Source organism: Anabrus simplex, chromosome 1 (assembly GCF_040414725.1).
Source record: "Anabrus simplex isolate iqAnaSimp1 chromosome 1, ASM4041472v1, whole genome shotgun sequence".
Classification (NCBI taxonomy): Eukaryota; Metazoa; Arthropoda; class Insecta; order Orthoptera; family Tettigoniidae; genus Anabrus; species Anabrus simplex.
Genome location: NC_090265.1, coordinates 959,947,212 through 960,477,603, shown reverse-complemented (window position 1 = coordinate 960,477,603; position 530,392 = coordinate 959,947,212). Strand labels below are relative to the sequence as shown.

General features: G+C 38.5%; 1 protein-coding gene across 3 annotated transcripts; it reads left to right on the top strand.

The window, feature by feature from the left end:
• The first annotated feature begins 167,817 nt into the window (after positions 1 to 167,817).
• Positions 167,818 to 507,570, top strand: Fntb (Farnesyl transferase beta subunit). 3 transcript variants are annotated; one of them, XM_067136751.2, is made up of 10 exons: positions 167,821 to 168,050; positions 206,600 to 206,743; positions 272,880 to 272,992; positions 280,262 to 280,387; positions 319,153 to 319,323; positions 362,632 to 362,761; positions 385,875 to 386,007; positions 428,838 to 428,946; positions 461,789 to 461,894; positions 507,270 to 507,570. In XM_067136751.2, the coding sequence occupies exons 1-10, from the start codon at positions 167,964 to 167,966 to the stop codon at positions 507,366 to 507,368; spliced, it is 1,218 nt and encodes a 405-aa protein (XP_066992852.1). In that variant the 5' UTR covers positions 167,821 to 167,963; the 3' UTR covers positions 507,369 to 507,570. The 3 variants fall into 3 exon arrangements, with proteins under 3 accessions (XP_066992853.1, XP_066992854.1, XP_066992852.1); XM_067136752.2 differs by lacking the exon at positions 461,789 to 461,894 and having other exon boundaries at positions 167,818 to 168,050; XM_067136753.2 differs by lacking the exon at positions 507,270 to 507,570 and having other exon boundaries at positions 167,818 to 168,050; positions 428,838 to 428,972.
• The last annotated feature ends 22,822 nt before the right edge of the window (positions 507,571 to 530,392 follow it).

The following is a 530,392-nucleotide window of genomic DNA, read 5'->3' as shown; positions in this document are numbered from 1 at the left end:
CCCTGTGTAGCCTCTTCCCGCATTCAGTCAGTGCTCTGAGTGCAGTGGTTGTGGGCTGTTTGTTAGGTACGTTTTTGTGCCATAGTTCTGGCAACTTGCAACGTAACGAAACAATGAAATGAAATAAACATGTTATTGAGCAATACTTACCTGTTCACTTCCTGTATGCACTCATAATCTATGAAGGATTTAGGGCCTAGTATAGATCCAGTAGGTTAGGAGCAAATAAACGACACGAAGTTCGGGTTAACTAACCTCAACTAAGCACGAACAAACAGTCGCTATCCAGAATACTGAATATACCACTCGGCAAGTAGAAACGGCGTAGTTTTATTCTGTCTGAAATAATTAAGAAATACTCTGATAAATCCTCATCTGTTTCTTAAATGAGTTCGTAGTTATGAATTAACATATTGCCAAAATCTTTCGGTTTTACGGTACAGTGGATAAAATAATATACCGTAGTTTTAAATCGAATTAAGGCAAATATAAAATAACACTAGTTTTGGCTTTAAAATATAGGCTAAATAACTCATACCAACGTGTATACCGCAGTACATTTTCAAATAATTATTTATTGACGTGTAAGAAGTCCGACTCCTTAGCTGGATGGTCAGCATTGAGGCCCTCGCTGCAGAGGGTCCCGGATTCGATTCTCGGCCAAGTCGGGAATGTAATTATTCTGGCTCGGGAACTGGGTATTTGTGTTTGTCCCAACACTTTCCTCTTCATATTCAGACAACACACCACAATACCAACCACCATAGAAACACGCAATATTGATTACATCTCTCCGCATAAGGTTAGCGTCAGGAAGGACATCCGGTCATAAAACAGGGCCAGCCGGGCTGAGTGACTCAAACGATTGAGGCGCTGGCCTACTGACACCAACTTGACAGGTTCGATCCTGGCTCAGTCCGGTGGTATTTGAAGGTGCTCAAATACGTCAGCCTTGTGTCGGTAGATTTACTGTCACGTAAAAGAACCTCTGCGGGGCTAAATTCTGGCACCTCGGCGTCTCCGAAAACCGTAAATGTAGTTGGTGGGACGTACAGCCAGTAACATTATTACTTATTATAAAACAGGGCCAAATCCACATTTGCGGAACAGTTCGCACCCGCGAATCCACAAGTGTGGGAAAAGTGGTCGAAGCGGAAGGAGAAGAAGAAGAAGTAAGTTTAGATAGTGTAAGGAATGCCAATATATTGAACATATACGACTCATACGGTTTAATCGTTCTTGAAAAAAAAAAAATAGAAGAGAGTGTGACCATACTGTACACGAAAAATAGGCAAAATGCTATGCGTACTGTAGTATACTTGGTTATATGTACATTTGTGCTGATAGTAGTTTCCATTATTTTCGTTAAAGATCGCGTTTAATCAGCTATGTTTCCTACGCTGCATTAATGAATGAAAGAATCTGTTGTCCCAACGCGGAGTGTCAAGTGAAAAAATTTCTGCAGCTCCAGTCGAAAGAGGATATTCTGATGACATCTTTTGAGTGAAATGTAAACTACGTGCACAGGAATATTCTTATTATGCTTATCTGGATTGCCGGGGTGGAACGGAAGTATTGCCAATATCTCGAACATACGTCCCGTACGGTGCATTCAATCTTGAAAGACATCATTTTAAGGAGAATGGAAGTTAAGCAAAGTAATATTAGATGTCATCAATCAACACTGTATATTTGTGACACGTTTCTTCGTTACTGTGTATAAAACTTTATCATCGGATTAATTGCGAATTTTGGCAGCAATGTACATTTGTTTTATTCCAAGAGTAGCGTACCAAACTGTACATTGTGTTGCCATCTGTTGTGTAAAAGGTGAACTATCTCGCTCCTTCAAATAAAGACGGGAGTCATGATTAATCTAGAAGATGTAAAATCACGCTATTTTGGGCGCTTATGAATAAAAAACTCATGGCTTAGTGTATACTATAGTAACTTACATCCCATTACATTCTTAAACAATTATTTATTAACGTGTAAGTATTGCCAATATCATGAACATACGTCTCGTCACGGTGCATTCAGTCTTGAAAAGCATCATTTTAAGAAAGGAACATGGGCAAAGTAATATTAGATGTTATCCATTAATACTGCATATTTGTTAAACATTTCTTCGTTACTGTATATAAAGCTTTATCGTTAGATTATTTGCCAATGTTGCCAGGAGTGTATTTGTTTATTTGTTTTATTTCAAGAGAAGCTTTCTGAACTAGACGTTTTGCTGCCATCTGTTGTGGAAAATATGAACTATTTGCGCTATATCGTTCGTTCCCGGAAGTCATACAGAGCGACCGGAAGTCATAAAGAGCCGTCTGCCCTAAACCGGATGAACGAATGAACGAACGAACCTGGAGCGGAGAGCGGCCTTTGACTTCCTGGCTCGCTCCTACCTTCCCGCTCCCAAGAGTCGACTCTTTTGAACGACTCTCAGTTAGGAGCGGGAGCGAATGAGCTAGCTCCCTCAAAAGAGCTAGTTCGACCCATCACTATAGTGGACTAGTGTATTTGCTCAGAACTTACAACACAGAACACATATGCAATCACGAAGAGATTCGAAATTACTTGGAGTAAAATGATTGCCTGATGTTACAACCAACGAGAATAACATAGAGGAAGTATCTGGCTAACATCAGCGCTCCCTGCGGAGAGGTGTTGGTTGGCGCGAGAACAAAATGTTGAAGTGACAAGGAGATGGTGCGCGGCGCGATTGTTCATCGTAAATTTCAAGAAATGAAAAGTCAGATTATCGCTTTCAAGAATACCAGCCGTATCAACAACAACAAGCTCACAGATCCGCGACCCTAACCTCACGGACAACTCGCTCGGTACTCAGTTTCCTAAGTAAAAGATAACCATGAAAGCTGTCCATTATGAACTGTAGCTTAATGTTACATATTAATGCGACTGATATCTACAATAAACACTTCATAAATTTCACAAACAGCTGTAAAAAAATTGAATTCACTATGCTTCGTATACACTTGACTGAAATAGGCGTACATCATATCAATGCCCAGCACATAGAGAGTGATACATAGCCTTCAGTACCATTATCGAGAAAACAAAGAAAGAACCTGAATATCAAACTTCAATCTATAACACACCAATAACAGATAGCAACAAAAATGAACTCTCAGCGATAAAAGATAAACAGGTAGACTATTAAAAAATTAATCATATATGACAGGTAGGAAAAAGGGAACATTATCAACCATCATACATGCGAAAGCATACGGCTGGAATTCTTGAAAACGAGAATCTAACTTTTCATTCCTTAAAATTTACTATGATCAATCGCCACGCACAATCTACCTGTCAATTTTTCATTGTGTTCTCGCGCCAACTCTCTTTATTTTGACAACTCGAACACGGCAGGCCTATCCTTTGATGAACTTGCCTCCGTAAGTATCGCTGACGTCAGGCATATCTTCCTTCTATGTTATTTTATAGTTGGGCCCATGAGAGTTGGAGTCTGACTCCAGCTCCATGGCTAAAAGATTAGAGTGCTGGCCTTTGGTTACAGGGGTCCCGCGTTCGATTCCAGGAAGGGTCTAGAATTTAACACTGCCGATATGAAAAGGGTATATGCCACAGATAGATGTAAGTATGACAACGCAGCGTACTTCGTAGTTACTGCTTTCACCGCTCAAATGAAAAAAAATTAAATGGCGTATGGCTTTTAGTGCCGGGAGTGTCCGAGGACAAGTTCGGCTCGCCAAGTGCAGGTCTTTTGATTTGACTCCCATAGGCGACCCGCGCGTCGTGATGAGGATGAAATGATGATTAAGACGACATCTAGACCCAGCCCCCGTGCCGGCGAAATTAACCAATGATGGTTAATAAACCATGTAGGCCTAACACAATTCAATAAACTTTGACCCGTTCCTAAGCTCGTGCTAATAATTCCATTTTTTAAGACACGGTATGTCATTGCCGACAAATATGAGATATGATTGTCACTAACAAAGAAATCTGTTCCTGACAGTAACCTCAACAAATGCACGTAAAATACAGAATAGAACTGTACAACTAGCCACTCATACATACATACATACATACATACATACATACATACATACATACATACATACATACATACATACATACATACATACATACATACATACATACATACATACATACATACATTCATACATACATACATACATACATAGACCGTTATGACTTTCGGCGTTCAGTCTGCAAGCCTCTGTGAATTTACTAAACGACGCAACAATCCTCTATTATAATTTATTTAACGCGCACAATGTGCAAAGAATTAATATACAAAACATTAATCTTCGTTACAAAATTTCACCAGTGATTCCGATCGCTGTTTACAACTTAAAACATAGTACCTAGTACAGTGTGCACCACATCTTGAACATACACAGTTCAAACCTGGCTCATGATAATGCTTTATGTTACATAGTTTATAATGGAATCCATGAACGGAGAACCTTGTCAGCAAGTGTCGCAGTTCATATCCACCTTGAACCCACTCGCGATTTAGCATGGCATCGGTAGCGTAGAAATCTTCGCAGATGTCAGCCTTTCTTCAATCGTAGGTCTCAAAGCAGATGTACATAGGTTGTTGTTGCTTGAAGTAACAACTGTAACCTTAGCTCTCCCACATAAAATCCCTCTATGGATACCTCATACACGAGCCGGGAAGGAGAATATTTGGAGAGGAACAGAGACGGTTTCAAGTAGTTTGCCCTCAACTAGTGTTGGGTCCCTCAGGAGCGAGTCGTTCCTGGTGAACGACTCTTTTTGTGGAGCGACTCCCCGCTCGCTCCTTTCAAAAGAGCGGACCGTTCAAACATAACACTCGCTCATACTGAGAGCGTCAAGAGAGAGTGAAGAGAACTTACAATGAGTTTCAACCAGCTCATCCCCCGAACTCGCTCCGCTCCTTGCCATTCCGCTCTTCCCTCTCCAACTCCCGCTCTTTCGACACGTACACGTAACCAGTCTGTGTTTACCGCCACGTTTAAAACGACGTCCTTTGGCAACACACAGCGCCTGTCCAAATTCGCTATTCAACATTTGTTTCGTGTCAGTAAATTATCACTTTAAATGGAATGACGTAGTGTTTAATATGGTAAACTCATTCGGCTGCACTCTTATAATAATATTCTCAGGCATATAAAACTAGAAGCTAAAGTTTGGATGTCATCGCTAGTTAGCTGCGGCAGATCAGGGTAGTTTAAGGCAATTGTTGAAATTAGAGCTCGTTGGACCTCAATAATCCTCTCGAGCATAACGAAGGTGGAATTCCACCTCGTTACCACATCTTGTTTAATACTCAAGACTGGTTCACCCATTTGCTCCTGCATTTTTCGTAGTTTGCCTTCAGTTCGTGAGCTGCGTTTGAAAATGTCCACAATTTTTTTTCACTTTCGCTGTGATGTCTTTAACACAGTGGAGTTCGACTTCACAACTAAATTTAAATTATGGCCAAAACATGGGATTTGCCTCCAGGCTGTCTGATGTATTGCAGCCACAATATTTGCAACGTTATCGCTAACAATACACACGATTTTAGTCTCCACTTTCCACTCACGAGCTACTCTTATGAGTTCTTCAGCCAAATTTCGAGCCGTGTGCTTCTCGTCGTAATGAAACATTCCAGTAGAACAGATACCAACTCGACTCCCTCGACGAAATGAGCCGTTACGGACAAGTAGGAATCGTTGTTCATAGAAGTCCAAGTCAGTAGGTAATGTCACATACCGCAGACTGCGGACTCCAATTGTTCTTTGACAAATTCTTTCGTCATATTATACAATTGTGGAAGAATTACTTGCGATAGAGTTTTTCTTTTAGGCAAATTATAAGCTTTATTGAGTTTATGAATTAGTGCCCTAAATTTTTTACTTTCAACGATGCGGAATGGCAAGTAATTTTCCACTATTGACTCCAAAACTAAAAAGTCAATTTCCCTACTCCTTTTGTTGGAAAGAGTTCGGTGCATCTAGGAACTAATGGACGTCTGACCCGAATTCCGGTGGGGCATTCCGCTTTACTCAAGTGTAACACAGGCTGATGCTGGTGTGACTGTACAATCATCTTCATTAGAAGTTGCAATCGAAGCCACTGCTGACCTACGATCATCCGAAATTTCTTCTGAAGAGGGAAGAGCGGGCGTTAGCCGTTCTGTAGATAACGACATAGTAGGATGTAAATTTCGAACGTGGCGCTCGAGATTAAACATACTGCCACTTTTATACGAAATATGTTTTGAGCAAAAATTGCACTTTGCTTTCCCGTCGCCTAAATCTTTAAAAAGTCACTCTTTTTCTTTTGCCTTAGCCATGATTCTCACTGAACACTGTAGACAAAACTGACCATAGACCGATATTCGACAAACTCCAGTTCACAATGGAACATTGATGCCAATGAATAAAAAAGAAAAAGCAGATAATGTTTCCTACTCGAAATTTTGACACATTCTTTTTTGTATAAAAAGAAAGACATAGGGATTTGTCACGTTATGGAAGTGATCACATTCTGCGTAAGAGAAATGACGAATTTTCTCAATGTACACTGGAATTGTGAGAATTTGTTTATTAATGAATGGTTTACATGTTGAGTTGGTCATAAAGTCTTTATTTGCTAGTTGCTTTACGTCGCACCGACACAGATAGGTCTTATGGAGACGATGGGACAAGAAAGGGCTAGGAATGGGAAGGAAGCGGCCGTGGCCTTAATTAAGGTACAGCCTCAGCATTTGCCTGGTGTGAAAATAGGAAACCACGGAAAACCATTTTCAGGGCTGCTGACAGTGGGGTTCGAACCTAATATCTCCCGAATACTGGATACTTGCCGCACTTAAGCGACTGCAGCTATCGAGCTCGGTAGTATAATGTCTTTATGGCAGGGGCAGGTATACTGAGACTGACACGTCTGGTTAACAGATGCTGATACCCTGTCTCTTCCTGTGTATGTATTTCTCACAATTTGTCGGGTTTCCAAGAAAGATATTCTTCGAGAAGAACCGTATTGCAATGCTATCTATTGGCTATTTGATGAATTACGTCCTAAACACAGTTTGTAGTAAGGGGTGGGGGTGAACAAGGGTACAGCTTACAACACAGATTGTTTGTCGTCGTTATTTTTAAAATATTTAACAGGAAAAAATATTCTTCCTCTCGGAATTATATCATTCTAATATTCCATGCAAGGACTTACATCAGAATGTATTTATTAATAATATAGATTTTCAACCATTTCTTTCCTTTCCTTCTCACAATGTCGTTGGCAGCAGTGGCACAGACGCACACTTCTTTAAATGAGCGAAGGATGAGCGATACAATGCTTGGAGCGTGTTGAAGGAGCGAGTGAATGTGGTGTGTGGGGCGGGGGTGTGGAAGAGGGTAGGCTCTTCGAGCCGTGCGATGCTTGGAGCAAACCGCTCCTTCGAACGACTCCCCGGAGCTGACTCCATCTGGAGAGCGGAGCGAAAGAGCGCGCTCCTTCCTTTGAATAACTCCGACCCAACTCTACCCTCAACTTCTCGATTTTACCTAACTGTTTCATACTCAATTGTTCCCAAATGTTTTCCAAGCCATATGTTATATAGGGCTGAGTTTTAGATGAAATAGTTTTATGGCTGTTTCTAAAGACAAGTTTCTCAGATGATTTATGTCAGACATTGCTTTCATAGATGCTTTTAGACGGTCCATGTGATGGAGGGTAAAAACAATACCTTGGGTTTGAAAAATTACACCCAAGTATTTAAAATGCTTTACGGACTTAAGTTCTTGTTCTCCATAAAAGAAGATTCCATGAGCACCCCCCCCCTTCTAAACGTCAAGGAAACTATGTTTTTCTACATTCAGTATGAGCTCATTTTTATTTATCCAGCCTACTTTTTTGGTTGAATGATTCCTGGAGTTCCTTCTCTGACGTTGATGTTAAGACCGTATCATCAGCGTACATTAATAGTTTGACGCTTTCCTGGTTTACGAAATCTACTATGTCGCTATCGAAATGATGAATAGTAGTGGACTTAATGGGTCTCCCTGTAATACCCCGGTTGTTTGTTCCAAAATATTAGATTTGGTAATGCCAGCATCTACTTCTATTGAATTGTTGAGCAGTCGGTTCCTATCAGCGGTATAAGGTAGTTCGTACTACCTTGATACTCTCCAATTTTTCTAACAGTATGGTTCTGCTTATGGTGTCAAAAGCTTTCGAATAATCTATAAAGATGGCATGCAGTTTACCCCCTGGTTTCTTTAAGGCTTCTTCTATGTCAGTCTGGAAACAGCGGACAGCTAAAGTCGTTGATTTTCCTTTTCTAAATCCGAATTGCGAATCCGGTAGGTTATTTTCCAACAGATTAATGAGACGTTTACCTACTAGTGAAGTTAAAGTCTTTAGTAGAATACATTCTAGCGCTATTCCTCTATATGAGTTGGGATCTGAGGTATCACCTTTGCCTTTATACAGCATTTTAAAAGATTTTCTCCAGTTGTCTGATATCCTACCTTGGCGCAAGCATTCAATCATTAGGTGAGTGATGGATTCACCCAATTTTGGAAGAGCAGCTTTAAGATGTCCATTAAAATGTGATCTGGACCACATGCCTTGATATCTTTCGATTCTGTAATAGTTGATACAACTTCATTAATTGAAAATTCGTCAATTTCAGGTATTATTTGAAAAAGTGGCACGAAATAATTAGTAGGTCGTGTGTCTCTCTCTCTTGAAGCACCGCACTCAAGTGCTTTTCCCAAACTTCCATTGGTAAGTTCCTGGAGAACTTCGGTTGTCTAGGCTTCAGAGCCAGGTAAGGATCTAGACTGGCACGCTATATAAGTTTCTTTTCTTCTTCCTCTCTATAATGATTTTTGGCTTCTTTTAGTATTAGTTTGCATGCTCTCCTTTTACAGCATATATTTCAAGGAATTATTTCGTTTTCTCTCTTCTGGCTGTATGTAATGCTTCCGGTACGTCTCTACAACATTTATAGCATTCCTTGGTGAGCCAGGCTTGGAATTTCCTGATTACAGGTATTGATGGTAGAGTAGCATTCTGGAGCAGCATTTCTAGATACAATGCAGCCTCATTAAGATTACCCTCTCGTAATAGGTTAAGTATCGTTTGATTATCTTCACCACAGATAAGAGACGGATTACATCTTCTACTTATTTTTGTACGGTCTCTAACTGTATCAAGCATACTAGGCCTATTCTCTAGCTGTAAGGAAGTTGCAACTGGTAGGCGTTTCCGTTGCGCCTCGAGAATGACCTCCTGCTTGATCGGCACAAACTTGGAGTTTATAAACGCCAGATCTATTGTGCTAGCATCATTATGAGACATGTAGGTATTCATGTCAGAGGCATTCACCAACCGAAACCTTCCTCTTCGAAGAAGTCCAAAACTTCTGTTGATTTTCGATGTTCTGTATCAATGCGACAATTTAGGTCTCCAGCAAGGATAATGGCATCATCTCCAGTAGTCACAGTTAAAGCTTTTTCAACTCCCTCAATAATCTCAGTTGATGAGGAATCTGGCTGGAAATATACACATACACAAACACACGGCTTGGTTCGAAGTACCAAAACGTTCGTAGATCTGTATCGTACACTAAATGGTTAGAACTGATCAGTGAACAGACATGCAATGTCTCCTTTGGGCCTCCCTACTCGAGATTTTTCTGTCGTGACGAATATTGAATGGTGTCTTCTAGTTAGCCACGCATACGTTAAAAATGTTTCCACTAGGATTATTACATCAAATTCCTGTATCATCTCTTCTAGTGTGCTTGTCATGCTCAGCAGTCCTTCAGTATTCCATAATAGTAGCTTAATCTTTGATGTAGGCAAAACGTTGTCGTCCTTATCAGAATTTGGTTGAGAGCAATGTACCCGATCCGTTATGGGGTCAAAAATTATACCTCCTGACCAAATTCCCCCTGGCCAGAATTCTGGGTGGTTTACTTTTCCTATGTGCTCAAAACCAATACCAATTCGAAACGCCTTCTTTATACCTTTTATGTCTAATTGGTTACAAATAATGTCATCAGATATATTGTTATCTCCAAGGAATTGAATAATATCCTCTCTCTCCGTGTTCTGATGAAGTTTGCCTATGTACAACCAGGCTGTTCTATTATCCGCTCTTAGGTTGCTAGTTTCATCAGCCTTTCTCGAACCTACGATTACCTGTCTACGGTGCCGGTTTCGCTTCACAGCCCCCGTCCAAATGCCCTCTTCGGTGTTATCAGATGACGGTTCTTTGTCTTCAATTACTCGAATGTTCTGTTCGTGGCTACTTGACTCCACTTGTGGTGATTTCGGGGCCGATCCTTTCTTGGCAGTGATTCGAGGATGCTGAACTATAACAGAAGTACTGGTTCCTTTAGAACTGTTCTTATGTTCTTCATTTTGTCTAGGCATCGCTTTATTTATCGCCTCCGCAACCGTTTGCTTGATACTTTCCTTAAGACTTTTTATTTCTTCCCATATTGCTTTTAATTCCTCCTTTCCATGTCTTAACATAATTAAATCATCTTTGCATATCTTGCACATCCATAGTAATATAGTGCTAGGCTTTTCGTGAGTCGCGGAGTCACCCGCATTAACTCCGGAACACTCATTGTGAAACCACTTACGGCAGATTTCATCACAGCCCACAGCAGCACTGGCCTCTATTATCTGTTTTCCACATTTTCCGCACGGATTGTTGTCTCCTGTATTCTCGGTATCGTCCTTCCCTGGCATTACGAACACACCCTCAAAGACGTTGCAGAACAGAGCAATATGGCTAACCCACTAAAGGAATCGTGAAGTGCTCGTTTGGATGATATTTACGCCACTACACAATGAAACTCGAAGATAACACTTATTCAGATAGAAATTCAATCTAGAAAATAAACTTTACCGTATCGGATACACTGGATCACGCCTGCACTTAATCTGTTACATTAACACACTAGCACTCACACTTTAAACCGACTTCAACCGTCACGTTCCAACAATCCTCTATTGCAATTAGTGATGTGGCCACATATAGATCTATACCACTTATCTAAAAATCGTTAGAAACTGAGTCTTATCATCGGCGTCTTGGTCTCCCTCTACTTCTCTTACACTCCATAAAAGAGTCCAAAGTAGAGTACAAAAGGGGATTCTGGACCACCGCAGCCTTTGCGCTAACGCTGGCTCCCCCTGCGGGGCCTCTCACTTCCCAGGGCGCGTGTGGAATGTACCTCCCTGTACGGGGCCTCTTTCTGTCAAGGCTACGAACAAGTGTGGAATGTTTCTACTTGCGGCAGCTTTCTACTGCTAAGCCTAGGGGCGTGTGTGTGATGGGTAACGACACTGTGTTATGGTGCATGATTGAGTATCCTTTATTGAAGGGCAATGTAAGAGCAAGCATGCTAACTATGTTTTACTAACCGTACACTCCTAGTAGCGATAAAAAACTCTATTGAGTGTAATTAAGTGCTTAGTTTAATCAAAAAAAATTCTAACCTACTTACCTATAATCTTTTATGACCTTGATTAGCTCTCAAATCGTTCATGTAGGTGACAGGAAGGGGACATCCAGCCGTAAATCTTCGCGTTAGAAAATAGCATTTTATACTAAATTTATATTTTTCTCCCATGCTAACTTACTTAGTTACGAGCGAGAAATAGGTATACTAGTACGTATTTTTACATACGGAAGGAAAACAGTTCGCCATTTTGTTACAGTTTGCTGCATACGTAGTCAACTGTTTGAACTCTTCGAGGTCAAACACCTATACATGGGAGTGCCATGTCTGTGATTTCTTATTATCTTTGTCCAAGATGTCTAGCACTAGTTTTTTGTTGAAAAATGCAACATCTCAGAACTAATGAATCAGTTAGGGGGCGAATATATATTTTCAGCATGGAAGACGAAATAATAATTCGTTTAATGAATCAGTTAGGGTACACATGAAGTGAACGCGAGTCAAATAACATAGAATAAGAAAAATGCAATAAAACAACACCAAAGAATTTCGGTGAACAAAGACATCAAACACGACATTGTTCGATAAATCAAAAGACGAACGCCCTACCACGTGGCAGAAATACTGGTGGAAAATCCGTGAAATAAAGCATGTCTTCTCTAAAATAAAATATTATGAATTATTCCTTAATCAACCTCCGACTTGAGACATTATGTTAGTAAAAGCTGCAATTTGTCGCACCCACACAGGTAAGTCTTATGACGATAGGAAAAATAATTCTGGAGGGAAAGAATCTGGGCAATAACATTTGCCTGGTGAAAAACAAAAACACGTGTATGCATATATAGGTTAGGAAGAATTATTCAAACAACTCGAATAATAAGAGGAACATCACACTGTTTTATTTACCTGTTAATTCAAAATACATTTTAAATTCTTTCATACATGCCTTACAGTCCTTAATCATTGGAATCGGACCGTCAAAATCAACATCATCTTCTCCACGATGTCTATAGTGACGAATACAACGGCGACAGACTGCTATTTCGAGTAATGATTTTGTGTAGAGGGGAAGTTTTTCCCATCTAAATCTTTAGCGGCATATGTTGAGAGAAACCCAGATGGTAAAAAGTTAATTAGATGTTGTGGCATTCGAAGTAAACTGCCATGTGTATAGTACGATGTAATAGCCTCACTTACTAGTGAGAAATAAATAGTACGTAACGCGTCAGGTTTAATATTTGGTGTACTAACTTCACATTTACACTGGATATTACTGTTAGCTTCAGGGTTTTTCTTCTCGCCAAACTCATTCTTTACTTGTCGCTCCATGATCGTTGACACACACTGATGCCAACGGTGACGATACTTTACTATTTATTCACAGACTTTTTTAATAGTAGGCTACAATTGACATTACGTCACACTGACATATCGTATAGTGCAGATAGCTTTAAGGTACACCACCCTCAGCAGTTTCCTAGTGTGAAAATAGCGAACTATAGAGAAATATTTTATGACTGGCAACGGGGGGGATAGAACTCTCTTCTGGGTAGCTAACTAAAGATGTGAGCGAATTCGCTTGTTATATATAAATTTCTTAATGTTAAGTGTAAGATAATCTCACATAATATTACCAGACACGACTTTATTGTGTGTAAAAATATTATTTCGTACACATATGTTTTAAAAAGAACGGGCAGAAATTTCGCTTCGTAGTGACTATCAAACCCGGATGTTTTCTGCAAGCAGCTTTCCCCTAAACCGGTCAAAGGCCTACCTCTTTCGCGGTCATTGATGGTCATGGTCGTGCTTTGACCTCGGTTTCATCCCCTCAGGCTACGAATAAGGAAACATGAACTGAAGTGCGGCACGCAGGTTACTAGCAGATGTTGAAACCAAGCAGGTTTTTTAGAAAGTAGTTTTTCAAATTAGATGTCCCCGTTAGAACGGATATATATAATGCGATTCGCTTGCTGAAAGTACGACAAAGTTTCCAAAGCTACGGAACATCCACCATGTCAACTGTGCAACGAAGTCTCTTTGATAAACTTGTAGCGCTGCAGGAGATTATCAGATTAAAAGAGCAGTGTGAGCTAAGAAGTATTAGGGGAGTTGAGGCCGCGTTAAAACGCGCTGTAGCAAATATAATTACAGATTTTACAAACGAAGAGTTTCGGCTGTTCGTTACTTTATACTCCTACGTTATTTCTCAGCGTGAGAGTCCACACTTCCCGCTCTTCTTTCTCCACGGTTTCTGCTACTTTTCCTGTAGCGCTATAATAATAAAGGTAGGGGAAATAATAGATTATTGCAGAAGTGACGAAGACGTAATTGGTGAGTTTTAACTTTTTAATTTCAAGAAAACGTCTATTGTAAGATCGGGAAAGATTTAATTCTACATTAAATTTTCCTTTCGATATAGTGGAAGAAGAAGTAGGAGAGAATAGAGGAGGAGGAGTATTTCTTTTATTCGAACCGTTATAGATGAGTGTATATACATATATCTTTTATTTGTTGCTTTCTTTTTTCTGCTCTTAGGAAGACAAACTAATCTAGGAGAATTATTTTTACGTCGCACTAACACAGATACGTAAAGGATTAGGAAGAAAGAACCGTAGCTATATGTATGCATATGTTTCTTTCTTCTTAGGAAAGAAAGAAAGAAGGAAGGGAGTGTAATTTTAGGGACAAAATATAAGGTTATCTTCAGTTAAATTTGTTTAATATAATTTATTAAGATACATGTTACATAAATGTTTCGAATAAATTATGCATAGTTGAGGCGAAAATATCTTCTTGCTTGAGATAATATCCAACGTTGTCATCAACAAAACAAACAGCACTGTATCCTTGAGCAAGAGAAGTCTGAAACAATAGAGAGAGGTTACTATCAGATGGTAAATCTATTAGACATTAGAGTAAAAATTAAAATATATAAATATATGAAATATATATATTATACCAGCGTACTTACCATTGATGTTTTAGAATACATATTCCTTCGGAATCCAAGAATTATGAGCGGCGTCGAAACCTAGCCAAGAGACTAACACTTTGTTGTCCTTTCTGCGTAAAATTTTATCAATGAGGTATATTTTAGGATGTTTTGTCTTCTTCAGTTCTTGTTAATAGAACGCTTCATATATTGGCTTATTTTGATAGTCGTGAAGCAAGTAAGTTCTCGGTAACGTTTCTTTTACTTTTTTACAGTAAATAATTCATTACTCCAATTAGGAACATGGTCCTTTGTAAAATATCGCTTAATTTTACTTATTCGTACTATGTCACCTACTTTAAATTTTGGTGGATAAGAAGACTTCTTTTTCTTCATTTATCGTAATTTGTACACAGTTGCAAGTTGTTGTGGAACATTCGTGACTTCTATAGGTTTCATACCAATCGTACGATGTTTTCGATTATTATATTCGGCTAATAGTTTTGGTAGCATACGAAGCCAGTGGTAAGATGCTCCATATCCACTGCTTCAGTGTTCGATTGAAGCGTTCAACTACGTTGCATTCATGCTGCTCCCTGTCGAACAGTGCTTAATTTTCCTTTTGTAATCCACTGTTGAAAAATCTTATTATAAAATTCTATTCCCCTGTCAGTTTGAAGATGTTTCGGATACCGTTTACATTTTGAATAGATGCGTTCTATATTTTCTACTACTTCGTTTCCTGTTTTTGTTTTAAGTGGAACTGCCCATGCATACTTTGAATAAGCATCAATTACAGTTAACATGTATTTATATCCACTCCTAACTTTCGAAAACAGAGACATATCAACAAGATCAGCCTGATGCAAATCATCCTTTGCCCAGCTAATAACGCTCCGTCTTTCAAAATTCTTTCGCACTGGAGTGTGGAGTTCTTTCGCTATTTCTTCTCTGATTTTGTTCATAAAGTATGGGTAAAAGAATTCGTTCTGTGTCATCTATTCGTTTCTGAATCGGAGTCGGTCTATAGCTAGTTGTTGCCAGTTGCTTCTTCTGTCTTCACATTGAATTTCATTGATTACTGAAATATCCTTAGAGAATCTAACCGCTTTAAATATATTTGCGAACGGATGTTCGTCCCACCGCGCAGTGTTCATTTATTCGATAAACCCCGATTTTCGAAGTTCTTGTTCGATTGACAAGATTTCGTACTCGTGTGACGAATGACCTGCTCTTCTAGATGCTATTAACTTTTTCAGTCTCTCCACTGGATTGTTTGAATCATTCCAATGAACTAATTCTATCTTATTTCTCTATTCATTTTTCCACTTAGCTACTTTTGTTCCTCTTCCTGTACGTTTGTATTTGTGTACACTTACAAATTTTAGTGTGTTCCTTCCTTTTTTCACTTTTGCATCTTCTACTAACGGCTTAATAATTTTTTGAAATTTGAGCGATTTCGTGCCTCTCATTTGCTTGCCTGCGTCATACTGTTTCCTGTGCACGTTAATGTAATTTAATATATGACTGTAAGCTGACAGATCATTATCATCATACAAGTTTGCGTCTGGATCTTTCTAGAATAGTAATTCAAGGAGACCTTCGGTTAAAGGATAGTTTAAATTGTCAATTATGAGATTGTTATCGCGAAAGAGTACTTTTTACTCCCTAAATAGTGTTCTCCATGAACTAGTCGTATCCCAAATATTCTATCAATTTTGTGTCTTAATTGTGGGTTAAGATAATTTTGCAGGAGAGCCGTAACCTTTCTGTCGAGAGCTTCTTGTTCTGATTCTTCTTCATCACTTATATAACTATTTAGTTTTCGATTTTTCTTTGCATTTAATCTATTCGAGTTAACTGTAAGCAGCTTCAGTTTATTTAATGGTTCAATTATTGGTTTAAATGTTTCTTCTAACTTTAGTTGGTTTAAAACCATATCTGCTTTAAGAGAGTTATATTTTTTTACATCATTTCTTAATTTTGCTAGTTTATCCTTTACGCGAATTTTTACCATTATGCATCTTTAAACTGAAGTGTAACGTCTATTGTTTTACTCATATATAGTATATTCAAAAGGTATATGGAGCGGAAGATCGTTAGTATTCCATTGTTCTGGATTTTTTAGGCGGAATTGAATTTCATCACCTTCCTTTACAGCAATTGGTGCACCTACTTCTAATTCGATTGGATTGTACTCATGATTAATCATCTTTTATACCAGAGAACTACGTGAAACTGTTAACGGTGTTAGTGTGTCCGTGTAGGGAAGCTTATACATAAGACGGCAATTTTGTAGCATATATATTGGTAACTGATTTGATGGTAGACTGTTAATTTGAAAAAGAGCTCTTCTTGGTTTATTGTACAGTTCCTTTTTCATCACTTCAAACTCTTCTTTTGCAGTAGCAACCGTTTCTAAATACTGTTTTATAACAACATCTTGCTCGTGGATAGGAGAATCAATATTTGTAATTCGTTTATTCTTCATATTTAATTCTCCGTTAGATTCCACTGGCAGATAATTTTTCTGAAGTTTAGATATGTCAAGTTTTAACTCGTCAACTTCTCTCCGCGCAGCCGCATACTGTTGTACAAAGATTTTATTTGCAACATCTTTCTCATGTAACGGATTATGTACGTTAGTAATTCGCTTATTTTCCATACTCAACGTGCCACCCACATCAACATTTAGTTTCTGCCGATTGCTTATTTTATTCTTCAGTTTTTCGAGTTCTTCTCGCGCTGCTGAATGTTTTTCCAGGTATGTTTTATTAATCGCATCCGCCGATTGAATAGGTTTGCCGATGTTTGTTACTCGTTTATTTTGCATATCTATCGATCCATCGTCATTCAGTTGTAGTAGCCTACCTTTGGTATGCTTTTCCAAAAATAAAAGTGATATTACACCTTGTTCCTCTTCAGGATCTGCTACACCCGATATTCCCTTGTTGTTCATGTTGAGGTTATTGTCAGTCGACGGAAGGTGATCTTCCACGATGTCACGTATAAGTGAGTCAACATATTCTATGCGTGCTGAAACGTCGTTAACTCGTTTCTCCATATTTTTCTGCACATTGTTAGTGTGCATACGCATAGTGTCAAGCGAAACTGCTTCGTTTCCATTCATCGCAGAAGCTATTCCCTTCAGCATTTTGTTCTTAAAATCAACTGTATCCTCTTCTAGTTCACATATGTCACGTATTTCATTTTTAAGATCTAAAATGTCATGTTGTATTTCTTCTTTATTAATGCTGTCCTTAGCGGTTTTTAACACATAATTTTATTACAAACATCTTCCACGTTTATAGGATTGCCGACGTTCCTTAACCGTTTACCTTGAATACTTAAGTTTCCGTCACATGTTGATGTTACATAATTTGTATTGAGCCGAAGCAGGGAAAAATTTTCTTGCCATTAGTGGGCGACTACCTTTCTCAGGAATCGAACGCTTAGTCCCGCGGCGTCTTTCTCCTTTCAAGCTCTACGAGTGGGCAACAATTTCCTTTCTTGCACCGTTCTTATGGGTGACTATTTATCTAGAGCCGTGCTACAGTGCCTATACCACCTTTCGGTCCTACTCAGCAATCAAGAAAATTCAATGTTCGAACAATATCTCAGCATTCTTTTTTTTACCGTGAATCAGACTGGAATTACCCTCTCTACCTTTCATTATACGCGAACATCGATTGGAATATTTGGTCATGAAGACTCGGTTTCAAACTCAATTACCATCATCAGGTAAGATATTACCTTAAATTAATCTTATATTCTATAAAGAATATAAAATCACTTAAATTCTAAATTATTAATATTTATTCAAAATTATATCATATTTTCAGATGAGCTAAATGTTTTCTAAATATTTTGTATGTACATTGGTATTTCATCCAAACAAAAAAAATCTTGAACTAGTCCTTGAAGTCCATGATAATTAATCAAAAAACTGCCTCATTATTGCCTATGGTCTCATCCTACCAAATAATTCTTCTCCTAAAATTTTTCATGGATTACGATTGTTTGATGAATTCATCCTGACTTTTCATGAATTACAATCTATCTTCATATTCTCATTCTCTTATTGAAAAAAAATTATAATTGTATAGTTCTTTATATTGACATTTAGAAATTAATTAGATTAATGAATTAGCTTGAAATTGTGTAAATGACACAACAAGAGTAAAATAAAAGTAGAACTTTCATGAATAAAGTCAAATTCTCGTGAAATATAAGATTCTACTGTTAAGCTCCAGCAGAATGTCGAGTTCTGCCATACATCCACTTTCGGTTATTGATATTTTACAAAGTTTCAAACTTAAGAATCCGAGAATATTTTTCTTCCTGGTTTTTTTAAAACTTTTGGTAAGTAAGCTTAATTATCTGTCTGGGCTCTTCAACTAACTTTATCTTTCAGAAAACACACGCAGAATAAGAAATGTTTCATGATTGTAGCTCGTAATAGCTACCTACGTTAATATATATATATAAACACACACATATATATATCATTATTCATGACTAGATGTGATCAAAATATTCCTACGAAACCTGTAAAGTCTTCAAGATAGACTCAACACATTTGCATTCAGGTTATAATATGTCGCACCGCTTAATAAATTCAATTATATGTTTGCAATAAGTCAAGGAATACCTTAGATGACAGTTCCTAAGCCATTAATAGTGATTAGCTAACATTACGATGACACTAATTTCATACCTGCCGACACTAATCTAGTGTTTCAGCTTAAATCAACTTAAATATCAAATAGGATGTGGAAATTTTCTTTGAGGTTGCCATAATAGCCTGAGTTGTAGGTTAATTGAGATTAATTTCCGATGACCATACTTCATTAACATCCTGTAAACCCATCTTCAATTTGCCAATACGTCACATATAGATTATTCGAGGTTACGTCGCTTTAAGCATTAAATAAAACCTTAATTCTACACTGCGTTACATACACTCTCATTAATTACTTATACGTGAGATTCTTTCCTCAAACGACCTTCCATTTATTATCATTCCCCAAACAAATATTCAAGGATATCTATTATTTATTATTCGCACTCCCTATCTCATATTTCCATCATATCCTTACATCACCGCATACATAAACTTCATTTGATCTATTCAATGTAACGCTCGATTTGAATAATTCCATATCCCAATGAAATTACAATATTATGGATCGACAACATCTATTTCTGACAACATGCACTTGATTTGTCAAAATATATATGTATAAATATAACCCATATTTATTCACGTTTGGCAATAAGTTGGTATTAATGATGATCTAGGTAACCTACGATTCGATCTGCATTACCGGTATTTACTTACTCCAAGTACATTTGAACGGCTTGATTATGGCATAACTCTTTGAAAATCGACTGACAAGACGTTATTATAGTGCTTCATTGGCGAATGCGACATTTCCTACATATGGAAGTTCTTATCTGCTTTTGAAGATTACCAAACACCTTCATCTGAACAGCATTATCAATACGTTCGCGATGAAACTATCTTTATAAGTCATCTCTCGAAGATACATCGATCCATTCCTTACATCAACACAACCAACAAATTACTACATGATACTACACAAATATCTACTTTTGAAAAGAAAAAAAAAATACAGTTTTTAAACTTATCTTATTCTGCCTGTGTTTTGGGCTGGGACTGCTGTAATTTCGTCCTCTTATGTGGCGATCATCTCTGGTTTATATCTGCGGCATCTCCGAGTCTTGATCGCTGGACTTGTGTTGTCGGGCAGGGCCGGTTCGGTTCCCGTCTGTCGCCAATCCCATCTCCATTTAGCAGGCCATCACAGCGTTTTCACGTACATGCATGAAAAACATAGATAAATATAACATTAATTCCACGGTCTCCATAGTTATAAAGCCTTCTTATATTCTTTAGGATCTTATGAGGAGAATATGATGACGTAAATTCAACTATTGCAGTTTTAACAACACGAATTGCAGTGTAATTTGCCTATGACCCTATATCTTTACGAGAAATATAACATTTGGAATTCGTATTTTTGTTAATTCTTCCGATAATGTTAGTATCTTCTCTCTAAAATCTGCTATTTCTTTATACAGTAGCTTCTTGAAATCTTCTGTGTATATTCTTCCTTTTTACGATCTTCGAATGTTCCTACTGTTGTAGTGATGGGTAGTTCGCGAACGAACTAGTTCTCGTGAACTACTTCACTCCCACGAACTGTGAAGTGTTTACTCGTCTCTCGAGAACCACTTCTCGAACTGTAGAACTTCACGAGTGTGAAGGGAATGGGAAAGAACTTGTTCGCGGACGAGCTAATTCAGCGGTTGCAGATTACCTCTAGCGGGAAAGTTAAATATTTTGAAGTAGTTGGTGAAGTAGTTCATGAAGTAGTTCTTTCTTGGGAGCGAGAGTAAATGAACTAGTTCCCACAGGTGAACTGCTCCTTCCCATTACTATACTGTTGGTTTATAGTGAACTTTTCTTATATCACGGTTACCTGGATTCCGTTTGCCTGTATATTTTCCCTTATGTTAGCGCCCACATGGATTCCATTAGTCTGTATTTCATTACTTCGAACTTTCTGCCGCACGATTTACGGAACTTTACCGCTATTCTCGGCAAATGACGATTTCAATGTCGCGATTCTAAATGACCAGGGCAATGAAATGGTACATTTTTCTCCCCTGCTATGGGTAAATAAATGTACTGCTTGCAGTATATTTATTTTCATTCCAATTTTCCATACAAATGGAACTTTTCATTGACCTATTTGTATTATTCTATCATTTTCTTAATTTTAACATCATATTTTAGGCTCTATTCCTGGTCTTGTTCATGGTACAATTTCATGTTGATGGCATTATGTGTGTTTCTATATGTACCTGTCAAGTTTTCTATAATGTAGGTGTTGTTACCTAATACCTTCTTTATGATGTATGGGCCGTCGAATAAATGGACAAATTTGGAAAATATGCGTTCTGATGCATTTGAGCTAGGTGATTTTCTTATCAGCACAATATCATTACTCTTCAAAGGTGGATGAAATCTTTTATTTTGGACTCTTTTCTGTCGCCTATCAGCCTGTCTCCTCAGTCTTTCGTTTACCATCTGGTTGATTTCTCCGCTACTAGGTCTTTGTTCGTCATTCTCTCCAAATATTGTATCCCATGGCCTCTTCGGATATTGATTTAAATGCACAACACTAGGTATCTGGTCGGTCGATTCATGGACAGTATTGTTAACACTTTCTTCAATTATGTTTAAAACGTCAATCCACTTCCAATGACTCTCAGGACAATATATCCTGCAAAATTTTGCTATCTCTCTCATACAACGTTCCACAGGATTGGCTGATGGATGCCTAACTGAGCATAATATGTGCTTAATTTGCATCTCATGCATCGCTTCTTGGAACTCAGCCGACGTAAATTGGGTGCCTCTATCAGTTAGTATTTTCTTCGGCTTCCCCATTTTAGGTATTACATATTTATTTATTGCCCTCAGTAACTGCTTGGTTGTGGCTCTCTGAATCGGCTGCAATGTTATAAATTTTTAAAATACGTCCATGATGACAACAATGTACTTCCGTCCTTTAGTAGCAGATGGTAATTTACCAAAAATGTCTATTGCATATATTTCTCTGGGGGCTGTCGGCAATATGGCAATTGGTTTGTGCTTAGTTAAGAATGAATTGTGTTTCGTTCTCTGACAGGTGTCGCAAGTCCTAACGATATTCCTGATTGTTTTTCTCATCCCTTTCCAGGTGAATCTTTCTAATATCGTTTTTGTTACTTTGTCCACTCCTCCGTGTCCTGTTATCCTATGAGTGTGCCAAACCATTTCCTTTTGCAATGCCTGCGGTACTACTATCCTTAATTTAATATTGTGCTTGCTGATATGACTCATTAACATCCCATCCTTTAGTACATATTGACCCATTCTATTTGCTTGCCCGTTATCTTCTGGATTATTATGCTCTATTCTTATGACTTCTTGTGCTAGTTTCTCATCTGATCTTTGCAAAAGGGTAATATTCCTTAATTTTTCTAGAAATTCTTCGTCCTGCTGTACCAGTTCAATCTGTTGGATTACTTCTTCTTCTACAGGATTCCTACTTAGAGCATCAGCTAAGATGTTATTTTTCCCACTACAATGTTCCACTCTAATTTGAAACTGCTGGGTAAATAAGATCCAGCGTGTGATCCTCTCACTTGTCATCGCCGCTTTGAGTCCGAATACCAATTTTTTATGGTCGGTCCGAATTGTTATGGGGAATCCGTATATAATTTTTTCCACTGTTGCAGTGCGTAGACAATAGCCAATAGTTCTTGCTCGGTGGTAGTGTAATTTAGTTCGTGTTTTCGCAGTTTACGGCTGGCAAATGCCAAGTAAGTTCGTTTCCTTATTTTGTCCGTTTCCTCTTGATATAGACAAGCACCTATTCCAATGTTGGAAGCGTCAGTTTGAATGACGAATTCTTTGGTGTAATCTGGATATCCCAGTTTGATACTATGAGCCAGTAAACTTTTTATTGCAAGAAATGCCTGCTCAGTCTTATCATTCCATTTCCATTTGTTATTCGTTTTTAATAATTCTTGTAATGGTGCTGCTGTATCCGTGTATCCCTTACAATGATTTGCGAAAAACTGGGTCATTCCTAAAAATTGTCTGACTTGTTTGATTCGCGTCGGACGGGGAAAATCACATATCGCTTTGATCTTTACAGGATTCGGTTTTATTCCTTCTCCGTCGATAACGTGCCCTACAAAAAGTGTTTGCTCTTGGCAGAACCTTGATTTAGTTACATTAATTTTGAAACCAGTACTTTCCAAATTTTCTAGCAATCTGTCGAGCTTATCACAATGGGCATCGAAAGTTTCGCTGGCGAATACCAAATCATCTACGTAGCATGTTACGTACTCCTTTATTTCAGGCAATAAATTCCTGTCCAAAGCTCTTATCAACACCGCACAACTGTTTTTTAATCCAAACGGTAATCTGCAGTATGCGTAAGTTTGATTATCAAACATAAATCCAGTTAAAAGTCTTGACTTTTCTTCTAATATTATATGGTGAAATGATGATGTGAAATCCAAGTTTGTAAAATATTTAATGTTCTTGAATTTCTTCACTATTTCTTTGATTTTCGGGACTTGATCATATTCCGGTATAAGTTTTTCATTCAGTTTTCTAGCGTCGAAACAAATTCTCAAACTCCCGTTAGTTTTCTTTACAATAACAATCGGATTTAAATATGGCGTTGTTGTCTTAACGATTATTCCATCATTGACCATTTCTTGGATTAGCCTCTTTACATCTTGAAAATATTTTTCAGGGACGTCATATAGTTTCCCTTAAACGGAGTCCAGTCGTTCACTACAATTTTGTACTTAAAATTTGGTATTTGGCCAGGTTTGTCCTTAAATATCTCAGAATACTTTTCTAAAATTGCATACAATCTTTGTTTTTCCTTTGCATTCAACTTTGTTTCAGCTATCTTTTCCCATATGCTTGATTCTTGCTTTTCATCTTCAACACCCAAAATCTTTTCTAAGCTTTGCATTATCTCCTCTCCTTCTTCCGATTCACTCAGCCTCCCTTGTGCTGTATAATCTTCCGCCTGTCTTTGTATTTTAATTCCCTCAACTTTCATAAATCCTGAATCCTGAGTTTCTTCATTCAGTTTGATTCTTTCTTTTGTTATCTCTCCATCTACCTCGATAATAGGGAATCTTATTTCCTGTTTCCTTAAATCAATGGTCATGTTCGTGGCTATCATAAAATCAATTCCAAGGATTATATTGTACTTTATCTTGTTCATAACCATAAATGGATGTTCGAATATCATTCTGCCAATTTTTACCTTCAAGTATGTTTGTATTTTACATTCAATTGTTTTATCTGGTATTATTCCTCGTATTTTAGTCTTTGCAACAGGTATTACAGGTAATTTATCCTTCAGGTTGATTTCATCAAACAATATTTTCGATATTACGCTTATGCTCGCTCCAGAATCAACTAAGCAATGCGTTCTTAGCCCGTTTACCCGCACGACAATAATGGGTAAGCATGCTCTCTTATCATCACTACCTCTATGTGTTTCCTCCAATAATTCATCTGGATCTACATCCCACGATTCGATTTGTAATATATACCTGCATTCAATTTGGTGATTTAGCTCATCCTTCATACAATTTGTTTCATTCCCTAATCTAAAATTGGCGTTTTTTTGTTCCGGGTATCCAACTCATATGCCTGGGCTTCCGGGTTTAGCTTTTGTTCATCTCTTTTTTTCTTTTATACTCTTGTAATTCCAAGCTCTCGGCTCCTTCTAAGTCTCCGTTTATGTTCCGATCCTTGATTGTGTCTTCCCATTTCTTCTTCTCTTGGGTCTCTCTCCTCAGATCCTGAATGTATTGCCTATTTCTGTTTTCTCTTCCGTCATAATTGTTAATCTGTCTTCCTCGATACATAGGTCTCCTTCTATAATTGCCTCTATCTCCACTAATCCTGTATTGGTTATATGGTCGATGATATGGCACAAATCTTCCGTTTCCATCTTGCCTTCCGACCTCGTGACACTGCTGCCTGCACCTGCATCGGCTCTCTTCCCTCATCCTTTCCTCATCTTCTTTCCGTTCTCTTCTTCTAGGATCCCTATAATTTTCTCTCCTTTCGGTAAACGATTTCCTCTTGTCGTTTTCCCGAGTCAATACATTTATTACTTCTTTATTGTTCGGGCTTCTATTTATTCTATTCGTTGTATGACTAGATGTCATATCGAGTTGTCTGAGTATACTCTCCATTTCTATTGCCGACTCTACATTTGCAGCCGCAAGTAGCCTTTGGATCTCTGGAGGGAATTGTTTTTGTATAGTTTTTATCGCCTCCAGTTCACTAGGCGCTGAGTCCAGATCTTGAATTCTATGGAACTGGTATGAAAAATACTCGCTGTATCGAGTTGGTGCCGTTGATGAGTATCTCTTTGAATACAACTCTAATCTGAGATTCTGTTGAATCTCAGGATTCCAAAATCGTTTTAGAAAGGCTAATTTGAACTCTTCATAATCGTGAAAAGTATATTTGAAAGCCTGATACCAAAGGTTTGGGTTGGCGTCTAGGTGTTTCTCGACTACCCTGAGCTTTTTCTCATCTGGTATCCTGTTTTCTCGAAAATACTCCTCAATTTCACGCAGAAATCTCTTTGGTGACATGGCTGCGGTATTGTTGAAATGTCTAGGTCGGTCATCGTAAGTTTTAATAATATTTATGATAGCTGGATGTCCATTGCCGTTAGTTCCTATTATGATGTCTTTATTGCTCTGGTCTGTTTCTCCAGATACAGTCGGTGTTCCCTCTCTCTCATTAATCTGCACTTCCACCATCCTCTGTTCATTCGGTTGCTTGGATATTACCGATTTTGTTATCTGGATTTCATTTTTAATATTTTGGATCTCCTTCCTCATCTGATCCAATCCTTGCTCTGTCCTAATCATTCTTTCTTCGGTTTCATTCTTATTCTTTTCTATTTCTTCTTTTATGATACCTATTTTGTCTCCAATCTGGTCACGCGCTGTTATAAAGTTCACTTCCATTGTTTCGTTCGTCATTTGTACAATTTCGTTTATTGTTTCTATCTTTCCTTCGTACTGATTCCATTTTTCTTGTGAATCTATTTTTATTGACTCTATATTGTCAGTTAGTCTCTTGATCTCATCCTCTTTCAAGCTTTGAATATACTTCTTACTTTCTGTTAATTCGCTTCTGATTCTATTTACTTCTTCATAGATCTCCTTATTCTTATTTTCCATTGTTTCAATCATTTCGGTTCGAAGATTCGTTAATCCAGTTTTTATTTCGAAAACTTCTCTTCCGATTTTACCAATTTCTGTTTTCATCATCTCCTTCTGCCTCTCTTCCATTTTTCTTATCTCTTCCATCTGGTTTCGCTGCAGCTCTTCCTGTTTCTGTTGGTACTCTTCTTGGAATTTTCCAAATAATTCTTCCAACTGCTTCTTCTGTTTCTCCTCTTGCTTCTTAATCATTTCCTGCTGTTTCTCCTCTTGCTTCTTAATCATTTCCTGCTGTCTCTCCTCTTGTTTTCTGATCATTTCTTCTTGTTTTTCTTCTTGCTTTCTGCTCATCTCTTTCAATATTTCTATTATTCCATTCTGCTCTTCTTTTGCCTTTTCTAAGTCCTCGGTTATCTTCTCTATCTCCTCATCCTTTCCCTGTAATCTCTCTTGCTGCTCCCTCTGATACTCCTCGAATTGTGAGCGAAGTTGATTTATATTGGACATTTCAATATTTGAACTATAAATTTTCGCTAAAGTTCCAATTTCTCAATATATGTATAGATTATAATTACAACACTTATATCAATACTTCAATCCAATTTGGGATTGACGACCAGACATTCACCAATAAACCGACTATCCTATTGTCCCAGCCCTTCATAAAAAATATTCTCGGTATTTCTTAAATTATTGTCTAATTAACTATATCTATCTTAATACTAAATCATACCATAATCTAAAATAATACTATTAATTATCTTAGCCTATCAATTATTCAAATTATTATTGCAACTTTAATTAATATTTATTATTATCTATTTCTTCTTTTGTTTCTGTATGCATCTGCAGGATTTCTCTCTTGACTGTTGATTTGTCCTCCTTTTCTCACTCTTCTATACCGTAGTATTACATAATTTTTGTTCTTCTACTCTCCTTTTCCTCTCTTGACCTCAATCATGAGTGCCAAATTTTAGCTATCTTCGCATTCATCTCAGTTTCATTTCAAAATTATGTATCAAATTTTCTTATTTATTCTTTCTCTTGGTCATGTTATCCTCTTCCTACGACTTGCCTCACTGTTGGGCATCCTCCAATCTCTCAGTCCTGCTGTACTGTTAGGCATCGACTTTTTGTTGTCGTTACGCCCAACATTTATTTTTGTATCCACGTCGGGTATCCTCAGTCTTGTTCCAACGATGGGCGCCAATTTTTCTTGAGCCGAAGCAGGGAAAAATTTTCTTGCCATTAGTGGGCGACTACCTTTCTCAGGAATCGAACGCTTAGTCCCGCGGCGTCTTTCTCCTTTCAAGCTCTACGAGTGGGCAACAATTTCCTTTCTTGCACCGTTCTTATGGGTGACTATTTATCTAGAGCCGTGCTACAGTGCCTATACCACCTTTCGGTCCTACTCAGCAATCAAGAAAATTCAATGTTCGAACAATATCTCAGCATTCTTTTTTTACCGTGAATCCGACTGGGATTACCCTCTCTACCTTTCATTATATGCGAACATCGATTGGAATATTTGGTCATGAAGACTCGGTTTCAAACTCAATTACCATCATCAGGTAAGATATTACCTTAAATTAATCTTATATTCTATAAAGAATATAAAATCACTTAAATTCTAAATTATTAATATTTATTCAAAATTATATCATATTTTCAGATGAGCTAAATATTTTCTAAATATTTTGTATGTACATTGGTATTTCATCCAAACAAAAAAATCTTGAACTAGTCCTTGAAGTCCATGATAATTAATCAAAAAACTGCCTCATTATTGCCTATGGTCTCATCCTACCAAATAATTCTTCTCCTAAAATTTTTCATGGATTACGATTGTTTGATGAATTCATCCTGACTTTTCATGAATTACAATCTATCTTCATATTCTCATTCTCTTATTGAAAAAAAATTATAATTGTATAGTTCTTTATATTGACATTTAGAAATTAATTAGATTAATGAATTAGCTTGAAATTGTGTAAATGACACAACAAGAGTAAAATAAAAGTGGAACTTTCATGAATAAAGTCAAATTCTCGTGAAATATAAGATTCTACTGTTAAGCTCCAGCAGAATGTCGAGTTCTGCCATACATCCACTTTCGGTTATTGATATTTTACAAAGTTTCAAACTTAAGAATCCGAGAATATTTTTCTTCCTGGTTTTTTTTTTTAAACTTTTGGTAAGTAAGCTTAATTATCTGTCTGGGCTCTTCAACTAACTTTATCTTTCAGAAAACACACGCAGAATAAGAAATGTTTCATGATTGTAGCTCGTAATAGCTACCTACGTTATATATATATATAAACACACACATATATATATCATTATTCATGACTAGATGTGATCAAAATATTCCTACGAAACCTGTAAAGTCTTCAAGATAGACTCAACACATTTGCATTCAGGTTATAATATGTCGCACCGCTTAATAAATTCAATTATATGTTTGCAATAAGTCAAGGAATACCTTAGATGACAGTTCCTAAGCCATTAATAGTGATTAGCTAACATTACGATGACACTAATTTCATACCTGCCGACACTAATCTAGTGTTTCAGCTTAAATCAACTTAAATATCAAATAGGATGTGGAAATTGTCTTTGAGGTTGCCATAATAGCCTGAATTGTAGGTTAATTGAGATTAATTTCCGATGACCATACTTCATTAACATCCTGTAAACCCATCTTCAATTTGCCAATACGTCACATATAGATTATTCGAGGTTACGTCGCTTTAAGCATTAAATAAAACCTTAATTCTACACTGCGTTACATACACTCTCATTAATTACTTATACGTGAGATTCTTTCCTCAAACGACCTTCCATTTATTATCATTCCCCAAACAAATATTCAAGGATATCTATTATTTATTATTCGCACTCCCTATCTCATATTTCCATCATATCCTTACATCACCGCATACATAAACTTCATTTGATCTATTCAATGTAACGCTCGATTTGAATAATTCCATATCCCAATGAAATTACAATATTATGGATCGACAACATCTATTTCTGACAATATGCACTTGATTTGTCAAAATATATATGTATAAATATAACCCATATTTATTCACGTTTGGCAATAAGTTGGTATTAATGATGATCTAGGTAACCTACGATTCGATCTGCATTACCGGTATTTACTTACTCCAAGTACATTTGAACGGCTTGATTATGGCATAACTCTTTGAAAATCGACTGACAAGACGTTATTATAGTGCTTCATTGGCGAATGCGACATTTCCTACATATGGAAGTTCTTATCTGCTTTTGAAGATTACCAAACACCTTCATCTGAACAGCATTATCAATACGTTCGCGATGAAACTATCTTTATAAGTCATCTCTCGAAGATACATCGATCCATTCCTTACATCAACACAACCAACAAATTACTACATGATACTACACAAATATCTACTTTTGAAAAGAAAAAAAAATACAGTTTTTAAACTTATCTTATTCTGCCTGTGTTTTGGGCTGGGACTGCTGTAATTTCGTCCTCTTATGTGGCGATCATCTCTGGTTTATATCTGCGGCATCTCCGAGTCTTGATCGCTGGACTTGTGTTGTCGGGCAGGGCCGGTTCGGTTCCCGTCTGTCGCCAATCCCATCTCCATTTAGCAGGCCATCACAGCGTTTTCACGTACATGCATGAAAAACATAGATAAATATAACATTAATTCCACGGTCTCCATAGTTATAAAGCCTTCTTATATTCTTTAGGATCTTATGAGGAGAATATGATGACGTAAATTCAACTATTGCAGTTTTAACAACACGAATTGCAGTGTAATTTGCCTATGACCCTATATCTTTACGAGAAATATAACATTTGGAATTCGTATTTTTGTTAATTCTTCCGATAATGTTAGTATCTTCTCTCTAAAATCTGCTATTTCTTTATACAGTAGCTTCTTGAAATCTTCTGTGTATATTCTTCCTTTTTACGATCTTCGAATGTTCCTACTGTTGTAGTGATGGGTAGTTCGCGAACGAACTAGTTCTCGTGAACTACTTCACTCCCACGAACTGTGAAGTGTTTACTCGTCTCTCGAGAACCACTTCTCGAACTGTAGAACTTCACGAGTGTGAAGGGAATGGGAAAGAACTTGTTCGCGGACGAGCTAATTCAGCGGTTGCAGATTACCTCTAGCGGGAAAGTTAAACATTTTGAAGTAGTTGGTGAAGTAGTTCATGAAGTAGTTCTTTCTTGGGAGCGAGAGTAAATGAACTAGTTCCCACAGGTGAACTGCTCCTTCCCATTACTATACTGTTGGTTTATAGTGAACTTTTCTTATATCACGGTTACCTGGATTCCGTTTGCCTGTATATTTTCCCTTATGTTAGCGCCTACATGGATTCCATTAGTCTGTATTTCATTACTTCGAACTTTCTGCCGCACGATTTACGGAACTTTACCGCTATTCTCGGCAAATGACGATTTCAATGTCGCGATTCTAAATGACCAGTGCAATGAAATGGTACAGTATTAAGTAACATTTTTTCATCCACATATGATTTAGTGGCAATATCATGACGTAATGATGGTCGCCTTAGATACATGTTAATAGTTCTGTTGTTTGATGCCATCGTGATGTTCTTTCTCTAATCAACAACTCGAAAATGAATTCGTTAATGCATACACTGTGGTATTTATATCTCATGAAATATATCGAATCCATTTCGATATCGCCCATTGCTTATTTCGCTAGCCTTATTGATAACGAGAAAGCTGAATTTCGACTGCGACCAACAACGATAACATAAATCAGTGAACTGGTTGTAACTCATATCGGTGTTCACGTGATCATCGTAAACAAGGCGAAGACTTCTTGCATCTTGTTTAAACAGAATAATGAAATTAGCGTTGTCTCTAATAAGATGTTTGGGAATGCAGTAATAGTTTTGACGTAAGTAAAAACATCCACGAGACGGTGTCGGCCTCTACTAATGTAGTCTTTCATGTGCTGCTGTTTGTCGCTTGCTACATCGTCAAAAATAAAAACGGAATTTCTTAGAGCTTTTTTTGGAGGTATTACTTACTCATGATCAGAGGTAAAACTCGCATTTTTATTTCTTTAACAGATTTTAAAAGCTTCTCTAGTTCAATATATTTCTTCTGCGACAAAGTATTTGAGTAAAAATACACATTCTCAAATCGTAACCCGTTTGGTTGCAATAACAAATTAATCATAACATTAGTCTTCCCTGCATTCGATGGACCGCATATGATACCGCGTATTGCGTCCGGCTACAGTTTACTATGTTTATTTTTCTTTCTTACTGAGCGTTTTGTATCATTCAGATTCGTCACAGGTAAAGATAACAATTAATTTATTGCCTTTACCATCACTCTCTTTCGATGATAATAATTTTCAACGATCGAGTGCACAGGAGCACCACATACAGTGGTTTTTATATCAAATTTATTGTTGATAACTAAATAAACACGAAATTTTTTACCTTCTGTTTCACTTATCTAGTTCCAATATGGTTCGTGCATCACACTACACCCAGTATTAAAATGTGCTGGAACAGCAGTCGTGTTATAGAGATGTAATAATAATATGTTGCCAACTTCACAACCCCTCATATACTGATATGAAGGTGACCATTTTCTATGTTCTGTTAACGGATCGTCATCTTCTTCCCACGAAAATAATTCGATTCCGCAAAAAATACATTTAACTGCGTCTAGGTATCCCGTGTATAGAATCCAGCTTTAGCTAAACTTGCGGGGTCTACACACGGTACACGCCATCTAGGGAATGTCGTTATCCGATCTACCTCAGATTTTAAATTTAACGGTCGAGGAATGTACGCCATGATGCAGTAAAATGAGGAGAGCAGAAAAATATCTCTTATATATATATATCTTACCTACCTTCAAAAAAAGAAATATCTGAACTTAAATACATTTTAGTATTCAAAAGTTGCACATCGTGTGAAAATGTTATTCGTATATAATAACACACTTGCTAGCAGGAGCTCTCACACGAACATGCTACGTCGAAGACGCAACGTTGTTGCAGCTCCATGTAAATGAGTAGGAAAAGGAGGAATAATAGGCAAAGTTCTTAATAAAGCTATAGATAATTTACCAGTAGAATTGCACATACAGGGTTATGAATTCTGGGGACCTGGGACAAAGTTAGAAAAACAACTTAAGATTGGTGATCAAGGAATAAATCTATTAGATAAGGCATGTAAAGAACACGATATCGCTTATGCTACATACAAAGATCAGAACAGAAGGAAAGAAGCAGATGAAATCTTAAGCTCTAAGGCTTTGTCTCGTGTAAACTCTCAGGACGCATCATTGCGAGAAAGAGCAGCTACACTAGCAGTTACGGGTATTATGAAAGTGAAAAATTAAGTAGGTGGGGGTAGACGAAGAAGAAAATCAAAACATCGAAGAGAACGTGTAAAACCCAAAAAAGACAGCATGCTGTAAAAATGAAAGGTGATTTTCTTCCACTCCGTTCAATATTTGCAGCCTTGTCGGGCTTGGGCGGTCTAGCAAGTGGAGTTGCGGGCATAACATATGCTGTAAACAAGGCGAAAGTCGCACAGGGAGAATTAAAAGAAATGAAGGGACACAATTGAATGCTAGAAGCGATACGTGGGAAAGGGCTTTCTACTCGAAAGAAACGAAAGGGCATTTACTTAAATCCTCCAACATACAAAAGATAATGGAAGGCCTGCGGAATAAATAATTAACTAACATAGATCTATATCGTTACGCATTTCGTTTAAAAATTCCCTACTTCAGAGGTGTGTTTATGCGAGATACGTTACCGAAAATTTCTCGTAAAAATGAGAGTTGTATTTTGTATTTAGATCCAATGAGTAAATCTGGTTCGCACTGGGTTGCGTTCAGTAAACGAGGTGTATATGTGTACTACTTCGATAGTTTTGGTAATTTACGTCCCCTTCAAGAGGTATTAGAATATTTAAAAAACTGTTGCATTCGGTATAATTTTCATTCTTATCAAACTTTTAATTCATCAATTTGTGGTCATCTGTGTTTACTATTTTATACTGTATAAATAAAGCACGACCTTACGATTTGTATTCAGTGTGCACGATGCCTTATGAAAGACGGATCACACTCGAGGGTTGAGTTTCTTTCTATGAAATAGGACTTGCCGCACTATTTACATCTAATAGTATTCGAAATGTCACTCTTAAAATAATAAGTTTGCTATATATTTGAATAATACAAAAATCCTTTTGAGTGTAGCAGAAGGTATTTATGAATTCGAAGATCTCGTTGCAAAAATAGAAAATTTGCTAAATATTTAAAATGTGAAACTATTTCTGCAAGAGTACACTCTAAAACTTAGTTTTTTTAACTCAACTATTAACAACAAACATACTATGAATTCTCCGTTTGACATTGATTTCAATGAACCGAACAGTGCTGGTAGTAGCTTAGGTTATCTGTTAAATGTATATAAGAAATATGCTAGCCATGAATCACAGCTGAATGAAATAGGTAACATGAGCGTTAATGGCACAAATAACCAGATTGGTATTAAAATGAATGGGGACAAAACAACTGTAATCACATTACCTGAAGGTAGTTACACTTTTTCAGAAATAGGAGCTCTAGTTCAAGAAGCAATAATTAACAACTTCTCTATTCTCGAAGAGGTGAATGACTCTTCAGAGAGGGATAGTAAACTTATTACTATTACTTATGAAAAGATCTATCTTCGCTGTAAAATGTCTTCAAACCTAGACGTAGACTTTGATGTCTCCGACTCAATTGCAGATTTGTTAGGATTTTCACGTCAAAAATTTGGAGTTAATAAATTACACATTTCAGGGGAGATTATCAAAATTAATAACGCAAACTCGATTCGCGTATGTTGTAAACTCCTATTAGGCTCCGGTTCCTACCTCAACGGTAAACAAACACATTCGTTATACAATTTTAAAACGCTTGTTCCTGCAGGCTATCCTACTGTAGTTCAATCGTCAACTATAAGCTTCTTACCGGTAAACACTAGTGTTATTCAACATATATCCGTCGTACTCGAAGATCAGTTCGAAAACCCAGTCGACTTACAAAATGAGGATGTAACAGTAGAGTTAATTATTCGTCCAGTGAAAATACAGCAATCGAATGTAACATAAAGCGTACACTTAAGTACTATCATTCCAATAAGGAACAGTTGAACAACAATATCATGGTAGTAATTTACAACAACCAGTCAAAAAAGCGAGGATTAAGAGAGGAAACAGACAGAGTAGTAAAATATAGAGTCAAGCTAAAAAACATTCTCTTCGTGTACCCTACAAGAAAAGATTAACCGCAAAAATGAAGACTTTTGCAGTCGCTAGGCTATCGACTACTATAAGTTCTATTTCTCCTACGGAAACTACTTTAGTCTCTTTTCGTGTGTAATCAAGATAACATCAAGAAGAAATATGTTTAACGTAACAGACAAAGTTGTATTTGATAACGGAGAAGCCAGGCAGGAGGTAAGAAGCTATCGTTCAAATGCAGGCACGAAATATGAAAACAACATGAAATTCGAGCTCCTGTACCTTCTGAAACCGGTGTTCACATAGAAAGTGGTATTGTTAAATCAAACACAGATGATGTACCCTCAACTTTAACCGTTCCTGATCAAACTTTTACAGCAAACCTTTCCGATGAAATTCGTATTAAATTAAATGCGAAGGAAATTGAAAGAACTCGGAAAGATTTTTTACAATGCTACCGATTACTATAAGATAAAGCATATAAATTCTATTTCTCTATCAGAAACTACTTTAGTCTCTTTGTGTACAATCACGGTAACATCAAGAAGAATTATGTTCAACGTAACGGACAAATTTATATTTGACAACAGAGTAGCCAGGGGGGGAAGTAAGGAGCTATCATCCATATGCGGGCACGAAATACGAAAACAACGATGAAATTCGAGTTCCTGTACACTACCAAGAGCATGTCTTTTTACCTTCTGAAGCCGATGTTCACATGGAAGGTGAAATAGATAGATCAAGCCCAGATAATACACCTTCAGCTACAGCCGTTCCCGATCAAAACTTTGCAGCAAATCTCTTCGATGAAATTCGTATTGAATTGAATGGGAAGGAGATCGAAAGTACTCGGAGTGTAGGTACGACTAGTGCTATAAAAACTTTCGCCTCTTATTCTACAAATGAAATGCTAGCGCTGCAAAATGCCGGTTATTTTCCTTCAATTTCTACACCACCAAACGAAGGTAATATTGCTCACGCAACTACAAAGCTGTTCCATTCAATCACCCCACTGCGTGTTCTTTGTCGTTTATTTGAAGACTACATGAAACCATTTATAAACTGTAAACTTGAATTTATCCTTATTCGTTCTAGAGATGACAAATGTGCACTGTTTTCAGCCAACGCGGATGATACAGCTAAGGTTAAAGTACGCAAAATGTATATAAAGCTACCGACTCTAATACTGTCCGACGAGGAAGAAGTTACACGCATAAAGTTGATCGAAAAATCCTTCTATTCCTGTAGCATTTCGATCGTGGAGTTATCACGAGTTACCTACTATTGCAAATTCAATGAAAATTAATTGGACGGTTATGACTACGTCACAAATAGAAAAGCCGAGAGTTTTCATGCTTGATTTCCAAATCGATAGAAAGAAAATTAATGTTTCTTCTTCTCAGTTCGATCACTGTAATATTCTATTCGTTGCCGTATCCTAAAATGCAAACTTTTATCCCTATGAAAAGGCTGTGGCTAATTTTAACAATGGCTACAGCAGTAAATTGTATGATATGTTCATCAAGTTTCGTAATGCGTACTATCAGCTTGATGATAATCGTTCCGAACCGAATATATCACGAATTGCATTTCTATCGCATTGTCCTATTGTTGTTATTAATTGCAAGGGACAGCTAGAATCAATAAAATCTTCCTCTGAAGATGTTCACATTGAAATTGAAACAAACGAACCTATTCCAACCAACACTACTCTGCATTAGACTATTATTCATGATCGCATAATAAATTATAAACCTCTTACGAATGAAGTATTTTCTTCCAATAATCCTCGCGAGTTTTTCTTCCTTTTTTCTAACTGTGTATATAAACGAGAGAGAGAGGATTCTCTGCTTCAGTTCTTCGATATCGAACACACCATGAGAGCAAAACACAGAGGAGTGATAGTTGACATTCAGGAGTTACCTACTGGAGGTTACGAGATAGCCTGTTGTAATATAGATTCGTCTACAAATGTGTTATCTACAGCTATATTCGGTATGAGTGTACCTAATTTAGATTTCACGTTTATGCCGTTCTTCAGTCTTTTAAGTGATCAACAATACCAATATCTGGTTGTGTGCAACTGTGTTAATGAATTACGAATTTTAGCACTGCGAGGGTATCCTTGTACATGCATAATTGACTTGAACACTATAGAAAGTGTGCCCGATTTAAGAACAATGCGTAACCAGTGTTTCCCTGTTGACTGTCCACGTCATTTACCACATGTTGCAAGACATTCAGGCAGCTGTACTATGTTCAACGTTCACGCAGTTCATAGTTGATTAAAATCATCAGATGGTGTGATGAGAATAGTGTGTTCAGTAATAAACAAATTTAAGAAAGTAGGTGTGAGCAGATTCAATAAATTTGAGTGGGCTATCTCCCTGAAAAAATATTATCTGTTTACGAACAACATCAGTTAAGTGCGCTCTGGCAGTATCTACCAGATCATCTGAAGGCGAACGTACACCATGCTTGTCAGGATTCAGGAGCTAACCAAGACAACAACGTCGGAGCTTGATATCAGCTCACAATTCAACAATTATTAAGGTGAAGAAAAATAGATATAATGGTATCCTTTTTCTTGCTTGCTTTTTCGGTTTTATTCTGCTGTCAACTAATTTATTTTTTTTCTCCTCTGCAGGTCTCTCCTCATGGTGGCAACAACGACAACAACGTCCGAACTTGATATCAGTTACTAATCCAACAATTATTAAGGTGAAGAATAAATAAATAATAGTTTCTTTTCCTTGCTTCCTTTTTCTTGCTTGCTTTTTCTATTTACATTTTTTCCTCTGCAGGTCTCTCCTCGTGGTGGCAGTCAAAGATTCAATCAAAATTTTATATAAAAACTCTGTAGTTTCTCATTCAAAATTTGAATGTAATGTAAAAAGAAATATTTTCTCATTCTCCTACTCCTACTTTAGTTAAAGTACAAGGAATAAAAGAGAGGTGGTGCAGGATAGTTGAAAGAAAACTTTTAAACAACTTTTGATCATCTAATTTGGCTTTTATTTTTTCGAAAATAAAAGATAAAAATAAAGGTTTAAATGCACGTTAATGTATAATGAAACATCAAGTGTAATGTTTATCTAGTTTGAAATTCTATAAGAACACAATTTTTTCTAAAATTAAAAAAGATTGATAAACAAATACAGAAGAAACAAAAGTTTCTAAAAGAAAAAATTAAAGTAAACTCAGAAGAAACAAGATCTTCTCCTGATATTATTTAATAATCACCTACAGAGTAAATTACATCATTTTTACATACGGAAGGGTAAACCGATGAGGAAGTGGAGTCGGTACTCACAAAAAAGGGAGCCTACTATCAGGGGCGAATGCTGGTCATGAAAGTCAGGCTTGCTCTTCCATTCTTCAAAGTTGGTGGGGTGGGACATGCATAGTTCTGAATGAATAAAATTTATAAACCCAATAATCGCTAAATCACATGAACATTTTAATCATCGGTTACATGAACATGCATTCAAATTGGTTACGTCACACCTTCAAGAACGGCCAGAAGAACAACAATCAGATATATTTTATAATAAATAACAAATCATGCCAAGCCACTGATTATATAATTTAAACAGATAAACGTCAAACTATGTACACAGAAAAATTGCAACTATTCATTAGATCTTCCTACTTGAAAACAAACTTTACTCTGCGGCTTCTCTTTACAAACCCAACAATAACTTCATCATAGAAAGAGGACCGTAATCTAATTTTTGCAAGCAATCCTTTTTCAATCGACAACACAGCTAATGATGATAGCCTCTCCTGACCTTGAGTCGATCTGCAATATGTATTAATGCGTCTCAGTGTTGAAAAAGAGGATGTAGTAGCAGGAATTGTTGCTACAAGTTTGATGAGCTTGAAAATTTATGGCATACCCATGTACAATTTATTTGTATGCATAAACTGCATTAAGTCTGAAACATTTTTCTCTTTAAAATCAGAAGATGAATACATCACCCTTAATTCGGTTTTTAAGCGAACAATGTTGAAAAATGACCCATAGGTCTTTTCTAGGGCAGTAACATCACTGTCTGGAAACCTACTTCTGTGCTTCTCAAACAAATCACAATCCAACAGCGAGAAGAACACACATTTCTTTATGCATTTAAAACGCTCTCCTATTTGGACAAGTACATTGTCAATAATTTCATTGAATAGACGTTTGTATTTTGATTTTTCTGGTTAATCACTAATTCTTCAATTTTTAGAGTACGGCTATCCTCCATAAACATCAATTTCAGCATCAACATGCCCATACAAACTATCAAAATCTTCATTTCTCATAGACTGGATATTTAAAAAAGAGCTCCTCAACCTTCTTGCCACAGTGCTGAATATCCAGACTTTTTGTTTGTAAAATATTGAACACAGTATCGGAGAATGAAAAAATCTTGGAGAACACTGCCAGCAGAAATCTAGTGTTCAACTTAAGTAAAAGAACGAAGATCCTTGTGCTTTCAATGTAGTGTCTTCATCCCAGTCGTCTGAAGTATCCTGTACATGTTGAAAGAATTTCACCAGCGTATTATAATATTCCTTCACAGTATTAATAAGACGTGAAGCAAAATTCCATCTCGTTGGTGCTACTGTTGGCAACTTCTTCTGAACAAAATCTCGAAGAGCAGCTGTTCTCTTTGTAGACTTTGAAAAAAAAAAGCAGGAAATCCTGACAATGTTTGGAAGAAAATTTTACATTCTTTGGATTTGGAAGCAGACTGCTGTAGTGTTAAATTCAATAGGTGGCTATAACAATGCACAAATGTCGCATACGGATACTGGTCTTGAAGTAGTTTATTAAGCCCATTCAAATGACCGGTTAAGACAGCAGCACCGTCATATGTTTGAGCCACAATCTTTTCCTCACAACTGAACTCTCTTAAAATAGCACGGACATGATTTAAGAGGGCTCCAGCAGTGCGATCTTTAATAACGTCAGCAAAACCAAGAAACCTCTCTTGAATTTCACCACTTTCATCTACAAAACGGAGTAAAGTAGAGAGTTGTGACTTATTAATAATATCGGACGTTTCGTCCAACATTATTGCAACAAATTTGCTTGTTTAAGCTCCTCTTTTATTCTTCTCACAATTACTGAACTTATTTCTGCTATTAAATCATTTTGGATTGCAGACGTCGTCCCTCTAAAAATGGTGGAGTCTTTCAGATGAGCTGCCAGAAGAGGATCATATTCACTTATAATTTGTAGAAGTTCAATGTAATTCCCTCTGTTTGCGGAAGTTGCAGACTAGTCATATCCGCGAAATGGTAGTTCCTGTTTTGCTAAAAAAAACACATTGCTTCGACCAGTCGTTTAAGTATGTCATGATTTTTCTTTACCTTTTCATTATGAAGTTGGTCACTGATGCGTTTCTGTTCATCCAGCTGGAGCTCGATCCTTGTACGCCCAAAGTTATTTAACTGCAAGAAACACTTCATATGGTTTGCAGATTTCTCATGTCTTGTAATGGACAGTGCCAAGGTGTTCAAACTGGCAAAGCCACTTTTACACCATACACCGTTATCAGCAGAAAATAATTAAACACGGCCAGCAAAACAGACTATTCAGTTTCTTGAACCCTGTCAACCAGTGCGTATTATTATATTGAGGTACAGAGAACGAACGTACATATTCTCTATTTTTCTCCCTGTGCTGTGTCTTTAAATCTGGCAGCGCCGGACAGGGCCTGCCATTCTTAATAATGTCTGTTTTCTCTTGGATAGTCCTCCGAGAAAATGGATTTGTTAACAAGCTGTCAATAATGCACGGTTCGGAACCCTTTGCAGCACGTCAAATCATTCAGAATAGATGATCAGGAACTTACAGTACACTACTCACTGACACAAAACACTAGATCTGTAGCTCTCAGACCAGAGCTTCCAACTACACATTACAAACGTGGATAGCTTGCAATCGGCCTTGGAGAGAAGAAACCTGCGCGCGCATACATTTCTCGCTGTGTCGACAGCTCAGCTGAAGCTCCTTAGACACGAGCAATCCTCGCTGGACTCGCCAAGATATGTGCAACATGCGATTTGTATAATGCAGATCTATTACAGATACGGTACATATTGTAATTTTTTAACTCGCCTGCTTTAGAAAAATATTGCGCTTGCGCAGCAAGCGTAGCATGCTCGGAGAAATCGCCCCTGCCTACTATGCAAGATAGCTATACATTGGTTATAATTTTCTCTGCAAAACTGTAATGTCCAAAAGGTAATGTATTAATTTTGTTGTGTGTGATGTAACTTTTGTCATCATTAGCTGTGAGTGCTCGTTTATATTGACGAACCGTGAACACAGAATGAGAAATGGAAGTGATGCACACTTGTATTTTGGTCACTCGCTCACCTTCATACAAACAACGTCTATACTGATCAATTGTAAGGTGATCGACAACATTTTTGACACCTTTAGCTTTATAGTAGTTTTCTCTTTTTCACACAACTTAATAGCATACATCTTTGGTCGCAAACCTACAAATTCTTCAACGATACTACCACCGTTTTAACCCTTCATTAAACCTATTTCACCTCAATTTTTTCTTTCAATTTGGAAAGGATTATTTTCGTTATAATTTCCTGTGTCAAAAAATGAATTTTCCTACACAAACACGTATATATCAAATGAAAAATTGTATATCAAACTGTCGGTGTCAGTGTATAGTAGTTGTGAGTTTGAATCAGTGTTTCTCAAAATAACGTTGTAGTGAAAATCGTTCATTTTCATTTTTGACAAATCTAAACTTGTAGCACCGAAGTAAACCGGTTGATTGTGAAGAATTTGAAGATTCTTCATTTCGATAATCATACACTGTTCGTCCGCTATAATACGGCGTTTGAAGTTTGCTCGTGAGATCAACGTACGTGCACCATTACGACCCTCCCACTGCGTGAACCATTTGATGTCGCGCAGCTTCTTTACGTTCATTAATGAACGACCAAAAATTGCGTTATTTATTAATTTATAGAAACTTTTCTCGAACTCATTTCTGCTGTCGTTTCTCTGTGTTCAAATCAATGTAGCATTTTAACAATGCGCTCTGATTAAACTGAATCGCTCTGTAAATGCGAGCTACCTTCGTACCTAATTCTACACACTGTTCTAATAGCCTGTAATGAAGAACATACCGTTCCTTGTTGTAAAGATTGCTCATTAGTTTCGTAGATTGTTCAGGACACAAAGGATAATCGTCATGTTTATCATGAAGTTCTGGGGGTACATTAAATCAGAGCTGCCCTCTTTATAGTACTAAACCTTATCGTGGTGGTGGTGGTGGTGGGAAATTTAAAATCCACGTGCTTTTTTGACAGCTGTCATCCGCCATCTTGCATCGCAAACCTTAGTGCTGCACTCTTTAACTACTTACCTTTGAAATGTGGTGACGGTAATTTCTACGTGCTTTACAAACCCACGTGCTTTTTGGCAGACAGCCATCTTTAATCAACAGAGATTCGTGCTGCCCTAGTTAGCTACTTAGCTTTGAAATGTGGTGGCGGTAATTTCTACATGCTTTTTTGACAAGGTGCCATCTTTAATCAAAAGAGCACCGTGCTGCTAACTTTACGGCTACTACCTTTGAAATGTGGTGGCGGCAATTTGAAAAATTCTATTTGACAGCAGGCATCACAGAACACCTGCTGTATACCTTCGAAATGTGGTGGCGGTGATTTGAAAAATTCTATTTATCTGACAGCTGTTATCCGCTATCGAACCTAACCTCTTATCTACCATATTGAAAGAGACTATCATTAGCTTACGACAAGATGCCCTTCCCGACACTAATTAGAACTTAGAGGTTACTACACAAGATGGCGGCGACTGTTATAACCTACTCCGCTACCTTCTCCTCCTCCTCCTCTGTCAAGGCATAGCTTTATCGAATATGCATCGCGAAGGCGCACGTGCTGCACGTTTAGACTTGAACACATACTACCGTTCAAAAACATATACATACTATAGTTCGATGTTGTAGAACACTGCATTTCAAGACTAGAATCAAACACTGTTTAGAAAAAACATTCTCTTCTCAACATACTTACTGAGCTATTCGATAACATACGAATCTGCTGAACACCTTCTTTCTTGACATACTTACTCTTGTTCTTCTTCGAGAGTGTAACTTTTTCATGACTACTAATAAATAAAATCATGAATAAAATATATAAATAAAATTACTCAAAAACTTAATAAAATTAATAAGCATAATTAACCGAAATGTCCGTAGTATGGGCGCCAGAGTTCACCAGAATGGATCCCTTGAATTAAGATAAGAGCATGATAAACTGTATATCCCAGGGCGTGTACATAATGCTGCGTACTGGTACATCTGCTGCAGGCCCTACCTAACCTCCTGAAAACGACTAATTAGGTAGGAACTGCACCTAGGTTCAACAATAACACTGATTTTAAAATAGCTAACTATAATCTTAACCAATTCCGTGCATGAGCACCTCATCAACATACAACATTATACATATAATACACACATAAAATATTGCTGGAAGACTCCACATTTACAACAACAACAATAATGAAAATCGTGGGAAAACGACAGCGAGAACTAAGCTACCATTTGTAGATAGTCCGATAAAAAATGTACATGTATGACGATAAATACCCTTCACTGTCTCTATATCAATTCGACTTACCGATTCTCATAATCGGCAGTTATCACATCACACAGATACTGTACCTTGTACTACTGTGTTCACATATTTTAACACTTGTTGTAAAGATATATACACATGTCTGTCGATCCTCAACATAAATTATGGAAAGTCTGAGATAGCTTTCACCAACATATAATGCTAGGCCGCCACAAGTACTACCATACTTAATGCGCAAGCACTCTCCATAATCAGCCACTTTCCACGAACATAGCAAGACTACGCTCCACGAACGTTTGAAGTCCAGTCCATTGCTGCCGTGTCACTTCAGTACCGTGTATCAGCACCACTTCCTTCCCGTACAGTGTGTCAGTTGTCGTTCCTTCATCCAGTGTCACTGGTTGTAGTTATCTTCCTTCTCGTTCCTTTACAATCACCTTTACACTGTCCCTGGTTGCCGCCGTATGATCAACCTTTATAGACATCAACATCCCCCTCCTCTCAGATGATACGTCTGGATTGGTGCTTGCCAGCCAATCATGAGTGAACCTCTTGTCAAGACCTTGCTCCCAAGAGATAAACAAACTCTGGGGTTTGCCTCGGATGAGTCAACGAACTTCCCTAATACAACAACAAGCTCATCTCATCAGGCTGGGATATATACATGACTCATGAATTTCCCGACACAAGTACATCACAACAAACACTGGGGTAGCCATATGACTCAACCAAATTACCAGAGTTATTAAAGTAATATTTTCCCACTCGTGCAAAACAAATTACTCATACCTACATATGTGGATATCTTCCAGCTTACCAATATAAATGGAAAAATATACAAATGAAATACTGATAATGATAATAATAATAATAATAATAATAATAATAATAAATCGAATACTGACAATAATATCTCTAACGTCTACATATAATTCGGGGATGTGATATATGTACTATCACAAGAGGAAGGAGCAGGAGGAGGGGGAGGTAATACCTAATCTAAAATAAAAGAATATGCCAATTCTACATTATTTATTTACATCTTGTATGTACAACTTTTACCTCGAATCATTTTACCTTAGTGATGTTTACATACCTCTCCCTTGTCGACGCAAATCTTGTATGTACATGGTTTATGTTACAAGTTTAAACTTTAATCATTTGCTGTACTACGCTCCCAGGGTACTTCTCCCTTCTTACCATCCTTATACAATATGTACAGTAAATTGTGATGTATGACAGCTTAGCATATATATTACAAAGTACACACCTCTAGCATAATGTTCACTCACAAACGCGTGCGCGCGCGCGCACACACGCACACACACACACACACACACATATCTGCTTTATGTAAAGTAGTACCTATCAATACTACTATGCCCCAGGCTAGAGTGTTGGACCGGGCGAGTTAGCCATGCGCGTAGAGGCGCGCGGCTGTGAGCTTGCATCCGGGAGATAGTAGGTTCGAATCCCACTATCGGCAGCCCTGAAGATGGTTTTCCGTGGTTTCCCATTTTCACTCCATGCAAATGCTGGGGCTGTACCTTAATTAAGGCCACAGCCGCTTCCTTCCAACTCCTAGGCCTTTCCTATCCCATCGTCGCCATAAGACCTATCTGTGTCGGTGCGACGTAAAGCCCGTAGCAAACATTTAAAAAAATGATTGTTGGTAGAATTTGGAATGACAAACCGTTTGCAATAATCATTATTAAGGGCTGCCTAACTAATTAAATGAGTGTACAACTGATGTTTCTTGCTTCTAATAACAGCCATTTGCTTATGTAAAATAGGTGGATTACTTTTAATACAATTTTTATAATTTTCTATACTTAGCTGATTCTGAACTACATTATTTTTAATCTCTTTTAATCTCTTTATTTGTAGTTGATTTAAGAGCATTATGCAATATGATTTGGATATAGTACCTACAAATGAATCGATAATATTTCCAGCACATTCGTCTTTCATTTTACCTAGAACCTTTTTGTTTACTTGCGTTAGATTATATTGATTATTTTCAGGATAATTACTAGGATCAAACATACCCAAGTCTAGCTTTATATTATCGTAGTAGTCAACAGTTTTGAACTGGTAAATAAACGAATCGGTATCTGTGTAGAGCAGTTGCGCATTATGAGCGAACTTCTTCATCATATAATCGTAATGGAATTCATACATCAGTGTTTTAGCTAATACAAGTACAGCAAATCCGACGTAGATAGATTTCTCATACTTAACCTTAACACGATTCAACTGTATAATAACTAAATTTTCATGTATGATAGTACAGCTATGGAAATTCGGTTTACTTATTAAATAGTTAGCACCATACCTTTACTTAATATTTTCCCATTTTGTAATAAATTTTACATCAACACGTTTGTTAACATCTTCCATAGTCTTACCAAACACACTGTTATTCATAAGCTTGTAAAAATCTTTCTGGAACTCGTTAACTGCATTTGTTCTTAAATTATTGTTGAGATCGGTATATGGCTTTAGCCACGGAGACTGATTAAATTCTAGTACGCGATGAATTTTGGCTCACTTCAAACTATGCTGCAAACACTGTTTTAAATTTCGATAATGAATGACATACTTAGATTTGTCACAAAAATTAGCAATTAGCATTTTTGTTGTTGTAGTGATGTACGGGGGACTTCATATTTTCAGGCCAGAACGGTAAGTCATTATGAGAAGTGTGTAACTCTTTAGGATACTGTAAGTCAACTTCAATGAAATAGCCTTTATTAGCTTCATCGTCTAGGGTGTGCAGCTGTAAATCATCAATTTCGCACTGCGTTAGCCAGTGGAAACCACTTACTGGTAGCTGCTGACACATCGCCCACCCATACTGATTGTTAGCATCGAGATAAACCATATACTGAGATTCCCGACTAGAGTCATAACTCGAAATGTACTTATTATTTGCCTTAGAATACCGCCCACTACACTGACATAGGGCACCTCGAATAGACGATTTTATAAAGTGCACCATATCGATATCAGTTAACAGTTCCAAATTCACCTGCGTTTATTTTAACATGGCATCCCAACTTAACTCAGGTGCTGTAAAATACTGACATGGATAAAGGCTGTAGGTTTTCTTGCAAACACAGCGAAAATTTTCGAAAACATCAGCTAACAAAGTACATCCGTCTTTAAATATAAGTAAGAGTATTCACCTAGCGTTTTAATGTGGAACTTCTCCCAGATACGTTGCGCATGTAAATAGTCATCATCATTAATATCCGCTGAATTCAGCGAGTCGTAAAACGATTGTTTTGATGGTAAGGCGCGTTCTTCGAGGCGTTCTAAGCAATCAAGATATTCATAACAAAAGTCATCCTTACGCCGAATTAAATTAAACGTCTCTTCTTCGGGAAAAACACGTCGAATTTCTGTAAATTGTTCTGGCTGCAAATTACTAGAAAGTTTATCAAGGCTACTCGCCATAAAGAGAAACGAGTCAAGAAATCTCAATTTTATAGTATGCTCCTCATCTACTTTTACGCACTTTGTAAATGCAATGTACCGCTCTTTGTTCTGAGGGATTATATCTATTTTTTCATCTGAAGCTCCAAATTGTGAAACGATAAAATGTGTGTCGTAACCAGATAAGTTATGAAAAATTACAGGAATAAATTTTGAAACTCTATACTTAAGATTACAGCTATTATGAACAGGAAATCTGTACAAGCCAGTTACATAACCATGATCGAAAACTTTAGGGTCATTTTCAGAAAATTCGCCATTACAAATACTACATTTTATAGCACGTTCATGTTCTTGTAACTGAATTTCGGTGAGCGGTTTCATAGGAATGTTAGTATGTAGAATACTGCTAAGTCGTACTGCATCACTTTTAAGTCTTTCTATAAATACTTTAGCAGCATCAGGTCCTCGATACAGCTCTAAATTGTTGAGCGTACAATCATAACTACACTTGATATAATACGCGAAAATATACGGGACATGCATGTGTGTAGTATTAGTGAAAGAGTTGTTTCGATTAGGCGTGCATGTGCTGAATGGTCTGAGGATGGCTTCAAAGTCTGCGTAAATGACGAAAGGCACCCAGATCTGCTTGTCATAATTCGTAAATTTTAAAACATTGTTGCCTGTAGTAGGTATATCTGTACACACATGATTGCAGTCATTCTTGGAATGGTTTATTAACTGATCTGCAGTTCTAAAATACTGCAAGCATCCATCACATAACCACCTTTTACTATTACGTTTTGACAACTGACTACCAACAAGTCTACTCAAATTTTTAATCAAACAATAGTGACTATTCTCACTGTTTTCGATATAGAGTAAGTTATCATGAGTACTCTTCTTATTACATGTATAATATAGATTACCTACTACAGACTTTTTGTCTACACCATACATATTAATGCTTATATTATTTAGTTGCTCAAAGCGCTTAATGTCCTTTAATTGCATAGGAAATTCTATACCATCTAAATTTAGTTGTGTTGAATAGTGAGGATACGATGATGTTCTATTCGCTACATTCCGTTTTACAGGATTTAAAGCTGACACAACAGCCCATGCAAATCACGCCTCATCATTGTTTTGGATGTTTACAACAGCTTCTTTTCGCTGAATCCAGGTCGGCAGCTCGATGTACGAAGATCCTCGCAATGGATTGTACTTACTGATGTTAACTTCTAGATACAAAATTTCAACTAAAGCCCACCCTGATTCCTTTTCCTGAAATTCTCGCTCTTAGTTGAAATAATGTTCGAGATATTCCTAAATACATCACTAACATTAGTTGACTCACTTACTACAAAATTCTTCGTACTAAATGATTTAATTTCAGTTATTTCCGATTCATCTGTGCTCTTAATATACAACGCAAAAAGTTCGAAATTAACTTTAAATAATTTATGATCAGACAATTTTTTGTCAATAAGCTGTTGTACATCCGGTTGAACGCAATTTAAAAAGTTTTCAGTACTTTGAAACTTCTCACTAGTACGAATTCTGCAACTAAAAATCCTACTTTTAAATGCAGTATTAATTTCCTCGATGTTTGTATTACTAGCGCTCCTACAGAACTTATTTTTATGTGCATTACTCCGTAAGTGACCCTGAAAATGTGAAGATGGTACATTAGTGTTACAGTGTTCGCAGTGTATAATTTGAAGTTCTTCATTTTTCCTTGGTTTTTTACTACTACAACTTTCTACATCTACATCAGTATTTACACGCTTTTTCCTACTATCTGAGGGTTATAGTCGCAAGTAGATACCTGATGTACTTCTACTAAGTGAGCCAGGTATTGTTCTACATTAGCGAAATACACCCCACAAACTTCACATAAAGCGGATGTTATACTATGGTGTTTTGTTTTTAGATGTCGTGCGAGCTTTTCCAGTCTTGCTAATGTTACGTGACACTGCTCACAGGGTAACAGAGTAGATGCCTGATGATGTTTTGTTTTTACATGACGTGCAAGGCTATCACGTCTTGTGAACGTTACGTTACATTGCGAGCAGGGGAACATGGTGTCCTCAAGTTCTGAAAAGAGAACCACCATTTATCAATAGAGATTAGACTAAAGTTGCAATGTTCGGAAGAAACCAAGTTTCAACCTATAGAGGTCAGACATGGTCGCGAGTTCGGAAAAATAAGTTATTACCTATAGAGGTAAGATGTTATCGTAAATTTAAAGTTATAAAAAGCAGACACAGAGAGATGAATGTTCCATACCAAACAAAGTAGAAGCACTCTTGCAGATAACGTTCGATAAGGGTGTTACTCAATGTCCTTCTCTCGAGTCGCAAGGATAAAACTGAAAAAAAACGAAAATACAATTCATAACGGCTATATACAGTAACCAGCATGAGGATTGAAGAGAACAACTATTTATCAATAGAGATTAGACTAAAGTTGCAATGTTCGGAATAAACCAAGTTTCAACCTGTAGAGGTCAGACACTGTCGCGGGTTCGGAAAAAAGTTTTTACCTATAGAGTTTAGATACTATCGAAAATTTAAAAAGCAAAGAGAGCAATGAATGTTCCATAGCTAACAAAGTAGAAGCACTCTTGCAGATAACATTCGATAAGGGTGTTACTCAATGTTCTTCCCTCGAGTCGCAAGGTCAAAACCTGGAAAAAAACGAAAATGCAATGAATAACGGTTATACACAGTAACCAGAATGAGGATTGAAGAGAACAACTATTTATCAATAGAGATTAGACTAAGGTTGCAATGTTCGGAAGAAACCAAGTTTCAACCTATAGAGGTCAGACTTGGTCGCGAGTTCGGGATAAACAAGTTTTTACCTATAGAGGTTAGATGTAATTGCAAATTTAAAGTTAGAAGAGCAGACAGAGAGAGGTGAATGTTCCGTACCTAACGAAGTAGAAGCACTCTTGTTGTTAAAGATATGGTAACTCAATGTCCTTCTCTCGAGTCGCAAGGTTAAAACTGAAAAAAAACGAAAATTCAATTAATAACGGTCATATACAGTAGCCAGCATGAGGTTTGAAGAGAGCAACTATTTATCAATAGAGATTAGACCAAAGATACATTGTTCGGAAGAAAATAAGTTTCAACCTATAGATGTCAGACATTGTTGTGAGTTTGAAGTTACAAGATTAACCTCTTCCTTGTCTACGCCTTCTAACCCTCCTATCCTAGAATACAATTTTTTTAAACAATCCTAACATATAAAATCAATTAAAAAAGATCGAAACATACTTTAAAACGTACACGTTGTAGACTGCAAACTGTTACTCGGATGAATAACCATAATTCTTAAAATGTGCACGTTCAAGCCTTTTAAACTGAGACTGGAATAAATGTCGATGATAATTCTTGATGTACCGAGAATAGAAACAAAAATATATGAATGTAGCGTCAGCACTTGCATCGCACATAGTAATAGGAAAGGGCGAGTCGGTTCGTCAACAGCTAGCTTGTTATGAAATCGTCTCACTGTCTAAAAGTTGCGTTAGCACATACTTATGTTTGTACACACAGCACTTACGTCGCGCATAGTGATAATAGGATAGGAAAGGGTAAGTTGGTTTGTTAAAAGCTAACCTATTATAAATATCGTCTAACAGTCTAAAAGTAGCGTTAGCACATTCTCACGTTTAGATACAGAGCACTTGTATTACACATAGTGATGATAGGATATGAAAGGGAAAGTCGGTTCGTCAACAGCCTATCTTTACAAACATGCAACTCGAAGATGTTTATCGCCTAGCGTAAAAGAACTTGTGATGATGGGATATGAAAGGGTAAGTTGGTTTTTTAACAGCTAACCTAGCTATCTTCACAAACATGCAACTCGAAGATGTTTACTCCCTAGTGTACAAGCACTTGCATCACACAACGTGATGATAGGATATGAAAGGGTAAGTCGGTTTGTTAACAGCTAACCTGTTATAAATATCGTCTAACTGTCTCAAAGTAGCGTTAGCACATTCTCATGTTTACATACACAGCACCTGCATCACACGTAGTGATGATAGGATATGAAAGGGCAAGTCGGTTCCCCAAAATCTAGCCTAGCTATCTTTACACAGATCTTTATTGCCTAGCGTAGAAGTTGCTACCGAATAGAAATGCAAACACTAACCAAAAGTTTAGGCTTACCGTAAGTTGAAGGCTGCAACCTGAAAAATGTTTACTGGAATAATATTTACAGCAGACGGTGATTTTCTAAAAACAAAGAAAAAGAAATCGTAAATAATAATAATAATAATAATAATAATAATAATAATAATAATAATAATAATAATAATAATAATAATAATAATAATAATAATAATAATAATAATAATAATAATCAAAGAATGAATCTTACCTTCTGTTTTACTACTAGACGATAGAAGATAATAAGCTTGAAACAAAGTACAGGAATTGTATATGCACACACACTTAACACACATGTAGAACGGCAAACTAGCGTGCGCTTCGCACAGACTACACTCAATAGAATGCGCTTGTTACTAGGCGAGCTATGCAATCCGCTGACGTCCGCACTACAGTTGTAACAAAAAGTTTAGGCATCAAGAGTTCTCTGTAAATTGACTGAGTACCTTCAAACTGAGCTAGGATCGAATTAGAGACGCCGAAGTAACAGAATTTAGGAGGTCTGCTAGTAAACGAGGCTGGCGTATTTAAGCACTATCAGACTAAGCTAGGATCGAACCCGAAGACGCCGAGGTGCTAGAATTTAGGAGTACTGCCACTAACACGAAGCTAACGTATTTGAGCACCACCAAACTGAGCCAGGATTGAACCTGCTGTTTTCAGAGACGCCGAGGTGCCGGAATTTAGGAGTTCTGTTAGTAAACCAGGCTGACGTATTTAAGCACTTTAAATACTAGCGGATCGAACCTGGGGTCAGCGCGCGATCCTCGACCTCTGAACTTAGGAAGCGTAGACGGGGCACTGAGCTGAGAAAAATAGAAAGAAGCCAACATCTACGGTATCCCCTGCCTGTTGGTAGACGGGGGCGCTGAGCTGAGTTTTATGTAAAAGCGATCCTCGGGCACTGAGCTAAGCCAAGATCTACGGTATCCCATGCCTGAGATTAGCGGGGCGCTGAGTTGAGCAAAAAAGAGAGGGAGTCATCATCTACGGTATCCCTTGCCTGTAGGTAGACAGGGGCTCTGAGCTGAGTTGCGATCCTCGGGCACTGAGCTAAGTTCACATCTACGGTATCCCCTGCTTGTTAGCGACCTTCGAGCTAGGGTAAGAACAACATAAGACGCTGAGGTGCCGGAATTTAGAAGTTCTGCCAGTAAAAATGAGGTGGACGTATTTGTGCCGCGATTGAACCTGTTATGTTAAAAGGCCAGCGCCTCTGAGCTACTCAGCCCGGCCCGAAAACAACACTTTAGAGCTGTGTGTGTGTGATTAACATATGGTACAGTTAGCGAGCGAGCGGATTGGACATTGTACCGGAAGAGAGTTGCTAGTTCATCGCATTCCTGCGCCCGCGCTGGGCTGACTCTTGCTACCAGCTTGAAGCTCACAACGTTTCTGTAAAACACACACCTATGATATTTCTTGCCAAGTGGAACTTACGCATCTCTAAGCCGGTGTTGGAACATAGCCTACTCCTTATTCGAAAACCGGTGCTGGAACATAGCGTAAATACCGGGGTTCGAACTACAGTGTAAATGCTAGGGAGGCGGCTATGACCGCTGCCCTTTCTTCTTCTTCTTCTTCTTCTTCTTCTTCTTCTTCTTCGTCTTAACAATCTGTTTACGGCAGGATGCCCTTCTTGACACAAGGACGGTATTTTAAATCGCAATATCTAGCGTCCTACATCATAAGCCATTGTTTTACGGCCGGTTACTCTTCCTGAGGTCAAAGGACCAGCATTTTAAGTCGCAACCATCTGTTTTACAACCAGATACCCTTCATAACGCAAGAATCTGTTTTACGGCTGGATTGACCGGGGATTTTAAATCGCAAGAATCTCTTTTACGGTCGGTTGCCCTTCCTGACGCTAGGACTGGGATTTTAAACCCCAGTATCTAGTGTCATACATCATGAACAATTGTTTTACAGCGGTTGCCCTTCCTGTCGCCGAAGGACTGGTATTTATCTGGTTGCCCTTCCTGACGTAACAGGACCGGAATTTATTTTTGCTAAGTCACTTCCGTTTTGCTTGCACAAGAGCATGTCAGATGCAAGTCGTGCTGAGCAGCATTCGCCTAAGGCTGTAGTTGCTTTTGCATGCTTTAACTCGAATCCTAAAACAGATCCGTTCGATAGGGACCGTCAACAAAGAAAATAGCGTCTAACAAATTGCCTGCGTAAAGTTGCAAACATGTGGGTTTAGCTAGCACTTTGTTTATGATCGCTGTAGAATTGCCCGCGGTGCTGTAAATATAGCAGCTTAATAGAATTTCAAATCGTTGCCACCACATGTCAAAGGTATGTAGCTAAAGATACCACCACGAAGCTTTGTCGATTAAAGATGGTTGCAACTGCTTGTAAAATTGCCCGCTAGTACGATGAAGATAGCAGCACGGTGCTCTGTTGATTAAAGATGGCGGATGACAGCTGTCAAAAAAGCATGTAGATTTTAAATTTCCTACCACTATCACTACCACCACGATAAGGAAATTTCCTACTACCACCACGATAAGGTTTAGTACCGTAAAGATAGCAGCACGATGATCTGTTGATTAAAGATAGCTGCTTGTCAGAAAGCACGTAGAAATTGCCGCCACCACATTTCAAAGGTAGTAGATAAAGAGTGCAGCACGAAGGTAAGCGATGCAAGATGGCGGATGACAACTGTTACGTAGAAACTAACCACTACTATGATAAAGATAGCAGCACGGTGCTCTGTTGATTAAATATGGCAGCTTGTCAAAAAGCATGTAGAAATTACCGCCACCACATTTCAAAGGTAAGTAGCTAAAGAGGGCATCACGATGCTCTGTTGATTAAAGATGGCTGCTTGTCAAAAAAGCACGTGGGTTTGTAAAGCACGTGGAAATTGCCGCCACCACATTTCAAAGGTAAGTAGCTAAAAGGTGCAGCACTGAGGTTTGCGATGCAAGATGGCGGATGACAGCTGTCAAAAAAGCACGAGGATTTCAAATTTCCCACCACAACCACCACCACCACCACCAAGATAAGTTTTAGTACTATAAAGAGGGCAGCACTGAGGTTAGCGATGCGTTGTTGTTGAGGTTTTGTGTGTCGTCAAGATAGCAGCACTGAGGTTAGCGATGCAAGGTGGCGGATGGCAGCTGTCAAAAAAAGCACGTGGATTTGTTTACCCATTCAAATCTCGCGGTAGTGTTGTTTAGATGGCAGCACTGACGTTTAGGCCCGTCAAGATGGCAGCAAGTGGTTAGCGATGCGTTGTTGTCGATACAGCTGTCAAAAAGCACGTGGCTTTGTTTACAAATTCAAATCTCGCGCTAAAATTCAAATTTCCCGCGGGAGGAGGAAGAGGCCCCTGGGGAGCCCCCATTCGGAGATGGCTGTGTAAGAGGCCCCTGGGGAGGCCCCCCGGAGGAGGACTAGAAGGAGGAAGAAGAGGCCCCTAAGGAGAGTCCCCGGAGGAGGAGCACTCTGCCGTAGGTGGCGGTGGCGCCCGAACCCGCCACTTATAGTACTGTTAAGATTTTAAATCAGCTCGAACTGAGCTTCTTCTTCTCGCTCCTCGCTAGGTTCGAACTTTTATGAAATTACTATTGACCCATTTACCTCCCTCATAAACTCACGAATGCGTTCAAACGCTCTATCAGAATGACTCTGCATTCTTCCCTCATCTTCATCCGTCTGTAAATTAATGTATAATTTTCCACGTTTGCTTGAAGAAAACTCCATGACTAAAAATGTGGCCACAAATTACGTTCTGGTGCTAAATTTTTCTGCATTCTCAAGACAAGTCCAGCAGTTGCTGTAGCAACGACTTATCAAGAATGTACAATCCGTCATCACACAGTAGTACCATCGAGCTAGCTCACTTCCTACTACATCTAGTGAACAGTGAACAGCTTTGCTTTGAAACTCGTCCTGAAGCATCCCTAACAACGTATTCCGGTAATAGGAAATTTTATTCGATTCTTGTGAAGAATAGGAAATTTCAGTCTTGTAAATGTCTTAGAACGTGTTATACCCAATAAATAGTTATAAATGTTCATTACTTGAAAATTCGGTCAGGAGAAATCGCACTGCAGCAGCTGTCACCTCCTGCTGGCTTTCATATGCTTTACTCAGGTTCGTCACATATACTGTAAAATTAAAGAGTGCACACCCTCTGTTCCATAGTTCAATACAATTACCACTCAGTTCTTGTTGTTGTTCTGCGCTCAGTTGTCCCGCTTCATCTTGAACAGCCTATGCACTGGCGACGACTTCCTCCTCTCGATGTACTTGCAAGCGTCGACTCTGTATGATTGGATATGCTTGATTTTCGGATCCAGCCATAATCTCCACTTCCTTCCACTTCATCATAGCAACACGGACCTGAAAAGAAGCCGCACATACTATTTTCAATTAACAAAACAATTATACAAATACGGTGAAAAGAAGTTACATATAGGAACGAAAAGACCTTCTGCATACTTACTTAGTTAATATAAGGGTCGTAACTGTCGGCATTCTACTGTAGGAAGCACACTTGATAGTAGCACCCCTCCATGCTTTTGTACATAATTTTCAAGTTGTTTTTTAATAAATTTATTTCTTCTATTTCTTCTCCAGAAAGTTTCGCGAACTGCGCCGGCAGGAAAACACTCACGGTCCCTTCATCTTCCCCTTCAATATCGGCTATTATTTTCCTTCCGAAACGTGTTTCCATTGCTCTCAGCTCTTTAACCTTAAATGGATGGTTAATTTGCAACTCGCTTAGTTTTTTGTTATGAAACTGTGGTGCCTTCGCTATCTTATTTAATTTCATTAGCATATCCATCCTGTTGAAACTGGTATGTCTTTTACAATTAACAAACTAAATAAACTTAAACTCACTTACTGAAGAGGAAAGAAAGGTAGAAGTGGTAGTAGTAGTAGTAGTAGTAGAGAAGTTCTCTTCCAACTAGATGATAGTTTTCATGTCATGCTCTGCTCCTTAAACACTCCCTGCCACCACCTTCACTCCTCACCAGTGGGCTCGAATTGTCGCTGGTTCACCTTCACTCAAAATTACAACCTGCCATAAACATCCTGTTCACTTTTCGTGATGGAGATAACCTTTAAGAATCTGCAAAGCAGATCTTGCCTAGTAACAGCTGCACTGCACCACTCCTCAGTTTTTCCCTTCACCCACAGTATAAGAGGAGGTGGGGGGTTCTTTTACATAAACTAACATCCTGTTCACCTTCCGCCAGCAAGTGGCCTTTTAAAGCAATTCCAGTTGCCACATAGTCACTGTACCTCGCCCACAACAGTAACCTTCAAGAAATTATTGCCTCTTACATAAAGACCTCTGAGTGTGTAGTTATCATTCCACATGTGTCTAGCCCCCTTGACCAGTGAGAGGCACTCCAGCAAGGGACCTTTTAAAACAAATCCAGTTACTGCCCCATAGTCACCGCACCTAACCCACACCAGTAACCTTTGGAGAAATAATTACCTCATACATAAAGACCTCCGGGTATGTGTACTTAATATTCCACACGCGCCCTCGCAAGTGAGAAGCCCCGTAGGGGGGGCCCGCGCGCTAGCGCAGAGCTGCAGTGGTCCATACTTCCTGTGGTCCTGAATCCCCTTTCGTACTCTACTGTCCACTATTCTCCTAGGTAACCTATCATGCTCAATTCGCCTCATATGCCCCCACCACCGAGGCCGGTTTATGCGTACAGCTTCAAACATAGAGTTCATTCGCAACTTAGCCTTTATCTCCTCATTCCGAGTACTATCCTGCCATTGTTACCACCTGTTTGTAACCGCAATCATTCTCACTACTGTCACGTCTGTTACTTGTAACTTCTGAATAAGATATACTGAGTTCACCCAGCCTTCTATCCCGTAAAGCAAAGTTGGTCAGTAAACAGGCCGATGTAAATACAGTTTCGTCCGGGAGCTGACCTCCTCCTTACAGAATACTGTTGATCACAACTGCGAGCTCACTGCATTATCTTAAATTATCTACCTGTTCCAGTTTTTTTCACCAATCTGACATTCAGTTCTGTTGAATTTCTTACCTACTGACATTAATTTAGTCTTCGAAAGGCTAATTTTCATACAATACTCATTGCACCTAATTTCAAGTTTCAAGATATTAGACTGCAGGCTTTCGGCACAATCTGCCATTAAGACCAACTCGTCAGTATAGGCCAGACTGCATACTACATTCCACATAACTAAATCCCTCTCTGCCACTTTATACCTTTCAGCAGATGATCCATGTAAACTACGAACAGCAAAGGTGAAAGATTACAGCCTTGTCTAACCCCTGTAAGTTCCCTGAACCAAGAACTCATTCTACCATCAATTCTCACTGAAGAAGAATTTTCAACTAAAATCCCTTTGATTGTCTTTAATAATCTACATTTAATTCCATAACCCCACAATATGGCGGACATCTTTTCCCTCGGTATCCTGTATTATGCTTTCTCTAAATCCACGATACATAAACACAGCTGTTTATTTCTCTCATAGAATTTTTCAATTACCTGGCGCATACTGAAAATCTGATACTGACAGCCCCTCTGTGGTCTGAAACCACACTGGTTTCCATCCAACTTCTTCTCAACCACTGATTCCACACTCCCTTCCAAGATGCCAGTGAATACTTTGCCTGGTATACCAATCAATGAGATACCTCGATAGTTGTTGCAATCCTTCCTGTTTCCTTGCTTATAGATAGCTGCAATACTTACTGCTTTCGTCCAATCTGGAGGTACCCTACCAAAACTCCACGTTAATCTTAATACTCTAGGAAGCCATTTCATCCCTGCCTTCACACTATACTACAACATTTCAGGTCTAATTTCATCTATTCCCGCTGCCTTATGACAATGGAGTTTATTTACCATAATTTTCACTTCCTCAAACCTAATTTCACCAACATCGTTTTCTTCCTCCCCATGAACTTGGCTGTTTTGTTCGCACACCACCAGGAAGATTTCCTTTTACGTTGAGAAGGTGTTCAAAATATTCCCTCCACCTCTCCAGAGAATCCTTGGGAACTACTATGAGTTCACCTGAATTACCCAAAAACACTGTTCACTTCCTTTTTTCCTCCCTTCCAAAAATTCTTTATTACTGTCCCGAAAGGTATCCCTGCTGCTTCACCTAGCCTTTCCAGGTTATTACCAAAATCTTCCCATGGCTTCTTTTTGGATTCAACAACTATATGTTTCGCTCTGTTTCTTTCATCTACGTACAATTCCCTGTCTGCATCAGCCCTTGTTTGGAGCCATTTCTGATAAGCTTTCTTTTTGCGTTTACAACCTGCTCTCGCTTCATCATTCCACCAAGATGTTCGCTTTTTCCCATCTTTACACACAGTTGTTACTAGGCATTCCCTTGCTGTTTCTACTACAGCATTCCTGTATGCCAAACATTCCCTTTCTATATTCTGAACCTGCTTACTGTCTACTGTTCACTTTCACTTTCTCTATCCTAGGCCTAGAGATACTTAGTTCACTACAGATCAAATAGTGGTCTGATATCATCGAAAAATCCCCTGAAATCTCGTACATTCCTACTAGACTTCCTGAATTCGAAATCGGTTAAGATAGTATATAAGATATTATGAAATCTAGTACCCTTAGCCTCCCATGTGTAGCGGTGAATAGCCTTATGCTTGAAGAACGTATTCGTAATTGCTAAACCCATACTAGCACAGAAGTCCAGCAAGCGCTTCCCATTCCCATTAGTTTCCATATCTTCCCCAAATTTACCAATCACCCTTTCGTGCCCTTCAGTTCTGTTTCCAAATCTCGCATTGAAATAGCCCATTAGCACTATCCTATCCTTGCTGTTGACCCTGACTACGATGTCGCTCAATGCTTCATAAAACTTGTCAACTTCATCCTCACCTGCACCTTCACATGGTGAAAACACCGAGACAATTCTCGTCCTGATTCCTCCAACTGCCCAATCTACCCACATCATTCGCTAATTTACGTGCCTAAAAGAAACTATGGTGTGTGCAATGGTATTCCCGATAAACAGCCCTATCCAATACTCTGCCCTTCCCTTACTAACACCCGTCAAGTACACTTTATAATCTCTTCCACGTTATCTCTCCTTAACATAATATTACTTACTCCTAACACATCCAGCAACTCATAAACTTACAAAAATAAATTAAGAACGAAAATAATATTCAGGAAACAAACACATAAAGGACATAAAGGAGGAACAATTAACAGGACTATCACAATACAGCTCCAAATATCACAAACGCGACTGAGAGCGGGCCAACCCACGTGTCAATAGCTTCCATAAATGTGGCATCGCTGTTATTGTTGCCATAGGAACAGACCATTGACGGGCAGCGTTGGTCCAATTTTTCTCGCCGGTGACGCTAAATGTCAGACCTCGATTTCCGTATTGAAGTGTTGCCATTTGTCTGTCCTCACTAGAACGTGGTCTGGTGTGATCGCGCATTGATGAAGGGCCTAATTGCAATTTTTATTTCTATTTGTGCTTATTAATAACCTATTAATAATAAGAAGAAATAGCGCACAAATGTGCATTACATTTTAGAGTAATCCAATAAGGAAGCTGTTCTTTTGCTGCATACACTAAAATGGTATCGTTCACATCGTTTGTTACATAACACGCACACGCACTGCACAGATGGGTCATGAAAACCCGGTCGTACGCACAGTTTGTGATGGAAACCATGTATGGCCAGTCTATTCAGAGCACTCCTCAGTTCGTTGTTCGGCCCAGTCCAGCTTCGATTAATCATTGCGTCCGTCCCGTAGAATTCCAAGTCAATTTCCGCTCGTTTTCTTAGTCTAATATGAAGTAGTTCCTGTTCTTGTCGTGTGGAGGGTAATTGTAGTCTCATTCTTATGTCTTCCATAAGGAAGGTTTCTCTGGCTAGCTCATAAGCAAGTCTTGACTGTGACATTTTGGAAATACCCAAAATTCTTTTCAAGAATCTAGCCTTGACATTCTCAATAACTCTAAGGTCAGATAGAGTTAGATGTTCCCAAATTAGCTCCAAACCGTATGTCAGGGCAGGTAGAACCTTTGCATAGAACAGCGTCATGGCTGTATTTAGAGACAGTTTAGTGGGTTCCTTCAAATCATACATATTTCTTATGGCTGATAATGACCTTTCTCTTATATGAATTCTGAAAGAAGTAGAAGAGGGCTGGAGCGTAATTCCCAAGTATTTGAATGAATTCACAACTTCCAGGGCTGTTTCACTGCTTGTTATCTTGTCATTTGCTGCTATTCTCCCTCCTTTCCGGAAAACCATTTGCACTGTTTTATTTCTGTTGATTATGAGACTATTCATGTCGGCATACTTATCGAGTTTATCCATTACAGCTTGTAGGTCATCTCTGTTGTTCGATCCTATTGCTATGTCATCTGCATACTGGTACATCACAACCGATGTTTTGTGGATGATATTTGAGATATCTGCTAAGGCTATGTTAAATAGTATCGGACTAAGGGGGTCCCCTTGAAGTACCCCGTTGCTTTGTATAATGGCTGCTGAGGACGCTTTGCCATCTTGTATCGTGACCCTGTTGTAAGCAAGGATGTTGTTTATGGCTATGGTTAGTGGGTTGTCTGCTCCAATCATATTCGCTAGTTTTCTAAGGAGTATTTCTCTGTTTAAGAGGTCAAAAGCCTTTTTAAAGTCTACAAAGATTACATAAAATTTCCCCTTTGACCACCTCATTGATTCACGTATATTGTCCAAGAGATTCTTGACTGCATGTAATGTCCCTCTTCCTTTCATGAAACCAAATTGGAGTTCGGGGATCATAGCTCCTGTTTCTGCAATTAGTCTGTTCTCTAGGATCTTGACATAGGTCTTATAAATGTTGTTTTCGAGGGCAATGCCTCTATACGAATCAGGGTCATCCCTGTCTCCTTTGCCTTTGATGAGCATTTTGATATGCGACTGTCTCCAACCTTCGGGTATTTTCCCTGTCGTCAAACACGCGTTGAACAGAGTGGTCCATGTATGAAGCAGAATGTCACAGGTATCTTTCAGATTTTCATTGAAAACTCCATCTGGGCCAACTGCCTTCTTATTTTTCATGGACTGGATAGCAGTTTTGACTTCCTCCTGATCAATAGGTCTTGTTGTACAATGTAGATTTTCTCGAAGTGGGAGGGCTATGTCGAGATTTTGCTGATTAAGGATCTCCGAGAAATGTTTCTCCCATGTAGCTATTGGAAATTCTGGAGAAGGGCACGTAGCTCGTTGTTTGAGAGCAATGTAAGGGTCTTTCATAGCATCTTGAGCTTGCAATTTAGCCTTTTCTTCTAGGTAGTGCGCCTTCTTTTGTTTGAGTAGTTCCTTATATGTTTTCCTTTTCACTGCATACTCAGCATATGTGGATTCCCCACCTGTTTTCCGTGCCTTGTGTAAAAGGTTCAGAGTATCTTGTCTGGCCGTGTAGCACTCCTTGTCGAACCATGGTTTGGCGATCCTCGGAGTCTTCCTGATTTGTGCTTTCTTTATGAGGTTCAGAACACTATCCAGTGCAGCGTCAATCATTCCTTCATTTATCATCTGTGGTACTCTTTTCAAGTCTTCTTTTCCACCCTCTATGACAGGCATACACACTTTCCTTGTAATGCATAGATTAGGACTCTTCTTGGTTACTGGATTTTGATTTCCTAGCTCAACTTTAATGGCGACAGGTATATGCTTCCTAAGAACTGCTGTCGGATGTGAGGCCATGACCTCTCGATCAAGAATTGTTAGGCAACGTCCTTTGACAAAAAAAAGATCAACAGTACTTTTACCATTTGGAGCCATATAGGTTACTTCTTCTGCTTTATTTATCAGTTTATAGCCTTCATATTGTAAGTAATCAAGAATAATGTTAGTTTTATGATCAGGTTTGTCTAAACGACAGTTAATGTCGCCCCCCAGAATCACATTTCTGTTATCTTTTACCGCTGTTATTGCCTTAACTATATGTTCCATTGCATCGTCTGCTGTTCTAGCTGGGCTAATGTAGATACCAATTATGGTTATTTTGTCCGTCTCAATTATTAGCATATTTTCGTCTTTATGAACTTCCCTTGGTGAGCCGATGCCTTCTCCATACAGTATACTAACTCCTCCTTCGGGCCTTCCTCGCTCCTTTGGTGTGGCAAGAGCGTGTCTGCTGTAAAGCTGTGGAAAACTTATGTCTTCCAGTAGAAAAGTCTCAGTAAGTATGGCTATATCAAACTGTTGCCAGAAATTATCAGGAAGGGAAGAACAAAGAGATTTTAAACCTTCCACATTCCAAAGAACAATGTCCAAATTTAGTGCCTTAGTCTTGTCGTGTGATCTTATTTTACGCGTGCAATTGTACACCGGTTCTTCCTCTTGAGAAACGAAAAGGCCGCACTAAGATTCCCTGAGGCCAGAAGTTTTTGTCCTGTAATGAATCAAGGTATCTCAAATCCACTCCTATTTTGAATGCCTTGTTTGATCCTTTTGTTTGTAATGACTCGCATTCGATATCTCCAAGGATACCATTTGTTCGGAGGAAGTTTATTATAGATTCCGACTCTGTTTCTTTGTGGAGCCTCCCCATATACATCCACGCTTTCTTGGTAGCTGCCTGTAGCTGCTCAATATCTGGTTTTGTTCCGATTATTGTGTCCCCTTTTGCATGCCCATTTCTATTCCGCAATGTTGTTGGTCTTCTTCTTTGATGGGTAATCCAAGGTCCAGTATAGCCCTGATTGGCATCATCGTTTGTTTTTTTTGCCACATTAATATTTTCTGTCATATTTTCGGTGCAGTTGTCAAGGGAAATCTTGTTACATTCTTCCTGAGTATCTCGTGTATGATTATGAGACCTATTGTAATTAGGATACGTCTGAACGTAGTTTAAAAACTGTTGTAGTTTATTGTAGTGACTTATTAGAATTTAGAGTGCTAATTCTATTATTTTGAGTAGTCTTGCTAATTTCAAACTTTAATTGTAATTTCCATTTCAAAATTGTACTTAGTAATAACCTGTTGTATTATAATTAGGTTACATCTGAACGTAGTTTAAATCATTGTAGTGTATTATAGTAGGTATTTTATTATAAATTAGTGCGTTTATTCTATTACTGTGGAACATTTGTGTAGTACAGTACCTGCAGTATCTATAGTATCTGTGGTATCTATATTAACTTTCTTACTAGAATTATGTTGCAGTAATTAGGGCAGACTTACCTGCAGTTTAGAACTGTGTAGACCTAATTCTTGTGTATTACTTTCGGTTTTCAGTAATTAACAGTAATTTTCCTTCTGTTAGGGTGTTGTAGAAAAAATTCGTACAACTAAGTACCGGTAGTATTGCTGTGTGATTTTTGTGAACTATCCTAGACAATATTTCTTTCCTTTTATTTTATAGGCAGTATTTCTTTCCTTTCATTTTTATAGGCAATAGAACTTTCCTTTCATTTTTATTTGCACAGAACAAGTTATTTTATTTTTTATTTTCTTCCCATTATTTCGTAAATAATGGCTAAGCTGTGCAACTGTAGGAACTGTGGATGTGGCCAGGCATTAAGGGGTATGAGGGAGGAGGTGGAGAGTTTGAGGGAGATAATTAGGATTCCCTCAGAGGACAGGAAGGATAGTAGGCCTCCCTCACATAATGTACAGGATACAGTAGGTGTAAAGGAAATGGGGGAATTGTAGAGGGCAGGTGGTCTAATGTTTTAAGAGGAAGGAGATTGCAGGCTAAGGGTTTTGTTCAGGATCAGAATTCAGGACATGTGTCTATTAGAAATCGGTACGAGTCACTGCCGGTAGAACAGCCGAGGGAAGATGAGGAACAGGGAACTATTGCTGAGATGTGTGGAAGTAGGAGGAAGGGAAAAGGTAGGAAAGGGAAATGTAGTGTAGTGGAAAGGAAAAGACAGGTGGAACAGGGTCATGGGAGGGAGAAAAGGGAGGAGGAAGTAGCTTCTGCAGCATTAAGAGAAGATAGGGCTGACCAGGAGGGGAGGGGATCAAATGAGGTGGGTAGGTTTGAGGCTCTGGTCATGGGGGATTCCATCGTTAGACATACGGTGAAAGTGTGTGGAGGAAAGGGAACCAGGGTAGAGTGTTATCCAGGAATTAGGTTGAGGCAGATGTTGAGGAAAGAAGAGAATGAAGAGGGAAAGGAGAAGGTGGTAGTGTTTCACTTTGGTACTAACAACGTAAGGCAAGCACGTATAAGTACCAACATAGTTCGGGATGTGTGGAATCTGGTAAATGCAGCACGGATGAAGTTTAAGAAAGCGGAGATTGTTATCAGTGGAATACTCTGTAGGAGGAATACTGACTGGAAGGTGATTGGGGATTTAAATGGGACTATGGAGTGGGTATGTGGAAAAATGGGAGTGAGATTTCTAGATCCTAATGGGTGGGTAGGAGACAGGAATCTGCGCCCAGATGGCTTTCACTTAAACCGCAGTGGTACATATAAGTTAGGAAACTTGTTTAGAAGGGTTATAGGCAGGTACATTCACCTAAACGGGGTGGCCTAGGGAGCGGTGCTAAGCGAACAGGGAACTGGAAATCAAGTAGGGATGACATAAAACTGTTAGTACTTAACTGTAGAAGCATTGTAAACAAAGGAATCGAATTAAGTAATTTAATAGATATATACTTACCAGATATTGTAATAGGAGTTGAATCATGGCTGAGAAATGATATAATGGATGCAGAGATATTCTCACGGAACTGGAGTGTGTATCGTAGAGATAGGATAGGAATGGTAGGAGGGGGTATTCATTCTGGTGAAAGAAGAATGTGTAAGCTACGAAAAAGTTAAGGATGAAAAACATGAAATTCAGGGTGTAAGGCTCTTCTCGAAAAATAATAGGCAACTTGATGTCTTTGGAGTGTACAGACCGGGAAAGGGTAGTGCTGACGCTGATTCAGAATTATTTGATAAGATAATCAGCTATGTTGGAAATGATATGGAAAGGTGATAGTAGCAGGTGATCTCAATTTACCAAATGTCAATTGGGAAGGTAATGCGAACGACAGTAATTGCAAATACGTTAATATGGGAAGTGCACCTGATTAAGGAAATGATGGAACCAACTAGAGGGAAGAATATTTTGGATGTGGTGTTGATAAAACCAGATGAGCTCTATAGAGAAACTGAAGTAATAGATGGTATTAGTGATCACGAATCTGTTTTTGTCGTAGTTAAAAATAAATGTGAAAGAAAGGAAGGTATTAAAATTAGGACTATTAGGCAGTACCATATGGCTGATAAAACAGGCATGAGGGATTTTTAAAAAAGTAACTATGATCGCTGGAAAATGGTAAATAAAGATGTAAACAGACTCTGGGATTGGTTTAAAGCGATTGTTGAGGAATGTGAAAATAGGCTTGTTCCTTTAAAGGTAGTAAGGAATGGTAAGGATCCACTATATTATAACAGAGAAGTAAGGAGACTAAGAAGGAGGTGCAGACTGGAAAGAAATGGAGTTAGAAATGGTTATGGAAGTAAGGAGAAATCCAAGGAACTTACTAGGAAATTGAATCTAGCAAATAAGTCAGCTAAGGATAACATGATGGCAAGCATAATTGGTGGTCATACAAAGTTTAGTGAAAAATGGAAGTGTATGTATAGGTACCGGTACTTCAAGGCAGAAACAGGTTCAACGAAGGATATTCCAGGAATCATTAATGAACAAGGGGAGTGTGCATGCGAGGATCTTCAAAAGGCAGAAGTATTCAGTCAGCAGTATGTAAAGATTGTTGGTTACAAGGCTAATGACCAGATAGGGGATGTGAGTAACACCAAAGAAGTATTAAAATTTACCTACGATAACAATGCTATTTACAGTAAGATACAAAATTTGAAAACTAAAAAAGCAGCTGGAATTGGGATATAGTAACATATCTGAAATACTTATTTGATTAGTGTTTGGTTGAAGGAGCTATACCAAATGAATGGAGAGTTGCTATAGCAGCCCCTGTGTATAAATGGAAAGGGTGATAGACATAAAGCTGAAAATTACAGGCCAGTCAGTTTGACATGCATTGCATGTAAGCGTTGGGAAAGCATTCTTTCCAATTATATTAGACATATTTGCAAAATTAATAACTGGTTTTACAGAAGGCAGTTTGGGTTTAGGAAAGGTTATTCCAATGAAGGTCAGCTTGTATAATTTCAACAAGATATAGCAGATAACCTGGATTCAGGAGGTCAATTGGATTATATTGAGATTGACCTGTCTAATGCATTTGATAGGGTAGATCATGGGAGACTACTGGCAAAAATGAGTGCAATTGGACTAGAAAAAAGAGTGACTGAATAGGTGGCTATATTTCTAGAAAATAGAACTCAGAGAATTAGAGTAGGCGAAGCTTTATCTGACCCTGTAAAAATTAAGAGGGGAATATATATATATATATATTGTGCCGTTTCACAGTTCTTCATAAGAGCTGTAGGAACAAAGATGGAGTCTCTGCGATCAAAATGTCAAATAAAATGCATTTAACGTCAGTACGGGCCGAAATGTAAGTCCTTTCGTCGGTCGATTACGGAAATAACCGCGTATAGAAGGCGCTGAAAAAAATGACAAATGGACATTATTTAAAACCATTATTCAAGAAAAAATGTGCTCATCACTTATTATATAATCTGAACTCGAAGCTGTAAGAAGACTCAAGACTAGATTGAAAGGGATTATCCAGCGGAGCTAAAGATTATAAGTTGGAAACGAAAGATAATTCGCGACTACACGCCAATCAGCTGATATCAAGATTAAATCGTTGCGCGGAAGATTAAATACGTAAAAAAAGAGATAAATAGACTACAGTAGAACTACGTCACGAAGTGGCGCAGGGCTTCAATAAAATTTTCCCGATACTGTTTAATGTTGAAGGACACCTACTGATCAGTTGATGAGTGCATTTACGCCAACAAAAAGATAGCGGAAAGAAATTTATTTTCAAATTGGAATATATACAGAACATCTGTCTTAGTCGATTTGGAACTAGTTTATTGGATCAACTGTACCCTAACGAAATCTATGCAATCTGAGCAACGCAAGAGATATATTAATTGGAAGATGTCAGCAATGAATCAAATATTCTATTATTGTTCTGTTTCATAGGCACGAGTCTCCACCATGGGTCTGTAAGGAAGCAAGGCAATGCTGCTTGGATCCTGACAAGGCGATACGATGTTAGCTGTCCCGGATGACCAGTGATCAGTGTTGAGAAGCTACGATGTACCCGACCACTTGTGGAGGAACCAAATGACGAGATCCTAATCTCAGATGACCGGAGATGAGGAAACATCGAGACCATCTTGAGCAAAGCTAAGTCCATTATCTAAGTCGTTTTCGTAAGTAAGAGTATATTATTTCTTTTATTGCATGTTGATGTTTGTTTTGTGCGAAGACAGTGCGTAGGTAAACGTCTTGCTGATGTGATTGGAAGTAGGTATTCATCCATATGGTATGTCAATTCCACTTGTAGGCGTGGTCACCAAGTGATTTTCCGATCGTAATGTTTTCCAGTGATAGCATAGAAAAAGTAATGGCTATGGAGGAGGAAGAAGACATGCCGAACATCGCAGAAGCAGTGGCGAATGCTAAGATTTCCTCGGGCGAAAGGTCAGAACTTCATGGGATCTTACAGGTATACTCGGATTTATTTAAGAATAAACCAGGACAGATTCCAAATTTTAAATATAAACTAATAGTGAACGATTGGACACCCTATAAAGGCAAACTTTATGGAATTCCGGAGAAACACTTCCCAGAAGTGAAAAAGATCATAAAGGAAATGGAAGACGATGGCATTATAATGAAGACATCCAGTCCTTATTTGAATCCCTTGGTAATTGTGGTGAAAAGCAACGGGAAACTCCGTCTGTGCCTTGACGCGCGTTTTTTGAACGGTCGGTTGATTCCAGAGTATAATCAAACTCCAAAGATAAAAGATATTATTCAGAAATTCCGTGACATGAGGTATTTTTCAACCATGGATTTTACGTCCTCATACCATCACATCGTTCTGGAGGAAAAATCCCGATTGTTAACCGGATTTATGTTTGATAATCAGACATATATCTATTGTCGTCTCCCATTCGGCTTGAGGAATAGTTGTGCAGTTTTGGTGAGAGCATTAGACAGAAATTTAACACCGGAAGTAAAGGAGTTTTTAACTTACTACGTGGACGATCTAATTCTGGCAACTAAAACATTTACAGAACATTGTGACAAGCTTGAAAAGTTGTTTCGAAACCTAAGAGCCACTGGATTTAAGATCAACCTTACAAAATCAAGATTCTGTCGAGAAGAGGTCCTATTCGTCGGTCACATGATAGACGGTACAGGTATACGGCCAAACCCAGTTAAGATCCAGGCCATATGCGATTTTCCCCGACCGAAGCGTATAAAGCACGTCAGGCATTATGGCGCAGTTTTTCTCTAACCATTGTCAAGGATATACCCAGACCGCCGCACCTTTACAGGATTTGTTAAAGATCAACAACAGGTGGAAATGGGATGAGAAGGCAGAGAGAGCATTCCAAGAATTAAAGAACTTGTTAACCAAAAGCATCAAATTAGGCTATCCGAACTATGAAAAAGAATTTATAATACAGTCAGACGCATCTAATGTTGGCATCGGAGCTTGTTTGTACCAAGAAGAAGAAGGAACACCTCCCACAAGAATATATCTAGCATTCACTAGCCTGAAATTGAGGAGCCACGAGGTTAACTATACCACGACAGAACAGGAGCTGTTAGCAATCATTTACGCCTTACAGCAATGGATAAAAACTATTTACGGATACCCAATAACGGTCAGATCAGACCATAAGGCATTAACGTTTGGATTGAAAGCTGCAATGACTAATGAGCGGATAACAAGGTGGATGTTGTTCACGCAGCAATTCCAGATAAAAATCGAGTATTGTAAGGGAAAGGAAAACATCCTTGCTGACGCCTTGAGTCGTAACCCTGTGGAGAAAGAGGAAGTAATTCATAAAATAGAATTGGTCCCGGAAGATGAAGAAACATTAGAGAGACTACTGAACCTAGTACACTTGCAGCGTCAAGACGAGAGGTTGAAACAAATTATAGATAGATTGGAAGACGGAAACCGTGAAAGGGAAACAAGGTCGAGGATTGCGGAAATCTACAGCTTAGAGCAAGGAATACTAATGGCTAGAACAGGTAAAGGTCATAAAAGGATACGCATAGTACTACCTTCGATGTTATACAAGGAAGTAATCTGGCACATACATAGGATTACAGGTCACGGTGGCGTAGGAAAGGTAACCCAAGTCATACTCGAGAAATTTACTTGGAAAGGTATTCGAAGAACTATGAGGAATACAGTAAGAACATGCGACATATGCCAGAAGGTCAAACATGGCAGTGGTATGGTAAGACACGAACCCAGAGCTATACTACCGCAGAAAGCTCGAGAATTATATGCTATAGATATCTTTGGCAGACTCCCAACTGCCAGAAAGGGACATAAGTACATAGTCGTAGTGATGGATGTGTTCTCTAAATACGTGTCCTTACAACCAATTCAACGCGCCAACACAAAACAGGTATTACAACGTCTAATCAGAAACACCTTACCTAGTATGGGAAAGCCTGAGAAATTACTGTCAGACAGAGGGACACAATTTACGTCGCTTCAATTCAGAGAAACCATGGAAGAGTTAGGAATTAAACACATTCTTTGCTCGGTGAGACATCCAGCGTCCAATCCTGTTGAAAGATGCATGAAAGAAATAGCGAAGTTCTGTCGAATCTATTGTCCGAACCAACACTGGAGGTGGTTAGATGTAATTGGAATAATAGAAGACAGCATGAATAACACAATACACGAATCCAGCGGACAAATACCTAAAGTTATTCACCATAGTATTAAACCTGAGAGACCATGGGACACAATTATTCACCTACCTGCTGAACCTAACTTAGATATCAACGAAATTAATAAACTGGTGCGAGAGAGAATGTACAGACAAGCACAGAGAAGGTTAAGGAGAGTACAGCATAAGAAATTCCAACCTGAGTTGAAGAAAGGCGACCCTGTATTAATAAAGAAACCCGCAATTTCCAGTGTAACGAACAAAATCTTCGCAAAATTCTTGCATTTATTCGAAGGACCATTTATGATCAACCGTTCATTCAGAAATAATGCATACGAAATTCACGACTTAAATGGAAACAGTAAAGGAGTACATAACAGTGCAAACATCAAGTTATATTTCAAGGAATAGATATGTGGCAGACCATCTCATGTGGTGACGGAGCAAAGAAGTATGGATTGAAGCCACTTACATCATGAATGAACAGACTTTTCCGAAGAAAGGAGTAATAATATAAATGAGAACTTATAAAGAACAGTGAAAACTCCCATTATAAGAAGGAAGGCAAATATAATAAATATATAGCAAGCCATATATTTCTTTCAACGTAGGGGAAGTTAATGTGCCGTTTCACAGTTCTTCATAAGAGCTGTAGGAACAAAGATGGAGTCTCTGCGATCAAAATGTCAAATAAAATGCATTTAACGTCAGTACGGGCCGAAATGTAAGTCCTTTCTTCGGTCGATTACGGAAATAACCGCGTATAGAAGGCGCTGAAAAAAATGACAAATGGACATTATTTAAAACCATTATTCAAGAAAAAATGTGCTCATCACTTATATAATCTGAACTCGAAGCTGTAAGAAGACTCAAGACTAGATTGAAAGGGATTATCCAGCGGAGCTAAAGATTATAAGTTGGAAACGAAAGATAATTCGCGACTACACGCCAATCAGCTGATATCAAGATTAAATCGTTGCGCGGAAGATTAAATACGTAAAAAAAGAGATAAATAGACTACAGTAGAACTACGTCACGAAGTGGCGCAGGGCTTCAATAAAATTTTCCCGATACTGTTTAATGTTGAAGGACACCTACTGATCAGTTGATGAGTGCATTTACGCCAACAAAAAGATAGCGGAAAGAAATTTATTTTCAAATTGGAATATATACAGAACATCTGTCTTAGTCGATTTGGAACTAGTTTATTGGATCAACTGTACCCTAACGAAATCTATGCAATCTGAGCAACGCAAGAGATATATTAATTGGAAGATGTCAGCAATGAATCAAATATTCTATTATTGTTCTGTTTCATAGGCACGAGTCTCCACCATGGGTCTGTAAGGAAGCAAGGCAATGCTGCTTGGATCCTGACAAGGCGATACGATGTTAGCTGTCCCAGATGACCAGTGATCAGTGTTGAGAAGCTACGATGTACCCGACCACTTGTGGAGGAACCAGATGACGAGATCCTAATCTCAGATGACCGGAGATGAGGAAACATCGAGACCATCTTGAGCAAAGCTAAGTCCATTTTCTAAGTCGTTTTCGTAAGTAAGAGTATATTATTTCTTTTATTGCATGTTGATGTTTGTTTTGTGCGAAGACAGTGCGTAGATAAACGTCTTGCTGATGTGATTGGAAGTAGGTATTCATCCATATGGTATGTCAATTCCACTTATAGGCGTGGTCACCAAGTGATTTTCCGATCGTAATGTTTTCCAGTGATATGTGAGGAGAGATAGCTAGAATTATTATTACCAGTGTTGAGTAAATAGTGAAGTTGGCATTAATACCTGTGTGTCCTAATTTAATCAATGTCAATCAGTTCGAGATCGTATATAGGATGTGTTTTATGAAGGAATATGGCAGTAGACTACTCCAAGTTCATGTTAAATTTGGCACTATGACAGTAGTAAGTAAAGTAGGCATTTTATGAATGTTACGGCACGTTGATGTGCAAGTTAAGGTAGTGATTTACATATGATGAAGTGAAAGAGTTGTTATATATGAAATATGAGTATTAATTAACGCGTCATAGATATGATGTAAGGATGTTAATGATTTATGATTTATGATGGTGGTATTTATTGTTTTCTTCGAGAGAGAAATAGTCATAGTTGTGCGAAGTGAGATATAGTCATTTCAAATGATGTTTCGGAGAGTGTCACAGAATTCTCGCCAATTCCATGTAATAATTCTGGATCATACGCATTGTACATAGCTTAGGATATGATCTCGAGACGAGTAGTGCAATGTTTTTTATCCATGTTAGGATTACCTAGAGAATCATATATGTACTCAAGATAAGATTTGAGCCTTCACTGATTTACTTAGGATGATCTTTAAAACTCACACGGTGTATAACTTTATTTCTGGACAAATTTCAACCTAATAGGCTGATCACTGGTGACATAGATTTTCAAGGGAGAATTATTGTTTTTTTAGTCGGAGATAGTGTCATCTGACCAAGTAGATTTTCCGTTGATAGTATGTGTTATGATAGCTACATATGATATGTGTGGTGACTTTTTTTTGCAATCATGTACGCACGTAGTCTGATGATCAATAAGCTAAGGTCATATTACCTTAAGTTCATAAATTAAATCTTGCGATAACGTTACTTGTAGGGTGATTACGACTTACAATGGACGTAGCTTAGCTTATGGTGTGTGACACAAGGAAATATGAGCTTCTAAGAGGCAACTAAGTAGGCGGAAGTGAATGTTTAAAATGTAAAACATACAAGAGAGTACTTGTCAAATCAAAGGGAAGAAGAGCTTTGTGATAGCCTTTATTGAGAATTTTAAACCTGCATCTAGACAAACAGTCAGTGAAAATTAAGTAATGTGACAGTTTATAGAGTAAGGAATAGGTGGTAACTAACAGAATCTAATGCTTATCCCAAGAATAATTGATTCAGACAACTTGAACTTCATTTCTTGACTGAACATTAACTCGGCAATTCTACTAGCGTTTCTTTATTTTCTCAAGAGAGTATCACTAGAAATTCTGTAAATAGTAATTAATAGAATTTTTTATTTTTCTTCTTTGAGGATGCATCCTATATTCTTAGTATACTTGATTTTAATGTTTATTTTCTTGCCAGTATGGCACACGTAAATACCATTATCTGTATTCACATTAATTTATTTTATTATCGCCCAACTTTGTAAGTGAGTTGTATACGAAGGAAAACATAGCGTTTTCAAAAGTTTCCCAGATGTTACATAGAATTTATTCTAATAATTTATGATTTTGGAGATCAATGGGCTTATGAAAGGAAATAATATGATCCGAGAAGACATTTATTTAGGATGAATTCGGAAGATGTAATTTTTCTGAAATGTTGTTGACGGATGTAGACTATAGGGTTGACAGGGAGTCACTCATTTCAAGAACTATTTCATTGGTAAAAATTTGAGATAATTTTCTTGAATATTTGACTTAATATTTAAAATAAATATGGAATAGTGAAACCTAAACACTCTTTCTCTGTGTTCTTAGAATAAGAATTAGTTGTAAGACTGTAGTAGTTTCAAGCGACGACAATTTCTCTAAGAGCTAATAAGAGTATGGTATCTAACTAGATACGAGTAAGAGACGTCTTTCTGCGTTAGTTAGAAACTTCCATTAATCGACCTGGACGTTCTTCTATTACGGAACTCACACCCGTAAACTCAGTCACCGGATTAATTGAATTTAGAGCTAGTCAGGATCTCTTGTGTCTATGCCTGGACGCGGGAACGGCGCAATATTGTGACCGTATCCAGGTCTCGGCTGACTGAATATTGGTCAATATGTTACTGGGGTTCGCTTTGTAGGCAACGGCGCGTGTGGCCTTGGCCAGATGATAGAGAACCTGTTTCCGACTTGAAGGGGGTAGCTGTCTGACTGGGAAAAAATAATAAATATAAATGCGAGCGAGAGATACAAGTAGCCAGAATATGTTCGTCTGCAATCACATCGTTTTGTAATAAATGAAATATTTATAATATCTTTGGTGGCGTGATATGCATAATTAAGAAGGTACACATGAATCATATTTGACTGAACCGTGTTAATAATGTCACGTGTGAATTATAAAAAATAATAACTGAATTTTTACTTGATTTCAACGGTATTTCGGCTAGAAATGAAGGTGAAATTATTTAATCAAACTCCAGAAGAATTCAGTACTTGAGCTGACTTCACTTCCTACAACGAACGCCACGCAACGATGTTTAAGGCAGGTCATAAGAGTACAAGCTCTCTCACATATTCCTGGTCTACTCTCTGCAGTCACTTCGTGTACTTCGCTTGCGGATTTCAACGTAGAACGTCAGTGGAATACTATCATCAGGGACAGTGGATTCATTCCTGTGTTCGACGCTTTCTACAATTGTGCAAATCTACGACCTGATTTAGTGCAATAAACAGACGTCGAAATTGCAGGTAAATTTTAAAAGTACGTGTTCTTTTCATCCGAAATTACATGTGTGCTCAGGATTTCTTTTAATACATTTGGTACAAGTTTCAGGAACCTCACGAGTATAAACGTGGAAGAGTAGCTCTACGTTATCATCACCAGGAGATGGAAGTTCGTGCCAGAGACTCCACACATTTCATCATGAAGTTCTAAGCCCATTACACCAGCGTCGGCCTCGGCAAAATGCAGGGACTTTCGCCTTAGAATGTGAGATTGAGGACCCCGGACTTCGAGATGTGAAGACAACTAAATAATTTAAGTCGACTACGTCTTATTTATATCTCTTCTATGTAGCTCTTTATTTCTACTCTTAATCTTTCCTTAGATTTGTTCTATAATACCTAGTTGATTTATTTTCACGACATTTCACTGGTTATTTCTTAGATGTGAGATAGGACTTGTAGCTTAATTTGCATACTTGCTTGATTCATGACCACGTGCTGTCGAGTTTGAAGATGATGGATCAGTTGAAGTCATCCATGTGTTATCGGAACCATCCTTTCTCATTGTACGAATTTTATTATGATAGTGAGTTAATCTGTATCCGATGAATTTATCGAGGTGATATTTTCCCAATATTTTTAACATTTTCATGGTAATTAGACTTTTACTCGTACCTCATATTTGCGATAGCGTGTCATCAGGATATTAATTCCGAATCGAGTGTATAAATTTATTTAGAGTACATGCATTGTAGTATATGATAACTAATGGATTAGTTAATCATCGAGATAAATGTAATAAGGATAAGACTTGTTTTTTATGAAGATGACAGGTCCTTATAATTTTCATGACTACACATGTGTATTAAGTGGTTACGATGAGTTATGGTCGTCGTTATGATGTTGTACTGTACGTGTAATTTATGAGGAATTTGTACGTACGAGATGAATCTTTGTGAAATTGAATTTTTACGTGTTAATGTAGTAATATTTTTATACATGATGTGGATCATGATATAATGGAAATACGGAATCTTCGAGATTTTACGAGGTGTAGTTAATATAGGAATGTCTTCTGATGATAAGGACAAGTTCATGTTGATCGATGTACTCCATATTTCAGGATAATATCCTAATAGTGCTCATGAAAGTCAGTAATTCTAAGTTTAAGGTACGTGTAAATCTTACTGGAGGACCTTAGGTCTGGAGAATAGATCCTCAATTGAATATCCTGATAATGTTACAGTTCGGAACCAGGCATGCTCACTTTTCGATGTCTTATTTCGTTCTCACGTGGAGACTTCATATTTTTGACATGATGGAACGAGCTAATGGGAGAGTGGTGAGATTGATTAACATCCGATGATGATGTGTAAATATTGTAGATATTTTTTCTTTGAATTTTTCAGTAGCTAGTAGTAGATTTAGAGATTTTCTAGTGTCAAGACATTTATTTTCTGTGCATTTGTGTTGTGGTGATGTGTGACACTTTGATGGTGTTAACTCATTATGTGGACAGGATTTCCACGTTGAGGATATATTTCTTTTCTATTTATTGATTTTTCCGAAGGGTTATTATGCTAATTTTGTTCATATAATGACCAAGCGATAATGAGTTTTGTTATTAGTTCTCACGAGGAGATAAGTGGGAAGACGTGAACAGATATACTCGACGTCTCGAATTAACTTTTAAAAAACAAAGGCAAATTCAAATTTTCATTTAAATGTTAACAAAATTTTTGATGAACAGAATTTCACTCATGTTTTGGCAGGGTGGTAAATTAACTAATCTTGGATATTTTCTATTATACACTTTATTAAAATTAATGCATTTTTCCAGATTGTTCGAGGAATTCTACGCAAGATCTCATTTTTCTGATTTACTAAACTTTAACTTACTAAATGAATGTTTTCAAACGAAGAAAAAGTAATGTTATATTCAACACTGTTGGAATGGTAGGGAAACTAAGTTACGTGTACCATCCCATTTGTTAGCTTTTTGTCACATCAAGAGCAATAGTAATTAACGTAACGTAGCGATCATTTTCATTATCGTAGTTGTCAGGGTGGCAATATTTTATTTTCTTTGAATAAATGTGTGATATGTTCTCTATAATTAAAACATTCTTATTTTCCGAACCTTATGTCAATCCTGCCACTTGCATTTTTTTTAAGTCAGCGGTCCTGTGAACTGAGCACCCCTGGGGTGTCTCTTGTTCGCCGGCAGACCTAGTACGGGGACAATATATATATATCAATGATATGTGTAAAGAAGTGGAATCAGAGATAAGGCTGTTTGCAGATGATGTTATTCTGTACAGAGTAATAAATAAGTTACAAGATTGTGAGAAGCTGCAGAGTGACACCGATAGTATTGTGAGATGGACGGTGGACAATGGTATGATGATAAACTGGGTTAAAAGTCAGGTTGTTGTTTCACAAATAGGAAAAGTCCTCTCAGTTTTAATTACTGCGTTGATGGGGTGAAAGTTCCTTTTGGGGATCATTGTAAGTACCTAGGTGTTAATATAAGAAAAGACCTTCATTGGGGTAATCACATAAATATGATTGTTAATAAACTGTACAGATCTGTGCACATGGTTATGAGGGTATTTAGGGGTTGTAGTAACGCTGTAAAGGAGAGGGCATATAAATCTCTGGTAAGACCCCAACTAGAGTATGGTTCCAGTGTATGGGACCCTCACCAGGATTACTTGATTCAAGAACTGGAAAAAAACAAAGAAAAGCAGCTCGATTTTTTCTGGGTGATTTCCGACAAAAGAGTAGCGTTACAAAAATGTTGCAAAGTTTGGGCTGGGAAGATTTGGGAGAAAGGAGACGAGCTGCTCGATTAAATGGTATGTTCTAAGCTGTCACAGGAGAGATGGCGTGGGAGGACATCAGTAGACGAATAAGTTTGAGTGGTGTCTTTAAAAGTAGGAAAGGTCACAATATGAAGATAAAGTTGGAATTCAAGAGGTCAAATTTGGGCAAATATTTATTTATAGGAAAGGGAGTTAGGGATTGGAATAACTTGCCAAAGGAAATGTTCAATAATTTTCCAATTTCTTTGCGATCATTTAAGAAAAGGCTAGGAAAAAGGGAATCTGCCACCTGGGCGACTGCCCTAAATGCAGATCAGTAGTGACTGATTGAGTGAGTGATTGATTGTGGTGTTTTGCTTGTGAGGTAATTGTGAAGTTTTTGTTTTTTGTAACTTGTGCAGTGCGATGTTACGTAAACGTCAACATATTGATGCGCCGAGAAATGCCCCTTAATTGTCAGGCATCTAAATCAGTGCGGAGACCTCGGGAGCTTTACGAGAGGGAGAGGGAATTCGTACGCTTGCAAGGTCGTCCCTCTGTTCTTGTAGATCAAGTTGTGGAACGTAAAAGTCGAACATTAGGGCTTTGAAAGCGTACTGTTATTCAGAAATGTATTCGCCTCCAGGAACTGAAGGAAAAAGGGACTAGGAAACCTATGACTAGCGGAAATGGGGTTGATAGTGGGGACTTGTTTCTTAGAACTGCAGGAAGAGACTAATTAATCCATCTCCTCTGTAATAGCAATTGATCTTTTCTAGGCTGATGGAATAGAGAGACACGTGTACGATTATTACAGCAGGAAGGAATATCATATCGTGACAAAATTACTAGTCTTCCTTAGGCAGGAAAATCTTTTCTCCTGGGGTAAAACTTCCTTAAAATTGTTTCTGCGAGCCATAGGTTTCAAATATAAAAAATTGAACGGAAGAAAATTGCTGCTTGAAAAGTCGCACATCGTGACGGCTAGGAGTATTTTTCTGAATAAACGAGGTAATATGTTTGGATAAGACGTGGGTGAATGGAAGGGAGGGCATTGCTAAATCTAGGATTGATGACAGTGCTAAAATTTCCAGTAATCAACCGACTGGGAAGGGCGCCAGATTAATAATAGCGCACATTAAATTAGTGTGGTACAGAGAGTGAGAGGATTTGCTTTGAATGAAGTTCTAAAAAAATTAAAACTCTTTGTTTTAATGTGAAAATTCAAGTTCCTATCACCTCATTACAGCGATGGTGGACTGGGCATGACCTTTTTCTGTCATGTGGCTGGCACTGTCCCGCGTTGCTCTGCTACTCCTCTGGTCCTCATCATGGATCAGCTCTCGGCGCGATGGAACCACGTTCACTCCAACGAGGGAAGCTCTAGAAGTTCTAGAAATTCTTGAAGTTCTTGAAGATATGGAATGTCTGGGAGTTTGGGTCGCCACGATCACTCATTCCGGAGGTTAGTGAGAACACACGCATTTAGCCCTCCTACATATTGGACGTGTTAGTCTGAGGTGTAATTTCTGAACTCACTTTAATCATTGCCATTCAAAGATGCCGTATCGAATGTCAATGAAATCAACACAAATGTTTTAAGGCAGATAAACTGGTCACTTAAGAAAATAAAGAAATTAATGCGGCCGGATGTCAATAGAATCGTACCTGCAAATAAACTGGTCACTTGAGAAAATAAAGAAATTAATTTTCATACGGCCGAATGTCAATAGAATCGAACCTGCATTCTTTTTAAGGTATGTGAAACTTGGCACAAATTATGATATGGTTCACAAATAGTTCAGTTTAGCCTTTAACGTGTTAAGAATGTAACACTATTATTTGTAGAATTCTACTGCTTTATGATTTCTTAGCATGTATTTATAAAGTTTATTTAGCACTCTGATGACACTATGAATGGCAATTTCTTCACTTTCATAGAAGAAATTAAATACGGTACATGAGAAATTAGTTCCGTTCACACGCACTGTTATATGACGAGGAGTAGCACTCTTCTTCTTCTTCTTTTCTCATACCTGGGGATCATGGGTGCGATCAGTGTCGTGTATATATATATATGATGATGATGATGATGATGATGATGATGATGATGTGAATTTGACCCTGTTTTACGGCTGAATGCCCTTCATGACGCCAACCGTATATGGAGGGATGTAATGACTATTGCGTGTTATGACAAGAAGAAGCACTATTAAACTATTAATGCAGAAGTAAAATTGTTCCCGTTCACTCACACTGTCCTGTTAATGTTGAAATATAAATAATAACATTGGTAAGACTTTATAATACTTTGAGAGTGAAAATTAGTTCCATTCACTACTGTTTCTGGTTCATCGAAAGATACCGTGAAATTACAACTTAATTCACACTTGAAGTTTTGATGTTTACTAACAATCAGATTTCACTTGAAAAATACAAGTACTAATGCACTGTTCATTCAATGTTCTAAGTTCGCTATCAGCAGAAATATTTAAGTCAATTTGAATACCATTCCTAATGCACTGTTCAATATCAAAATTCGCTATCTGCAGAAATATTTCAATCACTCTGAGATATTTACCGCCGGAGAAAATTCAAGTCCTAATGCACTGTTGGAGATTCTAAGTTCGCAAAACTATTAAAAGGTTTCAATCACTTCTCACGGTAATTTCGTATAGTTGGCTTTAGATTCCGATTCCGTACTATCACATCGCGGCACGAACTTCCATCAGTCAACCATCCTGGTTCGACTGTGAGACGAGACTGTGTCGTGTTGAATTCTCGCTCCTCTTTTATGCCAAAATCTCGGAGATTGCAGCTGTTTCATTACTTTTAATATCTTCCTTAATCCGAGGTGGATTTTAACGAAACATGGTGGTAATGGAGATATTAAAATGGAGTATACGGTGATGTTATTATTATATTCGTATTGTAAATGATGTGCGAGTTATTTATGATAGAATGTTTGGAAGGTTGTATGGGAGATGCAACTTAGCCTTGGCGAGCGGAGGTTGGCTCCTACGTCACTCGCCCTACGTCGCTCGCAACATGATTGCTGTCGCCAGCTGCGCTGTTGACGCGCGGCGCGTATTTTTAAGTTTGAAATACTCCAACTCTAATACTTGACCAGCGTTCCTGGTACGATAAATTGGTGTATTTAAAGTGAGATCTTTGTCTGCCGATGTCTTCTGTATTTCGTAACACCACAATAAAAGAAAATTGTAGTAGATAGTTCTGTATCATTTTGTATGATGATACATTTTATTGTATATTTAATCGGTATGTTGAAAGTGCGATTTTTGACGGCCTGTTTCATTTATATTCTGTATTCTCGCGAAGGCATTTTGTAGTATGATTAAAAAAAAGAATGTACTATGTACTCAACTTTTCTGAGAATATTCTCCACTCCATAATAATACAATTCTTAAGAAAGTACTCACTAGCTGAGTTTATACTCATGTTGTGGAGATGGTGTAGTTATATATACTCACCTTCCTAAGAGTCTGAGAGTATATTCTCGTGTGTGGTATGAATAAAAGGGAATATCTTCTCATACTGATGAGTATAGACTCACTTTGTTTTGAGCATGGCTGATAGTTGCATCTGACTTGAGAATATACAATTTTTTTGAGAGCGAGAGATTTCAAAAACATGGCTCTGAGTTTATTAAAAATGTTGTGCCTCATGGAAAAATTGAAGACATGGATGGAAGAAGGGCTTAAGTCAGGTTGTGGCGTTATTCGGTAAATTGCATATATACGTTCCTTGGAGGCTCTTCTAGATACTACCTAAATGGCTTATCGGTAGTGTCAATAGATGGCTTGTGATGTGCTATATTGAGTTGCGCCGTTCTTCCAAATATTACTCATGTCCGACTTAAAATACGCTCCAATGCTGACTTAGGGCGAGCCAGCAATCATCACTCATCAGACTCGAAGCAGCTGACCCAGGAGTAATGTCAGGAGGAGAAATATCTGATATTTCAGCAAATGACAGTGAATATTTACCAAATGAAACCTCAGATGATTCGGATACTAAATCCTTACTATCAGAATGATCTGCCGTTCTCAGCCCACTGTCATTTGCAACACCACAAACTAAAGGACTTCAGTTTTCAATTCCAAAGTATGTCATATTATGTCACTCTCCTGAAGGAACTGTATCAGGAAGCCAGAATTATAATATTACGTTTCATGACAAGTTTCAGTTATTGAAGGATATATGGTCTGTAAGATAATTCGGATAGCTTTCCAGTCCCTCGTGTAGGTATTGAACCCAGAAAATTAAAAGTTGTTAAAGATTTGGTAAGCTTTCTATGCGCTGGTGCACGTGCATGGTTTGAAAATATTTTCCGGGGAGCTAAATCTGTGGGAGTAGGAAATTCTCGATATAGTGACTCCCCTAATAACATGTTGTGCCCTGTCAAATGTTCTAACCTGTAAAACTTGTCTACATGCTTCCAACAATGTAAAAAACATTAATTTTCAATGAAAATGTTTCTTGAAAATGGAGTAAGGGCGTAACTCCAAAATACAAAATTGACAACAAACCAAAAAATGTATAAATATTTTTGATGTACATATTATGAAATAATCAAGAATGTAGTTAAGTATAATATACCACAATTTTGTATTTCTGAGAAAAGTGTTTGATGTTGTAATTCTTTAAACTCATTTATCTCAAAAGAGTGTTTTTTGAGTTACGCCCTTCTTCCATCCATGTCTTCAATTGACAAGGAGAGAAGTGAACATGTGAACTCAGGACTGATAGTTGCCTCTAACTTGAGTATATACTCATGTTTTTGAGAGCGAGAGATTTCAAGAACATGGCAGAATTTATTAATAATGTTGTGCCTCATGAAAAATCTACAAGGAGAGAAGTGAATATATGAACTCTAATAAAATGCTGTATCGTTTTTTCAAAAGTGAGTGTGGTCTGGGTAAACCAACACTTATTTAGACTAGAAAAAACTGAAAACAAGATGATGTGCTGTTAAGACAATAGTTAAATTAAAAGCATTTTCAAGATTGGCAGGTGACCCCGGAATTCCGTGTGGCAAGGGGGAAGATCTTGGCATTCATCAAACAACTGTGTCCAAAAATCTTGTTGAGGTTATGGACCGCATCATGGCTGAAGCTCCAGTGTGGAAAAAAGTCCTGAAACATATATGGAATTTGATGTTGCAAAACAAGATTGGCAGGAAAGGTAGTATTTTCCAGCAGTATTAGGTGCTCTCGACAGTGCTCATGTTAGAATTAATAAGCCTCCAAATTATGGTGATGAATATATAAACAGGAAAGGTGATGCAAGTATTACTGTACAGGCAACATGCAATGCCTAAGAAGTTTTCACCAGTGTCGATGCATCATTTCCTGGATCTGTGTATGATTCAACGGTCTGGAGAAATTCGGCTGTCCAAACAAGATTAAGTCTAATTAGGGTAAACACATTTCCGTTAGCGGACAGTGGGTATTGCACCATGGCTTATGATACCGTTTAGAAATCCACAAACATCTCAAGAAACTGCTTTTAACAGGTGCATTACCAAAGAACGAGTTGTGATAGAACGATGATTTGGGCAACAAAAATAACGTTTCCCAATTCTTCGGCACAAAGTTCGTCTGTCTTTAAATAAAGTGCAAAAACTTATCATTTGTTGCTGTGTGCTGCACAATATTGCTAAGTACTTACAAGATAAGGACCCTGAACCACCACCATTAGGTGGCAATGTGAGATTAGAAGATTCAAATTAGGATGATTTGGCTGCTAGTAGGGAAAAATAGACGGAGCTGGCATAGGGTCTAATGCGCAAGATGTCGGCTATATAGTGCTCTTATAGGACTAACTGCTGGGAGCTGGCCCAGAGGCTACTGCGATAGATGGCCGCCACGCGCTACTACCTCTGACACCTTCAGATAATAGGATGTCGTCATCTTATGGAATACTGTCCAATGGAGGCAACTAAAAGGGGCGCCTGACTTGGGAGAACATGGGTTAGCGAACTAGGGATTTTTAGCTGTGTCTAGACATGTTGTGTGACAAGCTGTTATCCATTTAACCTCCCTGGTGAACGCTTGTAGGACACTTTATTCCAAGTTGGTGGAGTCGATCAGAGTAAAGCTCCTCCAGAGGCACCCTTGCCTTAGGTAGGAACCGAGCAACTTGTGTTGTTGTTGTTGTGTCTTCATTGGAAAACTAAGGGTCCCTGGCTGAGTCTAGGCATGTTGTGTGCTAAGCTGATGTCTATCTAACCTCCTCGGTCATTTCTTGTAGGACACTTTATTCCGAGGTGTGGTTGACCAGAGTAAATACCATGCCTAAGGATTTGAACGTGGAGTTGACATAAACTCAAAACTAAAGAGCTTATGAGCAATCCAAATATCCTCACCCTGATTGAAATATGTGCACGATGAAGGTGTACTGACTACAGTAAATATGGAGAGACTAGTACATCTCAGCAGAGAAATGAATGACTTTGTGAGCTAGGCTGTAGTTTCCCATCTGGTGTAGTATAGGAATGCTGAAAATGTATTATGATGCGAAACACCTGACTTGAGAGAACTACATGGCAAAAGGGCAAAAGTGATCCTCCTCATCCGTCTGGCAAAGAGGTAAAAGGGTTTTCCCTATCAATAAAGCACATGTATTAAGCCTTCTACTATTCTTCTTAGTCCTATTAGTACAATGTGTAGCCGCTATGTCCCTATGTATAAAAGCATAATTATTAAATATTTTACCATTTTCCTAGTCCTATATCACTATTCTGTTCCAAGTTCAATTCTAAGCCCTTTTGCCATGCGGACGAGGAGGATCCCTTTTGCCAGACTTATAAGGAGGAGAAGGAAATGGAGGACAAGGAGCCAGTTTGCCCTTTTACCAGGCAAATGAGGAGGAGCCCTTGTAAGTGTCGGCATCCAGTCGATACATTCCTGATATGAGCTAGTTCATGAGGCTGAGGGTTCGATTCGTAGAAGTAAATCCTTCGAGCTTACATTGTCTAATAATAATTGGTTTCTTAAAGGTAAGTGTATGAATATTTTTGTGTTCTATGATCGTCACAGACATACCTCCCTAGCATGCCAACATCGTTAACTATTTTTTGAATGGGATTATAATTTTAGACTGTGGGGTTGGCGACGTGTTAGCCACCAGATCGTAAGATAGTCGATTCAAATTGTAATGTTAACGGTAGTAGTGGTGATTATTGTTTTAAGAGAAATGTGACGTTTAATTCCGTATTTCGTAGATAGATTTTAAATATTCAGTGTCTGACGTAAAATCATTGTATATGCATGGTGGTGGTGATTATTGGTTTAAGAGGAAGTACACTTCTATTCCTTTCCCTTGTAAAGAAAGTTCGAATCCCGTGATTTTTTGTTCTAACTATGGTGTTTGCGATAAGAGGACAGGGGTTTGAATCCATGATTTTAAAAAATTATTTTACGGTAACTAAATCAGAGTTCGAAACCTATACAGATTTTTTCTCTGTTGCATATGTTCGAATCCTGTAAAAATCCATCTCCTAACGACAAAGATTTTTCATGGCAACCGATGCTAAGTAGTAAAATTATTTTATCTGCACAGTGGTAGTGGCTAAGAGGAAGTACAACTGTACGTTGGATGGAAACATACTGCAATTCGAGAACTTTTTTCGAGAATTTAATCTAACGTAGATACATCTAACATCGCATAGTACTGTTGTACTAAATTTAACAGTATCTACAATTAGCTATCAGGACGTGTAAAACTAGATAGCTAACAAAGTAGAAGCGTCCTTGCAGATAACAAGCGATGAGGGTGTTGCCACTTTCAAACATGTAACAACTTCAGCTAACTCGTTAATTCACATTCTTCAGTTAAATGTCCTTCTGTCGAGTCGCAAGGTAACTACAAGAAACGAAATTTCGATTAATAAAGATTAGATACGGTAACCAGTTTGAAGTTAGAAGAGAAGGACAACTTATAAATAGGGATTAGACGAAAGAGTACAGGTTTACATATTGTTGCAAAGCTCGGAAGAATCCAAGTGTTAACTAATAGAGGTCACACATCGTCACGACTTTAAATATAGAAGAGACTAACATTTTATCGGTAGAGATTAAATAGAAATTTCCTGAGAGTATTAACAGACACGCTGTTAATACACCCCCCACCCCCACCCCGGTAGTTCGCTTAATAGTTGAATTGTCGGGCTGATGTAATTCCAGGCTGGGTCATGGATTTTATTAGATGCAAGGCCCCTTGGCTGTATGATTAGCATACTGACCTTAGATTTACAAGGCTTTGGGTTCGACCCCCGGCGGGTCATGGTTTTAACTGCGAATGATTAAGTTTTCTGGCTTGAGAACGAAGTGTTTTCGTCGTAATAAACTTCTCTTCATCTACATAAACAAGGGCTTGGGTTCAATTTTCGGCTAGGTCGTAAATTTAACTGCGCATGGTTACGTTTTCTGGCTTGGGGACGAAGTGTTTTCGTCGTGTTGATCGAAATATATTGGGAAAAAGGTCAGAAGGAGGATAAGAAGAAAAAGAAATAGCATGTCCTCTATTCTGCATTCCGTGTTTGAAACGATTGTAATATTTTAGGTCATAAGTTACAAGTTTTTGAGCCCCTGAGGCAGTCCTCTAGTTAAGTCTAAACGAATAAATTAGAACAGATATCGTGCATATTAGCCCTTGTTTCGTGTTAAGCTGATAAAACTAATAGGTTATTAGTTACAAGTATTCAACCCCTGTAGTAACTCTGCAGAGTTAGGCTTATGCTAGACTCAGCTATAGACCCTTTGTGCCAACAGATGCGGAGTTGTGTTCAAAGTCGAAGAGTCAAAGTCTGCTCGGGCCATATATTTCATTCATGTCAATTGTAACGGCATGCATCTCTGTAGCAGTTTTGTTGTTTACATAGCGTAACCAAATACACCGTCAGCAGATTCCTAAAGCCTCGTGGCTATGAGTTGAAGTCTGTTCTCAAGTTAGAAGAGTAAAAATCTGGCTAAACACTCTATTCCGTATTCAAAGAAAGTCAAACAACCATAATTAATACCAGACTCAGCTTGAGACCCTCTAGCCGCTAATACCACGCTCGGAAGTTAAGAGCCCCTAGCACCCCTTTTAGTAGTTTCTTACAGCAGTGTTCCATCACCCTCCTACCCTCCTACATCACTCCAACGAGAGTTACAATTTAGGATGGGCATCCTGTTAGGAGGATAGAACCTCGAATTAGGGTAATACCTAAACAAAAGCCTTAGCACAGCTTCCGCGGGGTTAGTGCCATAAGAGCCCATGTATACGCATGCTTCTAATTACTCGTGTTAGGTCATTCATTTTTATCTATCCTATCCAAACTTCCTCGGTTAACTCTTGTTCTTTTCCGACCCCAACGCTATTAGGCTTACGAGGGCTAAGGAGTCTTTAATTTTCACGCCTTTCGTAGCCTTGTCTTTCTTTGGCTGATACCTTGCACGGTCGTTCAACTCACCAAGACCTAAGGTTACTTTTCATCGTTACGCCAGCGTGACGCAAAGTAGGATGAGGGACACCATATCCTCCTCTTCTAGTTATTCCTCTTATAATTCATCCAGAGCAGGCTTTACACCTGTCGCTTAACCTTTTCCATCAATTAACAAGTTGTGTTCGTCTTAGCTGTGTCTAGTAGTTGATCGAGTATCCACAATGTCACAAAGCCCATGAAATTCCCAACTCCTTAAAATCTCAGTTCTACATTCTTATTCATACCTAGGGTGCTAAATCCGCTGCCAAGCCGGTCCCAAGCTGATAAAACTAGTAGATCATAAGTTACAAGTTGTGAGCCCCTGAGGCAGCCCTCTAGTTAAGTCTAAACGAATAAAGTATAGCAGCTATCTTACATAGTAGCCCTAGCCTCAGTTCTCACTTCTCGAATGTCAGGCTGATAAAACTAATAGGTCATAAGTTACAAGTTGTGAGCCCCTGAGGTAGCTCTCTAGTTAACTCTAAGTGTAACGTCGTCATAGTAGCAAGAGCTGTAGTAACGTCACCGCTAACAAGCTTTGACCTGTATCTAAAGCCCTGCAGTTCTCTCAAGTCAGGTGTCTCGCATCATAACACATTGTCAGCATTCCTTTACTACACCAGATGGGAAAATACAGCTTAGCTCAAAAACCCATTATTTTTTCTGCTGAGATGTGTATGTCTCTCCACATTTACTGTAGTCAGTACTCCTTCATTGTACACATACTTCAATCAGGGTGAGGATATTTGAATTGCCCTTAAGCTCTTTAGTTTTGAGTTTATGTCAACTCCACGTTCAAATCCTTAGTAGTGGCAATTACTCTGGTCAACCACACCTCGGAATAAAGTGTCCTACAAGAAATGACCGAGGAGGTTAGATAGACGTCAGCTTAGCACACAACATACCGACTCAGCTAAAGACCTGTAGTTCGCCAATGAAGACACAAGAACAGCACGGGTTGCTCGGTTCCTATCTAAGGCAAGGGTGCCTCTGGAGGAGCTTTACTCTGATCGACTCCACCACCTTGGAATAAAGTGTCCTACAAGTGTTGGCCAGGGAGGTTAAATAGACGACAGTTTAGCAAACAACATGTCTAGACTCAGCTAAAGACCCCTAGTTCGCTAACACATGCTCTCTCAAGTCAGGCGCCCCTTTTAGTTGCCTCTTTCGACAGTATTCCATAAGATGACGACATCCTATTGTCTGAAGGTGTCAGAGATCGTAGCGCGTGGCTGGAGGTGGATTGCGCGTGGCGGCCATCTTGCGCAGTAGCCCCTGGGCCAGCTCCCAGGAGTTAGTCCTATAAGAGCACTATATAGCCGCCATCTTGCGCATTAGATCCTGTGCCAGCTCCGTCTATTTTTCCCTACTGTTGCTGTTGCAAATATCAGATGGAATGGTGAAGCTAGGCGAAATGAATTGGCAGAAATATTACATTAAGGTGTTTGAGTTACAGCAAGAACCAGTATCACTCTGTTCATTCCAGACAAAAAAAAAATTAAAAATGTATGAAAAACACCTTATTTTTAAAATGCGTATACTTGACAATCATCTTTAATCAGGATTTTAATTTATTTACTTGTTTTCCAACACTCTTAACACCGACGGCTGCAGATCTGTATTGTTTATAGTTCTAGTTTCATTATTTTCGTGGTCATCAAAAACACTTCTTTTTCGCTTAGGGGTGGCTACAGTTTACGAGTTCACGATTTCTATAAGACTCCCTCCCTCTCCTCCCTCTTCCAATATTAAAAATTGTTATTAAAAATGTGTTCTAGCTGAACTTCAGGAAGCCCTACTCCAATCGCAGTTACTCCTACGAAGAAAACGAAAATACGTTTTAAGTCACGTCTGCAGTTTTCCGCGGACAATTAAACTAAACGGAGCTAAAATTCCAGGCTCAGGATTCGAACTCGGGTATTCTGAACCAAATTCCTATGTGCTAATTTGTTCTTTAAAACAGTAAATAAAATATCTTATCATTAATATTTGTAGTGTAGGCACACTAAATACATTCTACAAACTATATAAACCTGCTTAAGAAAATAAATCGTGAATATAATTTAGGGACATACTTGGAATTCGTGTCAATGTTTGATTAGTATCCCCATCCAAAAGCTCGTGAATAATATTCTCCCAGCCCATCAACACTATTCTTTATTCCCTATTTGTTTTACATCGTACTTTTGTTTGATCCTCATTTTCATATTGTTAATCTTCTTTGTTATGGTGCATGTCCTAACTTAAATGACGCACATGGCTTGCTGTTTTGTTTGAATTGCTTCCAACGATTCGTATTTTTCCTTCTGGACCGCCGGAAGTTGGGACTTACTAAAAAGTACCGCATGATCCAGCAAAATACTTGCAAATGTTAACGGAGGAGTACTTTCCATTTCGACGAAAAATCACTACAAACTACAAGCTAAACCAGATCTAGTTGAGGTTATATTGCGATTGGAACCACAGATGTTAACAGTTCACGATCGTACACAACATGAGTAGCTACTCGATTTTAAATGACCTACGTGGCTGTGGGCTTGAGTATCTACTCCACCAAAGGAGAACCTCTTTATTCTTACCAAATGGAGTGCATACTACTAGGGTTGAGAATATACTCCTACTAAGTGCTCATGCTCCTGAGAATATACTTCGAGTATGTACTCACGTTTATTCATATCACCCATTGAAGACATTTCTCCATGTTTGTAAAATCTCACGTCTCATGCAATCAGCTGTTGTTATGGCGGCAACATCTCTTCGTGCGCTATAGCAGTGTGACCAACAATTTCCGCAGCTGTCATGTGCACCTTTACGCCGGCCCACCTATAGAAGACATTTAGGATACGGTAGAAGTAAATTTATTTATTTATTTATTTATTTATTTATTTATTTATTTATTTATTTATTTATTTATTTATTTATTTATTTATTTATTTATTTATTTATTTATTTATTTATTTATTTATTTATTTATTTATTTATTTATAGGTGACAAAAAGTCCAATGAGCATATGGCTCGTAATAAGGACAGTACATAAATACATGCTTTTGTTAAGGTGACACAACAATATACACTGACTGAGCAAATGTCATGGGATATCGGACCACTGATGAGCAGGTGTGTTGTTTGCGCAGCACACGCCCCCTGTGGCAGCGGCAGTTGTATAGGAGATCTTGTGATCAGTGGCTGTGCATGTGACAAGTGTAACATGGAACGTCGTCGTGAGCTGAGACCGTTCGAACGAGATATGGTGGTCGGTGCCCTACGGATGGGATGTGCGATTTCGGAAGTGGTGCGGGAATTCGGCTTCACACGATCAACCGTGTCCAGGGTGTATCGTGAATGGTTGAATGCGGGTGTCATCGTCCACAACAGACGAACGACCGGCCGTCCAGCCACCCTCGATGACCGTGACCGGCGACATCTGAGACGGATTGTCAATAGTGACAGGCGGGCAACCGTGCAACAAACCACGGCTCAATTCAACAGAGGCCGTGCTAGACACGTCTCCCATTGGACAATCCGTAGGAACATGGGTTCTATGGGGTATGGGAGCCGGCGCCGCACATGGGTGCCACTGTTAAACCAACGTCATCGGGCAAAACGACGCGCACTTGTCGCCGGTCACCAGGGATGGACACTGGAACAATGGCGTAATGGATATGGTCGTACGAAACACGATTTTAACTGCACAATGCCGATGAGAGGCACCGTGTATGGCGCAGATCACATGAAGCGATGGATCCCGCCTGCGTCGAAGGTGTGGTGCAGGGCGCTGATGTCTCTCTTGTGGTCTGGGCTGCATTTTCCTGGTATGGAATGGGCCACATAGTTGTTCTGGAAGAGACTTTGAATTGTACGCGGTATGTTGAGCTGCTTGGAGACCATCTCCACCCATTCTTGGCCTTCTAGCGCCCAGAAGGTTCTGCAGTGTTTCAAGATGATAACGCGCCACCACATCGCTCCCATGTCGCCCAGGAATGGTTTCAGGAACATGCAGCGGAGGTTCAACGACTACCATGGCCACCCAGAAGCCCCGATATGAACCTAATCGAGCATATCTGGGATGTCCTGGAACCCAAGCTCCGTGCCATGGATCCTGCACCCACGAACAGACCAGACTCTGCAAACGATTTGGCGTCAGCTGCATCCAGAGGACTACCAGGGACTTGTCGACTCACTTCCACGGCGTCTCACTGCAGTTCGCAGGGCCAGAGAAGGCCCTACACGCTATTAGGTGACTATCCCATGACATTTGCTAAGTCAGTGTACATTTCATATACTATAACTTTGTCAGTAAAGTGAAAAGCGTATATTTGAAAATAATATTAAGATATTGGATGCATATAAGATATTATATATGGAAAATATATTAATGTATTTAAAATGAACGTAAGTTATGTAGAGATCATATTAATATACATTCACCTAACATGTTACACAGAAAGATATCGGCATTCTGTTTTCATATTCGTAAATGGTATCTATGGTCTTGTAAAATAACGTGCTACTTAGTCTCATAAGGTGATTAACAACCGAGATATTGATACTAACTCCATATTTTTAAATGGAACGGCACAAATTCATACAGCTGATTTAAAAGTTCATCTGCGTACAAGTTCAAATATGTAAGTATTTTCAAAATCGGACAATTACTTTTTGAGATATAAATAAGAACAGCATGCGCAGTTTTGCATGCCGCATCAGACGGCGTGAAGTCGGGCAAGGACATATTGAGGCGCAATCTGCTTCCTGGCCTTCATTCCAGCCACAGAACGGATACCAGGCATGTACTGTAAACATAATGGGATGTACCGTAACGTACCCTGGGTGTGCAACGTCATTGTATAACTGGCGAACACACAACGGGGAAGGGGGATTAAAGTTGTATTGTTTTGTTTTGACATGCAATAGGTTGTGCTCAGTTTAGCTTTTTTTCTGAACGATGGGAATGGGAAGGATTTGGAAAGGAAGTCGTCCGTGGCCTATCACAAAGGTACCTATCCGGTATTTGCCTGGTGTTGAACATGAGACACCATGAAAATCACTTTCAGGTTGGGCGAGGCAGGACTCGAACCTACGCTCTTCCGAATACACGCTACTACATTCGCGCTGGAGCTCTGCGGAGATTAATGCGTCTAAAATAAAACAAAAATAATAGAGTTGCTGCCATCTCACCACGATCAGTTCTGAACATTTGCTTTTTTAGAAGGAGCTCTTCCGGTGTTTTTTGTTATGTTTATTTCTCAACTCATAGAGTAGTATGAACTGTACAATAAAACCAGTGACAATTATAGCTTTCGTTATGTACCTTTCAAGACAAAGTACGTATTTTATTCCTTTTAAACACATCAACCCTAACTGTCCTGGCATGTGTTCGCCTGTCATACTCACTTTGCAAACCCATCACATATGTACGAGTTGCTTACATGCCTGTTATCCACTCTGTGCTTGAACTCACTCCCAGGAAACTGCTTGCGCGTCAGTATGTCCTCGCCCGACATCACGCCGTCTAATGCCGCATGCAAAACAGCCCTGTTCTTAGATCTCAAAAAGTAATTGTCCGATCTTGAAAATACTTACATATTTGAACTTGTACTTAGATGAACTTTTAAATCCGCTTTAAAAATTTGTGCCGTTCCATTTAAAATATGGAGTTAGTATCAATATCTCGGTTGTTAATCACCTTATGAGACTAAGTAGCACGTTATTTTATAAGACCGCGTGTACCATCTACGAATATGAAAACATAATTCTGATATCTTTAATGGTTTAGAAGTTATTTGCGTTTAACGCGTTAGGATAATAACCCAGTATATATATATATAGGAGTAATATTCCTTCAGTTTTCTCTTAAATCATTTAACCGATTTTCAGTTCTTTATAACAGGATGCACGGCCGTGGCATTGCTCAAACTCAAAGCTGCCCCGGTAGCCACGTACGGTATACAATTAATCTGGCACAAACTAACCACAGCGGATCTAAAAAGGATTGAAAGTATCAAAGCCAGATACCTCAAGCGGATCCTCCAACTATCAAAATATACAAAGAACAGACTGGAGTACACCCTAGTTGATGAGCCGTTCTTCCTAGAGAACATAAAAATCTCCTTCGACCTTCCCGACACCGAAGCATCCGCCGCAGTCCTGAAAGAAAGACAGCGAAAAGCACAACAAATCCCGGAAGAATTCCATGAAACGGAGGCAGTGAGAAGCGATGAATGGAAGGGGCCGGGCTACAACCTACGCCACACCTTCACCCGATTAGCCGTCCACGGGTTCCACGGAAAAGTATGCCAAACCGCTGGATACCACTGACCAGAAAAAGAATGTACCTGCTGGCTCTGTGGTGGAAAATGCCCCAGGCATCACCCCATCAACTGCTCCGCAAGAACGATATCCATTACCGCATTCGCTAAAGACTGGTAAAGAGGAACCGCATGCACCTACAAGTGAACGAGGCATGTTCAACAGAGTGTTGCAAATTAGAAAAACAGAAGACTTTTCTTCACTATGCCCTGCAAGATGCGATCTCAATAGAGTGTCACAAATTAGACAAGCAAATGGCCTCTCATCACTGTGCGTTACAATATGTGACTGAGGCAGAGCTCATTCCTAAATGTCCTTCACAGATGGGACACAAGAACTTACGAACTCCACTGTACGGACATGCTTACAAGCTGAACGCTAGAATAGACGTCTCCCATTATGATCAGCAAACGCACTTAGTCCATCTCTCTCTCTCTCTCTAGCCCCGTAAAAAGCCACACCGCACGTGAGACAATGGAATAGCCTACTTTCATTATGACTAGCAATGTGTCTCCTAAGAAAAACGACCGCTTAAATGTATTTCCACAGATAGCACAACCAAAAGGCCTGCCCCCGCTATGTGTAACGCTACGCGACCCAAGAGAGGATTTGAACTAAAGGAGTTCCAAAGGAGATTTATAAGAGTTCCCACAAACGGAACGGAAGTCGATCCCCACCATGACTGCTAGTGAGTACCTGACAATGACTATCTGACTGTGTACATTGTTACTCTATGGAATTACCTATGTAACCTAATCATAGTGCGTTATTGTGTGTATAGCCAATGGCTGCAATAAATTATTATTTATAACAGGATGCACTACATTATATTCCCCTAACATTGACGATTCCGTACCTTTCACTCCATACTGTACTTTAATGATTTGGAGTGAGAGGGATATAACCATAATGATTCTCTAGTTTCGTATCTATTAGAAAGGTGCCGGATTTTAGCTCCGCAGGAGTTATTTTACGTACCAGTAAATCTACTGATACTATGTTGACGTATTTGAGCACCTTCAAACACCACCGGACTGAGCCAGGATCGAACCTACCAAGTTGGGGTCAGAAGGACAGCGCCTCAACCGTCCGAGCCACTCAGCCCGGTATAACGGGAGGAGTTAACAGCAGAGTGAGTTAATTTCCTGTCTATCTTATACATAAAGACTGATGATGAAAATACAATTTGGTTATGAAATGGCAGAATACTTTACTCTGAAAAAACTTCAAGAGACGGTTTGAGGAAGATGATTTTCATGGCACTTTTTTGTAGGATTTCCAAATTATTAACATAATCTTCCCTACATCTTCCCTAAATGAAGCTTATGTACTTTAGATGTGGGTGTATCATTGCATAATAGTCCGGCTCCATGGCTAAATGGTTAGCGTGCTTGCCTTTTGTCCAGAGGGTCCCGGGTTCGATTCCCGGCCGGTTCGGAGAATTTAACCTTAAATGGTTAATTCCCTTGGCTCAGGGGCTGGGTGTTTGTGCTGTCCCCAACATCCCTGCAACTCACACACCACACATAACACTATCCTCCACCACAATAACACCCAGTTACATACATATGGCAGATGACGCCCACGTTCATCGGAGGGTCTGCTTTACAAGGGCTGCACTCGGGTAGAAATAGCCACACGAAATTATTATTATTATTATTATTATTATTATTATTATTATTATTATTATTATTATTATTATTATTATTATTATTATTATTATTATTATTATACACAACTTCAATTCTTGGTGAGAGAAATTACTGTATCTTAATCTGTGCATCATTCATATCAAAGAGGTGATTTTGCTGATTACATACCGGTAATCAGTACGGCTTTTCCAGAAAAGTGTCGAGTCTAATACTATACCAAGATACACAGCTGAGTTCTCCCTCTCTACTACTTTGTTCCGCAGGTCAACATTGTTAGCCGCTGTGAGCCTACGGGCTGTAACGGAAGGTTAAGTATTTTGTTTCAGTAATATTTTGGATCATTTTTGAGACATAGCCCAGTCCGATAACTTATTCAAGTCACAATTTACATCTTACGCAATTTGTGTTTCGCTTAGTCCTTTATAGTTTATTAAGATATCATCGGGAAATCATTTACATCTTCCCGTTAGTGTTAACAGGTGTATGTCATTAATGTGAAAAATAGAATAGTGCGTTGAACCGAGACCGCCCCCACCCCGCTTCTCCCATTTTAAGTTTGTTGCTTAGAAACGTTAGTATCGTTTTAATCATCACCTACTGTGTACGGTTTGATATATAATTTTGGAGCCATTTGTGTGCAAATGCCTAATTCCTGCTATTTCAACTTGTTCAGAAGTATTTTGTGGTCAACCAGGTCAAATGCTTTTTTAAGATCTATGAGTAGTACTGCTGCTAATTTATTTTCATCTAAGGTCTTATGAACATCTATTACTGTATCAAATATTGCATTATTAGTTCCTGTATTAGGGAAAAACCCATATTGGTTATCGGAAAAGTAATGAGTTTTAAATAGAAAATTTATCAATCTGATTTTACCACCGTCTCTATGAGTTTTCCAGTCGCATATAATATACTAATTGCTGTATTGGATGGATCTGTACTATCTTCTGATTTAGAGATAGGTTACAGTGGCGGCCGGTCAATACGTGCTACCGGGCTCCAGAACGCAGCGTGGATCTGTAAGGAATTAATTATCAGTACAATTACCCTGGTGCCTTTTCTTTGTTACGAGTACGGTATGAAGTTGTGTCTTGTGAAAATCAGGACGAGATGTCGAACACATAAATCCATTCTCCAGGGGAACCTGACTCGTGCTCATGTGAAATGAGCTCTGGCCTGTAGCCTGAAGGAAGCAATACGCAGGCACAGCCAAGCTTGCAACACTCCCCGTAGCCGGTGGAGTATACTATCAACCGGGATTAACTTTCACTGATCCCGTCTATAATTATTTTACCTCCCGCAAGGTGGTAGAAGTGCTTGATGCCTCCTGCTACCCTGATATTGAACGTGATAAGCGATTCTGCCACTGGAGAGTAGCATCGTCTGGGCTCAAAAGTAAAGCGTAACTGGGGACAATCTATCGCAAACATAACGTTTTAGTTAAGGCAACCAACCAATGCTTATTAAAATATCCATCTTTCTTTTGTGACAAAAACAAGGAATTCGTACGTGATTCAAAGAATCTTGGACTGACCCTAAATGTCATCCCTCATTAGAATGTAATTTATGCTGGTAATAGAGGAGGTCACAATGATTCAGTTGGGAGAAATTTCAGTTGCTTTGTGCGGTGTTTGATCTCGCAGTTATGTTGTTGGTGCGTGATTTTCTATCACTGTGTTAGTGCTAAGGTTCATACGGAGATTTATCCAATTATTTATCCACTACAGTGTATGTCAAGTGAAATTGAACTAGTGTTTTTAGTGAGGAACTATATTTCCATGATCCTATTTCCAATTACGTAAGCTGGGAAGTGAGTATACAGCAGGGCCTCTCAGGGTGCATCCACCAGCGCACGGTGCAAAAGACGACTTCGCTTGGTTGACCAGACTGAAGACCCCCACTCCTCAATTTTGAGCAATAGCGCTGTCTCTCTCTTTACCCCGCTCTCCTCACTTGCTCCGTAACGCTCCAAATCCGAGCCGAGTTGAGCCGAGTTTAGACGAGTAGCCCAGAGACGATGCGTTGGTCCGAGCGGGACCGATGCACTGTGCACAGGAACCTGCGCCTCAGTTTGCACACGTGAGATTTTGGGCGTTTGAGAGGCCCTGGTACACAGCATGAATAGTGTGGACAGTTTGATTAAAGAACCACTTTCTAGGAGAACAGAAGAAAAAGTGAACATAAAAATGGTTACCGTGTTTTTGCGGTAGGTAGAGGTGAAAGAAGGTGCGGGCTTGAACGGGTCTCAAACTACGAAATTAAAGTTAATGTAAAATTTAACAAGGTTATATTTTCCTTTCAAAATTAAGAAATAACAAGCATGGCAGGTACAGAGTAGCAAGGCAACAAAAGTATAGGCACAATATTTACCGGATTTGGGCTTCGCGCCCCAACTTCACAATTCTTGGGCAATCAGCCCAACCTTACTCCAAAATAAGTTTTAACAGAGGGGCAGAAAACCCCATTCATGCTCAGGAGCACTTGCTCCAAATTACACAGAAAAGCCTCCTCGAGGCATACAACACTCAATTTTCAAGAAAGAGCCACTCGCTCTCAAACTTTAAGCCTCTCAAAGGCCACACCAAACTCCACCTTCAAGCTGTCCTCTAAGGACGTAAACACAGGGGTAAAATACCCAACCTACTGAGGTCTATTAAGTGAGAAAAGGATTAATTACGTGACCTCTAAAATAACAATTTGAGAGGAGGCGAACCGCACTCCTAATACCTTGTTTAAAACCTACTTGGCACTAGGCCGCTAATGCTAGGGCTAATCCCATACTAAAGAGGTGACTTAGGAAGGAAACAATGTACATTACGTTAAGGAAGAATCGGTTATGAAAAATAAGTTCACCTCAAAACAATATGAGTGGGAGCTCGAGAGGGTAAAGCACTCTATATCCCAATATAAAGCTTGAAAGAGAATAAATACAAGGTATCTTTACATTTTAGGGAAGTTACATGGTGGAAAAGCTTCGGACCCGCCCCGAGAGTTAAACTGCTGAGCTAGCAAGAAAAGAAGTTATTAACTGGCCATTACCTGGTTGTTGAACAGCTGCCCGAAGAAAGAGGCGCTTCCCGCCCCCTGCTATGTACTTTACACACTGAAAGATGGTACTGAAGTGGCGCAGAGACCCTAAAATCAGCAGTTTATATACTCTCGCGGAAAGTTCGAGGCGTTTCAGGTAAGAAAACACCCGCCCACAATCACTTTATTGGCTAGGGTACAGCAACATATCCCCTTTGGAGAAGATACACCTGATTGGTTAGAAATTAATTTTAAAAATTCGGGATTGGCTAAATACAAAACAAGGGGAAAGAAAGGGGTATACAGCCAACTTAAACAATAACAGAAAGAAATTTAACAAGAAACAAACTTTTGAAATAAAAATTTTCTCCAAAAAAAACCAGTTCTTTCACTTCGCACTAGGGTGCACTATTGTAGATCTTCAGTAGTGTCCTCTAGAAGAGAAAGTTCACACTTCTTACAATAGGGAAACAAAAATGCGTCGAAAACGACCCAGTTCAGAAACTACAACATTTCCCAGTAGTGACATCTTCAGAGAAACTTGAAAATTAATTCCGTAGATAAAGTTCAGACTTCCTCCAGCAGAGGAGTTTCAATTGGCGCAAATTTTAAATTAGCGGCGTGGAGGTGTACCGCCCGGTACAGACCTCCCCCCCCCCAAAAGTTCCTCCAAGGGGTAACACAGAAAAACATAAACTTTTGTTTGAAAACCAGGTCCAAGTTATGATGTTGATATGGAGATTAATTGCAGAAGCATTTATCAAAATTGTTAAAATTTGATTTGATCCATTTCCAAAATACTTGTAGTAACTGTTGAAGTAATGTCTTTATGTAGGAATTGAATTCAGAAGAAAACTTTGAATACTTGAAAGTGAAGAAAAATTTTCAAAGTCCACCAAATATTGCTGTTGAATTCCCAAGTGTAGTAATTGCTGATAGTAAATGTCCAAGTAGTTGATTAAATATTTCGATGTTCATTAAGTTGGATGGCCAGACCGGCCGTTGCAGTTCGCGTCCAAAGGTGGCCGCTCGGACCCCTCAAGTACCCTGAGATACCGCTCGCCCGCACTATGAGGGGAGCAGTGGTGTTGAAGCACGCCGCGCCCGCGGTGAACATATACAGGCTGCGGGCAAGTAGCAGGACGTGCGCCGCACATCAGCCTTGGCCGGGAGGAGGGCTCCGGCTCGCCGTACACTGGTCGACCTCGCTGGAGGAGAGGGGGCCCTTCCTCTATTCCAGTAGCGGTACGGCGCCGCGCGGCTGCGGGGGCACTGAAACATTAAAGCTAGGCGGCAGAATTTTGTTAGACCATCATCTTTTTTGAGGGCACAGGCTTTGTGGAGAGGTTGAGGGGCCAGCGGCGTGCAGATATCCATGGCATTTTATATAAGCAAGCCACTGTGTATAGTGGAGCAGGGGACGGGAGCGTGGTAATGGCCGTGGCAAGGACAGGATGGCAGTTCAACAGATCGGGGGAGGTTTACAAAAATAATTACGCATAAGGGAAACAGATTGCAAGGGCAGAAGGCCTAAAAGAGAAACCTCTCAGAGAAAGAGAAAAAAATATAACCTTCCGATTTCTTTCAAAATAATATGAAGCAAGTTAACACAGAAATTACACCGGTTTCACCTGTGACAGGTGAACCCTAAATATCCTCTCGGTGGCTGGATTACTTAATAACAGCGTAACCGGCGTAAGGAAATCGAGAATGATACACGGCCCATGAAATCTGGGGGCAAGCTTGCCCGCGGGAACAAAGTTCTTGACCATCACCTGGTCACCTACCTTCAAATTGGTAGGTCTCCGTCCATGATCATATCTTTCCCTAACCTTTTCATGAGACACCTTAAGATTGGCTTTAGCCTTCTTCCAAAGATCTTTGATATTATCCGGATCTATTGTCTCAGGTAGAATGTCACTCAGAGACCAGAGGTTAGAGAGCGGCGTGTTGGGAACAAACTTGAACATCAAAGAGGCTGGAGTAAATTTATGTGATTCATGAACCGCCGAATTCAAAGCAAAAGCTAACCAATGCAGGGACGTGTCCCACCTGGAATGATCTTCATGATGATAGGCAATAAGCGCGGACCTGAGATTACGGTTAACCCGTTCAGCCAGAGATGGTTGAGGATAATAAGCAGAAGTGGTTACATGAGAGATGGACAAGTCAAAACAGAATTTACGAAAAAGATTTGATGTGAACGCCTTAGCATTATCAGACACAATATATTGGCACGGACCAAAAGACGCAAAAATAGAATTTAGGCAAGTAATGGTGGACTGAGCGGTAGCCAGCTTAGTCGGAAATAACCAGGAAAATCTTGTAAAACCATCTACGCATACAAAGATGAACTTGTTAGCATTTCCCTTCGACTGGGGGAAGGGTCCTACATAATCAATATACAGGCGTTCCATGGGGCGCGAAGCCTGATGAGAGGACAACATGCCTACCTTGGTGGACATGGTGGGTTTACTAAGCAAGCAAGATTTACAAGCTTTTACTAGTTCACGGATTTCACCGTCCATACCCTTCCAGAGGAACCTTTCACGAATCTTCTCACGAGTTTTAAAGATGCCTAGATGCCCTCCTAATGGGGTCTCATGATAATACTTGAAGATCATAGGTACAAGAACAGCTGGAACGACAACTTTCATCATCTTATCATGCCTCGATGGGCAACATAAAACACCATTCCTCAGAACATAAGGGACGACATGTTCCCCAGAAGAAAGAGTTTCCATTATCGGAGCCAGCGTCGGATCTTCACGTTGGTATTTCTCGATATCCCTAAAGAGCATGGGAGCATCTGTTAAGATGGCATTAACATCAGATAGTATGGACTCGGGAGGTGATGAACTGTCGACCGGTTCATGGGTCTCGACGTCGTTGGAAAACGTACGGCTGAGTCCATCAGCGACAACATTTTCGGTACCTCGGATATGCCTAACATCAAATTGGAAGGCAGAAATAGGGATGGCCCAACGGGCTATACGACCAGTACGACGCGGCCTACCTAAGACCCAGCTTAAGGCTTGATTATCTGTCTCCAGGTCGAATTTCACATGTTCCAGATAGAGACGGAACTTTTCTAAGGCAAATAAGACTGCCAAACCTTCGAGCTCATAGATGGAATACTTGGCTTCTTGTGCCGACAAGGTCCTAGATGCATAGGCGATGGGTCGCCTCCCTAGTTCAGTCTCTTGAAGAAGGACTGCAGCTACTGCTGACGACGAGGCGTCGGTTTGGACGATAAATTTCTTTGAGAAATCAGGCATAGCAAGGACAGGAGCATTACAGAGAGCTAATTTAAGATCTTCAAAAGCGGCTTGTTGAGAAGGTCCCCACTCGAATTTGATGCCTTTCCTACGAAGAAGGTTTAAGGGCGCCGCTCTATTAGCGAAGTTAGGAATAAACTTCCTGAAGAAATTCACCATACCAATGAACCTGGCGATACCTTTAATGTCCTTGGGAGGTTTAAAATCACGGATGGCCTGTGTTCTAGAATGATCGACGGCAACACCATCAGGTGACACAATATGCCCTAGGAATGACATAGAGGGCTTAGCAAAGGCAACCTTGGACAACTTGACAGTTAACCCCGCCTTACGAAGGCGATTGAGAACTTCTCGCAGATGATCTAGATGTTCTTCAAAGGTCTCCGAAAATACGACGACGTCATCCAAGTAGTGATACAAGTACTCAAATTTGATGTCGGAGAAGACCCTATCTAGCAGCCTAGTGAGTACAGCTGCTCCCGTGGGGAGCCCGAAAGGCACGCGGTTGTATTCGTATAAATTCCAGTCCGTGGCAAACGCTGTAAGATGTTTAGACTCTTCCGCAAGGGGAATTTGATTGTAGGCCTGATTCAGGTCCAAGATAGTAAAGAACTTGGCCTTACGAAACCATGAAAAACAAGAATGAAGGTCAGGAAGGGGCACAGATTGTAACACCACCTTCCGATTGAGAGCCCTATAATCAATGACAGGCCTGAAGCCACCTTGGGGTTTCGGGACTAGAAAAATAGGCGAAGAATACGCCGACTTCGAGGGCCTAATAATACCATCCTTCAACATCTGATCGATGATTTCTTTCAGAGCCTTCATTTTTGGTGGAGATAGCCTATAAGGTGGAAAACGGACAGGAATCGAATCCGTGACCTCAATTTTGTATTCAATAAGGTCAGTAACACCAAGAGTATCAGAGAACACCTCTGGAAACGACTGACACAACTTATGAATACTATCAGCCTGCTCCTCAGGTAGATGTCTAAGGTCTAACAACATCTCATCCTGGGTAGGCGAAATAGATGAACATGATGCAGAATTACATTTTAACAAGGGGATTTTACAATTGGAAGCAAATTTGAATGTGCACGACTTACTCTGAAGATCGAGCACAAGACCAGTGTGGGAAATGAAGTCAGCTCCCAATATAATGGGGCAAGACAAGTGCTTGGCCACAAACAATTTGATTTTCCATGTAAATTTAAAAATACGAATTTTGACCTGTAAAGAACCCAGAATTTCTAATGGAGATGAATTAGCCGAAACATATTGAACAGGAGATGAACCATAGTCAGGTAGTTTACAAACAGATTTCAATTTTGAATACCATTGGTCCGAAATAATTGAACAAACACTGCCTGAATCTAATAGAGCTGTTATAGGCTCGTTATTTAACTCAATCTTAAGAAAAGGAACAGGTGCGGGGGAATCCGCCGCGATCCTAAGACACACTTTGGGGCATTCAAAAGATGGATTTGAAGATAGAACGTTCCCTGAATTTTCGACCTGTTTACCAGGGGCTGAGCCTCGGGAAGAGGGATTAGTCGACTCAGCCGAAACCACTAGTCACTTTTTATTGTTGGCATTGGTGGAATTTGCACCAGAAGTTGAGCAGGAGGGGGTGCTATTTGAATTTGGGCAATTTTTGGCGATATGTGAGAAAGCCCCACATTTAAAACAGCCTTGTGATGAGCCAGCTCCATTATTTGCCCTACTAGATTTGATCAATGGACACTTGTTCCGAAGATGGTCAGGCGACCCGCAAGCGTAACATTTACGGGGTGTGACTGATCGGCGAGGTGGAGGCCGAGTATTACTAAAAGAAGGCGGGGGTTCTTTCGCGACACGCAAGGAATCGGCGTATCTAACTCCTTCCGCTGAGACGGCCAATGCTTCAAGTTCAGAGAAGGTTTGCGGGCACGCCGCGAAACACAAATATGACCTATAGGATGGTGAAATTCCTTCTACAATAGCCTGTACAATCTGATCTTCAGGAAAATGAAGAGCAAACACCCTAGTATAAAACTTAATGTCTTGTATGAAATCAGCCAGATTTTCATCCAATCTCTGTACTCGATAATAGTACTTCTGAATCAGAGATGACCTCGCGCGGGCAGGAATAAAATTTGCAAGCAAGTGTGCATGAAAATCTTCAATAGATGACTGTTCAGCTATGGCTCTTACTATTTTGTCAGAGAGAATACCAATTGCATAAGGATAGATGATTTGCAAAATTTGACATGGAGAAAGAGAAAAAACCAGGGCATGATCCTGAAATTCAACTAAAAACCTTAAGAAGGAAATAACTTCACTGGTGGTGTTGACAGAAAACTTCGAGATACCTCTGAGCAACATTGCCAATGGATGAGGCAAACTGCTGAACCCAGGTGACATAGTCGGTAAAGGTTTAAGTGGCAAAGAAGTTAATTCAGAACGTACATTATTCAATGATTTACGGCGTTCAGAATCGTTGTCCAATGGGGCAGAGATAGTTTGAGCAGCAACGGTTATCCTATTGACTTCTCCCTTAGGAGGCTCTTCCTCGCTACTTGCATTCATCGTGGTGGGTTGATCGATTTTGGGATGAACTTCCCCAGTTAACAATTGGGTAACCTTACTGGATAATTCAGAAATATTTTCAAGCAACATACTAGCTTCCTTCCTCTGAACGTCATTCAACTTCAGAGACAACAGATCGTTAACTCTATTTGAAAAATGATATAGCCTGGCTTGCACACGCTTAATTTGATTAGGAGAAGGATCATTTTCATCAAAAAAACTAACTACCGATGCTAGCCCAGTAGTATTCTCGGTGATCGTGGAAAGAGAGTCGTCAATTTCTTTCTCTCCCAAAGTGGGGATGGAAATGGGCAAATCAAGGGACTCTCTAAGCTTGTTTGTGTCTACCGCAACCGTGCCTCCAGATTGCACATTTCTAATAGTTAATTCATAGATTAACTCCTCCTTGCGCAAATAGTTAAGATGGAGAACATCGCGAGGGCCGGGCATGATGACAGAACAATTTGGAAAAAATCAGAAAATTCCAGCAACTGAGAAAATTGTTAGAGTTCGGAACAAAACAATACTTAGCCGTCAAAAGGGGCCAAATTGAGACCCATTCAACCACGCTCTGCTACCACTTGTTACCGTGTTTTTGCGGTAGGTAGAGGTGAAAGAAGGTGCGGGCTTGAACGGGTCTCAAACTACGAAATTAAAGTTAATGTAAAATTTAACAAGGTTATATTTTCCTTTCAAAATTAAGAAATAACAAGCATGGCAGGTACAGAGTAGCAAGGCAACAAAAGTATAGGCACAATATTTACCGGATTTGGGCTTCGCGCCCCAACTTCACAATTCTTGGGCAATCAGCCCAACCTTACTCCAAAATAAGTTTTAACAGAGGGGCAGAAAACCCCATTCATGCTCAGGAGCACTTGCTCCAAATTACACAGAAAAGCCTCCTCGAGGCATACAACACTCAATTTTCAAGAAAGAGCCACTCGCTCTCAAACTTTAAGCCTCTCAAAGGCCACACCAAACTCCACCTTCAAGCTGTCCTCTAAGGACGTAAACACAGGGGTAAAATACCCAACCTACTGAGGTCTATTAAGTGAGAAAAGGATTAATTACGTGACCTCTAAAATAACAATTTGAGAGGAGGCGAACCGCACTCCTAATACCTTGTTTAAAACCTACTTGGCACTAGGCCGCTAATGCTAGGGCTAATCCCATACTAAAGAGGTGACTTAGGAAGGAAACAATGTACATTACGTTAAGGAAGAATCGGTTATGAAAAATAAGTTCACCTCAAAACAATATGAGTGGGAGCTCGAGAGGGTAAAGCACTCTATATCCCAATATAAAGCTTGAAAGAGAATAAATACAAGGTATCTTTACATTTTAGGGAAGTTACATGGTGGAAAAGCTTCGGACCCGCCCCGAGAGTTAAACTGCTGAGCTAGCAAGAAAAGAAGTTATTAACTGGCCATTACCTGGTTGTTGAACAGCTGCCCGAAGAAAGAGGCGCTTCCCGCCCCCTGCTATGTACTTTACACACTGAAAGATGGTACTGAAGTGGCGCAGAGACCCTAAAATCAGCAGTTTATATACTCTCGCGGAAAGTTCGAGGCGTTTCAGGTAAGAAAACACCCGCCCACAATCACTTTATTGGCTAGGGTACAGCAACATATCCCCTTTGGAGAAGATACACCTGATTGGTTAGAAATTAATTTTAAAAATTCGGGATTGGCTAAATACAAAACAAGGGGAAAGAAAGGGGTATACAGCCAACTTAAACAATAACAGAAAGAAATTTAACAAGAAACAAACTTTTGAAATAAAAATTTTCTCCAAAAAAAACCAGTTCTTTCACTTCGCACTAGGGTGCACTATTGTAGATCTTCAGTAGTGTCCTCTAGAAGAGAAAGTTCACACTTCTTACAATAGGGAAACAAAAATGCGTCGAAAACGACCCAGTTCAGAAACTACAACATTTCCCAGTAGTGACATCTTCAGAGAAACTTGAAAATTAATTCCGTAGATAAAGTTCAGACTTCCTCCAGCAGAGGAGTTTCAATTGGCGCAAATTTTAAATTAGCGGCGTGGAGGTGTACCGCCCGGTACAAAAATTATAGTCCGTTTCACTCCAGTCTTAAATTTAACTCAGAAGGCTTCGAGAGGGCAAAATGCCTGTTATATCAGGCATTTCAACCAAAACGTTTACGACAATAACAATTGGATGTGTGGCTGTGATATGAGAAATGCTTTTTTTTGTTTTCCTTGCGTCTTATTTGGAAATAATGATATCTGGAGTACGAAAGGTGTGAAGTTTCCGGGGCATTCAAACGAGTATATGAAGAAGCATTCGTCGGCCAGAAAACACATCAATAATGTAATGGACCTAAGTGCTCTAGGAAATGTGAATACTGCAACACAACTTAGTAGGGCATAATACGACAGTTTGCAGAGACAGAATGCAGGAATACAGAAGAATAGGTATTTGTCTAAAATCGTTGATTTTATAATATTTTGTGGGGCATTCGAGCTAGCTTCACGTGGTGATGATGAGCTTTCCGTACCGTATCTGAAAATCTAGGTGTGTTCTTGGGATTAGTTGATTCCATGAGCAGTCTAGACAGTGCCATTAAGGAACACATGGACTCCAATCAGGTATTTACGGGCACATCAAAAACCATCTAGAATGAATTGCTAGATTGTATGCTGGAAGTCTGCCGTGAAAAGATACTGGAGGTAATACAGAATAGTAATTACACTGCTCGCCCGGAAGGACGTGGGTTCGAATCCCCGTCAGGAAGTCGTAAAATTTAAGAAATGAGATTTCCACTTCCGGAGGTGCATGTGGCCCTGAGGTTCACACAGCCTACACCAAAAATGAGTACCAGCTTAATTCCTGGGGGCAAAGGCGGCTTGGCGTAGAGCTAACCACTCTACCCCATCAAGTGCCGAGGTTACAAATAGTGGAAGCCTTTACCTTCCACAACTCCCAGGGCCTCAATGGCCTGTACGGAGATGACTTTGCTTTGCTTTGCTTTGCTTTTAAGTATACTGCTATCTTGGCAGATGAAACTACTGACGTTTCTAAAGAGCTATAGTTAGCAATTGTGTTCAGATACGTATTAAATGGACAACTACTTGAAAGACGTTGGGGATTCTTTCATCCAGATGGACAAACTGCAGATGCAATATCTGAGTGCATGCTGCAGCGGGTCAATAGTATTTTTCCGGTTAATCCAGATAAAATCATCGCCCAAACTTACGATGGGGCATCTGTGATGAATGGTGAAAGAGGTGGGGTTCAAAGAAAAATCAAAGCTCACTATCCCCTAGCCAATTACATTCACTGCTACTCCCACCAGCTCAACCTCGTATTAGAACACGCGGCCTCTCAAAATCACGTATTTTTCTGCAGCCTATCTACATTTCCTGCATTCTTTTCCAGGCCTCCTCAACGTCTGGCAGCTTTGGAAAAAGTGTTAGCACGAAAAATTCATCAACAAGGTGGAACTTCAAGTCTAGAACCGTCAATGCCTTGCATGAAGACAAAGATGTTTTGTTGCAATGCTTTCTGGACATGGAAAAGTCGAAATCTGTAAGGACAGTTCAAGAAGCACGTGAACTCAGACAAAATTTGGAGGACAAAGTGTTCTTGTTTTGGCTGTCCATCTTTCACAGAATAATGCGTCTTGTGGATATTATGTACTCCCAGCTACAAGCAAGATCGACAGATGTATTCAAATTAGGAAATGCTGTTATCATTTTAAGAAGACTGTTGCTTCAGTCAGGGATTCTGTCGATAAAATAGCAAATTAAATTTCTTCAGAAATGCCACAAAGCAAAAAACACAGAACGGAATCCTACAGGACAGCTGATGCTAAGGATGCTTGTGATCGAATCACTGAAGAGTTAGATCGTATATTTGAGTCTGTTTCTTATTTAGAGGTTGTAAATTTATTAGATTCGATGAATTTTAGCGAATATTCAAAACAGTTCCCTGTAAAAGGAGTTAACACTGTGTGTGACGTATACAGACTCCCAGGCAACAATTGACTAATGACAGCTCAGCGTTCTGTATGAAAGAATTGATTTCAGAGAAATTGGCGGTGCAGTTCCTTTGCTTCAATTGATCCTGAAGAACAAACTTCAAGATACCTTCGCCCAAATAACAGAACTGCTCATGATTTTGATTACAATTCCCATGACTACTTCAGAACCTGAAAGATGCTTTTCGAGTCGTAAAAGGATTAAAACGTTCCTTCGAAATACTATGTGTCAGGAACGGTTGAGTACATTAGCGATGCTATCAATAGAGGAAAATCTTATCTCGGAAATAAAGAACTTCAACCAAAAGGTGATCGAAAAGTTTTGCAGCAAGAAAGATTTCCATATGGACTTCGTATTTCACCATTAGGTAAGTAAAAAAATACTTCTCGAAAGAAATATTTATCTTGTAGACAATTGTCGAAGTATTCATCTGCTTCCAAATTAATGTTGTTTTTGTTTGTTCTTTATTATAAATTGTGAGAAAAGCTGTTAAAATTATTATTATTATTATTATTATTATTATTATTATTATTATTATTATTATTATTATTATTATCAAGTTTGAAGTAACTTATGAGTTGTTCATCATGGCAATATGCAGATTGAAAACATCATATTTTGCGTTTTTTGTAGCACGTAGGACGATTTTTTCATGAGCCGCCACTGGATACATATAATTCTGACACATTTGAGTAAGAGGGGTATTTCTCCACTGAGAACTGAACGGTTAATAATTTCCACAATATATGCACTAATTATTCAGCACAGTTTTATAATATCACATTGGTTATTTTATCTTCCGTTAAATTATTTTTATTCTTTAGAGAAGTGATCATTTTTAGCACTTCACATACATCAGTTGGAGACATAAAAGTGCTATTTGTTCGACTTTCAGCTGCTATGCTGCCAAGAACTTGCTCATCTAATATACTCGATTAATACATTATAATAGGTGCTTATGCCCATTTCATCACAGTCGAATGTATCTTGTAATATATGCTGATTTAATTTGTTGTAATTGAAAAATTACTTGCATCAATCCTTGATTATTGGTTCATCCGGTACTGATTTTTCACTAGAAATTTCACATGCCAGTAGTTAGTGATCACTTAAGTCATTTGTTATATTGAATACATTACTTCATTACTACTGTTTGTGACCACTATGTTATCAATTAATGAGGAAGTTGTTTTCGATACTCTAGTTGGTTTTGGGTTACAACATATTATATAGCTATAACGTGTTATTAAATTGTAATGTAAAGTTCTGTTTATGGAGGTTGAAAGCAAGTCTATATTTGTATCTCCAAGTTTTATTGAACTAATGCCCTTAACTACTATTTAGGATATTTTCCAGATCGAACATAAAACTTGTTGAGTTACTTTCCTGTGGGTTATAGATGATAATTATTTCATATCTTAGATTTCCTTTAGTAATCGTGGTTTTCAGTTTGCTATGGGATTCATTTACTTCCTTTACGAACCTTATTTTCCATTTGTTTGAAACATAAAACGAAACAACCCCACCTAACTGCTCTCTTACCACATGACAAGAATTGTTGTATTTTATTTTAAAAGCCTGGGTTAGTTTGTTGTTTGAACCAATTTTTGGAAATTGCAAAAATATCTACTTCTTTAATCTGATTTAAGATAATTTGGATAACATGCAATTTAATTTTCATGCATTGCGCATTTACATGCAAGCCTTTCAATACAAATGATCTACGTTCTAACACTCTATATTTTATATAATTATTATGGCTGCACATTTAAATTCCTATCCTTTAAGAAATATGTTTTCGTTTTCAGTGTTTGGTTACGTAGGGACAAAACTTGAAATTAAGAGAAGAAAGCTTGGAGTTGAAGTGGGTGCAACAACAGGAAAGATTACCTGGCTGTTTCAAGATCAGCTGAAGTGAGCAAGTTCATGCAGAACTTCAGGGTTTGTCACAAACTTCGAAGGACCGTCCTGGAACTTACGGATGCAGATTTTGCAATTCCTGATCCATGTGTCAAATATTTTCCCCTGTTGCCGTAGCTCATGGTATATTTCAGAGAGGATCTCATTCCTAGGCGTGAAGTGCTCGTTGAGATCTCTGGCATGTCTATTATCTGCGAACGTTGGTTCCACGCATCACGTGTGAAAATGAACAAAGAAACTCTCCAAAATTTCCGCAAGGAAGAACAATTCCAATGGTCGTGTAAACGTGAAAACTGCATGTCGCAACTTAACATAAAAGCGGTTATGGCAAACTTTCCCGAACAGCTTGAAGAGTCCCTCAAAGTACTAACGAAGAAAACAAATAATTACGGAAACTGGCGAACTTTCTTTCCGAAAAATATGCTGACCTTAAGAATGAACCAGACACTTTTGGAAAGATAAGAGAAAATACAGAAATCACGGCCACGGCTGCCGTGAACGAGTGTATGTGGAGTTCCTGCTGAAAAGGATGACATTTTTTCCAGAAAGTAACTGATGTTGGCAAGGCACTGGGAGTCTCAATAAAGCCCGAAGATATTGACGTGGCACACAGACTTTTATCCACGAAACCTGGACCACAACAGATCATCGTGAAGTTTGTTAATCGATGAAAGAATTCCTCAGTAGCAGACGACAGAAAGACACTAGAAACAAACGAAATCCGATATAGTTCGGTAAATAACATTTATCTCGCCTAACGTACCGGTACATACTAACAAGGGAGACATTCTTCATAGAAGACCTGTGATTCCAGAATTGACTACCATCAATAGCGCAGTACCCAGAACTAAACACCAAGCGAAGTAACATATGGCCCGATTTCAATTCCACAGAAAATCTTATGCCAACAAAATGGATGAACGCCAAATTTGACCTACGGCACATGATCACCCGCTTTCCAGTACACAGTTTCCACTTCAAGATCTGCTCAAGAAAAGGATATCATGAACCAGGACCCAGTGCTCTTGCGCTATGTGTGTTAGTACTTCTCATATATACCACACAATTTCTTGCGCCCAGAGGAAATTATCGCTGACACGCTGATGGTCCGAATAACTGTAAAGCAAAAGGGCTCGCAAGACGTCCAGAAAATGTGTATATAGACACTGAGGTGAACACGATAAAACATATATACCTATAGTATATGTACTATTTATTTCTCTATACTAGTTTCGAATTCCTATAATACCTGTTAACTGCAGTAATTTTTATTTGATTTATTACTGCGTTGATGGGATGAAAGTTTCTTTTCGGGATCATTGTAAGTACATACATGTTAATGTAAGGAAAGATTGTCATTGGGGTAATCACATAAATTTCTGCACATGGTTATAAGGGTATTTAAGGGTTGTAGTAAGTATGTAAAGGAGAAGGCATATAAGTCTCTGGTAAGACCCCAACCGGAGTATGGTTCCAGTGTATGGGACCCTCACCAGGATTACTTGATTCAAGAACTGGAAAAAATCTAAAGAAGAGAGCAAGAGTTGTTATGGGTGATTTCAGACACAAAGAGTAGCATTACAAAAATGTTACAAAAGCATTAATGGCAACATTACAAAAATGTTGCAAAGTTTGGGCTGGGAAGACTTGGGAGAAAGGAGGCGAGCTGTTCGACTAAGTGGTATGTTCCGAGCTGTCAGTGAAGAGATGGCCTGAAATGACATCAGTAGACGAATAAGTCTGAGAGTGTCTTAAAAGTAGGAAAGATCACAATATGAAGATAAAGCTGGAAGCCAAGAGGACACATTGAAGCCAATATTCGTTCATAGGAAGGGGAGTTAGGGATTGGAATAACTTACGAAAGGAGATGTTCAATTCATTTCCAATTCCTATGTAATTATTTAAGAAAATGCAACAGGCATTTCTGCCCACTAACAGAACATTTCCATTTCTTATTTCTAATGTTATCAATAATATAGAATGAAAAAGAAAATCTTAAATCTAATACTATACTTATGAACTATGTGTGTTTCAACTTTATACTTTAATTTCTCCTAAAATATACATTGTTAATCTAAATAAATCTGAGGACTAAACTAAACTGTGTGTGTTCCCTTCTGACTGACCTTAAGAACACAATCTCCTCGTGAAATATGTCCACGTTTGGCATTTTATTAATTGACTGACATGCTGTTTAATTGTGAATTAATTTGGTGATTTGCGTTTGACCATTTAATGAAGAAAAAATATTTCTCTTACTTCCAAACGAGCCATGCTGGTGTATTTGGTGGAGTAACTCTGGTTTATCTGCTTTACCTTTCAGAATTCTATGTAGGCATGTAGGTAATTAATATTTTACACTCGCTCAAGTTCTCCTAGTATACAACTTACCTATCCCAATATTTGTTATTAATTCATTATATGCCACATATTTTGCATTAGCTTTAGAGATACAGAAGTAAAAAGTGTGTTATACATGTACCTTGAATATTTTCTATTTCTTTTATATGTTTATTACATGATGAATTCCAGACTATAGATCCATATTCTAATACTATTTTAACTATTGAAGTGTATACCTGTTTGTTTGTGTTTCTATTTAGAAGTCCTAGTTTTCTGGAGACCTTATTTTCGGCGCTATTTACACGTGTATTGACCACAAGTTTACTATCAAATATTACTCCTAAACTTTTCTTTCTTCAACTCGTTTTAGTTTGATAGTGTTCGGTTTATAAAAATGAATTTGTGGTTGTCTATTTCTAGTAAAAATTATTGATTCACATTTCGTAAAGTTGAATTGAAAGGAACTTTGCTTTTCCCATTCAACCAGTGCTGTGAGGTCTTATTGTCCCTTTCCGTTATCCTGATTTGAAGAAATGCGCCTGTAAATTTTAATATAATTGGCATATAATCGAAATTTAGAATTGCCCAGTACAGAACCAACATCGTTAACAAACAGAATGAACAACATTGGACCTAATTTTGAATCTTGCATTGTGCCTGAAGTTATCCTGTATATGGATGAAGCTACCAATTTGAAACTACAAATTGAGGTCTATTCCTAAAGTAGGGGATCATAGTGTGGGTTACTGTAGTCACGTCCTAGTTCGTGAACCATGGGGAACGGCTGAGTGGCCTAGTAAGTGGTCCTGAGAGTCGGCAAACCAGTTGCTATGGAATGGGAGTGGGCATCTCGGACATATTTGGAGTCATGGCCCTCCTTGTGCTCAGGCGGCTAGGACTATACAATTCACCGGTGGTCCATAACCCGTTACGGGAGAGATCCTCACTTGGACAATGTGCAAGTAGGGTAGCATCCCGCTTCATGAATTTACCGAGCTCAGAACATTTTAAGCAAACCTCGGATCTATGGGAGTAATGGAGTCCCACCCCCATTTGACAGGCGAGGGACTCCTTGGAAACAACTTGGCGAACGAAATGGAATTCAATGGGAGCTATTAATATTAATGGGGCTTATGGAAGAAAGAAAGTACAACTGGCTGAGTCAGCAAAGAGCATGCATCTGGATGTGCTAGGAGTAAGTGATATTCGGGTAAGGGGAGATAACGAGGAAAAGATAGGAGATTATAAAGTGTACTTGACGGGTGTTAGAAAGGGAAGGGCAGAGTCTGGGGTAGGGCTGTTTATCAGGAATACCATTGCACGCAACATAGTTTCTGTTACGCACGTAAATGAGCGAATGATGTGGGTAGATTTGTCAGTTTGAGGAATTAGGACTAGAATTGTCTCCGTGTATTCACAATGTGAGGGTGTAGATGAGGATGAAGTTGATAAGTTTTATGAAGCATTGAGTGACATCGTGGTCAGGGTCAACAGCAAGGATAGAATAGTGCTAATGGGTGATTTCAATGCGAGAGTTGGGAATAGAACTGAAGTATATGAAAGGGTGATTGGTAAATGTGGGGAAGATATGGAAGATAATGGGAATGGGAAGCGTTTGCTGAACTTCTGTGCTAGTATGGGTTTAGCAGTTACGAATACATTCTTCAAGCTTAAGGCTATTCACCGCTAAACATGGGAGGCTAGTGGTACCAGATCCATAATAAACTATATCTCAACCGACTTCGAATTCAGGAAATCTGTTAGGAATGTACGAGTTTTCCGGGCATTGTTCGATGATACAGTCCACAATCTGATCTCTATTGAACTAAGTATCTCTAGGCCTAGGGTAGAGAAGGTGAAAACTGTCTGCAAATGAATAAGGATAGAAAATCTCCAGGACGAGGAAATTAGACAGAAGTACGTGGATATGATTGGTGAGAAGTTTCGAACAGTAGACAGTAAGCAGGTTCAGGATATAGAAAGTGAATGGGTGGCATACAGGGATGCTGTAGTAGAAACAGTAAGGGAATGCCTAGGAACAACTGTTTGTAAAGATGGGAAAAGGCGAACATCTTGGTGGAATGATGAAGTGAGAGCAGCTTGTGAACGTAAAAAGAAGGCTTATCAGAAATGGCTCCAAACAAGGGCCGAGGCAGACAGGGATTTGTACGTAGATGAAAGAAACAGAGCGAAACAAATTGTAGTTGAATCAACAGTATTCTTCTTTTTGAAGTCGTGGGAAGATTTTGGTAACAACCTGGAAAGGCTAGGTCAAGCAGCAGGGAAACCTTTCTGGACAGTAATAAAGAATCTTAGGAACGGAGGGAAAAAGGAAATGAACAGTGTTTTGAGTAATTCAGGTGAACTCATAATAGATCCCAGGGAATCACTTGAGAGGTGGAGGGAATATTTTGAACATCTTCTCAATGTAAAAGGAAATCATCCTGGTGGTGTTGTGAACAGCCAAGCTCATGGGAAGGAGGAAAATGATGATGGTGAAATTACGCCTGGAAAGGGTGGTAAATAAACTCCATTGTCATAAAGCAACAGGAATAGATGAAATTAGACCTGAAATGGTGAAGTATAGTGGGAAGGCAGGGATGAAATGGCTTCATAGAGTAGTAAGATTAGCATGGGATGTTGGTTAGGTACCTTCAGATTGGACAAAAGCCGTAATTGCACCTATCTATAAGCAAGGGAACAGGAAGGATTGCAATAACTATCGAGGTATCTTATTGATTAGTATACCAGGCAAAGTATTCACTGGCATCTTGGAAGGGAGGGTGCGATCAGTCGTTGAGAGAAAATTGGATAAAAACCAGTGTGGTTTCGGACCACAGAGAGGCTGACAGGATCAGATCTTCAGTATGCGCCAGGTAATTGAAAAATGCTACGAGAGAAATAGGCAGTTGTGTTTATGTTTCGTATATCTAGAGAAAGCATATGACAGGGTACCGAGGGATAAGATGTTCGCTATACAGGGGGACTATGGAATTAAAGGCAGAATATTAAAATCAATCAAAGGCATTTATGTTGACAATTGGGCTGCAGTGAGAATTGACGGTAGAATGAGTTCTTGGTTCAGGGTACTTACAGGGGTTAGACAAGGCTGTAATCTTTCACCTTTGCTGTTCGTAGTTTACATGGATCATCTGCTAAAAGGTATAAAATGGCAGGGAGGGATTCAGTTAGGTGGAAATGTAGTAAGTAGTCTGGCCTATGCTGACGACTTGGTCTTAATGGCAGTTTGTGCCGAAAACCTGCAGTGTAATATCTTGGAACTTGAAAATAAGTGCTATGAGTATGGTATGAAAATTAGCCTCTCGAAGACTAAATTGATGTCAGTAGGTAAGAAATTCAACAGAATTGAATGTCAGATTGGTAATAGAAAGCTAGAACAGGTCGATAAGTTCAAGTATTTAGGTTGTGTGTTCTCCCAGGATGGCAATATAGTAAGTGAGATTGAATCAAGGTGTCGTAAAGCTAATGCAGTGAGCTCGCAGTTGCGATAAACAGTATTCTGTAAGAAGGCCGTCAGCTCCCAGACGAAACTATCTTTACATCGGTCTGTTTTCAGACCAACTTTGCTTTACGGGAGCGAAAGCTGGGTGGACTCAGGGTATATTATTCATAAGTTAGAAGTAACAGACAGCAAGAATGATTGCTGGTACAAGCAGGTGGGAACTTTGGCAGGAGGGTACTCGGAATGAGGAGATAAATTCTAATTTAGGAATGAACTCTATGGACGAAGCTGTACGCATAAACTGGCCTCGGTGGTGGTTATAGTGAGGCGAATGGAGGAGAGTAGGTTACCTAGGAGGATAATGGACTCTGTTATGGAGCGTTAGAGGAGTAGAGGTAGACCAAGGCGACGATTGTTAGACTCAGTTTCTAACGATTTAAAGATAAGAGGTATAGAACTAAATGAGGCCACAACACTAGTTGCAAATCGAGGATTGTGGCGACGTGTAGTAAATTCACAGAGGCTTGCAGACTGAACGCTGAAAGACATAACATTCTATAATGATAATGTATGTATGTATGTATGTATGTATGTATGTATGTATGTATGTATATATGTATGTATTCCTAAAGTAGGAGATTTGAGAATTTAACAATGTCTGGGCTAAAGCCAAAACTGTAAATATTTTTTAGAATTTTATGGGTATCGAATGCTTTTGTCATGTCCGTGTATATGACATGCACTTGTCCTCCTTAATCTAAGATAAGTGGAACACATTTTGTAAAGTTCACTAAATTTGAACTCGTTGATCTCCCTTGCATAAATCCATGTTGTTACTCGATGCTGACTTTCTCAACATGCCGACAGATATTACAGTAAAGCATATCCTCAAACACTTTGAATAAGTTTGATAGTATTGATATTAGGCTATAATTATGTTTTTCAATATTACCATCTTTGTGATGCAGAGATTTCTTAATAATTATAGAAATTGGATATGCAAAAGCGCCTCCGCATCCTTTCACTTCATATTGGGTTATATTATCTGGACCAGCAATCCTTTTAGACTCTAATATTATGGCACATTTAACATCGTCAACAAATACCTATTAAATGCTTAAGATGTCAAGTTCCTTATATTGCAGTTCCTTTAGAATATACTGCTGATTATACCCGGTGATATTTTTTGTGCTCGTACCTGTGAAACAAAAGGCTATTTCTGTCTTTGAAGTTAAAATGCTATCATTCAGAACATATCTGTTACATTCTTGATTACTGGTTCTCTTTTGCTTTAAAAGTGCCAAACGTTTTTTCTATTAATAGCTACACTTCTTTCTATACCTTGTATGTATTCTTTATTCGCTAGTCGCATTTTCTTTTCAAGGATTGCTTACTTTGTTTTGAACTCTGTCATACTATGTGCATTACGATGTCTTCTTTTCTTATGATACTCGTTATTTCGAATTAGTTGTATTATTTCTGTATTATGCCATAATGGGTAAGTTATTTTACCATACTTAATCAGAGGAACACAATAATCAAGAATCTCGTATTATTTACTGTATTATAGAAGCAATCTAAATCACTGCTAACGTCCTCAGTGTCATTCAGTTCTGACCAATCACAAGTAGCCTACTTAGTAATTAGAACAGTAATAGAAAATTGGCTCTATTATAATTATGATGCTAAAAGTTGATGTACTGTCCAAAGTACTTAATTTACTTATTTTAACTCCTATTGAGAGCATCAATGCAGGATGATAGTTATCTTCAGGTAACAGAGGCTGGTCACCTCGCTCGATATGAATTTGCACTGCTGTAGGGGCCTGAATAATTCGAAACATCACCGAAATTTATTCGAAAATGTATTTCTAGACGTTAGATACATGTTATTTAGGAAGTTTTGAAGCTTCGTTGCGACCGACCTTGTTTTACATGCACCAGCATCCTGATTTGCTTCTCTTAAATTGAAGCCTCTTAAAATACAAATATGACTTTTATTTCGTGGATTTATTGCTTATTTATCTATTTCAAAAAATTCACAGAATTGACCAAGGTTAGAATTTGGTGAAAAATATACTACTCCTACAAAGTATGACCTACATTTAAATTGAACTTAACCATTACAGATTCAAATTCAGGAGTGTAGGATTATATAAACCAAGACCGACTCTAATCCACAGACAACTCTCGATCGTTCCAAGATGTTGAATCAACTAGCAGGGCACGTTGGAAATGTGGGTTCGTTGTTTTTTAATTCAGTCTGTGTAAATTCATGAGAGTTGACGGTAAATGTTAGTTTATTTGTAGAAAATAAATGCGCGAGTGCATTTATACGAGTCAGTTGACACTCATGGTCGGTAACTATATGCAGTAATGTGAGAATGTGTTTGTTTTGATCGTGTTGTGAACCAGCTTTAAGCAGAACCACGCCAATTCCACTCATACACCTATTATTACGTTTTAAAATAAATAACTAATAAAGAAGTGGAGTAGGAATATACATCGTAGCTAATGTGAAGTCGATTACAAAACAGTAGTGTGTTCTGTGGTGTGCACACATAATTTTCAGAATAAGTCTGAGGTTAGAGAAGACGTTTTCCCAATTGTAAATGGTGAACCTATTCGTATTCTTCGAACAAGAAATATTCATTTATATAGATGTTATTTGATATGGTGATGTTGCATTAAGGTACTCGTCCACGATGCAACAAAACTTGCATGCCACTTTTGTGTTGCGCAAAAAAATGGCAGGCACTGTTTACACACAGCACGCAAGTTTGCCTTTTTCCTTGTTGCGCAACACGAAAACTTGCGTGCCCAAGGAAATCTTGCACCGAGTGTTTACACCACGCTATTTAAGTGGCGCAAGTTTTCTCGCATGCAACTTTCCTACTCAGCTGTTCTAGCGGATGTGAGTGTTGATAGTATCAAGCTTGTCTTCTGGCGAGGTGTTATCGGCGGCATGCTAATCGCTAATTTTATTATGGAGACGAAAATAAAGACGAGAAAGAGCGAAACGGAAATGTTGGATGAGGAAACGGATTTTAGGTCGTGAACATTGTGGTGTTGTTAATAACTTGCTACAGGAATTGTACATGGGAGACCAAGTCTTCTGCAAGAATATCCTGCGAAAGTCAGCGACTGATGTTGAATATCTGCTGAGAAGAGCAGCGCGGTTGATACAAAAGACAGACACTCTAATGAGAAAATGAATATCACCAACGGAACCCCTTGTGTTGACACTGAGATATTTAGCAACAGGTAAGCCGATTTTTTAAAAGTATGGATTTTATACAGTACACATAAGGAATCATTTCTTTTAGCTTATTGTAATTTCCTACATTTTGTTTTGTTACAGGTGACAGTTATCAGTCATTGATACCGACATGCTCTATTTCACGTGTAATATCTGAAGTTTGTGATGATATTTACATCGTGATGAACACTCTCTGCCGTTTTTGTTCATTTCTGTAGTCCGTTGCCTCAAACTTCCATAAACATTCTTGTGTTTCAAATAAATATATCAGCTTTCTCGTCCTCTCCCTCGTTCATTTCGTGTTCTGAGACATTGTAACCTGTAAATGAACTTACGTAAATTATGCAGTTATTACTAAGATGGGTATCTATTTTGAGACATGTTATATTTCATTTACAATAAAGGTATACAGGTACGTACTTACGTAAATTTATTCCGGAGTGTGAACCTCTCAAACATCAGTATAATGTCACGGCAGACGGCCACGTGAGAAAGTTGCGCCACAAAAATGATCTAAACTTTTCAAGCCACTTTCATATGGCGCAACTTCCTCTCTTCTGCTGTGTACACGATGCCACTTTTGACTTTGCACGCAACTTCTGCAACTTGGAAGTTGCGCAGAATTCGAGTGGCGCGTGCAACTTTTCGAATTGCTTGACTGTTTACACGAAGCCACTCAACTTTTCTTGCTCAAATCGAAGTTGCATGCCATTTTGGTTGCATCGTGGACGAGTAGCTTTAGTGTATATGTGCTTCAAAGTGTCGAGTGATTTAGACGCAAGTGTGTTGTACAACAATCAGTGCTTTCTTGCGGGAAAGTTTGGCTGGATCTTGGAGTGTATCAAAACCCATCAGTGTGACAGATGGAGCAATCTGTACACCGTTACACAGAAGTAATACCGGTATTGACTTAGAGAGACTAGCTGGGTTTCTAATGCAAAGTTTTACAATATAAATATTTTCCGAATCATGCTGTGGTTATGTTATCAAGCAGGCTACAACAAACTGATGCTCGTCCATGTAGGTTAAAGACATCAATATTCAGAGTCAATAGAGTTTATCTACTCATTATTTCCATGCATAAAGTTCTGTTATATCTTTAGTGTCTGAATGTTTCATTACTGAATTTACCATCGTTTCGTGAGGTGCTGATATGCCATTTGTTAATTTATGTTAGAATAACTAGGGCCGTTCATTGGGTTAGCATAATCATTTCGAGTGTACTTTCCTTTCGTTGGGTGCTGAACTTTACGAATTATGTATCACTTCGAAACTAGGGCAAGAAATTATGTTTCATAGTTCCACGAGAATGAATATATTGAGGAATTTCGCATCTTAACTTACCTTTAAACTTTCAAAATGATGTTATAAATATGATTATCACAGTTTTATTATGTAATTTCACCTATGCCATGAAGTTAAGTATTACAGAAAACGTTATGTGACTACGGAAAATTATTTAGAAATTAGTTAGAAATTTAGAGAATCATCAGCTTCTTTTCCTCTTTTACTGTATGAAATGAAATGTCCGAGGACAAGGTCAGATTGCCAGGTGCAGGTGGTTTGAATTGATGCCTTTAGGCGACCTGTCCGTCGTGAGGAGGATGAAATGGCGATGAAAACACACACATCCAATCCCCATGACAGCGGAATTAATCAATTATATTTAATATACCCGACCCTGCCGGGAATCGAATCCAGGACCACTGTGACCAAACGAAAGCACGCTAACCATTTAGCCATGGAGCCGGACCTCTTCTAATGTGCGTCTATCCATCTATTTAGTGGAATATTTGTGATTCTACTTGATTATATGTGACTGTAGTTGTTCGAAAAACGTTTTCATGTGTACGACAATGATTTATCTTATAATGTTACAGGTATCAAGTTAAACTAACGCTATTGTTATTAAATGTACGCGATATTTTTGTGTGTGTCAATACCACAAGTGCAGGTATTTCGGCCGCCATTTTTTACGGTCTGAGTATTGGAGTTAGTTTTATCTAAACGTCTGATAAGAGATCCATATATGAATGCGATACGTAGTGACTGAGAGCATTCCACTGATAACTGTGACTGCTCAAAGACAGACTTTAAAAAGTATATGGCACACCTGTTCCTTAAATATACCACATCGGGATTTACATAAACAGCAACTTTTACTCAGATAATGAGATTTCATAATTTACGTTAGCCATGCTATTTTAGTTTGTTGAATGATGTAAATAAAAGGCACGTAATGTTTTGGACAGTTCGGCCTCAACCTCACTAATCACCTGCTCCTCATGGGCTCCGCAGATGATACTTGCTCCTCACGGAGCTGTGACATCACAGTGCAGGCAATTTGAAAAGAAGTGTTCCTGTCTACGTGTGCGCGATAATCCACATATGACGTCACACTAACCATATGGGCATCTTTAACTTTAAAAGGCCGTTACCCACACATGACCTCACACAGACTATGTGTGCAGGCTTAACGTTAGGCTGACCAAATTTGCAGGCTTAACGTAACCTAACCTCAACTACCTGCCCATCACGGCTTCCTCTGAGGAGCTTCGGCTCCTCAAGATCTCTGCTGAAGAGCCTCGGATAAGAGTGCTGACTCCACCTCACGCTGAACACTTGTGGAGGTTTAGAATAAATTAACCTCACCTGCCCCTTACGGCCTCGTCTCTGGAGCCTAAGCTCCCCACGGTCTCTGCTGAGGAGCAAACATGCTCCTCCCCTGACGATCCTCGGCTAAGGATGGAGGTTAAACCCCACGCTGACCATGTGTTGAGACGAAAACTAACCTAAAAGCTCACCTGTTCCTCACTCTATCTGCTGAGGAGCAAACCTGCTCTTCCGTTGAGGAGTCTCGCTTAAGAGTTCATGATTAACCACACGCTGACCACGTGTTCAGTCTTCACCTCGCACAACGTAAAGCTGAAAACTTGTTAACCACACAACTAACGAAGGCTAAGGGTGCAGATTCAACGTCACACTGACAAGGACTTAACCTCAGATAAACCTACTTTGGCAGGTTAACCTTACATAACACTGGCTAAGAGTGCTGGCATAACCTCACATGAAGTCACGCTGAAGACGTGTGTAGGCTTAACCATGCATGGGTAAGTCTGGAGACTTAACCTGACATAACGTTGGGCGTGAAAATATCCCTTAAATTAAACATTCAACACCTCTTGAACCGCTGGTATAGAAAACAGATTTTAACTTAAAATTCATCAAAAATTATTCCATTACCAGTGATATATATCAACTCACATCTAACTCTTTATTTTTAAAATTCTGGGATAAAATCGACTTCAAACACGAAATACTGTTATCTAAATAAGAAGATGCTGGAATTCGTGGTGTTGCATTAGAGTGGTTCCGCAGCTACCTTAGCGGAAGAAAGCAATTTGTTTCCGTCAATGGTTATCAGAGCACGGACAAGGAGGTAAATTGAGGGTTTCTACAAGGGTCTATATTGGGCCCTACTTTGTTTCTGATATACATAAATGATATAAATATTCTAAATTTAAATGGTAAAATTATGCTTTACGCAGATGATACAAATGTATTCTACACTGGTGACAAAGTGGACTCGGTGATCAATAATATGCAAGAAGACATCATCGCAATAAACAAGTGGCTCAGTATCAATAAATTAACTATGAACGTCAATAAAACTAAATATATGATTATAACTAAGCAGAGTATAAAAATATTAATCATTCAAAGATATATATTAATAACACGGAAATAGGTGAGGTCGATCACTTTAAATATCTGGGTCTAATAATAGATAAACATTTAAGCTGGGTAGAGCATGTTGCTTACATTGCAAAAAAGATAGCTCCAGTATCTGGGCTTTTGAGAAGATTAAGATATATTGTCCGTAGGAAAGTTCAACTTACAGTATATGACTCACTCATCCACAGTCACTTACAAAACCTAAACGTAATTGGGCCTCGTTGCTGAAAGAGAGTCCTTCATGAACTTATGGTAATACAAAATAGAGCAATCAAAAATATCTATAATCTTCCTTTTGACACACCCACTCGAGTTCTATACGCTAATAGTAAGATTATGCCCTTATCTATGTGCACTGCTTTTAGATCATCAATATTCACAAAATTAAACTGAACAGTGTCCTGCACGATAGTAACTACACCCTGATTCAGACATTCATAATTATAACACACGACAAACAGGTGACATAGTTCTCTCTCAAATACACTCATATAAGTATGGCAACTGTAGCTTTAAATTCTCAGCCATCCAATCATATAATCATCTTCCAAGAGATTTAAAATCAGTTTCCAATCTGTCATCTTTCAAAATTAAATTAAAGAAAGTACTATGGAATCAGTCCCTAAGTAAGTAGATGGCTTTCTTGATGACTTTGTGTAATGGTAGCGTAAAGGAAATATTTAGAGTAACGTTCATTATAACAAATTTATATATTTATTTTCAGCCAACGTATATGTATCATATTAATTTTAGACGCTAAACAAATTGCATTGTACAATTCCTGTATATGAGCCTTTGGCTCGTTGGAATTAATTAATAAAGTAATATAAGTAATATAAAGTCTCGGATGATGCTTTAAATAGCGTTTAGAGAAAATTACTAGGGTAGGGTTCAAAACAACACTTAAAGAAAAATTTAATATCTTTCAAACCGATTGTCCTAGAAATCAGATTATTAGCTTAAAATTTAGGGGCTGCCTGGCCGGGGCAGTAAAGGCGTGCTCTGTTCGCCCGGAAGGACGTGGGTTCAAATCCCTGTCAGGAAGTCGTAAAATCTAAGAAACGAGATTTCCACTTCCGTAGGTGCACATGGCCCTGGGGTTCACTCAACCTACACCAAAAATGAGTACCAGGTTAATTCCTGGGAGCAAAGGCGGCCGGGCGTTGAGCTAACCACTCTACCCCATCAAGTGCCGAGGTTACGGATACCGGTACTTTGCTTTTCTAGCTTAAAATTTATCAAAAATTATCCTCTAACCGGTGATATGTATCAACTCTCCCCCGACTATTTTTCAAAAAATTGGGGTAAAAATTACAAAAAGTCTCTGGTGATACTTTAAATGACGTTTACAATAATAGAAATATTTCGGGGTTGAAACAAAACCTTCAATTTAAAATTCATTATCTGCTCTACCGGTCATCCTAAAAAGCTGTGAGCTTAAAGTGTTTTTGTTTTACTTACTTTACAACCTCACGTAATGTTTCTCCTCTTTTTTCGTATATTTGCAAATGTGTGGTCGTAGGAGTGCTTAGAAAATAACCAATTTTATAGGCATGATACTGTATAGGCTTTTGGGCTTATGTTTGTGAAGAAAAGGTGAAAATCAGTTCGTTTCACTGAGAACTGTGCTCTGCGTCATCAGAATAAAATCTGTCCACGAGAAAGGCTTTTTAAACAATGACTTTTTGAAATTAGGATTTTTATGAACTGCCTTAGATCCATAAAAAAAGATGTTTCCCTTAGAATTATTGTCCTAAGCAAATTGCTTCAGCCACACATAAGACGTACTGAATCATACGTGAGAGACTCTCGGTATTTCGTCAACAAGCTGTCAACCATAACCCTTCAACCTAATGCACTTTTGTTGAGTTTCGATGTAGAGTCCTTGTTCACTAAAGTGCCGATTGTCTCGATCATGCCTCTCATTGAACACCTGTCCCCTGAGGATATTACTAAGCTATATTACCACTGCATGACTTCCAGCTATTTCTTATTGGGTGGGTATTTTTACGAACAGACGGACGGAGTGGCTATGGGAAGTCCACTTTCCCCCGTAGTGGCTAATTTCTGTATGGGGCATTTTGAGGAGGAGGCGATTGCTTCGGCGCCCGTCAAACCGGTCGGCTCCTTAGGACATGCCGTCTATAGTAAGCTTACCCACACAAATCGCTATGTTCATGCAGATCCTCACCACCGTCCAGCACAAAAACAAGGCATTCTTACGACACTCGCCAAGAGGGCGAGACGAATTTTTGAGCCACCAAATATCCAGGTGGAGATGGACACGCACAAAGTCACGTTCAAGGGCAATGGTTACAGCGATTTGCAGATTCATAGAGCCCTGCATCCCAGAGAAACGACCAAGCAAAGCTCACAGAAGGAAGAAGTGAAGGGAACTGCCTACTTGCCTTACATTCACTACACCACAGATCGAATTGCCAAGGTCCTTCGCAAACACAATATAAAAACCGTGTTTGGCAACTCCACTAAAAATTGCTCACAGTCTGAGTAAAATCAAGGACAAATTGTCCCCACTTTTACATCCTGGGGTATACGAAGTTACCTATACTTGCGGTAAAGTAAACATCGGCCTAAGATGCCGGCCCGTTGGTACCCGTATCAAGGAACCTGAACGTAATATTCGTCTCAACCAGCCAGACAAATCAGCAATAGCTGAGCACGCTCTATCATCGGGTCATGATGTCATGTTTCAAGATGCTCGAGCACTTAACCACACTAGACACTACAGGTCCAGGATTATACGGGAAGATGTGGAAATACGTAAAAATTCAAAACGATTTCAACATGGACATTGGGCATCAATTAAGTAATACCTAGTTGCCAGCCATTAAGAATTTACGTAGATAGTTCCTTTCCCTGTCCCTTCACTATTGTTATTTCGTCTCGGTGTTTTCCAAATTCGTACGTTCCTCGTCGCCAGAAGATTCATTCCAGGCTTGTGTCAATGTCATACACATGCCCTCTTAGATTGATTCTGATGGTTCGGCCAGCTTCCGTTTCGAAAGCTAGCGCTGTGCCACGTCCGGGGAGCTACATGGTGACGAATGAACGTACCATTTCCACTCCTATTTTAACGTCTAAATTTCAAAATGTCATTGTTCGAGAAGCCTTTCTGGTGGACAGTTGAGGTTTTCTTCTGATGACGTTGAGCGAAACGTAAAGAAACGTAACGTAAAGAAACGTAAAGAAACGTAACGTAAAGAAACGTAAAGAATTTCACCTTATTTTCTTGACACGGCATACGCCCAAAAGCCTAGTGTCATGTCTATAAGTACGGGCCGTGCAAGCATCAATGGCAAAACCAATCTTATATTTGTAGGTGATCCTACTCATGCGCTGATAGGACTTCCTCTAGCTCAAAGTCGATGCATGTATGCTTTAGATAATTCTGTTAAGATGCTGAGGCTGAGGTGGATATTGAGGAGGAAGTTGACGTAGAAGTTGAGGTTGAGGTAGAGGTAGAAATGGAGATCACACACAGCCAAGCACACAAACGAAACCTTAATCTACTACTACGTTCAATGCCTGGAATAAGATGGTGAGGCAAATCAGGTGTCATACCAAGGTCATCCAAGCAGTAATCACGTGGACATGGTTATGCGCGTTTAAACATGTTCACTAACAGCAGTTTCTCTCCGTGAGACTGTTTAGTAAAATGTTCACCTTCTAGGTTTGGGATTCAAACCTTATGCAGCATGCATGATGTAACTCATTATGAATTGAGACTAGGAGGTCAACAAGGAGTAGGTGATTGAGAGAAGACGAAAAGTTCCTTAACTAACATCTTAGAAATAAAAAACGTTGACTGGTAATTTTTGAGTCTACTGGTGTTTTTGTTGCTTTAAAAGCATTGTAATCACTTCGATCACGGATCAGAATTAGCTACTGTTTGGCGTTCACTGTAATACGCCTATAGATGTCTGCGAAACTAAGAACATGTTTCAATAAAAGCATACCAGTAATGGGTGCCATCTTCATTAATCATCCAATAGTTAGAAGCTTTTGGACACCATCCTGCTATCCACAAGGTATTTTTTCTTCAGCACTAAGAGAAGGGTAGAGTTTGTTTGCACTTGTAATACCAACATTCTTCGATTAATCGATTTCTACACTATTTCGTATATAACACGCCTCAGAAAATGGAAATTAGACCATGGTTGTTTCGTTGATATAAGCTTGGGCCAGTCCAATCCGCCTTATCTATGCGTCCTTGGATATAGAGGTAATATTCATGAGGTAGTGTGTATACACCTTGCTGTTTGATAATGATGCGAATTTCAGAATTGTTATTGAGTGCAAACGTAAAAGTTTGATAAGGATGGAGTTCATTTCGTAATACACCTCTCTGTGCTTCTATCATGCTCATAACATATATCATCTATTTTATATTGCTGTAGAAGTTTATAACTTATATGTCTTGGATAATTTTCCTATGCACATCTGTAAACTTGATGAGTCGTCTCAAGTATGTGGTATGTCGCCTCGATGTACACCATGTTTTATAGATTTGTTTCATACTGCTTTAAGATGAAGTTTGTAAGCTACATGCGTATGATGATCTAAGTGAATGAGCTGAATATGGTTACTGACAAGCCTAAATGTGATGTCACTAATATGTGTTACAGTCACAGGACGATAACGTAGTACTGACGATATCTCACGAATGTTATAAGCAAATGATTCTGTAATGATAATGCCGTGCAAGACATGCAAAGGTTGTTAATTACTATACAATTCTATAATAATATTACACGTAATGCATATATGATGGTCAACGACGAGTGTTATAATTTGATCAGATTCATGACGTATGTTCGGTACGATTTCTCTTGATGGAAATCCGATCAATGCTCCAATCGAATCAGGTTGTGATTTGGAGTCAACTTTGAAAGAAGGCTCATTATCACATTTATGTTTGATTATGCTTACTGTAAGAGAGTGCATGTAATTATTGTTATTATCACCACACTGTTCATATAACACAGTTTCAATATAGTCATTTATATCGTCCACTGAATAATTGCCTGGCGGTAGCGTTAGCACATACCATACTCATCGTAATAGAATTTGTTTATTCCATCTCGCACGTTATATACTATTTTGTAGCTTTAAAACAATACTAGTCAAAGGCTATGCAGCGGATGGTTGAGTTATATCGGTTGATTAATGTACAGAGCTGTTTCAGGTATTTCTCCGCGTACAGTAAATATTATTGCAACGTCGGACATCACGTATAAACTGATACACTTTGTCTACTTTCTGGGTTTCATTTAGGAACATTAGACATAATGGATCGGACATGCGTGTATTTAATTTTTGTGCAGTTTTTCTTAAACTAAGACTGCACTGCTTCTGAAATAGCGTATGAGCTCAAACAGAGGTGGCAAATCTCCATAACTATCGAAATACTATACCTTACAATCACGTTTTGCGTAGGCAATGAATTGAGTTCCAGGAACACGACTGTTGTCTAAGTTGATCTCAACACTCTCACATTGATATGAGTATGCCGGTAGCTGATCTCGCATAAGTATGACTAATTGTTTAGCAAATGTAGCTACTAGTTCGCGGTTTAGAGTTCGTTGTGGCAGTGCATTCAGTAGACGTTTCTTCCGACGTGTAGTAACCGAAATCTTCCTTGTATGGTGCTATCTTCATGCCTATTCTTCTACCTCGCAATGCAATTGCCTCCATCATCTTGTTATGACGTTAACTTTCTCTATCCGGTGCTGTGCCACTTCTACAGCCTTGACAGTTCCTAGGACAGTACTAGCGCCACATAGCAGAGACGCTAAACCCGTTAGTCCAGCAAACAACTGTGGAAGGAATCCACCTCGTTTCAGTACAGGAATATTTCGAACACGCTTGCAAAACATGACTTTACTCTTAGCTACGCGTCGATTGAATTCTTCTCAAATGGATTTTCGGGCCGGCTTTACAACCGATTTCCATCCTCCAGCTTTCTTCTTTTTCTGGGTGTTCATAAGGTTGGGGTACCTTTGTTTCAGCATTCTTCTCTCGTTAACAGCGATTTATGAACTTGTAATTACCTGTTGTCTCATAAGTTATACTTATCCTCAACTACTTCTTCATTCTTGTTATTACAGTTAATCATATACAGTCGTATCAGCACAATAAATTTTATTTCAAAACCGTTTTTTGGACTCTAAGATCCATCATCAGTGTTGAAATACTTTTTTAAAAACAATTATTTTACACGAGTGTGTTGTCACATTGAGGGAGGAAGGGCTGGATTATCCTCGTGTTTAGGCTGTTGATCTAGTATGGCAGTGTATACTATGGTATGTCATACATATTTTTACAACATCGGTATTAAGTTCTATATGTATTGTATGCATACATTTATACTTGATTTTTCTTTTTCTTATTTTACAGTTGATCTCAACAGGGCTCCATTTTAAGTGTCTGAAATTCAATATGACAACACACACACATAAAATCAAATGTTTTTAAAATATTTCATCACTGATGATGGACCTTAGAGTCGGAAAAGCGGTTATGAAATAAAATTTCGTATGCTTATACGACTGTATATGATTAATTATAATAATACGTACTATCATCAGCACTTTTAATAAGATGGCTTTTGATATTTTCTAATAATTATACTTCTTCATTCAATTAGCATGAAGATTTTATAGAAGCAAGACACACTGCCTGTTAAAGACATAGCGTTACATCTCATATCTCGTTCTGTTAAAACTGAGCAAAGTCGTCATGGAACATTGTTTCCTGGGATGCGGAAAAACAAATCTGTGACTCACACTCATCACATCTTCAAATGCCATACGCTACCAGAATATTTACATTTTCGAAAAATCACTCTATCAAACGTTGTATATGATTATGCAGCTTATCATTCAAGATGAGGTTAAAGCCAGTTTGAAATATTTTCAATTTAATGCGCGTGAGCAAGTACTGCCTCTGGATGACGTGTATTCCGATTCTCTCATGATCTTCTAAGATGTTGCGACAGTACAGAATCACTTTATTCGTGCATACTTTAGTATGGACGTCGTAAATATGTAGATTGTTTTTATTTATTTCAAAAATTATCTCGTGTGCCTAAGAAGCCGTTACATGACAACGCCAACATCATTGTGCTTTCTCGACAAGATTTTCGCAACATGCGACATGTATGTGACGATCATGTGAACACTAATATGACGTTCAATATCTTTAAACGTCTGTGTGTTACATGTTGGCCATCGTAACACTACCGCTTCTTAGTAACTGATAAAAAAGTGATATTCCTTATGGTCGGTATAGCATGGGCTTTAATCGTTTTATAAGCATCAACATTGAAGGAGATTCCGCAAATTATAAAGCGAACAAATCACACAACCATTTATTTTATATATACTCTAAACAGAACAACAATCTAAGAGGCCATCTCAGCAAGAAACAAAAAGGCAAAGAACCGTCTTTTTTCCATACCTACCATACCTAAAACGTCACTCCCACCTTTCAATTGTATGTAAGTGTTAAAATTGCAACACTCCTTTATGCACTCTAAGTCTAGTATTTTAGAGACTTTAATTGTTCTTCCTGCCCTGGTTGTAATTACTTCTGGGGTATCACTAGGCACATCACAGTCCACTTTGAAAAGTTCCGTATGCTGGAAGTGGTTTGGATCATCACAGCTTGAAGAAAACTCCAGGGGTACAAGCGTTGCATAAGTCTCAATTTCTCTGCTTCATTGGTCTCACTCTGGCTACCCGACTATACACGTCTTGCACTGGGTAGACTTTCAAGACGAGTCCAAGCGGCCAGTGGATCCTCTTCATATCCGCTTCGACTAGCACCATATCTCCTACTTTCAGCTGCTCTTGTCGTCTCTACCCTCTGTGAATCAACTGAGCCAGGTATGCATTACGAAAGCTCTGAGGCATGCGTACTCGTAATGACTGCAGATACCGTAACCCCCTGTTTAGACTCCTGCTGGCAATGCTGTCTAAGTCTGGCAATTCATTTTCAGGGATGCCTTGCACGAAGTTAGCAGGTGTCAAAGGCTTCAAGCTTCCAAACTCATCTTCAGTGTATGTGAGAGGTCGAGAGTTCATAATTCCTTCACAGTCACACAGCAGAGTTCCAAGCTCGTCGTAGGTGAGTGCAGTTCTTCCCAGATTTCTTCTCAGAAGCTCTTTCAGGATTCTTACTAACCTGTCCCAGCATCCTCCCCACCAGGCAGCAGAGGGAGGGTGGAATTTCCATTTAATTTTGTCTACTAATGAGAAAGTTTTCAAAGCATTATACGTGCCAACGAAGTTAGTGCCATTTTCCGTGTTCATGATGTCGATTATTCTCCTCCACGCTATAAATCTTCTGAGAGGCTGGAGGAACGAATCTATGCTGAGTGATTTTGTAAGTTCCAAATGTACGGCTCTAACAAAAGGGCACATGTAAATAGGACCACCCACAACATTTCACCTGTAGTTAGATGCAATGGCCCCGCTACGCTAATAATTCCTCTTGCCTGGAAAACTGAGGCGCACTTCATGCGGTTTTAGGGTAAGGGAACAAAGGGAGGTTCTATAGCCTTTCCTCGAAATCCTTTGCATACGACACATCCATAGGTTAGTCTCCTAGCTAGTCTCCTGATGCCTGTTATCCAGTACCTTTCTCGTAGGTTTGACAACAACGCCTGAAGCCCAGCATGCTTGAAATGGAGATGTTTCTGACGAACCATTCTCTGTACAATTAGATTCTTCCCCGACAATACTATTGGACATATGAAGTCATCACATTCATGCCTTAACTCGCATGAGCCCTTTATCATCGGTAAAAGTTTGCATTTCCTTAATCAGTTTCTTCTCACTAGGTCAGAAATTTCATTTTGGATACAATTCAACATTTTCTTCTCTGCTGCATGGGCCTCTTCACACGCCATTTCTCCATATTTCTTGCAATCCTTGCGTCAGTTATTTATAAACTTTAGTATCCAGCCAATCACCCTAAGTACATTTAAGTATTGTGAAGAATATATCAGTGACGATGTAAAGGTTGTTTCCCCAAAAGACATTCTAGCTATCACCGTCTTCCTTCTTTCAGCATTTACTTCTTGACCTGGAGCTTGTTCAACTGAACTGGTCATTCTCTTTTGTCTCGCCTCAACCATTTTTTCTCCTCCCACCATTGGCCTTCTTCCCACAGTTTTGTATTACAGCTCCTTGGAGGAACATCTTCAGGGTTGAAAAACCCTGCGACATGATGCCAGTTAGTGGGATCGCTGTGTTGTTGAATTTCTTTGACGCGAGTGCCAAGAAATGTGTTCCACTCTCCTGTCTTCCCTTTAATCCATGGCAGTACGACTGTAGAGCCATTCCAGTACTAGGCGTTACAGTCTGAGTACCCCAGTGCCTCCTTAACAGGACTTCGAAGGCCAGTAGCTATAACAGTTCCTAAAAGTTCTAGCCTCGGGATGTTCAATTGTTTTAGTGGACCTACCCTTGCTGTACATTATACAAGGCGAACTGAAATTCTCTCACAAAAATCTGCTCGGAGAAAGAAACAAGCAGTAAATGGCACCTTGCTCGCGTTACTGAATACATCAAGAGCATTTTCGCAGTCCTCGTAAGATCCTTCCATGAGCATCCTAAGAATGAGGCAATTACTCAGATGATGCAGATATTTTAATCAGGTTAAGAATTGCCGAGTTATTTCTTCGGGCAACGCAACATCCCACCTACATTTCTGTTTCCAAGCTTCCTGTGTAGAATAGTGCTAGAGTGTCGGCCTTCGGATCCCAAGATAGCGGGTTGAACTCGGCAGAGGTAGTCGGATTTTTGAAGGGCGGAAATAGTTCTTTCGACCTTCCATGTCGTACGATGTCGGCATGTAAAATATCTATGGTGACACATTTTGTGTTTACCCGATAACATTCATTATAATATCTCAGCCATAGACGCCCAAGAGAGATCCGGTTTACTCGGTCTGCCATCGAGTAGGTCTAGAGTAAAACAGAACGTTGAAATTGACGAGCAGATGGCCAGATGGCGTCAAGTTGAAATGTCTGCACACGGTAGCTGTGGACATACGATTATTATTATTATTTTCTGTTTCCAAGTTTGTTGAAGGATCAATTTTGGGATGAGCGTTGTTGGACAAGTATATCCCACTGGGTCAAATATTTTTGCGCTATCCAAAGAAGGACTCTCATCGTAATAGTTTCCTCTGGCAAACTAAGACCACTGACATCACTGAAGAACGTATCATTTTCAGTCTCCCAAGATACACCGGAAACAGAAACAACATTTTTGTTCTCCCCGAAGGATTGACCTAATTTAGGTGTCGTTACCCAATCTCAAGGCTCAAATTTTTCGGAGGCCATCAGCTGGTTGCCTTCCTTCCTTCAGGAACTTACCAACAGATTCCTCATATTTGAGGCTAGTTTTACTGTTATCCATATAAAACGCCAGCTTCAGAATATCAGCCGTCTTTCTCAGTTCTTTTGGAGCATGATTCAGATGATAAGTGATGGTAGCTACTAAAAAGGGACTTATAGGAACTTTAAATCCCTATCACTGGGCGATAGGCTAATCTGTAGACATGACCTCTTAATATCAGCACTTATACCAAAGCAATGCTTTCTGAACTGAATTAGTAACTTTGGAATTCGCTCAATTAAGTTTGGCCCCATTTATAGGCAATCATTCAACGAATTACCATCACCAACCTTAGCTGAAACATCAAAACCAGTCGGTTGTTTGTAATCGGACTACTAGGCTTAATTACAGCCCGATGCGGTAAGAAATTACCCTTATCCTTACATTCAGGAACTTCCTCGATAATGCCTACCATAACAGGTCCTGAAATACTGCATGATGATTCTCCATCTGCTCACTGTAGAGGAGTTGTTTTAATTTACATTTACGCCTCCTCTCTGCCAAAGCTTTATTATCCATCAGCTCAGCGTATTCTTCCTTACATGGTAACTGCACCTCTTATGCATACCGATTGTCGACTACTGCTTTCTGGCAATGTAACTGAGGGTTGCTTGCATTTCAGCTTTTTATTCAGATTTGAAGTACTTCTTTTATAAGACAATTTCTGTTTGCACATATTACATAATGCGAAGTTTTCATCCACTTCTTTAAAGAACTACCACAGGTCACTATTCTTCCTCTTTGTATAAAACGCCATTTCGGTCAACTTGCCTGCTAATACTGAGCCCAAGTGACAATATGAGAGGTAAGAAAGGGAAATTCCCTCGGACATTCCAAAATACAGAAGAAATACATGATTGATACTATTCTAGGCGAGTCCCGTGTACCACGATGCAATTTAAACACGCGCTTAAATATAATACCACACTGCGAGTAAGTTTAAGGACTACAAGGGTTTCAGTTGTTATTATATTCGAGAGGAATGTGCTCATTTTCTAAAAATACCTTATATACTGACGATATGTTAGCGTCCTTAAGAAAAATGAAATCTACAAATGTCCATACGGTTGGTTATCATGGCGATGCTACTTCCTTGAACGCATCGCTTCGCGTGGATACCGTTGCGGCAGCACATGTCGTGATATCACGACCGATCACAACATCGATCACAGTCACAATTTAGGTAGCAACGTTCAATAGTTCGGTATATGGAGTTCATAGGGCGCACGATGATCACTTGAATGAAATCTGGACGAATAGAAATGAATAGTGTGACCAGGACGAATAGAAATGCATAGTGTGACGAATTCTGCTGATTGATATGTTCCTACACTGCGCGGCACTGGTGTAGATAGAACGTGATCAGCTGTCTCCGAACATTTGATTCTAAATGAGATCTGATGTGACTTAATTCGGAATTTATCTTTTAAATAAATGATTTAAAACCGTGTGTTAATTATTGTGATGTTTTAGGACTATGTATGCTGTTTACAGACCGATGACTGTAATTATGTGCGATCTGTGTTTCGTTCAAATTAAAATATAGTGTTCCTTGTTTTGAAAGTAATAAGTGAAAAATACGTAGGACATATTTTGCATTTAGTAATGATTTAATGCCATTACATCTGAAATTGGTTCATCAGTATCCTAACAAATATCTCAAACGTGTATGTGTCTATAGAGAAAAGTGATCTTTCATTAATTGACCCGAAATCAAAATCAGTTGCAATTATCAATTATAACCTTAACAACCAATGTTCAACTGTTAGTGTACATGCTGCGTAATATAAAGATATTAAAACTCTGCAGGCACCCACTTGATTGTTACGTACCGGCATGGCATACACATTTAATTCCTATATAACTAATTAAAATATATTAACATGTTTATCTTAATGAATCTTGCCAGCACTTCACCCCATCAGTCAGTTAACTAGACACCTTTAACATTTTCCGGGTATGTTTTACGGTCGTTCGAGCTTTCACTTCTTTCTTTTCTTCTTCTGTTCAGAAATAAAATCGGCATCGTATTGTAATGGAAAATTAATTTTAGTACCAAGTACTGAGCAATGTTCACTACAGCACCGAATTCAATGAGAAACAGTAATTGGAGGTAAACTAACCAGGCATTCTTGAAATACTTCTCCCCACAATGCTTCTTGCACACTAAAATTTCTCACATCTTCCTCTACATAAGGAAACATGATTAATTCGATGGGTAAATGGGATAGTTGGGTGAGTTACTATATTCTGGCAGACTTGTTAGGACTGAAAACGGACTGCCTTTTGCCTTCTCTGTATTCAATAAAATGGCGTATTCTTTTAGCAAATACAATAGAGAAAATACGCGACACTCCGCGAGATGTCGAGGGACAACGATTAGAGCTCTGTCTAGCGGAGTGACCTGGAGTTACTGATTCTGTCATAAGAGCACGTGTATTTGTTTGTGAAGTTTTTGGCGTTATTTGTGCGTTTGCATTAAGTTGACATAAGTAAATAGTAGCGTGTGTCATTCCTTTATATCTCCTGTCAATATGAGTGGAAAGATATGTGCTGCGTTTGGCTGCAATAACTATGAAGTGTAGAAGGATTTGCAGCCTTTCTTCCGTTTCCCTTGTGACAAGAAAATGTAAGCATATGCTGTGTTTGTATATATATTCTTCCAGTTGCAAAGATATTTTTATAATACTTCCTAAATTATGGCTTGCGCGACCCATATTTTAACTGGCTTAAAATACAATAAGCTTATTTTATTGTGTTACTGCAGCAGTTAACTTTAAATACCGATGTGTTGTTGTAGGTGTGACTTGTGGGTTTTGATTTTATTCAGGAAAATGCATATTGTACCATTAAATTGCCCTGATTATGTCGAAACGAGAGTTAAAATCGTCATTTTGCCGTGAGTAGCGATAAAGTGTCAGAAATTATACAGTAGAAAAATACGAATTATAAAGTACAGACGTATAGAATTAAACAGGCCGTGAATATATTGTGAGAAAGTACACACGTATGGAATTAAATAGGCCGTGAATATGTTGTGAGAAAGTACAGACATGTGGAATCAAATAGACCATGAACGAGACGTAGAAATGTACAGACCACCGGAATCTAAATGGCCGTGATTTAGATAAATGCAGTACTTTTAAACTGTTAACCAACAAAGTGAACAATCGAACATTGCATTCTATTGAGTAACAAGACGAAGTTGTACGAGAGAAATGCACGCAAGGAAAATTAGCCTGTTTGGAAGGAAGATTTCTAAAATTATTAAGAAAACAAGTTGAGATATAAAAACATTTCACTATAATCTTCGTATAAGAAACAAGATTCCTAAGCGCAATATTCGATATGACAAAGAAAAGAGTAGCTGACTGTAGAATAGGACTGAATTGAAGATTATTAAGGATTAAGTAGAGCAGACATTGAAAATCGTTAAATTGAAGTATTTACTCATAAAATAAGGAGACATTTAAAACACCTTTTATATAGTTCAATCTGGAAATATTGACATTTGTGGCATCACAATCTACCTTGTCCAGCATAAATACAATTCAATAAAAGTCTGTAGATAACGAAATTATGAAATTAACGATATTTTTAATATGTTTCTGATGCATTTATTCGAGAACATCTAATGGCCAACTAAGCTGAGGATGGGATTGGCATCTGACGGAAGCCAACCGGCTATTCCTGCGAACCCGAGACATGAGGCGACAACCCGGACATGACGCAGCCATAACCCGGAGATGGATGTCATTTGGAAGAACGAAGTAACACCCGTCCCAGCCCAGAAACGCAGGCAGAATAAGCTAAGTTCCATGATCTTTGTTATAAATTTATTCATGTCTTAGCCTATAAGGAATACAAAGCCTGCCCAATAGCCACTCATAGCTGTCCGCCCTGTGGATGCTATATTTGCCGCTAGAGGCGCTGCAATTTAACCTCACATGAACACCTCGGTTGGCGGAATTTCTACACGTTGTATGCTTACTGGTGACGTTTACTACGAAAGTTGATGTTAATACTGATAGAAACAATGAAACTCAATAATGATTTTGTTTTGTCCGTATCTTTGGCTGAATGGTCAGCGTTGAGGCCTTCGGTTCAGAAGTTCCCGGATTCGTATGCAGGCCGAATGGGTGATTATAATCACGTCTAATTAATTCGTCTGTCTCGGGAACTGGTGTTTGTGTTTGTTGATATAGTGATTACTAGACCTCGGATTTTTAGGAGCTAAAATGTTATTTTAGCTGCCTAAAACAGACTCTCAAATAGGATCTACAATATTTTTAGGCAGCTGCAGTTCTACGTATCTTAATATGCATTATTTAAAACACAATGTTGATTTTGCTAAATTGATAATAATTCGTTGTGGGGAAATATAAAACAAGTTTCACTCACCTCTTGCTGCAAACGTCGCAGAATATAATTTTACCATCCGATGTGAAAGGGTAAACTCTTGTAAATTGAGAATGAATTGGAACCTGACACTTCCGGCTTAATTCACACACTGACCAAATGGGAAAAATGTATTGTTAAAATACGTCAATCATATTACACTGGTGTACTGCTGCGTTCCGTTTTGTAAACAAGGCTCTAGAAATAAAGTACCTGGAACTACTTTCCATGAATTCCCTTGCTAAGAGCCAACTAGAGAATTATGGATTAAAGCAATAAGCAGACAATGTATAGTACAGTAAATACGCAGACCATGTACCGGCCAAAATTAGGTTACTTATTATTATTGCTCCTGTTCTGATGATAATAATTTCCTTATTCTGTTGTGTAAGTGGTATCAAGGATAAGTTATGGAACCCTAGTGACGCTCCGTCGAGTGCTGCAATGGCATATATTGGAGGGCATTTGGTAAGAGTTGTCGAAGACCACATGCCATGTCAAGAGTGTGTTGATAAAATTAGTAGTATCCAGAGTTCATCTCCACTAACGTCATTAATAAAAATCAAAGACAGTGGTGGTCTCACGTCTCAGGTATCCAATGCCAAGTTTTGTTTCGCTGCTGATGAAACTGGGGCAAGTAAGGGACGAAATGTTATCGGTAACGTTGGGCAGTCCAAAAAAGCACAAACATTAACCTAAATACTGTTGCCACGTGTTGCTAAAAATTCCCATTCTTCAGTGTGGGAAAAGTGATCATCCTGAGGAACAAAGCAGAATAATACTGCAGAAGTTTCTGCACCCCTCTGTCACTAACTACACTAGTAGCATGACAGATGAGCATCGCCGAGAATACTTCTCGAGAAGAAAAACAATTTATGAGAAGAAAATATCAAGGAAAATAATTAAAGTCGTTCCTCTTCACTGAAAATCTACGGTGCGGTAGTAAAAAATATCTAGTGCAGACCTTATATCCTTTTAAATGCCAGACATAAATTTCGACAGTTATATGTGTTATCTGAAATGAAAATCCACAGCTGAATTGAACTCCTAGGGGAAAAAGGTGAACATTTATTATTTTCTACTTCATTATGTTCAGTAACGTATAAAATAAACAGGAAGTATAGTGCAGAGATAAGTTTGTGCTGGTTTTAACTCCCGTTATCAATGCTGCCGAGTGCTGATGTGAGTTGGTATACTAGCGCTTCAGTGGTCAAGACGCGCACTGCCAGGCGGACACTTTCTGAAAAGAGCACTGCGAGTGAGCAGGCTTTGTATTCCTTGTAGGCTAAGTTCATGTATATTCTAGTTTGTAGTTAGTTAATGTCTGTGTATTTACAAAAGGAAGGTCGATATATATCTTTGGGAGATAATTCCAATGTGCAGTTTTATCGCGAATGAACTCATACAGTTGTTTTTAATGATGGATTTAGGTAGTCCTCCATAATATAAAATAACACTCATATATAGGAAAGATAGTGTTCGCAAATTAAGAGCTTTGATAACAATTTTTCGACTTATTTCCAAAGAATTATACCATGCATAAAATGATATAATATAAATGAAACGTGAAATGGAAACAGATGGAAATGTAGGTTATTGAGATCGTATTCGTCACCAACCTATTACCAGATGTAAGTAAATATAGACTTGATATGTTCATTCTTTGATAAGAGAAGTGCATCACTTTTGGAATGATAATTAGTCACCCATAAAACGTTATTTTTGTTAATATACGAAGTTTTATGAATTGTGCGTTGCTTAGAAAGGATTCTGTTATATCCCGTAGAATACGCGCATGTCGACCACAGCATTTATATAGAAACTGTGTTATTCTTTTCTAGAGGTTGCTTTATGTTAGTGTATTATGAGACACTTTTCAATACAGTATTTGTGTAAGCAAGGTGTTCGTGTTTAATTATAAATGTCATTCGTGTATAGTCATAACAATTGGCGACGAGAAAAACTTTCAAAACTTCAAAGGAAAATGATACTATTGTGTCTGAATACAAATGTCTTCTGCAATTAGTAACTGAATTGGAATACGACTGTCGTGTTACGTATATAACCTCAACTACGTAAATATCATATTCCTAATATTCAATTATTTTTGTGGGAGACATAACTCAGACATTTCTGCATGGATGCAGACCAGTTTAAGCAATTTTTGGCAGCAATGCATGCCAATCAACAGGCACTCTTAGATCAACTGAGAACTCAAGCACCATTTCAATCTACTCAACCTATTATTAATTCCAATACATTTCTAATTCTACCCTTCGAATGTTTTAATCCACAAGCAGAGAACTTTCGAAATTACCGGCAACGTTTTGAAAACTATCTACAATTGAAAAATGTGTTCACCAACAAGAAATACGCCGCTCAGATGCTACTTAATGGGAGTTATGACTGAATTTTTAAACTTCTACAATTTACATGCTATTGGAACCAAATTTTGTGTACACATGTATTGTAATGCAGTTAGCTGTGTATGTACCTTGGTTCTGAAGTTATTGTGTTTTTTGTCATTTAAAATGCACTCATGCGGAAAAGTCCTTTGCGATGAAGTTTTTATCTGACGAAGCTAATAATTTGCTGAAATGTAGCTCTTGCATACAGAAACAAAAGTTATCAACGGTTTTGTTATCAGAGTTATAGTTTTCCTTCCAGAAATTCTCAAATCTTCATTAATTTGTTTAAAGATTCACAGCATGACCCAAATTCAACATCATGAAATCAATAGAAAAAACCAGTCCATGTCAAAACCTATGATAACTTCCTATTGTAGCACATATAAAAGTAGACTCACTTTCATTAATTATAGGTCACAATTGTGTCGAAAGGAGCATTTTTAAGACACAAATAGATGAGAAAAAACAAATGTGAGAAAAATGCATAAGAAAATCAACTCACTTCAGAACTGTCCTGCAGCATACGTTGCACCTTCAGTCCTCCTTAATCTTTCTTCTGTTGATATTTTTAGCAGTTTGTGATGTTCGCTCTGCTTTTTGTGTTGTTCACTGCTCCTCTTCCTGCCCCGAGCCACACGACGGTTTTCTTGTGATTTACACAATGACTGGGTGGTTGAAGAAAGAACTGAATTCCTGATGGCATGGAGGGTCTCAGCTGTCTTGTAGTGTCCCATGTTGAACTCTGAGACTGCCCTGAGTACACCTAATTCAAGTTTTGACTTGGAAACGAATACTTACTTCGGACACTTAGACCAAACCATACTGTGAAGTGACTCGTTGGCATTCTGGGTCTTGCCAGCACAACAACATCGCAACATTTCATCCGAAGCCAGTCGCTGATATACTGATGCAATCTTCGTTACAACAGATGGCCTAAGCTTGCAAGTCATTCGACTATGATTGTGGACTGGTTTCCCCTCTGCTTGCTGTCTATTAAAGAAGCACCAAGAATAGACACCTTTGGGACAAGTTATATGCTGAGGGTTGAGATCTGTTGACATGCAATGTCTAAGGGTAGAATAAATTGCCCTCTTCATTGTAGCCACATCTGGGATGTTGTTAACTATGGCATGTCTGAAATAATGCCCAAACTTGGTCATGGTGGTTTCCGTCAAGCTGCCCTCTTTCCGCCCACCTAGTGTTTCACCCTTTGCCTTCCAATTTCTAACAGTATTGCGAAGAGCAGTGCCAAGGCGTTTCGAAACATGATTAATGCACTCTTCCTTTACTATAGTGATACCTGGTCCATATACTTGAATCTGATTTAAATGAGCATGAGTCTTAGCATCGCCATCTGACAACATGGTAGTGTAGCGGAACCCCTTGCCAAGTGATCTCCCCCACAGAATCCCTCCAATATTTTTCCCATAGCATTGGAGGACCCACAATAATTTTTTTCACACTCACTAGAATTGTTATGACCTTCATACCATACATCAAAATCTGAACTATGTTTCCCCAAGTCCCTTTCAGCTACCACACACTTCTGACAGTCCTTTGACAGCACATGCTAATCTAGCACAATACCAGTCTGAATGTCAATAGCAAACCCTACTCCATAGTTGGATGTGTGACCACGTTGGATGTGCGTACAACTTGTGCAGCCATATCAAGTACTCCTTTCCTCATTAATTTTCCCTCATCAATCAAAAGGTTCAGATGGGCGTAAAAAGGCCTAGGTCCTAAAGTGTTCATGCCCATGCCAACTGAGAATTTTTCCAACCCTCGTTGACCCTTACCTAGAGTGCTAGATGTCTCAACCATAGCATTGTTCACATGGAAAGCAGGCCTGTCTGAATTGTTATTTTTCACTCTTGGAGAACTATATACATTTGCAGAAACATAATCACAAGTTCTGCATTTAACAATAATTTTAGAGGAAAAACCATGGCTCTCTCTAAGCTGAATGAAAATTGATTTGGTTCGACACTCACCACATAGCAGTTCTTTCACAAGTTCACTCCACACATCACTATGTACTAAGGTGTAATTTACAGGTGCAAAATGAAAACATTTAGAGGTAGGGTAAGAATCAGAAAATGAGTCGATTTTTCTCTCTGAAACAGTAATAAACTGGAGGGGGTAAGGTACTAGAACCAGGAACCTCCTCACTAGGCCTAAATGGAGCTGTACCTGGCTTTACCTCCTGTCATTTCCTTGCTGAATATCTCAATTTTGCAGCCAGACCTCTCCTAGAAGGGTGTTTCATTCCTGACCTATAAGAAGTTCTGGGCCCTTTATCCATCATAACACAGGATGTTTGCCTAATCTAACAATGTATATAACTACCAATATACTCGAAACAAAGCACTATCCCGTTATATACACTGAATTTAAAATATTCACACTATATACACAGTAAAATGAACTTAGGGTACTGCTTTTCACTAGATAAATAATTTTATCACTCAGGAATAAGATTTCTCGTGCAATATGTATACAAATTAAAACAGGAACATGCTTCCACAATGCTACGTAAATAAATACTAAGTAAAAATGTAAACCAAGATAGAATAGAAAATATGCAACCTTGAAAATGCACTTGTGTGGCTAAAATAAATCTACTCTTATTTTGCAACACATTTGGGTTCCTTTTGTTGGACTAGTAAACTATTTCTCTTATTTTAGTATTTATTTTGACTACGTAGTAAACAAATGAAAGAAGACTGTGTAGCTGAGTGTCTGTCGTCCTCGGAGAGAAATGTTTCGCGCAATATTCAAAACTCCGAACAAACAACTCAACAACAACGAAGACTGTGGCGTCTCAGTAGAAAGAGGGCGTGGACCGGACATTAAATCTCACGCGCTCTCCCTTTAAATAGCCGCTGGGAGGTTTAAAAATGGCGCTGGAAGTAAATTTATAATATTTTCTGATAGAGGAAAGATGGAGCTATTTTTTAAACACAAAACTTAAAAAGTGATGTTTCGACCCAAATTCCGCAAATTTCAGTCATAATCCCCCTTAATTCGATTGGATCTACGAGTTATAACACATTGTCTGTATTAGTGGCACCAAAAACACCTAGTGATTTCGATTAAGACAATTTAATTGAAACCCTAGGAAAACATCTTTGTCCTAAGAAGAATGTTCTGGTAGCCCAACATAGGTTTCTATCCACTTACCAGCTCGAAAATCAACCTATTGCTGACTATGTTGCTACATTAAGGCGTGCTAGAATTGACTGCGACTTCAATTCTACATGTCAATGTAAGGTAAGCATTGCAGACATATTTCTAAGAGCACAGTTCATTAGGGGAATTTATGACATTCCAATTCGTGAACAATTACTCCAGGCAAATGTTCAAGAATTTAACGAAATTGTAACAAAAGCTATCGCTCTTGAAGCATGTAAGTTAGACAGCAAGGAACTATCGCCATCAGCTGTATACAAGGGTACTTATAATGATTCAGTTCAAAAAATCAATCACAAACCAAGGCCAGATCGAAAATTGGCTACAAGGAATTGGGAATTTAAAATATGTGTTTACATTGTGGTAGAGACAATCATCTAGCGAAGGACTGTAGGACTGATTATAACAATCTGAAATGCAGTTCATGTGGGAAACTCGACCACATTAAGATAGTGTGCATACGTACTTTGTTAGCAACGAGAAGGAATTCCAAAATCGACTCTCATTTTCTTCAGGAAGAAGATATTATTCAAACATTCGGTGTTAGCCATATAATAGACATTTTTCAATATCACGACTATCCACATGCGAAGAAATTTTATGCTACAGTTCTTATAGAAGGAATACCCCAGATTTGAAGTAGATTCTGGAGCGGGGTTTACCTTGCTACCACGTTCTAGTTTCAAAGCGCTTGACTTACGTGTACAACTCCAGAAAGCAGATGTTGCATTCCGTTCTTATACTAAGAATGTGTTTTTACCCGATGGCAATTTTAACGTTACTGTTTCTTATCAGAATAGAACTTCATCTGAAGAGTTATATGTAGTACCGGACGACTTCGAACCGCTTCTGGGGCGTGTCTGGATCCGTTACCTTGGTATTAATCTTCAAGAAATTGACCGTGAAGCGAAGTCAAATACTAGTCATATCGATATACAGTCAGTCGGTAGTTACTGAGATAATCAAGAGATTTCCAGAAATTTTCGAAGAAAAGATAGGGTGTGTGCCAAATTTGAAAGTGTCTCTTCTGCTCCGTAAGGATGCCAAGCCAGTCTTTCATAAAGAACGTGGTGTTCCATATGCCTTACGGGAGAAAGTAGAAAAAGAATTAGATGCTTTAGAAGCAGGTGGGATAATCTTAAAAATCAATTACAGTGATTGGAGTTCACCACTAGTAGTGATTCCAAAGTCCGATGGCGGAGTTCGGCTTTGCGTTGATTACAAGATAGGCGTCAATGACAAATTAGTAGCAGCAAACTACCCAATTCCGGAAAGTGGATGACATCATCAATAGCTTGAAAAACTCGAAGTACTTTTGCCGTCTTGACATATATAAAGGATATCTTCATCTCCAGATTGATGACGAGAGCAGCAAGATCCAAACCATATCAACACATCGAGGTACATATCGCATGCATCGTCTTTCCTTTGGTATAAAACAGCTCCGTCCGAATTAATAGAATCATAGATCAACTTTTATCTGGACTATCAAAAACTCATTCATATTTTGATGACATTATTATTCATGGTTTTACAAAAGCAGAATGTCAACAAAACCTACTTGCCTGCCTTCAAAGGCTCAAAGAATTCGACTTACATCTAAATCAAAGGAGGTGTGCTTTCTTTGAAACCAGCATCGAATATCTCGGCCATAATATTGAATACAATAAAATCTGAAGTTACCAGCAAAAGTTAAAGCAATACTTGAAATGCCTCGTCCGGTCAATACAGACGATGTTCGAAGATTTCTTGGAATGATAACATATTATTCAAGATTCATTCCAAATACTTCAACTACGACCTATCCCTTGAGGCAGCTTCTCCACAAGAATAAGAAGTTCCATTAGACTAGTTCTTGTGAGTCAGCATTTGCCAGACTAAAGGACGAGATTGCAAGTGATCGAGTGCTGACACCTTATAATGCAGATCTACCACTGGTTCTAGCTTGTGACGCCAGTCCAACAGGTATTGCTGGAGTCCTGTCACACATTGTTGATGATGTTGAAAAGCCTATCGCATTTGCTTCAAGGTCCTTGTCTTCAGCTGAACGTAACTACAGCCAGCTGGATCGTGAGGCTCTAGCAATTATGTTCGCTGTCAACTATTTTTATGTGTATCTATTTGGACGTAAGTTTAAGTTGATAACAGACAATAGCCCACTTACCAGAATCTTCCATCAGAATTCAAGATTACCAGCTATGACTTCTGCTAGATTATTAAAATATGCTTCGTTTCTTTCGGGATTTGACTATGAAGTTGAGTATAAAAAAAGGCTCAGAACATGCCAACGTTGACTGCTTGTCAAGAGCAGCGATCATTCAGTCACACATTTCAAAGGATATAGTGTTCAACGACGTTCATAAACTCCGTTATTCAACCATCGCTGAAATAGCAACCACGGAATTAAATCCTGACAGCATTCGAATTTCAACAGAAAACGATGAATTGTTATAAAAAATCAAAGCAGAGCTCACGTCATCTGAATTTATAGACAATGAATTCACGCTAGATGATGGAATCTTATTCAAGGGTCAAAGAGTCGTCATCCCGTCAAAACTCCAGCTATTAGTCCTGAAGGAATTACATAGCACACACACAGGGATTACAAAAATGAAACAATTAGCAAGGCGTTATTGCTACTGGAAGAATATCGATAAGGATATTGAGAAAATGGTAAAATCTTGTCAGGCCTGCGCTGACATTCGATTCTCTCCAGCGAAAGCACCGATTCACCATTGAGACGTCCCTACAGACAACTGGAGCCGCGTCCACATGGATTATGCAGGTCCATTTCAAGGTTTCTACTTCCTTCTAATTTTTGATTCAAAATCCAGGTGGGCAAAAATCATAGTAATTCGAGAAGCTCCGACATCTGTGAAGACAATTGACCTATTAAGAGAAATATTTTCATTTCATAGATTCCCAATAGCGATAGTCTCTGATAACGCTACAAAATGTTTAAGTGACCTATTCAAATCCTTCTGTAGGGAACACGGTATATTCCAAAAATTCACAGCTCCTGGATATCCAGCAACTAACGGAATGGCTGAACGAAACATCCAGACGCTAAAACGGCGACTAAAAGCTATGTCGAATGAGCCCTTGTCTATATCCAGAAAAGTGCAAGAGATCCTTCTAGATTGTGGAAAATCACCAGCTGAACCGTACCTGAACAGACCATTACGGATCAAACTAGACGTTATTCGCCCAATCAAATAGGAAGGGAATCAAGAGGAGACTCATGGACATCGCAATCTAAGCGTGGGAGACAGAGTCCAAGTAAAATTCTATGAAGGGAATAAAATGTAATGGAAGTATGGGGTAGTTATTGGAAAGTTCGGTCATCTACATTAACAGATTCAGCTAGACGATTATTATAGCCTCAAAAGACATATTGACCAAATACTTAGAACGGAGGTTCCGAAGAAGACGGGAACAATCACTGATCAGAAAGTACGCCCAAGTCAACAAGAAGAACATTCTGAATATAAACAACCTTTCATCTTCACTGACTGGATAAATGAGCCAATCCCTGGGAGTAATCAAGTACTCGAGGCAGAAGAAGACGTGCCATATCAAAGACTTGAAGCAGAAGAAAACGGACCTCCACCCCCAAACCTAACCTGCCGACCAGATAGGACACGCCATGCGCCGCAGTACCTTAAGGACTGTGTTACATAAATGATCACCAAATTATCTTCTTCAAAAATAAGCGTGGGTGACTGTTATATCCAAGTAGAATGCGCGCATGTAGACCACAGCATTTATATAGATACTATGTTATTCTTTGTAGAGGTTACTTTATGTTAGTGTAACATGAGACACTTTTCAATACATTATTTGTGTAAGCAAGGTGTTCGTGCGTTCGTGTTTAATTATAAATGTCATTCGTGTATGGTCATAACAGATTCATTTATATTTTTATTTATGGAAAAATCGAATACGACGGAAGTATAAGGTAAGAGATGTGAATATTGTGAATAATGTACATTTGTTGGTATATTTGCGGTGGAATTATGGTAAATACGACGTAGTTATGAGGAAAGGTTTTACTTGAGGTTAATTGATGTTAATTTATGCGACGCAATGCTAATTCAAGGTTATATTTGCCATGATAGTGATGTATTATATGGGTTGACATGTAACATGAATTGACGTAATAGATATATATGTTGATGGAGTTTAATGAGTGAATTTACAGAGTAATAACTGTGTACGATCATCAAAAGAATATTCCCAAATAACATATATTATAGTATAATGATGATATTTACAAGGAAAATTTCTCATGTTGCTTAGTATTTTAAATGATATGAGTCGAAACAACAGAATATTTGCGATAATGTCTTCATAACCTTATATTACTGCCATTAAAGAGTTAGGAAATGTCGTCTATGGTATCCCTTGAATTTTTGGGACCATATGATAGAATTTTAGAAATGATACGACTTTGATATTTAGCCTATTGACAAAAGTGATGAGACTAGGTTAGAGAACTCTTACATACTTCCCAGAGAATATTTGAATATATCCAATTACGATATATATATATATATATATTATTTTTTGTTTATTTATTGATATATTGTCATGTGTAGCTATTGCAAGCTACGGGTGTGGAACATTACTTATTCTGCGTACGTTGCTGATGAAGCTAGAAGTGAAGGGCATAAAAAAGAAATGATCTGATGTTCAATAGAAAAAAAAGCATTTTTGACATTAAGCATTTTTTGACATTGAGCATATTACTTCTGATTACTTCACATTACTTCTGATACTCATCACGATGACTTTATTTTTCTTTTAACATACTCAATATTTACTTTTTAACATGTTAATAATTAAATTTCAAGACAAAAAATTAATTTCTTTTATCTTTCTGAATAAGATTCCAATGTATACAAAGAAATAATTCGAATTATTATTATTTTATCCCAAGTAAATAGATGATTATGAATAAAGTTAGTAGTTAAGAATTAAACTTATTATTGTTATTTATAGAATAGAAGATTAACTTTAAGTTGATTTCTTGGGGGATGATGAATCATTGAACTTGAAAGTTGTTTATAATTTGATTTAATAATCCGATGGACATGCAGGCATACTAGAGAATAAGAGGCGCGGTTTTCAGTCGAATTCACCTTAAATGCATATATATATATACAATATTTGGTATAATTTTTATCCCTGAGTTGTACAGTGCAGCTAGCTGGAGATTTTCTTGAACGCCAGCGTGTAGCTAATATAGAGGAAAGAATAGATGCCCATTCGCCAGAAATGAATTATTTGCTCACCCGATAACTAGACCGGCGCAAGAAGAATTATCGCCCATACATTAGGTTAGATTGATGAGAAAGACACTCCAATAAAGAACACGTCGGCTCAATATGCATATGCATGTGTGTGTGGCTGGTTGTGTTCCAAGTTACCCCTTTTGGAATGATGTAATGGGTTGTCAAGCACTGAAGAAAATATAGGTGATTTAAGAAATGTACATATTTTGTTGAAACAATATGATGATGCAAATTTGCTTTACCCTAATGTAATGGCAAGTATTGCTTATAGGGAAGTTTTGAATGTTTTTGCGGCTAAATGTATAGATTTTCTTTCTGTTGGTAGGCTTCGAGTTAAAAGGAAAATTGTTCAGCTCTTATATGTAAATTCATTGAATCATGTGTGTAAGGAGTGTGCCGATATTTTATTGACAAGTGTCCCAATGTCATGATACAACGCTTTTAAATGAAAAAAAAAGACAAATCTAGCCGTGAAAGTTCAGGCAGGTATGCTAAAGCTAAAAAAGGAATGCATAAATGATAGATTAAGCTCTTTCACAGCAGTCCATTTCACACCTTGATTATATGTATATTTTCAGTCCTTAAATATTAACTTGTTAAATAATTCTCCATTCATTCATCCAGAATTGCTTTAGCAGCATTGAAGTTCATATTTTAGTAACACTTCTTTTCTAGACGTAATTTATTTATCCATTTCCGTATATACATTTTCAGTGATATTTGAATTAACACGAATTTCCAGGTCACGCCGCCAGGAGCACCATTTGCGAATTGTCTCCCATTTTAACAAGGCTAAATCCGGAAATGTCGCGTATTGTCTCTAATGTATTTGCTTTTAGTACCGAGAGTATCCGAGGAAATGTTGGCTCGCCAAATGCAGGTATTTTGATTTAACGCCCGTATACGACCTGCACGTCGTAATAAGGTTAAAAATACGACCCATACAACCAGCCCTAATGCCAGCGAAATTAACCAATTCTTGTTAAATCCCTGCCGGGAATCGAACCCGAAACCCTGTGTCCAAAGGCCAGCACGCTAACCACTTAGCCATGGAGCCGGACTCCTCTGTATTGTTTTTCAGAGAACCAATACATCCCGTAAAATCTTTCACTTTCCTTGCATGCTTAACAATATACCCACAGAAGTGATGAATAACATTCATTTTTGAACTGGTGAAAGGAACTATGTGTTCGGCTGATCAAAGGTACCATAAGTTTGCTGTAAATTTTTCCTGAGCTGTACTTATGATTTTGGCATTCTCTTTGACAACAGCTTTTGCCATGGATCTAATCTGACTGAAAAATTACGTTAAGGGTACTATCACTTAAGGCAGACCTTGACGTGGGATAGCCTTCGATCACTTTGAGAATAGAGTGGGATCTTTCGGGTGTGAAAAATGCCGATGATGTCGTCGAAGAGACTACCAAAACCATAAGTACAGCTCAGGAAAAAATTACAGCCAGCTTAGGTACCTTTGATCAGCCACCATTATCACATTAGGAAGATGAAGAAAGAGGTCATTTGACCAGTTCAAAAATGAATGTTACTCATCACTTCTGTAGGTATATTGTGAAACATGCAAGTAAAGTGACAGACTGTATAGCATGTATTGGTTCTCTGCAAAACAATACCGAGGAGGCGAAAGTCAGTGCGTTCCCAGCCCTAACAAGTCTACAAAAATATAGTAACTCGAATGAATTATTATTGTATTCTCATGTAGAGGAAGTTGTGAAAAATCTTAGTGTACAAGAAACATTAGGGGGAGAAATATTTCAAGAATACCTGGGTATTTTACCTCCAATTTCTGTTTCTCATGGACTTGGGTGCTTTAATGAACATGCTCAGGACTTGGTACCAAAATTAATTTTCCATTACGTACGATACAGATTTTATTTCCGAATGAAAGAAGGAAGGAAAGAAATGCAAGCTCCTACATATCCGGAAAATGTCCAAGGTGTCCAGTTAATTGAAGCGCTGGCAAGGTTCATTAAGTTGAGCATCTAAACATATAAATAAAGTAGAAATGTGAGAATTAAATGTGTATGGCATACCGGCACGCAACAATAATGTGGATGCCTGCATAGTTTTAATATGTTTGTATTACGTAGCATGTACACTGACAGTTGAGCATGTGTTTTTAAGGTTATAATTTAAACTGCACCTGAGTTCGGTTTCGTGGTGAATTAATGAAAGATCACTTATCTCTGTAGACACATGCACGTTCGAAAAATTCGTTAAGATACTGACGAACCAATTTCAGAAGTAATGTCATTAAATCATTACTAAATGTAAAACATTTCCTATGTATTTTTCATATATTACTTTCAAAACAAGGAACACTATATCTTAATTTTAACGAAACACAGGTCGCACATAAACACAGACATCGGTCAGTAAAGAGAATGCACAGCCCTGAAACATTACAATAATGAACACATGGTTATAATTCATTTATATAAACGATAAATTCCGAATTGTCACATCAGATCTCATTTAGAATCACATGTTCGGTGACAGCTGATCACTATAAGCGCCGCGTAGTGTAGGAACACATCAACCAGCGGTAGTCGTTACACCTTGCATTTATATTCGTCCTGGTGAAATCTTGATATCACGGCTAATCACAGTGATAGCATAGAAAGTAACAGTCGTTACTCGTGATTTGTTGATGTCAGTGAAAAAATCACAGTTCTTGAAATATCGCCCATCAGTAGGCCATGACCGACTCCAAATACAGTAGAGACAATACGCGACACTCTGGGAGATATCGAGGGACAGCTATTAGAGCTCTCTCTAGCGAATTGACCTGAGAACTACTGATTCTCTCATAAGAGCACGTGTATTTATGTGTGAAGCTTTTGGTGTTATTTACGCTTTTTCAGTGAGTTGACATAATTAAATAGTAGCGTGTGTCTTTCCCTGATATCTCCTCTCAAAATGAGGGAAAATAAATGTGCTGTGTTTTCTGCAGTAACTATGAAGTAGGGAAGAATGCGTGGTATTTCTTCAGTTTCCCTCGTGACAAGAAAATGTAAGTAATATTGTGACTGCATATATATTCTTCCAGTGACGAAGGGATTTTTATAGTACTTCATAATCTTCTGACCTGCTCGACCCATATTTTAACTGGATAAAATATAATGCTCATATTTCATTGTATAGTGCAGCAGTTAAACTTCAACACCGATGTATTGTTGTAGGTATGATCTGTGGGTTTGATTTAATTCAGGAAAAATATATGCATATGAGTGTGGCTGGTTGTGTTCTAAGTTACCGCATTTGGAATGCCGTAGTGCGTTGTCAAGCACGGAACAAAATAAGGGTGATTTAAGAAATGTACATATTTTGTTGAAACAATATGATGATGCAAATTTGCTTTACCCTCATGTAATGGTGGTAAGTATTGATTATAGGGAACGTTCGGATGTTTTTGAGGCTAAATTTATATTTTTTCTTTCTGTTAGTAGGCTTCAAGTTAAAAGGAAAATTGTCCAGTTCTTAAATGTAAATTCATTGGATCATGTGTGTAAGGAATGTGCCGATATTTTTGTTGACAAGTATTTTAATATGATGATACAATGCTTTTAAATAAAAACAAGAAAAATCTAGCCATGAACGTTCAGCATGAATTCTAAAACTAAAAAGTAATGCATAAATGAAAGATCAAGCCCTTTCACAGCTGTCCATTTCACATCTTGATTATATGTCTAATTTCAGTCTTTAAATAAATAATGACCTGTTAAATAATTCTTCATTCATTTATCTAAAAGTGCTTTAGCAACTTTGAAGTTCATATCTTAGTAACACTTCTTTCTAGACGTAATTTATTTATCCATTTCCGTATATACATTTCCATTGATATTTGAATTTAGCGCGAATTTCAGGTCAAGCCGGTAGGAGTGCCACTTGCGACTTATTTTAACAAGGCTAAATCCGGAAGTGTCGCGTATTGTCTCTACTGTATTTGCCGACTCAAATCCTCAGACCGTCATATAAAGAAACATGGCTGCTGAAGTAGCTGGATTGCTGGGATTTGCTAACGCGAAAATATCACGTACAACGGCGGTAATTTAATATGATAGATGTAACATCATAGGTAAAACCACTGTTGCACGTACGAAATTGCATCGGCAACAACTGCCCATCACATATAATCAACTAGAATCACATATATTCTACTAGAAAAGAGAACAACAAACTGATATAAATAAAGTTTCAGTTAAATGACGTTTTCTCTTAGATTTCACTTCGCTGGGTAGATGAAAATACATGATAAAACCGTTAAAATTATATTTATAACATCATTTTGAATGTTTCAAAATGAATTAAGGTGAGAAATTCCTCAGTTTATTCGCCCTCATGAGAACTATGGAACATAATTTGTTGCCTTAGTTTTGAAGTGGTTAACAATTTCTTATATTCAGCACCCAATGAAAGGGAAGTGCACCCCTAATAATAATGTTATTGGCTTTGGGTCTAACTAACTTTTTCTGTTTTTGGAGATGCCGAAGTGCCAGAATTTAGCCCCGCAGGAGCTCTTTTACGCTCCAAAGTTCAGAGCCCCTGGGTCCCCTTTTAGTCGCCTCTTACAACAGGCAGGGAATACCGTGGGTGTTATTCTACCGCCCCCACCCACAGGGGGATTTGCAGGGATTAGCTTTGTTTGTAATTCGGGGGTTTTATTGTACCAATACCTTCCGATTCATGCTATGGATATCTGCTATCAAGCAGTCTACACCAAATTGTAGCTCGTCCATGTAGGTTAAAGACATCATTGTTTAGAGTCCATAGAGTTGTTTTACTCATGTTCTTCAATGGGGAAAATCCTATTATATCTTTAGTGTTTGAACGCTTCATTTCTAAGTTTACCATCATGGTTGAAAGTGCTACTATATCATATGTCAACATACGATTTAAGAGTTTCCAGTAAGGAAGGCTTAACATCACTGGGGCTTCTCATTGAGTTGGCGTAATCATTTCGGGTGTACTTCATTTTCATCGAGTGCTGAACATTAGAAATTGTCCACCACTTCGAAACTAAGGCAACACGCTATGCTTCATAGTTCTTATGAGAGTGAATAAATTGAGGAATTTCGAACCTTAAACTATTTTTAAACATTCCAAATTATGTTATAAATATCATTTTAACAGTTTTATAATGTATTTCCATCTATCCAGCGAAGTGTAATCTAAGAGAAAACGTTATTTGACAAAGTGAAATTTCGAAATAATCAGCTTGTTGTTCTCTTTTGCTGTGGGGTTGTCCATCTATTCTAGCACAACATGTGTGATTCTAGTTGTTTATATGTGATGAGTACTTGTTCGCGAAGCGTTTTCATCGGTGCAACAGTGATTTTCCCTATGATGTTACATTTATCATGTTAAATTACCTATCATCGTTTGCAAAATATGTACGTGATCTTTTCGTAATTTCTGGCTGATTGAACCAGATAGTGCGTAGCTCTTTCAGTGGTATCAACACAATAATTTAATATGACGCCGCGCTGAGTGGCTCGGACGATTGAAGCTCTGGCCTTCTGACCCCAACTTGGTGGGTTTGATTCCGGCTCAGTCCGGTAGTATTTGAAGGTGCTCAAAAACGTCAGCCTCGTGTCGGTAAATTTACTGGCAGGTAAAACAACTCTTGCGGCACTAAATTCCGACATCTCCGAAAATCGTGTTGGTTTATCGTCGAAATGAAGTTATTGCGTGTTACCCTAACCTTCATCAGTCGGCAGCTACTGCGCCCACGACGTCCACCATCTTGGTTTTGATATTACGGTCTGATATATTGTAGTCGGTCTTGGTCTGAGGATTGGAGTCTGTCTTGTCTTGAGTAGGTATGGGTCCAGTTAGTTCATTTGCTTGAACTAGTTCATTCAATACCGTTCGTCGCCTTGAGTAGTTTAAATGAACTTGTTCAAATGAATGAGGTAGTTCTTGAAGTGATGTCATAGAAACGGCTCTCGCGGCACTCGTTCGTGTGAACTAGTTAGTATATTATGCACGTCGCCTACGTTATAATACAAGGCCTGGAAATAGAGCCCGTAAAACGCTATGGAAGTGGTTACACTGAAGTTCAATGCCGTGCCGCTAGGATCGCTTTCTTGCCGCCCTGTCTACCAGGTTCGCGCCTTTAAACGTGTTCATTAACTGAGTTGGTTGTGAATGTATTATGTATTCGTCTGATGTTAAGCATTCGCAGTTCCAGTCATGGTTTATTCACGAGAAATTAAAGGTAGTGGAATTTCGTTTCACAAGTTTCCAGTGAATGTTCAATGTTCGAATCATTATACGGAGGAAGTACGCATGAGATACGAATTCAAGCTGATCGAAGTAGGCCTCCGTTCCTAAGTTTTGATCCGAGTTACGTCATAAGAATCGGGCGATCCCAAAATTTGTCATTGGACTTTTTTGTAAACAATGCTACCGTGATCGGCGATCATTTGAGAGGCATCTTCAAACTCAGAAATCTTAAATTAGGAAACCAACGAGGAAAATCATTTGCCCAACAAATTTGGCGAAAATGAATGTAGCAAGAGCTAAAAATATTGTATTTTCCCCTGAAACAATCTCTGGTTTGAAAAGTATGGAGGTGGTTTGTCCCGGGAGCATTAAATACAGTTTAAAATAAGCCATTTGTTTTATGGAGCATTTTATGAAATTGTTCGATATGCATGGCGTCTGCATCACCTCACATGGGACATATTCCAGGAACGAGAACAAACGAGTATATTTTAACCGGATGAGTTGGTCGTACGATTAGGGGCGCGCGGCTGTGAGCTTGCATCCGGGAGATAGTGGGTTCGAATCCCACTGTCGGCAGCCCTGAAGATGGTTTTCCGTGGTTTCCCATTTTGACATCAGGCAAATGCTGGGGCTGTACCTTAATTAAGGCCACGGCCGCTTCCTTCCAACTCCTAGGCCTTTCCTATCCCATCGTCGCCATAATACCTATCTGTGTCGGTGCGACGTAAAGCCACCAGCAAAAAAAACATCTTTTAGTACTGAAGATGAACGCCTCAGTTGGTTAATTAATGATTTCCTGTCATAGATTAAGAAACTTCAAATACATTCAAAGAAAGCAAAAAATATTCATGAGAGAAATGTATCAGACATAGATCTTGACTACCCAATCCACTGTGGCCTGCGTAAAATACCTCATAAGTATACATTTGCATTATGCATTGACGAGAAACCTAACGAGCTATGACATCGAGCTCTTCTTCAGCTACCTAAGACGCCAAGCGGAATACAATGACATTATGGTTCGTGTGGCAAAAGAAAAAACAGACTGTAAAGGCTGTTTAGAACATATCTCTTCTTCAGCTACTCAAAGTCCAACATTGTGTCTTATTCGTTTTCAACATCGAGGAGCCCTAAGATACCGAAAATCATCGTCTGTGGCACTTCACTGAACGACGGAATTTGTCACCTCCGATACGCAGTACTTGCCCCGAAGAGAGTTACTTAAAAGTTTACGTATATTTTTTCGAAAGACATGTTCAACAGTGAAATTAAGTGCGAAAAGTGTAAAGGCGACAAACTACCTCTTTTTCTACTATGAAAATTTCTGAGACCTCTGTTAGACAACATTGCTTTGAGCCACTCAAGTAGAAGAGAGAAAGTTTTAAACTTGATAAGAAGCTCCTCAGAAGGAAAGTTTTGAAACTTCAATGACATATCCAAGCCGATGCAGCACCGCTCTATAAATAAAGTACTGTCAATATTCGCAAAAACATTAAGTTCTTTTTATTTAGGATATAATTTACTTATTGACATATACGGCCATGCGAATACAAGGGGGCAAGGACGCGATCCTAGCGGTTGAATGGTGAACTAGGAAGCAACCCGTTTCCACGAGTGCATTTCAAGGCCTTGTATTATAGCGTAGGCAACGATTATGCATTACAACAAAGATTAATATTACTTATCTAGACTCACAGAGCGCGCTGATGCTATGCAGAATATTGAACAAATTCGCGCATCGCCATGTTGCGGGCGCTTCAGCTTCGAATGCATGGCTAGCACATGGTAATGTTTACAGACCCTTGCATGTTTTCGATTTGAATCATGCCTGTTAGTGGATCTGTTTTAGTATTATATGTGACGGAGTGATAATATATTGTTAAATATTTTCAAGGAATGTGGGAGCTGATACATTATAGTAGTTTCGGCAATATTAGGCCTAAAGTTAGGCCTTACCTGTGGAATGGAAAGATATTCACGAGGGGGATTCGTGTGCAGCCTTCATTTGTACAGGTTGCTATCGGAAGAGATCTGGTTTTTCTTTTCACGTGTGAGTAGAAATTGAACTGTTATAAAATAGCTTCAATTTACCACAGGGCCTAATCGAGAACTAAACAGGTTATATGGTGGTTGATTTAGAGAACGCATGGACATGAAATTTAGAATATTTAGGCTGCTTCTTCTTTTTTTTGGCCTTTTTCCAATTCATCGGAGATAATTGTTTAGAACTACACAGCTGTTCTGAGAAAGGTTACATATTTTTCACACAAACTGTGTTGCGGTATTGTATGTATGTTTAGTCCTCAGCCCGAAGGTATTACAAATTTGATAAACCTGGGCCTAGAATCCGTGAGATATGACTGATACAACTTGATAAATCCTTTTAATATTAGGGTAAGGTATTGCTTCAAATTATCAATTACCTGAAAAATTATGTATTAGTATCGTATGCCTTCATTTCTCCAATTTTTCCCATTTGCTTTATAATAAAAGAATACAATTGTTAATACGCTAATCCAGAAAAATCTGACAATATAAAGTCCAAATAAAGCTCATTACAATCTTGTCAATCCTAGTCTGCAGTAGAAAACGCTAATCAAAACAACTGTTCACCATGATGTTAATCTTTTTGTTTAGAAGTGCTTTACTTTCAGTTTTATCTATTTTCTTTCTGGAGTAAATCATGGTGCGCATATTAGAGAAAACTTAGAACACACTTTCAATTTTTATGTGCTCAGATAATGTTAATTCAGAATGAGTTTGTAAAAGCAGTAATATTTAAGAAGTTAATATTATGAGGAGGGTTTTACATCTTAAATGATACCATTCTTACTTAAGCCTAACCGGGGTAGTTGGCCGTGCGGTTAGGACCGAGCAGCTGTGAGCTTGCAACCGGGATATATTCGGTACAAACCCCACTGTCGGCAACCCTGAAGATGGTTTTCCGTAGTTTCCCATTTTCGCGCCAGGCAAATGCTGAGGCTGACTTTAATTAAGGCCACGGGCTCTTCCTTCCTATCCCATCCTCGCGATAAGACCTATCTGTGTCGGCGCGACGTAAAGCAAATTGGTAAAAAATAAATCTTAAGCTTAAACCACGCAGAGAATCTCAAACTAACCCTAGACATTCATTTCATTTTAAGAAATACGCAATAGAAGACTAGCACTAGTGTAACAAATGTCAGGCAGCATTTACCTAAATCTAAATCACACAATAATGATAACTTCTGCTCATCCAATTACGTTATTTCATATCCAAACCAAACCAAACCCCATGGCACAACAGGCTCGAATGGATATGGCCTACCAAGCGACCGCTGCTCAGCCTGAAGGCCTGCAGATTACGAGGTGTCACGTGGTTAGCACGGCGAATCCTCTCGGCCGTTATCTCACCGTCAGATAGCTCCGCAATTGTAATCACGTAGACTGAGCGGACCGCGAACCAGCACTCAGATCCAGGTACAAATCTCTGACCTGGCCGGGGATTGAACCCGGGGCCTCCGGGTAAGAAGTACACACGCTACCCCTACACCTCAGAGCCGACATTTCATATTCAGAAAATGATAAAACATGTATCTGATTGTTTTAGATAGATTTCTGCCGTCATGTAGTTTTTGAACAAAGTGTTCAGAAAATTGAGTAAAATTCGCTGTAGGCTTAATGACTTATCAGAGAGGAATCATAAGCTATGTACCTTTCATAGATATATTTTATTTCACATGTTTCCTTTTTTGTTGATATTGAAGATTATTGTTATCGGTAGAAGCGTTTGTAAATATGTATGTGTTCTACAGTCTGCTGAGAGACAGGCAATTTTTCTCCCACGATATGTAATCACACTTAAGTTGTAGACTGATTTTTGAACATGTCTTCTTATTTTCAATAAAGCTAAATTGTAGAGTCTAGGTTTCTCAAGAGACAGATTGTCACGTGATCCTCGTCCTTTGAGTCTGGCCCTCTTGCCATACGTACAATGTTCAAACACATCAGTTAAAAACATGACCCTTATATTAAAGTGAGCGGCATGATCATTTTCGAAGTGCCGGGGTGAGTAGCTCAACTTGGCAGGTTCGATCCTGGCTCAGTCCGGTGGTATTTGAAGGTGCTCAAATACGACAGCCTCGTGTCGGTAGATTTACTGCCACGTAAAAAGAACTCCTGCGGGACTAAATTCCGGCACCTCGGCGTCTCCGAAGACCGTAAAAGTAGTTAGTCGGACGTAAAGCAAATAACATAATTATTATTCATTTTCATTTTTAGTCTTCTTATTCAGTCTGCCAAAATTTTTTAAGGTGCCTATGGGCTATCCAAAGGATTTGTGTAGACTGTTCAGTTTTTACACAGAAATGTATTTTAATATTACCACAGTCTTATGTATATTTATTTCGAATGTACACGCTAGTCGGTGTAGGCTGTCATGAATTTTGTAGGGCGGATGTTTTCATGTGTGCGAAATTTAAGTTAAAGCACGAATTCCATACGATCTCAGCGTCAAGCTGATGAGCGCCCGCAACATGGCGGTACGCGTATGGACATGTCTTCCCCAGTCACACGCTTCTGCGCAGCCAGCAAGGCCCCACACCGCTGGCCATTTTTGTGCGAGCTTATTTAGTCGTTCAAATGAACGAGGTAGTTCATTTGTGCTGTCTTTATGGAAACAGCTCTCGTGACACTTCGTTCAAATGAACGAAGCGCGAGCTAGTATGTACATTTTACAATAGATGGTGCTTGCTTAGGTCTGTATGCTCACGCGTTGCCTACGAGATATACAAGGCCGGGAAGTGGACCGATAGAAATGCGGGTCGCGCGTAGTTTTACGAACGTCCGCTAGAAGTCTCGCCATCGTGCTATGCTGCTCGCGCGAAATACATTCAACTAATAGTACCTGTTGGTTTTTAGAGACGTAAAAATCTACAAATAATGAAGTTAGGACTACCTAAATGTGATTTCGAGTAAAGCACATTTAAGTGGTATCTGGAATTATTTTAGGCGAAGTCAATTGCAATAAATAATAAAATAATACATTAAAAATGACTTACGATGATCACTGCTCGTATCACTCACATTTTTAAGATCTTCCAACTTGAAGGCTTTGTCCTGAAGTTCTTTTCCAAGTAATGAGCATCTGTAATTGTATGATCTTCATTGTCGAGTATTGGTTTTAAAAGTTTTGTAATGAGAGTTGCAGTCAGTACTCTCTAATTTCACTCGTCACATTTGGATGCGTCAATGAACTTTGGAACAGCAAAAACGTTAAGTTTTTAAAATTAAACGTAACGTAATGAGTGACGCGTAAAATTCAACATATTTTGCAGGGAGTAAACAAAATTTTTGAGGGGTAGCGTAATGATCCACGATCTTTCATCCTAATGAGGCACATTAATGGACTGTCAGTAGTGGCCGCAGATATCTGTCCCAAGCGTGATTCACACTTGGAATTTTTCTTCCGCGACTCCGACAAGATAACCACATATCATGGCCAAGGAAGACAACTCCAGAGTGACAGGTTTTTATAAAAAGGTATGGTGTCATTCTTAATATCAATTCTCACAACACAAGATTAAAAATGCAAGAGTGTTGGCACGTCCTCAGATAATGATAATAAATTAACATAAAATCAGAAATACATAGCCTACCATTATCCAGTGAGAAAGAACGTCGCCAAATTGTGGAAGCTCTGAACTCAAGAGGTCTTGTGAATCAACTTAAATTAAGCTTAATTAACTAAACTTGGCTGAAATAATAATCCGTCAATAATTTTAAGAAACAAACTTTAATTATCCAAATTATTTATAACTTCCGACCTCAAAATTGATGTGAGAAAATTTCTAATTACTCAAGGAATGATAATACCTTTTCAGATAAATTAAAAGAATTAAGAATATTGAAATTGAGGCGTCAACCTCTTAAGAGAAAATAGAAAACACCTCAGATTAATTGATAATCGTAGGTAGGAGGTAAATTAAGATTAAATAAATCCGTACAGTCTGAAAATCTCAAAAGTTTCTGAGGAATTGAACGGTGAAAACTTTCTAATGAAGTATCTCGGTTAACAAATTGCCCCGCAAACAGTCATATCGCACAAAATTCACACAATTTCAAATATCGAAGTAATAATAATTCAAGAACAAGCAATTAAAATCAAATGTAGGATAAACAAATCCATTATCACCCATAAGACGGTAACTCAGCTCAAATAAACAAATCAATCACAGCACAACACATCAACGTGCACGCAAGATGATTCCCCAAGGAATGACAGTCAAGCCATTAATAATAATAATAATAATAATAATAATAATAATAATAATAATAATAATAATAATAATAATAATAATAATAATAATAATAATAATCAACTGACTCTCAAATGTCAGTTTCAACACAGCAAGGCAAAATGTCATGTGTGCGTTCTATGACATCGAACAGAAACAGATGACGAGCACCGAAATCAAATGAGAACTTGAAAAACCGAGTAACTCATTAGATAAGCCTTCCCTGAAAACACTTTTCTTTCTTATACTTGGCCAAGATGTCTTGAAAATATTTAAATAATTAATATAATTATTATGACATTAAGGAAATGAAATTCAAGCGCCATAAGCTTATTCAGAGACTACTTACATGATAGGTTAGTTGAGAGCTCTTCAACGTAAATATACCTTTACAGATATGAAAATTAGAAATAACTGAATTAAAGGAAAAGTAAATATCATCCATACATTTAAATTGAAACCCCGAGCACATGAAAATAATGTAGATATGATTAAGACCCGATTCTCAATTCTTGAATTTTAAAACAACCTCGAAAAGTTCAGAAACCAACTGTAGACTTTCTTACATATCCTTGCCTTTAAAAGTGTCCACGTCTCTTAGCATGATTACAGCACTCTCGTTTTGGTAGGTTAACAGTACAGAAACGGTTAAGATTTACTTACAAGGTCGGACGCTAGCATGAATCAAAATCAATATTAAAAATATAACCCATAAATTCTTCAGGCCTTACGCCCAGATTGGGAAAACATCAGCCTGGATCGAGTCCCACGACCATTCTTCCTTCTTCCTTTACAATTTTATCCAAGAAACAGGACCCGTAGCGAAACGTCTTATTCCAATTCAGCCACAAGAATGAATCATCCAAACAACTGCTGCTCAGAGTTAATTGTCGGACTCATACTTCACTTATCGCGACCAGATAGCAGCACCGCTTAGCGAGCTCTCGCCTCAAGTTCCTAGTTGACCGCTAGATGTCTCACCATTAGCCAACAAGGAAGATCATTCCTTCCGATATTTGTTTACGTAGAGATGCAGACAAGGTCACAGCGCATAAATATAATGCAGAGTACATTGTACCCTAGCAGGTAATAATTGTAATTCCATTACATCAATAGTATCTAAGATATTATAAAACTAGCCGTGCGGTTATGAGCGCGCAGCTGTGAATGAAAACTTCCCCCTTGGTCCTTGGTTCAGCGATATCAAATCAAAATCTCTTTATTTGCAAATGAGGTGTCTACCTCGGTGGCAAATGGTACACTAAAATACATTATTGTCAAGCACTAAATATTAAATTAACAAGAGAAGAAAATTTTTCCTATAATACAATATTATACAATTTACGCTAACAATGTTTTCTATTAAACACACAGCTCATCCTTACTAAATTTATATTCTTTACAAAATTCTACTTATAATATCTCCTGTACTACTTACAAATATAGTCAACTGATATACAGTATGTGGAATTACTTCAAATGATACTATACAACTGGTATAACATTAATATTTACATTGCATTTATTTATTTACTTTTTTTTTTACCCGTTCTGGATCCTAAGTATCATAACGACCTGCTGCGTCTTAACCAGAGCCCCTCTTGCCACCATTTTTCAGAGTTCCCGAAGGGCCTTCACAGCTACCGTAGCGGTCCCAGGGCCCTCGAAGTCCCCACTGTACTTCACCCCTACAGGCAGTCCCCTACTTTGGCTGTCCAAACTCCTTAGACCAGGGGATGGAATTAATTTATTCACACACATTTTTTTTATTTACAATAACCTGCACTGGTCGAATGCCCTCTAACACTTCATTTATTTTCTCTGTTGCTGTTTATTCTCTTCTTGAATATCTGTACAGATTTTGGAAAAGGATCAAACACTACCCCTGGTAAACTGTTCCACTCCTTCACACCCTTCCCAATGAATGAAAATTTACCCCAATCGCTTCTGCTAAAATTCCTTCTAATTTTATATTTGTGGTCAGTCCTGCCGATATAATTATTTTCCAACTGAAGCCTCTCCAAGTTGAGAACCGATCTACGTCACTTTTAATACGGCTAGGGAACACTCCAGCTTTAACTCAGTGCCCTAGCCGTGACAACAAAGCAAAACTGGGCCTGACACCAAACCGGAAGTCGGCCTTCCTCACAATGCCCAACATAATCCTCAATGACGTAGATCCCACAGCCACAGACGAGATAATCCTTCGTCTGCTCCGCAGACACGGAATAGCAGCCACCAACGCCACCAGACTATTGGAGAACGGCCTACCAACGGATAAATTCCTAATTGAACTAGCCACGCCACAAGAAGTCCACCAGGCACTGATCAATGGAATTTACATCTCCGGGAAATATTTCACCACAGATCCATGCCCAGCTCATCTGGAAAAAGAGTTCGAACGAGAACGGAAACCGGGAACCCAGCCACCTCGCCAGCCACCACCAATAAGAACACCGCAGTACATCCCACCTCCCCAACCTTCAACCCATCCGCTTACCACCTCAGTCACTACCATTACCACCACAATGGCTACCACTCCCGCCCGCAGCTCTCCCTATACCCCTATAACCATCACCACCATGGCCCACTCCACTCCCATCATGATGTCCCTCACCACCCTCCCCAGTCCTACCCGGCCAACGACAAATGAAGAAACTCACAAGACCATGGAAACAAGCAGACCAAATACACCAGCTCCCGAGTCCGAGACCAACGAAGCACCGCCACCAGCACCAGACCCCAGCACCAGACCCCAGCACCAACAACAACAACAACCCCAGCTGCGTCATCAGAGGCGTGAACCCAGCCATCCCAACAGAACTGGTAATCCAAGAACTACGGCGAACGGGCCTTCAGCTGAACAAAGCCACCAGGATCCACAGCACAGGCGGGCCAACCTTCATGATACGCCTCCAACCCCAGCTTCCCGAAGAAACCCAACGTCTCATTCAACAAGGGATACAACTCTTCGGGAAGCACCACCGGGTGGAACCTTCACGATCACCTCCTCAACAACCCACCCGCTCCCAACCTAACCCAACCCAAAACCATACCTTCCCCACCCACCCACCTAACTCACATAAAAACTCCCAGCTCCTTCTACTCCTTCTCACCGCCTTAGCCAACATCACCTCTTTCTCTCAACAAATCGCCCCACTATTCCTCCCCAACAACCGCACCACCATTAGAAGATAAGCCTATATATGTAAACCAATTAATGATTGTAAACCATTGTAAAAACCATGTAATGTATGTAACACTAAGAAATCAATAAAAAACAAAAGGACGGACACTGCACCTTAGCCAAGAGGCCAAACACACCTACTCCACTAAATCCAAAGGTTCTTCCCTTTAACATCAAACCTCTCCAAATCCCCAAACCCCGCCAAATCTCCTGGCCAGAGAGAAGGCGTAACCTTCGGGAAGGGGAATGAAAACTTCCCCCTTGGCCCCTTGGTTCAGCGACGTAAAGCCAATAGCAAAAAAAAAACTTTCAGATATTTTAGGCCTATTAAAAATAGTACATCTGAAAGAAAATACAATAATCGTCAGAATTGATTAGTTAGCTTACCTTCGAGCCTTTCGTCAAGTAGGCCTATTTCCAGAACTGTTGCTGATCAGGATTACGATTATAATGTACTCAGGACTTGATAGTCATTTCATCTATGATAAGGGATCATAACGTTTCCTCCACGCACGTCATATTCATGACTTCGTAATGGAGGTTTCCTTTAATGACTGGTAGTGATTATTGTTTTAAGAGGATGTACAACTAAGCAACCGTCCTCTATATAACTCTAATCTGAGGGGAAAAAATGAACGGATACGACAATTCAAAAAATGAAGACATCGGCCAAAGGAAGACAAGGGCCTCGTGAAAATAAAAGATTCCCTAGGCCTGGGAAACCTAATACCGTCGGGGTCGGAAAAAACAAGAGTTGACCAAGCGAAGTCGGATAGGATAGATGAAAGTGAGGAGCCTAGCACAAGTAAGTGGAAGCAATGCCAGGACTTAGCTAAGGGCCCCATGGTCGCTAATGTACGCTCCAAAGTTCAGAGCCCCTGACGCTCCTTTTGGTCGCCTCTTACGACAGGATGGAGATATCGTGGGTGTTATTCTACCGCCCCCACCCACAGGGGATCTTTAATCAGGGACGTCATTCTAGTTTTTTCCATTCGAAAAGCCATTATAGGCCTAATTCTTAAGTGTCTTTTGATGCGGTAACCGGAGGCAGTGAAGTGATCTAATGAATCTGTAACCCATAAACTGAAGTATCAATAATTAGAATGTAAATTACAGACTCTGGATGACGTCCCAGGCGACCAAAGCGAACCTAATTCCCCTCCCCCCAACTCTGTCCGGATGTAGCAACAAATACAGTAGAGACAATACGTGACACTGAACGAGATATCGAGGGACAGCTATTGGAGCTCACTCTAGCGGATAGACCTGAAAAGTACTGATTCTCTCATAAGAGCACGTGTATTTTTGTGTGAAGTTTTTGGTGTTATTTATGCGTTTTCAGTGAGTTGACATAATTAAATAGTAGCGTGTGTCATTCCTTGATATCTCCTCTCAACATGAGGGGAAAGGTATGTGCTGCGTTTGGCTGCAGTAATTACAAAGTAGAGAAAAATGCGCGGTCGTTCTTCAGGTTCCCTCGTGACAAGAACATGTAAGTAATATTGTGTTTGCCAGGGGCGTATTCTCCTTGAATGCAAGGCATTCACTGCATGCGTTATGATAACACAAAGAACTGTCTGATGTACGATTTTAGGTTGTTTTAAGTCAAATATTAACGATTTCATCTCTCAGAAGTTCAAAAGGTCCGCGCAACTGTACTAGTTCCGTTGCTTGACTACGTGTGGTGCTGGTGTAGTCTCGCCGTCTACTCCTCTCTAGGAAGAAAGAGACAGCATGGCGGAGTTAAGGATGCAAGGCATTCAATCTTAAAATTGCATTCGGTGGCAGACGTAGTTCTGAAACCCTCCGAACGATGTCGCTGCAATTGAAACTTGGTCAGAATTTGTCACCCCATACCCGTGCTACCCTCTGCCATCTGTTAGCAACTTGGAGAAAGTCGACATGTTTACAGCGAACGGGACCCACAGATTATCCCCAGCGAGAACCCAACGTGACGAAACTGACCAATGCCACTTAGGTGACTTTCCTCCAGTGCTTCAGTTGTGGCTAACTAGTGAGTTAATTCATTGTGTGATTTGCTGATTAGTGAGTTCATTCTGTGTGTGCTGTTCCTGTGGTATTCGTTGTTTTCGGTCTTTTATTATATTTTGCGCTTATTGTGGTATTAACGATGGATGAGTCTAAAACGGATATAATTGTAAATCATTTTACTGGCCGTTCGTTTGATGAAAAGATTCAAATAGTTCAAGCCGGGAGACCTCTACCTTCCCTCGTATATTTCTTCTTTACCGGGCGAGCTGGCCGTGCGTGTAGAGGCGCGCGGCTGTGAGCTTGCATTTGGGAGATAGTAGGTTCGAATCCCACTATCGGCAGCCCTGAAGATGGTTTTCCGTGGTTTCCCATTTTCACACCAGGCAAATGCTGGGGCTGTACCTTAATTAAGGCCACGGCCGCTTCCTTCCAACTCCTAGGCCTTTCCTATCCCATCGTCGCCATAAGACCTATCTGTGTCGGTGCGACGTAAAGGCCGTAGCAAAAATTCTTCTTCTTCTTTCTCTTAATCTGCTTACCCTCCAGGGTTGGCTTTTCCCTCGGCTTTTCGGACTCAGCGAGGGATTCCACCTGTATCGCCTCAAGGGCAGTGTCCTGGAGCTTCAGACTCTGCGTCGGGGACAAAACTGGGGAGGATGACCAGTACCTCGCCCAGGCGGCCTCACCTGCTATGCTGAACAGGGGCCTTGCGGGGGATGGGAATATTGGAAGGGATAGACAAGGAAGAGGGAAGGAAGCGGCCGTGGCCTGAAGTTAGGTACCATCCCGGCATTTGCCTGGAGAAGTGGGAAACCACGGAAAACCACTTCCAGAATGGCTGAGGTGGGAATCGAACCCACCTCTACTCAGTTGACCTCCCGAGGCTGAGTGAACCCCGTTCCAGCCCTCGTACCACTTTTCAAATTTCGTGGGAGAGTCGGGAATCGAACCCGGACCTCCGGGGGTGGCAGCTAATCACACTAACCACTACACCACAGAGGCGGACTCTCGTAAATTTAAAAATAGAAAACAAGAATTGTGTACGCACCTTCAATCCAGGAACTTACAGTAAAACTGTTTGGCTCGAGTTCACTTTTAGGGTGAGTAGAATTGAAATTTACTTAATACATTGTGTTAACTGCATGGTTACTAGTTGCATGCCTCAGTGGAGATTCCAGGATACGCCACTGGTGTTTGCATATATATTCTTCCAGTGGCAGAGATTTTTATAGTACTTCATAATCTTCTGACTTGCTCAACCCATATTTTAACTGGTATAAAATGTAATACGCATATTTTATTCTATAGTGCAGCAGTTAACCTTCAATACCGATGTGTTTTTGTAGGTGTGATCTGTGAGTTTTGAAATGTCACAGTAGTGATTTGGATAAGGTGTACAAGAAAGAAGGACGTTACGCTTATATAAGAATTATAAGATCTGTTCAGATCATTTCCAGGCCAGCGACTTAAAAAATACTCGACTATACAGCCAAGGGTATGTTACATTTTTACTCTAATTGTACGTAAATATTCCTCAAAGCATCATTATCGACAACATTTTCATACTTTTCTTTCTTTAATCCCTCTTCTCAGATTAAAACCGGAATTTTATGGATTTTCTTTCTGTTAGTAGACTTCATGTTAAGAGGAAAATTGTCGAGCTTTTAAATGTTAATTCATTGCATCATGTGTGTAAGGAATGTGCCGATATTTTTATTGACAAGTGTCTTAATGTGATCATACAATGTTTTTTAAATGAGAAAAAAGACAAATCCAACCGTAAAAGTTCAGGCAGGAATACTGAAGCTAAAAAAGTAATGCATAAATGAAAGATCAAGCCATTTCACAGCAGCCCATTTCATATCTTGCTTATGTGTCTAATTTCAGTCTTTGAATAATAACCTTTTAAATAATACTTCATTCATTTATACAGAATTGCATTAGCAACTTCGAAGTTAATATCTCAATACCACTTTCTTTCTAGACGTAATTTATTTAACGATTTCCGCATATACATTTCCATTTATATTTGAATTTAGTGCGATTTGTTCAGGTCAAGTCACTACGAGCGCCACCGTCGAATTGTCTCCCATTTTAGCAAGGCGAAATCCGTAAGTGTCGCGTATTGTCTCTACTGTATTTGGATGCAATTATCCACTTCTCCTTTAAAACTGGATCGGCTGGAAATTATTGAAAACTCCAATTGTTCTCTTTTTCTTTTTTTTTCTTTTTTACGAATAGATATACCATATTTTATAGTGTATATGAAATTCACTTGGAGTTCATTTGAACACTAACAGTAAGTGAAATCTATAAGTAAACGTATTAAAAACACTTTTCTCCATATGTTGTGTGCTATTAAATTATATATATTAATACACTACAGCACATGCATACTATAGCACGATGTCGAGACATCTGGCGGCAGTACTGCGAACCTGGTTGGGGACGGTTTTTATGCTCAGAACTAGCGCACACTTCCCGGTCTTGTATGATAACACGTAGGCAACGGCTCGCGTGAACGACCCGTTCAAACTATTTGAACGAACTCGTACCAGTTCAAATGAACTAGTTAGTTCATGAACGACCCAACTCTACCCACCACTATATGCTATAGTTGGGTCTGTAATCTGTATTTGACGCAGATGTGTTAGTGATATGGGCTTTTCGGATGTTAGAATAATTTTGATATGACTGCTAAGCTTAGATGTTTAGAAGCTCTCCAATATGACCGTTTTGATGATGAAAATTATGCAACTCATACGTCAGAGGAACAGGTAAAACTTGGTTTGTTTGTATCTTGAATACATTTCCCTTTATTTTATAGGTTATGTCATCGTTTTGTCATTCATGAATGTGTTGTGTTAACCAAACATTCCACAGAAATCCTGGTTCACGAGTGGGTCATACTCAGGGCGGCATATCACAAATATCATTCGTTTGCGCTTTAATCATGATCTTACCCCCCAATATAAATTCCGTTTTCATCTGGCTAATTTACATAACTGTACGTGTGGTGATGGAGATGCGGATCACTTGTTTTTTCAATGTCCTTTAACCATGTCTGCGCGTCAGACGCTTTTCCGCATTCTTGTGTGTCTTGAACATTCGTTTCCTACCAGTGTTTCCTGTTTGTTGCATAATCCTACTGTTGATACGATTGAGGCGATCAGTGTGTTTCTTGATGAGTGTAAAATTGCATTATTTCCGGGAGATAGTGGGTTCGAATCCCACTGTCGGCAGCCCTGAAGATGGTTTTCCATGGTTTCCCATTTTCACACCAGGCAACTGCTGGGGCTGTACCTTAATTAAGTCCACGGTCGCTTCCTTCCAACTCCTAGGCCTTTGCTATCCCATCGTCGCCGTAAGACCTATCTGTGTCGGTGCGACGTAAAGCCACTAGCAAAATAAATAAATAAATAAATAATTGCATTATTACACAATGTACTGACATACAATTTCTTATAACATTAAACTCCTGCTTCCACTGGTGTTCTAGTGTTTCCGCCTTGATTGCTTTTTCAAACATACAGTTAAGTGCTATAGGTGTGTAAATGACTCAGTTAGGAGGTGTTGTGTAGATTGTTGTTTTGACGTATCGCGAGTGTATTCCCTATAAATTAGGATTTTAATAATAATAATAATAATAATAATAATTAATAATATTTAATGCAGCCAATGACCATATAATAATACAGTTATAGTCATAGTGGTCAATGTATAGTTCTATAGTTTATATAGCACTTAACTATTACAGAATTTTATCAGCGAGATTTGTCTGCTTTTGCATTTTATCACATGGTATCTATCACATTGGTTGCCACAGAGTTTACACTGGCACGGTTCACCTGGATCATGGTAGGTATTTCTCTTGCAGATTTTGTAGTGGAAACCATGTACCACAAAGCGAGTCATGTTGTGCCACAGTTCATAGTTAGCCGTTATCCATTCCCCGTTGATCATTGTGTCTGTGGAGAAGAAATCTAGCCATATATCGTCCCTTTTGTCATGAAGTTCCTTTAATAGGCTCTGGTATGCTCGTGACGTGGGCAATGATAATTCAAGCCTTAGATCTTCAATATAGAAGGGTTCTCTGGCAAGCAGGTAGACCATGCGTGATAGGGTAAACTTAGAGAATCCCAATGCTTTTTGCAGAAATCTAGCTTTTACCTTTTCAATTTCTTTGATGTGTTTCTTTTGCAGTTGGTCCCAGATTAGTGTCGGGCCGTAGGTTAATATCGGTGAGTTCTTTCGCTTAAACCCTTTCATTGCAGTTGGCAATGAAATTGTCTGTATATTCTGGATGCTGTTCATGGCAGATATGGCAATTGCCACTTTTTCCTTGATGTGGTAGCTGAACGTGTTTCCGTTTGTCTGTACTGTTAATCCAAGAGACAACTGTTAGTGGTTCTCAGCTGTAGTATATTATATCATTGGCTGCTGGCTTGCCACCTTTCCTGAAAGTCGTCACTGTTTTCTTCTCATTTAGTTTTTAGTTTTTTATTTCACGAGACTCCAGTACCATGTCGTCTGTGTATGCATATATTTTCACATTTCCTGAAGCAATGATCCTGGGAATGTCCGCAGTCGCAATATTGAAGAGCAAGGGACTGATTGGATCTCCTTGTAATACTCCAATCTTCTGGTCTAGTGGATCTGACACGTCCACATTGTCATCTGTCTATATCATGTTATTCAGAATATTCTTCAAAATTTTTGTGATGTAGTGTTTACCAATAATTGCTTCTAGTTTCTCAGTGATCATACCCTGTTTAATAAATCAAAAGCTTTCTTGTAGTCTACGAAGACAGCATGTAGCTTTCCTTTAGGGATTCTTAATGCGTCTTTTATCTCTTCTAATAGACATTTTATTGCCTGTAAGGTCGACTTTCCCTTTGTGAATCCAAACTATTCTTCTGGTATTGCTCCCTCTACTAGGGTGTATAAACGGTACATTCTAGGGCTATGCTATGATATGAATTTGGATCTTCCGTGTCTCCCTTTCCTTTGTATAGTACTTTAAGTGTGGCGGTTCTCCAATTTTGAGGAATATTTCCTTGTTTCAAACATTCATTAAACAGTTTTGTCCATACTTCCTTGAGGTTAGTTGTGGTACTTTTGAGATTTTCATAATATATTCCATCCGGTCCACATGCCTTTTTGTTTTTCGTCACACGTGTTGTGCTACTAGAGCATTGATTCTTTCATTCGTTGGAATATTGACTGCCTTGACTTTGAAGTGTTTTATTAGAAATTCTTGGCAAATATAGAATCCTGGTCGGACGGCGTTTTCTATACTGAACAAATATATTTGTTAAAATTGAGCAGTATAGTCATCATGGCTGACCTGGTACATTCGTTGTATGTTTCAGAGTGGGCCATTTAAGTTTCTTGTTAATATAATTGATCGTGGTTGAATGATTACACAGTGATCTTTTCTTTGTTTTGAATATTTCTTATTACTTTCTGTAATGATGGAATATTTTCTTAGCCTACAGAACATTTGATGATTGTGGGGCTATTACATTAAGGGGATTTACTACTGATTAGAAAATATGTAGTACAAAGTATCCTCAAAAAAAAAAAAAAAAAAGAAAAAAAAAAAAAAAAAAAAGATATTGTCTTAAAGTGGTTGTTTATAATGCTGTTTTAATAAACTCCATGCATCAGAATAGGACTTTGCTCTGCATCATCCAAAGAAAATCTTGACTGTCCACGAGAAAGGCTTCTCAAACAATGAGGTTTGAATTTAGATGTTATAATACTGTAGAAGTGGAAATGGTACGTTCATTCATCACCAGATGGCTCCCTGGACGCGGTACAGGGCTAGCGTTCGAAATGGAAGCTGACGGAACCATCAGAATCAGTCTGAGAGGGTCACATAAAATAACAGGTGTACACAACATATGATATTGACAGGTGTATGACATTGACACAACCCCAGAATGAAACATCTGGCGATGAGGAACGTATGAATTTGGAAGACACCAAAACAAAATAACAATAGTGAAGGGACAGGGAAAGGAACTACCTACTTAAATCCTTAATGGCCTGCAACCAGGTACTATTTAATTGATAGCCAGTGTCCCTGTTGAAATTGTTAGGATTTCTACGTATATCCACAGCTTCCCATATAATCCTGGACCTGTAGTCTCTAGTGTGGGTAAGAGCTCGAGCATGTCATGTTCCAAGAAGCTCGAGCTCTGCGAAATGTAAAGAATTGCACCTTATTTTCTTGACACGGCATAAGCCCTAAAGTATACAATAATAAAGTTTTATTATGAATCCACCTGTTCAATACATTATAATGTTATTACATTAAAATAACTTCATTAGTTAAAAAGTTATATATGGGACATGTTTCGCTCCCTTATAGAGCATCATCAGCCAAATCCGAATCTCAAACAATTGTTATTTACGTAACAAAGACTTAAGAACCATTAGAACACTTTTGACAAACTTAAAACTTATTCTATTCAAAAATCATAAAATATAAAATCCTTGTATACATGGCTCAATTACATGTGCTTAATAGGAACATATATTAAAATTATGGAAGAGAGAGTACTAAAATATAAAATAAATAATATATATATCATGTCCAAAATCCTAGAAAGATGTGAAGATCAATCTTGGGAGCCAATTTGTGGATCTTCTTAGTAGTGAGATCTGGTAAAAAAGTTATTTATCCCTTGTGGATAAGAGTCTATAAAGATTCAAAATTCATCGTCAAATTTGATGATTGAACTTATAACAGGATAAATGTTGGTCTTCAAGAAATTTAAATGCTTGTCTTGTGACCTCGGCGAATGCTGTTGGAAAGATATATTCTTATAGTTGTCAATGACCGTTCGTTGAACTAATGGATTTTATAAAGATGATTGAAAGGGACGTAAATCAACGTTTGTATTGAAAGCTGCTGCTTGGTTTATCTTGTTGAATGTCTGTAACAAGAAAAGGAATCTTGTAAGTAATCGGAATTTGTGTTGCTAGTTAAGAGTGTGTTTCTAGAAACTTCACTTACCCCTCCAATTGCTGTTTGTCGGTTTGGTGTTGTCCGAGGTTATGTGGTGACTGTCTGTTCTGTGTCTACTCCTTGTGTTGTAAGAGTGAGGTGGTGGGGGTTGAGGGGAGGGAGTAGGGGTAGGAGGAGAAATGTTTGTGGGTGTGGTTTTGGAAGGGGAATGTCTAGTAGGAGCGCAGGGAGGGGTTGAGTTTTTTAATGTTGGATGATTATTAGTTATTTTGGGAATGAAAACTTTGGCAAAATTACTTTTTTCTAGATTGAGCGTCTTTAAGAGTTTCGGTAATTGTTCGTGCAACGGATTTCTTATTTCAATTTCGTCATTTAAATTTTTTTCCTTATTGAAATACTGGTCTAAGTGGATGTAAATATTTTCTAATTCTGTCATTAGTTTACCTTTTTCTATCTTCTTTATAATTTTTAGGTCTTTCTCTATGGTTGTAAATTGGTGGCCTGACTCTCTCATGTGAGCACTCATCTCACAATGTTTGTTGTGCTTTGTAGCATTAACGTGTTCTAAGTATCTTGTGAGAAAGTTACGGCCAGTTTGGCCAACATATGAACATTTACATTCTACACATGTTAATCTATAGATGCCAGAGCTTAGATAAGGGTTCTTGTTGGAATTTATACTATTGTGGTTGAAAAAAATGTTTCTGTTTGTATTTTGTGTTTTGATTGCTACATTTACATCTCGTTTTTTGATAGGATTAGTTATTTGAAAAATGGCTGGATTGGTGAATGTAAATGTTGCGAATTTGGACTGCTTAGTTTTAGATTAGTCACTTGCAATAAGCCCTAAAGCCTGTATCATGTCTTTAAGTGCCTTAGTTGTTTTCCCAACTGAAATCAACATAGGTCATTACAATGATGCTAGTAGGAATGTTGCAATTAAAAGCAGTGCTATCATATGAAATAATTAATCAAATTAAAAACCACACATTTTCTCACTTTTAACGAACTGTAGTACGCTAAAGTCAAAGAAATATTTGTTTATTTAATTCCACCTATTCAGTGATTTTAATTAAGAACTAGCAAATGTACTCGTGCTTCGCTACGATATTCTACATTGTATATGGATATCGAAGTAAATACTGTGCGTGCAGTAAAAAAGATTGTTTTAAAATTGCATGTCCCTTAGCGTTATCCGAGAAATAGCATAGGGAGGTCCCCATACGTTGTTTCCAATGTAAAGTGTGGGTTGCAGAGTTGTGATGATAACGGCAGGCTCACTTGCCTACTGCCATTCACAATCGAGTTGTGAAGTTTAATTTTTAATTGCAGGCCCCATTGCCTACTGCGTGGTCACAATCGATTTGAAGAGTTTTCGTTAAAACGACAGGCCCCCTTTCCTACTTCCAGACAGATTTGACGTGAGTTTTTATTATAATAGCAGGCAACTTCCCTACTACCAGACAAAATTGAGTTGTGCAATTATTATAATTACAGGCACTTTTCCTTCTGCGAGCCAGCTTACTGTCAGTCACACTGAGTTGGTGAGTTTCCATTAAAATAGCAGGCTACTATGCCTAATGCTAATCACATTTTAGATGGGTACATTTGTTTATAATTGCAGGCACCCTGGTCTACAGCCAATCACATTCAGGTAGGGGAGTTTTGAAGAAAATTGCACGCTCCCTTGCCTTCTGCAAGTCAAATCTAGAAGTGAATTATTCATTACAATGGTAGGCCCTCCTTACTAATGCCAGTTACACAGGAGTTGGAGAAGGACCCCATTCCTACCGCGAGTCAAAGTCGGTGTGGGGAGTACGGATTACAATAGCAGACACACCCTTTCTCGATCACTACAAATCGACATCAATGAATATATATAGATTGACATACGAAGATATAGGCCTATGCATGTTTAAATTATTGCAGACCTTCATTTACAGATTAATTGCTGCTAGACGGTACGTCATATCGACAAAGGATTGTACCATAAGATGCAGTATATAGTGGCCTAAATGGCTGGTCCTATGATATTTTCTGCATCTCATCTATTCATGCGTCAGATTGAGTTAGAAACGTTGAATACGTTGAAATTTGTGTAAGATTATCTTACATTGCGTTACTTTTCAGATAATTATGTGACATAGCATTTGGCTCACATGTGGGTATTGGGTGGGTAAATGTTCGTGTAGAGTTTGATGATTCTATCTTTCCTGTAAGTGATTGAAAGTATGAATTATGCATGTAAAATGTCCAAATTTACTTAAAATCGAGAAATATAGACGAATCTAATGAATAAGGGATACAGATACGACGAAACAAGGTTGAAAACCACTCCAAATTGAACGGAGATTGTACTATCCGTTATGTGATAGGAATTCCAGTTTATCCCACGAAATGCCTCGAAACGAAGGTCTGTACCATCATTAAAATTGCCTCCATATTTCGATATTCTTCGGGAATAAAAAGTGAAAAATATAAAGATCTTGGAAGTTTTCCGTCCGTTACAGTCTAAAACGTATAATTTTGCCAAATTTCAGTTTTCTTGCTCGTCTGGCAGATTATGCCACAATCTGAATTTTGGGTGAGGGGAGTAAAAATTAGGACTTTCAGAAAACTACACCAAAAATATGCAGATGGTCATTATTACCCCTCAAACGTGTAGCTGTATGAAAAACTTCACCAAAATAGTCAATGTACAGACACATACAATCGTTACGATTTTATTTATATAGATAAATAAGGAATCTGCTCCACGTACAACACCTTTTGGGCTACGTCCACTGGACTTAACCTGCAAAACCGACCGTTCATGATTCACTTATTAAACCTTCTGTAGAAAAATTCACGTGAGAAAAAATGTTTTAGAAATGGATTTCCATTAATTTCGGATGTACATATTTTGATGCAGTGCAAAATCATGGTTTCGGTTTCGGATAAACCCTCAGTAAATTTAGGTATTCAGAAATAATATTGGCCCTAAAACCTACTCAAGGACAGATGGCTTCTAAATATCAAGTTTGGTAGAAATGTATTCAGTGGTTTTCAAGTTATAAGAACTCACACAATCAAACAGATAAACAAACAGGCACCAAAGCTAAGAAATATGCAGATGGTCATTATTACATCTGAAACAGATAACTGTATGGAAATTCCGCCAAAATAGTCAATGTACAGGCAGACGGTCGTTATGATTGTATTTAGATAGATGGCAGATAAGCATGGGCACGTTCGTAAGTGCAAACCTTCATTTCGAGATTTACTGCTCCTAAACGGTACATCATACACTCAGACGTTCATTTTATCGCTCTACATGTTTGGTCTTAAAAATTTTTCTCGTATCTCCCATATTTATGTGTTCGATTGAGTTACAATACTTCAATGGGTTGAAATTTGGGTACTTTTTTAACATTTTACATTATTTATTACATACTTATATGGCAGCTAGAATCATGAAGTTTGGTTCGCATATAGCCATTCGTTGTGTCAATGTGCGTGCCAAATTTTATGACTCTTGCTTTCTTATAAGTGTGTCAATCTAAGTAACATACGTGTAAAAAGCATAAAAAGGGAAAAATTATAAGATCTTGATAGTTTTCTGTAGGTTACCGGCTAAAACGTATGATTTTGCTTAATTTCAATTTAACTCGTGTGGCAGATTGTTAGGCAATCTTGATTTTGGGCGAGGGGGGGTAAAATTTAGGACTTTCAGGAAACTATAGCTAAAAATATGCAGATGGTCATTATGACCCCTTAAACAGAAATCTGTACGGAAATTTCTCCAAAATAGTCAATGCACAGGCACACGGTCGTTATGATATGATTTATGTAGATAGATAAGGAATCTGCTCCACATATAACACCTTCTGGGCTATATCCGCTGGAGTTGGCCTGAGAAACCGACCTTTCATGATATCTCCCTTATTAATCCTCTTGTTGAAAATTGCACATAAGAAAAAATTAGAATTTGATTTCCATGAAGTTTGGTCGATTTCCAGTCAGGTTGGTCTTGTACATTATATATTGTGGGAGAGTAAAATCATCATTTCGTTTCCCTATAAAACCCCAGTCATTACCGGGAATTTGAAATGGTATTGACCTTAAAACCTACCCTTGGACAGGAGGATGCTAAATATAAAGTTTGGTTCAAATATCTTCAGTAGTTTTCGAGCTGTAAGAAATACGCTTTACAGGCACCCGCTCTTGCGTTAAGTCCGATGGGACTTGTACCGAAAAACGGTCCGTTAATGATATCTCCCCTATTAATCCTGTTATCATAATGATGCACATGAGAAAAAAGGTTTAGAAATTAATTTTCATTAAGGCAGGCAGATTTCCATTAAGTTTGCTTATGTATTTTCTTAGGGAGTGCAAAATCACGGTTTTGGTTTCGTAAAAAACCCCAGTCAATTCAGGGATTTAGAAACAGTATTTGCGCTAAAACCTACCCAAGGACAGGTGGATTCTAAATATGAAGTTTGGTGGAAATATATCCAGTAGTTTCCGAGTTATAGAAGGACAGACAAACAGACACCAAAGCTAAAAATTATGCAGATGGTCACTGTTACATCTGAAACTGATAACTGTACGGAAATTTCGCCAAAATAGCCAATGTACAGACTCACGGTCGTTTCGATTTTATTTATATAGATTAATTCTTATTAATTAAATTATAGGGACATAGTTTGCACTTTTTTCTACTCTCTTGCCTGCTAGTCAAAGTCAAGTCTCAGCTGCATAAGTCAGTATGGGTACATAGTACATTTTGAATATTATATCTCTACTTTTCCTTGGTACTTCTTTGCTCCAAACAAGTCTTCTTACACTTTGGTAGAATGCATTACTCTGCTAATCTCCATGTCCACCCTAGCATTTTGCATTAATTCACTTCCTAGGTATTTATAGCTGTTCACAGTTTCCAGACTCTGACTTCCAATTTTCACAGTGCCCTTTCCTTGCCTTTCCTCTCTCGACATCACAATAGTCTTGCTTTTCACTGTACTGTTTTTCATCCTATACTTCTAAGTTTTTTCATTCAGTACATCTAGTTGTTGTTGCACTTCTTTGCTGTTCTTTCTCCAGATCACATCTTCTGCAAATAGCAGTATCTTTATCTCTATTGGCTTCCTTTGTTTCCTTTGCAGTTTTGCACATGACCATAATAATCAACAAAAGAGGTGACGGCACACTCCCCTGTCTTTCTTTTTTTTTTTAAATGCTTTTTGTTCGGGGCGTTGACCTATCGACTCCCCTGTCTTAGTCCAGTCTTATTCTTAAACCGTTCTGTCTTTCCAACTGGGGGTCAGTACCCTGCTAACACAGTTGTTGTACATTGCTTGCATCATTTCTAACACTTCTCTTGAGTCTTTTTAACCGTGATTTCCCAAACCTTCTCTCTGAGGGCAAATATCATATGCATTTTCTTTCTATGCAAGTCATGACCAGGTCCTTTCCATATTCCCAGTTCTTTTCCATCTGCTGTCTCATGCTAAAGAATGGGTTCACTGTAGATCTTCCACTCCTGAAGCCATATTGTTTCTCGTGTAACTCTTCTTCAATCTTTCTTCTCATTCTTCTTTCTAATTGAGGCCACGGCCACTTCCTTCCCAGTCCATGTTTCACTTCCACACAGTGCCACACTCCAGATAAAAGTCTTCAGAAACATATTTCTAATTCCTATACCAATGTTGGAAGTGAGCAAATTTCTTTTCTTAAGAAAGCTCTTCCTTGCTTGTGCTGGTCTGCATTTTATGTCCTCCTTACTTCTGCCGTCATTAGTTACTTTACTACACAAGTAACAATATTCATCTACTTCCTTTAAGACATCATTTCCTAATCTAATATTTCCTGCATCACCTGCCTTCGTTCGACTGCTCTCCATTACCTTTTGTTTTGGACTTATTTATTTTCATTATGTACTCCTTACCAAAGACTTCGTCTATACCTTTCAGCAGCTTCTCGAGATCTTCTGCAGTTTCAGATAAAATAACAATTCAAAGCCCTAGATTCTTATACAGATTGTAGATAATTCTTCGTTCTCGGTATCTGATCCTAATCGCCTTCAGAATCCTAAATAGCTTGGTCCAATCAACATTATTGAACTCCTTTCCTAGATCTACGAACCCCGTGTACGTGGGCTTGCCCTTCTTAATTCGATCCAAGATCAGACGTAAAGTTAGGATTGCTTCATGTGTTCCTACATTTCTTCTGAAGCCAAATTGATCTTCTCCAAACTAAGCTTCGACTTGTCTTTCCATTCTTCTATAAATAATACATGTTAAAATTTTGCAGGCATGAGATACTAAACTAATGGTCAGTACCGGCTTTGTTGGGAATTGGTATAACAACATTTTGTCGAAAATCGGATGGCACTTCTCCTGTCTCATACATCTTACACACTAAATGGAATAACCTTGCCATGCTGGTTTCTCCTAAGACAGTCAGTAATTCAGAGAGAATGTCATCAATCCAGGTGCCTTGTTCCTATTTAGGTCTCTCACAGCCTGTCATACTCTCACCTCAAAATTGGGTTTCCCATTTCATCAGTATCAACAGCCTCTTATTGTTCCAGAACCAAATCATCTACATCTTTACCTTGATACAACTGTTGGATATGTTCCTGCCATCTTTCTGCTTTGTCTTCTTTCCCTAGAAGTGGCTTTCCATCTGAGCTCTTAATATTCATACACCGAGATTTTTTTCTCCAAAGGTTTCCTTGATTTTCCTGTATACAGCATCTACCTTTCCTAGGACCATACAACCTTCGACATCCTTGCACTTCTCCTTCAGCCATTCTTCCTTAGCTACCTTGGACTTTATATCCACTTCATTCTTTAATCGCCTGTATTCTTTTCTGCCCTCTTTACTTCTAGCATTCTTGTATTTTCGTCGTTCATCAATCAGGACTAGTAACTCCTGAGTTATCCATTGATTCTTAGTTGATATTTTCTTCCTTCCTAACATTTCTTTAGCAGCGCTACAGACTTCATTTTTCATGACTATCCACTCTTCCTCTATTGTTTCCTGGAGCCTTTTCATTTAGTCCTTGTGCAACATGTTCCTTGAAACAATCCTTCCACTCTTTTCTTTCAACTTGTCTGGATCCCATCTCCTTGCATTCCTTCCTTTCTTCAATTTCTTTACCTTCGGATGGCATTTCATGACCAACAAGTTGTGGTCAGAGTTCACGTCTGCTCCTGGGAAAGTTTTGCAATCCAACACCTGGTTTCTGAATCTCTGCCTTACCATAACGAAGTCTATTTGATACCTTCCAGTGTCTCCATGTCTCGTCCATGTATACAGCCGCCGTTATGAACAGTGCAGAATTCAACCAGCTGACTTCCCCTTTTGTTCCTTTGTCGCAGCCAGAATTTTCATACTGTGTTACCTTCTTTCAGGAGATACTAGTCCTGATTGATATAGGCATATAGACCTGCAGTATTCTAGTGGGCATTGGTTTGGTGTCTATCTTGACGACAATAATTCTTTCACTATGCTGGTCGTAGTAGCTTACCCGCTGCCCTATTTTCATATGCATTATTAAACAAACTCCTGCATTTCCCCTGTTTGATTTTGTGTTGATAATTCAGTAGTCATCTGACCAAAAATCCTGTTCTTCCTGCCAACGTACTTAACTTATACCAACTACATCTAACTTTAGTCTATCCACCTCCCTTTTCAGATTCTCTAACCTACCACAACGATTCAAACTTCTAACATTCCATGCTCTGACTCGCTGAATGTCAGTATCCATCTTCGTGATGTCTGCCCCCTCTCGTGTAGTCCCCACCCGGCGATCCGAATGGGGGACTAGTTTACCTCTGGAATATTTTACCCGGGAGGAAGCCATCGTCAATACATCATTTATACAGAGAGAGCTGCATGTCCTCGGGAGTTAGTTACTGCTGTAGTTTCCCGTTGCTTTCAGCCGTGTAGCATTATCAATATTGCTAAGCCATGTTGAGTATTATTACAAGGCCATATCAGTCAGTCATCTAGACTGCCCCCCTTGCAACTTCCGAAAGGCTGCTTCCCCCCCACCTTCGATGAACCATTTGTTAGTCTGGTCTCTCAACAGATACCTATTCGATATAGTTGCACTTGCAGCTCGGCTATCTGCTTCATTGGGACACGCAAGCCTTCCCACCGTGGCAAGGTCACATGGTTCGCAGGGGCAGACACTGGTATTATTATCCTTTTTTTTTCTAGTCTTCTGGTACACATTTTTGTTTCCACATGCACTTTAGTAGTTGGTACAACCATTGCATACCAACAGGTCCAGCAGCCTTTATCATTTCCACACTGATTTCATCCATCTTCACCTACCGCTAACTCCACCTCCCGTATTGTTTTATCATCCTCTGGTGTTGATTCCTCACACTGTATTGCTTCTATCTCCCCGTACAGTTGTTCACATTTAGTAGCTTATCAAAATACTACTTCCATCTTCTCTTTATCTCTTCTGGGTATGTTAACAGTTCCCCATCTTCCTTTTTCACTGGCTTAATGATACCTCTTTCTGTCCTGTTACTTCTTATAAGTCCATACACCATCCCTTTTACTGCCACTTACATCCGCTTCCATTTTTTGTGTAAATTCTTCCCAACTCTTCTTCTTTTCTTCCCCTACCACCTTCTTACATCTCCGTTTGCTGTTGAGATACTTCCTTTTGCTTTCTTCTGTTTGATCTTGGTTCCATTCTTGCCAGGCTGTCTTGTTTTCTTTCACCACTTTTCTCACTTCCTCATTCCACCGCGGTGTCTCCTTTTCTTTCACTCTTGTAGGTGTCCTGCTACAAGCACTCTCTGCTGCACTAACAAATGCCATTTTAAAATTGGCCCACTCCTCTTCTACATTTTCCACTTCAGTAACTGGGATTTGTTGCTTCAGTCTCTCCTGAAAATCTTCCTCTAGCCTACATTTTTGTCTTTCAGTTTCCATACTTTTAATTTGCTTTCTCGTATCTCTTTTAGTTTTTCAATTTTTCCCAACCATAATTTAGCCACCACAACTCTATGGTCCCCATCAAATTCCTCTCCTGGTAAAGCTGTCACATCTGTCAACTTCCTGCGATTTGTCCTTTCCACCAAAAAGTAGTCAATTACTGATTTTGTTCTTCTGTCACCCTACCCGTATCTCATCATTTTCTTGCTGTTTTTCTTTCGATACCATGTATTCCCCACTATAAGTCCATTTCTTTCACTGAAGCCCACTAGTTTCTCTCCTTCGCGATTCTTTTTCCCATATCCATATGGTCCAGTGACTTCTTCCTTTCCTTGTCTCTCGTTTCCGACCTGTGCATTCAGATCTCCCATAAAAACCATTTCCACACCTGAAATTTCTCTTTCTAATTTCTTCAAGAATCCTTCAATATCTCTTCCCTGTTTCTCATCTGTGGTGCATACACTTGTGTGAAGTTCAACATGTCACTCTTCATCATTAGTCTAATCTTCATTATTCTGTCACATATTCTACCACTTCAACATACTCCTCCAATTGCTTTGAAATGATTAGTCCCACTCCGTTTATTGCCTCTTGGCCTCCACTCCAGTATAATGTGTATCCTTTCCTCAATTTCTTCCTTCCATTACCTTTCCGTTTCACTTTCTCAGCCCCATCATTTCCACTTTCTTCTTCTCCATGAAATCTACTACTTCGCCTCCTTTCCTGTCATGATCATAAGATTTACTATTGCCATCTTAATGTTGGTTACTGGTCACCAATTTCTCACAGTTCCCCAGTACCCTGAGAACTGCACATCGCTTTAAGCAGGGAATGCCCTAGCTTTTTCCGAAGTTGATCTCCTAGTACCATACCATATAGGGATGTTCTTCATTGGGGAAATCATATTAACAAGGTTGTTAAGAAAGGTTACAGATCTCTTCACATGGTTATGACGGTATTTAGGGCTTGTAGTAAGAATGTAAAGGAGAGGGAGTATAAGTCTCTGGTAAGACTGCAGTTACAGTATGGCTCCAGTGTATGGGACCCTTAACAGGACTACTTGATAAGAGAACTGGAAAAAATTCAAAGGAAAGCAACATAGTTTGTTCTGGGCGATTTCCAGCAAACAAGTAGTGTTACGAAAATGTTGCCAACTTTGGACTGGGAGGACTTGGGAGTAACGAGAAAGAGTTGCTAAACTAGCTGCGAGTGGAGAGTTGGCGTGGAATGATGTAAGTTATGTAGATGAAGATAAAGTTGGAATTCAAGAGGACAAATTGGGGCAAATATTCATGTATAGGAGGAGGAATAAGAGATTGGAATAAGTTATGAAGGGAAATGCTCGATAAATTTCCAAGTTCTTTGAAAATGTTTAAAATTACGTAAACAATTGATTAGGAATCTGCCACCTGGGCGACAGCCCTTAGTGCAGATGATTGATTGATTGATTGATTGATTGATTGATTGATTGATTGATTGATTGATTGATTGATTGAAATACGAACTTTGGCTCATTTCCTTTGGTATAAATTATAGCTTTAAATGTTGTCATTTACTTTCTGTACAATGTTCCTTCGTTGTATGCTTGTACAAGCAATTGATGGGCTGAGAACCACAGTGGGCCAAGTGCCGTTTTTTAAAAATGGAGAAAATTAAGGTTGAAGTGTAGTCACTGCTATAATTCACAGGCACAGATTACAGAGACTACAACATTTGCATATTATAGTTAATAGATCCATTAATCATTACAAAACAAAATACAAAGATTATCTGGCTTTTTAATACAAATAAAAAGTAAATGAATACCATCATTTTCCACTGGAGTGGAATTCTCCCACTTCGGCTCTAAACAGAAAAGATGAATAATTTTTAACAATATGCCAGTGGGCCAGATCCACATGGCACTGTAAGGTACTTAATTTTGCCGTTGCTACATCACAGTATTGCAAATCCTTAAAAAACTTATGATTAACTGGTGGAATGAATGGAAGCATGGCAATTAAATCATCATATTTACCTTTTGTCAGCTTAATGGGCGCTATGTAAACAGTGCTCAGATGCCATGGTGAAGGTACTGAAGTTGTTACCTTTACAGATAGCCTACCCTTACGAGAAGGTGAAATATCAAGAATTTTCCATTCTTCCATTTCGTTGAGCATGTACCTGAACTTAATCTTAAGAGGTTCATTAGACTGGAAATGGAACCACCTAATTTTGAGCCACCATCTACTGTTTCCTTACGAATCACAAAGTTTTGTGACAGCTCCTTAATGTTCACAAAATCTTTGTTCCATTTTCTTCACACCAAAGGGCTTATTTCTCTTACATTCCTTAACTAAGGTCACTTAATCTTTACTGTAAACAGTGATTTTGTCGTACGTTTTGAAGTTTCGATGGTACTAAAATCTGTCATTAGGCAAATATGAATGGCCAGGTTCTAGGAACTTATGGTCAATAATTTTAAATTGGGAATAATGAACTAATGTGGCCCACAAAGATGCAATATACTGATTCCTATTCTGACCACCACAAGTGTCTGAATAGGCTATTAAATGATTTGCTGTTGTGCTGACGTTCCTCAGGTAATAGAGAATACATGAACCTACTTCTGTTGGACCGTTTTGTGCTGTATCTTCACCCCACATGTACATGTACCCTTTATCATGCTCACAGTTATGTATTCCTACATTATACACCCAAAACTTCCTCTTGTAAAAATAAACGCTACTTGTTATTAAGGGAAGGGGGAGGGTCTGCTGCATGTCAAATGGGTCTGTGTGAATGTTGCCCTTCTTTGTTAGCTCGGTGTCACTTCGCAACTAAGCACGAGCCTTTTCTGTCCGTTTTTTGTGCAATTCCCACTCATCACTAAGTTCGTTCTCCCTTTTTTCATCGACGTCATCGCTCATAACTGATCTTAATTTTATTGCAGAATGAACAACTATCACTTTTTGGCTTTGCAAATGATAAGTTGAACTAGGTATTTAAAACATCCCTGTAACACCATTCTTTCACAGGTTTACGGTTTTGCTCTGAGCACACTGAACAATATAATTCATACATCTTACTAAGTGTTAGGTCTTGTGACAAGTAGGAATGTTTTGCATTATCATTTAGCCTATAATGACTGCTTTATGTGGGAAAGCTCTGGATATGTTCTTTCACAAAGTCAGTGTCTTCTGCTCCTGTCTTGGTCCCAGGAACATGTCTACCACGCTGATCCTGAATAAATACAGGAGATTTATTCACAGCTTGTATGTAAAACACTCGTGACAGTCTCCCATTTGAAACAACATGCACCTGGAGAAAGGCTGCTTTGCACACTCGAATACTGGTTTCTCCCTGTAACAACAGGGAAACAGGCTATATGCACTGTCCACATTTTACATGATTACGATGAAGATTGTTGTTTTAAGGATCCTAACATGTAGATCATCAGCCCTCCATATTCTACAGAAAGCAGTAACAAGGCGTACATATTCATCACACACATGTTCATGCTGCTTCATTACACCAAATATTACTCATCTATACCATAATACTAAACTGTAATATTATCATATTTCACTTTTTAGGTCTAAAAGTTTTTTAGTAGCAGCTCCCACAAAATTTTTCGGCAGTCTTAAACTTTGTAGCAAAACAGTGTCAAAATCTAATTACAGTTTGATGATGTAATACGAATTGCACTAACCCTGATTTGAACTGGTAGCCAGTGTGCCTCCCATAAATATTAATCAGACATTTATAATAAATTACATTGTGTTCGCTTCCTATATTTTATAGCCTATAACACAATCAGTGCATAGCAGGATGAATATGCAAATAACTTACATTCATTTTTATATGGTATAATCTCGAACTCTGCTTGTGGCTTTCCTCGGGTGTGCACTTTTCACGTCGTCGTTTCACATCAGAAATTTGAACTGATGCTGCTAGATGAGCGTTTTGCTGGTCAAAATTTCCAAGCCTCCAAAATGCATCGTGGACTAGTTTACGTTCATCAGCTGTTCCCAGACGCTCGTAACACCGCAACGCACATTTACAATCTTTTTCTTGGTAACAGTTTGTGGCTATAGGCCTACCACTAACACTCACATATGCTTCACCACAGTTCTCTTCTTCTTCCGCTGATTTTTAATCCAAAACGCATTTTCTTTTTCTTCAATTTTTTATCACTGCTTCTATACTCCTCGTGGCCGATGTCCGCCATGATACTGTGCATATCACGTGACTCGGAGAAAGAGAGGGATTGGTCATGCGGATTTGGCCCACTATGGCACTACCTCCAGTGGCTAGTTCAATTTTGGTTGATATTTTGTGACCCTGTAGCACATAAATGGGAAGACGTGGAGATAGTCCAGTTGGAGAGATAATACCTGGGTCAGAAATGAACCACTAGATGGCATTAACTCAATTTCGACAGTTGGTGGATTTGGCTTGCTATGGTTCTCAGCCCTTCAATTGTAATATTTTCACTGAGGTATCTCAGTTTTATGTAATGTTACTTTTTGTAACAAAAACTCCTTGCTATCTTATAGGAAAATTTTATGATCATGAGGCTATTACATTAAGGGGATTTACTACTTGATTGGAAAATATCTAGTAGAAAGTATCTTCAAAAAACAAAAAAAGAAAGATTGTCTTAAAGTGGTGGTTTCTAGTGCTGTTTTAATAAAATCCATGTATCAGAAGTTCAGTAGAACTTAATTTTATGTGAAATCACATTTGAAGTTAGTGAGCCTCTATACCAGCTATGGTATTTTTAAGCCAAGATGGAAAGCAGAACAATTCTGTAGCTTTTGGTAAAAAGTAAATTTTATTACTACTATTCACTGTTTTTATGTTTGGTTGATTGGCTGAATGGTCAGCATACTGGTCTTTGGTTCAGAGAATCCTGGGTTTGCTTCACAGCTGGTGCAGGGATTTTAACTGCATACAGTGAATTCCTCGGAATTGTGAACTGGGTGTTTCTGTTCATCTTAAGACACATTTCTTCATCTACATGCAACATATTACTGACCACTACGGGAATGCACAGTGATGAATACATTCCCCTGCATTGGGGTGGTGCCAGGAAGGGCTTCCGGTCGTAAAACTAGGGCAAATGTACATCATGTTCGAACCCAAATAAATCAGGGAAAAGGCCAAGAAAAGACTGTAACATTGTTTTTTCTTGTTCTGTAGTAGAAATCCACATACATCTTCATGCTATGCCTTCCATCATTCAGTCGGCAAATCTCACTGAATCGACTAAATGCCTCCACAATCCTGCAACTAGCTCTGTGTCCTTGCATAGTTCTACACCTCTTACTATTAAATCATAAAAAAAACTGAGTCTAACCCTCGTCGCCTTGTTTTCCCCCTACTTCTCTTACTGTGCATGGCTATACAGTGCCATTCATAACATTTATTCATAACTTGGCCTTTATCACCTCATTTTGAGTACCCTTTTGCCATTATTTCTCATCTGTTTATACCAGCAATCATTCTTACTGTTTTCATGTCTGTTACTTATGAATAAGATAAACTGAATCCGCCCAGTTTTCAATCCCATACAGCAAAGTCGTTCGGAAAACTGTGCACTGTAAAGATTATTAGCTGCGCTGCACCTTGACTCAATTTCATATAGTACCGTTAATTGGCGGGGGTGGGGGGGGTTTGATCAAGAAAATTTAGGAAAGTGTTCAAAACTTTTACTGTAATTCTTTAGAACCTCCAGAATATTTTATTTCAGCAGAAGAATCAATTCTACACACTTCACAGTGTAAAAATCACTCAGTGATTATTATATGTACCACCTAAAAATATAATACTACAATCAAACCCTCTTGCCTTGTTGGGGTGACTTTGATCATTGCTTGGAAATAGCATAAAAACAATGGCCCAGGTCTCCCATAATCAACGTTACCCAAATTTTAAAATTCTGCCAAGTAGTTTTCTGTTTATAAAGCAAAATGTATCTCGAAGAGACATCGATCACTGACAGTATAGATGTAAAAAACAAAAAAACACACACATTTTCACAAATAGAATGATGAAAGTAGGGCAGTGAAAAAACACTTTACTCTTTCAGTACTGTAAAGTCACAAACTTCTTTAACATCAATACAAAAGTCAAACTTGTACCACAATCTGTCACCATCCTGAATGAGGTGAGGGTCCAGTAGTACAGCATTTATGTCCGTTTTATTAACGCTGGAGGTATCACTCTCCTTTGGCTAAAAAACCATTTTACTGGCATTCACTGATTTTAGGCTCATGATTTCATACTCGTTGTCAAGAAGAATATCCTGAACAACACACACATAGTGAAACTGTACAGTCTTATGTTTCCCAGAGAGAAATTTGACCAACACAAAGCTGCCAACATGTATAATACTATTGGAAAGGATTCTTTCTGATTACATCAGACATGTTTGCAAAATTAATAACTGGTTTGATAGAAGGCAGTTTGGGTTTAGGAAAAGTTATTCCACTGAAGCTCAACTTTTAGGATTCCTGCAAGATACCAAATATGTCTTCTTTTTTTTTATTCCATAAAGAATGGCTAAGGAGTGCAAGTGTAGGAACTGTGGATGTGGCCAGGCATTAAGGAGTATGAGGGAGGAGTTGGAGAGTTTTGAGGGAGATGATTAGGATTTTCTCAGAGGACAAGAAGGAAAGTAGGCTTCCCTCAAACAATGTACAGGATACAGTAGGTATCTACTGTAAATTCTCACCACACGGTGCCACATAAGTTTCAGGAGTCTAGCATTCAGGATTAGTGGTTACTTCTTCACCGTTATCATTATTTTCATTTTCTGGGATTGGATTATCATCACTTTCTTCAGAACTAGATGGAGTTGCAGCAATGCTTCTTCCAGTTTCTACATTCAAACGAGTCTTCTTCTCCCGACATTGGGGACTCTCATTAGCTTCAAATATCTTCTCTTGCAGGAAGGATACCAAAACACCTTCCACACTTGGGGAGCCTTGTTCTCCATGAGGTAATTTGTCAAGTACTCTTCATGGGTTCAAAGGAAAAATTCCATGGCTTCAAAACCGCTCACTAAGTTGCGATTGACTCTGCCACGTTCAGTTCCTAATTCATTCCTCTTTGATAAACCAGAGTTCATTTTACACAAAGCTTGTTTCAGGAGTGGTGAAAATGTATCCTGCAAGGTAGACTGTTTCTGATGCCTCATTTTCCATTCAGGTAGGCCTAAGGCAGACTTCCATGCAGCTTTGAACAAACGAAAAAATGCCACATCTAAGTGTTGGCAAAGGTGAGTAGAATTGGGTGGCAAGCATACAAAAGCATACAATACTCTTCACACAGTCTTGACACTTCACTTGTAAAATGTGAAGCTAGGTCACCAATAACCACTTTGCATGCATCCAACCGTTTTGCATGAGGTAGAAGCACACTGGTAAACCAATTGGTGAAACAAGAAACTTTCATCCAACCATGCGAAGTATGATTGTGCCGTGATCCTCTTGAACAGCATTGTCTTCACAACAAGGGTAGCCTTTGGGACCCTCTTTGATCCATTGGTCCCATAACTGTTTACTTTCGTAGACAACGTACGGTGGAAGAAGGACACCTGAAGCCGAACCACAAACCATAAATTGTGGTGGAGGACTTGCTGCGATTCATAACTTTTTCAGGGTACTTCATGGTGAAGGAGAAGCTTCTTGCCTGGGTCATCTGTCACGTTTGTCTCATCATAATTGAAGAGGTTAGTGGGGGGTACACCATCAACTGTTTCATGCAGATTCGTGAGTAGTTCTTAAAGATTTCTGGAGATACTTGAACTCTAGCTCTTGAAATATTGGCTGTTAGTCGCTGGCAGATATTCACTTTGTGGCGGCTTAGCATGCTGTATGCCCAGTCAGTTCCTGGAAGGTTGTTTTGAAACATAGTCACACTTCTTCTAATACTGTCAAAGTATGATTTTGTTAACAATCTTAAATTAAAAAAGTGTCTTTGGGTACCTCCAGTCTGCACATGTTATGATAGAATGGATGATTTCTTCCTCCTCTGATGATGATAATGCAGGCTGACCTCCAATTGACCTTGAGTGCTGCCCGTGAATTTGTTATTTATTTTGCCTAATGGTATCTTGCATCGCCTTGAATCCTCTCTCATGCTGATTTCTCTACTCTTCACCTTCTCAATGGCTTCTTGGAGAACTGTTGGACTGTAATTAACCGGGCGAGTTGGCCGTGCAGGTAGGATCGTTCAGCTGTGAGCTTGCAGCCAGGAGATAGTGGGTTCAAGTCCCACTGTCGGCAGCCCTGAAGATGGTTTTCTGTGGTTTCCCATTTTCACACCAGGCATATGCTGGGGCTGTACCTTAATTAAGGCCACAGCAGTTTCCTTTCCCCTCATAGGCCTTTCCTATCCCATCGTCAAAAACATATCAGATGTAAGGCTTTTCAGGTGTTTGCTCTATTAACCAGTGTTTCGTCTTAGTTCTGACACTAGACTCATCAGAGTGGGATGTGTCAGTCCCTACCCACTGACGCTGGGGTGTATGCAGGTGAACTTACCGGAATTGCTGGGTGGGCAATAATAATTCCATTGTGGAGATTTATCTCCCGTATGCAGTTATCAGACTGTGCCTCTTATTAGGGCTTCTGATAAGTTCACCTGCATACACCCCAGCGTCAGTGGGTAGGGTCTGACACATCCCACTCTGATGAGTCTAGTGTCAGACCTAAGACAAAACGCTGGTTAATAGAGCAAACGCCTGAAAAGCCTTACATCTGATATGTTTTTGACATTTTTTACATGCTCTATTGGTGAAAAATATCCAATTCCCTCCATGGGAATTTAGAATTTTCCATCCCATCGTCGCCATAAGACCTATCTGTGTCGGTGCGACATAAAGGAAATAGGAAAAAAAGGACTGTACTCACAGTAGGTTCAAGAACCTGGTTTCCGATTAAGGGCCCTAGGCATCATGATTTCCTGAAAATGGGTGAAATATAAATCTAGGCATTTCCATATGAACTAATTTTGAATAACAGCTTTGACTTGCATTAGGCCTGTGTGAAGTTTTTAGGTTATGCTACCTCTGCTTATCATGCATTGATTCAAAACTTCTGAGCAGTAGTAAAATATTAACTGATCAATTTCACCCCAGTGTAAGTGATCAAAGTCACCCCCAGCAAATTATAGGCTATAGAGGTTAGAGCATAACCATTAGCCCTTTTCTGCTGTGATATTTAGGGACTAAAATGTACCTTATGTAACATATATAGATTGTGAATATGTAGGAATAAGGCATTTTGGTTAAAACTTACACTATCCCCTGTGGGTGGGGGACGCAGATGAAAAATACACCCACGGTATCCCCTGCCTGTCGTAAGAGACGACTAAAAGGGGCGACCAAGGAATGATTATATTAGAATTATGAAACTGCTTGTGATTAGTACCTCCATGCAGGGAACATCATGGGTCGCGTTTCCTTACACGTAGTACCACTATATTAGGTACCAAATAGGTTTGTGATTAGTAGCAAACGAGAGTGCGACGGCTTTTACAGTACCTGTGATTAGTAGCACTATATGAGTGACACCATGGGATGATGGAACCCCTGGTTCTGGCTTGCATATCCGTTAAATGTTTACGGAGTGGGTTCCGCACCAACTGACAGAGGGACAAAAGATTGACAGAATGGTGTTATGTCCGAGTCATCTGCATCGGTACCACGAGGAAGAGTATGCATTTTTGGCCCGTATCATCACAGGATGAAACGTGGTGCCACCATTTCAAGCCCGAGAGCAAATGGCAAAGCCAACAACGGAAACATCGCAATTCTTCCCTGCCAAAGGGATTCCAAGTTGTTCATACAAGTTCCGGTAAAGGCACGATGACCTCCTTTGACTGCAGGGACCCTCTGCTCGTAGACTTCCTTGAGTGTGGTCCACAATCAATGCACAGCCCTATCAAGATGCTTTGTATAAACTGCAACACGCCATAAGTCAAAACGCGCTGTAATGATGTCGGATGGAGTCGTCCTGTTGCATGATAATGCTTGTCCCATACTTCCAGTCTGGCGAGCTATGCTTCAGCGATTTGGTTGGGCAATGCTTCAACATCCTCAGTACAGCCCAAACCTATCACCTTGTGATTTTCACATTTTTGGCGACCTGAAGAAAGACATTTGTGGACATCGGTTTCATTTGGACGAGGAAGTGCAAGAATGGGTGTGGTTGTGGATCCATCAGCGACCTACCTCTTTCTACAAAACTGGAATTGATCTTCTCGTCTCCCAGGCGGTTAAATGTATTAATGCTTTTGGTAATTACTTTTGAATGAAACCATTCCATGGTCACGTTGTAGCGGGTGTTTGGCTTTCATTCGATTGCACCTTATAAATATATTGGTAATTTTGAGGACTCCTCAAACTTTAAAATTAATTTAGTTAAAAAATAGCACATCTGGAGTTAACGCCCTTTTCCTGCGCACCGACATGCCAATAATTTTCTTGTTCCTTAACCTGTTTACCTCACTAACAATAAGAAGATAGCGCTTGGGTAATTTCTGTCAAAACAAACAAGGAACAATTTCACCTCAGTGTCTTCCACCCCACCACCTCGTAAGATGAAATGCGAGAACTCTGTTGTTCATACCCATATCCCCTACCTCTGTCTGTGAATTGTTAGGACGCTGGGTGCATAAATATCGGTAACAGAAAAAAACGTGCTCACTTAATCGCTCTTAATAATGGACTCATCAGTGATAGGGCTCTCGCTCTTACTGCAGGATAATGCACAGTTTAATATAGGAATTTCGAAGGGACAGACAAAAACTGTTGTAATATTGGGGTTCTCGTTATTTACCGTACTCGTTATAGCGGACTTCGACTGTATCTAATAGAATAATGCTTAGACAGAGACTCATAAACAGTTTTCAGTTGAACACAGATCCCAGGAGCTGACATAAGCTCTTATCACAATTTGGATGAAGAAAGGAAGGAATAGAAAGAGATGGAAAGTGCCAGGCTGAGTGGCTTAGACGATTGAGGTGCTGGCTGTCTGACCCCAACTTGGCAGGTTTGATCCTGGCTCAGTCCGGTGGTATTTGAAGGTGCTCAAATATGTCATCCTCGTGTCGGTAGATTTACTGGCATGTAAAAGAACTTCTGCGGGACTAAATTTCTGGCACCTCAGCGTCTCTGTGAACTGTAAAAGTAGTTAATGCGACGTAAAGCCAATAACATTATTATTTATTAGAGATGGGAAGTAGAGTGTTGAAAGGATAGGAAGGAAGAATAAGCTTTAAAGAGTTTATTGTGTAGGAGCTAATTGAACGTGAAAGAAACTCTAAAGGTAGACAGTCTTAAGAGATACTGTCTTATCAGTTATCTTGAACCACTCATCACAGTGCCGAAATTTGATTCAATTTGTAATGGAATGGTTGCCATTAATTGTTGGAGAACCTTATCTTCAGAGAGTTATCTGAAATAGCTCTGTATGGGGTTTTCTGTAGCAATTTATCTTCCATAATATCAAACAAATCCGGCACATCGGTGGACTAATAAGTATGGAGAGCTTTTGTAAATTGTTTACATTGCGGCTTATGCCTACACATTTTGCGAGACCTTTACATAGAAAGAAAACCTGGAGATCACCTAACCCATTACTAGGGGAATTCCAGATCAATCCTGTTGGAGTTTTCGCAAAGAATTTGCATGAAATTCAAAATATTAGAGTGTGAAATGGAGTCATATATTCATAGATTCGGATCACTACCTCCCAGAGTTCTGCAGAGCGGCCCAGCCCATGAGCTGCTTCTGCAATAGACTGCAATAGGCTTTGAAAGACTCGAACATACGAAGCCCGTGACGTCATCGCACGGGCCGGTCTGGGCCAGCGCTCTGTCATTTGTACGCGGTGAGCCAAGGACAGCGCTGTGGTAGTTCTATGGGCTGACTACTTCAATGTGTACAGTGTACTGCGTGTCAGTGGAGTTCGTTGCATTGTGGTCGAGTGGAGACAATCAAGTTTGCTGTGGTTTTCAGTTTGACTTCTCTGTCTATCCTGTTATCGGAAACGAATGTGGACTGTAGTTCCAAAAGAAAAGAAATTGTGGCAAAAAACGTGAAGGAAAGAAAAGAAACAAACTAACTAAAAACCGCATAATACAAGACGTCTGAACCGGATCCTAAACTTAAAGGTCATATTTGGTTAGTATTCAAGCTTGCCGTTGATGGTGATGGGAAAGACGTTTATTTTGTGTGCTTTACGATCTACGGTGAACTTTATGTACACACTAGCAGTTACCCGCTGCATCTCGCGTGGATTTTGTAATTTGATAAAAGTAATCATTCCTCGGTACTGTACTAAGACATTGTCTGGAAATCCCTAAAGTATGAAACCTCACTGAAAAATTGAGTTTCATCTACCCCAGAAACTCCTTGTAAACCACGTTTGTGGTATTGCCTTTTGAAGCTAAGATGACCATGCGACATAGAACTGTACACGTGAGAACGTCTTCTCTCAAGTAAACAAAAAATGTTTATTTTTAAAGGAGATTCCAAATACATATTTCCACATCTGTAACATCTTCAGGTTTTGAGATCAGTATCCGCATAAAAATATTTCAACCCCTTTATTAGCCCTTCTTCCACCTCCACCTAAGTGGATTTTCTGAAAAAAAAAAAACAACCATGTTTATTTATTTTTAAAGGACATCCTAAGTACCAAGTTCCATGTCTGCAACATGTAAAGTTTTTGATATACACTGTAGATATTCCAGTACTAGTTTTAAAAACTCACCTGCTTTTTCAATTCTTTTCAATCCCTTAAGTGGTTTTCCAAAAACAAAAAATATGTGTTTATTGATAAAGGAGCTACCAAAAACCAATTATCACGACTGTAACATCTTCAGTTTTTGAGATATTTGTATCCTCATGAAAAAAATTGAACACCTGTTTCAAATGCCCCCCCCCCTCCCCGAAGTTGATTTCCCCCCCCCAAATGAGTGTTTTTATTTTTAAAGGTGATTTCAAACACCCATTTTCATGTCTGCAACATCTTTTGGTTTTTTATGTATAAGTATCCTCATACAAATAATTCAACTAATATTTCAGTCCTTCCATCTCCCCTTAAGGCTTGGTTTCTCAGAACTGACGCATACGAGGTGCGAGGCCAACGTTGCGTACTTTCTTCGCAATGACGCTGCGAGGCTCGTGGTTTCCCACGTTGCGCAGCTGATCAGTTGCCGAGCATATGTCTTATGCTACTGTTGGAAGGGGAAGCGGCTGATGATTCAGAAATTATCCTGCGTTGTTTTGGAGGAGTAGGCAGCAATGTCTTTAAAAATAGGAAAACCGAAGGGGGCTAAAATATTCTTGTAAAATGCCATTTGATTGACAGTGAAAGTAAATTCATAAGTTATTTTCGGGTCTCAAGGGACCTTTTTCAAAGGATTTTAAATGTTATCCAAGAAGATATTACGAAGACAACGAGTAATAACAGGCATCAAAAAACCAACTCACCTGAGGAGAAACTCTGTGTCACACTAAGATGAGTGTAATCATTTAGTAAATCTTAAGGTAATTAATCGTCAAATAAAATTAATTTGTCGTCTTCTAAAGTACGAGTATATTTTAATTTCAACAGATTTTTGATACCAAGTATTTCCTGAGGCACAGGTACGAACATGTTTGTACAATAGCCTACAAGATTATTTCTGGAAAACGAACAATTACATATTATTATAATTAGTGAATTTACCTTAAATTATCACAAATACCTGGAAGAAAGATTGAGCTAGCTATTGTTTATAATACGGATTGCAATCAGGGTAAATTGATGTACTGGGACAGTTCAGTCAACACTTCATCTTGAACTGACGATGGACCAGGTGACAATTCCGCGATAACAGTTAGTATCCTCGAAACTATTTGGTGTTGAAAACGTTGTGGATGATGTGGTCCATTGTTGGTATAGATGCCGCATCTCCATCTCTGTTACAATTTGGCAAACTATCATCGGCGTTTCGGCTATGAGCTCAGGAGAAAATTCCATCGCCGTCTTTGCCATACTTTTGAAAAAGTCTACCACATGTTGATCTTCTTTGCGTCCTTCTGATTTGATAGCTAATATTTGTTTCATAATAGCCATCCTACCTTCACGTCTCTTTTTTTCTCATCAAGTGCTCGATCCTTTAAAAAGATGGCCTTCCTTTCTTTGTAAGTTATACAACACTGGGTGCATTTGAACTCCTTCAAACAGTTCCTCGTCCATTTCGTCCGTAAAGGTCATCGTGTTGCTTAAAACAGTGAAAACCAGAACAGAAACAATGTCGCCTCGCACAAATCTGGCCGGACGAGTCAGTGCACGGTAACGCTGCGAGGTCTCACTGTGAAGTTGCGCAGACTGCGCACCGCGCAGCTTGAGAAACCACTTGCATAAGCTCGTGTAGTCTGGATTTGTGCGAGGCGGACCTCGCACCTCACATGCGTCGGTTCTGAGAAACCAAGCCTTTAAGTGGATTTTCCGAAACCAAAAGAATACATATGTCTTTCTTTTTAAAAGAGACTCTAAATACCAATTTTTACATCTGTAACAACTTCAGTTTTTGATATATCAGTACCCTAATAAAAATAATTCAATCCCCTTTGCAGTCCCCCCCACGTTAAGTGGTTTTTCCAAAAACAAAATAATACCCGTTTTTATTTTTTTTTAATATTAAAAATATCAGTTTTCACATCTGTAAAATGTTAAGTGTTTGAGATTTACTCATCTTAAAAATTCATCCAACCCACATTTCAGTCCTTTTTACCCCCTCCCCGCTTAACCCATTGAACTGCAATTTTTCTTGAAAATAAATATACATTGATTGCGATTTAATCTGGCTTAAAAGAGAACACTTTTGCTACAGCAAGTCAACACACTGAAACACAGTTCACATTCTAACAATAGTTCAACACAGTGTGCTAGATCTTAAAACACTCATATACATGCACTGCCACCTTACACTTATCACATTCATAGCGGGATTCACCCCTGTTCTTTCCCTTGGGATTTTTTCTTCTGCAGTCATAGCAGACTTCGCAAGAAAAGCCACAGTGAGAAGGTGAAGAGATTTTGGGAGAAGGAAAAGGCAGCTACATCAGGTAAATAAGTTTAATTGTGCTCATTAGTCAGGCATAACGAAATAATAATAATAATAATAATAATAATAATAATAATAATAATAATAATAACCGCATCAATACCTCCTTTCAGCAGAATAAAAACTATGGGGCATGGAGAACTGAACTCTGTGGTAGCAAGAAGATTACACCACATATTATTTGGTACATTGTCTGTTTGTGTACACTTTCAGTCTTCTAGGTTTATGCCCACGCCTACCTGCGTCCCCATCTTCATTTTCTTCAATAATGTCATCTAATTCTTCGGAATTACTAATGCTAACGTCACTCGAAGGGAATTCAGTATCACTTTCATTGGAAAAACAGTCACTGACATCGCTTTCCTCCAAAAAACGTAATATTCGAGCTTCACCCGACTCGGCCATGACGTTGACTTTACCTTCACTAAAGCTTTACGCGGCAATTTACTCGGTCATATTTAGACTCTTTGGCGGCGAAATACGTAGCTGAAGGGCAAAGGTAGCTGAAATGCAATTACCAACATCTCGTAGACATGTTGGGGTTGCAAAGATATATCAATATGTATCCTTGGAAACCTCAACAAAGCAATAAAGAGGGTGGACGGAAATTTCCGTCATTGCATTTATGGGATCCCGCGGACAATGACGGAAATTTCCGTCATTGCAAGGCAATGGGTTAAGTGTTTTTCCCGAAAACAAAATAGTACATGTCTCTTCATTTTTAAAAGAGATTATAAATAACTCATCACGTCTGTAACGTTAAGATTTTGAGATATATTGTAGATATGCTCAGGTATTATTTGTACAGATTTTGGTTGGCAGCTATGCTCATAATCTCGCTGCTGTAGAATCCTGGACCTGAAGTTGCCATGGTTGCGGCAGTTCACTTCTTTATCAGATTCCGAGAGCAGGGGTAGTGTGGTGCCAATATCTCCATAACGGTTGGTTTTAGGGCCCGTAGGGCTTATCAAGTTTTGTTCTTTGCGTCAAGGGGCTTAAAATGAGCTTTGTCGCGTCCTTGCACAACAAATTTTATATTTCGCCTGTATTAGCCTATTATGTTTATATCTCCCCCATCTTCCCCCACCTTGAATCGTTTTGGAAATAAAATACAGCCCATGTCCCTCAGGGATAATGTATATTTACATTAGTAAAAGGATTTTTAGAATCGGTGCAGTAGTTTCTGAGATTAACCTCCAGATATACACAAACTAAAAAAAATTGCACTCTCTCCTTAGCTTAAAGGAGTCAGCCTGATTTTGTCTTTTCATGATTACAATAGATAAAAAACTTATGTCATAGGTGTGCTTGAATGACGAGCATTCTGTTTGCTTGTCATCAGACTCCACAACTATGTCACAACCTGCCAAAGTAATGAAGATTTCTTCGTGGACTGACGTTCATGATGCTCCTATTCCAGCAGATGAGCTGGAAAGATATTTAAGGCAAAATTGTGGAATGAAGGAAGATAGATATCGCGTCCTATTGGAGAACAAATGGGCCAAACTATTCAAAATTTCACCAGATCACTAAGAAAGTATTATGTATGCAAGCATCAAGTTCAGCTTCAGAGAGAAATTTCAGTTCAGCAGGCTTCATTCTCAATGCACGACGGTCTCTTCTACAACCAGACAATGTTGATGCTCTTCATTCACACTAATTCCATTCCACCACCATTAGCAATGACCAATAAATTACGCACACTAAGTAGAAGCTATGTTCAGGTTTGTTTTTGTTGGTGACATATTGCACATCATTTCAGTTTGTATTTTATTATGAGGTAAACGCGAATGAAGTCCTATTAATATGCTTCGTGTTATTTAAATTCTTTTTCAGTTAACTTGATGTCAATTGCAGACAAATATTAGTTTACAATAAAGTTTTGGTTTATTATTATTATTATTATTATTATTATTATTATTATTATTATTATTATTATTAATGCAGTGCAGGAGAAATCTCTACCGTTTAATTTCAAAATGCGATTAGCCTACTTTGAAATAGTTATTAGCGTACGGGAATTCGTAGAGTGAATGATCCAAATAGCAGTGTGACGTGAATATTTCGTTGTGCATGGCGCACATGTTATTGTGGAGAAGTACTCAAGGTTATTCTACTGAGCCTGCCCAGTGCGGTGGGCTGTATGAGACCAGTGCTGTGGGCCAGTATGCGGCCGCGCCAGAAGAGAACGGCACTGCACGGACTGGCATGCCGGAGCCCGTGGGTTTGAAGTGCTGCGTGGTAGGCCTGGCTGCAGGACCCTGCTACCTGCCACATTTCAGAGTTAGGTTTCAACCAAAGATATCCAGACGTAAGGGCAACTGAATTTCCAGAGTTGATCCTGAATGCCTGAAGGAGAATTGCCGATGCTTTCGTTTGTGATATACAAGAACAAGATCCCAAGGTGTGGGCAGATCTCTGCAACACTTCAGACATCAGACATGAAATTAGGACGGCCACCCAGGAAACTTAAATACAGATGGTGGAACACGACGTGCGATAAAGAGATTGATGATCAAATCAAAGCATGGAATAATTGGAATGGACATCAGACAATTCAATAATGTGAGGTCTTCGTAAAGATACGAAGATTAACCTCCAAAATAATCCGCTGTGAAAAACCTGCCTACGATAAAAGTAGACTCGTAGGGATAGAATAGAATTTCCAGACAACACCAGGAATTTCTAAAAGACCATTCGAGACGATTTATCCAGGTATAAACCACAGTTATGTTTTTGTTGAACTAATGGAACACTAGAGACAAACAGTAGAAAGAATTGCATCGGACTAGACTTACTGAACTGTGATCCACCAGTGGAAAGACTGGACTTTGAAAAGCCTGTGCCAAACCCAGACTCAAGTCCCCCAACAACTCAAGAAATTAGAGATAATCTTGAGAATAACAAAACCCCTGGAGAGAATTTCATAACTGCAGAGATGCTGAAAATAGGAGGAGGTGACCTCATAAGAAGATATCATGCACTCCTAACAGAAATGTGGCAAACTGAAGTGATACCATAGGATTGGAAGAGTGCAGTTATCTATCCATTGCATAAAAAAGCTGATTAGAGCAAACCCTAACAACTACGGAGGCCTATCTCTTTTGCCATTTGTCTACAAGATTCTAGCTAAAACTCTTTTAAACAGAGTTGAACAACAAAATATGATTGGTGAATACCAAGTAGGCTTCAGAAAAGGTAGATCATGTGCTGAGTAAATTTGTAGTCTGAAGACGATATTAAGGGTATGCCGAACTGCCAAAACGTTTGTCACCTTTGTGAACTTTAAGAAAGCATTGCCTCTTGACGGACAAACTGTTTTTGACTCCTTAGAAGAGCTTAGAGTTGATAGGAAGACAAGAGCACTAATCTTGCAGACTCTCGCAGACACAACATCTAATGTAAAATTTCTCAGTGAATTGTCTGAGCCGTTTGGAGTACGTACAGGAGTTTGCCAAGAAGATGGTCTCTCCACGATTCTGTTTAACTTAGTGTTAGATAAAGTCATCAGAGAATGGGAGAATCAAGGTGAAGTGCCTGGCTTTTGCAGATGATCTAGCTGTCGTTATTAAGACTAGTGAAGGAACCAAGTATGTCACAGGGCAGTTACATGAGATAGCATCAAAGGCAGACCTTCAAATATCGTATGAGGAAACTCATTTTATGAAAACTGTGTATCAGTATATCTGGAGATCCTCACTACCAACTAAATATGGGATAATTTCATGTGTGTCGTCTTTCAAATATCTTGGCAAAGTCATACTACCATGTGGACTGAACAGTAAAGCCAATTTAGAAAGAGCTACCAAACTCCAGAAAAAGGATAGAGTAATATGGAATCACTACAATAAAAAAGAGAGATTGCATAATGTACAACTTTGTCATTACAGGACAGTTCTTTTTGCTGGAAGCATTATGTGCCTCAGAAGCTGATCTCTAGGAGGCCACTCTAAAATTGATGAAATTGGAAAGCAAAAATGAAAAATTCTTAGAAAAATACATGGTTCCACTCATGTAAATGGCATATGAATTAAAAGAAAAACTACAGACCTATACACAGCAACAGATAAGTTTACTGATGCCGTACGTAGGAGACGCTTGAAACTCAATGGTCACATCTGTACAATGGACAATAATAGATTTACTTAAAAAAAACTATTAACTATAATCAATTCAAAGAAGGTAAAGATCAACTGGTTGGAAGAAGACCAAGCTAACAATTTCAAATGTGGTCTTTAATTGGGCATAATGAAGAAAGAACAAGAAAAAAAAAAATGTCACATTCATCAATCAGAAACTAGGAACACTGAGATAAGTCACTTTTAAATATAGTAAATCAATCTTCCTAGTTTGTGCAGAGACAGCAGTGTTTGATCCTGTAACAAATCTTTGGGTCTTTCCACAAAATATGAAGGGAGGAATGTGTTCAGGTAATAACATTCAAATGCTAAACTAAACCACAAGATGAAATCCTTTAATGGAATTCTGACACTTGCCAGTGTAATTGGCCCATTCTGTCAAATGTATTTTAATAAAGGTTCTATCCCCTGTGGGTTGGGGATGCAGACGTAGAATACACCCACGGTATCCCCTGTCTGTTGTAAGGGACGACCAAGGGATGATGACATTAGAACCATGAGAATACTTGTGATTAGTACCATTACGTGCGGAACACCATGGGTCAACGTTACTTGCGACTAGTACCACCTTGCGAGGAAACCCATGAGTCTGCGTTACATAGCATTAGTGCCATTATGCGAGAAACACTATGGGTCTGGGTGTTGTTTGTAATAATGGCCATTATGTGTATTCCATTGGTCGGTTCCACTGTGTCCAGAATGGGTCTGCATTTCCTATGAGTACTACCACTTTAGGAGAAACACCATGGGTCTATGTTGCATGTGATTAATGCCACTAAGTGAGAAGCACCATGGGTTTGTCTGGCACCCATGATTAGTTTCACTACCCCCCCCCCCATGGCACTACAGCCCTCGAAGGGCCTTGGCCTACCAGGCGACCGCTGCTCAGCCTGAAGGCCTGCAGATTGCGAGGTGTTGTGTGGTCAGTCAACACAATGATTCCTCTCGACCGTTATTCTTGCCTTTCAAGACCGGGGCTGCTATCTCACCATCAGATAGCTCCTCAATTTTAATCACATAGGCTGAGTGACCTCGAACCAGTCCTCAGTTCCAGGTAAAAATCCCTGTCCTGGCCGGTAATCGAACCCGGGGCCTCCGGGTAAGAGGCAGGCACGCTACCCCTACACCACGGGGCCGGCTGATTAGTTCCACTATGTGAGTAAAACCATTGGTGTGCGTTCCTCACATAAGTTACTCTTATGTGAGGAACACCATGGGTGTGTGTTGCCTGTAGGCATTTCCATAATGTGTGATATACAGTGGGTGTACATTGCCTATGATTAGTACCACTATGTGAGCAACACCTTGAGTATACATGGCCTGTGATTAGTTCCACTAAGTAAGGAACACAGTGGGAATACCGGCACCCATAATTAGTCCCACTATGTGAAGAATACCATGGGTGTGCGTTGCTTGTGAGTAGTACCCTTATGTGCAAAACACCATGGGTTTGTGTTATCTTTGACTGGTGCCAATGTGTGTGACATACCATGGGTCTACATTACCTGTGATTAATACCACCATGCGAGAAACACCATGAGTTTACGTTATCTGTATTTAATACCAATATAAATGGTCCGTTATTGGACTTCATAAATTTTCCAGCCAATTCATTCCTGGTTGCCAGCGTTTCGCGCCCGTGTGCTAAGTTGGGCTCATCAGTTGGTACTCAGCACACCCACCAAGACGCATGACTAGTACATACCGTGGAGCCCATTGCGTAGACTACTTGAAGCCACCGTCAGTGCCTATGCACTATGAGAGACTTTGTCTCCTTACCAAAAATTGATGCCTGCTTGGCTATTAGATGATATAGATGTTGATTCCCATAGAGAACCTGAAATATTTGTCCCGAATGAGTAAATTTATAATACCAATATAAATGGTCTGTTATTGGACATTATAAATTTTCCAACTAACTCATTCCTGGTTGCCAGCGTTTCGCCTCCCTGTGCTAAGTTGGGCTCATCAGTTGCTACTTAGCACACCCACCAACGAAGGTTAGAACGTTCATCTAACTGCCATCTATGAAAGAACTACGATACGTAGCATGGTTTTAAGCTTCGAATTTTTGCACAAGTTGTACGGGAGTTTACACTGGCGGTATTATAAATTTACTCATTCGCGACAAATATTTCAGGTTCCCTATGGGAATCAACATCTGTATCATCTGTATTTAATACTGCTATAGGAGGAACATGATGGTTCTCTTTTACTAGTGATTAGTACTGTTATGAGGGGCTGGTGACCTGGATTTTGGACCCCTTTAGATAATGAGTATCATCCCAGCAGTTAAGGCATTGTGAATTGGATCCACTGATTGTTTTTGTTTCACAATCATTTTTTCATCAGCATTTGTCTTAGATTTTAGTCACTGGATACATTTTGAGGTTTTAATTTTTGTTTCGTTCACCTCGTACCATTAGGGGGCCGATGACCTTTAAACAACAGACATCATCATCAACAAAGGTTCTACTGGATATATTCTTATATTTCTCTCGCAGCACCTGACAACATTTGCTATATTACCTCTCTGTGTACTGTGTATCGCAATGTTGTGTTTTTTGCATGAAGGTACTAACTTGCTCATTACCAACATCTGTTGTTAATACTCACGAAAGAGAAAAGAAAGAAACAAACAAACAAATGAAGTGTACTTCCAGCTGAATGTTTTCCGTGAACAGAGTGAACCTGGGGATCATGATCATAGCATCACATTGCCACAACCCCCCCCCTCCTCTTCCCACCTCTCCACTTTGCTGCATGGTTCAAGTTATCTGTCACAGGTTTCAAGTAAGACTGCTGATGAAAACATTGGAAGAAAACAAAATGACTGTTGGAGGTACAAGAATGAAAATAGTGAAGACAGAATGGGTCATTAGAATTATTATATATCTTTTATTGTAAATTGTACTTGATTACTGAATTTGTGTTATGTGATATTCTTTATACAGGAACAACTGGACCAAGAACTAGGAAAAGACCAAGGAGGATTTTGGCCAGGCAGAAGTTGTCCAGATCAAATCATTAGTCTTAAGTGGATTATGAATAGCGATGAGAATTATATGCACTAAAAAGTTAAAATGGGCAGGCATATAGGCTCTTAAATTAGCCAAAATAGGCATGTAAATAGGCACTAATGTCCAAAATAGGCATGAAAAAAATACAATTTAATAACACACTCAATTACTATAAAAGGAATTTACAACAAGCAACTTAATGGAAATTCTAAGTTCCCATGGAGGGAATTAGATATTTTTCCACCAATAGAGCATATCAAAAATCAGAAAAATTAGATGTATGGCTATTCAGGCGTATGCTCTATTAACCAGCGTTTCGTCTTAGGTCTGACACTAGATTCTTCAGAGTGGGATGTGTCAGACCCTACCCACTGACGCTGGGGTGTATGCAGGTGAACTTATCAGAACCCTAATTAAGAGGCACAGTCTGATAACTGCATACGGGAGATAAAACTCCACAATGGAATTAATGCCCGCCTAGCAATTCTGAATGGAAATTCTTAAGTTCCCATGGAGGGAATTAGATATTTTTATCAGACTGTGCCTCTTAAATAGGATTCTGATAAGTTCACCTTCATACTCCCCAGCGTCAGTGGGTAGGGTCTGACACATCCCACTCTGAAGAGTCTAATGTCAGACCTAAGACGAAGCGCTGGTTAATAGAGCAAACGCCTGAATAGCCATACATCTAATTTTTCTGATTTTTTATATGCTCTATTGGTGGAAAAATATCTAATTCCCTCCATGGGAACTTAGAATTTCCATTCGAATTTGCTAGGCGGGCATTAATTCCATTGTGGAGTTTTATCTCCCATATGCAGTTATCAGACTGTGCCTCTTAAATAGGCTTCTGATAAGTTCACCTGCATACACCCCAGCGTCAGTGGGTAGGGTCTGACACATCCCACTCTGAAGAGTCTAGTGTCAGACCTAAGATGAAACGCTGGTTAATAGAGCAAACACCTGAATAGTCATACATCTAATTTTTCTGATTTTTGATATGCTCTATTGGAGGAAAAATATCTAATTCCCTCCATGGGAACTTAGAATTTCCATTCGGAATTGCTAGGCGGGCATTAATTCCATTGAGGAGTTTTATCTCCCATATGAAGTTATCAGACTGTGCCTCTTAAATAGGCTTCTGATAAGTTCACCTGCATACACCCCAGCGTCAGTGGGTAGGGTCTGACACATCCCATTCTGAAGAGTCTAGTGTCAGACCTAAGATGAAACGCTGGTTAATAGAGCAAACACCTGAATAGCCATACATCTAATTTTTCTGATTTTTAACAAGCAACTTGTCGATGTTTTTTGGTAGCAATCTTGTTCTCCTGTCGGGTAGAATGTTTTGTACTGAGAGAAGTGATTGGACAAAACTTCAATGAAGCCCCATTTTGGCCTACATTTACTAAAAACTCGGGTAATGGGGGAGAATAGCCCAGTGAGGTATCAGTCAGAGGAGCCCTTTCTGTTATTTCACCATTATCGTGCACTGTTATTTCATTCTCATCACTTTCACTGTCTAAATCTACGATGAGTTCCTCTCCAGAATCATTATAAATCATTTCAACAGCTCCTTCAACAGCTTGCATTCGGGGTATAGTGGGTTTGAACCCTACTTTTAGCAGCCCTGAAGTTGGTTTCCTGTGGTTTTCCATTGTCACACTAAGCAAATGCTGAGGCTGTACCTTAATTAAGGCCATGGCCGCTTCAATCCCGTAAGACCTATCTGTGTTGGTGAGATGAAAAAGCAGATTGTGAGCTTCCTCTCCACTCCTGTCAGTTTCATATCACATTGTCACCCTAAGACCTATTTGTGTCAGTGTGACATAAAGCAAACATCGATCCCACAGGATATTCTCAATACCTGAAGAGTTTCCATCTGTTGCCCAACTTTGTAAGCAAGGATGGCACCCATTCTTCAAGAGGACATTCTGAAGAAAACCTGATATACACAAGAAGGGGAGAGAAAATTGGGTTGGTATTGGTGGTGGAAGACAAAACAGGGCATAGTGATGATGTAAACATAAATTTTCTCTCTTCCCAAACAAACCAACAATGACCAACAATAAATAATGAGAATGATACCTGCTGGTTTCACTTCCTTTTTCTGTACTTGCTCAGTGTCTCTTGTCTTCTATCACCAGTACTTGTGAATCTCTCCAAAAAATCTTTTTTCCTATTATATTTCTTATTGCTGTTTCACTTGTTGGTAAGGACCTGGAATAATCATAATGTTTCTATTTCATTTTATATAAAATGAACACTACAAGCCAGTGAAGGTGAAGTAAGGATTTAAAGGACAGGGTATATAAGTCTCTGGTAAGACCGCAGTTAGAGTATGGCTCCATTGTATGGGACCCTCACCAGGACTACTTGATACGAGAACTGGAAAAAATTCAAAGGAAAGCAGCACAATTTGTTCGGGTGATTTCCAACAAAAGAGTAGTGTTACTAAAATGTCGCAAACTTTGGGCTGGGAAGACTTGGGAGTAAGGGGACGAGATGCTCGGCCATGTGGTATGTAATACCAATATAAATGGTCCGATATTGGTATTATAAATTTACTCATTCGGGACAAATATTTCAGGTTCCCTATGGGAATCAACATCTGTATTATCATATATGTGTATGTTTCGAGCTGTCATTGGTGAGTTGGTGTGGAATGACATAAGTAGAAGAATAAGCTTGTGTGGAGCTTAAAGTAGGGAAGATCACAATATGAAGATAAAGTTGGACTTCAAGAGGACAGACTGGGGCAAATATTCATTAATTGGATGAGGAGCAAGGGATTAGAATAAATTATCAAAGGAAATGTTCCATAAATTTCCAACTTCATTGACAATATTTAAGAAAAAGCTAGGTAAACAATTATAAATAAATCTAAACAATTGATAGGGGATCTGCCACCTGAGTAACCGCCCTAAATACAGATCATTGATTGATTGATTGATTGATTGATTGAAGATGTGTGTGGGGGGTCCTTGTTATCTGGGAGTGTACCCTGATAAATTATTATTATTAGAGTGTAACATAGTTATTAATGCTAAATGGATATAAATTGCTTATTCTCTGATTTCCTCCAGGCCAACAAAGGTCACAGATTTTGTGATATTTATTGAAATGATTGTTTTCAGGTGAAAGTGGAAGATTCTGTAGAGGAGCTTTTCGATTTATTCTCAAAGAAATTGTCTGTGGAGGTAGATGCACCTTTACTTCTCCGAAATCGTCACATAGCCTTTCTTAAGAAGTCCTTAACTCACCTGCCAAGTACATATGAGGTGAGCATTTTTATTATCTATTAAACTGGACATTTTATATGTTCAGACTTCTTGTAGCAAGTAAATCTCTAGCACAAACCAATTAACATGCTTTTGCTGTCATGAACTTCCCACCTTTAGAATTAATAGAAGTTTCCCTGTCTTCCTGTGCCCCACTTACCTTAATGTATTTAAATGACCAAGTTGCATTCTTTGTCACTTCTCTCTAGTACAGTATTGTAAGGGATAGAATAAACCAAGAAGCTAGAATATAACATATGGAGTGATTGTTGCTGTAGTTTAATTAACATCTTTTACAGTATTTTCCAGGCAGAGTGGGATTCTGACTTGACTAAAACTTCACTTCGGGAATAGTGCAATGGCACATTTCTCCCCTTACTTTGACTAAATATATTGCTTGCGATATATTTATACATAATTTCCATTTCAATGTGACTTTGTATTATTATCTTAACTGTCCGTTTCCATGGCTAAATGGTTAGCATGCTGGCCTTTGGTCGCAGGTGTTCCGGGTTCGATTCCCGGCGGGGTCAGGAATTTTAACCATAATTGGTTAATTTCGCTGACACGGGGACTGGTGTATGTGTCATCTTCACCATCATTTCATTCTCATCACAATGCGCAGGTCGCCTACGGGTGTTAAATCAAATGACCTGCATCTGGCGAGCTGAACTTGTCCACGGACACTCCCGGCACTAAAAGCCACACGCCATTTCATTTCATTATCTTAACTCTCTAGTTTATTATGAGGCTTGATTATTCAGTGATTTATGTTAACTCGCCGCGTGTTCTTATTATACTCATGTCGCAATGCTTATGCTGTCATATGGCCTGCTTGTCGTCGCTCAACTTGACTCATTGCTGTCGTCCGTTTTATACTCCAGATGAGAATAACCGTTTTCATTAACAAGTTCCAACATGTTATTCAGTACCTGTTCCTGGTCTTCCCTATAATAGAGTTTCATGTTCAGTGCGTTGTGAATGCTTTTGTAAGTGCCATTCATGTTCTCGAGTTCGTAAGCGTTGTTTCTGAATGCTCTTTTATGTACAGTTCATCGTATAAATATACGAACTTTGAGAACACTTTTGCAGGTACGTTTGAGCTCGGTGATTTCCCTATCATTACAAGGTCGTTTTCTTTTAATGGCGGATGGAATCTTTTGACCATATATATTATTTCTTCGAAATTAGGCCTCGCTTCTTCCATTTCATCTAGAATAGCGTTCCATGGTCTAATTGGATAGTCGTTGTTGTGAACTACGCTGGGTATCTGCCCTGTGGATTCGTGGATTGTGGAATTTATGTTCTGTTCAATGATTTTGATAACGTCTATCCACTTCCAATGACATTCTCCACAATAAATTCTACAGAATTTTGATATCTCCTTCATGCAATTTTCCACCAGGTTTGACGATGGATGCCTTACTGAGCATAGTATATGCCTAATGCCTAACTCTTTCATCGCTTTGCAGAATTGCACAGATTTAAATTGTGTATCTCAGTCAGTTAGTATTTTACTTGGTTTCTGCATTTTTGGTAGTACATTTTTCAATAGGCATCGCAAGACCTGTTTAGAATTTGCTCTCTGAATTGGTTGCAATGATATATATTTTGAAAATACATCCATGATGACTACGATCACTTTTTGCCCTTTTCTCGCTGTCGGTAGTTGACCGAAGATATTGATTGCTTACATCTCTCTTGGCTTGGCTGGTAGTATGGCGATAGGTTGTGTCTGGTTAAGAAAGTATTGTGTTTCGTTCTTTGACAGATGTCACATGTCCTAACTGTGTTTTTAACTGTTCCCCTTAGCTCTTTCCATGTGAATCTTTCTAGGATGGTCTGTGCTACTTTATCAATGCCTCCATGTCCAGTAATTCTATGGGTATGCCAGATAATATCTTTCTGTAGCTCCTTCGGTACAGTTCGCGTTTTCTCTCAGTTCTTATCTATATAGCTGGTCAGCATCGCGTTCCTAATTACATATACCCATGTCATTCTCGAGTCTCTGATGTTGTCTTCTAGTTTTCTGATAATGTGAATTAGATTCTCATCTGACCTTTGCAATGCATTTATGTCTCTCAAGCAAGTCTTCGTTTTGTTGTACTAGTTCTATTGTCTGGACTTCTTCTTCCGTTGGATTCCGACTTAACACATCTACTAAAATATTCTCCTTACCACTGCAGTGTTCAATTTCTAATTGACATTGCTGTGTGAACAACATCCACCTCATTATTCTCTCGCTTGTCATGGCAGCCTTCAATCAAAAAATCAACGCTTTATGATCTGTTCGGATAGTTAAGGATACCCGTATACAATCTTACTCCATTGTTGCAGTGCATAAACAATTGCTAACAGTTCCTGTTCTGTTGTCGTATAATGCTGTTCATAATTTCTTTAATCTTCTACTGGCGAATGCCGAATATGTACGTCTTTTAGAGTCGTTCTCTTCATCTTGGTACAGACATGCTCCTATTCCAATATTTGATGCGTCCGACTGTATAATAAATTCTTTTTCATAGTCTGGGTAGCCTAGTTTTATACTGTCTAGCATAATTTTTTTCATTTCCAGAAATGCCTTTTCTGTTTCTTCAATCCATTTCTGTCTATTGTTTATCTTTAAGAGCTCTTGCAATGGTGCTGCTACTTTAGTGTATCCTTTGCAATGGTCTGCGAAAAATTGTCATCCCTAAGAATTGCCTTATTTGCTTTATTTTCACTGGACGTAGGAAATCACGTACAGCTTTTATTTTGATCGGGTTAGGTCGTATCCCTTCTCCATCTTTTATGTGTCCTACGAATAATATCTGTTATTGACATGTTACGTAGTCCTCCACCTCTGATGTTAGGTTCCTATCCAAGGCCCTTATCAATAGGGCACAGCTGTTCTTAACCCGTGAGGGGTCGCGTCCGATAGTTTCGACCATTTCTGTTTATTTTGATCAATCCTTCTGCGAACACTTGTTTATTATACTTTCTATTCCTCAGTACCTTTCAATGGACTCGACCACTCTTCCGTCACACCACTGTTATCACTCTCCGCTCCTTCAGTGAGTTACAAGCTGTCTATCCAGTCGTTTCAATAGCACGCGACTCCATTCTATTCAACCATACGCAACTCATGGCATAGAGTTATTTATAACGCAGAAAGTGCACTGTTATCATTCATTGTTCAGTAGGGGGAGAAGGAGCATTGTCTAGATGTGTGTTAAACGAAATTAAACATCATTTTAAAAATATCTTCCATAAACAGAACTTGGAATATTTATTTTCAATTTCATCGCCAAAAGGCCATCTCATTATTACAATTATGATGTTAAAAAGTGTTTCTCTGTGTTTATATAGTATTATCTTATATTATTGTAACAATAAATAAGCATTTGGTGTTTTGTATATTTCCGGTCGAAACGACCGTACGCGTCTCCTGACGTTACACTTGGCACGCGACCCCTCCCGGGTTAAGTCTAAGGGAAGTCTACAGTATGCATATGTCTGGTTGTTAAACATGAATCCAGTAAGCAACCTCGACTCTTCTTCGAAGACAACACGATGGAATGAAGATCTGAAATCCATGCTAGTGAATTATCGCATGTTTCTAAATTTCTTTACAATGTCTTTTATTTTTGGTACTTGATGATATTCTGGAATTAGTTTTTCGTTTAGTTTTCTGGCATCTAAACACATCCGTAGGCTTCCATTACTTTTTCTTACTACTACCAAAGGATTGAGTAGCGAAGTTGTTGTCTTAGTTACTATACCATCAGATAACATCTCTCGAATGATGTCTTCACTTCATGGAAGTATTTTTCTGGAATCTCATAAATTTTGCCCGTGTATTGAGTCCATTCATTTACTAATAATTTGTATTTAAAGTTTGGGATTTGCCCTGGTTTATTCCAAAAAGTTTCTGAATATTGCCTCAGAATTTCGTATAGTTTCATCTTTTCCACTGATGAGATTTCAGTTTCTCCAATACTCTTCCATATGTCCGAATTTTCATCTCCTTCCATGCTCATGATCTTTTCCATAATACTTATCATCTCTGTCTCCATATCATTGATATCATCCTGCATTTCATCTAGGTCTAAATCTTCTTCCAAGATAGTGTAATGGTTACCATGTCCACCATATTGGAATTTGAGTGTGTCTGGCGATGTCACCATCTGGTCCGCTCGTTTACTCTTAGACTCTGTGATTGGAAAAACAGAGAGAAGAAAAAAACCAGTAGAAAGTGTCGTAGCATGGATGGTAAAAAAAAGATTGCATCAAGAAATAGATCTAGAGAAGTGTGTAGTCAGGAATCCTGTGTACCGAGGTGTAAGTGATAATTAGCATTAGTTAATAAATTTTAGTATAGAAGCCACCAGTTTAGTGTTAATTTACCTTACTACCCCGCCAACTCATCATAACTGATGTCAGAATCAGGATCGACTGGTAGCAGTAATTTCGTAGCTAGCAATTTCTAGCAAATAGTAAAATGGATAGTGCACAGTTTCAGTTTCAATAAGTTTACCAAACTCTCATCCAAACAGGACGAAATCAAGAGCGAACTGTAACTGGAATTGAATGAACTTAAGGGTGGACAAAGTAAATTAGAACAAGAAGTGCGGGGAGGTAAAACCTCTGCGCTTTGATGGAACCACATCGTGGAGAACCTGCCGGACCCAATTCAAGACCGTGTGCGGGCACAGTGGTTGGACATTAGAAGAAAGGGCTGTGCACCTAATAGCCAGACTGCAAGGAACAGCAGCAGAAGTTCTACACAGCCTCCAGCTGGGTGCCACCTACGAGGAGATTGTTAGAGCGATCGACAGGCGATATTGTGACCACCAGCTGGTAGCCGCCTACAGAGTCCATCTGAGGAAGAGGACCCAGCACGCTAGTGAGACGCTGCAGGAATTTGTGCAAGATGTGGAGCAGTTAGCCCACAAGGCTCTGGATGGGCTGCCTCAGGACCACATTCAGCAGGAGGCAGCCTAAACTTTCATCGATGTGCTCCGCGACTCTGAGATTCGTCAAAAGCTGCTGCTCAGCGGGGAGAATAACCTCAGAGAGGCCTTGACGTTAGCCCTGAGGGTGGAGGCGGTGAAGAGAACAGCGGCACCGTTACCAAGAATACGAGCCGCGAGAACGCGCCGGAGACCCACCCCATTACAGGAGAACGGCGCACGCCACCGCCGAGATGACGGCGCACCAACGAGATCACCTGTTGGTACTGCGGTGAGCGTGGCCACCTGTGGAGAAACTGCCATATGGAGACAGCCCCTGATCAGGGAAACGAGTAAGGAACGACAAGGAGAAGGGCTCATCTGCACCGTTATTACCATCCCCTCATTTCATGCTAAATGTGGTCACCGAGCGGAGTGACGAATAACTTGATGGCCAACAGGTTGCTCGGAGACATGCCGTTCCGGGTCACGATAGAAACGGGGGCGGCATTAACCATCGCCAGGCCTGACATCGCTGAAGGACAGCCAGAGAGGGAACCCAACCGCCTCTGCATGCTGCGAATGGCCTCAGGAGACACCATCCCTGTCTGAAAAAGGCGCTACTTCAACTGATGCTGGTACGACGCCTACGAGTCTGAGCCTAGATGTGCTACGGGCATGCAAGGCGTCTGTCAACATGGGACGACGTGTATTGTGGCTCGGCAAACGAGAGATAATGCTCCGACGCCCAGGGACACGAACTCAAGTAGCATGATTAACGCTGGCCAGCGACAAAGTGATAACCAGCCAACAGCGAGATGATGGTTACAGCATGGTTAGAGGTGCCCATACAAGGGGACAGCGTGCTTGTGGAGCCCGGACCGCCGTCCACCAATCAAGGACTCTACCTGGCAAGGATGCTCGTTCCGGCACGAAGCTGCGTGCCAGTACGCATATTGAATTCAACGTCATGGGAGCAGAGAATACACAGCGGGAGCAAGCTTGGGACTTGGGAACCAGTTACGTGCATCGTGCCAGTGGACGACGAAAACCCACAGGCCCTGGAAGCAGGCGAAGGATCGGATAAGCTCTGGATGATTATATCCGACGCCCAGAAACATTTGGAGATGAGACAGCTCAGGGACTAATCCATCTTCACTGCTACCGGAGGCGACTACGGAAAGACGGATAGAGTGTACCATATCATTAACACCGGCGATGCCGCTCCAATCCAACAGCCACCTCGTAGGGTACCCCGGGCAAAAAGTGTGGAAATCGACCAGATTTTGGGTGACATGAAGCAGCAGGGAGTCATTGAGGAGTCGAACAGCCCATGGTCATCGCCAGTGGTCCTGGTGAAGAAAAAGAATGGTGAGCACCGCTTCTGCATCGATTACCGTAAGTTGAACGACGTCACGAAGAAGAACTGTTTCCCATTACCTCGGATAGATGACACCCTGGACATGATATATCGAGCCCAGTGGTTTTCGACTTTGGATTGGAGGTCTGGGTACTGGCAAGTGGCACTCCATCCGGAAGACAAAGAAAAGACGGTGTTCTCAACCAACCAAGGGCTCTCCTAGTTCACCGTGATGCCCTTTGGCCTCCGCACACGCCGGCAACCTTCGAGCTACTGATGGAGTCTGTATTGAGGGGGCTAACTTACGACGCCTGCCTCATGTATCTGGACGATATAATTATTGTGGGACGCACGTTAGAGAGCATGTCGAGAACCTGCAGAGAGTGTTCTAAAGGCTACGTGAGGCTCACCTAAATTTAAATCCCGGAAAATGACACATGTTCCAGAAGGAGGTGTGCTACCTGGGCGACATCGTGTCATCGGAGGGAGTAGCTACAGATCTGGAGAAGTTAAAAGCTGCCAGGGACTGGCCGGCGCCGAAGGACAAGTGAGAACTGAGGAGTTTACTTGGCCTTTGCCCGTACTACCGCAGATTTGTAGCTGGCTACACAGACATCTGAAAGCCCCTTACACGGCTCACAAGAGGAGGCCTTTCCAATGGTCAAATTTGGCGGAGGATGCCTTCTGGATGCTGAAGGAGTTCCTATGTACGGCACCCATCCTAGGATACCCCAAGCCTGGGGAGAAGTTCATCGTAGACACGTCGCCAGCGACGTGGGAATTGGTGGGGTGCTGTCCCAAGTGCAAGACGGCCAGGAGAAGGTGGTCGCCTATTTCAGCAAGATGTTGTCAAAAGCTGAGAGAAATTACTGCGTGATGTGTCAGGAATTGCTGGCCATCGTGAAGACCTTGGAGCACTTTCACAATTACCTGTATGGGCAGCCTTTCCATCTGCGCACTGACCACTCCGCATTGACCTGGCTCCTAAGCTTCAGAAACTAGGACAGACACCTCGCTGGGTACAACGTCTTCAGGAGTACGACTTCACCACCGAGACTGACGAGGAAGGAAGCACTGCAACGCCGACGCTCTATCCTCTGGAGTCGCAAAAGCAAAGTCCTTAGCACTGCCATTGTATTTTCTATTCCTGCATTCTTTGATGATGTGCTTCAGTGTCTGTTGTGTAGCGCCACAGTCACACTCAGCCATTGGGATTCGGTTCCACTTGTAGTGGAAGGCTGCACAGTTCCCGTGGTTTGTTCGGATCCTGTTCAGTGCGGACCATAGTCTACGAGGGAGGTTGAAACCAGGTGGCGGCGTCTTCTTCACAGAAGACATTGTCGGGCAATATTTGTCCTTGTGTCTCTTCTGCCATTCAGCGGATGTTTGGTATTTGCTGTTCCACAAGTCCATATCATCTCTAGTTGGTTGTTTTCTCAAACGCAGACGATTAATATTCGCATCACCAATGTCATTATGTATTGGGAGTTCTGGGTTATTCACTATTTTACAGAATTCTCATAGATCATATTTACATCTGAGATCTGAAGGTGGGATATGACTTAACACTGGTAGCCACTGCGTGGGAGTAGATTTGATTGTGCCAGTGATGAGACGCATTGTAGTGTTCAGTTGGGTATGTATGATGTTTGTGTGGGCACTATTTAGCCAAACAGCAGTAGTAACCAGCAGTCAAGTACGTAGGTGGTTTGAAAAGTTCTCAGAATGTACTACAATTAAGTATCTTACCTCGGTGGAACTGCTTTTATTTTTCAACATAGTCTCCCTGTAGACTAATGCATTTGGTCCAGCCATGTTCCAATGCCTTGATCCCATCTCGAAAATGAGATTCCTTCAGGCCTGCAAAATACCTCTCCAATTTGGCTGTCAGTTCTTCCCTTGTAGAAAATCTCCGTTCACCGAGAAAAAATTTCAGCTTGGGGAAGTAGATGAAAGTCTGATGGTGCCAAATCAGATGAATAAGGTGGATGTGGTAACAATTCGTACCCCAGTTCATGAAGTTTTGCCATGGCAATAACACTTGTGTGCAGCGGAGCGTTGTCTTGATGAAAGATTACCTTTTTCCTTGCCAAACCAGGCCTTGTTTCGCGTATCTTTTCCTGTAGTTGGTCTAGGAGGTTTGCATAGTATTGCCCCGTAATTGTTTGGCCAGTAGGAAGATAATCTATCAGCAGAATGCCTTTTGCATCCCAGAAAACTGATGCCATGACCTTTCCGGGCGAACACACTGCCTTTGCTTTCTTTGGTGATGGTGAATCAGCATGTTTCCACTGCTTTGACTGCTGTTTTATCTCTGGGGTATAGTAGTGGACCCAAGTTTCATCTGTAGTCTCAAACCGGCGCAAGAAATCTTGTTGCTTGCACTGAAAACGGGCCAGACTTTGTTCGGACATTTCCAATCTGGTGCGTTTATTGTCCAATGTCAAGAGCCGCGGCACCCATCTTGCGGATAATTTTTTCATACGCAATTCTTAGGTTAAAATATAATATACCCATTCAGAAGACATCCCTACAGCTTCAGCAATCTCCCGCACTAGTCGACGATCCTCCATGACCATTTTATGCACTTTTGCAATAAATTCTGGGGTCGTAACACTTTTTGGCCGTCCACTACGCGGATCATCATCCAAGCTCTCCGGATCAAATTTAAACTCACCGGTCCACTTGGCAACAGTTGAAAATGAAGGAGCAGAGTCCCCCAGTGTGTTCTGAAAGTCGGCATGAATTTCCTTTGCTTTCATAGCTTTCTTTACAAAGTATTTAATCACTGCTCGAATCTCAGTTTTTTCCATTGTCACAAATCACTACGCGGGAACAACAACAAAGAGTCGTCATTGCCACACTCCTGCAGCTAGAGCACTGACGCGCCATTGTTCACTCACAAAGGATGTGTGATTGTTGTGCGGGAACCTCATTGCTCTAGCACTGACATCTAGCGGTGATTCTGAGAACTTTTCAAACCGTCCTCGTACACCAACCCTAAAGCTGAACAGCTCAGAGCTGCAACTGTAGATCCCCAAGTTGTTCCACACAGCTAATGAATTATATTACTGCGAGTTCTTACTTTGGCAGAGACGTTCAGGAGATGTTGTTTATAAGAGAGTGTTCTATCCATTATGACTCCTAGATATTTAGGGTACCTATTATGTCTCAATTTCTGGTTGTCCATGTACACATTTAACTCCCTGTTAGACATTTTATTGTTTAGGTGGAAGCAACAAACTTAAGTTTTGCTGATGTTTGGTTGGAGTCCCCATATTTTAAAGTAGAGTGCCAGTGTCTTGAGGTCATCAGTCAGGATCTCTTTTGTTTTCTCAGCTGTTTCGTCCCTGATAGCAAGTGTCCAGTCATCTGCATATCCGAATTTCCTTGAAAGTGTCTTCGGCATGTCTGCAATATATAAACTAAACAGCAAAGGAGCGAGAACTGACCCCTGTGGCAGACCGTTGTTCAACGATCCTTGGCTGCTTATAGTTGTCCCATTGTACACACGAAATTGTCTTTGACTCAATATGTTGTTCAGGAGTCGTGCAGTTATCCTACATGGGACCACTTTCAGGAACTTGTAGAGTAATCCATCTTTCCAGACGGTGTCATAGGCTGCTGTCAAGTCTATGAATGCCACTGAAGTCTTGAGTTTTCTTTGGAAGCCTGCTTCTGTGTAGGTTGTAAGAGACATAACTTGATCTGTCGTACTTCTCTGTGGTCTAAAGCCCATCTGTTCCACTGGAATTTTCTTGAGTATTTCGGGACCAATGAGCAGAAATCTTTCTAGTAGTTTATATGCAACGCTGAGCAAGGCAATAGGACGGTAGCTCTCCGGTTTTTCACTTGGTTTACCTTTCGTAAGCAAGGCAATAATCTTTGTCAGTCTGAATAGTTTTGGTGTCTTGCCTCTTTCAAAGACACCAGTGTAAAATTTAGCCAGCCAGGCACGAGCCTTTTCTCCACAGTGAGGGAAGAACTCTGGGTGCATACCATCCTCACCAGGGGCTTTATGTGATTTAGTGTGACTGATAGCTATGTTTATTTCTTGCATGCTAAATGGTTTGGAGTGTGCCACCGGGGAACTACTTTCAGGAGTTTCAATTCTTTCTTTAAGTTCTTAGTAAGTTTTTTGCTTTTGGAAGGCATGACCAGATGAGAGATGATCTTGTTTGGATGAATTTCTGACGTCTTTCTTTCCAGTTGCTTTTCCGTCTCCAAGCTTCGTTAGGAGAGACCATGCTTGTCGACTTGATTTAGTGAAATCTAGAGAGCTAACTTTATCTTCCCATTTTTGCCTCCTGGCTGCATCTAGGCTGTGTAGAAGCTGGTCTGGAATTTCATGGTCACTGATGCTCTCAGTAAATATGTTGGTAAAGGTTTTCGCTTTCCTCTTTCTATCCAGGGATGTATTCCCTCCGAAACCCTGTAGGGATATGTTTCTTTGCTGCTGACACCACAGCTCCTACGAATCTTTCATAAGCATCATGTGTAGGCGGTATCCGAGCTTCGCATTTATCAAGTTCTTCTGCTAAGCCAGGCCAATCAGCCTTATTGAAATTCCAGCATGGTCGAGGGCTAGACGTGATCAGAGGGATTTGGATGCCAATTTTGTGTAATACAGACCTGTGCTGGCTATGAGGGAAGTCATTAAGCACTTTTCAAGTAGTTGGTAGAGGTTTGTTTCCTTTGTCTCTGGACACAAAGCACAGATCAGGCCAATACCCCCGTTTCCAGGCTGCTGATTTGAATGTGTCCCGGTCTTTGGCATCAAAGACGTGAAAGAGGTTGTTTCTATCCATCCATTCCAGTACTGCTTCACCATTATCATAATTAATTCTGTATTTCCAGTCCTGGTGGTGACTGTTGAAATCACCAATGTAGACTGCTGGATGTGGTCGAATGTCTACAACATGGTTGAGCCACTTAGAATTTGGAGGTTTGTAGATGTTTGAAACCTCCGTGTCACCTATTCTGATGACAGCGGAATGGATGTCCTCCTCGGTGCTAGTCGATTGAAGAAAGGCATTATCTACAGTGTTTCGCACGTATGTAGCATTACTATAGTCATGATGATAGGTTGCTCCCAGAAGATCTTAACCTGGAATTTTCCCTCTGCTGCTGCTCATCAGTGCAATGTGTTTCCTGTATGACTGCCAGGTCTACTTCATGAGAAAATAGCAGTTTGGACAAGGCTTCACTTTTAGCACGACTAATACCTATAATGTTTTGTTGACATGCACGAAGGACAGGTCCCAGGTTCCTAGTGGTTGTTTGGCCCTTAGAAGGGCCTTTAGAAAATTCATTAAGTGTTCATCGTAATTCTGTGCTGTATCTAGAGCAGGAAATAAAACTTTACGACTGGTCACCTGTTCGCCGTTGCTCCCTTAACACCACCCAGGGGTCACATGTAGATACTTTCAGGTTAAACTTACGGACATGAGCAACGTTGTACCGTGAGAGCCACCACTGCTGAAAGATGGGATCGGGACGCCCTCAGGAGGGAGCAACTGAAGGATGACGACATCAGGCTGATCTTAGGGAAGTAGAGTCGGAGCAGAGACTGGAATGGAAAGACATCGCCGAACGCAGCCAAATGATTCAGTACAACGTTGAAACACATTTCAAAAGGATCGCCATTGACGTTGCGGGACCATTCCCCGAATCTGACGCCAGGAACTGTTACCTACTCCTGGCCATGGACTACTTTACAAAGTGGCCAGAGGTCTATGCCATCCCAAACCAAGAGGCAACGACAGTGGCCGACATTTTGGTCAAGAACCTCTTCTGCCGATTCGGTGTCCCGAGGGAGCTTCATAGCGACCAAGGCAGAAACTTTGAGTCCAGGCTGATGCAAGAGGTTCTGCTGCGCTTAGGAGTGTGGAAGACCCGTACGACGCCTCTCCACCCTCGGTCAGATGGCATGGTGAAGCGTTTTGTGAAAACCGTCGAGGAGCATCTCTGGAAGGTGGTGCAGCAGAGGAACTGGAACTGGAACGAGAGGGTCCCATTCTTCTTGATGGCCTATTGAGCGTCCACCCATGAGACGACGAGCATGACACCTGCCAACATGGTCTTCGGAAGGGAGCTCCGCCTGCCATGCAATCTAATGTTCGGGTCGGCACCAGACCAGCACCAGTCAGCGACGAACTGTGTGTGGGAGTTGGTGGATCGGCTCGACGGCATCTAAGATTATGCCCGACATCATCTAAGGGTTGCCAGCGACTAGATAAAAGCCTGCTACGACCCATATACAATAGTCACCATAATCAACGATGTTGTCTACCGTATCCAGCGGCTTCCCCGAGGGAAGATGATGGTTGTTCACCTGGATCGCCTGGCACCGTATCGTGGAGCAGCTCGGGACGAGCAGTCTTAAGGAGGGGCCAGTGTAATGGTTACCGTCTTCGCCATGTTGGAATTTGAGAGAGTCTGGCTACGTCACCATATGTTTAATCTTAGACTCTGTGATAGGAAAACAGAGAAAAGAAAAAAAAGAACAATAGAAAGTGTTGTAGCATAGATGGTTAAAAAAAATTTGCGTCAAGAAAGAGGTCTAGAGAAGTGTGTAGTTGGAAATCCAGACTGTGTACCGAGGTGTAAGTGATAATTAGCTTAGCTAATAAATTTTAGTTTAGAAGCTACCAGTCTAGTGTTAATTTACCTTACTACCCTGCCAACTTGTCACAATATTATTGATTTCCTGTCCTATTCTCATATGCTCATTATTATTCATGTCATTCAGTCTAATTCTTTCTGCTATTTCTTCACCATTATCTTCGCTAATTGGAAATCTGATTTCTTATTTTTCCATGTCAATCGTCATTCTTGTTGCCATCATGAAATCAATGCCTAAAATAATGTTATACTTCATTCTATTCATTAATCATAAATGGATGTTCGAAATTTCTGCTCCCTATTCCAATTCTAAGGTATGTTTGCATCTTACATTCCACAGTCTTGTCTAGAATAATTCCCCTGATTTTTATTCCTGATACTGGTATTGTTGGTAATTTCATTTTTCTTTAAATCTCTTGGAATAAATTATGCAATATTACACTGATACTTGCTCCGGAATCAATTAAACAGTGAACCCTCATTCCTTTTATTTTGACTATAATTATTGGTAAGTCACACTGCTGTCTCCTGGTATACGCTGTGTTATCATCCATTAATTCGTCTGGTCCTATTTCCCATGAGTCGACTTGCGCAATGATCCAACTTGAAATTTTGTTATTTATCTCTTCCTTAAAGTTTTCTATGTTCTTGACTTTTCTAGACTTGGTGTTTTATTTCCCTCTCAGATGCTTCTGAGTTCGTATTCAACCCTCTACCCTTCCAGCCTTTGAAATATGGCACTGGAAAAATAAATCCCAGGGTTGCTGAACGGGTAATACCCAGAGATATCTTCAAGTAAAATAACTAATCTTAAATTATTAAGCAGGAAGGATAAGAGAGAAGAAAAATTAAATAAAAACATATGAATGTGAACCTTTTGTGGCAAAACAAATGTATTGAAGAAAAAAAACTTTGGCAAAGTAGAACACTAAAATAAATTAAAAATGAATAACATTTCGCTATACAAATTCATCACTCGTGCACTCGGTCAACTGGAACCCTTACTAATTTGATGCATTTTATAAAATTGATTTAATCCACTTTACCCCTTAACTGGGTACTAAATTCTCCACATGCATAACCTGCCCTGAGTACTTTTCCTCCACTTTGTGATATTTAAATATTTCTTTCATAAATGTGTACACAATTAGTTTAATCTAATAAGATAGTAATTATTATTCTTCAGTAATGGGATACTAACATTATGTACATTTTTTACATTGTTATGTATCCATTGTTCTGAATCCAGGTGAAGGTTTTGTAGATTGTAATCTGTGTGATACAGGCGGAAAAAAGGTGTTACAAATTCTTTTCACAGTCAGGACACCAGTATGATGTTTCCTTCCTATTCCCTTGGGACCAACACACAACATTCATAACGAAGTGAGTCAACTGAGTTACATTTTGAACATCGTCCGTGTCACTTGGTTTGTCTGGAACAACACTTTCAGGATCAGTTTCACTGTCCTCTTCATCAGTATGAATCCACTTATCATCATCAGATAAAGAAGGTACCTCATCATCACTCTCTGCTTCTAAAACTGTCAAAATACCCGCACAATCAAGCCGATGTACTTTACGTTTGGAAGCCATGTTCCGTGACATAAATGGCTGCGCAGGAATTTTGTGCAGGGTGCCAAAACAAATACATTTCATGAAGCTGTGACAGTTCTAAAAATACACAGAGTGATCTTGTGAAAAACATATCAACTAATGTGATAGATTCCATGCCAACACCGTATGCCTTCACCCTCAAGATAAATACGCGATAAATTTTGACGATCGACTAATGCCGTCATGCCCACTGTAGAAGCCCAGCGCGAAAACGTCTAAAGACGTCATACCCACTTAAGGGGTTAATTATTGATTCCAATCAATCACCAGTGCTTTCATTTATTGAATTTTGCAAGTTGAAGTTTCAAACCAATTCAATTCCATTCATAAATTATTATCATAAACAACATTCTTCTTTACTGTACTCCAAATCCAAACAAATGCATATCAAACAATTGAGATATTATTACATCTCTTAGCAAATTCATTTTTAACAACTTCATTACCATAAATACTGCCGATGTCAGGTAATTAAATCGTTCTTTTAATTACCACCTATCGGTTTTTGTTATCATTTACTTATTAACATTTTCAATATATATAGTTCACCGGTATTACATACACCATCTTTACTTGAGTGACAATTAAATCCAAAAAATTTGTACTTCATTTCTTTTATACATGAATTGTTTAATTGACATTAAATCTTTCTGCTGTAGGCCTACATGAATTATTTAACCGATATTAAATCATTCTTTCATTTCGTGGCTTCATACTCTCTTCTACAAACACCTAACACGAAACGCATCTGGACCGATGAGTACATCTGACGTGAATATTATGAACTACAATTCTGATTTTACAAGGAAAATATTAACGTCACACATACATAATCAGGTGTTTCTCTTTACATTAAATAAACATAAAATTATAGCAAAGGGCCCTCCAACTAACATAAATTCCCAAAAGCTTATATCTACACTGAGTCTACAGCAGTAGGACAGAACCTCTACTTCAAACAATGACAACCACATGAAATTAATGCAAAATTTAAAAAATACAACCACAAATCAGAATTTGCATTGCCAAAATATACAATAAACACAAGTCACATATGCCAGCAGCATAAATCATCCATCAAAAATAACTATCAGGAAATACCATATTCTTTGTCCTGGTCGGGAGTCGAAGTAACGACCATCATGATTGTGACATTACAGTGGCCTGGAAATCCCTATATTTGGAGCTTTGCAAATAATATTAAATTTTTAATTCTCTGTGTGCTGTTTCCTAATTGGTCAATCTGAATTCACTAATAAATGACATTGTAACTATCCTTTGATGACCTTATTCAACGGGGTTTATTTCTTTAACACAAATGCAGAGCAGTAGAAAATTCTAATCTGGGAACTCAAGCACATTTATTTACTTCGCGCCTACCGCAGTATATCTGTCAACACAACTAATATCTCCATGTTCTATTTAAAGTTAAGAACTTCATTTTGGTCCTTATTGAATCTAGATTTACACTATAAATTGAGGTTAATTATGTCCACCTTTTCAATACAAATACAATGTGACGTCATTAATACATCATGAATTTATTACCTTTCAAAAAATTTGGGACTGGTTTCGGCATTATTGGTATGCCATCATCAGCCATAGGAAACTTTGTGACAAGACTTAAGTACAAGTAATAAGTCATATGTTGCATATAATATGCTACCAATTTTAATCTTAAGTTTTAAGGACTACACCAAAAATGTTTAATAGTTATGTAAGAATATGGTCAATTTTTATATAATATTTATGTTATGTTAATATTGTACTTAAGCCTTGTCACAAAGTTTCCTATGACTGATGATGGCATGCAAATAATGCCGAAACTGGTCCCAAATTTTTTGAAAGGTAATAAATTTGTGATGTATTAATGACGTCACATTGTATTCGTATTGAAAAGGTGGGCATAATTATCCTCAATTTATAGTGTAAATCTCCATGTTCTCGGCAACTCATATGTTTCTCTCAAATCGTACTCCACATAACTTAGCCTCCCTGGCTTATAATCTCAATTGTTCCTCTGCATATAGCATTTCAAATACACAATGTATAACGTATAATTCACATATCCACTGGTTCAATTCTCATCAAGATTCATATCATCATTAATCGAGAAACACTTAATTTCCTTGTCTGCAATATTCTTAATAGTATCTCTTTCCATAATGAAGGGATCTACAAAAAGAAATGTCTATCAATAAATACAAAAATTAAACACTACAACACAGTTATAAAACCAGAAGCTACATATGCATCAGAAACACTTTTTTACCTGAATAAACAATCAAAGACTGACAGACTTCAGAAAATTGAAAGGAGGATTGGAAGAACCTGGATAAACAAAAAATACCAGAAAGATGGACAGTGGCGGTTAATACCTAACAAAGTCGTGTACAAAGAGCTAGAACCCATTACAGATACTCTGCGTAAGAGGAGACTGGGATTCTTTGGACATATCATGAGGATGCAGGATTCGAGACTTCTGAAACAACTAGTACAACACACAACAGGATGTAAATGGATCAGAGAAGTAAGAGAGGATCTGAAGGAAATAGGCCTTACAACAGAAGACACCACAAATAAGATAAAATTGAATACAAAACTCAAGAATACAAACCTCTGCTTTACCCTTACACAAAACAAACCAACAACATGTATATTTTCAACTGAGGAAAGGGCACGAAGATCGGAGCGTCTAAAGAAGTACTGGGAGGACCGCAAAGCCCGAACAATCCCTTCAAAGAGACCTGAACGACGGACTGACTAAAGTGATCATATGTGGTCATAAAAGAAGAAGAAGAAGGGATCGAGATCACAAACAAATCTATGAAAGTGAACTTCATTGTAGCTTGTGATCAGATCGGAGACAAGTTGGATATCATGAAAGAGGAGACGGAACACAACAGAAATGAAGCCAATGAAAGGACTACTACTACTGCTACTAGCGTTTGAATGTTAGAGAGCCTTATCATGTTCAGCGACACACCATTTTGGCTGTCAAATCAGCCCACCAGTATTGGGTTCACTCCATCATAACGATTGCATTATCGTATGTTGCTCTTTGCTTCTCATTATAATTTGATATGACAGATTTCGTTGCTTGATTTTCGGTTCTTATTTCTTGGATCTCCTTTCGAATCTGTCTTAATCCTTCTTCCGTCTTGTCAGTCTAGGTCTGTCTCACAGGGGCTTTATTTAAGTTCAGAACTTTGTGTAGAAAAGCTGTATGATCCTTTTAAAGAAAGCAATCCTGATGTCAATTGTTCACGTAGCACATACAGAGATATATTCCGAAGTGAATTTAAATTACGATTTAGTGCACTGCGTTCAGATACTTGTTCATACTGTGATGAACTGTGTGTCCAAATTGTGGCAGCTGACACTGAAGAACAACAGAAAAAGATAAGTGCGCACAGTAAGCTTCATCATCCTTCTAAAAACCTGGACTGTTCATCATATCGTCGTTGCCGGGACGAAACCTCCTATGTGTTAATATTTTTGGAGATACACTGACCCGCAGCACATACATTATGAAGAGCGAGAATGCCTTGACAACTGTCACACAATATTGCACCTTAGATGACAGAACCTTACCGACCAAAGTTCTAAGCTTAAATATTTCACATAGGAGGTTTTGTCTCGGCAACGACGATATGTTAGTTGGTAGAAGTTTCAAAACAACAGCTTCTTCATATCTGGCAAAACCTCTCCATATTGATATTGGCAGTGGCATACATTAACCTAAAAATAATATTTTTAAATTACTTTGATTTTTCAAATCATCATTCCTGGGGCCCTGTTTCATAAAATTAACTAATAATATCAGCTTATAATATTAGAACTCATAAAAATAATTATTAGTTAATGAAATTCTGTTTCATAAAGATGTACACATGACTAATAAAATATCTTCACTAATAATATTAGTTCTTAGTCAGCTGATACAAATGGAGGTTAGAATTGGTCTGTTGCATACGTTCTTGGTTTGGGTTTGTTCCTAGCAGTAGGTTAATGCTTGACTGCAACCGACTATTAATCCACATGTTCAAAAGGCTCACTTGATATTTTTGTTGTTTTGACTTCAATACATATGAAAATGGATAAAAGAAGTGAAAATAATGTGAGAGAAGAAAGTTTCTTTGCAGAAAGTGACTGAGTTAAAGCGTCAACTATTCGCAGCCTTTTGCACACTGTAACTCTCCTTGTTCCTTTTACTTTTTTATTTCATGTGCTCTTAAAAATCTCTGTTGAGATGGACTAGCAAAATCTTTGTTTACTACCCCCTGTTGGTGGGGGCGGTAGAATAACAGCCACAGTATCCCCTGCCTGGCGTAAGAGGCGACTAAAAGGGGTCCCAGGGCTCTCAACTTGGGAGTGTGTGTTGGCGAACATGGTGCACTGAGAGTAGTCCTGCCATTGCTTCAACTTACTTCTGCCAGGCTCATTTTCATCTACCCTTCTGACCTCCCTTGTTCAACTCTTGTTCTTTTCCGACGCTGACAGTGTTAGGTTGCGAGGCTGAGAGAGTCTTTCATTTTCACGCCCTTCGTGGCCCTTCTCTTTCTTTATCCGATACCTTCATTTTTCAAAATGTCGGATCCTTTCCATTTTTCTATCTGATTAGTGTTATTATAGATGATGGTTGCCTATTTGTAGCCTACTTCCTCTTAAAACAATAATCATCACCAGCATCATCTTGGTTTACTGGTGATATAAGCCAAGATTTTAAAAGATACTTGGAGTGTCCAAGCAGAACTGCATTAGAGAAACACAGTGATACTGTGTATCACTACCAACCGGTGGAGTGCAATACGAAGCTGCTATTTTAAGATTATGCTTCGTTCCTTGCAGTGGAACGTTCTTTACCTACTACACCTATCAAGCAAATACTCAAAAGTTATGTAATTTAACCTAAATCTCCCATTGTACCGGTATTCATATCGTCCCTACTCTGGCAAACTAACGAATCTGCAAATTGTCAAAAGTTTAGGAGAGATGAAAGAAGTTGTGATTGCTCATGTCAGATCAATGTTTAATGGTTGGTTTTATGTGTTAGGCATACAGAGCGAGCTGCAGATGTGAGACTTTGATGGAGGGTAGACAATATATAAATAATAAAATATAGACCAAAACTTGAGAACTACAGATTTCCTAGTTTGTCACTTTCGCTAGTTTGCCAGAGTGGGGACGATATGTTTGTTACATGTCAGTACAGGCTGTTTTTGACGTAACATTTATTGAACGGTGAATACCTACACTCGTTCCTTATCACTATTTGTATCAGAGTCGACCATTTCAGTGATCTTCATGATTTTATGCCAAAATATTAAAATACCGCTCACTTTGGTTTCACTAATAATATAAATTATGAGTCAAAATACACTCATGGAAATAATCCTAATAATATGAGTAACTTTTATTAGTCATGTTGTCTATGAAACAATTTACTAATATTATTAGGAACATCCACTAATAATTTTTACTCATAAACTAATAACTAATATTATTAGCTAATAATTTTATGAAACATAATACTAATATTATTAGTTAATATTATTGGATTCTTACCAATAATATTAGTGAAAGATGTTTTATGAAACAGGGCCCTATACACTGAATACAACATGAATTAAATACGGTTTACTAAAATACGTCACTTCACGTTGCTTATGATTATGAACATAGATATAACTATGTAAACAACTTTCAGTACACTTTAAGGTTAGATCACTATTCCACTCAGTTTTGATGAACATTTTCCTGGAACGAAACGTCCTTTCCTGCTCTTGTAGGGCTCCCCAGCATTCCTCAATGCTTTATTTCTATTATCCTTCCATTCAGATATGTTAATTCTACGTTTCCGACCTTTTTTAATTGTTTTTCAGCACTGCTGCTAAGAACTTGCTTGTGTTGATCTGCCATTTACTTACAGATAGATTTAGTATTCACTGGGATGCCAACATTGAAAATTAAAGAACTCTGCTTTCAAAGACATTTATGTTGTTTTACGTTCATGAAACCGTGAGTGCGTTCAGATAGATCTTGATTCCACAGAAAGCTCAACTTTTGATTTTTTGTGGGTTAGATCATTATTCAGGGTAACCATTCAATTATACATACCATGAAATCACTCCACCTTCAGATTTTTACCAGCCATACTCCACACATTCCAGCTAAATCCTTCTTGCCTTTTATTACCATCATTCTTACGTACCCCAACACAATCTCTTAATCATCCTCCACATTAGAATTATACCACCACTTCTTACTCCTTCAATAATTACCATACCATATCTATAACTTAAGCACTCTTATCTCAACTACAATAATCACTTGCAAACAGCACTGCAATTCCACCACTAACTTACTCACTCTTATCCACCACTACTCCAATCACATTTCATCTTCATATTTCACTACCTCCCTTATCATATTACTTAAAATCACTCTATACTGTTTCATCAACCAACTTTTCCTTTTATTTTCCACCATCGATAATTACCATACCATATCTATAACTTAATCACTCTTAACTCAACTATAAAAATCACTTACAAACAGCACTACAATTCCACCAATAACTTACTCGCTCTTAGCCCCTATCACAATCACTCTATACTCTTTCATCGAGCAACTTTTCCCTTTATTTTCCATCATACTCATCCATTTCCACCCTCTTAACCCTCATTCATTACTCACTCTACCAGGCAACTATTCACATCACTCTATACCAAACCTCCGACCCACTCGCCACAGTTTTATCACTTAATCATTGAACCACTCCTCACCACCCTTGTCACCACAAAATTTTGACAATCACTTATTATTTTACTTACTAACATTATTTTACTTTTTACTTCTCAGTAATACACCCTCCTCACTTTTATCTTTTTTCCCCCCATAAATCTTTTAAACTCTTGCTTCTACCTTTGTTCCAACTTTTTTATTGAGCTCCTACTTCAGACTTTCGAATTCACTCTGCATGTGTCTTAAACAGTCCTCAAAACCAGACTCTTCTTTTACTTCCCTGTCTGTTTCCCTGGCTACTTCTCTCAACACTTCTATACTCAACTCACTGCTTCCCTTCGTTCTTCCCTGTTCACCATGCCTGTCATCTCTTGCTCCAGCATTGTGTTCTTTTGCCTGTATTTCCTTTGATCTCGACACTATACTAATCTCACTCAACTCACTGCTTCCATTTGTTCTTTCCTTATTACCATGCCCATCCTCTCTGGCACCGTTTTCTTTTACCTGCCTTTCTTCCACTCTCGTCCCCCTCACTTCTTCCTGCTTCAGACACTTTCTTAGTGCCCGTAATTTCATCACAGTCCAGTATCTAACCCAACTCCCATGGTTACCACTAATTGTTGTCCACTAATGTGTGCTCTTAATCCTTGTCATCTGGCCGTCACTAAATGTTTCTTCAGGATTTTTTGATTCCTATTACCATCTCTTCCCATGTCTCTCTTAATCCAAATTCTTTCACTCTGTAGATTAACTGCGTTTCTTATCACTATTTCAGCCATCAATGTAGATAACAACTTCACTTTTATAGGCCTGTAACCATACGCTTTACCAATCCTTCCTGCATCATCTATATCAAACTTCGAAGTTGATTTTCATTTTGTTCTCAACGACGTTCTACAACTTTGTAAATAGTCCCCACTTTGTCCTCCCCTTTCTCTTCTGGCACTCCATAAATAAATAAGCATTTCTTCCTGTACTCCTGCCTACAATCTTCTATTTCTGTCTTCAGCTTCAACACCTCCTCTTCCATATTTCTTATTTTCTCTCTGAGTAACACCATTTCACTCTCGTTATTTCCCACTTTGGTCCTTGTTTTGTCCATTATTTCATTTATCCATGGCCTCATATTTTTGAACTCCTTCCTTTTAATCTGTTCAAACGGGCAAACTGCCTCCACAACCTCCTTTACCACTCTTCTTATGACTTCTATATGATTTTTCACGAGAGTTTAATCCTGATGTAAACAAATAGGCGGAGCACCTTGGCTTTGCACGTGGACATATACGTAGTTGATTGGAGAAGCAACTGTCGCACTCACTCGACTGTATGCGAGCTCGAAGAAAAGTAGTACGTCACATTAATTTAATTTTACCTTAGTTTATCACATTTAGAGGGTCTGAAAGAGTACGTAATCAAATTAAAATATGATTGTCATGTATACCGGTATATATATGTTTTTTTTTAAATAAAACGGTGGTTAAATAACGAGATATGAAGGCACAAGGCGTGGTGTAATACAGGAAGTCTTCTTATAGTGAGGGAAAGTATCAAGCTGTACAACGTGGAGATAGGGTGTTGCATCTTGCAGCAACTGTCAGTGTCAGTATTCATGGTGAGAGAAATGGAGCAAGAGGTAGGACTATCGAGTGTAGTGAAGCACAAAAGAGGAAAACCGCTCAGAAGTGACCATAGGCAGTGCGTTGTGAATGTTTTTAATAAAATAAGTGAACATAATCCAGGTTTAGCCATAAAAGAGGTAGAGAAACTAAGTGCAGAGTTGTGTGGTGTGTCGGCTAGTTTGGTTCATAACATGCAGACAGTTTAGAAAGGCAGGGAAATTGATCACGCCGGGAAAGGAACGTAAACGACTTCAAAGAGTCAAGAAGTATGACGATATCGTCAAAAGTGGTATTAGTAGGAAAATTCATGAATTCATTTTTTGGAATGAACCACCTAATTAAATGAAATAAGTTTCATAATGATAGATCCTTATTGAACTGTGATTACAATAGAGTAAATTAATGTATTATTTGGGTCCACCTTTTCAATACAAAATGTAAAGAGTTTAAATTACATAAATGATTAGGGGCTAGCTTCGACCTAGTACTAGGTCGTCAGCCTAAAGCAAAATTAAAACAAATACCGAAGAAATTAAACAATGTAAAGACACGTAAGGTTTCGTAAAAGTACATACCGTGTGGGATATTGTGCAGCACTATGTTAAAAAATAACTCTTTGAAAGAGGTTCATAAAAGTCCAGTGCACATTTAAAAGATGTTATAGATAGGAATCCTTGAGTTGCTGGATAAGGAGATTATAATATGCTGGCTCCTTTAAGATGCAGGTATCCAATTGAAGAACCACTGAGTCGAAGTCACGTTGTTTATTTACGATTAAAGACCCGTGCGCCATATAGCATTAAAAAGTTGATGGGGATGGAAGTTTTTCAGTTACGGGTCAAGGAATTCAAAATATGCTGGCTTCTTAAATTTGCTTTTTCTCCTTCCGTTCTTTTTTTCCCTTCACCTCCTCACGGATTTCCTTTGAACCTCACCTACCCCAAATTCTCTCTTCAGCTTATTACAACACGCATTAATTCCCTTATGACATATTTTATTTAAATATTTTCTTCCACCTGACCAAATTTCTTTCTTTCTTTCTTTCTTTCTTTCTTTCTTTCTTTCTTTCTTTCTTTCTTTCCTTGTTGTCATTTATTCAGAGTCAAATGTGTGGTCCACATTGAACTGTGAATTTCTATCCACCTTTATTTAACTCCATATATGTTAATCCTCCTCGCGTAACATCCATCGTCCTTCAAGATTCTAGAAACAGAAGAATTTTCTTCTAGCATCTTACTTCGCATCGACATTTATTTCAAGTTTATAAACATCTTGAGAAGACAATGTTACTGTAATTTCAATTGATCTCTGAATGAACAGCAGCATCGCTTGAAAACCAACCTTTTTCGATTTCCATGACCAACAACTTAAGGATTACTTTTACAACTTGTTACTTTTTATGCATCTCTATTTTTTAACATAATGTAGCGCATCTCTGGATTCTTAAGCCTCCACGCGCAACAATTACCTGTCTTCAAGTTCCAAAAAAACTGAAGAGCCTTTCCAGCATCCATGTGTTTTTACGTCTATGATTATCTTAGAAAACGTCATAACTTCTTCTCAGTTGTTCTTTGAATATACAGCAGCAAATTTAACAAACCAGCATATTTTGAATTCCTTGACCCATAACTGAAAAATTTCCATCCCTATCAACTTTTTAATGCTATACGGTGCACTGGTCTATAATCGTAAATAAACGACGTGACTTCGGCTCAGTGGTTCTTCAATTGGATACCAGCATCTTAAAAAAGCTAGCATATTCTAATCTCCTTTTCCAGCAACTCAAGAATTCTTTTCTATAACATCTTTTTAGTGCGCACTGGACTATTTAATGCTATACGGCGCACTGGACTTTATTCATAAATGAACAACATAACTTCGGCTCAGTGGTTCTTCAGTTGGATACCTGCATCTTAAAGGAGCCAGCATATTATAATCTCCTTATCCAGCAACTCAAGGATTCCTATATATAACATCTTTTTAATGTACACTGGACTTTTATGAATCTCTTTCAGAGAGTTATTTTTTAACATAGTGCTGCAAAATATCCCACATGGTATGTACTTTTACGAGACCTTACGTGTCTTTACGTTGTTTAATTTCTTCGGTATTTGTTTTAATTTTGCTTTAAGCTGATGATGACCTAGTACTAGGTCGAAACTAGTCCCTAATCATTTATGTAATTTAAACTCTTTACATTTTGTATTGAAAAGGTGGACCCAAATAATACATTAATTTACTCTATTGTAATGAACCACCTACTTTACGCAAAGTATTAGACAGTGTGAATAAAGATAAAACTTTACCCACCTTCAGTTTAACTACATTGTACAGACTTTTAAAGGACATAGGGTTCCACTTTGTTAAAAGAGAACGTAAACCTGTGCTAATGGATAGGGAGGATATTGTATTGTGGAGACGGAAGTATTTGCGTGAAATTAGGAGATATCGTGCAGAATGTCGCAAAATTTATTACTTGGATGAAACGTGGCTTACCGAAGGAAACGTAACTTTGAAAGTATGGGTTGATTCCACTGTTAAATCCAAGAAACAGGCCTTTGTTTCTGGACTTTCAACTGGCCTGAAGTAGCCCACTGGGAAAGGCAAAAGGCTTATTATTGTTCATGTAGGTAGTGACTCTGGTTTTGTGGAAGATGGAGCTCTCGTGTTTGAATCTAAAACGACACGAGAGTATCATGAAGAAATGAAGAATTTTTTTATAGTGGTTTTCTTCTATCCTACTGAAACTTGAACCCGGGAGCGTGATTGTAATAGACAATGCATCTTACTATTCTGTGAAAGTGTAACAAATCCCTACAATGGCAATGCGGAAAGACCAGATCATTGCTTGGCTCGACAGTCACCAACTAGAATACAAGGCTGATATGGTTAAAGCAGAACTCATTGAACGGGTGAGGTCAGTGCGAGACCAGTATGACGAATACATTTGCGACGAAAGAGCACAGAAAGCGGGCCACTGCGTTCTACGACTTCCACCCTACCATTGCACTCTGAATCCCATTGAACAGATATGGAGTCAAGTGAAGGGTTACGTTGCGAGAAACAACACGACCTTCAAGCTGCAAGACGTACGAGCTCTACTTTGCACAGCCCTTGAAAATGTGACAGCAGATAACTGGAAGGACTGCATTAGAAATGCAGTGAATGAAGAAAACCAGATGTGGGAGCTAGATGGCCTAACAGATGAAATTATCGAGAGATTTATCATCACTGATAGCGGCCAGAGTAGCAGCGACTCATCAGACAGTGACAGTAATGAGAATGGAGGAGATACATCATGTGATATGGAAGGAATTGAGCCCCTGCAGGACGACTAAGAAAGGTAAGCATATACAGTATGCATGGACTTCTTACTTTGTTAAGACTGCAACTGTCTATATTTCATGTCTTTTTGAGTTGTTTCTTTTCGATAGATGTTGTTACAGAATTATCAACAGTTCCGTCTGACATGTCCACTCATGCTATATGCTCCGTCAGGATAGGGACTCTACAAGATAAGAGATATACATTTCAACTCGAAAGTTGGTATTATATTAGTTTACAGTCTACCGGGCGGACATTTCAAACAGCTGTCCTAAGATAAACCTTCCTACGTGTGTAATTTTGTGCTCTAGCCTACGATAGCTTTCATTAATATTCAGAAATGAATAAATAACTAACGTAGGCCCTTATCTTCAGCAGTAGATCTCCCTTCAAACCCCTCCGTTTCGTTTCACACAGCTCAAAAACTGTTTCTCATCTATTTTAGGTCATATGCGCAGCACTGTACGTCTGAACACGAGACATTGGCGGGGCAGAGGTCGATACTACATGCTCAGCGAATCACAACTCTTTCTTTGGCTGAGGCGTGGACATACCTTGTTTACATCAGGATTAAACTCTCGTGAAAAATCATATAATTTATTAGCTTCATAGTCCGTATTGATAGTTCAAGCACACAAGTATGAAGGATGAGTTCTCCACTTAATCAATACTTCATTTTACATAGTTTTTACATACAATATTTTATTTTTCATAGTGTCAATATTATTACATAAAAGGACAGTACTGGTTTCGACCTGTAAATAGGTCATCTTCAGCTGTTGAAGAACCTTCTTAATAGCGACTGTACAGAATAAATACTACTAAAATTAAAATTAAACAAGAATGCCATTAAAATAAACATGAATGCCACTTAAGGTTAAGATATGTACATATGGTACAGTTTTGGGGGTTAGAGGGCTTTTTCCCTGGCCTCATGATTTCTGCATATTTCAAAAATTATATTTGCCGAGGTTGAAATTGGATACAATTCTAAGAGTTGATCAAGAATCACTGCCATTCTCGTGTCATGTTCAAATATCTATGTTAAATGCCAACACTATGTCCAACGATTTTATGAGATGTTTCAAAGTCCATTGTTGGGCAGCAAATATGTGGGGACGTCGTATTCATTAGAATAAGAGGTTCAGTAACCTGTTTACAGATACATTGCTTATTCTCAGTCTATATCAATGCTGAAAAACATGTTAGTGAATGTCACTATACTAAAAAATACTTAACGTTAAGATATACAGGGTGAAGCGTAATTCGCGCACTCGGGCGTCGCAGCGCGACTCCCCACATTCCAGCAATAAAAAAATGTCTCTTACAAATTTTCGTCTTGCGAGTATATCCGGTAGAAAACGGACGTTGAAGAGTAGCAATCTGGCAACACTGTAACCATATGTAGGGTAACTACCGCTGTCAGCACATTTCCGTCGTGCTGTACAGTTGGTGCAGATGGTAGAGTTTTTGGTTGGCATGCACGAGGTCTATGGTTCGATCCTGGGTTGAGGCGCACTTTTTATTTGCTAATTTCCATCTGACATTACCTACTGTAATACAGTAGGACACCGTTTCTGAGGTCACATGTATCCTACATTTACAACATTTTGTAACGCTGAAACAACAAATACCTGGTTAGACTAATAAGAAATAGACAGCTGAAACAAATGACCAGTCATAGGACAGAATAACTACACAAACAATATCACTTTCGATATGGTAAAGATGATAGCACAGTACAATAACACATCTACTTGTCATTTACATACTAACGAAATGTAATGGACCTGAACGAGGCAAGAATAATAGTTGGTACTAATCTATGAGGTCCGCCTCTGTGGTGTAGTGGTTAGCGTGATTAGCTGCCACCCCCAGAGGCCCGGGTTCTATTCCCGGCTCTGCCATGAAATTTGAAAAGTGGTACGAAGGCTGGAACGGGGTCCACTCAGCCTCGGGAGGTCAACTGAGTAAAGGTGGGTTCGATTCCCACCTCAGCCATCCTGGAAGTGGTTTTCCGTGGTTTCCCACTTCTCCTCCAGGCGAATGCCACGGCCGCTTCCTTCCCTCCTCCTTGCCTATCCCTTCCAATCTTCCCATCCCTCCACAAGGCCCCTGTTCAGCTTAGCAGGTGAGGCCGCCTGGGCGAGGTACTGGTCATACTCCCCAGTTGTATCCCCCGACCAAGAGTCTGAAACTCCAGGACATTGCCCTTGAGGCGGTAAAGGTGGGATCCCTCGCTAAGTCCGAGGGAAAAACCGAACCTGGAGGGTAAACAGATGATGATGACTAATCTATGAGACCATTGGAGGAGGGTACAAAGAAAACAGGTTTCACATCTAGTAGATGAATGGTGCAATAAATTCACGCCCACAATGTGGAAAGGGCGCCTTTCAAAGCTGACCAATGAAAACGATTGTTCGTTCATTTCTAGAATCGTAGTATGTAAGTGCAAATGGTTTCTAGAGGACCCACTGCAATCGCTGTTGACGACTATACCATCTGGACTACATTTACGAAATATAAAACATACGCCTCAACCCAGGATCGACCATTCGACCTCCTGCATGCTAACCCAAAACTCTGTCCACTGCACCAACTGTACAGTACGACTACCTTCTGCTGACAGAGGTACTTACCCTACATGTTGTTACAGTGTTGCCAGATTGCTACTCTTCAACATCGTTTTTCTGCCGGATATACTTGCAAGACGAAATTTTGTAAGAGACTTTTTTTTATTGCTGGCATGTGAGGAGTCACGCTGTGACGCCCGAGTGCGCGAATTACTCTTCACCCTGTATACATATGGTACAGTTTTGGGGTTAAAGGGCTTTTATCCTGGCCCTATGATTTCTACATATTTCAAAAATTATATTTGTTGAGGTTGAAATTGGTTACAATTCTTACAGTTTATGAAGAATCGCTGACATTCTGGTGTCCAGATGATTTAAATAGAGGTATGTCTACTATGAGATAAGAGAAGGAATGGAATGTTTAAAGTAATAAGTGTAAGGAGTGATGCAAGATAGAGCGGGAGTGGAGTGTGAGCGGTGAGTGCAAGAGGGAAGTGGAGAGTGACGAGGAAGATGTTTAATGTGGAAGAATATCAGGCAGTTATCGGAAGATGGCAGGGGAGAAGGAAGAAAGAAGCAGACAAAAGGAAGGGAGGTAAAGTGGTAATGAAGGGTGATATGATTATGGTACTGCTAGTGATAGGGGGCGTGGAAGTAAACCCAGGCCCTATTTTCAGTGGCAACAGTGTTGAAGAACCTTCTTAATAGCGACTGTACAGAATGCGCAGGTGTGAGCTTGCATCCGGGAGATAGTGGGTTCGAATCCCACTATCAGCAGCCCTGAAGATGGTTTTCCGTGGTTTTCCATTTTCACACCAGGCAAATACTAGGGCTGTACCTTCAGGCCACGACCACTTCCTTCCCACTCCTGGGCCTTTCCTATCCTATCGTCGCCATGAGACCTATCTGAGTCAGTACGACGTAAAAATAAATAGCAAAAATATTAATATCGGATCAACCTCTTCTTAATTCATCATAACCATCTTGTCTGGTAGCTTTTTCATATCTCATAACCTATCTCAATAAAAATAATGTACAACCTATTTATACTCTCAGAATACATCACCTACACTCACTTCAAACTATTACTTAGAATGTTTATAATCTTATAACATATCCTATTCATAAGAACTTCGTTTACAGCTATGGCATAACATCTTTGCATAAGATATCATCTGTGCCTTTCATTTCATTGACATCTAACTGGAGTTTGCTTATTTCTGTAGAGGAATTCCTATCTTCCATTTAAGTTGATTTATACTGAAGTCACTCGCGAGAATCTAATATATTACGGGTTATTTTTGACAATTAAACGGCACAATGACAACATTTGACTACAAATTTATCTATTCAGTTAGATTCTACTAAATTACGTATTTTATTTCAAGAAACTTATCTTCCTTCTTTTGCTTCTGGAATGGGCTAGGTGTGGTTGATTCTCCGCTTCTGGGAGCGAACTCTGTAGTTCATGGCTGACTCGGCAAAGGTCATCTGCAATGACACCACGTCATGGCTTGGCTTAGGTCACCCTAGGCAGTCTATTCCCCATCCTCTTTAAAGAGACTTCATCTTGACTGGCTCATTTATGCAAATAGAAGATACTTAAGAAGCAATCAGCTGATACATATTGTTACTATAAAGGCGCTCCAAACAATTATGTTTCTTTCAAGGTTGCTTGCCTAGATCTCTACCATCTTTATAAGACCTTCAAAATGTCTGCTTTAATTTCAGAAATCAAATTTAAGTTAGTTTGTTTTATAGAAGGTGTTGATTCTATCGAGTTATTGTGGCTCCTTGCTTCTCTGTCTTTATAATTCTGCTGGCATCTTATGGCAGATTGACTACTAAGTTTTGTCTTCTGTTTAAAATGAAGATATCGCGTTTTATGAAATTCTTTGCTCTGTATTGCGATAAGTCAATGCAATATAACTGGTATATCCTTTCTTTCTAACTCTCTTCCTTTTCTTGTAGTTTTTATATAAATAATTCAGCTTCGTATTCCCAACACGTTTATCTGTTCAGAGTGTCAAGTCATTTTGTTCAGTATTGGGTCTTCTTAACAATCTAAATCCCATGTTTTGTCTTTTTACACTGCCATCATGATTACTTATATTTCGATGTTTCGTCCATCTGAACTTCTGTTAGATATTATGAAGGTATTTGTTTTGCTTAACTTCGCTATTAGGAATTGTGTTTACTCTGACTTGACTATAACTTCACTTTGGGAATAGTGCAATGGCACAGTACCTACCTAATATGAATAATGAAAGATTAATCTAAATTATGTGTTTTAACAATGTTTTGACTTGGATATTGTATTCCAGTGTATTTTTAAACCAGTTTTTCTGTCTTATGACTTATTCTTTTAAATAAAAAGATATACTAGAAACTTTGTTCACACCAAGCCCATTTCTAAACTAGTTCTTCATCTTCAGTCACATGTATGGCTTCTTTATTTAAGTACATATACAAAAACCCAAGTTGGGAAGCTTTTTCAACATGAAGTTTATTCCTTAACTTTGAATAAACAACACCAAATGTAGAAAACACATGTTCTGCACTAAGGGGTGATGCTCTAGCTGTTAAGAGTTGCACAACTATGCATTACTGACTTGCCAATGACATTTTCTTGAGATTTCCACTACTGCAAAGCACACACACTTTGCACCACGTCATCGGTGAAAATTGTTCAAATGAAGGGTTGAGATTTTGCTTGGTATTTCACAAGTATTGATAGAAGTGAAGTTCGCACATATATTTCCTGGGCAAATTGAAGTGCACATTCATGCTCGAATGGATGTATAACATATTCTGAGTTGTTTAATTTTGCAATGAAAGCCATAAAATGTGGTGCAGCCAATGCTTGATTATAACGTTTTTCAAACATCTTAGTTTTTGTGTCATTAGCTCCAGATTTCCTTAACATTTGTAATTCCTAAAAACATTTAAGCTCTTTAGGCTTTTTCAATCGTGAAATTACCAACATTTTGTCCCATTGTAGCAGTGGGCTCATCAGTTGGATTGCTACACCTTTCCAAGATGCTGGTGGCTAGTGCGCTGTTGAGACACCACTGCAAGCTTCTTATGTAGGACAGTGCAGTGGCTGTGCACTAGGGGAAGCATGTGCCTCCACTTGTATAATTTTTTTTCTTTTCTTCCACCTTTTCAACTGCTTGTCCAATGGTGCAATATAATCACTTCCCTGGGTTACATCAAGAGCCAGTGCTATTGGTTTTAACACACTTAAAATGTCTCCAGCATTTCACTTTATAGGAAGGTCACTAACCTTTCTCTTAATAGAATCTTGAATCTTATCTGCATTTTCTTCACAAATCTTCACAGTTTTTAATGTAAGATTGAAGGCAGTCAGACAACTTATTCTATCCAACTTCTTGAGCCAAATAATGATTTCCCAACTTCATTCCTAAATTTTGCATTGGTAAAATGATTATTGTGGAAGAATTCCACAATTACTACTTCATGTTTGAGGTGTCCTTGGTAAGATCCTGGGAGAGAAGATTCAAAATATGAGCAAAACAGCCATATGCCATTACATCAATATCTTCCCTTTCTTTGAGAGCGCTCCTAATTTTTCCCTTATTGCTTGCATTGTCTGTAACGAAGCCTTCACAACTTTTCACTTGAATTTATTACAAGTTCAGTTAAGTAGTTGGTTTTGTGTGTGTGCATGTGTGCGTGTGTGTGTGTGTGGGGGGGGGGCAGATGTATCAACTGTGTTGAACAGATGTACGTCCCCATTTTCACTGGTCACTAACATGCACGATGGGCTCATTGTGCACATTTGACTATCTATCAAAGCTCATACAAATTGTATTTCCAGATAAATCCTTGAAACACTTCTCTCTCTCACTTTGATCAGTTTCTTGAAGGGGTCCAGCTACTGCAGCAGAGTGTGTAGGTGTATAGCCATGTCATAACTTACTAAGAATCTTCTTAATTCCGAATGAATAATGGACCAGAAGGAATTGTTCGTAGTATAACAAAATTTTGCAACCTGTTTATCTAACGAGGGGAACCCACCAAGTGTAACTACCCGATTTGCCAGAAACCTTTGCTCAGTGAAAGAGGGGTCGAAATAAGTGAACACGTTTTGGCTTATCTGTAGACACTTGACCGTTTCTGAGAAAATGACTGTCAAAATTTCCAACGTACTTTATGTGCCTATTAGCGCATAGTAAGTTTACTGACGTGGTGGCACCGAGGCTTTTGCTGTGATCTTATACTTTTGCGCCCTGTGTTCAAATCCTGATGATTTTTTTAATTGTTTCATTTACTTTTGCGCATTGACGATTACTACACAAATAGTTTTGTTCAATGTCTTTTGAAATATAGTTGTCCTTTTTCTTCTGTTAGTGGTCTGTCTGGTAAATGAATTTTAAAACATAATTGTTCTACACTCATTGCACACCACAGGAGTATCACAACTAGACACGATGCAATAAAAATCCACTTATTGATTCATAATCAATTGCAAGTGTTAGTTCTTGGAAAAATCATCTGTTATGCATGGTTTGTCGTACACTAATTGCCATCATGCAAAATCTTCAGTAATGTTAACGGCGTTATGCAAAAAAATACGGTATGCCTGTAAATATACTCTTAAAAACTTCCCTTAAATCACCAAACAGTGATCTTCCGTGTGTAACATTTAATTGTTTGGCTCTATTTTTTCAACAACCCAGCATTGCAAAGTTACATATAATCAAAAGATTCAAGCTGTAATGGCTTAATGGGTGTGGCCAGGCATTAAGGAGTATGAGGGAGGAGTTGGAGAGTTTGAGGGAGATAATTAGGATTCTATCAGAGGACTGGAAGGAAAGTAGGCCTCCCTCAAATAATGTACAGGATACAGTAGGTGTAAAGGAGGGATGGGAAGGAAACGGGGGAATTGTAGAAGACAGGTGGTCTAATGTTTTAAGGGGAAGGTGATTGCAGGCTAAGGGCTCTGTTCAGGATGAGAATTCAGGACAGGTGTCTGTTAGAAATCGGTACGAGTCGCTGCAGGTAGAATAACCGAGGGAAGATGAAGAACAGGGAACTGTTGCTGAGTTGGGTGGAAGCAGGAGGAAGGGAAAAGGTAGGAAAGGGAAATGTTGTGGAGTGGAAAGGAAAAAACAGGTGGAACAGGGTCATGTGTCGTATATATAAACAAGTTTTCTTTATTGTACTTCACTTCGTATCAAGAGAAAACAGTGACGTCAGAGAAGATACAAAGAATGCACACACAGAGAAAATAAAGGCATCGTTAATCCTTCACATCCTCCCCACCCTGGTCGATCTCCAATGGTACGACCAGCTGTACCGGTCGGGTAATCTCCGTTCCATCACCGAGTCGGAGGACGAGAGTCCTCGCCTTCCCGTCACGGCCAGGTCTCACTCCAGTGATGCGAGCTCGTTGCCATATGTGACATGGACGCAGATCGTCTTGAAGCAGGACGACATCCCCCTTCTGGCACTTCGTCGATCTTCTGTCTGGTTGCCGCACCTCGTGGAAACTTCTTAGGGCGAGAAGGTACTCCTTCTTCCACCTCTTCCAGGAGTCGTCTTGCATTTTTGCCCTTAGTCTCGCTTCTTTTCTCAGATCTGTGTTGACGGTAGGTTCTGGACCATTGAGTAATGTTGTTAATAGTCCCCCGTTTATGAAGTGGTTTGGTGTCAGTACGTTGGGACCGTCTTGTATAATTGGTTTGCTGTTGATGGTGGCTTCTATTTCTGCCAGTATTGTTCTCAGAGTTTCCTTGTCCACTTGAGACGTGCCCAACACTTTTCTCAAGCATCGTTTTGTTGTGCCCACCATTCGTTCCCACCAGCCTCCCTACCAAGCCGCCCGTGGAACAATAAACTTCCAGGATACACCTTGTGGGCGAAATGCTGGCTCGTACATGGGTTCGTGAAGATCCGAGAAAGTTCCGCCAGTTCTCTGCTCACCCCTTGAAAGGTCTTCGCATTGTCCGAGTAGATGGTGTGAGGTAATCCGTGTCTGCTGGAGAAGCATCTGAACGACATGATGAATTTTTCAGTACTCGTGTCCGATGTTAATTCCAGGTGCAAAGCCCTTGTAGTGGCGCAAGTAAACAGTACAATATACGATTTCTGTAACATGTTCCCCACCCTGACATACAGTGGACCGGCGATGTCCACTCCTGTGACCGTGAAAGGTTTAGTGGTTTGTATGCGATCCACAGGTAGGGGCGCTTCTATTTCGTCTGCTCGGTGGTTCCTGGCGATTTTGCAAGGGAGGCAAGCGTGAATGACTTTCTTAATGGACTGGTGTGCCTTTAAGATCCAGTACTGCGAGTGTAGTTCTCACAGCACAATTCTTACTCCCAGATGCTGTAGATGAATATGCGTCTGCTTGATCAACATTTTTTTGAATTGACAGGATCCGTCGAGGAGGAGTGGATGCTTCTCTTGAGATGTCAGGTCTGCATGATCCAGGCGTCCCCCCAGTCTGATGAGATCTCCCTCCAGGAAGGGATTGTAGCATGCAATTTTGGACTTAGATGGGAGATTCCTTTTATCTCGTAGACATGCGTGTTCTGCACCAAAGCTTCCCAATTGTATAATGTAAATCCAACGCAGTTTCGCAGTCTCCAGCTCCGTGGCAGTTAATTCACTGTTGTGTTTCTCCGTGCTTCGAACATTCTTCATAATGATATAGATGTTGATTCCCATAGGGAATCTGAAATATTTGTCCTGAATGAGTAAATTTATAATACCAATATAAATGGTCCGTTATTGGACATTATAAATTTTCCTGCTAACTCATTCTTGGTTGCCAGCGTTTCGCCCTCGTGTGCTAGGGTGGGCTCATCAGTTGGTACCTAGCACACCTACCAATACGCTGGCTAGTGCATACCGTGGAGGCCACTGCGTAGGCTAACTGGGGCCACCGGCAGTGCCAATGCACTAAGAGACTTTGTCTCATCAGCAAAAATTGATGCCTGCTTGGCCTTCAGATGATATAGATGTTGATTCCCATAGGGAATCTGAAATATTTGTCCTGAATGAGTAAATTTATAATACCAATATAAATGGTCCGTTATGGGACATTATAAATTTTGGTATTATAAATTTACTCATTCAGGACAAATATTTCAGATTCCCTATGGGAATCAACATCTATATCATCTGAAGGCCAAGCAGGCATCAATTTTTGCTGATGAGACAAAGTCTCTTAGTGCATTGGCACTGCCGGTGGCTCCAGTTAGCCTACGCAGTGGCCTCCACGGTATGCACTAGCCAGCGTATTGGTAGGTGTGCTAGGTACCAACTGATGAGCCCACCCTAGCACACGAGGGCGAAACGCTGGCAACCAAGAATGAGTTAGCAGGAAAATTTATAATGTCCAATAACGGACCATTTATATTGGTATTATAAATTTACTCATTCAGGACAAATATTTCAGATTCCCTATGGGAATCAACATCTATATCATCTGAAGGCCAAGCAGGCATCAATTTTTGCTGACGAGACAGTCTCTTAGTGCATTGGCACTGCCGGTGGCTCCAGTTAGCCTACGCAGTGGCCTCCACTTTATGCACTAGCCAGCGTATTGGTAGGTGTGCTAGGTACCAACTGATGAGCCCACCCTAGCACACGAGGGCGAAACGCTGGCAACCAAGAATGAGTTAGCAGGAAAATTTATAATGTCCAATAACGGACCATTTATATTGGTATTATAAATTTACTCATTCAGGACAAATATTTCAGATTCCCTATGGGAATCAACATCTATATCATCTGAAGGCCAAGCAGGCATCAATTTTTGCTGATGAGACAAAGTCTCTTAGTGCATTGGCACTGCCGGGTGGCTCCAGTTAGCCTACGCAGTGGCCTCCACGGTATGCACTAGCCAGCGTATTGGTAGGTGTGCTAGGTACCAACTGATGAGCCCACCCTAGCACACGAGGGCGAAACGCTGGCAACCAAGAATGAGTTAGCAGGAAAATTTATAATGTCCAATAACGGACCATTTATATTGGTATTATAAATTTACTCATTCAGGACAAATATTTCAGATTCCCTATGGGAATCAACATCTATATCATCTGAAGGCCAAGCAGGCATCAATTTTTGCTGATGAGACAAAGTCTCTTAGTGCATTGGCACTGCCGGTGGCTCCAGTTAGCCTACGCAGTGGCCTCCACGGTATGCACTAGCCAGCGTATTGGTAGGTGTGCTAGGTACCAACTGATGAGCCCACCCTAGCACACGAGGGCAAAACGCTGGCAACCAAGAATGAGTTAGCAGGAAAATTTATAATGTCCAATAACGGACCATTTATATTGGTATTACATTCTTCATAAACCGTAGAATCCAACCCATGACCCGAATCATCTTCCCATAAGAGCTGAATCGACTGGCATCTATGGGACTTTCCCATGTGCTAACAGTTAATACTTGGCTGTTCTTTCGTACCTCTGGGAGTGGGGTGGTATTAGACACTGAGTGTTGAGGCCAGGAGTTTGGAGCGTTGGCAAGCCATCGTGATGCGTGCCATCATTGTGAGCTCTGCAACTCTTTCGCTAACATCCCCCGTGATAGTATATCTGCTGGATTGTCTTCACCTGGGCAATGTCACCATGTGCAGGATTGGAGCTCTGCTGGATTTCCGTGACACGATTGGAGACGAATGGTTTCCATCTATTTGGGTTGTTGTGAATCCAGCCTAGTGTCACCATAGAATCAGTCCATAGCGTTGCCCTCGTGATATCATATCCTGTAGACTGACAGAAATACTTGAGAAGTCGTATACCCACTAGAGCTGAAAGGAGTTCAAGTCTAGGGAGGGTCACTCGCTTGATAGGTGACAGTCTGTTCTTGCTGCAAACCAAGTGTACCGAGACTGTATCACTCTCCACTACTCTGAGATAAAGTACGGCACCGTAAGCACTCTCCGAAGCGTCACAGAATACATGCACTTGATAGTTCTCTGGCGTTGTAGAAGAAGATCCTATGCATCGAGGGATTTGAATGGCTGACAAGTGAATGAGGCTGGAAATCCAGATTTGCCACCTTCTTGCTAGGTCTGTGGGTAGGAGATCGTCCCATGCTATCCCTCTACACCAAGTATCCTGGAACAGGATTTTTCCTGTAATCGATATTGGCGAGAGGAGACCAAGTGGATCATAAAATCTTGCTGTAGCTTGTAGTGCGACCATTTATATTGGTACCTGTCTCTTCGTTGCCGGCTCTTCTGGTAGCGTTCCTAATGATGTCTTTAGGATCAAAAAGAAGACAGTTCGTGTGCGTGTTCCAGTTAACACCCAAAACTCGTGTCTCCCTCTGCTCCTCGCGCCCTTCGTCTCTCCATATATCCTTTAACTGTGCTGAATTGGTCGCCCACTTTGACATCGGCATTTGTATCTCTCGGAGAAGCCCTGTTATCTCGTAGTACACAGCAATGATTTCATTTTCGACTTTTATACTGGCTGTGAAATCATCCATGAAGGTCCCTTGATCTAGCAGTTTTGTAGCCAAGGGATACTTGTCACAAAATCTGGAAGCCAATTCACGTAATGTAGCTGATAAAAGGAATGGGCTGCATGTAAGTCCAAACGGCAAGCGGGCAAATCTGTATACTGCAGTGTTGTCAGTTGTCTTCCAATCTCCGTTTTCCCCTCTCTCCATTCCAAACCATAGAAATCTCGTTAAGTCTCTGTCATTTTTATCCAGACACAACTGCAGAAAGGCTTGGGTTCCGTCCCCAATTAAAGCTAGTCGGTAGAGTCGGAAGCAGAATAGTGTTGCCAGAATTTCTGGTAGGAGATTAGGCCCTGCCTCCAAGGCATCATTGAGCGTTAGGGAACCCCTTTCATGAGATGAAGCATCAAAAACTATTCTCCACTTCGTCGTGCCGTCTCTTTGCTTCTTTATAGCATGGTGAGGCAAATAGAAGGTGTTGGTAACCAATTCAGCCTCGGGGGCCATTTCTACATGTCCCTTCGCAAAGTAGTCGGTCATTAAAGCGTCGTATACCTCTCGGAACTGTTTGTTTCCATTAAGTTTGTTCTTCAGGGAATCAAACGTCTCTCAGCGTTCTTGCGATTCGAGTGCAGTTATACTCCTTCCTTCCTTGGTAGGGAGACAACCCTCCTCCCGTCTTCCATTTTGAATGACTCGTGAAAGTCTTCCAAGATTGCAGACTCTCTCGTAGTGAGTGCTTGTTGCTGATCTTCCTTTATCCCTAGTGTCTCTAGATCCCAAAACTTGCGTTGATTGTCCTCTGCATTGATACTGGCGTGGTTTACGGACACGTGATTCACTGTAGTACCAGACTTATTCCCACTTAGAATCCAACCAAACCTAGAGGGAAGAAGTACCATGGAACTCGAGATGCATATTGGCTGTTCGTCCTTAATCACCTGCCAGTACTGGTCTCCTCCTATCAGGACCTCAATCATCAGATCATCTGCATCATCTTGAGGATCTGTTAGTTGCAATTTGTGAAGCCGTGATAGACTCTGGATGTCATGTGAGACGGTTGGGTGTGGTGAGTACGTGTTCCTGCTCTCGAATGCCGAGATTTGCACGGACTCTTTCATCCACATTCCACTTATGCTGAAGTTGGCCAATCTGCGAGTCACCGATGTACTTAATGGTGCTTCAAATGTTGTGACTGACAGATCTCTCCTGTCAATGACTTTCAGCTTCAAATTGTCTACCAGTTTCGAGCTGATGAAGCTTGACTGACTTCCGGTGTCCAGAATGCAACGTGTTCTTTTCCGAAGACCGGTTGGTCCGATTACCCAAATTTGAGCTGTTTGGAGGTATGTCAAGTTCGGCATGCTAACATCTATTTTTCCTACAGTTACTCCCACTTGTCCTTCACAGATGGAGATGTGATGTGGTCCTTTACATTTAGTGCAGGACACGTTGTTCTTCTTGCTGCAGTTTCTCAAGGTGTGACTTCTGTTTAGGCATAAAAAGCATCTTTGAGTAGGCTTCAGCTTGTCTATGCGTTGCTTGACATCTGTCATTTTGGTACAGTTTTGAGCTCAGTGGTCTTTCCCTTCGCAAAAAACGCAAAAAAGGGTGACGTCTTCGTCTTCTTGGACGTCTGGCCCGTCCTAGTAGCGACTTGCAAGGCAGTTGGGTAATATGAGTTTGAGATGACGTTTTCTCCTTTGATTTTCTGCGCCGTCATTGTGCCCTCCACTTCTTCATTGAGGAATTCCATAAGCCTTGTTATGTGCGCTTCGGAAATCTTCTCTCTCTTCGCGTATATGATCCACCTTCTACAGATATCATCCGGAAATGCACCTAATAGTTTGGGGGCTAGCATTTTCCCGTAGTGGTCGACGTTTTCCCCTAATGCCCTTAAAGCCTGAATACGTCTATTACATTCTATATATATACGATTGAGGGCGTCGGGTGTAGCATCTCGAACTGGTCTCATGGTCTCCAGGTAATCCAGGTGCGCCTGGATGATGCGGTTCCTATCGCCATATTGTCCAATAAGAATCTATTTTCTCGTATGTGCCTACAGTCACCGCTATGCCATCGGTTAGCTCCTTAGGTTCTCCCTTCAGGTATCCATGAAGGAAGACGTGTTTGTCGATAGTGTTGATGGTCGGGTTGTTGTCTACCGCTGACTGGAATTGCTCCCAAAACCGGAACCATTTTTCTACATCTCCTGCGAATGGTTCTACTTTGATAGTGGGTAATTTTACGGAGTGCGTGATGGAAAAGTGCGATGGCTCTGGTACTGCGGATAAAGGTCTGTAAGGGTCAAGATTCATGTTTCCAAATGACTTAGATAATTTGTCACGAATGACGCATGTCGAATTAAATATCGCGCGCTTCGCGACCTCGATGTATTTTTCACACTCTATGACGTCTGCGTCATATTCAGCGTCTGATAGAAGTTTGTGAATGCCATTATCGAGGGAAATGAGTTGATCTAAGGTCTCTTGCAATCTCGTCCGGTTATATTTATGTCTATTTCTGCATAGAATAAGCTCGTTGAATGGAACAAAAGTCTGTTACATCGTTTCCCGCGCGAGCGCTCGACAATGTCACGAATTGAATGCAATGTAATGAACACATTCTAGTCTGAAGATTGTTCTGGTTTGTTCAGTCTTATATTACTGAGTTTATTTAGTTACTCATCGAAACCACAATCATGCAATCAGACGATAGTAGTGATCGTAATGTACTGTTGTCCCCAAGCAGTATACACAAGTTGACGAAAAACAGATGCAGGAAAAGGAAACGTGACCCTAGTGAGTGGAAAGATGTACGCACCAAATCATTATAATTAGGCTAAAACTTTAAAATAACACTATTCTCCTCTGCATGCATACATTATGTACGAATGAGTGAGCGCGTGCACTTATAACCTGTTGATTTACGGAATTAAGATCTATGTTACATTCTCTCACGTAGCCATGTCCCGCGATCAACAAATGTCTTTATTGCCGTTTTTCTCAATATATAGGGAATGTAACATAGACGTTTGTTCGCACATACGACTCAATTCTGAAATCAACTAGTGAACGTATTCAAACTTGTCGTCTTGTATTCGTATACCTTCGTAATTAATTCCGTATTTCCCTGAACTTCCAGGGGCGGGTTTCGGCACCAAATTATGTCGTATATATAAACAAGTTTTCTTTATTGTACTTCACTTCGTACCAAGAGAAAACATAGTGACGTCAAAGAAGATACAAAGAATGCACACACAGAGAAAATAAAGTCATCGTTAATCCTCCACATCATGGGAGAGAGAAAAGGGAGGAGGAAGTAGCTTCTGCAGCAGCGAGAGAAGATATGGCTGACCAGGAGGGGAGGGGATCAAATGAGGTGGGTAGGGTTGAGGCTCTGGTCATAGGGGATTCCATCGTTAGACATGTGGGGAAAGTGTGTGGAGAAAAGGGAACCAGGTTAGAGTGTTATCCAGGAATTAGGTTGAGACAGATGTTGAGGAAAGTAGAAGAGAAAGAAGGGGGAAAGGAGAAGGTGGTAGTTTTTCACGTTGGTACTAACAACGTAAGACAAGCAGGTATAAGTACCAACATAGTTGGGGATGTGTGGGATTTGGTAATGCAGCATGGATGAAGTTTAAGGAAGCGGAATACTCTGTACGAGGGATACTGACTGGAAGGTGATTGGGGATTTAAATGACACTATGGAGTGGGTATGTGGGAAACTGGGAGTGAGATTTCTAGATCCTAATGGGTGGGTAGGAGACATGGATCTGCGCCCAGATGGCTTTCACTTAAACCGCAGTGGTACATATAAGTTAGGAAACTTGTTTAGAAAGGTTATAGACAGGTATATTCAGGGAAACGGGGTGGTGTAGGGAGCGGTGTTAAGCGAACAGGGAACTGCAAATCAAGTAGGGATGACATAAAAATGTTAGTGCTCAACTGTAGAAGCATTGTAGACAAAGGAATCGAATTAAGTAATTTAATAGATATATACTTACCAGATTTTGTAATAGGAGTTGAATCATGGCTGAGAAATGATATAATGGATGCAGAGATATTCTCACGGAACTGGAGTGTGTTACATGTAATATTACATGTAATAAATATCATTTTTGGTCCGTATTGATGATGTAGATTGAAATAATAACATTAAGTTATTTATTAGACCACCTAATCAATACAAAATCGTCTTGGATGATTTACATAAATTTGTTAGCTAATAGTGGGACATGTTTCGCCTTCTCTGAAGGCATCATCAGCCATAGTCTTAACCTTAAATTAAAAATAAGCGTCTAAATAACATGTAGTGATGAAATGAGTGTGTATCGTAGAGATAGGATAGGAATGGTAGGAGGGGGGAGTGTTCATTCTGGTGAAAGAATAATTTGTAAGCTACAAAAAAGTTAAGGATGAAAAACATGAAATTCTGGGTGTACGGCTCTTCTCTAAAGATAATAGGCAACTTGATGTCTTTGGAGTGTACAGGCCAGGAAAGGGAAGCGCTGACGCTGATTCAGAATTATATGATAAGATAAACAGCTATGTCGGAAATGATATGGAAAGGAATGTGATAGTAGCAGGTGATCTCAATTTACCAAATGTCAATTGGGAAGGTAATGTGAACGACAGAAAGCATGAACAACAAATGGCAAATAAGTTAATATGGGAAGGGCACCTGATTCAGAAAGTGATGGAACCAACTAGAGGGAAGAATATTTTGGATGTGGTGCTGATAAAACCAGATGAGTTCTATAGAGAAACCGAAGTAATAGATGGTATTAGTGATCACGAAGCTGTATTTGTCCTAGTTAAAAATAAATGTGAAAGAAAGGAAGATATTAAAATTAGGGCTATTAGGCAGTACCATATGGCTGATAAAACAGGCATGAGGGAGTTTTTAAAAAGTAACTATGATCGCTGGAAAATGGTAAATAAAAATGTAAACAGACTCTGGGATGGGTTTAAAGCAATTGTTGAGGAATGTGAAAATATGTTTGTTCCTTTAAAGGTGGTAAGAAATGGTAAGGATCCACCATATTATAACAGAGAAGTAAAGAGACTAAGAAGGAGGTGAGACTGGAAAGAAATAGACTTAGAAATGGTTATGGAAGTAAGGAGAAATTGAAGGAATTTACTTGGAAATTGAATCTAGCAAAGAAGTCAGCTAAGGATAACATGATGGCAAGCATAATTGGTGGTCACACAAATTTTAGTGAAAAATGGAAGAGTATATATAGGTACTTCAAGGCAGAAACAGGTTCAAAGAAGGACATTCCAGGAATCATTAATGAACAAGGGGAGTGTGTGTGCAAGGATCTTCAAAAGGCAGAAGTATTCAGTCAGCAGTATGTAAAGATTGTTGGTTACAAGGATAATGTCCAGATAGGAGAGGTGAGTAACTCTAAAGAAGTATTAAAATTTACCTATGATAACAATGACATTTACAGTAAGATACAAAAGTTGAAAACTAGAAAAGCGGCTGGAATTGATCAGATTTCTGGGGATATACTAAAGGCAATGGACTGGGATATAGTGCCGTATCTGAAATACTTTTTTGATTATTGTTTGGTTGAAGGAGCTATACCAAATGAATGGAGAGTTGCTATAGTAGCCCCTGTGTATAAAAGAAAGGGTGATAGACATAAAGCTGAAAATTACAGGCCAGTCAGTTTGACATGCATTGTATGTAAGCTTTGGGAAAGCATTCTTTCTGATTATATTAGACATTACAAGTAATTAATCTCATAATAGAACCGTATTGAGGACAATATATTAAAATTATAAAATCCTTTTAATCACAACCACCTACTCAATACATTATATTACTCATTGAATTATAATATAATCATGAGGTGTCTTAAATAAACATGTTCCTTTATTTAAGACACCTCATGATTATTTTATAATTCAATGAGTAATATAATGTATTGAGTAGGTGGTTGTGATTAAAAGGATTTTATAATTTTAATATATTAGACATGTTTGCAAAATTAATAACTGGTTTGACAGAAGGCAGTTTGGGTTTAGGAAAGGTTATTCGACTGAAGCTCAGCTTGTAGGATTTCAGCAAGATATAGCATATATCCTGGATTCAGGAGGCCAAATGGACTGTATTGCGATTGACCTATCTAAGGCATTTGATAGGGTAGATCATGGAAGACTACTGGCAAAAATGAGTGCAATTGGACTAGAAAAAAAAGTAACTGAATGGGTGGCTATATTTCTAGAAAGTAGAACTCAGAGAATTAGAGTAGGCGAAGCTTTATCTGACCCTGTAATAATTAAGAGGGGAATTCCTCAAGGCAGTATTATTGGACCTTTATGTTTTCTTATATCAATGATATGTGTAAAAAAGTGGAATCAGAGATAAGGCCGTTTGCAGATGATGTTATTCTGTACATAGTAATGACTAAGTTACAAAATTGTGAGCGGCTGCAGGGTGACCTCGATAGTGTTGTGAGATAGACGTGGACAATGGTATGATGATAAACGGGGTTAAAAGTCAGGTTGTGAGTTTCAAAATAGGAAAAGTTCTCTCAGTTTTAATTACTGCGTTGATGGGGTGAAAGTTCGTTTTGGGGATCATTGTAAGTACCTAGGTATTAATATAAGAAAAGACCTTCATTGGGGTAATCACATAAATATAATTGTTAATAAAGGGTACAGATCTCTGCACATGGTTATGGGGGTATTTAGGGGTTGTAGTAAGGACGTAAAGGAGAGGGTGTATAAGTCTGGTAAGACCCTAACTAGAGTATGGTTCCAGTGGATGGGACCCTCACCAGGATTACTTGATTCATTCAAGAACTGGAAAAAATCCAAAGAAAAGCAGCTCGATTTGTTCTGGGTGATTTCCGACAAAAGAATAGCGTTACAAAAATGTTTGCAAAGTTTGGGCTGGGAAGATTTGGGAGAAAGGAGACGAGTTGCTCGATTAAATGGTATGTAGGCATAGATATCAAGGATAATTTAATGCGATTAAATTATCCTTGATATCTATGCCTAACGTCATCTTCAATACAGAACAATAATGAGAGTTGTTACTTGTAAATGGTATATTCCGAGCTGTCAGAAGAGAGATGGCGTGGGAGGACATCAGTAGACGAATAAGTTTGAGTGGTGTCTTTAAAAGTAGGAATGATCACAATATGAAGATAAAGTTGGAATTCAAGAGGACGAATTGGGGCAAATATTCGTTTATAGGAAGGGGAGTTAGGGATTAGAATAACTTACCAAGGGAAATGTTCAATAATTTTCCAATTTCTTTGCGATCATTTAAGAAAAGGCTAGGGAAACAACAGATTGGGAATCTGCCACCTGGGCGACTGCCCTAAATGCAGATCAGTAGTTATTGATTGAAGGAGAAGAAGAAATATTTATACTACCGATTTAGGAATAATTTAAATTTAATTTTATCATTTCCCTCATCTGGCTCCCGCTGGAATTGGATGTTTAAGGCACCTTTCTATCTTCCTCTGTCCAACCACCATTGTTCCTTCTTAACTGTGTTCCAATCCAGGTTTCTTCTAATTATACTATTCTTTATTGTTTTCAACTACCGTAGTCTCGGTCTCCCTCTTGCCCACTCTCCCACATGGGTCTCCATCATCTACTTCGGTATCTTTCCCTCTTCTGTCCTATTAACATGGTCAAACTACTGTATTTAAGTATCTCTCTCTCTATTCTGTCGCATAATTTTTCCACTCTGTTTTCCTTTCTGATGTCCTCATTTCTTACTTTGTCCTTCTTTCTCTTTCCTATCATAACTTCTTAAAGATTTAATTTCACTGGCCTGGATTGTATTTTCTTGTCTTTTTGTCATTGTCCAGGTCTTGAATGCATATGGCGTTGGGAAGTAGTAAATCTTACACGTCACCACCTTACATCCCTTTCTCCACACCAGGTTTCTCACACTCGGGTACAGTGCATTTACCTCTTGAATCCTTTCACTGATCGTCATGTCCAGCCTGCGTCCTGCATCAATTAGCTTCCAATGTACAGTACCTGAAGCTCTCCACAATTTCAAAATTTTGTCCCTTCATTTGTATAATTCTCTTACCTTTGTCCTCTAGTCAGCACCATTGTCTTACCCTTTTCCACACTGATTTTTCATTCCATAAATTTCAATAATCTCTCTCAGCATGTGAAGTTGCTCTTTTACTTCCTCTGTATGTTCTCCATACCACAATACCATCTGAAAACAGCATTACCTGCAGCTCCCTGTCCCCATAATTTACCTTTGTCTTCTTCGCAATTTCATCCATAACCTTTGTGAATAACATTGGTGACAGCACAGTTGTCGTAGTCCAGTTTCAGTCCAAAACCCCCTTGTCTTTTCCATACATGTTTGGACACAGCTGCAACAATTTTTGGACATTGCTTGCACATATTCTATCATTTGCTTTCCAAATCCTTTCTGTTGCATTACTTGCCATATGTTTGCTGTGGGTACATTATCATAAGCCTTTTCTGAATTAAGGAATGTCATCTCCATATCTCTTCCATATTCCCAATGTTTTCCATGAACTGCCTTATACTGAAGATGAGGTTTAGAGTTGATCTTCCATTCCAAAAGCCATATTACTCTTCTTGTAATTGTCCTTCCACTTTCCTCTCATTGTGTTTTCTAGTACCCTTTCAGATGTTTCTGCTACTTGAAATACGAGTGTGATTCCTCGATAATTATCATATATCTTCTTGTCCCTCTTCTTAAATATAGGTATTATTAGTTGAAGTACTAGTCATTGATAAGATAAGTTTTTAGCATATGCATAATTATATCTTTCGTCCACCCCTCAAGTTGTTTCCTAGATTCTGAGGCGCATAAGTTGACATGCCTCTACCTGCCAGCAATTTGTTGTTGCGTGCTGGTACTCACTCCCTTTCTCTCTGTGGCCCTTTGAAGTTTAATGTTGTTTTGTATTATTGCTGATTTTGATTTGATCTCTTCCTTCTGGTATAAAAGAAAGCCAAGTATTCGGTTCTGATATTGTAGGACTTCACATCTAGTATTTGTTTGACTGTGATTTTGGAGCATCCGATGTAAAAAGGGGTTCTTCTTCCTTCATTACGTTCCTTCACAACTTTTTCTCATTTTGATAGTCATTGTTACAGTTTTCCCCCCAGTTAGTTTCTATCAATATTCAGGCATGCTCTTTTACTCGAGATGCAGCAGTAATCCCATCTATGAAGATGAGTGGCAGTAGAAGAGACAAAACACATCACTACAGTTTTCAGTGCAATGCTATTGTTAATCAGTTTTATGAGCTTTCGGTATTGTAGGCCTTCACATTTAGTTTTCTTCCAACTCTTTGATATAAGGGCATCTAATGTAAAGGAAGTCCTTTGTTCTTTCATGACTTCCTTTTGTCTTATTCTTCAAGCAATTGTTCCTTTACAGTTTCATTTCTCATTTTTTGTAATCGTTTTCTCAATTTTTCTTGTCCATATGGACTGATAACCATGCAGTTTTATACCTGAAGACAATCGTGACAAAAACCATCACCAGTTAACACGATTGAACAATATTCCAAATTTGCAGTGCTCGGTGTTGACATGGACTAAGCAACGAAAGTCTAAGTTCATGAATTATGTTACCATAGTCAGTACAGTACACTGTTAAGACATAAACGATTGGGAAATTCTATTCTGTATAACTTTTGTTTTGTAGTACTTTTTGATAGGACCAATAACATAAGTATTTAAGTATTTAAAACTTAAGTTTTAGGTGCCTTCCCCTGAACTACCATTTCATCCAGCATGAATAAAAATTATTTATAACCTAGACTGTAGTACCATATTCCTAAACTTTACATACCAATTTTCATTATCGACATTCTTTGTCCTTGTGGCAGCCTTCTCATGCCTTCATACCTGCCAACTTTTATGGTTAATCCGTAAAATTTACAAAAATTGCAGATTTTACGGTTTTGCAGATGGACGGCAAATTTTGAAGCATTAACATTCGATAATCACTCCACTTCTGTACAATCGATTGTTTGCATGGGTTGAAGGCAAGTCCACGATAGTCGATAAGTCATTCTTTGATATGATTGGTAGTTTTTACCTGAGATGTTTGTGTCATTATTGGAATTGAATTTAAAGCCTCGACTTCTTAGAAAACACAAAAATTAATAATAATAATAGTAATAATAATAATAATAATAATTTCTCTAACATCCTCTTTTGGGCCAGATATGTAATGACACATTAGTAATCTTAAATGAAGAATCAACCAACGCAGCCTCTACACTTCTTCTTCTTCTCAACATTGACTCTAACATTAAATTCACCCTTGAATCAGAACACAACAAAACTCTTAATTTTCTAGACTTAACTATAACTAGACATCCTTCTTCTTTAAGTTACAAAATTTTCAGAAAACCAACCCAAACAGCAACCACAATACGGCAAGATTCTTCACACCCTCAAGCACATAAACGTGCTACTTATAACATCCTAATTTTTCATGCCTTCAACACCCCTATGTCTAAAAAAATTTAAATAACGAATTGAACACCATCCGTAATATCGCTAAATTTAACGGCTTCAAAAACTCTTTCATAAACGGTATCATCAACAAATTCAAACATCGTCCTAAAACTACGTTATCAAAAGAAAAAACCACACCCACTGCATTTTCTACTTTCACTTTCACCCAAGATGCTTATAAAATAACTATTCTTAAAAAGCACAACATGAACATTTCTTTTAGAACGAATAACAGGAATCATGATATATTACACAACTCTAAATCACTAAATAAATCTAATGCTTTTTCTAAATCTGGAGTATACAGATTCAAATGTAACAACTGCAGCTCCTCGTACATCGGACAAACTGGCCGCAACTTCAACATCAGATACTCCGAACATATCAACGCCATTAAATACAACAGATTCTCCGCTATAGGACAACACATACAAGACTCCAAGCATAATTTCACTAATATTGAAAAAGATATAAAAATACTTAAAATCGTTAACAAAGGCCCCCTCCTAAACACTACTGAAAATTTTTTTATTCACCTTGACCAATACTTCAACCCTAATTTCAATTTGAACGACATTTCTGAAAAACCCAATATCCTATTTGACTTCCTTATTCTTCTTTTCAAAAATTCTAAATTTCTAAATCCGAGTTCAATTTTCCATGCCTTACAAAGTTCCTACCCACATTTTCTACCTCCTAACCCACCCTAAACTACCCCTCCTTTATTTCCCTATCTTATCCTTTCCCATCGTCTTTTAACTTTAAATCCTTTTAATCTTCTCTTATCTACTAATCCTCTTCAGCTGCAGTTGCTTACGTGCGGTCAGTATCCAGTAATTGGGAGATAGTGGGTTCGAGCCCCACTGTCGGCAGCCCTGAAGATGGTTTTCTGTGGTTTCCCATTTTCATTCCAGGCAAATGCCAGGGCTGTACCTTAATTAAGGCCACGGCCGCTTCCTTCCAATTCCTAGGCCTTTCCTACCCCATCGTCGCCATAAAACCTATTTGTGTCGGTGCGACGTAAAGCAAATAGCAAAAAACTAATCGTCTTCCTTTATTAACTGAACCTATCTTTTCTTTTCACCTCTCCTCAAAAAAAAAAAAAAAAAAAAAAAAACACCTACTTTCCGAATTGAACTGTATACTAATATACTGTATTGCCACCTGCATTTTGGGTCTTCACATTCAAATTTAAACTCATGCCTTGTACTGACTTTGACTGCTTCAATTACGATCTGAATTTTTATCTTCAAGAAATAGCGCACTGTGCATATACGTTTTTCATTTGTTTTCGGTATTGCGCTTTTTACCATTTTTCTCTTCACAGTTGTTTTTTACGTCAACTGTTCTAAAAAATCTGTGAGATCCTAGTTACATATTTCAATTATATTGAATTGGATTATATGTATATATATATAATATACTATATTGCCACCTGCATTTTGGGTCTTCACATTCAAATTTAAAATTTTTGAAAAGAAGAATAAGGAAGTCAAATAGGATATTGGGTTTTTCAGAAATGTTTTTTAAATTGAAATTAGGGTTGAAGTATTGGTCAAGGTGAATAAAATTTTCAGTAGTGTTTACGAGGGGGCCTTTGTTAAACCTTTTAAGTGATATATATATTTATATGTACATTTTCGCGGCCAAAGCATATACTGGATCATTAAGCTATTCAACACGTTCAGTCGGCGTTTGAAAGCACAGTGCCTGACGTTGAATATGTCACGCTGATCTTCAGTAGCTGGCAATTTACTTCAATTGAGTTACCCGTCTTCGGCTTCTACACGATTTTGGATCTTCATGTGTTGGATTGTGTTATGACTTCGCGCCTTATAGTGTATGCAAGCTGGCTCATTTAACTGTTCTCCGCTTCTCGTAAATATTATGAGACAATGCCGAACTTTGCGTGTGCTATGCTGCTGTTCAGAAGATTGCACCTTGCTTCTTTTAAGTGATTTACCTTCTACTTCTGAATTTTACAGTGCCTATCCCCGTTGTTTTATTTTGCTTCTTCAACTGTTTTTGTGAGGACTTGATCTTTAATTTCTTTCTTACCTATGCATTGTTTTTTGTGTTTTCGGCTGATGATGACCCGGATTGGGGTCGAAACCGGTACCGCTTCCGTTTATAATTAAATAGGAATGTAACGCTACATTTTGTATTTATTTGTATTGAATAGGATGAACTAACTTATTTATTATTTCAATTTCATTGTGATACATTTCAGTACGGAACATTATAAAAATTTTATCTTTAAATAGTCATAGTCTGTCGAGCAGTGTGGCAGGTCGCCCCGTCTTGTTGGAACCACTGAATATTCATTTGCATGTTCCTGGCACGACAAAACCTTCTTAGATCCTGAATAAATGGCCTGATCGCCATGTTCCTATAGTGTTCCTGGTTAACAGTAAGAGGTGCCCCATCATCATTCTCTATGAAATATGGACCTAGCACACTGTTTCCTGACACTGCACACCAAATCATCACACGCACACTATGTAGCGATTTCTGGACTATAGTGTCTGGCCTCTCGAAACCAAGAAAGCGAGTTGTTTGGCTATTGATAAAACCATCCAAGTGAATGTGACTTTCGTCGGAGAACCACATGTTGAACAAGAAATCTGGATACTCGTACACCATGGCCAAAAATCGGGCACAATATTCCACCCTGACATGTCTATCATGCTCCGTCAATCGTTGCTCAACCTATATTCGGTACGGAAATCCACCTATGTCTTTAAACAATCGTTGAAGTGACGTTGGGCTGGTTTAATTTCAGGGCTGTTCGCCGAAGACTTCACTTTGGAGACTGCAACACCTGATTGAGGACACATCCATGATTTTCATTTGTGGACACAGTTACTGGCCTACCAGACTCCCTTGCGTTGACACAATACAATACCCGTACGACGAAATTTTTTAACAATAGATAGCATAACTTCGCTGCTAGGTGCTGGCTTATTAAAGTGTTCATGATATTGTTCCACCACTAACTTTAAACTCGGCCCACCTTGATAACCATTTCTGTACGAGCAAAAATAATACTCCAATATAAACACTTTTTCCTCCGTCGCGAGACCCATTGTCACTTCCAATCGCAGAGCACAACATTCTTTACACAACTAACAATTCATCATGGCGATGTAACAACACGCAGACGCTCAGGCGTGCGCACTGTGCGAAAATGAGTACTGTATATTTTGGCGCATACCGTATTTTATAGCATTGACATGCTCTGAATATCTAGTCGTGAATCTGTCCCACGTATGAGGAATTGCATTCGTTGCACTTGAATCTGTAGATTCCAGACTTTGAAAAAGCGTTGGATACATTAACCTGATGGGGAATAGGGAACATGCATGATCCGGGGTTTTAATTAAAAATATGCTAATCTGATTCAAAATTTCGTGCAGAATTCAAAAATGTGATCAGAATGTACAAATAATAACTCCAAACATGATAAAAATCTACGAAAATGTCACGTCACGCAAGTACGCGATCTCATTGGTCTGACGTCATCGTACAGGTTGACTGAATTAGCAGACGAAGTAACACATAGTGCGTTGTGAGAAGCAGGATACACTTCGCGTATTTCTACTTTACGTTAGTGTCTAGTATGATTAAATTCGAGGTCTATACATCGGATAATAATCTGAGTGGTATATTTTAGACTTAAAATGAATCCTGCGCAGACAGTGAGGCAGAAAACTTATAAATGGTGTAGAGTTCCGATGTGCAATAGCACATCGCATACCAAACCAAACAAATTGTTTATACATGTTCCAAAGACGCTAAAACTAGGGAGAAATGGATTTTGGCGAGCCGGAAAAATGCTGGTGATATATCGGAAAAGTCTACAGTTTATTTTTTTTAAGATTTTAACGTAAGATGAATTTGTTTGAATTTTTAAATCATTTTTCCATGTCAGCTCTTCTAGTGGTAAAACTTTAAATTTTAATGTATGATACTTTATTTAAATGCTTCAATTACATCTTGGAATATGAAAGTAATAAACAGTGCATTAAATAATGCTGATTATTAAAGTATTCTCCAAACCTAACCTATGTTTTGGGTGATCCATGTCAAGATAATAAATCAAAGGGGTTATGAACCATTTTGACAGCTCTAATTCTACCAATATATCTTGGCATGGGACAGTTATGTATGTCTTTATTGAAGAGCTTAATTGGTAAAGAAATTTAGGCTATATCTAAATAGTCTATAATGTAACAAAGAATAGGCGTGTACATCATGAAAGGAAACAACGTGAATTTAACAAATGTATAACTCTACACAAAACCAATGCTTGTTTGTTGGGGTCTTATAAGTTAACAATGCTCAATTATAATAATTATCATAATATTAATGAAATAAATAACATAATTGCACACAGGTGAAAATAGTGATGTAGGTGTTTAAAATATTATCCAACTTAGCCTAAGTTTTAGGTTATACAAGCCAAGTCAGTAAACCGAAGGGTAAAAATACCGCGCGAGTTGGCCGTGCGGTTAGGAGCGCGCAGCTGTGAGCTCGCATCCGGGAGATAGAAGGTTTTGAACCCCACTGCTGGCAGCCCTGAAGATGGTTTTCCGTGGTTTCCCATTTTCACACCAGGCAAATGCTGAGGCTGTACCTAAGGCCACGGCCGCTTTGTTCCCATTCCTAGGCCTTTCCTGTCCCATCGTCGCCATAAGACCTATATGTGACGGTGTGACGTAAAGCAAACAGCAAAAACAAAAACAAAAGTAAAAGTCACAGCACCCAAAGACATTCCTGTATTGAGCGACTAAAATGTCACCAGGACACTTTTCTTTCCTGATATGCTCAGCTTGTTAAAAGCCAAATGTAATTAATGTTATTGGCTTCACGCCCCGCTAACTACTTCTACGATTTTCGGAGACGCCGATGTGCAGGAATTTAGTCCTGCAGGAGTTCTTTTACGTGCCAGTAAATCTACCGACACGAGGCTGACGTATTTGAGCACCTTCAACTACCACCGGACTGAACCAGGATCGAACCTGCCAAGTTGGGGTCAAAAGGCCAGCACCTCAACAGTCTGAACCACTCAGCCCGACTTGTGAAAACTAGATGAAGTCATATTTATCTTTATCTTGTTTAACTTTTTCCCTCCACAAAGATATTTAATTATCTTTCATGGGCCCCGGAAGTGGGTAGGCCAGTTGCCCCAACCATAAATATACGTATATTTTTTTAGAAATGATAGGTTATAGCCCTATAGTACTATGATCTTTCTTTCTTTCTTTCTTTCTTTCTTTCTTTCTTAATCAGTTTATCCTTCAGGGTTGGTTTTCTCTCGGACTCAGCGAGGGATTTCACCTCTACTACTTCAAGGGCAGTGTCCTGGAACATGAGACTTTGAGTATGGTGATGAAACTGTTGAGGAGGGCCATTACCTTGCCCAGGCGGCCTCACCTGTTATGCTCAACAGGGGCCTTGTTGGAGGATGGGAGGATCGGAAGGGATAGACAAGGAAGAGGGAAGGAAACGGCCGTGGCCTTAGGTGCCTGGAGGAGAAGTAGGAAAATACGAAAAACCACTTCGAGGATGGCTGAGGTGGGATTCGAAACCCTTCTACTCAGTTGACCTCCCGAGGCTGAGTAGACCCCGTTCCAGCCCTCGTACTATTTGTTTTCAACTTTCATGGCAGAGCCGGGAATCGAAACTGGGCCTGCGGAAGTGGCACACATTAACCACTACACCACAGAAGCGGACTAGTACTATAATGCTACCTATATGTTTATGTTAGTGCTGAAATCCGATTTCTTACTTTACTAATGCTGAAAGCCCGAAAATGTAATGTTATTCTTTAATAGGGGAATCAGTCCAGAAGGAAATATTGAAAGTGATGTGATATCTATCCAGGTTCGTTGTTATCCTAATACTATGGGTTACAGTACATTGCACATATATAAAAGACGCCACTTACAAACTTGCTTGTTATCCGCTAATTTCTGCGGCCACAAAAGTCACATTTTTCAAGAATGATGACATCTACACATGGTAGACAGTCTGACTGTGCTGTTTTGAACCTTTCTTCTGTCATTTCGAAGTTATTCGCGATCATGAATAATAAACGATCGGCTTTTAGCAACGGCTGATGCACAACGGCTGGTAGAGCTCCATGCGGTACTGGATCGTGACGTCACAGCGCGCCGCTTACGTCAGAGGCCGTTTCACTCGCCATGCGGAAAGGCACTATTAAATATTTTTTTAATGGTAGAAAACAAGGCAACATACCACAATGTAATACGTTTACGTACTATTTCATTGGTGTACTTTTCAAAAAAAATATTTTTGAAAATGATGCATGTTCCCAATTGTGCAGAATTTCGGAATTGCTGTTATTTGTTCTGAAATAAATTTTTACGTTATGCTTCATGGTTCATGTTTGTGGGTTACTGTAGTCACGTCCTAGTTCGTGAACCATGGGCAATGGCTGAGTGGCCTAGTAAGTGGTCCTGAGAGTCTGAGAGTCGGGGTACCAGTTGCTATGGAATGGGAGTGAGCATCTCGGACATATTCTGAGTCATGGCCCTCCTTGTGCTCAGGCGGCTAGGACTATACAATTCACCGGTGGTCTATAACCCGTTACAGGAGAGATCCTCACTTGGACTATGTGCAAGTAGGGCAGCATCCTGCTTCATGAATTTACCGAGCTCAGAACATTTTAAGCAAGTCTCAGACCTATGGGAGTAATGGAGTCCCACTCCCATTTGACAGGCGAGGGACTCCTTGGAAACAACTTGGCGAACGAAATGGAATTCGATGGGGAGCTATCAATATTAAAATGGGGCTTATGGAAGAAAGAAGGTAGAACTGGCTGAGTCAGCAAAGAGGATGCATCTGGATGTGCTAGGAGTAAGTGATATTCGGGTAAGGGGAGATAACGAAGAAGAGATAGGTGATTATAAAGTGTACTTGACGGGTGTTAGAAAGGGAAGGGCAGAGTATGGGGTAGGGCTCTTTATCAGGAATACCATTGCACACAACATAGTTTCTGTTAGGCACGTAAATGAGCGAATGATGTCGGTAGATTTGTCAGTTGGAGGAATTAGGACAAGAATTGTGTCGGTGTATTCACCATGTGAGGGTGCAGATGAGGATGAAATTGACAAGTTTTATGAAGCATTGAGTGACATCGTGGTCAGGGTCAACAGCAAGGATAGAATAGTGCTAATGGGCGATTTCAATGCGAGAGTTGGGAATAGAACTGAAGGATACGAAAAGGTGATTGGTAAATGTGGGGAAGATATGGAAGCTAATGGGAATGGGAAGCGTTTGCTGGAATTCTGTGCTAGTATGGGTTTAGCTGTTACGAATACATTCTTCAAGCATAAGGCTATTCACCGCTACACATGGGAGGGTAGGGGTACCAGATCCATAATAGACTATATCTTAACCGAATTTGAATTCAGGAAATCTATTGGGAATGTACGAGTTTTCCGGGGATTTATCGATGATACAGACCACTGTCTGATCTGTAGTGAACTAAGTATCTCTAGGCCTAGGGTAGAGAAAGTGAAATCTGTCTGCAAATGAATAAAGGTAGAAAATATCCAGGACGAGGAAATTAGACGGAAGTACGTGGATATGATTAGTGAGAAGTTTCAAACAGTAGACAGTAAGCAGGTTCAGGATATAGAAAGTGAATGGGTGGCATACAGGGATGCTGTAGTAGAAACAGCAAGGGAATGCCTAAGAACAACTATGTGTAAAGATGGGAAAAGGCGAACATCTTGGTGGAATGATGAAGCGAGAGCAGCTATTAAACGTAAAAAGAAGGCTTATCAGAAATGGCTCCAAACACGGGCCGAGGCAGACAGGGATTTGTTTGTAGATGAAGGAAACAGAGCGAAACAAATAGTTGTTGAATCCAAAAAGAAGTCATGGGAAGATTTTGGTAATAACCTGGAAAGGCTAGGTCAAGCAGCAGGGAAACCTTTCTGGACAGTAATAAAGAATCTTAGGAAGGGAGGGAAAAAGGAAATGAACAGTGTTTTGAGTAATTCAGGTGAACTCATAATAGATCCCATAGAATCACTGGAGAGGTGGAGGGAGTATTTTGAACATTTTCTCAATGTAAAAGGAAATCATCCTGGTGGTGTTGCAAACAGCCAAGCTCATGGGGAGGAGGAAAATGATGATGGTGAAATTATGCTTGAGGAAGTGGAAAGGATGGTAAATAAACTCCATTGTCATAAGGCAGCAGGAATAGATGAAATTAGACCTGAAATGGTGAAGTATAGTGGGAAGGCAGGGATGAAATGTCTTCATAGAGTAGTAAAATTAGCGTGGAGTGTTGGTAAGGTACCACCAGATTGGAGAAAAGCAGTAATTGCACCTATCTATAAGCAAGGGAACAGGATGGATTGCAACAACTACCGAGGTATCTCATTGATTAGTATACCAGGCAAAGTATTCACTGGCATCTTGGAAGGGAGGGTGCGATCAGTTGTTGAGAGGAAGTTGGATGAAAACCCGTGTGGTTTCAGACCACAGAAAGGTTGTCAGGATCAGATTTTCAGTATGCGCCAGGTAATTGAAAAATGCTACAAGAGGAATAGGCAGTTGTATTTATGTTTCATAGATCTAGAGAAAGCATACGACAGGGTACCGAGGGAAAATATGTTCACTATACTGGGGGGCTATGGAATTAAAGGTAGATTATTAAAATCAATCAAAGGCATCTATGTTGACAATTGGGCTTCAGTGAGAATTGATGGTAGAATGAGTTCTTGGTTCAGGGTACTTACAGGGGTTAGACAAGGCTGTAATCTTTCACCTTTGCTGTTCGTAGTTTACATGGATCATCTGCTAAAAGGTATAAAATGGCAGGGAGGGATTCAGTTAGGTGGAAATGTAGTAAGCAGTCTGGCCTATGCTGACGACTTGGTCTTAATGGCAGATTGTGCCGAAAGCATGCAGTCTAATATCTTGGAACTTGAAAATAGGTGCGATGAGTATGGTGCACCCTACGGGTCAGGGTGACCACAGTATTTTCCCAACTAGTCAGTTACATATCTCAGGGTATTCATGCCTCCAAAAAAATGGTTAATTTTTCTATGTTTCGGTTTAACGTGTGTTCGAAGAGAAAGTAACGGCATCATACGCGGTTCAGAATTACGTAATTCAACGCTCAGTAGTGGATTTTGCGAACATAAACTTCAGTCAACCTTTCGAAAAACACATCCGCATAACGAGAACCTTACTCACTAAGTACAACTACTGACTACCATTATAAATGAAAACTCATTCCATTCTATAAAAATTAATCAAGAGACACATTTATTAAACTATCAAGATTCGCGAAAGAAATGGTTAATGTCAAATATTGCTCATAATCTTCAAATTATCAACCTAATAAACAAATATTTTAATTACTGAATCAAATATTCTAGGTCAGCGCTGCCTTACTCCTAAACTAAGTTTACATATCTTAACATTCTGGGTCGCGTATTCCTGAAATGAATTATTGCTTTGTTTCATCTTCCTATTAAAATTTACATCTGGTCACTTAAGTATATACTACATCAAAGTCTTCAAACCACGGTCAAAATTCGGTATATCAATAAATTATTTCATCACTCACGGTGTTAATTATACACCCTCATCAAAAATACAACCATAACATTGTTCAAGTTATCGCGGAGATGAACTGAATTTGAATAAAGTGTCCTGAATACAAATATCAGTGACCTAAGTTACATTGAAAATTATCTGAGTTCGTTGGTGCAGACTACAGTGAAGAAAATGAAATATTGAATGACGCACTAAGTTTCTCGGTCCGATTGCCACTTAAATTACGGCTCCTAACTAAATATTCGCTCTAATAATATTTCAGATTAATAAAACATCAATGATATCCTACGTAAATCTCAAATAATTTCCCTACTCTAGCTAGATAATTTCTTATGTATCGTATTCCAGTTCAATATACACATAGCCAATAAGCATTTTTCATATATAGATGTGCAAATGCCTACATAAAGATATTTCAACACTACATTATCATACTAGTTGCATACAAGTTTGATCTTCCACGCAATTACCATTCATTCAGAATATGATACAATCATGTATTCATTTACCCATCACCGGTTGTTATTATTGTCAAACCACTTTCACACTTCATTAAATATGCGTAATTTTATTGTCCATACCTTGCTATAGTTCCTCCCTGCGGCATACTTATATTCCGTAGTCGCTTTACATGTGCTCCTATATCGCACATTATATATATCATATACATTTTACTCCCTGTTAATCTGCGCAATATATCATTTAAATACCACATATACTTCCATTATTTCATTATTAACCTTCAATTCAACCCATATTTAATTCATTTAACATCTATAATTACCGCGTTTAACCTCCAATATTAATTAAACACAACGATACGTATCACTCCAATAGCGCAGAATTCGTTCCTCAAAAACGCATTTTGTCATACAATTCAACATATAACCCCAAATTCAGTATCTATTCTTTCAATATATTCACACAGCAAAGAGTATGGTAATTTAACTTAACCAATTCAAACATGCATCCCTCTGTGACGTAACTGGGTTTGACTGGTATTACATCACTCATGGATCTTTCTAACTAACCGGGATTCTTTGAAAACAGCTGTTACACTATGTCACATTTTAAATCGTATTCCTTCATCCTTGGATAAGATAATGTAGTAAACACGTTACCATTCTGTCACGAGATATTGTCTTAAATATTTCACACTGCACTTTCTTATATTCACTGCACACTTAATTATCTCACGCTTAGGCTATTCAGATCTATTGCATATACTGGTAATACTCTACATAAGAAATTATACTACTTAATACTATTACTTAGCTCGCCATTCAATATCTCGGGCCTTAGTTGCTCTTCGGTCTGGTCGCAGGCCTTGGATTGGGAACTGGGCAGGATCTCCACCACTGGTATCTCAAGTAGAGTGACCTCCTCCACACGGGTCGGGTGGTTTTAACAGCCAGGATGACATCTCCCTCCAGGTTGGTCTATGCCGATTTAGCAAGCCATCATCTGTTCAGGAACACAGTAGACTATATGCGTCGATTCTGGAAAATATGAATTCATCATGGTTCTGCGTAGTATAAATATATTTTTTATAATGATTGCTTCTTTATTTAGGCTGTCCTTGCTATTATTTCCACTTAATATAGCTCAACCTCGAGCTCTCACGTCTCAATCAACTTCTTGTTTCCAAACGACTTTGCGTCTAAGTATTTGGACGGACTTTTCAAAACTTCTGGATTTTATTCCCTCTTTACGATATTTCAGTGTTTAACTCTTCGTTTCGTTCAATATTTCCGTCCTGTCAGCTTAAAATTGCACGTTAGATATTGCAAATCTTGCTTATTTTTGAGAGCGATGTTCGGGATATCTTGTCCTTCCCACGTCAATTTTTTTAAGTTAGTTTTTATAATATAATCTGTTTGATCCTTCTTATTTTTTTTAAAAACAATTCTATCGATTCTAGACCATTGTACACCGCCTTCATAGTGGTAGGTTTAAGTTATTAAAAGAAATAAGTTTCATAATGATAGATCCGTATTGAACTGTGATTACAATAGAGTAAAATAATATATTATTATTGGTCCACCTTTTCAATACAAAATGAAAATTACATAGGGACTAGTTTCGACCTAGTAATAGGTCATCATCAGCCTGAAGTAAGTCAAAGATCGAAGAAAACATAAACAATGTAAACACAAGTACAGTCTCTTTAAAGGTACATACCAAGTGGGAAGTTGAGTAGAGATATATAGGTCTATCAATACCTTATAAAACACGACGTAATCTTCTTCGATTATACAACAGCTAAGAAGAAGCCAGCATTCAACCTACTATTCTTCTTTATTGCATCATTTAGTGCACAGTGGTCTTTTATAATATACGGCGCACCGAACTTTACATAAATTCCGCTCAGTGCTTCGTCAATTTGGATGAGTTATTATTTTTAATATATCTCTACTCAACTTCCCACTTGGTATGTAACTTTAAAGAGACTGTACTTGTGTTTACATTGTTTATGTTTTCTTCGATCTTTGACTTACTTCAGGCTGATGATGACCTATTACTAGGTCGAAACTAGTCCCTATGTAATTTTCATTTTGTATTGAAAAGGTTTAAGTTAGTCATGGCCTTCTAGCATACATCAATATCGATACCCTATTACACATTTCTTTGCCTTGGCTGGCCTCTACCTTCCGTAGGCGCCATTTTTAATACGTCCAGTAAATGCATCGGGTACAATGGTATGAAAATTAGCCTCTCGAAGACTAAATTGATGTCAGTAGGTAAGAAATTCAACAGAATTGAATGTCAGATTGGTGATACAAAGCTAGAACAGGTCGATAATTTCAAGTATTTAGGTTGTGTGTTCTCCCGGGATGGTAATATAATAAGTGAGATTGAATCAAAGTGTAGTAAAGCTAATGCAGTGAGCTCGCAGTTGCAATCAGCAGTATTCTGTAAGAAGGAAGTCAGCTTCCAGACGAAAATATCTTTACATCGGTCTGTTTTCAGACCAACTTTGCTTTACGGGAGCGAAAGCTGGGTGGACTCAGGATATATTATTCATAAGTTAGAAGTAACAGACATGAAAATAGCAAGAATGATTGCTGGTACATACAGGTGGGAACAATGGCAGGAGGGTACTCGGAATGTGGAGATAAAGGCTAGTTTAGGAATGAATTCGATGGATGAAGCTGTACACATAAACCAGCTTCGGTGGTGGGGTCATGTGAGGCGAATGGAGGAGGATAGGTTACCTAGGAGAATAATGGACTCTGCTATGGAGGGTACGAGAAGTAGAGGGAGACCAAGACGATGATGGTTAGACTCGGTTTCTAACGATTTAAAGATTAGAGATATAGAACTAAATGAGGCCACAACACTAGTTGCAAATCGAGGATAGTGGCGACGTTTAGTAAATTCACAGAGGCTTGCAGACTGAATGCTGAAAGGCATAACAGTCTATAATGATAATGTATGTATGTATGTATGTATGTATGTATGTATGTATGTATGTATGCTTTCTGAAGAGATTTTTATTTTTGTAACATCTGTGTTGAAAGTAAAGGTGGAAGAAGTGGCGTATTTAGATTTTTCTTCAGTAAGAGTGGTCTTAGGTCGGTGTCTGAATTTATTGATTATCTGTTCTATGAAGGACCTGTTGTAACCGTTAAATTTGGTGAATGCCCGAATAGTATTAAGTTCGTTGTTCAAGTTTTTTGCAAAACTGCAGCCTACGTATCTGGCTGTTTATCTGACAGTCGTAGTACAGGCCCTAAGAGGATTATATTTCTTTATGTTACTTCAATAATGGGGAAGAGCTTTGCTGTTTGTATGCTTGGATACACGTTGACTATGTCAAAAGAATGAAGAGAATGGTTAGGTTGTAAGTCAAAGATCTTTAGTTTTTCAATTAGTTCAATGGTGTTTTTAATTGACTTATTGGCGAGAAAGTGATAGTTTTTAGCCAAGAAACGTTGGACAAATTGAGAAGCTTTATACAGAGGACTAGGCCTATAGTTAATAATAGGGCGGATGGGGATGTTGGCCTTATGGATCTCTTGGAGGGCTTTAACTGTAGGTAGACCCGGGTTCATATTTAAAAGCTTAGATTTTTGTGGTCCATGGAAAGAAAGGAGGTGTTCTTTAGGCTTTGTTTTAATTGTCGCTGAATTCGTTGGGTTGGGTGTTTCTTGATTATTGAAAAGGTGTTAAAAGCTGTTAAAAAATTCCTTAGTTTTTGAGACATACTCAGTTTTATTCATTATAACTGTGATATAACCTTTATCAGCTTTAGTGATTATTAGGTCGTTATTACTGATTTTCTTTTTGAGTTCGGCAATTTATTTTGTGACAAGTAACTTAGCTCATTTTTTTCCATATTGAAGATAACAATAAGTAAAATTCTTTCAAGAATAAAATTTACTGTGTCCACCTATTCAATAAGAATAAGTGTGAATAGGTGGACACAGTAAATTTTATTATTGAAAGAATTTTACTTATTGATTTATTTTGTGTTCGGAAATCAACCTATTGTCATTAGGATTAATGGAGGGGGATCTTTTGTTTTCGTTGTCAGATGTAAAAGTTGTGTCCAATTTTCTTTTTCTTCGAATCTAAGCTCATCGTGTTGTTCTTGCGGCATTTTGTTGATGGCGGCTTCAGACTCAATAACTAAATTAGTGGAGATATTTATTTTGTTTAGGTTGGCCAGTTGTGTTTTGGGCTATTCTGACAGAATGGCGGTTTCTTCTTTAAGTGTTCAAAATTTTTCTCTAAGGTAAGTTGTTTCTGTGAAAGACCGGGCGTGTTGGCCGTGCGGTTAGAGGTGCGCGACTGTGAGCTTGCAACTGGGAGATAGTGGGTTCGAATCCCATTGTCGGCAGCCCTGAAGATGGTTTTCCGTGGTTTCCCGTTTTCACACCAGACAAATGCTGGGGCTGTACCTTAATTAACGCCATGGCCGCTTCCTTCCAACTCCTAGGGCTTTCCTATCCCATTGTCACCATAAGACCTATCTGTGTCAGGGCGATGTAAAGCCACTAGCAAAAAAAGAAATGTTTCTGCGAAAGTAGGTCGAAAAGTTTATTATGTATTTGGTCTGGGAATAGATTCTACTGGACACTAGGGAGCAAATTGACTGCTTCGAGGTGAGTCTCGTAGAATCTATTATTCAAAAAAAGATTTCTTCTTGTGTAAAAACCGGATTTCATTTCTTAGCCAAATTTTGTTAGTTACTTGGCGAGTTTTGACAGAATGTGATGCAATACAATGTTGTTTTTTTTTAACAGTGCCTTTCAAAAAGTTAAGGCCGGGCTGAGTGGCTCAGACGGTTAAGGCGCTGGCCTTCTAACCCCAACTTGGCAGGTTCGATCCTGGCTCAGTCCGGTGGTATTTGAAGGTGCTCAAATACGACAGCCTCATGTCGGTAGATTTACTGGCACGTAAAAGAACTCCTGCGGGACTAAATTCCGGCGCCTCGGCGTCTCCGAAGACCGTAAAAGTAGTTAGTGGGACGTAAAGCAAATAACATTATTATTATTATGATTATTATTATTATCATCAAAAAGTTAAGAGTTCGATCATGGATAATACACTGCTTCTTGAAGTGAATATCTTTACCCAATTTGATGATCTTAATTTTCAGGTCCATTTAGTGGTAGGCCTATCGCTTTGCCTGGTACGCTATCACATTAAAAGTTAGAAACTTTGTTATGTTCTGTATTGAACTGGAATTACAGTAAAATGAAAATGTTAAGGGTCCACCTTTTCAATACAATGAATATTTATTGATGGGAGTTTAGATCACATGTTGTTTAAAGAAGATTGCTACTAGTTTCGATGCTCATTGCGCGTCATCATCAGCCAAAGAATCAATTGAGCAAAACACAACTTATCAAAAAACAATATAAAATGCATGTAGCACCTACAAAGATAAATGTTGAATTATGACAAGTTAAAGCATATGACAGCACATACAGTGACAGATGTTAAATTGTAACAAGTTAAAAGGATGAGAGTAAAGTACGTCTGACCGTAAAGTAAAAATCCATAAAATCTGAGAGGGTAACCCAGTTGCTAAGTCCTGATACACGAGAAAATAGTCCAGCTTGAGGTGTGTAGATCATATAGGTAACTTATCAGTGGGAAGAATAAATCTTGTTCTCATAATCTACGGTAATTAGCAGGCTTCACTCAGGTGGTTCCGAAGCCAACAATGTGGTCATGTGAAGATCTTAAATTGAACCAACGTTATGATTCCCAGTTCGATATGGAAACATGGAAACCTGATGAAAAGATTGAAAGCCAAATTAGGCATGATACAAATGTACATACCCCCTGTGTGTGGGGGAGGCAGACAAAGAATTCACCCATGGTATCCCCTGCCTGTCGTAAGAGGCGGCTGAAAGGGGCGACCATGGGATGATCAAATTAGAACCATGAAACTAGTACCACCACGCGGGGAACACCATGGGCCGCTTTTACTTGTGCGTAGTACCACTATGTTGGGTACCAAATACGTTTGTGATTAGTAGCAAACGAGGGCTCGATGGCTTTTACAGTACCTGTGATTAGTAGCACTATATGAGCGACACCATGGGATGAGGGAACGCATGGTTCTGGCTTGCCTATGATTAGTACCCACTGTATGAGGAACACCACGGAATAGTACGAGTCCCTGTGGTTAGTACACTTCTGTGAAGAACACCATAGTTTTGCATTGCCTGTAAATGGCGTCGCTATGTGCGAAACACTATGGGTCTGTATTACATGTGCGAATATCATTACCTGTGAGTAGTACCATAATTTGTGGAATACCGCGAGTCTACACTACTTGTGATTAGTACCATAACATGACTAATACCATGGTTCTACTTTACTAGCGATAAGTACCATTATGATGGGCCGTTGACCTGGATTTTGGACCCCTTTAGGAAACCAGCATCCTCGATTCAGGATTGTGCTTTAGAAGTGGTCCCTTGGTCAGTAATACTATTGTTTATGATAGTTTCTGGGTCGGATCCACTGATTGTTTTAAATTCATATCCATCCATTTATCCTTCATCACATTTTTTATTCTGGTCAGTGGATTTTTTTGAACTTTTAAATTCCATTACATTTCGTACCATTAGGGGCCAATTACCTAGATGTTAGGCCCCTTTAAACAACAAGCAAGCACAAATGTACATAGACAAAAGAAAGACAAGGGATAAGAGGCGAACTCACCTTGAGCAGCGGGATGGCGCAGTTGTTGAAAGGAGAGGAGCTGGACTACTGAAGAGAGCAATAATAGAGGCTGGGTCGCTGAGGGGAAGGGAGAGTGAGGGGAGGAATTGAATTATGACAAGTTAAAACATAAAGGTGTTGAATGGTGGAACATCCCTCAAACTCTATTATGTTTTGTAATGGCAAACTGAACAACAGCTGGCTGGCTGGCTGGCAACCTGGCTTCATTAACACGTGTTTGGGGAAACTAGGTGTTAGTACATTTTACCCTAAAGCCTTCCTCCACTCCCCAACCGCCACCCGCTAGTCCATCTCCTGACTGAACCTAGCTGATGACAGTAACAGAGAGGTAACATCACCTTTAGTATCCCTAGTCTACCACTGCTTCTGGTCTATACTCATCATAGCCTGAATTCTAGAATAGATGAACTGGCAGGTTTTAAAAGAAGTCATCCAAGGCAAAATTCTGGCATTTGACATTATTGAAGAACATTATCATTTAAAGGATCATTAAGTCATCATGAAACATGTAAACTATAATTTTACTCTCAACACTTTCAGCCTTGTATACCTTCAGTATGAATATTGAATGTGATTGGTTATTGTATTGCAGTGCTTGGATGCTAGCCGACCATGGTTATGTTACTGGATCCTTCACTCACTAGAACTCCTGGATGAAAGTCTTGATTCAGAAGATGCATCTAAAATTGCTCAATTCTTAGCAAGGTACAGTATATTTCAGTTATTTAGAATAGAAGAGAAAGTATAGTTTTGATGAAATTAAGGAGGGATTCCATGAATCTCAAAAGTGATAGTAAATATCTTGGAATGTATTTTTATGTTATTACTTGAGGATGTTATGTGTTGGACTTACATTAATTAGGCAGTTTGCAGGTTCTTGTGGAAAAAGAAAGTGTAGACATGACCCAGAATTGTTAAGGTTCACTCAAGCTTTCTGCTTTTGTGGCTGTATTGTTTGTCCAGACATGACAGACTCATCAGATAGCTCATAATGGTTGATTTGATACCACTTGATTTGATCTTTTTCAATCCTCTCCATCATTTGTAACTCAGGATCTTTATATGTACAAATATTGGTTATAAGTATCGAGTTTGGTATTCTGTAGAGAAATTGTGTCTGTTTAGAGTACTGTAATTACCTTCGCTATGGATTTTCAACTCATACAGAGAGAGTAACAGGAAAAGGAGTGCATAATAGGATGAACGCAATGACAGGTCAGTGTGGGAAGGGGAGTCAATAGAAAGAAAGCACAAAAGGATAGGGACATATACTGCTGTCTTCAAATAGATTAGCTCTCTCCCCATTAGTCACTGTTCTTCATCCATTCCTTTTCAGCCCACTGTGAGCTTGTTTCTGCTTCCCAGCTTCATTAGGAGGGCCATTTTTACAGATCTTCAGTCTTGAAGTGCAAATTGTGTGATAAAGAGAAAGCTGGATAATCACAAGGAAAGAGACATGAGATAAAGATCAAAGAGGAGAGAGAATACTGGGAATATAAGACTAACACAAAAGGAGAAAAGGATCCATACTGAGCAAGTGGCTATGCGATTTCCATACCTGCCAACTTTCCCTATTTAGGCGGGAGTCTCCCGATTTTTGACAGTTTTACCCGCCTCTCGATTATGCCATTGTTTCTCCCAAATTTAGCTTATTTTTTGGTGAACTTCAAACATTTGTTTTAAAATCCCGCCATTCAGGTTTGTGTGCCAGTGGCCGGAAGTTTTTCACACATTGGCTGCTTTCAAATGAAAGATCGACATTTATTAATAAGAGAAATGCGTGCGAATGTGTGATGTTTGTTGAAACCTGTATATCGAGACTCGTATTATATCAATTGTTAATCTCTCTTATTTGCATGCTATGTTTATGTTCGTTCACCTCAGTCTCGTCAATTCTAAAGACAAATCACTACATTTGGAGTCTTTTTTAGTAATTTAGTGACAGAATTTCAAAGATAGCGACTAGTGACTTTTCTCGAGATTTTAGGAGCCATTTGGAGACAATTCTGGTAAATTTTAATTTACTATTTGACATATAGCGTAGCACTTTGCATAATCGCACTAGTGCATGATGCAATATATTAATCTATACATTTGCTAAGTAATGGCATCTAAATGCATGACTGATTCACACGTGTGGAGCATGAGTTCATACGGAAGGTTTATCTGAGATCAGTCATCTCACTCGCATACTTCCTGTGAGGAAAGAGAGATGCGTAATTTTAGCCTTGTAGCCTCGTATAGCAACAGTCAGGTTTTGGGACAGTAAGGGTCGATGGCAGAAATGACTACTATTTGTAAGCTTTAGACCCCCAGGCAAGCTGACCAGGCATGGTTGTTGTTGTTGTTGTTATTATTATTATTATTATTATTATTATTATTATTATTATTATTAATCGTTGTTAGTGTTGTTATTTGAATATATTATAAGGTAGAGAGGCCAAATTCCGTCCCTGCACCTAATTTTGTCCCCCTAGGGATTTCCAGTTTGCACGGTTCGTACTTAAAGTTTAGCCACATGCATACATGTATCTTCATCCCTTTGTCTTTTTGTGTGCACCACCTTTAGTTTTTGTGTACAAGGAGGATTCATTTTTCATGCTGAACTGACTTAGTGCAGCATTTAAATTAAGAGCCTGTTATTCCAGAAGTGAGTACTGATATGTGTATGAAATACTGGACTGTATTTCGGTCGTGTGGTGTAGTTCCTGGCGTGTAATCGCTACAGTGAGGTTGTTGGCATGAGTTACTGTAGAGGCTATTATAATAGATTCAGGGAATGTTTGTAATTTTGTCCTTTTTTGTTATTTGTGAAGTTTATTATCATTATTATTTTCAGATGGGAAAACCAAAGCAGTAGGATAAGGAGGCAATGAAAAAGGCTATTAAGGCAGTGAGGGGCGAGATAATGGGTTACAAACATGCAGTAAAGAGATTAACATCCCACGAGCAACACTGAAAGACAATGTTCAATCAGTCACTACTGATCTGCATTTAGGGCAGTCGCCCAGGTGGCAGATTCCATATCTGTTGTTTTCCTAGCCTTTTCTTAAATTATGGCGAAGAAATTGGAAATTATTGAACATTTCCCTTGGTAAGTTATTCCAATCCCTAACTCCCCTTCCTATAAACGAATATTTGCCCCAATTTGTCCTCTTGAATTCCAACTTTATCATCATATTGTGATCTTTCCTACTTTTAAAGACACCACTCAAACTTATTGATCTACTAATGTGCTCCCATGCCATCTCTTCACTGACGGCTCAGAACATACCATTTAATCGAGCAGCTTGTCTCCTTTCTCCCACGTCTTCCCAGCCCAAACTTTGCAACACTTTTGTAATACTAATCTCTTGTCGGAAATCACCCAGAACAAATCGAGCTGCTTTTCTTTGGATTTTTTCCAGTTCTTGAATCAAGTAATCCTGGTGAGGGTCCCATCCACTGGAACCATACTCTAGCTGGGGTCTTACCAGAGACTTATATGCCCTCTCCTTTACATCCTTACTACAACCCCTAAATACCCTCATAACCATGTGCAGAGATCTTTCCCCTTTATTAACAATCATATTTATGTGATTACCCCAATGAAGGTCTTTTCTTATATTAACACCTAGGTACTTACAATGATCCCCAAAAGGAACTTTCACCCCATCAACATAGTAATTAAAACTGAGAGGACTTTTCCTACTTATGAAACTCACAACCTGACTTTTAACCTCGTTTATCATCATACCATTGTCCATCGTCCATCTCACAACACTATCGAGGTCACCCTGCAGCCGCTCACAATCTTGTAACTTATTTATTACTCTGTACAAAATAACATCATCTGCAAACACCCTTATCTCTGATTCCACTTCTTTACACATATTATTGATATATATATAAGAAAACATAAAGGTCCAATGATACTGCCTTGAGGAATTCCCCTCTTAATAATTACAGGGTCAGATAAAGCTTTGCCTACTACAATTCTCTGAGTTCTATTTTCTAGAAATATAGCCACCCATTCAGTCACTCTTTTTTCTAGTCCAATAGCACTCATTTTTGCCAGTAGTCTTCCATGATCTACCCTATCAAATGCCTTAGATAGGTCATCGCAATACAGTCTATTTGGCCTCCTGAATCCAGGATATCTGCTATATCTTGTTGAAATCCTACAAGCTGAGCTCAGGTCGAATAACCTTTCATAAACCCAAACTGCCTTCTGTCAAACCAGTTATTAATTTCGCAAACATGTCTAACATAATTGGAAAGAATGCTTTCACAAAGCTTACATACAATGCATGTCAAACTGACTGGCCTGTAATTTTCAGCTTTATGTCTATCACCCTTTCTTTTATACACAGGGGCTACTATAGCAACTCTCCATTCATTTGGTATAGCTCCTTCAACCAGACAATAATCAAATAAGTTTTTCAGATATGGTACTATATCCCAACCCATTGCCTTTAGTATATCCCCAGAAATCTTATCAATTCCAGCTGCTTTTCTAGTTTTCAACTTTTATATCTTACTGTAAATGTCATTGTTATCATAGGTAAATTTCAATACTTCTTTAGTATTACTCACCTCCCCTATCTGGACATTATCCTTGTAATCAACAATCTTTACGTACTGCTAACCGAATATTTCTACCTTTTGAAAATCCTCGCATACACACTCCCCTTGTTCATTAATGATTCCTGGAATGTCCTTCTTTGAACCTGTTTCTGCCTTAAAGTACCTATATATACTCTTCCATTTTTCACTAAAATTTGTGTGACCACCAATTATGCTTGTCATCATGTTATCCTTAGCTGACTTCTTTGCTAGATTAAATTTCCTAGTAAGTTCCTTCAATTTCTCCTTACTTCTATAACCATTTCTAACTCTATTTTGTTCCAACCTGCGCCAAGAAAATTTTTTTCATAAATTTCCTTCAAGTAATTCATTATAGGGAAAGTGTTCAGTAAGGTTAGAAAGGAAAGAATAATAAAATTAACTGTACTTTTCATTATTTTGGTGGGGGATGAAATTACAGACACATTTTTGGTTGTTTAGTTTTTTATTTATTTATATGTTGAATATTGAATACCTTACATTATTATAATTTGATTGTAACTTGCCCATATCTGGAGTAATATCTATATACATACCAATTTCTAGCCTTGTCCATAATATTCCTGAATTTCTGCAAGTCCAAGGGACAAAACATGGGCACCCGTACCGTATCTGCAATTGGAGAAGTAATGACTTTCTTGATAATAAATAAACATATCAAATCAAATAAAGATAAAAACAAATGATAAAAGACTACAATCACAAGATAAACACAAAAGAAGAAAATTAACCCAAAGGGGTCAATATAACACTAGCCAACATGGTTTTGCGGTAAAATAGAAAATATGTAATTCTTATGGAAATCGCTGCCCTGATTCCGAAAATTATGCTATTTTTTTCCTATCAGGTCTAGTTTTGACGCAATTCGGTGTTTTAGTATCTGCATGAATTCGTAAGATGTAATGTTGAGCGATGTTCTCGCGCAACATTTTTTAGAATACAATTATGTGATTTTATTTGTTATTGTTTGCATTTTATTATAGGTTTATTGCTGTCTAAATTTTCATTTTGTAGTTGGGGATTTCCTGGTAAATTCATAACAAACTCCCCCAGATACGCAATAGACCGTGAGGTATGTAGGATTGAAGATAAGACAGTTGAGAGTTTGCCTTTCATCTTACACCACTTGAATAATCAGACGTGTTAAAAGCCTCAGCCCTTATGCAATGTTTATGATGGACTGATAAAGCAGTTTCCTTTCAAAGATAACAGTCCGAAAGTATTATACTCAAGAAGATGAACTTGTATTTTGTACGGATGTTTCAAATCTTCTACGTCGATTGGGAGAGAAAGAGTATGTCCTAGTAACTGGCGTGTTTTTATTCCAAAATAAGTGTAAAGGCTGTTCTGCTTCATAATACAAATGTTCTGGCATGCGTCCACTTGCACACTCCACAAAAATGTCTGAAACATACGAGACCTTAAAGTTGGTGCTTGAAAAAATTAAATATCATGAGCATGGGTGGCAAATTTGCAGTGATATGAAGATCATTGGATTGTTGCTGGGACAATAAAAAGGCTATACAAAATTTCCCGGTTTCCTATGCGAATGGGATAGCAGGGCACGGGATAAACATTGGGATACAGTGAATTGGACAGAAAGGAAACAACTACAACCAGAATCCAAAAATGTCTTGAATGTAAGTCTTATTGACCGTGAAAAAATTCTACTTTCACCCTTGCACATCAAATTTGGATTGATGAAACTATATGTCGAGGCATTAGATAAAAGTAGCCTATGCTTCCAATGTTTATCCACTAAATTTCCCTCATTATTAGATGCAAAAATCAAAGAAGGCGTATTTGATGGACCACAGATTCGTACACAGATAAAGGATAAAATTTTCACAGACACGATGACCAAATCTGAGAAAGAGGCATGGAACGCATTCAAAGATGTAGTAACTAAATTCCTTGGCCACATTAAGGACCCTCAATACAAAGAAATTGTAAGGAAAATGTTGGTAAAGTTTAAGGAACTCGATTGTAATATGAGCCTTAAGCTTCATTTCTTAGCTTTGCATCTGGATTATTTCCCTCTAAATTTAGGAGCTGTCAGTGAAGAACAAGGTGAAAGATTTCACTAGGATCTCAAAGATGCAGAACGACGCTATCAGGGACGTTGGAATGTGAATATGATGGCCAATTACTGTTGGTCGACTGCACGAGACGACCCTTCTAGAGATCATTCAAGAACTTCAAAAACCCGGAAATTCCACGGAAAACGGGAAAAGACGGAAGTGTGAATCTAACCTGCACATAATGTAACAAAACTATGTATGTTTAACCATGTACTTTTTATTCAAGGTACGGCTATATTAATTTAAAAGCAACTGTACAGTCGAAACTAAATAAGAAGATGTACGATATTATAGGGAAGGATCCACCTTTCAATACTCCATAGTAAGTTGAACTAAAAAGTAGTTACAACCTGTTTATTGAGACCGGTTTCAACACATTTCAAGTGTCATCATCAGCCAATTAGCGAAGATCTTAAAACAACTAATATATTGAACACAGTCAAAAAATTAACATTGTATCATATCGTAGCAATTCAGTTAATGTTCAAAACACAATAATCACTAAATAGGCGCTTTATGCTTCAGTTTCACGAATTTCAATATACATTAAAAATATAATACATACTATCTACTTGCTTACAAAGCAGCATATATGTGTATTCAATGCATGAAAAATATGATTACGTTTTGCAAGCTGAAATTTACATTAATACATCAAATTTAATCAATATTAAGTATCAACAATTTTACGTAAGAACAAAATAATATTTTGTAAAATTGCCACCAAACCAGACGTGATTCGCCAAAAGTAATTTTTTTCTCGAATTCTGCGTTAAGAAATTCATAAAACCCACCTAGTTTCGTTTTTACCGCAGAAAAATAGTTTTATTTTGCAGGCTAGTGTAATTAATGGTAAGGAACAAAAACTAACGAATCGAGGCATATGTAGAAAAATAAGAATACATAATAGGATAAACACATAACAGAACAGGTCAGCATTGGAAGAGAGAACAAAAGAAAGAAAAGATGTGGATGAACATGAAAACGCAAAAGGGCAGAAGTCAATCTCCATGTGAAATCTAATGCCTTTTATCAGCATCGGTCTTAGTTCATTTCTTATTTAATTTGCGGTAATTGCTTGCTCTAGATGGTTTCTAACTAGGTATCGAAATATCGTATGCTGATAACCTCATTGTTTTATCCTTCAAAACAACAATGGTCAATCCAAATATTACATGATACCTGATGATTTAATATACTTACAGTATGTACTAGAAAACACCTAAATTAATTTTAAGGTAATTAGGATTGGCCATCATATTACAGTTGACTTTTGTTATTTCTACAGATGTCAGTGTCCAGAAGGTGGTTTTGGAGGAGGTCCAGGACAGTACCCGCATTTAGCACCTACATATGCAGCGGTTAATGCACTCTGCACCTTAGGGACACAAGAAGCATACAATGTCATTAATAGGTCTGTTGCTTAATATATGAATATTTTAATAAATTTTGAAAACATATTGTGTATAGTAATGCATAATGATCAAGTAACAGATATTTCTGGTACAATATGCTGTGTGATTCTTCTGCCAAAATTGAAAGTTTGCATACTTGTGGAGTAAGCATAATGAAGAGCGCTAATATATTTTCTTATGAAAATTCATTATATTTTGTTCTGATACCATATAATATCAGTATTTTGGCCATGACACAAATTAATGGAACAGAGCAAAGTAATTAAATTGTAAACCCGGAAAGATATCCAGAAAGCAGAAAGGTACAATTTTTGACAGTGGATGTTGTTTACACAATGCAGTTGTGTGGAGAAACTTCATTTTTTTAAATTCTGTTTAATAACACACTACAGGACCCGTACTGCTCTGCAGCATTCGTTATTAATATGTCTTGATATAAATTGTCTCCATGCGCTGCCCAGGTGCGTTTTTGAACGTTTACTGTTAGGATTTGTATTACCCGTGTCAAGTGAAGATTTGTAGATTTTTTGTTCTCGGTATTGATATTTAATGAACTATTTTGTAATTTTAGAGTTAGTGTTATATGTTTGATTAAAAGTTTTAGTTTTAGATTATTTTGTTTCGAATGGATATTTGTCCTTGTGGCAGCTGATATGTGGGAAGTAGTTGATCCTGTCAAATAAATAATAAAGATAAGTAATTGTATGCATTTATGTGTCACACTATGGATATGATGTACACGATTGCTACTGTCACTGGGACTTTTACCGGATAGCCTAGCGAACCAGAAAACCCTGAATTACGCAAAATGAACGTAGCATGGGTCTAATACACATACCAGGGTGGGTCATAGGCTGATGACATCCTGACTTGCTTACCTAACCTTACAACCTGTTGAACTGAAATTGTATGAGGATATACTAGCTAGATTATGCTCTCCCCTCCAATAATACACACAGAATCATAAAATATAAATATACTTTCAAATTAACTATATCTGCATACACGGAGCATACCAATAACATTCACCTTCATATCATATTACTACATCAGAAATACACACCTTTCTGTCACTATACAAAATAACCACTCATCATATATATAAACATGGAACATGCCAACAATATCCACCTTCATATCCTATAATATCATCAGGAAAACACTCTTCCCTCACTATACAAAATAATCACTGAATTTACCCAACATAACCAATAAGTTAAACTGGCTGGTACTACGACCTTGATAGGAAAATATTATATTTGGATTTTCTCCGTCTGTTGACACGTTCTAAATTCCACTGTACATATTTGCACAATAAGATATCTTCTTCTTAGCTGGAATATATATACAGTCTGACTAGTGAGAAATGCAGGATCACAAACCACTGCCATATAACCGGAATACAGGAATAAAACCATGTCATTGAAAGAATGAACAGGGCACTGATAGCTTTCTTCTCCCAATGTTTGGATGAACTGGTAATAATGAGTGCACTATTACATACTCACTCGAAGTTAAGGTTAGATACCCTCATGCCTCGCCACACTTCGTGATAACGTAGCAAGTCTTCATAAAAGGAAAGAAAAATTCCACCTAATCAATACATTTATTTTCTTGCAAAGTATTACAATCTAGGACCGGTTTCGACCCTTCATAGGTCATCTTCAGCTATATCAGAATCACATTTGCATTTCTATCTTATACCTCTGAAAGACCTTCATGATATATTGTTTCATGATTTCCAGTGAAAGCTTATCTTAAAAACTAACAAATTTCTAAGCATTGTGTTAAAATTAAAAATTAAAATTTCAAAACTTTGTCTATTATATACATGCCCTTGGGCTGACAGAATGCATCCTTGGGTTGATTAAGCATTTATCTTAGATATTGTTGCTTATTCTGTTGAATCGAATCCCTTTTATACTTATGTACAATCGTGAATAGACTATCAGTAAAATTTGATAAATAAAACTTGCGTGATAATTATAATAAAATATCATGTTACATCTTTATACCTTATTGCTGGAGTGATATTATTTTAGGCAAAATATAAATGTGGGTTGATCTCTATAAAATATTTTACATAAACACACTAATATATTTTAAAGTCTAATCATTGTACTTTAAAGTCTAAAATACTTATTGCTTTGGATCTTGCGTTGTTATGTGGTAAAATATTATAACAATTTGTCTTATATAACATCAGATATTGATAATATTTAAATATGCCGTGTATGGTTGGCTTTTAAATCTAATGATTAAATGTCATTTCCTTCTTGCATAAAATTATAAGTTTCATATTATGTTGATTATGTATTGTATAAAACATAAATGTCTAATAAATTGAATGCTTATCATTTACTACAGAAATTTTAAAAGCACTTGAATGTCTAGTAATATAGTCAGTGTGTTTAGTGACACTGAAACATGTTGGCCTTGATTCTTGCGTTATATTTCCATAATTTGCCTTTTTTTTATATATATATATATATATATATATATATATGTCGAATGTTGGTCTTTATAGGTTCCATTTGTAAAATAGCAGCACTTTCCTTTAATTGTGAAATGAATCAATAAGCTTGACACGTGTTAAATTATGAAATATATGTGTGATTCAGTTCTGGCCTAACTTCTGGAGTTTTCTCCCATCAAATGCCGTAAGACTGTGGTGGTTCCTTTCCCTTTTTAAGGCTGGTAAAGTCTGTAAGTCAAAATGAATGAAGTGAGTTAGATTTCAATAGAAGTGTAATGTTGTGTGAATTTGTAAGCCTGAATTAATTTACTTACTGCTGGATGTTTGAAATGCAAGTTTCTTGGCCGTTTGACGAGTAATGTACCTCGTACTGATGGTTCTAGTGTTGTCTGTTGTGAGAGGGGCGGAGGGATAAGTAGGGGAGGTTGTTACGTGTGTATGGGCAGAGTCACTGAGGTTCGCTGTCTGCGCCGTAGCCTGTGTATGACGTCGTCTGTTGACTATTTTGACGTAGTCGTTCTTTAAGATAGGAACGATTTTATTGAACAAAATGTTAGTTTTTTCAGATAACTCATTTATGTTATAATTAGGATTTGCATACTGATCTAGTGTTATATATAATTCTTCACTTATATTAAGCAAAGGACCTTTAGGTTCTACATTTAATATTTTTAAATCGTTATTTATGTCCGTAAAATTGTGCTTATATTCATGCATATGTTGCCCTATTGCCGAGAAATGATTATGCCTAATTGTGGGGCGTACGGGCAGGAATTTCACGACTAGATATAATGAACATGTAAACGCAATTAGGCATAATCATTTCTCGGCAATAGGGCAACATATGCATGAATATAAGCACAATTTTACGGACATAAATAACGATTTAAAAATATTAAATGTAGAACCTAAAGGTCCTTTGCTTAATATAAGTGAAGAATTATATATAACACTAGATCAGTATGCAAATCCTAATTATAACATAAATGAGTTATCTGAAAAAACTAACATTTTGTTCAATAAAATCGTTCCTATCTTAAAAAACGACTACGTCAAAATAGTCAACAGACGACGTCATACACAGGCTACGGCGCAGACAGCGAACCTCAGTGACTCCGCCCATACACACGTAACAACCTCCCCTACTTATCCCTCCGCCCCTCTCACAACAGACAACACTAGAACCATCAGTACGAGGTACATTACTCGTCAAACGGCCAAGAAACTTGCATTTCAAACATCCAGCAGTAAGTAAATTAATTCAGGCTTACAAATTCACACAACATTACACTTCTATTGAAATCTAACTCACTTCATTCATTTTGACTTACAGACTTTACTAGCCTTAAAAAGGGAAAGGAACCACCACAGTCTTACGGCATTTGATGGGAGAAAACTCCAGAAGTTAGGCCAGAACTGAATCACACATATATTTCATAATTTAACACGTGTCAAGCTTATTGATTCATTTCACAATTAAAGGAAAGTGCTGCTATTTTACAAATGGAACCTATAAAGACCAACATTCGACATATATATAAAAAAAAAGGCAAATTATGGAAATATAACGCAAGAATCAAGGCCAACATGTTTCAGTGTCACTAAACACACTGACTATATTACTAGACATTCAAGTGCTTTTAAAATTTCTGTAGTAAATGATAAGCATTCAATTTATTAGACATTTATGTTTTATACAATACATAATCAACATAATATGAAACTTATAATTTTATGCAAGAAGGAAATGACATTTAATCATTAGATTTAAAAGCCAACCATACACGGCATATTTAAATATTATCAATATCTGATGTTATATAAGACAAATTGTTATAATATTTTACCACATAACAACGCAAGATCCAAAGCAATAAGTATTTTAGACTTTAAAGTACAATGATTAGACTTTAAAATATATTAGTGTGTTTATGTAAAATATTTTATAGAGATCAACCCACATTTATATTTTGCCTAAAATAATATCACTCCAGCAATAAGGTATAAAGATGTAACATGATATTTTATTATAATTATCACGCAAGTTTTATTTATCAAATTTTACTGATAGTCTATTCACGATTGTACATAAGTATAAAAGGGATTCGATTCAACAGAATAAGCAACAATATCTAAGATAAATGCTTAATCAACCCAAGGATGCATTCTGTCAGCCCAAGGGCATGTATATAATAGACAAAGTTTTGAAATTTTAATTTTTAATTTTAACACAACGCTTAGAAATTTGTTAGTTTTTAAGATAAGCTTTCACTGGAAATCATGAAACAATATATCATGAAGGTCTTTCAGAGGTATAAGATAGAAATGCAAATGTGATTCTGATATAGCTGAAGATGACCTATGAAGGGTCGAAACCGGTCCTAGATTGTAATACTTTGCAAGAAAATAAATGTATTGATTAGGTGGAATTTTTCTTTCCTTTTATGAAGATTGGTAAATGTCAATACGGAAAATGAAATTCATAAATCAAAAAACGGAGCAAGTAGCAAACTACTTCATGGTCTGACAACACAGTAAATACATACAGTATGAAGCTGAATATTATAGCTTAGCTCTTCACAGCAGACGTCCATAGACAGGCAGCAACGCCACAGTCAGTCAGTCAGATGTCCCAGCCAAAAGTCAAAAAATAGAGACACAATTCTCGAAGACACAAACAGACAAGACCACAATTCAAATAAAAAGACATTCAAAAAAGAACACACACTTCTGGCGAACGAGCCATTAACCCCTCAGCGTCGACCTCTATACGTGGTATAGACCCTTTTTTCTTCCATAGCCGCCGACCTCTATACGTGGTATAGACCCATACATGGTTTCACATTTACGGCTATAGCGCGAAGAGTTTTGGAGTTACTGATATGCAAATTATTTTGTTTCCAAGAAGACATTTTCGGCTTTATCGGTGTTGTAAATAAGAAGTGAAAAATCGTTATAATGTAGTTGTTTTTGCAAGGATAATTATTTGTCAAATAAGTCTGAGCACTAATCTCTTGTTTTTTTTAAAGTCCGTTTGCTTCATTTTTTCCCACAGAAAAAAATAAAGAAATGATGATCTGAGAAGTTTGTCTTTTCGTGTGATGTTCTTTGCTCTATTTGTACATTGGGAGTGCGATTTATTTATTATATTTTTCTTTATTTCTCAGCTTGTAATATTTTCGTAATTCTCCACGAGCGCTCTGTGTAGGCATCAGTTAGTGCTGCTTTCTGTCATACGATACGAGAACCAGTTGTTCATGGTATATATCTCGTTTGAAAGACGTTGTCTCGACCTTTTATCTGAAATATGTATCGAGTTGGTTTATTTCGTCATAAATGTTATTCCCCTCATTCAGTTTCGTCCTGTTGCTTTCGGTCTCGCTGCAGCTTCATCAGTCCGTGTGACGCACGGCGCTCAGCTGTGGTATGACTGACAGTAACGTGCTTGAAATATTGTATAATTCAGATGAAAGTTTAGTCGGAAGTAGTAGTGACAGTATTAGCAGCACTGATAATGAAATAGATGATGTGGCAGTGGTAAATGATGAGAGTGACGATGAGGAGGAAACAGTACTTGAAAATTTCGTGTAAGAGACTATAGATAATTATACAGGTCAAACAGAAGTTTTCAACGGTGAATGCTGATTGCTAAATTCTCTAATAATACTCACACAGGTCACAGAGACAAATATTGAGCAATTACCTTATCGGGTTCAGCTGGTGAAAGGTTTGTTTACAAAATACGCTCGCTCGGGAGGGGAACGAAATATTTAAGGCCGGCGCGCATCAGATAATACAGTTCCAAGGTTGCAGGAAAGATATTTTATCAGGAAATTGCACCCAAGAGTTGGAAATCCAAACCTCAGAGACATTGTATCCTGTGTTCAAAACACGGCGAAAAGAAGACGTCAGTGTACTGCTGCCAGGAGTGTGACTTGAGTCCCTGTCTCAAAGAGTGCTTCGAACCCTATCACTCGGAACTAAATTACTAAGCAAATGTGAAACAATTATGTAATTATCTGCATGTACATAGTTCTGTCATAAGGAATTCCAAATTTCGTGAAAATCGGGCTACTCTTATACTTGCAGTAACGCTTTAAGTGAATCGATGTATTTCAGTCGCGCGTACTTGAAATCTCATTCGGCCGCGGGTTAAGAAGCTATTTAAATGGCTGCGACGCTGAGGGGTTAAGTAAACTTTTTTAGTCACATGTTTCTCCCAGCAACCATCACTCATACCCTCGCATTTCTTTCTGTCCAAGCTAATCATTACATTGCATTCACGTCACACGTGGCACACAGTTTTCAAAATGCTGATCCTAAAATTTTGGCATACTGACACCCTGAAAACTGTTGGGTGATATGTGTCATGTTGGACAAAACAACCTCTTGCCTAACAAAGATTCCCAACTTTTGGTGCCACAAAATGTCACCAATTACCGGGCTAAGTGGCTCAGACAGTTGACAGTTTGTTCTGTTTGTTTGTTTGTATTTATTTATTTATTTATTTATTTATTTATTTATTTATTTATTTATTTATTTATTTATTTATTTATTTATTTATTTATTTATTTATTTATTTATTTATTTATTTATTTATTTATTTATTTATTTATTTATTTATTTATTTATTTATTTATTTATTTATTTATTTATTTATTTATTTATTTATTTATTTATTTATTTTGTTACAATTGAAATATGTAATGTGAGTGGAATGTATTTTTTTTTTGTCTTTGTTTGTAAAATACAATATGATGTTTTATTTTTATTGACCTAACCTGTACTGTATAATGTTGTAACATAGGCATTTGTAAATAGTAGAATTCTGTCTATAGTTCCTGGAAAGATCCAGAAAGTTACATAACTTTTGTACAGGGTGTGTTACTTTGTTGGTACCGGTATGTGTTCTAGAAAGTGTGTTCTGTCTATTCTGGAAAAATACGACTTTCGCGATCATGCGTATTCTAGAATGTTAGTCAAAGTTCGCGATCGAAAGTAAGGTTGTGATTGGTGAGTCTAGGGGGCGATAGGGAACACGTGCACGCTGATTGGTTGCCTCCAAGGCCAGTAATTCCTATATATAGTGAGCGAGGCAGTGTTCGAATGAATTCTGTATCCTGAATTCTGTCAGTCTCGGTTTATCTGTCTGCGAGCAGCCTATCTGGTTGACGTCCCCCGGCTTCGGGGATGGCACTCTGCTCGGGTAAGCACTCTTGAATTCCGTTCCTGCTAAAATTTCCGTAATGTTCCGATTTGCTTTTCATACAGAAGTCTGCCCTAACCTCGCCTAGATTCACCAAATTAGTTACTTATGACGCCTTAGTTTTTCAGCTGGACTTACCTGTTTGTTTCCGAGGCATTCCCGTTTTGTTTCACTAAAATATGTATATTGTAGTTTAATAGTATTTCCCTTGGGGTTTGCCTCTGATAGTTCTGTATCACTTTAGGTACGCTAGATTTTGGATAACCTGTAAATTGCATTGTACTACTGCATTGGTAACTAGATGTACAGTTGATTTGTAATTTGAATTTACACTGCTACGAATAACCTATGTATATCACTGAACTTATAGCTCATAACTTGGAATATATTTGTAGAATTATCTTGTAAATAATATTTTTTAAAACTAAGGATCACGGTGATTCATTTCGGAATCTGCTATCTAAGCCATGTCCATGCCTTTGGTAGGTTCCCAGCCCTTCCATCTTCCCGTTTTGTCGTTCACTAGTTGGCCCTACTGATAGTTACGTACTTGTTTTGTTGGAGATCCGCGTAATGCTAGTTACTGTTTTTCCTAGTGTGTAGTTTTTTCTTATATTGTGTATTGTACTCTTACCTTCCCCTTTTAACTGTGTTTGTGCCTTGTTTGGTGTTACCACTGTAGTAGAGGTAACATTTTGGTAGCAGAGACAAGCGCTAGATTGCGGAAGAAGAAAAGTGAACCGTGATCATACCTAACCTAAAACTCCGTAAAAGTTGTGGTTCGTATATCGCTTGAAATCTTGTTTCTACCTGTCAGGATGGCTCGCGCTGTTCCTAATCCTTCCCATTTAAGAAAGGCAGAACTGATTTACGAGTTAAAAATTCGCAAAATTAATTCGACAGGGAATGTCAGAGATGACACTAGCCTGTTGAAGCAGTCCCTTGACCTACCTATAACCATACCTGAGTTAACTACAGACGAGTTGCGTGAGTCTTTGGCCGTGATTGAAGATAGGTTACCTGAATTTAACGCCATTCTTGTGTCCTTTAGTGCTTCTAAGCCCTCGCATGGCCAATTAGCGCGGGTTAAGGGGCAGTTATTGCATTATTTGGACAGGATTAAGGATGTGTTGTCTATGGAATTGCCGGAAGTTGAGCGGCAGAAATGTCAGACCTTATTAGAACAGTTTTCCAAAGTTTTCGACAGAATCAGTGGTTTCCTTGAAGGTAATAAGTTAAATAACACCGTTTCTCAAATTCAAGTGTCGATCCCATCTGCAATGAGTGACAGTGTTAATTGTGGTGAGGCATCTATTGCTGCTCAAGTGGGCTATCTGACACCTAGTGCTGGTGTTAGGCATATTCAGGAGTCTGAGGTGACTAATGCTGCCCTGAGATCTCCTGTTTCATTGTCTGGACCTGGGACACCTGTAAGTCATTCTGATGATACATCTCTTTTGCATGTTGGTAACCATACAAGTTTTCCTATGATTCCTGCTAATTCCGTTGAAGCTCAGTGTTTACCTTCTATTCCTAATCAACCCGGTTCTGATTCAATGGTGCAAAACCACCCACCTGTCCTAGCGCCACCCGTATCGAGTTGCATAACCTCTACACAACCGGTTAATGCCCAAATGGTCTCTCAGATTAGTGAGAACCTTTCTCAAATTGGGTTGTCTGCGCCCGTAACATTGCAGGATAACGTTAATCCTAACCTATCCTGTAATCCGTCCTTTTCACAAGGGCACCCGAATCAAAGGCATGAGGCCTTGCTAAACCCTCTGGACTATTCTAAGCCTTCCCAAGCACCCCCTACACCTGTCTTCCCCCAGATTTTCTCCAATCTGCCTCACCCGTTGACCACTGTGTTTAAAGGTATCTCGAAATTTTCAGTTAACTGTTGATGAAGTTATTTCCTTCCTTCGCTTTCTAACCGAATTCAAGGATCAGGCAATAGTGTATAATCTCAGTAACGACAACGTATTTCAAATTCTATACCCACATGTCTCTGGAGCTCTTTCTGAGCACATTGTCCGGGCCATTACTGAAAGATGGTCAGTAGATCAATTTCATGCCCATGTTCTTGAATATTTCATTCCTGCTCGTGCCTTGTCTGCATTAGTGCAGAAGCACTATTTTAGAGCAGGGTGTCCACCCATATGGAAAACCTGGGAAACAGGGAAATGTCAGGGAATTCGATAATTAACGGGAAAACCTGGAAATGTCAGGGAATTCAGGAAAAAAATCTGGAAATTCATTCTTCTGCCAGATAAAATTGACATACCGTATTTATCCGTGTAATACAAACACATTTTTCAGTTTTTATAACATTAATCTAGGGCATGTCTTTTATGCCAGGAATAAATTTTAATGAAAAGTTAAAGTGTGATCTCGAATGTGAAGTAATGAATAATATCAATAGCTATATGATTGATCGATCGAATTTTCAATGTTTTGATCTGCTTACTATTGAATATTCTGTGTTGTTGGGGAATGGTGAGCTCGATGAATTAGACCTATATTGCGTTCTCAGCTTTTTCCAGTAATGTTTCCAGACTCTGAAACAGCTTTGAAAGTTCAACTGCACAGAACACAAGTTGCATATGCAATCACTCATGGTTTGGCTCTCTATTTCCATAAACAAGTTCTTGAGATGGGTAGTAAGTGCACACATTTCACCGTTGGGTTTGACGAGTCACTGAATAAAGTCTCAGATAGGCCAAATGGATCTTGTACTTCATTGTTTCAATCCTGATACTAATGAAGTATGCACTTCTTATTTTGATTCCATGTTTCTTGGTCACTCTACCTCCTCAGATTTGTTAAATGGTTTTTTGCAAGCACAGCAAGGACTCTATCTAAAAAAAATTACAAATTTCAGTGGATGGTCCAAATGTTAATAAAAAGTTCCTTCAGGATTTTGGTCATTTATTAGATGATCTAGATGCTCCTATTTTGTTGAACATTGGATCTTGTGGCTTGCATACTGTGTACGATTCATATAAAATGGCAGTAAAAGAAACCCAGTGGAATATTGCAGTTTCTTCGTGCTCTTCAGTTCTTGTTTTGCTACGCTCCTGCAAGTCGTGCTGATTATATACATCATTCAGGTTCAAACGTATTTCCTTCGAAATATTGTGCTATAAGATGGCTTGAAAATTTTCAAGTCATTGAACATGCTATAGATATCCTACCTAATGTCGAAAAATATGTGGAAGGAACAAACAGAGACAAGAAAATCCCAAGCTGTAACAGCTTCAAAATAGTATCAACTTCACTTAAAGATAAGGTTCTTAAGGCCAAGTTGTCATTTTTATTATCACTTGTTGGAGATTTGGAACCATTCCTAAAAGTTTCAGACAGATCTCCCATTTGCATCACTCCTTTATGAATCTTTCATTGACGATAAATATCATGACAAGGTTTGTTGAGTCTGAGTCACTGCAGTTTTCAGAAAATCTCCTAAAACGTATTTAGACAGTAAAGAAAATCTTCTGCCTGCATCTAAAATTGACATAGGTTATGCTGCTAAAGCAGCACTTCGTGGCAATCCTGGATTAAATGATAGAGATATATTAGTGTTTTGCACAGATTGTCTGAGAGGAATGGTAGCTTTGTGCAAATAGTTACTGGAAAGGTTACCGCTGGCATATCATCGTCATCATCATCTGCAGTTTCCAGCTGTTGGCCAAATCTGTTCACCGCTAGCTTATAAACTGACTAAATTAATTTCTTGTTTCGATCCAAGTGTAGCCAAGTAGCCTCTAAGCAGCAGACTGCTAAGGATAGCTTTAAATGCCTTTGTTGAAAACAAATGGATCTCGGGTAATGAAGCCATTCATGTACAAAGGGAGTTCACTTCTGTTTGTGAGAATGATACTTTGAAAGAAGTGAATTCTTTGTATTCTAAAGACGAGAGGTTAGATCACTTTTGGCTTCGCACTGTTCTTCCAATAGTAAATTTGAAAACAGAAAAGTTGGCTTCATTTCTCAAAATGATACTAATATTATTTCATGGAAATGCTTCACTTGAATGTGGTTTTCCTGTTAATAAAGAAATTATAGTAGAGAGCATGCTACAAGTATCCCTTGTAGCACAAAGAATAATATATGATTCTATCCCAAACCCTGGTGGAATTGAAAAGGTCTCCATTAATAAGAACATGCTCCATGCTGCAAGGAGTGCTCATGCTTTGTACGTTCAAAATCTAAAGGAGAAACGTGAAATATTGGAAGTAGAAGATTCTTTGCAAAAAATAAGAGAAAGGCCGCTTTGTTGCTGAAAGAATTAGAAAAGAAGTGGAGGGTGATGGCAGAAGCTCGAGTCATTGGTGGCTACAAAGAAGTTTCTTCGCTGAAGCAGTAATGGTAATACATTTTTTTTTTTTAACTTGAAAAAAAGTGAATTTAATCAGACTAAATTAAACTTCCAAGTTTTAATATGCACATTAATTGCTCATTTATTTTTTTGGATGTTAAGTTTTAAAAATGTATTTTAATATTACTGACACTTCCTTTATAATTGTGTTTTTTGTCATCATGTGTCAGGGAAAAAATCTGGTTTTTATGTCTGGAAAACAGGGAAATGTCAGGGAATTTTAAAATCTGGATTTGGTGGACACCCTGTAGAGTACAACATTTTAATGAGTCACTATCTGAGTATGTTCAAGACATTAAGCTCCAAGCTAAGATTTTCCGGCTCCACTATTCAGAGGCTCAGATGGTTGCCAACATAGTTGAAGGTCTTGCCCCGAACTATAGATCATATCTGGCTCTTTCACCCCGACCTGCAACGTTCGCCCAGTTGGAAGCAATTACAGTGTCCGCTGAAGGCATTCGATATGCTGACCAGCTACGTCTGGCATTAGCCCCACCTCCTATAACCGTACCCCCTACTCAGGATTCTAAAACCACCCCGTCACCTGCTTCCAACTCGCGTAATCCCCGTTCATGTTTCAATTGTGGCTCCACGGCTCATCTCAAGCGGGACTGTCCCAAGGCCGGGACATTAGGCAATAGGAAACCTGCGATGGGTGTAGGCTCTTCCACCAATACTTCTTGCCGTAACTGTGGATCAACTAGGCATTTCTCTAGGCAGTGCCCACATAACACTTCTGTCTCTGGACCCCCAGACCGTAGTAGTGCTAGAAGACTAACCGCCGGTTCTGATGACAAATCCCAAAGCATGGCTTCTTGTCTTGTCGATCATGACTGTACCTTGGTTAATTTACTTAATGCTGAGGCTAATGATTGCTTCCAGTCTGACTCCGGTCTTCATTTCTTACAATCTTGCAGGATTTCTGCCGTACCTTCTTGTAAACTACCATATTTATGCATAGAGGTAAATAATGAACCTGTCTGTGCGTTGCTAGACTCTGGGAGTAGTGTCACCTTGATGAGTGAGACTTGGTATGATTCTGTGAAAACTGTTTGCAAGCTACCTACTTTACAACCCGTGTCCTTAACCTGCCATACTGCTAATTCCAATTCATTGAATATTGTGGGGTCCCTTGAGGTCAAGATTAGAGTCCGTGATTTCACCTGGAAAATGACAGTGCTAGTGGCAAAAGATTTGTCCTGCCAATTCATATTGGGTGCAAATTTTATTGCAAAAACAGGCATGATTTTGGACCTCCAGTTCAACAGATTCCATTTTAAATTTTGTGCAGGAACATTTGAGCTGTGTGATCGCTCCCCCATTTTGCCTTGCCATGTTAACGCTGTTCCCGAAGATTCTGATGAACCCAAGGCTTTTGATTTTAATCACTTACCCGAAGAGCAGGCCAATCAACTTAGGAAACTCTGTGATAAGTTCCCTGATGTCTTCACTGACAGGTTAGGCGTCACCATTGTATTAGAATACAAAATTGAGGTTACAGATAACATACCTGTTCGCTCTCCTCCGTACCGGTTGTCACCTCCCAAAATGAAAGCCCTGAAGGCTATCATTGATCAAATGCTCGCTGATGGAGTGATACGGCCTTCCAAGTCAGCCTATTCTTCTCCAATGTTTCTGGTTCCCAAACCACAAGGTGGTTATCGGCCTGTAGTGGACTATCGGATGTTGAACCGTAAGGTAGTCCTCCAATCTGTCCCACTTCCTGATTTGCACTCTTGTTTTTCTTGGTTCGCTAATGCAAAAATTTTCACCACATTCGATTTAAATCAGGCTTATTACCAGATACCCCTTGCCGAAGAATCCAAGCATCTCACTGCATTTGCAACCGATTGGAACCTATATGAATTCGAACGCATCCCTTTTGGCCTAGCAACTGGAGCGGCTGTATTTACACGGTTACTAGATTATGTCTTATCGGACATTAAGTTCAAGTTTGTTTATAATTACCTTGATGATCTTGTAATTTTTAGCGAAACCTTCGAGGAACACCTACTCCATCTCAACAAACTGCTTGAAAGACTGCGTAAGGCAGGTCTAACCCTCAAGGCATCCAAGGTTTCCTTTGCACAACCCCAGATGTCCTTCTTAGGACATATCGTGTCGAGGAGGGGTGTCTCAATCGATCAGTCTCGTACTGCCGCCATCCAGAATTATCCCCCTCCAAAGGACGTCAAGGCTGTAGCCAGATTCCTTGGCATGGTGAATTTCTTTCGCAAGTTCATTCCTAATTTTGCTGAACGTGCAGCCCCATTAAATGATTTGAGAAGAAAGGACTCCAAATTTGTGTGGGGTGATGCCCAACATGAAGCCTTCATGAACTTGAAATCCGCCTTATGTAACGCTCCTGTACTGGCTATGCCAGACTTTTCTAAACGCTTCATCCTTCAGACTGACGCCTCTTCCTCAGGCATATCCGGAGTTCTTCTACAGGAATTTCAAGAAGGGCGTCGTCCTATTTCTTATGCTTCCCGCGCCCTGAATCCTGCTGAGCGCAATTATTCCATTTATGAGCTGGAAGCCCTCGCTGTTGTCTTCTCCTTAGAACGCTTCATAATGTACCTGGAACATCTCCCTTTCGATCTGGAAACTGACAATCAGGCGTTGAGTTGGGTACTGGCCAAGCCGCGAAAGACCGGTCGTCTAGCACGATGGGCAGTGCGCATCTCAGCCTTCCAATTTGAAGCCCACCACATTCGTAGCACGGAAAACGTTGTGGCTGATGGCCTCAGTAGAATGTTCCATCCAGACAGCTCTGACCCTCAATCCGAGCCAGTAGACTCATCTCCCGAACAAGTATCAGCTTTTGTCAATGTTGTTCTCACTGACTCTCCCTTCCTTTTCAAGGATATTGCCAAACATCAAGAGGATGATCCTGAGTTAAAAGCCATTGTCGACAGGATTAAATCCGGTGAGCATGTTAAGCCCTATATTCTTAAGAATGGTGTCTTGTGTTGTCCTGCTCGTGGTCGCAGAGACCCCAAAATTGTAGTCCCAACTAACCTGGTCCCGGCTCTCTTCAAATACTTTCATGAATCCCCAGTGGGCGGTCATCTGGGCGTTTTCAAAACAAGAGAAAAAATCCGTAACCACTTTATTTGGATATCTATGGATAGTGAGATCCGTACCCTTGTCAAGTCCTGTAAGATTTGCAACATCAGTAAACCTGCCCCGAATACTCGTCTAGGTCTCTTGTCTTCTGAGCAAGCTTCTCGCCCCATGGAAAGACTGTTCATAGACTATATTGGTCCTTTCCCGAGATCTCGGAATGGTCATCATTTCATACTCGTGTGTGTTGACGCCTTTTCGCGTTTTACGTGGCTGTTCCCCACTCGGATGGCTAACGCCAACACCACCATCTCGTGCTTGAAACGGATATTCGCCTCGTTTGGACCCTGTCAGTTCTTGGTAAGTGATAACGCAAGAGCCTTTACTTCTGCCCAGTTCTGCAATTTCTGTTTTGATCTATCCATTGCTCATGTAACCACTACCCCGTATTACCCGAAGCCCAATTATGCTGAGAGAGTGAATCGTAACCTGCGATCTGCCCTAATCGCTTATCACTCCTCGCACCACTCCAAGTGGGATTCCTCATTGAATTGGTTGTCATTTGCATTTAACACTGCTGTCCATGAAAGCCACAAGCAAACCCCTGCTTCGTTGATGTTGGCTTTTACTCCAAATTCTCCTCTATCTAACCTATGGTCAATTAATGATCTTCTGCCCGACGATGCCAGCCCAGAAAAGATCCGAGCTAATTGGCTCCGTGCACGAAAGAACTTGAAGGTTTATTACACTAAGGTCCAGCGTAATTACAACCACGGGCGAAGACCGCACGATCTCTCTGTGGGTGACCAGGTATTTATTAGAACACATCCCGTCAGTAGTGCTGCGGACCATGTTATCAGTAAGTTGGCCCCCAGATTTCGAGGTCCCTGCACCATCTTAAAGTTCCTTACCCCGGTGACATTATTGGTGAGCGATCCCGAAAGGAAAAGGATCAGCAGAGTACATCTCTCCCAGATCAAGGTACCTTAAGTCTGGTAGGGAAGGGTAAATACCATTGTTGGTGACCTTGTAGATTTAGTTGTATGTTATTTGTAAGAATTTAGTTATAAAATAAGTTTATTGTAAGGTTATTTATAAGGTTTCAGTTATAAGATAATAATAAGTTTTATTGTAAGTTAGTTGTAAGTAATTGTATAAGTGAATACTTTAGGCATCCTGTAGTGTAATTGATTTAGTATTATAAGTCGATTTAGTATTATAAGTTAGATAAGTTTTAGTTTAGGGTCACTACTTGGAATTTTCTTCCTTTTACGGTCAGGTTTAGGGCACCCTCCTGTAGTTTCTTTTCACCCCCACCATAATCTTGTCACGTGAATTGTAGATAGCAGTGCTTACCCCGGGGCTAGTGCCCTAATATCCCTGGTGTGCGAGGGAGAGTCCCTAATGCATACTTATTAAGCCACCCATCGGGTGACTCTACGCGAGATCTTGAGCCCAGCAGCATACTTTTAACTAAAAGTATTCCCCTGTCTGCTGCGGTTTGTGTGTGTTACAGTGGCTGCAGTGACCAGTTTCTTCGGACAGCAATCTGAAGTGCCAAATTGGGAGGCACACTGTGTGCCTTGGGCGTCAACATCCGGCACCACTATCCTGCGGGGAACATCCTATTGGTGGCAGGTGGACTGGACGGTGTCTCACCCCGGCTTATTTGGTGCAAGAGATCACTGAACTGCATCTCACTTAGGTGTCGGGTTTGGACTGACATTGAATGGAGGCTGGCGGCAAAAGGCCGTGTCGGCAGCCGCATCATCAGCAAGAACCTGTGGGCTAGCTGTGCTATGACTGTTGTGGGAAGGTAGTGCAAAAGTGTTAGCAACAAATGAGAAGTTTTGGTATTTCTAACATTCGAAGAAAGTATGGTGTACATGATTTGGTGGACAGATTACAAATTGTCTAATCATCTGTGAAAGAAGGCATTTTGAAGTGCAATGTGACAATCCATGTGGATTTTGTCATATTTATTCAAGAGGTGGATCTATATTATTTTTGAAGATTATGTGACAGTTTGTGTTGTTGGTTATGACAAAGTTAACTTCAAGAAATCAGGTGTGTTAAAGTAATTTACCTTTACTATCGGTGCTGTGTGAAAACGTTCTATCGCTTGCTCCCCAGTGAGGTTATATTATTGGTCGAGCAGGGCTCGATTTTCGGGGGGAGGAAGATGTTACAAGTGAAATATGTAATGTGAGTGGAATGTATTTTTTTTGAAGTCTTTGTTTGTAAAATACAATAAGATGTTTTATTTTTATTGACCTAACCTGTACTGTATAATGTTTTAACATAGGCATTTGTAAATAGTAGAATTCTGTCTATAGTTCCTGGAAAGATCCAGAAAGTTACATAACTTTTGTACAGGGTGTGTTACTTTGTTGGTACCGGTATGTGTTCTAGAAAGTGTGTTCTGTCTATTCTGGAAAAATACGACTTTCGCGATCATGCGTATTCTAGAATGTTAGTCAAAGTTCGCGATCGAAAGTAAGGTTGTGATTGGTGAGTCTAGGGGGCGATAGGGAACACGTGCACGCTGATTGGTTGCCTCCAAGGCCAGTAATTCCTATATATAGTGAGCGAGGCAGTGTTCGAATGAATTCTGTATCCTGAATTCTGTCGGTCTCTGTTTATCTGTCTGCGAGCAGCCTATCTGGTTGACGTCCCCCGGCTTCGGGGATGGCACTCTGCTCGGGTAAGCACTCTTGAATTCCGTTCCTGCTAAAATTTCCATAATGTTCCGATTTGCTTTTCATACAGGAGTCTGCCCTAACCTCGCCTAGATTCACCAAATTAGTTACTTATGACGCCTTAGTTTTTCAGCTGGACTTACCTGTTTGTTTCCGAGGCATTCCCGTTTTGTTTCACTAAAATATGTATATTGTAGTTTAATAGTATTTCCCTTGGGGTTTGCCTCTGATAGTTCTGTATCACTTTAGGTACGCTAGATTTTGGATAACCTGTAAATTGCATTGTACTACTGCATTGGTAACTAGATGTACAGTTGATTTGTAATTTGAATTTACACTGCTACGAATAACCTATGTATATCACTGAACTTATAGCTCATAACTTGGAATATATTTGTAGAATTATCTTGTAAATAATATTTTTTAAAACTAAGGATCACGGTGATTCATTTCGGAATCTGCTATCTAAGCCATGTCCATGCCTTTGGTAGGTTCCCAGCCCTTCCATCTTCCCGTTTTGTCGTTCACTAGTTGGCCCTACTGATAGTTACGTACTTGTTTTGTTGGAGATCCGCGTAATGCTAGTTACTGTTTTTCCTAGTGTGTAGTTTTTTCTTATATTGTGTATTGTACTCTTACCTTCCCCTTTTAACTGTGTTTGTGCCTTGTTTGGTGTTACCACCGTAGTAGAGGTAACATATTTATTTATTTATTTATTTATTTATTTATTTATTTATTTATTTATTTATTTATTTATTTATTTATTTATTTATTTATTTATTTATTTATTTATTTATTTATTTATTTATTTATTTATTTATTTATTTATTTATTTATTTATTTATTTATTTATTTATTTATTTATTTATTTACTTTTTCATTTATTTATTTATTTACTTATTTATTGATTTATTTATTGATTTATTTATTCGTTTGTTTGTTTGTTTGTTTGTTTGTTTGTTTGTTTGTTTGTTTGTTTGTTTGTTTGTTTGTTTGTTTGTTTGTTTGTTTGTTTGTTTGGGAAACCAAAACAGCGAAAAGCCGAATTACAGAATTCCGCACTGAAAATTATTTTTATAATGGAGTAGCACAATGCAATAATAAAATAAGTTGAAGAACAATGAGGAAAAAACATCTAATGATAAAATTAGAAGAAAAAAATTTAAAACTAATAAAATAACTGTAGAGACACAACAATTGACAACAAAACATAAAGGCAAAAGAAATGAGGAAAATTAAAGATTGAACGTAAAACAAAGAGAAGAACTTATAGCTAGGCACACTAAGATAAATACAGATATAACACATAAGTAATGGTATAGTGCAAAAATATATATATATTACATTATGTACAATAGATGGGAAAGCAAAGAGAAGAGAAATAAAAAAAGGAATATGAAGAAAATGAGCTAGATTAAGTCAAGGAAGAATCTATTAAAGGAGGCATTTGAAGAAAAAACGTCCAAGTTCCTGTCAGAAGATAGAGTTAAGGAGGTTTGGAATGCGGATGGAGTTCTTTGAACAAGAGAGAGGCGGGAATACGGAATATGTAGGGGTGGATTAATCTTAGTTTTGCGAGTTGGAACATGTAGGGAAAAGAAGGATGCAGGTTCAGGAGAATGAAATAAACCGTTAACAGCGTTATACAGGAATCTAAGGTCGGCTACTTTCCTACGACTAGATAACAGACGAAGGTAACCTTATCCAGTATCTGATTACTGCTCAAGTTTTGACAGTCAGATACTCTGGCTCTAACAATGGCACAGAAGAATGACTGGACGCGGTCAATGTGATTCAGAGTAGTGGGTGAAGAGGTGAGGTAGACCAAATGGGAGACGCAAATTCAATAATTGGTTGGATGCAAGATACATAGTAGGCTCTGAGGACGTGGATATCGGTGATGTCAGAAAATCTATACAACAAACCAAGAAGTCACATTGCTCATGAGGTTATATTTTGTATATGGGGGACAAATAACAATTTACTGTCAAATAACACTCCTAAGTCATTTTGTTCTGTTACAGTTGGGAGCGGATTACCGAGGAGGGAGTATTTAATAAGAATAGGGGATTTACAAAGCGTGATTGAAATAGAGGAACACTTCGTAGGATTAGGCTTAAGACGCCATGTGGAACACCATTCAGAGAGTGGGTTAAGCCCACTCTGTAAAGAATCAATTTATTTGAATATTTCAGAGTCATCAGCAAATAGAAGCATTTGACAGTAAACAGAAGATAAAGTTTTAATGAGATCATCAACAAATAGGATTAAAAGCAGGGGACCTAGGATACTGCCCCGTGGTATGCCAGAATGTACCATAACAAGAATCGAACTGAACCCATCAAGAACCACACGCTGAGTTCTGGTATTGAGGAAGATAAGGAGTTAAGCGACCATGGATAGTAAAACATTCTGAGAGTTTATAGGAAAGAAGTGTGTGGTCTACGGTATCAAAACCCCTTGCAGTATCAATGTAGCACACGTCCAGCTGAGAACCGGTGTTAAGAGCAGATGTTGCACAATGGAGAAGAACAGCCAGATTAGTTAGGCAGGAGCTACCAGGAAGAAAACTATGCTGCTGGGACAATATGTAAGGAAGGGGAAAAAAAGGAGACGCTGGTGGATAATCTTTTCACAGATGAGTGACAGGGTGGGTAATATAGAAATCGGGCGATAGTTTCTGACATCTGATCTGTTTCCACTTTTTAAAAAACCCGAGTGATTTTAGCGATTTTCCAGTCAGGGAAGTAGGCAGCTACGAAGCAACGGTTAAATATAACAGCAATAGGATGGGCCAGAATCGTAGCGGTATTCTTAAGGAAGACAGGACTGTGACCATCCAGACCAGTAGGTTTATTTTCTGGCTGGGAGGAAAGTAAAGAATAGACTTCTGACACAGAGATGGAAATATTACTGAGACTATGAGAAGGAACAGAATCAATACACGGAAAATCTGGGAACTGAACAGGTGCAACAAAATTAGACGCAAGGTAATTGTTGAAACTTTCTGGTCTATTATTACCACTGGCTAAATTATCACCCCATGTCACTGTGTCTGGCGCACGCTTTGTATTTTTCCTGTTGTTTATCAGAGACCAGAATCTCTTGCTGTTACTTCTCACTTCTAGGCAAGCGGAGTCTAAATAGTCCAGTTAATCCCGTTTTAGAAGCTGTTTATGGTGTTTGCGAAAGTCAGAAAAAGTTTTATAGCAGGCTTCAGAAGGTGACCTTTTACAGTCTTTCCAGGCTTTCGTTTTATTAATTTCTCCAATTTTGGTGTCACTTTTCTTCCATGGAGGACATCTAACAGATGTTTTACAAGTGGGAACAAGGTCACTGATCGCAGCACGATTCCAGTCATAGAACAGGGCCAATGCTTCTTTGACTTCACCCACTTGCAGCAAGTGCCAGGGTAGAAGAGAGGGGGTGTGATTGACAGCCTGCCAATTAACCTTTTACCATATGGGTACACAGTTCGTGGTATAAGATCGCTGATATGTCGGGGCGCAGGGAGAAGTAATAGAGAATGTTGCCTCTACAGGCTTGTGGTTCAGTTTAAAAATATTTCGTCCCCCAGAAATAACCGAAGGCTAAGCAGAGCAGAGAAGGTAGTCAAGAAGACTATCCCCAGAGGTGTTCTCAAGGATGTACTGTTGGATGCCTAAACCCGTAATATAATAGTCGAGATACCACTTGTCGAGGCTATTAGAAGGGATACCTTGCACAGGGGAATTCCAAGATACAGAGAGGTTAAAGTCACCCAGTATAATTTCATTAGTATTCACATTAATGGCTTTCATTACAGAAGAGAGAAAATTTTCAGAATAATTCAGGGTTGATCGAGGTGGTCTGTAAAAAACCAGCAAATTGATATTTGGAATGCTGAAATTTCACTTCTATCCTAATGGCTTCACAGTCGCTACTTAAATGAGTACGTAGGTTAGCGTGTCATTTGGATTTAACGACCTGGAGAACCCTCCCGCCCCGAGATCCACGGTCCGTTCTAAAAATGGAAAGTTCTTTCGAAAGAGGGATATCCGTGTCTGAAACAAAGTCAGTTAACCAGCTTTCAGAGAAGGTGACAATTTTGAAAGAAGATGGTTCTTGTAGGTAGAGCTCAACCGCACCATATCATTTTATGGTACGTTTGCCTTTTCTGAAGTCTTCGCGTTCCTAGCGAACTCTTGTATTTATGAACTGTTACTCTTTCCCTTCATGTGTTGTTACCACTATGTAATCTTTCCTTATTCCAGTAGATGGCATCTCAAGTTACAAGTAACTAATCTCATTTTGTTCCGTATTGAAGATACAATAAGTAAAATCTTTCAAGATTAAAAATACTGTGTCCACCTATTCAATACAAATATATATTTTTAGTGGTAAATTCTACATGAATTAAACACACCAGTGCACCCTACGGGTCAGGGTGACCACAGTATTTTTCCCAACTAGTCAGTTACATATCTCAGGGTATTCATGCCTCCAGAAAAATGGTTAATTTTTCTATGTTTTGGTTTAACATGCGTTCAAAGAGAAAATAATGACACCATATGCGGTCCAGCATTACGTAATTCAACGCTCAGTAGTGGATTTCGCATACGCAAACTTCAGTCAACCTTTCGACAAACACATCTGCGTAACGAGAACCTTACTCACTAAGTATAACTACAGACTACCATTACAAATGAAAACTCATTCCATTCTATAAAAAATCAGTCAAGAAACACATTTATTAAATTATCAAGACTTGCGAAAGAAATGGTTAATGTCAAATATTGCTCATGATCTTCCAATTGTCAACCTAATAAATAAATATTCTAATTCCTAAATTCCTGAAATGAATTGTTGCTTTGTTTCATCTTCCTATTAAAATTTACATCTGGTCATTTAATTATACAGTATATCATAGTCTTCTGATCATGGTCAAAATTCGGTATATCAGTAAATTATTCCATCACTCACGGTGTTAATTATACACCCTCATCAAAAATACAATCATTACATTGTTCAAATTATCGTGGAAATGAACTGAATATGAATAAAAGTGTTCTGGATACTAATATCAGTGACCTAAGTTACATTGAAAATTATCTGAGTTCGTTGATGCAGACTACAGTGAAGAAAATGAAATATTGAATGACGCACTAAGATTCTCGGTCCAATTGCCACTTAAGTATGGCTCCTAGCTAAATATTCGCTCTAATAATATTTCAGATTAATAAAGCATCGATGATATCCTACGTAAATCTCAAATAATTTCCCTACTCTAGCTATATAATTTCTTATGTAACGTATTCCAGTTCAATATGCACGTAGCCAATAAGTATTTTTTCATATATGGATGTGCAAGTGCCTACATTAAGATATTTCAACACTACATTACCATACTAGTTACATCCTAGTTTGATCTTCCACGCCATTAACATTCATTCAGAATACGACACAGTCATGCATTCATATACCCATCATCGGTTATTATAATAGTCAAACCACTTTCATACTTCATTACAATATGCGTAATTTTATTGTCCATACTTTGCTATAGTTCCTCTCTGGGGCATACTTATATTCCGTAGTCGCTTTACTTGTGCTCCTATATCGCACATTATATATGTATATACGTTTTACTTCCTGTTAATCTGCGCAATAATACATTTAAAGTATGATATATACTTCATTATTTCATTACTAACCTTCGTTTCAACCCATATTTAATTCATTTAACATCTATAATTATCGCGTTTAACCTCCAATATTAATTAAACACAACGATACGTATCACTCCAATAGCGCAGAATTCGTTCCTCGAAACGCATTTTGTCATACAATTTAACATATATCCCCAAATTCAGTATCTATTTTTTTTTTTTCAATATAATAACACAGCAAAGAGTATGGTAATTTAACTTAACCAATTCAAACATGCGTCCCTCTGTGACGTAAACTGGGTTTGACTGGTATTACATCATTCATGGATCTTTCTAACTAACCGGGATTCTATGAAACATATGTTACACTACGTCACACTTTTAAATCGTATTCTTACTTCCTTGGATAAGATGATATAGTAAATACGTTAACAATCTGTCACGAGATATCGTCTTAAATATTTCACACTGCACTTTCTTGTATTCACTGCACACTTAATTATCTCACGTTTAGGCTATTCAAATCTATTGCATATACTGGTAATACTCTACATAAGAAATTATACTACTTAATACTATTACTTACCTCGCCATTCAATATCTCGGGCCTTAGTTGCTCTTGGGTCTGGTCACAGGCCTTGGATTGAGAACTGGGTAGGTTCTCCATCACTGGTATCTCGGGCAGAGTGACCTCCTCCACACGGGTCGGGTGGTTTTAACTGCCAGGATGACATCTCCCTCCAGGTTGGTCTATGCCGATTTAGCAAGCCATTATCTGTTCAGGAACACAGTAGGCAATATCCATCGATACTGAAAAATGTGAATTCATCATGGTTCTGCGAAGTATATATATATTTTTATAATGATTGCCTCTTTATTTAGACTATCGTTGCTATTATTTCCACTTAATATAGCTCAATATAGGTCAATTTCAAGCTCTCGCGACTCAATCAACTTCTTGTTTCCGAACGATTTTGCGTCTAAGTATTTTGACGACCTTTTCGAAATTTCTGGATTTTATTTCTTCTTTACTGTATTTCAACGTTTATCTCTTCGTTTTCTTCAATATTACCGATCTCTGAGCTTAAAATTCACGTTAGATACTGCAAATCTTGCTAATTTTTTTAGAGCGATGTTCAGGAAGTCTTATCCTTACGAGGTCAATTTTTTAAGTCAGTTTTTATAATAATCCGATTGACCCTTATTTTTTTTTTAAACAATTCTATCGATTCTACACCATTGTACACCGCCTTCATAGTGGTAGGTTTAAGTTAGTCATGGCCTTCTGACATATATAAGTGTCGATATCCTACTACACATTTCTTTGCCTTGGCTGGCCTCTATCTTCTGTAGGCGCCATTTTGTAATACGTCCAGTAAATGCATCGGGTACACCAGTTAGGGAAATGTTTCGCCCTAGTTATGGGCATCTTCAGCCTATATTAAACTTAACATCAAGAATTAAAACTATATCATTGGAACTTATAGTAAACTAACTTAATACTAAATACAATTGTCTTATGCTATTTACATAGTTTACAATATGTACAATATGTGCATTAACTTTGCCAGAATTTATGAACAATGAATTAACTTATTTTATTATGACTAGACTTCCAATTGTGGATTGGATTGATCACAGTGTGAATTAGTGTTTCTCAAATTGTATTGACTAGAATTTATCACTGCGTGAGTTGGCGTTTCTTCAGCTGATATGGTTGCCTGACTCATAAGAATTTTAACAATACCGGAACCTTGGTTAAAGTCGTTCATGTTAGGGTTTGAAATAGTTTGAATATTCCTTTAGAAAGAAGCATTCCGCCATAAGACCTATCTGTGTCGGTGCGACGTAAAGCAACTAGCAGGAAAAAAAAAAAGAAGCATGGTTATGTTTTAAGATTAAAGCGTGTAAGTAGGATACACATATTGTTGATTTCATTCATTGCTTATTGGATAAAAATATTTGGAAAATTCTGTCGTTCTTGTTGATAAACTTCCCATTGGTGCATATTCAATCTGGGAGGAATATGAGTTGTCTGTAACTGGATAAGAGAAAAAACGGGGAATTAGAATGATGAATGTGGAACCCAATACTGTAATAAATGTAGAGTGAGTGTTTATCGTATGAACTTACTTGTCTTGTCAACGTTAGCTGAGACCAATTGTTCTGGTTGTGTCTGAACGGCTAAGCTTGCTGCTCCTAGTGTAATATTGATGCTGTAGCGGAGGGGTGGAGCGTGGTGGGGAAGGGGGCGTGAGTTTCAAATTGTGCGTCTGTATTGTTGCTTGAGAGGCATTACCTGAATTGGATTGGACGGGTCTGGCATTAGGTGTGGCTATTGGAGCGCATGCGTTCTGTGATTTAAACATACGGCGTGGATTAACCTCGGAGTTGTTTCATATAACGGATTTTTGTTATTGATGACATTGTTAAGATTATTATTTTTGTTCTAAGTTTGATCCAAATAAATGTTCAAGTTTTCCATTTCATTCAATAATTTCCCTTTGCTTAGGCTTTTAATGACCGTAAAATCATTTTCTATTGAGATGAACTTATGGCCGGTTTGTCATATGCTGGCTCATGGCCGAATACTTATGCTTGGAAGCATTGTAATGTTCCAGATACCTCGTGTAAAAGCTCCTCCCGGTTTGTCCAAAATATGTGAACTCACACTGGGCACATTTTAACCTATAAACACCTGAACTTGAGTAAATGTTGTTGTTAATATTGACTCTACTGTGGTTTAGGAAAATGTTCTGATTATTATTTATTGTCTTGAAGGCTATGTTGACGCTGTGTTTTTTTTTTTTCAAATATTAGTGATATGATGGATAGCCGGGCTATTATACGTAAGGGTGGTGTAGCTGTTTGTCTTTGGTTTCTCTGGGACTAGGTTGGACGATAACCTAATTTTGATCTTACTAATTAACCGATTGATAACATTTACTTTAAAGCCATTGTACTGAGCTAACTGTCTTACGTAATTTAGTTCTGTTTCCAAACTTTTTGGCGAAAGAGGAATTTTTAGTGCTCTATATTTTAGACTATGATAGGCAGCTAGTTTTTGGGTCTTTTAAGCTCCTCCCGGTTTGTCCAAAATATGTGAACTCACACTGGGCACATTTTAACCTATAAACACCTGACCTTGAGTAAATGTTGTTGTTAATATTGACTCTACCAAAAACTAGCTGCCTATCATAGCCTAATATATAGGGCACTAAAAAATTCCTCTTTCGCCAAAAAGCTTGGAAACAGAACTAAATTACACAAGACAGTTAGCTCGGTACAATGGCTTTAAAGTAAATGTTATCAATCGGTTAATTAGTAAGATCAAAATTAGTTTATCGTCCAACCTAGTCCCAGAAAAACCAAAGACAATCAGCTACACCACCCTTATGTATAATAGCCCGGCTATCCATCATATCACTAATATTTTAAAAAAACACAGCGTCAACATAGCCTTCAAGACAATAAATAATAATCAGAACATTTTCCTCAACCACAGTAGAGTCAATATTAACAACATTTACTCAAGGTCAGGTGTTTATAGGTTAAAATGTGCGCAGTGTGAGTTCATATATTTTGGACAAACCGGGAGGAGCTTTTACACAAGGTATCTGGAACATTACAATGCTTCCAAGCATAATAAGTATTCAGCCATGAGCCAGCATATGACTGAAACCGGCCATAAGTTCACCTCAATAGAAAATGATTTGACGGTCATTAAAAGCCTAAGCAAAGGGAAATTATTGAACAAAACGGAAAACTTGTACATTTATTTGGATCAAACTTAGAACAAAAATAATAATCTTAACGATGTCATCGATAACAAAAATCCGTTATATGAAACAACTCCGAGGTTAATCCACACCGTAAATCAGAATAAAGTTCCCAGTATGTTTAAATCACAGAACGCATGCACTCCAATAACCACACCTAATGCCAGACCCGCCAAATCCAATTCAAGTAATACCTCTCAAGCAATAATACAGATGCACGATTTGAAACTTACGCCCCATTCCCCACCACGCTCCACCCCTCCGCTACAGCATCAATATTACACTAGGAGCAGCAAGCTTAGCCATTCAGACACAACCGGAACAATTGGTCCCAGCTAACGTTTACAAGACAAGTAAGTTCATGTGATAAACACTCACTCTACATTTATTACCGTATTGGGTTCCACATTCATCATTCTAATTCCCCGTTTTTTCTCTTATCCAGTTACAGACAACACATATTCCTCCCAGATTGAATATGCACCAATGGGAAGTTTATCAATAAGAACGACGGAATTTTCCAAATATTTTTATCCAATAAGCAATGAATGAAATCAACAATATGTATCCTACTTACATAACCATGCTTCTTTCTAAAGGAATATTCAAACTGTTTCAAACCCTAACATGAACGACTTTAACCAAGGTTCCAGTATTGTTAAAATTCTTACACTCAGGCGACCATATCAGCTGAAGAAACGCCAACTCACGCAGTGATAAATTCTAGTCGATACAATTTGAGAAACCCTAATTCACGCTGTGATCAATCGAATCCACAATTGGAAGTCTAGTCATTATAAAATAAGTTAATTCATTGTTCATAAATTCTGGCAGAACAAAAATTGGTACCAAAATTTCTAAAACCCACGCAGAGGAAGGTAATAACCAATACGAATAGAATTCAGAATAAGGTCAACGTGATTTGGATAAGAAATGAAATTAAAGCAACATACAAAAAGAAAGCTCTCCTAAATTTACGATTATATAACGTTCATTTACTTTTGGCCCAAAAAGTTCTTACGACTCAGGCGACCATAACAATTGAAGGAACCCCAACTCACGCAGTGATAAATTCTAGTCAACACAATTTGAGAAACCCCAATTCACACTGTGATCAATCCAATCCACAATTGGAAGTCTAGTCATAATAAAATAAGTTAATTCATTGTTCATAAATTCTGGCAAAGTTAATGCACATATTGTACATATTGTAAACTATTGTAAACTATGTAAATAGCATAAGACAATTGTATTTAGTATTAAGTTAGTTTACTATAAGTTCCAATGTTATAGTTTTAATTCTTGACGTTAAGTTTAATATAGGCTGAAGATGCCCATAACTAGGGCGAAACATGTCCCTAACTGGTGTGTTTAATTCATGTAGAATTTAACCACTAAAAATATATATTTGTGTTGAATAGATGGACACAATATTTTTAATCTTGAAAGATTTTACTTAGATGGCATCTCATACGATAGCATTGGTCAAAGCATTTCTTTTCTACCCCGTCTTGTTGGGTTATCTTTCTGGGGGGTGGTGTGGAAATTTTTGACCTGAGAAGATGGAAGGATTGAATTTCCAAGTCGCATTTGTGGCATATAAAAGATATTTTAACAGATTCAAGATGTCTTTGTACATATCTCGGCCTTTCGGGAATGTGAATTGCTTATGTAATTGAGGTATTTAGTTTTCTTTTATCTTCTCTTTGTTTTATTACTGCTTCGTTTTGTGCTCACCATGGTTGGGTTAGAAAGGTTTCCCTCATTACATGAGTTTCTAATTTATTTGTGTGTTAACTTTACTTTTACACGCTTCTTTCGGTATTTTTATTTACCGATCCACTATGTTTATTTTGAGAACAGAAGGTGACCCGGATTCGCGCGCGCGCGCGCGTGTGTGTGTGTGTGTGTGTGTGAGAGAGATTGTTTGCTGTGTGCCGACCGAGACCTTTTACTCATGTCGCTTCAATAACATTCCGCTTGAGCTCATGTTGTATTATTTTGTCGCGTGTTTTGTATAATTCATGTCCACTTCATAGGCTTGGTATGAATACAAGCTTACAACGTGATTGGCCTGCTTCTGTGTGTTTTGGTGTTGGAGACACTCTGTCTCTTTAAAATGGACCACTTTCTGGTTCATATTGTCTGAGCTCGAGAGCGGTTGTTTATTTTGTTATGTGCTGTGCGTTGACGTTTTTATACGTCCCTTTATTTTGGCGACATAACCCCTTGGTCTCTGTGTGAGCGTGGGTGGTTCTGGCGCTTGATTCGTAATACCTTTTGTGCCTAATTTACTTATTTATTACTTGTTTCATATTGCTGTCATTGGCTTTCTTTACCTATTTTCGAGTTTATTATGTTTTATTATTTGCGGGTTGCCTTTCGATACCTTTGCTGTTTGGCGTGAAACCGTGGTAACTTCCCCTTTTCTCTTTGCATTTATTTTATGAGCTCGGTGCACCCTTCCCTCTTCTCCCGTTTTAAGCTCTTTTACTTAATGATATTGTATTCTCGGGGGACGTGATTTTTATTGTTGAGGGTTTTATGTCTTATCTGAGGAATTAAAAGGGAGAATGTTATGATTAGGTGCTGTTACTCCCTAAACTTATGACTGTTTAGACCTGATGTGCTACAAAGAAATGTTTTGTACCCACCTGAATTCATATTCTTCAATTAATTATGATAGATGCCAAGTCCTTATACCAAACTTTTCATCACGTCTTTTATGAAGGTAGTCTGGTGTATTTTGATTATGGGCCACATATTATTAAGATTACCTATTTGATTTTTGGCCCCCTTGTTTTACCTATGCAACCTTTTTTTTTTTCTCTCTCCATAATAAATTTAAGTTCTTGCCCTTATTAGTTATATTTTTATTTCTTTGCATCTCTTATATGTTTGTTACCTGTAAGAGGCCCGGGTCCAGTTCCTGGCAGTTTTTTGCTAGTTTTGACCAAATCCACTGCAATGGGTCTTCGTCATGTTCTTAGTGTCAGTTCAGAGCTCACAGTCAGTAATTTTGTTTTTAAGAGAGTCGATATTGTAATGGTAAACCAAGAACACACTATCTGCCGCAGGTCCCAGGTTTATCATTACATCACCAGCTAACAGTAAGAATGTCAATAACAAACTTAAAGTAAACAGAGTAGAAAGTCAAGATAATTTACTGGAGGCTGGAATCAAAGTTGGTGCTACAAGAATGCAAGGGAGGTTTGCAGTCGACAGTGAAGGAAAATGAAACTATGAACAGCAGACAACCAGTTTGCAACCTGAGGTATGTTCCATCTTGAGACGGCGAGTCGTACACTCCCCGCAGGGGAGGCTTGGGCACGCCAGCAGCTGCCGTAGAAACGTGGAATAAAAACAAAGCCGTTGTTATTGTACAGACTTATTTCTGAGCACTTCATAACATATGGAATCACTGCGTGGATCATCTAGATGAACATCAACTATATTCATTTGCACATACTATTTGTTTTGGCACGAAAACTCCTAAAAGAACACAGAGGAAAAACACACACTCTCACTTGCCGCCATCTAATCAGGATCTGCTATTTAAAGAACTCAAACTTGCATCAGAATTGAGTGAAGTGAAAGATGGGCAGTTGAAGATAGAACAAATAGGGCACTTTCTTGAAACAAAATTAAAGAGTGACATTATGCAGTACATTGACGACCTGGTTGAGAAACGCTTTAAATAAATGCCGCGGGTTGTAGAGTCGGGTTTGAGACCTGAAGGAGGAAGCCAGCGCCTTAACCGTCTGAGTCGCTCAACCCAAGTACACCCGAAATGAATATGTTAATCCAGTGAACGGCCCTGGTAATGTTAATGTTGACATATGGCATAACAGCACTTCACACAATGATAGTAACCTTAGTAATGAAACGTTCAGACACTAAAGATAGAACAGGTTTTTACCCATTAAAGAACATGAGTACAAAAACTCTACTGACTAAACATTGATATTTAACCACATGGATGAGCTTCAGTTCGGCGCTGTCTGCTTGATAACAGATAACTACAGCATGAATCTGAAGGTGTTGGTAGTGTAAAACCCTATGTTACAAACCCAGCTAATCCCTCAGGTCACTATTTCTTCTGTGTAACAGTATACAGATTGCTCCATCTGGGACACTATAAGTTTTGTTATACTCCAAGATCCAGCCAAACATTTCCGCAGACAAAGCACAGATTACTATAAAATACACTTGCATCTAAATTACTCGACATTTTGAAGCACACAGACACTGACGGAATAACACAATATAAGCTATATTCTATCTAAATTAATATTTTTTGAGGAACACAAATAGTTTGGAAGTAGAGAAATGGCTTCCCTAACCTCAGACTTATTCTCAAAATGATGTATGCATGCTACAATTGTCTCATGGACTTCAAATAATCACGATGTATATTACTAATCCATTTCTTTCTTAATGTTCTATTCCATAGAAAACTTAAGAAGAATAGTTGTATGAGAGGCATTGCCATAGTTAGACTAAAACCTGGTCCACCTAGTGCACTCATGTTCTATAATAGGTAAAAACACGATCAAAACGAGCACATTCTCACATTACTGTGTATAATTACAGATCCTATGTGTCCACTGACACATATAAATACACTCGCACACTTATATTCTACAAAGAAACTAACATTTATCGTAAACTTTCATAAAATTACACCGACTACATACGATAACAACAAACCAAAACAAACCCACATTTCCAACAATTCCGGCTACTCGTTTCGCCATCTTTGAATGATCGAGAGTAGCATTAAGGTCCGAGGATTGGAGCCGGTCTTGTTTTATGTGAGTCCTCTACGTTTCCTAAGATTCTTGTGCGCATTTCATGGCGGTAATATGCTTTCATGGTGTGAATGATTCCTTGTTCGCATGGTTGATTTAATGAAGTCTTGTTCGGCGGTAAGAAAACACATTGATGTTCTTAAGCTCACAATTCACAATGTGTGCTGCACAGTTGTCAACCAGCAAAACTATTTACAGTCCAGCCTATTATCCCACTTCAGTAGCCGTTCTTTGAAAATCAAGGCACTCATCCATGCGTTAGAGTTGGAATGATAGTCCTCTGGAAACTTATTGATGCTTTTAAAGCAACATAGGTTCTTACTTTTCCCAATCACTAACAGTCATTTTTTCCACCACATATACTCGCACAGCATAAATCTGTTACGGGTTCCTTGGAGGTTATACAGCCGTTAGCAATTTCATTTCTGAACAAGTGTGTTCAGGCAAGGTGCAGTAATAGAGTGCAGTCTCATCAGCACTCGGGAGGGAATTCAGAAACAGTTTTAGGCCACTCCTCTTCTTCCCACCTCTCGGCAGCGACAGAATCAGTGTCGTTCTACTCACCATCCATTCATTTGCACACAACATTTTCTCATTTCTTCCAGCGGTGAAACCATCCTTCTGTCGCCACAAAAATATTTCCCATTTTTTTGGTTAGTTCTTCGGCCTTTTGCTGCATCACAGGACCGTCAACACGAGCATCGTTCTCACGAACATTTGAGAACCAAAGTTTTAGAGCTGATTCAACTTGACCGTCTTTTCCACCACGATTTTGCTTACTAGTTTGCCCAGAACGGTTGTGAAATTCGTAACTCCAGAGCAGCATTGCATTGCATCATTGTAGGAAATTTGTCATAACGTTCTATAATTGAAAGTTTCTCTTTAATGGTTAAGTCTTTACATTTGCTTTCCACACTAGCCATCACTGTACTACAACACTAAGAACGTCACAGTGCGAAAGCTTTAATAAGCCTCGAGTGAGTGGTCCTTGGCTAAACTACCGTAAGGGAAGAAACAATAGAGAAAGGGTGTGAGGGAGGGTTACCACCTGCGCTGACCAGTTTTCTACAGTTCACCTGCCACAAAAGATGAGACGTGAAACTGGCCCTGAAAACAGGTGCAGTGTAAAAACTGGTTTTTGAAGGTTGGGAGTATTTGCTTTGTATGCACTCTACTCGTATACTTGAGAACTAAATCCTTGAAAACAAATGTGATAATATAAACTGAATTCATGTTCACAATAAATGGAAGATTTTCAATGTTTCAGTATTTGTTCATACCGGACTTCATAAAAGTTATTATATAGCCGTGTTGAAACACCGGATCCCACGAGATCTCCGAAGTTAAGCAACATTGGGCGTGGTCAAGACTTGGATGGGTTGCCACATGCTGTTGGTGGGGGGGTTAGGGAATGGAGGAGCGGAAAGGAACTGGCCACCCTGCCGTACGTAAAGTCCGTCTCAGACACACCTCTGTGAAGGTTCGGACCTGCCTTCGGGCAGAATACACACTCACCTTACCCTTACATTGACTGAACTCATATAAATATTTATGTTTCATGACATAACCTCACCAACAATGCGATCGTATCGTATGTACATATGATGTAATAATAATACTAATACTAAATGGATGTAAGCACGTCATAGTTATACATTACAAGTAATAACAATAATAACCATAATCGAAAAAAAATTGAGCTCGATATTTGCATTAATTACCCGTAGGTGATAGAATATTGTTTTCAAGTTATATCTGTTTATCACACGTGTCAATATCCCCCCTATAACTTGAAACAATTTCCACGCTTTGTCACGCTCTCTTGGTTCTCACCATTTAACTACACACAGCCCTCCAGTTGTCGCGCTGTCAAAGTCCACAGTTCGTAGCCCGGCGGTTCCATCGGTCACCACCACCTTCCCATGGTGGGGCCTCTGGGTCCAGTCGATGGTGTCTTAGTTCCTGGTGATGGTGACCGACAGGTCCTTGCGTGGCATTGGAAGATCCGCTCGATTTCCACTCATTCGTACCTTTGTGTTCTGGCAGGTGGCACCCTTCTTTGTTGGTTGTCGGTTCGGACCCCATTGGTTCTCAGTCTCCTACCGGGGACCCACTGGCTTTGTCATTGCCGTCGCTGCCTCAATCTGCTGAGACATCGTCTGAGCCTCCCCATAGTTCTTTTCCATACTGAACATCCTCCCTGGACAGTTCACGGTGCGGTGGAGCTTACTGCGGCTGTCAAGCGCTTTGCTCTTGGTGTCATACTGCTACAGCCCATTCACCGTTGCGTCGTCTGGTTGTTCGGTCTCGGCATTGAATACCCGCGGTGTTCTGTTAATGCGCTGAGTCCTCTCCTGCAGCTGGACTCGGTAGTCGGCTCTCGGTTGGTGGACACTGCCGCGCCCGCTGAACTCTCCCACAGCTTCCTCGCAGGTCAAACATGACTGCGGGCTGCATCGTACATCCATCTCCTGCCCACGAAGTCCAGCGATCGGGTATTTGGCTCCCTCTTCTGACGTCAATCCGGTCTTGAACTGGGCCCCGATTTTCTCCTACAGTTTTCCAAACTGGGCCTCAATGTTCCCCTTGAGTTTTCCTAACTGGGCCTCGATGTTCTCCTCGAGTTTTCCGAATTGGGTCTCGATGTTCTCCTAGAGTTTTCCTAACTGGGTCTCGATGTTTTTAGCCAAGGAAATTAACTGTTTAAACACCACCACGGTCCTGTGGTCGTTCTTCATTTTCAATTCCAGTTGTTTCTAATAGTCCTGTCATGTTATATAGATGTTGTTGATATAGATTCCCATGGGGAATCAACATCTATATCATCTGATGGCCAAGCAGGCATCAATTTTTGGTAATGAGACAAAGTCTCTCATAGTGCATTAGCACTGTCCGTGGCTCCAAGTAGCCTACACGGTGGACTCCACGGTATGCACTAGCCATGCATCTTGGTGGGTGTGCTAAGTACCAAATAATGAGCCCAATTTAGCACATGGGGCGAAACGCGGGCAACCAGAATTGAGTTAGCTGGATAATTTATAATGTCCAGTAACGGACTCTTTATATTGGTATTATAGTCCTGTCATGGTCGCCAGTGAACGTATCCACAAAGACGCACACGAGATGCTGTCAGTTGGTACAACTTTTATTTTATTCACATCTATTTACGAATTAACACACACGCACAACCTTAATCACTACTGTCACAAACGAAACACATCCCAAAGCCACCATTTAAAAAAATGCCAATTGCTGCACATGGAGATTACAACCTTGAAACACAGTTGAAACAGTTGCCTACTGACTGCCTACCTCGGCATGTCAGCCTAACCACAACACGTGTTCACCAGTGAAACTCCTACTTAACAACTCCCTAACCAACAACTCTTTGTCACTGTCAAGATCGTCTCCTTATATATGTGCCTGGCCAGGCTTCTAGAAAGCTACATTACAAAAAAAACTACCTTCTTGAAGATTCTACAGTGCCTAATACATAGATTATTATGTACAGAATATTTTCCATCGTTCTATTGCCTATTACCATTCTGGAAGTTACAGTGTGTTTCACAATTATGGATTACAAATTATATATACAGGTTAGAATAAATTATAATACCGGTATTAATTTACAGGTATATACATTAATTCAACTCGTATACATATTTATGTACAGCACATGTTTCATGACATAACCTCACCAACAACGCAATCATATCGTATGTACATATGATGTAATAATAATAATAATAATAATAATAAATGGATGTAAACACTTCATAGTTATACATTACAAGTAGTAATAAATGACCATAATCGTAAAATAATAATTTGAGCTCGATATTTGCATTAGTTACCCATGGGTGAGAGACTATTGTTTTCAAGTTATATCTGTTTATCACACTTGCGTCACAGTTACACAGTTATTTAAATACCAAAGTTTCTTCAAACATAATTCTTGCCATATTTGAAATGTTTATGAGTCCTAAAACACAATTCTTCTAAACAGTTATCAGTTACCACAAAATTTCACATAATAATAATAATAATAATAATAATAATAATAATAATAATAATAATAATAATAATAATTTTTTTACAGTTCAAGGAAAAGATTTTCAATATAAATTGTCCATTAATGTTCATGATTTCCTACAACATATGTTTTATACAGATAATTTTTAAAATGCTCACCAGTTCAAAATTAGATAACACTGTACCTGACATTCTCAAAATAAAATGAAAAGATTTCGATGACTTCTTGCTGTCCTAACTACGGTCACAAGCAGGACGAAAGAAATGCAAGCCAAAATAGAGAACTATTTATCATTGTTACCTGTGGCACTAAAGGTGCAACCTCTTCTCAACATTTATCTGGAACGCATCTGTTATGGTGCGAAAATTGACGCTAATTCCGTATAGCAGTTTCGCGGGAAGTTTTGCTTATTAATTGCCTGTTATCCACAGGTACAGTGTTATGACACAACACGACCATCAGTATGACAGCATTGTCATCGCATAGAGGGGATGAGGAAGTGACCTTGTGACAACCAATCACAATGAGAGTTCCAGGCAGCAGCATCCTGAAATATCAAACCAATTTGATTCCTGGTGAGCAGCGAAGTGCGCCTCGAGATGTGAGGTGTACGGCTCCAACATGTTTCCACTCATTTGCTACTGTTGGTTTGTTCCCTCATCACCACACAGTGAAATGAACAACTCCAACATGTTTATGGTCTTATGTTCTTTGCAATCTTGTCACGCATTCTTATGTCCATGGAGTTCTAAACCAAGACATTGGATATGGCTACCTTCCGAGGATCATTGCTGATAACGTTAATGCACAGCTGGGCTGAGTAGCTGAGGTGGTAGAGCACTTGCCTTCTGCGTTCAAGTAGGCGGGTTTGATCCGGCTCAGTCCGGTGGAGTTTGAAGGTGCTTAGATATGTCATCCTCATGTTTGTAGATTTACAGACATGTAAAAGAACTGTGGGACAAAATACCAGCACCCCACCATCTCCAAAAACCATTAAAGTAGTTAGTAGGACATAAAACAAATAACAGTTTGCATAATATAGGTTACCAATATAAATGGTCCGTTATTGTACATTATAGGTTAGGTTGGCATGGTTTGAAAGCAGAGAAAAAGAACATCTTCTTTGAATCAAGATACAAAATACTTTATTCATGCAAAAAGTGGTATTAGCACATTTAAACAGTTTTGTATCAACCCTGTCCTACATTAACACAGGTGACTGGTTGCATGACTACGCCACGCTTGCACTACAGCCGCACAGCGCTGGCAGTGTTGCATTGTCCGAAGTCTTGCAACAAAGCAGTGAAATTCGTTATCTAATAGAACCTGCTGGTGCAGTGTCCTTCTCGGCATTCTTAGTCCATTTCACCACATCAAGTGTTCTGATTTAAAATCCTTCCCCACAATATGAAGGCTTTGCGCAATTTCATGTGCTTTAAACTACTAATTTACAGCATTGCTGTTTTCTTTTGCTTCTCTAACCCACTCCAGAACATTTACGTCCACATTTTTAAGTTTTTATTTGTTCACACCATGGAAGGAATTTGTTTTTTTTTTTTTTTTTTTAATCCAATGATTTGTCTCTCTGGTTGTGCCAATAATGAATCACAAGGCTGCACTTTGTATTTCTGACTTGCCACTTTCACTGTAATTTTGTGAAGCATATTCTTACACATTCAACTTGAAGGATGCTGTTCTCTTGTTCATTTTCACTCTTGTTTGTGTACTGGATACTTCCTTATTAAACACTGTACTCGGCCACCTGGGATGTAGAGCTGGAAGGGCATTGAAAAATCTAGGCTTCGCGGAGAGAGTAGCCAAGCCCAGTACACATTTGGTGCAGATTTGTGGTTTTTACCATTAACTGAAATGATGCAGTTGCTGCCAGGTCATTTGAAAGATTGTTTGTGATCCCCTCGCTCCTCTCCCCGATTCCTTTTTTCCCAGTTATTTTCTTCCCAATAACAGTCTAAAATTAAGGGGTGTGGGGAATATAGGCAAGTTATTATTCAATGCACAGTTGGCTTTCACGTCCTAACTGGTTTGCATTATTTCATAGTGATTGAACAGGTTCTTGTAGCTTCATAGTTTCTTTTGAAGTATGGTATCATATAGACTTCAGTCTCCTACACATAGGACCAATTTGATTACAGTACTAATAATTGAAGCGATGCGCCGAGAAGGGATCTAATTGACATTTTTTCTGAAAGTGAGGATGCATCGGATTAAGGATCTATATAAACGTTCCTGTATAGTGGCGTAGTCATGTGGAAGAATTCAGAACTTGTTGCTGTGCTAGAGGGTGGAGAACTTCTGTCTCGCGTGGAAAAGGGATCTAACTCCAGTGCGTAATAGAGATTTTGGTGGTTAGACCCCTATTTGGTGCATCGCTTCAATTATTGTAATTCAGTGTACATAGCTCTGAGTGAACAACAAGTATGCTTTCTTTGGCCTCATGACATTAACACAACATTATAATAAAGCTTAATATAATCTGTGATTGTAAAATAATGTTGATTGTAGTTTATAAATGTACATCCACTTTGAAGTTCGTTTGTAAAAGCATAGTCTTAAAAGAATTTTTTCTTGAAAGGCATAGGTAATTTTTAACTGAAAATCTTTTCTCCTTGTTTGGTGAATAATAACTGTATGGGCTTGTTGATTCCAGGGAGGCACTGCAGCAGTTTTTGTGGTCAGTTCGATCCTCAAATGGTGCCTTTCACATGCATGTTGGAGGAGAAGAGGATATCAGAGGTGTATATTGTGCTCTTGCAGTTGCTAGACTTACAAACACCTTTCAAGAAAGTCTATTTGAAAACTGCGCTGAGTGGATTATCAGGTAAATTTTATTGTGTGTATTGCAGCTTTTAATTTCAAGGAAAGTGAATAAATGAAGGGAATTTCTCGACTGTATAATTCATGATACAGATGTTGATTCCTGTAGGGAATCTGAAATATTTGTCCCAAATGAGTAAATTTATAATACCAATATAAATGGTCCGTTATTGGACATTATAAATTTTCCAGCTAACTCATTCCTGGTTGCCAGCGTTTCGCCCCCATGTGCTAGGTTGGGCTCATCAGTTGGTACCTAGCACACCTACAAAGACGCATGGCTAGTGCATACCATGGAGGCCACTGCGTAGGCCACTCGGAGCCACCGGCACAAAGGCAAATTGCAGAAACAGTACGTAGACAATGTTTAAGGTTAAACATTGCAATGTAGCAGTCATAATTAGATGAAGGTGTTATTTATCACTTAGACACAGTCTAAAGTCGGTGTTTAAGAACTGATATTTAAACACTGCTGGGGACACTGTTTAACCTCAAAGTATAGGAGCGAATCACAGTGGTTGCTTACTATGGAGCATGTAATTTGAGACCGTTCAGGGGAGAATTGTTAGTCAGGCGGCCTCCTGTATGTCTGTTGCGAGATCAGAGCAATACTTTTGAAATGTATGGGGAGGCACAGTTTTGAAACTATTTCGCTTTTCAAAGAAAACTGTAAGGGACTTGTTGCGCGTCGTGGGAGATTTTCTTGGGCACGACACAAGATGTGTAGATCATTTCATGTTAAGAAAATGGTATTTCTCTTATGACAACGGGGTTCCCATATCGAACGGCTCTGCTCATCACCATCACGGGAAAATGGCAGCACATAAATTAGTGAAATTCATTATTTAAGTTCAAGATAAAAAGCGGAAGAAACTTTAGCTGCAAATTATTTTTATGAACTAAAGGGGATGGCGGGGGTTTACAGGGGCTATCTCTAGTTTGTACAGAATCAGAGGTAAATTAAGGCACATAAGAAAACCCCAGCATTGAAGTGTAGGGCAAACTGGGGGAGAAAGTATACAAATAACTCTTATGGGCTTGCAGGGTGAGGGATGCATGTAATTGCATTTAATACATTTCTGCAGGCAATGCGGGTACTACTGTGCTATCCTATCATAACGTTCTCAGCCATAACGCAAATAAATCATTATATTAATATTAAAAGAAAGGAATCACGCGTAGGCTAATCACATAACACTCACTCAACACAATACAAATAGGCCTCTGCACTGATATGAAGGCTAAAAGACACACGAAACAAATAAATACTGCAAATAGTTCTATAAAAGTTGACGGTATTAATGTTAAAGAAAGAAATCGCACACGTAGGCTTATCGTGCAACTCTCACCCAACACAAGACAATTATGCACTGATTTAAAGCCTTAAAAAACACACGCAAGAAATGAATACTGCAGATGACTTCATTACACAAGTGAGTTGCTGGCTTGTTGAGGCTTGTACCAGAGCAACACAGAAGGAAAATGCAGGAAGGCAATGAAGCGATGGCTGTTCCTGCCATTGTGATTTCTCCCTATGAATGTATTTACAAAAAAGGAAATGTTATGTAGCTGTTTTAATAACTCACGAGCAAAATGCCTCATCCTTTTTATCTATCTTTTATAATACTTTACAAAGTACAGTATAATATCCCTTAATCACAAGGAATTATGGGTGTCTCAGAGGGTTTGTGTTCACTCCTTGTAGATCCATAAGAACAATAGGCTACTGTTTTCTTAACATGGAATGAGCTATAGCTCATTGGCTGTCACCTTGCAGCTCCTTCTGACTTCACAATTCTTGTCAGCTGATGTATTTTATACTATGAATTGTGATAATGTAAATGTCAACACAGCGACTATGTGCCAGATAGTGGAGTGTGTTGTGTCTGCCATCAATAGTGTGAGGAGAAGATTTATCAATTTCGCTTACATAGATGAGCAACCTGCTATCAGGAATGATTTTGCTGTCCTTTCCAGGTAAATAATCTTTATGGATTGAATTATTCATCTCTTTAATAATATTGTGTGGACTCGTATACATGTTATCCATCACACTGGGTAACTTTCTTGGAAAAATAAGTGACATTGACCGTACCCGTATCAGAATAACTTGTCCTGATCATCAGAAGGCTCTCATGTGCATCATATGGAAGAAATTTTATTCTCTTAATTGCCAAGTAAGACACAATGCAGTAGTTCTTGTATTTGCCCTAACAACAATACTATATTCAAAGCTATACTTCACTATACGGCAAGCACAACAGTGGACAAAAATACGGACTAACCAGTTCATGTTAACGCTCCTTTACAATATGATGCAGCACTAGCTTAACTGGTGCTGGTGTATGCTGCTGCTGCTGCTGCTGCTACTACTACTACTACTACTACTACTACTACTACTACTACTACTACTACTACTACTACTACTACAACAGTTTAAACCTGCTTTTATGCTGCAGTTTTTGTGACATTGCAGGTGATATGTAACATAAAAATGAAAATAGGTGTCTTGTTGCTCATTGGCTGGCTCAACCCCGGCAGCAGAATATTTTAAAATTCCACTTTTCACTACTGCTTATAAAGAGGAGATGTTAGAGGACATCTTGTTGTTGATTCTGGCTATGCTTGTAATAAATGCTCACTCTGATTCTGAACACAAGGAACGCAGATGATATGCGTTATAATCGAACGCATGTTGTGGCCAAAAATGTGGTAGAAAGAACTTTTGGTTCATGGAAAAGATGATTTCCCTGTTTTGCATAGGGTCTACGAATGGAATTACAAAAATCCCTGGAAACCATTGTTGCGACTGCTATGCTACATAACGTCACTGTTCATTGCAATGAACTTGATCTGGAAGCAGACTTAGCAGATGATGAAGTGCCTGTTGGTCCAGTAACACAATACAACAGGAACTGGATAGCGTCAGCTCATAATCGGTAACTACTTCACCCACTAGGAATCATGCTACATCTCAAGTGAAAGGAGAATATATTCATTAATTATTACTTGTTTACATTATTCTTTATTAACTGAATCATGCCACTCCAGTAGGTTATAAACTTTCTCTTTAATTTCTTGTTTGATTAAATAAATATTCAGCAACACCTTCTTTTCTTGTAGTTCTAACACTTGCAGCTGTTTTGTAGAATCTTCATCATAATGCCTCCCTTATCCTCTTCCTGTTCCATGTGTTGCCTTTTGTTGCACTTGACACTGGGCGTACACAAAACATAGATGAAGTATAGAGGTTATACTTCTTTTTGCTATTGAGGCTATATTCATTGGAGAACAGAAGGTAATTCCAACTTCTGACCCCAACTTACCTTAGTGTCTGAGGTAAAGATTTTTTCCCTGTGGATTAAAACACGCTCTCCATCCTTTTAACTGCTACGACGAGAACCTTTCTCCATCTTATGCTCGCTGGACACTAGCAGCTGACTTTTAACAGTACCATCCACAGGAATCTGTTTTCATACAGAACAAAGACAACTTTTGTATTGACATTTATTTTAAATGCATTTCCTACATCAAGATATGATTCTTTAATAGCATCCATTACACTTACGTGACCGAGCTCTCCCTCATTGTCATAAGAGTTTTCAAGCGGTTCAGCTGAATCACCTACCACAGCCAGCATATTTTCCTCTATATGAATTAACAGACTAGCTGGTGGCCTACCTCCTATGGTTTCTAAATTTTTTTCTTCTCCAAGCTGCTCTTAGCCTGGACCTTCACTCTCTGTCACAGTCGTGTAAAAATACCCTATTAAATTGCTTATTGAGTCAATTTTTTCTGTTATATTGATTCAACATGATTAGGTTTCCAGTATAGAACAGCTTTGTTCCCATTGTAATCAATAAAAGCTGCAAAATTAACTTGGAACTTGCCCAATAATGACTTGGTGCCTTGTGGGGGTTCTGTAGAAAACTGCTATTGAAAGTCTCTGTCATTTTTTTCCAGGCTGCCTTCTTCTTCTGTAATGTTTCATTATTTTATGCTTCACACTCGACATAATCATCAGCTTTCACTATTTCTGAAAATACGACTGTGTCTTCAGTCAGATTTTCGGTACATTTAGCCATATTTGTAATACACGATAGCTGATTAATGGTGGCACCCACATTGATGAGTTTTCATTGATCACAGCTGGCAAAGAGTAGCATCAAAGACACTTCTATTTCCATTTTGGAGCTGATATGGAAACAAAGATGTCTTGCTGAACACCGGCTGAACACTGTTTAAGCAACGGAACATTGAATATTACTTGGATGTCGTCTGGGTAGGCGATGTCTAAGGCTTAAACCTTGTCATTATTTCTGCAGTTGGCCCATAGACACTAGTATAGTGCTCCGTTATACAGTACATAATTATTTTGTCAATCATGAAGTGATTGAGTCCATCAAATCTCAAAGTTGGCATTGTATTTCGGGCAACACTTACTCTCCCAGGAATCTCTTGTGGAACACCATAGCGTTTTAGATACACTTGAACAACTTCTCTACGGAAGTCAAGTTGTGATGTGCCCTTGTGATTCTTGCGTTAAAAGAACCATGCGTTCACAATGGCGATATCCAACAGCCAAGTGAAAATAGGCCAGTACCATTTTCTTGCACGAATACCAACACGGTATTGACCAATACCCTGGTCCATTATGTCTGTTCCTCCCATACCAGGGTTATATTTTGCGATACAGGCTGGACGAGGAACCATAACATTTTTCTTGTCTTTCTGGGAATATCTCTTCAAATTTCCTACTGGAGCCACTCCAGTACTGTTAGAGACAATGGTGACAATAGCATTATCCTTCCATCTACAAAAGCAATACCAATGTTGCATTCAATAGTGTGATGAAACTTCCCACGGGGCTCTTTAGAGAAAGCTTTCTTGTCTGGCAAGGGGCATGACATGGGTATGCGATTTTCTCTTATTGTACCAATTGTGCCGTATCCTAAATGCCTGAGATAACTGAACAGATTTATTCCTGTGAATAAATTGCCCATATGAATGTTGTACGGAATAAGTTTATTAGGCAGTTCATCCAGCATAAGCACTAACGGAGATGCAGCTTTACCAAATAGTCTGTCGTAGTCACTGTCACCACACGGGTTTTTGCCCTGATACAGGTCAAAGTCTATCAAATATCCATCACTTGTGTTTAGGCACCACATTTTGTAGCCAAACCTTATCGGTTTACCGCGTATAAATTGTTTACAACCATGGTGTCCATAGTACCTAATCATTGATTCATCACACGATAATGACACAGTTGGAAGAAAATTAGTTAGGCATTTTTTCCTCATTCTGTCCATCAGTGGTCGCATCTTCCACATCTTGTCTTCAACATTTGGTTTTGTGTTTCCCGCACAGTGGAGAAATTTCTGTATCTGAAGCAAGCGATTTCTCCTCATTGAATTGCTGACAAGGACATTGTTAACATCTTCACTAGCTTCCCAGGACATCCTCTTTGAAGGCAAAGGATTGTACCCACTTAGAAACAAAATAGCAAAGAAGCATTGCAGTTCTGGTACTGTTATTTCAGGGTTGGTTTCATTTTGGTACTGTGCAAAACGCTTACACTCTTCAGCAAGCTATTCTAGTGTTTCATCATCAAAAAACAATTCAAATAAATCAACACAGGACATATTTGAATAGGTTGTGTAGTCAGGAGGAGGGCAGGGAACATCAACACGTTCTAAGTCACCGTCAATCCATTCATAAATAGCTGGGTTGGCTAATGTTTCTAGAATCCACTCAGGAGCTTGTTTCTTCAGGTTGTTGTTGTTGTTGTCGCTGCTGCTGCTGTTGTTGATTTTTCTCTGTAGGCTGCATGGATGGTGAAAAAGTACTAGAGGAAATTTCAAGGGGTTCATAATCTCCTCCAATACGTTCGTTGTTTGCTAAGCGTATTTCAGCTGCAGCACGCAGCTGATGTCCAGTTAGGTTATGAACCAGAGTCGGGCTTAAAACTGGTAATTAACCCCGGCCTATTATCATGAAGATGACAAGTTATCGCAGCAGGAAGGAGATATTCGCAAAGAAAAGGCATTTAAAAGGATCTCGTGTCACAATCCGGGAGGACCTTACGTCTGCCAGACTTGAATGTGCCGCGCTGATCACCGGGAACTGGCGTTTTGCTTCTACAAATCTATTCGTCTGTGACTTCAAGTTATTTATAATCTTCATATATTATTTGATAGTGTTGTGACTTTGTGCCTGACAGAGTGTGAAACTGACCCATTTCTCCAATATTCATAAACATTGTGTGATTTCGCCTACTTGTTTTTACGGCTGACGATGACCTGGACTAGGGTCGAAACCGGTCCCATTTAAATAAGAATGTAATTACTATATTTCTTTCTTTTATGTATTGAATTGGTTGAAATTCAATTATTTAATTTTTAATGCCAGACTGGCGGTTCTGAAGGCGGCTATCTCCAAGTTCGGCGTCAGAAATGTCTGGACCAGTGATGGAGTTATCCTGTTTAAGACCGCTGACGGCAGCATGCACACACACTCTCTCTCTCTCTCTCTTTTCCTGTAAATAGTCAGAATAGGTCTAGAAGATGATTATGTAATATACCAACCTCCTTCAGAGGCGAGAAGGGGCATCAAACATTGCACGAGTAGATTGCAGAAGCATGCGAAAGGGAAAAGTATATTAGAAATTTTTCATACTAATATTAGAAGCATAAGGAAAAATAAGAACATTTTAGACGTTGTTTTGAAAGCATATGATCATAGGTTTGATGTCGTAATTTTAACAGAAAGTTGGTCACTGAGTAATGTAAATATAAGTAACCATGCCTTGTATAAATCTTATTACAATAAGGGTTCGGTTAACAAATGTGATGGTGTTGTATTAATGGTAAAAAATGGTTTGGAGCACGAAATGGAAATTATTCAGTATGATAACTTTAAATTTCTCAGAGTAGTAATTAACTATGACAACAAGAAAGTAGCTATTATAGGAGTATATCGGTCGCATGAATATCACAAACAGCGGTTTCTCAGTGCGTTAGATCATTATATCCAAGATAGATGCCATGTTGAAACCGAACTGATAATAGGGGACACAAATATAGACCTTTTAAATGAACACGACTGTGACGAATATCTCAACATGGTACAAGAAAGTAATTTTCAGTCCTTAATAAACAATCCTACTAGAGTATCTGGTACAAGTAAATCCTGTATTGATCATGCTTTGATTAAAAGTAGGTTGAGAAATGACGACATTCTGTCTATCGTCTCTCAAAGTAAAATTTCAGATCATTATCCTATAATAGTAAGTCTCAATATTCAAAATGCCTCGGTCCCTAATAATATACCAAATTTTGATGTAACTGTTTTAAAATAGATCATTTTGAGCTTAAAAATCATTTAAGTAAAATAAATTGGGGAGACATCTTAAACAGCAGTGATTTAGATATCAAACTTGATAAATTCGTGAATACAATTAAAAGCTGCATGAGCCTGTCCACTGTTAAATTGAAATCAAAGGAAGTCAAAAGAACAGAATGATTTCTTACGGTTTGGTAAAATCTATTCACACAAGAGACCGACTTTATCAACAATATTTAAAAAATAAGGATAACTTGGAAATTAAAGAACAGTACAGGAAATATAGGAACAAACTAAATGATCTAATTATGAAAACGAAAACTGAGTACTGTAGGAATCTGATCAATCGCAATTCAAATAACCGGGGTAAGGTCTGGGGCATAGTCAATGAAATAATACAAAGGTCCGTTAGAAAAGAAGAGATCAAGGAAATCAGATATAAAGGTGAAATCTGGAAAGATGATATAAATATTTGTAATAAATTATTTCATTAACGAAACCACTGAGAAAGCAAAGCATCACAGACAGATTTCCGACTCCACATTACATATTGCTCGCAACCCTCATACTTGCTTCCTTGCACCGGTAACAGAATACGATCTGAAGAGATCTTTGAGTGAAGTACATGAAAACAAAGCTGTAGGAATAGACAATATTTCGGCTCGAATTATTAAAGAAAATATAGTGTCATTAAAGGAACCGTTGCTGAATATTATCAATGATTCCTTCACCTTAGGTTACTTTCCAAAACAGCTTAAAACAGCAATAGTAAAACCTCTTCACAAGTTTGAAAATATTTATGACATTAGAAATTACAGACCCATTTCGATAACTACAACAATATCAAAAATATTCGAGAAATGCTTAAAGAACAATATTTACCAATTTTTAGAAAAACACCAAATACTTTCGCCCAGACAGTTTGGATTCATTAAAAATCTCGGAATGACTGATGTTATATCCGCCTTAACAAAGAGAATATACGAAAATCTTAATTCTTCTTTGCTCTCCACAGGGATATTTCTCGACCTTGAAAAGGCATTCGATAGTGTGTCACACCGCTTGCTCCTCCAGAAATGGGAAAAATACGGCTTTAGGGGTAATGTACTGGATTTGCTTGAGAGTTACTTGACAGATCGAGTACAGTATGTCAAAATTAATCAACATCTAAGCACACCAATGAGGATAATAAAGGGTGTCCCACAAGGCACAGTATTAGGTCCTTTATTGTTTATTCTATTTATTAATGATCTAGAGAAAACAATAGCAAATGCCGAACATACGCACATCGTAACATATGCAGATGAGACAGTCATTTATGTTTAGGGTGATAGCTGGAATCTCGTCAGACAGAGAGCAACTCGAGCACTGCTTAAAGTTAAAGCATGGTTAGATAATAATGAATTATTTCTAAACATTAAAAAGACAAAATTTATGAATTTTTCTGTAACAGATACACGAAACGATTTTAATGAATTAATTGTACACAACATCAACTGTAAATTTAATTGTAACTGCTACAAAATTTATAAAGTAAGTAATGTTAAGTATTTGGGATTACTAATTGATTCGAACCTGAAATGGAAAAGTCACATTACCGATTTAAGAAAGAAAATCAGAAGAACTGTTTATATATTTCATAATTTAAAATACATATCCAGTATGAAATTGTTAAGAGTGGTTTATTACGCTTTAGTTCAGTCTGTTCTTAGCTACGGAATTTTGGCATGGGGAGGAGCCTACAAAAATGTAATCAATAAAATACAGGATGTTCAAAACCTTATATTACGAATAATGTACCAGAAAGGAAGATTATACCCAAGTAGTCAATTATATGCTGAAGCAAATATATTTAATGTAAAACATCTCTATGCCCTTGAAATATACAAATATATTAACAAAAACAAAAATATAATTGAGAACATTAAACATGAATATTCAGCACGCAGTAATATGTACCACCGTTGTATGTTATACAAACCCAAACTTAGCATAACAAAGCGCAATTTCTTGTACTTCATTCCAGAATTCTTTAATGTCCTTCCCGGTTCTTTACAAACTACTTCATTAGGTCAGAAAATGAGTCTGAAGTGTCTTAAATCCTTTGTCAGGGATAATAAAACTGTTATGGAAGAAATAACTAAATGAGAATATCACGTCACCATATCCAATTTCTATTCAGTGCTCCACCATGTGCTGTTGATCATATCCATCACTCACTCATACCCATACTCGTACTTCAGGCATCATTTTAAAATATATTTCTCTCTATGTAATTAATATTCTAAATTACCACACACAAGGTTTCACCTTACGTGGTATTTTACTGATATCTACTCGACTCTGTTGAGGTTGGTGTGATTTTGTATAATAATAATAATAATAATAATAATAATAATAATAATAATAATAATAATAATAATAATTTATTTAATGTGTGCAAGAGATAGTTAAAAGTTCAATTTCTTTTAAGTATTAATATGTTAATAATAATACTACTACTTCTGTAATATATGTGGTTTAGTTACAAGATTAATATTTCTCAAGTAATAATGTTATTAGAAGAGTTATGTATATATAAAACAGAGTCCTGTAAATATGTAAACGACATGATGAATGAATAAATACTACCTACTACTTAAAAAAAAAAAAGTCGCTAGGTGATGCTGGCGATACCTGTAATAGGAGCAATATCGGTGGTCTGAGCAACAGGGCATCTGCATACAGGACAATATTTTAGACAGTTACCTCGTACCTTCCACGCAAAGAATTCGTACAACATCAAGAGGTTTTTAAAGGTCTGACATCTTTTCTTTTTCTTTTAGTCATATTGAATGAATCAAGTAAAGAAGAAATGCTGTACCTATACCGGTACACTAATTATTATTATTAAAGCGACTTTATTGTGGTGAAGTTAGGGCTCCTGGCCCTTTCTTACACTTAACCAATAAATGTATATAAATGAGTACTCATTTACAATATAATTTTTACAATTTTAACAATTTTCATTTTAACCCGTTTGTGCCCAAATTATTTTTTTCTTGCAATATTGATAACTTGTATACATAAACACTTAGTATGACCCATTATTCATGTAGAAATGAACAAAACCATATTTAGTTGTTTAGAACCCGTATAAACACATGGGTCATTAACGACCCGCTAAGCACTTGCTGGGGAAGCAGGGATAGAAGATATTCTGAATATCAACCTTAGCAACAATTAATTTCTACAGGCTTACAGTTCACGTACCTTTAGAAATGAGTATTATAATGACACAAAAAGCAATAATTGTCATTGTTCTGTTATATTATAATAATATTTAGTACCCAAAACACGTAACTTCAGATTCCATAACTGACAGTGTAACTGAGACTCGCTCATGGTAATTTACAAAACACTTGTCATGAAGGGGAACATTATACCTCGCACAGGCCTTCATTTTTTTATTACGACAAATCTTGCTTTGGCGTCTAGGTTGTTGACTTATCAGTAGGTGCCCTCAGTGGTCCTTCCTCTGGTATTCCTTGGTAATGTCAAGCGATGTAAGTCAACCTCTTCCCTTAGGAGCTTCCCCAATGTTTGTAGAGCATTGCCTTGGTTGCTTCCTGACGGGAGTTATGGCATCAAGAGACATACCATAGCTTCTCCTAAGAATCCAGGCATTGTTCATGCATAAATCGAGCAACCAAAACAAAATAGGAATGTACCATTTTTTGCCACGAATTGAAATTCGGATGAATTGCTTACACCCATGGACAAACATCAAGAAATCAGAATATTTCTTCAAACCTAATCCTACGCATGCTGTTCTGGACAAGTTTGTTTCTAACATCATCTGAGTTCTCCCAAAACATCCTTCTTCGTAGTAGGGGTACATATCCACGCAGAAAAAGTATGCCAAGGAAAGAGGCATAACCAATGGTATATTTCAATATTTGAAGAACTGTATCTGCTTCGAGAAATGCATCCAAAAAATCTATACGGTATGATCGGATCATAAAATATCTTTTATCTGGATGATGAACATTGGACGAATATCATTGGGAATATCATATCACCTATTTCCCAGTTGAAAGAGTAAGATTTAGCTGTCCCATTAGTACAATTTGTGTCCAAACCACTACGGTTAACTTGTTCATTTTCCCGAAGTGGTTCAGGTTCATCCCTGAATTCGGGAGGAAGTTATGAATTGAAGTTACTCTTTATTAGTACCTGCACCACTAACTGTGCTGGAGCTTGAAGCTGAGCATCTGTTGAAGATGTTATGAAGGACTTCAAAGACCACTTGGAACAGTTCCAAGAAAGGGTGTCTAGTGAGCTGAAAGACATAACACCAAAACTGGAATATACTGAACAGCGCCTCGAGCAACAGGCTGAACTGCTTGATGAAGCTGAACAATACAGCCGATGGAACTGCTAAGTGCTGCATGGTATTCCAGAGGAGCTGGCAGAGAACGTTTACGATAAAGTAATCGGCATGGTGAAGAGCAAGTTAAATTTAGATATAACTATGTCTGATATAGATCGCTGCCAGCGATTAGGGGTTCTAAAATGAACCACAGCTCAGGTTGTTGCTACGGGTAAGCACCTAATAATCATAAAGTTTGTGCATTATCACGACCGGGACAGAGTTTGGAGGGCTAAGCGGCTGCTAAAAGGAACTGGACATCTACTGACAGAATCCCTGACAGGTAATTTTCCACCTAACTCATTCCTGGTTGCCAGCGTTTCACCCCTGCCGGTGGCTTCAAGTAGCCTACGCAGTGGCCTCCACGGTATGCACTAGCCAGCATCTTGGTAGGTGTGCTAGGTATAAACTGATGAGCCCAACCTAGCACACTGGGGCGAAACGCTGGCAACCAGGAATTAGTTAGCTGGAAAATTTATAATGTCCAATAACGGACCATTTATATTGGTATTATAAATTTACTCATTCGGGACAAATATTTCAGATTCCCTATGGGAATCAACATCTATATCATCTGATGGCCAAGCAGGCATCAATTATTGGTAGTGAGACAAAGTCTCTCATAGTGCATTGGCACTGCCGGTGGCTTCAAGTAGCCTACGCAGTAGCCTCCACGGTATGCACTAGCCAGCGTCTTGGTAGGTGTGCTAGGTACCAACTGATGAGCCCAACCTAGCACACGGGGGCGAAACGCTGGCAACCAGGAATGAGTTAGCTGGAAAATTTATAATGTCCAATAACGGACCATTTATATTGGTATTATACACGATGTTGCCAAATCGATTGTACACTGCAAGTATAATCTTTATGCTGATGATCTGCAGATCTACTACCACTCAAGAACTGATAAAATCCAGAGTGCTGTACAATAAGTTAACATAGATTTAAGTCTCATAAGTACCTTTGCATTGAGTAACAATCTCAAAATTAATCCTCTTAAAATACAAGCAATAATCATCAGCACTTCGAAAAACTTACACGTCTTAAAACAGTACGAAATTCCTCCAGTAGCACTAAACAATACCATTATTCCATCCTGTGAAACAGTTATGAATCTTAGTGTGGCTATAAGTGAAACATTGAACTGGTCGCAACATGTGACGAAAGTGTGCCAAAAGATATATCAAAGCCTGCATCCCCTGAAGCAGTTTAAAAATAGATTTCCTCGGCTGGCCCCTGAAAATAAAGCTCATTCAGTCACTTTTGTTGCCAAATCTCAAATACTGTCATACAGTTTTTATGAATATCAATAATGAACAAGGCACGAGACTGCACTTTCTCTATATAACACTTTCCCGCCTTGTCAATACTTTACATATATTACAAATATGTAAAGTAATGTATTACATATATTACAAATATGTAAAGTAATGTAAAGTATTGACAAGGCGGGAAAGTGTTATATAGAGATTTGCTTACTTCAAACGTATATTTGCAGCTCCTCTAGCCTCTCACCGGGCCTCCAAAATGTTGTCCGTTGTTCTGGCCGTTGGAGTTCTATTGTTTCCTTGTTCTGCTTTGTGTACGTCATGTCGAGATTCCTCCTCCTAAACTTAGCTGGCGAGCAAATAAACTCGAGCTCCGAGCTTCCTGCAGAAATTGTGACATGCTGCTGAATGTACAGTAGGTGTTCCCTGCCAGTTACTAGTACTTAATAAAAATGAAATATTCTCTATACCTTTGAATAGATGACTGATTAATTAAATGAGCACTTCAATAAGGGCTCAGTACGACTTTGAACATCCACTGGAACCCAACACTTCACAGTAAAAAAACCCCTGTAATTTGTATAATGTAAGTATAATTGAGAAACCTATAAATATTTTTGTTAACAATTTTTAAAAATGTATTCATTTCTTGTGAATGTGCTTAGTTTCCTTAGTTTTTAAGAAGCCTGTAAATATATATATATATATTTATTTAGGAAATAAAAATAATGCTTACTTTACTGATGCACTCCCTCATGTTAGTGTTCTGATGATGGAGAGGGGTAATAATTTCAACTAGCAACCCAGCTGCTGTTGTGTTAAATGTCTGTCCAATAAATCTCATCAATTAGCAAGATTAATAGCCAAAAAGTGCCATTTGTGACATTCGCAGTGTAACTAATCTGTCATTGATCTGAAGCATCTTTCAGTATGTCTGCTAAAGAAGCTGGTAACATCGAAAGAAGTATTATTTACGTGAGTGCAGGTCAGAACTTGTTACTTGATCACGTGGGGACTTGAACATTGGTTTAAGATGCTAAGTCTGCATTTTGGTTATTCAAGATGTTAAACTTTTGAGAATGGCTTTTATTTTCTGATTTCTGGAGGGAAGAACAGTTTCCAGATAGTCATTCAATGTCTAGTAGCTTGCCAGTGTAAACATATTTTATGAGGACACCAAATTCAGTAATTTCCAGTCCTGCATTTAAATGGGAAATATCTGACCTAGTTACGGTGAGATAAGAGGAGTTGTTCCGCTAGGCTGAATGAGAACTGGTTTCACGGTCAGTGGAAATTACGCCGCCCATAGTACTCTAGTAACCGGCAGGTTAATCTTGACCTAATTTCTACATCGTGAATGAGGAGATGTTTTAGACGGACATCCGGAAACAGCGACGGAAAATACATCACTTTTCTACGCCAGGATGGAGACCAAAGGACTGATCCAAGTCTTTTCTGAAGGCATCACAATGAGGGCCAGCTGTTCCTAAGGCTGGCGGCGATAAGTCAACGAAATACATTAGTACAGAATTTTCAGTATAATTATGTGAGTGTGAATGTGTGTTAATGTTGCAAAAGGGAATAGGTTAGTTTTGATATTTAATTTCTGTAAATTTAGCTTTTGTTTGGAAGGACTATAATGTAAATGTGGACTGCTTGCATAAGGTCACAGCTTGCTTTCTTTCCAATTTTATGCAGATTTTTAGCTGGCTGGTTAGTGTCATTTCTTTTACGAGTCTGTTTCTTATTTTTAGCCTCTGATATTTTTTTATTTGTTTGCTTTGAGGTTTGAGGCAGTGTACGTCTTGGGGCTTAAATGTAAATAAGAATTTAAATTAAAATCAGGAAGGACTACAGTATTATTAATGGGAACTCAAAGTGTACAGAAATATGCTGCCACATTTTCTGAGATTTATTGCATGGTGTGTGAATCTTTCTTTCTTTATTCGTGTCATGATATCTACATTCCTACTATACAAATATACAGGTCTATTAAACAGTCGCAGAAAAAGCTACAGTTCAAGCCCACTATTGGGGGACGTCAATAAAGTTGGGGGAGGCTGCAGTCAAGTCTTTCATATTGCACATTGAAGGACTTAAAACACCCTGACATAGATGTTGGATCGTCTGCTTCTCTCCGCAATCACAAAGTGATGAATCACATGAGAAACCCCACTTCCGCAAATTTACTTTTGTTCTTCCGACTTCTGTGCGGAGTCTGTTAAGGGCTTTCCATACTGTCCACTTCTCCTGGTGATCACATGAAAGACTTTCCTTCGGCTCTGTCCAGTTGGAAAGGTGGTGTTGATTCTTTCTTTCCACATTTTGACCCTAGCATTCCCTGCTTTCCCCTCAAGGTTAACTGATGTGCGGAGAAAACGTTTTCTAGATTTTAACCTCTGTGTGGCTGGGTGATATCCATAGAGAGGATGTGCTTCTGAAGATGATTGGAGCCTTTCTTTGTTAGCTGCTACCTCCTTACGAATCTCACCGAGAGCAATACCATCTAAAAGTTGGACCTTCTCAACGGGTGTAGGTTTCAAACATCCAGTAATGATCCTGCTGCTTTCATTTAGAGCGATGTCGACCTGCTTCGTATGAGCTGACCTGTACCAAACCGGGGAGGTATATTCTCCTGCAAAGTAGCATAGAGCTTGAGCTGATGTTCTAATTGTTTGTAGTTGTGTTCCCCAACTTGTTCCTGATAATTTTCGTAGAATGTTGTTTCTAGCAGCTATCTTTTGTTTTTTGTTTTGACAATGTTTCTTATATGTTAATGTGCGATCCAGCATAACTCCCAGGTACTTTGGTGTAAAGCAGTGTTCCAGTAAGTTCCCTTTCCATAGCACTTTGAGTTTCTGAGAGGCCTGTGCATGCCGCAGATGGAACACACAGCTTTGAGTCTTAGCTGGATTTGGTTTGATTTGGTTTTTCTCGTAATAGATACCTAGCTCTTCTAATGCAGCAGTTAAAGAGATCTCTGTTTCATCAAAGGTATCATTTGAGTACTAAGTGCACGGTCATCGGCATAGATAAAGCTTTTAGTATTTTCTGGTAATGGCTGGTCATTAGTATAGATGTTGAAAAGAATAGGAGCCAGTACACTACCTTGAGGTAGTCCATTCCTTTGATTTCTCCATCTGCTTCGGCATCCTTGGAATTCACCAAAAAAGCGATGATTTTCCAGGAGAGTAGCTATCATCTTGGTTACCTTGATGTCTGTAATCATTCTATAAAGTTTGTGTAATAGTATCCTGTGATTTACTGTATTGTAGGCGGCTGAGAGATCCACAAAAGCCACACCAGATCTTCCTCATTTCAAACCCGTCCTCAATGTGCTGGGTTAGATGTAAAATCTGTGCTGTGCAACTCTTTCCTGGGCGGAAGCCGCATTGCTGAGAGATTAGGACTTTGTCTACTACTCCTATTAAGTGATTGAGCAACATTCTTTCCATTATTTTGTACAGGTGTCAGAGTAAGGAGATTGGTCTGAAACTTTGGGGTCCGAAGGTTCCTTTCCAGGTTTCAGAAATGCGATCACCCTGGATTTTCTCCATATTTTTGGAAATTTTAGGGAAGTAAAACGGTAGTTTAAGAAGTTTAAAAGCCACGCCTTTGTGGTTGAACTGAAATGTTTTATCTGTCCTATTGTGATATCATCTAATCCCACCGCTTTTCCATTTTTGCTACATTGAATCACTTTCTGTAGTTCTGTTATTTCAAATGACCGCAATAGGTTACTGGGCTCAATACCTCATTTTTTAGGATATTATGTTCTATTTTCCTTATTGGGTGATTTATTTTCCCATTGATGACAAGTTGATTTGCAATTCGGTTTGCCATAGCATTTGCATGGACTGGTCCCTTGGTTTTATCGTTGCTAAGTCAATTGAGAAGCTTCCAAGCCTTTTGGCTATCCCTTCACATGTCTGTTTCCTCCATAAGTTTGATCCAAGTATCTTTCTTTGCCTCTGCAATTGAGGAAAGCAGTTTCCTTCCAGCTGAAATAGTGTCTCCACTTAGTGGATCTTCCTGAAACAGTGAAATATTTGTGTTCATTTGGGCAGCTGTGTCTGAAGTTAGATTCTGCATCCTCATGGTATGGAAACGTGGGAAGCTTCCTTCACAGCTTCAACAAACTGATCATAAAACTCTGGTGTTGGGTGGATATCTGATATTATTTTATCAAGAGTTGAGCTGAACTTCTGCCAGTCTGCTTTTTTGAAATTATATCTTCTTCGAAACGGAACCTTTATTGGTTGAATTGCTGAGAAAAGTTGACACATTATGGGCCGATGCTGAGTATTTGGAATGGGATTGCACATTGATTTCACACATTGCTGTGCCACGTGTTCACTCACAAATATCAGGTCTGGGTTGGAGCCTCGTCGCCATCTTCTGCTGTTGAAAGATGGAGGTAGTTTGGGGTCATGAATAAGTTGTAATTGGAAATCATCAGCCCATTCTAACACAGCTTCTCTGTTATTATCATCATCTGTATATCCCCATACTCTGTTTTGGTTATTGAAGTCGCCAACCACAAAGTTTGTCTTTTGTTTGTGGTAGTTATCTGGAATTTTGAAGGGGAAATCTACATTTGGTGGTTGTAGACACCCAAAACAGTGCAGTTACTGAGTTCCACAGTTATTATCTCGATATGATTTTCAGTGGTGGCCACAACAGACAAAATTTTGTTTTGCAAAAAAAAGCGCTGCCATACAGTCTGTGGGAAATCGCAGCCACTAGTCTCATTCCCACTATATTTGGTCGCTGTAGTTGCTAATCCCTGTGAGTTTCCTGAAGGCATAATATATCACATTTGTACGTTTGACAACGCTGATATAACATTCCTTCTTTAGATGGAGATAAACCTTCAATATTTACAGATATAATAGTTAGCGTTGGTCTTGATAAAGACCGTTCTGAATATAGCAATTGGGTCATATTGACTGGTTGATACTTCCGGAATGCTGACGTTCAGTTCAGTACTGGAGTTTTAATCCAGGTACCTATGCAGGGGCACCACGGGCAGGAATCAGCTTCGCCCCCTGTGTGTGAATGAGAGTGTATGAGACGGAGTTTGGGTCCACAAATTTTGATAGCGTCGTCTTCGTGACTATTTGAATATCAAGATGAGTGTAAATTAGTAATTGATTCACGAGTTCCTCGAACCCAGTTTCGTATTTGAAGTTCTGAATAGTTAGAATCGATTTTTTTTGTAAAATTCTATTATTATTATTATTATTATTATTATTATTATTATTATTAATGCGAGTTTCTTGAGTTGTAAGATTGAGGTATTTCAGTAACTTTCCGATGTTCAGATATGATCGATTGTCTATGTGACATTTTCCTAGTTTCAAGTTATGGTATTATGAGAGAGTTGGCCATTTTATCATTCAAGTTTAGCTTTACGAGCGCTGATGCTTTAATTTGTGACCAGCGCGGTCTTGTTTCTTTTCATGCGAGCGAGTGTTAGACGACGTCTTTAATATTTGTATCAGTTTTGGCAACTTCAGGACATGTGATATTATTGTGTGTGATTTTGAGTAAGAGGACGCGTTCCTCATTTGAAGGGTCTGCATTTTTCATGATTGTGTGACTTGCCTCGGGTAGAATGTTGAGCAGCGTGTGTTTTTTTGATGATTGCTGCATTATTTTGGGAGACTGAATCTCCGCTTTTGAGTCATTCTGCCGTGTGTTGGTGAGGTGATATGTTTGTCTACTGCGGAGAGTTTTATTTCAGCAGCCTATACTTCATGATTTTATTGGTTTTTGTCCATGTCTCTGTGGTTGTTGCAGTAGACAAGATGTTTTATATTGCAATGTTTTGTTCGGATTTTTATTTTTTTTAAATATTTTTTTTATTTTAAATTTTTTTTTCATGAGGAACATTTGTGTCGTGATTTATTTCAGGAACCAATGTTGAAATATGTGTTGAAAGTTAAAGCCTACTCTGTTGTTTTTTTTTTAATGAATTTGTGTAATGTAATTTATTTTAGGAATCCACGTTGATTTGTGCGTGTCGTTATAAAGTCCACCAGTTGATTGATTTTGTGTCATGTAATTTATTTCAGGAACCTACGTTAAATAGGAAGTGTTGCTTAAAGTGTAAATTTATTTCCTTATATTTTCCATCGAGGCTTTGAGTGAATGAGAGTTGCGTGAATGCCACATGCTTTCTTGGTGAGCCCTGGAAAATATGACATGTTTTTGTTTCTTTGAATGTGTATATTTGCCTTTTATGTGATTTTATTGTCTGTAGTTCCGACCCACAGGGTTTTGTTGTGCTCATGAGGTTGCTCAGGATTTGAGGTGTATTATATATTTGGTAGGATGTTTTACCACTCAATGTGTTATATTTTGTACAGTTAGATTAGTTTTTGTCTCCCCTTTTTGTGCATTAAATCACGTCTTTTCTTAAGGTTAGGGACCCCCACTGCAATGTCAGGTATGCAGGTAAGGGAACAGTTGAAAGTGTTAACAAAATATAAAGCCAGGTGCGTGGTGTGAGCACGCAAGCCAATGTGTTAAAATTAATTAAACTTAAGATTTTATTTGATATGTTAAAGTATGTGTGTCGGCATACATTGTATATTTCTAATATATTTTTGATTCTCAAGATGGACTTCATCAAGCTGAAAGAAAAATTCTGAGTCATGTAAAAATTTGGATCATTTGATACTTTTTGCTATTTTTTTCATATTTTTCCTTGTTTATTTTAATAAACAGATTTTCCTGCAAAACTGATGTCATGTTTTGCCTTGCTTTATTTTTAGCTTTTAGGTGACCTCATTGTGTCCATATTAATTATATGTTTGCCATCAAAATCCAGGGGGTATGTATTTTTAGGGCATTTTTTAAAAATCATAGTTCGAACTGAGCACCCCTGGGACCGGCTGACTAGTCTGGAGCAAATTACCTTGATGGTAGAAACGGGGACCCTATGCATTTTAAGGTGGTATATTTGTAATATTGTTACATTACATTACTTCTATAATGTAATTTATTAGTAGGCTATCACTCGTTAACAAGTATGATTGTCTTCCAAAGGTAAAGTTCAAGTCACATGAGTTCTTTGATGGCTGTATAATCCAATTCTAGAACCACAGACTCTTTCACAATGTTGGCACACAGTTTCTTGGATAACCACTGGTCCTTGAGGGTCGATACTTCTGCTATTCATACGCTCTTTCCTAGTATTGCATTCGTTGGCCAGAAGTTTCCTCCATTGTAGTTCAAAGGATAGATGCCCTTGTTGGATGAGGCGACGCCATTTCTGGACCTCCCAATTTTTAGGGTCAATCTGACATTTCTTTAGATTCGCCTTCAGAACATCTTTATAGCGTTTTTGTTACCCACCCTGTTTTCTCTGTCCAACCTTCAACTGACAGTACACGATTTGTTTTGGGAGAGATGACTTAGGCATGCGCATTACATGACCTGTCCATCGAAGCTGGAGTTTTATTATGAGAGCCTCAACTCTGGTTGTATTAGCTTGCTCCAAAACACTTATGTTAGTGTGTCTGTCTTGCCACTTTATTCCTAGGATTCTCCTAATGCAACGTTGATGGTATTTTTTCAGCCATAGTAAGTGCCTTCTGTATGTAACCCAAGTTTCACAACCATAGAGTAGAGTTTGAATTTGAACAACGACGTGCAGCTTAGTTTGAGTACTGATGTTACGGTTGTCAAACACCCAAGGCCAAGGGGAATGTTTTCATTCCCCTCCCCAAAGGGGAGGGGCGGGCCACCTAGAAGGTAACGCCTTCTCTCTGGCCAGGAGATTTGGCGAGTTTGGAGGATTGATTGGGTTTGTGGGCGGAGGGGATAGGTTTGATTCTGTGAAGGAGTTGGGAGGGGGTTTCGACCTCTTGGCTAAGTATTTATTGATTTTTCAGTATGTACAGAATATTTACATATTACAATTTTGGTGTTTTACAAATTGTTTTTAACATTGTAAGTCTTGTTCTGATGTTTTTCATTCTTCTTGCTGTTTTAGTAAAGATTTGTCTCCAACGTATTGTTTTTACAGTTATTATATGGAAATATATCCCTTGCCCCCGGTTTTATTAATTTGAGTTTATTGGGGGGCTATTAGGATATTTACAATAGACGGTTACTTATTTTACATTATTTACATTATTTACAGTTTAGATTCTTTGATATTTACAATGGATGTTTACAAGTTTTTATCATAATTACATTTTACAGTGTTTTGCCATTGTTTCCTAGTTGTTCACCGTGCTATTTACAAGTGTTGTTTTAAGTTAAATTTTACAATAATTTCTTCTTGCCTTGTTGTTGGGGATACTCTCCTTCTGAAACATATGAGATAAATGTTAGTACATGTATTGTGTATACTTCTGCTATGTAGAGGGGAGGGGGTTTCCGACGAGGGCTTGTGGGGCTTTTATTGGAGGGAGGGGGTTTGGTTGAGGTTTAGGTGGGTTGTGGGGTTACAGGGGTTTGGGTGGCGGTAATTCTGTGGCGGGTAGGGTGTCACAGCTTATTTTTCTTATGTGTTATCGCCATCGGGTGGGGGTGTGGGAGCGATAGTGGGGTGGGAGTGCTAGCCTGGGGTTGGTTTATGGTATAGTGGGAAGATTTTTGTTCAGGGTGGGAGGTGGGATTTGGGTTTACTCGGGTGGTTTGTGGGTGCTTCTTATACTAATGTTTCAAGCCGGGTGAAGTGGAAATGGGTATTCAGTCCGGAGTGGGTGGGTTGGAAGTGGGCATTGAGGGTTTGATTGGCTGCTGCCTGGAGTTGGGCTAGGACCAGTGGTCTGTGGTATGGGTGGATGTTCATGAGGGATAGAGTTACAAAACGGATTATGTCCTCGAGGGATGGGGGAGGGAAGAGGGATTGGTTTTGTGGGGTGGGAGGGTCTATGGTTCGGAATGGGGCTACTAATTCTGGGCGGTTTTCGGGTGGTTGATGGCGGGCTTTACATTTGAGGGAGTATGTAGGGTGGGGTTCTCCGCAGGTGTTACATTTCAGGGGGAGCTGGGTGTTAGGGCATCGGGAGGTGGAGTGCTGTTGTGAGCAGTGGCTGCACACTGGTTTTACGGAGTTGCAGTGTGCTGTGTCGTGCTTATTGTATGACACGCACCGCTCACATCGGATGGGTTGGGGTGCTGGTGCTCGGGAGGGTTCCACCCGATGGTGGTGTCTAAAAATAGATACTCCATTGGTCAGTACGCGGTCAACATCCTGGGAGGTTGGGAGCAAGGTTCTTACCATGTAGGTGGGCCCCGTGTTGTTTTTTTTCCTGAATGCTTTTTGGACGGGGATACCTTTCTCGTTTAGTTCTTGGACTATCACATCGTCCGGGATGTCGGGGTCCACCCCACAGATTACGCAGCTAAGTAAGCTGTGACGGGGTGGTGGGGGTAGGGTTTTTATTGTGGGTGGGGATAGGGGTTGTCAAATACCCTAAGTCACATATGATCATAGGCAGTGCTGGCACATTTGAGACGATACTGAATTTCAGCGTCAATGTTTGCATTTGTTGAAAGGTGACTGCCTAGATAGGGAAAGTGTTCAATACTTTTTAAACTAATTCCATTAATCATGATAGCAGGAGCAGTAGCGTTACAGGTTGGTGCAGGTTGATACATGCATCCGGAAGGTAGTAGGTTTGAATCCCACTGTCGGCAGCCCTGAAGATGGTTTTCCATGGTTTCCCATTTTCACACCAGGCAAATGCTGGGGCTGTACCTTAATTAAGGCCATGGCCGCTTCCTTCCAACTCCTAGGCCTTTACTATCCCATCATCGCCATAAGACCTGTCTATGTCGGTGCGACGTAAAGCCACCAGCTGGTTGATATAAAATTTGCGTATTTCTGGTGTTTATATCTAGAGCAATGCTACTATACGCCTCGTTAAATGCATCCAGGGTATGCTGAAAACCATCTTCAGAGTTTGCCAATATAACATTATCGTATGCATACTGGAGTTCAAGAATAGAAGTAGTAGATACCTTAGTGTTTGCTTGCAGTCTGCTAAGATTGAATCGTCCTCCATCTGTCCTATATACAATTTCTACCCCCTTTAGAATTTTGTCCTTGACCAAATGAAGTATGACACCAATATATATGGAAAACAATGTGGGTCTATCACACAGCCCTGTTTTACACCCGTTGTAATCTTAAATGGTTCTGCAGGTCGACTGTTGTTAAGGACTGCACTGTTCATGTAATCATGCAGTAATCAAAGAATCTGTATGAATTTTGTAGGGCAACGTATTATGGATCTTGATTGACTGAATCGAACACCTTAATGATATCAATGGATGCCATATATATATAGACATCTTGTTTTCTTGATTTTGCCTACAATTTCCTGGCACAGAAGATCATATCAATTGTACCTCGATTTGGTCTAAAGCCACGTTGAGTTTCAGGCAACATTGTTTCAGCCAGTGGTTTCAGACAGTTGGTCAGTATTCTGGCGAGAATTTAGCCAACAGCAGAAAGCAACGATATCCCTCGATAGATGCCACATTGCACCCTATCACCCTTTTTAAATATGGTTACTATCAGGGCATCCCTTAGATCACCAGGTATGATTCCAGTTTGCCATATCTTGTCAATGAACTTGTGTATGTGGTGAACTAGTGATGTGTTCCCTTTCTCAAAGAGCTCAGCAGGAATTCCATCCATGCCTGGTGCCTTATTATTCTTGAGGTGACTGATGGCAGTTTTCACTTCTAATGGACTGGGAGCTTCATCAAGGTGGTCTTGTATAGGGCTCTGAGGAATTTGGGTAAAGATGTTATCAGTTTGTGTGTTCGTGTTCAGTAGTTCTTCAAAATGTTCTTTCCAGTAAGAGTTCCTGGAGTTTGTGTCTCTAAGAAATTCAGAATCATCTTGATTTAATGGGATTTATGCCATGGTGAGATGGACCATATACAGTTTTAGTTGAATTGAAGAGAGCATGGGTGTTATTTGTGTCAACTAGATGCTGTATTTCACAGGATTTAGATATCCACTATTGGTTTTTCACGACCTGAGTTCATCTGGACTTCAGCTTTTGCATTTTGATACATTTGCCTTTTGGAGGTACATTTAGAATTATTTTGCAAGACATTAAATGCTTTCCTTTTTGTTTCTGTGAGAGACTGGATTTCTACGTCATTCTTATCAAACCAGTCTGCATGTTTCTTTTTGGCAAATCCAGCTGATTCTTCACAGGCTGAGAGCACTGCTGACTTGAACATTTGCCAATGGTCTTCGACATTCTCTGGATAATTCTCAGACAGCTTTTCATCAAGGATATGGTGTAATTTTGATTTAATGCTATCATCTTTGAGATGCTGGGTGTTCACCCTACATCTGATATGCTTTCCTTGCTTCCTGGCTTTTGATTAACTTGCAGAGTCATAACGGACTGTATCAGTCGATGATCAGTCGAGCAGTCATTAGCACTATCAAAGCCTTTGTAATGAATATGCCACGCTTGTCTTGGGCACGCACAATCACGTAATTGATTAAATGCCAGTGTTTTGATCTGGGGTGTTGCCGTGGTGTCGTAAATTTGCTCTTTTGTCGAAAGAGTGTGTTCGTGATTACAAGGTTATGTTCAGAATATTTGGTTGCTTTTACCGACACCTTCTTTACCAATTACACCAGACCCTAATGTTGAATCCCTGAACTCGGGCATTAAAGTCTCCTAGAAGGATAATTTTATCTGATTGTGGTATATTTTTTAGAAGCACATCGAGTTGGGGATAGAATTCTTCCTTCTCGCCGTCATCGGAGGTGAGAGTCAGAGCGTATGCACTAGTTATTGTAACTCACTGGTTATTATTATTATTATTATTATTATTATTATTATTATTATTATTATTATTATTATTATTATTATTATTATTATTATTTATTATTATTATATATAATTCACAACTTTACAATTGGGTTTATGAGCTTCTTCGGTACAATGTACATGGAAGAAGTACTATTTGGTACATACGCACATATGCTTCATACATATCGGTATATACTTAACATTGTTGACAATAGACTTGACAGATATTTATGAGATATTTACTATGTATAAACGGCCATAATTATTAGTGGACGATTTTCATTAGTCCTCTATGTATGGTGGATGGTTCATGGCAATAAACTTTCTTTATTATTATTATTATTATTATTATTATTATTATTATTAGTATTATTAACAAATACATTGCAAATGGGAAATATCCCAGTGGCAATGGTCACTTACAGTAGTGTAATAATAAGTAAAGTTAACATAATTACCCAACAACAAACAAACAACAAGAGTACAACAAGCAATTTCATGGAAAGAAAATATTACAAGAAATCCTACTAGTTCAACATTCTAAATCCAGCATCATTGTATAAAAATCCATACACAACTTAATTCTAGTGCTTAACACTAATGGCTTACAATACTATAGGTTGAGCTTACTACTAGTTTCACAATCTAAACCAAGCAGAAAATCACAAATTCAGTGTCCGTAATTTACAACTCTTACTTCTCGGTTTACACTAGCACTAATGGTCTTCTTAAATGATTTAGTGAGCTTAAGGGTCGTATTCATGAACGAGACTTTGACTTACGTAAGTTCACTTAGTTGAGTTTCGTGGAAGTTTGTTTCATGGGCGCAACTTTTACAAACTAGACTCTGGTGTAAGTAGACTTTGGTAAGTTACGATGTGAAGAATTAGCTATGAAGTTGGCAATGAAAACAATGGAAGAGCAGTGCAGCGTCTTGCGTCACTCAAGGTTGTTTTCTTAATAAAGCAGTAGAAGAAGAAGAAAGTCAGCTGTTTCCTGCGTTATAGATTGCATTGGACTCTAAAATCAATACAGTTAAATTTCTATTTCTCGGCGATGGATGGAAAGAAAAAATTGCCAGCCTTCAACAACTACGAAAGGGAAGTGTTATTAGAACTAGTGAAAGAGAAGAAAGATATAGTCGAAAACAAAAAGACAGATGTTAATATGAGGGAAAAATTAAAAGCGTGGGAGGATATTAGTGTAAAATTTTATAGTGTAGCTAACACAAGCAAGAGAAGTGGAGAGCAGTTAAAGTGTTGGAACAATATTAAATTTAGATCTAGGCAACGCAAAATGGAGCAAAGAAAGGAAAGTATTGCAACTGGTGGAGGCCCTAGTGCAAAATGTGACAAGGATGACAGTTTCCTGGCAATGGTAGAAAGTGTAGTACCTCACCTTAATCTGACGATTCCGAGTGAGTTTGACAGTGATGGATTCATGGGTGAAGAGGAGACGGAAGAGGAGGTGTTGTATGATGAAGTCACTGAAGTACTGGAAACATCCGGAGCTGAGAGTGGACCTACATTACTGGCAGAATCATCAGCCGAAAAGGAAGCCACAGAAAGATGAAAGAATACGGGTATGTCCAAATGTGTGAATAGACCACGAACTGAGCCAAATGTGTGAATAGACCACGAACTGAGGCAGTGTCATATCTGCAAGCCAGGAGGGAACTAGATATAGAGCAGATGAAAGAGCTTCACAAACTGAAGATTCAGCAGGAGAAGGAGTTCCATGCAGCAAGGATGAAATACCAAGAGGAGGTGCATAAGTTGACTATTATGCAGATGAATGAACTCATCAATTTAAAAAAATATATATATACAACTAATAATGTATATATTAACCTAACCTGAAAGGACTAACATTAATGAACACTATTATTATTATTATTATTATTATATAAATGGGCACAATTATTATAAAATAGAATTTAGGGCATTAATAAAGCAATTTTATGAAGCAAATGACATTACATAATTGTGGTAATGCATTTATGAAAGGGTAATGTTGTTATTTTAGATAGTTATTTTAGATGCCAAGAACACTTTTAGTTAAAATATCATTCTATGATGCGTCTTCTGGCTACAGCTCCCAACATTTGGGGTGTAGGTCGGTCATGATGTTCACCACAGTCATTCCCTTCATCAGGTTCTTCCAGGAGACCACGAACTGCAGCAATGTTATGAAGTACAACGGTAGCCTCAAAGACCGGAGGTATGTTGTTTAATTTCAATGTAAACTTTCTTGATAAACACTGAAATGTTTTCTTTCAGCTTCCGAATGTTCTCTCTACTACGTTTCTAGCAAGAATGTGAGAGGCATTGTATGCTTCTTCAGCTGGTGTTTGAGGATTAATAAGGGGTGTCATCAAGAATGGCCTGCAAGCGTAACCGACGAGTAATCCACGTCGCTGTCCTGTTTCAAATTGTAAACAAATCCTGCTGTTGTTGAAAATTCTATTATCATGTGTAGAATCCTGCCAACACGTCATGAAATCAATAAACTTCATCTCGTGGTTGACTATGCCCTGACAATTGAAACTAAAAATTCCTTTCCTATTATGGAAAACCTCAGCATGGTTGCCACCTGGACTTATTATTGGTACATGGGTGCAATCAATAGCTCCAACCACTCCAGGGAATCGGGATCTTTCATACACACGACACGCATTATTTCGACATTCAGCTTCATTTGGGAACGAAACAAACTGTGGTCTCTTTCAGGCAATCAGGATCGATATTCTTCTGATTATTCTACATACTGAGGGCTGGCTTACTCCTCGTAAATCAGTGGAGTCAATTTAGAAGTTACCTGAAAACCATGGAAGTGTGAAAGGCTACTGTAATTACCATTAGAATGCATTAATCTGTACTGATCATCCCTTAACCTAACTAGATAACACAATGAGTAGAAAGTGCAAAAACTTTGCACTACAGTAACAACAATTTTACTCTTACCTGTAGCATAATATCTTAACGAAATTAGCAACTGTATTATTGAAGGTATGGGTGATCCTCGATTATTATATTTCTGTAATTCATCTTCAAACATCATTAGTACATCTAATACTGTACGTTTGTCGAATCTATATCGTTTTCTGAACTCATTTTCTGTATAACATTCAACTGTGTTCTGTGCATCTCTCATAATACGCCGAGGAATAGGCACAGCGTACTGAATAATTTCCTGGATCTCTTCAACTTCGTCTAAAAAATTAACTACATCAGTAATACCTGCCATTTTATTCTTTTTCTGATCTCAGTACAGAACATCGGCAACTTGGAAGTAAGTCGCCATTTAAGTTTACTTACCTCCAAGTAGCGATTATGAAATGGAAATGGCGACTTACCGCCTTCTTCGTCTAAGTCAAAGTCTCGTTCATGAATACGACCCTAAGACGAAGGGTCGTAATACTTTCATCTATACCACTTGGAGCTCATCAAGATGATCAGCAATTTTATTCTTGATAGCAAAACCAACTCCATGGATACGGGGCTCATTCAAATATTTCCCTTTCCAAAAGAAGGTATAACCTCCACCAGTTGTCCTTCATTTGTAAGCCTTGTTTCACTGAGTGCAGCAATGTCAATGTTGAACCATTTCAGTTCAGAGCAACAATTGATGTTCGTCTTTGTGGTCGATTATCCATCAGAGCACGTACGTTCCAAGTAGCAAAATTCATTCTTATTTTGGTTCGACCCTATAAGTAGTGTACTCTCTCGATGGAGCTATCCAGTTGGGTGGAAATAGGCTGTCTATGTTTAGGGCACCTTTTTTTAGACCCTCCCCATTCAGGGTAAGTAGAGTGGATCCTAAATAGGCCTGCTTAGTCGCGAATGCAGCATACGAATTGCTCTACAACCCATCCTTGAGTGAAGCTAAGGTCATGCATTCACTGCCTATGTGCCGGCTTGTTGCTCGGAGCTCCCAGATAACACAATCCTGCTCCCGTCACAACTCCCCAATTGCTGCAAGGCTTGCAGTCGTGCACAAAGAGATGGTTCAATTCTTTGGAAGACCCCTATGCGTGACATTTGTTATTGTGGGAATGTTGTTGCACACCAACACTCACACGATTCTTGACAGTTACAGAGCCTTTGCCCAGTGACATAGTAACTACGATGACTGGAAGTCCCGAACTGCTGCCGTTTCTCACCTCAAGGGCAAATAGAGTGTCCTAACCTCCATCTGCTCCTCCGCCTTCCAAAGAAGCCGTTGGCATGATAGAGAGGGGCTCCTTATCCCGGGAGTCACTCAATCGCCAGAGCCTTATCAGTGTAAAGCAGAGTGTACTGCTTGCAGGTGAGGTTGACATTTGAGTAGAAGATTTCCTCTCCTTACACCCTTCTGTAATTTAATATGTAAATGATGATAATAAAATACTGCTACATACCTGACAAACTGACTTCTGCTGCCACCTGATGCCATGCCTTCTGTCACATCTTGTCGGGAATAGTCCTCGAGAGTGAAATCATATAAAACACAGTGTTTTTCCACAGTGCCCACGAATTTTCCATTAAATGCCTCTATATCAACAGGCGATGTGAGAACAAGTTGCTCAGATTGTATTTCACTGCAGCTCGCCCGGATTCCTCGGATCGCACCAGTTGAGTAGATCGCCGTTGAATTGCTTTCGTATTGCTCCTTTACCTAGGAAGAGACAGGGAGGGATATCGTCTCACTGTTGAATTGCTTCCATGTTGCTTCGCGTGCGGACGGTCTAAGAGTAAGGTTAGTTGTTCGGGTCTGTACGTCATTCCCATGGTCTTGTGATTTTGTCTGGATTTCTAAGAGAGAAGAAATATTTCCTTCAGTGTGTGCTGCTATTCCTTTTTATTGAAACAGTGATTCACCGTAATTGCATGCGTAACCTGTAAAGCTATGCCGAAAGTGAAGTAGAGTACAAGATCGCGTCTTCCAAAATACATAGATAAATTTAAAACCATTTTCATACCGATAGAAGCGTATTATTTTGACAACCGTGTGTTAAAATAGTAAGTGCAGATCAACATTCTCAAGTGACCCAGTGTTTATCTGGAAATAAACACATTGCGGCTGCTTCACATGTGCATTTGCAACAGTTACTAATAAATGAACCAAAACCAAAACTCCATGCCGCAACAGCCACAAAGGGCCATGGCCTACCAATTGACCTCTGCTCAACCCGAAGGTCTGCAGATTACGAGGTGTTGTGTGGTCAGCACGACGAATCCTCTCGGCTTTTATTCTTGACTTTCTAGACCAGGGCCGCTATCTCAACGTCAGGTAGCTCTTCAGTTCTGCGGAGAGGGGAGAGGAGGGGAAGTAGGGGCAGAGCGAAGGGGAGCATTGTGGATCCTACCTTCTATATATTGGAGAGAAGGTTATTTACCTTCTTCATGTTATAATAGTGTGTATCTTTTTACAGGTATGTTATAGTGTTATGATTTTTTTGAAATTGAGTGTTTGATGGACTGGAAGGATTTTATATTACAATTGCAATATTGGACCTCGAAACAGCCCTCACATACAGGTAAAAATCTCTGACCTGGCCAGGAATTGAACCTGGGGCCTCCGGGTAAGAGGCAGGCATGCTACCCCTACACCACAAGGCCGGCTATAAATGAACCAGCAACTTCAAATGTAGGCCCATCCAAATACTCCCGATATTATTTAGATTTATGTGGAGCATTTGTTTGCGCCAACATTCCTCTTAGCAAAAAAACAATCCGGGACTCAGAAATTTCCTAACAAAATACATAATTTTGAGCCTCCAGAGGAATCTGCATTAAGGCAGAGCTATCTCCCAGAATGCTACATAGAAACGTTACAAAGAATTCGGGCAGTATGTGATAGCAAAAAACTGTGGGTGAGCATTGACAAAACTACTTATTCAAGTGGCAGAAAAGTAGGAAATGCTGTAGTTGGTGTGTTGAAGAATGACAAAACTGCTTGTGAACATTCTCATTTACTAGCATGTAAAGAAATGCTTGCTGCAAACCATGTTATTGTAGCTAGGTTGTTTAATGAAGCCATGCACTTACTTTGGCCAAAAGGCGTAAAATACGACAATGTATTGCTTCTACTTACTGATAGTGCAGCTTACATGAAGAAAGCAGCCGAAGATCTTTCTGTAAGCTTTCTGAAAATTATAAACGTAACTTGCATAATTCATGCTCTGCACAGGTTATGTGAAACTGTAAGGGCTCATTATCCTAAGATGGATAAATTAGTGTATAATGGCAAAATGTTCTTTGTAGAAGCACTCTCAAGAATCGATCTGTTTAAAGAAAAACCCCGGTTTACCTTTCCTCCTCTGCCTATTGTCATGTGGTGGGGTACATGGCTTAGTGCAGTGGTATACTACGCAGATAATTTTGAAATTTTCGCATCCGTTGTGAATGCACTAGATAAAAATGACATGTTGTCAATTGAGATTCTTCGAGAGTTACTGAAAGATAGCTATTTGAAAAATGATTTAGCGTTTATATCTGCCAATCTAAGCTGCTTATGTAAAACTATAAACATGATTGAAAAATCCACTAACCTGTTGTCCGAAACAGTGAAGGAAGTGTGTGCTGTTGAAAATAAATTAGATTCACTCTCGGTTTTGCAGCTACAGGGACTGTTAGAGGTCAAATATCAAATTTTTATTCTGTAAAAACAGAGGGTTTAAAAAATGTGCAAAGTTGCTAAAATATTGGAGGGTGCTCATGTTGGGAAGTTGAAGACATTAGTGTTGGTGACATTCCTCTCTTTAACCATGCACGTCTGACGTCCTTTGATATGGAGCGATCGTTTTTGCAATTTAAGGCGTTCTTTAGAGATAATCGGCATCCATTTGTGATGGACAATTGGAAGATGACCTTTGTTGTCGAATTGGGGAGTACTCTTTATAATGGCAGGTCATCTGTCCTACTGCCAGTCACAGTTGAGTTGGGGCGTTTCAATTATAATAGCAGACCACTTTGTCTGTTGCCAATCACAATCTAGTTGGGGAATTTTGTTTATAATGGTGAGTACCCTTCCCTACTACCAGACGCAATCAGGTAGGGGAGTTTTGACCAAAATTGCACGCTCCCTTGCCTTCTGCCAGTCAAATCGAGAAGGGAATTTTTCATTACAATGGCAGGCCCCCTTTACTAATGCCAGTTACAGTGCAGTTGGTGGGGAGTTTCCATTATAATAGTAGGCCCGCTTTCCTACTGCCAGTAGCAGTAGGCGGCGCCATGGTGGATGGAGTGATTTGTGGAGGGGAATATCTAGAAGTAGTATACTCTCTCTAAGCAATTTAATGAATTAAGAACTAAAATTAAATAAAACAAAGTAATAGTAACTAAAGCTAATACAGGTGAAACCACATTTCTATTAAATAAAAATGACTACATTAATAAAACAGAAGAGATTTTTTTTAAAGATAAAAACTACTTAGTTACAAAGAAAGATCCTGTAAATAAAATTCAGAAGAATTTAGGGAATATACTTAAGAATTCCCCTTTTCTCTTTAATGAACATGAGTACCAGAAAATGATTAATATGAATCCAAAATTACCAACAGCTAAAGCTCTGCCCAAAGTGCATAAAGCAAACATGTCTTTACGACCCATAATCAACAGTAGGGGTAGTCCCACTTATAAAATTTCTAAATTTATACATAATTTTTTTAAACACACTATAAATTTAACAGTGATTCTACTATCAGTAATTCAATAGAATTTTGTGAAAAATTAAACAATATCAGCCTACAACCACATTACAAGATGTTTTCTTATGATATAACTAACATGTATCCTAGCATACCTATTAAGGAAACCACTGAAATCATTAAGTCTCCCTGGCCAGGCATAATAAGTTGAGTAAATGTGAAATAGAAGAATTCATTAGTTTATTAAGATTAATTTTAAATGATAATTATTTCACATTCAGTAGTAAAATTTACCAACAGATGTGTTTGGAAATGGGAGATTCCGCATCAGGAATATTAGCCGATATTTATATGGATCATTTGGAGCAAAACAAAATAAAAACAAACATAAAAGGACTATGTTTATGGTTAAGATATGTGGACGACACCTTTGTTATAACAGACAGCAAACATAATGACAGTGATAAAATTCCAAACTTCTTAAATAATCTTGACCAAAGTGTAAAATTTAGTAAGGAGGATGAAAATAGTTATTCATTAAACTTTCTGGACATTACAATAACGCAAGCAGGAAATAAATTTCGCTTTCAAATTTATAGAAAACCGTCATACATCCCGATAACCATTAAAAAAAAGAATATCTTCATCCTAAGTCGCATAAACAAGCTGCTTTTTTTTAGTCTAGTTTACAGAGCTTTTAAAATGCCTCTCACAGAAAAGAAAGAAAGAACATAAATTCATAAAAGACCTAGCATCTATTAACAGTTATAAAACAGAAATTGTCAATAAGATAATTAATAGAGTGAAACTGAAATTGGCCACTAACCTCACTCCGATCAAAACCACAAAACCTAAGATTGTAACTTTTACATTCACTAATCCAGCCATACATCAAATCACTAATACTATTAAGAAACAAGAAATTAATATTACACGTAAAACTCAAAACACAAACCAAAATATATTTTTCAATCATAACATAGTAAATTCACGCAATAACCAATACCAGTGTTCAGGAATCTATAAACTCACTTGCACAGAGTGTGGATTTTCGTATGTTGGCCAAACTGGCAGAAGTGTTATAACGAGATACGTAGAACACGTAAATGCTGCAAAACATAATAAACATTCAGGTATGAGTACTCACATGCAAGAAAAAGGACACCACTTTACGACTATAGAAAGAGATTTAAGAATAATCAGAAAGATCGAAAAGGGAAGATTGATGACTGAATTGGAAAATATATACATCCACATAGACCAACTTTTCAACAAAAATAAAAACTTGAATGATGAGATTGAAGTTAAGAACCCCTTAATTGAACAATTACCAAATTTAATACAAAGATTTAAGTTTGATAGACGAAAATTTTCAAACATTTTCATTCCTAACAATATCAACAGTCACTCTACACAAATAAACACCCCATCCTATACTACTTCTAGATATTCTCTCCACAAATCACTCCATCCACTATGGCGCCGCCTACTGCTACTTCCCCTTCCCACTCCCCGCGGTTACGTATCCACACGTTACAACACAAGGAGTGCTAGTGGAACTACAGGCTGTCGTCAGGCAGCTGTGAACACTTAACAGATACACAGGCAGGAGTCGAATGGATAAGTGATGATCCTTTAATGCAAGGCTTCAATATTTTATTATAATATATCTTTACAAAATTTTCTATTGTTACAGATTTGTCAACAAGCACATTGCTTCATTTGGAGAAATTATATTTCAACTGTCAACATTAAGTTTGGGTGTCCTATTTGACCAAGGCCCTATCCATACACACGGAATTATAAATCTTGAACAAGATAATTGTAAAGTTGTATTACAACAAGTTTCAACGTATTTTCATTCAAGTGTGTAACAATCAATACTTACAATAAGAAACGGCAGTGGCGGTTCGTGCATGAAGGGCTTTCGGGTGCCGCCCCACCGCCTTTTAAAAAACACTTAATGTTATTTCACTCTGTAATTGATTACATACAGAGATGGACAAATGTAGCGTAGTCCAACTTATAGTGGTGTGCTGTTGACGTCTATCAATACCTTATAAAATACGACGTAATCTTCTTCGAATATACAACAGCTAAGAAGAAGCCAGCATTCAACTTACTGTTCTTCTTTATTACATCATTTAGTGCACAGTGGTCTTTTATAATATACGGCGCACCGAACTTTACATAACTTCCGCTCAGTGCTTCGTCAATTGGAAGAGTTATTATTTTTAATATATCTCTACTCAACTTCCCACATGGTATGTACCTTTAAAAAGACTGTACTTGTGTTTACATTGTTTATGTTTTCTTCGATATTTACGCTTTAATTTACTTCAGGCTGATGATGACCTATTACTAGGTCGAAACTAGTCCCTATGTAATTTTCATTTTGTATTGAAAAGGTGGACCAATAATAATATATTATTTTACTCTATTGTAATCACAGTTCAATACGGATCTATCATTATGAAACTTATTTCTTTTAATTATACAATGTTACCTTTATTATTTCGGCTGTAAACATTTTGCTTTACCTATTTTCAAGAAAATGGCAATGGCTTTCAAACCGCGGCTGCTGTCCAGCACGCTCGATGTTTTCTCTTTAGTCGTGAGGCGTTTGGACTGTGGCAGCAGAGCCCTGGGTAGGTCCCACACTTTGCAAGTTTGCGGGGTGTGGGAGGAGCCTAGAAGGACGATGTGGGCTTGTCAGGGAAAGGAAGAATGCAGGCGGGTGTTTGGTCAGCAAGGTTAGTATGGCCTGTCCGGCAGAGCCCTCAGAAGGTTCCTAGAGTTTAGCAAGAGTGCGGGGTACGGATAACGAAAGGAGCCTGGAAGGATGATGTCGACTTGTCAGGAGAAGGAAGAGCGCAGGCGGGTGTAAGTGCTGAATGGTGGAGCACTCAGCACATCACCAACCACTTTACAATGTACCTAGGTCTTTCCCCCCATGTCTTATATGAATTGTTGTTAGAGATAATTCCAAACCATTTTACAAAACAATGTATTCCATTATAGTGACTATTTAAATAATTCAGTTTTATAAAGAAGCTAAAATAAAGATTCAAAATGTAACCATAACGTGACAGTACTATTTGTAGTGTGATCAAATTGGTAAATACGTTGTCATGCTGTGTAATTTGAGCAAGGAGAGAGAAATTTTGGAGTGCACTGTTTATTTGTTTTCATGAATATTGTTATTATCACTTGTGATTGTGATCAGTGAAACAGTGCAGTTCCTTAATAGTCGGGATTGCATTAGCTGTTGGCCTATTAATGTATGTGTAGTGTAGTGTAGTTAATTCATTAATTAATGTAATCCAAGCAGATTTCTATTTAACTAGTGCCATCAGATTATTATTATTATTATTATTATTATTATTATTATTATTATTATTATTATTATTATTATTATTATTATTATTATTATTATTATTATTATTTCTTGCGAATCAGCCAAACTTAGGACCACGCCAATACCACTTCACTTCCTTCTAATCATCCCTTCTTCCTTCCTCTTTCTCCACAGTGCCTTCATTCTTTCAGAATGTTGCGCTCTTCTCTCTTCAGTCCATCTTCCCCCTCTGCGCTCTTTCTTTTCTTCAACCAGAACTTTTATGTTGGAAAGTCTTTTCCTGAATTGGTCTCTATCACGACATTCTTCATCTACAATTCCCAACCTCTTGAGTTCTTCCTTCATCTGGTTGGCATATCTCCCCTGGCTCTTCAAGTAGTATATTTTATTAAAAATTTGTTTATTTAACCTTGTTGGATCCATTCTGACCATGTGTCCATAGAATCGCAGCTGTCTTTTCCTTATCAATCAATCAATACTGATCTGCATTTAGGGCAGTCGCCCAGGTTGCAGATTCCCTATCTGTTGCTTTCCTAGCCTTTTCCGAAATGATTTCAAAGAAATTGGAAATTTATTGAACATCTCCCTTGGTAAGTTATTCCAGTCCCTAACTCCCCTTCCTATAAATGAATATTTGCCCCAGTTTGTCCTCTTGAATTCCAACTTTATCTTCATATTGTGATCTTTCCTACTTTTATAAACGCCTTTCAAACTTACTCGTCTACTAATGTCATTCCACGCCATCTCTCCGCTGACAGCTCAGAACATACCACTCATTGTTGTTTCCAGGTCTTCTGTTCTTTTGTATATCTCCTTATTTGAGCGTAATCTGTAGTTTCCCTCTACCACCCTTGGGCCATAAATCCTCCTCAATATTCTCCTTTCAATCTTTAGTAGTTTTTCCAGGTTCGTTAGTGTTGCTGTTTCCACCCCATACAGAATCACTTGTTTTACCACAGCATCATAATGTCTTAGTTTCGCATTGATGGAAAGATTCTTTTTGTTGTAAATGGCTTTGGTGGCAATGTTTAGCCTTTCCAACTTAAGTCTTCTATTTTCCATGGCCTCTTTATCCATCCCGTTGCTGCTGATAATTTCTCCCAGGTATTTAAACTGCTTTGTGACCTTCACTTAGCCATATTTCGTCTTCATTGTTCTCTTCACATAATTCCTGTCCGTGCTCATCATCTCTGTTTTCGTGAAGGAGATTTTTAAACCTGTTTTCTCAGCTATCTCCTGTAGTTCATTTATCTGTGTTATTGCTTCCTGTTCTGTCTCAGCGAAGAGTGCCAAGTCATCAGCAAAGGCCAAACACTTGGGTTTGACATGTTTATTTTTACTACCTACTGTATTATAGCACCTGAGTCGTCATGTTTCCACAGTGTTTTCATGACCTTATCTAGAACCACGTTGAAGAGTGTTGGGGATAAGCTGTCACCCTGTCTCAGACCTGTTTTTATCTGGAAGGGTTTGCTGATCTCTCCTCGAAATTTCACTTTGGATATGGTGTTTGTTAGTGTTAACCTAAGTAAGTTGAGTGTTTTTTGATCGATGCCATATTCTCTCAAAATTTCCATCAATGTGTGTCTATCTATTGAATCGTATGCTTTTTGAAAGTCAACGAAAGAGATGAACATGTTCTTTGGCCGCGCATTGTAATATTTGATTATCATTTTTAGACTCAAGGTATGGTCCTGACAAGAGCGCCCTCTCCTGAAGCCACCCTGATACTCTCCCAACTTGTGGTCAATTTGCGGTGTCAGTCTGTTCAATAGGAGTTTAGAAAAAATCTTTTACGTGACAGATAAAAGTGATATTCCTCGGTAGTTGTTGACGTCTGTTTTCGGTCCCTTTTTATGTAGCGGGTGTATTAATGCCACTAGCCAGTCTTCTGGTATTTTCTCATCTCTCCAAATTCCAGAACAGTTCTGTCACTTCAGTGATAAAGGTGTCATTGGCTATCTTCCACAGTTCTGCTATTACTCCATCTTCACCAGATGCTTTGTTGTTCTTTAGGGAGTTTATTACTTCCCTTACTTCTTCCTCATCTGGTGGTTCAGAGTCTGGGTTCTGGATTGTGTCCTTCCCAATCTCCAATTTTTCCCGTGGTGATTCACAGTTAAGGAGGTCTTCAAAGTACTTTGCAAGGATCTCACAGTTATCTTTATTGTTGAGGGCAAGAGTTCCGTTCGTTTTCTTGAAATGCAGGCTCGGTGCTATATAGCCTTTAATTCTATTTTTAAAGGCCCTATGGAATAATCTGGTATTGTTTTTATTATTATTATTTTTATTATTATTATTATTATTATTATTATTATTATTATTATTATTATTATTATTATTATTATTATTATTATTATTATTATTATTATTATTCATCTAAAAGTATCATGGTGCTGGACAGTGAAAACTCGACCAATTGGGGATGGGAAAGAGATGGCGGCACAGCCCTACCAGAGTAAAATGTCATGAACTGCCACTGAGAAACGGTAAAACATGAGCTGCAGATAGCGAGATGATGAGCACAATAATTCTTTAGCCTGATCTCATAAAATGCTTTTTGAGCGTGTAATATAGTAATTTTTCAAGTTTATAAGAAGTGACAATGATTCTTCAAGATTTTACTAAAACATTTTAAGTAAACAACAAACTTTTGTGACTATAATAGTTTTAATCAAATATTGAACAAGATAATTGTAAAGTTGGATTACAACAAGTTTCAACATATGTTAATTCAAGTGTATAACAATCAATGCTTATAATAAGAAATGGTAAAACATGTGCCGCAGATAGAAAAACGAGCCTTTTTGACATTATATACAAGAAAATTGCAATAGTTTTAATTAAATGCGAATAGCTGTTATACTTAGATTACAACCAATTGACAATATACAAGAAAATTGTATTTAACCATGTTTTCTTAAAAATTGCATGAATTTTAAGCTTGCTAATGACAAATCAATCATATAAGTTCAAGGTCAATATTCCTAATTAGTCTCAAGATTCTAAAGTGGCTGAAGATGCTCAGAAAATGAGCAAAACATGTACCATGTTTTAATAATTTAGCAATAAAGGATGAAATCTTAATTTTGTAAACTGGTTGAGTATTGAGTAGGTGGAATAATAAATTTATTGTTTTTACTTTCATTTGATCTTCAATATGGGTTTTAAAATGAAAATGGTCACTTGCAATTGCCTTATCTGTGCCAAGAATATCTTGATGTTTTCGCAGGTATTTAACTTAGTCCATAATTACCTTTCAAAATTAATTTCATGCTTTTTCAATCCTTAGAAAGCTATTATTATTATTATTATTATTATTATTATTATTATTATTATTATTATTATTATTATTATTATTATTATTATTATTATTATTATTATTATTATTTTGTGTGTGTTCCACAAAAGCTGAGTATCTGTGAACTTTACTGCCTTGAAATGTTCTTGGTATCTTTGATTTAAGGTTTGTCCAGTCCTTCCTATATAAAACATTTTGCAATCGTCACAAGTGAGCCTATATACTCCCGAATTGGTGTGGACATCTTTTTTATCGATACTATGTGAATTATACGTATGCTCTGATATTTTGTTTCTGGAAGCAAAAAACAATTATGAAATAAAATAGTGTGCTGATATGACTGTTTGTAATTAATAATAATAAATACTATCATCAACACTGTTATTAATATGGCTTTGATATTTTATAATGATTATAAAGAAAACTTAAGTGATTTGTTACTGATAATGGGGATTTTCCACAGTTAAGAGATAGGAATGATTCTTCCAGCCTAAAACAATCTTTCATTTTATATTGATCAACATACTGTAGCGCTGTTCAGATATGCTCCAATAATGACAGTTTAAGTCAAAAGATTGTTTTCTGTACCCAAAAGTGTGTTGCCTGATAGAAGACAAAACTTAAAAGTCGAAAATCTTAAAATGCCTATTATGTGTAATTAGTAACAATTTATTGAGGCAAACAAGTATAATATTCATGGTAATCACCATGGTGGACTGGAAGGGGATCATCATACCAATCTTCGAGAATGAGAATAGGAAAGATTTTTAAAAAGTATAGGGGAGTCACATTGATATTTCACTGTGCAAATGTGTTTGAGAAGATTCTGGAGAATAGAATCAGAAAGAGGGTGGAAGAAAAGCTAAGGGAAGAACAGTATGGCTTCAGATTAGGAAGATCCACTGTACTCGCAGTAAGACAACTGCAATAGCATCCTTTTGAGTGGGGTAAAATTCTACTGATGGCGTTCTTGGACTTTGAGAAAGCATATGATCATGTGTGCAGATACGAGGTATGGGAAGCCTTACAGATAAAAGGTGTCAAGAAGCAGACAGTAGAAAGAGTGAGGGAGATGTACCACGGGAGTGTCAGTTGTGTGAAAGTAGGAACAGACTGGATTGAGCAAAAAAATTGGATTAAGACAAGGAAGTCCTTTGTCACCTTTGCTTTTCATTTTAGTAATGGACGAGCTAATGACAAAAGTGGCAAGGAAAACTGAGGAAGGAAAAATGAAAGTGATGATGTTTACAGATGACTTGTTAGTCTGGGGAGAAAAGGAAGAGGATGTCCAAGAACAGTCAGATGCATGGGGAGATGAGGTGGAACAATATAGAATCAAATTTAATGCCAAAAAGAGCAAGATTGTGATCAAAACTAGAAAGGAGGAGAGACCTAAGAGAGGGATAATGATAATAAATAATGTTATTGGCTTTACGTCCCCTTAACTACATTTATCGTTTTCAGAGATGCCGAGGTGCTGGAATTTAGTCCTACAGGAGTTCTTTTACCTTCTAGTAAATCTACTGACATGAGGCTGATGTATTTGAGCACCTTCAAATACTACCAGACTGAGCCAAGATCAAACCTGCCAAGTTGGGGTCAGAAGACCAGCGCCTCAACCGTCTGAGCCACTCGGCCCGACGAGGGATAATGCTTGGAGGGAAACAGCGTAGGAAGGTAGAGATTTTCAAGTACCTGGGAAGTATCATAGAGGAAAGCGGAAGAAATGATCAGGAATTAATCGAGCGTGGAAGAAAAGCGGGAGCATTCCTGAAGCCTGGTTGGAGCAAGGATGTCTATAAGAGAAACAAGAGTGATATACAGGACATACTATGTACCTATTCTGACATCTGCAGCAAAAACTTGGGTAATGAGGCAGAGAGCTGTGACTGGATACAGGCAAGTGAAATGAAGTTTCAGAGAAACAGGGTAAGAGTGACAAGAATACGAAATATAAGAAATAAATTGACAAGAGATTCCACCCTTTCAATACAATATATCTAGTAAATAATATTACATCAGTCTTGGGACTAGTTTCAGCCACTTAGTGGCTATCTTTAGCCAAAATAAAATTATATGTGATAACGAAAACATATGTATACAAGACAAAAGACAATGTTGCAGGAATAATTATAACAATAAAATACATATAAAACAAAAATTATGGTTGTGTGTCATAATATGATGTCTTTAAGTAGAGTTAGGACCTCAGGCAGTGAAGTAAATCTCTATAGTGAAATGTACAGTATATCTAATTTCTGATGTGGAACACACACTGGCATGCTGGAGGAAACAGGCAGGTCATGGAAACAAACACCAGTTGTAGGAAGCCTTACAGATAAAAGGTGTTGAGAAGCAGACAGTAGAAAGAGTGAGGGAGATGTACCATGGGAATGTCAGTTGTGTGAAAGTAGGAGGAGAGCGAACAGACTACAACAGGTCTTTCATTTTTAGTTTTAACATAACTAGCTATAAAAGAATTAATATTTTCAAGTGAAAAATTTATAAATGAGGAAATTTTATTTCGTATTATGTATAGAATACTGTACATTTCACTATAGAGATTTACTTCACAGCCTGAAGTCTTAACTCTACTTAAAGACATCGTATTATTACAAGATCACAACCATAATTTTTGTTTTATATGTATTTTAAAGTTATAATTATTCTGCAACATTGTCTTTGTCCTGTATACGTACCGGTATGTTTTAGTTATCACATAATTTGTTAAATTTAATTTTGGCTGAAGATGACCACTAAGTAACTGAAACTAGTCCCAAGACTGATGTCAATTTATTTCTTACAATTGCACTTCAATGCGGAACAAAAATGAAATTTATAGCTTATAAGAATACATAAGATGAAAAATGAGAAGGTTAGAGATATAGTAAAAGAAGAGCCACTACAGAACAGGATAGATGCATCCAGACTTAGATGATATGGACACATAAAGAGAATGGCAGAGAAAAGGATACCCAGGAGGATGCACAAAATGGAGATAACAGGAAAATGACTAAGAGGAAGACCAAGAGAGACATTAAGAGGAGTGAAAGAGTGTGTGCAGTGAAGAGGAGAGGACCGGGCAATAGTGAAGAGGGAGAAGTGGTGGGAAGACTAGAAGAGAAAGATAGGCTTATGTTCCAAGCAAACCTGATGATGATGATGATGATGATGATGATGATGGTAGCAAGTTCAAACTTGTCTATATAAAATATATTGTACCTTTGCTATAATGCCTTAAAATATCAGTGCAGTAAAACCTCGATTTTGTGCTGAAACTTTGCACATACTAAACGAAATAAAATTTCATAATTTATAAATTTTTCACTTATAAATGTTAATTCTTTTATAGCAAGTTATGTTAAAACTAAAAATGAAAGACCTAATCAAGGAGTTGTGCCATACTAAATTTGAAAGGATTAAAATTAACATTCACATTTAAGTGTACTACTTATTTTTCAAACCCATTTTAAAGATTTTAGACCATATTTTCAAGGATTTTAGTGCCTTTGCTTGCCTATTTTCCAAGTTTTTATTGTCTAATGTTTGGTCTCTAATTATGAGTCTCATACATTGTGTGCGAATTGGAGAATTTAGTTATCAAATTTATTTTACTCTGCAGGTAAAACAATTAAGATATGCATTTGTTTAGTCTCTTAAATCAAAATATCATAAGTTTATAGCTTGTTGTGCCAAGTGTGATTTGTATGGTGTTTTGTTTAATTGACTGATAGCCTATTGTCCATTAAAATTTGGCATCTTTGAGTTATTTTCTTGTCCTGAACTGATAATCGTTTTGGAATTTGATGTCTGTTCTACAAATCATATATTTATAAAGTGAAGTAACTCCAACAAACATTCCCAGAATCTCTATGATACTAAACAACTGATTCATTTATAATAATTACAAGAAATAAAAATGCTCTCTTTGCTAAATCTGTGACCCGTAATTCCATGTTACTCACATGTAGAGAATTCATATATAACACAACACATATTAGCATTGCATAGTTACATTACTTCTGTGCAGTTCATGTACATAATTACTACCTGCTGAACAGGCTGCTTATTGACCGCTGGAGCAGTGTAAAGCCATCACAACTCTGCATTGAGAGTGCAGTGAAACAAACAGGGTAACACTTGTGTAACAGCTTAAATTAAAATGTATTCAATTATTTTATATTTTTCAGCTGTCAGACATACGAAGGTGGTTTTGCAGGCTGTCCAGGTTTAGAAGCTCATGGAGGTTATGCCTTCTGTGGGTTGGCTGCTCTTTCCTTGCTTCGAAAGGAACATCTCTGTGATGTTAAAGCATTACTGGTTAGTGGAATGTTTTATATTCATATATATTATTATTTCCATTTTACATAATATTGTAATTAACTGCATTAAATTGAAGCATACAGTCGTGTAGTGAGGTAAGGAAGCCACTAACTGGCACACAGTGCTATAAATGATTTAAATATTGAATTTCATTGCTCAGACTGACATTAACTTTTTAGTATATAGTATATGCCTTGTGGTAAAATATGGCAAGGAGAAATTAATGTTCTTAAATTCCTTATCGTATTTATACGGTAAAATTCCTATTATCTGGCATCAATAGAGTTGGACTATGTTAAGTAAAATATTTTATGGTTACTGGAATTTACTATGGATTATGTAAAAAGTGATGATTATTATTATATCCAGTCCAATATACCTAGTGTATGATCTTCTTTAATGTGTTTAAATACAGTGTGATTCAGCAGCCCCTTCCAATATCATTTGCGGCAGCCCAACTAACGTGCACATGATTATAGGGGTGATATTCCCCTGCAGGCGTACTGAAAATGAGAATCTACAGCCTGTTTCCAATTATTTGACCGGGTGAGGAATGGAATGAATGAAGCACCCATCTAGTGGCGAGGATAGGAATTGTGCCGGCTTACAGGTGTACTGTATGGTACTAATGTTCAGTGAGCACATTTTGCACACGATTCTGAACCATAGCGAAATGTTATATCATCCATTCGCAAAACATGACGCCTTGAAATCATGTAGCAATGTCCTTTTACCATGTAATAACGGAGGAATATGTTGACATGCTCCCTATTTATGGGAAAGCAAGACGAAACGCATACGAGGCACTATGTCTGTACCAGGAACGGTTTCCCAACAGGCGACACCCGGCTGCTACAACATTCTGCCGTGTCGAAAGACGTCTAAGGACAAGAGGCGTGATTTCCAACCAGCCACCAGTCCGTGATAGTCCCATTATATCGGGCGAAACGGAAGAGGCCGTTCTGGAGCTCCATGGCAGGATTTTGAAGCTCGAATGGAATTCTGTCGGTGGCTGTTAGGCATGCTGAACAATGATGTAGCATTTGTATCGCATATCTTGTTCTCAGACGAATTGTGCTTCCACAATAATGGGAACATCAATTACCACAACATGCACTATTGGAGTCCGGACAATCCTCACTTGGTGCGACAGGCGGTCCATCAAGTATGATGGGGAGTGAATGTTTGGTGTGGAATCTTGTGGGATTGCCTGATTGGACCTTATTTCTTTAAGGGTCTTTGGACAGGGCCGATGTTAGCTGCACTTTCTGCGTCAGGAACTCCCACTGCTACTGGAGGATGTGCCCTTGAACGATTGACGATGTAGTTGCAGCAGTTTGCCCATTCGTAACAACCTGAACGAGGAACTGCCAGGGAAATGGATAGGATGAGGAGGCCCTGTTTCTTGGCCCGCCAGATCACCGGATTTAACGCCGTTAGACTTCTTCTTGTGGGGACATTTGAAGAATGTCGTTTACACTCGAGCGCCGGAAAACCCCAACCAGCTCCGGCAACTCATCACGGATGCCTGCCAAACAATTACCTGGAATACTTCAGCGCGCAAGACGATCTATTGTACACTGGGCCTGAATGTGCATAAACCAAAAGGGTGATCACATCAAGCATTTGCTGCGATAAAACATAATCAAGGCAGTTGTGTTCCTATTATTTCCAGTCTGTATGTATCTGGCCTGCTAACTAATTAGCCACAAACATATTCATTCACACACAATTTGCATGAAAGCGGGTATTGAACTTACTGCGTGTAGTACGTATTAAAGAAATATTTCCAAAATTTGTAATCTTCGCCCCAAACTCGAACCTTTCACCTGACATGCAAGTGTGCTCTGCCACGCCTTTACCAACTACACTATGGTTCCGTATGGCACACTGGGCAGCTTATAGCAAGTATTAGGTTACTGTGGTCACAATATCAATTTAATGTTTCACCGGCATGTCAGGTTCATAGGATATAGAACACACACGCATGTCTTCCAGTGTTTAATACGAGTATAACATTACTAATACAAGTATAACATTACGGCGCCCTATCGTGGTGAGGCGGTAAATACAAGGATAACCGGTTGTGTTGTCCGAGCATACCAGCAGGGCAGATGTTTTCAGGACGGAATGAATATTGTGGGTTGCATAAAACTGCATTGGAAGGGGCATTTGAATCACACTGTATATTAGAAGTCTTTGTAACAAATAAATACAAAGGGTCCATTGTCCAAAAATAATTACTCCAGCATACAACATCGTCCCTTGAAGGTAGGAGTGTCATAAGCACCAAAAATGTAATTTTACAGGAAAGACAAGAAACTGTTGTTTTTTTTCACAAAGTTTTATTTCATTTTACAAATTATACACTAAGACTTTTTAAATGCTTCTATGAAATGAATTCTAAAAAATTATTACATTTTTTCATATATTATACTGTTAAAATGCATTGTATTTCACAAAATTGTACTTAAAATGAAATTGTAATGTAATGTCATTATGACATCACTTATGATACAACATTTCTAATACTTTGTACCTGTGTAGTATTACTTACATCACTTAAAACCTTAACTCTGTAATATTACTGAGCAGTTTTAGGCTACTTCACATTAGTAATAATGCACTGTAGTATAGCTGTTTTTATCAAACTAGGCAAATTGAAAAAGAAATGAATTCTGGAAGATGATTAAATTTTTCACTTATTATACTGTTAAAATGCATTTTATTTCACAAAATAGCACTTAATTTGTTGGGCTTTAAATTGTAATGTAGTATCATTATGACATTGCTTATGATAAAACATTTGCAATACTTTGCACCTTTGTAGTTTTATTTACATCACTTTAAACCTTAACTCTGAGAGATTACTGAGAAATTTATGCTACCTTACATTAGTCATAATGCACTGTAATATAGTTGTTCTCTTTATCAGACTAGGTAAATTGAAAATACTAATACAAAATAATGTATTATTTCATCAAGGTAATTAAGACAAATATTCCTTCCGAAAGGGACATAACTGAGTAAGAGTAATATACAAACACTTCATTCAAGTCAATGAAATCAGTGGACATTCAGATTGATGGACAACACTGAAAAGTGAACTGTTTTTTCCTGAATAAAGTTCATTTTTTTGCCTTGTGCCCTGCGGCCACGCTTTATTAAATAACAGACAACCACTTTGATGGTGGCCTCTTCAACTTGACCAGACTTTACTTTCGTAGACATACCAGTGTTACTAGGGTAACTGAAATGCAGTATGCTGATGATACCACATCATCGGCTCGTATACTTGAGGAATTGCAACAATCAGTCAACAGTTTCGAGGATGCATATGATCATTTTGGCCTCACCATCAGTGCCAAAAACCCAAGGTACTTGCTCAGTCTGCATCAGGGATTAACACCCCAGAATTTTACATTACCGTGTCAAACACCAAATTAGAACAAGTAGACCACTTCACAAACCTTGGGCGTATCTTGTCGAAGAGCTGTAGACCTACTTCAGAACAAGATATGGACACAGGTTTCGTGCTGCCCATGTGACCTTTGGTGAATTATCCCACAGAGCCTTCAGGAATAAAGAACTTTTGCACAAAATTAATGGTATACCAGGCTGTAGTCATCTCTACCTTCTCTATGGCTGTGAAATATGGACCTCATATCGCCGTAACATCAAAGAGCTGGAGCGTTTTCACCAGCAAAACTACGCTCCATCCTGAACATGAAGTGTGAGAACTACGTCTCCAGTCTTGAAGTTTTCGAGAAAGCATATGTTAAGAGTGTAGAAGCATTGGTTGTTGGCCATTGCATTAGATGGGCAATGCACGTGCGCCGTATGAATGACACCAGACCTTCTATATTGAACTTGACTCTGGTTCAAGACCATGGGGTTCCCCCTTGAGATGCTTCAAAGACCAACTGAAACAAGCCTTAAAGATGACAGAAATAAACCCACAAATCTGAGAAACACTTGCCGAGGACCATTTACTTTGGCAGCAAACTGTCTGTGCCTCAGTTCATCACTCTGGACAAGAAAGCAGCAGGCATGAAGAAATTAAACTACAGAAGACAAACTTTGCCAAACCCAGCCAAGATAACTATGACAAAAAACAGCTTCGTGATCACTAATACCATGTTTTCACTGTGTGTAAACGATCTGCCTGGAGTTTTACACCACACGAGATTGCACAGTAGAAATTTCATTCTGTATTGACAGTTTTTCATTTACATCAATTGAAATGTAAAAAAATCATCCTATTCAGTACATTGTAATATATTACATCTATAAAGGTGATATATCTACATTAACCATACATGTTTAGTGGAAATTAAGTCGTAAAGCATAAGTTACAATAAAACACAATTTCTGAATAAACTATTTAACATGTGGCGTATTAAAATCTTGGTGTAGTGTCCTGGTTACATATTATTGACACATTTAAAATCACTGTTTTGAGATCTAATTTCTTATCTTCTGTCTCTCTATATATATATATAAAAGTGGTGTTTAGATTAAAATTTCTCCATTTTTTGAGTTGACTTTCATCATAACCTGATGTTATTGTTGTCAATAATATACAGTATTAGCAAGATAAGTGTTATATCACGTATAGCTGTATGCTGTTAATATTAGCTGAAGTGCCATCAGATGGGTATCTATGTTATAATTAAATTGAAACAAGAAATAAATTGGTTCAACCTATTCAATACAAGGAAAATAAGAAATGTAAATTTTACATTCTTATTTGATTAAAAGCAGTACCGGTTTCGACCACTATTCTGGGTCATCATCAGCCGATTAGATAAAAATATAAAACAATTTGGGGAAGTTGGCGGAAGGAGGTGCTGATCTTGTACGTTTACGGCGGAGCTTATTTTGCTGTAGTTCACAAATAATCAAAATAAAGGTTTCTAATGGCATATTTCTTTTTTTCACTAATTTCATTTAAATTATAAGCTGAGTTCTTGTATTGATCAATGTTTACGTGGATATTTTCTAGAATATTAAGCAGTGGGCCCTTTTGCTCTAGACGTAAGATTGTTAGATCCCCGTTCTATTGTAGTATATTAGTGGTTAGCATTTTCATGGTGTTTGCTCATTGCTGAGAATCGGTTGTATTTTATAGCATTGCGGTGTTCTGCATATCTTGTAAAGAATGTTCTGGCCTGTCTGTCCAACATAGGATGAATAACATGTTTGGCACTCTCGTTAACATATACTCCAGCATTCATATGTTTATTATTATTAACTAGCTGTAGTACCCGGCGTTTCCTGGTCGGTTTTTGAATGTTTACCGTTAAGATTTGTATTGTCGTTAATTATGCCTGAAGTGAAATTTTGTAGAATCCCTTATTGAGATGATTGATGATTGATATTTTACGATCTATTGTGTAGTTTTAGAGTTATTTATGTGTGTTCAATTTCAAGTTTTAGATTATTTCATTTTTGAGTAAAACTTGGTCCTCGTGGAAGCCCCAATTGACTGGGAAATATCTGATCCTATTTTTTTTTTAAGGTATAATTCAACCGTCGCTCTATAGATAGGGTGTACACGATACCAACTCGCCACACCTGGGAAACTGGAGTTGGGAAATGATGATGACGATACCAACTGTCGTTAAAACTGTCACCAATCAGCCTTGCGACCCCAAAAACTGTGTATTCAGAACTAATATCGGTCATTTTAGACTATTTACCCCATATCAGCCCCTGTCCTATTGGAGGCTGAAGGGCTTAAACTGTATCTAGAGCATCACGATTCACCTCAGCAACACATAAACAATGGATTTGAGATTAATATCAGTTATTTTTAAATGTTATCCCCTCCCATTCCTCACCCTTAGCGGGGGTAGGAATTTCTCATCTCCATAGTATTTTTTTCTTTTTTCCAGTAGTAGGCCATAAGTGTACCAAGTTTGGTTGAGAGCTTTGTTGGAACATATATCTATAATCTTGATCATTTTGGGTGTTTTCTGTCTCATCACTTCTCACTCCCCATGCCGGTGGGATTGTACTTGGACATAGATGACATCCAGAATGTCAGTGTTCATCCCAACAACCCCATAAAATATGGGTTTGAAAATAATATTGGTCGTTTTCTATTATTATTACATTTCATCCCCTTCCAATCCCCACACCTAGGGGTGCTAGGGATGTCTGACATCCATAATATAATCCTGACGCTGAACGCATACCCATGCGGTATCTTCTGATCTCAATACTTGGTCCACCCTGATAATATTGAGGTTTCTCAGTCTGCCCGCCCTAGTGATAATGAGGGTTGTCAGTCGGTTTCTTTCCTCTGGACACAAGGGGTGTGTGTCGTTTAAAAGGCAAGTGAGCGCTGTCAAAAGCAAGGTTGTCATATTTTGTGTTAATTATTTAAACATGTTAATATTTAATTTATTCTGAAGTCAAAATATAAATATAAAAACCTGATCATAAACCACAACACAAACCAGTATCGCAGAATAATTTGTTTCATGCTTAACCCGTGCAGTGGTCGCAGATGTTAAAAGAAAGAAAGAACGAAAAAACAGGTAGAAGGAATTGGCAAATAAACTCGACAAAAACTAAACTTAAATTGATACCAAAGTCACGTCCTAGTTCGTGAACCATGGGCAACGGCTGAGTGGCCTAGTAAGTGGTCCTGAGAGTCGGGATACCAGTTGCTATGAAATGGGAGTGGGCATCTCGGACATATTCTGAGACCTGGCCCTCCTTGTGCTCAGGCGGCTAGGACTATACAATCCACCGGTGGTCCATAACCCGTTAGAGGAGAGATCCTCACTTGGACTATGTGCAAGTAGAGTAGCATCCTGCTTACAGAATTTACCGAGCTCAGAACATTTTAAGCAAGCCTCGGACCTATGGGAGTAACGGAGTCCCACTCCCATTTGACAGGCGAGGGACTCTTTGGAAACAACTCAGCGAACGAAATGGAATTCTATGGGGAGCTATCAATATTAAAATGGGGCTTTTGAAAGAAGGAAAGAAAGTAGAACTGGCTGAATCAGCAAAGAGGATGCATCTGGATGTGCTAGGAGTAAGTGATATTCGGGTAAGGGGAGATAACAAGGAAGAGATAGGAGATTATAAAGTGTACTTGACGGGTGTTAGAAAGGGAAGGGCAGAATCTGGGGTAGGGCTCTTTATCAGGAATACAATTGCATGCAACATAGTTTCTGTTAGGCAGGTAAATGAGCAAATGATGTTGGTAGATTTGTAAGTTGGAGGAATTAGGACTAGAATTGTGTCCGTGTATTCACCATGTGAGGGTGCGAATGAGGATGAAGTTGACAAGTTTTATGAAGCATTGAGTGACATCGTGGTCAGGGTCAACAGCAAGGATAGAATAGTGCTAATGGGCGATTTCAATGCGAGAGTTGGGAATAGAACTGAAGGATACGAAAGGATGATTGGTAAATGTGGGGAAGATATGGAAGCTAATGGGAATGGGAAGCGTTTGCTGGACTTCTGTGCTAGTATGGGTTTAGCTGTTACGAATACATTCTTCAAGCATAAGGCTATTCACCGCTACACGTGGGAGGCAAGGGGTACCAGATCCATAATAGACTATATCTTAACCGACTTTGAATTCAGGAAATCTGTTAGGAATGTACGAGTTTTCCGGGGATTTTTCGATGATACAGACCACTATCTGATCTGTAGTGAACTAAGTATCTCTAGGCCTAGGGTAGAGAAAGTGAAATCTGTCTGCAAACGAATAAGGGTAGAAAATCTTCAGGACGAGAAAATTAGACAGAAGTACATGGATATGATTAGTGAGAAATTTTGAACAGTAGACAGTAAGCAGATTCAAGATATAGAAAGTGAATGGGTGGCATACAGGAATGCTGTAGTAGAAACAGCAAGGGAATGCCTAGGAACAACTGTGTGTAAAGATGGGAAAAGGCAAACAGCTTGGTGGAATGATGAAGCGAGAGCAGCTATTAAACGTAAAAAGAAGGCTTATCAGAAATGGCTCCAAACAAGGGCCGAGGCAGACAGGGATTTGTATGTAGATGAAAGAAACAGAGTGAAACAAATACTTGTTGAATCCAAAAAGAAGTCGTGGGAAGATTTTGGTAACAACCTGGAAAGGCTAGGTCAAGCAGCAGGGAAACCTTTCTGGACAGTAATAAAGAATCTTGGGAAGGGAGGGAAAAAGGAAATGAACAGTGTTTTGAGTAATTCAGGTGAACTCATAATAGATCCCAGGGAATCACTTGAAAGGTGGAGGGAATATTGTGAACATCTTCTCAATGTAAAAGGAAATCATCCTGGTGGTGTTGTGAACAGCCAAGCTCATGGGGAAGAGGAAAATGATGTTGGTGAAATTATGGTTGAGGAAGTGGAAAGGATGGCAAATAAACTCCATTGTCATAAGGCAGCAGGAATAGATGAAATTAGACCTGAAATGGTGAAGTATAGTGGGAAGGCAGGGATGACATGGCTTCATAGAGTAGTAAAATTAGCATGGAGTGTTGGTAAGGTACCTTTAGATTGGACAAAAGAAGTAATTGCACCTATCTATAAGCAAGGGAACAGGAAGGATTGCAACAACTATCGAGGTATCTCATTGATTAGTATACCAGGCAAAGTATTCCCTGGCATCTTGGAAGGGAGGGTGCGATCAGTCGTTGAGAGGAAGTTGGATGAAAACCAGTGTGGTTTCAGACCACAGAGAGGCTGTCAGGATCAGATTTTCAGTATGCGCCAGGTAATTGAAAAATGCTACGTGAGGAATAGGCAGTTGTGTTTATGTTTCGTAGATCTAGAGAAAGGATATGACAGGGTACCGAGGGAAAAGATGTTCGCCATACTGGGGGACTATGGAATTACAGGTAGATTATTAAAAGCAATCAAAGGTATTTATGTTGACAATTGGGCTTCAGTGAGAATTGATGGTAGAATGAGTTCTTGGTTCAGGATACTTACAGGGGTTAGACGAGGCTATAATCTTTCACCTTTGCTGTTCGTAGTTTACATGGATCATCTGCTAAAAGGTATAAAATGGCAGGGAGGGATTCAGTTAGGTGGAAATGTAGTAAGCAGTCTGGCCTATGCTGACGACTTGGTCTTAATGGCAGATTGTGCCGAAAGCCTGCAGTCTAATATCTTGGAACTTGAAAATGGGTGCGATGAGTATGGTATGAAAATTAGCCTCTCGAAGACTAAATTGATGTCAGTAGGTAAGAAATTCAACAGAATTGAATGTCAGATTGGTGATACAAAGCTAGAACAGGTCGATAATTTCAAGTATTTAGGTTGTGTGTTCTCCCGGGATGGTAATATAATAAGTGAGATTGAATCAAAGTGTAGTAAAGCTAATGCAGTGAGCTCGCAGTTGCAATCAGCAGTATTCTGTAAGAAGGAAGTCGGCTCCCAGACGAAAATATCTTTACATTGGTCTGTTTTCAGACCAACTTTGCTTTACGGGAGCGAAAGCTGGGTGGACTCAGGATATATTATTCATAAGTTAGAAGTAACAGACATGAAAATAGCAAGAATGATTGCTGGTACAAACAGGTGGGAACAATGGCAGGAGGGTACTCGGAATGAAGAGCTAAAGGCTAGTTTAGGAATGAATTCGATGATTGAAGCTGTACACATAAACCGGCTTTGGTGATGGGGTCATGTGAGGCGAATGGAGGAGGATAGGTTACCTAGGAGAATAATGGACTCTGCTTTGAAGGGTAAGAGAAGTAGAGGTAGACCAAGATGACGATGGTTAGACTCGGTTTCTAACGATTGAAAGATAAGAGGTATAGAACTAAATGAGGCCACAACACTAGTTGCAAATCAAGGATTGTGGCGACGTTTAGTAAATTCACAGAGGCTTGCAGACTGAACGCTGAAAGGCATAACAGTCTATAATGATAATGTATGTATGTATGTATGTTTTTGTATGTTGTACCAACACAGATAGGTGTTATGGCGACGATGGGCTAGGAAAGGCCTAGGAGTGGGAAGGAAGTGCCCGTGGCCCTAATTAAGGTATTTCCCCAGCATTTGCCTGGTGTGAAAATGGAAAACCACGGGGAGCCATCTTCAGAGCTGCTGACAGTGGGGCTTGAACCCATTATCTCCCCGATGCAAGCTCGCAGCTGTGTGCCCCTAACCGCACGGCCAACTCCCCCCGGCAAAGGAAAAGTAAAATCACAATAATAATAATAATAATAATAATAATAATAATAATAATAATAATAATTCAAATACCTTAGGGAAATAATACCATGGAACACAAATGAAAAAGAAGCAATAGAACTCAGAACAACTAAATTTAAACAAGCACGATGACTTACCTGGCCAACCTATAAAAAAATCTCCTTCGATAAACGCTATTCTGAAACACTATAATTCCATAGTTAAACCAGAGGCAACGTATGCTAGTGAAACTTTATTCAAATTAAATGTAAAATCTACAACAGACAAATTACAGAAAACTGATAGAAGAATTCTTAGAACAATTATTAATAAAAAACACCAAGTTGATGGACAGTGTAGATTGTTGCCTAACATTGTCTATCGTAAATGTGAATCAATAATATCTACAATGCATAAAATAAGAATTTCCTTTTTCTGTCACATATCAAGATTACCAGACACCAGGATATTCAAAACAACTATTTGATTACTTTTTGAAAAATAAAATCAATAATAATTGGTTCAAAGAAGTTCAGGATGATTTGGAAGAATTGGGTATAACTCGGCAAGATATCAAAGACAGAAGAGAGAAGAGGATTTTGAAGAACAAAAGCATAAGTCTCAAACTAAAAACAGTTGAACGGAAACAATATACTATATCGGACACACAAAGGGCTTCCAGGTCGGAGAGGGTGAGAAAGTTCTGGGAGAAGAAAAAGAAAAAAATTAACTCAAATGTATTGATTTAAGTGCTCCAATATGTAAATAAATAATAAATATTGGAGTATGTAGTTCTGACATAAAATAGCCAGCAAACTTAACTACCTTTGAAACAAATGCAGTATTTACCTTACCTCTATTCGTCATCCTCGTCGTTGTCTGCTAGGTGAATTGCAAATCTATCTTGGTTGCTATCAGTGTCGTGTTTCATTTACTTCTCTTCTGTCTTAATGGTACTTCGAACACAAGCAGACCACCTCTCAGGACCGATCGTTCCAGCTCCTTCACGCAGAAGTTGACACACACTAGCACTCAAAGTTGGCGTAACATTATTTTTCCTAACATACGCCTTCAGCTGAGACCAGATTATTTCAGTGGGGTTTAAATACAGTGATATGGAGGGCATCGCAAAACTGAACATCAAACATGGACCAAAGATCCTCGAAACAGAAATGGGACGGAACAAAAGGGTCAAGAGGTTCCAAGTACCTTGGCGAGACCATACAGGAGAATAGACTAGAAAAAGCCGCAGTGGATGATCGGATCTCAGAAATGGGGAGAGGATACAGATTAACATAAAGCACTACAACACCGTGGTTAAAACAGAATGCCTGTATGCCAATGAATGCCTGACCATGAACTACAAGTTGGAGAAGCTAGGAGTCTTAGAAAGAAGAATCCTCCGAAAAATTATTGCCACTGTGCAAACTGAAGGCGAATGGAAACTTAGGGGCAACAGAAGTTTATCAGAAGGTGGAGAGAATCTCTGAGACCATGAAGAGGACGAGGCTGGCATTTCTAAGACATTTGTACAGAATGCATAGAAATAGACTTACCAAGCAGATATTTGATTACTTCTGGAAAAAGAAAACCACTACAGCATGGATTAAGGAAACTCAGAAAGATATGGAACGTTTAAACATCTTAGAGGTCCATATGTTAGACAGAAATCAATGTAGGGACACGATGAAAAATTTGGAAGGGTTTCAAGCTGAAGGAAGAACTAAGAAGACCGGAAGGGCCTGGACAGAACAACGGAAGCAGGCCAGCAAATGCATGAAAGAGTATTGGACACTGAGGAAACTCCATACAAAGAGAAAGAGATGTTGAAGCATGATCGTAAGTGGTCAGTTTGCTAGTAGAAAACATCAATGAGTCAATCCCATAATGATCTGAACGACGCCGTTGCATAATATCTCAGTGCAATCATCAATTGCTGTATTGGAGATATAGGTGAATTTCTTCCTGTAGGGTACTCTAACCTCTCTTTTGTCTGGCTCCATGGCTAAATGGTTAGCATGCTGGCCTTTTGTCACAGGGGTCCTGGGTTCGATTCCCGGCAGGGCCTGGAATTTTAACCATCATTGGTTAATTTCGCTGGCACGGGGGCTGGGTGTATGTGTCGTCTTCATGATCATTTCATCTTTATCACGACGTACAGGTTGGCTACGGGCGTCAAATCAAAAGACCTGCATCTGGCGAGCTGACCTTGTCCTCGGACACTCCCGGCACTAAAAGCCGTGCGCCATTTCATTTTCACCTCTTTTTTTATCTCTTCAAGTACTTCTCTCATGACAGGCTTTGGTAACCTATAGGCCTATCTCTCTGAAAACCTCTTTTCTGTGAGCTGAAGCATATCATTGTTGAAAGCGCCAGGCTTTCAGCATTTTAAGCTCCATTCATCAAAAATGTTCATCATGAAAAGGTCCGACTCATTGACTGAATGGTCAGCGTACTGGCCTTCGGTTCAGAGGGTCCCGGGTTTGATTCCCGGCCGGGTCGAGGATTTTAACCTTCGTTGGTTAATTTCAGTGGCTCGGGTGTTTGTGCTGTCCTCAACATCCCTGCAACTCGCACACCACACATAACACTATCCTCCACCACAATAACACGCAGTTACCTACACATGGCAGATGCCGCCCACCCTCATCGGAGGGCTGCACTCGGCTAGAAATAGCCACACGAAATAATAATAATAATAATAATAATAATAATAATAATCATCATGAAAAGGTGTAGTAATATTCTGTGTAAGGAGAAACATTCTACAGTACTGATTGGGGTGTATTTGGATGTTTAAAGAAAGAAAAAATGGCCACAAGCATCGCCCCAGAAACTTTGTCAATTGTAACTATATTGTCAAAGTAAAAAAGTTAAAGATCTTCTGAAGAAATGTTATGGAAGAGATTGGAAGAATGAAGAGATACTCATGTTATACTGATTCAATGAAAAGTCAAGTGATTTTAAGGAATGAAGAACACTTCAAAGCACCGTCTGCTGATGATGTTTTATGTGAAAATGTTCAAGACCATGACATCAATTTGCAAATACAGTGGACGCTGCTTATTATGATCACTCTTGGACGCAGATAATTTGATAACATTAACCGATTGATAACAGTAGCCAAAAAATGAAAATTGGTAGGTAGCCTACTGCTTTATTCATAACCTAGATGGACTACAATGAAACAGATACCGGTACACAGTACTGCAGTACAGTTAACTGGTTTCAACTATGTAAAATAGTCTCAGTCAGTCACTACTGATCTGTATTTGGGGCTGTTGCCCAGGTGGCAGATTCCCTATATGTTGTTTTCCTAGCCTTTTCTAAAATGATTGCAAAGAAATTGGAAATTAATTGAACATCTCCCTTGGTAAATTATTCCAATCCCTAACTCCCCTTCCTATAAACGAATATTTGCCCCAATTTCTCCTCTTGAATTCCAGTTTTATCTTCATATTGTGATCTTTCCTACTTTTAAAGACTACCACTCTTACTTATTCGTCTACTGATGTCCTCCCACGCCATCCCTCCACTAACAGCTCGGAACATACCACTCAGTCAAACAGCTCGTCTCCTTTCTCCCAAGTCTTCCCAGCCCAAACTTTGCAACATTTTTGTAACACTACTTTTTTGGTCATGCCCTAGTTCATGAACCACGAGCAATGGCTGAGTGGCCTAGTAAATGGTCCTGAGAGTAGGGATACCAGTTGCTATGGAATGGCAGTGGGCATCTCGGACATATTCTGAGTCATGGCCCTCCTTGTGCTCAGGCGGCTAGGACTATACAATCCACCAGTGGTCCATAACCCATTAGAGGAGAGATCCTTACTTGGACTACGTGTAAGTAGGGTAGCATCCTGCTTCATGAATTTACCGAGCGCAGAACATTTAAGCAAGCCTCGGACCTATGGAAGTAACGGAGTCTCACTCCCATTTGACAGGCGAGGGACTCCTTGGAAAAAACTTGGCGAATGAAATGGAATTCGATGGGGAGCTGTGAATATTAATGGGGCTTATGGAAGAAAGAAAGTAAAACTGGCTGAGTCAGCAAAGAGGATGCATCTGGATGTGCTAGGAGTAAGTGATATTCGGGTAAGGGGAGATAACAAGGAAGAGATAGGTGATTATAAAGTGTACTTGGCAGGTGTTAGAAAGGGAAGGGCAGAGTATGGGTTAGGGCTGTTTATCAGGAATAACATTGCATGCAACATAATTTCTGTTAGGCACGTAAATGAGTGAATGATGTGGGTAGATTTGTCAGTGGGAAGAATTAGGACGAGAATTGTGTCAGTGTATTCACCATGTGAGGGTGCAGATGAGGATGAAGTTGACGAGTTTTATGAAGCATTGAGTGACATCATGGTCAGGGTCAACAACAAGGATAGAATAGTGCTAATGGGCAATTTCAATTCCCAGTACAAATCGAGCTGCTTTTCTTTGGATTTGTTCCCGTTCTTGAATCAAGTAATCCTGGTGAGGGTCCCTTACACTGAAACCGTACTCTACTTGGGGTCTTACCAGAGTCTAATTGTTTTTTGCTTCTGGTTGTCTCTCAAAAGTTCATTAATGAATCTTTCATAATCATAATGTTTGGAAGTCCACTGACCTGCACTGAACATTCCTCGCAAGATATCTAGCTCCTATCGCATTTCAGCAGTCGTTAATGTTCGGGAAGTTTCGACAACATAGTCATCATCAGCATCGCTATCTTCTGCTCCGTGTTTACCTCTCATTTCTAATTCTGTGGAAGTAACTGCCTCACATGTCGCCTTCTGTCTGTTTTGTATCAGTAATGATGCCCTCATCAGTGTTCATCCATTCCTGAAATTCATCTTCCGTTAAGCCTTTTGGACAAATTTCAACATTCTCCTCTACTATTTTTAACTCTCTTAAAAATCCCCCATGCCGGAAACAGTTCCTTACTGTATGTGCTAAGTCATTATTCCATGACATGGCTAGAAGATGCAGGGCTTCGATAAGGCTGGTTGTTTTGGCGAGGGCATTGGCACTAGTTTTATCTGAGTCCTCTATGTTTTCTAAGATTCTTGTGCGCATTTCATGGTGATAATATGCTTTCATGGTGTGAATGATTCCTTGATCACATGGTTGAATTAATGACGTAGTATTCGCCAGTTAATAAAACCACATTGATGTTCTTGGGCTCACAATTCACAATGTGTACTGCACAGTTGTTAACCAGCAAAACTATTTTACAGTCCAGCCTATTACCCCAACTCGGTAGCCATTCTTTGAAAATCAGGGCAGTCATCCATGCATTAGAGTGTGAATGATAGCCCACTGGAAACTTATTGATGCCTTTAAAGCAACACTCACCAGGCATACTCGCACAACATAAAAGTGTTACTCATTCCTTGGGGGTTTTACAGCCTCTAGAACTTTCATCACAAGAAAACAGAGGAAGTGAATTTAATGAAAATCAGAATATAACGTCGCTACAATCTAGGCCATAAATAATTGTATTCACGCTGAGTGAAATGGTAGTTTAGGGGAAGGCCTAAAATTTAATTCCCAAATATTTATGTTATTATTGGCCCTAGCGATAAATACTACATAACTAAAGTTATATATTATTAAATTTCCTATCATTTACGTTTGATACATTTTTACTGCACCGGCTATGATAACAGACATATTCATGATTTTTTTTTTTTTTTTGCTAAGTCCACATCAGCGTCGAGGTACGAGAAAATGGCGAACAGAATTTTATGTAAAGTCAGGGAATAAGGAACTACAGTCTATGCTATAAATAATTTTATTAACTCTGTTCGAAATGGTAGTTTAGGGGAAGGTGCCAAAAATTTAATTTTTAATTACCTATCTTAGTGGTCATATTGAAAAGTACTACATAACAAGAGTTACAGAGAATGCAATTTCCGATTATTTATTACTCAGTTTTGCAAGAGACAATTCTCACGATTGATTTGTATTGAAACTGACTTAAGCAAATTATTACAAAAATAATTTATTCTATTATCAGCATCTATTTCAATACAAGCCACATGCTACGTGGATGAAATTTACATAATACTATATACACTTCTCAGGGACATGTTTCGCCCCTTGTTAAGGGCATCAATCAGCCTGTAGGTAACCTTAAGGTCAAATGTCTGAAACATTATCTATTCATACATGGATTACAATGAAAAGTATGTTACACGTTAATCCCTGAGAAGTGTATATAGTATTATGTTAATCCCTGAGAAGTGTATATAGTATTATGTTAATCCCTGAGAAGTGTATATAGTATTATGTAGATTTCATCCACGTAGCTTGTATTGAATAGGTGGTGATAATAGAATAAATTATTTTTGTGGTAATTTGCTTATTCAATTTTACCGTTCTGACTATAATAATATTGGTGATTAAATTTTGAAGATGATTATAAGAATGAGAAAAAAGTTGTGAAGGAACGATCGCTTGAATAATAACACAAGAGGGAGTCATGAAAGAAAGGACGGCTCACTTTACATTAGATGCTCTAATATCACAGATTCGAAAAAGAAAACTAAAGTGAAGGCCTCCAATATAGAAAGTTCATAAAATTGATCAACAATAACATTACATTGACCATTGTTTGTTGCGATGTGCTTTTGTGTATTCTGCTGCCATTTATCTACGATAGATGGGATTACTGCTGCATTTTGAGTATAACAGCCTGCCTGAATATTGGTGGGAAGAAGCTGGGGAGTGGGGAGTTAGATCTCTCTCTTCTTTAGCATGGCATTCCTGTGTAAATTTACTGATACTACTGGTACGTAACACACTGGATCATCATAGTATTCCAGCTATTAGATCCCTACTCTGGGGTAATGATTTGAATGAGCAATGTGCACGCTTATACGGAATAATTACACAGGAGTGTTCACGGCTGTCTGCAGCCTGGTCGTTCTAGCTCTGAAACTTTTAACTTTTAGAGTAACACAGTAGTACTTTTCGCTAGAAGTGAGAAAATGTGCTGTTTTCATTTTATCGAATATTTCTTATGAAAGCATTGCTTTTAATCGCGACATTCATACTGGCGTCATTGTAATGACATGTTGACTTCAGTTGGGAAAACTATAAGGACAGTCTTTCTGAGAATTCCATAGCGAAGGAGGGTACATCAGCTAGTTATTTGATCCAAATAGCATTACTCTCCGCATAATCACGCGGGCGCTTGATGCTAAGTAATGGCATCTAAGTGCATGAGTGATTCACACATGTGGAGCCCTGAGTTCATACTATTTTCGGTAGGCTTATCGGAGACTGATCATCTCACTCACATACTTCCTGTGAGGGAATAGAGATGTGTAATTTTTAGCCTTATAGCCTCGTATTGGCTTTGAGACAATCAGTGTTATAAATATATCGTAGTACTGTATTGTGCAAGACATGTAAAATAAGCAATTATGACCAATTGTATCTCCTAATTTCTCCTGATTTTTCCTGATTTTCAAATCAAAATCTCCTGATTTTTGGTTTTGTAAAGTTGGCAGGTATGCCAGTATATTTTCTTGAGATGACTGTTCTTGTAATATAAAAATAGCTACAGTCCTTCAGTTTTAATTAAATATGCTTTATAATAATTATTATATTTTATGATTGTTCCATTAGTGACCTTATTTACAGCTGATTGCTCCAAAACTTCTCCACGACACGGGAGTGTTCCAAAAGTGATCCTATCCATTTTTTAAAATCATCCCTTGTTGAAATATACGACTCAAATGACAGCAAACATTGTCGTTATCGGCCTTTGTTGTTTTCTCAATGTACAAATACAGTATATCAGGTTTTGCCATTGCTGTCCTTATATAATTGCTGAATATATTTCAGCAATACTCATAGATGGCTCTATCATTGTGTGATATGGTGCTTGGTCAATAACTATAGCTCATTTATGAGGCAAAAGACTTAAAATTTTCCTAAACCACTCCTCAAAATAGGTGAGGTTTGTTTCAGCAGAGAAGGGGTTTATGGGAGCCCTACCAGGCGAGTTGGCCATGTGGTTGGGGGCGTGCAGCTGTGAGCTTGCTCCCGGGAGATAGTGGGTTCGAACCCCACTGTCAACAGCCCTGAAGATGGTTGTCCGTTGTTTCCCATTTTCACACCAGGCAATTACTGGGGCTGTACCTTAATTTAGGCCATGGCCACTTCCTTCCCACTCGTAGACCTTTCCTATCCCATCGTTGCCATAAGACCTATCTGTGTCTGTGCGGCGTAAAACAAATTATTAAAAAAAAAAATGTATGGGAGCCCTAAATGCCTCATTGCTGGCAAATGCTGTAGGCCTATGTCCTTTTTAAAAAAACCAGCTGGTAATTGTTGATTTACTCATTGATCGGTGTTTTGATATTTTTTGTCGCACTCTTACTGTACCCGCTCAAAGCCTGAGTCCCAACCAGCATTTATCTCAGGGAGTGTTACGGTCCGAATCCGTCGCAACTAATACTCATTAAAAAAAAATATTTTGAGATATAAGATCTCAAACTAAATGTAAGGGCGCCATCCAATTAGTACTACAGGGTTGAACGGAACACTCTTCTTTATCTTTAAGGCTCATCATAAAACACACAAATTATATACATTCAGATCAAAGGGAAATTATGAAGGCTCCATCCTAGGGATGGGGACGGATATTTAAACGGTCACCAAGGGTTTACTATTCTACAAGAACAAGAACCTGGAACTGTTTCCTTGCAAATGCTAAAGGAGCATTTTATTTAAGTAAACAAATGAAATTTTACACACAATCAAAATCTGTTGACCCTTGATTTGCCGGTAATTTGGCAAATCATTCCTGAAAAATGATTACATAATATTTGTCACTTTTGACCACCCTTCCATTTGGGTGGTAGAACCGTTGATATCTGAAGGTATCAGATTTACCTTCGTTAACACCATGACCCTATTTGATCATGGACCAAATACCTGTTGGCTAAGTAGGCGCGATCACATGGACCATGTTATCGCCTCCACTTTGATTGAGATGAGACCAACACGGGAAACTACAAACTCTCCCCGGGTTCCTAACCAAGATATGCTAATCGTTAGTTGCAGGAATACGACAAAGGGACTCTAACCTAATGGTCCAGATGTAGGGATTTGCCTTCATTGTACACATATTAACTTAACTTATTATTTACAACCAGTTGACATTATTACGTTAATTCGCCAGCTGACTTCCCTAGTATCATCCATCATCATCATCCGAATAATAAGAAAAATAAATAAAATAAAAAAATATTTTATTAAATATTATTATTATTATTATTATTATTATTATTATTATTATCATCATTATGTTTTGTGGAGATCATGATTATCGTAACCCGTAATCATCCTCGGACTAATATTTCAACTTTTCGCGATTTTTTATTTTCATCTGAAATAAATAAAAGTAGCTTCTTTGATTATTCTTCTCCTCCTTCTTCAAATATTCTCATCATTATTATTATTATTAGTTAAAAATCTCAAATTTTTCATTTCAACTCCCAACATCATTATGTCCAAAATAAAAAAAAAAAGTAAATTCTTCTTCTTCAAAAAAAGTAGTTTTTATATATTTATTATTATTATTAATTTTTTAAAAAAAATTTAATTTCGCCTGTTACTTGGTAGTCCACTCTTAATATGCTTAACGCATAACCCCTTTTACAATTCCGATTTATTTTGGCATTAATCAATCCAGATATGATTTACTTGGAATATTATTATTATTATTATTAATAGTAGTATTATTCTTTCGAGAATCTTTATTTTTATTCCCCATCTTTATAATTTATGCACATACGTTCTCTCCCAAACAGAAATCACCAAGATCCGAATTCACATCGGTCGGGACATAATAGTGTTCGAACCCGCAACCTTATTTTCGTACTGTCGTCAATTCATGGAGACCATATGCTCCTAAGACAATTCTCAAATCCCATAACACCTCGCAGTTGGGCAAATACCTCCAATCTCTGCAAGTGTTAAATTATTCCTTCCTTTTCCATTTTGAAGTCCATTTATCCATCGGAACTCTTCAAAACATTTTCACTAATTAACCCTCGGTGTGTGGACTCTATTCTGCCACTCAATACACCGGTATATAAATATAACCTCTATGTGGGCCTTAAGATCCATCTATTTCTTCATCAACATCAGTACAATTCACTTTCATTTCGGGCCGGATTTCTGTCTCACAAACTCCAAATCTCAATTTTTGGCTCAAATCACTCTGGGCTTCAAACATAGCGTGACCATATTATCAAAATGCCTATCTCGTTTCTACCAAAATTATTTATGATTATTATGGAGTCCAAAACGTTAAATCAACAATTAGTGTTAAAACCGGATTCACTGCACAAATTATAATTATTCACGGCACATGTGATCTCCACATTAAAATTACTTTAATTTGCAATCATTCTATCCAACTAGGCCCGTGCCTTTATTCTCAAAGATTATTATTCAACACGCCTTTACGCATTACCAAATTAATTTATTACTCCGACACTTCTACAGATTATTATTATTTTGTCCACTGGCGAACTTCGCGATATTTACAAACAAATCAATGGACTTCATTCCGTCCCACAACAATTTAAATCACTTGGCAATCCTACCTCTGGATTATCTTAACAACATGCCTTAATATCTATAAAAGTTCCGATAACGGAAAAACACTTTGGAAGCACTTCTAAATGAATATTAACATTATCTTTACGTGAAACGTGCTCCATATCATATCAAACAACTCAAGCACTTGAATGAACAACTCAAACCTACTATACTCTATTTAATAATCAAAATTATGATGAGTGCTCGATCTAATCTACATATTAATTTGTCCCTTTGTCTATCTATCTTTGAATTTATAAGAGCTGAAAACGGCTCGTTTCACAATCAAGTTACCATGATAAAATATTACGATTTCCTCCCCCTAACGATAGCAATCTACAAATATGTTAAAAGTTTACTCAACTCTGCCATTGTAGTCTGCTAAAACCGGACGAGAAGCCATAGCCCCTCCGGTTTTTAGCAATGCATTCCACTGGTATTCATGCCAGCTTGAAGAATTAATCCTTGACCCTTTTCAACTTTACACATTTTGAATAAAAACAAATAAATTAACTGTTGCACTTTGGAATAATTTCCACCCTAAATTCTATTCACAAATTTTACACTCTCGGCCTTGTATCTAGCCCACTTAATGTAGATATACATTCTTCATTCCTTTCCCGGACACTAGGAACATGGGATACCTCGGGATTCCCTTTACAACGGCCCGTGCACGCACTTGAATTTCCCGTCTCACGTTCGTGTAGCTGACCAGGTATCAGTTTAGAATCGACTGTTTACTAGGTGACATAAACACTCGTGACCGTTCTCATGTAACGCACTTCCTAATCTGTTGGTAGAATCTCACACTCCGTAAGTTATGCTTTACTGAGTCCTGTCTATTTGAAACACTTCATACTAGTAGACTGCTCAAGACTGTAATATGAGCTACATCACGTCATGAATCACTGTACTATGTAACAATATAATACTTCGAACTCTACTCCACGAGTAAGTACACACTCGCACCCCTGGCGTAATCACGGCTCGAACAAAATATCAGAAGTTGTCACGCACCCCTAACGTGGTGACCGCTCAAACGCTTTGTCAGAAGTAGTTGCGCACCCCGGGCGTGCTATCAGCTCGAACACACTGTCAAAAGTAGTTACGCACCACTGGCGTGGTATCCGCCCGAACACATTGTCAAAAGTAGTTACGCACCACTGGCGTGGTATCCGCCCGAACACTTTGTCAGAAGTACTTGCCAGTCCTTGTCTACGACCTCATATTTATACTTGTATCCCCTCTCTTCCGAGTTCAACGGAGTTCATCTTGGGACGCACAGTCCCGATATCTTCATACGACTCTTTGCGGTTTGGCCCGTGGCTTTAATATATGATCCAATGATGTAATTATGTTCTCAAATGCTCTATACCAATTCTCATCTATTATCGTTCGCTGGTAATGGATATATTCGCGAATTTAGCTGCCGTATCCCGGCTCGGGGTTTCGCGCTCTTTTGTGGCTTCCTTTGCCTTCAGCCAATCAACGAATAGCGTCCATGAATTCTCAGAATTACACCATGCAATCTCCCGCAATTATTAACTTTATATGAGTTTTATGGTATAGTAAGGTTCCTAAATTCCACTTTATTCTGAATCAATACTTCACTTCTTTCTACCAGTTTAATCCACGGAGTTAGCCTCGCTAGTGCTTCTTACAATACGAAGTTGTCGCCTTGCTTTGGTCAAGTGAATTTTTCCATTGGTCCACCTTAACCACGTGACCGGGAAGGCTCATATTTTTTTCTTCCAGTGCCAACCCCGCGTTCAACTCCCGCTAGTTACATGGATATACCCCTACGTCATTTCTCAGAAATTTGCACTCGGCTCTCTGCGCTGTTGCTACTACCAAGACTGCCCGGGGCTATGAAAACTTTGGCAACAAGTTATCCTCTCTCTTTCCTCGTTGTCACAAATTCTGAGAAATCTAATTCTGTCACTCATTGTGTTTGTTAATCTCAATGGAGACAACAGTCTGTGGTATGGTGAAACCTGCCATCTCGGCCTGGCCTGTTCTTACTGTATGTACAGTAAGATACTATTTATTCTGAAAATGAAATATATATTCCTCAATAATTCATCATAATTACAATTGCATGATGCTTATCACACCCCCACCAGGGTGCATTACGTAGTTCCTGAAGTTCTCAGTACTGGTGAGTAGACTGTTGTGCATCTACTATATAGCCTTCTTACTGGTCTTTGTCTGTCTGAATTTGCTTTTTAATAGGGCTTCCTGAGCCTTTTTTTTTTTTTTTTTTTTTTATGAATTTTCTTCACCATGATCTTTTCTTTTGTGAGTGTAATGTGTGTTTTAATATGAGTGCTTTTGCTTTACATGTTGCAAGCGGTGGACAGTAAATCGTCAGATGCGGTATGAGGGTGGGTTTCAGGGTCGGACCAACAAATTGGTGGATGGCTGCTACTCCTTCTGGCAAGGAGGTTCCTTTCCTTTGCTACATCGGATACTTTCCCAACAAGGTATTTGAATTAGGTCTACACTTGTAACTCATTAAATCATTACTTATTTTGTTTAATAAGTTTTCATTTGTATTGTATTACTTCTTCTTATTTCCTTCTCCATCTTGAATTTGTGGTAATTAGGCAACTATTCGAATGAGAAGATTAACAGCTTTACTGTTCATCTGTTTTTCTGTTGTGTGAATTTGAGTTATAAAGGTCATTAACACTAAGAGAGAAAATGGAAGAAATCTGACTGCTTGCAAAATGAGATAAAAGACGGGTATACGGTACTCGGCACAGGGATATCTGAATGCAAGTCACTACTCACAAGTTGTGAAACATTAAAAGCGCCTTTTATTGATGTGTGCTGTCTTTTCTAGATTTTTTTCCATTTCATATGGAAATTATGGATAACGAATTTAGGTCTAGAATAAATAGTTCAACACATTTTGAGGAGATTTTATTTGTCTTACATGCTATTACTGACATTGTAACAATTTTATTTATTTTGTATGGCGTATGATCACGGTTGTGATGTATCCTCTATTTGCTGGGAAATCCGAGCTCGATAGCTGCAGTCGCTTAAGTGCGGCCAGTATCCAGTAATCGGGAGATAGTGGGTTCGAGCCCCACTGTCGGCAGCCCTGAAGATGGTTTTCCGTGGTTTCCCATTTTCACACCAGGCAAATGCCGGGGCTGTACCTTAATTAAGGCCACGGCCGCTTCCTTCCAATTCCTAGGCCTTTCCTATCCCATCGTCGCCATAAGACATATCTGTGTCGGTGCGACGTAAAACAAATAGCAAAAAAAAAAAAAAAAAGTGCGGCCAGTATCCGGTATTCGGGAGATAGTAGGTTCGAACCCCACTGTCGGCAGCCCTGAAGATGGTTTTCCGCGGTTTCCCATTTTCACACCAGGCAAATGCTTGGGCTGTACATTAATTAAGGCCATGGCCGCTTCCTTCCCAGTCCTAGCCCTTTCCTGTACCATCGTCGCCATAAGACATATCTGTGTCGGTGCGATGTAAAGCCAATAGCAATAGCAAAAGAAAATTTATTTTGGTCCAGCAGCCGATGTTGTTGCTTACTTAGCACCACCCGGGGGACACGTGTAGGGCACTTTAAGGTTATACCAATTGTAACAATAATACTTAAAAACTGAAGAACTAGCTCTAATGTAGCATACCTGCCTCATACCGGAGTCCCCAGGTTTGATTCTTGCCCAATTCAAGGATTTTAATTGTGGACTGAGAGCTGTAACAGGTTCACTAAGCCTTGTGAGACCAACTGTGGAGCTATCTGATATGAATGGCAGCAGAGTTGGTCACTAGAGCCAAGCAATATGGCTGACCATGTGGCACTCTATAGTATCTGCAGGCCATCTGGCTGGGCAGCATTTACGTTGAGAGACCAAGGCTCTTACTGGACTGTATGTGGTACAGATTTATTGTTTTGTTCACTGAAGATCTTCATTTGCTAGAGACATTGTTCCTACTAGAACTGTAGAACTTATTGTCTGCATTGTTTGTGGTTTTGACATAGTTGTGATGTGACACATGTATATACTGTCAGATGTCATAGTTTTGATGAATATCTAATTGTCTTCCTCACAGTAGTCAATGGAACTTATGAGAGAAGAAAGGTGGAACTGGCTAAGTCAACAAAGAGGATTTGTCTGAACCTTTTAAAAAACAATTTTTGAGGAAATATGCAGGAAGAGTGAGAAAATTATAGGGTCTTCTTACCAGGTGTTTAAATGCTATTTGCTTTACGTCGCACTGACACAGGTGGGTCTTACGGTGACGATGTGACAGAAAAGGCCTAGGAATGGGAAGGAAACGGCCGTGCCCTTAAATAAGGTACAGCCCCAGCATTTTCCTGATGTGAAGATGGGAAACCACGGAAAGCCATCTTCAGGGCTGCTGACAGTGGGGTTCAAACCCACTATCTCCCGGGTGTGAGGTCACAGCTGCGCATCCCTAACCACACGGCGAACTCGTGCAGTGGTGTTTAAATGGAAAGAACAGAGTGTGGAATGCAGCTGTTCTTTAGCAATATCATTGCACGCAACATATATTATGTTCGGCACTTAAATAAATGAATGAGAGTGGATAGATTTGGGAGTTGGTGAAATTAGATATAGGATCGTCTCGGCCTTCCCACAAGTTGGGAAGGAGAGATGAGGATGGAGTAGTTGAGTTTTATGAAGCGCTGAGAGGTTTTATAATCAGAATCAACAGCAATGATTCTGTATTGCTAACAGATTATTTCACTGCAAGAAATGGAACTGAAAGTATTGGGTAACTGTGAGAAAGATATGGAAGTTAACAGGACTGGGAACACTGAAGACTTCTCTACTAGTATGGAGTTAGCATTGGCTAACTCATTCTTCAAGCATAAGGATATTCACCTCTACACTTGGGAAGATAAGATCCATAAGAGACCATATCATAACCAATTTCAAATTCAGGAAATCTGTAAAGAAGCCATTGACATTCTGGAGATGTTCTTGTGATACAGATCACTATCTGATCTGCAATAAGCTAAGTATTACTAGGCTGAGGCTGCAGAAAATGAATTCTGTCTCCAGACAGAAGGGTGAAAGAAATCAAAGAAACAGAGACAACAGAAGCACATGGACATGATCAACAAAAAATTCCAAAGAATAGACTGTACGAAGATCCATGGTATTATGGAAAAAGAATGGATGGTACGTGAGGATACAGTAGTAGAGGCAGCAAAAGAATGTCTTGGAACAACAGTTTGTAAAAATGCACACATCGTGCTGGAATGGTGCTGTTAAGAAAGCTTGTAAAAATAAAAAAGAGATATACCTAAAATAGTTCCAAGAAGGAACTGATGTAGATAGGGAACAATACTTAAAGAAGTGAAACAGAACAAAAGCAATAACTGTAAAATCCAAAAACCTTGAAAGGGTAGTTCAGGCAGCAGGATAACCTTTCTGGAAAGCAATAACGTATCTTAAAAAGGGAAGGGAAAGAATAATGTTTTGGGTAACGCAGGTAAACTCATTGTTAATACTTAACCCTTAGCACTCCCATGGACTTTTCACACATAGATCCTATGTTGGGGCACACACGAGAACGGATCTATCTGGCTATAACTTTGTTGTTCGGTTACACCTGCTGGAGTTGGCACCACAGTTCCTGACATCTGTTGACGACTCTTTGGAATGCTTCAGGGATTATTTTTTCTTCAGTAACAGACCCTGTGGGCAGTTATCTCTGGTGATGGAAAAAGTGCGAATCTTGGTGAATACCAGTGTTAAAAATGCTGAACATTGTCCTTGAGTAATGTATCAAAGTGTACTACATTGTATTTTATTTTGTTGGTCAATTATAGGTATATTTTCTGTAGATTGTTTAAAAACTACAGTATATTAGCCAGCTAAGTAAAGGTATTTGAAGGGATCTAGAACAGTAGGCATGATCTCAGAAAAATGAGGGCTAAGAGTTAAGAATCTCTGAAGAGATGGAAGAAATATTTTGAAAATTATGAATTTTGAATATTTTGATATTATATATATATATATGAATCGCCTGATGTTGAAAGGGGACTTCTGCAGGTTTTATGAAGTATTTGTTTTTGATGCTGTACTACAGATGTTAGGTAGGGCCACCGTTTGGTATTGAAAGGAGACTTCTGCTGTCCACACCAGGGCTGTGCCAAGCTTGTGAAATCTCAGTGTTAAATGGAGACATCTGCTGTAAATGTCCTTATTGAACATGAATTACATGGTCACCGGTAAAGGTTACCAGCGCAAGAGGCGGCGCCATTCTGCTTGTTACTGTTTGGAGAGTTGTGTTGTATGTACCACGTTAACACATGCAGTTTTGTGATTAAAAGGTGAACTGTCATAATGTCTTCGAGTGAAACTGATAGCAGTGGAAATGTGTCAAGAAGAGAGTGGTTACTTTTTATCTTTACCCTCGCAATATCCGAAAGGAGGCTAGGCGTTCAGGGAAAGCCTTTCAGAACAGCAAAGGGGAATCTGTTCCTGCCAAGGTCGTTGCTACATCTTGTGGGTAAATTTGAGAGAATTCGTTGTTTTTATTCCTACCTCCCTATGATGAATGTAGGCCTACACTTTTTTTTTTCCTGATACAATTTTATCGTATTCAAACAGGATAATATGGCATTTTAGAGGCATAATGATAAACATTTCAGTAATAGAATTCTTCGTCCTTTGCTTCAGTTGCAAAACTGTTAACTGCCTCGACTCATGGACAGCAAAAGAAAAAGAAGGTATGCTTCATTTCTTCTCTGAACTACGAGCACGGTTTGAAAAGTTCTCGGAATCACCGCTAGGTGTCAGCGCTAGAGCATCGAGGTTCCTGCGCAATAATCACACATCCTTTGTGAGTGAACACGTAGCGCGTCAGTGCTCTAGCTGCAGGAGTGTGCTAGTGACGACTCTTTGTTGTTGTTCCCGCGTAGTGATTTGTGACAGTGGAAAAAACTGAGATTTGAGCAGTGATTAAATACTTTGTAAAGAAAGGTATGAAAGCAAAGGAAATTCATGCCGACTTTCAGAACACACTGGGGGCTCTGCTCCTTCATTTTCAACTGTTGCCAAGTGAACCAGTGAGTTTATATTTGTTCGGGAGAGCTTGGATGATGATCCGCGTAGTGGACAGCCAAAAAGTGTAACGACCCCAGAATTTGTCGCAAAAGTGCATAAAATGGTCATGGAGGATCATCGACTGAAAGTGCGGGAGATTGCTGAAGCTGTAGGGATGTCTTCTGAATGGGTATACTGTCTTTTAACCGAAGAATTGAGTATGAAAAAATTATCCGCAAGATGGGTGCCGCGGCTCTTGACATTGGACAATAAACTCACCAGATTGGAAATGTCCGAACAAAGTCTGGCCCGTTTTCAGCGCAACCAAGATTTTTTGCACCGGTTTGTGACTACAGATGAAACTTGGGTCCACTACTATACCCCAGAGACAAAACAGCAGTCAAAGCAGTGGAAACATGCTGATTCACCACCACCAAAGAAAGCAAAGGCAGTGCGTTCGGCCAGAAAGGTCATGGCATCAGTTTTCTGGGATGCAAAAGGCATTCTGCTGATAGATTATCTTTCTACTGGCCAAACAATTACGGGGCAATACTATGCAAACCTCCTAGACCAACTACAGGAAAAGATACGCGAAACAAGGCCTGGTTTGGCAAGGAAAAAGGTCATCTTTCATCAGGACAACGCTCCGCCGCACACAAGTGTTATTGCCATGGCAAAACTTCATGAACTGGGGTACGAATTGTTGCCACATCCACCTTATTCACCTGATTTGGCACCATCAGACTTTCATCTATTCCCCAAGCTGAAAATTTTCCTCGGTGGACGGAGATTTTCTACAAGGGAAGAACTGACAGCTGAATTGGAGAGGTATTTTGCAGGCCTGGAGGAATCTAATTTTTGAGATGGGATCAAGGCATTGGAACATGGCTGGACCAAATGCATTAGTCTACAGGGAGACTATGTTGAAAAATAAAAGCAGTTCCACCGAGGTAAGATACTTAATTCTAGTACATTCCGAGAACTTTTCAAAGCACCTACGTAAAACGAAAGATGAGCAAGACATATTCCTCCAAAAAAGTTGTGAGGTGGAATCTCCTAAAAGAAGATAGTCTTCAGACATTAACAAGCATCTAAAAGCAGTTTCTGTCAAGTATTATCATTCGTATGATGTGAAGAAAAAGCCTCTGTGGCTCAGGCCGGTGTACACCGGCCTCTCACCGCTGGATACTGTGGTTCAAATCCCGATCACTCCATGTGAGATTTGTGCTAGACAAAGCGGAGGCAGAACCAGTTTTTATCCGGTTACTCCGGTTTTCTTGACATCTTTCATTCCAGCAACACACTCCATTAACATTTCATTTCATCTTTCAGTCATTTATCATTGCCCCAGAGGAGTGCGACAGGCTTCGGCAGCCGGCACATTTCCTATCCTCGCCGTTAGATGGGGGCTTCATTCATTCCATTCCTGACCCGGACAGATGACTGGAAACAGGCTGTGGATTTTCATTTTCATGATGTGAAGAAAGTGGGTGTGTGTAAAACAGGGTTTTGGGCTGTGTATGGAATTGCAAAGAAATGATTGGAAAGGATTTCAAAATTACTACCGAGTAATGATGTCCCCCATGATAAGAGGGGTAAAACTGCCAGTAATTTCCATCCGGCTAATTTGGTAGCTGATATGAATGCGCATATTGCTTCCTTTCTGTATGAAATCGGGCACTATACCTCAAAAGATCACCGTTGGTTAAGTTCTTCATTGAACGTCAAAATCATATTTGAACTCTTCAACAAAATATTTCTGCACCAGAAAGACAAGGTGTAATACTAACTGTACCAGTTGGTACACCTATACGCCGCATATTTGAATTTTCTGCCTTAAATTACTTTCTACCGGAGAAACTCTGAACTTTAACAACTGAATTAATTCAACAGTTCCTCAGAAGATGCCACTTTGTGTATTTCAATTTGTTTTTTTTTTTTTTGTTTTTTTTTGGTTGACCAAGAAGTGTGGACCTTCTCTGACAGATGTCTCTACAAAAAAAACTATGATCATGCACCCTGGTGCGAAGGGAAGGAACTTTTTGAAGAAATTTTGTTCTTTCATTTTTTTGGGTTGGCAATATTAATCTTTCTTTCCGCCACTTTTGAACTCAGCCAATCCCGAATTTCTTTAATTAATTTTGACCAATAGTGTCTTTCTTCTTCGATGTTGATGTATAACTTATAGCTACCCAATAAAGTTGTGTGGGTGTGTCTTAATTATTCATGAAAGGTCTCGAAGCTTCCACGAGGGTTTAAAAACTGCTGATTTTCTCGGCTCTTCGCCACTTCAACAACATCTTACTTAGTGTATAGAAGCATAGCGGGGGGCGGGTAGCACCTCTTCCTTCGGGCAGCAGCTCTTCAACAAGGTAATGGCCGATTAACATCTTTCTTTCCTCTTTGCTAGCTCAGCAGTTTAACCCGCGGGGCAGGTCCGAAACCTTTATGTAACCTTTAAACATGTACATTTTTTTCTTTCTACTTTGTAAAACTTCATATATCTTTAAATGTAATTCGGGGATAGAGAGTGCTTTACCCTCTCTAGCTCCCCTTCATTTTGAATTTGAGGTGACTATGTTTTTGTAACCGTTTTTCTCTTCCTTCTTAATGTGTTAAATTTATTTTGTATACAAGTCACCTCCATAGATTGGGATTAGCCCCTGTGCAATAGGCCTAGTGCCTCTTAGGTTTTAAAAGATGTATTTAGGAGTGCAAGTACTCGCCTCCATTCAATCTTGTATTTTGGGCCATTAATTTAACCCGTTTTGTTTTACTTCCTGAGAAGGCCCAGTAGATTGGGTACGAGGTACCCCTGTGCCATTATAAGTTGTGCCTTGATGGCAGTTAAGTGTAATAAGCTGTTCTTGCCTTTAATAGGCTTGGACAATTGAGAGCGGGTCAGCTCTATCTGGTATTTTGAAAGGTGCCTCTAGGAGGCTTGACATTACAAGGTGGGAGCAAATGCTCCATGTGATTAGGGGTTTTCTGCCCTTTGGTAATTTGTGGTTGTGAGCTGAGGGCTCAGGAATTGTAACTTGGGGCACGAAGCCCAGAACCTTTTTAATACCCGAAACTCTTGTTTTCGTTTGTAAAATCATTATTGTACCTGAATTTTCATTGTTATTTCACGTAGTGAAAAGTTGTTAAATGTTGTTGTCTGTTGAAAATATAACCTTTATTTAAATTTTAAATTCATCTTTCGGACTTGTAGTTAGACCCATTCCAGCCCACACCTTCTTTCACCTCTGCTGATCCACCAAAACACGGTAACACTAACATCTGTCATTTTTTCATAATCTATGAATTGGATTTTGTATTTTCGTGCACTGAAGTATGGATTAGTATAGGCGTCATGCACTGGCAGAAGCGTAGAACATAGATCCATATTTTCCATCACCTAGACAGTTTTTTTAGCCTTCTCTTGTAAAATTTATAAATTGTCAGAAGTCTTCTTTCAGCATCAAGCAATTCAGATATTGTACCAGGAAATGCCCATTTTGGTGGTAGCTTGAAGAACATGGGATATTGACATAGGGTGTGTACGGTACATTAATTGGAATAGACATAGGGAGGGAGGATTTTAGTTCTGTAACTTGCATTATTTTAAAAGTTCTGGACCGAGCTTGATAGCTGCAGTCGCTTAAGTGCTGCCAGTATCCAGTAATCGGGAGATAGTGGGTTCAAGCCCCACTGTCAGCAGCCCTGAAGATGGTTTTCCGTGGTTTCCCATTTTCTTACCAGGCAAATGCTGGGGCTGTACCTTAAGGCCATGGCTGCTTCCTTCCAATTCCTAGGTCGTTCCTCTCCCATCGTCGCCATAAGACCTATCTGTGTCGGTGCGACGTAAAGCAACTGAAATATACCTTGATTTCTTAGAAAACACAAATAATAATAATAATAATTTCTCTAATATCCTCTTTTGGGCCAGATATGTTGACGACACATTAGTAATCTTAAATGAAGAATCAACCAACGCAGCCTCTACACTTCTTCTTCTCAACAACATTGACTCTAACATTAAATTCACCCTTGAATCAGAACACAACAAAACTCTTAATTTTCTAGACTTAACTATAACTAGACATCCTTCTTGTTTAACTTACAAAATTTTCAGAAAACCAACCCAAACAGCAACCACAATACGGCAAGATTCTTCACACCCTCAAGCACATAAACGTGCTACATATAGCAGCCTTATTTTTCATGCCTTCAACACCCCTATGTCTAAAAAAGATTTAAATAACGAATTGAACACCATCCATAATATCGCTAAATTTAATGGCTTTAACAACTCTTTCATAACAAGTTATAAATCTCGTTTTACAACCGTATTGGATTTCAGAGTAATAAATTATTATATTTAAAAAAACCACCTTTCCAATACACAAAATCCTTATATTTAGGATGAAACCATTTAATTACAAATTGGACATGTTTCGCTCAATCTTAGTGAGTATCATCAGCCATAGATAACATAAATCATTGGTGGATCAGGGCCCTGATCCTGGTGTATATCACAGAAGAATGTCTTCTTCTTCTTGTCCGTTTCACCCTCTTTGGGGTACGATAGATCAGTCAACGGTTAGTGAGTCGTGTTTTCCTGTCCTCCCAGTACTTTTTCATTCTTTCAGATCTTGCCTTCCTTTCTTCTTCAGAAATTCTGTATAGTCGCTTGGGCTTCACCCTGTCCTGAAACCTCATTTTATCTTTGGTTATTTTCTTTGCAGATCCATCTACAAGTATCTCTTCTGTAATTTGGAATTCTCATAGGTCCTTCTCAGTTTCCTTAAACCAGTTTGGCTTGGTTTTCTTATTACGGAAATAGTCGAAGATTCTTTTAATTATCCTTTTCGGATCCATTCTTAGGATGTGGCCATAGAAGTCAATTCTCCTTTTCCTTATTGTGTCGGAAATCCTTTCTGATTTCCTATACAGAGTTTCATTGCGGATGTGTGAAAGTTCGTTATTATGAAATTTGGGGCCTAGAATTTTTCATAGAAAGAAGAATGTCTAATATACGTTGATAAAAATATATGAATTTAACACATTAAAAATAATCAATAAGATTATATGTGTCTATTAAAACAAAAATTGATCATTAAAATTGCTTAATATGTAAAATGGAATGGATGACTTAAAATGTTAAAATAGTATGTAGTGATTAGATGTTCTTAAAACTCGTTGTCCATTATATCTATGCTCGATTGCATTAGATTGTTTATGATGAAAACAGTTTTTCATATCAGGGTGAGCTCTTATTATAAACTATGATGCTGTTTTTTAAGAATAAACATGATGAGGAATGCTGAAATCACATATGATGGTTGAAAAACGAAGTTCACTGATGATAAAACGTCGTCTAGATCGACATAAATTAGCCTTTATGGGATTCCTCGCGTTGTGTTTCAGACATTATTTTGTGCAATAATGTGTTGACATTGGTCTCCTAACGGAGAATTAGTGATCTAGTAGGTGAAATTTAAATCGGGTGTATCCTGTAAAATATAACACAACAATCTAAGGAGATACGAAATAGACGATTTTATTAATTTATTGAAATTTGTACTTAACAATAACTATTTCACATTCAATAATAAAATATATCATCAAAAAGGATTAGCAATGGGCGACCCAATTTCCGGCATTCTTGCCAACATCTTTATGGACGATATGGAAACCAAATTAATAATTAATAAAATTAACGGCGTAAATCTCTGGCTGAGATTTGTGGATGATACGTTCGTAATCATAGATAACCAATTGAATTATAGCAACAACGTACTCAGGCTTCTTAACAACCTTAACCCTAGTATTCAGTTTACTAAAGAGGACGAGATCAACAACTCCTTAAACTTTTTAGATTTAACTTTGACTAGAGATAAAGATAAGTTCACTTACCAAATTTACAGGAAACCATCTGCCGCTCCTATAACAATAAAAAGCGAATCCTTGCACCCTCACTCCCATAAGCAAGCTACATTTTACAGCTTGATTCACAGGGCCATGAACGTTCCTCTTTCTAAAGCTAATCGAGAAAAAGAACTACGTTTCATCAAAGAACTAGCCGTGACGAATGGTTTTAAACCTGATATGATCACCAGAATCATAGGTAAAATTAGATTAAAGAGTTCAACTACTCTAGTTCCCGAAAAAACAAAAAAAAACAAATTTCGCTATTTTTACTTTCACCAACCCAGCTATTCACAATGTCACTAAACCATTAAATAAGCACAATATTAACATTGCATACCGAACCCGTAACACCAACCGTAATATCTTTTTCAATTCCAACTCTGTCAATACAATTTACGACAAATTCTCAAAGTCGGGATTATTTAGACTCAAATTCACACAGTGCAATTTTTCTTATATAGGGCAAACTGGCCGCAGTTTTAGAATAAGGTATTTAGAACATTATAATGCCCTGAAACACAAAAAGCATTCCGCTATGAGTATTCATATGAGGGACACAGGGCATAATTTCAGTACTATCGATCAAGATATTCAAATACTCAAATACGTAAATAAAAGCAGTTTAATGACCGGGTATGAAAATACTTATATTTTTTTGGACCAATACTTTAATAAAAATAGTAATTTAAATGATTTCTCGGACATTAACAGCCCCATAATTGAGCAAATCCCCAAACTAATTGCTAAATTCGGAATTAATGCTAATAATTTCATGAAGATTTTCCATTATAAACATGCTTTCAATCCTCCCATAGTAACAGCAGCAACAGTAGCCACACCCACAACGCCTCCTACCACTGCATCCTCCCCATTGGCCGACAACTCGCGTAATGTCCCGCCTCCCTTCCCCTCACCGCTACCTTCCCCGTCTCCACGACCGCATTCGTACAACACACGCAGCAGTAAGTCAGTTACCATCAAACCTCAGTAAACAACCAAGGGACCAATTCACACACGGGTAAGCGTTTTCCGTTATCTCCTTACAGTGCTACAGTCTTTAAATTTCCAATAGCTGACACGCATATTATTCCTCCCTTTCTTCTTTTACAGGATACACCCATTTTAAATTTCACCTACTAGATCAGTAATTCTCCGTTAGGAGACCAATGTCAACACATTACTGCACAAAATAATGTCTGAAACACAACGCGAGGAATCCCATAAAGGCTAATTTACGCCGATCTAGACGACGTTTTATCATCAGTGAACTTCGTTTTTCAACCATCATATGTGATTTCAGCATTCCTCATCATGTTTATTCTTAAAAAACAGCATCATAGTTTATATTAATAAAAGCTCACCCTGATATGAAAAACTGTTTTCATCATAAACAGTCTAATGCAATCGAGCGTAGATATAATGGACAACGATTTTTAAGAACATCCAATCACTACATACTATTTTAACATTTTAAGTCATCCATTCCATTTTACATTTTAAGCAATTTTAATGATCAATTTTTGTTTTATTAGACACATATAATCTTATTGATTATTTTTAATGTGTTAAATTCATATATTTTTATCAGTGTATATTAGACATTCTTCTGTGATATACACCACGATCAGGGCCCTGACCCACCAATGATTTATGTTATCTATGGCTGATGATGCTCACTAAGATTTAGCAAAACATGTCCAATTTGTAATTAAATGGTTTCATCCTAAATATAAGGATTTTGTGTATTGGAAAGGTGGTTTTTTAAAAATAATAATTTATTACTCGTTCATAAACCGTATCATCATCAAATTCAAACACCGTCCTATCAAAAGACAAAACCAAACCCACTGCAGTTTCCACTTTCACTTTCACTCAAAATGCTTATAAAATAACTAATGTTCTTAAAAAACACAACATGAAAATTTCTTTTAGAACCAATAATAGAAATCTTGATATATTACACAACTTTAAATCACTAAATAAATCTAAATGCTTTTTCTAAATCTGGAGTATACAGATTCAAATGTAACAACTGCAGCTCCTCGTACATCAGACAAACTGGCCGCAACTTCAACATCAGATACTCCGAACATATCAGCGCCATTAAATACAACAGATTCTCCGCTATAGGACAACACATACAAGACTCCAAGCATAATTTCACCAATATTGAAAAAGACAAAAAAAAACTTAAAATCATTAACAAAGGCCCCCTCCTAAACTCTACTGAAAATTGTTTTATATACCTTGACCAATACTTCAACCCTAATTTCAATTTAAACGGCATTTCTGAAAAGCCGAATATCCTATTTGACTTCCTAATACTTCTTCTCAAAAATTCTAAATTTCTAAACCCGAATTCAATTTTCCATGGCTTACAAAGTTCCTGTCCACGTTTTCTACCTCCAATAACCCACCCTCCTAACCCACCCTGAACTACTCCTCCTTTAGTTCCCTATCTTATCCTTTCCCATCATCTTTTAACTTCAAATCCTTTTAATCTTCTTTTATCTACAAATCCTCTTTCTTTATTAACTTATTCTATCTTTTCTTTTCACCTCTCCTTAAAAAAAACAAAAAACTACTACTTCCCGAATTGAACTATATACTAATATAGTATAGTGCCACCTGCATATTGGGTCTTCACATTCAAATTTAAACTCATGCCTTGTGCTGACTTTGACTATTTCAATTACGACCTGAATTTTTACCTTCAAGAAATAGCGCACTGTGCATATACGTTTTTCATTTGTTTCCGGTATTGCGCTTTTTAACATTTTTCTCTTCACAATTGTTTTTTGCGTCAACTGTTCTAAAAAATCTACAAGATCTAATTAAATATTCCAGTTATATTGAATTGTATTACATGTATATGTACATTTCCGCGACCGAAGCAAGTACTGTATCATTAATCTATTCATCAAGTTCCATCGGCGTTTGAGAGCACAGTGCTTGACGTTGAATACGTCGCGCTGATCTTCGGGAGCTGCCAATTTACATCAATTGAGCTACTCATCTTCGGCTTCTGCACGATTTTGGATCTTCTTATTTGTTGGATTGTGTTATGACTTTGCGACTAATAGTGTATGCAAGCTGACTCATCTAACTGTTCTCCGCTTCTTGTAAACATTATGAGACGATGTTGAACTTTACGTGTGCTATGCTGCTGCTCAGAAGATTGTGCCTTGCTTCTTTTAAGTGACTTACCTTCTACTTCTTCTGAATTTTACAGTGCCTATCCCGTTGTTTTACATTGACTTTTCAACTATTTTTTGTTGGGACTTGAGCTTTTATTTTCTTTCTTTCTTACCTATGCATTGGTTTCTGCGTTTTATGCGGCTGATGATGACCCGGATTGGGGTCGAAACCGGTACCAATCCCACTTATAATTAAATAGGAATGTAACACTACATGTTGTATTTATTTGTATTAAATAGGTTGAACTACCTTATTTATTATTTCAATTTAATTGTAAAGCAACTAGCAAAAAAAAAGTTCTGGCTTTATTTTTCTAATTCAATTTTATATCACCTTTACAAGGAGTGCTGTTCTGGTGAAATGACTTCTCAGATGTCCAGTCGCGATGTCTTCCCCATAGGACCACGTTCCTAGGCCATCCTCACCATAGAACTCGTGTCAGCACCATGTAACCACGTCTTGCTGTCATCTCCGTGGTACCACGACCGGGTTCCCTTGACAGAAGCTCTAGATGTTCTTCAAGTTCTCGAAGTTCTCAGCGCGGAGTTCACACTCACTCGAAAATGACTATATGAGTTTGAAAGAACGAGTCCCCCAAATATAACCAGAACAGATGTACTGTTTGTTATGCAAATACTAAGTTCATTTGCATGAGGAAATTAATTTTCACTGATGTTATCGCTGAAGATATACTTAAGGGGAAAAGAAAATGAATCACGTTTGAATGTCAATTGAATCAAATCTACGACTGCTTGTCAAGCCAGAAAATATTTTATTATTTATGAATATTTACAAGTTCATAGAGTTTATCTACGTTGTGCCCGTTCACACCTCCGCGACAGCTTTCAAAATGGCGCCGAGTGAAGGTATGGCCCATTTGATCTATAGGAAGCAAAGAATAGACACCAGTTGCGGTGACATAGAAGGCCATACACGTCATGGAACGGTCGAGTATTGAGAGTGAAACGGACAGTGGACTGTCTACTATAATGTTTTACAAAAAAAGTAGAAAACTACGGATTGTTAAGAAAACTCCATCTTAATTTTTTTTTCAACGGAGAGTGAAGACGGAACTGCCGACCACGCTATAATTTTAAAGGAAGAAGAAGTATCTGAAGCTATACTAAAGGAAAAAGCGTCGGAAAAGAGAAGGAAACAAGTTAATTCACCGGAAAATAAGCAGAGTTGATTAGAGGTATTAAAAAAAAGAAATCAGCTAGTACCACGAAATACGCGTGGGCGGATACAGAGCGCACTTGATATATACCCTGCAAAGGAAGACCAAGCCAGCATCTAAAAGAAAAGGATCTCATACAAGAAGAGATACATCTCGATTTATTGAAACAGAATAAAAATAAGTTTTCAAGATCCACAAAAAGCAGCCGACAGAGATAGATTCATTGAAATTAACACCAACGAGACCGAAGATATTCGGCGGAGACCAACAAAAGAAATAATAATTCAAGGGTTACAAGCTTCAAAAAGGATGATATAATGGCTGTTCACTGCGCTGTAATCCATATTTTAGTTGCTGACAAGAATACCATGAAGATGGTGTGCTAAATATACATGATGGACCAAGCTGGGGACCAGTACATCTTGCCAAACGACCGAGCCATGATGAGGAAGGCGACGGGAAACCATTCGACCAACCCATGATGAGGAAGGGAATGAGAAACCAGACAGAAATTCCGTGATGAGGAAGCAGATGATGTACCAGATGTCCAACCCATGACCTGACCGCAGACCCAACTACATCCATTTGGGAAGCAGAACAGCTGGACCAGGACCAACCATGAGCGAGCTAAGTCATTTACAATACTTAATCGCATCATTTGTGGTTTGCCTACACATGTGCCTTAGGTATGTGCCGATAGGTTGAATATAATACCGATATATAAGAAATGCAAGTGAGTGTTACCATGAAGTGTGAGATACTTAAGTCCGTAGTTACATGATCTAGCAATATAGCATAAGATTGTAATGTGTTGGATATATACGTCATCGTATATCAGTCAAAATACACGTATGTAGCAAGAGGTTTGAAAAAGAATTTTGGAAACAGCTGACAGTAATGACATACTGGCAGATTACAGAGATTTCATATTGGTAATGCTACAAGTCTACGTCACGTTTGGTTGCGCGCGGTGTAAAATAAACATATGGAATCACGCATTATTTAGCTTCGCAATAAGGGCATTGAACTCAATCATAGGTTATGATATATAGCAACTTTAAAATGTTGTTTTAAGAAACATAGTGTGGTAGTTATGACATGGTCATGTATATGGGAACGCGACGAGTTAATATTGAGGCTACGATGTTAAGATATGATATGAATGTTGAAATAAGGTTACAATTGTGCTAACTTGAGGAAAAGTATGAGTTATATAGTGATATGAGGAGATTTATATGCACTACGTAGGGGCCATTGAGTGCCTGCAGTTTAAGATATGCCACGCTACATTCTTTAGATTCGTATACGTGAGATTGCCCACACCGCAGGATTGACCTAAGCCAAGGTATGAATAGAATTTACTATTGTAGAATTATGCTTGTGACGGGATCGTATGTCAACTTTAGATGAGCTGTAATGAATATCGGAATACTACGATACGTTTTATAGCTGTGTTTTGACCAAATGCATTCACGACACCAATAAATATGATACTATGTTTCTGAATACGACGACATAGCACTTGCATTGTAACTGCGCGTTTGAATAAAATAGCTTGCATTGAAGTAGAATGTTATGGAATATAAAGAAGGAAAGGGACATTGAGCCTAAAAGACATGTGTATGACAGCCAAAGGTTATGTTGAAGTTAGTTAGATAGCTGAATAGATTAACATATACTCTGTTTGAACTTGCATTTTCTCAACAAACAACATCTAGGGAAATGTTAGAGTAGGAGCCAAATTTAACAGGCACTAGGAACAAATGCCTCAGTCTGTAAGTAGTTGTCCATGCACAATGTGAAAGAAGTAATAAAGCATGAGTTCGGATTTATTCATATGGATTTATGCATTCAAATTTACGCATCCAGATTTACTTATTCGAGTTTACTTATGTGGATTTACTTATTAGTGACTCGTCATTTACGGAGTATCAGCTACGATTTACTATTTAATATTCTCAAAGCTCAATTCTAATATGATTGGTGATTAAATATAACTGTGATATACAGTTCAGTCCTGCAATTTAAAGTTATAATTTGATTTAATTTCAAGTTTGAGCGTATTAGTGGACTTTACATACACTTCAGCTTAACCGGGTGTTTTATTCAGACTTGTTTAATTAGTCTTAAAGCAAATGAGCTCTCGTAACAACTTAATTATGTTGGTGTTGTATCTATGACTTAACTTCAGAATGGACCTTAGATGTCCAGTGATCGATTGTAAATATGTACATACTCAATTTTGATTTCATGATGGAACTGATCTACGTAGTTTAATACTAGATATTATTTCTCTTTCTACGAGCCAGCGCTGACTCACAATCCACACTTGTAAATATCAAATGACAAGTAATGCCTTGGATAAAATTCCAATTTAATAGTCCAATATTTAGTCAATAAATATCTTGTTTATTTTTCTACAATTTTGTGTGTCATGAATTCTTTCATTATAGTCTAGTTGGTAAGTTAGTTGCTTAGCTAAGTGAATTGTTGATTAATTAAGTACTCCATTTAGTCATGACCAGTTCTCACGTCGTTGAATACTTTGATTTAAGAAATTGGTTGATGATTATTACTATTATGTCATGAGATTCTATAGGCGTCTCCCGAGCGTTGTTAATCTTTTCATACTCACGTAAAGCGTAACTTGAAGTAATATTTCATGTCTTACTTGGCATCTGAACACCCTGAGGTATCCGCTGAGCGACCCCATTTCATCTGATTAGGCAGGCCAACTACGAGTTTGAAATGGAGGTATCAGGTAAAGAATGTAAGCTTTGGTTACAACGTATGTGAACACTGCTGGGGATTACACCAATTATCTTGAAGGAAGCATAAGTTTGTCAGAGTTGTAATACACAAAGAACTTTTTTAACACTATGTCCTAATAAATTCCTAATAATAATAATAATGTCACTTTGAGTTGAGTGTCTGCAGAAAATTGAATATTGTTGAACAAAGAGTAAATTCAGTTTATTCTACACGAAGCTAGTGTTGTTGAATATTCATGTGATAAGTTAAAGTTTGTACCAGTAGTAATCACTGCGTAACACGAGGACTTTTTCTAAGAGTTCACTTGTACTATGGAATTTCTATTTTACTTTCACTTAAGAAAATATATAAGTTCGCAACACTGTTGCATAAACAAAATAAAAAGTTTGTTTCTTGTAGAGAAATAATCTAAGATCATAACACAGTCATGTAGAAAATGCCAGCCTTATTTCAGCAAGGAAATCATCAAAGTTCTAATTTCGTAACACTGTTCTGTATAAAAAAGTTAAAGTATCACTTTCACGCTGTAATCACTAAGTTCATAGTGATGTAGCCACAAAGACGCACACCAAATTCACAATTATTTACAAATTAAATACATATAACCGAAATCACTGCCGTCACAACAAAACACTTCACTCCGCAAACAACAAACCACCATTTCTAACAACTGCCTATCACGAAGCACATGGAGACTGCAACCACTGCATGTCGACTACCAGCTTTGCCATTAATGCTTTCACGGCCCGTACTTATAGACATGATATTGTATAGGCTTTTGGGCTTGTGCCATGTCAAGAAAATAAGGTGAAATTCTTAATGTTTCGCAGAAAACTGTGCTCTGCGTCTTCAGGAAATTCCCGACTGTCCACAAGAAAGGCTTCTTAAACAATGACATGTTTGAATTTGGAACGTTATTGTTACGGAGTTCTCCGTGGTAGTTAGAGGTGAAAGAAGGTGGTGGGATGAACAGGTCTCAACTTACAAAATTAAAGTTAATTTAAAATTCAACAAGGTTATATTTTCTTTTCAAGATCAAGAAATAACAAGTACAACAGGAACTTGGTTGTATAGCAACAAAATAAGAATGTACAATTACAGTTTATTAATGTATATTGGGCTTCGAGTTCCAGAATCACAATCCCTGAGCAATGAGCCCAACTTTACTTATACACAAGGTTTAACAAAGGGGCAGAAAACCCCAATCATGCCCAGGAGCACTCGCTCCCTATTACCCAGTAAAGCCTCCTCGAGGCACACAGAAACCAAATTTAAGAAACAGCAACCCGCTCTCAAAGTTCAAGCCTATCAAAGGCCACACCAAACTCCACCTTCAAGCTGTCCTCCAAGCACATGAAAACAGGGGTAAAAATACCCAACCTACTGAGGCCTACTCAATAAAGAAACAGGACAATTCCCAAAATACCGACTTGAGTGGAGGCGTAACAGCACTCCTAATACACTTCTTTAAAACCTATTTGGCACTAGGCCACTTATGCAAGGGCTAATCCCATACTACGGAGCTGACACGATTGAAAAATGTTATGACATTACGAGTAGAAGGGAAACTGTTATAAAAATGTAGTCACCTCAAAACAAAATGAATGGGAGCTCAAGAGGGTTAGGCACTCTCTATCCCAATTTGTAGTTAAGAAAACAGAATTTATACCAAGTGTCTTTTACATTTTAAATATAGGTTACATGAGGAAAGTTTCGAACCCGCCCCGAGGGTTAAACTGCTGAGCTAGCAAGCAAATAAGTTATAAAATGGCCATTACCTGATGGTTGAACTGCTGCCCGAAGAAAGAGGCGCTTCCCGCCCCCTGCTACATAATCACACAAAGAAAGATGTTACTGAAGTGGCACCGAGACCAGAAAAACAGCAGTTTATATACCCTCGCAGAAAATTCGAGACGTTTCATGAATGAGAACCCACACCCCCCTCACTTTATTGGCTAGAGTCAAGCAACATATCCAAGTTGGAGAAGATACACCTGATTGGTCAAAAATTAATTAAAGAAATTCGGGATTGGCTACATTCAAAACTGGCGGAATGAAAGGATTAACATTGCCAACTCAAACAATGACTGAAAGAAATTTAACAAAGAGCAAACTTATACATACTAAATTTCTTCAAAAAAAAGTTCCTTCACTTCGCACTAGGGTGCACAATTGTAGTTCTTAAGTAGTGCCATCTAGAAGAGAATGTTCACACTTCTTATTACAGAGAAAACAAAAATAAATCGAAAAAGACACAGTTCAGAACTCTTCAAAATTTATAGTTATGACATCTTCTGAGAAATCTTAGCATTAATGTGGAAGTTAAAGTTCAAGCTTCCTCCAGTAGAAGAGTTTCAACTGGCGCAATGTTTGAATTAGCGGCGCGGAGGTGTACCACCTGGTACAGTTATAATAAAAGTAGAAATGGAAATGGTACGTTAATTCACCACCAGATGGTCCCCAGGACGTGGCACAACGCTAGCGTTCGAAGCGGAAGCTGACCGTACTATCACAATCAGGCTAAGCAGTTCACATAACGTGTTTGCGTAACATATGACAGGTGTAAGACATGGACATAAGCGTGGAATGAAACATCTGGCGACGAGGAACATACGAATTTGGAGAAAACACTGAGACGAAATAACAATAGTAACACGGCACAAGCCCAAAAGCCTATACAATATCAACTACCAACTTTACTAAACCAACTCACGTACTTCACTCGTTAGCATGACGCACGTCTGATCAGAACAACTCCTGTTAAACCACGACTCTAACTAAAGAGTAACTCATCTCTGCCATCAAGACCACCTCCTTATATATGTGCCTGGCCAGGCGTCTAGAAAGATATGTTACAAAATACCTTCTAGTAAGTTCTTGAGTGCCTAACAACATGGTTATAATGTAAAGAATATTCTACAATCATCTTGTCTTACCTAGTGCCAAAGATACGTCATTCTGGATGTTACAGTGTGTTTCACAATACTGTAGTGGATTACACATCATATTTACAGGTAATAATAAATTATATACAGGTTCTTACATTAACTGAACTCATATAAATGTCTATATACATTACTACAGTACATGTTTCATGACATAACCTCACAAACAATGCAATAATTTGACTACATAAATAATAATAAATAGATGTAATTACTTCACAGCCATACATTACAAGTCATAATGATGATAATAATAATTCAAGCTCGATACTTGCATTATTTACCCATGGGTTAAAGGATATTGTTTTTATTTTCAAGTTATATCAGACTATTACACTTGCTTCGGTATGAATTGGAAATTCTGTCCTAAGATATAAAGAAATAACGTTGAACTGGTGTAAAATACAGCAGCTAACCAACATGGTAGACCTGTGGACCTCAACTGGATGATTTGATTGAATCTGGGTCACCTTATGTACTGGAGAATAGCAGCTGGCGAGACATGTCATGTCAATTTCATCAGTTCCTTGCTCCTTGAATAACTTCTATAATAATGATCAGATTTTTACAAAACTCAGAGGTTTTGTAGAATTTGTTGTGGCACATACATTACTGTTATCTGATTTGTTCTATTCCAATTATTATAGGAGATATAAAATGTGACAGAATATGTGATATTAGGTGACTTCTTTCAAACTTGGACAGAAGCGGCGAGGCCTATGTCTTCCGCTCCATGTCAGCCTGAGCAGAGCTGATGTGTAACCATGCACTGAAATACATTGTAATTCCAATTTTAATTGCTGTACTGGCATATCAGGTACTATGTATGTATATATATATAAAACGTTTTGAACAACAGAATTTAATGGGAGAAGAAATATGAAAGATCATGGTCGAGGAAGTACAGAGGATGATAAATAAGCTGTATTTTCATAAAGGGTAATAGAGTAATAAAATTAGCTTGGGAATCAAATCAGATACCTTCTGATAGGAAGAATTTACTAATTAGACCAATGTACAAGCAAGGGAATGGAAAGTATTGTAATCTATCAAGGTATATCTTTGATCTGTATACCTGGCTTTTGAGAGAAGAAAGAATGGTCATTGATTGAATGATTGAATCAATCAATCATTCATTCATCAATGATCTGCATTTAGGGCAGTTGCCAAGTGGCAGACTTGCTATCAGTTGTTAACTCATATTTACATTTATTTATAATTGTTTACCTAGCTTCTTCTAGACCACAGAGGGGCTGTCAGTATGATGTTTTCAATAAACATAGTGTACGCAATGTATAAACATAATAATGTTAGCAGGAAACATTGGAGGACTTGAATGCCAGGTTGGGAATACAAAACTGGAGCGGATGGATTATTTCAAGTACATAGGATGTGTATTCCCCAAAGATGATGAGTTTAGTATGTGAAATCATTTTTGCAGAGCTAGTTCAATGAGTCAGCATAATCTTAATTATCTAAATCATATGTTGCAGATAACTGATATAATGCTACTCTTTTCGTAACCCACATGGTGCTTTTCCTCTTTTAACACCTGTTAAGAATACCTTGAAATCTCTTCTCTCTCTTCCTCATTATTTCCCCTACCAAAACATTGTTAATTCCTACCATGACCAGATGCATCCTCTTCAATGATAGCTCAAAGCAAAAGTTTCACCCGGGCAAGGGAGTTTCCCGGCACCCTCGCCTCCCTGCCCCTCCCGGGAAAAACTTAACATTCAGGAAATGACACAGCAAGAGCTCTACGTTGTATAAGAATATTATAGCCTTGTATGAATGTAGTTGATTTTTTATCCTTATGGAATTTGATTTGGTGGGAATTTAATTTACAATTTTGTTACATTATTGCAATAGTGTATTTGTTATGAAGAGACTTTTCATTTTTGTAAAATGATTTCATTAATTGAAGTTGGCACTTTCTAAGCCTATTTCCGATTGGTCAAATGATTTTGTATTGTTAAAAATGGTTACGCATGCAACAGTCATGTCCGTCATCAAGTTGTGATATCGTATCATTAAGACATATCAAATGCAATAAAGTATTGAAGGCACCAAGTTGCTTTACTTCAAAATCAAAAACAAACATTATTGGTGCCCAACAGCACGGCTCTCGATAACCTGAGATGTTCAAAACAAGCAAGATCATGAAATGTGAAATGCAGAAGTGAAAACAATGCGTCGCAATTGAGGTTAAGCACCGGAGTAAAAATACAACACATCTCGAATTCGTGGAATCATTCACGGATATTGCATTCTCGTTCATAACGAAAATCAGATCGCTGAGGCCAACAACTTCAACGGATTGCAGCATAAATCAGTAATCAGGCAAGTACGATTCGAGTTTTCGTACTTGGTACATCCAAAGAAGTAAAGACAAGATTTCAAGATTTACATTCTTCTCACCGCTCAGTGCAAGAATCTCCGTGAGACCGTGAGTCTCTTTGACATATATATATCATCCTTGCTATACATATGGTACTCTTGGATTCTAGCCTCTTTCCCTTAGCACGTTTTCGTTTATAAACATGCACTGATCAACATAATAATAATAATTGAAGTCCATTGATCCTCCTGTTGTCATAAATATAAAAGATCCAAATTCTTTTGTCATATAACCTCAATTCAGCAACACGATTCCTTTGAACTTATACATAACCTTCACGCAATCCCTTCGAACTTTCACAGCATAACCTTAATTTCAATATGTCGCAACTAACGAAATTGAAACAATCGCGTAGTCGAGTAAAAGGCACGTTAACAAGAATAATAAAGTCGATTACAGCTGACACGTCAAAATCAGAGGCGAAGGTTAGAATTAAAAAATGTGAAGAGCTATGGAATTCTTTTGAAGAAGTACAAATTAAAATTGAGGAAACAGAGATCACTGATGAAACAGCTGCACTACAGTTTCAAGAGGAATGTGAGGGAGAGCGAGAGCTTTTTGAATCTATTTATTTCCGCGCAGTTACACAACTGCAAACGATATTAGATGAAGCAGAGGATGTTCAAAATAATTTACTAGCTCAAATGAACACGGCAGTAAACAACGCCGTTCATCAACAGGAAGTTCCACAACATCATAACAGAAGAATACATAAATTACCAGAAATTAAATTACCGGAATTTAACGGCGAATTCACAGAATGGTTGCTTTTTAAGAACAGTTTTGAGTCAACCATTCATAATGATACTCAACTAACAAATATCCAAAAATATCAGTATCTGATCGGTCTTCTGCAGGGCGAAGCACGCAGTGTCATTCAAGGTTTTACCATTTCAGAAGAAAACTACACAAGTGCGTGGAACTTGCTTGTAGATACATATGATAATCAAATGATGATAATCGAGACACATCTAGATGAACTTTTCAAGTTTCCTACAGTTTTTAAAGAGAACAAATCTGAATCACTCAGGCAACTACAATTTCATATTCAAACTCACATCGCTTCATTAAAAGCAATGAAGCAACCGGTACAATATTGTTACACATTGGTTATTCATCTAAAGAAGCAGCTGGATTTCATTGAGCAAAGAGACTGGCAGGAAAGGGTGAAAGGCAACACTCCAGAGAAGATGCCAACATTAGATGATTTCTTGAAATTTTTAACTGAGCGTTCCCAATCATACATGCTTTTAAATCATAAAAAAACCAAGGCATTGAACACAAAGGCAAATCCGAAGGACAAATAACCTAGTAAGAAAGTTGTTATGACGACGACTCAGGGAAGCTGTAATCTGTGTGGTGGAAGTCACCCCATTTTTATATGTGAAGAATTAATTAAACGATCAGTTGAAGACAGAAGAAAACTGCTTCAAGAAAAAGGACAGTGTCATAACTGTTTGAAACCAGGACATATTGCAAGAAATTGCAGAGGATCAAAATGCAAGAAATGTGGACTTCTTCACAACACACTTTTACATGCTGAAGAAGATGACAAACAGAAACAAAATGTTAAAGAAAATCAAGTGCCCATAAACCTGTGTGTCGAATCTCAGCATTCACCTGCTTCACTCAATGTGAGCTTGGCGAAAGGAATAACATCACAAATACTTTTGTCAACAGCTTTGATTGATGTGAAAGATGTTCACGGAAGAAGAATGACATACCGAGCCTTACTGGATCCGGGATCTCAGTCGAATCTAATAAAGGAAGGTCTTTATAAGAAACTTGGTTTACCGAATGTCAAGACAAACACACAGATCATTGGAGTAGACTGTTCCAAAGTGGAAACAAAAAGAATTACAAGAGTACACCTCGCTTCAAGGAATGACGGATTTGAGGTGGAAGCAGAATTTCTAGTTTTGCCAACTATAACAGGACGATTGCCACAGTTGGAGATCAAGAAGGACAAGATTATTATTCCAAAGGACATTCGCTTGGCAGACCCAACATTCAACAAGCCTGGAGACATCGACATGTTAATTGGTGCAGGACTTTATTGGAAAATAGTCATAGGTCCACCCAAGAATGAAGCTGAAGGACAACCAGCTCTGCAAAACACCCGATTAGGCTGGATTATAAGTGGTGAAGTTTTTGAGAACAAACAAGGATCAACAACAACATGCATGAAAATTAGCAATCAACAATTATCAGATCAGATGGAGAAATTTTGGAAACAAGAAGCAATTCCGGAGATTCAACATTACATATCAGAAGAAAGAATATGTGAAAGACAGTTCACGGACACCATTTCGAAAGATACGACAGGTAGATTCATCGTAAGGCTCCCTGTTAAGCCAGATGTCATCCTCGGAGAATCAAGAATACACGCACTAAACAGACTAGAATCATTAGTCACGAGGTTAAGCAGACACCCCGAACTCAAGACAGCTTATGCAGATTTCATGCATGAATATGAAAAATTAGGGCATATGAGCTTGATTGAAACAAACCAAAAACAAGATGTACCAAATTCGTACTTCATACCCCATCAGCCAGTGGTACGTCCAGATAGTGACACCACAAAGGTCAGAGTGGTATTTGATGCCTCGGCAAAAACATCACTTGGGACATCACTCAATGACAAGCTCATGACAGGACCTAATTTACAGCGAGATCTTTTTCACATTGTACTTAGATTTCGTAGCCATAAGTACGTCATGACGGCAGATGTGGAAAAGATGTTTCGGCAAATCCTCATCCATCCTGAAGATCGAGCATTCCAGCAGATTTTGTGGAAAGAGGAATCTTCAGCCCCTGTGAGGATTTATCAGCTGAATACAGTAACATACGGAACAGCATCGGCACCTTACCATGCCATGAGATGCCTAAATGAATTGGCTACTCTTCATGAAAATGAATTTCCTGCAGCAGCAAAGGCTATTCGCGATGATTTTTATATGGATGACTGCTTAAGTGGTGGAGACATTCTAGAAGATGTGATCAGGCTATGGCAGCAAATACAAAATATACTCAAGAGTGGTGGAATGCATTTGAGGAAATGGAGGTCCAACAGCAAAGAGATCTTGCAGGATTTGGAGAGCAAAAGCGACGAAGGGACTTTACTGGTTTTAGACAAAGGTGAAGCTAGTAAGACTCTTGGACTCCTCTGGGACTCGGCACAAGATTGCCTTAAGTTTCGAGTTGAGCTGGCAAAGCAGTCACCAAGATCCAAAAGAGAAGTCGCCTCCAAAATCGCACAGATTTTTGATCCACTAGGACTCATGGGTCCAGTACTGATCAAAAGGAAGATGTTGATGCAACACTTATGGGTAGATGGATTTGAATGGGATCAGCCATTGTCTCGAGAGCACCTTCAGATTTGGAATGAGTATTATGCGTCATTAGAAAGACTGAACAACATCAGAATTATGAGAAACATAAATCCTGGGAATTGCTCTGGCTCTTTTGATTTGTTTGGATTTAGTGATGCTTCAGAGAAGGCTTTTGGAGCATGCATTTATGCAGTTTGTCAAACGCAAAGTGGTCTCTACATTTCCAATTTACTTTGTGCGAAGACGAAAGTAGCTCCTTTAAAAACCATTTCGTTGCCAAGACTCGAATTGGAGGCAGCCCTTCTTCTTGCACAACTTGTCAAAACAACAGTGAGTGCTTTGAAAGAAAAAATTGGTCAGATCAGATTATGGAGTGACAGTACAATTGTTTTGGGATGGATCAACACTGAGCCAAGGCTGCTGAAGACATTTGTGGCAAACAGGATTGCAAAGATTCAAGAAGCCACTGATGCAACCACCTGGAAACATGTTCCTTCGACTGAAAATCCAGCTGATCTTCTCTCAAGAGGAATTACTTCAGCAGAACTCGAAGATAAAAAGCTGTGGTGGAGTGGACCTCCTTGGCTTCGCACATAACGTCAACAACCAGTGCATTCAGAAGAATTTGAAACTGAACTACCAGAGCTGAAGGTCACAGCAGTTACGTTGACAGCAACATCAACCAGCATTCTGAGTAAATTCTCATCATTTCCGAAATTATGCCGTATAGTAGCATATTGTCGCCCTATACGACTCCTCTGTCATACTTTCAAGATCTTTGAACGTGTACTTGACAGCAGACTCACATGTATTGTCTCTGTAACACCAAACCAGTGTGGATTTGTTAAGGGATGCAGTACCATCGATGCAATCCATGCCACACGCCTCTTGATGGAAAAGCACAGAGAGAGACAGAAGAGTGTACACATGGCATTTCTAGACCTAGAAAAGGCTTTTGACCGTATCCCACATGAACTTATTTGGCGAGCTCTTCGCTGTCATGGCGTCCCTGAAGAGTATGTAAGCTGGGTGCAACTTCTGTATCGCAATTCCACTAGTGTTGTCCGGAGTCCTGCTGGAATCTCTCCGCCTTTCGATATCACTGTGGGTGTTCATCAAGGTTCTGCCCTTTCACCATTGCTATTCATCCTCTGCATGGATACGGCAACAGCTGACATACATACTTCACATCCCTGGACCCTTCTTTATGCCGATGATGTGGTACTTGCACAAGAAACCCGTCCTGAACTCCAGCATCAGGTTCAAACGTGGAAGGACAGACTGGCTGAAAATGGACTGCACCTCAATATCCAGAAGACAGAATACCTGGAATGTGGCCCCCAAACCAGAGGTACCATAAATATCAGTGAAGAAGACCTGCAGAAGACCATGCAATTTAAGTACTTAGGATCCGTCGTCACCTCAAACTGTGACACCACTCCTGATACTCGGATGAGGGTAAATGCAGCTTGGCTCAAGTGGAGACAGGTCACTGGAGTCCTCTGTGATAAAAAGATGCCTCAATATCTAAAGGCAAAAGTTTATAAGAGTGTGGTACGGCCAGCAGCGATCTATGGGACTGAATGTCGCCCCATGACGAAACAACAGGAGCAAATGTTGACAACCATGGAGATGAAGATGCTTCGATGGTCCATGGGGCTGACCCGATGTGACCACATAAGGAACACGGACGTCCGGCAAAGGTTTGGTGTCGCGCCCATCATAGACAAAGTGAGGGAAGCCCGTCTCCGCTGGTACGGCCACGTCATGAGAAAACAGGACGACTCAGTTGCCAAAACAGTGCTCCACATCAACCCAGAGGGAACAAGACCACGAGGAAGACCGGCAAAGAGATGGACTGACAACATCAGGGCAGACATGCACAGTGTTGGCTTAACACCAGAAGATGTCAACGACAGACAGAAATGGAGGAGATGTAGCAAAGCAGCAGACCCTGCAAGTCGGGATTAATGCTAAGAAAGAGAGATTTACCTGCTTCAGTACCAAGGCAGTGCATTTGGAGTTGGTGTCGGAGCTAACGACCGAAGCTTTCTTAGCTGCAATGCAACGCTTTACGGCGAGAAAAGGTTTGTGCAAGCAGCTTTTCTCTGATAATGGGAAGAATTTCATTGGAGCAGCCAACGCACTACAAGATATCCAGTCCTTTTTGGAAAAGGGGTCAACGACCATTACCTCCTCACTCGCTCAGCAGCAGATACAGTGGAGTTTCATTCCTCTCCGGTCACCCCACTTTGGGGGATTGTGGGAAGCAGCTGTAAAGATGATGAAAAGACATTTGCTGACTGAAACACAGGGACTTGTGCTAACTTTCGAAGAAACCTACACTATTCTTTGCGATATAGAGGCTGTATTAAATTCACGTCCCCTTACTCCCTTGCCAAATGATCCAAATGATTTAGAAGTCTTAACACCAGCACATTTTCTTCTAAGTGACTCGATCGTGCAACCCGTGCAAAGGGATTTGTTGAGAGAACCCAATAACCGCTTGTCACGTTGGCAGCACTTGCAGAAAATTCGGCAGCGGTTGTGGCAGAGATGGCAGCGAGAATACTTGCAGGAATTGCAAAAACGCGTCAAGTGGCATGATACCAATCGACGTATTGATGTTGATTCTTTGGTGCTATTAATTGAGGACAACATCCCTCCTCTAGAGTGGCCCAGAGGTAGGATAGTTCAAGTTCACCCTGGACGAGATGGTGAGGTGAGGGTTGTCACCGTTCGGACGGCTGGTGGAACTTTCACCCGAAGCATCAAGAAAATATGCCCTCTTCCCATTGAAGGGAATGACAAGGAGAACTGAATTCAAGATTTCCTGTGATATCTTTAACTTTGTGTTATTTTTCATCAAAGATATAATTTCAATAATGATAAAAATATGTATGTATAGAGTTTTGTATAAATGCATATGTTCAGAATAAGTGTTTTTACAATAGGTATAAGATTACAATGTTACAATAGTTTAGTTGAAGGAACTCCTTTCAAGGGGGGCAAGATGTTATGAAGAGACTTTTCATTTTTGTAAAATTATTTCATTAATTGAAGTTGGCACTTTCTAAGCCTATTTCCGATTGGTCAAATGATTTTGTATTGTTGAAAATGGTTACGCATGCAACAGTCATGTCCGTCATCAAGTTGTGATATTGTATCATTAAGACATATCAAATGCAATAAAGTATTGAAGGCACCAAGTTGCTTTACTTCAAAATCAAAAACAGTATTTTTAGGTTATTTTAGGCATATTTGGGGCTTAGTGTAATCAGTAGCACTGTATGAACTACAATCTAAATTATTAGTTTCTTTATAAGTTATTTTTAATTGAATCAAGGCCTACATCAAATTCGGGAAGAGCAAATGGGTTCAGTAACATACATACATACATACATACATACATACATACATACATACATACATACATACATACATACATACATACATACATTCATTCATAATCATTATAGACTCTTACGCCTTTCAGCGTTCAGTCTGCAAGCCTCTGTGAATTTACTAAACGTCGCCACAATCCTCTGTTTGCAGCTAGTGCTGTGGCCTCATTTAGTTCTATACCCATTAGCACTATTATATCCTTGCTGTTGACCCTGACCACGATGTCACTCAATGTTTCATAAAACTTGTCAACTTCATCCTCATCTGCACCCTCACATGGTGAATACACCGAGACAGTTCTCGTACAATTCCTCCCACTGACAAATCTACCCACATCATTCGCTCATTTACGTGCCTAACAGAAACTGTGTTGTGTGCAATGGTATTCCTGATAAAGAGCCCTACCCCATACTCTGCCCTTCCCATTCTAACACCTGTCAAATACACTTTATAATCACTTCCTCGTTATATCCCCTTACCCGAATATCACTTACTCCTAGCCCATCCAGATGCATCCTCTTTACTGACTCAGCCAGTTCTACTTTCTTTCTTCCATAAGCCCCATTAATATTGACAGCTCCCCATCGAATTCCATTTCATTCACCGAGTTGTTTCCAAGGAGTCCCTTGCCTGTCAAATGGGAGTGGGACTCCATTACTCCCATAGGTCCAAGGCTTGCTTAAAATGTTCTGAGCTCGGTAAATTCATGAAGCAGGATGCTAGCCTACTTACACAGTAAAAAAAAAAATCTACAAATGTCTGAGTGTGTGTGTATCGGCATTATGTAATCTTACAAAACTTCTCTTCTTCTTCTTCTTCTTCTTCTTCTTCTTCTTCTTCTTCTTTTCTAGCCTATTTCAATCCACTGCTGGATATAGGCCTCTTCCATGTGCTTCCATCGTCTTCGGTCTTGAGCCACTTGGAACCAGCGTGTTCCAGCCAACAGCTTTATGTCGTCGAGCCATCTCTTCAGGGGTCTTCCAATGCCTGTCTTGTGTCCCCATGGTCTCCAGTGAACAATCCTAGAGGTCCACCTGTTGTAGTCTTGTCGAGCTACGTGTCCTACCCATTGCCATTTTAGTCTTGCTACTATCTCTAGGATGTCTGTTACATTAGTTCTTCTCCTGATGTCCTCTGAACGGATCTTATCCCTAAGGCTGATCCCTAGCATCTGTCGCTCCATGGCTCGTTGTGTTCGCTGAAGCTTGCGAGCACTTTCCTTCGTCAGAGTCATCGTTTCCAGACCGTAAGTTGTAACTGGCAGCACGCACGTATTATAAACCTTGGTCTTCAGGTTAATTGGAACATCCTTGTTGGTGAGGATGAATCTTAGTTTTCGGAATGCAGTCCAACTCATACCTATTCTGCGAGGAATTTCTGCACGTTGGTTGTCTTTTCCAAGTTTTATCTTGTGTCCAAGATAGATGTACTCATCGACAGCTTCTATATATTGGTTTCCCATTTTAAGTGGTCGACTGTATGGGCTTAGTATTTTCGTTTTATTAATGTTCATTTCCAAACCAATCTTAGCAGAAGCAGTTTTTAATTCTTGGATCATGCTTTCTAGCTCATCTAGATTTTCACTTATGAGCACAATGTCATCGGCAAAACGCAGGTGGTTCAAATATAACCCGTTGATTTTTATTCCTTTATTATCCCAATGAAGGGTTTTGAATACATCGTCCAAGGCAAGGGTAAACAGCTTTGGAGAGATTGTCACCTTGTCGAACTCCTTTGCCAACTGGGATTTTATTGGTAATGAGGTCTTCGTCCACTCTGACTACCATTGTTGCTTGATCATAAATGTTTTCCAGAAGCTTTATATACCTTGAGTTTATCATGGCATTTTGAAGTGCCTTCATGATTGCCCAGATCTCCACTGAGTCAAAAGCTTTTTTATAATCAATGAAGGCCAGATGAATCTTGATGTTGTACTCAGTGGTTTTCTCAAGAAGAAGACGAATAGTCTGGATGTGTTCAACAGTTGAGAAACCTTTACGAAATCCCGCTTGCTCGGCAGGTTGATAAAAATCCAGTTCTCTTGTGAGGCGGTTGGTTACAATTTTAGTCAGGAGCTTATAAAGGTGTGATAACAAACTCACAGGACGATAGTTCTCTAAATTTTCCTTATCACCTTTCTTGAAGAGAAGTATCACTTCAGCATTTTTCCAATTTTCTTGTATTCTTCCAGAGTTAATACACTTGTTCATGAGTATTCTCACGGCTTCTAGCAGATCTCTTCCACCTAATTTCAGCATTTCATTCGTTATTTTATCCTCCCCAGGGGATTTTTTATTCCTTACTTGTTTAGCATTTTCAATCTCAGCAGTGGTTACTTCCGGTGTTACTTCATGTGTATAATTCTGGGCTAGTTGTTCATCACTGGATGGTTTATTAATAGTTGATGTATACAGCTTGTAGTAGAAATCTCTAATAACTTCAGTAATCTTTTGCCTATCTGTGACTATTTCTCCATTTTGGTTCTTAAGTTTTGTAATTTTTGGTCTTCCTGTAGACATGCTGTTCTTTAAAATCTTCATGTTTTTATTTTCTTCAATTGTCTGCATGATCATGTTATTATTAAATTTCCTTAGATCTTTTCTTATTTCCTTGCGAATGGTCTTGTTAAGATTTTTGTATTCTGCTGTATCCCTGTCCATTGTCTTCCTGTCCTTAATGAGCTGCATGGTACTGAGTGAAAGTCGGCTCTTCTTATTAGTTTTCTTCAATGGGATCTCCTTTGCTGCATTTTGAATACTGACTGTAATTTTCTCATTAAGTTCGTTCACGTCCAAGTATTTCAAATCTTCTGTTGGGTTAAGTTTTTTGGTAAGAGCTTGTTGAAATGATGATTGATGTGTTTCTAAGTCCTCTACTCTTGGAAAAGTGTTCCCCCCTGTCATTTTGGACCGTTCAAGTTTGAGGTCAAATGTAAAGGTTGCTCGAACTAGCCTATGGACGCTTCCTGTATCAAATCTATTGAGAACAGTAACATCTGTACAATATTTCTTCTTGTTGGTCAGGATAAAATCTATCTCATTCTTGGTTTGTCCATCGGGGCTCTTCCATGTCCATTTTCGTTGGATGGGCTTTTTAAAGAAAGTATTCATGCAATAAAGATTTTCGGCTGTGAGATATTCTAGCAATCTTTCTCCTCTTTCGTTTCGATCGCCTAGTCCATATGTACCAATGTTCTCTGGGTCTCCGATTTCCTTTTAACCCACTTTTGCATTGAAGTCTCCAATGATGATACAGAGTTGTGTCTTTTCTGAATTTTTCGCTTTGGTGATATCTTCATACAGCTGTTCCACTGCCTCTTCGTCAGAAGTACTGGTTGGAGCATAGACATGTATGACTTGTATGGAGAATTTACTATTCAATTTGAGGACGATATATATCACTCTGAAAGAGACACAAATCATCTTGTGTATGAATTCTTTGATATTTTTATTGACAAGAATAGCAACCCCATGTGTAGAAGCATCCCCGTTATTACGTAAGATGACATGACCTGATGGAAGGGTCTCAGCTTTTTCTCCTTGAAGGCGAGTCTCACAAATACCCAGAATATCCCATTTTATGTCAAGCAGTTCTTGTTCTAGCCTTTCAAGGTCTTCAGCTAGTTTCATAGTTCTTATGTTGTATGTGGCTATTCTTACTTTTTTAGTCGTTCTTTTCGAATTTTTGCCTCCCCCAGAATCCTTGAGGCAGACTGACGTATTGTCAGTGTGAGATTCTGAGTCTTTCACTCTACTCACCTGGGGTAGTTTCGTTTGAAAATTCGAAGTCATAGGAGTTTATGGAAGGTGTTCGGCAATAAAACACCACGCTTGCCAGACGTGTTGGTGAGTTGCAATTCAGCCGCCCCTAACATGGGGAACAGACGCTGTCGGGGTACCGCCACTAACATGTGGAACCGTCGTGCCCTTTGTGTGTTGTACACGTATTAATCCCCATGTACAGGGCTGCCTCTTCCAACATCTCCGCCGTACAGAAGGTCACCCTCTCCGCCGTTGATGTCGTTGAGGTCTTCACTCATAACCCTGAGCTGGGACCCTTACCAGATGATACACACCGGGTCTTACAAAAACTTACTGCAGAAAATTCAAAATTACAATTAAATCTAGGTTACTCAATTTCAAAATTACAAAGGTACTTTACAGCAAGACTTTTTTGCTGAAAAATCTTTTACAACTGAGTTAATGTATATTTTTTTAGAATATCAAGTTCACTTGAGATAAGTCCTGCAAGATTTTCCTGTGCCATGCTTAATTATTAGTATTTCAATTTTTTAGCCAACATAGGATTCCTTTAGTCAGGTTTATGGAGGTTTTTCTTCTTTTTGTCTGCCCAGTACTGTTTCATCCATTCTGAATATAATTTTCTTTCTGCTTCTGGAATCGCTCTTCCTATTCTCTGCTTGTTGATTTTCATCTGTAGTCTACTGTGTTTATCTTCAATATGTTGAGTGCATTTGTTTTGTATTTTAAATCTTTGATTGTAATATGTAACTCTCTCATGTCTTCTGTGATACATCTAATATTATTCTTACTATTACTCTTTCATAATTTTTCTATTATTTTTTTTTTTTTTACCATATTAGATGCCCTAAGAATGATATTCATTTCCTTTTCATTGTGCCTGTCACAGGTTCTATTTCTTTATAAACCGTTTTATTGGAAGCTAGTCTCCAGGCTCCGTTTACTTGATAATTTTTATTTAAACAGGTTGTCACTATCCTCCTTTCTAACTTGAGTACTCTACCTATTGCAACTGTGTTTGTTGTTTTGAATAATATTTCACTTGCATATGAAATTTGTAGCTGGGTGACTGTTTTGTAGTGTTTCAGTTTGGTTGCTATTAAGAGACACTTCTTATTATATGCATTGTTTGTAACATGCTGTGCTTTAACCAGTTTATCTATTCTATTTTGCCATGCTGGTTTCTCGTTCAGGTTATATGTGATTATATCACCTAAATATTTAAAGTTTTCTACAATTTTTATTTCTTGGTCATCCAGCTTAATTTTGTTTGCAGGCGGAAGTTGAGTTAGCGTAATTTCTGTTCTTTAAAATAAAATTTTCAGACCAATATTTTGAGCTATTTCCTGTAAAGATTTTATTTTTTGTTTTGTTTCCTGAACATCATTGGCCAGAAGAGCTAGATCATCAGCAAATCCTAGACAGTTCAGATGTATGTTATCCTTCTGGGTTCTAATTTTTTATATTTTTCAAGTTGTTGTTTTACCATTCCCTCATAACATACTCTAGTGCGCAGTTAAAAAGAAGAGGTGACAATCCGCCACCCTGCCTTAAACCAGTTGTTATCAAGAATGGTTCATAAAGTTCTCCTCTGAAGTTAATTTTAGAAATCGTATTGTAGTAAATTCAATCAATTTGATTAACTTTGGGTGAAGTCCAAAATGTCTTAAATTTTTTTATAATGATAATTTTTGGATGGAGTCGTAATCTTTCTTGAAATCTATAAACGTTATTGAAAGGGGGTTGTTTATTTTAGTTTTCTGTAATATGCCATGACTAGCTTCAAAGTTATTATTTGTTCAGAGCAACTTCTCCAAGGTCTGAAGCCTCCCTGGTATTCAGCTAACTCTTGATCAAGTTGTTCTTTAATCCAATTATATAGTATCTCAGAGAAAATCTTATACCTGCAGTCAAGGATGGAAATACCTTTATAGATTTCTGGATTACTTCTTTTACCTTTCTTATGAATTGGATTAATTGTAGCTGTTGTCCATTGTTCTGGAAATGTTTCTGATATCCAATTCTTTATTAATATCATATGGAGGTATGTCTGAGTCGCACTGCCGGTGTATTTCCACATCTCTGCAAAAACCTGATCTTGTCCGCACTTAATATGAAATTAATTTTTAATTTTGAAAAAGATATTTCCCCCAGATGCTACACTTGGCATAAGCAATACAATTCTCAAAGATCTATTTACATTTGGAAAGAGTTGTTCATGATGAATTTGAGGATATCGTCTAGCCTGTTACCACAGTCTGCAGGTAACAGCATCATAAGTAGTAAAAGTACTGTAGTAAATTTTGTGTTGGGGTAATTCATGGTTTTACTATACAGTACAAGTCCTTTATAGCGAGAATTCATAACAGCGATAAATTGACTCACTATAACGGATTGTCGTTATATCCAATTTTTTTGTAAAAGTTGGGAAAAAACCCCATACACATTAAAATCAGTATGAAACAGCAATCGGTTTGTTCATAATTTGCATTTTCACGGGTGATATCCACACCATGGCTTACTCATTTGTTATTTTTTTGAAATCCGATACTACATGAAAGTGTAGGTTTAATTTCATTTTTTTTAAAATACAGTATCACTCCAGAGGCCTCTGTGGCAAACATTCCAGATTTCTTCTTCAAACAGTGTTACCTCGCCTAACCATATATGTATCATGAAAACATACTTCAAGTGCACATAGAGAAATGATAACCACGCCACGTTTCCCCGTTGATGCATGCAGCTTGTTGTCTGACAGATCGCTCGGCAGTGGTGCCCGCCAGTCCTGTTTTAACCTTTCGTTGATAGTGTGGTGCTTGAGGTGATTTTCTGTTCTTTCTTTTCAAAAATCGCCTAACACCCTTCTTGATCCGTGTTATCCCTACACAGGTATTGTTGTCTTTTAGGTCCAGTTGAATTAAGATCCTCTAAGGTTACGTTTGAACATTGAGAACATCGTGTTTCATAAAAAAGTCAACCTTTGGCCTCAGCCCACCTATATTTGAAGATATTACTGAAATTTTAGCCTATATTATTATATGACTCATCAAGTTAAGACATATCAGTAAGATTCCAACAACAATTACACTAAGAACAAGCTGTCCACCTGCTCTAAACATCTGACCAGTTTACAATGGCTATCTGAGTTTTACAATATTTGAAATTAAGAGGGATCCTCCTATTCAATACAAAGATGTATATTAACGTGAAAGAATCATATATCGTTCACATGAGGTACTAGTTTCGGCACCAAATATGTGCCATCATCAGCCACAAAGTCAAATCGGACAAACACAATAAAACCTTAAAACAACTTTAAACACACTAGAACACCTGCATGGATGAATATGAAATATGACTTTAAAACAACTTTAAAAACAGGAAGGGGAGATCAACAATTGATTTAATATTTAATATTGCGATCAGTTAATGGAAAAATTCTATGAACACAACCGAGATTTGTGGTTAGCCTTTCTGGATATCAAGAAAGCATTTGATGCAGTGAATAGAGAGAAGGTGTGGGAAGCACTGAAGAAAATTGGAATACAGGATGACATGATACACCGGATCAAGAATTTGTATGAAGATACCCGAAGTAAAGTCAAAACACCTGTAGGAATGACTGAAACCTTTGATATAAAATCTGGGTTAAGACAGGGTGGTGTTCTGTCTCCTCTTCTTTTCATCACTGTGATGAACGAGATTCAGAGAAAAGTTCACCAAACCATTGGAGGTAAGAAAATGAAAGTTATATTGTTCGCGGATTTTCCAAATCTGGAATCTATAGATTCAAGTGTATCGGCTGCAGCGCCTCCTACGTGGGACAAACAGGACGCAACTTCACAACCAGATATTCAGAGCACGTCAACGCAGTAAGATATAACAAATTTTCTGCTATAGGCCAACACATTCACGACTCTAATCATAAGTTTACTGATATAGAACATGATTTTGAGATACTTCAAATAGCAAACAAAGGGCCAATTATGAACATTGTCGAAAATTGTTTCATTCATTGCGATCAATATTTCAACCCTAACTATAATTTAAATGAAATACCGAGAAATCTAATATTCTTTATGATCTCTTAATTAAATGGTTAAGAAATATTAGACCTCCTAAAAACAGTTCGATTTTTCAAACCATACGCAGTACATATCCACATCATTTACCCCCACTACCACATCCTTCCGCTCCACCTTAGCTCCGTGACAGTTGCTCCGCCTCTACCCCTCCCCTCTCCTCCCTTCTGTCTCGCCCCTTAACCTTATAATCGCATCTATCAGTCCAGCTCCGTCCGCCGATCACTCAGGCTGCTCAAGGTGAGTTCGTTTTCTAGTATTCTCTCGGTTTTTCTAGACTTTTCTTTTTGATATTTCCTTCCTATCTTTTGCCTAATTCGACTTTTAATTTTTTCCCCAGGTTCGTTAACCCATATTGAAGTGGGAATTAATTCTTAGGATCTAACCAAGTTCATGTTTACGTTTATTTGTCGGAACCAAACTACAGAACACACATAGTGTCAACTTCACATGACATTAATCTCCGCAGCATAATTTAACAGTTTTAGAAGACTAAAGATATATACAAGCTGGACAAACTGCCACGGGTATACAACAACGGAGTCATCATTTTAACGGATTTTAAAATGAAATGCAACTTCATCATGTACCATATTTTATTTTATATTCATTTGTGCAAGTGTTATAGTGTGTTTTTAAAGTTTTTTAAAAGTCATATTTCATATTCATCCATGCAGATGTTCTAGTGTGTTTAAAGTTGTTTTAAGGTTTTATTGTGTTTGTCCAATTTGACTTTGTGGCTGATGATGGCACATATTTGGTGCCAAAACTAGTACCTCATGTGAACGATATGATTCTTTCACGTTAATATACATCTTTGTATTGAATAGGAGGAACCCTCTTAATTTCAAATATTGTAATCCCACTTCAATACGGATCATGAAATTTCTAAATATTAATATCTGTGTTTTACCAAGAGGAACTGTTTTTATTTACATTGAATGTACAATGGTCTTCTCTATTTTATACTGTACAGTAATACTCTAAAATGTAATAATTATGTATATAGGATTTAACCTTACACGTTAGAATGTTCTCAAGGACTCTATATGGTATTCAAGAGCAATAGAATAATCGTCATTTAACTATATAGATGTTAAAAAAGAAAAAATGAAGATCTTACATAACTTGTAGCTCTATACATAGAAATCATTAATCAACATTATTGGGTGATAAGAACATACTGAATTGTACATACGAAAAACTCTTATCTTAAATCCAAAATTTCAGAATTTTGATGTGTTTTTAGAGACATTATGTGGTCAAATGTTTTATGATGTAACGCTACTACCATAGCTAGCTATCTATGTACATGTATATGTATTTTATTAAGTGTCCTTGCTTGCTTAAATCTTGGGCTGATGATGGCATTATATAATGCCGAAACCAGTACCCACCAAATGGAATAATAAAATGTGATATTTTAATGATAACTCATTGTAACTAGTATTGAACAGGTGGATAACCTTTCCTCTGTTTTTGAATGTAAATCTTTTTTCAATACGGACCATTATGAAGTTTTTGACGTTAAATGGTGTGAAAATGGGAAACCACGGAAAACCAGATCTCTGAAATTTAAACAGATGCGAGAAAATATAAACTAAACTCTAAAACCAGTGATGAGCTCTGCCAAATCTTGAGGTGTATCGCATTCTTACTTAATTTCAGAGTAGAGTATTAAAATTAAGCAATCATTAATGAGCCTTTATTTCTAACGAGTTAACAACTGTTATCGACCACATTATTTACGTGGTTATTACGAAATATGTTCTCCTCTTTCATTTCTAATTTTCTTTACAGAACAGCAGTTGACGGTTATTACTAATTGACTCGGACATTGCCTTCGAATGTTGACGAGAGAGCTCGCAATTGCACATAGCGAGAAAACTACCGAAGTTCGCATTTTGTGGCAAAGGCTTCAGTTTCCTTATTCAAACAGCAGTACCTCACCTAACCGTATATGTACCATGGAAACATATATCAAGCACCAGTTGAAAAGTGATAACCTTCTCACTATAAATTTAGATGGGAATAGCCGTACCAAAATGTAACCGGGCGCGAGAAAATATAATCTAACCTCAGAAATCAGTATACGCTCTGCCATATCTTGAGGTGATCGTATTTTTACTTAATCTCAGTGTAGAGTATTAAAATTAAGCGATCATTTATTCAGCCTTTTATTGATAACGATTTGCAACTGCTATCGACCACGTTATTTACGTATTTATTACGAAAACATGTTCTCCTCTTTCATTTCTGATTTTCTTTACAGAACAGCAGTTGATGGGTATTAGTAAGCGACTCCAACATCGCCTTTGAATTTCAGTGAGAGAGCTCACAAGTGCACATAGCGAGAAAATAATACTGTACAGAAGATGATCGATTGCATTTTGTGGCAAACGTTTGCATTTTGCGGCAAACGTTTCAGTTTTCTTGTTCAAACAACATCACCTAACCTAACTTAACCATACTATATGTATAATGAAAACATATTTCGAGTGCCAGCAGAGAAATGATAACCTTCTTGCTATAAATTTACATGATAATAGCCTTTCCGAAATTCAGCCAGATGCAAGAAAATATAAAACCTCTGAAATCGGTGATGCCCTCTGCCATATCTTGAGGTGTATCCAATTCTTACTTAATTGCAGTACTATGCATTAAAATTAAGCGATTTTTTTAATTCAGCCTTTATTTTTAACAAGTTAACTGTTATCGTACACATTATTTACGCATTTTATTACGAAAACATGTCGTTCTCTTCCATTCCCATTTTTCTTTACGGAACGGCAGTCGACGGGTATTACTAATCGACTCAGACATCACCTTTGAATGTCAACAAGAGAACTTGCTAGTGGACATAGCGAGAAAATTATACCGAAGATGATAATTGCATGTAATATAACTGCTGGATACTTAAATATCGCTAACGGAAAAATTCACGCTTGCTTAATTGCTCGTGATAACAGATGCATCAGTGATAGGGCTCTCACTGCAACCGAAGGATAATACACAGTTTAATACAGGAATTTTGAAGGGACAGGCAAGAAATGCTGTTATAACGGGGTTCTCTTTATATGCCTTACTCATTATAGTGGACTTCTATTGTAATTAGTTTTAAAAATTGTTGATTTTTGTGTGCAAACTGTGAACACACACTAAATTTATCCTAAATCATTGAATCAAAAACATGTTTTCGTTCATTGCTGAGGTGCCCAGGGCAGTTACCCAGGCCTCAAGCCAGTCTTGATCCTCTTTGCTGACTCAGCCAGTTCTGTTTTTATTTTTTCATAAGCCCCATTAATATTTATAGCATCCAATCAAATTCCACCGCATTCGCCAAGTTGTTTCCTAGGAGTCTTTGTCCTGTCAAATGGAAGTGGAACTCCTTGACTGCCTTAGGTCTGAGGCTTTCTTAAAACATTCTGAGCATGCTCAGCTTATTTCTGTGAAGTACGGTGCTAGCCATGCTTATACATAGTCCCCCTGAGAAATTCTCTTCTTAACGGTATAGGGACCCTGGTATATTGTATAGTCCTAGCTGTCTGAACACAAGCAGGGCCATGACTCTGAATATATCCAAGATACCTACTCCTATTCCATAATGACAGGTATTCTGACTCTCAAAACCACTTACTAGGCTATTGCCCATGGTTCACAGACTAGGACATGGCTACAGTAACCCACTCCACAAACCAATAGGAAAAGTATTTGACCGTAATTTTTTTTTCATGTTGCTTGTAAATACCAACATTACTAGATGATGTGCAGTTGTGTAAAACTCACGGCTGTATTTATCAGTTCAAGGGCTATGCCGTAAGTTTTTACCAAAGTGTAAGAAAAAAATGTATTTGCAAAACAACAATTACAACTTTTCAAACTACACTCCATTTGCATGTATACATTTTTCCATTCCTTGAAACCACTTAGAAAACGACTCAGTCCAAGCTGCTTTCAGGATATCACTTAGTGCACTCTCGTATGCTACAATGGCCTCTTGATCTGACGAAAACCGCTGCCCACCAATTTTTTCCTTGCTCTTAGGGAACAGAAAGAAGTCATATGGGGCCAGTTCAGGTGATTATGGGGGATGAGGTAACACTCGCACTTTTTCCTATTCCAAAAAGTCCATTGTTCTGGCAGCCCTGTGCGCAGATGTATTGTCATGATGCAGTAGAAGGTGCCCACTCCTGGACTTCGGGTGCTGTGACCTCCATGTGGCGAGGACTTGGGAAGACAGTCATTCACGTGCCATTCAGTATTGACTGTACAACATGTGCCCAAGGTCACAGAGGTGAGATGCCCCATTTTCGTCATAAAAGTTGCCACCATCTTCTTTCCAGGGCTCCCCACTTCTTCGAACTTTTGTGGGTGATTTCCCCCCTGGAAAGCACCACTCAGAAGACTGTCTCTCATTTCAGGGTCATAATGGTAGACCCATGTTTCGTCACCTGTGATGATATTGTAGGTGTCTTGGGACCGCCCTCCATTGAATTTTTCTAGCATGAAATGACACCAGTCCACTCTCGCCTCCTTTTGGCTTTCTGTCAGGGAATGTGGCACCCGACGGACACATCTCTTGGTAAAGCCTAAATAATTGTGAACGATGGTCTACGCTGCTGTTGACCGAATATTTAGGGTCCTTTCAATGCCACAAAATGGAAGATGTGGATTTTCTTTGATCATTTTCCTTACAGCATCAATGTTTTCCGAAGTCACAGCTGTTGTCGGGTGACTGGGGCGAGGTTCATCTTCAATTGACTGCCAAGCCCTTGAAAAGTCGCAAAACAAATTTTCAACTGTGGCCCTAGAAGGGGAAGCCTCACCATAAACATGCAGCAAAGAAGAATGGCATTCTTCGGCACTTAAAATTCTTTTTATAATCATAAAAATTCATTGTGCAAAAATCGCAGTGTGACAGATCCATCTTGCACCGTGTCTAGCTCAGCACTGACTCTGCTTTCTTCACGCGCTGTGGAGGAACCACTGCTGGGGGGATTGCGTGCACACATTCCAAGGTCGAGAAACATAGCTCTTTCAAATGAAAAGAATCCCATTGTCCTCAGAATTACGGTTTATGGGCTCCTAAATACTTCAGCATAGCCTTCGTATAAGAACTTGTTAGAGATCATTTTTTAATTTTTTTAATTTTTTGATTTTTTAACTTTCCAGAGTGAATTTTTTTTTTAATTATTAGGGCAGTTACTTCCGTAATAAACTTATCGATAAATATTAAATAGTAATTTGAATTTGTCTTGAAATGGCTTGGCTGTTATAGATTTGACAAACCTGGATACAAGTTGGCTATTCCAGCAGCAGGCTCTGCAAGAATACATCTTGATATGTTGCCAGAGCACCGCCGGGGGCCTTCTTGACAAGCCCAACAAGTGAGTGAACTTCAGCCATCCAGTGGGTAAAGTCCAACTTAGTATTCAAGCATGTCAAGCATGAATTGTTTTACTAATTTAATTTTAACTGTTGATAGGTAATTTTTATTGGAGTGTAAGGGATTATTTTGAGAGGTAATTGGATTTTTTATTCAAGTTGTTCAATCTTCCCTTCTCTAAGCACATCAGCAATCGAGTAGAATTTCAAACAATGTAGTATGATTTGACTGTGCATGAAATTTTGATTGAATTGAATAGAACCTGAGCCCTCCATTTTCCAAATGGCGACTTAAATTAATTCCTCTTGAGTAACCCATTATAATAAATAGGTAGGGATAGAAAAATTTTGTATTTTACAGTAGCCCTGAATTTTAATCCGAATTTCAACTGAAAATTCAAATAATGCAAAATAAGCAAATACTCGTGATTTTGTAGGTAATTCATTATAAATGCATTAGCTAAAACCATCTTTATCGGCAGAAAAATGTCCAAAACCCAATTTGCACCCCTTACTATCGATTAATTTATTATCGATTAATTGAATTGATCGATTAATAATTGATTTACACACAGTCATGTGACTTTTTAATCGATTATTACTGATAAACAATATTTGCAAGGCGCAAGATGTATGATTCCACTTCCCGTCATTCCTGTTTGAACTTCATTGTGCACAAGGCGAAGAGCATACAACCTGTGACAATAAAGTTCGGTGAATGAAGTCGGAACGGTCGATCCGGCAAGACTGACGACACGCAATGCTGCACCTGCGTAGCAGCAGGTTTTGACCATCTGCTCCCAACGTTGTTCAGTTGAGCATCATGTGTGTGCCGTGTAAGACCTGTTTGATACAGTGTGCCAAAAGGTCAATGTACAGTTTTGTTTTAAGCTTGGCAAAACACCGAAAGAAATGCATGCATTGCTGGTACGTGTTTATGAAGATCAAGCACTGTCCTTGAAGTGTGTGTACGAGTGGTTTGCCCGTTTTCGAGGAGGCCAGGAAAGGTTTCTGACAACCCCCGTAGCGGAAGACCTGCGAGTGCAGTCAGTGACGAAAACATTGAGAAGGTGAGGACATTAATCACGAACGATCGGTGATTAACTGTGCACATGATAGTGGATGAACTCCAGATTAACCGTGCATCCGTGCAACAAATCGTTACCCAGAAGTTAGGGGAGAGGAAAACGTGTTCTCGTCTTGTGCCACATCACTTGACTGACGATCAGAAGCAGGCACGTTTAGAGGCTTCACGGGATTTTGTCGAAACGGTGGATGCGACACCAAATTTCTTGAACTGTGTCGTCACTGAGGATGAAACCTGGTGTCTCATGTACGACCCTGAAACGAAACGGCAAAGCATGGAATGGCGTTCTCCGGGATCCCCTCGTTGAAAAAGGTCAGAGCCGAAAAGTCACACATCAAAACCATGCTCCTCACCTTTTTCGATAGCCAAGGCATTATCTGCAAGGAATTTCTACCCGAAGGAATGACGTTGAATCCTGCACGGTACATTGAAATTTTTATCTGTTTCATGAAACGTCTACGCAGGGTACGGCCCCAGCACGCACAACAAGGTTCATGGTTTATTGTCCATGACAGTGTTCGCCCACACACAGCCAATATCGTCAAACAGTTCATGGGGAAAAAAGGGGGTGGTGCAAATTGAACATCCCCCATACTCGGAAGATCTCAATCTTCCAGACTTCTTCCTATTTCCATGACTCAAACTCGCCTTGAAAGGAAAGAGATTTGATGATATTCGTGATATCCAACGAAACGTGACAAGGGTTTTGAACACCATCCCAAAGGAAGCCTTCTTGCAAAGTTTCCAGGACATGTATCTCCGATCTCAGCAGTGCATAGTTATGGGAGGGGACTATTTTGAAGGACAGTAAGGTCACTGTCGTACATTGTTCATCTATGTTGATAGTACTGAACTATTCACCGAACTTTGTCACATGTTGTAAATCTAACTTTAACTTTTAAAAGCCTTTCAGTCTTTCGAACACACAATTTCAATATAAATATTACACTATAACATACCTGTAAAAAAAAAAAAAAAAAAAAAAAAAACACACGTTGTTAAACAAGGAATAAAAATACACATTTGTTTATGAATGAGATGAGTGAATCCGGACAGAAGGTGTAACTTGAAGGTGGGCGATGCTAAACCTTTTACAATGCTTCCATTTATACATAGATTTTTCTTGTGGATTTGAGCATTTTGATTTGTTGTGGACCCTAAAAAAATGTTGACTGTAAGCATGTTTTATCTTGTAAAAAACCTAATTTTCAGAAAATGTATGCTCATTTTCAAAAAATTGATATTAACTTTTGTAAAAATAGATGCTAATTTTGATAAAATAATATGTAATTTTTCCAGTACCTATAAATAGGTATCGATGGTTTGATGTGCTGTTCAAGGACTGAATTATTATGATTTGGCATGGTGGTGTCTCATTGTGGCATTGAAAATAAGTCTATGAGAAGTGAGCTGTTACAATTTCTTAAGGTTCTAGAAATTCAACAATGTTCTATCATTGGCTGATACATCTTGAGTTATGATAAAAGGACCTTAACCCTTTCGGGTCCAATGTTGCATTTGGTCAAACATCATTAATTTTCTGTTCCGGTCCTATGTTGGACCTATTCCGACACAACTTTTGTATGCTGGAGCAAAAATGGCACTGAGCTGTACACAGTATTTAGCCTGGACATTTCTCTGTTCTGTGCTGGCATCTGCTGTTAATTTGTTTTAACTGAGTTGCTGTTTCTTTGAAGATAGTTTGTTGCTGTTGTGTTTATATTTGTTACCAACATGGTGTCCACCAGTCACAACATGAAACCTGATAGTATTTACGGATGGTTGTGTGTCAGTAGCGATAATGATGTTTATTTGTTGACTTGTTCTGTAAGTAAAATAAGTGTTACCGAATCTGAGAACAATTTTTTGAGCGAGGGCGGGACAAAATTGAAGTGGAAGGCAGTTGCAAAAACAGTGATGTGGGGGTTAATGAATGAAGAAGGTGACCGCGATTGTGCAAAGTATTTTTGCAAAAAGTGCTGTGGAATACACGCCTCTTAAAATAGGAAAGAAACTGGCTTGCCATCAAAGAAAATTTAATGAAAATTGATAATAAACCAGAAAAATTGGTTACAGATAATGACTTACCATTTCATCCAGCCATTAATTACAAGGTAAAACTGGAACTAAAAACACATTTGACTGCCTCAGTCGGAAATAATAGGCAGCTCCCTCGTGATGTATAGAAATCGAGCAAGAATTATGAAAAACAAATAAACAGGAATTAAGAATGCACACCTAACAATTACAATCTATAAAAAACCATGTGAGGAACATATTCAAAATTAAGATTTAAAAAAAAATATTTTACAAAAGTTAGCTGAGAACGATTATCGTCAACCTTCCCTTCTTCCATAACACAAGAGCTGATACCAGTGTAGCAACTACGGAGCGCGTACACCAATAATAATAATATTAAAATGAACTCGGAAAATAATAAAATAACGGAAAGTTATGTTAAAGGTGACAAAGGCCGAAATTAAAGTAAATGGAAAAGAATTAGAAAATTGGCTCTTACCGCGAGAAACTGTAGACCCTGACAGAGCTAGTCCTCAAGCACACCTGCTCGTGAGGTAGGTCAGATGGTAAAGACGCCAACAACACGCATTACACATGCAAAGCCGGCAGAAGGCCAGAAATGGACAAATCACAATTAACCAACAGGACACCGAATTCCTCTGGATTCCCATTTTTCGCCAATTGGAAAGGTCGTTATTCTGACCAATCCAATTACATGACCATATATGGTTATTTCCTAACCTGCTGATGCAAGAGGAATTGCATCACCTAATCTCTCCACGTGCAGTACCTACTGATCCAAAAGTTATGTACCGCATGTGTTTCGCCAAAGCACAATATTACAATTTTCTTTCAATTACATTAAAAATATATAATCTTCTTGAAATAAATTTAACTGATACACAACACTAATACAACACAACTGAATGAAATTTAAATACAAAGATCACTTAATTGCTCTTGCAATGTTAAAAATATTCAAAAGTTCATAAGTCCCAAATATTATTCTTGAGGTTTCCGTAAATTGCATAAAAGAAATATTACAAACATATTCAAATTAACAATTTCTTCTAGTTACATAAAAAATTCCAGCAGAGTCCTGAGTCCTTATTTCTTCATTTTTCAAAATAAGAAAACTATACTCATTTTTTAAAGACCAAAATGAAATTCAGCTGTCTTTTCTTGATGACACACAGGTGACAATGATTTTTATGATTATTGTTATTTTCATTATGTAAACGAAACTGCTGTAGAACCCAACTAGCATCTACAGCTTTCTGGACTCCCCAATACATCTACATTTAATTCACTGTTGTGGAACGGAACTAAAAGAAAACTGATTGGGTACCAATGTACTTAATGATACACAATATGTAATAAGCATGAGAATAAATTGTCCTCCAAGGTGGGGTCATAGGCTGACGATATCCAGACTTGCTTTCTTAACCTGATGACGTGTTGAACTGAAAGTAAAGGCATTAGGACATTCAGGGAAGGTTATATTCTTGCAGGAATTGACACTGTCCATTAAAATATATACATATACTTACAAACTTAACCTCCTCAGTAATATAAATCATAAATTACATCAGACATACAATGTTCATCTCTTCTTATTTACAACCCACACAGAATTTACATGTCATGATAACAAGCTTAATAAATTAGCTGGTACGACGACCATTTCTATCAACACTGTATTCACACTTTCTCCGTTCTTTGCCTCACGCCAAACTCACTGTACATATATACACAAAACCTTTACTCAAATTGTATGTTATCTGGCTATCTGAATAATGGGATCGCAAATCTATCCGGTATAACTCACTACACCATATCGAATTGATCTGTAGCGGTTGATTGATTGTAGTTGGAGGTTGATGTTAAATGCCACCATACCTCGGCCATACCCCCCAATAACTTAGGTGACAAGTTCTTGGTTTCCTGTTTTATATTGAAATCATACTCGTGTTGTATTCTGCCAAGTGCATTGGCATAGCACTTCATAGGGTATAAAACATTTAGTGTAGATATCATATAATGATATCTAACCATGCAGTGCGTCCCAACCGGACATCATAGATGAAACCAATCTCCAACGGACAGACACCAGCATACAGTATGGCTAAACAATGCACACACTTCAAGCAGGACAACCACTCGATCTCAATACTTCCACTACTCAACACCAACAAACCCTCTCTTCCAACAAACCAGCCATAAAATAGACTTCCACAAGTCACATGATTTTCTCTGTACTAGCTAATCCCAATCTTACATATCTATCACATGTGGCACGCCGTTTGAAATTGTGACACTCAACTTTGGCGCACTGACTCCTTGAACCTTTCGGGAGACATCGTCATTTTGGGGAAAAACAACACGTTGTACACTCTCTGTATTTAGTTTTCTTGTGTTACCAAGATTTCCCACTTTCGGATACAGAATGCATCCAAATAATGACTCTAATACATCAACAAATACACACAGTATTCCTGCATTGTCATACGTGATATTGACAATACAAAATGAATACCTAGCCTATAACTTGCCATTAATATTGACATAAATACAAAACTGACTTGACGTGGGGTTGAAATTTTATACAATTACAGCTCGCATGCTGAAAATATCTATCACAATCTCCCTCCGATGTTAGCGGCGCTTACATGTTTAGCACTACATAGTTACTGTAGATTTCAAGTCCCACATCGGATGAATCGATCCTCTTGAATGTAAGGTAGACATCCTGCAATTGGTGTTGATATTATGCTGGTGGTAGGCCACTTCGTTCTTCGGAAGTTACTTCTGAGCTGAAACTGACACAAAAATTTTAGAACAAGGTCATGCTAGGCCAGACGTTCAAATGTACTTGTAATTTAACGGCTCATAGACTTCTCGACGCATAAGAGGGTGATCTAAGGAAAACACTGAGTTTTTATAGCCTCTCATTTGAAGGTGTGGCTCTCGGAATAATTGTTATTGGCTTGTGCACGCGCATTCATACCTCGTTATTGGTTCGGATTGTTCTAGAAGTTTTATGAAGACAGGCGAGCGAACGCAAGAGGCAGTGGGTTTAACGTTGGAACAGGCCAGCTTATCATGTGATCATCACGTTATCGATCGATGAGGGTGAAGAGAAAAATCAATACTCTTGGAATTCCAACTGGTTGAACAGCTGACTGAATGATCATGAAACTTCGTTCACATGAAATGAATGACTCTGGCTGTTAATGCACATAATTAAACACTCAAAAAGCACAAAATTGATGGGGACAATGCGCACAAACAAATGTAAATACGGGCGAATACTTCCATAATGCTGAACGTGTCTATCTTGCAGATGTACGTACTGAGCGCACATACTTTGAACGACGATTGAAGCACTGCAGTGGTCATATTTAAAAATGGTACTTGCTTAAAAACATGCTTCGTGCATAAATTCTGAGGTAATAAATGCTCCTTAGTCAAGAATAATAGTCACTTTGATTTTTCCTCTGATGGTGCAATTTCAGATTACAAGTGATAATAGAAGTCTTTCATCTGCAGACTCTTTTTTCACGTCTGTATTGGAGGGAGTCAAATCAGCCAGAGAAGCCAAGTCAGAATATCTGTTAAAATCTTTTATGACCCCATTTTTTTATTTTTTTTTATTTTTTTGGTAAGGGGAGGTTTCAGTGTCAGCTTGTTTAAAATAACTTATTATTTATTTTATTTTATGAGTTAATCTTTTTTCTTTTCTTTGTGCTATGGGCAGGCTATGCTTTGTTTGTTGTCAAGAAGGCAGTGAAAAAACAGTAGTGTAAACATTGATTTGTATTTTGTGTGTGTAGATTTTGATCTGGAAATGGAATTAAACCATCAAAACAAATTAGTGGCGACTGTGACAGGACCTGTTTTTGGCATGAACAAAGCCACAAGTAGCCTACATATGATATGGAGAAATTCCTAAAGGCAAGAACCCTGCATAAAATGGGAACAACTTATGGGTCCACCTTTTCAATACAAAACAATGTTATAATGGTTGAATTACAACATTTTAATTAATAATTAGGACTAGTTTCAACGCCAATTTCTGCGTCATCTTCATCCAAAAATTGAGAACAGACATAGACACATATATAAAAAACTATACACGGCAGTGCACTAGAACAATGTATCTCTAAGTTTAAAATGATTGAAATGGTCTAAGAGTTGAAATGAGTGAACATGAATTAGGAGAAATTTGACAACTCTGAGTTAAAATGTTAACATTTAGAGGACCCCTTTGGATAAGGAGTACGGCTTGACTAGAATCCCAGAATTAACTTTGTTCATAATTTTCTAAAGTTCCGGATCTTGTTTCTGATGATCACTAAGCTCATGATACATCATGGAAAGATCAGAAAAAATGGCACCAACACGAACAGTACCAACTCCTTCAATGTTTCCAACATCAGACTTCACTCCAATATCTTTATCTCCAACAAAATCCGACTTACTGTCAGCGATGACTTTCTCCGACCCCCTAATGTGCTTGGCATTAAAACTAAATGAAGATATCCAGAGAGCCCACCTAGTAAGTCTCCCTGTTCTTTTAGGTCTATTCAACACCCAAGAGAGAGCCTGATTGTAAGTCTCAAGATCAAAGTTGACTTGTTCAATATACAAACAATTTTTTTCTAAGGCGAACAACACGGCTAGACATTCTAATTCATACACAGAATATTTGCTCTCCAAATTAGTCAGAATTTTAGACACATAAGCGACAGGTCTGTGCCATTCATCGTACTCCTGTAGTAACACACCAGTGATTGCCTTACACGAAGCGTCCGTTTGAACAATGAAGTGCCTGTTGAAGTCAGGAATAGCTAGGACTGGGGCATTCATAAGAGCGGATTTTAGCGCCTCAAAAGCTTCCTGTTGAGGACGATCCCAGATGAATCTGACGTCTCTATGCATTAGATGATTGAGGGGAGCAGCGATTTCAGCAAAGTTAGGAATGAATTTCCTAAAAAAAAATTACCATTCCAATGAGACGAGCTATTCCCTTAATGTCCTTGGGTGGTCTAAAATCGGTGATGGCCCGGGTGCGAGTATAATCAACCAACACCCCTTCCGATGAGATAATGTGCCCTAAGAATGACATCCTTGGTTTAGCGAAGGCAACATTAGAGAGCTTGACTGTGAGGCCAGCGCTTCTTAGACGTTCAAGGACTTCATGAACATATTCTAGATGCTCATCAAAGGTTGCAGAGAATGTATGGAGATCATCTAAATAATTGAATATGAACTTAAACTAGATATCGGAAAAGATGGAATCCAACATCCGGGTAGGGATGGCTGCACCACACGATAGACCAAATGGAAGCCTCAAAGATTCATGTAAGTTCCAATCAGTTGCGAATGCAGTTAGAGGAATGGATTGCTTGGAAAGACAATTAAAATTAAAAGTACAGTAGTTCCACCTTTTCAATATAAATTCAAGTAAAGTGGGTTACTTTACAGAAGAAACATTTATTAGGTACTAGTTTCGACCCATTATCAACGAAGAGCACGAGTTGCACAATATATCAAATAGTTCATAGAAATTGTAAAAAAAGTCGCAAAAAGATAGTGGTTTTGACACTATAAAGATGAAGAAGAAATAGTCACAATTGTGATCAAAGTTTCAGATAATGCATAAAATGGATAAATTAATGCACTTAGCTGTCGTTGAAGGAGGAACTCAAGATGATCAGTTTGGATGTCGAAGAATCTTGGGACTTGTAATTCTTTCGTTATGAAGTTCTAACCTTAATACACTTAACACGGCCACTGTCTTGATGACAGAATCTGAACTAGCCATTAACAAAATGGCAATAGATAAACAAGATGAATTAAGAATAGAATCAAAAAAAGAAACTAAACTACATTTTCTTTCCAGAAAATTCAATCAACCCCACTAACTATAACAATAACAAAGATTTATTTCCTGAACAAAAACAATTATATGCACTTAAAAAGAAAATCAGTAACAACGATGTTATTGTCACGAAAGTTGACAAAGCTAATACTACCGTCGTAATGGATAGAAATTAATACATTAGTAAAACAAGGAATTTCTTTCAGACAGTTCATTTTCTACAGTCAAAAAGGATCCCACCCAGAGAATTCAACGATTACTCAGACAGACCCTAAAGAACACCCCATACCTATTTACAGACCAAGAAAAAACAAAATTAATAATTATGAATCCAGGTCTTCCTACTCCAAAAGCCCTTCCAAAAATACACACTGCCTATTTGCCTGATCATCAACTATGCCTGATTGAGATCTAGTACAGTAAAGAACTTGGCACCAGAAAACCACCCAAAACAGGTACCGGTATGTAAATCAGGCGACGGAATAGACTGAATGATGATATTTTATTGAGAGAATGATAGTCAATTACAGCTCTGAATCCACCAGAAGGTTTAGGGACAAGAAATACAGGAGAAGCATAAGGGGAAGTAGAAGGTCTTATAACTCCATCTTCCAACATTTGGTCAACAATTTTCTTTAGTTCAATCATGCGAGGAGGAGAAAGACGGTATGGAGGAGATCTAACCGAAGTATGGTCAGACAATTCAGTTCGGTATTCAAGAACATTAGTTAAGCCCTATTTGTTGGTAAACACCTCAGGAAACTGTTTACACAGTACATGTTCTTGTTCAGCTTCCTTTTCGGACAGGTGATGAAGGTCCAGTTTATCGATGTCAGAGATTTCCTCAGATGTTAGATTACCAACGCAAGTTACAACATGCTTATGCAAGGGAACATCAGCTAAGTTAAATTTACGATTAGGACAAAACAAAGAAACTTCTACACTGAAGGTCCAAGACTAATCCAACACCAGATAAGAAATTGGTTCCCTGAATCATATCACAGGAGAGGTTAGAGGCCACTAAACATGGCATCTTCCAAGTAAAATCACCAATCCTAAGTTTCACAATTACAGACCCTAGTATTTCCATCTTGTTCTCGTTAGCACTAACACACTTAATTTCAACATGTTTCAAGGGAGGCAGTTTACAAGCACATTTCATTCAATTATACCATTTCAAATCAATCAAAGACGCAACACTCCCTGGATCGATCAGAGCGACTAATGGTTCATTATTTACCTCAACATTTACAAAAGTACCCTTGGGTATAACTTTGGCAGAGATTTTTTTGCACATCTGCGGACATACCACACCATCAAAATCATCAGAAAGGTTTGATTCAGTAGGCTTGCATGTTCTGTATTTAGAAAATAGTCATTGGGTATGATTTCGAGAAGAAGTTGGGCAATCCCTTTTGAGGTGTTGCCTAGATCTACACAAATAGCAGCAAATACCAACATTTTGGTTTACAGAAGGACATGTGTTTTTAAGATGGTTTTTTGACCCGCAATTAAAGCACTTCTTAACATTAGGATTCCTGATTAATTGGCAGGGAACAGAAGGAACAGGATTCATTGAATTAACAGGAGGAGGTCGATGGATGGGTCTTGACTCATCCCCATGTTTCACATCTTCTGCAAAGGAGCAAGAGGCTTCCAATTCAAGAGAGTTAGTAGGGCACTTAGTTAATGAAAGGTACGACCGATAGGAGGGTGATATTCCTTTCAATATTTGAGCGACCATCTCTTCCTCGTGTACAGAAATTTTTAAAACCTTGCAGAAAAATCTAAGGTCAAATATATATTTAAGAACATTTTCATGGAGGTACTGGGTCCTGAAACAATGTTGTAGGATTAAACCTTGCAGAGGTAGTGAAGGATGCATTTGGAAAGGACTAATTCATGGAAATCATTCTTTCAGATTCTGTGAAATAGCTTCACAAATCTCCCTTTTTAAAATTCCTTCACAATGGGGAAACAGTGCCCGAAAAATGCCCAGGTCAACAATAGAGTACACACTTCCTGATTCAGGTAACTCAACCAAAAATCTTAAAAACCTAATACACTCCTCTATGGAATTTACAGAAAAATTCTTTACTCTGTGAAACAGTTCTCTTACGGAGTTGTGACCAGGACTTATGTTTAACCGAGACAAAAGAACTTCTAGGACTGGCATAGCTACACAACATTGGTACTAATGATTAGCGGGAGAATACAGCAGGGTTAGGGTTACCATCAGGCATAGGATTATTGCAGTTTCCCTTTTCCTCAAGAGATAAATATTCAATATTCCTACTAGCTATCATTTAATCCAGAGATGCTAGAGGTAAGAGATAAAAGTTCAGTACATTTACAGATAAACTCGGATTAGGTTTAAGCGACAGGAGATCCTGAATGCGACCCAAGTACTGGTACACTCTAACCTTCAGTCGATTGATCTGCGCCTTGGTAGGAGTTTGCTCTATAAATTCATGAATAAGAATTTGTATTTTACTTAATGATGAATTAATAACGTGCAAAGACTCACCAGTTTGGTCTTTATGCAAACGTAAAAGGTTAATCGGAACCTGAACATAGGACAGGAAAGATGCACACTCGGCAGCAGTTCCAGCTGGTTCTGCATTTCTCATTCTAAGTTCATATTGTATCCCTGCTTTTCTCAGCAGGTGAGGATACAGCACAGCTCATGCCAGAAACAGATAACGAAGAAATGAAACAAAATAGATGCACTCCTTTTCACAAGATATTTCACCTTTGCTTACTTTGTTTTTAAACAATTTAATAATTTAATACCGTACAGGGAACAGACCAAAGGAATGAGGGATACAAACAATATTCAGGTAGCTATGAGCAGACAGTACCAACAACAATTAACCACCAGCTCTGATACCAATTACTGTGCTGCCTTGTATAACCCATTATGGGGGTTATATGCATATATATATATATATATATATATATATATATATATATAATACTGCCGAGGGAAAATCACAAAGTATCGGCGACAGCGAGTAATTTCTATCTGTAGGTAGTAATATTACGCAGTGAGTTAAATGCCAAATTGAGAATGGAGGCCGTGGTAAAAAAAAAAAAAAAAAAATCCCCAATAAGCATTCCAGAGTAGCAACAGATAGCGCAGTGGAAACCATGCTACATAACATTAGAAAATTAAAAGAGAATGTGAGGAGAAATAAGGGACATGACGGGTGAAAATAGATGAGAAACCAAGATAAAATTTGAAAACATATATTAGAATAATAAATCAAAACCCTAACAATTTACATGAAAGGAGAACTATACAAATATGAAATTTTCCCAACCACACATACAAAACACAGATTCATTATAGTAAAATAAGATATCCAAGAGAAAGAAAACGAGAGAGAATAGCGCAGGAATGGAAAGGGACGAACAAGGAAAGGATAAATATGGCTGTAAAAAGATAAACCCAGAACAACGAGAAAAAGAGGATGTTCACAGTTACCAAATTCGAGTATGCCAGCAGGAAATTTTCTGAGCAAAATCTAAATGCTATATGCAAGTCACAACCACTTCAGTTATCACTAGGTTGACACGAAGTAACGTAGTTCTACAGGCGAATAATCACAATATACTTCAAGTGAACCAGTTTCACAGCATTCAGAAACTCAAATGGCGAAGCACTGAACGGATAGAAGTGTGTGTACAGTAGGAGCCGCACAGTTGCCAATACACCACACGCACATTTAGAAAGAAAGTCGTTACTAGGTTCGTCAATGAAGAGTTTAAATACAAAAAAGACAAGTGAAATTTCGGCCTGGAAATGCCATGCTCCCAGTCAGAATTTCCAAGGAAAGTATCTCCCGATGCAACTAAAGGTATTTACAGTAAAGAAATCAGTTTATCATACCTCATCATGAACCAAATTGTACCAACTGCCTGAAAATGGAGACTTCTGGGCACATGTCCTTGAGGACGGAGTTGACGTTGGATGTTGCTCCCTCCACAGAGGCCAAAGTCCATCTCAATATATTCAGTTGTTGTTTCAATGTTTTCATTCCCCACCCTGAAGGGGTGGGGCGGGCCACCTAGAGGGTGTCGCCCTCTCTCTGGCCAGGAGAGATGACGGGGTTGAGAAGAAGTGAGAAAAGAGGGAGATGGAGAAAATGCGGTATGAGTAAGTAATGGAGATGAGAATAAAGGACGTGTCGGTTATCGAGTGCTTTGGTGACAGATTTACAAGGACAGATGGGCTATGGGCGAGGTGTGGAGGTTAGAGCGGTGTGCTTGGATGGAGATGAAAGGTTAGAAGTTGGAGGGTAGCAGTGAGATTACAAAGGGAGGTAGTAAGGAGACGAAGGAGTTCGAACATCGGAAGGGGTGTAGCGAAGAAACTGGTCGCGGGAAGGGGCGGACATACCGGTTGACGAGGTTCGAAGGGTGGAAGGGCTGGCCGGGGGCGACGAGACGTGTTTGGAAGGGAATGGCGAAATGGTAGGGGCGGTGAACGAGAGGGTTCCACTTTATACCAATGGCGGTAGATAGTTGCTCCGTTTTGAATAAGATGGTGTACGTCATTGGCAGTTGGAAGGTGTAGTCTGACTAGGTATGTGGGACCAGAGGCGTTCTGAATCCTGGACGCACGGCGGGCGGGGACACCACCTGCTTGAAGTTCCTGGAGTATTTCCCGTGATGAAATTGTAGGGTCGATGCCGCGAAGTACACAGCTAGGCATAGCTGTGAATGACGGTGGTAGCTGCGTTGGTGATGATAGAGACTCGGCGGTTGCTGCGGCGTCAGTGTGTGGAGATGGTGGCGGTGGTGGTGCGTGGGAATCCAAGACGTTCGTAGGGGGTTGCTCGGGGAGAGATTGTGCGGGAAGTAAAGTAAGAGGAAGGGATGATGTCATTATTGACGAAGGATGGCAGGTTGTTACAGTAGTGGGGGGAGTATTGGAAGGGGTAGAGACTGAAGTCGTAATGGTGGTGGTGGTAGTGGTAATCGTGGGGGAAGTGGGAAAAAGGGGCAGTGACTCTTCTTGCGGCGTCCTGGGTGGAGAATCAACTTCGGCGAGCAGGTTGGCAGTATCTACGTTGAGTTGGGCGATGATGTTCGGAGGAGCAGGCTCCACTTGGTAAAAGCGTTGATGGATAGTAACGCCAGTGTCGAGGAGACGGGTCACATCGTCCACTCTGGGGAGAAAAAGAAGAACCTCTGATGACCGTAATCCAGTAGTGCCGTCCAACAGCCTGCAGGCATCGTAGATGGGGGCGCCGGTTGAGCGGAGTTCGTGATAGATGTCAGTATCAGTGAGAGCGGGATCAACACCGCGGAGAAGACAGGTGTGCATGGTGGTGTTGGGAAGGCTGAAGTGAATATAGCTGACTTCCAATTGTAGTGTCAGCCTTTGTGCTTGGGGCTCGGCGAGGTGCGAGTTATAGATGAGACGTCACCCCGGCCGAAAAAAATATGGTATCCATGTTGTATCCAGAGCTATATATATTCAGAGGAAGGCCAGGTATTTATAGTGTGGAGTAGAGGGGAAATAATGAGAAATATGTCTGGAAGATTCCAGAGATTAGTGGAGCATGCGCGACAAACCAGGCGATGTCACATGACGTCAGCCGGCAAAAAGGAAGTTAGTTTATCATAGATCATAAAGGTGGATAGAGCAGAGTTCATGCAAGTATGATGTGTGCAAATTCACATAAGTATGTAAGTTCCAGTTGGAGAGAAAATGCGGTTTATATCATGATGAGGGTAAGTCCATATTAATAGTAGAAAAAGGTTATGTGCGTGGCGAAGTTCATAACTGTAGTTGCTGGTGAAGTGAGGAGTCCGTTACACTTGGTACCAAAATATAGCGGACACAAGTAATGGACACCGTCAGAAAACTCACAGAATAAAACCATAAGATTAAAATGAAAAGGTACAGGTAACTGACCTCAAGAAGGCCAGTGTGTCAGTTTTAAAAGGACGCAGATCTAAATACCGAGTACGGATAAATTATCAAAGGTTTAAATCACCTTTTATACTCAATAAACATATGTTTAAATTAAAAATGAAGGAAATTGAAACAACAAAATTAAAAGGTCGTGGTCTCTGAAGATATCAAAATGATATAATAGTAACTTACTAGGTTCGTTCCAACACACGAGTTTCCGGCGGTCACCGGCGGATGCATGCACCGCCCTGTGCGCATGCGCCGGTTTGGGATTGGTCAACGGCTGGTCCCGAACTTGATCATGTTGGAACACTTCCTGGACAGCAATCTGACTAGTAAACAAAGAGTTTGGCATGCATTTTGTCTTGTCTTACCATAACCTTACGTTTCCTTGCGCTGTCCTCTCCTGTTCATTCGTGGAAAGAAAGAAAGGATAAATAAATAAAAGAAGATGGAAGGTATGTGCTTTATTTTAGTCATAAAGTACTGATGAAATTCAATATATATATATACATGGCACATTTAAAAGTTAATAAATTAATAAAATAAGAAACACACGAGATTGCTCCAAGCCTTAGGCCTGTATTACGCTGTTAAAGAACTATGGTTTAAATAACTTGGATCAAAGAAATTTGATAAGTAGGATGAGTGGTGTCTTTAAAAGTAGGGAAGATCACAATATGAAGATAAAGTTGGAATTCAAGAGGACAAATTGTGGCATTTATTTATTTATTTATTTATTTATTTATTTATTTATTTATTTATTTATTTATTTATTTATTTATTTATTTATTTATTTATTTATTTATTTATTTATTTATTTATTTATTTATTTATTTATTTATTTATTTATTTATTTATTTATTTATTTATTTATTTATTTATTTATTTATTTATTTATTTATTTATTTATTTATTTATTTATTTATTTATTTATTTATTTATTTATTTATTTATTTATTTATTTATTTATTTATTTATTTATTTATTTATTTATTTATTTATTTATTTATTTATTTATTTATTTATTTATTTATTTATTTATTTATTTATTTATTTATTTATTTATTTATTTATTTATTTATTTATTTATTTATTTATTTATTTATTTATTTATTTATTTAATTTATTTAATTTATTTATTTATTTATTTATTTATTCACAAATGTGCATTAAAAATACATTAATCTTTTGCATATTCTAGTAGGCCTAAAGATTTTGTTCTCTTGTTGCACTTGCTGAAATGGTAGCAATCGCAATGTTTATCACACAACATACACACAATGTAGAGACGGTTCATGAAAGCCTGATCGCCGGCATAGACGATGTTGAAACCCTATTCAAAGCACTTCTCATGTCATTATTTGGACTGGTCCAGCTGCGGTCAGTCATAGCATCAGTTGAGTAAAAGTCCAGGCTGATTTATGATTGTTTTCTCTTTCTCTCGTGGAGAACTTCGATTATAGGAAGGGGAGTTAGGGATTGGAATAACTTACCAAGGGAGATGTTCAATAAATTTCCAAAGTCTTTTCCGTCATTTTTTAGAAAAGGCTGGGAAAACATCGGATAGGGAATCTGCCACCTGGGTGACTGCGCTAAATGTAGATCAGTAGTGATTGATGAAACAAACATAAATATGTTTATAAATATTTGCGATGAAGGAAATACAGTGATTGAGCAAATGGTATTATTCACATCAGTAAGAGTTAGAAGAGAAGTGGCATTTTGGATTCTGCAACGACAGCAGATCATCTGCACTTAAATATGCAACAAGATTACGGTTGAGGATGTATGGGAGACCATAGGATAGTTTGTAGCAGGGGTAACTAGACTGGGGGTAGGTAGTATTTTTAATATTTTGGAAGATGAATGGCGACTTGTACTCCACGGTAGAATACCACACACGGTATCCCCTACCACTTCTAAGTAAAACCGATTTTTAAATAATTTTCTTAATAGCAAAACACCTTACTATATTAGATTATTTTCCTTTCTCGTAGAGCTAGGGGGTGGGGGCGTCTCCACCTTGCCCCCGGGCATGGGCACCCATGTGAGGATGTAAGGAGAAAATAAATGTTTTCAGCTCCCAACACTTGGCAGAAAATACTGTGTAAGGAAACTACTCATATTGTTACATTTCCATTATGAAAGTTGATCATTTTATCATCGTAAGACACTACTCTCACAAGTCAGTCAGTCATAGAGTTCTGGGTTCAATTCTTGGCCAGGTCTGGCTCATTCCACAGACACGGAAACTGGGTGTTTGTGTTTGTCTCAACACACTGTGCTTCATTGACAGAAATCACTGCCAACCAACCAAGAAACATGTAATATTAAATACATCCCTCCACAACATATGCAACACAGTTTGCTCGCATGACCCAACTAGGATGTGGGGAAAGCAGTGAAACAAGAGAGGGGTTTGATAACAAACAAACTACACATAATTCAACCAGAATATTCAGCTGAATATTCAAATGGGAATGTACATTGTATTAAAATTGTTTTTGAATGCATCAAGTAAAACTAATATACTGAACAAAAGAAATAAAAACTATAGTATTATTATTATTATTATTATTATTATTATTATTATTATTATTATTATTATTATTATCATCATCATCATCATTAAGAGCAAGAAGTGAGGTGGCAGAAAGATGAAGATGAAGCGTGAACTGACCGTCTACTTATTTTGGATTCCGCAACAACAGCAAATAATCTGCACTTAAATAAGAGAAAGGAAACTGTGGAATGTGGATATTTCCAAGATACAGTATTTAACGCAGTGTATAATATTATCTTTGATTACAACATGGCATTAAACATTGGTGAAATTATGTGATCAAATTAGTAAGAAAGTTCTTTCACAGTGTAATACCGACCTTAACAGTAGATTAATTGGAAGTAAATACAGAAATTAACAGCACAATTGTATGATTTATTAAAACTAATTACATTTCCTTAAGCCTACCAGTAAATAGCTTTTAAAATATACCAATATTTACTAGAATTACAAAATTAAGAGAATGTTAACTTACTGTTCAATCCACTTTCAGACCTAAGGTTGCTAATCGACTTGTTCAGAAAGCACCGGAAATATGTGGGTTCTATTAAATTGAGAACCATGAGGGCAATGTGGAAGACACTTGCAGAGGAATTGTCCATCATAACAAACAGGAAGATCACAGAACTCAACTGTGAAAACAGGTGGAGGGTTTTAGACCGGAATTATAAGAAATACGTGGACAACAAGAACGCAACAGGGAGTGGAAGAAAAGTATTTGAGTACACTGAAGAGATGGATGAACTTTTTGGCAGCAAAAGAACGTCTATCCTGAACTGGTCCTCAGTTCGGATACCATAGTTGAAGTACCCTTTACAGGGAATACTGTGATGGGAAGCAGTGGAGTAACTCCGCCTAGTGAACAAAAGATCGTTCGGAAGACTGGGGTTAAAAGGGCAAGTATTTGGTAGCAGATGCGGCAAGACAGGGTGGACATCCAGAAGAAGAGATTAGAGCAGGAAGAGAGGAAATTGGCACTGCTCCAAAGAAGGGTGGAGCAAGAAGATAAGAGAATACTACTCAAAGAAAGAAAGGTTTTGCTGTTGGAGAAACAGGCATTCCCAGATAAAGGGAACTGAAAGGTATAGTAATAATTAGTATTAATATTTGATATCTGAACCGATCTCTTTTTAGTTTCGACTCACTTAATTTCTAACTGTTAGGTTCTTAAGTCTGCCAAAACTAATTTTCAGTACATAAATTTATAAACTACTTCAAAAAGGAAACGTATGGTAAGAGATTTTTCCCTGAAAATGTAATTTAATTTAATTAAGTTGTAATTTTGTGTCCACTTTTCCATGTCATTTTCCCCAATGTCTTGTCTCGCACCGTAGTGTCTGAGCTGTGGATCAGTTCAGGATGGACATTCTTTTTGCTGTCAAGAAGTTCATCCATCTCTTCAGAATACTTAAATACTTTTCTTCCACTCCCTGTTGCATTCTTATTGTCCATGTATTTCTTGTAATTCTGGTCTAAAACCCTCCACCTATTTTCACAGTTGTGTTCTGCGATTTTCCTGTTCGTTAAGATGGACAATTCCTCTGCAGTTAATTAAGTTATTCCTTTCTCAGGTATAATTCTGTTAGCATATGTTTTCTTTTTTTTAGGTTATAAATTAATTTAATCAAAGTTTGTTTTGGCAGATTGAAAAACCTAACAGTTATGAACCATCAGTGTTAAATCATAAAACTTAAACAAGTAAATAACCAGAAATTATTATGAAGTCCTTAACTTTTTCCAACAGCAAAACTACATTCTTACTGAATATTAGCTACATGGTCTCTTATCTCTCTAGCATCTCTGTCATCTTCAGGTTCATCATTTTCAATATCTAATCCTTCTTGTAGAGGTAAGACATTTTCAGGGACGTTGTCATTTAAGAGAACCTCATCTTTAATGGCTATATTGTGCAAAACACAGGCTGCCCTTATCAAATTAACAATGTAAAACGTATCTCTTAGTTTCACATGATACATTTGTCGAAATTTCTGTTTTAATATGCCGAAAAAGTGTTCTACGACATACCAAATTTTGTTGCTGAGGGGTGAGGTTGCCTCGGTCCTTGAAAGGGGTCAATAAATTTTGTCAGAGCGGGTATCCGCTATCTCCTAGTAAATAATATTGTCCACATTTTTCAGGCAAGTCTTTTCCCTATTGGAGAATTCCTAAAAACTCTACTGTCATGGACAGAACCTGGATATCATACAAATATATCCCTGATTTTCCTGTTGTGATCAACTGCAGTTTGCATCTGAAAAATAAAAATAAAGCATTCAGTATTAGGCTATATCATAATCACGGCTGTCCTCCTCTAGTCATGAGAATGTATGTCCCTGTACAAATTAATTTCATATTTAACTGTATATTTCACTAATTTCTATAAACAATGATTTTTCTGGTAGGAGCAGGTTGTTTGTAAACTTAGGCCTACTGTTTGAATGCAATGAAAGTTCACTTAATTGAATGGAAACAAATGACACACACACATACACACAATATATACTGTTATGCCCTTCAGTATGCAAGCCTCAATGAAATTAATGAATGCCTCCACAACCTTCTATTTGTAACTAGTTATGTGGCCTCGCTTAGTTCCGTTCCTGTCATCTTTCAGTAGAAACAGACTCTAACCATTTCCGTCTTGGCCTCGCTCTTCTCTAACCTCCTCCATTCACCTCACAATCCCACCACCGAGGATGGTTTATATATACAGCTTCATCAACCGAGTTTAATCCTTCACCTCCACATTCCGAGTACCCTCCTGTCATTGTTCCCTCCTGTTTGTACCAGCGATCATTGTCGCTACTTTCATGCCCATTACTGTAACTTATGAATAAGATATCCTGAGTCCAACCAACTTTCACTTCCATACAGCAAAGATGATGTGAAGATAGACCAGTATGAATACATGGTAAATATACTTTCATCCCGAAGCTGACCTCTCCGAGAATGTTGTTGATTGCAACTGCAAGCTCACTGCATCAGCTTTGCTGCACCTTCTTTCAATCGGAATATACTACCATCCTGGGGGAATACACATGTACCTGATCTACCTGATCCAGCTGTGTACTCCAGATCTGGTATTTAATTCTCTTAGGTTTCTTCTCAACTGACATCACTTCAGTCTCTAAAAAGGTAATTTTCAGATCATAGTCACTGCATCTATCTTCAAGTCCTAAGATATTACATTGCAGGCTTTGAGCACAGTCTGTCTTTAGAACCAAGTCGTTGGCATAGGCCAAACTGCTTGCTTCATTCCCACCAAACCCAATCCCTCCTGACACTTTGTATCCAATGGTACATGTTCCATGCAAGGTAGGAACAACGAACGTAAAATATTACAGCCTTGTCTAACTCCTATAACGACCATGAATCACGAATTCATTCTACCATCATTTTTATTTACAAAACTGCCTCCCAATGGAGGTAGCCTCAAAGGACGCAGTATACCCGTATGACAGTAATAATTAACATTGAAATTATAATTACAGTATTAAAATATGTTAACATGATATACATTTCAAACAACACCTAGGTGTGTGCATTAAGGTTAAGCCCAATTGTCAACATAAATGCCTTTGATTGGTTTGAATAATCTACCCTTAATCCCAAAAACCTGCAGTACAGCCAGCACCTTTGCCCTTGGAACTACCTTGCATGGTATACTGATCAATGAAATCCTTCGATAGTTGTTCCATTGCTTACAGATAAGTGCAGTTACTGCTTTTGTCCAATCTGAAAGTACCTTACTAGCATTCCATGCTAATCTTAACATTCTGTGAAGCATTTCATCCCTGCCTTCCCCACTATATTTCACTATTTCAGGTCTAAAAAATGTTGTTTATTCTTGCTGATTTATGACAATTTACCATTCTGTCCACTTCCTCAAGCATAATTGAATGGATGCATGCTAAATCAGGCTAGCCATAATTTTCCGAATTTGGAGGAAGTACCTCACCGATTGAAAAAAAATACTTTTCGGAGGATAAAATTATTTTTGTTTGGCAATGTTAAAATAAAGCTTCTTTCAGGTGGAAACAAAAAATATGTTAATTTTATCCTCCAAACATTTATTTTTTTCCATGAGTGAGGAACTTTCCCCAATTTAAGAAAATGATGGTTAACCCGTTTCTGTATGCATCCATTCAATTTCACCTACATCACTGTCCTCCTCCTAATGAGCTCAGGAGGTAGAGGGGATCAAACACCACTATCGGTAGCCCTGAAGCTGGTTTTCCATGGTTTCCCTTAAGTAAGCTTACGGCTGCTTCCTTCCCACTCCCAGCCCTTTCCTATCCCATTGTCGCCGTAAGACCTATCTTTAACGTTAAAAATTAAATAATTGAAAAAGAGGTTCAACCTATTCAATACATAAAAGAAAGAAATGTAGTGATTACATTCTTATTTAATAGTAACTATAAATGGGACCGGTTTCGACCCTAGTCCAGGTCATCGTCAGCCGTAAAAACATGTAAAACAATGCATATGAACAAGAAAAAGAAAAAGATTAAGTGAACTCTGGATCGGTATAAGATGAAACATAAATTAACGATGGGGGTAGAAATTGTGAGTCACTTAAAAGAAAACAGTACGTAATATTAAGAATGGTAGTATGGCACACGCAATGATAGGCGAAGTCTCACAATGTTTATGAATATTGGAGAACGGTCAAATGGGTCAGTTTCCACACTCTGTCAGGCACAAAGTCACAACACTATTAAATAATATATGAAGATCATAAAAAACTTGAAGTCGCAGACGAATAGATTTGTAGAAGCAAACCGCCAGCTCCCGGTGATCAGCGTGGCACATTCAAGGTCATGCGCTGCGGTCTCGAACGCCAAAGTAGAATGGAGAATATCCTGAAGGTCCAGTATTTGTCTCGGTTGCTGGAAGTTAAGTACGTATATATAGAAATATACAACACAAAACAGTATAATTGAATGAGTACTTGTGCTCCTGCTAAGTTCTTGGAAAACAGTTGACTTGAAAAAACAATTGTAAAGAGAAAAAGATATAGTAAAAAGCGCAATATCGGAAAACAAATGAAAACTTATATGCACAGTGCGCTATTTTTAAATTGAAAAAATTTTAGGTCATGATTGAAGTAGTCGAAGTTGGTGCAAGACAAGAGTTAAAATTTGAAAGAGGAGAACCGAAATGAAGGTACTCTGAACATGTCAACGCCATTAAATACAACAGATTCTCTGCCATAGGACAGCACATATAAGACTCCAAGCATAGTTTCACCAGTATTGACAATGACATGAATATACTTAAAATCATTACTGAAAATTGCTTTATCCACCTTGACCAGTACTTCAACCCTAATTTCAATTTAAACGACATTTCTGAAAAACCCAATATCCTTTTTGACTTCCTAATTCTTCTTCTCAAAAATTCAAAATTCCAAAACCCCAATTCTATTTTCCATGCCTTACAAAGTTCCCACCCACATTTTCTACCTCCAATAACCCACCCTCCTAACCCACCCTAAACTACCCCTCCTTCATTTCCCTATCTTATCCTTCCTCAATACCATCTAACTTCAATTTCTTTTATTCTTTCTCTTATTTCACTATCACTCTTCCTCTGTTAATTTATTCTACCTTCTCTATTTAAAAAAAATATATATTGACCTTCATTTCGGTTCTCCTCTTTCAAATTTTAACTCTTGTCTTGCACCAACTTCGACTACTTCAATCATGACTTAAAATTTTTTCAATTTAAAAATAGCGCACTGTGCATATAAGTTTTCATTTGTTTTCCGATATTGCGCTTTTTACTATATCTTTTTCTCTTTACAATTGTTTTTTCAAGTCAACTGTTTTCCAAGAACTTAGCAGGAGCACAAGTACTCATTCAATTATACTGTTTTGTGTTGTATATTTCTATATATACGTACTTAACTTCCAGCAACCGAGACAAATACTGGACTTTCAGGATATTCTCCATTCTACTTTGGCGTTCGAGACGGCAGCGCATGACCTTGAATGTGCCGCGCTGATCACCGGGAGCTGGCGGTTTGCTTCTACAAATCTATTCGTCTGCGGCTTCAGGTTTTTTATGATCTTCATATATTATTTGATAGTGTTGTGACTTTGTGCCTGACAGAGTGTGGAAACTGACCCATTTGAACGTTCTCCAATATTCATAAACATTGTGAGACTTCGCCTATCATTGCGTGTGCCATACTACCATTCTTAATATTACGTACTGTTTTCTTTTAAGTGACTCACAATTTCTACCCCCATCGTTAATTTATGTTTCATCTTATACCGATCCAGAGTTCACTTAATCTTTTCTTTTTCTTTTTCATACGCATTATTTTTACATGTTTTTACGGCTGACGATGACCTGGACTAGGGTCGAAACCGGTCCCATTTATAGTTACTATTAAATAAGAATGTAATCACTACGTTTCTTTCTTTTATGTATTGAATAGGTTGAACCTCTTTTTTCAATTATTTAATTTTTAACGTTAATACTTTCAATACGGAACAATGAAATTTTTATCTTTAAAGACCTATCTTTGTCGGTGCAACATAAAGGAAAATTGTAAAAAAAGGAAAAATGAACACTTTATAATCTCCTATCTCTCCACTCATCCAAATACCATTAACTCCTATGCATCTTCTTTGCTGACTCAGCTAGTTCTACTTTCTTTCTTTCTTTTTTCAATAAGCCCCCATTAATATTGATAGATCCCATTGAATTCTATTTCCTTCACCAAGTTGTTTCCAAGGAGTCCCTCACCTGTTGGATGGAAGTAGGACTCCATTACTCCTGTAAATTTGAGGCTTGCTTGGTATTTTCTGTGAAGCAGAATGTTACCCTACTTAAGCATATTATCAGTGAGGATCTCTCCTCCAATGCGATAGGGACCACCAGTCCTGGCTGCCTGAGCAAAGGACGGTCGTGGCTCTCAAACTGACCGAGATACCCACTCATAGCAAGTTGTATCCCGACTCTCAGGAGCACTTACTAGGCCACTAAGCCATTGGCCACGGTTCATCAATTAGGACGTGACTAGAGTAACCCTCACCATAAACCATTTAATCAGTGGAAATAAAATAAAACATAATTTCAGTGTACTGAAGTACTAGTAAGGAGAACAATTTCACATTAATAGAAAAAGAGAAGCTCCATTTGCACAAACAATATTTTTGAAAACATAAACCTCACTCCACAAGTCAGCTGGTAAAGAAGGTTGCAGTGTCCTGTACCTGGTATGTAAGATTAACTACAAAACTGTGATGCAGATGTGTGTTAAGTAGTGAACATTAAACCTAGAAATTTTCTGTCATTTTAAGTGCCTATTTTTTTATTATTTTACTGTGTATTTCCTAAATTTTAAGTGTTTGTTACTTTCAGATTTTCATAAGAAAATTGAATTAAATGCTTTAACTTCCAGGCTTTATTTATAAGTGTTAGGTAAGTTTAGACTCCCAAGTGTAAATTATACTGAAATAAAAGAAGTCAATTAAGTTGTGTATAATGAGAGCAGTCTTTCACCATAGTATGATTGCAGAAATTGGAGCCATTATCCTCCTGTGTGAAATGAAAACATAATACAGTACTAAATAATACTACCTACTTTCTTCAGTCAATTCTGATAACCATCCACATGACAAGACATGCTGGTGACATGGCTTTTTTTTTTAATATAGCAATATGGCAAAAAAAAAATTAAATTCTCTGGAATACAGGCTTTCAATAGACTTCCTGTAGACATACAATCCGCACTAATTTTGCTATTATGTAAACAAGAAACAACACAAGTTGTGGGAACTTTGCAATGCAATACATTCCAGCTATAAGAGAATGTAACCCTGTTGTTAAATTCATGTTTCTTAGTATGCCTGTGTACAGTGTACTGTATTTGTAAATAAATATCTCTCTAGCTTATCCACTAAGTTTAAATCTGTTACCTATCTCCTCCCCTAATGAGGCTATATTAACATTATTCTTTTTCCTTTCTAACATCGGTTTATTGTGTACTTGTCTATGTACATCATTAAGTAGAATATTTTCTATCATACACCATATTAACTAAGTAAATTATCCCAATTTTCTGGCAATTGTTTTGTATTACAAATGTTTATGCGGTATTACTTTTGTAGACATGCTTACACCACACTAATGTATTTGTGTATTCAACATTGTATTTAAATTTCATCCAACTGTTCAGTACCTGCTGAATAATTGAGATACATTTGTAAAATCCCACCCAAAAATTCTGTGTTAGCCTTTCAGTGGTATATACAGTAAGGGCGATTAAACATACTTCTGACTGCCCTGTTTAGTTTATTAAAAAAGTTTTGATTTGGTACCATAATACCGAATACACCTGTAGGTGTATAACTTATAATAATATATTTTTAATATTGTAATTTTAATGTGAAGTATTTATACTGTCATGTGTGGGTGTACTGAATTCTTCAGGGCTACCTCCATTGGGAGGCAGGTTTGTAAATACAAAATAATTTACTAAATGCAGTGAGAAAATAAAAGTAGTTATAACCAACAATTTGAAAATTCCCATCATGTAGCCTACTAAATATTTTTAAATGTCCAAGAAATCCAAGGAAATACCTGTATCAAGAAGAATCTTTTCCTATTTATGTAGGAATCTGGGTCATTTTCAGGTCTATCTATTTTAATGTGGCATCCATCAATGGCACCTATGACATTGGGAAAGCCGTTGTGTCAAAAGTGCTCCTCACTTAATGCCTTTTCCTCTTCTGTGGGCCAGGTAATTATCTGAGGGGACAAAATACTCAGAATTATCGGGTGCAGTGAACTTATCATTACATCAAACCTGTCCGCAACATCACGGAAAATGGAGGTTTGGTGCCCAATGTACCAGAGAAAGATCAGAATCTGAAATTCAAAACATAAGAATATACCAAATCGTTCTCATTTTTAATAACTAAGTGGAGTAAATTATCAGTTTTTCACAAAAATATTCTTACAGGACTGCATTACAATAAATTACACCCTTCCCAGTGAGTACATTTTATTATAATGAGCTAACCTGATGAAGTGCTGAAATTTTTCCGAACTGTCCATGGTGTCTTTTATGTTGATCACTCCTTTCGAACTGCTCCGAAATTCCTTCGACTACCCGGCGACTGATTCAGAAATGATCAAAAAATTCATCGTCGTACTGGGGTACTGTTTCTTCTGAAGGGTAGGTTTCAGTTAGTAGGTTTCTGTTTTAATCTGCCAGGATTACAAGTTCTCAAGTCTTAACTATATTTTTTGTGGCCGTGACCCTGTGTCATTTCTACCACGGAAAAAAAAAAAAAATAATAATAATAATAATTACCGAGTTTGGGCAGTAAAATCAGATATTGAAACCACGGGAATGTAACTGGCAACAATAAAACTTACCTAAATTTTCATTTCTCTTTCTTGGCGTTATTAACAGCATATCCAATTCATTGCCACTGGACAAAGGTTCAAGATAATCCTCGTCACTCATTCACTAGAGGTTATGGCAGACGTGCAGACAAATGACGTGTGACAGAACAAGGAACAGAACAGGAGTAGAAGAGCACGTGGTCTTTCCAGTGAGTTTCCTCTCTCGCGCATGTATTCCATTGCGCATGTCCGTACTACTGCTGCATGCCACAGGCCGCGGACGAGTTCTGGCGATCAGTAACTGCTCTTTGAGGTGTGTTGGAACACCGAATTTGAGTACGTGCACGAGTCCAGGATTGGTTTGGTGTGTGTTGGAACGCTTTCTCTCAACTGCGCATACGTCGGACGGTCAGGGACTCGTGTTGGAACGAACGTACTATAGTAGAAGGAAGATCAACAAGTAGGTATTAAAACTAATTTGAACAAGGTCGGCTGACAAAAAAAGAAAATGGTGGAAACATTAAAACTATTACAATAGAACTAGCTTAGATATTTTTGGATACATCATTAACTTCCTTGTTTTCCAAACAAAATTCGCAGATCAAAAGGTGTCAAATTAGGTTTTTTTTTTTTTTTTGTTAAATTTTGATGGTATCAAGAACGTCCCACCGAGCTTCCACAAGCATCATTTCATCATCATCCACCAAAATTGTACGTCAGGTACATTAATACACTAAAAACATGAAAAACATTAACATGAACCAGAGAAGGAAAATACTCAAACATATCCTAGCAGAAAAGGAATCAACATAGAATGCTCCACAAATATCAAAGTCTTTCATAGAAAAATCAGTCACCCCAGCTTGTTCACTAAAACACAGTCATCACCACCATCACTATGGCAACTCCCAAACAAAACAATTGAACCACGAACCCCAGAACAAACCCAATAATGAGAATACTTACACATATTCAAACAATAGAGAATCTAGCAGATCTCATTACACCAAAAGAATCACACGGTTAATTAAAATAAGATGAAAAGGGGAACAGAAAACTTACATAATAAAATGGGATCTGATTATTTTTTTAAAAAAAGAACTTCTTGCGGAAACCCCAGTGGTAGTCAAACTGGCTCCTAACATATTTTTTTTTTTTTGGCAAGTTAGATTTTACATAATAACTCATACATGATGACTATGACAATAATAATAATAATAATAATAATAATAATAATAATAATAATAATAATAATGTGATTAATTAAACCCCATAGACAGGGAAAAGGTTTCACAAAAGGTATAACAACAATAAGCATAACACATAATTTGTTGTTGTTGTTGTTGCTGTTGCTATTTTGCTTTACGTCGCACACATATTAGTAAGAAGTACTCAAATCTTAAAAGGATACAAGACGCCCATCCAAATTTGAGTTAGAGAAACGAAAATTTACGGTCATAAAAGACCAAAAGGCGCATAGCACATGTTTTTTTTAACACGAAGTAAGTAGGTGATCACATGAAGCTGATCCAATCAACGGAGGCATTTTTGCAGTTCATGACGAAGGTCCAAAGTTTAATACAGAGGATTACTTACATTTGCCATTAATGCTTTCACAGCTCGTACTTATAGACATGATATTGTATAGGCTTTTGGGCTTGTGCCGTGTGTAGGAAATAAGGTAAAATTCGTAACATTTCGCAGAAAACTGTGTTCCGCATCCTCAGAAGAATTATCAACTGTCCACGAGAAAGGCTTCTTAAACAATGACACTTTTGAATTTGGAATGTTATAATAGAAGTAGAAGTGGAAATGGTATGTTCGTTCACGACCAGATGGACCCCAGGACGTGGCACAACGCTAGCGTTCGAAGCGGAAGCTGACCGAACCATCACAATCAGACTAAGCTGTTCACATAATGTGTTTGCGTAACAAATGGCAGATGTAAGACATAGACATAAGCCTGGAATTAAACGTCTGGCGATGAGGAACGTACGAATTTGGAAAAACACCGAGACGAAATAACAATAGTGAAGGAGCAGGGAAGGGAACTACCTACATAAATTCTTAATGGCTGTCAACCAGGTATTACTTAATTGATAGCCGGTGTCCCTGTTGAAATTGTTAGGATTTCTATGTACTTCCACTGCTTCCCGTATAATCCTGGACCTGTGGTGTCTAGTGTGGGTAAGAGCTCGAGCATCTTCGAACATAACATCATGACCCGATGATAGAGTGTGCTCAGCAATTGCTGATTTGTCAGGTTGGTTGAGACCAATATTACGTTCATATTCTTTGATTCGGGTACCAATGGACTGGCATGTTTGACCGATGTATACTTTACCGCACGTACATGGAATTTCGTATACTCCAGGATGTACAAGTGGGGACAATTTGTCCTTGGTTTTACTCAGACTGTGAGCAATTTTAGTGGCGGTGCCAAACACGGTTTTTATATTATGTTTGCGGAGGACCTTGGCAATTCGATCTGTGGTGTTGTGAATGTAAGGCAACGAGACAGTTCCCTTCACTTCTTCCTTCTGTGAGATTTGCTTGGTCATTTCTCTGGGATGTAGGGCTCTATGAATCTGCAAATCGCTGTAACCATTACCCTTGAACGCGACTTTGAGCATGTCCATCTCCATCTGGATATGTGATGGCTCACAAATTTGTCTCGCCCTCTTGGCGAGTGTCGTGAGAATGCCTTGTTTTTATGCTGGATGGTAGTGAGAATCTGCATGAAGATAGCAATTTGTGTGGGTAGGCTTACAATAGATGGTATGTCCTAAGGAGCCATCCGGTTTCTTTCTTACTAGAACATCCAAAAAAGGAAGGTATCCGTCCGACTCCATCTCAATAGTGAATTTTATTGACGGATGTTGCTGATTTAGGTGGTCTAGAAATAGATGAAGTTTCTCAGGACCTTCTGTCCAGATCACAAATACATCATCAACATACCTCCACCATATCATAGGCTTGACGGGCGCCGAAGCAATAGCCTCCTCCTCAAAATGCTCCATAAAGAAATAAGTCACTACAGGCGAAAGTGCACTTCCCTTAGCCACTCTGTCCATCTGTTCGTAAAAATTTGGGAGATCTCGAGGCAAGAAGTAATGTGATTATAGAAAGTGACAAGGAACTTTCAGTGAGAAAGCTTGCCGAAAAATTCAACTGTGGGAAAACTCAAATAAGCACTATTGTGAAGAATAGAACTGAAATTTTAAAGGAGTGGGAGGAAAATAGGAATCGAGGCGTGAAAAGAAAGCGGGAGTCAGATTTTTCAGAAGTGAACGCTGCGGTATATGAGTGTTTCAAGTGTGCCCGAGTGAAGAAACTGTGTGTGAGCAGACCAGTGTTACAAGAAAAAGCTCGAGAAATCGCAAATAATCTGAAAGTTGAGAATTTTGTAGCTACCAATGGTTGGTTAGATTGTTTTAGAAAATGTCATAACGTTAGTTTGAAAACAGTCTGTGGAGAAGATGGTGATGTGTCTGCGACTGAAGTAGCGGATTGGAAAGATAAGTTACCAGAAATTTTGAATAGTTACAAACTGAAAGACACTTTGAATGTTGATGAAACTGGTCAGTTCTTTAGGGCGATCCTGAAGAAGTCACTAACTTTGCCGAATGAAAGTTGCAAGGGTGGGAAAATGTAAAAAGAAAGAATCACCATCATGTTTTGTTGTAACGCACTCGCTGAAAAGGAAATTCCTTTAATAATCAGTAAATCCTTGAGACCCAGGTGCTTTAAAAACATGGACTTAAATTGTCTTGGTGTCGAATGGCATGCAAATAAAAAGGCATGGATGACGTCTGCAATATTCAAGAATTGGCTCCTAGCTTTGGATTCCAAGACGAAGGCTAGAAACCGTAACGTGATCTTATTGCTAGATAATGCTACGTGTAATCCAGAAATACGGCTTTCAAATCTAAAACTCTTGTTCCTTCCACCCAATACCACTTCTCATCTTCAGCCATTGGATCAAGGAATCATTCAAGCATTCAAATTAGACTATCGTAAGAGGGTTTTACGGTTGTTAGTGGCACACATGGATGAAGCAGACTCAGCTTTTGATTTGATGAAGATAAATGCTGGTGATGCAGTTTCATGGACAGAGGCAGCCTGGAATGCAGTCAGCGAAACCACAATCAGGAAATGCTTTGCAAAATGCGGCATCGCTAATTCTACAGTTGAAGAACAAGCCGTGGTAGAGGTTCAAAATTAATATGATGAACTTCAGACTTTAGCAACGACAGCTGGATTGACATACGATATTGAAGCCGAAGAAGAGAATATTCCTTGCTGTGACGATCTCGAGAGCGACTGGCAGTCCTGACTCCAGGACGCACTTTACGGTAAGCTTTCTGTGTTACTGTATCAAGTTATACAGAAATTGTGTGTTGCACGTATCGTAAGGTCCACAAGCACCTCAACTCCTCATTCATTTTCTTCTTGGAATAGACAGCTTTTAATTCTTTTAAGTTAAATTTTCAGCTTTAATTTAATTCACTGCACTTCGTAAATATTTCTAGCTATCCATAGCAGCCTTCATTAGTCTTACGAAAGGACCATTTTGAATAAAACATTGTTTTACAGAGCCCGAATCAGGAACGAAAAGTGATGATGACGGTGAGGCGGAAGAAGTTCTGTCAATGAAGTGGGGACTAAATATGCTTAAACAGATAAAGAATTTGTGTGTCACGTTGAACCTTAGAGTACGGCGAGAACGCTATGGAACCATTTAACACACTTTATTCCGTTTTCGAGAATATCGCAGTTAAGAAAACATGCTAAATTTACACAGACGAAGCTTCACGATTACTTCACAAAGCTGTAATGTTTGTAAATGATGTAAAATCACTTATAATAACTCTATGAAATACTAACACAGAAATGACTTAGAATTTTAAAAATAAAGATACGTATGCTTATATTTAAGGTGGATGTTCTTTGCCGTTAAAATGTTCAATTATTTTTACAAACTTGTTTTAGCGGACACCTCTCATAACGGACATTTTTCCTTGGAACCGACGGTGTCCGTAGAAGGGAGGTTTGACTGTAATTGAAGAAGAATAATGGGAAATAAGTTCCCAGGTGACACGAATTTCTAAGGCGGAATCCCATATCAAAAATGTTAATGGAGGTGTGGATTTTTTTTTAAAAAATGCTATTTGTTCAGGGCGTTGACCTAGAAAGATCTTTTGCCCCTACTTGCACTGCGTGTATTTGGAAATTGTGGAAGTGTAAAGTGCTGAATGTGAGGAAAGGAACGTCAAGGACGATACAAACACAGAGTCCCCAGGCCAGGGATATTAATCATTTACAATTAAAAACCCCTTGACCAGACTGGGTATCGAACCCAGGAGACAGGCAGACACGTTGCCCCCCTACGCCGCGGAGCCGGACATGGAGGGGTGTTAGAATAAACTCAGCTATACTGTGTATATATTAATGTTTTTATAAACATAAATATAACTTCTGTGCCAAAATTGATAAAAATTACTACCTGTACATTCAGAAATAGGAGAATTATAACCAGTTATAGGAAAATTTCCATGCATCCACAAACTTATTCAAAATTATATTGGTAATAGTCTGTCAGAGCAGTTATTTCATTTCTGTTAACATCCAAAAGAGAAATTGTTCAAATTGGTTACGCATGGAGGAACTTGGTTGTGGATTTGTTTGAACTGGCATGGAATGACCCGATGCGTTCTGCTGTTTTGAATGTACCAAATGCCTTGACATTTTTATATGAAGCATTTGTTTGTCAGTCACAGATATTACAGATAATATGATTCGAGGATTACGCTAATCAAGAAACATATTCTAAAAATTTGAAAATGGTGCACATTTGTATTGCATAGATATATTGGTCATATTTATTTTACAGAGGACAGATATAAGACTAACTTATGACCTTTCATTTGGTATTATTATATAATACTTTCTGTGTATCTGATGAGATTCCTGGTTGTTTTTTTTTTTTGTTCTAGACCCCGTGATATATATCACACCTGCTATGCTTTGAGTGGACTCTCTGTGGCTCAACACTCACTGGGAGGACACACCAACATTGTGGGCAGTGTGCAGAATGAACTGGTTAGTTTCTCCTCTTGCTAGTATATGATTGACGTATACATTTTTTTGAAAAATTTCTCTGTTAGGAAACTAAGGCTTAAGATTTTCAAAGTGAGTGGTACAAGCCTCCTCATGATAGGATTTTAGCAAGTGTACTATCCATTGCACCTAGAACACCAGCAAAATGACATATTTTGCAGGAGTTGTGGATATTCTGTTGGTGTTATTTATTTATTTATTTATTTATTTATTTATTTATTTATTTATGTATTTATTTATTTATTTATTTATTTATTTATTTATTTATTTGTTTATTTATTTATTTATTTGTTTATTTATTTGTTTTTTGTTTTGTTTTTTCATTAGGGCCATCTATGGACCACGGTGCTTGTGTTTTAGCTGTTTCTTAATGTCATCGTCGTTGTTTGCCACAATTGGTGTTCTTAGCGGTTGGTTTGGCAGCTGTTTTCTTGTTGGTACCTCAAGCTTTCCTGATGGCCTAGTAGTCCTTCATTTTCTGGCTAAATTCAATCTTACGTTCCTCAGACCATTTCCTGGTCTCGTCGTTTGGTCTGTGGGTAACTTCTGTGAGAGATGTTACAAAGGATTTAGTTTTAAGAGTTGTATGATAGTTACTCCGATCAGCTATGTCGTTTTGATTTATATGGAGTTCCGAAAGGTCCTTCTCCACTTGCTTCATCCACACGAATCCAGTAGCTTTGCTCTTGTTAGCAGCCTTGAAGATCCTATGGGATAACCTATTTGAGTCCATTCTGGATAGGTGTCCATAAAAAGCCAGTCGCCTTCTTCTGATGGCATCTATGAGATTTTCTTGGTGTTTATATAGCTCACGATTTGGTTGATACCATCGGCTTCCATCTGGTAAAATTCTTGGTCCCACTATCCGTCTCAGGAACTTTCTTTCTTGTACCTCGAGGGCTCTTAGTGGGGTCTTCTTAGTTAAATATAGACACTCTGCTGCATAGAGGACTGAAGGTCTGATTACTGCATTGTAGTGTCTTAGTTTGACATTCATCGACAGATTTTTGAAGCATATAGCTTTCTACAGGCATGGAAAGCCTTATCTAGTTTGAGTCTCCTGTGTTCAAGAGCCATTGTTTTGGTGAGGTCCTCTGAGAACCATTCCCCAAGGTACTTTACACTTTTGACTCTCTTGATGTAGATATTATCACTGACTCTCATCTTTCCAGGGACATCTTTGATGTTAGTAACAAACTCGGTCTTTCCTATGTTGATCAAAAGACCCGTTTTAGCCGCTATTGAGTGCAGTATTTGGAGCTGAGTAGTAGCCTCCTGTATGTCATTTGCCAATAAAGTCAGATCGTCTGCAAAGGCTAGGCATGGTATCCTTAGGTTGTCAGCTTTAATCCCCATCCGTAATCCAGTGTTCTCTGGAAGGAATCTCATCCACTCTCTAATTATCTTTTCCAGAACGCAATTAAATAATATGCATGAGATGCCATCTCCTTGTCTCACCCCTGTTTTAATGGCGAAACTCTTCGAGAGTTGTCCTCTAAACTTTTCTCTGGCTGTGGTATTGTGCAAGGTGGCTTGCACCAGCCTATTGATCTTGTCGTTAAGTCCTAGTTCTCTTAATGTCTTATAAAGAGTAATTCTGTCTACTGAGTCGTATGCTTTCTGGAAGTCAACAAATATAGCTACCCATTGTCGGGCTCTTGACTTGCTGTATTGAAGGATGGTCTTCAGATTTTGTATCTGCTCGGTACAGGACCTCGATGCTCTGAACCCTGCTTGATATTCTCCTAACTCTTTATCCAACTGTCTTGTTACGTGGCGTTCCAGAATCTTGGAAAATATCTTATAGGTAACAGCAAGGAGTGATATTCCTCTGTAGTTACTGGGATCTGTTTTGCTTCCCTTCTTGTGGATTGGATGGATAATGGCTGACGTCCAATCATTTGTTTGTTTGTTTGTTTATTTATTTATTTATTTATTTATTTATTTATTTATGTATTTATTTATTTATTTATTTATTTATTTATTTATTTATTTATTTATTTATTTATTTATTTATTTATTTATTTCAGTCTATAACAGAGCATTGCTCCAATTACAGTAGACTAATTGAAGAAATACACCAAGTGTTAATTACAAAGAGACAAAATAAGAACATAAATATGGCAGAAAAAAGTATCCAAACACCAAGAAGGGGTTGTGCTAGAGTAACGAACATTGGTAGGCGTGTTTATACTTCTGAAAGGTGACGTTGATTCAAATTTCCCGCAAATTGCATTAGTGTGGTGGCACTATTAGCTTCCCCATGATGTTGCACATCAGGTTTGCTTTAAATATGGGCTGTACAGTGCGAGAGCATTCGTTACCTGTGAGATTGGACTGACTGACTGTGATTGAGTCAAGAATGCTTTTACGATGACAAAGAGGCCAGTATCAACAGCTCACTGCGGTTGAACGAGGCCATATAGGCTTCGTGCGTATAGCACTGTGCTGCTGTGGGTGGATACTACGAGAACTACTTAGAGTCATCTTCATCAACAGCTCGCGATAAGAAGCTAGAATGTGTGTGACGTTTACATGCATTTATTCAATTATTTTCCAGTACTGTCTTCAGATGATAATTTTTTAATGTCACAACGTTCCGAGAGAATGATGTGCTTGTTCTTGGCTGCATTAATAGATACAGTAATACAGAGCTTTCATTCACGACCTCACGAAATGGATTTGAAAATACAGTGGATCTTAGCAGTAAATCGCAGGAAGTGATTCCGGATTTGTACATTTACAGTATTTAATACACAGTTACTCTTACCACAATGCAAAGGTTAACAATTACAAAAAAATTATTGAAGAAGTTGGATGTGAACACCAACATCTACAAGACCATACAGAAGACGGTGGTCATTGCCACGACTGGAACTGTACGGAAATTTATGGGTTCAAATTCTACGTAGAACTGTAGTTTACATTAAGGTTTATTCTGCTTTGATTTCCTAAACTCTGTACAATTGCTTGAATATCATTACCACGAAAGTGTGCAAAATAAATAATAATAATAATAATAATAACATAGCGTACTACAGATCACAATGTGAAATTTTAGAGTATTCTGTCACAACCTCATGAAATGGATTTAAAAGGGCAGTGGACAAATATACTGTAATTATAGAAATTGGCCTCCATTACACAGTATCAATCGCTCACAGAAATACCGCATTTTACATACGTAAAGTTCTGTTCTTGCCCCGAGGTGATGCAACTCTTTTCAAGCAACCCCTAATGAACATGAGCTGCATGTACCCTCATGTCAATCTTAAATTTCTGTCTGTATCGGGAATCAAGCCCGGGCCCCCGACAAAGGAAACTTGTAGCGCTAACCGTTATATTACAGAGGTGCTCGCGATCATATTATAAATACAGACACAATAATTTATTGGCAACATTAAGATATTCTGATATTTTCAACTGGTCCAACATCAAACCTGTGCCTTTTTTCGGAAAAAGTTACTCTATAAGCTCTTCTCCTTGTTGTATTTCTCTTTCCGCGCTTTTTAGATCCGAGAGCCAGACAATTCACAGGGTTGATTGGTACACGAGGTGACATGTTCTGAGTAAACTGTATAAATAACAGAAGAAATATGCTTGCATTTCATGGAAACATTTTTATTATTTTACCAAGGCCCGCCTCTCAACTTTAACCTACGCTAACATGATATCGTATTAGAGATAGGCCGAATATATTTTTCTGAAGACAGCATTATTGAATGTGTACATGAAAATTAATCTCGTTATCACCACAAATAATACATAAATTACTATGTTGCATCTATCGTGAAATGGTACTCTCTCTAGTGAACCAACGTTTTTCTCTTATCAAATTTGCAGTTATTTGCTCTGTTGCTATTTCCTGCGAACAGTTTTTCTTGTAAATTTAATACATGACCACTTTCTTGAAGTTTGGAACAATTTAGCCGATTGTTGTTGCATAAAACACTCTGAAATCCCACTGTTATTATTTAGTCAGCCATAGCAACACGCTATGAAATGACAGAGATATGTGCGCGGTGATTGCATTAACTTACAATGTTCGCCACTCGCAGCATAGCGGTGCATTTTTCCCGGCAGCGCACGGAGCCTATAATAGGGCTACGTGATGGTGGATTTTCCTTCCGCGCTATTGCAGAATGCCGACAGGAATGTCTCCACTGTGTATGCATGCTGGCAGCAGTGGTCACAAGAAGATATGCTCGCAAGAAGGCAGGGCTCCGGACATCCTCGTGGCACCTAGAGGGAGGATCACCGTATTCAGCTTATGACTATGGCTCAGTGGACTGCGTCTGTAGCAGCAATTTGAGCGGCAGTTGGCACCACAGTAATGCAACGAACTGTTTGAAATCGGTTACTTGAAGGACAGCTCCGAGCCAGACGCCCTGCGGCATGCATTCCATTTACCCCAAACCACCACCTTATGCGACTTCAGTGATGTCAGGCGAGAGCTCATTCGAGGATGAAATGGAGGTCCATGTGCTTTCTGATCAAAGCCGGTTCTGCCTTGGCGCCAGTGATGGCCGTATGTTGGTTAGAAGGAGGCCAGGTGAGTGCCTGCATTCCACCTGTCTGTGGCTTCGACACACTGGACCTACACTGGGAGTTCTGGTCTGGGGAGCAATTTCCTATAACAGCAGGAGCACTCTCGTGGTTATCCCATACATCCTGACTGCAGATGTGTACGTCCGTCTGGTGATTCGACCTGTTGTGCTGCCAATCATGAACAGCATTCCCAGGGGTGTTTTCCAACAGGAAAATGCACGCCACCATGCTTCTGTTGTAACTCAACATGCTCTATAGCATGTCAACATGTTGCCTTGGCCTGCTTGATTCCCCGATCTGTCCCCAATCAACCACGTATGGGACTTCATTGGACGACAACTCCAGCGTCATCCACAACCGGCAGGAACCGTCCCTGTATTGACTGACCAAGTGAAACAGGCATGGAACTCCATCCCGCAATCTGACATTCGGCACCTGTACGACACAATGCATGCACGTTTGTAGGCCTACATTCAACAGTCATGTGATTACACCGGTTATTAATGGAGTAGTCTTGTACCTATACTACTTACTTACTCCTCGGCGCTACAGCCCTTGTAGGGCCTTGGCCTCTCTGACGATTACAGCCCAATCTTCACAATCTTCTACACACCACCTCCATCTTCTTATTCCCATCTTTCTTAAATCCTCCTCCACATCATCCAGCCATCTTTTCCGGGGTCTTCCTTTCCATCTTCTACCACCTGGATTTCCCTTATAGATCTTCTTGACAGCCCTATTATCTGGCATTCTCTCCACGTGTCCCAACCACCTTAATCTGTTACTTTTTATTTCTGTTACAATACTTGGATGTCCATAGAGTTCTTCCAATTCCTTGTTTTTCCTTATTCTCCACAATTCCCCTTCCTTCACTGGGCCAAAAATCTTTCTCAGTATTTTTCTCTCCCATCTGTTCAACAATTCTTCATCTACTTTGGTCATTGTCCATGTTTCAGAGCCATAAGTTACCACTGGTCGTAATACTGTTCGATAGACTGTCAACTTTAATCTTCTACCAAGGCTGCATGATCTAAACACTTTCAATAAAGCTAAGTAAGCCCTATTGCCCGCAGCAATCCTCGCTTTTATTTCCTCTTTCATGTCATTATCTTTTGTCACCAGCACTCCTAAATACTTAAACTTTTCACATCTCTCGTAGTTAATCCCATTTAATTTTATGCACTTGTCTTCCCTTACTACGGTCCTCCTAGATGCAAACAGGTAATGAGTTTTGGCATTATTCACTCTTAGGCCCATTTCACCTCCTTCCTTTTCTAATCTATCCAGTCCTTCCTCTAGGTCTTTCATTCTTCTAGACAGCATATCAACATCATGAGCACAAGCCAGATTCTGTGTTACACGGTTGAACAGCGTACCGCCTGGATTACTGACCTCCACCTTTCTCATCACACGCTCCAAAACCACATTGAAGAGCAGGGTAGATAACACATCCCCTTGCTGCAAACCTTGGTTTACTTCAAACTCTTTAGTAAGATTTCCTTCTATTTTAACCATGCACTTAGTACCTGTTAGGGTCATTTGTACCAGTCTTATCAATTTAGTTGGGAACTCCATGTCCATCATTGTTTGATACAGTTTCCTTCTTTTCACACTATCATAAGCCTGCTGAAAATCCACACAAACAGCTGATGCACATCCACATTATATTCATAGCATTTCTCCATTATTTGCCTGACAGTGAAGATGTGATCTGTTGTTGATCTGCCCTGTCGAAAGCCACTTTGGTAGTCTCCTAGTATCTGCTCAACCAGTGGAGTGAGTCTCATAGACAAAACCTTGGCTAAGACCTTATAAACCACACTAAGCAAAGATATACCTCTATAATTTTCACAATTTGCTTTATCTTTCTTCTTATGAATTGGGCAAATAATTGCTAAGCTCCAATGCCCTGGCATTTGTTCTGTTTCCCAAACTTCCACAATTAGTTGGTGAACAAGTTGCGTCAACTGTTCACCCCCATATTTAATCATCTCAGCTGAAATGTTATCACTTCCTGGAGCCTTATTATTCTTCAAGTACTTAATTGCTGTCCTCACTTCTTCTATAGATGGTACAGGCACTGGTTTTAAATCTAGGCTAGGATCCTGCCAAGGCTGCCCATCCTCTTCTTCCAATCTCACCTTCTCTGCAGCCACATTCAACAGTTCACTAAAGTATTCCACCCATCGGTCAAGAATCCGGTCTCTTCCCCCAATCATGTTTCCTTCTTTATCTCTACAGAATACAGCATGTGGTTGAAAACCTTTCTGTACGTCCTTTATTTTCCCATAGAACTTCCGTACTTCTTGCATATCATATTGTTCCTCCAAATCTGTAATCCATTTCCTCTCTGCCTCTCTCTTCTTTCTCCTACAAATTCTGTCTGCCTCTTTCCTCTTCTTCCTAAATTCTTCTACATATGTTCTTGTTTTCCTGCTAAACATTTTTTTCCTTGCTTCATTTCTTTCCTCAACTGCTCTTCTGCAATCATCATCAAACCATCCTTGCCTTTCAGTCTTTACCTCCACTCCTAGTACTTCATCCGCAGTTTCCTGCAATGCATCCCTCAATAAAATCCACTTTCCTTTGATGTTTTCCACTGCCCAGCTTTGTTGTTTAGCCTCCAATTTCTTCTCCATCCTGCATTCATATAGTTGTGCAGTTTCTTTATCTTTCAATTTTGAGACCATATATCTCCTTGGAGCTTTCCCTTTCTTAGCAGATCTGTAAGTTGCAATACGTTGCCTGTATTTTACCCGTACCAAGTAATGGTCCGAATCACAATCAGCTCCCCTACAACTGTCAACTTGTAGTATGTCAGATGCATGTCTCCTATCGATTACTACGTGGTCTATTTGATTAAAGGTGACACCATCTGGTGAACACCAAGTGGCTTTCCGTATATTCTTTCTCTGAAACCATGTACGCTTCACCACCATCGAGTTTCCCATGGCAAAATCAATTAGCCTCTGTCCATTATCATTTGACTCATCATGCAAACTTTCCTTCCCAACTGTCTCCCTATAGGCTTCTTCTTTACCCACTTTAGCGTTGAAATCTCCAAGTATGATTTTTACATCTTGTCTTGGGATGCATTCTATTTCTTGTTCCAATTGTACATAGAACATATCTTTCTCTTCATCCTCAGCCTCTTCTGTAGGTGCATACACACACACAAGGGTGATATTGAAAAAATGGGCCTTCATCCTTAGAGTGCATATTCTTTCATTTACAGGTTTAAAATTCAAAACTGCTGACTTATATGTCATCCACTAGGAAGCCTGTGCCACCTATTGTACCTCTGGCTCTGCCACTATGCAGAACTGTATATCTACTTGCGCCGTTCCCGCGTCCAGGCATGGACACAAGAGATCCTGACTAGCTCTAAATTCAATTAATCCGGTGACTGAGTTTTACGGGTGTGAGTTCCGTAATAGAAGAACGTCCAGGTCGATTAATGGTAGTTTCTAACTAACGCAGAAAGACGTCTCTTACTGTATCTAGTTAGATACCATACTCTTATTAGCTCTTAGAGAAATTGTCGTGCTTGAAACTACTACAGTCTTACAACTAATTCTTATTCTAAGAACACAGAGAAAGAGTGTTTAGGTTTCGCTATTCCATATTTATTTTAAATATTAAGTCAGATATTCAAGAAAATTATCTCAAATTTTTACCAATGAAATAGTTCTTGAAATGAGTGACTCACTGTCAACCCTATAGTCTATATCCGTCAACAACATTTCAGAAAAATTACATCTTCCGAATTCATCCTAAATAAATGTCTTCTCGGATCAAATTATTTCCTTTCATAAGCCCATTGATCTCCAAAATCATAAATTATTAGAATAAATTCTATGTAACATCTGGGAAACTTTTGAAAAAGCTATGTTTTCCTTCGTATACAACTCACTTACAAAGTTGGGCGATAATAAAATAAATTAATGTGAATACAGATAATGGTATTTACATGTGCCATACTGGCAAGAAAATAAACATTAAAATCAAGTATACTAAGAATATAGGATGCATCCTCAAAGAAGAAAAATAAAAAATTGTATTAATTACTATTTACAGAATTTCTAGTGATACTCTCTTGAGAAAATAAAGAAACGCTAGTAGAATTGCAGAGTTAATGTTCAGTCAAGAAATGGAGTTCAAGTTGTCTGAATCAATTATTCTTGGGATAAGCATTAGATTCTGTTAGTTACCACCTATTCCTTACTCTATAAACTGTCACATTACTTAATTTTCACTGACTGTTTGTCTAGTTGCAGGTTTAAAATTCTCAATAAAGGCTGTCACAAAGCTCTTCTTCCTTTGATTTGACAAGTACTCTCTTGTATGTTTTACATTTTAAACATTCACTTCCGCCTACTTAGTTGCCTCTTAGACGCTCATATTTCCTTGTGTCACACACCATAAGCTAAGCTACGTCCATTGTAAGTCGTAATCACCCTACAAGTAACGTTATCGCAAGATTTAATTTATGAACTTAAGGTAATATGACCTTAGCTTATTGATTATCAGACTACGTGCGTACATGGTTGCAAAAAAAAAAGTCACCACACATATCATATGTAGCTATCATAACACATACTATCAACGGAAAATCTACTTGGTCAGATGACACTATCTCCGACTAAAAAAAAAAACAATAATTCTCCCTTGAAAATCTATGTCACCAGTGATCAGCCTATTAGGTTGAAATTTGTCCAGAAATAAAGTTATACACCGTGTGAGTTTTCAAGATCATCCTAAGTAAATCAGTGAAGGCTCAAATCTTATCTTGAGTACATATATGATTCTCAAGGTAATCCTAACATGGATAAAAAACATTGCACTACTCATATCCTAAGCTATGTACAATGCGTATGATCCAGAATTATTACATGGAATTGGCGAGAATTCTGTGACACTCTCCGAAACATCATTTGAAATGACTAGATCTCACTTCGCACAACTATGACTATTTCTCTCTCGAAGAAAACAATAAATACCACCATCATAAATCATTAACATCCTTATATCATATCTATGACGCGTTAATTAATACTCATATTTCATATATAACAACTCTTTCACTTCATCATATGTAAATCACTACCTTAACTTGCACATCAACGTGCCGTGACATTCATAAAATGCCTACTTTACTTACTACTGTCATAGTGCCAAATTTAACATGAACTTGGAGTAGTCTACTGCCATATTCCTTCATAAAACACATCCTATATACGATCTCGAACTGATTGACATTGATTAAATTAGGACACACAGGTATTAATGCCAACTTCACTCTTTACTCAACACTGGTAATAATAATAACTCTAGCTATCTCTCCTCACATATCACTGGAAAACATTACGATCGGAAAATCACTTGGTGACCACGCCTACAAGTGGAATTGACATACCATATGGATGAATACCTACTTCCAATCACATCAGCAAGACGTTTACCTACGCACTGTCTTCGCACAAAACAAACATCAACATGCAATAAAAGAAATAATATACTCTTACTTACGAAAACGACTTGGATAATGGACTTAGCTTTGCTCAAGATGGTCTCGATGTTTCCTCATCTCCGGTCATCTGAGGTTAGGATCTCGTCATCTGGTTCCTCCACAAGTGGTCGGGTACATCGTAGCTCCTCAACACTGATCACTGGTCATCCGGGACAGCTAACATCGTATCGCCTTGTCAGGATCCAAGCAGCATTGCCTTGCTTCCTTACAGACCCATGGTGAAGACTCGTGCGTATGAAACAGAACAATAATAGAATATTTGATTCATTGCTGACATCTTCTAATTAATATATCTCTTGCGTTGCTCAGATTGCATAGATTTCGTTAGGGTACAGTTGATCCAATAAACTAGTTCCAAATCGACTAGGACAGATGTTCTGTATATATTCCAATTTGAAAATAAATTTCTTTCCGCTATCTTTTTGTTGGCGTAAATGCACTCAACAACTGATCAGTAGGTGTCCTTCAACATTAAACAGTATCGGGAAAATTTTATTGAAGCCCTGTGCCACTTCGTGACGTAGTTCTACTGTAGTCTATTTATCTCTTTTTTTTTTTTTTTTTTACGTATTTAATCTTCCGCGCAACGATTTAATCTTGATATCAGCTGATTGGCGTGTAGTCGCGAATTATCTTTCGTTTCCAACTTATAATCTTTAGCTCCGCTGGATAATCCCTTTCAATCTAGTCTTGAGTCTTCTTACAGCTTCGAGTTCAGATTATATAATAAGTGATGAGCACATTTTTCTTGAATAATGGTTTTAAATAATGTCCATTTGTCATTTTTTTCAGCGCCTTCTATACGCGGTTATTTCCGTAATCGACCGATGAAAGGACTTACATTTCGGCCCGTACTGACGTTAAATGCATTTTATTTGACATTTTGATCGCAGAGACTCCATCTTTGTTCCTACAGCTCTTATGAAGAACTGTGAAACGGCACATTTTCTACTTGCGCCGTTCCCGCGTCCAGGCATGGACACAAGAGATCCTGACTAGCTCTAAATTCAATTAATCCGGTGACTTAGTTTTACGGGTGTGAGTTCCGTATACCTGTACCGTCTATCATGTGACCGACGAATAGGACCTCTTCTCGACAGAATCTTGATTTTGTAAGGTTGATCTTAAATCCATTGGCTCTTAGGTTTCGAAACAACTTTTCAAGCTTGTCACAGTGTTCTGTAAATGTTTTAGTTGCTAGAATTAGATCGTCCACGTAGTAAGTTAAAAACTCCTTTACTTCCGGTGTTAAATTTCTGTCTAATGCTCTCACCAAAACTGCACAACTATTCCTCAAGCCGAATGGGAGACGACAATAGATATATGTCTGATTATCAAACATAAATCCGGTTAACAATCGGAATTTTTCCTCCAGAACGATGTGATGGTATGAGGACGTAAAATCCATGGTTGAAAAATACCTCATGTCACGGAATTTCTGAATAATATATTTTATCTTTGGAGTTTGATTATACTCTGGAATCAACCGACCGTTCAAAAAACGCGTGTCAAGGCACAGACGGAGTTTCCCGTTGCTTTTCACCACAATTACCAAGGGATTCAAATAAGGACTGGATGTCTTCATTATAATGCCATCGTCTTCCATTTCCTTTATGATCTTTTTCACTTCTGGGAAGTGTTTCTCCGGAATTCCATAAAGTTTGCCTTTATAGGGTGTCCAATCGTTCACTATTAGTTTATATTTAAAATTTGGAATCTGTCCTGGTGTATTCTTAAATAAATCCGAGTATTCCTGTAAGATCCCATGAAGTTCTGACCTTTCGCCCGAGGAAATCTTAGCATTTGCCACTGCTTCTGCGATGTTCGGCATGTCTTCTTCCTCCTCCATAGCCATTACTTTTTCTATGCTTTCTACAATGTCTTCATCTGCCAGAGATATCTCTCCTTCCTCTGATTGAAAGTTCGGATGCTCTTCCGATGGTAAGTTTTCTTCTTCCGGCGCCTCCTTGTTATCTATGATCATAAGGTCATCATTGATCTTAATCCGTTCTTGGTTTTCCCTGGTGTGCTCGTCAGATATAGGGAATCTTATTTCTTGTTTCTCCATATCGATCGTCATTCCAGTTACCGTCATGAAGTCTATTCCTAGTATAATATTATATTTAATCTTGTTCATGACGATGAATGGATGCTCAAAGTGCCTGTTTCCAATACTGATTTCCAAATATGTTTGTATATTGCATTCTACCGTTTTATCCGGAATTATACCTCTTATTTTAATTTTCGAAACTGGGATGGTTAATAATTTCATTCTTCTACTCATATCTTGGAATAATTCCTTTGAAAGCACACTGATGCTAGCCCCAGAATCAACTAGGCAACGTACTTTCAGCTCTCCAACTCTTGCTACGATAATAGGCAGTTCATATTTTCCTTTCATATGATGTACGGTCAAATCCTTGATCAGTTCTTCCGAATCGATTTCCCATGAATCAACCTGCGTTATGAAATAACTGTGAATTTTGGAATCCAATGCGTTCTTTATATTCTCAACCTCCCCTTCTAATTCAAAATCGGCGGTTTTTTTTTTTTTTTTTTTTTTTTTTTTTTTTTTTTTTTTTTTTTTTTTTTTTGCTTGTTATCTTCTCATTTTCTCTTCTACATTCGAATTCTCTCGAGTTTGGATTGAGGATTTGTTCCTCCTGTTTCCTCTTTTTATATCTCTGTAACTCAAGACTCTCCGCTCCCTCTACATCAGCGTTGACGTCTTGATCTCTAATTGCTTTCTCCCACTTGACCTTCTCGTTTCGGTCCTCATTTACTTCGCGTATAGGTCTCCGATTATAAGTTTCCCTTCCTTGGTTGTCTCTCACATTTCTCTTTCCGTAACCATATCTCCCTCTGAAATTACTTCTTCCTCTGTTTTCTCTATACGGGTTCCTGTATCGCATGTTGGGTCTATATGCTTTATTTCCCATGTATGCTTCTTGGTTGTAGGACCCTTTCCTGCAATAGCATTTTTCTTCATCTCTCCTTCCACTCTCCTGGTTTCCCCATTGTCTCTTCCTGTTCATTTTTCCTCTTTCTTCAGGCGTATTCCTATCAATGCTTTCCTGTGTGAGCACATTAACCGTTTCTTCACCGTAAGTATTCCTAATCATTCTTTGAGGGTGTGGTGCTGTAGTCATATCGATCTGTCTAAGTGTCGTTTCCATTTGTACTGCCGTAGTTGGGTTAGCAGTAGCCAGCAGTCTTTGTACATCTGAGGGAAATTGTCGTTGTATCGTTTTGATCGCTTCAAGCTCACTGGGTGGCGAATCAAGATCTTGAAAACGGTGAAACTGGTAAGCGAAGTAATCACTAAACCCTGTTTGACCATTAGTAGCATACTTGCGAGAATACTACTCTAGACGTAAACTCTGCTGCACCTCTGGACTCCAAAATTTTTGTAAGAACGCCGTCTTAAAGTCGCTATACTCATGGAAAGTATACTTAAATGCTTGGAACCACAAGCTTGGATTAGCATCTAAATGCTTTTCCACTATTTTCAATTTCTTCTCCTCAGCTATGCCATGTTCCTTAAAGTAATCCTCCATTTCCCTAAGGAAACGTTTGGGCGAAATACTGGTTGAATTATTAAAGTGCTTCGGTCTATCATCGAAAGTTTTTATGACGTTAATAATCGTAGGATAACCACTGCTTCCGTTATCCACATTTGTCTCCCCCATACTGTGGTTAGAATGTGTGACTGGTATGGGTGTCACTTCTCTTTCATTTATTTGAAACTCAACTCCTCTGTTCCGCTCGCTACCAGACATCATAACAGTCTTTCCTGGTCCTTCCTCACGAATTTCTCGTAACTGAGCTTGCATTTGTCTAAGCCCTTCTTCAGATTTCGATATTCTTTGGTTTAATTCATCCTTATGTTGTTCTATTTCATCCCTTATCTCCGTTATTCTGCTCCCAATTTGGTTTGCAGCCTGGTCGTACTTCCTTTCTAGACTTGTACTCGTGGTTTGCACGTCCTCACCTAATTTTCCTATACTTTCCTCACATAATCTCCACTTTTCTTGGGAATCTAGGCTTAACTTCTCCATGTTGTCTGATAAATCCTTTATTACATTCTCCTTTAAAGACTGGAGATAGTTATTGTTCCCTGTCATTTCCTTCCTAATTTCGTTTATTTCTTCTCGTATCTCTCGGTTCTTCTCCTCTGTACTTCCATTAATTTCAGCTTTCCATTCATCTATATTGTTCTTGATCTCTTCTTTCATCTCCTCCAACATTATCTTATGTCTTTCTTCTTGTTCCCTAGTCACCTCTTCCATCTTCTCCTGGTATTTATTCATTTCTTCCTTTTGTTCTTGATGACCTCTCCTTATTTCCTCCATCATTTCTTTATGTTTCTCTTCCATAAATCTTTGGTATCGTTCCTCTTGTTCTTGCTTCTCTCTCTTAGATTCTTCATCATGTTTATCCATCCTTTCCATAATCTCCTTTAACCTTTCCTCTTGCTTTCTCATTTCTTCCTGCCTCTCTTTCTTAGCTTCCTCGTCGCGTCTTCTAGCTTCTTCCTCCCGTTTTTCATCACGCATTCTAGCTTCTTCATCGCGCTGTCTATTCTCTTCCCATCTCTCCTTTTTAGCTTCCTCCATCATTTCTTTTATAGCCTGCAACAATCCCCGTTGCTCTTCTCTCTGTCTTCTTTCTTTCTCTTCCTGTTCTTTTTGATATTTTTCTTGTTTCTCTTCTTGGCCTTTTCGATACTGTTCTTGTTCTTCTCGTTGTTCCCTTTGATACTCCTCAAATTGAGCTTTCAAATGGCTTAACGTCATCATATCGATATTCAATTAGTATTCTAAATTCTAAAAATCCTAATAAACTCTATATTTTCCCTAAGTTCTCCACAACTCAAGTTCTCCAGCAATGTCTCTCCCACTACTTCAATCAACAATATATATATTCAGTAAATAAACAGGCAGGCTTCACTACTTGGATCTGACTCAGCTCACGATGTTGACCCAATCACACTAGGAAATATGAGGTACTTGTCCATGTAATTATGACTCCAATTCTTAACTGAAAATAACTCAAATAACCTCTTACAATCTATCTCTTATATCTAAGTTACATCTAAATAAATTAACATATTAGCGGTCATCTTTCCTTCTTTCCGAGTTCTGACTGCTACCAGCCATTTTCTGCTATTCTCTTCAGAGCAATCATCCATTTCTTCTTTCTCCTATTCCATTATCTATACTGGGCATCTACTCGTTCTCACAGTCTAATATCTTGCTGTGTCCACTTCGATCCCATAAAATAACAATGCATAACATTCCAGTAAAGAAATTACCGTACGACATCTCCATTTCCATGCAATCATCTTGCTGTTACAATCAATAATTCCTCATTCATTAATTCCTAAAATATCTCCTTTATCTTACCCACTTCTTTTGAGTAAATTCTCCCATTTTACTCTAATATTGCACCAAAGATCCGTCATTCGACTATCATCTCTGTCATCTTCTTAACAGGTTTCCCGATGTTTTCCTCATTCTTATCGCTACATATGGGAATCAACCTCTTCACAGTTCTGTGTCGTATTCTTTCTCTTGGAATTCCCACGACGACTTTCTCTTGAATTTCCACATACATGAGTATCCCAAAAATTCTACTTGGTTTGCGACCAACAGTTCCCGTGGCGTTTTTCTCCATTCGCATCACGTTGAGGCGCCATTTTCTACTTGCGCCGTTCCCGCGTCCAGGCATGGACACAAGAGATCCTGACTAGCTCTAAATTCAATTAATCCGGTGACTGAGTTTTACGGGTGTGAGTTCCGTAATAGAAGAACGTCCAGGTCGATTAATGGTAGTTTCTAACTAACGCAGAAAGACGTCTCTTACTCGTATCTAGTTAGATACCATACTCTTATTAGCTCTTAGAGAAATTGTCGTCGCTTGAAACTACTACAGTCTTACAACTAATTCTTATTCTAAGAACACAGAGAAAGAGTGTTTAGGTTTCACTATTCCATATTTATTTTAAATATTAAGTCAGATATTCAAGAAAATTATCTCAAATTTTTACCAATGAAATAGTTCTTGAAATGAGTGACTCACTGTCAACCCTATAGTCTATATCCGTCAACAACATTTCAGAAAAATTACATCTTCCGAATTCATCCTAAATAAATGTCTTCTCGGATCAAATCATTTCCTTTCATAAGCCCATTGATCTCCAAAATCATAAATTATTAGAATAAATTCTATGTAACATCTGGGAAACTTTTGAAAAAGCTATGTTTTCCTTCGTATACAACTCACTTACAAAGTTGGGCGATAATAAAATAAATTAATGTGAATACAGATAATGGTATTTACATGTGCCATACTGGCAAGAAAATAAACATTAAAATCAAGTATACTAAGAATATAGGATGCATCCTCAAAGAAGAAAAATAAAAAATTGTATTAATTACTATTTACAGAATTTCTAGTGATACTCTCTTGAGAAAATAAAGAAACGCTAGTAGAATTGCAGAGTTAATGTTCAGTCAAGAAATGGAGTTCAAGTTGTCTGAATCAATTATTCTTAGGATAAGCATTAGATTCTGTTAGTTACCACCTATTCCTTACTCTATAAACTGTCACATTACTTAATTTTCACTGACTGTTTGTCTAGTTGCAGGTTTAAAATTCTCAATAAAGGCTATCACAAAGCTCTTCTTCCTTTGATTTGACAAGTACTCTCTTGTATGTTTTACATTTTAAACATTCACTTCCGCCTACTTAGTTGCCTCTTAGACGCTCATATTTCCTTGTGTCACACACCATAAGCTATGCTACGTCCATTGTAAGTCGTAATCACCCTACAAGTAACGTTATCGCAAGATTTAATTTATGAACTTAAGGTAATATGACCTTAGCTTATTGATTATCAGACTACGTGCGTACATGGTTGCAAAAAAAAAACGTCACCACACATATCATATGTAGCTATCATAACACATACTATCAACGAAAAATCTACTTGGTCAGATGACACTATCTCCGACTAAAAAAAAAAAACAATAATTCTCCCTTGAAAATCTATGTCACCAGTGATCAGCCTATTAGGTTGAAATTTGTCCAGAAATAAAGTTATACACCGTGTGAGTTTTCAAGATCATCCTAAGTAAATCAGTGAAGGCTCAAATCTTATCTTGAGTACATATATGATTCTCAAGGTAATCCTAACATGGATAAAAAACATTGCACTACTCATATCCTAAGCTATGTACAATGCGTATGATCCAGAATTATTACATGGAATTGGCGAGAATTCTGTGACACTCTCCGAAACATCATTTGAAATGACTAGATCTCACTTCGCACAACTATGACTATTTCTCTCTCGAAGAAAACAATAAATACCACCATCATAAATCATTAACATCCTTATATCATATCTATGACGCGTTAATTAATACTCATATTTCATATATAACAACTCTTTCACTTCATCATATGTAAATCACTACCTTAACTTGCACATCAACGTGCCGTGACATTCATAAAATGCCTACTTTACTTACTACTGTCATAGTGCCAAATTTAACATGAACTTGGAGTAGTCTACTGCCATATTACTTCATGAAACACATCCTATATACGATCTCGAACTGATTGACATTGATTAAATTAGGACACACAGGTATTAATGCCAACTTCACTCTTTACTCAACACTGGTAATAATAATAACTCTAGCTATCTCTCCTCACATATCACTGGAAAACATTACGATCGGAAAATCACTTGGTGACCACGCCTACAAGTGGAATTGACATACCATATGGATGAATACCTACTTCCAATCACATCAGCAAGACGTTTACCTACGCACTGTCTTCGCACAAAACAAACATCAACATGCAATAAAAGAAATAATATACTCTTACTTACGAAAACGACTTAGATAATGGACTTAGCTTTGCTCAAGATGGTCTCGATGTTTCCTCATCTCCGGTCATCTGAGGTTAGGATCTCGTCATCTGGTTCCTCCACAAGTGGTCGGGTACATCGTAGCTTCTCATCACTGGTCATCCGGGACAGCTAACATCGTATCTCCTTGTCAGGATCCAAGCAGCATTGCCTTGCTTCCTTACAGACCCATGGTGAAGACTCGTGCGTATGAAACAGAACAATAATAGAATATTTGATTCATTGCTGACATCTTCCAATTAATATATCTCTTGCGTTGCTCAGATTGCATAGATTTCGTTAGGGTACAGTTGATCCAATAAACTAGTTCCAAATCGACTAGGACAGATGTTCTGTATATATTCCAATTTGAAAATAAATTTCTTTCCGCTATCTTTTTGTTGGCGTAAATGCACTCAACAACTGATCAGTAGGTGTCCTTCAACATTAAACAGTATCGGGAAAATTTTATTGAAGCCCTGCGCCACTTCGTGACGTAGTTCTACTGTAGTCTATTTATCTCTTTTTTTTTTTTACGTATTTAATCTTCCGCGCAACGATTTAATCTTGATATCAGCTGATTGGCGTGTAGTCGCGAATTATCTTTCGTTTCCAACTTATAATCTGTAGCTCCGCTGGATAATCCCTTTCAATCTAGTCTTGAGTCTTCTTACAGCTTCGAGTTCAGATTATATAATAAGTGATGAGCACATTTTTCTTGAATAATGGTTTTAAATAATGTCCATTTGTCATTTTTTTCAGCGCCTTCTATACGCGGTTATTTCCGTAATCGACCGACGAAAGGACTTACATTTCGGCCCGTACTGATGTTAAAGGCATTTTATTTGACATTTTGATCGCAGAGACTCCATCTTTGTTCCTACAGCTCTTATGAAGAACTGTGAAACGGCACACTACCACTTCTAAAAACACCATTTCCTTTCCATCTGACTTCTTGAATTGCTGCTATTCCAATATTATATTTCTCCATTTCTTGTTTTAGATTGTTTAGGGCTCCTGGTTTATTCAGGGTTCGTACATTCCAGGTTGCTACATACATGTCATATTTCCGTTTGCATCTTCCATTTCCTCGCGTGGATCGTTTACCATTATCATCAGTCCGGCTATTCTTGTCTGTGAGTTTTGTAATGAGTTGTTTTTCCGATATAGGGTTGTTAGCCCCATGATCAACCCCCAACCTGGAGGACCAGGGAATCCCTCTTAATCTGGCCTATCACCTTTGACCTGTCCAGCTTGGGTGGCCCTACCAGGAGCTTATGCTCCCACCGGCATAGCTCTCAGGATCACTTAGGCACGCAAGCTCCCACATCACGACAAGATGAAGATACCAGCGTGGGAGAGTCTTGTACCTATAATCAATTAAATATTGTGAAGACCCTTAATTATGCAGTGTCAATGCTTCACAGTTTGGTGACAAATAAATGTGACACATATTCAGTGGTGAAATTGGGTCTTCGGTGTTCTTTAATCATTCATATGCGCAACCAATATCGTTCATCCTACAGCAATCATATTAAACCTATTATGATAGTAACAAATATGTACATCATATAATTGTAATCAAATCAGCGTCATTATGAAGGTAGAATGTCATAAATCTATCATGTGGTTTTGGCTCATACTCATATAAATTATCTCTTATCATATCCTCTCATATTATATTATTATATTATAGCTTAGCTCCGGCAAAACATAAGATTCATATCTCATGGGGTAGGTTCTCACGACAGTTTCACCACTAAATCAGAATAGTCATAATAAAAAGAACAAGAATACCTGAGACAGACAGGCGTCTCGTGCAACGGTAGTAATTAACTATCATAATGAAGGAATTTGGAAGGATTTCCTAACTATAAATAATAAACTTAAATGTAGGATCGCTGTTTTATTTACATTTCATGTTGTATTGTTGTGGAGGCGCAATGTTACATTGTTAAAAGATAAGATGACTGTAATGGCGGTCTTGGATTATAACAATGGCTTCTTTGAAAGAGATAACAACATGTCCTTGACATACAATTAAATTTATAAATTATTTGAACGTTAGTCCATTTGAAAGTTCAAATGATGTATACATTGATTAAATCACTGAATAATAGTAAGATCCACTGCATATTTAAAAACATCATAAGAAAATGATTTTAAATTTACCATAAAATCGTGGCTTAAATATTCACATCTATCTATGATTTGAAATACAAGTACACATAATATAACTTAATCTTGGCTATAATTGAATTTAGCTTCATTTGAAATTTATATTCATTGTGAAAGTTGGTTTGAGTTGGTGAATTATTGTTTCCTTCGCCCGTGGTTCTAAGAAAAATCTTCACGTCAACGCTAGTACTCGCCTTCAGGTTATTTCATTTAAACAAATATTAGTTAGCATTACCTTAATGGCAGCAACATCAAGACACTCATAAATTATGAAAGAGATTTTTCCCCTTTTAAAAATGATACACTCAGTTCAATGCAGATGTAGATGTCATTGAGAAGGATTGATTTCGAAGATAATATACAAATGTGGTACCATATCAAAGTAAAGAATGAATCACACCAATATGCAAATAAAATTACAAGAACATGGCATCAGCTCGTTCCTAGAATGGATAAAGTACATCCCAAATATTGCAATATGTACACTGGATCAATGATTCTGCATCACTCCATGATGAAAAGCTGAAATAAATTATCATGCACATACGTAATATTACAATAATACTGCTGGTGGTCACTGGGTCTGGTCAGGTTCTTGTAGAAATGTACCTGTAATAAATAACAAGAGCAGAACTTGACATACATCTTCTAATATTCCATTGATTCATATCAAAGATTTCTACATTCAATCACCTTTACATTACTTCAGAGCTATAAACGATCTATTCATTTCTATATTCGAAGGTTCTATTCAATAAATGCCTCTCTCATAAAATATCAACTAATAATAACACGTAACTTCAATAACATATAGGTTCAGTAACATGTATTATCGGCACACTTTATCTTGGTGTATTTACACCCTAGTGCTGAATTGGTCGACCTCAGCAGTCTTCGAGATTTGTACTAGCAACCTTTGAAACACAAACTATGAATCACTTAAGCATCGTTGTGCGACATCTGGCGTACAATTTACGTACTAGTACTGTTGTTGTTTACACAGCAAAGCCAAACTATAGAATTCATGCTAGGAACAAGATTTGCATCGAGAAATGTTATATAATGTTATATGATGTGTATGTGACACATTTATTGGCTTAAGATAATAACGGTTTAGAAACTTCATAGCGATCGATCATATTCTCGATTCAATTCAGATTTGATTTTCATTCAGTTGGCACACTACTGGAACCGGGACAGCTCCCTCCTTACTCCTCACCATCGTACACAAATGTACCAAGATAAAGTGTGTCGATAATAGATCCTCAATGATACGTAGATTCTCAATAATATGTACTGTAGCTAACACTGTCCTCGATTCTCCTGTAAATAAAGTTACTGTACAATCCTGCTTTAAATCTGCTGCATAACTCTGAAATGGAATTGCTACTCTACACAGCAATATTGGTACAAATATAATTTAATATCGTGATGCATAGTTATTATTTCAAAGATCCTAATTTGCCTGATCCATTTAACATCGCTGAAGTTAATATTTACTGACGAACATCCAGAATTTCAAAATAATGAATGAGATTAAATTATCAACATTGCGCGAAGCTTTAGATTACTAATTGAAGATATACATCATAGGTACCTTGATTTATGTTTGATGACACGATATCAATCTCATATTTCAAATATTCTTTATGCTCTGCTCACTGTGATAGAAAAATATGTACACTAAATTCAAATAAAACTGAAAAAGAGTTCTAGCTACAAAATAATAAGTGAGGACTTATCTTATGATGAGCCGGCCACCACCGGGATCGGGTGATATATTATAATCCATCCTGGCGTTGTCCTGGTGCCTCACATGTTTATCCCATCTTCATGTAGCACACACTATACAAATAAAACTTTTTGAGTACATTGTGCACTGCAGCACAATAGTACACATTATCTTTGGCCAAGCACATGTAAATTAAGAGTTACTTGAATAAATATACACGCGGTCGAGAAATTGTATGACTTCAGGCTTCAAGAAATTATCACAGCTAGTAATTCAATTTAAATGTTGAATTCCGTAAATCCAACCGTACGCCAGTTACCGGTTGCGTCTATCGTATACAATGGTGACGATATCTCAATGTGGAACACGGCGATAAATATATAAAATGTATCAAAGCTCAGCGTTTGCATCTGTTCCTTTCCACGTCCAAGGCAAGAGTGTGTTGTATCAACAGTGGGCAGTATAAGTTTGCCGCGTTTGTACAACTTCAGTCGTGTCATACTTTGAATATTGAGTTTCCATACTCAGTTTCTTTAATTATCCATGTGGCGATTATATAAGTCATGACATGAATTAAGTAATATTATTTCATTTCCTCAAGTTTTATAATCAATCATTTCATTTTAATCAATTATATTAGCTGCCTCTGTGGATCAGCGGTAGAGTGTCGGCCTCCGGATCCCAAGATAGCGGGTTCAAACCCGGCAGAGGTAGTCGGATTTTTGAAGGGCGGAAGAAAGTCCATTCGACACTCCATGTCGTACGATGTCGGCATGTAAAAGATCTCTGGTGACACATTTGGTGTTTACCCGACAAAATTAATTAAATCTCAGCCATAGACGCCCAAGAGAGTTTCGGTTTACTCGGTCTGCCATCTAGTGGGCCTAGAGTAAAACGGAACGTCGAAATTGACAAGCAGACAGCCAGATGGCGTCAGATTGAAATGTCTGCACACGGTAGCTGAGGCCATACGATTATTATTATTATTATTATTATTATTATTATTAATCAATTATATTGACATATCGTCATTCCATCATATTTCAAAGATTATTATAAATGTAAATTATGTTCTCCATGAAGCAAAGATTATTATTTCAAATTGATATGACGAAAATGTCACATTAAATCCTCTTGCTTAAAAAAATGTTGAGGTACGAAATATTTTTTTAAAATAATAATAATGCTGTCTCTATAAAGTAATGATAATGGGACATTTTTCTTCTTTCATTCATAAGGCTCATGACAATGCAGTCTGCTTCTCGGCTAACTGCTGACAGTATTCTTGTCGCAGTTTGTAGTTCTCCTCTACTAATAAACTTCGAATTGATATCATCTCTTCTTTAAGATGTTTATATTGTCATCAACATTCAATGCCTTCCTTGCCATTGGAATTCCATTCATTCTCACAATCTTCATGTTCCATAACATTGATTTCATCATTATTAGAGTCTGTTTCTGTATAATATAATTTTAGATTAGCGGTGAGTTGATATTTGGGTTCCATCTAGACTTTGAATTTTATAAGCATTATTTCCCAGTACTTCTATGATTTGTTGTGGACCAATATACAATTGAGCAAATTTTTAAAAGAATTCATTTAACTTCAGGTTTCAATATTGCTTTCTTCCTGATCAGAATTAGGTCATTTACTTGTAAAGGAGCCTGGAATTTCTGATGTGCAAATCTTTTAAGTCGGTAATTGGCATGCTTCTCCATGTTCTTCTTTGCTTTAAGAATTCTTTCTTTATGTGAATAAGGTGGATCATCAATCTCTTAATACTGTGCCCAGGTCAAATAGGTTTCCAGTCGAAATGTAGGATACTCTGTATTTCTCCTGTAGATTCGAGGATTACATTATTAAGATTTTCTTCGATGATGGCGATGACTCTTAACCATTTCCAGTGACATAGGAAACAGTATGTTCTACAGAATTCAGAGATGCCAACTATTACGATTCAATTGTAATAATTACGAATCACCCATCATAATTACGCCTTTACCAATCGCACACCACAAATTACGATTTTTTGTTGATTTTTAAATCTAAATGTATGAAGTGTTCAAAAGGATACACAAGGCATGCCATTACAGCTTGAATTCTCAGAATATTATTTTCGGATTTCTCAGTAATCATTTATACCCCTTTCCTGTCCCTCGTTTAAGAATATTTCAAGTTTTCACGCGCTGAACGCAGTGTGTGCTTCCAGTACCGGAAAAATAGGGACCTGTGAAGTGGTATATCTTGCGGAGATGTTTTCTTTGTTCATCACATGATCAGACTTCCATGCAAGTATGCGAGCTCTTTTGTCTTTGTTTTGGCAGCAAAGTGGTCACAAACTCCGTTTGCTCCGTTTCATTATGAATACTGTATGCGTGACTGTTGAGAAGTATTTATTGCAATGTATATTTACATATATTGCTCGTCTAGGATATATGCTAATCGTATGTTACGAAATGCGAAAAGTTTGAAATAATGAAGCGATTTCTTGTGCAGGAAAATGCATGTGATGACATTACAGTGACTAATGACGCTAGTAATAAACCAAAAATAGTTCAAAAATTTAGGGAGGAATACTCAAAAGAATGGCCCTGTTTACTGCGTTCCTCAAACTCTCATTCACATGTGTTTAGTAGTGTGTGTAGCTGCGATTTTTCAGATGCGCATGATGAGAAACAACAAGACTGAATTCCGTGCTAATATGAACTTCGTACTGTTAAGTGCTCTGTTAGTGCAGAGGATGCACATGATATCAAAAGAAAGAGCATGTCACAAGTGTACGTTTACCAGACTGGAACTACAAGCTGCTAAGGGAGCAACTACAGTACTCAACAAAGGAAGTGATCCTTCAGCCTCCACTCAGATATGTACTGCAGATCACCTGTTTCTTTAGCAGGTAAGAATCATACACTGTTTATATGCCAGTCTTTGAATATGTTACATCTGGTTGAATTGTATGTTGTTCATTGATTTTTCAATAATATGTAAGTTAGTAAGATCTTGGGGGGGGGGGGGAATTACACACACACCACCCCCACCCCACCCCCGGTGCCCTAACGGGTGCATTATGAATTGCCTTTCTTGAAAGTTGGCATCTCTGCAGAATTTAGATATCTCTCATATCGTGTGTTCTACTGCATTTCCTTCTGGATGTTGAATAGAAGTAAATGTGTGGTTGATTTCCAGTCTTCTCATAGCCTCTTGAAATTCTTCAGAAATGAACTGACTTCCGTGGTCTGTCAATGTATGTCTTGGTTTTCCCATGTCCATATTAGTTTTAACAGGTTCAGTTCCTCTTTCTCTTGGGAATCTGATTTCTTCATTTTCAAGGTCAATGATGATACTGTACCGTTTATTCTGATGAAGTCTGCTCCAAGGATTACATTGTATTTGAGCCAATTAATAACAGTAAATGAGTGTTCAATCGTGATCTCTCCAATAATCAAATTTAAATGTGTTTGTGTCATACATTCAACAGATTTATCGGGTATTATACCTCTAATCTTTGTTTGTGGTATAAGGAGAATAGGAATTTTACATTTCTTCTTAAGTTCTTGAAATAATGTATTTGATATGACTAGGGGCCTTATTTTTTTTTTTGTGAAGTAAAACCATTGATTTTGATGTTAAAACTGACACTATTTCGGTAGGTATTTCGTGAAATAAATTGTTATACTGATCGATGTTTCCTGCAAAATCTTCCTTGTAGTAGCATATGGGGTAAATGTAACTAATTTTGTGATAAGGGATTTTAAAGTAAACTCTTGTAATGTATCATTGTTATTAAATCTTTGAAAAACCAAATATGCAAATTGTTATATAAATAAATATATAAACCACTGATACTTTGAAATGAAGTTAGGTGATCTGCCCTGTGATATAAATGTATACATAGCCTACATTTTTAGACATTGAATTACTTGTCTCCAAAGTACAAACTATAAGCATGGTTTCAACATTATCAGGATGCAGAGTTGTGCGACAGTCAGAAAGTGTCTTTGTGTAAGCAGAGAAGCTCCTCTCGCTGACCACATTAGACATCAGAAACCATAATGCTTGCGAACACTTGGATGCAAATTCACTGTGGTCTTTTATAAAACCTCCTAAAACTTTGCTAACACTGTTTTCTTTCATTTCCTCAGCTAGATGTGCTTTCGTTGCATTTTGCAAACTCATATAGCCCTGGAAGATGTTCACAGATATGCTCTTTTTCCCGGGTTGGGGATGAGTAGCTCAGATGACCCCAACTTGGCAGGTTCGATCCTGGCTCAGTCCGGTGGTATTTGGTCAACCTCGTGTCACTAGTTTACTGGCATGTAAAAGAACTCTTGCAGGACAACATTCCGGTATCTCAGCTTCTCCGGAAAACGTAAAAGTGATTAGTGGGACGTGAAAACAATAACATTATTACTATTCAAACAGGCTATTTATTTGCAATAGGCCTACCAATACAGTAAAGGGAGTATTATTTATTTTTCCTTTTATATTCATTCTCTTCCTCATGTCAGGATTATCTTATTTTTCTAGAGGATTGTTGGCTTGCACGAATGCTTTTTGTGTGTGTGCGTGCGTGCTTGTGTGGGGTTTTTTTTTTTTTTTTTTAACAAGTTGCTCTCTATAATTTTTCAACACCTTTACGATCTGTAAAGTATTATTTGTGTTATTTGCCGCTTAGAATTATGTTCATTTGCTTCATTCTGATTCTCTGCAATGTATATTGCACGTTTCCACTTTACACTGTTGATACATTAGAATCCTTCTTGCAGCATCAAATACATAGAACCCCTCGGCCCTCGAAAAACCTGTTGTAACTTCAGTTTTCGGCATTTTTATACTTAAATGTTGGACATTTCCCGATAAATGTTCGTAACTAACGAACTCTCATTGCGCACTGCTGTATCTGCAACCGGCCTTGTATGTTGTTACGACCACAACGCTATTTGCTGTAATCGATAACAGATATTGATTTTTTTCGACTGCCTTAGAGATCGCGGAACTGAATACATACTTTCGATACGGAGTGCGTACCAATTTGTGTGCATTTGTGTAGGGAATATACAGCGCTGTCAAGCAAATGAGAAGGAAACTACGATAGTCAAGTTCTCAGAAACATTTTAACGTTTATTGGAGCACTCTTCCGGTGCCATTTTGCATTTTTCATACCAAATGGGGTATATTTCGTGATTATTTGCACAATTCGCACAATAAATCATATTTCATGATATTTCGCGAGTTCATTTTGATAAAATACGGTATTTTCAGTACCTGGGAAGTCATATATAGACAAGAAAGAAATTATCAAAAAAACTCGTGCATATCGTTGTTACCAAAAAATATGGCCCCTAGATATGACGCTAATGCTGGATCCTGTGTTGATTAAGCAAAATATTTTTATCCCTTGGATTCTAGCTAAAATGATGGGTAACCCAAATTTTCATCGTTTTTCTTCATATGGTTCTTCAAGTAATTCGTCAGGTACAATTTCTCGATATTCAATCTGTGCAATAAACCAACCTTCTGTGTGATTGGTTACATTATATACATCATTTATATATCTGTCGGAGTTTTTTTTTTCACACCCTGACTTTCAATAATATGTCCATACGGTACCCACATACAACTTCAGTCATGTCATACTTTGAATATAGAGTTTCCATACTCAGTTTCTTTAATTATCCATGTGGTGATTATATAAGTCATGATGTGAATTAAGAAATATTATTTCATTTCCTCAAGTTTTATAATCAATCATTTCATTTTAATAAATTATTATATTGACGTACTATACATGTAAATTATGTTCTCCATGAAAAAAAGATTATTTATTTCAAATTGCTATGAGGAAAATGTCACAATATGTTACCTTGACAAATATACTGTCAAAATTTCCATATTCTACATTCCTTATTTTATAGTGTTTGGATATTTTTTTCCGCCAGTGTACATAAGAACTCGTAATTTTCTTGTTTCCAATCATGCATCATTATGGCATCTGTTGAATAAAAGTTGTTCCAGATATAGCAATGTTTTTCTATGAGAATTTGAAATGTGTTCTTGTAGACCTTAGTGTTTGGCATGTGTATCTGTGCATTCTGAATGGTGGTGGTGGTGATTATTGTTTTAAGAGGAAGTACGCAACCATCTTCTATATATCACTAATCAGAGAGAGAAAATTGAAGGGATCCGACACTTCGAAAAATGAAGGTATCGACCAAAGAAAGACAAGAGCCACAAAGGGCGTGAAAATTAAAAACTCCCTAGCCCTCGGACACCTAATGGCGTCGGGGTCGGAATAGAACAAGAGTTTCCAAGGAAGGCTGGATAGGATAGATAAAAGTGAGGAGCCTGGCACAAGTTAGTGGAAGCAATGCCAGGACTCAGCTAAGGGCCCCGTGGTCGCCAACTCACGCTCCAAAATTCAGAGCCCTGGGGGTCGCCTCTTACGACAGGCAAGGGATACCGTGGGTGTTATTCTACCGCCCCCACCCACAGGGGGATCTGCATTCTGATGTCTTCTATGAAGAAAGTTTCTTTTAGTAAGACATAGGTCAGTCTTGATGGTGCTGTCTTCCCAATACCCAGGATTCATTTTGTATAACGAGCTTTAACTTTCTCTAGCGTTATCAGATCGTTAATTTTAAGTTCATCCTAGATTACATGGATCCCATAAATTGCTATTGGTGCTATAGCTGTTTTAAATAGTATCATTGCTGTTTTGTTGAAAGTTTTTGTGGTTGTTGAATGTTGTAAATTGCTTTTATTGCTGATGTTGCTCTTTCTTTGATATGATTGTTGAAAGATACCAATGTTGTTTGAAGAGTAACTCTGAGATATTTGAATTTTGGTACTACTTTTAGAGGTTTATTTTGAAGGGCTACTGTATCTTTTAGAGAGAGTTTATCACCACTTCTAAAAGTCATTTGTTTAGTTTTGTCGTGATTTATTTGTAAGTCATAATAGTAGATTTCATCACCCAAATGAAAATTGTGTGTGTGAATTGTGCAGTATGCAAATATCTGCAGTAAAAGACAAATTACAATAACAAAACTAGGACTAGAGTAATGTAATATGGCTTTTGTATTTTGCCCATTGTGCACAGTTTTGTTAAAAATAATAAAGAAAAACTAATTGTAGAGGCTGTTATATACACCAAATATATCATACAGTCATATATAATGTTATAGTAACATGCACAATCATTTATAGAAAATTATTAAATTCAGATTCAGTAAGTTACAAATATTATCTTTACAGCAATGGCCATATTGGTAAAAAAAAAAAAAGAACAAAAATAAAAATATCTCTCTTAAGAGCTCAGTTCTATAAATTAAATTAAATAAATCTACAAATTGTGACATTCGGATTTTGTACTCTGAACATTTCTTTGATCAAAAGAAGAAATCCAGTCATGAAAATTCAATATTCATTGTGATAGTTCTCTTTGATTTTTTAAGGAAACAAAATTAAAATCACATAGAAGGTAACTATATGATACTCTATCCAAATAAGAACGATGATATCGTTTAAAGTATAGTGCACCATTCCGAGTCCGTATTTCGTGGCGTTCAAGAAAATCCGCAGCTAGTATCGGTAAGCATCTCAGGGAATACGAAGTATTAAAAAATTTTACGTGACTTCGACTGAGAGTTATTCACTATCTTTCTTCCATTTACGTTAGGCAAGTTTTATGGACATTTCAGCTTGAAATCAACCGCAGAATCAGCAACTTCTTATCAACTTTGATATCATTTTATATACTAATATTATAATCTATAAATAATAATAATGGATTAAAACTTAATAACTATTATTTATTCAAAATAATATAGTATATGCTGGATAAATTAAATCTTAGGTTCAAATATTCATCATTATTTACAATGATATTTCTTTGAAAGCATTGGTTTAAATTCATTTTTTTCTTCTTGTTCATTATAGCCTTCAATAAATAAAATATAAATGTCAGCTCTTCCAAGCTTTTGATTTCATGAATAAACATAATTAATCTCCTATAAATCTGCCTGGATTTGAATTAATTAAATGAAAATTATCTTGACCTAACATTAATTGCTTCTCACATCTTTTAGGTTTCTTATTAAAGAATTAAACATTCAAGAGTTCATTATGTCAAAAAAAATAATTACTTGATTAACATGTTTGAAAGTTTTTTTTTTTTTTTTTTTTTGCTAGTTGTTTTGCTGAATGTAGGATGCTAAAAGGTTTGTTTTGTCACCTATTCAATACATATAAATTTTACAATTTAGAAATTTATTATTGATTCCACTTGAGACATGTTTCGCCCTTCATTGAGGGCATCATCAGTCAAATTATCTCCTCAAGGCAAAAATCAGGTACCTGGTTAGTAGTTGACATGCACAAATTAATACACATTATTAATAATACACATTACAAAAATTAAGTATGAGAAACAGTTGTACAATAGTGATGATTGAACATATAGGTTTATAGAATAAGAAGTCAGCACCAATGAGTAAAATTAAAATAGTAGAGTTCGGCAGTGGTGCTCTGGAGAACAATTGACGCACTCATAGGAAAATATAAAGTTTTAAAAATATTTACATTATAACAATCAGGGGAGAAAGGGTGTAGTGCTCGGCGTCAATGTTTGTAACCAAAAATTAATGTCAATGGTTGGTAACTATACAGTATTTACATTGTCCAATTGAACAGTTGAGAATTTTACAATTGATATACATATTTACACAAGAGCAGCTTGGTGAACAAGGATATAAAAAATCTAGTACCAAGTGCGTCCTGTTGTTTTAAAGGTTGGAAGAAGAATGTAGCATTGACATTTCAGAAATATGCAGAGTGGTTTATCTTAGTTAAAATCACTGGGGGCAGGGAAATATTCCATAGCCAAATGAGGTTTTATAGACATCAAGCTGAAAGTTGTCCGGTTGCAGCACCGAGATCGGTACGGAGACTGGTCAGTGTGGATGGAGACTCATGGGTATTGAGTGCGTTTGAATGGCAACAATGATGACAGTTATTTGTAGGTAATTGCTTATTAGGAATATGTTGCGGGTTGAAACTTTCGCTTATTCTTTTAGTTGACTTCTGTAGCTTCGAATGTTATGTGAAGACATCGGTGTGAGATGCCGGTGAGACTAAATTGATATTATTCCGTGGAAAAAAGTATGACGGACCTCGGGACGAAGTTATTGTTTTTTTGTTGCTGGTCTGGTGAAATAGAATAGAGTTGCTTGTGTTGTGAACTGCAGTGGAGAGATTAGAATGTATACGGTAACTGCAAAGTCAGAGCGTTGGAGCTGGGATGAGGCATCTTCTCATTCTGACTGCGAAAAGGAGCCGTAGTGGCACGCCATATTCGTGCCGACGTGCGCTGGGTTCTGGCGTGTTGTTGAAAGTTTTATTGTATGAAGTGGAAGTTATCTGTAATTGAGATGTTAATAGTATTAGTTGGTGTGTAAGAAAGGTTTATGGTAAGTAATGAAGAGTAAATGTTATGTTACATACCTGATGTGTCGCTGAGAGGCAATTGTTGATGAGTATTGGTGGACTATGAAGGAGGCTCAGTCAGTAATACGCACATGCGGTTGGCAATAGCGGCGGGAGGGGGGGGGAGGGGCATGGGCGGAGTCATGCACAGAGGTGAGCTGTCAGAATGGAGGAAGGTAGAGTGGAGGGGCGAGCTTGTTGTGTATTGGGAGTGCTGGTTGATATAGTGTTGGTTTATAAAAAGAGGGAGGGGGGGTATATATGGACTCGAAAGTTACGCGGATAGTATTGATGTCTTTTTGTTAATGCGATGAATGTTATTTGCTTGTGTTGGGTGTTGTTGTATTTTTGAAGGTCGAGTGGTTTTTATTTCTCGTGTTGTATCGGTGGGGTCGTGGTGGAGGGGGAGGTGCTTGGGTGGGAGGATGTATGGGCTTGCTGTCGTTGTGTGTGGGGGAATTGGTGGGAAAGGGGGAGGTAGGGGGGTAATTGTCGACGTGCTGGGTGAGTTAGTTAATGTGGTATTGAAGATTTTAGACAAGTTGTTGCCTTGAAAATTCATTTTTTGTAGTAAGGTGGGAATTTGTTCATAAAGGGTTTTTTTTATATCTATTATCTCATTGAGGTTTTTGTCTTTATTGAAATGTTGGTCTAGAAAGATGTATAGGTTCTCAAACTCAGTCATTAGTTTGCCTTTCTCAGCTTTTTTTAGGATTTTTAAGTCTTGTTCTATTGTGGTGAAATGGTGGCCAGTGTCCCTCATGTGGGTGCTCATTGCGGAAAATTTATTATGTTTTTGGGCATTGTAGTGTTCTAAATAACGGGTTTGAAAGCTGCGGCCAGTTTGTCCGATGTACGAGGAGTTGCATTGTGAACAGATGAGTCTGTAAATACCTGAGCCCGCGTAGTGATTTCTTCTTGGGTTGACAGAGTTCTGGTTGAAAAATATGTTCTGGTTCTTGTTCTGCGTTTTGAAAGCAATGTTGACTTAGTGCCTTTTTAGGGGGTTGGCTATCTGGTGGATGACTGGATTAGTGTATGTGAAAATTGCTTATTTGTGTTTATTGGGTTTTATTTGGGAAAGTTTTATTGTTAATTTTAGTTTTACTTTGTTGATGATCTTGTTGATCATGTTGGTGTTGAAGCCATTGAACTTGGCAATATCTTTTATGTAATCAAGTTCTTTTTTTAGATTGGTAGGTGAAAGGGGAATTTTTAAAGCTCTGTATATTAAACTGTAGTAAGGGGCTTGTTTATGAGAGTTTGGGTGTAAAGAATTATTGTTTATTGTTAGTGGGCTGAAGGAGGGTTTTCTGTGTATTCGAAACTCAAATGCATTATCCATTCGTGTGATGTTGATGTCTAAAAAATTGATAGAGCCGTTGTTCTCATCTTCTTTTGTGAATTTTATATTGTTGTCTAATGTGTTTAGGAATGTGAGGATGTTGTCGCTGCTATTGCACTGTTTATCGATGATAACTAGTGTGTCGTCGACATAGCGGAGCCAAAGATGAATACCATTGATGGAATTTATTATTTTATTGTGTTCTAAGTTGTCCATATAGATGTTCGCTAGAATACCAGAAATAGGGTCTCCCATAGCTAAGCCCTTTTAGTGGTATATCTTGTTGTTGAACGTGAAGTAATTATTATTCAATATAAAGGTTAATACTTTAATAAACTCATCAATTTCTATTTTACTTAGTCCACTGTGTTTGGAGAGGTTGTTTTTTATGATGCTGATGGTTTCGAGAACTGGGATGTTCGGATACATGTTAGTGATGTCAAAGGAACATAGAATGTGGTTCGGTTGCAGTGTAAATTTATTCAAGGTTTGACATAGGTCAATTGAGTTCTTAATGGGGTTTTTGTTGTTGAATTTGTAATGTTTTTTGAGAAAGTAGTGTAGAAATCTTGAAGTTTTGTATGTTGGACTGCCTCTACTGTTGATAATTGGTCGGATGGGGATGTCTTTTTTGTGGGTTTTGGGTAAGGACTTGGCTGTGGGTAAAGTTGGATTCATGTTGACTAGTTTAAAGATTTCATGGTCATTTAAGAGGAAAGTTGAATTTTTGAGAAGGGTTTTCAAATTGCGTTGTACTTTTGGTATAGGATCCTTGTTGGTGATGGTGTAGGTTGTGTCGGAAAAGAATTCTTCAGTTTTTTTATGTAGTCCTGTTTGTTCATGAGTACAATTGCGTTACCTTTGTCGGCTTTTGTTACTATAACGTTGTTGGTGTTTATTTTGGTCTTTAAAGCATGGATTTGTTTTGAAAGGGTAGTGTTTTTGTTGGTTTTTAACTCATTAACAAGGAAGGGCAGTTTCTTTTTTATTTCGTGTCTGACGTCATTTTGTTTCTCTGTGGTGATCTGTTTACTAATGTTGGATTCTACTTCTGCAATAGTGGTGGTTAGGTCATCGATAGTATTGGGGTTAGGCCAATTGTGTTTTAAGCCTCTGTTTAGGAGGTTCATTTCTTTGTCAGAGAAGGTGGTATCGGACAAATTGATGGTAGTAGGGGTGTTGTTTGAAATAATGGATGTAGTATTATTGTTCTTATTGTGGTTTGATGTGCTTGGTTTAGTTCCCTTCAGATGGGCTAGTTTGAGGTTTAATGTTTCTTGTTTCTTTTCTAGTACGTTGGTTAATTTATTGTCAGTATGTCTTAGGAAAGATTGTCATTCAAGTGGGGATAAGTGTTGTGCAAGGGTTAAATGTGTTCGATAAAGCTGTAAATTTAAGAATGATTTTTTCCTGTATAGTTGTTTAATCTCATCCTTCAACCAGATGTTGTTGACTTTGTTTTGGGTGATTGTCGAATTTTGAAATGGAGTGCTTTACCTTTGCAGTGGTCTCAAGAATTTGGGTACTAAATTTAGCTTAACACATTCTTTAAGGAAATTAATATCTTTGGAAATTTTGCCGATTTTTACCTTGAGGTTTACGTCGCACCGACACAGATAGGTCTTACGGCGACGATGGGACAGGAAAGGGCTAGGAGTGGGAAGGAAGCGGCCGTGGCCTTAATTAAGGTACAGCCCCAGCATTTGCCTGGTGTGAAAATGGGAAACCACGGAAAACCATTTTCAGGGCTGCCGACAGTGGGGTTTGAACCTACTATCTCCCGAATACTGGATAGTGGCCGCACTTAAGCGACTGCAGCTATCGAGCTCGGTTTTGAAAGTTTTAAAATATAATAATAATAATAATAATAATGAAATAAAATATCTGGTGGCGTTACTAAGAATGATTAATCCTTATCACTTCTTTCATATTTGTTGTACGCAATTAAATGTTCGCTGAAGCATATGCAAAATAAGATTAGTTTCACTTTTGTAGCTTCCAATGGCTACCTACCATAATATAAAAAGATATTATTACTCATAAATAATTATTTTCGAAACATTTTCCTCGGAAATAGGTAAAATTACCCTAAATTAGATTCAATAGCTTCATTGTCAGGTTGCAATTATGTCTTACCAAATCATAAAATTCAATCATTTGACTGCAACTTGATAAGGAATACCATGGATCAAATTTCTAATTCCTCACTAGTGACAGGCTGCCATAAAGAAGACACTAAGATCGTATATCCTATCAATGACCTGCCAATTTAGCTTAAATCAGTTTAAACCATAAATATAATATGAAATCCTCTTTGAAATTGCCATATGAGTGTTAATTATAGGTTACTTGAAATTATTTTTGATGATTATTATCCATTATTGACTCGTAAGTTTATTACCAAATTGCCATTAATACGTAATATAGGTTATTCCATATTTAATATCATTACTAGCATCCACTATAACCTTGATCTATATTTGCGTTCATTATTTAACCTTATATGAAAATCTGTCCTTATACGTCTTCATATTTATCATAATTCCTCAACTACATTCTCTTATACAACATTATTCCATCATCTCGCATTCCTTTCCTCACATTTTCTTCATATATTTATACCGCCGCATATGCAAGTATTGTTCATTTGTTTCTATGAAACACACAATTCAGTTCACTTCACTACTACTTAACATTAATACTTCATGGATCAACAACTAATCATATGCATAGCAATACGCACTTCACTTATATCTTCACATTTAATCTATACTGGCTTAAACTTGTCAATAAGTCGTCAATATTTACGAACTCGGTAACCTACGACTTGATATAAACATGTATCATACTTCATTTTCATCAAAACTCCATATCTTTGGGATGGCTTATTGAGAATTAACTGAAATATTGCTAACGTAACAGTTCACTGACATGTACACTTTCCTACATTTGGATGTATTTAAATCTTACGGAAGACTACCTATAACCTTCCTTAATCCATCACTATTGAATCACTCGCGTCAAAACTATGTGTTATTAAATATTTCACAAAGATATAATGACCTATTCCTTCCGAACATCATCAGTCAACAACTATCTGCAAGAAAGAAAAACATAAAATAAATTGTGAAACTTATCTTATTCTGCAGCTGCTTGTGGCCGGAATAGTTGTTGTATTGCTACATCCTTCCTCGGGTATGTTCTTCCCTGGACATCGGATCAGTAATCTTTGAGTCTCGGTAATTGAGCGCGTATTCACGGGTGGTGTCGGCTGGATTCCATCAGTCGTCAATCCTATCTTTGATTTAGCAAATCATGACGTTGATCTTGAGTGCATCATGAAAAACACATTCAAAGACAATATTAATAACATCTTCCTCTTAGTTGCAAAGCCTTCTTGTACTATTATTTTGCTTTGTACAGTAAAATGTGACGTCAGTTTATCTGCTCTATAGATTTCTAAGATGTTAATGGTACCAGTAGATTATGATCGTCTAATTCAATGGTGTTTACATTAAATGCTAGCGTTTTCTTAAAATGCGTTTCCTAAAGAGACTTTCACTTTTCTTCCATGCAATTCCAAGGTGAGTCCTATTGTATTTTATCTCCTCCTTCGTATTTCGTTTTAAATCTCATACATGTGATATGCACGGAAACAATTTTTCGTAATATCTTCTGTTTTTAGCGTTAAATTTGATATTCTTGCTTCAGAATATGTTATTTTCTTTTACGAGATTACTCTTGATCTTCACAGCTGCTTATTTCAATTCAGTGTTCTATTGTTCTCTCTGTTGACTTTAACAATTTCAAAATAGTACATTTATCTCGGTCATGGCCACTATGATTCCTATTGCTCGTATCATTTGACTTGTATTTTTCTGCCGTTTGATATATAAACTTTTAAGCGTTATTCACGGCAAATGACGACTTTTAAATTCTGTATTTTAGTAATTGGGGCAATGAAAATGGCACAATAGAAATCTTAAAAATGTTATCTCCAGTTAGTCAGAATGTGATTTATAACATGGCATCCAAACTACAGAGGCATATTCCAGACAACTTCTTAATAGAAATTTTGCCAGGCTGTGAGTGGCTCAGGTGGTTGAGACGCTGGCCTTCCAACCCCAACTTGGCAGGTTTGATCCTGGCTCAGTCTGGTGGTATTTTGAAGGTGCTCAAATATATCAGCCTCATGTCGATAGATTTACTGTTACATAAAAGAACTTGTGGGACAAAGTTTCGGCACCTCTTTGTGTCTGAAAACCGCAAAAGTGGTTAGTGGGACGTAAAACAAGTAGCATTATTAATAGAGAATTAAAGAGAGTTGAAATGGAGGTAGAATCTTGTAAATCCCTGCTATTTCTTGCCTATAAACTACAAGGATTTATTATATCATTACAAATTTTGTCAGTATGCAGGTTAAATGAAAGATTATGTGTTAAAGTAACACCTAGATCTCTCACGGTGGGGTTTGTGTTTTTTTTTTTTTTTTTTTTTGCTAGGGGCTTTACGTTGCGCCGACACAGATAGGTTTTATGGCGACGATGGGATAGGAAAGGCCTAGGAGTTGGAAGGAAGCGGCCGTGGCCTTAATTAAGGTACAGCCCCAGCATTTGCCTGGTGTGAAAATGGGAAACCACGGAAATCCATTTTCAGGGCTACCGATAGTGGGATTCGAACCTACTATCTCCCGGATGCAAGCTCACAGCTGCGCGCCTCTACGCACACGGCCAACTCGCCCGGTCTCACGGTGTTTACCCTTTCCAATGTTTCATTATTCAACTTACAGAATATTTGAAGTGGATCTCATTGCTAATTCTAGAAAAAGAAATTACGGAGCACTTTTTGATATTAAATGAAAGTTGTTTTTTTTTTTTTTTTTTTTTTTCCCCCAATTATTGAGGCAACTCAAATCTACTTGTAACGGAACTGCATCATTATAGTTACTAATTTCCTTGAACAGCTTTACATCATCTGCAAACAACAAACAATTAGAGAACTGTAGAACATGTGGCAAATCATTTATAAATATCAGAAAAACTGTTGACCCAAATTGGACCGCTGGGACACACCAGAATTAACATTGAAAACATAGGACGTAGCCTAATTAAAAGAAACTAATTGTTTTATATAAGAAGGATATAAGGCAGTCAATTTTAACATTTCTTGAGAGAAACCCAATGCTGACAATTTATAGTCATGATCCAATTTATCAAATGCCTTGGAAAAGTCCAAATGTATTGTGTCAACTTGCTAACATCTGTCCATTGTATTTTTTTTTTCTTTGCTAGGGGCTTTACGTCGCGCCGACACAGATAGGTCTTATGGCGACGATGGTATAGGAAAGGCCTAGGAGTTGGAAGGAAGCGGCCGTGGCCTTAATTAAGGTACAGCCCCAGCATTTGCCTGGTATGAAAATGGGAAACCACAGAAAACCGTTTTCAGGGCTGCCGATAGTGGGATTCGAACCTACTATCTCCCGGATGCAAGCTCACAGCCGCGCGCCTCTACGCGCACGGCCAACTCTGTCCATTGTATTAAAAACACTCTGGACAATGTTAATCACGTTGGTAGAAGTTGATTGGTGAGGGTAAAATCCATGCTGGCATTGTGATACGTAAGGTTTGATGTGGTAAAATATACAAAAGTATAAAATCTGTTCCGAAACGTTTCCAGAAGGACAAATAATAGAAATTGGCCTATAATTTTCAATAAATGTAATATCACTTGATTTAATAATGGGACAAATTCAATCAATTTTTGCAAATCTAGAAATATCAAGAGTTGTTAAATTACATGGGAGAGACAAAGGAAACTTAAGCAAATCGGTACAACCTCTCAACAAATACAGAGGAATACCGTCAGAACCACTTTACTTTCCTTGTATCAAATTATTTATTGCTCTTTTGTACTCAACTTCAATAAAATCTGTCTATAAAAGTCAAGATGTTTTAAAGATTCTTCCTCTACTAGTGAATATGAAGGTACCCCGAGCCTTATACACACTTTTAAAATGAGGTGCAAAAGAGTCGACAATGCTCTAAGCACTTGTTAAAGGATTATCATTGAACAGCATCTGTTTCGTGGATGTCCTATGATTACTGAGTACATACAGTACTCCAAGGCTGTACAAAATATATGTTCATATATGTCTGATGTGGCAGAACATATGCTAAATGAATAATTGACTAAACCAACTTATAGTCCAGCCACCGGCTGTCCAGCCCTACCATTTCTCAGACAGTGTTGCTGATTTTGATCCTTGCAATATAAACAAACACAAACTCCTAAAATTTTTCACGCATGCTTAGATCAGATTCTGTGTTAATGCGATATGAATGCATACGGAAATACACTAAAATTATCTGTAATATATTGAAAACCAAGAATAGTGTAATCATAATAATAAAACATTCCAATTAAAATTAACCGCATAAATATAATAACAAAACATTCTGGTCAAAATTAAGCACACTCAGAGAATAGAATAACCGTAATTCAATAATAGTAAGACTATAAACGTAATATAAAATAATAACACTAAAACCAGAACTCTGTAAATAGTATCACTGTAATTAAAATAAGTCAGAATAAAAAATAAAACCTTGAGAATAGTATCATGGTGGTAATAAACACGCCACACTTACAATAAAAATTCAACATACTCATAGAATAGTAGTACCGAAATAATAAATTTTGCAATTAAATGGTACAGTTATGTACTCAGATTAACTAATCCAATGGGAATATGTCAAGTTCTCTCAGTATTTTACTTAAACTGGTCTTTCCTCCACTGAATAAGCTAGATTCTTCCAAAGAGGAAAGTAGTTTATCACTCGTGTGGAAATTCCCTCCTCAAGTAATAACTATACATATTCGCCTTATCGCATCCTTTTGAAATGCATCTAGTGATGTCTTGGGACAATATCTTGGTCTTTGTTTTTCAGAGTACATAACACTTTGGAAGGTGTTGTAAGATCCGATGGATTTTTTTCCTTTTCTTTTGTTACCCTTTTCACAAACGTCCTACCTACTTTTAAAACGTCACAAACTCGATTCACCACTTTAGTAACAGGAAGAAGCAGCCCACCGTTATCACGCACTTTCTCAAAATATTCACATAACTGGTATGTAAATATGCATTCACGGCTTTGGTTCTTATAACAACTGATATTTTTCTTAGTAGTTTCCGATGATCCACTGGCCATGTCACAGTAACAAAAACAAACGGCTTACACACACTGTAAAAACATGCACTTCATGCAGACTAGAGAGCAACTGAGGCTACATGTTTCTCTTTAAACAAGTGGCATCACTGCATTAGCAGTACATGGGACTCGTGACGACATGAACAGTGATTGGTGCTTGCTGTTAAATCTTAAGTCTGGTGCGCCAGTTTCACCAGGCATTGCAAACCGTGAAAATTATTCTACCTCCAGGAGAACTCTTAGTAATCATTGCGGTAAAATAACTTAAATTAAAACAATAACAACAAATCGACGAAGGGTGTGGGTTTCATTGATTTAATATTAACAACATACTGCACAGTGAAAACCTACAACCTGTTTTCCAGTCAATGACCGGGTCAGGGATGGGATGAATGAAGCCCCCAACTTGCGGCGAGGATATGAATTATGCCAGCAGCCGAGGCCTGTCGCACTCCTCTGGGATACTGCACAATATAAATTTGTAATAGTGTTTTCAAGGTTATATCTATAGTTTCAAATTGCTGCAGGTTGGCAATACTGTTCTCTCTCTTTTCTTTATACCACAACCTGTCAAGGCCGGACTATAGTTGTACTTTGTATGCTCCTCAGCATCTATTCTGACTAAAACCTACTTACCGGGCGAGTTGGCCGTGCGGTTAGGAGCGCGCAGCTGAGAGCTCGCATCCGGGAGACAGTGCGTTCGAATCCCACTGTCAAGCAGCCCTGAAAATGGTTTTCCATGGTTTCCCATTTTCACACCAGGCAAATGCTGGGGCTGTACCTTAATTAAGGCCACGGCCGCTTCCTTCCCATTCCTAGGACTTTCCTGTACCATCGTCGCCATAAGACCTATCTGTGTCGGTGCGACGTAAAGCAACTAGCAAAAAAAAAAAAAAAAAAAAGCAAACCTATTTACAAGAGATCTGTGGTCTTCGTGGTGGTGATTATTGTTTTAAGAGGAAGTACAGCTGGGCAACCATCCTCTATATAACATTAATCAAAGATAAACATGGAAAGGATCCAACACTTCGAAAAATGAAGTTATCGGCCAAAGAAAGACAAGGGCCATGAAGGGCGTGAAAGTGAAAGACTCCCTAGCCCTCGGAGGCATAATAGTGTTGGGGTCAGAAAAACAAGAGTTGACCAAGGAAGGTCAGAAAGGATAGATGAAAGTGAGGAGGCTGGCGCAAGTAAGTGGCCGTGGTCGCCAACCCGTGCTCCCAAATTTAGAGCCCCTGGGGCTCCTTTTAGTCGCCTCTTACGACAGGCTGGGGATACCGTGGGTGTTATTCTACCACCCCCACCCAGAGGGGGATGGTCTTCGAGGAAGTACCGTCGTCCTTAAGCTTAAGTGAGACAATTTCTTTGAAATGCTGTATAACATTTTCCCCCCAAACCCCATGGCACAACAGCCATTAAGGGCCTTGGCCTACCAAGCGACTGCTGCTCAGCCCAGAGGCCTTTAGATTATGAGATGTCGTGTGGTCAGCATGACGAATCCTCTCAGCTGTTACTGGCTTTCTTGACCGGGGCCGCCATCTCACTGTCAGATAGCTCCTAATTGTAATCACGTAGGCTGAGTGGACCTCGAACCAGCCCTCAGATCCAGGTAAAAATCCCTGACCTGGCCAGGAATCAAACCTGGGCCCTCCAGGTAAGAGGCAGGCACGCTACCTGTACACTGCAGGGCTGGCTGTATAACATTTTAATAAATGTAATAACCAGGTAGCCATGATCATTAAAGTGTTAAGTCTTTACAGTCTGGTGCCATGGTTAGCCGATTCAAGTCCCTTTGGTGGAAAAAATTTTCACGATCAGGATGTTGGTTGGCTGGGTAGGATAGGTGGTGGTATACAATTTCTAACCACTAGATTGTGTGCCAAAAGCCGAGGTTCAGTTGCAAAACTCTCCACAGTGTTCATATGGAGTGAGGGCATAGGACACTTGATGGTGATTTATCTATCAGGTGGAGATGTTAAGCCTTGAGCAGACACCTTGGTGTTATTCAACTGGAGTAGGCCATGTGCTAACATTGGGTTTGATCCACTCCCTACCTCTTTATCATCACATCCAGACATGCAGGTTCTCCACGGGCGTCAGATAGAAAGAGCTGCATCAAGGATCTCTAGAGGCCACAATCAATTAGTAAATCGGTAACCAGATGAATAATCTATTACTAAATTTGTGCTATGAGTACACCATTGCAGTAATGTCCACCTCTCTGGTTGGATGGTAAGTATAGTGCTCTTCAGTTCAGAGGACCCCGGGTTCAATTCCTGGCCGAGTTGGAGATTTTAACCTTAAAATAGTTCATTTCCTTGTCTTGGGAACTGGGTGTTTGTTATGCCCCAGCATCCCTCCAAATCATACATTCCATACAACAGTATCCTCCACCACAGTAACACACAGCTTCGTATGCATGGCAGATGCTACTCACTCTCATCAGAGGGTCTGTCTTCCAAGGGCTGCACCAGGCTTATAAACAGCCACACAAAATTATATATATGTAATCCTTTATTTAGGAAACTGAGCCTCAACAGCTTTGCCATAAGACTCAGTATTGAAAAATGTTAGGGTCTTGGAATATAAATGGTTCCTTAAAAGCGCACAGACCCACGCACAGCTGCCTCGTCATTCGTGGCTAGGTAACTTTCCTTGAGGGCAAACTTCTTCCATAACTTGGCCATCATCCCCGGTATGGTACCTCTTGCACCCACTTACAATCCGTAAATGGTGATGGGAGTTTATGTTATATTTCTCCATGATGTAATTGTATACTAGAATGAAGATTGCCTGCTTCTCAGAGTGCACATCGTGCAGCTGTTGTTTGCTTGATTCTGATGATGATGATGCTTGTTGTGGCCTAACATCAAAGGTCATCGGTCCCTCTGCTTGATTCTGTATGTACTGTTGGGTCCAATATTACAGAGTGATCTCTCTGTTCATCGATGGCTGGAATATCTACTCTTCTTATGCTTCCGTTTTCAGCTAAGTAGTTAACTTCTGCATATACTTCCCACCCATTATTGCAAAAGGCTTTTGTAATAAGGCTGCGAATTGTGTGATGGTGAGTATTCCTAAGCAGTGAGCCGAATGGACAGTAGCTAAGAACATTGAGGGTTAGAAACTTCATTTTCGAATGGTCCGTATTGAACTGAGATTACATATATATATATTGAAGTAAAATTTAAAATTCCACCTTTTCAATACAACATACTTTTGCAATGCAGTTTTACATTACAGTTAAATATTTATTTGGTACCAGTTTCAACCCTGTTCAAGGTCATCATCAGCCATAAGCATAAATTGTACAATTCAATTTATTTAAGTGTAATGTAAAACTGCATTGCGATTGTATTGAAAAGGTGGAATTGTAAATTTTATTTAAATATATATGTAAGCTGAGAACAGTCCGGCCCCACGGTGTAGGGGGCAACGCGTCCGCCTGTCACCCGGCGGCCCCGGGTTCGATTCCCGGCCAGGTCAAGGGTTTTTACTTGTAAATTATTAATATCCCTGGCCTGGGGACTGGGTGTTTGTGTCGTCCTTAACGTTCCTTTACTCACATTCGACACTTTACACTTCTGCAATATCCAAATACACGCAGGTTCATTACATATGGTGCAAGTAGGGGCAAAAGATGTTTCTAGGTCGACGTTTCAAATAAATAGCACTTTTTATTTTTTTTAAAAACTGAGAACATGTCTCAAAGTTTCAATCTCACCGCAAGCACACCTGCAGTGGTTGTTCTCCTGACTTCTAGCATACAAGCTTTTTACTGGCACCACATCTGCCATCATTTTGATGCTTTCAGTCCACTCTGAAGTTGTAAGGACTACCTTTTCTGCAAACCACGTATTTCCTTGAGGGTGCTGTGCGAAGAGGGCAATTCCTTTACCTTTAGTAGGAAGGAACTCTCATTTCTTAGCCTTTCCCTGATAGCTTTGCTATTGTTGTTTTTCCCGCAGTAATGTTCAAATTACGGAAACAGTCGGATTTTTCTTTCTCAGTACACAAAGTGCACATACATTGTTAGATTTATCCAGAATCTTTCACACGTTAAGATGTTGGATAAATGCTTCCCACTGGGCCTTAACTAATGTTAAACCTTTGTATTTTATAGGTGAATAAATCAAGGCATGCAGAACATCAACAGGAAGTGAAAGAATCTCTTTGATCGCGCTCTTTAACAACTGGTCTACGTCCTTAAGGAATCCTTTTGGCAACTGATCGAGTGGGGCATTCTGTAATGGAGACACAAGCATTTGATCAAATTTCAGAAGTGGAGCGACGATTCATTTTCCCAGTTTATCTTTTAGGTTATTTGTTTCTTTAAGATTTCCTCTATTGGTTATAATGCTGGAACACTTGGATTCGTTGACTTCCAGCCCAATTACTTTCAAGCATTTTAATAGCCTCAAGGGACCGATGACCTTAGATGTTAGGCCCCTTTAAACAACAAGCACCATAATCATCATCATCATCATCATCAATAGCCTTAAGTCCCAGTTCGTCAACACATTCTTGATCTTTTGCTGTCAACGCAATATCATCTGTGAAGCACATAATGGAGAGATTGTCAGTTCCAGGTACAAGCGGATATCCAAAGGCCTCTGTAACTGATTTTTCTCACAGTTCATCAATTACAAAATCGATACACACATTAAATATTGTTGGCGAAAGTAGTGCAGCCTGAAGAATTCCCCTCTGAATATTGATATGTTTTGTTACATCTGTATTCTAGTGCTGTTCCCAGACTGTAAATTTATAATAAATCATCTTAATTTTGGTGATAAACTGGATGCTTCCAGTGTGTAACAAACATGATTATGACCAATATTATCATATGGTTTTGTAATATCAAGGAATAATATTGATGCATTACCATTTTCTTGTTTAACTTTCTCCAATACTGAACTAATGATTGGAAGTATTAATGTATGCTTCAGGAAGTCTGGTAAAACCTCTTTGATTTGGATTAAACGGAGATAACATCTTTCACCTGTTTATCTAATACCTTTTCAAAGGTTCGCCTTAGGATTGAACATATTGTTATTGGTCTCCATTCATTTATATCATTCACATTTCCACCCTTATGAATTAAAATTGTACAAGCAACCTTGAAACATTCAAGAACTTGTGTCTCTGTCAGCATTATAGTTAGTATTTTAACTATTATACTGACTACTCGTGCACATTTAACAACCCTCATAAGAACCTTGTCAGGACTAGGTGCTGTATCTCTTGCCATTTTCATCATAGCATTCATTTCTTCTTCAGAGCTCACTGTCATGTTTTCATAAGTAGATGGGTCTGAATGTGGTGCTGGATAATAATAATGATTATTATTGCAATAATGTTGTATGTTCATATAATGATACAGTATACTTTGATGAATCTTTGTGTTTCAGGCACCTATTCATCCAGTTTACAACATTGGACGAGAAGCTTTCCTAAATGCAACCCAGCACTTTTACAAGTTACCTGCAGTGCATACACAGCCATCATAAACTTTCTGATATACATTTGTTTTGCAATGCTCGATATTTAGGCACTTTGCAAACCCAGATCAAGATTTGAAAGACAATTGTTAGTGTTTCTTGCGTATGTTTACAAAGAAATGTTTTATAATTATTTTCAGACCCAGTTCTGGAATGCGAGTTTTTGAAATAAATTAATTACTTTCTGTTTAATAAAAAAATTCCTGTTAATTTCCTTGTTCCTGTAAGAGATTTTCTCTTGGAACAAAATTCCAAGTCTGTTCCTAATATCAATTTTTCCTAAAATATTTTTTCCTAGAACTCTTTTTGTAATGTATCATTTGAAAAAATACATTTTCCTAATTGAATGGATACTTTTTTAATTGTAAACATTATTGTGAAAACATTGTGAAAACTATTTTCAAAATTCTTTGTAAACATCAGTTGCGGAACATGGAGCTCAAATAATACATTACGGCAGAGGAGTGCAATTATTTCTGAACAGACATACATACACAATAAAACAAGAACCTGTACAGGAGAAATATACTTTGAGTGCTGCAGACTTTGGACCAAAGAGTGCAGTGCCAGGGCTATTACTACTGCACAAGCGGTCACAGTGAATGTGGTAAAAAGTGTGGATTCGCTTTCTCCCAACAGAGAGACAGTAGAGACAGAGAACATAAAAGTTTGACTTAAGAGAATAACAGAAGATGGACTAGAAATGCCACCAGCACAAATTTTGAGAACATTATTGCACAATGTGCCATCAGGAGTCCTGAGTCAATGAACATGAAAATATAAAACAATCACTTAGGAGAGTGAGATGACATGACCTACCTAAAAATCCAACATGTTAGCAGACCTGGAGGAGATCCCTGGCACATATCAAAAGACAATAAGTGGCAATCTTTTCTTCTGTACAACTCATGCCAAGAAGATGATGGGAATGACAATTCATACCTGCCAACTTTACAAAACCAAAAATCAGGAGATTTTGATAAGAAAATCGGGAGATATAATTGGTCAAAACTCCTTATTCTACATGTCTTGCGCGATACAGTTCTATGATATATTTTTAACACTTATTGTCTCCAAGCCCGACTGCTGCTATACGAGGCAACAAGGCTAAAAATTACACATCTCTATTACCTCACCGAAAGTATGTGAGTGAGATGATCGGTCTCTGATAAGCCTTCCGAAAATAGTATGAACTCGTGTTCCACACGTGTGAATTGGTCATGTACTTAGATGCCTTTACTTAGCAAATGCATAGATAAATCAAGCACCTATGTGATTTTGTGAAGCTCAATGCTATTTCTATCAAATAACTAGCTGTTGTACCCGTGCTTCGCTACGGAATTCTCAGAAAGACTGTCCTTATAGTTTTCCAACTGAAGTCAACATAGGTCATTACAATGACATTAGTACAAATATCCCGATTAAAAGTAATGCTGTCATGAAATATTCTATAAAATGGAAAACAGCACATTTTTTCACTTTTAACGAAAAGAAAAGGACTACGGTGTCGATCTAACAGTTGAAAGTTGCAGAGCTAGAAAGACCAGGCCACAGACAGCCGTCATAATTCTGTGCACACTGCTCATTCCAATCACTGCCTCAGAGTAGGAATCGAAAAGCTGGAATACTATGATTATCCCATGTGTTACGTACCAGCAGTATCAGAAAATTTATGAACCAGAGGAATAGCATGCTAAAGAAGAGAGAGATCTAACTCCCCAGCTACTTCCTGCCAGTATTCAGGTATGCTGTTATACTAGGTACGCAGCAGTAATCCCATCCATCAGAGATACATGGCAGCAGAATACACAAAGCACATCACAAGAAACAATGGTCAACGTAATGTTATTGTTGATAGATTTTATGAGCTTTCTGTATTGCAGGCCTTCACATTTAGTTTTCTTACCGAGCTCGATAGCTGCAGTCGCTTAATTGCGGGCAGTATCCAGTATTCAGGAGATAGTGGGTTCGAGCCCCACTGTCGGCAGCCCTGAAGATGGTTTTCCGTTGTTTCATATTTTCACACCAGGCAAATGCTGGGGCTGTACCTAATTAAGGCCACATCCGCTTCCTTCCCACTCCTAGCTCCTTCCTGTCCCATCATCGCCATAAGACCTGTCTGTGTCGGTACAACGTAAAGCAATTTGCAAAAAAAAGAAATTAGTTTTCTTCCAACTCTGTGATATTAGAGCATCTAATGTAAGGTGAGTCGTCCTTTCATTCATGACAACCTCGTGTGTTATTTAAGCGATCGTTCCTTAGTGACTTTTTTTCTCATTCTTATAATCATCTTTACAATTTGATCACCATCACCACCAATATTATTATAGTCGGTACGGTAAAACTGAATAAGATATAAATAACCAGACATTGTACTCTCTATAACTTTTGTTATGTAGTACTTCTTGATATGGCCAAAAAGATAGGTAATTAAAAATTAAATTTGTGGCACCTTACCCTAAACTACCATTTCAAACAGGGTGAATAAAATTATTTAAAGTGTAGACTGTAATTCGTTACTCCCCAACTTCACATATCGATTTTTTTTAAATTCTGTTCACCCATTTTCTCGTTCTTCGGCTCTGATATGGACTTAGCAACAAAAATCTAAATTCATGAATGTCTCTGTTATCATAGCCGGTACAGTAAAAATGTAAAAGACATAAATGATAAGAAATTTAATAACTTTAATTATGTAGTATTTATCGATAGGGCCAATAATAACGTAAATATTGAGAATTAAATTTTAGGCCATCCACAAAACTACCATTTCACTCAGCGTGAATACAATTATTTGTGGCCTGGATTGTAGCGACTTATTCCCCGACTTTATATACTGGTTTTCATTAAATTCTCTTCAGCTGTTTTCTTGTGATGGGCGAACATACATACAGACAGAAATTACGGAATATTAAAACCGCCCTTATCCTTGTTACTGTGGTCATGACCGGTACAGAAATATCATTCTTTTTCAATTCTGAGCATTGTACAGACACTCTTATATTATTTATATTGAGATAAATTAAAATTAGTCAGAACTGTCTCCAAATGGCTCCTAAAATCTCTAGAAAAGTCACTAGTCATTATCATTGAAATTCTGTCACTAAATTACTAAAAAAGACTCCATATCTACAGATTAGTCTTTAGAATAGACTAGACTGATGTGAACGAACATGAACATAGCACGCTAGAACGAGAGATTGACAATTGATATACCGGTATGCGTTGCGATATATAGGTTTCAATAATTATCACACATTCGCGCATATTTCAGGCTTTAATAAACGTCGATATTTCGTTTGAAAGCAGCCAATGAATGAAGGACTTCTAGCCACTGGCGTAAAAAAAAGCTGAAATGGCGGGATTTGAAAACAAATGTTTGAAATTCACCAAAAAATAAGCTAAATTCAGGAGAAATAATAGAATAATCGGGAGGCAGGAAAAACTGTCAAAAATTGAGTCTCCTGCATAATTAGAATTAAAGAAGGTTCAACCTATTCAATACAAAGTGTGTTGTACAAGGTGTTCACAACATGTTATTTATTATTACTAGTACGGTTTCAATGCTTAATGGCGTCATCATCAGCTAGAAATCACAAAGTGGGCAGGGTACATAACATAAAATTGTATACATGATACATGCATTGCAAAGTACAAATGATTGACTGTTTTTACATTAAGAGCTAGATGAATAATGAGTAAAATATGATGGCATAATATAACGCATAGAGGCGTTATAGTCTAATGAGGCAGGTAGGTATTGTACAATAAAATTGGTCTGATGAATGAGAGTAAAAGTCTTAGTATAATAATAAAACGATGCGGTAAAATTGTCCACTTTTCTGTTGTTATCAATGGAGATATATAAGTCCAGGTCCAGTGTTGTGTGTGGTTGGCAAGACCATCAAATATTTGTTTAAGGCCAGTACACCTGACGTTGAGTGGTTAAATAAGGTTGAATTTGAGGTCGTCTCAGCTCAACGTAGGTGATGAAGCTTAAAAGGAAAAAAAGCTAAGTTAATGAAATGGATGGCTAAAGATGGGTTCGCGGCCAAATGTGATGGAATATGGGACTCACCTTGTTCAGCGTGCTGGTTGTGTGTTGTGAGAAGGGTTGTGGACGAGTGAGATGGATGTGAGTAAGTTGAGTGTGAGTGGAGGCGAGGTGGGAGGGGCAGGAAAAGGAGAGCTCAGCCAACGAGTCGGACTCTTATTTCAATTATAAAATTATAAACATACTTTCTCCATCGTGCTAATGGCTACTGTCAACTCGGACTATAAATTCATTATTACTGATGTTGAGTCACAAGAGAGCTTCAGTGATAGAAGCATTTTTTTATCACAAGCACTGTGGCAAAAAAGATGATTAAACGCACTTTACAGATTTGGTCACCACGAACCTACTACGCTGGCGTAGCAGGGGGAGAGGTGATACTCCCACGTGGCGCGTCCCAGGTGGTGGATAGGGGGGTCCTAATCGGCTTGCCAGCGGACTTGAGGGAAATAAAATACCTCTCGCGGACCAAACACACTACCCCCTGCATGTGGGGAACGCACATGTAGAATACACCCGCATTATCCCCTGCCTGTCGTAAGAGGCGACCAAGGGATGATTGCATTAGGACCATGAAACTACTTTTGATTCGTACCATCATGCGGGGAACACCATGGGTTGCATGTACTTGCGAGTAGTATCACTATATTAGGTATAAAATAGGTTTGTGATTAGTAGCAGCAAGAGGGGTTCTCCTGTGGGTTTCCAGTACCCGTGCGTTGTACCCATGTGAGCAATACCGCGGGTCTGGGCGTTGCCTATGAGTTGTACCACTGTATGAGCAACACCGTGGGTCTGCGTTGCCTGTGATTAGTACCCACTATGTGAGGAACACCACGGGATAGTGCGAGTCCCTGTGGTTAGTAAACCGAGGTGAGGAACCTCATCGGTTTGCGTTGGCTATGAGTGGCGCCATTGTGTGAGAAACACCATAGGTTTGTGTTACCTATATGAAGTACAATACTTGTGAGTAGTACCATCTTGTGTGGAACACCGTGAGTCTTCGCTACTTTTGATTAGTACCTCAACATGACAAATACCATGGTTCTACTTTACTCGCGACATGTACCATCCTGAGGGGCCTTAGACCTGGTTTTTGGACCCCTTTAGACATCAAGCACCCTCGATTCAGGACTGTGCTTTATAAGTGGTCCCTTGGTCAGTAATAGTGTTATTTATGACCTTTTTTGAGTCGGATCCACTGTTTTTTGTTTGTTTTTGTTTTTTGGTATCATGCCCATCCATTCATTTTTCATGAACTTTTTTTTGTCAGTGGATTTTTTGAACTTTTTGTTGTCATTTCATTTCGTACCATTAGGGGCTGATGACCTCGTTGTTAGGCCCCTTTAAACAACAAGCATCATCATCAGATTTGGTCACCTGCAGTACTGCCTCAAATACGGGTTCTGATGCCTTTCATGTTTGTAGGAGATGAGGCGTTCCCTTTGAGAATTTGATGCGACCTTTTCCACAACGAAGCGTTACTGACAATTACAAAAACAAAGTGTTCAACTACAGACTGTCAAGAGCTTGCCAAACGCTAGAATGCAATTTTGGTATACTTGCCTCACATTTTCGAGTTTTCAAGCACCATTTGAAATTAAAGTAGATAGTGTTGTCCATGTTCTAAAGTCATCTCGTTAGTTGCACAATTATTTAAGGAATTATGCAGCTGAAATAAGTGCAGTTGACACTATAAAGGATACACCAAAGAATCAAATGGAGCCAAACAAATGCAACCCTAAGTTCACAGAAAGCTTTTGCAATTTGCCAGAACTTTACTATAATTCAACACTACGGGAATGGTTCCTTGGCAGAGGGAAAGTGTTTCAAAAGGAAAGTACTGAAGAACTAAGAATTTGCGTACAGCTAATCTGCGAACTCTGTACATTTTTATCCCCTAGTAATGTGATTCTTGCGAAAATAAAGGATAACGGCTTCAGTAGGAATATTTGATTTTCAACTCAGCCATCCCTGAGTGTTTTTGAAATACAGTAAAAGTCTGTAATAGGAAGAATTCATAGCGGCGGAAAGTTTTCTCGCCACAGCGGATTGTCGTTATATCCGATTTTTATGAAAGTTCCGGAATACACCGCACACATTAAAGCCGGCACGAAATCAATGGCAATTGGTTTGTTCAAAACTTGTGTTCTCGCGGATGATATCCACACTACGGTTTACTCATTTGTTATTTTTCGAAATCCGATACTACGTGAAATTGTATATTTAATTACTATAGCCCGGATTTTCATGCACTATCAAATCTCAAAATATGCATGCATTCATGCACTATAATGTACCGTACCCAGGGGTAAGAACCCTCTACGACGATACCTCCATTTCCTGATTAAACATCCGACTAACTCAGGTTGGGTAGAGGTGGGTAAGTCTAAATGTCGAAGTTTATAACCTATCTCAAATTATTGTGACAGGAATAATGGAGGTTCATCTCGAATGAGAAACACTGATATGGGGTAAGATGAGTTTATTACATCAAATAACCCCGAATCATACTACAACACAAATAAAATCCAATTAATAAAACGTCAATGAAACTAACACTGAAATGAAATTCAAACAAACAAATGTGAATATGGACAGCAAGCATTAATTATGCAGATCAAATAAATGATAAAATGAAAGTTCCAAATTACAACTTTAAATATTTGAGTTTCAAAATAACTCCACATTATAGTCCAACGTTCCTGTTCGCATAGAGAAGCAACATTTTAAATATCACCATTATACGGATTGATATTCAGGGTAGTTGCCGCGATAATTGCCTTTAAACATAATTTAAGACGCATTAGGACATGATTTGAACTACAAAAAATACTAGTGGTATTTCCCTATGCTATATTTACAATAAGCAAAACAGTTAAAATATCCAAGTATTTACATTGGATCAGGTGGGGAAAACTTATATACCACATTGACTCAACGTGAAACGCGGTTCATCAAAAGATCTAGTAAGAACTAGATTAACCACAACCATTCACTCAGCACTCAGGCTGTTCCCCATTAATCAACAAGACAACAGATCAAAATCACATAAAAACACCATCCTGTAAGAGAAAACAAATAATATACTTTAATGGACACATGGAAAGCAATGGGCAACATCGCGTTCCTCTTGCTGCATTTGCGCACTGGTTAGTGCCCTTCATTAGTCACATATTTCCTGCTTTGCAGTGGGCTGAAAACAATGTTAAAACTCAAGACTGCTCTGGGAAATTGATCACTGTTTTGACAAGATTATATTACGGAAATAGCTTCTCGCTTCATGATGTCTGTATAACCTTGACTGATAAGATAAACTGTAGGGCGAGTTCATATCTCAAAAACTGCTTGGAGATTCACATGCACAATCGTCCTCTCCGTGTAAGGACGTACCCTAAGGGTGCAACCTTACCCTTTCTCCCCTGTAATATTAAGGTATTGATTTATAGTTACTTTTCTTGCTGTTGGGTATTTTGCAGGTCCTTTTCAGTGTCGGTAACCATACAGTTTAGGGACCCTACTTGCCGATATGACGTCTTACATTTACCATTAATCTGGCACGTTGGCAACGTTCAATCACTGTTCTAGCGTGAATTGCGTGTTACCACCGCATTGCTGTCAAAGTCACTAGTAATACATTTGCGAGAATATTTAAAGCATATTTTCTTTTTCTGTGGGATTGTAAATCTATTTGGCTAATACCAGGTAAGTAGAATTGTGGCACATGCGGATAATGCATTTAATAACATAGTTTTTCTGTGGGATTGTAAATCTATTTGGCTAATACCAGGTAAGTAGAATTGTGGCACGTGCGGATAATGCATTTAATAACATAGTTTGTGTGAAATGATGACCACATCATTTTATTAATTAAGTTACCTTCCTATTTCGTCCCATACTTATACGAACAGAATTCGATTGAGATGTCTAAGAAGGAAGAAAAATCTGCAAGAACTCCTCCGAAAAGGAAAGCAACGTTATGTCCTTTACAAAAATCAATTCAGAGATTGCTACGAGGTATTGAAAAAGGAAGACGACGAGTTATCACTCGTAGTGATATGGACCTTATGACAAGAGTTTCACAATTAATTGGGGGTAATTGTTCATTTAAATTTTAATTTTGTTTCTATGATAAGATTCTGACAGTGAGAATCAGTTGAAATGGAAAATATTTCGTTGTGAACCTAACCTAACCTAAACATGTCTTGTCTCGACATCAATACGGTTTACAGACCCAGCCTTCATGTATTCTTATTGACTTACGGCATATGTGTATGATATATTTGCTCATGTGTATTATTACAATGTGGTTTCATTTCAGATTTCTAATCTGTTTACTAGGTAATATATGCCACCTGGGTGACTGTCCTAAATGCAGATCAGTGATGATTGATTGATTCAAATCGACTGGCATGATGTAGGAAGTGGCATTTTAACTTACAGCTTCAATCTGCATTTAGGGCAGTGGCAGATTCCCTATCTGATGTGTCACTGCGTTCTATCAGTGGTTCTTGAATTTGACTTCACCACTGTTAAGGGGTCTGTTGGTTATGAAAAAGAGCTGTAGTTATTCACATTAGGCCAACAATTAACTTTAGACATGCACTTCATTTATAACTTCTCCAGTGTATGTTCATGTAATATTACTGGATATTGGTATCAGCATATTACTTGTACTATAGGCCTATTTATTAGGTTCATTCTGTATTGACAATCTCCACCTGAATCAGTGCATAACTGACTATTGCACACGTTCTAAGCTTCCTATTTCTTAGTGCTTGATATAGGTTTGGTATTCGTAGCAGTTACATTTCTTCTAAAGTATTAAACATTAGTGTTTATAGTAATATCATTAATACAAGTGATCATGGACTTCTAGTCTAGATATACCATATTGATGTTAAACCACTATCAATATACTACTACATGATAAATTTTAGCATAGAGTAGTGAAAGTAGCAATTCATTAATTTCGTCATCAGGTGACTGTTGCATTGTAATTGCTTTCACTTAAAATCAGACATCTTTTTCAATCATTCAACAAAAATAACAATTTTTGTCTGTTAATATTCCTGTAGAAGGTAGTTTCATATGTTTAGGGAAAATAAGAAATAACTTCATGCTAAAACTCAAAATTCTTACAGGTGCTGATTTGATATTTGCCACAAATTTGAGGAGAAATCAAGATTATCATGGTGCTCTGAACTGTGAGAAATCTCAGATGTGGGTGGAAACACAATTAATCATAGTATTAAGAAATATTTTTTGCTAGGGGCTTTACGTCGCACCGACACAGATAGGTCTTATGGCGACGATGGGATAGGAAAGGCCTAGGAGTTGGAAGGAAGCGGCCGTGGCCTTAATTAAGGTACAGCCCCAGCATTTGCCTGGTGTGAAAATGGGAAACCACGGAAAACCATCTTCAGGGCTGCCGATAGTGGGATTTGAACCTACTATCTCCTGGATGCAAGCTCACAGCCGCGTGCCTCTACGCGCTCGGCCAACTCGCCCGGTATTAAGAAATATAGGTCCCTGTGTATTATGATGGATAATGTAGCATATCACTGTAAGCTTGTAGAGCATCAACCGACAACGAAATGGAGGAAGGATCAATTAGTGGTAATTATAATAGATTGAATATTTTCTACTACTGAATTGTATTTATAATGTTACAGAATTTTATTTATTTTTCCTTTAATTTATAGTCATGGTGAGGCAGAATTGGGGTGGCTCCACCACAAAACTCAACAAAAGATGAGCTACAAAAGATGTGTCATATGAATCAAAGTCACTTAAAGAGGTACAGTAGCATCTAAGCATAACTTTAGGTAGGCTAATGTTGTTTACTTTCATGTATGCATAACAATATTTCTCTTTTTTTTTTAACCAGGTATATTGTTGATGAGATCCTGCACAATGAAGGCCATGCTATGAATCAGAGGAGGAAGAAGAAGAAAGCTGAGGAGTTTGCTGTACCGTTGTATTCCATGAGATTAAGGGTTTTCCAACTTTGCTGGGAAATAATACATTTCTAATTGCCCTGTCCTTTCGGATATAACAGCGTTACATTTGAAAATTGTAGGGAAAGAGAACACGATATATTTAAACTTTGAGAGACACTGAATATTCTAGGTATCTGGTCCTGTCTATGTGCTCTGATCAAAATTTATCACGTTATTATGCATGGATCTAAATTTTTTTTGTACAAGTTGCTCGCACCGACACAGATAGGTCTTATGGCGACGATGGGGCAGGAAGAGGCTAGGAGTGGGAAGGAAGTGGCCGTGCTTTAATTAAGGTACAGCCTCAGCATGTTCCTGGTATGAAAATGGGAAACCACGAAAAGCCACTTTCAGGGCTGCCGACATTGGGGTTCGAACCCACTATCTAACAAATAGTGGATACTGATCGCACTTAAGCAACTGCAGCTATCGAGCTCAGTGCATCTAGAATGGTGGTGCTTGGATCGCCCGATAGATAAATTTACAACTACACAGTCAATACCGCTTAACTAACTCATTCCTTACCAACCTCAGTGCTCTTCTCGAATCGAATCTGCATTTAGGGCAGTCGCCCAGGTGGCAGATTCCCTATCTATAGTCCATTTTTGCCAGTAGTCTCCCATGATCCACCCTATCAAATGCTTTAGGCAGGTCAGTCACAGTACAGTCCATTTGACCTCCTGAATCCAAGATATCTGCTATATCTTGCTGGAATCCTACAAGTTGAGCTTCAGTGGAATAATCTTTCCTAAACCCGAACTGCCTTCTATCAAACCAGTTATTAATTTTGCAAACATGCCTAATATAATCAGAAAGAATGCCTTCCCAAAGCTTACATGCAACACATGTCAAACTTACTGGCCTGTAATTTTCAGCTTTATGTCTATCACCCTTACCTTTATACACAGGGGCTACTATAACAACTCTCCATTCATTTGGTATAGCTCCTTCATGCAAACAATGTTCTAATAAGTACTTCAGATATGGTACTATACCCCAACCCCTTGTCTTTAGTATATCTCCCAAAACCTTATCAATTCCAGCTGCTTTTCTAGTTTTCAACTTTTGTATCTTACTGTAAATGTCATTGTTATCATATGTAAATTTTAATACTTCTTTAGTATTAGTCACCTCCTCTACGCCAATAGAGTCTAGTCAAAAAAACACCATTATGAAAATATACAGCATCCATAACACATTTTACATGTATAAAAATACACTGTGATGTTATATTGAGATCTGTCGTTAATGGACTATAGTTGAAAAATCTTAATATTGCATGTAGTAACACATGAAGTATAGGTTAGTGTTTGTTAAAATACAATACAATTATCAACCAATTACCTGAAAACAAGTCATAAAAAATATGTTCAACACTTTTGCTGAAGGCTGTGGTTCCTATTAGATTAGACTAATTTCGAGGGGGAACATTTCCTCAAAGTTTTGCAAGCTGAATGTTGGGCTTGGTTTCATAAAGACATTAAAAATGACGGAGTATCATTGTTATTCTAGCATCAGCCTGGTCAGCCTGTGTGCCACCTAACTGCATTGTGAAAGAAAGATGTACCATGTGTGTTTATCATGATGTAATGCTATTCTGAAAGGAATAAATTTAATTTGATTCCCTCCAGATAATCCGCTGAATGTTCCTATCATCTGCATGAACCATGACTTGCCGATACATTTCAAGCAATATCTGGAGTGAAGGCAAAGGTATGCATTCTAAAACTTAGAATAACAGAGTAAAGATCCTCTTGTATTGTTGTTCCAACCATTACTGTATCATTCAATGAAATATTGTTAGATATTTTAGCAGATGTAACAAATACAACCCTCATTTTTGTAGGTGAGCTACTAAGCTTAAAAACTGGATGATGGGGTAGATAACAGCTTCCACCTTCATTCCCTGACCTTAACCATTTGCCCCATGGCCTCTTACTCATGAAGAAAGTTAGTACTCGTGCTTAAGTGAGGGCTGCCTACTGAAACGCAGTTGTAGTTGAGTTAGTCTTGACATGGCATGATTGAAGGAGTTTCCCTGAACCTCAGCTTACTGCTTGAGGGGTAAGCAAACTATAAATCTACCTGTAGAATCCCTAGTGGTATTCTCTGTAAAGTGCCTTTCTGTGGCTCTCTCTTCTCTTGTCATGTACTGAGCTCGATAGCTGCAGTCGCTTAAGTGCGGCCACTATCCAGTATTCAGAAGATAGTGGGTTCGAGCCCCACCGTCGGCAGCCCTGAAGATGGTTTTCCGTGGTTTCCCATTTTCACACCAGGCCGCTTCCTTCCCACTTCTAGCCCTTTCCTGTCCCATTGTCGCCATAAGACCTATCTGTGTCGGTGCGACGTAAAGCAACTTGCAAAAAACAAAAAACAAATCTCTTGTCATGACTGGGGATGTAAGCTCTTCTATTTCCCAGAACTGCTGTAGCTGGGTGTCTAACATGTCCTGTGACTTCAAGAAACCTGTGATTAGAGTAAGACATTTTTCTTCCCTCTGGTGGTAGTGTCCAGCAATAATCCATCCTAGTTCAGTGTCTTTAAGAATAGGATAATCTGGTGGTTTAGTTCTGCAACCAAGTTTCAATAATGAAAATAAATGTTCTCCACCTATTAATAACTCAGTGTCACCTGGCTGAAAGAACTTGGGGTCAGCAAGTTTCAAGTCAGTGAGCAAGTTCCAGTGCTCATTCTGAATATAGAGCTAATCACTCCACCCCACCAAGTGCCAGAGTTATGGATAGCGGAAGCCTTTACCTTTCACCCTTCCAATGGCCTTCATAGCTTGTACGGAGATGACTTTACTTACTCCATGGCTCTACGGTCCTTTGAAGACCTTGGCCTCCTTGACCACAGCTCTCCAGTCGTCCCGATCTTCAGCATGCCTACGCCACCTCCTGACTCCAACGGTCCTCAGATCAGTCTCCACATCCCCCAGCCATCTCATCCGGAGCCGACCTCTCCTGCCCCCAGGGTGCCCTGTCAGTGCTTTCCATGGAAGTCTTCCCTCCTCTATCCATTGCACATGCCCCAGCCATCCAGTTTATTCTCATTTTGACTGAGGTCACCAAGTCCAGCTCCTTATACAATAATCTTGTTTTTAATTTGTTCTGATTCTCCATAAATCTCCCTCCTTCACCAATCCAAATATCTTCCTCAGTACTTTACTTTCCCACACATTTAATCTTCTCTCTGTGGCCTCAGTCAATACCCATGCCTCACTCCCATACATAAGTACTGGTTTAATTATTGTTTTGTAGAGAGACAGTTTTAAAATTTTTACATCTCAGAAGAGGGTACAGTGCTCTGTAGGATCTGTTGGCAGCCTTAATACGATTTACAATATCTGTCTCAACTTTATTTTCTGATGTTATTACTGAGCGTAGATATACTGCTTCAAAGGTGTAATCATTCACTTGGAGTTTTTTGGTGTTCCTTCCACTTCTCTTCGTTACCATATAGGCTGTTTAGATTTAGCCTCACTTATCTCTAAACCCAAAGATCCAGCCGCATCTTTCAGCTCCCTTAAGACAGTTGTAAGTGCCTCACCACACCATCTGCATAAGCCAAAACTTGAATCAGTCTATTGTAAATATTACCACCTGGATTAGTAGTTATTGATCTTGCAGCTTTCTCCAGTACTATATTAATTAACACTGGTGATTAGGGATCTCCTTGCCTTAGGCCTTCATCGGTTCTGAAAGATCTTGACAGACTTCCCTGTACTTTTACCTGACTTCTGTTGTTTTCCAGGGTCATCTTAGGCAATTTTATTAGCTTCTGCGGGAATTTAAAATACTTCATTGTTTCCAATAATGTCGATCTCTTTACTTTGTCTAGGCTTGTTTAAAATATATAAAAAGATGTCCTAGTCGAACGTTGTATTTGTATGTCTTTTCCAGAGTCATTCTCGTAGTGAAAATATTTTCCGTCGTCGATCTTCCAGGTCTGAAACCAGCTTGGTACTCCCCTATAATTCTTTCTACTCTACTACTAACTCTCTTTGTTATGGCTGTAGAGAGGATTTTGTACACTGTATTCAGTAAGGATATACCTCGATAATTCTGGCATTGCATGCGTGACCCCTTCTTATGTATAGGGCATACATTTATTTGCTAGTGTCCAGTCCTATGGCATTTTAACTGTTTCCCATACCTTTTTCATAATCTTGTGTATTCTCCTCACCAACACCTCTCCAGTTTTACCATTTCTGCACTTATGAGGTCATTCCCTGGGGCTGTACTGTACTTCAATTGTGTTATAATTTCACTTATTTCTTCAACCGATGGTGAACCCACATCGTCTTCATCCTCCTCTCCATTCTCATTGTTCCTCTCTTCCCCCTCACACTCATTTCTCTCTGAAGTTTCCATATTACCTGATCCTTCTTTTTGTTCATTTATTGGTCTGACAGAAAGTAATGTTTCAAAATGTTTTGCCCATCTTTCCAGAATTCGTTCTTTCCCAACAATCAGTCTATCAGTCTCATCCTTAAGCATATTCACTCTAGGTTGATATCCCTTCTTTACTTGTCCAACCCCATGGAAGAATTTTCTACCTTGTTTGTTTTCAAAATTTTTTGCACTTCATCCAATCTCTCCCTTCTATTATTTTCTTGTTCCTTATCAATGTCTTTGCTATTCACAGTTTCTCTTTCAAAACTGCCATATAATTCCGAGTGGGTCTCTGTAGCATTCTTTGTCGGTCCAGATTTCTCTCTTCTAGGAACCTTACCCACTTCTTCGTCATACCATTTATTTCTATTCTGTTTCCTTCTCTCTCCAAGTACTTCCTGCGCTGTTGTATTTATTGGTAGCTTGGTTTCTTCCCACATTTTAATTGATGTCCACATTCCCATTTCTGCCCATCTGTAATTTTCTTTCCATCTGGTCTCTATACTCTTCCTCCTCATCCCTTAACAGCTCTACATTATAGACCTTGCTCTGCTCAGCTCATTCCCTGGGTTTAATTGCCTGTCTTCCTGGGAACTTGATCCTCACTAGTATGTGATCTGAATCACTGTCTGCACCACGCATGCTTCTCACATCCATAATATTGGAGGCTTGTCGTGCATCTATCAGCACATGGTCTATCTGGTCCTTTGTCAGACCATCCGGTGATATCCATGTCTCTTTATGGATCTCCTTATGGGGAAAACATGTGCTCTTAATCACCAGCTCTTGCCATCCGTTCTCATTGGTGTTTACTGTGATATCCTGCCACTGGGTGGTTTTCTTTCTCTTTGCCTACTTTGGCATTGTAATCCCCTAGGACAACTTAACATCACACTTGGACAACTTGTCATATGCTTGTTCCGTTTTTTCATAGAACTGTTCTTTCTCTTCCCCTTCGGCATCCTCTGTTGGGGCATGGACACTAATTAGTGATATGTTGGCAGATCTCCTTTTCAATCTTAACCGGCATAGTCTGAGGCTTATTGCTTCACCGAGCTCGATAGCTGCAGTCGCTTAAGTGCGGCCAGTATCCAGTATTCGGGAGATAGTAGGTTTGAACCCCACTGTCGGCAGCCCTGAAAATGGTTTTCCGTGGTTTCCCATTTTCACACCAGGCAAATGCTGGGGCTGTACCTTAATTAAGGCCACGGCCGCTTCCTTCCCACTCCTAGCCCTTTCCTGTCCCATCGTCGCCGTAAGACCTATCTGTGTCGGTGCGACGTAAAACAACTAGCTTATTGCTTCATATTCAGTCATATTATGACTGATCGATTTCTTGACCATAAACCCTGTTCCTATTCTATTTTCTTCCTCCCCACTATTGAACAAAATGTAGTGCTGTAGATCTGCCACATCTATGTCATATTTAAGTAATTCCTCCTCCAATTTTCTACTAGCCCCAGCCTGAAAGATACTTCTCACATTCTATGTTCCAATATATCCATATCGTTGCCATTTAGCACACTTTAGTCACCGTAAGTTTAGGACCGTCCGGTTATCTCTATTTGGTTTCTGAACGGTATATAGTTTTGTGGTGGTGAAGTTGTTAGCCCCACGCACCAACCCCCAACCTGGCGGAGCAGGGTATCTCTCTTAGCCTGGATCATCACCTTAACCTGTCCGGCTTGTGTGGCCCTACCAGGAGCATATGCTCCCACCAGCGTAGCTCTAAGGATCATTTGAACACGCAAGCCTCCAAAACACCCGGCAAAATGTATTTTGCCTTTGTCAAGGTGGTGATACCATTGGGAGGACGGAGATGACTTTGCTTTTTAAATACTAGTACTCGTGTTTATTATTGTTTGTTTACTCATACCCTCTGCTTTGTAATTCAGTGACCATGGAATGGCTCATGATGTGTAAATATCTGTATATTTATTTTTTATTGCATACTTTTGTTGTTGTTATTACTACATATCCCTTAAAATGTAAATAAACTAACGTTAAATATAGCAAATTATTATTATTTCATTGCATATTGATATTGCTATGACAACATGACTTCTTTATGATGTAGATACAGTATAAAAGTATTTCTTCCCAAATAGATTTGTTATACACCCCCCATGGATGAGGGATGCAGACAAATACACCAACGGTATCCCCTGCCAGTTGTAAGAGGTGACTAAAAGGGGTGACAAAGGGATGATTGTATTAGAACCATGAAACTACTTGCCATTAGTACCATCACGTGGGGAATAGCATGGGTTGCCTTTACTTGCGAGTAGTACCACTATGTTAGGTACACAATAGGTTTGTGATTAGTAGCAACATAAGGTGAGAGTATGGGTTTTCCAGTACCCGTGATTAGTACCATTGTGAGAAACACCACGTGTCTGGGCATCGCCTGTGATTAGTACCACTATATCAGCGGCACCGTGGGAGTAACACCATGGGAATACCGGCGCCCGTGATTAGTACACTTAGGTGAGGAACACCATGGGTTTGCGTTGCCTATGCGTGGCGCCATTATGTGAGAAACACCATAGGTCTGTGTTACCTGTACAAAGTAGAATACTTGTGAGTAGTACCATAATGTGTTGAACACTGTGAGTCTACACTATTTCTGATTAGTACCGCAACATGACAAATACCATGGTTCTACTTTACTAGCGGTAAGTACCATTATGAGGGGCTGTTGACCTGAATTTTGGACTCGTTTAGACAACACGCATCCTCGATTCAGATTTGTGCTTTAGAAGCAGTCCCTTGGTCAGTAATACTATTGTTTATGATAGTTTCTGAACTGGATCCACTGATTTTTTTAAAAATTCATATCCATCCATTCATTCTTAATCAACATGCTATTTTTTTATTCTGGTCAGTGGATGATTTTGAACTTTTAAATTGTCTCATTTTGTACCATTAGGGGCTGTTGACCTAGATGTTAGGCCCCTTCAAACAACAAGCATCATAATCATCATCATCAGATTTGTTATACCTACACCAATCAAACTACAGACTAGGGAAGTATCCTTTACTAAGATACATAATGTTCTTACATATATGTATAATTGAAGAACTGAAGATCCATATACAGGTAAGTGGGTTGCCTTGTGGTAGAAGTTGAAACTGTGTAATTTGGGAGAGAGCAAGCCCATGTGGTCATAAGAAACTGAGTGAACTGGCTGTGCAGTTCGATGACATTGCTGTGAGCTTGCTTTCAGGGAGATGGTGGATTCAAGCCCCACAGTTGGCAGGTCTGAAGTTATAATGCCAATTTAAATGGTCCGTTATTGGACATTATACATTTTCCAGCTAACTCATTCCTGGTTGCCAGCTTTTCACCCCCGTGTGCTAGGTTGGGCTCATCAGTTGGTACGTAGCACACCTACCAAGATGCTGGCTAGTGCATACCATGGAGGCCACTGCGTAGGCTAGGCCTACTTGTTGTGTGTGTGTTTTTCTTTTGTGGTTCCCTAATTTTCATTTCAGGCTAATGCTGTGGCTGTTCTTTTATTAAGGCAACAACCGCTTATTTTCATTTTTAAGTCATAGCCCTCTTTCCTATCCCATTCTTGCCTTACAACCTGTTTTCATGTGATTTAAGCCAATATATACATGTAAAAATCTGGTAATGTTATTTGACTCATTAGCACCCCTGTACCTTTCCTGGGTTTCCCTAATGTTGTAAGCTTGAGATACACCAAGTTGCAAGCTGAAAATATGTTTAAAATTCCCCCATCCCCTACTGCTTGTTGAAGAAAGAAGACAACATCCAAGCAAAAGGAAGGACACCGGGCTGTGTGGCTCAGACGGCTGAGGCACTGGCCTTCTGTCCTCAACTTGGCAGGTTCGATCCTGCTCGGTCCGGTGGTATTTGAAGGTACTTAAATACATCAGTCTCATGTCCATAGATTTACTGGCACGTAAAAGAACTCCTGCAGGACAAAATTCTGCCACCTTGGCGTCTCTGAAAACCGTAAAAGTACTTCGTGGTATGTAAAGCTATCAGCATTATTACTAAAAGGAAGGACAGATATGTCCTATGCGGTAAGTCCTTGAACTTAGAGAAATTGCAATGTATTATAAATCTAGATTCTTTCTCCCTTTCCCCTCCCCGTCCCTTTAATAATACAGTTTCAGTAATGTGTACATCACAATGAAGGTGAGAAATGATTAAAATTAATTTAAGTGCGTGAAGGAGAGAATGTATGACTAGCTCAGGTTGGTGGGTTCGAGTTCGGCGGTATTTGAAAGTGCTCCAATATGCCAGTCTCGTGTCTAGATCTACCAGTACCAGTACATAAAATAACTCTTGCGGACGAAATTCTGGCACCTCGGCGTATATGAAAACGATAGAAGTAGATAGTAGAACTAATATTCAATTCTGCAGTGAGCTTGAAAGCTGACCTAATTTCCGTTCACGTAGCTTGGCACATTAGTGTTCCTATATGGTGGGTTCGAGTCCGGCGGTATTTGAAAGTGCTCAAATACGCCAGTCTCATGTGTAGATCTACCAGTACACGAAATAACTCTTGCGGGACGAAATTTTGGCAGTAGAACTTATAACATTATTATTTTCAAATCCGCAGTGAACTTGAAAGCTGACCTAATTTCCCTTCACAGAGCTTGGCCCATTAGTATTCCTATATGTTTCCTGATAAGCTTGAAGATATAACCAGCCTGCAGGCTGAAAATATGCCCAATAGACCACGTGCGCATGATGGGTGCTACGCTCTGGCGGCAAGTCACTTAAACAATCAGGGGGAGTCGCAGTCGAGTGCCTGTGCCTGTGTTGGTCTTGTTTATACTGTTTGTACTGTTCTCGAAACAGTAGAAGAAAATGTTCTGTGGTTGATTGCAACTTTACGTATATTAACTGTCCTCCTGGCACTAAGTTTTTGTGTTTCCAAATAAAAAGCAGCATGAAATTAGAAGAAATGCCTGGATTGCGGCACTGAAACGAGGGACTAGTGATGGTAAATCATGGGAACCCACGAATAACTCGCGTGTTTGTAGTCGGCATTTTGTGAATGGAATGCCTTCGAGAGATCCTGACAGTCCTGGTTATGTGCCGAGATTGTTTATAAAACCGTTTGTTTCGATTGAACGTCAGCAAGAAGAGGAGCACCGAGTGGCGACTAGATACAAGAGGCGAAAACGGAGACGTGAAAATGCTGAAACTAGTACCACGGAAGATTTTTCAAAATCATACAGTGATTCAAGCACACAGACTGAAGTACTGACCACCAATGGTAACAAAACCGGTGTGAACGTGTTATTTTCTGCTCTGAAAAATAATTGTGAAGCGGAAGTTCAAACAAATTTTCCAATGCCTCGAGTAAATATACAGTCGACAACTGACACTCATTCTAAGAGAGATTGTGGTGTTCACGTGGACTTCGTGGGCACCAAATATACATTTCATGGATACAGACCAGTGAAATACAAGGAACAACATCTTGAAATAGCAGGTTGTTAAGTTTGCAGTGTTTCATATTCTCTTATCCTTGTTACCCTCAGTTCATCGGAGCTGTACATTTACCGAAGAAAACATGCTGCTTCTACTGCTAATGAAATGTAAACTCGGTATTAGTTTCGCCACTCTAGGCGCAATTTTTAACTGTCATACGACTACAGCATCTGCTATTTTTAAATTCGCTCTCCATCATATTTTTGAGAAAACAAAGGAGTGCATTTTATGGCCACAATGATCCGCTATCAAAAGCACAATGCCTAATGCTCTTGAAGAACACTTGAAAATTGCACGTGCATTATAGATTGCAGTGATGTGCCCTGTGAAAGACCTAACAGTGATCATAAAAGAATGTTAATGTTTTCTCATTATAAGAATTAATTTACAGTCGAATTTCTTGTTGTCATTACTCCATCAGGTTACATTTTTTTATAAGCAGTACTTCTCAAGTGCCTTCCGTTCATTAGCTCTGCCATATCTCACTGCAGGAGTGTTTAAATTCTTAGATAAAAGAAACGCTAATGTCAGCCTTTCGCAATCTCCATTCTGTAGGGTTTTGATCTGGTGTACATTCTGGCTGGCCGAAATGCTTAACTTCCTTTGCTGGAACCAGGAAGGACATAAAGATTTTTCCCCTGTCTCAACTGCAACTGCACGCTTCTGTCAATTTGTTACTTCAATATTTTCACAACAAAATTTAAATATATTATTTGGCAACATGCACTCATAATTTGTGGAAGCTAGTGATATGTTACCTCCAGGCAAATTATTCACAAGATAGCATCTTTATAGTTTATTAACTGTTTGTTTGCCCAACTGGTTAAGACACTGAAATAAGTCGATTAGCTCTACGACGCTTTCAACGATGTTTTGAACTACGCAAGTAGAGGTACAGAAAGATTCACCTTCACACTCTGCTTTCAAGATATTCGAGAAAGCACAGTCTATGACCTTAACTTTTACTTAAGGATTCAACATTTTCACTTTCCGACGCGTAATAAATTGACCGCTTATTTGATGGTCCGTTTAGTATTTCTTCTGCATTTCCTCCTTTAAAATACTCCGCAATAATGTTTTAAGGTTCTTCCCATTGTTGCAGAGAGGAAGTCTAGGAAGAATCTCTCTCAGTATTGACATAAATACACAATGCAGCAATATGTTTACAGCATTGTGAAAGTCCGGCTTTGCAATCGCACTCATCTGATTTAACCTTTCTGCCGCAATCAATCTGTAAAAAGATTAATCTCGTGTAAATTAATTGTAAAAACAATTAAAACTGCGATAGATAAAAAAAATTCTGTGCTACGTTATTATATAGAAACAGAAAACATATGCTTACTTTCATTTTAACAGCATAAGGCGTCTGATGAATGTTTGTTTCTCTCAAACACAAGCAGCGCTTCCCTTGTTTATAGTCTGCGATGAATGTCAGAGTTTTTTTTTTTCACACTTCTTTAAAGTGGCTCTGAAATACGATGCATCCCACTGAACTAAGACGAAATTTTACACAAATATCTAGAGACGACATCTAAACATTCAGTTAGAGCTGGGAACGGAGCTGTTGCTCCTATGATTGCAATCGGTAGTACGAGTGCAGCGCCCCCTCCGGTATTCTCCGGTAGTCAACTGTTGTTTGGAAACCAATCGGTGGTTTCGGAGGGCGAGCGAAGGACGGAGCAACAGTACTGAATGTGTGCTCGCTTGCACTTCCAGTAGTGGAGCGCAACGGATGTGGTAGCGACGTAGTAAATACTGCTTTATAAGTATGAAGAAGGCGAATATATGAAATATATACATTCGCATTTATCGTTAACGTTTAATAATATATATAGGCCTATTTCCGATAAAAGTCCATGCAAATAGAATAGACCTTTTTCATTATATTACCTTTGAAGTGTAATATATATGATAGACTACAAGTACTCTCGTACGTCCCCGCGGTGTTGGGGCCAACGCGCCCGCCTGTCGCCCGGCGGACCTGGGTTCGATTCCCAGCCGGGCCGGTTTTTTTTTAATTGTAATGAATACGTGACGTCCTTAATCTTCCTTTCCTCACACACAACATTCCACACTACCGTCATTCCAATTACACGCAGGTTCATACAATATGGTGCCTGTAGGGGCAAAACATCCACATGGGTCAACGCCCCGAACAAATAGAATTTTGAAGAAAATAACCAGTGTTGAAAAACAACGCGAGAAGCGGGACTCAATGCAGTGAACCAGCGCTTTCGGAGCTTGAACGCTAACCACTCGACCACCGCCGTTTCGTGCTCGTGAATCCAAAGCACCGGTACATATTCGACGCGAAAAGTTATCTTGCGATTTTCTCGAGAACGCCGTACTACTTGCACATTATGTCGTCCTAATGGACTACTAAATGTGTACAAAGTTGGAAGGTAGTCCGTGATCCGAACGTCATGGCCTCCCCTTGTAAGTGTATTGTACCTGTATTCAGTCTGTGCGTATTAAATTTGCGTCTATATTTCCTCTGCTTGTTGTGTTGTGTAGGTAATGCGAAGTATATTAGAAAATAATTGTGGTATTGGTTTGATATTTAATCCCGTTTTTAGATGGTATTCGTGTTTTAGAATATTTAAAGGCATTTAATAAATTTGTACAGAAATTTGTACCACAAGTGCCACGAAGTCCGTCTGATGCATGGCATTTCTTTGAAATTACCGATGATAAACATCAGCAAAATGCACATTTTGCGGCCGCATTTACGCGACGGGTGGTAGTCGGCTTCAGTAGAAGAAAACAACATTGCTGTATTAAGCGAAACAGTTATGTTGTGAGAAAAGGGCATTGAATATACGGGTGAAATACCTTTACGTTGTCATGCCGCTACAGTACATTCACTCGGTAGTTTACTCGGTACAACCGGATGATGACGTCACAATAACTGCACCGCTCCGTCCCAGCCACTAGCCAGCGCTCTACCGTCTGAATTACTCAGGCCGGTACAACATATAAACAATTCCAATTGAACCGTGTGTTTGGTCTCCTCCCGCCTTAAAGGACTTGGTACCTGTGCTGTGCTCCTAGCGAGCTCATTGAAAATTTACTACCATCATTGTGCGTATTTCTGAATGTCCTAGGCA

Bases quoted from the DNA above. Each gene is read 5' to 3' on its own strand.
- Fntb (XM_067136751.2), top strand. From the start codon at position 167,964: ATGACTGCTAAGCTTAGATGTTTAGAAGCTCTCCAATATGACCGTTTT. The intron at 168,051-206,599 runs GTAAAACTTGGT...GATTGTTTTCAG, and splicing joins CTCATACGTCAGAGGAACAG to GTGAAAGTGGAAGATTCTGT. The intron at 461,895-507,269 runs GTTAGTTTCTCC...TTTGTGTTTCAG, and splicing joins GCAGTGTGCAGAATGAACTG to GCACCTATTCATCCAGTTTA.